Source organism: Salmo salar, chromosome 01 (assembly GCF_965601325.2).
Source record: "Salmo salar chromosome 01, fSalSal1, whole genome shotgun sequence".
In the NCBI taxonomy this organism is placed as follows: Eukaryota; Metazoa; Chordata; class Actinopteri; order Salmoniformes; family Salmonidae; genus Salmo; species Salmo salar.
The window spans coordinates 75,219,962-75,796,677 of NC_138291.1; the positions used below are offsets into that span (position 1 = coordinate 75,219,962).

Here is a 576,716-nt window from a genome sequence, read left to right on the forward strand (position 1 = left end):
AGACTTGGGTCTAATAATACGTTGATATACTTAATATGCTGTGCTTTGTTTGGTTTGCCCGGTACAATGGAACCAATGTAATGGTCCCAAAAGTGCAAATCAAGCGCACCTCAATAGATTGACTCTGGTCTGATATGTATTTGCTATAGCTCTGGACTGAGGACTCAACTACAGTGAGATAAGCCTTGTATTCCTCTGTGTGATAGCAGAAATGAATTCAGATATACTGTACCAATGTGGTCACCAATGTACCTAAAGAGAACTCACTCCACTTTTGAGGATGTTGAAGGACATCGTATAGCCAAACCCCTGAAGTGGATACTATTTTTATTCCCATAGTGGGGCAAGAAAATATTGTGCAACAATGTTTACTATGCATCAAATGTAGTTTATTTTTTATTCTTAAAACAAACATTTGAATGTTTAAGGGAACATACTGTATCTTGTTAATGGCAGATTTTCCACATCAATTGACATGTAGTGACAATCAAATGTAAGATATGGGCATTACAATGCAAAACTGCTGTTTTTAAACCATGCATTTGATTAGACATATTTCTTTGATACTCGAATATTCACCTGTTAACCTGTACTGCTTTTTGTACTTTCCTTCAAGAACTTTAAAATGAAGAAAGAAATTCATTATTTTTGTAATTAAATATCCACATGAAGTACTTTGTTAATGGATCAAATATTTGTCTCTGTAATATTTCAGTGGCACCACATTAAGTCATAATTGTGACTAGGAAGGAAGAGACCGATTTGTGTTTAATTTTAATAAATACAGATTTTCATTTGTGCAATCATTTTCAATAGTCATCTCCATAATCCAACGGGCTACAAGCAAATCCACAGGGTACATTAAATTATATAGTAAATGGCATTAGCTTCTTAACGCCATCTACACTGTGTTGTTAAAAATTACGATGTATAGTATATACAAGTATGAACTATATATATATATATATATATAAAACAAATTATTGGTTTAGATGTCTATAACAGAAGGCCTTGAGTTGGTTCTTCAAAATATTTATCAAAACATAATAGGGAAAAGGAAGAAGCTCTATTTTAGCAGCTTTAGCAGTATACAGTGCATTCATAAATGATGCATACCCCTTGACTTGTTCCACATTTTGTTGTGTTACAGCCTGAATTCAAAATTGATGAAATAAAAACATTTTCTCGTCCATCTACACACAGTAAACCATAATGAAAGGGAAAACATTTATTGAAAATTAAATACAGAAATCTAGTGTTCACACACCTGAGGCAATACATGTTAGAATCACCTTTGGCAGCTGTGAGTCTTTCTGGGTAAGTCTCTAAAGAACTTTGCACACCTTTGATTGTACAATATTTGCCCATTAATCTTTTTCAAATTCGTCAAGCTCAGTCAAATTGTTTGTTGATCATTGCTAGACAACCATTTCCACGTCTTGCCATAGATTTTCAAACAGATTTAAGTCAAAATTGTAAACTTGGCCACTCGAACTAACTGACTTTTTGGCTAGAAACTCCAGTGTAGATTTGGCCTTCTGTTTTAGGTTATTGTCCTTATGAACGGTGAATTCACCTCCCAGTGGCTGATGGAAAGCAGACTGAATTAGGTTATCCTCTAGAATTTTGCCTGTGCTTAACTCAATTCCATTTCTTTTTTATCCTAAAAAAACTCCTGTCCTCAACAATTACCAGCATACCTATAACATGATGCAGCCACCACTATGCTTGAAAATGTGGAGAGTGGTACTCAGTAATGTGCTGTATTGGATTTGCCCCAAACATAAGACTTTGTATTCAGGACAAAAAGTTAATTGCTTTGCCACATTTTTTAAAGTATAACTTTAGTGCCTTGTTGCAGACAGCCATTAAACTCTGTAACTGTTTTAAAGTCACCATTGGCTTCATGGTGAAATCCCTGAGCAGTTTCCTTCCTCTCCGGCAACTGAGTTAGGAAGGTCACCTCTATCTTTGTAGTGACTGGGTGTATTGATACACCATCCAAAGTGTAATTAATAACCTCACCATCCTCTACGGGATATTCAATGTCTGCTATGTTATTTCTACCCATCTACCAATAGGTGCCCTTGCGATGTATTGGAAAACATCCCTGGTTTTTGTGGTTGAATCTGTGTTTGAAGGGACCTTACAGATAATTTTATGTGTGGGGTACAGAGATGAGGAAATCATTAAAAATCATGTTAGACACTATTACGTGACTTGTTAAGCACCTTTTTACACCTGACCTTATTTAGGCTTGCCATAACAAAAGGGATGAATACTTATTGACTCAAGACATTTCAGCTTTTCATTTGTAATTAATGTAAACATTTTGAAAAACATAATTCCACATAATAATTATGGGGTATTGCATGTAGGCCAGTGACAAAAATATATATATTTAACACATTTTAAATTCAGGCTGTAACACAACAAAATGTGGAAAAGTCAAGGGGTGTTAATACTTTCTGAAGGCACTGCACCATTCAAAAATACATTTAATCTCTCGTTTTCAAAAAACCATGACACCGTCTAGTTCTGCCAGCCTTGAAGTGTTTTTGTATTTAAACCAGCCATCACCTTGTCCGTTTGTTTCACAGTTCTATAGGAAGTTAAGACTGTCCACAGGAGTGTGCAGAGAGAGAGGGGTCCCCCCCCCCCCGACAGGCCATATCTGTCTGCAACCCACCATATGGATCTAAGGCAGTTTCTCTCAAATTGCTGCTCCAATTTTTGTGTGGGCTTGAATAGGGCGTTGTATATTGATTTCTTCTCATTCGATTCAAGTACCAAATAATCTGAGGGGAAAAAATAAGTATGGAGCAATTAATAAAATGGATCTCCAACAGCAAAACCTTTGAGATCGAGGTTTAAATCAGAGTACACAGGCAGCAATTCATGCAAGCACACATCAAATAGGATAACGATTAATCATGGGCATCGATAATGGAAAATCTATATCAGTAAAAAATATATACATTGGTTTAATACAATACATTGCAACTGTAAAAGTTCACTTTTCGTTTCACTTCCACAGCTATGTGAAGTCTAGGCAACTGGTTGCCCATTGGGCCAGGTGTGAATGTTCTGGGAGCCTAACTTAATCAACCAGTTTGAATGCAATGGGAAGCCCATCCACTGTCAATGATAACCCATCAGCAGGCAATTAAGTATGCTATATTCAGAGCATGTGAGAACATCTGCGAGAAGGTTTTGTGCATGCAGGAACAGTCATGTATGCTTTTTTTTTTTACATAATAGCTTAGGTTAATAGAAAGGATAAACCAATATCAAGATTTGCCTTGCTCATATCGATATCAAACCGATATCAAACAATATCGAAGTCAAAACGGTATCAATTGATATTGATATCATATCGAATTTACCATTCTGTTTGTTTGTGGGTTCTTATCCATGTAGCATGATCTGAATCTCAGACAGTCGTGAGCAGCTAGGCGTGCCCATCCGCTGAGCCCTTTGGTACAAGTCAGAGTCTCCGAAATAACGAGCACGGTACAGCAAGCCTTCCTCTGGAAGACAAAAACACACACAAATGTATCTAAGATATTGAAAAATATAATTACGCAAATGATCAAAAATAGCTAACTTCAGCATAACTTCACTGCATTGGCCTGGTTAGTAGTTGCTGGAATGCAGGAGAGAGCAATGTGAGAGGAAAATAGCCAAGCCAGTACTGTAAAGTACGATATGGCAGGATACTGTGAAAAGGGTACCAACTTTGCATGTGTTGTGTTAACATTGGACTGTGACTTACTCTGTTGCTTCTCCTTCCAGCAGTTGTTCCTGAGGTTGGAGATGTAGTCTTCCTCCACGCTCCTCTCCACATTCCTTAGGTCTTTTCCAGAGTACTCCTTGGTGAAGCTAGCTCCTACGTAGTAAGACACCTTCAGGGTCTGTGTCTGCCTCCGGTTGATGTGGCCCGCACCTCTGCAGCGCAGCACAGGAAGTGACAAAAGAGGATGTGAGAGTGTGACAAACAGGGTGGTTCAACTTCCTAAGTGACATCATGTCATAAAGAATTACCGGTCCAAGAAAAAAAGGGTAAATTAAGTCATACAATCAAAATCTTGGCACACAGGTCCATTACGAGCACAAGAAAGGCTAAACATGTATAATTTAATGTTGTAATAACTGATACTCTCAGATGTAATATATTATATGTGATAAAGTGATAACCAAAAATGCTTTAGAGGTTGTTCATCAATATTATTTTTTACACTGACTCAACTAAAGCCTTTCAAATTTCCTTGTGACAAAACTAACGTTTAATCTATTCTGAAGCTGTGACTCCAAGCTGAAAATGCTGGGTCACGATCCACCACGTCTGTCAAACACTGCTATCATAACTAAGTAGCAGAGCTGTATAGAAGTTTGTATAACTATTTTATAAGTGAGTAGTAGAAGTGTTAGTGTGTAAAGGAGGACACTGAGACTCACGAGCGGTGGCTAAGGCTGTAGGGGGGAGGGGTCACCATCATCTGGCTGAGGGCGGAGACGAAGATTAGGATGAGGATGGGCATCAGCTGGACAAACAGGGCAAAACCTCCCTATAGGGGAACAGAGAAAGAAAGAGATACAGAGAGAGAAAGAGAGTGAGATAAGAGTCAACCCTGCTCAAGCACTCCCTGTGTGAATTCCAAACTGACTCCTAGCCCCTACTCCTTCTTTTAGGTGCTTATGCAGACCTGAAAGGATTGGCAAAACCTCAACCTGCCTGACTGGAACTATAACAATTGCTTTCAAATATACATGAAGTCTCTAGGGATAGAGGTCGATTTAGTATTCAGCACATACAGTACCAGTCAAAAGTTTGGACATACCTACTCATTCAATGTTTTTTCTTTATTTTTACGATTTTCTACATTGTAGAATAATAGTGAAGACATCAAAACTATCAAATAACACATATGGAATCATGTAGTAACCAAAAGAAGTGTTAAACAAATCAAAATATATTTTAGATACTTCAAAGTAGCCACCCGTTGCACTTTTGGCATTTTCTCAACCAGCTTCTTGCGGAATGCTTTTCCAACAGTCTTTATGGAGTTCCCACATATGCTGAGCACTTGTTGGCTGCTTTTCCTTCACTCTGCGGTCCAACTCATCCCAAACCATCTCAATTGGGTTGAGGTCGGGTGATTCCATTTGGAATTCAGCACACACGTCACAGAATAAGCTAGATAACTAAACACTGTATAAGTTTGACTATTGTCATGGTCAGCACCCTTCATTCTGTCATGAAGTGAGGATGTAAGAAATGTGTTCATTGATCAACAAAAAGGAGTCTACAGATTTCTCTTACATCCCGCTGTTCTCTCCTCTCTGGTCCTGCTCTATGCTGATGGCCAAACTGCATTCCGCCGTTTCTGTAAACATGTACATTACCTGGAAGAGAGCAGAACATACAGTATAAAACAACAATTAGCATCCAAACATCCAGGCCAGCAGAACATCATTTAGACCACATTTTTGTCCACAACCAAGATTGTGTTCTTTAGGGCATGCAACCGATTATGTTTCAAAACATTTTGCCACAGAAAACAAAAATGTGCTTTTCTTATTGGGGAAATCCAGGAAGTCCCTCCCTGTTTCAGTCCATTTTCTTTCGTTTGGTGCCTAATTAATAATACGACTCACGTGATGGGAAACCTCCTCCAAAGAACATGTTGAAGAGGTCCTCAGGCGAGATGTCGGCTTCGAAGTCATGGCGTTGGTGCCTGTGCTGTTGTCTCGTAGGGTGAGCTCTCTCCTCACCATACTGGTCATACTGGCTCCGCTTCTCTGTGTTACTGAGTACAGCGTATGCATTGCCAATGGCTGGGGAACAACAACAAAAAACACAACAACCATTGTTCCAAGATGGCGTAGAAGTCAGACGTCTGTTTTGTCTTGTCCCGTCCCGTGTATATATCGTTTTCTTCGTATATATTTTGTATACATTTTTAATCTCAATCTCTCAATAACCCAATTTCCATCTACGGACTGAAAATACTCTCCTGCAACCCGCCTCTCCCAATGTGGTACGGATCTGCTATTTTTTATACTTTAGAACCAGAACCCCCATCAGAGCTAGCCAGCTAACTAGCTACTAGTTAGTTAGCCACTGATAGCGGTCATCACCCTTAACTCGGACATCAGCCAGCCTTAGACGGTCAATCCCTGCCAGTCCGCACAGCGCGATATCAACCCAGAGCATATCGGACTGCTTTTTCTCTACCACATCTCCAGATTTCTACCGCAAGCTCTGAACCTTTACACCGGATCATCGCAGCTAGCTAGCAGCTATCCGAGTGGCTATAAATCCATCAGCCAATTCCTGGGCTACAATACCTCTTTTGCCAATTGGCCTGGACCCTTTACTGCCGACGCGGAGCCCCGCCAATCCATCACGACTGGTCTGCCGACGTAACCGTCCAAGGGGGTTTCAACAGGCTCTTCCGTTGCGACGTCCCATCTGCTAGCTGTCTGAATCACCGTGTCTCCAGCTCGCCTAGCTACTCACTGGACCCTATGATCAGTCGGCTACACATGCCTCTCCCTAATGTCAATATGCCTTTTCGATTGCTGTTTTGGTTAGTGATTGTGTTATTTCACTGTAGAGGCTCCAGCCCTGCACAATATGCCTTAGCTAGCCCTTTTGTTCCACCCCCCACACATGCGGTGACCTCCCTTGGCTTAAATGGTGCCTCTAGAGACAAAACCTCTCTCATCGTCACTCAATGCCTAGGTTTACCTCCACTGTACTCACATCCTACCATACCCTTGTCTGTACATTATGCCTTGAATCTATTCTTCCGCGCCCAGAAATCTGCTCCTTTTATTCTCTGTTCCAAACGCCCTAGACGACCAGTTCTTATAGCCTTTAGCCGTACCCTTATCCTACTCCTCCTCTGTTCCTCTGGTGATGTAGAGGTTAACCCTGGCCCTGCAGCCCCCAGCATCACTCCCATTCCCCAGGCGCTCTCATTTGTTGACTTCTGTAACTGTAAAAGCCTTGGTTTCATGCATGTTAACATTAGAAGCCTCCTCCCTAAGTTTGTTTAATTCACTGCTTTAGCACACTGCGCCAACCCAGATGTCCTAGCCGTGTCTGAATCCTGGTTTAGGAAGGCCACCAAAAATCCAGAAATTTTCATTCCCAGCTATAACATTTTCCGACAAGACAGAACTGCCAAAGGGGGCGGAGTTGCAATCTACTGCAGAGATAGCCTGCAGAGTTCTGTCATACTATCCAGGTCTGTGCCCAAACAATTCGAGCTTCTACTTTTAAAAATTCACCGTTCCAGAAACAAGTCTCTCACTGTTGCCGCTTGTTATAGACCACCTTCAGCCCCCAGCTGTGCCCTGGACACCATATGAGAATTGATCGACCCCCATCTATCTTCAGAGTTCGTACTGTTAGGTGACCTAAACTGTGACATGCTTAACACCCCGGATGTCCTACAATCTAAGCTAGATGCCCTCAATCTCACACAAATTATCAAGGAACCTACCAGGTACAACCCTAAATCCGTAACCATGGGCACCCTCTTAAGACATCATCCTGATCAACTTGCCCTCTAAATACACCTCTGCTGTCTTCAACCAGGATCTCAGCGATCACTGCCTCATTGCTTGCATGTGTAATTGGTCTGCGGTTAAACAACCACCCCTCATCACTGTCAAACGCTCCCTAAAACACTTCAGCAAGCAGACCTTTCTAATCGACCTGGCCCGGGTATCCTGGAAGGATATTGACCTCATCCCGTCAGTAGAGGATGCTTGGTTGCTCTTCAAAAGTGCTTTCCTCACCATCTTAAATAAGCATGCCCCATTCAAAAAATGTAGAACTAAGAACAGATATAGCCCTTGGTTCACCCCAGACTTGACTGCCATTGACCAGCACAAAAACATCCTGTGGCGTTCTGCATTAGCATCGAATAGCCCCCGCAATATGCAACTTTTCAGGGAAGTCGGGAACCAATATACTCAGTCAGTTAGGAAAGCTAAGGCTAGCTTTTCCCAACAGAAATGTGCTTCCTGTAGCACTAATTCCAAAAGGTTTTGGGACACTGTAAAATCTATGGAGAATAAGAGTACCTCCTCCCAGCTGCCCACTGCACTGAGGATATGAGGACAGGAAACTATGTCACCACGATAAATCTACGATAATCGATCATTTCAATAAGCATTCTTCTACGGCTGGCCATGCTTTCCACCTGGCTACCCCTACCAACATCTCAGCACCCCCTGCAACAACTTGCTCAAGCCCCCCCCCACACTTCTCCTTCACCCAAATCCAGACAGCTGATGTTCTGAAAGAGCGGCAAAAGCTGGATTCCTACAGATCAGCTGGGCTAGACAATCTGGACCCTCTCTTTCTAAAATTATCCACCAAAATTGTTGCAACCCCTATTACTAGCCTGTTCAACCTCTCTTTCGTATCGTCTGAGATCCCCAAAGATTGGAAAACTGCTGCGGTCATCCCCCTCTTCAAAGCGGGAGACACTCTAGACCCAAACTGTTACAGACCTATATCCATCCTGCCCTGCCTTTCTAAAATCTTCGAAAGCCAAGTTAACAAACAGATCACCGACCACTTTGAATCCCACCGTGCCTTCTCCACTATGCAATCTGATTTCTGAGCTGGTCATGGGTGCACCTCAGTCACACAAGGTCCTAAACGATATCATAACCGTCATCAATAAAAGACAGTACTGTGCAGCTGTCTTCATCGACCTGGCCAAGGCTTTCGACTCTGTCAATCACCGCATTCTTATCGGCAGACTCAATAGCCTTGGCTTCTCAAATGACTGCCTCGCCTGGTTCACCAACTACTTCACAGATAGAGTTCAGTGTGTCAAATCGGAGGGCCTGTTGTCCGGACCTCTGGCAGTCTCTATGGGGGTGCCACAGGGTTCAATTCTCAGGCCGACTCTCTTCTCTGTATACATCAATGATGTTGCTCTTGCTGCTGGTGATTCTCTGATCCACCTCTACGCAGACGACACCATTCTGTATACATCTGGCCCTTCTTTGGACACTGTGCTAACAAACCTCCAAACGAGCTTCAACGCCATACAACACTCCATCTGTGGCCTCCAACTGCTTATAAATGCTGGTAAAACTAAGTGCATGCTCTTCAACCGATTGCTGCCTGCACCCTCCCGCCCGACTAGCATCACTACTCTGGATGGTTCTGACCTAGAATATGTGGACAACTACAAATACCTAGGTGTCTGGTTAGACTGTAAACTCTCCTTCCAGACTCAAATTAAGCATCTCCAATCCAAAATTAAATCTAGAATTGGCTTCCTATTTCGCAACAAAGCCTCCTTCACTCATGCTGCCAAACATATCCTCGTAAAACTGACTATCCTACCGATCCTTGACTTCGGCAATGTCATTTTTCAAAATAGCCTCCAACACTCTACTCAGCAAACTGGATGTAGTCTATCACAGTGCCATCCGTTTTGTCACAAAAGCACCATATACTACCCACCACTGCGACCTGTATGCTCTCGTTAGCTGGCCCCCACTACATATTCGTCGCCAAACCCACTGGCTCCAGGTCATCTATAAGTCTTTGCTAGGTAAAGCCCCGCCTTATCTCAGCTCACTGGTCACCATAGCAACACCCACCCGTAGCACACGCTCCAGCAGGTATATTTCACTGGCCTCTATGGCCTATTTATTGCCTTACATCCCTACTCTTCTACATTTGCACACACTGTGCATAGATTTTTCGATTGTGTTATTGACTGTACGTTTGTTTTTGTGTAACTCTGTGTTGTTGTTTTTGTCACACTGCTTTGCTTTATCTTGGCCAGGTCGCAGTTATAAATGAGAACTTGTTCTCAACTGGCCTACCTGGTTAAATAAAGGTGAGAAAAAAAGGGGAAAAAAGTCAGTTAAGTTTTTAAATATACTTTGCCATGATGGTATACTTCAGATATGACATTGTGTACTTATTAGCAAGCAGTCTAATTTTGACTGCCAGAACAGAGGTTACCTTTAAATGCCTCTGTGGCTCCTGGAGCATGGTTTTTATCGGGGTGGAATTTCAGGGCCAGTTTCCTGTAGGACTTCTTCAGGTCCTCCTCCCCGGCATCCTTTTCAACTCCCAGAATCTCATAGTAGTCTTTACAACTCTTTATTCTACACACATGGCATAAGAGAAGCAAAGAGAAAGTAAACAAGACAGTGAAGCAAACCAATTAGTCGAGCAATGAGCAAGAAAACAAACAATGAACCATGTAGCACAATCTCAGGTTGTCTGAATCATTCTAAAGTATGCCCGTTAAAACATAATTTAGACAGAGGTTATAATTGTCAAAGTATACAAAGTAGATGTTCCCCTTAAACACAGATCTAGGATAATTGAATCAACCCCAATCCTGATTCCAAACCTTCACCATTAGCGAGGATAAACAAATACCAAATCCTGGACCAGCGGTTAGGGGGAACTCCTTCTGGCTCTGTTAAAAGTAATAACTACACACAGACATACTTTTTAACAGCATCCAGCTGATCTGATGTGTATGGTTTGGCTGAGTCTGTGGCTTCATCACCATGGCTACGTTGTTTCACTCCAGAACCATCCCCATTCATAGGCCTCTCTTCTTCATCCGGTGGTTTCCTATTCTGTTCGATGGACTCTAGTAAACCTGGGTGGATAGGAATAGGTTTACGGGACAGCTGCAGATGATAAGTGATAATGTTGGCATGTCACTGCAGCCATATAACTTACACTTCTCTCCCCATAACTAAGGCAAATGTAAGACGTACAGTACAGTAAGGCCTACATTTGATCTACAACACTATTTTGTAACTATGTAACGTTACAGCAATGTTGGTGGTGCCACCTGTGTCAGCAAATCACAAGCAAGAAAGTTAGGGAAGTAGTTACTAGCTAGCCTGGCCATTCATGTACTGTAATGCAAGCGCCTTAGGTGGGCTGGGTAGGGGTTTCTCGAGAGCTAACGGGGTCGGTAGCTAACGTTAGCAGGCTTGTTGTTAGCTTGCTTGCTATGTAATATTAGCTATCTCAGATGTTTATCATTAACATGAGAAATCACTCAACATGCCATAACAAAGATTAGTTGTTGATAACAAAATGAACTACAAGTACCACCACTCCAAAAACTGAGGTCGATGTCATGCTAGCTAAAAGTTAGCAGATTTGGTTTTGAGTGTACTTTGGCCCACCACTAACTGACAGGAAATACTGCACGCATAAAAATAGATAATCAACGTACTTTTTGCCTGATCGGTTGGAAACAAACGCTGTGCCTTTTCTAGAAACCTCTTAGCTTTGTCTGGTTGGTTATTACTGAGCGCACTTATAGAAATCTTTATACACCGTTCAGCTTCGTCCTTGTTTGATTCCATCGCGACAGCGGAACTAGTCTGTTTACTCGCCCGCTGGGCGCCCTATGATGGCGTCACCAGGAAGGTTAAAAAAAGTTGGAACTTAAATAATACGTCATTGAATTTCAATCTCCGTGCACATGTGTACATTCAGGGTCAGTGAGTAATTTATTTTAGTTGGCTTCAAATTGCGAATTGTGATAATTGCGATATACCCATTCTTTATGTGTTTGGTGGTCTAAGATATTTGTCAAATTGTAAATACAGAAATACATGTACTGTAACATAAGTGGCTAAACAACAAAAAAAGAAATGCTAGCTTCATTCAAGCTAACTGATCAACGGAGGCGTCCAAGGATCAATAATCCTAACGTATGTACAACAGCCATTAAAACGTGTTTGTTCCTGTGTATAGTTTAATCATATAGTCCCCCATTTGCCATGCTTTTAATACTAGCAGGTTTAAGGCCAGCATTACTAAAACATAAGCTAGTAAATGTTCTGGTGGAGGCATGTCTATGCTCAGGAGCCAAGGATGATGATGCCACCTCCGACCCAGGGAAACCACAAAAACTATCAAAGAAGAAATGGAGAATGAAGTTCAGGAACAAGCCTGCATCAAATGAACACCTGCCCTGGGAGGAGAGACTGGCCGACTCTGTCACTCCTCTGTGGCGGCTGAGTTACTACGATCAACTCCAGCTGAAACAGAAGCACCAGGAGAGGATCCTACTACAGCTCTCAGATCAGCTCTTATGTGGAGAGTCGACCCAACATAAGGCCTTGACACAATGTCCTTCTCCACCCAGGAGTACCAAACTCAGCTTCCCTCTGCTGCCTATCTTACCGTCACCTGTCAGGGACGGCTACCGCAACAAGTCTACCTTCTCGGTCAACCGTGGCGTGGATGGCAACCCTAAGACGGTGGGGTTCTACGTGGGAACGGGAAAGGCGGGAAACATTGTGTGTGTGAACGGGGACCACCTCCTCAACATGCCTGAGAGACATAAGCTGGTGGCCAGGTGCTACCAGGACTTCCTCCGCCTTTCAGCCCTGGAGCCCTGTCTGCTGTTCCATGACGGAGGCCACTGGAGGGAGGTAGGATAGTTTCTAAACCCAGTTCAGAGGGCCCACCAGTCATTTCATATATTTGATGTATACTAACACCATCACAACTGATTCAAATCAAATTAATAGCGGTGGCATTCCTGCTTGATCAGATCTCACAACACTTGTATAGGTGTTTAACATATCAGCTAACCACATCATGTGATATAGCAAGCAATCTGATGCCCGACTGTGCAGTCGATGAAGTGGCAAACAACCATTGGTTGATGCAATGCAACGGCCGTTTTTGAGAGCATCAAAACCGTGATGTATCTTAGGTAAATTAACTGACTTGACTGATCTACAAATAATAAGGGTGCTCATAATGTGACTTTTGGACCTGAATGCCAAAACATTCAAGAGATAAAGATGCTCAAAGTTGACCTATTTTGCATACCCACCATACCATGAGACATCCATGTCTTCATCACTGGAAAATGTAAACGGTTGAGATTGATATATTTTAAAACCTTACAAACAGGGTTGTCAACTATTTGATCATTTCTTGATCATTTTTAGATACATATAAATTGTCTTTAAAAAATAATAATATTTACCTTAAACTTCAATGATCTAAATAAGTGGAAATTCAGATTTTTTTCATATTGACATATTTCGTAGCTTAGACCCTAGTTTAGATCATCTGAGGTTTTTGAGTTGTGCCCGCCATCAGTTTAGACATAACATGTTCTTGAATACAGGGTGGGTGTCATGTATTCACTTGTAGCCTACTTCTCAGCTGAGATGCCTGTGAGAAGGACGCAATCACGTGACGGGCATTGGCTAATGAGATATCTGAGATAGCCATGTGAGTGAGAGGTGCTTCGGAGCACGGCAGCCGGGAGAAGGGAATTATAATTATTATATTCAGCCCAAGGGCACAACGGCCACAAAAGGCATTGATTTTTTTAGGGGGCATTACGGCCACACAAAGGGGATCCCGCCGGGAAATTCGAGGCCTGGTGAGAATATTATCAAGTGCTTGTGAATGAGAGACGAGTGAAGTGTGTGAAGGATATTTTCTCCATAAATTGTGACTGACTGACTCATCTACAAATAATAACTAGTCGTTTATTTATGATGCAAGGTGATTCGTAGATCAGTCAGAACAGAAGTCACCTGCAATGTCGAACAAGCCCATTGGTACAGGTGTTTCAGCTGTGCTTGTGTTGGAATACTTCAAATATATAGAACTGCTGGTGGGCCCAGAGGACTAGGATTTTTTTTATTTTACCTTTATTTAACTAGGCAAGTCAGTTAAGAACAAATTCTTATTTTCAATGACGGCCTAGGAACCGAGGGTGACCGATTTTAAGATTTTTCAACGCCGATACTGATATCGATTTATTGGAGGACCAAAAAAAGCCAATACTGATTAATCGGCCGATTTTTATTTTTATTTTTTATATATATTTGTAATAATGACAATTATAACAATACTGAATTAACACTTATTTTAACTTAATATAATACATCAATAAATCAAATTAGTCTCAAATAAATAATGAAACATGTTCCATTTGGTTTAAATAATGCAAAAACACAGTGTTGGAGAAGAAAGTAAAAGTGCAATATGTGCCATGTAAAAAAGCTAACATTTAAGTTCCTTGCTCAGAACATATGAAAGCTGGTGGTTCCTTTTAACATGAGTCTTCAATATTCCCAGGTAAGAAGTTTTAGGTTGTAGTTATTATAGGAATTATAGGACTATTTCTCTCTATACCATTTGTATTTCATATACCTTTGACTATTGGATGTTCTTATAGGCACTATAGTATTGCCAGTGTAACAGTATAGCTTCCGTCCCTCTCCTCGCCCCTACCTGGGCTCGAACCAGGGACACATTGACAACAGCCACCCTCGAAACATCATTGCCCATCGCTCCACAAAAGCCGCGGCCCTTGCACAGCAAGGGGAACAACTACTTCAAGGTCTCAGAGCGAGTGACGTCACCGATTGAAACGCTATTAGTGCGCACCCCGCTAACTAGCTAGCCATTTCACATCGGTTACACCAGCCTAGTCTCGGGATTTGATAGGCTTGAAGTCTTAAACAGCTCAATGCTTGAAGCACAGCGAAGAGCTGCTGGCAAATGCACGAAAGTGCTGTTTGAATGAATGCTTACGAGCCTGCTGCTGCCTACCACCGCTCAGTCAGACTGCTCTATCAAATCATAGACTTAATTATAACATAATAACACACAGAAATACGAGCCTTAGGTCGTTAATATAGTCAAATCCGGAAACTATAATTTCGAAAACAAAACGTTTATTCTTTCAGTGAAATACGGAACCGTTCCATATTTTATCTAACAGGTGGCATTCCTAAGTCTAAATATTGCTGTTACATTGCACAACCTTCAATGTTATGTCATAATTATTTACAATTCTGGCAAATTAATTACGGTCTTTGTTAGGAAGAAATGGTCTTCACACAGTTCGCAACGAGCCAGGCGGCCCAAACTGCTGCATATACCCTGACTCTGCTTGCACGGAACGCAAGAGAAGTGACACAATTTCCCTAGTTAAAAGAAATTCATGTTAGCAGGCAATATTAACTAAATATGCAGGTTTAAAAAATATATACTTGTGTATTGATTTTAAAGAAAGGCATTGATGTTTATGGTTAGGTACATTGGTGCAACGACAGTGCTTTCTTCGCGAATGCACTTTTTAAATCATCATCCGTTTGGGGAAGTAGGCTGTGATTCGATGATAAATTAACAGGCACCGCATCGATTATATGCAACGCAGGACAAGCTAGATAAACTAGTAATATCATCAACCATGTGTAGTTAACTAGTGATTATGTTAAGATTGAACGTTTTTTATAAGAAGTTTAATGCTAGCTAGCAACTTACCTTGGCTTCTTGCTGCACTCGCGTAACAGGTAGTCAGCGCGCCACGCAGTCTCCTCGTGGAGTGCAATGTAATCGGCCACAATCGGTGTCCAAAAATGCCAGTTACCGATTGTTATGAAAACTTGAAATCGGCCCAAATTAATCGGCCATTCCGATTAATCGTCGACCTCTACTAGGAACAGTGGGTTATCTGCCTTGTTCAAGGGCAGAACGACAGATTTTTACCTTGTCAGCTCGGGGATTCGATCTTACAACCTTTCAGTTACTAGTCCAACGCTCTAACCACTAGGCTACCTGCTGCCCCAAAGAAAAAGGCTGGGAAAGGATAGGCCGAAACGTTATTGTTGCGGGAGGGGGGTAAATTGTCTTGGACACAGTACTGCTGTATTCACATGAACCCTATAATTTATTACACACTCACAGGTGACAGTGAGGACCAACGCAGCAGGCAACACCATGGCCATCGTCTACTTCCACCCACAGAGGCTCATCCCAGAGGAGATAGAGGTCCATAAGTCCTCCCTGGTGGAGTACTTCACCCAGGGGCCTGGTGCCATCTGCCAACTAGACTCCCTGTACTTCCAGGAGAGCTCCATGACCCGTTGCAGCCACGAGGAATCCCCCTACCAGCTGCTGCATGGCCAGCCACACATACACGAGGAGGTGAATACAATACAATGCAATACAATACAATATCACTGCAGTCTGTACTCCTCTGTAAATTGGCAGTCAATGGTACTGATATTATAATTTTTCACGCTTCATGTCCAAATCATCTATAAGTAACTTAATAGAGCTACACAATCAATTTTCATACTTTAGCATGATTTGAACATGAAGTGCAAAAAAATCTAAAATCAATACCATTTTACTTCCATTTGATTGGAATTTAGCATTTGGAAACAGTGGCCAGGTAAATAAAACCAAAGCATGGGATTGCTGTCATCATACCTTGTCCATAGACTGCTTTTAGCAGGGGTCCTCAACTACTATTTGAGAAGGTCCAGTGACACAAACTTCTAGGGTGGTAAAGGTCCGGGTGGATATCGTCCTTTATCGGCGCTGTGGTACAGTGTAGGAACAAACTTAGTTGTCTACGACTTAGGAAACATGTTGTTATATAAAATGTACATTAAATACATTACATGAGACTAAGAATATTAATTAATTACATTCTTTCAAATGTAAACGTGCAACATTGCATCAACATTGCTGAAGAACAAAAGTGGTTGCATAATTATCTGTGCAAAAAGTGCACTGTGAACCATTGTACATGGGCCTTGAATATTATTTTATTTTTTAAAATAAAATAAAGTGCATGTTTTCTGGAGATCAAAGGAGAGTTGAACAAAAATAGTAATCTGAATGCACAGAACGTCACTCAGGGCCTTGCCCTGCTTTAATGAGAGAGATGACACTTTCGGTCTCCTGCCAATGCTTTGAACTTTGACACAAACGGTATGCGAGCAACTCTGAGACACTGGTACAGGTGTTCATTGGTGAGCCTGGTGCGGTATTTGTTTTGAATAAAGTTAATTGTGGGGAAGGCTGATTCACAGCTGTGTGTGGAGCCAAACATGGTCAGTATGTACAGTACATTCTGAAAGTATTCAGACCCCTTGACTTTTCTCACATTTTGTTATGTTATAGCCTTATTCTAACATTTATACAATCGTTTTCCCCCCTCAATCTACACACAATACCCCATAATGACAAAGCACAAACAGTTTTGAATTTTTTGCACATTTATAAATAATAAAAAACTTAAATAACTTAAATATTACATTTATATAAGTATTCAGGCCCTTTGCTATGAGACTCAAAATTGAGCTTGGTTACATCCTGTTTCCATTGATCATCCCTGATGTTTCTACAACTTGATTGGAGTCCACCTGTCAGAGCAAACACCAAGCCATGAGGTCAAAGGAATTGTCTATAGAGCTCCGAGATAGGATTGTGTCAGCACAGATCTGGGGAAGGGTACCAAAACATTTCTGCAGCATTGAAAGTCATCAAGAACACGGTGGCCTCCATCATTCTTAAATGGAAAAAGTTTGGAACCACCAAGACTTCCTGGCCCCCCCAGCCAAACTGAGCAATCAGGGTAGAAGGGCCTTGGTCAGGGAGGTGACCAAGAACCCGATGATCACTCTGACAGAGCTCCAGAGTTCCTCTGTGGAGATGGGAGAACCTTCCAGAAGGACAGCCATCTCTGCAGCACTCCACCAATCAGGCCTGTCGTGTCTTTGGCTATGCTGGATTAAGTGATATGACATGCTATTCTATAAAATCATTTCTCTGTAATTCATATTACCTGATTAAGCTAATCAGGTGAATGTAATTAACTAGATAGTCGGGGCACCACGAAATAATGTTTATAGAGCTGTTATCTTCCGAATAAACTCTTAAAGACCTGATAATCTTTTACATCAGTAGCAGTCAATATTTAATCGTCACCTTATGTAGTCTCATCTGAAAGTTGTAAATTCTTGGTTATCTTCACAAACCCTGGCTAACAAGTTGAATCAGCAATACAAAATTTGGTTTAATTATTTATTTACTAAATACCTAAATAATCACACAGAATTACATCTACACAGAATGGATCATACATTGATTACAAATTATGTCATAAAGGAAAACGTCCCTAGCGGACGGAACAGATATGACAGCTGGTTACACAAAGAAAGGGGGTTGAGTTTGAGTGAAAGAGCAGGAAGACTGAGGAGCAAAACGGTTTTGTGTGTCTCTATCGGGCCGTAGGCAGCTATGCTATCGTAAATACAGTATCTTATGCATTCTAAATTACCGCCCATTTGAAAAAGGAAAATGCAATAAATATTTACTCTGAGCTGTGCTTCGGTAGATTGGTCGTAGATAGTAGGTCGGGTTGCCCAGCACGGATCTCTTGTCCTTTGAAGAATGTCTCTGGTGGTAAACTGGATACTTGTTAGTACCGTCGTCGTGTGGTAGAACAGATACTCTGTCCGTCCTCTCCTAGTCCACGTCTACAGTTTCTGCGCTAACGCAACGGCTAGGAGGTATCACTTCTTTAGTGAATAAGAGTTCAAAGTTCATACCAAGTTGCCATGCTATATGCTCATGCTATATTCTGGTTGGTATAGTCGAAATTCATCCTTCCGGCGTGTAGGTCGTCACATTCACATTGAAATTCGATGCTAATTTCGTTAGGTTCTTGCTGAGGTTGGCTTAGTTCTGTAGGTGGTCTTTGTCCTTTCAACGTGGGGACCTCAAGTCCACACGTCCTTGGAACCGGAAGTTACGTTTTCGTCAACGGGTTTATATAGTGGTGAAAGAAGGGCGTGTTTCATAGTTTACAACCCATGTCTGTTCACTTGGGCGGGGCCTCTGAGTGAGCAGAGTGGTGTTCTTCTGACAAACCGTTCTCTCATTAAGAAGCTAAAAATTACATTTCATCTTTTCACAAATAGTTTCATATTTAAACATTTAAATTGCACAACAATTCCATGTGAATCTGATAAACTGTATCTTGGAAAATCTACACATTCTAGTTATGTCGTCCTATCATCAGTAATCATGTCTCAGACGCCAACTGAACTGACATCATATTCATTAAGTCCCAACGCATATTTTAACTGGTTGGATTACCGAAATAAGGTTCTGTTTCCCATCTTTTGATGTCATCAGACTCTTCATGTTAACTGGATTTTCAATAGTCACATCGGTAGAGTAGAGAGAGGAAAAAGGGGAAAGGTATTTATGGGGGTCATAAACCTCAGGCCAACGTCATGACAGGCCTTTATGGTAGAGTGGCCAGATGGAAGACACTCCTCAGTAAAAGGCACATAACAGCCTGCTTGGAGTTTGCCAAAAGGCACCTAAAGGATTCTCAGACCATGAGAAACAAGATTCTCTGGTCTGATAAAACCAAGATTGAACTCTTTGGCCTGAATGCCAAGCGTCACGTCTGGAGGAAACCTGGCATCATCCCTACGGTGAAGCATGGTGGTGGCAGCATCATGCTGTGGGGATGTTTTTCAGCGGCAGGGACTGGGAGACTAGTCAGGATTGACGGAAAGATAAACAGAGCAAAGTACAGAGAGATACTTGATGAAAACCTGCTCTAGAGTGCTCAGGACCTCAGACTGGGGTGACTTTCACCTTCCAACAGGACAACGACCCTAAGCACACAGCCAAGACAACGCAGGAGTGGCTTCGGGACAAGTCTCTGAATGTTCTTGAGTGGCCCAGTCAGAGCCCGGACATGAACCCGATCAAACATCTCTGGAGAGACCTGAAAATAGCTGTGAAGCAACACTCCCCATCCAACCTGACAGAGGTTGAGAGGATCTGCAGAGAAGAATGGGAGAAACTACCCAAATACAGGTGTGCCAAGCTTGTGGTGTCATACCCAAGAAGACTCAAAGCTGTAATCGCTGCCAAAGTTTACTGAGTAAAGGGTCTGAATACTTATGTGAATGTGATATCAGTTCTTTTATTTATATATTTGCCAGAAGGTCAAACTGTTTTTGCTTCATCATTATGGGCTATTGTGTGTAGATTGAGGGATTTTTAAATCCATTTTAGAAAAAGGCTGTAAAATAACAAAGTGGAAAAAGTCAAGGGGTCTGAATACTTTCCGAATGCACTGTACGTATTAAACTACACAGTAAAAAATGCAAGACCAACATTGTATTAACATGTAGCTGCTTTTTATGTATATTTTTTATTATATATTTTATTTAATTTTTTTGGGGGGTAGATCAGATTTAATATTGCAGATAGATTGTAGCTATCATCAATGTAATTGTCTGCATCACTTCCAAATCCCCCATATATCTTTTTGCAAATATACACTACCAGTGAAAAGTTTGGACACCTACTCATTCAAGGGTTTTTATTTATTTTCATTATTTTCTACATTGTAGAGTAATAGTGAAGACATCAACACTATGAAATAACACATATAGAATCATGTAGTAACCAAAAAAGTGTTAAACAAATCAAAATATGTTATATTTGAGATTCTTCAAATAGCCACCCTTTGCCTTGATGACAGCTTTGCACTCTCTTGGCATTCTCTCAACAAGCTTCATGAGGTAGTCACCTGGAATGCATTTCAATTAACAGGTGTGCCTTGTTTAAAGTTAATTTGTGGAATTTCTTTCCTTAATGCATTTGAGCCAATCAGTTGTGTTGTGACAAGGTTGGGGTGGTATACAGAAGATAGTTTTGGTAAAAGACCAAGTCCATATTATGGCAAGAACAGTTCATATAAGCAAAGAGAAACGACAGTCCATCATTACTTTAAGACATGAAGGTCAGTCAATGCTGAAAATTTCAAAAATGTTGAAAGTTTCTTGAAGTGCAGTCGCAAAAACCATCAAGCGCTATGATGAAACTGGCTCTTATGAGGACCGGCACAGGAAAGGAGGACCCAGAGTTACCTCTGCTGCAGATTATAAATTAGAGTTACCAACCTAAGAAATTGTAGCCCAAATAAATGCTTCAGAGTTCAAGTAACAGACACATCTCAACATCAACTGTTCAGAGGCCTTCATTGCCAAATTGCCGCAAAGAATTATGGGTTCATTAATGAATACTGAAATCGGACTTTCTTGTTAAGTGTCCGATAATCTACCATTTACATAGGAGTGGTTAAAACATGCTAATAATGGTCGTCTGAGTACCGTAATTTCCGGACTATAAGCCTCTACTTTTTTTCCCACGCTTTGAACCTCGCGGCTTAAACAATGACGCGGCTAATATATGGATTTTTCCCGCTTTCAAAAAAACACATTCTGTGACGTGCTCAGTTTTTTGGCGGCATGAAGCTTTCATTAGACCAATGAAATTGCCGAACGGGTTAAGGTCAAACAACTTTTTTGTTTACTGTTTAGATTAAATCGAGCGCGCTCAAACTTCCCATCATTCTGATTACGGTAGTCATTTTGTCACCCTCGTCATGGCAAAGACACGGAGAAATGCATATGATGCAGCTTTCAAGTTGAAGGCGATTGATCTGGCTGTTGGAAAAGGAAATGGAGCTGCTGCACGGGAGCTTGGTCTGGAGCAATGACTTTCTTGGTAGGCTACTGTTTACTGCTAATTTTAAATTTTTTGTTACAAGCCGTGTTTCGTTAAAGCCTATTTATTTTTGTTACAAGCCGTGTTTCGTTAAAGCCTATTTATTTTTGTTACAAGCCGTGTTTCGTTAAAGCCTGTGTAAAGTTCATTTGTTTCAATGTACCGGTAGGCACCTGCGGCTTATAGACATGTGCGGCTTATTTATGTTCAAAATAATACTTTTTTTTTAATTCAGTGGGTGCGGCTTATATTCAGGTGCGCTCAAAAGTCCGGAAATTACGGTATATCAAAACAAGTTTGGTATACCTCAACTGGTATGCCATCCAGCCCTGGAGTTTTCCCAGATTTAAAGGCTTTAGTTGCATCAAGAAGTTCCTCCTCCTATAATTTCACCTTCACATGAGTCTTTCTGTACAGATGTTAATTTTACATAATTTATAGAATAAAATCCATACGATTATCTTCGGTTAGAGGAGATGGAGGAGACTGAAACAAATCATATGTTTAATATGGACGCTTGACCTAAATTGCTTTTGTTTTAGTACTGAATTGCATGGCCCCTAAAGGCACATTTCAAAGTGTCCCATACAATAAGGGGATCTGCTGTACCTATTTTATGTCGGTAAAATTCAGTTCAAATCAAATGTTATTTTAGTTATACGTTTTAGTTCCAATATATCCATGACATTTGTGATTTCCTTAAGTGCATGAGGGTTTGTAGTGTGATTTCCGTTACGGTCTACTGAGGTATTTAAAACAGTATTATAATCTCCCACCATAATAATAGTGTATTTTATTGGTTGTAGGGTTGATGATTTAATACATATATTTTCAAAGAAACCTGGCTCATCATTATTTGGTCCGTAAAGGTTAATGAGCCCTATCTGTTTATATTCCAATAACATATTTAAAATCATCCATCTACCTTGTGGATCTGTTTGGACAATTTTGCACATTCGGATCAAAGTTACTGTTAACTAAAATCACCCCTTTTGAGTTTTTTTGCCCAAGGGAGAAGTATATTTCACCCCCCAGTCCTTTTTCCACACAACTTCATCTAAAATTGTTGAATGAGTTTCCTGTAAACAATAGATATTATGTTATTTTTAAGCCAAATCAAATTTTATTGGTCACATACACATGGTTAGCAGATGTTAATGCAAGTGTAGTGAAATGATTGTGCTTCTAGTTCCGACCGTGCAGTAATATCTAACAAGTAATCTAACAATTTCACAACTACCTTATACAACTACCTTGTAAAGGAATGATTAAGAAGAGTATGTACATATAAATATATGGATGAGCGATGGCCGTGCAGCATAGGCAAGATGCAGTAGATGGTATAGAGTACAGTATATACATATGAGATGAGTCATATAGGATATGTAAACATTATATAAAGTGGCATTGTTTAAAGTGACTAGTGATACATTTATTACATCCAATTTTTAATTATTAAAGTGGCTTGAGATTTGAGTCAGTATGTTGGCAGCAGCCACTCAATGTTAGTGATGGCTGTTCAACAGTCTAATGGCTTTGAGATAGAAGCTGTTTTTCAGTCTCTCGGTCCCCGCTTTGATGCACCTGTACTGACCTCGCCTTCTGGATGATAGCGGGGTGAATAGGCAGTGGCTCGGGTGGTTGTTGTCCTTGATGATCTTTTTGGCCTTCCTGTGACATCGGGTAGTGTAGGTGTCCTGGAGGGAAGGTAGTTTGCCCCTGGTGATGCGTTGCAGACCTCACAACCCGCCTTATGGTTGTGGGCGGAGCAGTTGCTGTACCAGGCGGTGATACAGCCTGACAGGATGGTCTCAATTTGTGCATCTGTAAAAGTTTAAGTGTTTTCAGTGACAAGACAAATTTCTTCAGCCTCCTGAGGTTGAAGAGGCGCTGTTGTGCCTTCTTCACCACGCTGTCTGTGTGGGTGGACCATTTCAATTTGTCCGTGATGTGTACGCCAAGGAAATTAAAACTTTCCACCTTCTCCACTACTGTCCCGTCGATGTGGATAGGGGGCTGCTCCCTCTGCTGTTTCCTGAAGTCCACGATCATCTCCTTTGTTTTGTTGACGTTGAGTGTGAGGTTATTTTCACCACACTCCGAGAGACCTCACCTCCTCCCTGTAGGCTGTCTCGTCGTTGTTGGTAATCAAGCCTACCACTGTAGTGTCGTCTGCAAACTTGATGATTGAGTTGGAGGCGTGCATGGCCACGCAGTCATGGGTGAACAGGGAGTACAGGAGAGGGCTGAGAACACACCCTTGTGGGGCCCCAAGGTTGATTATCAGCAGGGTGGAGATGTTTCCTACCCTCACCACCTGGGGGCGGCCCGTCAAAGTCCAGGACCCAATTGCACAGGGCGGGGTCGAGACCCAGGGCCTCCAGCTTAATGATGAGTTTGGAGGGTACTATGGTGTTAAATGCTGAGCTGTAATCGATGAACAGCATTCTTACATAGGTATTCCTCTTGTCCAGATGGGTTAGGGCAGTGTGATTGTGTCGTCTGTGGACCTATTGTGGCGGTAAGCAAATTGGAGTGGGTCTAGGGTGTCAGGTAGAGTGGAGGTGATATGATCCTTGACTAGTCTTTCAAAGCACTTCATGATGACGGAAGTGAGTGCTACAGGGCGATAGTCGTTTAGCTCAGTTACCTTAGCTTTCTTGGGAACAGGAACAATGGTGGCCCTCTTGAAGCATGTGGGGACAGCAGACTGGGATAGGGATTGATTGAATATGTCCGTAAACACACCAGCCAGCTGGTCTGCGCATGCTCTGAGGACGCAGCTAGGGATGCAGTCTGGGCTGTGTTTTACTCACGTTGGCTGCGGTGAAGGAGAGCCTGCAGGTTTTGATAGCGGGCCGTGTCAGTGGTACTGTATTGTCCTCAAAGAGATCAAAGAAGTTGTTTAGTTTGTCTGGGAGCAAGACGTTGGTGTCCGCGATGGGGCTGGTTTTCTTTTTGTAATCCGTGATTGAGTGTAGACCCTGCCACATACGTCTCGTGTCTGAGCCGTTTAATTGCGGCTCTACTTTGTCTCTATACTGATGCTTAGCTTGTTTGATTGCCTTGCGGAGGGAATAGCTACACTGTTTGTATTCGGTCATGTTTTCGATCGCCTTGCCATGATTAAAAGCAGTGGTTCACGCTTTCAGTTTTAATAGTCACCGTGGGTACAACATCACCGATGCACTTGCTAATAAACTCGCTCACCGAATCAGCGTATACGTCAATGTTGTTTTCTGAGGCTATCCGGAACATATCACAGTCCACATGATCGAAGCAATCTTGAAGCGTGGAATCCAATTGGTCGGACCAGCGTTGAAGGTAAATATTGTTTGTCTTTTCTTATTATCTGTTAACCCATTACAATTATAACTGGCTATACTTATTTCACCAATTACCCTAATGAGATACAAGTTTCAAATGTATCATTTATGTTTGTAAATGTACCATTAAAAAGTACCATAGTGCTTTTTAACTACATGGTGATAGAGTTTAGCAGTGTAGGTTATTGTGGAAGGACAGTGAAATTTCTAAATCTATTTTGCTTAAAGGTCATTACTATAAATGAGATGTATTAGGGATGTTAACCGTTAATTGGTTTGCCGCCGGAAATACATTTGACTGGTCATGCTTATCGGTCTGTAGGGTAATTTGCATAATTGTGTGGAATTAAATTAAAGTGTATTTTCTTTAGTTGTCATGCATATTATTTATCAAACGTGCACAGCATACAGAGCCTAGTTTGAGGAGTAGAATAGCCTACCACCTGTCAGACAGCGCGAGTAGCAGCTCCTCAAAAAGTCTGTAGGCTACTGGAGTGAAACCTGCTTTTGTAAGCCCAGTCATTGCACAACAAATAACAATTCTAAATGCAATCGCGTGTTAGCTTTGGTGGCCTGGATTAAAAGGGGCTATTTTTATTTATCAATCTCAACTCGTAATTAAAACACGCCTCCCATTCGCCATTCAGGTGTATAGGCTATAGCCTGCCTACCGTTGACTTATCAGCGTTTCACCCACCACTTTGCAATGAGCTTGAGTCAGTATAATTGTTTGAAACCCGAACGTTTTACTTTCCTTTAAATGATGATGGCATGTTTAACCTTGCTTCAAAGTAGCCTTGCGAAAATACAACTGTAGAAACGTGGAGGTAATTACACCACATTACCAAAAGTATGTGGACACCTGCTCGTCAAACATCTCATTCCAAAATCATGGGCATTAATATGGAGTTGGTCTCGCCTTTGCTGCCATAACTCTTCTGGGAAGGCTTTCTACTAGATGTTGGAACATTGCTGCGGGGACTTGCTTCCATTCAGCCACTAGTATTAGTGAGGTCGGGCACTGATGTTGGGTGATTAGGCTCGAAGTCAGTATTCCAATTCATTCCAAAGATGTTTGATGGGGTTGAGATCAGGGCTCTGTGCAGGCCAGTCAAGTTCTTCACACCGATCTCGATAAACCATTTCTGTATGGACCTCGCTTTGTGCGCGGGGGCATTGTCATGCTGAAACAGGAAAGGGCCTTCCCCAAACTGTTGCCACAAATTTGGAAGCACAGAATCGTCTAGAATGTCATTTTGTATGCTGTAGAGTTAAGATTTCCCTTCACGGGAACTAAGGGGCCTAGCCCGAGCCATGAAAAATAGCCCCAGACTATTATTCCTCCTCCACCAAACTTTACAGTTGGCACTATGCATTGGGGAAGGTAGAGTTCTCTTGGCATCCTCCAAACCTAGAGTCGTCCGTCGGACTGCCAGATGGTGAAGCGTGATTCATCACTCCAGAGAGCGTGTTTCCACTGCTCCCGAGTCCAATGGTGGTGAGCTTTACACCACTCCAGCTGACTTTTGACGTTGCACATGATGATCTTAGGCTTGTGTGCTGCTGCCCGGCCATGGAAACCTATTTCATGAAGCTCCTGACGAACAGTTCTTGTGCTAATTTTGCTTCCAGCAGCAGTTTGGAACTTGATAGTCTGTCCTCGGTTGCAACACTCACTATCTTTACGTGCTTCAGCACTCAGCGGTCCAGTTCTGTGAGCTTGTGTGGCCTACCAGTTCGTAGCTGAGCTGTTGTTGCTCCTAGACATTTCCACTTCACAGTAACATCACTTACAGTTGACCGGGGCAACTCTAGCAAGGCAGAAATTTGACGAACTGACTTGTTGGAAAGGTGACATCATATAACGCTGCCACTTTGAAGGCCATTCTACTGCCGTGTTTTGTCTATGGAGATTGCATGGCTGTGTGCTAGATTTTATACACCTGTCAGCAACAGGTGTGGCTGAAATGGCCAAATCAAATCAACTAACTTGAAGGGGTGTCCACATAATTGTGTATATATTGTGTATATATAGTGTATTTTATAAAGACTTCCTCATGCCATTACCCAGAATTTCTCTCCTGTTCTATATGTTTTCATATCAACCAAAGGCACAATCCTAGTAATATTAGAACCTTAAAGGGTTCTTCGGCTGTCCCCATAGGAAAACTGTTTGAAGAAACCTTTTGGGTCCAGGTAGAACCCATTTGGTTTCCATGTAGAACCCTTTCTCCAGAGGGTTCTACATGGAACCCAAAAGGGTTCTACCTGGAACCAAAAAGGGTTCTTATATGGGGATAGCTGGAGAACCCTTTTGGAACCCTTTTTTCTAAGTGTAGTTGTTGCTATTACACTGAACAAAAATATGAACACAACATGCAAAAATGTCAAATATTTTACCGAGTTACAGTTCATATAAGGATATCAGTCAATTGAAATAATTTCATTAGGACCTAATTTATGGATTTCACATGACCGGGAATAAAGATATGCATCTGTTGGTCACCGATACCTTAAAAAAATGTAGGGACGTGGATCAGAAAACCGGTCAGTATCTGGTGTGACCGCCATTTGCCTCATGCAGCGCTACACATCTCCTTTGCATAGAGTTGTTGATTATGTCCTGTGGAATGTTGTCCCACTCCTCTTCAATGGCTGTGTGAATTTGCTGGATAGAACTGGAACACGCTGTCGTATACGTCGATCCAAAGCATCTCAACCATGTTCAATGGGTGACATGTCTGGTGAGTATGCAGGCCATGGAAGAACTGGGACATTTTCAGCTTCCAGGAATTGTATACAGATTGTTGCGACATGGGGCCATGCTTCATCATGCTGAAACATGAGGTGATGGCGGCAGATGAATGGCATGAGAATGGTCCTCAGGATCTCGTCACGGTGTCTCTGTGCATTAAAATTGCCATCAATGAAATACAATTGTGTTCGTTGTCCGTAGCGTATGCCTGCCCATACCATAACCGCACCACCACCATGGGGCACTCTGTTCACAACGTTGACATCAGAAAACCTCTCGCCCACACAACACCATACACACTGTCTGCCATCTGGCCGGTATAGTTCGAAGGTGAACATTTGCCAACCGAAGTCGGTAGCGACGCCAAACAGCAGTCAGGTCAAGATCCTGGTGAGGACGACGAGCACGCAAATGAGCTTCCCTGAGACGGTTTCTGACAGTTTGTGGAGAAATTATTTGGTTGTGCAAACCCACAATTTCATCAGCTGTTTGGGTGGCTGGTCTCAGACAATCCCGCAGGTGAAGAAGCTGGATGTGGAGGTCCTGGGCTGGCGTGGTTACACGTAGTCTGCGGCTGTGAGGCCGGTTGGACATACTGCCAAATTCTCTAGAAAGACGTTGGAGTCGATTTACGGTAGAGAAATGAACATTCAGCTCTGGTGGACATTCCTGCAGTCAGCATGCCAATTGCATACCTTTCTGGGTTATTTCATTTCAGCTCATGAAACATGGGGACAAACTTTTTATGTTGCATTTATATTTTTGTTCAGTATAGATTCATCCTCTTTCTAAGTTGCTAAGTGAGATTTTAATCTCTGTCACAACTGATCACATTTGGTTAAGAATGGTGTTTTCTGCTTATTTGCATTTTGGCAAATGTTTGAAAATGTTTTGTTAGCTGCTCATTACAGGAGTAGCATGTTCAATAATAGGCTACAGCCTTATGAACTGTAAGACGATAGGCTTGCTATTGTTGCATGTTTCCATTTAGCTCTTAATGAAAAATATCCGGCCTTGTATGCATGCATAGTATCAGAGAGGATGAGGCAAAACGAGAGGTTTCACTCTTGCCAAAATATGTACAAAATAAGCCCAATACGTTTCTATGGGCTTATTTTGGGCCTAAGCTTGTCACCTGCCTTCCTGCCTTGGGACGACTCCCATTGTTAGGGCGGAAACATAAGCATCTCGTCATTATATACAGATCTCTGATAGTATTTTCTGTTGGTCACTTCATTTTATTGTTTGCAAAAAATGTTAGTTTGTTGACCGGTAATTGAGGATCAATAAGTCGGCAGCAAAATTGACCGAAATTTGCATCCCTAAGATGTATTTATCATGCACTTATATCATCCACAGGTTTTGGGGTTCAAGTTCCGCATCTCGGCAGATGCCTTCTTCCAGGTGAACCAAGGGGCAGCGGATTTGCTGTACCGCACAGTGAGAGAGATGGGCCTCCCGAATGGAGCTCGAGAGGGAGGAGGAGGGGGCACACTCTTGGATGTGTGCTGTGGAACGGGGGCCATTGGTATCACCATGTCCCCCAGAGCGGACCGGGTCATCGGGATAGAACTCATCCAGCAGGCCGTAGAAGACGCCAGGCACAACGCAGCCCTCAACCAGATCCAGAATTGTGAGTTCCTCCCTGGGAAAGCCGAGGTAGTCCTTCCTGGGCTCATGGGGGTTCTGGGCTCCACCACCGACTCTGGAGGCCCCCTCACGGCTGTGGTGAACCCAGCCCGCGCTGGCCTCCATTATCGTGTGATCAGAGCTCTAAGGAATCACTCATCCATCCGCAGGCTGCTCTATATCTCCTGCAAACCCGAAGGAGAGGCCATGAGGAACTTCAGGGAGCTGTGTTGCAGTCCCGACCCACATAGGAAGCTGACAGGCGAGGCTTTCAGGCCGACTGTGGCTGTGCCTGTGGATATGTTCCCTCACACACCACACTGCGAACTGCTGCTGGTCTTTGAAAGATAGTCAATTACTATCACTACAACTTCCATATCAAGTTTTTCTAATTCTTACACATAGTGAATGGTGTCCTCTGGATTGTGTGATGACTACAGAGATAAAACAGTCAAATCAGTGGAAAGTCAATTCCAAAATCCTCTCAAAAAGGAAAGTGATTATTACATGTATTTTTTTTAAATGCTGAGAGCTTTTAAATGTCATGTAGAATGTTGATTGAAAGTTGTATGTTATTCAGAGACAGATACAGGTCTGTAAGTCTAATGAGGGGGTTGTGTCCCTATATCCTGCAGCAGCAGTGAAGCAAAACATTTCCTGCCTTATGTGAATGGATCAAAAGTAGGAAATGAGTGGAGAGCAGTGGAAGTGTGTTTGGGGTTGCTTGCTCACAAAATGCAAGAATAGATTCTACACTATCTTCCTGTATTCTGTGTTTGAATGAGGCATATGCACATGCTGTATTTCCTCTGTTACTTCATGTTACATGCCTGAACTGAGTAGGCATAAAGTCTATATATCTACACTAGGTGGTGCAATGGAGTCCAATGGTCCAACTATTAACTTATACTGTGTAACCTTCAGTTATGGTACACATCTTCCATTATTGCTGACATACAAGACAGAAGGTACCCATACACTTGATCAACTAGGGTGGAATCTACAGTATTTGATCAGTTCTCCTTTCTAAAAACCCATAGTTAACATATAACAAACTTAGAACAAAATACATTATGGACGTATTTGACAAGTTTGGGGTCAATGCAGGAAGTAAGCAATTTTCAGTCCTGCTTTAAACCAAATACAACTCACAAAGTTTAGCATACATAAAGGCTTCATAAGCACTACATAAATGCTTCACAAATCATTTAAGTGTATCGCATATTCTATCAATGGTGTATAAACAGTGCGTTATGTCACATTTCCCGATTCACTCTACAGTGGGAATGACAATGTCACCTTTTATATACCATTTATGACATATGCATATAGATATGACCAAGGTGGATGTCCAAGGTGGAATTTAAAAAATCACATGTATTTAAGATGCTTTAAAAGTTGCATATACAAGCACAACTTTACAAATTGGTTTGAAGTACTAAAAGGACAAAACAAGACACTTGAGGCAAGAAGCATTTCAATATAGCCTTTTCTCATTTTTTATGACTTACAATCAGCACTGTCCAGGACATAGCTTAGATGAAAAGGCCTACAAAAATGCTGGCCTCATTAGATTTATTTTCAAAGGCACAAGTAGGTATGTCAGACTTCAAATAAGTCGGAGCACTAGCAAAACTGGGAAGAAGTGGAATAATAGAAGAAGTATGGAGAACAACAATACTGTTCTTGCTGACAGAAGCACACTAATCACCCTATATTTAGCCCATTGTGAGGAATGATAATTGTTCCACTGACAAGCTATTGTGAAAGAACAAATACGTTTTTCCAACAAACAAAAAAATGGTTGCTCTAGTACATTTTTGTGGTTTAGAAGCAAATTTCCTACAATTCTACGCAGGCTTTTGTAACATGACTCATGGCATATTTTGGGTAGGCTATTTCATGATAATAATATTGTAATTAACATGAACCATCAAGTATATTAGTTAAACACATTCTTCAGAAAGAGATTCGCTCAATAGATGCTGACAGTGTCATACATTAGATTAATTCCCAAGAAAAGTTTATTTTTGCTTTGCTTTTAAGTCCTCGAACCAAATATATCTCCATATGCATCAGAATCACTCCTTTCTCATGAAAGTTGCTGCTTGTTTATAGCCTAAAGCATTACAGAGTTAAGCAATGTTTTTATAATGCTTATAAAAGGGATATCTTTTTCCCCCTTCAAAATCTTAAGCTTAAAAGGTATGCTTTTTGCCATTTTCATTAATTATGGGTATGGCATACCCCCATATACCCCCTCAATTTGAGCCCTGGTTGAAGGTACTGGTTCACTGTACTTCACAGCCACTGGAGTTCTCTGACTTATTGCACCTAATGTGCAAATAATGTTTCAAATACGGAGTAGGAGAAACCGCCTGTTTGAGCTAGAGAGGTTACGTTGTTCATGTGTCGTAATGTGTTGCAACAAGTGCTCCTTGGCATGCCTGACAACAGCGTGTGTTTTTTTTCTCCCCAGAAGTGGTCAGAGGGATGATGTCATGCCAGACCTAGACCACCAGAGCTGATGACCAGTAGGGCTAATCACAGACTGGCCCCTAAGCCAGGAGATAAGTAGCCTGGTCCCAGATCTGTTTGTGCTGTCTTGTGACAGTGACCATAGGAGTTGGCAAAACAGCATATGAGTTGGCAAGACAGCACAAACTGATCTGGGACCAGGCTAGTAGAACAGTGACAGGTTGACGAGACAGATGACCACATTGTCAAACGTAGTTGAGAAAGAGATAAATGGATTCCAGAGGGTCAAGATGAGCATGCATGTATTGTTTATCTTTATGGCGTAGGTGCCAGTCACTTATATGGCTTGTATTACAAGGGGAGTTACCAGGTTGTTTGCTCATCTAAATTTGCATTGAACTTTAATCAGATTTCAGAATGATAACATTTCTAGAATGTTCTCTGATATATTGATTAGTCAACATCACATCAGGGCTGTAATCATAAAGGGTCTTAGGGTAGGAGTGCTGATCTAGGATCAGTTGAGCCTTTTAGGTTATAATGAATGGACTGGGGGACCTGGGGCTGTATCAAGTGTCTGAGTAAGAGCGCTGATCTAGGATCAGGTCCCCCCCTTGTGGTCTGATTGTGTTCCGATCTGGCTGACAACTTCAGGTGGACAGTGCCAGGTTGGCAATCAGGCTACCGAAAGAGCATACAGTGGGCGACGTCAGCACCCCTCCTACAAGTCTCCAGAAAATGTGTGTTTTGGGACCGAGAGGCACTTTTTCATTACAACGTTGGAGGAAATATGTTCCTAGCATGTGAGGAATGTGTTTGCTCGCCTCATACAGTAGTTAGCTACTGCCATCAGTTGTTGTGTTTGTATCATATTTGACCTATTCCACCGTTTGTATAATGCATACTGGCATTTGAATACAGTGCGGGAATAGGGAATCCGGACACACTGTGGACACGGTAGACACATTTAAATGTAGGTGTATGTAGATGCATGACGGGTTTGGAACTCCATGATCAGAAATCTATCATCAGAATACTAAAGTTGTATGAACTGTCAAGTCTTGACATGGCCTTAGATGTTCCATATGGCCCCAAATCCTAGATTAGCAATCTTACTGACATGCAGTGTTCAGAGGACAATTATGAGCCGCTGTTTGATAGCGTGCTTTCCACAGTGCAGGCACACCTATACCTGTTAACCTTCCAAGGATCCAGTGTTTGAGCAAGTGAACATGGTTAAAAACCAACCAGACAATGTCAGGTTAAATTCCAACCAATTGTGTAAATTATATGTATGATGGGTGTGCTGTGTTTATCCTACTTGTTCAATACAGAGAGTTTGTTATCCAACCATATACTGTACTTTATAGGATATTCAAGTCTTTCTTGAAGACCTTATTCTGACAGTCCAAACTGACCAGTCAAAAGGTAAGTTTACTCTATGAAATTAGAGAATGCATGTTTCTTTCTACCTACAAAGAGTTGTGACCTGTAAGATTGTTTGGCTCATGGCAGTTTTGAAGACTTGTTCCAACAGGTAAAATATGGGGCATGATTATAATTGTGTTTTTGATCGTTCCAAGGATCAAGTTTTGGCAAGTTGAAAATATTAGGTTAAAGTTCAAACAGCAGGGAAACTTAATGTATGACGGTTGTGCTCTGTAATACAGAACCATGTACTTTGTAATTACTAAAGTACTTTTCAGCAGCGATATGAGATTTGCATCTGCAGTGTATCTGCACCAATGAAACTGTATACGGTTGACTCATGCCATGAGACAACCAAAACGCGGGCTGCGGTAGCCTCGTAATTAGAGACGGGGGTCGGTAACTTCAGGGTTGCCCGTTTCAATCCTGGAGCTGACTGGGGGGAAATCTCCAAAGAATGAGACGGCATCCGGAGGGTTACGAACTTCAACATCCCACATGCTACTTACCGCCGTTGTGCGTTAGAGCAAGGCACTTTACCCCTAATTTCTCCAGCAGCCCTTAATTATGCTGCTCCCGTTTGTGTTATGTGTCAGATTGGGTACTGTGACCGCAAAACATACATTATGTCCATGTAAATGGACCAATAAAGGAAATATTCTAGTATTGCATTGCAGGGGCAGTTAAAGGCTTGTCATGTTCCAACAGGTAGCCTAAATATGGTGTATTTGTTCCTTCCAAGGATCCAGTTTTGGCATATGAAAATACTAGGTCAAAGTTCAACCAGGCAGGAAACTCCATGTACGACAATTCTGCTCTACTTGTGCAATATGGAAAATATATTTGATGCTTCCATATACTTTATTTTTGTACTTTTAAAGCAATTAAATAAGATCTGTATTTGTAGTGCAGTGCAGTCTAAACTATATAAGGTTGGTTGACTCATTGCAGTATTGAGGTCATGTTTTAACAGGTAGAATATGGTGTTATTATGGTGTGTTTGCTTGATCCTGAACACCTGTTGAAATATAAGTAATTTCATTCATAATTACTCTATTATATAAACATGAGTCTAGGCTACAGGATGAGCAATATTGTTATAGAACATATTCTATTGATCCAAGTGATTTCATGATAGTTCAAATATTTTATTTGTTTAATATGTATGAGATTATATTCACAGTTATTATAATCATGTTTCAAGCAGATTTAGGATCAGGTCACCCCATGTCCATGTAATCTTATTCATTGTGATGTAAAATAAAAACGGATCCTAAACCAGCACTTGTACTCTAAGACTTTTCATACCTACAGCCCCTGATCCTAGATTAGCAATCCTACTCAGAAACTCCTAATGAATACAGGTCCTGACATGTGCGGTGTTCAGAGGACAAATATGGGCCACTCTTTGATGATAACATGTGCCTTCCACCTTGAAGCTTTCTATGCTAAAAGGTGTACACCTACGCCTGTTAACCTTCCAAGGATCCAGTGTTTAGTCAAGTGAACATGGTTAAAAACCAACCAGAAAATATCCAGTTAAAATCTAACCAAGAGTGTAAATTCCATGTGCAGTTGAAGTCAGAAGTTTACATACACTGAGGTTGGAGTCATTAAAACTCGTTTTTCAACCACACCACACATTTCTTGTTAACAAACTATAGTTTTAGCAAGTCGGTTAGAACATCTACTTTGTGCATGACAGTAGTAATTTTGCCAACAATTGTTTACAGACAGATTATTTCACTTATAATTCACTGTATCACAATTCCAGTGGGTCAGAAATGTACATGCACTAAGTTGACTGTGCCTTTAAACAGCTTGGAAAATTCCAGAAAATGATGTCATGGCTTTAGAAGCTTCTGATAGGCTAATTTGGAATAATTTGAGTCAATTGGAGGTGTACCTGTGGATGTATTTCAAGGCCTACCTTCAAACTCAGTGCCTCTTTGCTTGACATCATGGGAAAATCAAAAGAAATCAGCTAAGACCTCAGAAAAAATTGTAGACCTCCACAAGTCTGGTTCATCCTTGGGAGCAATTTCCAAACGCCTGAAGGTACCACGTTCATCTGTACAAACAATAGTGCGCAAGTATAAACACCATGGGACCACGCAGCCGTCATACCGCTCAGGAAAGAGACGCGTTCTGTCTCCTAGAGATGAATGTACTTTGGTGCGAAAAGTGCAAATCAATCCCAGAACAAAAGCAAAGGACCTTGTGAAGATGCTGGAGGAAACAGGTACAAAAGTATCTATATCCACAGTAAAACGAGTCCTATATCGACATAACCTGAAAGGCCACTCGGCAAGATAGAAGCCACTGCTCCAAAACCGCCATAAAAAAGCCAGACTACGGTTTGCAACTGCACATGGGGACAAAGATCATACTTTTTGGAGAAATGTCCTCTGGTCTGATGAAACAAAAATATAACTATTTGGCTATAATGACCATCGTTATGTTTGGAGGAAAATGGGGGACGCTTGCAAGCCGAAGAACACTATCCCAACCGTGAAGTACGGGGGTGGCAGCATCATATTGTGGGGGTGCTTTGCTGCAGAAGGGTCTGGTGCACTTCGCAAAATAGATGGCATCATGAGGCAGGAAAATTATGTGGATATATTGAAGCAACATCTCAAGACATCAGTCAGGAAATTAAATATTGGTCGCAATGGGTCTTCCAAATGGACAATGACCCCAAGCATACTTCCAAAGTTGTGGCAAAATGGCTTAAGGACAACAAAGTCAAGATATTGGAGGGGCCATCACAAAGCCCTGACCTCAATCCTATAGAAAATTTGTTGGCAGAACTGAAAAAGCATGTGCGAGCAAGGAGGCCTACAAACCTGACTCAGTTACACCAGGTCTGTCAGGAGGAATGGGCCAAAATTCAGCCAACTTATAGTGGGACGCTTGTGGAAGGCTACCTGAAACGTTTGACCCAAGTTTTTAACAATTTAAAGGCAACGCTACCAAATACTAATTGAGTGTATGTACCCACTGGAAATGTGATAAAATAAATAAAAGCTGAAATAAATAATTCTCTCTACTATTACTCTGCCATTTCACATTCTTATAATAAAGTGGTGATCCTAACTAACCTAAAACAGGGAGTTTTTACTAGGATTAAATGTCAGGAATTGTGAAAAACTGAGTTTAAATGTATTTGGCTAAGGTGTATGTAAACTTCCGACTTCAACTGTATAAAGGGTGTGCTGTGTTTATCCTACTTGTTCAATACAGAAAGAGTTTATTATCCATCAATTTACTGTACTTTGGTATTTGGTATTTTATTTGGATCCCCATTAGCTGTTGCAAAAGCAGCAGCTACTCTTCCTGGGTTTCACACAAAACATGACATAATACAGAACATTAATAGACAAGAACAAAAGGCACATATCAATACATACACACAAACTATCTAGGTCAAATACGGGAGAGGCGTTGTGCCGTGAGGTGTTGCTTTAACTGTTTTTTGAAACCAGGTTTGCTGTTTATTTCAGCAATATGAGATGGAACGGAGTTCCATGCAATAATGGCTCTGTATAATTGTTTGTTCTGGATTTGGGGACTGTGAAAAGACGCCTGGTGGCATGTCTGGTGGGGTAAGTACGTGCATCAGAGCTGTGTGTAAGTTGACTATGCAAACAATTTGCGATTTTCAACACATGAATGTTTCTTATAAAAAGAAGAAGTGATGCAGTCAGTCTCTCCTCAACTCTTAGCCAAGAGAGACTGGAATGCATAGTATTTATATTAGTCCTCTGATTACAATGAAGAGCAAGACGTGCCGCTCTGTTCTGGGCAAAATGCATCTTAACTAGGTCTTTCCTTGCAGCACTCGGCCACATGACGACAATAATCAAGATAAGGCAAAACTAGAGCCTGCAGAACATGCTTTTTGGAGTGTGCTGTCAAAAAAGCAGAACATCTCTTTATTACGGCCAGACCTCTCTCTGTCTTTACAACCATTGAATCTACAGTGGCAAGAAAAAGTATGTGAACCATTTGGAATTACCTAAATTTCTGCATACATTGGTCATCAAATTTTATCTGATCTTCATCTAAGTCACAACAATAGACAAACATAGTGTGCTTAAACTAATAACACACAAATTATTGTATTTTTCTTGTCTATATTGAATACATCATTTACATTTTCACAGCGTAGGTTGGAAAAAGTATGTGAACCCCTAGGCTAATGACTTCTCCAGAAGCTAATTGGAGTCAGGAGTCAGCTAACCTGGAGTCAAATCAATGAGACAAGATTAGAGATGTTGGTTAGAGCTGCCTTGCCCTATAAAAAACACTCACAAAATTTGAGTTTGCTATTCATAAGAAGCGTTGCCTGATGTGAACCACGCCTCGAACAAAAGAGATCTCAGAACACCTAAGATTAAGAATTTTTGACTTGCATAAAGCTGGAAAGGGTTACAAAAGTATCTCTAAAAGCCTTGATGTTCATCAGTCCACGGTAAGACAAATTGTATTTAAATGGAGAACGTTCAGCACTGTTGCTACTCTCCCTAGGAGTGGCTGTCATGCAAAGATGACTGCAAGAGCACAGCACAGAATGCTCAATGAGGTTCAGAAGAATCCTAGCGTGTCAGCTAAGGACTTACATAAATCTCTGGAACATGCTCACATCTCTGTTGACGAGTCTACGATAGGTAAAACACTAAACAAGAATGGTGTTCATGGGAGGACACCACGGAAGAAGCTACTGCTGTCCAAAAAAAACATTGCTGCATGTCTGAAGTTTGCAAAGTGCACCTGGATATTCCACATCGCTACTGACAAAATATTCTGTGGACAGATGAAACTATAGTTGAGTTGTTTGGAGGGAACACACAACACTATGTGTGGAGAAAAACAGGAACAGCACACCATCAAAACATCACCCCAAATGTAAACTATGGTGGAGGGAGCATCATGGTTTGGGGCTGCTTTGCTGCCTCAGGGCCTGGACAGCTTGCTATCATTGATGGAAAAATGAATTCCCAAGTTTATCAAGATAGCCTAACATTCTCCTGCTAAATATCTGTTCGCCAATTGAAGCTCAATAGAAGTTGGGTGACGCAACAGGACAACGACCCAAAACACAGAAGTAAATCAACAGAATCGCTTCAACAGAAGAAAATACGCCTTCTGGAGTGGCCCAGTTCACACCAGACATCCCAAGAATATTGCTAAACTGAAACAGTTTTATAAAGAGGAACGGTCCAAAATTCTTCCTGACCATTGTGCAGGTCTGATCCGCAACTACAGAAAACGTTTGAGGTTATTGCTGCCAAAGGAGGGTCAACCAGTTATTAAATCCAAGGGTTCACATACTTTTCCCACCCTGCACTGTCAATGTTTACACGGTATGTTCAATACAGACATGAAAACATATAATTGTTTGTGTTATTAGTTTAAGCAGACTGTTTGTCTATTGTGACCTAGATGAAGATCAGTTCGATTTTAATGACCAATTTATGCAGAAATCCAGGTATTTCCAGAGTTCACATACTTTTTCTTGCCACTATATATGTTTTCACCATAAAAGTTTACAATCTAAGGTAACGCCAAGTAATTTAGTTGTTCAACAGCCACATCATTCATTACCAAATTCAGCTGAGGTCTAGAGCTTAGGCTAGGGAATGATTTGTACCAAATACAATGCTCTTAGTTTTAGAGATGTTCAGGACCAGTTTATTACTGGCCACCCATTCCAAAACAGACTGCAACTCTTTGTTAAGGGTTTCAGAAACTTCATTAGCTGTGGTTGCTGATGCGTATATGGTTGACTCATCAGCATACATGGACACATGCTTTGTTTAATACCAGTGGCAGGTCATTGGTGATAATAGAAAGACTTGAATATCCTATAAAGTTATATTGAAGGCCTTATTTTGACAGTCCAAACTGACCAGTCAAAAGGTATGTTTACTTTATGAAATTAGAGAATGCATGTTTCTTTCTACCTACAAAGAGTTGTGACCTGTAAGATTGTTTGGCTCATGGCAGTTTTGAAGACTTGTTCCAACAGGTATAATATGGGGCATGATTATAATTGTGTGTTTAGAATTGTGTGTTTGATCCTTCCAAGGATACATTTTTGGCAAGTTGAAAATATTAGGTTAATGTTCAACCAGCAGGGGAAATCAATTTATGACGGTTGTGCTCTGTGTAATACTTTTTATTAAGGTACTTTTCAGCAGTGATATGAAAATTGTATCTGCACCAATGAAACTGTATAAGGTTGGTTGACTCATGCCATGAGACAACCAACCTGGTGGGCGGCGGTAACTTCACTGTTGCCGGTTTCAATCCCCATGCTGACTGGGAGGAAATCTCCAGGGAATGAGACGGCAGCCGTTGGGTTACCAACTTCAATATTCCATATGCTACTTACCGCCGTTGTGCCTTAGAGCAAGGCACTTTACACCTAATTGCTCCAGCAGCACTTAATTATGGTGCTCCCGTGTGTGTTATGTGTCAGGTTGGGTACTGTAACAGCAACAACAACAAAAAATTATCATTTTACAAATGTGATTTACAGGAGCAATTAGGGCTCAATGGCACATAGACAGATGTTTCACCTATTTGGTTCGGGGATTCGATCCAGTGTCAATTGTTCTTATATGTATGAGATTATATTCATAGTTATTATACTTGTATTTATATAATCATTATTCTCAGTGTTGTGGAGTAGTGAACTACATTTAGTTCAACTAGTCATTTAATTGCATTTTGCAGTAGCTTGGTTGTAGTTCAACTAAATTCAAATCATAGTGTTTTCAATAGTTACAGTGCCTTCAGAAAGTTTTCACACTCAACTCCTTTGGTAAGCCTGAATACGTTCAGGAGTAGAAATTTGCTTAACAAGTCACATAATAAGTTGCATGGATTCACTCTGTGAAATATTAGTGTTTAACATTATTTTTTAATGACTACCTCATCTCTGAACCCCACATATCTGTAAGGTCCCTCAGTCAAACAGTGAACTTCAAACACAGATTTAATCACAAAGACCAGGGAGGTTTTCCAATGCCTTGCAAAGAAGGGCACCTATTGGAAGATGGAAAAAAAGCATGGTGAAGATTGAGCATGGTGAAGTTATTAATTACCCTTTGGATGGTGGGGTACCACCAGGTGTCCTTCCTAACTCAGTTGCCGGAGAGGAAGGAAACCACTCAGGGATAAAAAACAGTTACAGAGTTTAATGGCTGTGATAGGAGAACAGGATGGATCAACAACATTGTAGTTATTCCACAATACTAACCTAATTGACAGAGTGAAAAGAAGGAAGCCTGTACAGAATAAAACAATTCCAAAATATGCATCCTGTTTGCAACAAGGCAGTAAAGTAAAACTGAAACAATTTTCTGTCCCGAATACAACTTTTTGTCCTGAATACAAAGTGTTCTGTTTGGGGCATATCCAATACAACACATTACTGGGTATCACTCCATATTTTAAAGCATAGTGGTGGCTGCATCATGTTATCAGTATGGTTGTAATCGTGAAGGACTGGAGAGTTTTTATAGGATACAAAATGAACGGAATGGAGCTAAGTACAGGTAAACTCCTAGAGGAAAACCTGGTTCAGTCTGCTTTCCACCAGACACTGGGAGATAAATTCACCTTTCAGCAGGAGTGGCCGAATAACAGTTTTGACTTAAATCTACTTGAAAATCTATGGCAAGACTTGCAAATGGTTATCTAGGAATGATCAACAACCAATTCGTTTTTTCAGCTGATCTTAAGGTTTTTTTGTACGTAATGTTTCCACAATCATTTCCTATGACCGAAAAGAGCTTCTGGACATCAGAACAGCGATCACTAACCTCAATTTGGATGAAGAGTTCTACTTCAATTAGTCGGCGGCACAAGACAAAGGCCCTAATCCCCGAGACTCGAAAAAGGAAGAGATGGCGTAAGAGAGGCTGACGTGCAGGCATACTGATGAAACTATGTCGGCGAGTAAACAAACCGCCTCTACCCTCTGTTCTATTGGCGAACATACAATCACTGGAAAACAAACTGGATGAGCTCCGTCAAGACTATCCTATGAACGGGACCTGAAGAACTGTAATATCCTATGTTTCTCTGAGTCATGGCTGAACAAGGACATGGATAATACAGATCTAGCTGTTTTTTCTATGCATCTGCAGAATTGAAAGGCAGCCTCGGGTAAACTCAAGGGGGAGATGTGTGTCTCTTTGTTAACAACAGCTGGTGTGCAATATATAATATTAAGAAAGTCTCAAGGTTCTGATCGCCTGAATTCGAATACCTCATGATAAGCTGTAGATCAGGGGTATTCAACTCTTACAACCTACGAGGGCCGGAGCCTGCTGGTTTTCTGTTCTACCAGTTAATTAACCATTTGGTATCCCAGGTCTAAATCAGTCCCTGAGTAGAGGGGAACAATGAAAGAATGCAGGGGTGCGTGCTTAGTCCCCTTCTGTGCTCCATGTTCACCCACGACTGCTTGACCGCTCCAACACCATCATTAAGTTTATAGACAACACGACAGTGCTCTAGGTCTGATCACCGACGATGATGAGGCAGCCTATAGGGAGGAAGTCAGAGAACTGGCAGTGTGATACCAGGACAACAACCTCCAAGACAAAGGAGCTGATTGTGGACTACAGGAAACGGAAGGACGAGCTCTCCCCCATTCAACAGGGCTGTAGTGGAGCAGGTCGAGAGCTTCAAGTTCCTCGGTGTTCACATCACTAAAGATCTATCATGGTCCACAAACACCAATACAGTCGTGAAGAGGGCACGACTCAAAAAGTTATAGAGCTAACCATTGAGAGCATATTGACTGGCTGCATCACTGCTTGGTATGGCAACTGCTTGGCATTTGACCACAAGGTGCTACAGATAGTAGTGCGTACGGCCCAGTGCATCACTGAGGCTGAGCTCCCTGCCATCCAGGACCTCTATACCAGGCGGTGTCAGAGGAAGGCCCTAAAATTGGTCAAATACTCCAGCCACCCAAGTCATAGACTGTTCTCTCTCCGCACGGAAAGCAGTACCGGAGCAAGTTTAATAATGAACATTTGGAATATGTATATGAGATTATATTAATAGTTATTATATTTATATCATAGCCTATTACTTGCTGCAATATTATATTAGTAGGCCTAGCCTATACTCATATGTCCAAGTGATGTGTTGGAAGCGAACAGGATAAATCATAATGTTGGATTGTATCAGTCAACTCCCATCACCCCACATCCTCTCCATGAGCAACAGAATGCAATGTCCCTTATTGTAATGAGTATGACCCAATTATGGGCCTAAAGGTTACTGCTGGTCACTGACTCTGGAAAGATGACTACGCCTATTAAACAGCAGCTATCCAACCATGTTGACACAAGTTGCGTAATTTTATACATAAGGAGTGTGAAATAAAGGGTGACTGTAAAATTATTTATTTTTTTGACTTTTTCTGGATGACTTTCAGCATTTCAGTCAGGGGTTGTAAAACGTTAAACATCAGATAATCAGGCAACCAATGAAACTGTCAGGGTAGAGGTGGCGTCAAATGCTCCTCGACCAATTGGAGTCTTTAAAACGACGTCTGAACAAGAAACTCAGCAGCAGGCTTCGCTAGGTAAGCGGAATCCTCATCACGAGTAGAGCTGCACAACGTTCGCCGGAAGAAGCTATCTCAGCGTTGTGCGCATTTTGATACATTGTAACGATTCTCTTCATTCTACGTGGTAAATTATGTATTCGATGCCAGTTGATAGCAAATTGTGTGCATCTTTGATAGTAGCCTATGTTATCCTAGCATTGCACCAGGAAATCGAGCACGCACTTTAACTTAATGTTAAAGTTGCTCGATTCCTTGGTGGGGTGAACGAGGATGTCCGTGTTTGTCATTTTAATTGAATAGCTATTTGTCCTCTTTCTAGCACAGATCTCATCTCAACACGGCGTATTAACTACAGACTCCCACAGCAGAAATGACAGAGACGAGAAACCCCAACCAGCAACAAAACAGAGACGCTGTGGTGGCAGAAACGTCTACGAGAGATGATGTTTTTGATGATAGTTATAAAGCAAAAGAGGGCCCTAAACCGCGGATGAGACTGGTGTGGAGAAACGTCATATTAATGGTTTTATTACATGCTGGAGCGCTTTACGGACTGATGCTTGTGCCCTCCACCTCGGCCTTAACTCTGGCTTGGAGTAAGTATCCCCATTTACTTAATGTGCTATTTTATTTGCCTTTTATTTTTGCCTTTTATCGGGGTTTTACGCCATTGTTAAAGTTGTTTGACTACGCAGCATAGTTTATCCGGTCGACATTAGAAAACAGAATGTGATGCGCTTGGTGGCGTTACACCGACATGTTGCTTGTCCTCTGAGAATAGTGTTGAATGTTGGTAAATCTATTTTGAGGAACACTCACTTAATATTTTTTCCATGGAAATAATAAACACATTGATACTATAGGACCTATGAGTTCTCTCGTCATATGTAGCCTAACAGTTAACACCAGGGTTCCACAACCTTGGTCCTGCTCCCCCCAGGTGCACGTTTTGGTTTTTGCCCCAACTCAACGCAGCTGATTCAAATAATCAAAGCTTGATGACGAGTTGGGTATTTGAATCAGCTGCGTAGTACTAGGGCAAAAACCAAAACGTGCACGGGGGGGCAGGACCAAATTTGGGAAACCTGAGCTACACCATTATCACCTGATCATCACACCATGCATGCACCTATCAACTGAAGCGCTCATAGGCAGGCTACTGTGGTGCAGCGAGAGAACTTGACGTTTTGGAATGAGTGGCCTGAGGTAGCCCAAAGGCCGGAAGATGGCGATATTGGGTCGTTTTGGTCTTACCGTCCAAGCGCATTGTATGCAGCTGGCAACAAAAGTGTGCAACTGCCTCCCACAATTCGGGGTGTTCCTGTATGTCGGCTTTCCTGCATCTGTTGAATGGTAAAATGAGACTCAATATCACCATCTGCTGCCCTTTGGGCTAGACTTGAGGTAACTTCGTTCACAATGTTTCTTAAGCAGAAAAGAGCTACACCAATCTGTTTGCTTGTTTAGACCTAGACAATATGTGCAGGTTTTTTGTGGAAGAATAGCAGGAATAGGTATTTGGACAGATGAAGCATGACTTGGATTATACCGAAGGACCCCAAACTTTGTTTCCCCTGTTGCATATCTCCCTGTCTGTGTGTGCAGTGCTGAACTGCATATTATTCCACTGGGTGAGACAAAGAACAATTGCCGTTCCAATAGACATTCCATTGTGAGAGGCTGCATGGCACCAAAACAGAATATCTTTGCTGCCTGGGCTGTTCGGAGGCCCAGAATTCTCACATCCTAAGCAGCCTTGTCTGGCTGCACATAGAAACACATTCAGTAATTTTACAACAACAACTCTGAGAGTAGTAGCCATGCATACCTACTCCCACTGCCAGCTCCCAACAGAAATAACTCATGGCAGGGATGGGATATGATGTCCCCTGTATCTACTGGGAGTCAAATCTGTGCTTGACATGATTCTGTGCACATGTGAGTGTGTGCCAAACATGGGTGTCTGTTTATCTCTTTCTCGTCCCATCTCTCTTGCTCTCCCTCCCGTAGCTGTTGTGTGCTTCTTGCTCAGTGCCCTGGGTATAACTGCGGGGGCCCACCGCCTCTGGAGTCACAAGTCCTACAAGGCCTCCACCCCTCTGCGAGTCTTCCTGGCCCTTGCCAACTCCATGGCCTTCCAGGTAAACAAACAAAGTCTCTGAATTGAATAATCTTTATTGACCTCGAGAGAGGAAATTGTATTTGTAACCAGCATAGGATACATACCGTGGGTATCACCGTGCATTTGGAAAGTATTCAGATCCCTTGACTTTCTCCATTTTGTTACAGCCTTATTCAAAAAATATATTAATTTCTAACTACACACAACCCATAATGACAAAGCAAAAACAGATTTAGACATTTTTGCAAATGTATTAAAAACATAAATATTTTCATAAGTATTCAGACCCTTTACTCAGTACTTAAAGTACCTTTTGGCAGTGACTAAAGCCTCCAGTCTTCTTGGGTATGACACTACAAGCTTGGCACACCTGTATTTGGGGAGCTTCTCCATTCTTCTCTGCAGATTTTGTCAGGTTGGATGTTGATGTCTTAAGATGGTCAATGGAAACAGGATACACCTGAACTCAATTTTGAGTCTCATAGCAAAGTGTTTGTCTAATTATGTAAATAAGGTTTTTGTTCTTTTATAAATTTGCCAACAATTCTAAACCTGTTTTCGCTTTGTCATTATGGGGTATTGTGTGTAGATTGACGGGGGGAATGTAATTAAGCCATTTTAAAATGAGGCTGCAATGTAACAAGGGGGAAAAAGTAAAGGCGTCTGAATACATTCCAAATGCACTGTATCAAGCATCTGAGTAAGAATGCCAATCTAGGATCAGGTTCTCCCTGTCCATGTAGACTCATTTTATTGTGCTCTAAAAGGCAAAACTGATCCTAAATCAGCACGTCTACTCTGAAACACTTAATACATACGGCCCCAGATTCCCTCACCATGGGTCTCGTGTACTACTGTATAGAGTACTATAGAGCTGGGACAATAAACCGATTTGTCACCAACCATACCGCTCACTTATCGCAGGCATTTTTCTGTTACCACTAATTACGGTACATCACCTATACTAGAGAAATGTGAAGTTTTGAAATTAAGTTTGCTAATATGGGTGATGGGACAATTCATGGCTACAACCATCAAAGTAGTGTGTGTATAAAAATTTATCTTTCTCTCCCCATTTCACCCAGCTGTACGACTGTACATGCTGCTGTTATTAGTGTTGGATAAAGTGCCTCCTAAACAGCCACATAATTTCTATTGTTTCCTCCAGAATGACATTTACGAGTGGGCGAGGGACCACCGGGTTCACCACAAGTACTCCGAGACGGACGCGGACCCCCACAATGCACTGCGGGGCTTCTTCTTCGCTCACATTGGCTGGCTGCTCGTCCGCAAGCACCCTGACGTGATCGAGAAGGGCATGAAGCTGGAGCTGACGGACCTGAAGGCAGATAAAGTCGTCATGTTCCAGAGAAAGTAAGAAGAGAAGGGTCTCTGCCCTGTCTAGTCCTTCATATCTGATGTCTTCTATATGCCATTTTAGCAGACGCTTTTATCGAAAGTGGCTTATAGAGCGTGTATAAATTTCTGGATGTGTGGCCCCAGCGTAAACCGAAACCATGATCTTGGTGTCGCAAGACCCGTGCTCTACCAATTGAGCCACACAATACTATATCTGTTGGTATATGGTAAAGAGTTTCTTACCTACATACAGTAGCAGTCATTAGTGGGGTGACTTATCTTTCCTTTCCTGGTAGTATTTTTAAAGGTTGGCCCTGGCAGTGCCCTCACTCTGAATCATGCGGTATTGTACAGGTAACTGCCAAAATAAAGGAAACGCCAACATGAAGTGTCTTAACAGGGCGTTGGGCCACCACGAGGTGCCAGCACCGTTCCAATGCGCCTTGGCATAGATTCTACAGGTGTCTGGAATTTTATTGGAGGGATGCAACAATTTGTTTTCCACAAAAAATTCCGTAATTTCTTGTGGTGGATAATGCTGTCTCAGGCACCATTCCAGAATCTCCCATAAGTATTCAATTGGGTTGATCTGGTGACTGTCACACACACACCCACCCTTAAAACCCCCTATGCTCTTTGAGACCCCTCTTTCAAAGTCACTGAGATCTTTTCTAGCCATGGTAGCCAAAATAATGGGCAACTGGGCATTTTTATACATTACCCTGAATCAATAAAAAAAGTCTCATGCGCTGAATACAACGGGTGTCGACTTTACCGTGAAGTGCTTGCTTACGAGCCTGTCCCAAAGAAGGCAGCGTAAAAAGATTGTAAAACGAGGAATAAAATGCTCAAGAATGGCGCTATATACAGGTCATGCCAGATCAACGTGCAGCGGTAGGAGGTAGCTATGTACGTAAAGGCAGGGTAAGTGACTAGGCATCAGGTTTAATGAGTAAAAATAAAGAACAGAGTAGCAGCAGTATACGTGTGAATGTATGTGTCTATACACCCAGTGGACGGTGTTAGGCACACCCATCTAGTACTGGGTTGGACCCCCCTGCCTCCAGAACAGCCTGAATTCCTCGGGGCATGGATTCTACAATGTGTGATGTTAAAAAGTTGCTCAATTGGTATCAAGGGACCCTACGTGTGCCAGGAAAACATTCCCCACACCACCACTAGCCTGTACCGCTGACCGCAGGCAAGATGGAGCCATGGACTCATGCTGCTTACACCAAATCCTGACTCTGCTATCCCCATGACAGACTGAAGGCCTGGCATAGGTCACTCGTTTAGCCCATTATAACATTAAATTGAACAGTAACTGGATACCTGTCTGCCTGCTTTATATAGCAAGCCACGGCCACGTGACTCACTGTCTGAAGGAGCGAACCATTTTCGTGAATGGGGTGGTGTTCCAAATCAACTGGCCACTGAGTCATAATATTTTCTTGTGTGGATAGTCCATGCAAGATGGGGTCAATGCAAATAGAAATGATGTGTCATTGTGTTTTGCGTTTCACCTCTGCCACCGGACAAAGCATCAGTTATGCCACCGGACAAACCATCAGTTATGCCACTGGATAAAAGACAGCACCATCTTAGCTGCCTATTTGCATTCTGGAGAAGTTGCACAAACCTCCATTGGCAGTAGCATGCACAGAATGTGCCACAAAGGGGCCATTTTAATTCATTGTACACTTGAAAGAGCTCTGTATAAAATCCAATCCACCATATAAACCAACGGTTATATAACTAATGGCACATCACGTTTTGGACTGCATGTGGCTGCTGATCAGATAACATTGAGTTTTGCATTTCCTCTCTACCATCAGCTATGCCACTGGACATAAGTATTTGATCTTATCACTGCAATAATCAAGCAACCAAATCCGGTGTGTTCCACATCATTGTACGCATGTTCCACGAGACCAGCACAAGTGACTTGACAATATTGAGATTTCATTTGAATTGATTTTCTATGCATGACGATCTAAAATAAACCAAACTCTGAGTGCTCCACACATGTATAGAACAAGGCCCGCACACTGTTAACTCCCAATTCACCGCTTTATTGACAACGTTTCTGTCCGAAACGGATCTTCGTCAGGTCAGACACACTGAGTGTTCACATCCCAAAATATCCCCATTTCACCTCACATGACCGTTGTGGACGACACATGGTGGGTGCAGAAAACATTTGCATATCACTAATAATGAAATAACAATGATGGGTACATGTAATGGTTCCAGAACATAATATATATTTACAAAATGACCAAGTGGGTAACCTGGAAGGCAAGACAAAGTAAAGTAACATTCAGGTAAGAAATGGTTTGATATCAAACTCTTGAGACATCAAATCCAAAACAATTCTCTTCTCAATAATAGATTATCAGTATCCCCGCTCCTCCTAGGAGTCTTAACATGTTCGATGCCATTGTATCTCAGAGCTAATGTTGTGACAAGCATCCATGAAATGCGCAGCCACAGGGTTTCTCTGGTTAAGGGTCCTGATATTACTCCTGTGTTCTGCTATCCTTGTTTTCAGAGCTCGTCTTGTTTTTCCTACATAACATATACCTGATCAAATGTATTTGTGGTCTATCACATTTTGTTTGAAGTTACACTGGGTGCATCCGCCACATCTATAGTTAGCGTCTGGCACGTTGTCCAGAAAGGTACTGCGTGGCACTGGTGGAAGATCAGACCTCACCAACATTTGACTGATGTTGGGGGTGCGTCTGAAGACTACCCGCGGGGTTCTTTAAATGTCTTTTCCAGTTGTGGATCAGTGCTCAAGATGTACCAGTTTTTTTTTTAAATTATTTAAAAATGTTTTTGAATGGTGTGGTCGAAATGTTTACCAAGTGGGGGGTACTGAAGGAAGCGTTGGTCAGGAGGGCGGGGAGGTTTGGGCGTGAGGCTGTCATCGTGGGTCATGATTTTTTTTTGTTTTATAACATTCCCTTGCGTCATGCAGCCATTCCTCTGGGTAACCCCGCTGTCTGAAATGCTTATCCAGATGGTCGGTTTGTTTGACAGTCACTAGTGTGCTCTCCATGTTTGAGTTTTTCTGGGTCAGTTGTTGCTGCGTGCAGTTGTAATCGCACTGCTTGTATCTTCTCACGTATTCCACCCAGTTGCTCAGCTATTTCCTGGATAATAAGAGCCATAAGATCAAATGAGCATTTGTTTGTAATTTTGGCACCACTGGTCACAGAAATTCTCAGTCTCTGCTGATTGTGGGTGCCTTCTGGATTCTAAGGCCTTGTGGGATCAATTTCTTACGCAAATAGTCGCTCAAAGGGACAGCGTGGAGATGCATGCGTCTCTCTGTCATAGGCGTTTCACTCTCGTAGTGATTCCGTTGTTTCAACGTGATTGTCAAACAGTCTTGTCATAATACAGGCATAGTCTTCAGTTCTGAATTCAAATGTGTTATGGAGGTTAACATCCTCTTCAATTGGATTTGCCATCTCAGGTCGACACCCAAATGGCGGTGCGTAATGGAGTCTTTGCAGATTGGAGTGCCGCATGAAAAGGAAGTACCGTCTATAGAAAAGTTTGGTCATACGCACATCCTTAAACAGGTGCTGGGCTAATAAAGAATACTAGTATAGAACAAGAAGGCCCGCACACCGTTAACACTCCCAATTCACTGTTTTATTGACAACGTTTCCATCCGAAACAGATCTTTGTCAGGTCAAACACTGAGTTCACATCCCAAAAAATCCACATTTCACCTCATGCATGCTCCACACATGTATCATTTTGAAAAAAGCATCTAATCAACAATGGCATTTTTATTAATTCTTCCAATTATTGACTTTTTCACAACTGCCAGCAGTTTGGCGCCAAAGCATTTACAACATAGACATAGTAAAATAAATCGGAGGGTGGCAGGTTTGAATCCCTGAGCTGAGAAGGTGAATAATCTGTGTGCCCTTCAGCAAGGCACTTAACCCCAATTGCTCCAGGGTTGCTGTTGGTAATGGCACACCCTGTCGTTTTGTAATTTACATAAATTCACTGAAAGCCCACACTATCACACTGTTATATTAACAGTATTGCACTTTTCATGTAGCTTACTTTTAGCCAGCTAATAGCCTTACCAATCCAGCAGCATTATGGACTAAATGTTAAAATCCGGTTGCTTCAGGATTATTTTGCTGTGACAATACTAGATCAAATTTAAGATTGGGCCCTACCCACACAAATTCAGTGACTGGCTGGCCATTTTATCAGCAGGCAGTGGGTACTTGTGGATATAGTCCCAAACTAGTAGCACCACAGAACTGGGTCATTTAACATTTTGGTGGAAGACTAAATCAACTGAATAGAATTCTTCAAAACATGTACTTTTTTTGGTACTGAACTAGGTGTGACCTTCCACGGTTTAGTAACTCTGTTTATGAATCTAGGTGCTTGGGGTGGTGTTCACTTCCCCAGCTTTAGAAACTTAATTTTCATTTAGATTCATCATAACAGAATGCTTCCAGTTCTACTTACAAACTCTTGAGTAACACAGCTACTTATGTTTGACGCATATAAATTCCAGTACTAATCTCACCCACCCACCCCAAAAATGAATGGTGGAGCTCTATAGATTTTCTTTGTTTGACACACACCAAACCAATGTTTCCTCATCTCTTCCCTCTCCGTCCCCTCTAGGTACTACAAGCTCTCTGTGGTTCTGCTGTGTTTCCTGGTGCCCATGTGGGTGCCCTGGTACCTGTGGGGTGAGTCTCTGTGGGTGGGCTACTTCATCCCAGTCCTCATGCGGTACACCCTGGTGCTGAATGCTACCTGGCTGGTCAACTCTGCAGCTCACATGTGGGGCAACCGACCCTACGACCATCACATCAACCCCAGTGAGAACCGTTTCGTGGCCTTCAGTGCCATCGGTAAGGATCTGACTTTTTAAAAATATATTTAAGGTTGGGGCCTGTGTGAGGGATTTGTCTGGAGCACTACTATTGGCCAGAGCCTCACTCTCTATAGGAATAGGCTGTTAGCCATTTTGGACAAAGCCAATATGCCATTTCGTGTCCAACCACCACCACACTTGTACTGTAGTCTTCCCAAAGCAGCTGATGCAGCCTGGCATGGTGTAGTGAGGCGGAACTCGCTAATCCAGTGGCCTGTGTTTATTTTGTGCAGGAGATCCTGCTGTTTGTGTGAAATCAGAGCTTCGGTCCGACTGATTGCCTGTTCTATTATAAACTCATCTGAATAGCTGCCTGTAGGTCAGCTGTGAAAATCATGTTTTAGTTTAATCGCTTAAAACGAGTGGAACTTGTAATTTTTACATTTTAGTCATTTAGCAGACTCTTATCCAGAGTGACTTACTCCCAAAGTGAGTGCATACAGTTGTGCTTCTTTCATCCTTTTTTTTTTTTTTTTTTTTTTTAAACATGGAGCGATGTTATTGTCTCAGCCTACAGTGTGTGTATCTCGCAACATGTAAAGTGATGGTTTCATGAGTTGAGAGAAAAGATCCCAGAAATTTGATGCGCAGCAAGTTTCTCTCAATTTTGTGCACAAATTAGTTTACACCCCTTTTAATCCATCCACCTGACAGGTGTGGCATGTCAAGAAGCTGATTAAACAGCATGGTCATTACACCGGTGCACCTAGTGCTGGGGACAATAAAAGGCCACTCAAAAATGTGAAGTTTTGTCACACAACCTGTCAAGTTGTCTAGGGCATGCAATAGGCATTCTGACTGCAGGAAGGTCCACCAGAGCTTTTGCCAGAGAATTATTTATTTTCTCTACCATAAGCCGCCTCCAACATTTTAGAGAACTTGGCATTCTGTCCAACTGGCCTCACAACTGCAGACCACCTGTATGGTGTCATGTAGGTGAGCAATTTGCTGATGGCAACGTTGTGAATAGAGTGCCCCATGGTGGGGGTATGGGCAGGCATAAGCTACGGACAACTAACACAATTGTATTTTATTGATGGCAATTTGAATCCAGGGATACCATGATGAGATCCCGAGGCCCAATTTATAATTACAAAAAACAACAATTTAAGTTCTGTGACCAACAGTTGCCTATCTATATTCCCAGTCGTATGTAATCCATAGATTAGGGCGTAATGATTTTTCAATTGACTGATTTCCTTATGAACTAACTCAATAACAAATCTTTGAAATGGTTGCGTTTGAACAAAAATATACAATCTATAAACTAATATGGCTCAGGGACTTGCAACACTTGACTTAGGGCTGCTGTAGTTTGTGCAGGTATTTTAGTACTCTGGTTCAAGTTGGAGACCGTAATTAACTTCGTAGAATCATGTATTTGAATGCTAGACTGGAACAAAATGTTGCACACAGCAGCCCTCCAGGACTCAAGTTAGCCATCCATATTGTAGCACTTTTCAAACTCAGTGCTTTAGTTTACATATCATTGACTATGGTGATCAGATTATGTTTTGAATCCTATTTTTAAAACAAAAAAGTAACTTGGATAGATGCACATCTATAGTATTACCAGGTGCATGGAGTAAAGGGCATTCCAGCTCTTTTTCTCTCTCAATCTGACTTTGCTGTGCCCACGTCACCTGTGAATGGCTATTTGTCTGGTTTTAACCTGACTTTCCTGTCCCCTTGTATCCTTCTTGCCAGGCGAGGGCTTCCACAACTACCACCACACCTTCCCCTTTGACTACGCCACCAGTGAGTTCGGCATTAAGATGAACATCACCACTGCCTTCATAGACCTCATGTGCTTTCTGGGCCTGGCCAAGGACTGCAAGAGGGTGTCCCGCGACCTCGTCTCGGCCCGCGCCCAGCGAACAGGTGACGGCAGCCACAAGACTGGCTGAATGTTGTCTCAAACCGTTACGGACTTGATGCGACCGATGCCAGATACGATAAAACAGGCTAAACCAATGAAAGAAAGAATGTAGCTGTAGTAAATTGCAGTATTGATGATCGGAGTTAGTAGTGCTGCAGTTAGTAGTGATCAAACCATGGTCCATTGATGTCTGCTTCTGTATTATGAGTTAAAAACCTATACTTGAGTTCCTCAGACTAATATTGGCTTTAAAATCGGTCCTAGACCTTTCAGTAAAGTTTTTTTTATTATTTTGTTTTTAAATGAATGATGCGTGAGGTGACTAAGAAAAGTGATCTAATGGCCTGGCTAAGCGAGGTATGTTAGCGCAGAGATTTAAGAGTCTAAGTCACTATTGGTGGAAAAAACCTGAAGTGTGTATGGCGGAGATGGACGCTGTAATGCGTGACACTATTACACCAACCAAACTACCTGCCTGTGCTATCTGCACCAACAATGAAGATGGTATAACATTAACCTCTAATTTATTCATGAGCTATTAATTAACCATCTGTGGCACTTTTGAAATTGTGAAAAGAAAAAAAAGTTTGAGGTTTCTTCACATTTTAGGCTAAGTAGGTGAAATTTTGTTTTGATAAAGTGTCGATTTCAATTCGGGCTGAATGATCCTGACATATGGATGCAAATATTTCTATCAGTCACGCTTTGTTGACATTCATTCCCTAAGCATGGAGTAGTTGAAATTCTTTAAAATCCTGGGGGAAGTCCACCTTTTGTCAAAAGTTTACATTTACGTTTAAGATTAAATTTAAGTTTTATATTTAACATTATTTGCTTTTATTAAGCCACCCTACTTCAGTCTTATTTTACTATAAGCTGCTGTGTTGAAACAGCCCTACTTACTTCTACATCAACGTACTGTTGAGCTGTCATTATATACCAGACCATATTCCATATAGGCTGGTGTAGAAGTGCAGTTATGCGGCAGTGTTACATATTATTGCACCAGTTGTCTCCTCCTGTCCAAGTTGCTCTTCACAGGAGATTATTTCCTCTTGTAGAAGAGGATGAAGGAAGGTATCAGATCTCAAATTGCACATATATTCCCTGTATAGTGCAATACTTTTGACCAGGGCACATTGTGGGCTCTGGTCAAAGGTAGCGCACTGTATATGGAATCGGGTGCCATTTGGGACATAAGGTCTCTTCATTTGTGTATAACACGATTTATACCTCTGGATATTTTGTGGGGGCGACGGTGCCTGTGACTACAGTCGGATGGTCGGACAGAAGCCTGGTTGGGTTTTTTCCATCCTGCTTCAGACACTTCTGCACTGAAACGTAGTTAAAACGCAAACTCTGATCAGTCTTTATTAAACAAAATAATACTTGTTTATTTATTTTTTACTCTTACTGCAGCTGAAGTTAAAGAGTAAGGGACTTCTGTCTCCCTCCTCCAATAGGACAAGGTGAAAGAGGCTTTGAGAGCATTTGCATACGTGTCGTCTCTCGGTATCTTCAATTAAATTTAGTCGACTCTCGCCCAAGATGCCTTATGGAAGTAATGTTACTTTGCACCCTTTGTAGACGTGGACATGTCTAGAAAAAGATGGATGTGACGGGGGAGGGAAAGAACAAGCCAGGGGTTTAGTTAATTTGGTTGTACATCAATTGTAAGTTAACACTAGGCGTGAGGGTGGGGGGGAAACTATAGGAATTCTACTGAGTACTGAGGGAAAAAAATACATTTTGAATATTTGCTTTGGAGCTGTGGTTGAGTTATTTAAAGACTGTCTTAATATCTATATAGGAGAGAGCTGAAAGCACTCCTTTAACTCGAAAGTAAAAGGAAAGACCATGTGCTTGGGATATTCTGTGAAGCATCAGATTCTGAGGGATTAAGAATATATTTTTGCATAATAGTTAAACAAATGTGGTGTTTGGCTCTGAAGAAACAAGATTCCAGATTAGTTATTAACTCATGAAATTGTAATATTTGTCACACTTTGGTCTACCTTTCTCAGTGCAATTATTTTGTGCAGTGTTAACTTCTTGAAGTCTGAATGCCTTAAAAAAAAAACTGCAGCATTTTTTTTCTAAGAATGTTCTACCCACTATGTACCGTAAATAAACCACATTTTCTACATGTTGAAAGTATGTTCTGTTTGTTGTCATTCTGTAATATTTCCGTTCCTAATTGAATAAAAGACAAGTCATTGTCTTACCATTTACTCGTCCTTTCACTTTTGCATCAGTCTACAATTTTCTGCAAAGTGACAGGGGTGTATTCATTAGTGCACACCATAGAAAAATGTTTTGCAACAACTAAAACAAGTTTCCTTTTCTTATTTGGACAAGTTCAGGTTCGTTCCTCCGTTTGGTTCTAAGTGAATACACCCCCGGTGATGATATTGAGGTGGTCAGCTGTGTATGCAGCATTTATTCTCACCATTGCCTAAAATGTTTTGATGTTAAATGCTTTGCAGCTATCATAGAAAGCCATTCTCTGACAGGCCTTGTCCCCAGGCTATTTTCTGGCCTATGCTCACAACCTCACTTCCCGTACTGCTTACTGAATCATCATATGGGGGTTGTCATGGTATTTTAGAAGTTAAACTTTACACTCAAATCCAACACCAAGTAGAATAAAACGTCCTAACACTTCAACAGCTCTTTTGAATGTGGCATTTACTGATTTGCATTGCATGTTCATAACCTGAACACAACATGAGGGTTGCATCTGAAAGAAACGGTTCAGTGCATTTAGACGGCGTCTATGCGGACACAATGTGTACAGGTTGGCCTTACGTGTTTTTTTTTTTTTTGTGTTTTTTTTACCCAGAACTTGACCTTATTGTTTGCTGACAGTCATGCCATCACTTCCAAGTGCCAAACTCTAAGTTTTTGTTGGTCCCCAAGGCTCCTTGGACTGTTCAGGTTATAACTGATTATCTCTGTCGCCCCACCCCCCCCACTCTCATACACACCCTCTGCCACTCTCACTCACATTCCATCTATCACTCTCACCCACTTTCTCTCCACCTTCCCCCTCTCTCTGGACATAGTGTGCTTGCTGCCTACTTCTTTACATTCCTCTAGTTCCTCAGCCATCTTATCAGTTCAATCTTGTGCTGGTCATGCACAACAGGTTCTCCTATCGCGCACACAATCAGACCATGTGAGATTGCTATGCGTGTTCTCTCTCCGACCAACACTGAATAGCAGCAACAAGACACTGCTTTACTGTTTTCTCTGGTCATCTTCAGTGTGCCAGGGTCTTGGTCTATGGTTTTGGTCTTGAGCCTTTGCTTTACGGGTTCATTTAAGTGCATTGCCTGATCGCGAGTTGAATGAAACGATCTGATAGACAGCTAAAATACCGGTTTCAGTCAACATCTCTTCGAAAGCTAGCGCATATGCACCACCTACTGGGGGATGTTTCAAGCCAAGAATAACCACCACTGAAAATGACCCCTCTTCACTCCAATGAAATATAAACAGACTAATTAATTCTTATGCTGTACCAATATTTTAGCCTGGGTAGTGGTCTGTTTAGCTAACATACCTCTCCTACTCTGTGTCAATGCAAAACAATTTACAAGTACAGAATATTTTTTGGCTAATCCCAAATGGCCAGTTTGTGCCTAGACAGTGAAGACTTAGTTTATGCAAACAGTGTCAGTTGCAACAGGTTGACTAGTCTGGACCTGGGTTCAAATAGTATAAGCAATCTTTCAAATACTTTGATGGTTTGCTTTAGCCTGCCTAGAGTGTCAGGTAGGTGGGGTTTGTACTTTTGAGAATTTCCTATTGGTTTTATTGCAACAGGCAAGCTCAATGAAGTACAGAACGTTTTTGAAATAATTTAAATAGTGCTTGAAGCCAGGTCTGTCTCCACTACAGCACCTCTGTCTGTGGGAGCTGGCCAGCTGCTCTGCTGTCAGGCTCAGCCCAGCTCCCAGTGACATCACCCCTCTCTCTATTGGCTGCCTGGTGTCAGACCATCCACTCCACTACTCTGTATGTAAGGCTTTTGTGGTCATCAGGCTGACAGTTTTAGCCCTGCACTGTCAAACTCTAATCTGCTTTGCTGGACACTAGACCTAGGCTGCAATATTAGTCTAGGAAATAGGCTAGGCTAACTTTTGTATTTTTTATGTATTTGTTTCTTAACAGGGTATCTTGCCTACTGCTGGACAGTAGGCAAAATCAGCCATTTTTTAACTTAAGATTTTCTTGCCAGCTGTTAGCTTTAAAATTGTATTATGAATGAATATATATAATTTTGTCGTACAAGTGTCTCAAGTGTAGGCTATAGAAATAGATTATTATGATTGGACTGCATACTGAGGGTATTTGCAGGATCATTCGATGTAGTCCATGGGCCAGTGGAAAAATGTTTCCACTTTAGCGTAGCAAACTTTTGATGGTATTACATTGTTCCCCACAAGCCCCTGATCAAATTGATCTATGATACCCTTTATGAAAATCAAAATAAAACTGTTGTACATTTACATAAGTATTCAGACCCTTTACTCAGTACTTTGTTGAAGCACCTTTGGCAGGGATTACAGCCTCAAGTCTTCTTGATTTTGACCCCAGTCATAGACTGTTCTCTCTACTACCGCGTGGCAAGCGGTAAGTCTAGGACAAAAAGGCTTCTCAACAGTTTTTACCCCCAAGCCATAAGACTTCTGAACAGGTAATCATTGTGTGACCCCCCCCCCCCCCCCAACCCCTCTTACGCTGCTGCTACTCTCTGTTTATCATGTACATACTACCTCAATCAGCCTGACTAACCGGTACCTGTATATAGCCTCGCTACTGTTATTTTTCCACTGTCTTTTTACTGTTGTTTTTATTTCTTTAATTACCTATTGTTCACCTAATACCTTTTTAAAAAAAAAAATATATAAAAAAAAAAAAAAAAATTATAATGACATTGTACTGTTGGTTAGAGCCTGTAAGTAAGCATTTCACTGTAAGGTGAAATACCTGTTGTATTTAGCGCACGTGACAAATAAACGTAGATTTTATTTGACGCTACAAGCTTGGCAAACCTGTATTTGGAGTTTTTCCCCATTCTCAGCAGATCCTGTCAAGCTCTGTCAGGTTGGATTGGGAGTGTTGCTGCACAGCTATTTCAAATCCAAGTTTGTCACGTGCGCCGAATACAATAGGTGTAGACCTTACAGTGAATGCTTACTTAACAGGTCCTAACCAACAGCGCAATTTTTAAGTAAATATAGGTATTGGTGAACAATAGATAAATAAAAAAACAACAGTAAAAAGACAGTGAAAAATAACAGTAGCAAGGCTATATACAGGCACTGCTTAGTCGGGCTAATTGAGGTAGTATGTATATATGGTTAAAGTGACTATGCATATACTATAAACAGAGAGTAGCAGTAGCGTAAAACGGGTTGGCGGTTGGTGGGTGGCGGGACACAATGCAGATAGCCCGGGTAGCCAATGTGTGGGGAAACCGGTTAGTCTGGCTAAATGAGGTAGTATGTACATGTAGGTATGGTTAAAGTGACAATGCATATATGATAAACAGAGAGTAGCAGTAGTGTAAGAAGAGGGGTTGGGGGGGATGACACACAATGCAAATAGTCTGGGTGGCCATTTGATTACCTGTTCAAGAGTCTTATGTCTAAGGGGTAAAAGCTGTTGAAAAGCCTTTTGGTCCTAGACTTGGCGCTCCTGTACCGCTTGCCATGCGGTAGTAGAGAGAACAGTCTATGGCTGGGATCTTTGACAATTTTTAGGGCCTTCCTCTGACACCGCCTGGTGTAGAGGTCCTGGATGGCAGGCAGCTTAGCCTCAGTGATGTACTGGGCCGTACGCACTATCCTCTATAGTGCCTAGCAGTCGGAGGCCGAGCAGTTGCTGTACCCGGCAGTGATGCAACCAGTCAGGATGCTCTCGATGTTGCAGCTGTAGAACCTTTTGAGGATCTCAGGACCCATGCCAAATCTTTTTAGTTTCCTGAGGGGGAATAGGCTTTGTCATGCCCTCTTCACGTCTGTCTTGGTGTGTTTGGACCATGTTAGTTTGTTGGTGATGTGGACACCAAGGAACTTGAAGCTCTCCACCTGCTCCACTACAGCCCTGTCGGAGAATAGGGGCGTGCTCAGTCCTCCTTTTCCTGCAGTCCACAATCATCTCCTTAGTCTTGGTTACGTTGAGGGATAGGTTGTTATTCTGGCACCACCCGGCCCGGTCTCTGACCTCCTACCTATAGGCTGTCTCATCGTTGTCGGTGATCAGGCCTACCACTTGTGTTGTCTGCAAACTTAATGATGGTGTTGGAGTCGTGCCTGGCTGTGCAGTCGTGGGTGAACAGGGAGTACAGGAGGGGACTGAGCATGCACCCCTGAGGGGCTCCAGTGTTCAGGATCAGTGTGGCTGATGTGTTGCTACCTACTCTCACCACCTGGGGATGGCCCGACAGGAAGTCCAGGATCCAGTTGCAGAGGGAGGTGTTTAGTCCCAGGATCCTTAGCTTAGTGATGAGGTTTGAGGGTACTATGGTGTTGAACGCTGAGCTGTAATCAATGAATAGCATTCTCCCGTAGGTGTTCCTTTTGTCCAGGTGGGAAAGGGCAGTGTGGAGTGCAATAGAGATTGCATCATCTGTGGATCTGTTTGGGCGGTATGCAAATTGAGTGGGTCTAGGGTTTCTGGGATAATGGTGTTGTGAGCCATTACCAGCCTTTCAAAGCACTTCATGGCTATGGACGTGAGTGCTACGGGTCTGTAGTCATTTAGGCTGGTTTCCTTAGTGTTCTTGGGCACAGGGACTATGGTGGTCTGCTTGAAACATGTTGGTATTACAGACTCAATCAGGGACATGTTGAAAATGTCAGTGAAGACACCTGACAGTTGGTCAGCACATGCCCGGAGCACACATCCTGGTAATCCGTCTGGCCCCGCGGCCTTGTGAATGTTGACCTGTTTGAAGGTCTTGCTCACGTCGGCTATGGAGCACGTGATCACACAGTCGTCCGGAACAGCTGATGCTCTCATGCATGCCTCAGTGTTGCTTGCCTCGAAGCGAGCATAGAAGTGATTTAGCTTGTCTGGTAGGCTCGTGTCACAGGGCAGCTCGCGGCTGTGCTTCCCTTTGTAGTCTGTAATAGTTTGCAAGCCCTGCCACATAGGACGAGCGCCGGAGCCGGTGTAGTACGATTAAATCTTAGCCCTGTATTGGCGCTTTGCTTGTTTGATGGTTTGTTGGAGGGCATAGCAGGATTTCTTATAAGCTTTCGGGTTAGAGTCCCGCACCTTGAAAGCGGCACGTCTGCCCTTTAGCTCAGTGCGAATGTTGCCTGTAATCCATGGCTTCTGGTTTGGGTATGTACGTACAGTCACTGTGGGGATGACGTCCTCGATGCACTTATTGATTAAGCCAGTGACTGATGTGGTGTCCTCCTCAGTGCAATCGGAAGAATCCCGGAACATGTTCTAGTCTGTGATAGCAAAACAGTCCTGTAGGTTAGCATCTGCTTCATCTGACCACTTTTTTTTATAGACCGAGTCACTGGTGCTTCCTGCTTTAATTTTTGCTTGTAAGCAGGAATCAGGAGGATAGTGGTCATAATTGTGGTCAGATTTACCAAATGGAGGATGAGGGAGAGCTTTGTACACGTCTCTGTGTGTGGAATACAGGTGATCTAGAATTTTTTTTTCTCCCTCTGGTTGCACATTTAACATGTTGATAGAGATTAGGTAAAACTGATTTAGTTTTCCCTACATTAAAGTCTCCGGCCACTATGAGCGCCGACTCTGGGTGAGCGGGTTCCTGTTTGCTCTTTTCCTTATACAGCTGACTGAGTGTGGTCTTAGTGCCAGCATCTGTCTTTGGTGGAAAATACACAGCCACGAAAAGTATAGATCAAAACTCTCTTGGCAAATAGTGTGGTCTACAGTTTATCATAAGATACTCTTCTTCAGGCGAGCAAAATCTAGAGACTTCCTTAGATTTCGTGCACCAGCTGTTGTTTACAAATATGCACAGAGTGCCCCCCGTCTTCCCAGAGTGTGCTGTTCTATCTAGCCGGTGCAGCGTATATCCTGCTAGCTGAATATCCTTGTCATCATTCAGCCACGATTCTGTGAAACATAAGATGTTACAGTTTTTGATGTCCCATTGGTAGGATATTCATGATCGTACCTCGTCTAATTTATTGTCCAATGATTGTACGTTGGCGAGTAATATTGACGGTAACAGCAGCTTTCCCACTCGCCTTCTGCAGATCCTTCGAGGCACCCCGCTCTGTGTCCTCTGTACCTGCATCTCTTTCGCTTGCCAATAATGGGGATGTTGGCCTTGTCGAGTGTTAGCATTACATCCTGTGCATCCTGCTTGTTGAAGAAAAAATGTTAATCTAATCCAAGGTGAGTGATCGCTGTCCTGATATCTAGAAGCTCTTTTTTGCCGTAAGATATGGTGGCAGAAACATTATGTACAAAATAAGTTATAAATAACGCAAAAAAAATACACATAATAGCACAATTGGTTAGGCACCCGTAAAACTGGTGCCATTTCTTCAGGCGCCATTTTTTTCGGGTCTCTCCAGAGATGTTAGATTGGGTTCAAGTCCGGGCTCTGGCTGGGCTTCTCAAAGACATTCAGAGACTTGTCCCGAAGCCACTCCTGCATTGTCTTGGCTTTGTGCTTAGGTTCGTTGTCCTGTTGGAAGATTAACCTTCGCCCCAGTCTGAGGTCCTGAGCACTCTGGAGTGGGTTTTCATCAAGGTTCTCTCTTTGCTTTGCTCTGTTCATCTTTCCCTCAATCCTGACTAGTCTCCCAGTCCCTGCCGCTGAAAAACATCCCCACAGCATGATACTGCCACCACCATGCTTCACCGTAGGGATGGTGCCAGGTTTCCACCAGATGTGACGCTTGGAATTCAGGCCAAATAATTCAGTCTTGTTTAGGTGGCTTTTGGGAAACTCCAAGCGGGCTGTCATGTGCCTTTTACTGAGGAGAGCCTTCGGTCTGGCCACTCTACCATAAAGGCCTGATTGGTAGAGTGCTGCAGAGAGGGTTGTCCTTCTGGAAAGTTCTCACATCTCCACAGAGGAACTCTGGAGCTCTGTCAGAGTGAACATTGGGTTCTTGGTCACCTCCCTGACCAAGAACCAGATTGATATGAGGATGACATTTTTTTAATCCAGTTTAGAATAAGGCTGTAACGTAACAAAATGTGGAAAAAGTCAAGAGGTCTTAATACTTTCCGAATGCACTGTTTGTCCATATCAGTACATTTGTAACAGCCTAACCATTACAAAATGTATATTTGATCAAATAAGCCTCATGTAGCAAATTAGCAATTACATTTTTTGTTGACCAAATTTGACAGTCATTGACCTCCATACAAAAATAAGACTTAATGGTCTTATTGTCGTGGACAGATTTTGGGTGGAGTAAAGCCACACTTTGCCTCTTCCTTTCTGGGTTAAATCAGCAATAGCTGGGCGTCATTGTTTGGACTTTTCCTAGCTTTATATGAAGTTTTGTGCTCTCATTACGAAGGCATTTTGCAAAAATGGGTTACCTGTACTTCTTTGCTTGACGTAATACATTCCTATGGGATTTCATAGGGTGCAATATACAATGTTTCACATCACATTTCTTGATGTTAACACAATTTATAGAATCATATTGCATATCATTTTAATTAATAGACATCAGTGAATGCTTCTACAACATTTTCTGTTTTAATGTAATATTTGAAACGACTACAAAACTCAGTAATTCTGACAGCTTTTTTTTTATACCACTATTCTGGTAATATTAAGCTAAATACATATAATTCACATACTGTACTTGGGCAATCATTTTGGGTTGTCCTAATTGTAACACATTTTAATCCATTATTGGTCTTATTACACCAATTATTTATTCAGTTATGCCCATGCAAAATCAATGCAGTTCCTCCCTGTTGAAGTGAATAGTGGTCATTTTGAAAAAAGGCTGCTGGGAGTTGTACTGATTATAGACAAAATTGATGATGACTCTATATAGCAAAAACAAATGTCTCCAATGGGTCTCCTTGTTCTGTGTGAAATTTGGTTTAGTCATCGTACCATGTGATATCAGAGCACATCCCAATACTGTCCATTCTGGCTCGATATACCGCAAAATGCATACATGTATGACCTTATTTGACCCCCCAAGATGGGCCCATAGAGATATAACAATTCCAGTTGCTTCATACTTCAATACAGTGGGTATCAGAAGTATTCACATTCTATTGTGTTAAAGTGGGCCTTTTGTCAATGATCTACACAAAATTCTCTAATGTCAAAATCCAAACATTTCTTAAGTTATGTAAAATGTTTAGATAAGTATTCACCCCGAGTCAATCGATGTTAAAAAAACAGCAAATGGCAGAAATTAAGGCTGAGTCTTATTAGGTAAGTCTAAGAGCTTTGCACACTTGGATTGTGCAATATTTTCCCATTTTTCTTTTCAAAATGATTAAAGAGCTGTCAAGTTGTTGATGGTCATGGTTACACAGCAATTTAAGTCTTGCAATAGATTTAAGCATATTTATTAAGTCAAACTGTAACTTGGCCACTCAGGAACATTTACTGACTTCTTGGTAAGTGCCTTCAGTGTAGAATGTGTCCTTGTGTTGTAGGTTATTGTCCTGCTGAAAGGTGAATTTGTCTCCCAGTGTCTGTTGGAAAGCAGACCTGAAGCAGGTTTTCCTCTAGGATTAACTCCATTCCATTTCTTTTTATCCTGAAAAACTCCCCAGTCTTTACAATGTGTCAAGCATACCCATACCATGATGCAGCCTCCACCTTGCTTGAAAATACTCAGTGATGTGAATTTGCATTTATATTTTTATTCTGTATATTTGAATTATTTTCAGTCATTGTGAAGTAACTATACTAAACAAAAATAAACGCAACATGTAAAGTCTTGGTCCCATAAGCGCCAATATTTCCATACACACCTTATTTCTCTCATTCTGTGCACATACACTACTGGTCAAAAGTTCTCAAACACCTACTCATTTAAGGGTTTTTATTTTTTACATTGTAGAATAGTGAAGACATCAAAACTATGAAATAATACATGGAATCACAGTGACCAAAAAAAAGTTAAACAAATCTAAATATTTTATATTTGAGATTCTTCAAATAGCCACCCTTTGTCTTGATGACAGCTTTGCACACTGTCTGTAGAGCTCAGACAGGATTGTGTCAAGGCACAGATCTGGGGAAGGGTACCAAAACATTTCTGCAGTATTGAAGGTCCCCAAGAACAGTGGCCTCCATAATTCTTAAAATGGAAGAAGTTTGGAACCACCAAGACTCTTCCAAGAGCTGGCTGCCCAGCCAAACTGAGCAATCAGGGGAGAAGGGCCTTGGTCAGAGCTGACCAAGAACCCAATTGTACATCTGACAGAGAGCCAGAGTTCCTGTGGAGATGCGAGTACCTTCCAGAAGACAACCATCTCTGCAGCACTCTACCAATCAGGCCTTTATGGTAGAGTGGCCAGACTGAAGGCACTCCTCAGTAAAAGGCACATGACAGCCCACTTGGTGTTTGCCAAAAGCCACCTAAACAAGACTGAACTATTTGGCCTGAATGCCAAGCGGTACATCTGGAGGAAACCTGGCACTATCCCTACGGTGAAGCATGGTGGTGGCAACATGCTTTGGGGATGTTTTTCAGCAACAGGGACTGGGAGACTAGTCAGGATCGAGGGAAAGATGAATATAGCAAAGTAACAGGACAATGACCCTAAGCACAGCCAAGACCACGAGGGACCAGCACAAAAAAAAGTTATGAAATGTATGCATTCACTACTGTAAGTCGCTCTGGATAAGAGCGTCTGCAAAATTACTAAAATGTAAATGTAACACAGGAGTGGCTTCGGGACAAGTCTCTGAATGTCCTTGAGTGGCCCCGCCAGAGCATCTCTGGAGAGACCTGAAAATAGCTGTGCAGCAATGCTCCCCATCCAACCTGACAGAGCTTGAGAGGATCTGCAGAGAATAATGGGAGAAACTCCCCAAATACAGGTGTGCCAAGCTTGTAGTGACTTAACCAAGAGGACTGTAATCGCTGCCAAAGGGGCTTCAAAAAGTACTGAGTAAAGGGTCTGAATACTTATGCAAATGTGATATTTCCATTTGAATTTTTTTATACATTTGCAAAAATGTTAACCTGTTTGATTCATCATTATGGGTTATTGTGTGTAAATTGATGAGGGAAAAAACTATGGAATCGATTTTAGAATAAGGCTGTAATGAATCCATTTTAGAATAAGGCTGTAACCCAGTTGTCGGATCCTCACGTCCTTGTCAATTTACATTCTCCGATTTTCTAAATCGAACTTAATCTGTCTCCATCTTTTTAATCCATTTCTAAACGGGCCAGCCTCACCTTTAGCCTAGCGGTCCCGTCTGAACGACCCGAAGCAGAAGATAAAGGGTCAAATCGGGGCAATGTAAAGGGGGTACGAGCAACCACTTCCTCCGCCCTGTCCTCCGACTTGGCATCGGAAGTTATATCTCCTCTCCTGAAGCCTCCCTCTTGTCATCTTTCAACGAGAGAATTCGTTCTCTCACTAAACCCTCCCTGACTAGCACCAAAAGCTCAGCCTTTAGGGCTTTCTCAGGGATGAAGAGTCCATAATGGTCAGTTATAGCGAAAAGGTCTTTCCGCAACCCCACCAAACGATCAACAGAGGGCGCTTCAATAAACTTGGAGATGGCTGAGGCAGCCATTTTGTACAGTGCAGCCTACTGAACACACAAACTTAACAAGTCATCCTCACAACCTACCATCACACCTCAATCACTAACCACAGAGAGCTCAGAACATGGCCTCCTATGGGGACACACATACCTTAGAAGCAGCGGCTACAAAGTATTTAGCAAAAACCAACACAGGACATACTAATCATCTCCTGCTGAGAAACAACCAACATATGATAAAACCTTCAGCTCTCTCTTACAAAGGAACACTGGCTTTTATAGCTGGAGAAGGAGTCTGTAATGCGATACAGCTGTATCCTGACGAGGGGGCGGGGTCAGCTGCAATTAGCAATGGGGCCGACCAATCAGCTGCTTGGGGGAATTTCAGGAAGCCATCCTGAAACACACATACAAACAAACCACAACACAGAAACTGGGGAACGTAACAGGAGGACAGAAGATGGCTATCAGGCTGTTAAATAGCCATTACTAGCCGGCCTCCACCCAGTACCCTGCCCTGAACTTAGTCACTGTCACTAGCCGGCTACCAACCGGTTACTCAACCCTGCCGCCCTATGTACATAGACATGGAATCACTGGTAACTTTAATCATGTTTACATACTGTTTTACTAATTTCATATGTATATACTGTATTCTAGTCAATGCCACACCGACATTACTCATCCTAATATTTATATATTTCTTAATTCCAGTCTTTTACTTTGAGAATTGTGTATATTGTTATGAATTGTTAGATAGTGCTGCACTGTTAGAGCTAAGAACACAAGCATTTAGTTAGATACTACTGCACTGTTGGAGCTAGGAACACAAGCATTTAGTTAGATACTACTGCACTGTTGGAGCTAGGAACACAAGCATTTAGTTAGATACTACTGTTGGAGCTAGGAACACAAGCATTTAGTTAGATACTACTGCACAGTTGGAGCTAGGAACACAAGCATTTAGTTAGATATTACTGCACTGTTGGAGCTAGGAACACAAGCATTTAGTTAGATACTACTGCACTGTTGGAGCTAGGAACACAAGCATTTAGTTAGATACTACTGCACTGTTGGAGCTAGGAACACAAGCATTTAGTTAGATACTACTGCACTGTTGGAGCTAGGAACACAAGCATTTAGTTAGATACTACTGCACTGTTGGAGCTAGGAACACAAGCATTTAGTTAGATACTGCTGCACTGTTGGAGCTAGGAACACAAGCATTTAGTTAGATACTACTGCACTGTTGGAGCTAGGAACACAAGCATTTAGTTAGATACTACTGCACTGTTGGAGCTAGGAACACAAGCATTTAGTTAGATACTACTGCACTGTTGGAGCTAGGAACACAAGCATTTAGTTAGATACTACTGCACTGTTGGAGCTAGGAACACAAGCATTTAGTTAGATACTACTGCACTGTTGGAGCTAGGAACACAAGCATTTAGTTAGATACTACTGCACTGTTGGAGCTAGGAACACAAGCATTTAGTTAGATACTACTGCACTGTTGGAGCTAGGAACACACGCATTTAGTTAGATACTACTGCACTGTTGGAGCTAGGAACACAAGCATTTAGTTAGATACTACTGCACTGTTGGAGCTAGGAACACAAGCATTTAGTTAGATACTGCTGCACTGTTGGAGCTAGGAACACAAGCATTTAGTTAGATACTACTGCACTGTTGGAGCTAGGAACACAAGCATTTAGTTAGATACTACTGCACTGTTGGAGCTAGGAACACAAGAATTTAGTTAGATACTACTGCACTGTTGGAGCTAGGAACACAAGCATTTAGTTAGATACTACTGCACTGTTGGAGCTAGGAACACAAGCATTTCACTGCAGCCAACAATAATATCTGTTAAATATGCGTATATGACCAATAACATTTGATTTGATTTGAAGGGGTAGTCATTCAAAATCATGTCAATCCCTATTATTTCACACAGAGTGAATCCATGTTCCTTATTATGTGATTTGTTAAGACACATTTTACTCCTGAACTAATGTAGGCATGCCTAAACAAAGGGGGTGAACACTTTTGCAATGACTTTATTTGAGTTATTTGATTTGTATTCATTTTTAAACATTTGTAGAATGTTATTTTCACTTTGACATTATGGAGTATTTTGTGTAGATCAATGACAAAAAGAAACCACTATTAAATATATTTCAATCCCACTTTGTAAAGAAAAACATTTTGAAAAAATCCAAGGGTGTGAATACTTATGATACACACTGTATTTATTTAACCTTTATTTAACTAGGCGAGTCAGTTAAGAACAAATTCTTATTTACAATGACGGCCTACCCCGGCCAAACCCTAACCTGGATTAAGCTGGGCCAATTGTGCGCCGCCCTACTGTATGGGACTCCCAATCACGGCCGGTTGTGATACAGCCTGGAATCGAATCAGAATCTGTAGTGACGCCTCTAGCACTGAGATGCCGTGCCTTAGACTGCTGCGCCACTCGAGAGTCCGAATGTATGTGTTGTATTATGAAGTTAATAACATATCAAATTGCCTTAGTTTGAGAAGATTGTCCCCTGATAATACAAAATTACATTTTCATACCCTTAATCCTGTTGGCATAGGAGTCATAACATGCAGTGATACCCACGAATCGGAGGTTGCTAAATGTGGGTATCATACCATAATATAACCCACAGACATGCATTGACCTATAATGAAAATCCTAATTAGACTTTGCCACCCAAAGTGGACAAATATGTGAAATATGGCCTGCTGGCCCATGGACTCATTCATGTCTGGTGTGTTGGACTGCTCATTTTGTATTTTTTTTTATTTCACCTTTATTTAACCAGGTAGGCTAGTTGAGAACAAGTTCTCATTTACAACTGCGACCTGGTCAAGATAAAGCATAGCAGTTAGACACATACAACACAGAGTTACACGTGAAATGAACAAAAACATAGTCAATAATACAGTAGGAAAAAAAGAAAACTAAAAGTCTATATACAGTGAGTGCAATTTAGGTCAAATAAGGGAATTAAGGCAATAAATAGGCCATGGTGGCAAAGTAATACAGTATGGCAATTAGACACTGGAATGGTAGATGTGCAAAAGATGAAAGTGCAAGTAGAGATACTGGGGTGCAAAAGAAGCAGAATAAATAAATACAGTATGGGGATGAGGTAGATAAATGGGCTGTATACAGATGGGCTCATCACACATTGGAAAGCAATTGGGGTGTGATATGAGGTCATAGTCACAATGAAATCAACTGCTTTAGAGTTTGTTTTAAATCTTATATGCTACATGACCGTGAAATACTGCATTCAAATAGAATAGGCATCATACATTTAATCATTTCACATAATGCTTATTTTCTGAAATAAAATTAGGGTACCTTACTTTAGATTGTAACATTATCACATCTCAAGATGTTCCGTTTGATGCGTGGGTCTGGCTCATGGACTAGGCTTACATAGGCCACACACAGATAATCAGTCAGCAAAATGACGTTCAACTGAAAAGGCACTTGCTCAACTATTTGAAGACGGCCCAGGCGCTTGTAGCTGCACCGCCTGTATAGGCCTAAAACAATCGTGCATTTTATGTTTTAAGTGTTGGCCAATAGACTAGTCCTATAGGCTTACATTTAAATATAACTTTTTTGATTTGATTTAAATAATAGAAAATAAATACATTAAAAATAAATAAATAAACTCAAATAGCCTGTAGTAATCATAACCAAAGCCTATGAAACAATTAAATGATTATGATGGCCTATACGAATAAATTACTCAACTGAACAGAAAAATATATATCCGCATATAGGCCTAAATTTAGTAAAATATGCCTACCTAAATAAATCCGAAATTTGATATTTTTGTTGATTGATCAGTGAACCCGCTTAAAAACTTAATCCAAAAACATCCCACGAATGAACTTTTCCAAATCACTTTCCCCTAATCCTAATTTGCATATAAGAAAATGCGCGGACGTCAAAGGAGCAGGGATCTGTATGGTTTTAAAGGGTCAGACGAGGGGTTAGTTGGTGACAATAACCCCACATGAGAAGTTAGATAGCGACCGTCTGGATTAGTGATGCAAATGACAATTTTATCAATGGCTAGAGTCCTTAATCTTTGGATCCTCTCACCTTTTTTATTTTCTGGTATCTCAAAATGTAATCGCATTCAATGGAAAAGCGCTTGGTTTTGTTAGGTAAAACGTGTATCCGATTCTCACAAGCTAGAGCAGCACTTCGGTGAAATGTTAACTTGAAATTGGCATGAAGTTTTCACGTCATATTAGGCCTATATATTACAACAGTAGACGATTCAATGACATTTTCAAAGGCCTGAATTAAGTTACCGATTAATTCGCTGACTTCAGTAGGCTACAATGCAACTGTTGGCATTCTTATGTAGGGCTAATGTCATCAATAATGCACAACGGCTTTAATTTGCAACTTCATTCTGCAAACGTTTAGGCTACATGATGAGAGTGCAGTTACTAGATTTTGCTCTAAACCTATTCTTATCTGTTGATCAATGCATCAAAGGTTTCAAAAATCTAAATGTATTAACATGTCTTTACACTACCTTAATATTTCTTGAAATTCTATAAATGTTCACTGGGCAAAAAAATATATAAAAAAATAAACAATTGCGTTTTAGGTAAGCTATAGTCATTCATGCACATAAATTCAAACTTTTACCTCGATTTGTATTAGTCAAATTAATGGCATCTTTTCAAAAACTCATTTTCGAATAAAATGTCTTCATTGTTAAAGGGATGTTTTTTAACAGGCCTAACCACTCCCAAAACAATCAACGTTAATACTTTCGATACCTAATTAATATGGATCTTATAGAGATGGAAATGTTAGTGAATTTGTTGTTTGGAAATGTGTTAGTAAATTGATTAGGTTAGCCTATTCGTATATTGAGCAGTGTTTAGCCTATCTGATGTTGTTTTGAAACAATTTTCCTCACTCGTAGGTCTATTTTTAATACTGTTCTCTCTTGTAAATTTAGTTTAGGTTAAGCCATTTAAAATTCGTTGTAGTAGGTTAATATTTTCTTTTAAATCAGAAGTTGGAAATTATCTTTGGGGAAACTGTGAGCATCTGGAAAATGTCAAATGATATACATACTTAAACACTGATTTTCAAACATTTGGATGTTAATTAGTCATAGCCTATGCGTCTTTTTAGAGGGACGAACGTTGATTAAATCGGACGTGGTATTTGTAAAACCAGGCTAACTTCCTAAAACACACCTCTCAAGAAATCCCACAGTATCCAAATAACATCTCGTGTTTGTTCTAAGAAGATAATACCAGTAGTGTTAGCCTATCAGTTACCGGCCGCTGTATCAAACTCTTTCAAGATGGTGAGTAAATTAACTTTTCAGGGTGCAAACTCCACCAGATGAGTCGATTTCAGCCGGTTTAATATTAATTCACTTGATCCTGAATCGTTCAGAAGGCCGCGGGCATGGAGAGAGAGTTCGGGCTGACTCTTCCCTGGTTGCTATTTGTCTGCGCGAGGCCCAGGGTGCCCTTTTGATCATTTCAATCTCTCCTCGGTGCGCTCCTTCTGATTGGTCGAGGGAGTAAGACGGGGAAAATCTTTAATTAAGTAGATAATCTCTTGTTGGGATGAGAGTGGGTCCATTTCAGAGCCCCCCTCTAGTGAGTCCCACATGAGTATCTTAGCATATACAGCCAGTGTGGATTGGGGTTGTGTATGTATGTAGGGTAGTAGCTCTCACTATATCATCTATCCTTATTTAGAGAGCTGCTGAATGTGCATGCCATCCCTCTATCCTCTCTCATCTCTTCTGTCAGGATGTTCATGCATTTGGAGGTCTGTTACTATATCTTCATTTTGATGACTCACATGACAAGGTCCTGCTTCAGCTGGTGAGTTTCAACTATTTTGGACTCTTTGTTATTGCCTCATCCATCCAAAGCAATGGATGTCATAGGAAGGTTGTTAATTAAGTATTGTACATAGGCTTATTGGAATAGAGAAATAATTCAATGATTTTGATGGTGAAAGCTTTTTCTATTTACTAATCAAATAAAAAAGTTAGTTTAAGTTTTTTACCTTTGAAAATGTTTTACCAATTAGGCTTTTTGATTTTCCTTTATGAGAATGTACGGATGGAAAAGTATTAAATCATGATAATTCAATATTCTCCTGTAATTCTTGTAATATTTATTACTCATTAATCTACTTTCATCTCAGTCTATTTTACTGAGGATTTTTTTTTTTTAGGTCTTTTGGATATAACCTACCCAGAAATGTCACTTTAGCACCATGGTTATTGACCAGCAGGCCAGGGTTTAACTCATTTGGGAGACAAGGATTTAGAGGAATGATATGGTTTAGAACCATTTTATTATATGTCTTAGTACTGCGTTATTTAAGATAGATAATGATGCTTTAGCACCATATTATTAAATGCTATTAAAGATACCTAATGAGAGATGTTAAGTGAGGGAGCTGTGGAATTCCTGCCCTTGCTGAAGGACACTTAATTCCCAGAGTTAATAAGCTGTCTCCTCTTCCAGGTCAGTGAATAATTTCCTGATGACTGGACCTAAGGTAAGCCAACATTCTTTTGATCTTCTGCCCAGATCCCCTTTTCCCTTCCCTCCTTCCCTCCCTAAAAAGAGAGCAAAAACCACCCTGTGAGGATCTCTTACAAAACCTCACTCCGAAGACATTATTGCGTTATGTTACTCTCTTTCTCCCTCTCTGTTTCTATCTATAGACAGCATCTCATTTTCTCCACAATGAGAGTTTATGGTTCATATACATATGCATTTTCATCATTTATTTGTTGTAAGAACAGCAAGAGTATAACTTAGCAGTGTTATGCTGGCCTTTTGGGTTCACTCCATATTTGTATCTAATGCACTTGACCCTACTGAGACTAAGAAGCTTTGAATGTCCATGGGTTGAGATAGTAGAGGTGGAGAGTTATTGGGTTCAGTGTGTATAGAGGCAGTGGCAGGATAGGACCTGGAAAGGGTTTTGGTCAATTGAATTTCTTTTTCAGTCAATTTAGGAAGTTAACTGAAATTCCAATTCCAATTTTACCCATGAGAGGCAACGGAGGCAGTAGAGGCACAAGAGGTCCCAGGATTGAGTGTGTATCGCACAGGAGACTGTTGGTGAAGGGATGAGAGCTCATAATAATGTCTGGAATGGAGTGACTGGAATGGTATACCGTTCCATTCATTTTCTTCCAGCCATTACTATAAGCCCTCCTCCCCAATTAAGGTGCCACCAGCCACCTGTGGTATAGAGACAATGGAGGCAGTAGAGGTCCCTCGGTTGATTGAGCTAGACTAGAGGCAGGAAAGGCAGTAGAGATCTCTCTGTGTTGAGTGGGAATAAACTAGAGGCAGTAGAGGCAGGAAAGGCAGTGCTGGCATGTGCTGTGCTGTGGTGGGTGGTCATCATTATCCCACCAGACCTCAGTGAGAAGCAGAGAGGTGGTGGCTCAGTCTCTCAACAGGCCACTTGAGACATATCATTCACACAGTCTCAACAAGGACCAGAGAGCTGGGCGAACAAGCCAAGTGGACATGGTGAACATGTAAAGAATAGGGCTTGGGATTCTTAACTCACTCAGGGGTTGTGAATCATGTTCAAAAAGTTGAATTAATATTGTATTAAGACTTTTTTGGTCCATTTCTGTTGCTAACCGAAGCTAATGTTTATTAGTATTGTTACAACAAAAACTCAGATAATACACTAGGAATTTTGGGGTTATAGAACTAAATGTCTCTAGAATTTGTTGCTTTTCATGATTGAACCTATTCAGTTTTTAGTATATTGTACCATCACATATGCCATGATGATATACTCCTCTGTGTTCCTCCAGGCTTACCTGATTTACTCCAGCAGCGTAGCGGCCGGGGCGCAGAGCGGCATCGAGGAGTGCAAGTACCAGTTTGCCTGGGACCGATGGAACTGCCCTGAGAGAGCCCTGCAGCTGTCCACACACAGAAGCCTCCGCAGCGGTAAGAGCCAATGATCCAGGCTCCATTGGAATTCTGACTTCCACTTTGGAATTTCGATTAGAAATGCTGCCCAAATGACTCCCTCTTTTTCTGCCTAAATGACACTATTCTCCATATAGTGCACTATTGTTGACCAGACCAAATCTAGGGCACTATATGGTCAAAAGTAGTGCACTATATGCTGACTAGGGAATAATTTGATTTGCCCTTTATTAACAGACCAGCTTTAAGTCACAGATAGGCCCATCCAGATCAAGGAGGAAGGACTCTTTCTAGAAAGTGAGATGGCGTTTGTTTGTTTGTTTAGTCAGGAGATTCATCTGTCAAAAGGATCGTTACAGCAACCCCACGGCCGCTACGGTTCCCTCACCCAATACAACAGCAACCCCACGGTCACACTGGCCAAAACAAACACTACTAATCCAATTCACAACATCCTACTGAGCCTCCCATCGACGGGACCCTGCTCAGGGGCCTTGTGAAAACATGGCACCCCAATGGCAATTAGAGGCAATGTGTTAATTACCAGGAGAGATAGGAGATAAAGGATACTGTGGAGTGAGAGGCGTTGAAATAGAAGCCCCACTCTAAAGATAAGGGTTAGGGTCACAGGCTAGAGGAGAGGAATGACCTATTCAGAGGAAGGCATTCCTGAGTACAGAAGGCATTCCTGAGTACAGAAGGCAATCCTGAGTGCATTTTAAAATGTCTCTCTCACCCAAAGCAAACAGAGCGACAGCGATTGTCCTTGACATCAGTTCAGTAATCATTGCTACTATAATATAATAATATATCATCTGCTTTTTCCACAGCGAACAGGGAGACAGCGTTTGTCCATGCCATCAGTTCAGCAGGAGTCATGTACACTCTGACGAGGAACTGCAGTCTGGGGGACTTTGACAACTGTGGCTGTGATGACACCAGGAATGGACAGCGGGGTAAGAGAAGATAAATAAAATCCACGCACAGATCATTGCAAGACATGCATAGATGAAACAGCTGATGTACATACTGTGTTGTAGTTATGTGATGGGATTCAGTTGTAGGCAAAACAACATTTAAATTGTTTTTTCAAGTACTTTGGAAATAATTCCCTTCCACGTATTTCCGTCACAAATGGTGAGCCACCCTCTCGTACAGACAAACTCCTGCTTGTGTCCCCAGTGGGTAGGAGGGTGGGGGGATGGCTGCTGCAGTGACCTGATGGTTGTGGTTGTGTCCCCAGGGGGAACAGGCTGGCAGTGGGGGGGCTGCAGTGACAACGTGGGGTTCGGTGAGGCCATCTCCAAGCAGTTTGTTGACGCGCTGGAGACGGGCCAGGACGCACGGGCCGCCATGAACCTCCACAACAACGAGGCTGGACGCAAGGTACAGTATTTACTTTACTTTGTACTTTTACTCTTACCATTATTCACTATATTCTCTATGTTCCCTGACCTAGACACATACAGTAAGGCATCCATAAAAACAGTACCCATACGTCCCCTAAAACATCTGTGAGTAAGGACACACAAGGAAATACTGTACTCCTCAGCTTTCCAGATTGATAGTTGCTGTGTGGCGACCATTCAGGTGCAAATCGGCAGGCGAGTGCTAGGCAACACATTGGTGCTGCAAGGGGTGAGCTATCCCTCGGCACCATACAGAACTTTGATGATATAGTGAAATATTATCATAATTCCAGATAGATATAGAGCTTGGCTTTCAGGGTGTTCTGAACTCCAGATCATGTTGAGATTAAATCAGTGAGATTGCCATAGGGGGAGCTCTTGTAGTTCAAGCTGGAGGGCCAGATGGCCTGTCTGATATTTGCGTTTCCCACTCGGCCCCCCAACCGACCGACTGCTCAATGTAAAGTACCTTTTGAATAATTTTTTTATTTCTCAACCTGCCCAGTGAGAATTACAGCTTACAGCAAGCGTACCACCCAAGCGTCCCCTTTCACGTCCCCATAAGTGAGGTGCCACTCGTCCTCCAATAACCACAGTGTGTTCGCTGTACCAGAAGGGCCTATTTACCAGTTACTGAATGTCCTTTATTATGACAAGACTTGAGTTGCAAGATCTCAGGATCACTGGTGCTACTTCTTAATTAGAGTATCCCATGGTTCCACACACTGCAGACGGGGGCCAGTATTATGCCTGCCTGCTCTCTTTAAATACGTTTTTAGTTTCATTCTTGCAATAAGCATCCAACATTTATTCTGTTGGTCTTTGTGTGGCCCCTGAGGAGTCCATAGTCAGGGATGAAGGACCACAGGCGAGAGAATGGAGTGGTCTTTGTTTACCCCGCCTAGGAGCCCTCCTGTTGGGCCCTCGCTGCCCCTCCGAACCCCATGGCACCTGGAGCATCATTGTAACAAAAAAAATACCAGAGAAAAAAAGAAAAACTCACCCCTTCTTCATTTTGACACTCAATAGACTCCCCATAGGCTCTTCATTGGTTCTTCTCATGGCAGAAAACATGTTGACAATGGCCTTGCTAAATAAATACTCCTCTCACTCCAGGTGGGACACAGTCAGTGTCTCGATGTGAAACTTTGATTTGGCCCTCACCTCGCGAGAAAGCTCTTCCCCTCCCCGTAAAGAAACGTTCCTTTTGAACCGACATCTGTTAACATATGTGTCGGGGTGAAGTCAGGAAATATTGAGGGGGATCACAAAAGCTGACAAAAACTTGAGCATGAACCTTGAACCTATCCTTTCTCCCCTCAGTGAATTCATCCTCTTTTTGTCAAGTGGGAAGGCTTGAGCGTACAATGGGTTCATTTGACAACACATCAATCAAGAGCCAATGGTCTTCACATTACACAACTGATTCTTTGAAACAAAACCATGCTCAGCCACACACGCATACAAAACTGATTTCCTGAGACCAAATCAATGAACTTCTCATCTGCATGTTGTTGCTTTAAAGCGCAACTGAAGGCAATAAACAACTTCTCTGATAGAAAACGATATTAGTCAGAAGCAAAGTTTTGTAAATGAGTTCGTCATGACTCACTTGAGGGTTGGGCTTTCATTTCACAATGCTTACTTTCCCACTAACAAGGGATACGCAGCTGCAGTGATTGCACTCTATCCAATCCTACCGCAGAACACAGATACAGTGAGACAGACATGTTCACATAAGACAACAGGTTGCACATTTTTTTTACTTGAGAAATACTGCACCAAATACCTTAGCTAGATGTAAAATTGTGCAAGTTATCTTAGATTCATTCGGACTATTTTGAGAAAGTAATACTGACTTTGTTCCTATGGCGTCTCATGGGCAACAAAACATCAGTAACTGGCACATAGAACCACACCCCCAAGACTGAAATGTTGTTTCTTACAGTGATGAGCAACATAAAACATGCTGAATCAGTGTGTTCAGTTGTGCTTTAAAAATAAGTCTCTTTAATGATTTATTTTTCTATACTCCTGTTTCAGCTGGTATTTGCCTAGTGCTTACATTTATTGTATTTAACCTTTATTTAACTAGGCAAGTCAGTTAAAAACAAATTATATATAATAATGATATGGCAACAATAGGTTATTTCTGGAGTTTACAGAGTATTTAGTTTATGTAATGTTCAGGTTATTATAATTACCATTTTCCAGGTGAATCAGACTGTAGAATCAAGCTTAACCAAAGTCTCCTCTCCTCTCCTCTCCTCTCCTCTCCTCTCCTCTCCTCTCCTCTCCTCTCCTCTCCTCTCCTCTCCTCTCCCTCCCAGGCGGTGAAAGGAACCATGCAGAAGACATGTAAGTGCCATGGTGTCTCCGGGTCCTGCACCACACAGACCTGCTGGTTACAACTACCAGAGTTCCGGGAGGTGGGAAACTACTTGAAGGACAAGTACCACCGAGCCCTGAAGGTATATATTCTTTATTGTTTATATTAAACAATATTGTTTATAGGCACTTTAAAGGCACTTCACATAAAGTTCATTCATTTATTAATTCAAGGTGGACCTGCTCCGGGGGGCCGGGAACAGTGCAGCCAGTCGAGGGGCCATCGCAGAGACTTTCAGCTCCTTCTCTCGTAAAGAACTGGTCCACCTAGAGGACTCCCCAGATTACTGCTTGGAGAACCGTACTCTGGGTCTGCCTGGCACGGAGGGCAGAGAATGCCTGAAGAAGGGCAAGAACCTAAACAAGTGGGAGAAGCGGAGCTGCAAGAGGCTGTGTGGGGAGTGCGGTTTAGCCGTGGAGGAGAGGAAGGCGGAGTTGGTGTCGAGTTGCAATTGTAAGTTCCACTGGTGCTGTGCGGTGAAGTGTGAGCAGTGCCGTAAGACGGTGACCAAGTACTTCTGTGTGAAGAAGGGGGGGCAGAGGGGGAAGAACGAGAGTGCTGGGAGCCGTAAGAAGAACCTGAGGCTCAGGAAGAAGCACTGAGCTGCATCCATCTTCCTCACCATCATCATCACTGCCATACGTCTTGTCTTCTCACAAGCTGATTTTCACAGACCCTCTCAAACGATTTTACAACAAGCTTTCTGCTTGTATTCAAAAGACTTAATTGGAAAATAATTTATTGAATAAGTCAAGTATTGTTGTTATCCCAATCAAATGTTTAATAGTGGGGTAGAAAATGTGTGTAAAAAAAAAAAACATGTTGATAAAACTACATGATAGAGAAAAAATAGAGGGAAACTATTAGTTGTGTAGAACTGATGGTATAAATGGTATACATATATTTAAAAGTATTTTTAAAACTTTTTTTCCGCAATTATATATATTATTATAAGTCATTGGGCATTTAAAGCATGTTACATACATGTTACGTACTCAATAATCTCCTTCATACCTGATATCTTGAACAACTCTTCCTTAACGGTCCGTCCACAGCATACCTCAACATCTTATTTATTGTCATAAGTACCACCAATGAGCTACGCCATTTCCCATTGGTCAGTTTATCAAACATTCCTTCCTGTCATGATGACCAAGCTCTGTGACAGTGCCTGAGATCAAAGCATCCCAGTAGTTTGTTCAAGCATGTATCACAACAGATATTCAGATTATAGGTTTGAAAAACAAGAAGAGACTTCGGGGTGCATTCCTCTCGTCCAATCCCTTGCCCTGCCCTCCCCAGCCCAGCCTTACCTTGAGGATGTATTTAATTGTAAATAAAATGAAGCACTTTGTTCGGTATATTGTTTATTTATTGCACAGTTTTTTTCCTTAGTTTTTGATTTATTCATAGTTGCTTTCATGGCTGTTATTATTTTCTATAAAATGTTTGTAATTAAAGAAGTATAATCTACAACTCCTCTATTATATGAATTTATTGAGCATGCCAACCACCCGTTTCACATTTCACATCCATTCATTTCAGAAGTGTTGAATTCATTTCAGAAGTGTTAAAATGGAATGCATGATTCTTTCCTATATTCCCGCTGTGTGACATATAAAACACCAATGTGCAGCAGCGGTACAACACAACCTGAGGCTCTTTTTATTGTTCACTTGGGGATCCGATAACCCTCGGGCCAAAGTAACAACAAGAGAAAACTTTTCATTATACTCTTCCTTCCTTCACGCCTTTCGCCTTGACAAATACCTCCCCTTTCTTTCTGCCCCTCGTCCGTCTAATCCTCTAAGAGCCTCTCCTAACGCCCTGGAACTCAGAACTTTCTTTACAGTTTAATACTAGTTTAATTAACTTTGTCCAGACAGAGTGCATGGTGGGGGGGAAACACGAAGAAGCAAAACAAGTCGCCCTTAAAAATCTTTAAAAATCAACCACCCCGCCTCTAATTTTGTATGCTAATCTCCTTTTTCACACTGCCCCTCCTTAGGAGTGAGTGGTGAGTTGGGACAAAAACTGTTGGGAAAACTTGGTGGTGTTGCCTTCCTTCGCTGGGGGCTCGCCAGTGGCTTCCTGCTGGCTGTTTCATTCCTGGGCCCCCTCGGCCTCCTCGGCTCACCTATTTGGATCCTTTCTCTCCTCTAGGGCCTTCCTTTGCTCGATTTAACAATGAGCGTCGAGCTAATCAGCCCTCTCGGAAATGCGCCACTGCCGAGCTGCTTAATCCCCTCTCCTCCTCCACCGACTCAATGGACCTCCGCCTTCAAAAGGGCTTTGGGAAAAGGCTTTGCACAGATTCACACTGTTCCCTCAATACAAGTTAGTTCAAGTATTGTGCCCACAACAAGTGGGTATGATAAACAAATGCTTGCCAGGGTGGATACCCACCCACCACCCCACCTGTGGTAGACTAAAGAGGGTGCCAGGGCCGGGGGCAGACAGTAGCGCATGGCAGGCAGACCCAGGGGCCTCCAGGGGCCCGACGGGGCCCTCCAGATGAGATGAGACCTGAAAGAGGAGATTAAAAGCCCTTATTGAGAGTAGAGGCAGTTCATTTCTGTACCCTCGTCTTTCTAGCCAATAAAGTGTCAAGGAAACACATTGTTGACATCTTATTTATGAAATAATGATCAGAAACTCAGCCTGTTGGCTGGATCAAACTAGGGGGTGACATGCTCAGCAGAGCAACTCTCTAATCTCTAAGGCATATAACGAGAATGTTTGTGCAAGTCTCCCATCAAATCAAATTGTATTTGTCACATACACATATTTAGCAGATGTTGTTGCGAGTGTAGAGAAATGCGTGTCCATTGACATCAATACATGATTTAAGGGAATGGCTCAGTTACACTCGCTGATCTGAAGTTAAGATTTGGCCCTCAGAGTCACCATCATTTTCATGGAGGTACAGTACAAGGTCTGAATTGTGTTCATTAGGGCACTCAGTGGAAAATGTTGTAAATGGGTTGTGTTGTTAGGGTATGCAGCGGACAATGTTTTCAAACATTTTGCAACCGAAAATGAAAATGATCCTTTCTTATTGGAAAAAAACAGGTAGTCCCTCTTTGTTTCAGTCTGCTTTCTTCCGTTTGGTGCTGACACAGCACACTGCCTGTAGAAGTGGAACTGTGGGAGGAATGAAAACCCCACACAGCAGCCGACCCAACCAAACACGTTTAGCAGTTTAACACCCCAACTGTCAGGTACACCTGTGACACCATCTACACAACATGTGTCAAACTCATTCCATTGAGGACTGAGTGTCTGCCGGTTTTCACTCCTCCCTTGTGCTTGATTGATCAATTAAGGTCACTGATTAGTTAGGAACTCCCCTCATGTGGTTGTCGAAGTCTTAATTGGACACAAGTAAATAAAAAACAGCAGACACTCGGCCCTCCATGGAATGAGTTTGACACCACTGTTCTACACCGTTCAGTCAGAAGCGATTACGCTCGGGAGGAAGAGATGAAAGAGGAGTGATTTAAAACAGTGGACTAATCCTGTTCTTCAAACAGGCTTGATCTGTTCAAAGATAATTCCATGCTTAATAAATCTGAACCTGGGGAGCCTTTAGTTTAGATCCTCTTGGTCTTCAGGTTCACACACACACACACACACACACACACACACATGCACACACACACACACGCACGCGCACACACACACACGCACAATACGCACGCTCACACGCAAGCACACACACAGACACACATGCACACACGCGCACACACACACACACGCACACGCACAGACACAATACGCACGCTCACACGCAAGCACACACACATGCACACATGCACACACGTACGTAGGCGCACACACACATGACTCTGGTGTACTTCTGGACTAGGACCACCTCAGAGACGTAAAGCCTACAGCTGTAAAGTAGCACTGCACTGGCTGACCCTCTCAACCTTGCCTCACGCTGTACCTAATCATGTGCAGTGTTAGAACATGAGTCTGCTTCTGTGGATGTCTATGGAAGAAATACTGTTCATACTGTATTACAGTTTTTAACAATCACTTTGGCACTAATTTCAGAACCTTGTGGTAATTTTTCAAAACTCTAGACACAAAACTCAAAACGGTCATCACTTGTAACAAAGGCTGTCCAATGTTCAAAACATTGAATTGTGCATTCATATCTTTAAAGAAACCTTGCACTTGCAGAATCATTGGTTCAAAGAACTAATTTATCATGAAATACCATAGGAACATTCATTTAGATCACCCACGCACAAGATACCGATAGTTTCACTGTGTAGTTGTTTGTACAATCATTAAATATTGTAGTACAAAATATGTGGTAAATGTTTCATTATGCTACTACACATAAATACGTCACTGTAAAAGGACTAGTTGAGAGAATACTACAGACACAGTGGAATAATTGAACAAAATATGAAATGTATTGATGAAATACAATAAAATCACAATATAGGTTTCTTTGAATCAAAGCAAAAATAATTAGTTACAAAAAAGAAAAAAAGAGTTAAAGGTGAACTGCAGTGTTCCTCACCTGGCTTACTGTTAAAATTAAAGCAAAAGATTGATTACTGTACTTCTACTGTACTTCCATCAACCCTGTCTTGTGGATTTGGCCACAGGTTCTCATCCACATCACAATTGATGTTTTAATTAGCCAAACATCTTGGGAAGAATCTTCGGGCATGGCGAATCCAGGCCTGACACTGGTCTGCCGTGATGTCATTGCATGCATCATCTATGGCCTGGAGAAGGGTGGCTTGTTCGTGAGGCCGCCTATCATATACCTTCCACCTCCATTTGGAGAAAAATGCCTCAATCGGGTTAAGGAAAGGAGAGTATGGGGGTAAGTACAGGGTGGTAAATTGTGGATGGGCCTGAAACCATGCTTGCACCATTTGAGCATGGTGGAACCTGACATTATCCCACACAATGACATAGGTCATGCCATCAACTCCACAGACCTGATTTAGCTCAAGGAAGGTTACATTCGAACAGCGGTTCAAGTGGCTGCCTGCAACTCAATATATAGAGTATAGAGAGTAGAGAGCTTTAGATGTTGTTCGACCAAACATTACAATGGGCAAGATGCGTAATCTAAGCAACTTTGACCGTGGTATGATTGTTGATGCCACACATGGTGATTCCAGCATCTCAGAAACAGCTGCCTCCTGGGATTATTCCTCACTACAGTCTCTAGAGTTTACAGAGAATGGTGCGATAAACAAAACACATTCAGTGTGCGGCAGTTCTGTGGGCAAAACACCTTGTTAATGAGAGAGGTTAGAGGAGAATGTCCAGACTCATTCAAGCTAACAGAAAGGCCACAAATGCTCAAATAACAGCTGTTTAAAACAGTGGTGTGCAGAAGGGCATTTCTTAACGTACAACACCAGGAATAATTCAGGCTGTTGTGGAGGCAAAAGGGGGTCCTACCCAGTACTAGATATGTGTACCTAATAAAGTGTACAGTAATGTCAAATCTGAAAACATGGTCTGGAAAAGTGGTACATGGGACCATAGAAACAGTGTCTGATAAAGAATGATGATGAAATATTACATCCATAGATAATGTAGTCCAACTGGTTCATGTTCCACGGTAAATGGTGTCAATGGATCTCGTTATCCTGAAACTTTCATGATCTAAACATGGAATATTGTTTGTCAGTTTCCATAAAACTATGCATTAAGAGTAATGCAACAGTTACTTATCATTTTGATCAGTTGTATCAGTTGATAGTTAGATCATTGTAATGAAATGAATAGACAGTCATCTCAGATGTAATGTGTGAATTGCATTTTGAAATGGTAATACTTTGATGTTAAGTTGTGTCATTTTGAACAGGTGATTTTAGTTCAATGAACAAATGATCTTAGCTTTATGTGTATTGTATCCAAGTAATTGGAAAAAGTGTTAGAGTTTGGCAAAATTTGCATTTTGATCATTGGTTGTGAGTTTTGTGTCTAGAGTTTTGAAAAATGAGTGCCAATTAGTGCCAAAGTGATTGTAAAAAACTGTAAGAAATGAAGGAACTTCACGTGAAGCAATACATTATACATAAAAATGCTCAGGGAAACATTCTATTGTGTGGTGTAACTTAAGTTGGGATATCATACGGCCATGGTTGACTCTCTCACACACAGCTGTGTCTTATTATACTTGTGAGGACTTTTTGGGGACCAACAATTGATTCCCATCCAAAACCCTATTTTCCCTAACCCTTCTGGTACTCACAAGTATAGTACAACATGTACACACACACACACACACACACACACACACACACACACACACACACACACACACACACACACACACACACACACACACACACACACACACACACACACACACACACACACACACACACACACACACACCAACATCTATGTTTCAAATGCAGAATGCAGTGTGAAACATGGTTCACACACACAACAGATCTCCCACTGGAAAGTGACGCGACCTCTAACCTTGGGGCCTGAACTTCCGTCTCCTCTCTGTCCAATGCTTCGAGGGTCAGGGTGGGGGGGCTGGTCCTGCCAGGTCCAGTTTGCTCTGGGGTATGAGTCCGAGGTGGCGGAGAGGTAGAGGTGACACTGCCAAGGAAGAGGGAGCGATTAAAGATCCACTCTCTCTCTGCCCGGAGGGTCAATCTATTCTGTAGTTCTGGTGTCACTGGAAGCAGAGGGACAGATAGAGAACAGAGACAGAGATGTCATGGGATCAGCAAACTGTCTTCCATGATGGTTTCAAATATTCCATGACAATAGCATTTTAATTGGGATTCATTCTAAAATGTATCTGTCTTGGAACTTTTGCTGGAAATCTGATTCCAACGTAACAGCAAACATTCGACAGTTTTGTTTAGTCAAACTATACCTAAAAAGATGAGTTAACAATCATTCAGTTTTACACTCAACGTTCCTTTAACATTGATCTGTAATCTCTTACGGCCGTTGTATCAGTCTCAATCGGACGAAGAATAACACACAGATAACAGGACAAGAATGACTCTAATTCACTCAAGTGATGATACAAGCATGGAAAATAGGAAAATTACATTTAATGCCTCCTGGAATCCCTAACTAATAGGATTGTAGGCTTAGTGGAGCTGGACACACAACACCTAGAGGGGCCAGGGTCACTATGGATGTGTGTGAGAGAGAGAGAGCAAAGACAAACAGAGGAGAAGAGGCCAGGAGACAAGAGAGAGACCATCGAGGGATCCCATGAGAACAATGGTTTAATAACTATTATTGCTGCTACATTTTTCAGTTTCTGTTCTACTATTGTTGAGTTGAATATACAGTAAATTAGCCTTGTAATAAACAGTATTGAAATAAAAGCGATCTCGTAATACATATAGTGCTCACCCCCCCACACCCCACACACACAGTAATGTTGCTGCTCCAGAGTGCATATCTATTCTAAATCAACTGATTTGCCCATCAGTTATCTACTGTCTGTCCGGCCGGGGAGTAGAGCGGAGCAGAATGCTGTGGGGTATCAGCAGGATAGAGATGTGAGCCCCTGTCTCAACACAGCAGGGATGCCAGTCAATCCATTTACTGTGGAGATCTGTGGGGAGAATAGGAAGAGAATATGCATCAGAGGGATCAGCTTAGCTCCCTGCTCGGAGCAGGAAACACTGAGCATGGGAACACACCAGGAGGCCGTCATCAGTCCCGGGGCTTGAATGATGCTGATAGACGGACAATGAAGGAGAAGGAAAAGGAGAGGGGAGGAGAGGAGAGGAGAGGAGAGAAAATGAGAGGAGAGGAGAAGAGAGGAGAGGGGATTATATAACCGAAAGTTTTACAGTATAAATGTTATAAATGTTATTTATGGCAAAATAATTATTAAACTCCCCAATCCCTAACTATAACAGAGTGGGCCTTTAAAGTGGTTGGTACAAACGGTACAGAAACTGGCCAAAGTCACAGAGTAAAGAAACATAGCCTTGATCAGCTGGTCAGAATACTGCACAAAGTCAATGGTGTTCAAAATAAGCACAATGCCATCTTCAAAGTGTGAGTTTACCAAGGGGTCAATGAAGTAAGGGGGTACTGTAACCAATGTTGAAATATTGACAGAGCATTTCTAAAGTATGTGTCTACCTCTTTTGCCTAACACACACATGCTGGTGCGCATGTGCACGCACACATGCACAGACAGATGAACACCGACACACACACATACACGCAGAGACGACACACAGACACACAGGTTTGGGTACTAACATATTACATGTAACAAGGATTACGTAATAAAATTACAAAAATGAAGTAGGCCTAACTGTAATCAAACAAGATTACTATTGAAAAATGTGTAATCAGATTAAAGTTACATTCAACATCTGATTACATATTGGATTACTCTTATATCAAGATGTGTGCTACAAGTGTTTGCCTTCAACACACAAAAATAGCATATTTTTTTAACATAGTTGATCTGTCCAACCTTGCACACACACATACACAGAGAGATGGGCATGGATACATAATTGATCTTATTTCTACATAATTTCATGGGTGTCTCTCATTTCAAGATTTCAAGCGAATGTAATTCACAATTTGTTGTATCCACTGTGACTGTCTGTCAGAAACCTGAGAAATATATATTTTTTCTGTGAATGGCCCTAGCCCTCCGAACCAACAGGTCCCAGACGTGCTCAATGGGATTGAGATCCGGGCTCTTCGCTGGCCATGGCAGAACACTGACATTCTTGTCTTGCAGGAAATCACGCACAGAATGAGCAGTATGGCTGGTGGCATTGTCATGCTGGAGGGTCATGTCAGGATGAGCCTGCAGGAAGGGTACCACATGAAGGAGGAGGATGTCTTCCCTGTAATGCACAGCGTTGAGATTGCCTGCAATCACAACAAACTCAGTTCGATGATGCTGTGACACACCGCCCCAGACCATGACGGACCCTCCACCTCCAAATCGATCTCGCTCCAGAGTACAGGCGTCGGTGTAACGCTCATTCCTTCGACGATAAATGCGAAACCGACCATCACCCCTGGTGAGAGAAAACCACGACTTGTCAGTGAAGAGCACTTTTTGCCAGTCCTGTCTGGTCCAGCGGGTTTGTGCCCATAGGCAACGTTGTTGCCGGTGATGTCTGGTGAGGACCTGCCTTACAACAGGCCTACAAGCCCTCAGTACAGCCTCTCTCAGCCTATTTACGGACAGTATGAGCACTGATGGAGGGATTGTGCGTTCCTGGTGTAACTCGGGCAGTTGTTGTTGCCATCCTGTACCTGTCCTGCAGGTGTGATGTTCGGATATAACGATCCTGTGCAGGTGTTGTTACATGTGGTCTGCCACTGCGAGGACGATCAGCTGTACGTCCTGTCTCCCTGTAGCGCTGTCTTAGGCGTCTCACAGTATGGACATTGCAATTTATTGCCAAACTGCCACATCTGCCGTCCTCATGCCTCCTTGCAGCATGCCTAAGGCACGTTCACCCAGATTAGCAGGGACCCTGGGCATCTTTCTTTTGGTGTTTTTCAGAGTCAGTACAAAGGCCTCTTTAGTGTCCTAAATTTTCATAACTGTGACCTTAATTGCCTACCGTCTGTAAGCTGTTAGTGTCTTAACGACCGTTTCACAGGTGCATGTTCATTAATTGTTTATGGTTCATTGAACAAGCATGAGAAACAGTGTTTAAACCCTTTACAATGAAGATCTGTGAAGTTATTTGGATTTTTACGAATTATCTTTGAAAGACAGGGTCCTGAAAAAGGGACGTTACTTTTTTGCTGAGTTTAGTACTCTGACGCCATCTGATGGATGTGTGCAAAGTTGCTCAATAGCAGTTCGTCATTTAGTACGCTAGATGTCGCGGTCCTCACATTCCAGGTACTACACTTAGCTTTGTATTTCCCGTTGGGTTTTATGCAGCAACACTAGCTGGATCCTATCGACATTAAGACTTCCGGTTTTGGGATTTTGCCTTCAAAATAAAAGTCCCTGTTAACCACTGTATTTATACGAAATCCAATCTTTTTTGCATCTTTGCATAGTGCATAATGCATAAAATTATGTAAAACCAAAAATATGTATAACTACATGGGGGAAAAAATCTAAACTAAAGAGAATCACTACTTTACATAAGATACATAACATTATAAGGTTGAGCACATTGATAAATGTTTGGAGCTTAAGTAGATAAATGTCAAGATCATAATAATAGCCTACTGGTAAAAGATATTCAGATGTTATGTTTAAGTAAAGTCTTACTGTATTTTTGTTGTATTGCAAAGAATTGCACGTTACAGGAAAAACTATTGACTGTGGGTCCATTAAACCAGGATCCAGTCTACTCATTAGAGTCCCTAAAATATGAATAAGAGGAGTTTAAAAGCTAGGTCATAGGAAGTGTTGCTGGACTTTTACTGTGGTCAAACAGTTTAAAGTGGGGTGCCTGGACTAGAGGTTGACCGATTATGATTTTTTTTCAACGCCGATACCGATTATTGGAGGGCCAAAACCCCGCTGCCGATTAATCGGCCGATTTTTTTGCCTGTATTTATTTATTTGTAATAATGACAATTACAACAATACTGAATGAACACTTATTTTAACTTAATATAATACATCAATAAAATCAATTTAGCCTCAAATAAATAATGAAACATGTTCAATTTGGTTTAAATAATGCAAAACAAAGTGTTGGAGAAGAAAGTAAAAGTGCAATATGTGCCATGTAAGAAAGCTAACGTTTAAGTACCAAAAAAAATACAAAAAAAATACAAAAAATACAATAAAAAATAAAACAATGCATGAAATGAAATGTATGCACTGGATAAGAGCGTCTGCTAAATGACTAAAATGTAAATGTAAGTTCCTTGTAACAGTATAGCTTCCGTCCCTCTCCTCGCCCCTACCTGGGCTCGAACCAGGAACACATCAACAACAGCCACCCTCGAAGCAGCGTTACCCATGCAGAGCAGGGGGAACAACTACTCCAAGTCTCAGAGCGAGTGACGTTTGAAACGCTATTAGCGGGTGGGTATAATTTGTGGAACGTTCCAACAGGAATCTGTTCCAAAAAACCTAAAGTAAAAGGTTGCCAACCAACAACGCATACAAAGTAGCAACGCATACAAACCAAGCTAACTAGCTGCCGAATAGGCATCAACTCACCACGTAGCTTATTCTTAATGTTTGTCTATAGGCAACCAGAGTGAGAACAGACATTTTTCGGAATAAACGTGATGAGTGAAAAACGCAATGAAATAGACCACTCCCTACCCGGTATCTTATTCTGCCGCTATACAACTTTGTATGCGTTGTTTTTTGGCAACCTTGTTATTTACGAAGTTTTTGGAATAGATTCTTGTTGGAACGTTCCACAAATTATACCCACCCGGGTTGAAGTCATAAACAGCGCAATGCTTGAAGCACAGCGAAGGGCTGCTGGCAAAACGCACGACAGTGCTGTTTGAATGAATGCTTACGAGCCTGCTGCTGCCAACCACCGCTCAGTCAGACTGCTCTGTCAAATCATAGACTTAATTATAATATAATAAACACACAGAAATACGAGCCTTAGGTCATTAATATGGTTGAATCCGGAAACTATTATCTCGAAAACAAACGTTTTTTCTTTCAGTGAAATACGGAACCGTTCCGTATTTTATCAAACGGGTGGCATCCCCAAGTCTAAATATTGCTGTTACATTGCACAACCTTCAATGTTATGTCATAATTACGTAGAATTCTGGCAAATTATTTTGCAACGAGCCAGGCGGCCCAAACTGTTGCATATACCCTGACTCTGCGTGCAATGAACGCTAGAGATGTGACACAATTTCATGTTAGCAGGCAATATTAACTAAATATGCAGGTTTAAAAATATATACTTGTGTATTGATTTTAAAGAAAGGCATTGATGTTTATGGTTAGGTACATTGGTGCAACGACAGTGCTTTTTTCGCAAATGCGCTTGTTAAATCAACACCCGTTTGTCGAAGTAGGCTGTGATTCAGTGAGAAATTAACAGGCACCGCATCGATTATATGCAACGCAGGACACGTTAGATAAACTAGTAATATCATCAACCATGTGTAGTTAAGTAGTGATTATGTTAAGATTGATAGTTTTTTATAAGATAAGTTTAATGCTAGCTAGCAACTTACCTTGGCTTCTTGCTGCCCTCGCGTAACAGGTAGTCAGCCTGCCATGCAGGCTCCTCGTGGAGTGCAATGTAAAGCAGGTGGTTAGAGAGTTGGACTAGTAACCGAAGGTTGCAAAATCCCCCCTGAACAAGGCAGTTAACCCCCGTTCCTAGGCCGTCATTGAAAATAAGAATGTGTTGTTAATCTGACTTGCCTAGTTAAATAAAGTTGTAAAAAGTATTCAAAATAAAAATAAATCTGCAAATCGGTGGCCAAAAATACAGATTACCGATTGTTATGAAAACTTGAAATCGGCCCTAATTAATCGGCCATTCCGATTAATCGGTCGACCTCTAGCCTGGACACTCCATGGTATATAAATAGCACTGTAAAGGAAAAACCAGGGTTCAGTCTGCTCACTTGAGTCCTTAGAATACAAAACCAGTGAGTTTGAACAAAAAGCTAAGTCATAGGAAGCTTTATGCTGACATTTGAACAATGAGACACATATCAGCGCCGTGGACAGCTACACTTTTAGAATGTTATGTTGTCACTGTCAGCCTATCTCCAAATATGTGGCAAATATATGGCCCAAAAGCATATTCATGTGATTTCATAGTTTTGTCATTTTAAGACCACAAACGGGTAAAGAGAAAACCTTTCTACCTGTCTCAAATAAACTGGGGTGGAAAATACTCAGCTGGTGTTCTACTAACCCCAATATGTTCTGTTTTTTCAGGATTCTACTAGCCCCAATATGTTTTGTTTTTCAGGGTTCTACTAACCCCAATATGTTAGGTTTTTCAGGGTTCTACAAGCCCCAATAGGTTTCATTTTTTAGGGTTCTACTAACCCCAATATGTTATGTTTTTCAGGGTTCTACTAACCTCAATATGTTATGTTTTTCAGGGTTCTACAAGCGCCAATATGTTTCGTTTTTCAGGGTTCTACTAACCCCAATATGTTATGTTTTTCAGGGTTCTACTAACCTCAATATGTTACGTTTTTCAGGGTTCTACTAACCCCAATATGTCACGTTTTTCAGGGTTCTACTAACCCCAATATGTTACGTTTTTCAGGGTTCTACTAACCCCAATATGTCACGTTTTTCAGGGTTCTACTAACCCCAATATGTTACGTTTTTCAGGGGGGCTGTGTCAAACAGCCTCCTGGTTATTACTCTGTCTTTCTTGTAATGCCCACATTTAATTCTGCATGTTATATTAATTCCAATAAATTAATTGGCTGTTTTTGTGTGGAATATCAGTTGAAGAAGCAAATCAAGTTAACACTTTTTTTGTTGTTGCTTACCGTAGTGTGAAATAAAACTCCATTTCATACACTCTTGCTAATGGAGGTGCCAAATACCAATAAGGGGGTTACCTAGGCAGTTGTACAACTGAATGCATCTTCCACATTTAAAACCTCTCTTGGGTAGGTGGGACGTGACCGTTCCACCTGCGGGACACACTATTCAACAGCCAGTGAAATAGCAGGGCGCCAAATTCAAACGACAAAAATCTTATAATTCAAATTTCTCAAACATACAACTATTATATCCCATTTTAAAGATAAGATTCTCATTAATCCAACCACATTGTCCGATTTCAAAAAGGCTTTACGGCGAAAGCATAGCATTAGATTATGTTAGCACATCACCTTGACAAGAAAAACCACACAGCCATTTTCCAAGCAAGGAGAGGCATCACAAAAAACAGAAATACAGCTAAAATTAATCACTAACCTTTGATGATCTTCATCAGATGGCACTCATAGGACTTCATGTTACACAATACATGTATGTTTTGCTCGATAAAGTTCATATTTATATCCAAAAACCCCATTTTACATTGACGCGTGATGTTCAGAAAATGTATTGCCTCCAAAATTTCCGGTGAATAAGCACATCAATTTACAAAAATACTCATCATAAACGTTGATAAACTTTACAACAGTTATTGAAAGAATTATAGATACACTTCTCCTTAATGCAACCGCTGTGTCAGATTTCAAAATAGCTTTATGGCGAAAGCACATTTTTCAAAATTCTGAGTACAGAGCTTAGCCATCAAAGCAAGCTATACAGTTACCCGCCAAGTTCTGGAGTCCAAAAAAGTCAGAAATAGTATTATAAATCTTCACTTACCTTTGCTGATCTTCGTCGGAATGCACTCCCAGGACTCCCACTTCCACAAGAAATGTTCGTTTTGTTCGATAAACTCCATATTTATGTCCAAATACCTCCGTTTTGTTCGCGCGTTCAGTCGAGTTATCCAAATGCGCCATGCTCGCGCATTTTGTTGAGACGAAAAGTCCAAAAGTTATACTACAAAAGTCCAAAAAGTTATACTATGTCAAACGATGTATAGCATCAATCTTTAGGATGTTTTTATCATACATCTTTGATAATATTCCAACCGGACAAATCCTTTGTCTTCAGAAAGGAAAATGAAATCACCTCCCGCCGACGGCCAAGTGCATGACTGATCTAATGGCACTCAGCCAGACACCTGGTTGAGATGACTGTCATTCCCTTCCAGGTCACAGTAGAAGCCTGTAACAAGGTTCTAAAGACTGTTGACATCTAGTGGAAGCCTTAGGAACTGCAAAATGACCCCTAAGTCACTGTAGTTTGAATAGGGAATCAATTAAAAAAACTACAAGCCTCAGATTTTCAACTTCCTGGTTGGATTTTTCTCAGGGTATTGCCTGCCATATGAGTTCTGTTATACTCACAGACATCATTCAAACAGTTTTTGAAACTTCAGAGTGTTTTCTATCCAAATCTACAAATAATATGCATATCCTACCTTCTGAGTCTGAGTAGCAGGCAGTTTAATTTGGGCACGCCTTTCATCCGGACGTCAAAATACTGCCCCCTACCCTAGAGAAGTTAACCCAACCCCTCTAAATCAGTGATGTGCAGGGGGCTGCCTGAAATAACATCCATGTCATCAGCACCTGGGGAACAGTGGGTTAACTGCCTTACTCAGGGGTAGAACAACATATTCTTACCTTGTCAGCTGGGGGAGCCAAGAGTTCGTATAAGGAACTGTCAGTGGTGCAGCTCAATCAAATCTCAGACACCAAAGATATTGGGAATGAATACTACCACTGAGACAGAACATTGTGGTAGAGGTTTATCAGATGAGGAAATTGTAAGCTCTATGACAACTGACTCAGATGAGCACATGTAACTGGAGAGGTTGATGTCAAAATAAGCAAGGAAATGGGTTTTGTCAGATGAGGCATATTTTGGAGGGTTCAGGCATACCACTCCAAATAATGGTGTGTTTACATTGGCTCGTGATTAATGGGAGAGGGTCCATTCTGAGAGAAGTGGTAGGCATTTCAATAAGTTCTCATGGGTAGGCCTATTTGCAGGAAAGATGAACGAGTCCAATCCTTACTGTGTAGTACATTTTCAAAATCATAAGGATACAAAAAAAAACATATATTAAAATAAGTGGATACTTGGCCATTGTTCATGTGAGATGACAGGAACGAACTACAAAAATCTCTGAAACTGGAAACACATCTCCCTCACTAGCTTTAAGCACCAGCTGTCACGCCCTGACCTGAGAGAGCCTTTTCTATGTCTCTATTTAGGTTGGTCAGGGTGTGATTTGGGTGGGCATTCTATGTCCTTTTTTCTATGCTTTGTATTTCTTTGTTTTGGCCTGGTATGGCTCTCAATCAGGGACAGCTGTACATCGTTGTCGCTGATTGGGAGTCATACTTAGGCAGCCTGTTTTCCTTTGGGGTTGGTGGGTAGTTAATTTCTGTTTAGTGTTTTGCACCTGACAGAACTGTTTGGCTGTCGGTTCTTGTTTTTTGTTTAAAGTGGTCTATCTTTAATAAATTCATGATGAGCACTAACCACGTTGCGCCTTGGTCTACTCTCTTCAATGACGGCCGTTACACCAGCTGTCAGAGCAGCTCACAGATCACTGCACCTGTACATAGCCCATCTATAATTTAGCCTAAACAACTACCTCTTCCCCTACTGTATTTCTTTATTTATTTATTTTGCTCCTTTGCACCCCATTATTTCTATTTCTACCTTGCACTTTCTTCCACTACAAATCTACCATTCCAGTGTTTTACTTGCTATATTGTATTTACTTTGTCACCATGGCCTTTTTTGCCTTTACCTCCCTTATCTCATCTCAATTGCTCACATTGTATATAGACTCATTTTTCTACTATATTATTGACTGTATGTTTGTTTTACTCCATGTATAACTCCGTGTTGTTGTACATGTCGAACTGCTTTGCTTTATCTTGGCCAGGTCGCAATTGTAAATGAGAACTTGTTCTCAACTTGCCTACCTGGTTAAATAAAGGTGAAAAAGATAAAATTAGTTATTGTTCTGGACACTACAAATGCACTAGATTTCCAGGTCTCATATATCATACATTCAGATGAAGATGGTATAAAGGCCATTTTGAGCTCAGAGGAAGCAACTTGCATTGTCATAACATAATACTAGTGTGTGTGTGGTCCAAGTCCAATGTAGCTCAGTTGGTAGAGCATGGCACTTGCAACGCCAGGGTCCTGGGTTTGATTCCCATGGGGGACCAGTACAAATCCTTTTTTGACCACATAGGGCTAATAAAATACGTCAAATTGTAGGCTAACCGAGTCTCTCTCTCTCTCTCTCTCTCTCTCTCTCTCTGAGGTGACTTAAAAAAGAGTAAAGTTAAGGCCTCAACATCTTGCTGAATTTATCTGAACTAACATCTATCTGAATTTCTGTTGATGTCCATTTTGAAAGTGCTGACCGAGTAGGCCTACCTCATCACAACACGTTTGCTTGCACTTGCTTATACTTAGAGCTAAGTGTTAATGATATAAGAATAAACATTATGAATTTACTGAACATCAACGTAATGATGTTTGTGAATGGTTCAAAACTCAAAACTAATTTTGCAGTTTGTTATTATTGAAGGAGAATGCGGTTCTTATCAACTTTTCACAAATCCACAAGGAGTCAGTAGTAACCACATTTGTTTAAGCTAGTCATCAATATCAGCTGTGGTTTTTAAAAAGGCAGTAAATGAGGACATAATGAACTGTTTCGCTGATAGACAAGGCTCCACTGATAGCCAGGTGTAGCGATGGTAAGGATTCACTCCATGGTGCTGAAAGGATAGCTCTGCTGTTGGGACAGTTTTATGTAGGCCCTATTAGTCACTGTTATAGTGCAATCAATGTATTGTTTAGTATTGTGTTGTGGTATGCATCAAAACAATTTGGTGGGGGGTCTGCCCCACCATGATTTACATGCTAATTACGTGGGGGACTTTTATTTTTAAATTTGTGAAATTCCGTGAACCGGAAGTACTTTTTTAGTGTTGCTGACGATACTTGTAGACTCGGCGTTTCTTGCATCAGAAACGAAACAGACTATTTTTGCATGGTAATGTTGTGAGCAAACAGGTAGTATACTGCATAGTTCTCGTATATCGAGTTAAGAGAACATATTTTGATAGTGGGCGAGGGGCAATCTTGGGTTCGGTGCACAGGCATGGCAACAGTCGAGAATGATCCGACGGCGAGCGAAGGCGGTGCCGCAGCATTCTCGGTGGTCCACAGTCCTATCTGGAGCGAATATCAACTTCGAAAGTATCCTTTCCAGACCAGACCGATACCCAGACTCTCTCACACGGATCCTAGAGCGGAGATGCTCATAAACAACGAGGTAAAGTGACAAGTCATGACAATTCATATGCACTGTCAGTTTCCTGTTCGAGTCTGACAGCTAACTCGAACTGGAACCTAAGTTAGTGTTCACCGAGACAAAACGGTTAGCTAGTCAATACCTCCAACTTGTATCCTGTATGTTGTGGTAAGGTACCCAAATGACCTCCCAACTGAATCAGCTGGGCAAGCTAGCCCAACTAATTAACGTTAACTAGCTAAGCATATTTTAGCGATCCTCGCCAAATGAGGCATGTTACAATTCTCTATTATGGGTTATTGGCGCAGGGTGTCAGCCTTTCACACTGGAGACCTGAGTTTGCTTCCCACGCCCTCCGTTAGCTACACTGGTGTCCGAAGTGGGATGGTACCGTGAGGCCATCGGAATGCATGGGTGGACGTGTGAAGGGGCTTAAAAGAAAGTCGAAGCATGGAAAAGTTCCTTACCGTTTGGAGGGGCAGTGTAGCCAGCCTCACTATATGATCCACGTTACAATTCCACCAAGTTGGTTAATCCTATTGGCGCTATACCTTTCACGCAGGAGACCCGGGTTTGCTTCCAGATCCCTCCGTTTGCTACAATATGTTGACAGTCGCAGCACTTTTTTTCTTCTCTATTAACCCAGGTTTGTCCTGCATGGATTAAATACCATGCAAGAGAGACCCCACCTGGTCTGGGTAATAGTGGACAAGTCCAGTGTTTTTCAAACTTGGCCCTGGGGTCCTACACAGAATGTGCAGTTCCTGTACCGATTTATTAACAGGGCTTGATGATCAGTTGATTAGGTGAAACGTGTTTTTGATGCTGGACTGGAACACAAGCTTGGCTTTAGGCTACACCCTGTGGGTCCCCAGAACCAAGACCAGAGAACACTGGACTTTACATGGAAGTCTGCATAGCAATGACACTCTGAAGTGCAGATAATCAGTTTGACCTACCATAGCCTAGTTTATTTTCATAGGTAGCATATGAAGCAGACTTTTTCTCCTGTCCTTTACAGTTTTTCAACCAGGTAATCTGGACTATGACCTGTTCAATAATAAAACAGATCATACCTCCACCTGAATGCATCTCACCAAAAGTCAGTCTGCATTTCCTAGAGCTGATATGTCGTGGGTTCCCATGAAATTATATTGGCTAGTTGATTTATAATGTGGCCTACATTACAGAGAGATGCAACAGTTATTTTTCAATTAAAATGTATGCCAAACAAAAACAATTTACACTGAAAATGTTACAAAAACTCATTTACTGGACGAACTGTGCAGACGCAAAGTTTGAGTAACAGAATTTCGGTAAAATCTCCCTCAGGTAAATATCTGCTCCAAATTAAGATTCAAAGATGTTTGCAGAAAGAATGGGGGGTCAGCTATGTTTTGACACCTTGAGTTTGAAAAAATGTATTTTGGTCATTGAACTACAGTAAGTGAAGTGGATTTGCTCCCGTTAACAGCATTTCATCATGGGTCCCTGATCTGTACTACACAGAAATGCATCATTCTGGATATGAATCAGGGTAATGCATAATTATGGATATGAATCAGGGTTTCCGTTATGAAAATGTGGCGCCGGGCAATGTGATCGGTAAGATTTTAATTGACCGGCCATTTGAGAAATTTACCGGACGCACATGCATTGGGTGCATAACCAATTAGGGCGTCTACCCACGGTGATCAGAATGACAGAAATCACATTTAGATTATGGTAATGCGTCTTAACAGAACATGCAACTCATGTAATGAAGCAGCCAATAAAACATAATTTTCAAACATTTGTCAAAATGCAATTACAGCACACCTGATGGCAGTTCCATATGTGACAGAGATGAACATTTCTGTTTGAAACTTAGAAAGAGGGGGAATCTAAAGATGCAACAACTGGATCGGTTGCTAATATGACTAGGATTGTTCCCATGGCTTCTGCACAACAAAATAAAGTTTATATAGAATCCAAAAGAACAGGAGAGAAATGGCATATTATATAATTACTCCTGTCTATACAGAAGTAATTAAATCATTCAAAATACTTTGCCAAAAATCATCACAGCTACAGAGGATTTGAGAATAATTAGCTTGTTATTTTTTGTTGTTGCTATGGATTGTTTAAAATCGCAAGCTTGTAGACCTATGCCAATTTGGGAAGCATGCAATTTGCGCAGCGCGCATTGCAATTGGCCTAGCTGGATATTGAGCTGTCAGAGAAAAGCATCTAAAATATGTGTGAAGTGTCTTGAGTATAATTTTAAAATGTTGAGACAAGAAGAGTAGTGTGTGGCGACGGTATAGGCAAGTCTCTCTCCAGAATGGCTCAGCTGTCTTCCGCCAAATCTTGCACATTCATTGTTTCATTTTCATTACATTAAACAGTTCCTCTGGCTGCCACTAGTCTTGATCAACTACAAATGTCCCTTGTTTCATCAACATTTTTGAAGTCATTCCATCAAAATGATTTTGAGGTTAAGTTTATACATTTTTTGGTAATTTAGAAAAAATTGTAGATACAATCCAATGAAGTTAGATCCATATTTATTTATTTTTTGATATACATTTAGGGAAGGCTTAAGATAAATCATCCACTTGTTTAGATGTAAATTTAAAAAAAATGTTTTGTTAAATAAATACAAATATTTAAACAGGTAGGCCAGTTGATAACAAGTTCTCATTTACAACTGTGAACTGGCCAAGATAAAGCAAAGCAGTGCGACACAAACAACACAGTTACACATGGGATAAACAAACGTACAGTCAATAATACAATAGAAAAATCTATATACAGTGTGTGCAAATGTAGTAAGATTAGGGAGGTAAGGCAATAAATAGGCCATAGTGGCAAAATAATTACAATTTAGCATTAATACTGGAGTGATAGATGTGCAGAAGATGAATGTGCAAGTAGAGATACTGGGGTGCAAATGAGCAAAAAAAATAATAATATGGGGATGAGGTAGTTGGGTGGGCTATTTACAGATGGGCTGTGTACAGGTGCAATGATCGGTAAGCTGCTCTGACAGCTGATGCTTAATGTTAGTGAGGGAGATATAAGACTCCAGTTTCAGTGATTTAATTTTTTTTTTTTAAAGAATTGCAATTCGTTCCAGTCATTGGCAGCAGAGAACTGGAAGGAAAGGTGGCCAAAGCAGGAGTTGGCTTTGGGGATGACCAGTGCAATATACCTGCTGGAGCGCGTGCTACGTGTGGGTGCTGCTATGGTGACCAGTGAGCTGAGATAATGCAGGGCTTTACCTAGCAAAGCCTTATAGATGACCTGGAGCCAGTGGGTTTGGCGATGAATATGAAGCGAGGGCCAGTCAACGAGAGCATACAGGTCGCAGTGGTGGGTAGTATATGGGGCTTTGGTGACAAAACGGAAATCACTGTGACAGACTACATCCAATTTGCTGAGGGGTAGGTGTCCAGATTTTGCAGCTCTTTCAGAACATCAGCTATCTGGATTTGGGTGAAGGAGAAATGGGGGAGGCTTGGGCCAGTTGCTGTGGGGGGTGCAGCGCTGTTGACCAGGGTAGGGGTAGCCAGGTGGAAAGCATGGCCAGTCGTAGAAAAATTCTTATTGAAATTCTTGATTATCGTAGATTTATCAGTGGTGACAGTGTTTCCTAGCCTCAGTGCAATGGGCAGCCGGGAGGAGGTGCTCTTATTCTCCATGGACTTTACAGTGTCCCAGAACGTTTTTGGAGTTTGTGCTACAGGATGCAAATTTATGTTAGGAAAGCAAAGGCTAGCTTTTTCAAACTGCCCGTGTATATTGTTTCCTAACTTCCCTGAAAAGTTGCATATCGCGGGGGCTATTCGATGCTAATGCAGTACGCCACAGGATGTTTTTGTGCTGGTCAAGGGCAGTCAAGTCTGGAGTGAACCAAGGGCTATATCTGTTCTTAGTTCTACATTTTTTGAATGGGGCATGATCATTTAATATTTAACATTTTAGTCATTTAGCAGACGCTCTTATCCAGAGCGACTTACAGTAGTGAATGCACACATTTCATTAAAAAAAATTCCGTACTGGTCCCCCGTGGGAATATGGTGAGGACAACACTTTTAAAGAATAACCGTGCATCCTCTACTGATGGAATGAGGTCAGTATCCTTCCAGGATACCCGGGCCAGGTCTATTAGAAAGGCCTGCTCACTGAAGTGTTTTAGGGAGCGTTTGACAGTCGTCGTTTGACGCGGACCCATTAGACGCAGGCAATGAGGCAGTGATCACTGAGATCCTGGTTGAAGACAGCAGAGGTGTATTTAGAGGGCAGGTTGGTCAGGATGATATCTGTGAGGGTGCCGTGTTTACGGATTTAGGGTTGTACCTGGTAGGTTCCTTGATAATTTGTGTGAGATTGATGACATCTAGCTTAGATTGTAGAATGGCATGGGTGTTAAGCATATCCCAGTTTAGGTCACCTAACAGTACAAACTTTGAAGATAAATGGGGGGCAATTAATTCACATATGGTGTCCAGGGCACAGCTGGGGGCTGAGGGGGGTCTATAACAAGCAGCAACAGTGAGACTTATTTCTGGAAAGGTGGATTTTTAAAAGTAGAAGCTCGAACTGTTTGGGCACAGACCTGGATAGCCTGCTGAGTTCTGTCATGCTATCTCTGCAGTTGATTGCAACTCCACCCCCTTTGGCAGTTCTATCTTGGCCGGAAAATGTTGTAGTTGGGGATGGAAATTTCAGAATTTTTGGTGGCCTTCCTAAGTCAGGATTCAGACACGGCTAGGACATCCGGGTTGGCGGAGTGTGCTAAAGCAGTGAATAAAACAATCTTAGGGAGCAGGCTTCTGATAACATTAGAGGTCGACCGATTATGATTTTTTAACGGCGATACCGATTATTGGAGGACCAAAAAAAGCTGATACCGATTAATCGGACAATTTTTTTTTACATTTTTTTATACACTGCTCAAAAAAATAAAGGAAACACTTAAACAACACATCCTAGATCTGAATGAAAGAAATAATCTTATTAAATACTTTTTTCTTTACATAGTTGAATGTGCTGACAACAAAATCACACAAAAATAATCAATGGAAATCCAATTTATCAACCCATGGAGGTCTGGATTTGGAGTCACACTCAAAATTAAAGTGGAAAACCACACTACAGGCTGATCCAACTTTGATGTAATGTCCTTAAAACAAGTCAAAATGAGGCTCAGTAGTGTGTGTGGCCTCCACGTGCCTGTATGACCTCCCTACAACGCCTGGGCATGCTCCTGATGAGGTGGCGGATGGTCTCCTGAGGGATCTCCTCCCAGACCTGGACTAAAGCATCTGCCAACTCCTGGACAGTCTGTGGTGCAACGTGGCGTTGGTGGATGGAGAGAGACATGATGTCCCAGATGTGCTCAATTGGATTCAGGTCTGGGGAACGGGCGGGCCAGTCCATAGCATCAATGCCTTCCTCTTGCAGGAACTGCTGACACACTCCAGCCACATGAGGTCTAGCATTGTCTTGCATTAGGAGGAATCCAGGGCCAACCGCACCAGCATATGGTCTCACAAGGGGTCTGAGGATCTCATCTCGGTACCTAATGGCAGTCAGGCTACTTCTGGCGAGCACATGGAGGGCTGTGCGGCCCCCCAAAGAAATGCCACCCCACACCATGACTGACCCACCACCAAACCGGTCATGCTGGAGGATGTTGCAGGCAGCAGAACGTTCTCCACTGCGTCTCCAGACTCTGTCACGTCTGTCACATGTGCTCAGTGTGAACCTGCTTTCATCTTTGAAGAGCACAGTGCGCCAGTGGTGAATTTGCCAATCTTGGTGTTCTCTGGCAAATGCCAAACGTCCTGCACGGTGTTGGTCTGTAAGCACAACCCCCACCTGTGGACGTCGGGCCCTCATACCACCCTTATGGAGTCTGTTTCTGACCGTTTGAGCAGACACATGCAAATTTGTGGCCTGCTGGAGGTCATTTTGCAGGGCTCTGGCAGTGCTCCTCCTTGCACAAAGGTGGAGGTAGCGGTCCTACTGCTGGGTTGTTGCCCTCCTACGGCCTCCTCCATGTCTCCTGATGTACTGGCCTGTCTCCTGGTAGCGCCTCCATGCTCTGGACACTACGCTGACAGACACAGCAAACCTTCTTGCCACAGCTCGCATTGATGTGCCATCCTGGATGAGCTGCACTACCTGAGCCACTTGTGTGGGTTGTAGACTCCGTCTCATGCTACCACTAGAGTGAAAGCACCGCCAGCATTCAAAAGTGACCAAAACATCAGCCAGGAAGCATAGGAACTGAGAAGTGGTCTGTGGTCTCCACCTGCAGAACCACTCCTTTATTGGGGGTGTCTTGCTTATTGCCTATAATTTCCACCTGTTGTCTATTCCATTTGCACAACAGCATGTGAAATTTATTGTCAATCAGTGTTGCTTCCTAAGTGGACAGTTTGATTTCACAGAAGTGTGATTGACTTGGAGTTACATTGTGTTGTTTAAGTGTTCCCTTTATTTTTTTGAGCAGTATATATTTGTAATAATGACTATTACAACAATACTGAACACTTATTTTAAGTTATTATAATACATAAATAAAATCTATTTAGTCTCAAATAAATAATGAAACATGTTCAATTTGGTTTAAATAATGCAAAAACAAAGTGTTGGAGAAGAAAGTAAAAGTGCAAAATGTGCCATGTAAAAAAAGCTAATGTTTAAGTTCCTTGCTCAGAACATGAGAAGATATGAAAGCTGGTGGTTTGTTTTAACATAAATCTTCAATATTCCCAGTTAAGAAGTTTTAGGTTGTAGTTATAATAGGACTATTTCTCTCTACACGATTTGTATTTCATATACCTTTGACTATTGGATGTTCTTATAGGCACTTTAGTATTGCCAGTGTAACAGTATAGCTTCCGTCCCTCTCCTTGCCCCTACCTGCGCTCGAACCAGGAACACATCGACAACAGCCACCCTCGAAGCATCTTTACCCATCGCTCCACAAAAGGCTTGTAGAGCAAGGGGAACAACTACTTCAAGGTCTCAGAGCGAGTTACGTCACTGATTGAAATGCTATTAGCGCGCACCCGCTAACTAGCTAGCCATTTCACATCAGTTACACCAGCCTAATCTCGGGAGTTGATAGGCTTGAAGTCATAAATGGCTCAATGCTTGAAGCACAGGGAAGAGCTGCTGGCAAACGCACAAAAGTGCTGTTTGAATGAATGCTTACGAACCTGCTGCTGCCTACCACCGCTCAGTCAGACTGCTATATCAAATCATAGACTTAATTATAACATAATAACGCACAGAAATACGAGCCTTATGTCATTAATATGGTCAAATCCGGAAACTATAATTTCGAAAACAAATCGTTTATTCTTTCAGTGAAATACGGAACCATTCTGTATTTTATCTAACGGGTGGCATCCATAAGTCTAAATATTCCTGTTACATTGCACAACCTTCAATGTTATGTCATAATTACGTTAAATTCTGGCAAATTAGTTCGCAACGAGCCAGGCTGCCCAAGCTGTTGCATATACCCTGACTCTGCGTGCAATGAACGCAAGAGAAGTGACACAATTTCCCTAGTTAATATTGCCTGCTAACCTGGATTTCTTTTAACTAAATATTCAGGTTTAAAAAAATATACTTCTGTGTATTGATTTTAAGAAAGGCATTGATGTTTATGGTTAGGTACATTCGTGCAACGATTGTGCTTTTTTCGCAAATGCGCTTTTGTTAAGTCATCCCCCGTTTGGTGAAGTTGGTCTTCACACAGTTCGCAACGAGCCAGGCAGCCCAAACTGCTGCATATAGCCTGACTCTGTTGCACAGAACGCAAGAGAAGTGACACATTTTCCCTAGTTAAAAGAAATGCATGTTAGCAGGCAATATTAACTAAATATGCAGGTTTAAAAATATATACTTGTGTGTTGATGTTTATTGTTATGTACACATTGGTGCAACGACAGTGCTTTTTTTCGCGAATGCGCTTGTTAAATAACCGTTTGGCGAAGGAGGCTATGACTCAATGATAAATTAACAGGCACCGCATCGATTATATGCAACGCAGGACAAGCTAGATAAACTAGTAATATCATCAACCATGTGTAGTTAACTAGTGATTAAGTTAAGATTGATAGTTTTTTTTATAAGATACGTTTAATTCTAGCTAGCACCTTACCTTGGCTCCTTGCTGCACTCGCATAATAGGTAGTCAGCCTGCCACGCAGTCTCCTCGGAGTGCAATGTAATCGGCCATGATCGGTGCCCAAAAATGCCGATTACCGATTATGAAAACTTGAAATCGGCCCAAATTAATCAGCCATTCCGATTAATCGGTCGCCCTCTAGTCTGTGCGCTGTGTAGTACCTTCCACGAGAAGTTTTGCTCTACAAAAACGCACATAAGCATTCTACTGTACTGAACTATACTCAAGTTATTTTTTACTGTAAACTACTGTGCTTTGCTGTGCTATACTGTGCTTTCCAAACAGCATCTATGTTTCACTGTACTGTACTATAATCTCCTTTCTTTACTGAAATGTACTGTACTGATTGATCTATACTCCTTTCTTTACTATACTGAACTATACTCTACCTTTCTTTACCGTAATGTACTGTACTGATCTATACTCTACCTTTCTTTACTGCACTGTAATATACTGTACTGAACTGTACTCTACTTTTACTGTGCTGAACTATACTCTACTTTTCTTTGCTGTACTCTACTGTAAGGTACTGTCCAAACTTGTGAAACATAGATCTCTATGATTGGTTCAGATTTGGTTACTTACAGACCAACTAAATAAGTGTTGATATTAGTTGACAGGGGTATTTAACATTGTGTTTTGATGTATTTCTGATACCTTTTTCTGGGGAATGTGTTCATTTTTTTCAACTTTTTTTTTGTTATCCAGATACAAACTTATACGAACAACAACGTACAAATGCACACAAACCACGACCACATCTCATCTGCCCAGACCCGCATGCTCTCACCCCCATCCCAAGTGCCTGCATTATTGTTTGCCACTTAAACAAATTGGTACAATTAAGGCTTTCTCGGTAGCCCATACTATTTCAATATTTAAATAATCAATTATTCCATTTTTCTATTGTGTTAATGATGGGGGATTGATTTGATTTCCAAGTTTTTAGTATGTTTTTTCAAGATGAGTGAGAAGAGAATCATCCAGCCCATTGGGTATCTCACTACACCCCCATATGCCATGTGTTGAAATATGCAGACAGACGGATTAAAAGTACGTTCACGTTGTAATATTTCTTACAGCCAACTTTCTAGCTCCGCACACAACTTCCGGACTTCATAACATTCCCAGAAAGCATGGATTATTGAGTCATTATTAGTTTTATACTTAAGACATGACTCTGGCGTTGTGCTGTAGAATTTGTTAAATTTCTCTTGTATAATACATTCTATACATTAGTTTGTACTGGATGAAGCATACATTTTTATTAACTAATTTATTTATGCTCCAACTGCTAGATGTTTTGTAAACCACCTTTTCTAAGATCTCTTTTTTGCTTTGATTTCTTTTGACAAGAAATCAAAGCCTTTGCTTGTTCCTAATTTGCAGGATGGAAAATGGTTAAAAAATGTAGACTCTTGGTTTTCATTTGTCACCCAACTTGATATGCTGCTATGACCATCAAATGTTGATGATCATGGGTCCTTTTTCATGGAAATGACCCCCTGTAATAACACTGGAATGCTTGTGCCACTATAGTAAATCATTATAGCAGACATCTTGACTATTACTTTGTAACTGTTCACAACAGTGGACTGTGGTGAACATCAGTTATGTCCCATATGCAGGGCTTGGTGCACAACACTATTGTGCATGGGACATCTAGGCCTAACTGTGTTGTGTACTGTGAGATTCATCTGCAAAGTAACGTTGTCTGCATGCAAATCACTGTCTTATTCCTTGGTCTTTATTCAGCTATTTTTATTAGAATCATGCTGACATGAGCAGTGTGAGGCCAGTTGCCTCTGTGATCCAAATATAGCTTTTTGAGAGGAAAGTGGGAAAGTACGAAAAGGATGGTGGTCCCACTTATGACCTGTGGTGAACTCAGATGACGGAGGAGGAGGGATTGAGTCTTGACCAGAAACGGAGCAATGATGGCTAGGAGGTGAATGACTTGTCGGGTCTGATAGCTTGTAAAGCACAATGTCCAAACTTCAAACGCCATGATGTCATGTCACAACAATATTGGAAAAGGCAACTGTTTTCGTCAGCTGTATGATTCAGATTTGGGCTATTGTGTCATGGCACAAATCTGGGGAAGGGTACCAAAAAAAGTCTTCAGCATTGAAGGTCCCCAAGAACACAGTGGCCTCCATCATTCTTAAATGGACGAAGTTTGGAACCACCAAGACTCTTCATAGAGCTGGCCCAACTGAGCAATCGGGGAGAAGGGCCTTGGTCAGGGAGGTGACCAAGAACCCGATGGTCATTCTGACAGAGCTCCAGATTTCCTCTGTGGAGATGGGAGAACCTTCCAGAAGGACAACCATCTCTATAGCACTCCACCAATCAGACCTTTATGGTAGAGTGGCCAGACGGAAGCCACTCCTCAGTAAAAGGCACATGACCGCCTGCTTGGAGTTTGGCAAAAGGCACCTAAAGGACTCTGACCATGAGAAACAAGATTATCTGGTCTGATTAAAGCAACGTTATGTGGGAGGGACTGGGAGACTAGTCAGGATTGAGGCAAGGATGAATGGAGCAAAGTACAGAGAGATCCTTGATGAAAACCTGCTCAGGACCTCAGACTGGGGCGAAGGTTCACCTTCCAACAGGACAACGACCCTAAGCACACAGCCAAGACAACGCAGGAGTGGCTTTGAGACAAGTCTCTGAATGTCTTTGAGTGGCCCAGCCAGAGCCCGGACTTAAACCCGATTGAACATCTCTGGAGACACCTGAAAATAGCTGTGCAGCGATGCTCCCCATCCATCCTGACAGAGTTTGAGAGGATCTGCAGAGAAGAATGGAAGAAACTCCCCAAATACAGGTGTGCCAAGCTTGTAGCGTCATATCCAAGAAGACTTGAGCCTGTAATCGCTGCCAAAGGTGCTTCAACAAAGTACTGAGTAAAGGGTCTGAATACTTACATAAATGTCATATTTCAGTTTTTTTTTATTTATACATTTGAAAAAAAAAATAACCTGTTTTTGCTTTAGCATTATGGGGTATTATATGTAGATTAAAAATAAATTTAAAAAATGCTGAAACTTAACAGAATTTGTAAAAAGTCAAGGTCTGAATACTTTTCAAATGCACTGTAGGTCTATTAGTAATACATGTATGTGTTCGCAAATTATGCAAAAAAGGTTTAATACATTTTATTGAATTAAATACAATTTTTGCTTGCTTCAGTCCTATATTATAAGTAATGGGTAGATCAGAGTACATGCAGTCTTTGCGTGTATGTTGTTTTTGTTAATGTGATAGCTTAATTCCATCCATTTCTGTTATTCTAATTTTATCTAACATGTCCTACTTTTTTGTTTCCAGGAACCATTGGTTTTAACAGACACCAATCTAGTGTATCCAGCTCTGAAGTGGGACATCCCGTACCTGCAGGAGAACATTGGGAGCGGGGACTTCTCTGTGTACATCGCGGAAAACCACAAATTCCTCTACTATGACGAGAAGAAAATGGCCAACTTTGAGAATTTTTCACCCAAGTCTCGACGGATAGACATGAAATTCTCTGATTTTGTGGAAAAAATGGAGAAAACGCAGAAAGAGGGAGGAGACGAGAGGTAATGTTTTTGTCTAAATAGGTAGGTATATGTCCTGCTGCATTTGAGCTAGGTCCTTAGGGACAGTTGATTAGAAAGATTCTACATTTTCTCAATGCTGAATAAAAAAATTATTAAACGCTATCCAGTCTAGGTGTTTACATTGCTGGTGTGCTGGCAAGTGCTCAGCAGTGGAAAGTAAAGTGTGAATCCAGTGAAATCTAATGCAGGAACTGAAACGGATAGCTGTGGAAAATGACTTAGGCATTTTACGTCGTCACCTTGGGAACACTTTGTACCACTCTCACCTGACTGAGTTACTTGGCCTGGGACACACGCACTCACTCATCACTTACTGCACTGAGCACCTCCCTTAGAACTAATGATTGCTGCTTGTGTCCACGTTCTGTAGATTTATTCAGTCAAATTAAGTTTGCTGTCACATTTAAGTTTGTACTGTTGTGGTGGGTTTTGTGCAAAGATTCCTTGCAACATTTGTTGCATGGCAATACTGTTTTTTGATTCTGATTTAAATCATTCTTTGTGGTTTTGAAAGGAATGCTTTCTCCTGAGCTGAGAGAAAGGTTTATATTGGCAAAACAAGCTTTCATTTCCTCATGCATGTAATCTTCATGAGTACACTTGACTCCTGATGCAAACTCCTGTGGAAGTGCTTTTCAGTTCAACTGTCCCTATTCAATTACATTCCTCTTAATTTCTCTGGATATCGGTGTGTTTACAGCAGCACAAATATTTAAATGTTTTAAATTAAGGCATATTTTTTGGGGGCAACAATTTTCCATCCTTAACTTAGGAATAAGCAAAAGCTTTGATTTCTGGTCCAACAGATGGAAAAGGGGTCTTAGAAAACATCTACAAGAAAGTCTTAAATGTATTAGAAATACAAAAAACACAATATTGTTGAAGTTGAGACACTTGCCTACTAATATAAACTTCTATATTTAATTTTGCAAAAAATGATTTGCCTTGTGTAAGTTAAGGGCTAGGCGTCCCGCCAGCGGGAAACCTGCCGACAATTTCTGGTGAAATTGGAGGGTGCGCAATTCAAATAAATAATCATAAATATTATGGATATTAAACATTTAGGTACATACAAGTGTCTTATATCGGTTAAAAGCTTAAAGTCTTGTTCATCTAACTGCATTGTCCGATTTACAATAGGCTTTACAGCGAAAGCATGCCATGTGATTGTTTGAGGACGGAGCTCCACATCAAAATCATTTTCAACCAGCACAGGCTTCATAAAATCACAAATAGCGATTTAAATACTCACTTACTTTTTGAAAATCTTCCTCTGATTTGCAATCCAAAGGGTCCCAGCTACAACATGCATGGTCGTTTTGTTAGGTAAAATCCTTCTTTATATCCCAAAAACTCAGTTTAGCCATCGATTTTGAGTAATCCACTTGTTCAACCTGCAGAAAAAGGAATCCAAAAAGCTACCGCTAAACTTTAAAACAAGTCAAAATATGTGTCAATTTAATCCTCAGGTACCCTAAAATGTAATTAAACTATAATATTTCATACGGAAAGAAGTATGTTCAATAAAAAAGAAAAATTTGCAGGTGCGCCTCCTCTTCGTTTCCAATTCTTGACTCCCAGTACTAAAACTAAAAATTCTTCCTCGTTTGGGAAGAAACAAACAAGAAACCTTGGAATAGACTGTTGACATCTAGTGGAAGCCATAGGAATTGCAATCTGGGAGATGGATTTGGATATTACCTTGTATGTTCCATTGGAATAGCATGGGCTTTCAAAAAAAAAATTCTGGTTGGTTTTTCTTTGGATTGTCCCCAACCATATCAATTGTTATAGTCTCAGACATTATTTTAACATTTCTACAAACTTTGAAGTGTTTTCTATCCAATGGTACCAATTATATGCATATCCTGGCTTCTGGGCCTGAGTGACAGGCAGTTTACTTTGGGCACGTCAGTCAGACAGGAAGTGGAGAAAAATAGACCCTAGCCTGAAGTTTTAATCAAAAAAAATATTGCCTAGTGTCTAGTCATTCTCTTACAAAAACCCACGTCTTTAAGATAGTTTCAAATTTCTCTCCCTCATGAGGGAGGATAAAAAAAAAAGTTCACAGAAGTAACAAGTAAAGGTCGACCTACCTATTAGTTGGTGTTTTTTAAATTTTTTATAAATAACAATTTTGTTTATGATTTATTAAGTGATTAAAACGTGTCATTCTGTTACAAAATCCGGTAACAGAATGACCGGAAAATCTGTAAATAAATGATTGCAATAGAATTGGCTAAAATGGGAAATGACAGTCACAAACCACGTTGGGCCACCTGCTGCTGTCCTCCCTTCCACTGACATGCTGTTACAGTGCCTTCAGAAAGCATTCACACCCCTTGACTTTGTCAAAAAAAATTGTTACAGACTGAATTTAAAATGGGTTCAATCAATATTTTGTCACTAGCCCATAATGTCAAAGTGGAATTATGTTTTTAAACATTTATTTTTACTAATTAATTAAATGAAAAGCGTGTATGTCTTGAGTATTCAACTCCTTTTTGTTATGGCAAGCCTAAATAAATTGAGGAATTAACATTTGCTTAAAAAGTCGCATAATAAGTTGCATGGACTTTGTGCGCAATAATAGTGTTTAACATGATTTTTGAATGACTACCTCATCTCTGTAACCCACACATACAGATAATTGTAAGGTCCCTCTGTCGAGCAGTGAATTTCAAACCCAGATTCAATCACAAAGACCAGGGAGGTTTTCCAATGCCTCGCGAAAAAGGGAATCTATTGGTAGCTGGTTAAATGAAAACAAAAAAAACATTGAATATCCCTTTGAGCATGGTGAAGTTATTAATTCTTCTAGACTTTTCCTAGAAGTCTAAAACTTTTATGGAGAAATGGGCTAGGGACAAAAATGTTGTAACAACCTTGATAAAATAATTTTATGGCAGTCTTATGCTTTTAAAGACAATTATCAGGAAATCGCTCTATGTATTGTGATAAGTGACATTTACAGTACCATTAAACTCAACACAACACAACCCAATACAATTACAAAACTCTTTGGGACCTTTACCATTAAAGGCTATTAGAGACCATAACATTTAAACCATTAGAACTGCTGTAGCATAATGGTTTGCTTGTTCACCAGGAATGGTCTAACAGTAACTAATCCAGACATTTTCTGAAGGGAATAAACCACACACAAAGGGTCTGTTTCCTGGACACAGATTAAGTTTAAAAGAAGGACAAACTGATTTGCTTTCATGGAGGACTGGCTTGAGTTGTTAGGATGACCACAATTTATTTATCATGACTCAAATCTATTGGTTTTCTACCCAAAGATGCAAAGGAAAGGTTGTGATCTAGGCCTATTTAATAAACACAAGACCAGAAAAATGGATGAAAGTGTGGCGGTATAGCAGAAACGGCGCCATCTAGTAGGGATTGAATTAGCTTTCAGAAATCTGCATTTACAAAACGCAGACCATTAAAAATAATAATAATAGCATTTTAAACCATTTCACCTAAGTTTTATATTGAAAGTCAAGTGTTTTCTTTGCTTCAGTAGAGATGAGGGGCGTGCAACTATAGTTTTTCTTCACACACAATTCATTAGTGCAACACATTTGGCAGACATGTTTTTCATCAGATGTTAGCAGACAGAAGTGCAATGCTATTTGGCTAGCAGCCACACAAGTAAATTAGCTTACAATGAAAAAGCAAGGTATTTTTTGCAAAAACGATGCATGGCCATCATATTTATCATAGAAAGAATGTAGCCAGCTACATTTCCTAATGTTTTGTTTGAAGTTAATCTTGCATTTTAACTTTCAACTGGAGAAAAACTACACCGGAAAAATACTGGAGGAAAGTAGCCTATACATTAGTCAGTGCGCTGTCTGGTGGTGAGCCAATGAAGAGAGCAAATATATTTCATCCGAGTGCAACTGAAGCACAAAATTACACAAAATTACCTAATTTAATGCAAACCCTGACTGAAGCCAGGCAGAAATGACCATAAATAGCATTTTAGATCTGCAAGATATATTTTCGTTTTTCTTTCCTTTGTGTGAAAAACAGAATCCTGCGTTAACATGACCTCTGTCTAGTGGTCAAAACCTGGTACTTTCACACTACGTTATGGTAAATAATGCAAGCAACTAATTTCTCTGAACAGGAGAAGAAAAAAAATATCACCAGAGTCACAGGGAATACGTTACATAGTATAGAGAAGCAATACCCCAAGCCACATCTTCATACTACTTGTCAAACATAGATAACTAATAGTGTATTCTGGTGGGATTGTTATGGGGGGGCTCTGTGGGTGGCTTTTGAATTTGTTTGGGGATTCCTCATGTCTTTTAATATTAATAAGCTTTAATATTGCAGATTGTGGCTTCCATCAATGTAATTGTCTGCATCACTTCCAATCTCCCATATTTTTTTTCTGTGAAAAAGTATTTGCCCCCTTCCTGATTTCTTATTTTTTTGCACATTTGTCACACTTAAATGTTTTCAGATCATCAAACACATTTGAATATTACACAAAGATAACCCAAGTAAACACAAAATGCAGTTTAAGTGATCATTGTATTTATTAAGGGAAAAAAGCTATCCAAACCTTCATGGCCCTATGTGCCAAAGTAATTGCCCCCCTTGTTAAATCATGAATTTACTGTGGTTAATCACATTTTTTGGAAAGCTAAGTTCAATTTCACTAGCCACACCCAGGCCTGATTACTGCCAGACCTGATGAATCAAGAAATCACTTAAATAGAACCTGTCTGACAAAGTGAAGTAGGCCAAAAGATCTCAAAAAGCAAGACTTCATGCCCTGATCCAAAGAAATTCAGGAACAGATGAGAAACAAAGTAATTGACATCTATCAGTCTGGAAAGGGTCACAAAGCCATTTCTAAAGCTTTGGGACTCCAGCGAACCATGGTGAGAGCCATTATCCACAAATGGAGAAAATTTGGAACAGTGGTGAACTTTCCCAGGAGTGGCCGGCCTACCAAAATTACCCCAAGAGTGCAGCGACGACTCATCCAAGAGGTCACAAAAGAACCCACAACAACATCTAAAGAACTGCAGGACACACTTGCTGCAGTTAAGGTCAGTGTTCTTGACTCAACCATAAGAAAGAGACTGGGCAAAAATGGCATCCATGGCAGAGTTCCAAGGCGAAAACCACTGCTGACCAAAAATAACATAAAGGCTTGTCTCACTTTTGGCAAAAAACATCTTGATGATCCCCAAGACTTTTGGGAAAATATTCTGTGGACTGACGAGACAAAAGTTGAACTTTTTGGAAGGTGTGCGTCCCGTTACATCTGGCGTAAAAGTAACACAGCATTTCAGAAAAAGAACATCATACCAACAGTCAAATGTGGTAGTGTGATGGTCTGGGGTTGCTTTGCTGCTTCAGGACCTGGACGACTTGCTGTGATTGATGGAACCATGAATTCTGCTCTCTACCAAAAAATCCTGAAGGAGAATGTCCGGCCATCAGTTCGTGACCTCAAGCTGAAGCGCACTTGGGTTCTGCAGCAGGACAATGATCCAAAATACACCAGCAAGTCCATCTCTGAATGGCTTAAAAAAATAATAATTAAGGTTTTGGAGTGGCCTAGTCAAAGTCCAGACTTGAATCTGATTGATATGCTGTGGCGTGACCTTAAAACGTTGGTTCATGCGTGATAACCCTCCAATGTGGCTGAATTAAAACTATTCAGCAAAGAAGAGTGGGCCAAAATTCCTCCACAGCGATGTGAAAGACTCATTGCCAGTTATCGCAAACCCTTGATTGCAGTTGTTGCTGCTGAGGGTGGCACAACCAGTTATTAGGTTTAGAGGGCAATTACATGTAGGTTCAGATAGCTTTTTTCCCTTAATAAAAAAAAAAAAAGATCACTTAATCCAAGTAAACACAATGCAGTTATCTTTGTGTAATATAAAAAATTGTTTGATCTGAAACATTTAAGTGTGACGTGCAAAAAAAAAAAAAGAAATCAGGAAGGGGGAAAATACTTTTTCACAGCACTGTGTATGTATGTATGTGTGTGTGTGTGTGTGTGTGTGTGTGTGTGTATATATACACTGCTCAAAAAAATAAAGGGAACACTTAAACAACACAATGTAACTCCAAGTCAATCACACTTCTGTGAAATCAAACTGTCCACTTAGGAAGCAACACTGATTGACAATAAATTTCACATGCTGTTGTGCAAATGGAATAGACAACAGGTGGAAATTTTAGGCATTTAGCAAGACACCCCCAATAAAGGAGTGGTTCTGCAGGTGGTGACCACAGACCACTTCTCAGTTCCTATGCTTCCTGGCTGATGTTTTGGTCACTCTTGAATGCTGGCGGTGCTTTCACTCTAGTGGTAGCATGAGACGGAGTCTGCAACCCACACAAGTGGCTCAGGTAGTGCAGCTCATCCAGGATGGCACATCAATGCGAGGTGTGGCAAGAAGGTTTGCTGTGTCTGTCAGCGTAGTGTCCAGAGCATGGAGACGCCGTGGAGAACGTTCTGCTGCCTGCAACATCCTCCAGCATGACCGGTTTGGCGGTGGGTCAGTCATGGTGTGGGGTGGCATTTCTTTGGGGGGCCGCACAGCCTTCCATGTGCTCGCCAGAGGTAGCCTGACTGCCATTAGGTACCGAGATGACATCCTCAGACCCCTTGTGAGACCATATGCTGTTGCGGTTGGCCCTGGGTTCCTCCTAATGCAAGACAATGCTAGACCTCATGTGGCTGGAGTGTGTCAGCAGTTCCTGCAAGAGGAAGGCATTGATGCTATGGACTGGCCTTCCCGTTCCCCAGACCTGAATCCAATTGAGCACATCTGGGACATCATGTCTCGCTCCATCCACCAATGCCACGTTGCACCACAGACTATATAGGAGTTGGCGGATGCTTTAGTCCAGGTCTGGGAGGAGATCCCTCAGGAGACCATCTGCCACCTCATCAGGAGCATGCCCAGGCGTTGTAGGGAGGTCATACAGGCACGTGGAGGCCACACACACTACTGAGCCTCATTTTGACTTGACTTGTTTTAAGGACATTACATCAAAGTTGGATCAGCCTGTAGTGTGATTTTTCCACTTTAATTTTGAGTGTGACTCCAAATCCAGACCTCCATGGGATGATAAATTGGATTTCCATTGAGTGTGATTGTTGTCAGCACATTCAACTATGGAAAGAAAAAAGTATTTCATTCATTCAGATCTAGGATGTGTTATTTTAGTGTTCCCTTTATTTTTTTGAGCAGTGTACATTTGTAGAATCCGGAGTCGTTTTGCGTATCAGTTCATAAACCATGTGTCATGGAATCGGTACGTTAAAAATCTTTTCCCAACTATTTTTGCAATCTATATGGCACAGCTGTCCATTTTTTGGTCCTTAAATGAAACTGGTATACTTTTTTTTATTTATCACAATTTTCTTTAACCAATTATGGTCTTTAATGCAGGGCCGACAGACAAGTTCCTTTTTCAACCTTCCACTTTCCTCTTCCATTTTTGCGGTAATGCTGCAATTAGTTGGTTGTAATTTTGGGTAGAACAGACATTTCCATATGTTTTTGTTAGCTGCATGTGTGACAACTCCACCAGTCATATTTATGATATAATTTACAAAGATTATACCTTTTTTTTAAATGTATTTTTTTTATCAATTAGTATATTTGAGTTTAACCACCATAGTTGTTGTATTATTTGTTCTGTCTTTTCTGGTGGATTAAATTGAAATTGCAACCAACTTTCTATGGCTTGTTTTAAAAATAGCGATATTTGGGAGATTTCCTTTTCAAATAACTGAAAAGTGTGAGGTTGTAATCTGAATAAAGGCCATTCTCGAACATGGGGTGAGACCTGCTTACTAATTTGCTAGAGAACCAGTTCGGATTTAAGTATAACTTTTGTATGACTGAAGCCTTTAGTGAGAGGTCTAATGCTTTAATATTGAATAATTTCTGCCCTCTGAATTCATATTCATTATATAAATAGGCCTGTTTTGTCTGGCTTGCCGTTCCAAATAAATATAATATTTTTTTCTCATATAATTTAAACTGTTCGCTAGGTGTAGGCAAGACCATAAGTAAATAGGTAAACTGGGATATGACTAAAGAGTTAATCAGGGTAATTTTTCCACAAATAGATAAGATCTTGCTACCATGGAAAGGTAAATACTTATCTAGTTTTGCTAACTTTCTATAAAAATGTATTGTAGTGAGATCATTTATTTATTTTGAGGATATGTATACCCAGTATATCCACATCACTGTCAGACCATTTTATTGGTAAACTACACTGCAATGTAAAAGTTGTATTTTTTTTGTGATCCAATATGTAATCTAGTACATTTTATCATAATTTGGTTGTAATCCAGAGAGGTTAGAAAAATTATCTAGATCCTCAGAGGCTGTGGAGGGATCCAAGTTGTTGATTTTAAAAGAAAACATGAATCATCAGCGTACAATGACACTGTTGTTTTTAAACTATGGATTTCTAATCCCGTGATATTATTGTTGGATCTGATTTTATTAGCTAATATTTTGATGGCCATAATAAATTGATATGCCCATAGTGGACAACCTTGTTTTAACGCTCTTGACACTTTTTAAAACTTTCTAAGAAGAAGCCATTATTTACTATTTTACACCTAGGGTTACTATACATGATTTTAACCCATTTTTATAAGAGATTCTCCAAAATTGAAATGTTCCAGGCATTTATATATAAACTCCAGTTGTACTTTATCAAACGCCTTTTCAAAGTCAGCTATGAATAGCTGACAATGGTGTTCTATTGTTTCCAGTACTTATATTATCTCCTATGTATCGTCCATGTAAAAAACCTGTCTGATTTATAATAAATAACGTCTGACAATACCATTTTAATTCTATGCGCTATACATTTTGCTAGAATTTTTTGCATCACAACACTGAAGTGTAAGGGGCCTCCTCATGTCTTACTCATTGGTAGGAAGAAGTTTGGTCCAAATCAAGCGATTTAGTGCTTTTGAAGGTTGGTTCAACGATAAATAAATTGGTTTCGATAATTATTTTAGACATTAAATGCGCTGTGGGTTGAATGCTGTAACAACACAGAATAAAGCAATTAAAAGTCCCATGATGGTAGTGACTGCCTATTACTGCTTATCACTTATTAACCATCATTTAGTAACATTACTTTACTTTCATAAAATATTTCAGTTGTGTATATTACATTTGTTTTGCACAGTTTGGGCTTGATCTGATTTTATCTCTAGATAAACTGCCCCTCGAGCTCACAGAAAAAAAACTGAACGAAATGTAATTCAAATAATTGAACTGACGTTGGTCAATTAGTTGCATGAAGGACAGTCTTATCCTATCTTTGTGTATCTATCCACACTCTGCTCCAAAACTAGCTCCAGGGGCACTGTACTGCAGCTCTCTCAGTGGCTGTGCTCTTTCGAAAATATGTGCAAAGCAGAAGATCCATTTCTGTCTCCGCAGATGGGCTTATTCTATTTTATTCTACTCATCCTCCCAGGGTGTATCTGCAGCAGACCCTGAACGACACCGTGGGCAGGAAGATCGTAGTGGACTTCTTGGGTTTCAACTGGAACTGGATCAACAAGCAGCAGAGCAAAAGGAACTGGGGCCAGCTCACCTCCAACCTGCTCCTCATAGGCATGGAGGGTAAGGAAGGGACGCAGGTTGACGTTTATTGGGATAAATCTTAAACTAAAATGACCATTATCATCTTCATTTAAGGTTAGGGTTGGGTATAAGGTTAGCATTGTGGTTCGGGTTATGTTTCAAATCCGATTTTATAACTTTTTGGCTGTGCCAGCTAGTGACCACCCTGTAGAGCTGCCTCCAGTACATGAGTCATCCCACTAAATGCCAACCTGTGGAGGGGACTGAGGAAGTGCTTCTAGGATAAGGGGCTATTAGAGACCCTGGCTAGCTGCGTCCTATAGATACAGGGGATAGCTGGATCACCAAGCAGCAGAGCAAGAAGAACTGGGGCCACCTCACCTCCAGCCTGCTGCTCATAGGCGTGGAGGGTAAGAGCCCTATAGCAGAGACCTATAGCAGAGACCTAACGGGCATACAGGCATTGCGGGTATGGACCTGTGCGTATAGAGGGTGAGGGAATGGAGGGTAAGGAAGGGACTCTGGGGCTTCGAGGCATGGGCACGATGACTAGCGGGTGATTTCCCTAGTCATGTCAGACAAGGAAATTATATACATAATATCTACCATGTGGGTGCCACATATTGCTGATGGAAAGGGTGAACTACTGTCTCAATATACAGTAAAAGGCCTTGTGGAAATGTCGTGATGAAAGAAATCCACTCACCGTAAATCAGCTGAAATTAGTTTAAGAGTATTGCACTTGCATAGACGGACAGATAATCTTGTGATCTGCTCAATGTTTGCAGGCAATGTAACGCCAGCCCATTACGACGAGCAGCAGAACTTCTTTGCACAAATCAAAGGTTACAAAAGGTGTATCCTCTTCCCTCCGGACCAGTTTGAGTGTCTCTACCCCTTCCCTGTTCACCACCCCTGTGACAGACAGAGCCAGGTAACCCCTACTTTTTGATAAAATGTATTTGACAATTTAAAAACATAATCAACCGCATGTGGACACAATGCATAAAAAAAATGATTGAGGATAATACAAAGTTGAACTTATTTCCATTGTAGTCCCAATTGAAACCGGTAAGCAGGTTTGTGGAATATGCCACACACAACACCGTGTTTTATTTGATATGCATGGAGTTTCTGTTTCTCAACTGTTTCTGTTTTGTTTTTAATTAATCCAACTAACAGCAATTTTGCTTTTGCCATTTTTAGGTTGACTTTGAGAACCCTGACTATGAGAGGTTTCCCAACTTCAAGAATGTAGTGGGCTATGAGACTGTGGTGGGCCCCGGAGATGTTCTTTACATCCCCATGTACTGGTAAGAGCTGTTTAATAACCACCTAGGGTCGATGTCCACGCCCCCCACAGAAATCAAATGGCATAATAAAAAAATCCACATCAAAATCCGTCTAAGCTAGAGATGGGTTGCGTCTCAATCTACCACATCTGCCAATGTCGGCCTTCCATATCTGCAGTGGAAGGTGGCCGAGCTACAGCAGTGTTTGTCAGACCAGGAGACATCCCGAAAATCTGTCTAATCACGAAAACGTCAATAGCGTCCCAGCGGTTTGGCCTAAAAAAGAATATTATGGAAAGGTGAGACTCTCACGAACACTTCTGTTTGTAGTGTCCTAACAGTTTGGGGTACACACGAATGTGACCCCTCTATGGACATCCACAAGCCTCACAAAACTCGTCTGTAGGTAGCCCAGTACCAGTTAAAAAAATGAATGGAAGTATACACGGAGTGTACAAAACATTAAGGACACCTGCTCTTTCCAATACATAGACTGACCAGGTGAATCCAGGTGAAAGCTATGATCCGTTATAAATGTCACTTGTTAAATCCACTTCAATCAATGTAGATGAAGGGGAGGAGACAGGTTAAAGAAGGATGTTCAAGCCTTGGGACAATTGAGACATGGATTGTGTATGAGTGACATTCAGAGGGTGAAGGGGCAAGACAAAAGATGTAAGTGCCTTTGAACTGGGTATGGAAGTAGGTGCCAGGTGCACCAGTTTGTGTCACGAACTGCAGTGCTGCCGGATTTTTCATTCTCAACAGTTTGGCGTGTGTATAAAGAATGGTCCACCACCCACAGGACATCCATCCAACTTGACTGTACTGTGGGATGCATTGGAGTCAACATGGGCCAGCATCCCTGTGGAACGCTTTCGACACCTTGTAGAGTCCATGCCTGACCGAATTGAAGCTATTCTGAGTGCAAAAGGGGCGGTAGCAACTCAATATTAGCCTGTTGGGGGTAGGGGGCAGTATTGACACGGCCGGATAAAAAAACGTACCCGATTTAATCTGGTTACTACTCCTGCCCAGTAACTAGAATATGCATATAATTATTGGCTTTGGATAGAAAACACCCTAAAGTTTCTAAAACTGTTTGAATGGTGTCTGTGAGTATAACAGAACTCATATGGCAGGCAAAAACCTGAGAAGATTCCTTACAGGAAGTGCCCTCTCTGACAAGATCTTGTTCTTCTTGTCTCTGTTTATTGAAGACTGAGGATCTTTGCTGTAACGTGACACTTCCTACGGCTCCCATAGGCTCTCAGAGCCCGGGAAAAAGCTGAATGATATCGAGGCAGCCCCAGGCTGAAACACATTTGCGCGTTTGGCAAGTGGCCGATCAGAGGACAATGGACTTAGGCGCGTGCACGAGTCGACCCCATGCTTTATTTTCTTTCGTCTTTTTACCTAAACGCAGATTCCCGGTCGGAATATTATCACTTTTTTACGAGAAAAATGGCATAAAAATTGATTTTAAACAGCGGTTGACATGCTTCGAAGTACGGTAATGGAATATTTAGAATTGTTTTGTCACGAAATGCGTCGTGCTCGTCACCCTTCTTTACCCTTTCGGATAGTGTCTTGAACGCACAAACAAAACGCTGCTGTTTGGATATAACTATGGATTATTTTGGACCAAACCAACATTTGTTATTGAAGTATAAGTCCTGGGAGTGCATTCTGACGAAGAACAGCAAAGGTAATAACATTTTTCTTATAGTAAATCTGACTTTGGTGAGTGCTAAACTTGCTGGGTGTCTAAATAGCCCGGCATCACAGGGCTAGCTATCTACTTAGTATATTGCAAAATGTGCTTTCACCGAAAAGCTATTTTAAAATCGGACATATCGAGTGCATAGAGGAGTTCTGTATCTATAATTCTTAAAATAATTGTTATGCTTTTTGTGAACGTTTATCGTGAGTAATTTAGTAAATTTTTAGTAAATTCACCAGAAGTTTGCGGCGGGTATGCTAGTTCTGAACTTCACATGCTAATGTAAAAAGCTGGTTTTTGATATAAATATGAACTTGATTGAACAAAACATGCATGTATTGTATAACATAATGTCCTAGGTGTGTCATCTGATGAAGATCATCAAAGGTTAGTGCTGCATTTAGCTGTCTTCTGGGTTTTTGTGACATTATATGCTAGCTTGAAAAATGGGTGTCTGATTATTTCTGGCTGGGTACTCTGCTGACATTAATCTAATGTTTTGCTTTCGTTGTAAAGCCTTTTTTGAAATCGGACAGTGTGGTTAGATTAACGAGAGTCTTGTCTTTAAAATGGTGTAAAATAGTCATATGTTTGAGAAATTGAAGTAATAGCATTTCTAAGGTATTTGAATAACGCGCCACAGGATTCCACTGGCTGTTACGTAGGTGGGACGATTTCGTCCCGCCGACCCTAGAGAGGTTAGGAATGTGTCCTTAATGTTTTCTACACTCAGTGTATATGGAGGTAGTTTTAGAGCCCCAAAAATGTTAGATATGGGGGATAATAGCTGCACAGCTATTTTCAGGTCTCTCCAGAGATGTTCAAGTCCAGGCTCTGGCTGGGCCACTCAAGCACATTGAGAAACTTGTCCCGAAGCCACTTCTGCATTGTCTTGGCTGTGTGCTTTGGGTCGTTGTACTGTTGGAAGGTGAGCATTCTGGAGCAGGTTTTTATCAAGGATCTCTCTGTACTTTGCTCTGTTCGTCTTTCCTTCGCCCTGACTAGTCTCCCAGTCCCTGCCGCTAAAAAAACATCCCCACAGCATGCTGCCACCACCATGCTTCACCGTAGATTTGGTGCCCGGTTTCTTCCAGACGTGACGCTTGGCATTCAGGCCAAAGAGTTCAATCTTGGTTTCATCAGACCAGAGAATCTTGTTTCTCAAGGTCTGAAAGTCCTTCAGATGCCTTTTGGCATACTCCAAGCGGGCTGTCATGTGCCTTTTACTGAGGAGTGGATCCATCTGGCCACTTTACTATAAAGGCCTGATTGGTAGAGTGCTGCAGAGGTGGTCGTCCTTCTGGAAGGTTCTCCCATCTCCACAGAGGAACTCCGGAGCTTTGTCAGATTGATCAGTTTAACCGGTTGGCCATCTCTAGGAAGAGTCTCGGTGACTCCAAACTTCTTCCATTTAAGAATGGAGGCCACTGTCAGGGATGCAAACTAGTCACCTTTCTGCGAAATTCGCCGTTTTGTGTCCAAGATAGGTGACTTATGTGATTTGTGTAGATCCGATGATTAAAGTTTTGGAGGGATGGGGCTTTGGATCAGACCACTGGCTGTAAGTGAACGAGTGATGCGCGTTTGGAGCAATACTGGCTGTATCCAAGGCTCAGCCAATCGTTCACATAACAACAGAATGCAGTACGTGACTGAAGAGAGAAGAGACAACCAATTTGCTAGTTACAACATCAGCACATGCTCTGGAAAGACAGCGGAGAGTAGAAAGGCAGTTTGCCATTTACAGCAGCGCGACCCTGAACGATAATGAAGAGGTAGGTGAGAAGCCTGACCATGGAGACGGGTGAAAAGGTGATGAAGCGTACTTCATGAGCTGTAACTGAAAAACAACTGGCATTTGGAAAGTTTGAGGTGAGGGAGAAAGTGTGGTGGAACAAGTATTGTTAGCATTGTTAAGTAACGTTATCTTGCTAGCTGGATCGAATTCTCCGTTAGCTAGCCTTAATTTAACTGATCAAATAATTGAGTTTATGGTGTGAAAATTAGCTGGCTAATAAAGTCAGACAGCTAACTTTTTAGCTAGTTAACGTTACAACATCAGATGAGCTAACATTTGTAACCTAACCAATTCACTATGGTAATAACTGGTATAACGTTACGACTCCATGCCATTCCTCAAGTTATAGTGCGTTAGTTGCTTACTGGACGCTGGCAGTCTGTGAAATGTTGACTAGTTAACTAGCTACTATCTGTGAACTAATGTTTTCCATCTACAATATGTGGTTAACAACAACTCAGTTACACATGGGATAAACAAACGTACAGCCAATAACACAATAGAAAAATCTATGTACAGTGTGTGCAAATGTAGAATATTAGGGAGGTAAGGCAAAACTAGGCCATAGAGGCGAAATAATTACAATTTAGCATTAACACTGGAGTGATAGATGTGCAAATGATGATGTGCAAGTAGAGATACTGGGGTGCAAAAAGATAAATAACAATATGGGGATGAGGTAGTTGGGTGTGCTATTTACAGATTGGCTGTGTACAGGTACAGTGATCGGTATGCTGCTCTGACAGCTGATGCTTAAAGTTAGTTAGGGAGATATAAGACTCCAGCATCAGTGATTTTTTTTTTTGCAATTCGTTCCACACATTGGCAGCAGAGAACTGGAAGGAAGGCGGCCAAAGGAAGTGTTGGCTTTGGGGATGACCAGTGAAATATACCTGCTGGAGTGTGCTATAGATGACCTGGAGCCAGTGGGTTAGGCGGCGACTATGTAGCGAGGGCCAGCCAACGAGAGCATACAGGTTGCAGTGGTGGGTAGTATATGGGGCTTTGGTGACAAAACGGATGGCACTGTGATAGACTATATCCAGTTTGCTGAGTAGAGTGTTGGAGGCTATTTTGTAAATGACATCGCCGAAGTCAAGTATCGGTAGGATAGTCAGTTTTACGAGGGCATGTTTGGCAGCATGAGTGAAGGAGGCTTTGTTGCGAAGTAGGAAGCCGATTCTAGATTTAATTTTGGATTGGAGATGCTTAATGTGAGTCTGGAAGGAGAGTTTACAGTCTAACCAGACACCTAGGTATTTGTAGTTGTCCACATATTCTAGGTCAGAACCGTCCAGAGTAGTGATGCCAGTCAGGCGGGTGCGGGCAGCGATTGGTTGAAGAGCATGCATTTAGTTTTACTAGCATTTAAAAGCAGTTGGTGGCCACGGAAGGATTGTTGTATGACATTGAAGCTCGTTTGGAGGTTTGTTAACACATTGTCCAAAGAAGGGCCAGATGTATACAGAATGGTGTCGTCTGCGTAGAGGTGGATCAGAGAATCACCAGCAGCAAGAGCGAAATCATTGACATATACAGAGAAAAGAGTCGGCCCGAGAATTGACCCCTGTGCCACCCCCATAGACTGCCAGAGGTCCGGACAACAGGCCTTCCGATTTGACACACTGAACTCTATCTGAGAAGTAGTTGGTGAACCAGGCGAGGCAGTCATTTGTGAAAACAAGGCTATTGAGTCTGCCGATAAGAATGCTGTGATTGACAGAGTCGAAAGCCTTGGCCAGGTCGATGAAGACGGCTGCACAGTACTGTCTTTTATCGCTGGCGGTTATGATATCGTTTAGGACCTTGTATGGCTGAGGTGTACCCATGACCAGCTTGGAAACCAGATTGCATAGTGAAGGCACGGTGGGATTCAAAATGGTCGGTGATCTGTTCTGATATTGCTTTTGTTGTGTTGAACTTGACAGTACCACATCTGAATAAGTGGGGGATTATTTAATTTTTTACTTGGTGAATGTTATTTTTGCACACATGGAGCCTTGTGCACTTGATCAATGTATACTATTGTGGCCACTATAATAGAGCAAAAATATGTTTGTTTCATTCTATTTCTACTTTAAGATGTTTTTTCCCCAAGTGAAATATTTAGATGTGTGTGGTCACAAGCATTCTATTATAAAGGCTGTCATGGCTAACTGCAATATTAGTGTATTGTTTTTTTTTTCAAGACTTGAGTGTCATTTGCAGTAAAGTCTAGGTAAGTAATAACATCGGATTGCTTTCCTTGTATTTTTTTGTGGTGAGTTAAGTTCACATTAACTACTTCATTTTACACACACAGACTGAGCATGTAGATCATATTCTTTGTTGTTTAATTAGTTAAAACCTGCCTTTCCCCCTAGCAGGGATTTTTTTATTGTTTCTGTTCGGTGTCACCTTTTTGGGCCCTCACCAGTTTGCATCCCTGCACTGTGTTCTTGAGGACCTTCAATGCTGCAGAAATGTTTTGGTACCCTTCCCCATATCTGTTCCTCTACACAATCCTGTTTTGGAGTTCTACAGACATTTCCTTTGACCTCATGGCTTGGTTTTTGCTCTGACATGCACTGTCAACTTTGGGACCTTATATAGACAGGTGTGTACCTTTTTCCAAATCATGTCCAATCAATTGAATTTACCACAGGTGGACTCCAATCAGGTTGTAGAAACATTTTTAGGATCAGTGCAAACAAGATGCACCTGAGCTCAATTTTGAGTCTCATAGCAAAGGGTCTGAATACCTATGTAAATAAGGTATTTGTAATTTTTTTTATACATTTGCAAAAAATGTCTAAAAAAAACAATTTTCTCTGTCATTATGGGGTATTGTGTGTAGACTGATCAGGATTGTTTTTGTTGTTGTCCATTTTAGAATAAGGATGTAACGTAACAATGTGGAAAAGGGGAAGGGGTCTGAATACTTTCCAAATGCATTGTAGGACAGACACTTTAAATCAAACTGTCTTTTAATGTATTTTTTGACTGTTTTTCCATGAATTAATCTGTTATTCAATGTGTTTCTATGGGCTAGTTCTATGGGCTAGTAGCAGTATGGCCAAATTCAATGTTTCATCAAATCATTTTTCAATATTTATTTTTAACACCTAAAGGGGTACTACAATTCCAAATCAATTTGCTAAATGATCTTTGGTATGACCATCTTAAAACAATTATTTATGTTAGCTTAGCAGAACCCCCCCCCCCATATCACAATGTGAGGGTATGTACAGTGTATCTGTAACTAAGCCCTGTATTTGTAAGAGTTGTTATGTAGTGTGTCTGAGGCTGTTTTCTCACTAAGGATGCTGTTGTTGAAATACCAACACTGTGGCATTGTGGAACCTGACTTGATAGTTTGACCTGTTGGTGACATTGTAAATGATTTGCTAATCCTGCTCTGTTTTCTTTTCACGGCTAACTCAGGTGGCACCACATTGAGTCCCTGCTGAGTGGTGGCGTGACCATCACTGTCAACTTCTGGTACAAGGTACAGTACATGACCAAAAGTATGTGTACACCTCCTCGTTGAACATCTCATTCCAAAATCAAAGTTGATCTCCCCTTTTGCTGCTATAACAGCCTCCACTCTTCTGGGAAGGCATTCCACTAGATGTTGGAACATTGCTGTGGGGACTTGCTTCCATTCAGCCACAAGAGCATTAGTGAGGTCGGGCACTGAATTTGGGCGATTAGGTCTGGCTCGCAGTCGTCGTTCCAATTCATCCCAAAGGTGTTCGATGGGGTTGAGGACAGTTCTCTATACAGGCCAGTCAAGTTCTTCCGCACTAGTCTCAACAAACCATTTCTGTATGGACCTCGCTTTGTGCATGGGGGCATTATCATGCTGAAACAGAAAAGGATCTTCCCCAAACTGTTGCCCCAAAGTTGGAAGCGTAGAATCGTCTAGAATGTCATTGTATGCTGTAGCGTTAATATTTCCCTTCACTGGGCCTAAGGGGCCTAGGCCGAACCATGAAAAACAGCACCAGACCATTATTCCTCCTCCACCAAACTTTACAGTTGGCACTATGCATTGGGGCAGGTAGCGTTCTCCTGGCGTCCACAAAAACCCAGATTTGTCTCTCAGACTGCCAGATGGTGAAGCGTAATTCATCACTCCAGTTCTTGTGCTGATGTTACATCCAGAGGCCGTTTGGAACTCGGTAGTGAGTGTTGCAACCGAGGACAGACAATTTTTATGCGCTACGTGCCTCAGCACTTGGCGGTCCCATTCTGTGAGCTTGTGTAGCCTATCACGTTTCCACTTCACAATAACAGCACTTCCAGTTGACCGGGGAAGCTCTAGCAGCACAGAAATTTGACGAACTGACTTGTTGGAAAGGTGGCATCCTATGACGGTGCCACGTTGAAAGTCACTGAGCTCTTCAGTAAAGCCATTCTACTGCCAATGTTTGTCTATGGAGATTGCATGGCGGTGTGCTCGATTTTATACACATGACAGCAGCGGGTGTGGCTGTCCACGTACTTTTGTATATATTGTGTATGAACTCACTGAAATATGTCACCATGTCTCATATCACCGACAGTATCACCTTTATTACATTCATGTCAACAAATGTTGTGGCACCCCGAAGGAGGCAGCATTACAGTCAAAATATTGGTAGAATTAATCATTTTCCATTGAGGGATATATTTTGTCACTCAGCAGGATGCACTGTCTTCACTAGTCATGTTAAATCAACTTGGATCACCTCTATACGTCCTTACTCATAGAAATAGAATTTGAGCTCATGTTCTGTCCTTACTATATGATCTGTCTTTCCCCCAGGGTGCGCCAACGCCCAAGAGGATAGAAAACCCATTGAGGGCCCATCAGAAGGTGGCGATCATGAGAAACATAGAGAAGATGCTGGGGGAGGCACTGGGAGACCCACACGAGGTACTGGAACTGGACAGACGTGTGGAATATTATGATAGTATTTATGGGAGATCTAGCCTGGTATCTGTATGTGCTGCTGAAGCCAACATCTGACTGTTGTTGTTATATCTGGCATGACAGCCATAGTTGGGTAAACCTAAGAACAAACATATCTGGACCAGGCTACCGAAGATCCCATCGACCCAATGATTTCAGAACTAGAACATGACTACATCAGAGTCATTCTGAGTCACACCATTTCTAGAACATCAAATGAGATTTCACAGCTCTGAGCTACCAAGGTTCTCACTGCTTCCAGAACTAGAACATGACATCAAATGAATGACATTCCATCTGGCTGCTCTGTATTTAGTTGGTCCTGTAGGAATAGTGCAGAAGGAGGACCGGGGGGGGGTGTACGGTACAGAGTGAATGGGGGGGGGGGGATGTGGTACGGTACAGAGTGAATGGAGGAGGGGGGGGGGGGGTGTGGTACAGTACAGAGTGAATGGGGGGAGGGGTGCAGTACGAAGAGGACAGGACACACAATGAAACAATGCTATAGCTACAGTATACAGTATCTTACCTAATAGTAGGCCCTTATGTTTCCAACAACTGACTTTTTTTAATGCAAATGTTTTAATTTATGTGTTTTCTGTACTGTAGGTTGGTCCTTTACTGAATATGATGATCCAGGGCCGATATGACCAGGGATTCAGCTAGAGGTACTGCCGCAGAACTGTTGCCAAACTGCTGCTTGTGTGTGCGTTCAGTACACACACCTGATTTGTGTGTATGTAGGCGAGCTTGTGTGTACGTATACGTGTGTGCGCATTCGGACTGTTAAGCTAGCAGTGCACGGCAACACTGAGTCACCTTGAGAGGCGTGGCTTTCTGCTCTGCTTTGATTGACTGGGAACCATAGTCATCGCAACTTCCGCCACCAGTGGGAAGACAATAGTGGACGGACAGACTAGCCATGGACACCCACATGCAGTATGCTGTCAGTGATACTCAGTTGATGAACTGTGTAAACTACATAATGTAGAGTTGTGGTATTTGTGTGTGAGCTGTGTAGGTATCAAAGAATAACCCCCAAATACCCTCAAGGTGGAAGTTGCCCCTAATTAATCGCTGATGCAGGGTAAGATAATAGACATTTTATCATCGCACCCAATAGGATTGGGGTTGGGATAATTTGATCCTAGATCAATAGTTAATAGGGCAATAGATCAATAATCAGATAGTTGGAGGCAATTTCTACCTTGAGCACTTGAACCACTAAAGGGTGTGTAACCAACCAGAAACTCCCATCCTCTATTCAACCCCACCCCCTGTCATTACAGTTTGTAACCATAGCTACACAACTGTAGCTTGATTTATTAAATACGAATAGCTCCCCTCCGATATAACATACACTCACCGGACAGTTTATTAGGCACAATCTGAATTCTGGGCATTCTACAAGGTGTCGGAAACGTTCCACTGGGATGTTGGTCCCTGCTGACGCAATGGCATCACATAGTTGCTGTAGATTGGACGACGGTACATTGATGCTGTGAAACAGCAGCCCGTTCCATCTCATCCCATAGATGCTCTATAAGAGTTGAGGTCTGTGCAGGTACCTCAAATAAACTGAACTCATTGTCATGTTCCAGGTGATGTTTTTCCACTCCTCAACTGTCCAGTGTTGGTTATCATGTGTCCGCTGGAGCCGCTTCTTCTTGTTTTTAGCTGATAGGAGTGGAACCTGGTCTGGTTGTCTGCTGCAATAGCCTATCCGTGACAAGGATCGAGTTGTGCGTTCCAAGATGCACTGCACCATTATTTGTCTGTCTGTGGCCCGCCTGTTAGCTTGCACGAATCTTGCCATTTCCTTCGACCTCTCAACGAGCTGTTTTCACTCACAGGACTGCTGCTGACTGGATGTTTTTTTGTTTGTTGCACCATTCTTGGTCAATTCTAGACACTGTTGTATGTGAAAAGCCCAGGAGGGCGGCCTTTCTGAGATGCTGAAACCGGCGCGCCTGGCACCAACAATCATGCCATGCTGAAAGTCACTGAGGTCACTTGTTTTGCCCATTCTAACATTCAATCAAACAGTAACTGAATACCTCGATGTCTGCCTGCTTTATAAAGCAAGCCATGGCCACGTGACTCACTGTCTGTAGGAGCGATCCATATTTGTGAACGGGGTGGTGTACCTAATAAACTGTCCGGTGAGTGTATCAACTGAATACATTTCTAGTACCTAAAGTAGGCCTATTTATTTTGTGACAAACTTCTAAATTAATTTGCTGCACGTTCACCCTGAAAGGGATGAGTCATATTTTGGTTATTCTGTTGATTTAATTGTTGACTGTTAGTCAGTAAGCTGACTTGTTTCTGTATGGTATTATAGTTTTTGGGAGCGATCAGCAAAAAACAAGTTATACTGTGTTTTATAAACACTGAAAGAGCTCTTGATTGTGTGATTGCCTGTACTTGATTTATTTAATTTAAATGATTGATGAACATTTCTATGTTATAAGTGTGTGTTGTATGATGGTTTGTGTACGTTTAGGCATAACTGATTTTCTGTTGGTGTGTTTTGAAATGTTTGTTACAATACATGGTACATTTTAAGTCAAGATTGAGGATGGGCTAAAGTATTTTAACTTACCGTAATTTCCGGACTATTAAGCGCACCTGAATATAAACCGCACCCACTGAATTTAAAAATATATATTATTTTGAACATAAATAAGCTGCACATGTCTATAAGCCACAGGTGCCTACCGGTATATTGAAACAAATGAACTTTACACAGGCTTTAACGAAACACGGCTTGTAATAAAAAATTAGCAGTAAGCTTTAGTTGTCTTTTTGCACTGAGTCAATTCCTCACACTGCTGTTTCCAGCGTCTTATCATCGACTCATTAAGACCAAGCTCCCGTGCAGCAGCTCCATTTCCTTTTCCAACAGCCAGATCAATCGCCTTCAACTTGAATGCTGCATCATATGCATTTCTCCGTGTCTTTGCCATGATGAGGGTGACAAAATGACTACCGTAATCAGAATGATGAAGTTTGAGAGCGCTCGATTTAATCTAAACCGTAAACAAAAAAGTTGTTTGACCTTAACCTGTTCGGCAATTTCATTGGTCTAATGAAAGCTTCATGCCGCCAAAAAACTGAGCACGTCACAGAATGTGTTTTTTTTAATTTTTTTTTATTTGAAAGCGGGAAAAATCCATATATTAGCCGTGTCATTGTTTAAGCCGTGAGGTTCAAAGCCTGGGAAAAAAGTTGCGGCTTATAGTCCGGAATTTACGGTATTCAATTGCAATTGCAAAGTAAAATAAGAATGTAACAAGTGTGTGTGCATGCAACTGCACTCAGTGTGTGTCAGAGTTGAATGATGGTTGTTATTGTGCCATTGTCAAGTGTTTCCAGTGAACACTTCAACAGGTGCAGTTTAGAGCACAGGACTGATTTTTAAAACACATATTGGTGTTATCCCAAATCGTACTCTTTCCCCTGTGGGCCCTGGTCAAAAGAGGTGTACTTTAAAGGGAATAGTGTGCCATTTGGGACTTAGTCCTAGTGCTGTGTGCCAAACCAGGTGTGTCCTTCAGGGTTGGGGCTGTTTTCATTTCAATTCAGGACGTTAACAATTCTAATTAAAATTTTCCTCAATGATTTTCTATGAGGAAAATTTAGAGTTGGAATTTGAATTTTAGTTTGCTTCCTTCAAATTGACCCAACCCTGGTGTCATAGAACCGTTAAGGTGGTTTCAAGTTAATGGGAGTAAATAAGTAAATTACAAGTAAACGATGTTCAAAAAGCTGTATGTGTGGGTAGGGCTTTGGCAGTCATGACATTTTTTTCAGCTGGTTATTGTCATGCAAAAGAATGTTAATTAACATTAACACTTTTAGCATCTCCGGGCCTCCATGCATACAAGCCGTTGATGCGCGCCTTTGGAACATCTACATGAAAAAAATTATAATGAATCAATTTAATATACACCATCACAATAAAGCCATTGTTTATTTTAGTCAGTTCTAAAGAAATGTATTTCCGAAGAACAGAATATGAGTTGGCCTACAGTATGTTATCTGGAAATGCTCCATGCCATAGGCTTGTTCATTTAGCTGAAAAGATATGCTTATAAGTGCCGTGCCATTATTTTATATAATTTTATAGTAAGAAGAATATAATTGATCTTAGCTGAATACAATAGAAAGGATATTTTTCCCATTCCGGAGCGAGTGCACATATGAAGTGGCTATGTTTAGTGTAAAAGTGATCATTTGAAACTTGTGCTATATGCTAGATTTAGAGTTATTTGCCAACTTTAGTTGTGAATGATGCAAACCGTATGAATTAAAACATATATGGCCTGCGTGATGCGACTATAGGCTATTGATGATTTGAGAGTCGCAAAAAAAGGTTTGCACGCTGTTCCTTGCCTCAGGCTGCACAGCTGTTCTTTCATCAAGTGATCATATTTTCACCCATCAGACTATTCTCAGTTTAATCTTTACTAATATGTAAAATGAGTTTAGATTTAGAATGGCCCATTGTCACATGGGCAGGGGGAAAAAGACACCATCTGTATGCAGTGGTGGTTCTAGACCATTTCAACTGGAAGGGGGACAAGCTGGGGCCAGTTGTACTGTTAGAGGGGCCAGTTACATTAGACGTTATTGTTGTCATATCGTTTTCTTCACTGTATTGCAGGCATTAGCAGGCAAAAGACCATGTTCATAATCATCATCGTTGCCACTGTCTAATAACGGATGTAAAAAAAGAACGATAGCAAAAATTTGTTATGTAAAAATTATTTCATACTCCACATTTAGGGGGGCCACAAGGGGGTCCAAAATTGTCACAGGGGCACTGCCCCCCCCCCCCCCCCCCCACAGAACCGCTAGTGTCTGTATGCACTCGAATAGCGAATGGAGGCCGGGCGCGTTCTCGCCGGTCTGTTTTTCAATGATGCCTGGTATTCTACTTCGGTTTTATAGCAGAGCTTCGCTTAATATGAGCCGCTCCATGCATCAACCACAGTTTGTATTCCACCCAAACTCTGATTGCCATGGGCTCGCCAACCCAGTTCCTACAGCTACCCAGTGCTTAATTTGGGGAACTGAATGTAATCTGTTCGTTAACATCAATGGTAACATGTTTTCGCAACGAAACATATTTAACTAAACTGTTGACAGCCCCTCTGCACGCTCTAGAAATGAATAAAGGAGAGGGTTGAGGAGATAGAAAGGTATGGGGGTGAGATATTCTGTATAGGTAATGTGCCACACAATGAATTATGAAAACATATGTTAGGGGAGAGCGAGGTATGTTGTCACACTTTTCACGCGGTCTAACATTTACTGGGCACAATACATCACAATGGTATAAATGTCATAGCAAATGAAAGAAGGACGTCTTGGGCAAATATTTTGCATTCATAACATCTTCATATATTATTTCATTCAGTACGACGTTGTAGACCGTTAAATAGAGAGTTGTCACATTGGATTATGAACAAATAAGAACAACTAATAAATTGTGAAAAAATTATTTTAATTCAAAACCAAATTCAACTTAATTAAAAAACTCAAAATAAAAACAATCATGCCTAGAGAATCTGGCAAATCATGCCTTTCAATCAAAACAATAATGCTGTCAGAGCACACATTAAGTGGCAAGACCACTTCACTTTGAACTTTGAAATCGAACTTTGAAATCGAACGTTCTCTGGCGTGCACAGAAATGTCCCTTTTTCAGGACCCTGTCTTTGAAAGATAATTCGTAAAAATCCAAATAACTTCACAGATCTTTATTGTAAAGGGTTTAAACACTGTTTCCCATGCTTGTTCAATGATCCATAAACAATTAATGAACATGCACCTGTGGAACCGGTCGTTAAGACACTAACAGCTTACAGACGGTAGGCAATTAAGGTCACTAAAGAGGCCTTTCTACTGACTGAAAAACACCAAAAGAAAGATGCCCAGGGTCCCTGCTCATCTGCGTGAACGTGCCTTAGGCATGCTGTAAGGAGGCATGAGGACTGCAGATGTGGCCAGGGCAATAAATTGCAATGTCCGTACTGTGAGACGCCTAAGACAGCGCTGCAAGGAGACAGGACGGATAGCTGATCGTCCTCGCAGTGGCAGACCACGTGTAACAACACCTGCACAGAATCGGTACATCCGAACATCACACCTGCGGGACAGGTACAGGATGGCAACAACAAATGCCCGCGTTACACCAGGAACGCCCAATCCCTCCATAAGTGCTCAGACTGTCCACAATAGGCTGACAGAGGCCGGACTGAGGGCTTATAGACCTGTTGTAAGGCAGGTCACCAGCAACAACGTCGCCTATGGGCACAAACCCACCGTCGCTGGACCAGACAGGACTGGCAAAAAGTGCTCTTCATTGACGAGTTGTGGTTTTCTCTCAGCAGGGGTGATGGTCGGATTTGCGTTTATCGTAGAAGGAATAAGCGTTACACAGAGGCCTGTACTCTGGAGCGGGATCTAGGTGGAGGGTCACAGCATCATCGGACTGTGGTTGCAATGACAACAAGCTATCTCAACGCTGTGCGTTACAGGGAAGACATCCTCCTCCCTCATGTGATACCCTTCCTGCAGGCTCATCCTGACATGATCCTCCAGCATGACAATGCCACCAGCCATACTGCTCGTTCTGTGCGTGATTTCCTGCAAGACAGGAATGTCAGTGTTCTGCCATGGCCAGCGAAGAGCCCGGATCTCAATCCCATTGAGCACGTCTGGGACCTGTTGGATCGGAGAGTGAGGGCTTGGGCCATTCCCCCACAGAAATGTCTGGGAACTTGCAGGTGCCTTTTTGGAAGAGTGGGTTAACATCTCACAGCAAGAACTGGCAAATCTGGTGCAGTCCATGAGGAGGAGATGCACTGCAGTACTTAATGCAGCTGGTGGCCACACCAGATACTGACTGTTACTTTTGATTTTGACCCCCCCTTCCCTGTAGCTCAGTTGGTAGAGCATGGTGTTTACAACACCAGGGTTGTGGGTTCGATTCCCACGGGGGGCCAGCACAGAAAAAAAAATGTATGCATTCACTACTGTAAGTCGCTCTGGATAAGAGCGTCTGCTAAATGACTAAAATGTAAAATGTAAAAAATGTTCAGGGACACATTATTCCATTTCTGTTAGTCACATGTCTGTGGAACTTGTTCAGTTTATGTCTCAGTTGTTGAATCTTGTTATGTTCATACAAATAGTTACACATGTTAAGTTTGCTGAAAATAAACGCAGTTGACAGTGAGAGGACATTTCTTTTTTTGCTGCGTTTAGATCCACGGTAATTGTTGGAATGGAATGAAATTCTGCAGATAACTTGCTTAAATGTTTAAAGTCTTAGCAAAACAGACTTGGTGTTTAAACACACTAATGCACAGTTTTGTAATAGCCTACATCCGTGTCTGACTAATCAGACTCATCTTCAGAAACACAGTTCTGGCACACATACATTGCCTGGCCTGAAGTGCAAGCATCATGGGCCCATTTGTTGCATCTCACACACTTCGCCCAAGTCTCCTTTGGAAGGCTGTTTGAAAATGGCTCCACACAGACGAGGCAGAAGCACTCATCTGATGATGACTCTTCTACGATATTTCTTTTTTTAGCTGCCTTGTTCTTTGCAGATCCAGATTTTGAACTGGGCAGGTCTGTGTCTGAGCTCGTGCTAGGCTGGAATGGTGCTGGGGCCTGGCAGGTTGGTGCTGGGGCCTGGCAGGGCTGGAATAGTGCTGGAGCCTGACAGGTTGGTGCTGGGGCCTGGCAGGGCTGTAATGTTGCTGGGGCCTGGCAGGGTTGGTGCTGGGGCCTGGTAGGGCTGTAATGTTGATGGGGCCTGGCAGGGTTGGTGCTGGGGCCTGGCAGGGTTGGTGCTGGGGCCTGGTAGGGTTGGGTTCTGAATGGGGTGATCTGTAACGTAGGATGCCGCAAACTCGTTCTCCAGAAATACATCCCTGTTGTAAGGTTGCACCCCAGCCAGCCTGAATGTTCAAGGGGGTTGCAACCAGAGGATAGACGATTGTAACAATCCCAGGAATGTCATAAATTGACGTTGCCTTCCCAGGATTGTTCCTCATCCAGGCATCACACGTGGTGTTGATGTGCCTCTTTAGTTGCCTGTAGATAGATCTGTCTAAGGGTTGAAGCCGATGAGAGCAATGGGGTGGGAATGACAGCATATTTATGCCATTTTCTTTGGCATAATTGAGTCCATCAATGGACAGATGAGACTCCTGGTTGTCCAAAAGGAGTAAACAGGGCTTTTCCTTTGAGCACTTCGTATGCTCGACGAAATGTTTCAGGAAGTCAACGAAGTGCACATCTTTCATCCACCCAGAGGGATTTGCCCCTCCTTTGCTGCCAGGTGGCCCGTTTAGTTGACACAGGGAATATAAAATATGTAGGTATACTTTTCCCTGTGGCTGAGACAGCACAGGCCAGTGTGACAAGGGTTCCCCTTTCAGCGGAGGTCAGTGACCCTACTTGTTTGAATCCACGTCTGCCCACCACTTTGTCACGTTTATGTACAGTGGTCACCCCAGTTTCATCGACATTCCATATGTCTCTTGGTCCAAATTGTTATTTCTGTAGCACTTCTGCTACATTGTCTCAGAAAGCATTAACATTTTCTCTGTTGAAGCTACTTGCCCTGGCAAGGCTAGTTACCTCTGGCTTTCTTAGCGACAGCGTTGGGTGCCGCTTTAAGAAGGCTGTAAACCACTCCGAGCTGGCTTTTTTCTTTTCTGCCCACATTGGCGCGAACTTCAGCTGGTGTGCCACAGCAAACAGGTAGGCAAGTCTTCTGACCTCACTTGGCGACAGACCAAAATAAATGTCAGCTGACCTAGTACTATACTGAACAAGCTGCAGCTCCAAATCAGGTGAAAAAACCTGCCGTGGCTTTGTATATGCCACTGTTGTTGGCATGGCTGTCTGACTGACTTTCAACTTCTTCTCCGGTAAACTTTTACAATACCGAGTCAGAATACGGTAATTTATGGCAAAATCCTTCGCTGTAATCCTGATTGATTTGTTCTGTAACTTCACCTGCCTCACTGCCTTTAACATTATGCCAGGTGGTGTGCTGCCATTCTGTCTTTCTTTTATAATTTCTAACCTTCCTTCCTTCCTTCAAAAACACATTTCCTCATTGCAATTACATATTCAGTACAGGCTTATCACGCCCACCTTCCCATCTACTATCCTTGTTGCCACAATGCAATTCATAACACTGCTTCATACAGTGTCATAAATTTAGAGTTGTGTGTGTGTGTGGATATACTGTCTCATACAGTAGGCATGTAGTGTGTCAGTAGACACACACACGCCAGAGCCTGTCTTGTGTAGTCCAGGGATATGTCTGCTGCTCTATAATAATCAATTTGCAGTAACATTTAAGACTTATCAGAGCTGATTACACAATATGAATGTTTTTTGAGCATGTTCTCTGTGTTTATGTATACTGGGGCAAGTTGTCACATGTGAAGACTTTCCTTAAGGTCATTGAGACAACTTGCCCCAAACTGACATGTGTGCTAATGTTGCTAAATCTCAAGTTTAGCTCAACATAGGACTGCAGCTATAGTATCAAAAGACACGTTATTGTCTCCTCTACTCAGTGCAAAATTATAATTTTGAACATTCATACCTAAAAGTTTTATTGCATAAAATGTAAAGTGCCAATTTTTAAGGGGAAAAATAAGGAACTTATCCCCTCAGATTAGTGACCTTGACCACATGTGAACAGGAAGTTGACCATAGAACATGTAGTCAAACAAAGTAGCTATTTGAGATAGCGCCTCTAGTGTTGGCGGTATGAACAGTTTGACAACTTACCCATGTGACAACTTTCCTCGCTCTCCCCTACTAAGCTAATCAGAATCAAATACAAATTCACTATAATTGTAGGTTACCAGGAAGCTGCCCAGCACAATCAATGAACCAACAGCATCGCCTAGGGCTATACGTTCTCTCCCAGACTCGTGGATAGACATTTTGGAGTGTAGCTTTCAACTTGCTGTTGAACTTCTTTCTTCAAATTGATCGAGTACAGTGAGGTGAGTTTTAAAAGCATGACACTGTTTTGATGATGTGTTTGATGTGATTTTTCATTTGCATTGATATCAGAGTGGTTAGAAGGACAATAGAGCCCTGAGTACCAGGCTGTTAGGACCTGATGGTAGTTAGTGAGTTGGGTACTACCAAAGCATGTCCAGAGTGCATAATAGGAGAATACCGTTACTCAATGGTCATGTGGAATTTTACTGCGGTCTTGACTGCTGGTGTGGCGTTAATACGTCACTGCAACAGCCCTATAGTATGGAGGCCCTTCTGTGATTGGTAATGTGGTGATTTTAAACTGCATCATATTAGTTAATTAACAGTAATTTACTAATAGTCTGGTTAAACCAGACTGACCATGGCTGTGCTCAACGGTGAACACAGCATTCACTAGGCTAATGTACTAATGCTGCGTGTTAAAATCCTACATCTTCAGTGACTGACTACAAGTGTTCTAGGGGTGTTCTAGCCATGTGTATTGTTATCTCCCCAACAGGCCGTATTGTACTCCTCTGGCAATCTAAAAACAAATATGGAATGTGCCAAGCGGAATGTTCATGTCTTGTTGTTTATATTTAGGCTAATATTCTAAGAGTGTGTAGCAAGGGAATTTGTGCTTGATTGTTTATAGTATCAATGTTGTTCATGAACAAGACAAGTTCAATGAAATGGTCTGTTAAGTAATTTTACAGTTAAGTCCCAGAGGTTAAATTGCCCTCACTGTGTCTTTGTTTCTCCTACCTGTACTTTGTGTGCCTAGCTCTGTTATGGCATGGCTCAAGAAACTGCAAGAACAATGGATATCTTTTTTTTTTTCTGTGTCTTTTCTAAAAACAGTTTCAAAAACCGAAATGTTGTTTTCTTGTATGATTTGAGTGTCTGCTGTATTGTGCACTGATTTCTAAATGACTGGAGTTCTATTGTTGTGCAAGTAGCTTTGAAATAAAATGTTCAACTTTATTGATCAAGCCCTTGTATCAGTCATCACAGCGATTTGGTGTCAAATTCAAGTCTGTCATTGCAGAGATTCATTCTGAGGAAATGGACCAAAGGATACAGCTAAAGCATTGGGAAAATGTTATATAGTAATACAATACAAATATCACAGTATTTTAAACCAACAGTAATGTAAAGTAGTGAAAGGATGAACAAAACCCATAGGCTTTAATGTATAAATTAGGTTTGAGGGATGACCGGTGAAATCGGCTCTGTCTGATGATTGATTCTTCAACCATTTCAAACTTGACAGGTTGATTGTTTCTGTATCCATAGGAAAGCACAATATCACCATCTGCTGGTCTGTATCTGTCCTACAGTCGGTGTGTTTGTCTCTTATGTCCGACTGGATTCAAACCTGGGTCTTTGCGTGCCAGAAGATTGTGTTAGGCGTTTAGTTTGGGGAACTAATGCAAGTCTTCAATAAATTCACATTCTGATAATATGCCATTTCCAGCTCCAGGTAGATTAAGATAAGGTTTATTGGATTGTGGACTGCCCCGATTGACAAAAGATACCCAGGAGTTGCACGGCTCCAATTCCACATCTGCCCTGTCATGCCAGCTTAGAAATTGTATTACACTGCCTGAAGGGAGATAAAGACACAGATTACAAGCATACAGTACATGTACAAATACTCTCCATTCAAAAATAGAGATTATAAGGGATTATATTTCACTGAGTTCTCAGATGCAAAATTGAATGTTTCCATCCCCCAAATATCTAACAATAGCGAGGTAACTATAAGTAAGGCTTAATGGAGGTAGGCTTGGATTTGCTTGTCCAGAAATTACAGAGAGGGTTAGACATGGAGATCCTATAATTCACCATGAATCAAAGCAGGATCTCTATGATGCTAGAGTTCTCATAATACCTTGTGTGTAGTAGAACAGGTGTAGAGGAGAACCACTAACGTCACTCTCTGGTCTCACTCAGATGAAGACAGCACGCTGCCCTCTCATCCTTGCTGTGCACCACCTCAGAGCAGGCATGAGCCCCGATCCATACGGCCCGGCTCCGGCCTGTCAGTCGTTTCAACTCGCTCGCCAACGATATTCCTTTTCGCCGATCCTCGCGAACTGGTCTGACACAGTCTTCACGCTGAGCTGTCTGAGGTTATTAAAATTATGACTAGTTACTCCGGAGAAATAATCCCAGTATCGGTCATTACGAAATAGTGGGATTTGTTAGATTGAGACATTTGCAAACTGTTCTTTTGGTTGGACTGGTTTTGCCATCCTAAACATATTTACAGTTACTGACAAAGGAAAAACACATGGCCCATGCAGGAAATCTAAAACATTTTGCAATCTACAACAACTGAAGCATCACACATACACACACAATCACTTATATCCTTACCTCCTTTCCCTGAGCCTGCTCCCGGAGTCTGAGAATGAATTTCCCCTGACCCCTCCACCTCCCCTGGGCCTGGAATACACACTCCTGGTCCAGGAGGGTCCTCTGGGTGGGTTTGGCAGGGAGCCTGCGACCCAGGGGCTCCTTGACCACCTCCTCTATCAGAATGTAGTCGTTGGCGTTGCCCGCAGACAGCAGGACGCTGGACTGTGTGGCTTTGCTCAGTGTCTGCGAGTGAAATGGAGATCAGGTAAAGGCATGATCTATCATTTCAACATCCTGCAACTCTGTTAAGCTAAGGGATGTAGTTATGGAAAGGTAACCACACCCAAATTCATAGACTGATGCAAGTACTGACAGTCTATTTGATTCTCTAATCACACAGAACATCTTAAACATTAAGAGTGTGCCTGACTCTCATATACCTGTTGGATGAGGTCATTGGCTGTGATGTGTCGGGGAGCTCTGAGGGTCATCTGTGATTGGTCAGGAGACACTCCATGTACTTCCACCAGGAAGGAATCATCCTCCAGTCCACAGCTTACCTCCATCTCTATATCTGTCTTCCCTTCATTCACAGGCTGAAACAAAGGTGAATAGTAAACTTATGGTTAAAGGTAGTGTTTTTTTTATAGACCTCAATAATAGTATAATTAATAATGACAAAGAATGGCATAACTGGTGAATTCCACACAGACATCGAAAGGAACAGGGTCAGCTGCAGTTCAGCAGCCCCAGAGCAGTTTTGCGGGTTGAACAGGTTGAGTAGAGAAAATACCAAAATTATTAGAATTCCAGACTCTGAGGCAACAAAATGGGAAAACTGTGCAATGACTTTCTTACCTACTGAAAGTCATACATGGGGCGGCAGCGTAGCCTAGTGGTTAGAGCGTTGGACTAGTAACCGAAAGGTTGCAAGATTGAATCCCCGAGCTGACGAGGTACAAAATCTGTCGTTCTGCCCCTGAACAAGGCAGTTAACCCACTGTTCCTAGGCCGTCATTGAAAATAAGAATTTGTTCTTAACTGACTTGCCTAGTTAAATAAAGGTAAAATAAAATATATTTGATCATAAGAGAACGGAACAGTGATTTTGAGTAGGTTGGAATGCACCCAGACCTTTTCTCTCGTTTTGAGGCACACTCTGCCCAGGTAGCCTTCATCAGGGTTCCAGCTCTGAATGACCCTGAGTATCTCCTCCTCAGGCCTGATGGGCCTCTGCAGGAGAGGCTTTCGAGCCTCTCCCCTCTCACCCCTACTCTCCCCCCTCTCCCGGGGGAATGCCACCCTCTCTTCCATCAGGAAGCAAGAAGAGAGGGAGAAGCGAGTGGAGGAGGAGAGGGATGGATGGATCTAGGTGGGAGAGAGATGAAGCATTATATTGTTTCAGTCACTTTGCTGAAATGAATCTCAAAGATCCAGATCATCTTTACCTCGCCCCCCTCAAAAATACATTCCCATAAGAGTTTCAGATACAATGGAGTTGCCCAAATGTGTAGAATGTGGAGGTACAGCAGGTACAGTATATGGTGAAGTGAGAAGATGCAATGCTCACTCACATTGTGTAGGAGCTGTCTGGCAGTGGTCCTCTCACTCACACCCACCACTATGAAAGGCTCAGGCCCAGGGACTCCATGTACGGTGACCTTGTACTGCACAGAAGCCCTTCGCTCCTCTGTACTGAAAAGCTGGGACACACACACACACAGCATGAGTTTAGGGGTAATGCAGGGCCGAATCAAAATCCTGCAGACTGACCGAGTTGCTGTCCAGGACATTAGTAGGAAAGAATCTGCACTACACATTCACTCACTAGACACAGTCCCTACACACTTCACTCAATATTACTGTACACTACACACTATACACTCACCCGTGATGCAGGCTGTGAACCTGCTGCTCCACTGTCTTCAGTTCTATGGCTGTAGATGAACAGACTAGAGACTGGCAGGGCCTCGTTGTGCTGATTCCTCAGCTGCACATGTCTGTATCCTGCCACACACACACGTTTTGGAAATAATTGCCACTGTTAGTATTGGGAATATAATGCTCTCATTTGACAGCATTGTAGCTTTTTCTCCCTTCAAGTTTTCTTACCCTGCTCTCTCTTTTAAAACAAACTTTATATGGGCATAGCATTTCTACAGTTCTGTGTGAATTCAATTAGCTAATCACATTTTAAAAGTTTTATTTTCTTTTTTTCTGTAAAGTATAGGAATTATTTCAACACAGACCGTTTGATTGGATAGCGGGAAAAATATTTAGAGAATCCGTTAGCTGAGCCAAAGCTGCCAAGCATAGGCTTGATGTGACAGAGAGACTTCATGTCTGGTCTCAGAGTAATGTGGGAACCAATGGGACAGGACTGGAGTACCAAATGTTCCTGAATGGAAAAGCACAACAGTCTCCAAATGCGTTTTGTGCATCCCTCAAAAACGAATGAAACAAGCCGATGATTTACAATTAAATGTTTATTTACAAAAAGCCTGGTTTAACAAAAAAGTAATGCATCGAAAATAGTCAATAACAAAAAAGAAGGGCCTGCATTAAAAACACAATTAGACGAAGGGGCAAGAACATTTAGGCCACAATTTGGTAATGAGTAGTAGTCCCAAGGAGTCGCAAGGTGTCAATGAAGTTCCAGATCGTGGGTTGTCTGGTCTTCTCAAAAAAGAACCCAAGTGACCGATACCAGGCCTTCACTACGCTGTTGGTCTTCCAGATGTCTTGTAGGACAACATCGTGGTAGTTACACATTTCTAGAATAAAAATATATCAACTTGTTAGACATTTTATTATTTGTCCCATTGTCATCAATGCTATGGCCTAATAATTAATAACACAACAAATATCTTCTTGGCCTAATATACCTAGGCTACTGTTTGTAACGTCATACCCGTGTTATATTCCGGGGCTTTCTCTCCAGTGCCAATCCACGTCTTCTCAAAGTTCTCCAGAAAGGTGGACAGCTCCGGACCCAGTTTCCTTCAGCTCCTTGAAACACTTCACCACGTCAGCCGGCAGAACAAATGCGAGTGTGTAGAACATCTTGATGTGGTGGGTCGCTGGCTCTTCAGCACTTGGAACGCACAAGTATTTGTTGCAACAACAAGTTTGCTAAAAAATATAAATATAATATTAGATGGCATGTTCAATTCAAGGTGTTTTGCCCTATTTTGTAATAGGACACTTTATTAGACTAAAGCAATCATTTAAATTTAGTCCTAGTTTTATTTCATGTGTAGGCCTATGGCAGCACAAATCTGAATATAGACCTACAACAATAATAAAACACATTTAAACAGGCCTACAATATAATATAAAAAAACATTTATAATTAGGCTATATAAATTGTTGGTACATACCTCAGACTTATCCGTCATAACAATATAGGCTGCTGCATAAACCACTGACTCCATCATGCAGGTGGGGTGCATCCTTTCTGTGCATCCTTTGAATGGTGTGTACCTCCTGGCACAAAGATGGGATCTTCTTGAATGATCCATCTGCAAACAAATGCTTGCATGCCCGACCGAATTCTAAGTTGGGTTTGTTGTGAAGATAAGAAATCTGTCCTGGTCCACTGTCGTGCTGGAAGAAATGGTGTTCATGGCCTTGTTCACGCGTGGTGCTATGATAGATCTCAGGTAGGATTGACCAGGTTGGAGAGGGTTGCAGGTAGGTCGGAATCGGAGAGGGTTGCCGGTTCAGACGGCGTCGGGTCTCCCCCATCAGTGACTCCCGCCTCAAGGATGACAGGGTCGGGAAGAGTTCTAGGTTCAGCCACGTCTTTACCTGCTGCCATGCCATGGCTCTCAGGGATGGTTTCAGCCAGTACCGGCGGCGCCTGCTTCTTCTTTTGCCGGTGATTCTGTAGGTCTACACACTTTTTTACGTTGTGTACAGGGTTGTTTCTGACAGTCTCGGACAACTGATGACTCCAAAACGCTTTCCTCGGTCTCCAGATTCCTCTTCTTCAGATTATTCAACTCCCATTTACTGTCATGTTCCACACCTGTTGACCTGTCACCATTCTATCCGGGTCGTAGTTGGATATATTGGTCCCCCAGTCAGTGAAGACCATGGGACCTCGGAACTTGTGAGAATTATTTGATGCACATGCAGTATGAATTGTTTTTTGTAGGCTTTTGTTCCATTTTGTAGATGTAGGCATCATGTTCGATCCTGCTTCCCGGTATTGAGAGGGTCACTGCTTCAAGTGAATTGAAATTGAAAGCTCTACTTGTTTTGGGTGCCGGTACGGATGGATAGCTCAGAGTCTGCTCTTTTTCTATCGATTGGTTGAATGACAGTTGAGTAGTAGTAGTAGTAGCTTGGAAGGATAGCTGTTGAGGAAAGGAGTGGCCTATTTGTACAAAAAAAATATAACGTTTATATATATATTTTTTTTTACCAACTAGGTTATTTGCAAGTCTATTGTTGGACTATCAAGGTCCCTCCAAAACGATGTGTTAATAGCTCTGACAGTTCTTGCAGTTTCTGTGTCCTTGCACAAACAAAAAGGATAATTTCAAACAGAATAGTTTGTGCATGAATTAGGCTTATTATAGCAGCATATAGGCCGACATTTGCATTCAACAGTAAGGCCATAAGCCTAAAGTTTGGAATGTCTGGAGTTTTAATCATGACTGCATTTTTCTACGCTAATTTGGTAATTAGTCTTTTTTTCATCTGAAAGGACTGTAGCTGTACCAGGCTTGGGTCTTCTAGTCTTTTAATAAAAAACACAATCTTTGTGTGTGTGCCTGTGCTTAAAATGAGGTTAGTCCATGGAAGATAAGTCAGAGATAAAATTCTGTAGCATGTGTGTGTCTCTGTGTGTGTTTTTTCAGTGTCTGTGTGTGTGCCTACTGTACCTGTCCTGAGTGCTCTGAGTGGTATGATCCTATGAGCCGTGGTCTGGGAGCTGTTATGTTCCACCACAGTAAACCGTAGGAAGGCCAGGTCAGCCATGAGTATGGGGAAGTGGAAGCTCTGGTTCCATATGGGGTTCAGGGGGTTACGGTGGATGGGTTTGGTGCGGAAGTGGCACCCGTCTGCCTGCATGCCCATGATGTCTACCTCGATGTAGGGATTGCCTGCTGTGGTCCCTGGGCATACATTCTGACCAGAGATGATCTGGAAGGAATGGAAAGAGAGAGAGAGAAGGAGGGAGGGAGAGAGAGAGAAGGAGGGAGGGAGAGAGAGAGAAGGAGGGAGGGAGAGAGAGAGAAGGAGGGAGGGAGGGAGAGAGAGAGAAGGAGGGAGGGAGAGAGAGAAGGAGGGAGGGTGAGAGAGAGAAGGAGGGAGGGCGAGAGAGAGAAGGAGGGAGGGCGAGAGGAGAGAGAGAGAAGGAGGGAGGGAGAGAGGAGAGAGAGAGGAGGGAGGGCGAGAGGAGAGAGAGAGAAGGAGGGAGGGCGAGAGGCGAGAGAGAGATGGAGACCGAGAGAAAGACGTCAATAAAAAAACGTTGCATTAGATTAACTGAACAAAAAAGGAAACCAGTTGACACTGCTGCTTTTGTGGATCACTAGCTACTTGTTGTATACTACTGTTATCATGTGATTGTACACTGAGTGGACAAAATATTATGAACACCTGCTCTTTCCATGACATGGACCAGGTGAAAGCTATGATCCCTTATTGAAGTCACCTGTTAAATGCATTTCATTCAGTGTAGATGAAGGGGTGGCGATAGGTTAAAGAAGGATTTTTAAGCCTTGAGACAATTGAGACATGGATTGTGTATGTGTATGTGCCATTAAGAGCGTGAATGGGCAAAACAAAAGATTGATGTGCTTTAGAACGGCTTATGGTAGTAGATGCCAGACGCAGCGGTTTGAGTGTGTCAAGAACTGCAAAGCTGCTGGGTTTTTCACACTCAACAGTTTCCCATGTGTATCAAGAATGGTCCACCACCCAAAGGACATCCAGCCAACTTGACACAACTGTGGGAAGCACTGGAGTCAACGTGGGCCAGCATTCCTGTGAAAAGTTTTCGACACCTTGTAGAGTCCATGCCCCGAAAAATTGTGGCGGTTTTGACGGCAAAAGGGCTTGCAACTTAATATTAGGAAGGTGTTCCTCAGTATATGTACAGTGCATTCAGAAAGTATTCAGACCCCTTGACTTTTTCCACATTTTGTTGCATTACAGCCTTCTTCTAAAATGTATTAAATCGTATTTTTCCCCCTCTTCAATCTACACACAATAACCCATAACGACTAAGGAATAACTGAAATATCACATTTACATAAGTATTCAGACCCTTTACTCAGTACTTTGTTGAAGCACCTTTTACAGCCTCGAGTCTTCTTGGGTATGACACTACAAGCTTGGCACACCTGTATTTGGGGAGTTTCTCCCATTCTTCTCTGCAGATCCTCTCAAGCTCTGTCAGGTTGGATGGGGAGTGTTGCTGCACAGCTATTTTCAGGTTTCAAGTCCGGGCTCTGTCTGGGCAACTCAAGGATATTCAGAGACGTGTCCCGAAGCCACTCCTGCGTTGTGTTGGCTGTGTGCTTAGGGTCGTTGTCCTGTTGGAAGGTGAACCTTCACCCCAGTCTGAGGCCCTGAATGCTCTGGAGTAGGTTTTCATCAAGGATCTCTCTGTACTTTTCTCTGTTCATCTTTCCCTCGATCCTGACTAGTCTCCCAGTCCCTGCTGCTGAAAAACATCCCCACAGCCTGATGCTGCCACCACCATGCTTCACCGTAGGGATGGTGCCAGGTTTCCTCCAGACGTGACGCTTGGAATTCAGGCCAAAGAGTTCAATCTTGGTTTCATCAGACCAGAGAATCTTGTTTCTCATGGTCTGAGAGTCTTAAGGTGCCTTTTGGCAAACTCCAAGTTGTCATGTGCCTTTTACTGAGGAGTGGCTTCCATCTGGCCACTCTACCTTAAAGGCCTGATTGGTGGAGTGCTGCAGAGATGGTTGTCCTTCTGGATGGTTCTCCCATCTCCACAGAGGAACTCTGGAGCTCTGTCAGAGTGACCATCAGGTTCTTGGTGTCACGTCCTGACCATGGTAAGCTGTTATTTTCAATGGTAGAGTAGGTCAGGGCGTGACAGGGGGGTTTATTCTATGTGTTCTATTTCTATGTTCTTAGGTTCTAGTTTTTGTATTTCTATGTTGGTTTGTTTGGGATGATCTCCAATTAGAGGCAGCTGGTACTCGTTGTCTCTAATTGGAGATCATACTTAAGTATGGGTTTTTCTTCCTGGGTTTTGTGGGTGATTATTTTTGAGTAGTGTTTGTTTCTCCTCTGCGTCACGGTTTGTTGTTTTGTCTATTCAGTTATTTGATGTATTGCATAGTTCACAGAGTAAATCAAATGTGGAACTACACACACGCTGCACCTTGGTCCTCTCCTTTTGACATCCGTGACACTTGGTCACCTCCCTGACCAAGGCTCTTCTCCCCCGATTGCTCAGTTTGGCCGGGCAGCCAGCTCTAGGAATAGTTTTAGTGCTTCCAAACTTCTTCCATTTAAGAATGATGGAGGCCACTGTCTTCTTGGGAACCTTCAATGCTGCAGAAATGTTTTTGTACCCTTCCCCAGATCTGTGTCTCGACACAATCCTGTCTCGGAGCTTTACGGACAATTCCTTTGACCTCATGGCTTGGTTTTTGCTCTGACAAGCATTGTCAACTGTGGACCTTATATAGACAGGTGTATGCCTTTCCAAATCATGTCCAATCAATTGAATTTGACACAGGTGGACTCCAATCAAGTTGTAAAAACATCTCAAGGATGATCAATGGAAACAGGATGCACCTGAGCTCAATTTCAAGTCTCATAGCAAAGGGTCTGAATACTTATGTAAATAAGGAATTTCTGTTTTTTATTTTTAATACATTTGCAAAAATGTCTAAAAACCTGTTTTCGCTTTTTCATTATGGGGTATTGTGTGTAGATTGATAAGAGGGGGAAAAAACAATTCAGTCAATTTTAGAATAAGGCTGTAACGTAAACAAAATGTGGAAAAAGTCAAGGGGTCTGAACACTTTCTGAATGCACTTTATACATCCAACTATTACTGCTATTTACTCACAGTGAGAGAGAACAAGGCGGGGCTCATTCCCTCTGGGTCTCTATCCAGGGGGCAGAAGTTTCTGTAGAGTGGGCAGCTGGCGTCCCACAGGACCGGGGGCTTCAGTACGTACCCACAACCCCCGTTAGGCTCAAACATGGCCGCGTTCAGCTGCAGGGGCAGGTCTGTCAGAGAAGGAGAGAGAGAGAGAGAGAGAGAGAGAGAGAGAGAGAAATATGGTCACTTTCAGAAAGACTCAAAAAGAGGTTTGTGCTCCAACAACTAGAATTTCAGACAGCCAATGCCATTTTCAAGAAGGATGTTGTCGACTTGTGCTCCATTCAATTGACTTCCCTGATTCAACTTCTGAAATAATGAATTTGCCAAACCCCTTGTCCCTTTGTACTTTCAACTGAATGCAGACAGCGCCAACTCATTCTGCCAGTAGGTCTAACATGGTTTGCTTGAATGAAGCTAGCCAAATGAATTTCCCACTTTAGGCATAATAAAGCAAACATGACTTAGTTGACGACTCCTAGCGTCTAGCTCACCATCGGTCTGGTAGTTGAGAGCGACCAGCTGTATTCCATGCAGCCAGAAGAATAGGGGACTGGGGTTGGTGGAGTCGATACGTGTGGCTGCTGGGTAGGTCCGCAGGAGCTGGGCGCTGGTGTGTTGGATCAGCTTCCGGGAGTAGCGGCGACACAGGCGCTTGGCAGCGTTCTCATTGACTGAGGAGACGTGATAGCATTTTGGGGTGCGGATGAGGGAGCTGAGGGAGGCATTACAGGTGTACGGAGGGGAGGTGGGTGATTCTTCCCAGTTGGGGCGGGGGCCCTCTGATGCTGCTCCTTCAGATTTAGGGGAAAGGGTTATGAGAGATGTGTGTTAGAGGTATGTGTTTGTGTGTGTGTGAGACACACTGACCGCAAAGGGTTTAACTTTCAAGTATATCCAAAAGATGTCTAGTCTGTCTAGGAAGTAGTAGCAGACCCTTAGAATTGAGTTAGAACTCTGTGAGTATTGGGTCCATCTGGGTCACAGATAGATAGTCACAGGGCAGAGAAGAGTAGCCTACCTCGCCCTGGGGTGCGCATCACTGTCGATGGGTCCCCTGGAAAACCTTTCCCTGGGGGATTCCCAAAGATGGACCTCCTGCCCTTTCCTCTAGAAGAAATAACTTCTTTTCTCTCTTTTCTCTCCCTGGGAGTCTCAGATGGAGTAGGAGTGGATAGACCTGGGACACACACACAGAAGTCATCCAAATGTGAAAATAGTGAATACCTTTGCAAAGGGGTCTCACAAGTGAGACAAATGCTTCAGAGATATTATATAGGCCTATACCTACAATTATATCAAAAGACTGGAAACAAACCTATTTACAAAGAATTGTATAGTTTGTTTACAGAAGAGGATGTAATGTAAGGAAGTACCTGGGAATTTGACAGCTTGACAGTAGATCACCAGATCTGAGAGCTCCTGGGCTATCTGACGTCCTTCCTTCTTGCTTCGAGGCAGCTTGAATTCTTCCTCCAACTCCTTGCCAAATACCTGTGCGTATGTGTGTGTGTGTGTATAAAAATACAAAAGAGACAGAACTATTGCAGACAAATACCAATAATATACATCCATGTCAAATATGTATTTTTAATGTTTAACCCCATGTCTCATGCTGTGATTAATCAAACATTAAGGTACAAACTGGTTAATTAGCTTTTTTGTCTCTGTATTTACTGGATCCAACCAAATGTGACGAATGGAGATGGAGGACAAACTCACCTTTCCTTTGTTGTGAGTAGCACCCTCACATTTCTTCATCTTCTTGGGGACTTCGTCACTGTGTTCAGTCTGTAACTTCTCCCCTGATGAAGACTTTCCCTCCGGTCTATCCTCCAAGATATTATCTGTATCAGTGTAGACATTCCCAGCCAAATACATTATTATTGCAGTCTAAACAAAAACACGCACTCATTCAGTATAATCTAATTTGATGTTTTCGGTGACAAAGAACTATGTAACATTCAAACATTTGGCCAAAAACTATTGGCTTTCAAGCCATCTCTTGTCTTTGACCCAGTTGGTAATCAGATTGACTGTCAGTGGATAGTCATTCAGTAGATAAGAATCTTTTGAATATCGCAACCCCCTTGTGCAACGGACACAGTCACAGCCAGTGGACTAGAGCACTGCACAAATCTATTCAACAACAGGACAACAAGCATGCGGTGGGTTTAGCTAATCTTAAGTGATTAATTTGATTACTTATATTACCTTCTGGGACATAAGAAGCAGGAGATAAAGTGGGGACGTCAGCTGCAGAGGAAGAGTGAGTAGGGGGTCACAGGATGAGTAGAAGAATTGGGATAATTAAAAGTATGCTGTCTGAGGGTATTATGAGGGTGTTACGACCCAAATGGCTTGACTATAAACTGGCAGACACTGGGATGCTATTGATGGTGTGATCATACCATCAGATAGTGATTCGTACTCATAGTCGTATTCATCCTCATACTCTTCTTCCTCTTCTTCCTCATTGTTGATGGTTGGGAAGGGAGGAGGCATCACACTACTGGCCTGAGCATGCATCTGTGCCAACTGGTGAGCCTGTATCAGGAAGAGTTATTTAGGACAATCTTAGTTCATTCTAATTACGTATCAGTGTACCATCATTTTAGGTACATACAGTCCAGCACATGATATAAAGGACTGGATCAGTAACTGTTAAGACAACTTTTGTTTAGTGTGTTCATTATCAGTGGCCTTGCTTTCTGTTTGAGGATGTCCACCGGCGTCTGGTGAGCTTTCAGCTTCTTGTTCTTGAGGAGGATTTTCCCCCTCAGTTGCCATGGTGATGGCAACAGCGGGTCGTCCGAGAAATCACTCCCAAACAGGAACTTTGTCACCAGCTTATCCCCAAACACAGTCTGTTGAAGGACAAAACACAAACACACCATCAGAGTTCTAATCTGTTTTTCTAAGGGAGACGGATTATGATTGACTTATTAAAGGCAATGTATATGTTCCGGTTCACTAACTCTATACCTAACCTAAACTCTTACCCTAACCCCACCCCCACCCCCTCTAACCATAACCCCACCCCCTCTAACCCTAACCCCACCCCCTCTAACCATAACCCCACCCCATCTAACCCTAACCCCACCCCCTCTTAACATAACCCCACCCCCTCTAACCATAACCCCACCCCCTCTAACCATAACCCCACCCCCTCTAACCATAACCCCACCCCCTCTAACCCCACCCCCTCTAACCCTAACCCCACCCCCTCTAACCCTAACCCCATCCCCTCTAACCCCACCCCCTCTAACCTAACCCCACCCCCTCTAACCATAACCCCACCCCCTCTAACCCTAACCCCACCCCCTCTAACCCCACCCCCTCTAACCCTAACCCCACCCCCTCTAACCCTAACCCCACCCCCTCTAACCCTAACCCCATCCCCTCTAACCCCACCCCCTCTAACCCCACCCCCTCTAACCATAACCCCACCCCCTCTAACCCTAACCCCACCCCCTCTAACCCTAACCCCACCCCCTCTTACCCTAACCCCACATTTTGTTGTTGATCTGCCACCTGAATATCCACTTTCTTGAGTAAAACACCAACAAGCTTGAGTTCCCATTTAACATCTCAACATTTCAACAATGAACTGGACAGGATAGTAAGTAGGCCTACTCACCTTGAAGATGTTGGCCATCTTTCGTTGCTGCGGCAGGGAGCAGTGATTCTCTATGGACAGCATCACAGGCAGGTCAGAGGTCACGAAGGCTGATCGGTTCACTGCTTCCACCACATCCTGCAGGAATGGGAGGAGGAACTGGATTACATGTGCGGCAGGTAGCCTAGCGGTTAGAGAGGCGAGCCAACAACTGGTGGGTTGCCAGTCTGAATCCCGGTTTGACAGGAAAAATCTGGCGGGAAGTGAGCTGGCAACCCGAAATGTTGCTGCTATCAAATCCTAGATGCTGTTGTGCCCTTGAGCAAGGCACTTAACCCCCCCACAACAACAGCCTCCCGGGTGCCCAGTGTGGCACCCTGCACCTCTCCAAAACTGGTCTATGTATGTGTGTGTCTTTCGGAGGGGTTGGGTTATAAGCGAAAGTCAAATTTCGGTTGGACCTTGTGTGCAATTGACCAATAAAGTGATCTTATCTTTTTTTAGTTCAACTCAGCTCAAACCTGCTCAAACCAACTCAACTCTGTTTAATTCAACCCAACTGAATTCAACCCAGATCAACTCAACTTACCCAACCCAATTCAACTCAGCTCAATTCAACTCAACACACCTTGAAGGGTATGCGGGTAGTGAGGGTGTGTCCATGATAGATGATTGGCATGCCATCGTCTCCATCCCAACAGTCCAGTTCAACACTCCTGCATCCCTGCAGGAGCACCTGAGACAACAAGAAACCAAACAAACAATAATGTAGCGACCTTAGCACCACACCTGGAGACCTCTATGGCTTGGATCAAGAAGGTATGGATCTCTTGATGTAATTGGATTAGACGCAAGGACTCAGGTTCAAGCCCTGATAGGGCTTCCCTCCAAATCTGCTACAGGAAAGGCTTTTCACTGACAGTTTATTAGCACAACAGCTGTATTGCTGTAAACTCAATCGGTTTGAGTAAATAACATTACATGGAGTATTATCCCCATCATGGTAATACCGAGTGTTCTGATTCTCACCTGGCTGTACAGCTCCACAGATGACTCTCCCTTGAGTTGGTGGGCAGTCAGGTAGGTGTTGTGTGATGTAGCGATGTAGTAGTAAGACAGAGGGTACTGGAGCTCTAACACATTCAGCTGAGACTCCTCCAGTTTGGAAGCAGAGTTGTCCTTGTCCATCAGATACCTTATAGCAGGGGAAAGCAAAGTTTATTTCTGAATTGTGGTTCTTTTTGGCTCAGTTTGTAAGAGCATGGTGCTAGTAATGTCAGGGTCATGGGTTCAATTCCCGCAGGGATCACAAACGTACACTAAAAATACTGACCGTGCAAATCCCTCAAAGGACATCCAACCAATCTGACGCAAACTGGCAGACGGTTCAAATTTCTGAAATACACAACACATGTCTCTTACACTAATTCAGTGGAAGATTGTCTGACAAAAGACAAAGTAGAAAGTATACACACACACACACACACACACACCCATGCACAGACACCGACAATGACACACACACACACACACACACACACACACACACACACCTGGATGATTCTTAGGACTTCATCATGCGAGTGGTTCTCTCCCTGACAGTTGACCAGGAAGTCATTGAGGTGCATGATGGTCATGCCCAGAGCTCCCAGCGAGACACTCTCCACGCCAGTACTGTTGGTCACGATGCTGGCTGCAGCTATGGCGTCTGAAATATGCTTCTGATTGTCTGACATGTGTCGCTTGATCCGGATGGAAAGGCCAAGATCCAGGCTGTTACGTGTCAGAAGGTCTAGTATGGGGGAAAATTCAAATAAATATTTATAGACTTGACTTCAAAGCAAATATGAGTAGCTGAGTATATGTTAGGGCACTTAAGAGCTTTTCACACTGCACATTTTCTGAGCTTCCTGTGAGTTTCTAGTTTGAAGACTTATTTCTAGCCTGCTGTTATTTCTAGCCCGATTCCAGATCTGTTGTTGCTTTTCTCACCAACGCCAGTGGTCCGTAGCAAGCCAAGCATTACTATACAACACATACAGATCTGGGACCAGGCTACATTACTCCTATAGAATCTAAATGGAATTGACGCCAACTGGGCAGGTAACTCACCCAGGTCTGGCTGCAGTTCTGTGACTGTGTCGTCGATGCTGAGGTGAGTGTAGAGAGGAGCAGGCTCAGAGGCAGACTGACCACAGGGCACAGCATGGGCATCAAACACATCTTTCAGGTCCTTACGACTCCGGATACTACACACCAATATGGGAACAAAATATGTAGGCCCCAATTCACTCAATTGTAGGTCATGCTAGTGAGCAAATCAAACACACTACTGAAAGCCCTATCTGGAAAGCCACAGTCTGCCATTGATTAAATACTGGCTATATTTTACACTGGCAAGTACACTGGGAAAATCATAAGGAATGTACCTTTTATCAACAGTTAATTTATTACACAATTTACAGCATAGATCGATACATGTTGAGTTAGAGCAGATTACCTGAAGGACTTAAAGAGCTCAATAAACTCAGTAAAGCTCATGGTGCCATCTGATACCATGAGGTTCTGGAAGCTCTTTGATTGGCTCTTACCCCGGCTAGGTAGTGTCTGATTAGACCTATTACTGAACCGAGAAGCCAATAAAAATACACATTAAAAGAGATGTTATGTGTACCGAATTCCAGCACAAACATCATCTCACACACAAATGACTGAAACATTAAGCATATACACACTCACACACTTAAGCAATAAGGCATGAGGGGGTGTGATATATGGCCAATATATCACGCCTAAGGGCTGTTCTTTTCCACGGCGCAACGTGGAGTGCCTGGATACAGCCCTTAGCCGTGGTATATTGGCCATATACCACAAACCCCAGAGGTGCCTTATTGCTATTATAAACTGGTTACAAACATAATTAGAGCAGTAAAAATAAATGCTTTGTCATACCCGTGGTATATACCACGGCTGTCAGCCAATCAGCATTCAGGGCTCGAACCACCCAGTTTATAATGAAGAATATACCCCACTTTGTAGCATATTACCCCGGTTGAGCCTTCTGATTGGAGGCTGAGGATGAGGAGGAGATGGAGGAGGAAGATGTGCTAATGACCATGGATCTACTGCTGGAGGGGGAGAGAGGCCCTGGAAAACCATAGGAGCTGTTGTCATCTTGGTCCTGGTCTTGGTCTTGGTCCATGTTGTCTGTTGGGTCCGGTGCACTCCGCACTAAGATATCCCAACCACTCTTCACCTTATGTGACACCATCTCATCATCTGTGGCATCCCCACTGTCCCCCTATCACCACACGCACAAACACATACACACACAAACAATTTAGTTATTTTATTGAAACTGACTCAACATGCTCTTCCAACCCAGCACCAGGAATTTGTGCAGGAGTTCTCTAATCTCTACGGAAAATATGTTTTCTCACCCTAGTCACAGCCTTCTTTTTCTTTTTATTAGAGCTACCAGTCTTCTGATTGGAGGTCACAGTGAGATGGCTGCTCTTCTGAGATCCAAACTTCTCCATGCTACCAGCACCCACACTCCATCTCCTGCCTCCAAACAGCTCGATGGCCTGGGCTAGTGTCGGACCCTCGTACCTGCCATCCTCCTAGAAGACAGAGGAACACTGTTGAAGTGCCCGAGTCCAGGACTCACTCGTGTCACGATTTTCATGACTGGTGACACCATTAGTGTCACCTGTAGTGACTCTGACTCAGACTGGAACACTATGGAATTGGGACTTAACTCTGACCTGAGGTTTAGTAACTTGACTCCATCACTACATCACAGTCCCTCACCTGATAGAGGTTGATGTACTTCCTACGGAGCCACTGCAGCCTTTGATCAGGGAACCTCCTCATCCTCCTGTGAGCAGCTAACAGGGCCTGCAGCCCAGAATACACCATCCTAGCTGTGTTTCTGGGGGCCACAAAGTGTAATAACCTGTTGTCTGTTGTATGGAGCCCATAGAGCAGAGTCACCCCACACTCCTCCAGGCTCAACCCACATGAGAGCTTGTTCTGCAGGCATACCGCCTGAATGTCAGCCCCTGGATGGCCCATGAAGACAGCTTTAGCCACGGAGAGATCCAGGAATCCATCCGCCAGGCCTTTCAGTATGGACTGCCCGCAGTACTGAGGCCTGCAGTGGGGGAGGGTCTGACCACCAGCCCCTGACCCGGTGGGGCTCCGAAGCTTGGATGAGTCAGGGACAGGGCTAGAACCAGGGAGGCCCCCACCACCACTATGGAGCTTGGCCCAGGTGAGGACACAATTGTCAGGTTGGAGTCTGAGCAGGCAGTGGGCGGTGAGGTGGGAGTCCTGATCGTAATGGATCACAGTAGCACCCTGCTGGAGGAAGTGCTGCACGTGGGGGTGGAGGGTAAGGATGTACCAGGGGATGAGCTCCGTACCATGGGCAAAGGCCTTCTGAGTCCTCTCACCACTACCCTGGAGGTCTGGGTCTTTGCCCTGTGATAGGTCAGATGGGTCACCCGCAGAGTCGGAGAGATCGCCCACGGTGAACCTGACCAATTGCGGAGAAGATGGTTTTCAGGAGAGGAAAATGACCCCCAAAAACATTCAAATTAATGCAGATTATATACAATTAGACACCAACACAAATATTTCTAAAGAAGCAAAATGCAAAACAAATGATAATGCATTGACAATTATATTTAACACAATTAAATATTGAAATGAGGAGCCAACTTCACCTAGCTTGTATCAGATAGCAGATTAACATATCGTATGGGGTTGTGGTACCAGTGTTTCCAAATTTTATTGACACTCTCTAGCACAATCACAGCCAAAATCCAGCACAATCCACTAAAAAGTTAGGTGCTTCCATTGTGAACGCTTACTGGTTGCGGTAGCCGTCAATGAAGGAGTTTTTACGTGAACCAGGGATGCTCCCATCACCAGCCCCTCCGGACTCCTCCCCATCCTCAGACTCCATACTGCGGTTGCAGCTACGGATGGTCTGTAGGATGTTATTGACGGTTCCTTCCTTCTCTGGTTGGTTGAGCCCATCTGGCCCCGCCCGTTGCAGGAAGTTGTCCTGTCCGTTGTAGTCAGAGAGAAACTATGGAAAGAAGACATGGTGGTGTTTAAGATGGGAACAGTTACTAAAGTATATTCATGATGAGTCGGGTTGTGTGGAGATTCACTTTTGGCCTAAAGGGATGGACTTTGATAAGAAAAAGGTCTAATGCACTTGATACTTGGATAGAACTCACTAAGGACTTAATTGGTCCACACACACGCAAACAGTTGTGAAGAAGGCATGACAGCGCCTCTTCCCCTCAGGAGGTTGAAAAGATTTGGCATGGGCCCTCAAATGCTCAAAAAGTTCTACAGCTGCACCATCGAGAGTATCTTGACTGGCTGCATCACTGCTTGGTATGGAAACTGCACAGCCCTTGATTACATGGTGCTACAGCGAGTGGTGTGGACAGCCCAGTACATCTCTGGGGCCCAGCTCCCTGGACCTCTATATCAGACGGTTTGAAAGGAAATTGTTAAAGACTCCAGCCACCAAAGCCATAGACCGTTCTCTCTGCTTCTGCACGGCAAGCGGTACCGGAGCAACAAGTCTGACATCAACTGTCTCCTGAACAGCTTCTATTCCCAAGCCATAACACTGCTAAATAGCTAACAAAATGGCTACACAGACTAGCTGCATTGAGCCTTCCATTTTGTTTTTATTTTCCCACTGACTATGCACACTCGCACACTCACTCTATCCACCCTCTACACACTCACTCACACATACACATACTGACACTCCAACACACATACACCACACACACACATTTCATTTGCTCACACACACATGACAAGCACACACGTTCATACTGACTCCACAGACAAGCGCACACACTCACATACAACCATCACACACTCACATACAACCATCACACACTCACATACAACCATCACACACTCACATACAACCATCACACACTCACATGCAACCATCACACACTCACATACAACCATCACACACTCACATACAACCATCACACACGCTGCTGCTACTCTGTTTATAATATATCGTGATGCCTAGTCACCTTAGCGCTACACATATCTACCCTATACCACTCCAGTATCCCTGCACATTGTAAATATGGTATTGGGACTGAGCCTATATATAGCTTCTTACTTTCTCATGCTCTTCTTATTTCTATTTCTTGTGTTTCTGTTCTATTTTACTTTTTTTGATAGAACGAAAAATATTGATTACTGCATTGTTGGGGAAGAGTTTGCAAGAAAGGCATTTCACTATACTTGGGCATGTGACAATACAATTTGAAACGTTAAACTTGTTATTTAAATGTCTTGTAAGGAATATCACAGAAGGAAGTATGGGAAACAACAGGTGGAAACAGGTGCAGTGATGTCAATGCTCTAACTTGATCCTAGATATGTTTTTACTGTCTTGACAACTCCTATGGCCATTGTCACACCCCCCAAACAGATCTGAGACCAGGCAAAACATGTATCATTCCTCACCTCCACAGAGTCCTGTGAGCTGAGGCGTGGTCTGAGGCTGATCAGGCTAGCTGCTCCATCCAGGGCCTCCCCTAGCTCTCTCAGAAAGACCCCACAGAAGGGCACTACCCTGCAGCCCGGGATGTGGAGGGCACGCGAAACCACCTTCCTGTACTCTGCAGACGTCTCGTGGTGCGCCATGGCATCCTTCAGGGCACGCATGGTCTCGATGTTTGACTGATCCATGAACTGCCACATCTTAAGCACCTTGCGAGACCTGAAGGGTAGGATGGGGAGATGCTGAGTGTGAATAGAGAGATGCTGAGTGTTCCCTTGAATAATTGGTTCTATCCTTGTTTCTACCTGAGTCCAGCCAGGAACTCCATGACGGTGTTATAGTTTCCCATGTTCCAACAGCACCTGGCCACATGGACCAGACATGAGAACACCTCTCTCTTCTCCTCCATAGAACCGGCTGTCATAATCATCCACGTCACCCAGGAGCTCACCTGGAAAATACAGTAACTGTAAGTGTAACAAACTGGGTGCGAATCCTGGGTTACCTTTGTGTAACAGGACTGCGTTAGCCTATTGAGCTAAAGCCAAGGCATTAGCTCTGGAAGCCAACACAAGTCTTCAGGGGCCTCATTTAAAACCGTTGCATAAATTTCACACTCAAGTCTGTGCACATACTATACATACAGTTGAAGTGGGAAGTTTACATACACTTAGATTGGAGTCATTAAAACTTGTTTTTCAACCACTCCACAAATGTCTTCTTAACAAACTATAGTTTTGGCAAGTCGGTCAGGACATCTACTTTGTGTATGACACAAGTAATTTTTCCAACAATTGTTTACAGACAGATTATTTCACTTATAATTCACTGTATCACAATTCCAGTGGGTCAGAAGTTTACATACATTAAATTGACTGTGCCTTAAAACAGCTTGGAAAATTCCAGAAAATGATGTCATGGCTTTAGAAGCTTCTGATAGGCTAATTGACATAATTTGAGTCAATTGGAGGTGTACCTGTGGATATATTTCAAGGCCTACCTTCAAACTCAGTGCCTCTTTGCTTGACATCATGGGAAAATCAAAAGAAATCAGCCAAGACCTAAGAAAAAAATTGTAGACCTCCACAAGTCTGGTTCATCCTTGGGAGCAATTTCCAAATGCCTGAAGGTACCATGTTCAACTGTACAAACAATAGTATGCAAGTATAAACACCATGGGACCATGCAACCGTCATACCGCTCAGGAAGGAGACGCGTTCTGTCTACTAGAGATGAACGTACTTTGGTGCGAAAAGTGCAAATCAATCCCAGAACAACAGCAAAGGACCTTGTGGAGATGCTGGAGGAAACGGGTACAAAAGTATCTATATCCACAGTAAAGCGAGTCCTATATCGACATAACCTGAAAGGCCGCTCAGCAAGGAAGAAGCCACTGCTCCAAAACCATCATAAAAAGCCAGACTACGGTTTGCAACTGCACATGGGGACAAAGATCATACTTTTTGGAGAAATGTCCTCAGGTCTGATGGAACAAAAATAGAACTGTTTGGCCATAATGATCATTGTTATGTTTGGAGGAAAAAGGGGGAAGCTTGCAAGCTGAAGAACACCATCCCAACCGTGAAGCACGGGGGTGGCAGCATCATGTTGTGGGGGTGCTTTGCTGCAGGAGGGACTGGTGCATTTCACAAAATAGATGACATCATGAGGGAGGAAAATTATGTGGATGTATTGAAGCAACATCTCAAGACATCAGTCAGGAAGTTACAGCTTGGTCGCAAATGGGTCTTCCAAATGGACAATGACCCCAAGCATACTTCCAAAGTTGTGGCAAAATGGCTTAAGGACAACAAAGTCAAGGTATTGGAGTGGCCATCACAAAGCCCTGACCTCAATCCAATAGAAAATGTGTGGGCAGAACTGAAAAAGCATATGTGAGCAAGGAGGCCTACAAACCTGACTCAGTTACACCAGCTCTGTCAGGAGGAATGGGCCAAAATTCACCCAACTTATTGTGGGAAGCTTGTGGAAGGCTACCTGAAACGTTTGACCCAAGTTAAACAATTTAAAGGCAATGCTACCAAATACCAATTGAGTGTATGTAAACTTCCGACCCACTGGGAATGTGATGAAAGAAATAAAAGCTGAAATTAATCATTGTCTCTACTATTATTCTGACATGTCCCATTCTTAAAATAAGGTGGTGATCCTAACTGACCTAAAACAGGGAATTTTTACCAGGATTAAATGTCAGGAATTGTGAAAAACTGAGTTTAAACGTATTTGGCTAAGGTGTATGTAAACTTCTGACTTCAACTGTACATAAGCCTACTTCAATGTAAAATATCAGCTACTAATTTCAACTGTATACCGGTATTATAAACAGCACTGCCTATGATATTGCAAAACTTGAAATACATATAGACTATCTATTTACTAGGCTATTAGGTCCAAGTAGTGTCGATCATTGTCACGGATGGGCTATTGCACCAGATGACAACACCAGGTTCCACTACTATCAGCTAAAACCAGAAGAAGTGGCTCCAGTGGGCACGCGATCACCAACACTGGCCAATTAAGGAGTGGGAAAACATTGCCTGGTCCGACAAATCCCGGTTCCTGTTGAGTCATGCTGATGGCAGAGTCAGGATTTGACATAAGCAGCATGAGTACATGGACCCATCCTGCCTGCTGTAAACGGTACAGGCTGGTAGTGATGTACCGCCGTCCAATATGCAGAAACTGCGTGATACCATTGCGTCAGCATGGACCAACATCCCTGTGGAATATTTCCGACTTGTGGAATCCATGCCCTGAAGAATTCAGGCTGTTCCGGAGGCAAAGCGCTGTCCGACCCGGTACTAGATGGGTGTACCTACTGGCCGGTGAGTGTGTTCTGCAATGATTATGAAAATAAAATAAGTAGGAAAAGATTCTTATGTCTAATTATAAGTTTTATTTTATACCCCTTCTTTCTCCCCAAATTTAATTTTGTCTCATCGCTGCAACTCCCCAACGGGCTCGGGAGTCATGTCATGCATCCCCCGAAGCACGACCCGCCAAACCACGCTTCTTAACACTCGCCCGCTTAACCCAGAAGCCAGCTGCACCAATGTGTTGGAGGAAATACCATTCAACTGAAATCCGAGGTCAGCCTGCAGGCACCCGGCCCACCACAAGGAGTTGCTAGAGCACGATGAGCCAAGTAAAGCCCCCCCCGGCCAAACCCTCCCCTAACCTGGACAACACTGGGCCAAGTGCCTTAAACCACTGCCCCCTAATTATAAGATTTCTATGTCTAATTATTTTAGATTCTAAAAATAAAACAGATTTTCGCTCTTCTCAATAATGGTTGCATTGTTAATATGTTTTCCTGTTTTTAGTTTTTTATGAATAAGCTTTTCATCCTATTCTCCATTTCCACAAATATTACTTACCAGCTTGCAATACAATATTTCAACATCTAACAGATGTGAGCACATCTGTATGCATGGTCTAAAGTTTGCGAGGAGGTGAGCACATTCTCACTTCAAGTTAAATTTGTACAAATGCCCACTTTTGCGTGAAAACTTGCTCATGCACATTTTAGGGGACATTTTGTACGTGTGCACGGTTTATAAATGAGGCTCCTGGTCTCAGGCACAGTTACTCTGGAGGTGGTCCAACGATGCCCCATGCTGAGACACATAGCAGGTTAGTTCCTAGCTAGCACATTTGGTTCCTTTGAAGTTGTGGGAACGTACGTTTTTGGTTTCCCATTGGTTCTGGGAATGAAGCTATAAGTTTCCTGACCTGTAAAATGTAGCCATTTTTTTTTTACATTCTTAAAATGGAAGTAAAAATGTAGTTTGTTCTGGGAACGTCAGTGTTTAAGGTGAAGGGAGGTTCTGAGAACATTTTACTATGGTTCCCTGAAATTCTTCCTGGGAGGTTTTATTAATATTCTGAGAACGGTTTATGATTTTTTTTTTTTAACATGTTCTGCTATATATTACACTGCTAGCTTAGGTTAATGATTTTGAACTCCAAGCACAGATATTTTTTTTTAACGTTTTATTTAACCTTTATTTAACTAGGCAAGTCAGTTAATAACAAATTATTGTTTACAATGATGGCCTACCAAAAGGCAAAAGGCCTCCTGCGGGGACGGGGGCTGGGATTAAAAATAAAATAAATAAAATAAAAATATAGGACAAAGCACACATCACGACAAGAGAGACAACACAGCATTACATAAAGAGAGACCTAAGACGATAACATAGCATGGCAGCAACACATGACAACATGGTAGGAACACAACATGGCAACATTATTGGGCACAGACAACAGCACAAAGGGCAAGAAAGTAGAGACAACAATACATCACACACAATAATACATCATGACACATGGATATTAATTTGCTTAGGCCAACAAACCTGAACACACTTAGCAAGATAGAGGATAGAGAGAGTGTATATGGTGAGAACGGAATGTATATGTTTGTAAATAATATTCTTAGAAAGTTCTTTGAACATTTATTGTGTTTTTTATTGAATTTATTGAATAAGTTGTCCTCGATAGGCCTGAGCTCTAACGCCTGTGTCACGGATCCCTCTGGAACTTTCATTGTGCACACCTGGCCCATATTCCCACTGATTGTATTTGTATATATGTGCCCTTTGTTCACCATGGTGCTGTCGATTATTGTTACAATGTCCGTTGGTGCGTGTGAGTACTTGTGCTGTGTGTTTTGGGCTTTCTTGCCCTTGTGGATTGTGCAGATGATTACGGGTCTCGTCCCGTGTGTTAAACATTGTGCGCGTGTGTTATTTATTCGAGGTACTCCTCGATCTTTTGTTTGGGTTACAACCCTGTGTTTTGTTACGTGTTTGTTTAGTCTTCGTCCCCGTGCTTTTACATGGCACGCCGTAATTTGGGTGAAATAAAAAAAACTATTACACATTCCTGTGCCTGTCTCCTGATTCTTCATACCAACGTGACAGCCTGTTCATGGTTTCACGATTATCTTAGTGACAGAACTCAGGCCATCGTGATTGATAGGGTTACGTCTGAATTTCTTGAATTACCACAGGGGTCATACCACATCGGTCAATTTTGGGACCTGTTCTCTTCACTACTTATATAAAATCCAATGGTCAATCTGTAAAAAAGTAAACTCCATCTATTTACGGATTATATTATTATGTATGTTATTGCCCCGACTGTTGATCTGGCAGTGTCAAAACTACAGTCAGATTTTATAGCTATGCAGAAATCCCTTGATAATTAAAAACTTGTGCTTAATTCAGGCAAAACTAAATACATGTAATGTTTACACTCTCGTAACAATGTTTCAGATGAACTACAAGTTCACTCATTAGATGGTTCTCCAATCAAACATGTTCCTGCATATAAATACTTAGGCATTTGGATTGATATGGATTTGACGTTTAAAAACATATAAATGAGCTGGTTAAGAAGCTTAGGTTTAAAGTTGGCTTTTTCTACAGAAACAGATCATGCCTTTCTCTAAGCAGTGGGAAGCAGATTATTCAGTCAACCTTTTTATCTGTTCTTGATTATAGTTATATCATTTATCAATGTGGCGCTGCTACTACTCTTAAACCTTTGTATGTAATCTACCATAATGCCCTTGGTTTTGTTACAGATGACAGTTTTGATACTCATCACTGCATCCTGTATCAGAAGGTCGGCTGGACTTCGCTAAAGACCATAGACTTCTACATTACTCGCTTTTTTTGCCCTTCTTCATAAACTTCCGTGTTATCTAACTTTGCTGATGGAGTATAGACACCTGAGTTGCCTAACCCATTCACAGGATTGGTTAACTCTTGAGGTTCCTACAGTAGGGTCTCCAGCGAGCTAGGTAAATATGCTTTAAGTTTTAATGCACCGTGTTGCTGAGTTATGTCTCTCTCACCTCATTGAATCTTGTGACCAGGTCCTCTACAGCATTGTGGGGCCGTCTGCAGCCAGCCATAAGATGGGGTTGTACAGGTTGGTGTGCCTGCCCCTGGGGCTGTGGCTGATCAGGGCCCCCCAGGTCGAGGGTGAGGAAACAGAGGTAGTCCAGGGGTAAGATCCGGCTGTATAGATGCAACTCCTGCTCCATGAGGACGTAGGCCATCTCCTCCGGGAAACTGACCAGGGGACAGAGGTCAGACAGCTCCTTGTTGACCTCCGTCAGCGGAGCTGCCGGCACCACACTGGACCCCGCCATGGGGGAGTGCAGCTGGCGCTCTGAGGGGGAGGGAGGAAATAGGAAATAGGGAGGGAGAAGGGTGAAGGAGGAAGGAGGAGGGAGGGGAGGGTGAGTCAAGAGGGAGTTAAGACAGGAGGAACATACTGTAGATTGTTTCTGAATTCCAATGTGTCCCCTAGCCCCTACTCATAGACACTTCCTGTAGAACTGAATGGATCAGATAAGTGTAAGCAAAATGGCTAAAGCTCTATCCTACTCTCTGATAAGTCAGGTAGTATTTTATCCACATTTGATTAATATACATGTCATTTAATTTATTATGTAAGCTGACTTGATTCAATGCTTTATCAACTTGAATTTCATAAGATTCATATTGGTTATGGGACCTTTCAGGACAGCCCAGCCCAATGGACTTGTGGTGATACAGGGAGGAGAGTCGTTGTCTCCCCTGTTGCCGATGGACAGAACCACTTCCAGGAGGGTCCCTGAAATGTAGGCAGAAACGTCAGTCCTCTGTAGGGTTGCTCGGTAGCTACACGCCCCTCCCCCTCCTGGCCATGGCAATGTGGCCCTCCTATGACACAGATCCCTCCTCTCGGCAGACGTCAGCAGCTTCCTGGAAGAAAGGAGTAGCTCTCCGGATATGGCCACCCTTACTTCAGCACTCAGAGCATGGCATGCCTGGGAAGACAGAGGAAGATAGTCGTGTTCAGCAAGGCAAAACGTTTTGCTACTGAAAACAATTATCTTTGTTGTCATTGGACAAGTTCAGATAGTAGTCCCTAAATGTTAAAAACTTTTCTCCCTACTGAACACAACCCAGGCATGTCAACACCTAATTACACCCATAAAAGACATGCAGTAGCCTTTCTCATAAAATGTGCTATTATAACACTGTGTGTGTGCGCCAATTCCCCCTCAGGAGACTGAAAAAATGTGGAATGGGTCCTCAGATCCTCAAAACGTTCTACAGCTGCACCATCGAGAGCATCCTGACTGGCTGCATCATCACCTGGTATGGCAACTGCTCAGCATCCGACCCCAAGGCGCTACAGAGGGTAGTGCGTACGGCCCAGTTCATCACTGGGGCCAAACTTCCTGCCATCCTGGACCTCTATACCAGGCGGTGTCAGATGAAGGCCCTAAAAATGGTCAAAGTCGCCAGCCACCCTAGTCATAGAATGTTCTCTCTGCGACTGCACTGCAAGCGATACCTGAGTGCCAAATCTAGGTCCAAAAGGCTACTTAACAGCTTCTAACCCCAAACCACAAAACTGCTGAACAGTTAATAAAATGGCTACCCGGACTATTTTAGTCGTTTAGCACATGGTTTTCCAAACTTTTTAACTCAGGCCCACCTTTCCAGAATTCGTGAACATCCCAAATACATTCCAGGGTTGAGTAAATTGACTTTTTTTACTCTGCTGCTACTTGCTGTTTATTATCTATGCATAGTCACCCCTACCAACATATACATATTAAATTATTTGTACTCCATTTTAGCCTGACAAAAATCTATATGAAGTGTCTGTCTGCTTCTGAAATGCAACTTGGCAGTTAGTCTAATATCAATACACTGTTGTTTGTCTAATGCATTTGTTTGAGCATTAAAATAGTGTGAAAATGAGGGTTGTGATATTAACAACGATTCTCAGTCAACAAAGTAGTCCCATTATGAGGAAGAGGTTCTTCTGTTGCTAGGTGACACATCTAAAGACAGTGCACCAAAAGCCCCATAACAATTGTGTCACAAACACCTTTAAACCCCCACCCCCCTCTCTGGACCTACAGTACTAAGCTCTTTAGCTACATGGGAAAACCTGATGGATGTGAACCAACCTAATCAAGCAACAGGAATTTTGGTCAGACCACATGGAGAGACAGTAGTAGAAATGTATTGCTTTCGTTTCTGATCTGTGTATCTGACATGTAAGTATTTCAATTCTCACATTGTAGCATTGTTGCATGTTAGCTGTAGGCAGATGGTGGAAATAGTACCCAATTGTCATACTTCAGTAAAAGTAAAGATACCTTAATAGAAAATGACTCAAGTATACGTGAATACTATTTTAGTAATAGTCTAAAATTCATTAAAAAAAAAAATATGCTTAAGTATCAAAAGTAAAAGTATAAATAATTTCAAATTTCTTACATTAAGCATCGTTACATTAAACCAACCAGACGGCACAATTTTTATATTTATTTACGGATAGCTAGGGGCACACTCCAACACTCAGACATAATTTACTAAAGAAGCATTTGTATTTAGTGAGTCTGCCAGAGGCAATAGGGATGACCAGGGATGTTCTCTTGATAAATGTTCGAATTGGACCATTTTCCAGTCCTGCTAAGCATTCAAAATGTAACAAGTACTTTTGGGTGTCAGGGAAAATTTATGGAGTAAAAAGTACATTATTTCTTTAGGAATGTAGTGAAGAAAACGTTGTCAAAAATGTAAATAGTAAAGTAAAGTACAGATTAAGTAGTACTTTAAAGTATTTTTACTTAAGTACTTTACACCACTGGCTGTAGGTAAACCCTCTGATCCTGTAAAAATAATACATAAAGTAAAAAATGAAGTAAGCTTTATGAGACATCTTTTTGAGTGCGGACCCACACCTTTTTGCTTATCTAAACCCTCTGAACCCGGGGAGATGGTTGTTAGCCAGTATGTGGAAAGATGAGATTGAAGGTCAGGAGCAGCACCCTTGGAGGGTGCCCACCACCATAGCCCCTCCCCAACTGTGTATTTTACCCAGTGTTGGGAGAGAGAGAGGAGACAGGAAGTAACCCCCTACCACCACCATCACCACCCCTCCTGAGGACCTCTAGCCCCAAACCTCCACCAACCCTCCGTAGGACTCAGGACATCCAGCCCACACCCCACCACCACCCCTCTCCTGTCCCCTTTGGTTGTTAGTCAGTATGGGGAGAGAGGAGAGAGAGAAGTCAGGGAAGCGGATCCAGCTGGCAGAGCCTAACAGACATTGTGCTTTAGCTAAACCAAATATTTACTCCCTGGAGTCGAATATTCAGAAATTATATTCACATCATCCTCACAGCACTTTATCCTCCTTCGGTTCCTTTAAAGGGTATGGAACTCATAGTCATAAATTATGTTATTCTCTCCAACACATGAATGAACGCACTAATAAACAGACGCATGCATGCACCAGACACACACACACGCGCACACACACACACACACACACACACACACACACACACACACACACACACACACACACACACACACACACACACACACACACACACACACACACACACACACACACACACACACACACACACACACACACACACACACACACACACACACACACACACGTTCATTCTTATAGAATGTCTTCCATACTTCTATATCTATGTGCAGATATCATACACAACAGGTTGTCTTCTTGCTTAGAGACATAAAAGCCTTGAGACATGGCTACGTAACCCGACGGTTGCCCCAATCATATTGTATGATGACAGTGTTTCCCCTAGGATTTCTTTCAGCAGTGGTGACAAGGGTGGGGTGCATTGCTACTAGCATTAGCGCAATGACATGCTAGCTCCTCCAATAGACGTCCAGTCTTTGAGCAAACGACTATTCATTTAAAAGCGCGTATCGACAGCAATATACACTGCTCAAAAAAATAAAGGGAACACTTAAACAACACAATGTAACTCCAAGTCAATCACACCTCTGTGCAATCAAACTGTCCACTTAGGAAGCAACACTGATTGACAATAAATTTCACATGCTGTTGTGCAAATGGAATAGACAACAGGTGGAAATCATAGGCAATAAGCAAGACACCCCCAATAAAGGAGTGTTTCTGCAGGTGGAGACCACAGACCACTTCTCAGTTCCTATGCTTCCTGGCTGATGTTTTGGTCACTTTTGAATGCTGGCGGTGCTTTCACTCTAGTGGTAGCATGAGACGGAGTCTACAACCCACACAAGTGACTCAGGTAGTGCAGCTCATCCAGGATGGCACATCAATGCGAGCTGTGGCAAGAAGGTTTGCTGTGTCTGTCAGCATAGTGTCCAGAGCATGGAGGCGCTACCAGGAGACAGGCCAGTACATCAGGAGACGTGGAGGAGGCCGTAGGAGGGCAACAACCCAGCAGCAGGACCGCTACCTCCGCATTTCTGCAAGGAGGAGCAGGCGGAGCACTGCCAGAGCCCTGCAAAATGACCTCCAGCAGGCCACAAATGTGCATGTGTCTGCTCAAACGGTCAGAAACAGACTCCATGAGGGTGGTATGAGGGCCTGACGTCCACAGGTGGGGGTTGTGCTTACAGCCCACCACCGTGCAGGACATTTGGCATTTGCCAGAGAACACCAAGATTGGCAAATTCGAGAGCGCTGTGCTCTTCACAGATAAAAGCAGGTTCACACTGAGCACATGTGACAGACGTGACAGAGTCTGGAGACGCAGTGGAGAACGTTCTGCTGCCTGCAACATCCTCCAGCACGACCGGTTTGGCGGTGGGTCAGTCATGGTGTGGGGTGGCATTTCTTTGGGGGGCCGCACAGCCCTCCATGTGCTTGCCAGAGGTAGCCTGACTGCCATTAGGTACCGAGATGAGGTCCTCAGACCCCTTGTGAGACCATATGCTGGTGCGGTTGGCCCTGGGTTCCTCCTAATGCAAGACAATGCTAGACCTCATGTGGCTGGAGTGTGTTTCGGCAGTTCCTGCAAGAGGAAGGCATTGATGCTATGGACTGGCCCGCCTGTTCTGGCGGATGCTTTAGTCCAGGTCTAGGAGGAGATCCCTCAGGAGACCATCCGCCACCTCATCAGGAGCATGCCCAGGCGTTGTAGGGAGGTCATACAGGCACGTGGAGGCCACACACACTACTGCGCCTCATTTTGACTTGTTTTAAGGACATTACATCAAAGTTGGATCAGCCTGTAGTGTGGTTTTCCACTTTAATTTTGAGTGTGACTCCAAATCCAGACCTCCATGGGTTGATAAATTGGATTTCCATTGATTCTTTTTGTGTGATTTTGTTGTCAGCACATTCAACTATGTAAAGAAAAAAGTATTTAATAAGATTATTTCTTTCATTCAGATCTAGAAATTGTTGTTTAAGTGTTCCCTTTATTTTTTTGAGCAGTGTATATATTTTTTTAAATTACATGATATTTTTTGCAGCGGTGGCAACAATTTAGCAGCAGTCTACCTTTTACAAAGTTAGCATATATTTGCTAGCCTCGTCCCAGACTCCCAGTTGTGTCTGTGCTGTCTTGCCAATGACCAATGACCATAGGAGTTGGCAAGACAGCACAAACAGATCTGAGACCATGCTGTGCATCATTTAGTTTAGCATACCGAATGTATCATCTGAATGCTCAAGTGACTTACTCTTTCCTCCAGCACTCTCTATGGCATGCATCTCAGGTCTGGAGAGCGTCAGGACTGACTAAATATTTTGTTTTCCAGGACGTGTACGTCCCCTTGCCCGGACTGGCCCGGACTGGCCTCCATCCTTATCAAGGATCAATCAGCCATGTTTAGACAGTCTGATACCTGCACAGCTCCACAGGCTCCACGGCCACATGCTTTATCAAACTCTGGGTCATGTTCATTAGGCACCAAACGTAAGAAAACGGACTTAAACAGGGAGGGACTATACCTGAGGGGTATACTACAAAGTGGGATCAATAACTTAGCCAACACATTTGCATAAATATTCTGAAATAACCATTCTTTTTTTTTTAAAGATAAGCTTGAAATGGCCATGGTCTAATAGACTCGACAACCAAAAACACATATCTAAGTTTAGCTTTGAACCAGAAAATCAATTGTTATTTCTGGTTGTTTATCAGCTCCCTGGATTTGTCTAATAAGAACAGCTTATTTTTGTTTTCCGTAAGACATTTTTTTCCGAAAAACATTTTGCCATAATGAATATGACCCAGCATGAGCTGGGCTGGACCAGAGGCCTCCACAGACATTGGGAGAATGGCCGTCAATGGACCTCATTTGTCAAATGGTTGTATGGTCAAATCTCGTCATTCTCACTCAAAGCTCAGGATTTTGGTCGATTTCAACATGATCATAGGGTGCATCACAGTTGTCTATAGTGGTGTCCTCTCCTCATCCACTCTCCCTTCATTATGTACTGATCACGAGGAAGGTGAGAGCTGTCTGTTAGAAGAAGCCTTAGTATTTGCATATACCAGTCCATTTCTTTCATATCAGAGCAGGTGAAGAAAGCCTTGGTTATTGAGATGCACAGTGTTGTTATATTTGGTTTTGTCAATTTTGTAAAGTTTCAATATTTAAAAGAAGAAAGTGAGTTGTAGTCCTACTTTCCATTCAGCTTGTTGCTAGTACTTGTACAATGATTTGTAGGTCTAAACCAATAACATTCTCTCTCAAATAGTAATAACTGTTTATTACCATCGGTCTTTAAACTACTGATAAACTCTTTACAACCCCTTTACAAATGTTACATTAATGTTAAGTGTTAGTCAAATACCGTTCATATATTAAAAGTTAAACTCATGTAGTCAGTTTATACATTTCTGTCTGTTTAAATTAAACAGAACACATGCTGTATGTTTAGTCTAGAGGGATGAGAGAGAACACCCTACTACATTTGACAAATGCTTCATGGAGACCACCATCATCCCAGTCCCCAAGAAAGACAAGGTGACATGCCCAAATGACAATCGCCCCGTCGCACTCACCCCGGTCATAATGAAGTGCTTCAAGATGCGGGTCATGGCCCACATCAAGGCCAGCATGCCAGGCACACTGGACCCAATCAAATTTGCCTACCACTCCATGGATGATGCCATTTCCTTCATTATTCACACAGCCTTAATGCACCTGGACAAGAGGAACATCTATGTGAGAATGCTGTTCATTGACTACAGTTAAGCATTCAACACTATTGTTCCCTCCAAGCTCGACAACAAGTTCAGAGCCCTGGGTCTGGACACCACCCTCTGCAACTGGATCCTGTACTTCCTGACAGGCAGACCACAGGCTGTCAGGACTAGCAACAACACCTCCTCCACAATGACTCTTAACACAGAGGGCCCCCAGGGGTGTCCCTTTGCTAAGTGGCTTTGCATGACACTAACTCCATCATCAAGTTTGCTGACGACACCACGGTTGTAGGCCTGATAAGAAAACAATGCCAAGTCAACCTATAGGGAGGAGGTATGTGAACTGGCATTGTGGTGCCAGGACAACAACCCCTCCCTTAACATCAGCAAAACAAAGGAGTTGATTGTTGACTTGAGGAAGCAGCAGGGAACATGCCCTGATCCACGTCAATGGGACTGCAGTAGAGAGAGCAGTTTTAAGTTCCTTAGCGTTCACATCACCCAGGACTTGATTTGGACCAACAACACCACCACCACTCTTATCAACAGGGCACAACAGCATCTTTACTTCCAGCTGAAGAATTACTGCATGCCACCCTGGATCCTCTCCGAATACTACCGCTCCACCATCGAGAGCATCCTGACCGTAACCGCAAGGCCCTTCAGCGGGTGCCCCCACCCATCCAGGACATTTACTCAAAACGGTGCCTGAAGAAGGCCTGCAGCATCCTCAAGGACACCACACACCCCAGCCATGAGCTGTTCAAAGACTCCAGCCACCCTAGTCATAGACTGTTCTCTCTGCTACCACATTGCAAACGGTACCGGCTTCTACCCCCAAGCCATAAGACTCCCGAATACCTAATCAAATGGCTACCCAGACTATTTGCAATCCTCCCCCCCTCTTCTTCTCTTTTACACCGCTGCTACTCTCTGTTGTTATCACTTTAATAACTCTACCTACATGTACATATTACCTCAACCAACCGGTGCCCCCGGACATTGACTCTGTATTAGTCACATACCTGTTGTATTCGGCGCATGTGATTTTGATTTGATTCACTACCTTGCCATTGGGCAGACGGTATCAGAACATTAGGTCTGATACCAACAGGCTCAGAGAATGTTTCTATCTACAAGCCATCAGACTGCTGAACACTTGAACTGGACTGACCACCTGCTCTGACTCTCTGCACCTCAGCACACATGCACTCACTCACTCACGCACACACCCACACAGATCTATATTCATCAACACACTCATCCCCCCCCCCCCCCCCCACACACACACACACACACACACACACACCTTCCCCAAAACACATGTAAATATTTGACTATAAATTGTGCCTTCCTGTATTATACTGATGCTAAAATGTTTATTTTATTCTATTGAGCCATTAACTTTATGTTCGTAATCTTATCTTTTATTATTCCTTATTGTTGTTGCATTGTCCAGAAGGAACCTGCAAGTGAGCATTTCGTTGGACAGTGTATACCATGTGTATCCTGTACATACAACTAATACAACTTGAAACTTCAGCCATCCATAGAGCCTTCAATAGACTATAATACTGCAGCTCTTGTCACAAGGATGCATGTAGTGTATGTTTTCTATTGAAACCCTGTGAAATGACAGTTGAGAAGAACATGTATGGAACCCTTGCAGCGCTGTCATGAGCAACTGTCATAAGCAACACTATGCCTATGTCTGGTAGGGTTTTACAAAACAGTTGATCAGTATCAAGGTTCTCGGATTACGTTCCAGTCGTCTGAAGACCGACAAATTGGACCCACATTTACCATCAGAAAGACAATCATACTCTAATTCGAGCGATCCCCACTGATATGAATAGCAAAGATTATAGTATGCATGGTTTGGTAGAAATGTTAGTCAAGTACTAGTGCTTTCTTTGAATTAACCATTTGAAAGAAAGAGAAAATATATTCTGACTTACATTAGAAGATCATGCCTAATGTGATACAGCCTCCAAAATTGGTGAAAGTCAGTAAATCCACAATAGTCGTGTCATGTCTGTATGTTCCAGTTTGTAGTGGAAGAGAGGAGGGAGATATGTTTGAGACAGAAGAGAGAGAGCATGTCTGAAACCTGAGAGAGAGAGGGAGAGGGAGAGGGAGAGAGAGAGAGAGAGAGAGAGAGAGAGAGAGAGAGAGAGAGAGAGAGAGAGAGAGAGAGAGAGAGAGAGAGAGAGAGAGAGAGAGAGAGAGAGAGAGAGAGAGAGAGAGAGTGTGCGTGTGTGTGTTTTGGGACAGCTCCCCTTATATGGTTAGGGAGACTGGGCATTAGTAAGAGGTATTAGGAAAATAACATTACCTTTATATATAAAACACACATCACCGTCTCTCATCTCCTACTGTAAACCTCTACAGTGACTACATAGCCAGTATTAGCCACTGTGATGTAATTCACCAATGACTCTACTGTGGGTTCATTCAATAGCTCTCTCTCTCTCTCTCTCTCTCTCTCTCTCATAATGGCAAAATGGTAAGCGTTGCAGATAGATATGAAATATGAAGCATAGACTTATTACAGTTCTCAGTTCTGCATTAAAAACAGTCAGGTCTTTTCAAAACAATGTTTCTTTTTCTTGCAATGATTTGGTGTCAGAACTCCCTGATGACAGGAGTTGATACAAGATGCCTTGGGCTTCAACTAAAATATACAGGGAGAAAATTATCACAGCTCATCAGATCTGGGAAGAAAATAGTTGTCTTTTTTTGTTTATTTGAAAATGCTAACTTTTCAATACTCAAGGTAGTCAAATATAGTTTATATAGAGTTTCAACTAAAAGGCAACTATTTTCTTTGATATTCCAATAAAGGTCTCAGAAAATGTTGAATACCTCTCAGAAAACCGAATAATATTTGAAGGTATTTGAATATATGCAGGTTGTTTGAAAACAAAAACAAAAATGTATTTGATAGCTGACAAATATTTGATGAAGAACCAAAAACTACAACACTTAGTTTGATTAGTTTAAATATATGATCATAAGCACATGGTTTGGAGGGCTCTTAGATATTAATCTTAATATAGCCTATTTTCTAGAATGAAATACATAAGGGATGGAATCCCCTCAACATTATAGTAGACCACTTCTGTAGCATCAAAATTACTAACAAATATATTTTCACAATGAGTAAGACATAAGGTAATACAGTAACACTAAACATCAAGTTTTTATACATGTGTATGTAGTAATTTTGTAATTATTACAATAGCAGCATTGTTGTTACATAGGACTTTGGAAATTGCTTTATAATTGCATAAATAATGAAATTATTACATAAGTGGAATAAAGCACAGTCACTTCCTCTTGTGTACAGTAGTTACAAAACCTCTCAGCTCATTTTTATGCAATAAAATGCAATTACCAAAGTATTATGTAACAACATGCTAATAAAATGTTGCTCCAAAAGTAATTACAGCTTTATTACACAGGCACAAGAACAGTTTAATGTTAAGTGATATTGAGAATGCTAACAGTAACAACATGTCCCCTCCCACATTTTGAAATTACATTTTTGTCCCCCCCCAGTTTTATCAGTGGAATGTGATACACAACGAGGCAACTGTGTGCAGTAGGACCATGCGGACACCTCCGAGAAGTCGGGTAGACTGGTTGGAATGTTTATCCTACAGGATTAAATATATATATATATATATATATATATATACTGCTCAGAAAAATAAAGGGAGCACTAAAATAACACATCCTAGATCTGAATGAAAGAAATAATCTTATGAAATACTTTTTTCTTTACATAGTTGAATGTGCTGACAACAAAATCACACAAAAAGAATCAATGGAAATCCAATTTATCAACCCATGGAGGTCTGGATTTGGAGTCACACTCAAAATTAAAGTGGAAAACCACACTACAGGCTGATCCAACTTTGATGTAATGTCCTTAAAACAAGTCAAAATGAGGCGCAGTAGTGTGTGTGGCCTCCACGTGCCTGTATGACCTCCCTACAACGCCTGGGCATGCTCCTGATGAGGTGGCGGATGGTCTCCTGAGGGATCTCCTCCCAGACCTGGACTAAAGCATCCGCCAACTCCTGGACAGTCTGTGGTGCAACGTGGCGTTGGTGGATGGAGCGAGACATGATGTCCCAGATGTGCTCAATTGGATTCAGGTCTGGGGAACGGGCGGGCCAGTCCATAGCATCAATGCCTTCCTCTTGCAGGAACTGCTGACACACTCCAGCCACATGAGGTCTAGCATTGTCTTGCATTAGGAGGAACCCAGGGCCAACCGCACCAGCATATGGTCTCACAAGGGGTCTGAGGATCTTATCTCGGTACCTAATGGCAGTCAGGCTACCTCTGGCGAGCACATGGAGGGCTGTGCGGCCCCCCAAAGAAATGCCACCCCACACCATGACTGACCCACCGCCAAACCGGTCATGCTGGAGGATGTTGCAGGCAGCAGAACGTTCTCCACGGCGTCTCCAGACTGTCACATGTGCTCAGTGTGAATCTGCTTTCATCTGTGAAGGGCACAGGGCGCCAGTGGCGAATTTGCCAATCTTGGTGTTCTCTGGCAAATGCCAAACGTCCTGCACGGTGTTGGGCTGTAAGCACAACCCCCACCTGTGGACGTCGGGCCCTCATACCACCCTCATGGAGTCTGTTTCTGACCGTTTGAGCAGACACATGCACATTTGTGGCCTGCTGGAGGTCATTTTGCAGGGCCCTGGCAGTGCTCCTCCTGCTCCTCCTTGCACAAAGGTGGAGGTAGCGGTCCTGCTGCTGGGTTGTTGCCCTCCTACGGCCTCCTCCACGTCTCCTGATGTACTGGCCTGTCTCCTGGTAGCGCCTCCATGCTCTGGACACTACGCTGACAGACACAGCAAACCTTCTTGCCACAGCTCGCATTGATGTGCCATCCTGGATGAGCTGCACTACCTGAGCCACTTGTGTGGGTTGTAGACTCCGTCTCATGCTACCACTAGAGTGAAAGCACCGCCAGCATTCAAAAGTGACCAAAACATCAGCCAGGAAGCATAGGAACTGAGAAGTGGTCTGTGGTCACCACCTGCAGAACCACTCCTTTATTGGGGGTGTCTTGCTAATTGCCTATAATTTCCACCTGTTGTCTATTCCATTTGCACAACAGCATGTGAAATATATTGTCAATCAGTGTTGCTTCCTAAGTGTACAGTTTGATTGCACAGAAGTGTGATTGACTTGGAGTTACATTGTGTTGTTTAAGTGTTCCCTTTATTTTTTTGAGCAGTATATATATATATACTGCTCAAAAAAATTAAGGGAACACTATAGTTATCCCAGGTCTGCACTCATAGACATATGCCTACATCTTTCATATCATATTGAAAATACATTTGATCCCAATGTAAATACATTTGATCCCAATGTATTTCAGAACCAAGACAGAAATGTTTTTTGCCACACAGCCATCCTACGAAAGGCTGCAGTTTGGGTGATGGGTGAAAATCTCTTTACTATATAAACAAAGCCATATTTTAACGCATTGGTCGGCAGTGAGTGCACTCAAGACACACACAGGACATGCACACATGCACACACAGTTACCAATCACAATTGTCTATTCAATTGCCTAGCTGTTATTTTCAATGGCAATGTTTTCTTTCACAGAATTTCCCCTAAAAATTCTCTGAATTGTCCTTAACCCTGACCCACAGTTAAAAGTTGTATGTAACAAGTGTTGTGTATTCTATGAGTTCAGCCAACCCTAAAATGACCTATTTTAACCTTGATCACCTGATTACTGACACAGATTCTTGCATTATTTTGTACAGAAACGACTTAACCAGGATCATGAAGTCTTATTTTCTGCTGAGACCATGGTGGTTCAGTACAAATCAGTAGAGGCTGGTGGGAGGAGCTTTAGGAAGGCAGGGTCATTGTAATGGATGGAATGGAATGAATGGAACCGTACCAAACACATCAAACATATGGAAACCACACGCTTGACTCCGTTCCATTCATTCCATTCCAGCCATTATAATGAGCCTGTCCTCCTATAGCTCCCCCCACCAGCCTCCTCTGGTACAAATACCTCTTGTACAACAAGAGTTGGAGTTAATTCAATTTCCATGGCTGCCAGTTAAATCAAAATTCAAAAGGCACTCACACATCTGAGCTATCTTTGTTGCAGGTTCATGGTAACAATTGAATAAGAAGAAACCAGTTAAATCAGCCATATCATTTATTTTCAAAGAAGTGCAATTCATTTACTGGAATTAGATTAAAATGTTATGGCCCAAATTCAACTAATAAAGTATTGAAGTTGAATCAGGAGTGTTATTGCTTTGACTGGAGCAAACAGCAGTGTTTTCCAGATTGGACACTTCTCTGTTCCAAGGATTCAAGTGAGCAGTGCCAATATGTAGTTTACCACTAGGTGGCAGTCTAATCCACTGTATTGTTACCGGCAGGGTAGAGTCTATTGCCACTGCAGAATTGGTACTGAATGAGGTCTGCAGTTAGTTTCTATCCCAGATTGACACTTTAAAGCACCATAATCACTCTGAGTTTATGCCACTCGCCCCCTCTTTATGAATGTACTCATAAACTATTTATTGTGTGGGACCACTGAACACACATCCTGTTTTATTAACTTTACATACACACAAAATGATTGAGGGTAAAAACAAAATATAGCCCGAAGGCTTATTTCCATTATGGTAAAATATATTTATTCTAAGTCAACACAAACATCACCATCACCGGTTGTCTCTAATCATCCTAATCTCAGAGGTTGTTCTTTCCATACAGGCTAGGAATATTTTGACCTGCTCTGGGTCTATTCGCCAAACCATTAACAAATTATGGACCAATAAGTAGGCTAAGTATGTAAGTTATTCCTTTCATTTCCCCTGAAGCTTGTTGTTTTTGACTCGGCAACACCTTAAAAACAAACTCTGGAGTGTGTGTGCTTTGTTTTCCACTGACTGTATTTGTTTCTCATGGTTGAGACTGTAACCATCTGCCAAGTGATTGTGATGTAATGGTGTAGCCTAACTTTTCCATTGGGTGTGTACCCACTGGAGCAGAGAAGCAATCCCAGACCCTCTTTCTACATCTCAAATGGCACCCTATTCCCTATATAGTGCACTACCTTTGACCATAAGGCTTTGTTGAAAAGTAGTGCACTTTATGGAATAAGGTGCTATTTGAGACGCACCTTCTATAATACAGGCCTCTAGTGTTCTACTTAACTTTTAACCACCCCTCCCCTCTGCTCTCCTACCCGGCTACTCCAACCCCCATTTCCCCTGCAGCTCCGTGAGTTTTGTCTCACACTGCACTGTGTGTAGTAACTATTACATACTGCAGCAGGGGATTTCACACACATTTTTCCTTTTTGTGCCCCGCCGGTGTGTGTGTGTGTGTGTGTGTGTGTGTGTGTGTGTGTGTGTGTGTGTGTGTGTGTGTGTGTGTGTGTGTGTGTGTGTGTGTGTGTGTGTGTGTGTGTGTGTGTGTGTGTGTGTGTGTGTGTGTGTGTGTGTGTGTGTGTGTGTGTGTGTGTGTGAGTGAGTGAGTCCAGTGCAGTCTAGGGCTTTTCCAAAGTAGATTTTAAACTAAAAGTGACACAGTTTTGCTCAATGGAACCACGAAAGCTAACTGTGTGTATGTTCTTACCTCAAAAAACATGTCAACTTTTTTTCCAAGGTGAGGTTTACATGCTTGCAGATGTAGACTCTGAGAGGTTGAACTGTGTCCACTGTATCCACTCAAGCGACTGTATTCACTAGGCCCAGAGAAACGGTCCCTTCTGCAGACAGCGTCCCACGCCTCCTCACTGATCCTCCACGAGGGTAATGTCCTGATGATTGCCCTAGTCCCTGTACACACAGACTTCTTCACCCTCTGGTTATCCCTCAAGAACCTACGGACCAGGACCGTCGAACGCTCCCTCTTATTATACACAAAGCTATCCTCAGTCTCGCAGTCAAATCCTAACCCATTGTCTGAGGTCATCTTCAAAGCTGTGGGGCTTTTGGAAGGGCTGGTGGGAAGGAGTGCCAGTGTAGAGCACCTTTGCATTTTGGCTTTGCCCCCTGGGCTGATGTGCCCATCTCTGAGTCCGTGGGCACAGCTGGTGTCAGCGACTGTTGATGATGTCATCTCCTCTACGAGACAGAAGGCGAAGCTGCCCGTAGTGACTCTTATGGGGGAAGATGGGACTGAGGATACTGAGCCTGACACTTTGCCCCCTACAGCCTCCTTGCCTCTATCATCTAATGAGGTACCAGAGTAGAGCAAGCCCTGAAAGCAGTTCTTGCCCCCACCTGGTAGTGTCCTTGCATTACACAGAGGAGACAACTGCTGCGACTCTAACTCCTTGACACTCCTACGTACATCTGTACCATGATGTACTACAGTACCCACAATGCTCTGTGTAACATATCCTGTTTTATCCACTGTGTACGTCTGAGGTGAGATCCCTGCTCTCTGGACTGGAGTGTTACTGTCAGAGTCATTGCAGGCGTCTGAGATCGGTTTACTTTGGCTGCAGCACAGTACACAAGGCCCAAGGCCCTTCCTGCGGCTTACGCCACAGCAGCAGCCTGAAGGTTTACTGGCAGGCCGCACAGTCACACACACTCTTTGCTTCGATCCAGCATCCAGAGACTCCACTGAACGGCAGCCATTGCTGGAGTGTTTATCCGGTTGGAATGGCGCTGGCGGTGCATCTGTGTCATCAGAGTGTAGTTGAACTTTAACTCTCCGCTGGGTTTCATGTGGGCTCCTGGGCCTCACAATCCCATGATCTATCTTTTCGGCACGCGTCTCTGTCCCGTCTGTGTTGCTGGTAGAGAATTCCTCCAACATAATGCCGGCCTGCCTGCCTTTCTGTGTCTTCCTCCTTGTTGGTATTCAGAGACGTCAGAGCGAGAGGTGGGTGCAGGTGGAGTCCACAACAGCTGTGAACACCAGGAGAGTCAACGCTGCATGTTGTCCGGGAGATGCGTCCCTCTGTGCACACTCAGAAATGGACTTTGCTGCCGTGCCGACCAGGATGACACATCCCTCGTCAATCTGCAGGGGACAGCAGGAGAACCCAAGTTAGCTGAAAAATAGAACACACAAAAACTGTTTTGTGCTGAAGACTATCCCAAGCCAACAAATTAGATTGTGTCCTAATGATATCTATTGAACTCGGAATACAAACAAAATCACAACAAGATCATTATTATTAGCTGTAGTGAGAGGGTTGAAGTTGCAGTGCCAAGTTGTCACCGGATACTGGACAATGCACCATAACCTGTGAAAGGGAAGTGACTATGATGTGATGATTAAAGGCAGATGAACCATACAATCAGTCTTCCCCTCACTTTCCCTGCCTATGGCCAAACACTTTCCCTGCTTATGGCCAAACACTTTCCCTGCTTATGGCCAAACAATGTAAGAAAACATTAAGACCGGATTATGTGGTAACTGTAATAGAGCTCTGTGCAGTGACCTACATGCATTAAAGCTCCTAAAGTGGTGAATGAAAAATAGTTAAGAAAGTATTGTACCCCATTCTCTTCTGCTACAGTATAACAATGTAAAACCCTGCATTATCAAGGGTCTACTCGCCGACATATCACATGAAAACCTTATTAGAATAATCGAAAGTCAAACGACTGAAACTTCTCAACCTTTTCAGCCTGTGATCTTGTTGAAAGGTTAGGTTTTCCTTACCTTTGTGTGAAAGGTTGGTGTTTCTCTCTCCAGATTCATTTCCAGCAGACCAGATGTGTCCCTGTTCCCTCTCTATCCACAGTAGGCTATAAGAAAAGAGGGGGATTGGGAGGAGAGGAAAAGAGTGATCAGGGGAGAGGGAGAGGGAGAGAGGAAAAGAGAGGGATCTGGGAAGAGGGGAAAAGGGGGGAGCCACAGAAACAGGGATCTCACCGGGAAGGGCTCCCTTTACAGAACTTGGCAGGACAACAAGCTGAAGCTTTTTTCAGTTTTTCCCCTTTTTTTACTCACAGCTCACTGGATTATTTTGCAATCACACTGGACAGAACCTAATGCTAATACCTTCACAGCTTTTAAAGTGGCAGTCGCTTAAATAGCCTTGCTTTTTTACGGCCATTTATTCAATCAGAAATGTGTACCATCACCCTCACGTCAATATGAGTTTACAATCAATCATATGAGTTGCCCATTCAGAAATGAAACAAATAGATGTTTCAAGTTTTAATGTCACGTGCACAAGTACAGTGAAATGCCTGTCTTGCTAGAGCCAAACCCAACAATGCAGTAATCAATAAAGCATTACACAGTAGAACAAAAACAAAATAAATAAATAAGAAGAACACGAGAAAGTAAGTAAGCTATATATAGGGTCAGTTCCATATTTACAATGTGCAGGGATACTGGAGTGATAGAGGTAGATTTGTATAGGGGTAAGGTGACTAGGCATCAGAATATATGATACACAGAGTAGCAGCAGAGTAAATTATGATTGTGTGTGTGTGTGTGTGTGTGTGTGTGTGTGTGTGTGTGTGTGTGTGTGTGTGTGTGTGTGTGTGTGTGTGTGTGTGTGTGTGTGTGTGTGTGTGTGTGTGTGTGTGTGTGTGTGTATTTATTAGTCACTATTAATGTGTGTGCATGTTATGTGTGTGTTGGAGTGTTCTTATCTGCTTATGCATTCTCATTTCAACACCAAATCCACCACTGGTGTGTATGGCCAAAGAGCTCTATTTTCATGTCATCCAACAAATGTAAGTGCCTGGAGTTTGCTAAACGGCATTCGAACTTGGATTAGAACTGGTGCTTTGGTCAGATGACATGAAAATAGAGCTCTTTGGCCATGCACACCAGTGGTGGGTTTGGTGTTGAAATGAGAGTGCATGAGCAGAAAAGAACCCCATAACTACTGTAAAATATGGTGATGAATCTTTGATGTTATGGCGCTATTTTGATTCCATTGGTCCTGGAGCCCTTGTCAAGATCAACGGCATCATGAACTTTACCCAGTGCCATGATATTTTAGTCAAAAACTTGGTTGCTTCTGTCAGGAAGCTAAAACTTGGCCGCAAATAGAACTTTAGCACACATCAAAATCCACAAAGAATGGTTCATTGCCACAAGATCAACATTTTGCAATGGCCATATCAGTCTCCGGACTTAAAACCCATTGAAAACCTCTGGTTTGAATTGAAGAGGACAGTCCATAAGCGCACATGAAGGATATCAAGGATCTGGAAGAATTCTGTAAGGAGGAATGGTCTAATATCCCTCTCAATGTGTTCTCCAACTCAAATCTCTTTCTCTGAGCAAAGTTATTAGTATAAAAGAAATATAACCTCCCAGTTTTTTGGCCTACAATATAGCTCAGTATTTTTATGATTTATTTTAAACTGTCATTTTTGCCCATAATTTCAGACCCCACTGTAGTTATTACATATCTGGCGTAAAAACTGCAGCAGATTTTAAAACCCATTAAATAAAAGTACCTAAACTTTGTATACAAAAGTATACACCCCTTCAAATTAGTGGATTATGCTATTTCAGCCACACCCATAGCAGACAGGTGTATAAAATTGAGCACATAAACATGCAATCTCCATAGACAAACATTGTCAATAGAATGGCCTTACTGAAGTGCTCAGTGACTTTCAATGTGCCACCATCATAGGATGCCACCATTCCAACGAGTCAGTTCGTGAGATTTCTGCCCTGCTAGAGCTGCCCTGGTCAACAGTGCTGTTATTGTGAAGTGGAAACGTCTAGAATCAACAACGGCTCAGCCACGAAGTGGTAGGCCACACAAGCTCGCTGAAGCGTGTAGAGCGTAAAAATTGTCTGTCCTCGGTTGCAACACTCACTACTGAGTTCCAAACTGCCTCTGGAAGCAACGTCAGCACACAAACTGTTCATCGGGAGCTTCATTAAATGGGTTTCCATTACCGAGCAGCCGCACACAAGCCTAATATCGCCATACATAATGCCAAGCGTCAGCTTGCCGCCATTGGACTCTAGAACCATGGAAACGCGTTCTCTGAAGTGATGAATCACACTTCCTCATCTGGCAGTCCGACGGATGAATCTGGGTTTGGCGGATGCCAGGTGAATGCTACCTGCCCCAATGCACAGTACCAACTGTAAAGTTTGGTGGAGGAGGAATAATGGTCTGGGGCTGTTTTTCATGGTTCGGGCATGGCCCCTTAGTTCCAGTGAAGGGCAATCTTAACTCTACAGCATACAATGACATTCTAGATGATTCTGTGCTTCAGACTTTCCTGTTTCAGCATGACAATGCACAAAGCGAGGTCCATACAGAAATGGTTTGTTGAAATCGGTGTGGAAGAACTTGACTAGCCTGCACAGAGACATGACCTCAACCCCAGCAAACACCATTGGGATGAATTGGAACACAGACTGCGAGCCAGGCCTAATCACTCAACATCAGTGCCCGGCCTCACTAATGCTCTTGTGGCTGAATGGAAGCAAGTCCCCGCAACAATGTTACAACATCTAGTGGAAAGCCTTCCCAGAAGAGTGGAGCAGCAAAGGGGGGACCAACTCCATGGTAATGCTCATGATGTTGGAATGAGATGTTCGATGAGTAGGTGTCCACATACTTTTGGTCATGTAATGTATTTCATTTTGAAGCACATTACTTATCTCTGTATGAAATTCATTGGTATAAATGTCTTAACTTATCAAACCAAAAAAAGCATGAAACCAGAGAAGTCTGAAACCTTTTCCGTCACTTTGATGAAACAACTGGATTATTGTTTTCTTGCAGCAAACTCTGTGTAATGGCATCTCCAGCTGAGATAGAATAGTCATTACATGTCAAATGGTTGATTCCTCTTGCTTACTGTAGAATTCGGAGAAGAAGGAAATGTCTTGATGTTCTATGGACCTTCAGTTATCCGATTGAGAATTATTAGTTGCAGGCAGGGAGAGGCCGCGAGGAGGCAGCAGTTGCTCCGCGTCACACGTTTCGGGGCTCAGCCTGCATCGTGCTTTGCTCCCCGCTCAAATGAATGATCAGTGTAGAGGTGGATACGTGTAGAGGTGAATGAGAAAGAATATTCCTGGTGTTTTTGACGCCCGCCATTTGGTGAGATGCAGACTGGTGAAAATGGTGAGACTGAGGATACCCTGTTTGTCTTGTTGAGCTTTGATATGGAGTTTCTACCTGATAAGGTCATGCTAGGGTACAGTCTATTATCTATTTGGTGAGGGTGTTTGTTCTGAAACCGCTACAGTGCTTTAGGTGCCAAGGATTCGGACATGTGGCAGCAGTATTTAGAAGGGAGATCCCACGATGTGGAAAGTGTGCATGAGGGCCTAATCAGAGGGAGTGTGAAGTTTGGTTTGAGAAAGCACTGTGTGTAAACTGTGGGGGCACCCATGCAGCTGGGTATCTGAAGTGTCCTGTACGAGAGAGACAAGTTGTGATTGCCAGAGGTCGAGTAGGGAAGATTTCATATGCTGAGGCAGTAAGGAGAGTAGAGGATAGCCCAAGGGTGAGGGATTTGACTGGGAGCCCCCCAGTGAGTAGGCCCAAAGAGAGAGATCCAGAGAGGGTGAGTTTTAGTAGTATATAGGTGCAGGGTTGGTATATAGGTGCAGGGTTAGATGATTGTGTAATAAACATTTGACACCTTCCCCCTTTTTTGTGACCAAAATGTGCAATCCGCACTCTGACCGGCGAAAGGCAGCAATATGCAACACAGCGTCTAGTATGCCATAAATTCACACGAAGAAGAAGCAGAAGAAGAAGAAGCAGAAGAAAAAGGAAATAAATGTCTTAATGGGTACAGGGCGAGGGATCCTGAGAGCATCCCTGTGAGGAGGACAAGACCAATACAGAGTGATAGAAATAACATGTGCTTCAGTAAGGTTGGTTTCTTAGCGTTCATATCCATGGTTATCAACTGTACTGCAGAAATGGAACGTGTCACAGAAAATAGAGGTTGTGGTGGCAGCTGCAGAGAAGTACTTGGGTGTACGAGATTTTACTACAGAAGAGTTACGAGGTGTGTTGAACAACAGTGTCCCATCCTCCAAGGATGTCTGCCTGGTGTAGGATCAGAAAAGGCCAAGTAGCGGAATAGTGTATGTAGGGTTAGTTGGTAGGGCAATTTTCTTGCCTTTTCCCCGTTGTTATCCCTTCCCTTTTTGTGTCACAAAGTGTAATTTATTCACAGTCCAGAATGGTAGGTGGAAACCAGGTAAGGCTGCTGAGGGGAGGACAGTTCATAATAATGTCTGGAACGGAGCGAATGGAATGGCATCAAACACATGGAACCATGTGTTTGATGTATTTGATACCATTCCACCGATTCCGCTCCAGCCATTACCCCGAACCTGTCCTCCACAATTAAGGTGCCACCAACCTCCTGCGGTTGAATCACAGGGCTGGATAAAAGAAATAGCTAAATGAATATGGAGGCCGTTCTACATCCTGAGGGGTTCGTGCTGATTGTACGGATATTGTGACAGCCGGTTAAATGGGGTCCCTTGAGAAGACAAGAACAAGATGTATGTCAGGAGAAGTGCAGTATTATCATAAGGAGATGTATACTTGGAATACGGAGTAGGAATGGAGGGAAAAGAGAGGCAGAGGAGGTCTAAGAGAGAGAGGGAGGAAGAGGGTGAGATTGAGATGGTTTGTTAAAGAAGAATGGTAGAAAGTGTAAGCAGAGTGAGCTGAGGACAGGAGGAGAAATGGAAGTGAATGAGGGCTTAGTGTCGGAGGTGGTAGGTGTGGTGAAGTTCTCGGAGCCCGAGGCTTGCACCGAGGGTCAGGATAAAGATGAGTCTTTGACAGTAGGAGTAAAGTATTTGGAAGAAGTGGACCCTTGCCTTTTGGCTGATCCATTTGTGGTTTCAGGGTGGGTGAAAACAGAGTTGGGTGCTGTGGAATCGGTGTGGATAAGCAGAAGTGGTCTTGTGATAATTGTTTGTGTTTCTGCTGGTCAGAGGGAGCAGGCGCTCCGCGTTAAACGAATGGGGGCAAGAGATGTGAATTGTTTGCTCTCAAGAAAAGGGTGCCATTGAAAGGAGTGATTACTGGGGTAGCGGTAAATGTGAAAGTTGACCAACTGAAGGGAAGATTCCTGGTGTTTGTGATGCTCGTTGTTTGGTGCGACGCAGACAGGGTCAAGATTTTGTGCCGAATACATTACGTTGTTACAGGTGTCAAGCTTCTGGGCATGTGGCAGCAGTGTGTAGGAGGGAGGTTCCTAGGTGTGAGAAGTGTGCAGAAGGGCATGAGACAAAGGAATGTGTAGTATTGGGAAAGTAGTGATATTTGTTAATTGTAGGGGTACCCATGTGGCTGGAAATCAGAAATGTCCAGTGTGAGAGAGGCAGATTGAGGTTTCCAGGGTTAGAGTAGTGAAGAAGTTGTCATATGCTGAGTCAATGAAGAAAGTAGAGGAAGATGGGTCAAGGGGAGGGATCCTGAGAGGAGTGGTGTGAGTAGTAGATTTGTACCAATACAGAGGGATAGGCCAACAAGTGATATACAGTACCAGTCAAAAGTTTGGACACACCTACTCATTCAAGGGCTTTTCTTTATTTTTACTATTTTCTACATTATAGAATAATATCATCAAAACTATGACATAACATGTATGGAATCATGTTGTAACCAAAAAAGTGTTAAACAAATCAAAATATATTTTACATTTTAAATTTTTCAAAGTAGCGACCCTTTGCCTTGATGACAGCTTTACATACTCTTGGCATTCTCTCAACCAGCTTCACCTGGAATGCTTTTCAACAGTCTTGAAGGAGTTCACACAGTCTCCTCTGAACAGTTGATGTTGAGATGTGTCTGTTATTTGAACTCTGTGAAGCATTTATTTGGGCTGCAATTTCTGAGGCTGGTAACTAATGAACTTATCCTCTGCAGCAAAGGTACCTCTGGGTCTTCCTTTCCTATGGCGGTCCTCATGAGAGCCAGTTTCATCATAGTGCTTGATAGTTTTTGCGACTGCACTTGAAGAAACTTTGAAAGTTCTTGAACTGTTCCGTATTGACTGACGTTCATGTCTTAAAGTAATGATGGACTGTCATTTCTCTTTGCTCATTTGAGCTGTTCTTGCCATAATATGGACTTTGTCTTTTACCAAATAGGGCTATCTTCCGTATACCACCCCTAACTTGTCACAACACAACTGATTGTCTCAAAAGCATTAAGAAGGAAATTCCACAAATTAACTTTTAACAAGGCACACCTATTAACTGAAATGCATTCCAGGTGACAACCTCATGAATCTGCTGGTCATCTATGAACGTTTGAACATCTTGAAGAAAAATCTGGCCTTAAATGGCCATGCACTCTTATAATCTCCACCCAGCACAGCCAGAAGAGGACTGGCCACCCCTCAGAGCCTGGTTCCTCTCTAGGTTTCTTTCTAGGTTCCTGCCTTTCTAGGGAGTTTTTCCTAGCCACCATGCTTCTACATCTGCATTGCTTCCTGTTTGGGGTTTTAGGCTAGGTTTCTGTATTGCACTTTGTGACATTTGCTGATGTAAAAAGAGCTTTATAAATACATTTCATTGATTGATTGATTGGTTGAGAGAATACCAAGAGTGTGCAAAATTGTCATCAAGGCAACGGGTGGCTACTTTTAAGAATCTCAAATATAAAATATATTTGTTTAACACTTTTTTGGTTACTACATGATTCCAAATGTTTTATTTCATAGTTTTGATGTCTTCACTACTATTCCACAATGTAGAAAATAGTAAACATTAAGAAAGCCCCTTGAATGAGTAGGTGTGTCCAAACTTTTGCCTGGTACTGTATGTTTCAGTAAGATTGGATTTTTTGCATTTATAGCAATGGTTATCAACTGTACTGCAGGGATGGATCGTAAATCGCAGAAAATTGAGGTTGTGGTGGCAGCTGCAGAGAGGTATTTGGGTGTGAGAGACTTGACGTCAGAATAGTTACAGGGTGTGTTAAGTGGTGGTGTCCCATCCTTTCAGGCTGTTGCCCTGAAGTAGGACTAAATAGATTGAAATAGAGGAGTTGTGATTTTATCATTTTTTTATAATTTTTTTTAAATGTATTATTATAATTTTTTTGAATTGTATAATTATTTATTTATTTTATTTAGTGAGACGCTCTGGATAAGAGCGTCTGCTAAATGACTTAAATGTAAATGTAAATGTAGTTTAAATGGTAGGGTATTTTTAATTTTTTTCAAGTAACGTATAATGGAGTTATACTTCAGTCTAGTAGGTGGCGGTAATGCAACATTTATTGGATGCCAACCACCGTTAAACATCATCAAGGAAGAAGATAGAACCCGTGACCGGCCTCACACTCCAGTACTCTAGGTGGCGGTGTACGCTCCTTTCAGTTGTGTGCGATCCGCCGATACAAATTTAAAGAAGAAGAAGATGTCTTTGCGACTCACATGCAAGAATTAGCTAGGTACAAGAAAATAACATCAATAAAGCTGGATTTGGACAACAAGTTATCTCGTAACTGACAGGTAATCCAAATGAGATGGAGCGAGGACCAATTTTCCAGTCAATTCATGCATAACGCGTTTGTAACGTTAGCTAGCTACCAAATAGCTAGTAGTATATACTACAGCAGTAGCTACTACTACTAGCTACTTCTCCAAAGAGTTAAACTATGTGCTAGTAGCAGTGGCTCTGGCTAGTACTAACATGTATCCACCATGCCCACTTTGATAAACATAGGTAGTTAACGTTACATACGTTTGTAGTTTTAATGATTTAATAGGCCTACATTATTGGTGTTGCTCATGTTATATTCCCGCCCTGATGACTTGGATTAGTCTGAAAATGGAATAGACAATATGTCCATGAAATGTGGTGTTTTCCAGAATTTTCGTTCATACTCCTTTTGAGGGACAACTTCTGTGCATGATCCTCTAACGTTAGATGAAATGTCTTTTGACATTTTGTTTGACATTTTGTATTTTTATTAGTTATATACCTAGCTAGCTATATTCCATGGTCTTTGAATGCCATGAATATACCCATATCTCTCAATAATAATGTTATTACATAAAAAATGTTTCATTACATAAAAAAATATATATATATATATATATATATATATATATATATATATATATATATATATATATATATATACCTCCAGCAGGGATTTTAGTTTAATGCAATGATGAAATGACCTCCATTGTTATGTTTTACCACTAACACCAAAGATTGTCTATTATATTGACAATGGAATTGGCAGAAGATACATGACGTTAAGCATGTTTATGCTGAGCTGCACTAGGGTCACGCGAGATATGGGTCGGAAATTGTACCTCAATGCAGGGATGAGATATGCCACTCGAACTACTCCAAATTGTACCAAATTGTACCTTTATCCACTTCATTGAGACAATTGACGTAGCACATTAGCAACTACATTGTTTTGTTGACCAAATTTGACACTCATTATCCTCCAAACAAAAATTCTTCACTTCGTGGGCTTATTTTTTATGGACAGATTTTTTGGGGGGCAGTAAAACCTCTTGCTTTGCCTCTTCCTCTCTGATAACACCAATGTTCCTCTCCTGTTCGATGGAGCCAATACCCTAACGGTTTTTCTTTCTGTCATGTTGAAACCTATAAATCCAGGACTTGCTGAGAAGGAGCCACATCCTTCACCATGTTCCTCACCGTGGCCCTGCTGAGGAAAGGCATCTCTGGCAAGCAGTGGATCGGGAAGTACCGCAGGCCGCGTGCCATCACCTGGCAGATGAAACGCAACATGCTGGTGCACCTGGAGCGCGAGGCGGAGAACGAGTACTGGATCTCCCGACCGTACATGACCACAGAGCAGGAGAGAGGACACGCCGCTGAGCGCCGAGCACAGAACTGGCTCACAATTAAGGAGACCAAGTTTCAAAAGTTTCCAGAACATAAGTATGTTGCAGATCATCTAAGTCACCTCAACACGACCAGGACATGGTCAAGTTAATGAGGAGGGAGTATTGACTTTGTGTGGGGCGATGGAGAGGGGGCATGCATGTTGACTGCCATTTGACTCCTGTGTGTCTTAATGTATGTAATGTATATGAACTATGGAGTGTTGGTAATTATATCTTTATAAAGCAAGCTCATATTTGAAAACAACCAGTGATTTGCTTTATAATACATGTCAAACGGTATTGTGCATACATTAGTGAGTTTCATAGACTCTAACCCCTCTGGGACCCCCAGATGTAGGCCCGGACCTCTGCCTCTCAAACACATGTCCGCCCTCCTGAAGCGTCTCATTGCCGAGTTGTCCCACCGCAAAGCTATACCGTATATCACCGGCAGATGGCGCTAGAAGTTTGAATGAGTATCCATCAGTTTTGGGGTACCACCAGTCAGGCGCGCTCTAGCAAGCGCAGAGGAGAGTTCCCCAGATGCGAGTCGCGACGAGCTGTAAGCGCTTCATTCGACTTCGCACACACTTGCTCATCGGGTTGCGCAGCCATCGACTGCGAGAAGTCTTTGTAGCAGCTAGACGATCCCTTTACCTAAATCTCACTTTCTCAGTACAGATAAAGGGGACCATGAAGACAGCCATCTGGAGTTATCGTTTTGCGGATAGTACCAGCCCCACCGATCGCTCCCACACACGGACGACTGAATGACGAGCGAGGATGGCCGGAGGAAGGAGAGGACTTGTAGCCCCTCAAAACACTTTTTTAGAAAATATTGTCAGACGATCTAACGGTAAGGATCTTGCTCACATGAGATGCGCTATGCCTATGATAATTCACTTGAAGATTGAGTAGCCCACCAAAAAAAAAATATGTTAGGGTGTTAAATAATCGATGAAGCCTACCCTTTGGCATGTTAAAACGCATAATGGCGAGGGTCGAGAAACTGGGAGATCTTTCTCCATTAACATCGTCTTGACTTCAGAATATTCATAAAGCAGAATAAAACAATTTCCATCTCCTTCGAATCATTTGTTGCCTATTTTCAAACGTCAATGTTTAGTAAAGTTTGTATGGTATTCTGAACTTATTAATTGAACGACATGGATGGGTTACCACTAGGCTATTTGTCTGGCACATCTCTCTTGTTTACAGTCAGGCTTGGGCACATCCCATTCACAGAAAGACGCATCCTATTTTATCGCATGTGCACATGGAATCAGCAGTGGCACACAATTTGGGAAATTATGCAGTTTAAAAATAGCCTCGGCTGTTTCTCGCTAGTCGCCCCATAATGAAGTAAAGCTAAAATACCTCGAATACATTTTATTTCATATACTTCATAAATTAGAATAATGGATTACTACATTGCACTTTAAAGTTGTTTGGCCTGTCGGTTCATTGTGATTTTGCAAAGTTACACAAAACTACTTTTAGTTAAAAAGCTCAAAGAACGTGTGTAAGGCAATATGTCCAGGTGAAATGTTGGTTGTGAAATAGTATTAAAAAATCACTAAAATAAAACATAACAGTTTGTATGAAATACGTTTGTCATTGTCACTTTTAACATTTTTTCTTTTTAACTTTTCAGTATGGACATTATCACATAGACAGACAGGTATAAACAACCCATGTTTTGGAGTGCTGCTCATGTTTTTTCCCCTAATCTCACTCTCTATTAACTTTTTGTACTATGTTTGTTGTTCTGTACCAATTGCTGTTAATTTACAAAGTAAATTAATTCAAGTCTATGACATAAGTCTAAAATCCTGGCCTGGGGGTAGATGCCTATAACCCCCCCCCCCCCACCTGTTCTCTTTTCATTTAAAATCATTAACTTCTATTAATTTGGGTTGACAGACACTACCCAGCTAACGTTTAGGAAAATGTTCTGTGTTAGCTGGGTAGTAACTGTTTGTTACTGGTAATTCAATTCCTAGGACACTTGTTCTTCGTTGGGGAATAGACGAATGATGCTTAGCTACCCATCAGTAATGGCATCCTACTGTTGTTTTGAAAACCATTGTAAAATAACAAATGTTGGCATGGAACGTTCTACTTCATAGTACTGTGTTTGTGTCAGTAATGTTACTGGTTGTCTTCATTTAGCTTGGTGAATGTAGTTTGGTAGGATAGTGTGTGTAGTTAGTATTTCTTATTGTTGGGTAGCACATGTAGTTTGTGTTTTGTTCCCATTCCATGTTGATGACGAGTGACATTTTCACACCACAGATGGAACATACTTTATTATTTAGTATGCTACTGCTAATGCCAGGTTGACTTTATGTACTGGCAGATTCAATCATGCTTTTCTTCTGACAACAATGTGATCAACATATTGTGTGTGCAAAAGTGGGGGCTGGAACCAACCACTAGTGGGAGGAACCAATTTATAAAAAATAAATTAAATCTATATTCTGTGTGTGAGAGAGACAGTCAGTCCCCTAATGTCATAGCCAACAGGCCAGAAGCCTCCAGAGAGTTAGAGACGAGGAAACAGAATTGAAGCATGTAGCATGTCTTTTAAATATTTTATGGTATGAAATATTTATGTCAGTGTAACTCTTGAGGCTCCACATAAACAGCTACAATATTCTTCTCCTATTCCCACTTTCCCTGGATTCTAAGTGTGTGTGTGTCTGTGTGTGTGTCTGTGTGAGAGATAGTGTGTGTGTGTGTTACTTCAGAGGATTGGAGTGAAGCTAAGAGTGCAGTGGTGTGAATGTGTAGCTTGGACTTTGATGTTTTTCTTTCTTTGTGTGCTGAAGTCAGCAATAGGTTAAATCAGGATTTTGTCCCTAAGATTTGGGAGTTTTCTATAATCCTTTGTCATAAATATCCTTGGAATTTCCACTGTATCTTCTCTTCCATAAACAATTGTTGGAACACTGCAATTAAACCACATGTCTGTGGAGTGTAGCCATTTCATTTAAGTTGACTCATTATTTATTTAATACAGTCTATGATTGAACCTATAGGTTCTTTCCTCGCTCCGTAGCCGCCTGACTTCTATGTCAATCATTTGTGAACGGATCAAAAACCAATTTGATCCTCATCACATTGAGTCATGTATTGTTGTATTTTGACAGAGCTTGCTTTTCCTCCCTTCCCAAAAGCAATAATTCATACAAATGTGATATAATACATGTGCTATGTAGCTGCATAGAAACACTATCGTCAGCATAGCAGCGCGCTGTAGTAAGCTTCAGTGAGTCTGTGGCTGGGACAGACAGATGTTTCTATGCCGTTCTGTATACGAACTAATAGCTGTAGTCCTATATCTGAAGGGGTATTACATTACATAAGGGAAAGAAACAACAATCAATTATATTTTATAATCAGCTGGTAGTATTTGTCAACCTTTAATGTCTACGTTTAGGTTCTTACAGAGGGTTAAAGGAATGTTCGCTGTGAGAAATCATCAATTGTAGATGTATACCAGGAACACGTGAAGTGAGATTTTGACAGTGCTAAAAATGATATCACTTTAAATACTCAGCATGATAGTTATCTATTTAAAACCAAATCAACACTGTTTGATTTAAACCCTGCGTGGATTATCTCTACTTTCTCATAGGTACAATGAGTGGTTTTGAAATAAATGCTATTGTCCCCAGTGTTGGGAGTGACACATCTCTTTTAACACAAGCTTCACATTTTGGTGCTGTCAAAATAAAGCCAGAGGTGTCATGCAATGCTTACGTAGGCATTATGTCCAGCTTACGTAGGCATTATGACTTATGTATACCCCTTCAAGCCTAACTGACACTAACCCTCCCCACATGCAGTGCTTACTTACTCAGCATTAATGGTAAGGATGGTCTGAGACTGAGTACAGTACCCATATGTGAAGGATTATTCTGCTGCTCTGTTTTCACACTGTACTGCAGTGGCTTCCATCGTGCGATATGACTGTGCTGTCGCCTGTCGATGTCGACCCTGGGTTGGTGTCAACACCATTTCACTTCAGTTTTTTTATTTAATTCATGTATTTGGTTTTCTTTCCAAATTGTTTATTTAAATTTTAATTCAGTTCCTTATCATGACGGTACTGAAATGCAATTTATCCCAATCCTGCTCCACTGTTCTCCCTACCCCGCGTAATGTGTTGTAGATAACTGTGACCAATCACCAACGAGTGAGCCTTACCTCCTTCTCTGTTCCCCATCATCTTTGACAGATACCAATTTTGTCCTTGGGAATGCTCAGATCGTGGACTGGCCCATCGTCTACAGCAACGATGGCTTCTGCAAGCTGTCGGGGTACCACAGGGCGGAAGTCATGCAGAAGAGCAGCACATGCAGGTACAGTACACTGCCTTCCATCTCTTTTTATTGAACAGCAACAATGAACACTGAGGTGTTATTGTGGTTCTTGGTCGTCTTCTTCAGCTCATTTTACTCCATAGTTCCTATTAACATACTTATTTCAGATACTGTAGATGAAAAGAAAAATGGAGGAAAACAAAAGAATCACCTTTCCCTGCCAACCAAAGGCCATACTTTACAGCTAATCCCACTGTGTTTATCCCAGCCAGCAAACAAGAAGAAATAAACCCCTAGTATCAAACAGACTGAAACCACTCTTCAGACTCTCCAAAAGTCACTTTGTTCAATGTTGGCGAGCTCTGCGTGCTCAGCTGGATTAGTTGTTGTCGTGTGAAAGATTCTGGGTGTTTTCGAGCTCTTTTTACACATTTGATCATCGCTGGGAGGTAGTTATTGTTTTCCTTTCCACATTTAAGGTACCATGCTCCCTTCTTTAAGTTCAAACTAAAGTTCTGAGAACATTAAGCACATCTTACATACAAAAACAACTGATAACTTGCCACCAATACCCTTTTCACACTATTGACCCAAGCCGGACCAAACCAAGGTGTACTGGGCTGGCCTAGTTACAGAGTTTGTAAGTAGTTGCTGGAACTGCATTGGAAAGGACAACGCAAAAATAAATCATCTGAGTCAGCACAGTGTGGTCTGGGTCGGCCCTATAGTGTGAATCAGACACAACAATTCTGGAACCTTACGGTAACCACTTTTTGTTTACTGTCTGGCTATTCCAGCTGGGAACCTCAGTCTGAAGCTAAATCTGTCCATGCTGGCGCGTGATGTGTCGACATGTTCCTGTCAGAATGAAGCCAACAGTCTTAAGGAGATGTCGCATCCTAGCAGCTATTGTCCAATAAGAAACGCTTTTGTTCATTTTCTGTTGCATAAACGTTATGCTACTGTGTGCCCTAATGAAGACAACCCAGTCTGCAGGCGCATGGTGTGTCGAGATATGTTCCTGTCAGGAGTGATGTCAGATGAAGCCAATGGTCTTTGGGAGCCGGTGCGCCTTGATCCTTGCCGAGCAGGCCCCAAAATGCAGTCTCATTAGAATTACCCTGTGGTTCAAAGCTAACAACTCCACAGAGCTATTTTTGAAATGTCTGCAATGGCTGCAATCAGTGGTGTGAGACCAGAGTGTGTTAAACCAGAGGGTGTGTGTGTGCTACGTGCTTACTGTATCTTGAAGATGGATATTTTGACTATCAGATAATTAAAATGGATCTTTGTGCAAACAAAATCAAATCAAATTGTATTTGTCACATTCGCTGAATACAACACGTGTAGACATTTACATTTACATTTAAGTCATTTAGCAGACACTCTTATCCAGAGCGACTTACAAAATGGTGCATTCACCTTATGATATCCAGTGGAACAACCACTTTACAATAGTGCATCTAAATCTTTTAAGGGGGTTAGAAGGATTACTTTATCCTATCCTAGGTATTCCTTAAAGAGGTGGGGTTTCAGGTGTCTCCGGAAGGTGGTGATTGACTCCGCTGTCCTGGCGTCGTGAGGGAGCTTGTTCCACCATTGGGGTGCCAGAGCAGCGAACAGTTTTGACTGGGCTGAGCGGGAACTGTGCTTCCTCAGAGGTAGGGGGGCCAGCAGGCCAGTGGTGGATGAACGCAGTGCCCTTGTTTGGGTGTAGGGCCTGATCAGAGCCTGAAGGTATGGAGGTGCCGTTTCCTTCACAGCTCCGTAGGCAATCACCATGGTCTTGTAGCGGATGCGAGCTTCAACTGGAAGCCAGTGGAGAGAGCGGAGGAGCGGGGTGACGTGAGAGAACTTGGGAAGGTTGAACACCAGACGGGCTGCGGCGTTCTGGATGAGTTGTAGGGGTTTAATGGCACAGGCAGGGAGCCCAGCCAACAGCGAGTTGCAGTAATCCAGACGGGAGATGACAAGTGCCTGGATTAGGACCTGCGCCGCTTCCTGTGTGAGGCAGGGTCGTACTCTGCGAATGTTGTAGAGCATGAACCTACAGGATCGGGTCACCGCCTTGATGTTAGTGGAGAACGACAGGGTGTTGTCCAGGATCACGCCAAGGTTCTTAGCACTCTGGGAGGAGGACACAAGGGAGTTGTCAACCGTGATGGCGAGATCATGGAACGGGCAGTCCTTCCCCGGGAGGAAGAGCAGCTCCGTCTTGCCGAGGTTCAGCTTGAGCTGGTGATCCGTCATCCACACTGATATGTCTGACAGACATGCAGAGATGCGATTCGCCGCCTTGTTATCAGAAGGGGGAAAGGAGAAGATTAATTGTGTGTCGTCTGCATAGCAATGATAGGAGAGACCATGTGAGGATATGACAGAGCCAAGTGACTTGGTGTATAGCGAGAATAGGAGAGGGCCTAGAACAGAGCCCTGGGGGACACCAGTGGTGAGAGCGCATGGTGCGGAGACAGATTCTCGCCACGCCACCTGGTAGGAGCGACCTGTCAGGTAGGACGCAATCCAAGCGTGGGCCGCGCCGGAGATGCCCAACTCGGAGAGGGTGGAGAGGAGGATCTGATAGACCTTACCATGAAATGCTTACTAACAAGCCCTTAACCAACAATGCAGTTTTAAGAAAAATATTTACTAAATAAAATAAAATAAAAAATAAAAGAGCAACAATAAAAGAACAATAACGAGGTTATATACAGGAGGTACCGGTACCGAGTCAGTGTGTACAGGTTAGTCAAGTTAAATAAAGGTTAAATAAAATAAAAACAGGTTACTCAAGGTAATTGAGGTGATATGTACATGTATGTATGTGTAAAATGACTATACATAGACAATAAACAGTGAGTAGCAGCAGCGTAAATGGCTTGGGGATAGAAGCTGTTAAGAAGCCTTTTGGACCTAGACTTGGCGCTCCGGTACCGCTTGCCGTGCGGTAGCAGAGAGAACAGTCTATGACTAGGGTGGCTGGAGTCTTTGGCAATTTTTAGGGCTTTCCTCTGACACCGCCTGGTATAGAGTTCATTGATGGCATAAAGCTTGGCCCTACTGATGAACTGGGCCGTACACTCCTGAGGGGGAATAGGCGTTGTCGTGGCCTCTTCACGACTGTCTTGGTGTGTTTGGACCATGATAGTTTGTTGGTGATGTGGACAACAAGGAAATTGAAGCTCTCAACCTGCTCCTCTACAGACCTGTCGGGGGGGTGTGCTCGGCCCTCCTTTTCCTGTAGTCCACGATCATCTCCTTTGTCTTGATCACATTGAAGGAGAGGTTGTTATCCTGGCACCACACTGTCAGGTCTCTGACCTCCTCCCTATAGGCTGTCTCATCGTTGTCGGTGATCAGGCCGACCACAGTTGTGTCGTCTGCAAACTTAATGATGGTGTTGGAGTCAAGCTTGGCCACACAGTCGTGGGTGAACAGGGAGTACAGGAGGAGACTAAGCACTCACCCCTGAGGGGCCCCTGTGTTGAGGATCATCGTGGCAGATGTGTTGTTGCCTACCCTTTCCACCTGGGGGCGGCCCGTCAGGAAGTCCAGGATCCAGTTGCAGAGGGAGTTGTTTAGTTCCAGGGTCCTTAGCTTAGTGATGAGCTTTGAGGGCACTATGGTGTTGAATGTTGAGCTGTAGTCAATGACCAGCATTCTCACATAGGTGTTCCTTTTGTCCAGGTGGGAAATTGCAGTGTTGAGTGCAATAGAGAGTGTGTCATCTGTGGATCTGTTAGAGCAGTATGCAAATTGGAGTGGGTCTAGGGTTTCTGGAATGATGTTGTTGATGTGAGCCATGACCAGCCTTCCAAAGCACTTCATGGCTACAGATGTGAGTGCTACGGGTCAGTAGTCATTTAGGTAGGTTACCTTGGTGTTCTTGGGCACAGGGACTATGGTAGTCTGCTTGAAACATGTACAGTACCAGTCAAAAGTTTGGACACACCTACTCATTCCAGGGTTTTTCTTTATTTGTACTATTTTCTACATTGTAGAATAATAGTGAAGACGTCAACACTATGAAGTATACACACTCTTGGCATTCTCTCAACCAGCTTCATGAGGTAGTCACCTGGAATGCATTTCAATTAACAGGTGTACTTTGTTAAAAGTTAATTTGTGCAATTTCTTTCCTTCTTAATGCATTTGAAGCAATCCGTTGTGTTGTGACAAGGTAAGGGTGGTATACAGAAGATAGCCCTATATGGTAAAATACCAAGTCCATATTATGGCAAGAACAGCTCAAATAAGCAAAGAGAAACGACAGTCCATCATTACTTTAAGATATTTATTATTTATTTATTTATTTATTTTTATTTCACCTTTATTTAACCAGGTAGGCAAGTTGAGAACAAGTTCTCATTTACAATTGCGACCTGGCCAAGATAAAGCAAGCTTTTTGACACATACAGCAACACAGAGTTACACATGGAGTAAAACAAACATACAGTCAATAATATAGTAGAAAAATAAGTCTATATACAAAGCGAGCAAATGAGGTGAGATAAGGGAGGTAAAGGCAAAAAAGGCCATGGTGGCGAAGTAAATACAATATAGCAAGTAAAACACTGGAATGGTAGATTTGCAGTGGAAGAAAGTGCAAAGTAGAAATAGAAATAATGGGGTGCAAAGGAGCAAAATAAATAAATAAATACAGTAGGGGAAGAGGTAGTTGTTTAGACTAAATTATAGATGGGCTATGTACAGGTGCAGTGATCTGTGAGCTGCTCTGACAGCTGGGGCTTAAAGCTAGTGAGGGAGATAAGTGTTTCCAGTTTTAGAGATTTTTGTAGTTCGTTCCAGTCATTGGCAACAGAGAACTGGAAGGAGAGGCGGCCGAAGGAGGAATTGGCTTTGGGGGTGACCAGAGAGATATACCTGCTGGAGCGCGTGCTACAGGTGGGTGCTGCTATGGTGACCAGCGAGCTGAGATAAGGGGGAACTTTACCTAGCAGGGTCTTGTAGATGACCTGGACGGATGGCACTGTGATAGACTGCATCCAATTTATTGAGTAGGGTATTGGAGGCTATTTTGTAAATGACATCGCCGAAGTCGAGGATCGGTAGGATGGTCAGTTTTACGAGGGTATGTTTGGCAGCATGAGTGAAAGATGCTTTGTTGCGAAATAGGAAGCCAATTCTAGATTTAACTTTGGATTGGAGATGTTTGATGTGAGTCTGGAAGGAGAGTTTACAGTCTAACCAGACCCCAAGGTATTTGTAGTTGTCCACATATTCTAAGTCAGAACCATCCAGAGTAGTGATGCTGGACGGGCGGGCAGGTGCAGGCAGCGATCGGTTGAAGAGCATGCATTTGGTTTTACTTGTATTTAAGAGCAGTTGGAGGCCACGGAAGGATAGTTGTATGGCATTGAAGCTCGTCTGGAGGGTAGTTAACACAGTGTCCAAAGAAGGGCCAGAAGTATACAGAATGGTGTCGTCTGCGTCGAGGTGGATCAGAGACTCACCAGCAGCAAGAGCGACATCATTGATGTATACAGAGAAAAGAGTCGGCCCAAGAATTTAACCCTGTGGCACCCCCATAGAGACTGCCAGAGGCCCGGACCACAGGCCCTCCGATTTGACACACTGAACTCTATCAGAGAAGTAGTTGGTGAACCAGGCAAGGCAATCATTTGAGAAATCAAGGCTGTTTAGTCTGCCGATGAGGATGTGGTGATTGACAGAGTCGAAAGCCTTGGCCAGGTCAATGAATACGGCTGCACAGTATTGTTTCTTATCGATGGCGGTTAAGATATCATTTAGGACCTTGAGCGTGGCTGAGGTGCACCCATGACCAGCTCTGAAACCAGATTGCATAGCGGAGAAGGTGCGGTGGGATTCAAAATGGTCGGTAATCTGTTTGTTGACTTGGCTTTCGAAGACTTTAGAGAGGCAGGGTAGGATAGATATAGGTCTGTAGCAGTTTGGGTCAAGAGTGTCCCCCCCTTTGAAGAGGGGGATGACCGCAGCTGCTTTCCAATCTTTGGGAATCTCAGACGACACGAAAGAGAGGTTGAACAGACTAGTAATAGGGGTTGCAACAATTTCGGCAGATAATTTTAGAAAGAAAGGGTCCAGATTGTCTAGCCCGGCTGATTTGTAGGGGTCCAGATTTTGCAGTTCTTTCAGAACATCAGCTGACTGGATTTGGGAGAAGGAGAAATGTGGAAGGCTTGGGTGAGTTGCTGTGGGGGGTGCAGTGCTGTTGACCGGGGTAGGGGTAGCCAGGTGGAAAGCATGGCCAGCCGTAGAAAAATGCTTATTGAAATTCTAAATTATAGTGGAATTAGGATGTTTTTGTGTTCGTTAAGGGCAGTCAGGTCTGGAGAGAACCAAGGTTCCTAGTTCTAAATTTCTTGAATGGGGCATGCTTATTTAAGATGGTGAGGAAGGCATTTAAAAAAAATAACCAGGCATCCTCTACTGAAGGGATGAGGTCAATATCCTTCCAGGATACCCGGGCCAGGTCGATTAGAAAGGCCTGCTCGCTGAAGTGTTTCAGGGAGCGTTTGACAGTGATGAGGGGAGGTCGTTTGACCGCTGACCCATTACGGATGCAGGCAATGAGGCAGTGATCGCTGAGATCTTGGTTGAAAACAGCAGAGGTGTATTTAGAGGGCAAGTTGGTTAGGATGATATCTATGAGTGTGCCCGTGTTTACGGTTTTGGGGTGGTACCTGGTAGGTTCATTGATAATTTGTGTGAGATTGAGGGCATCAAGCTTAGATTGTAGGATGGCTGGGGTGTTAAGCATGTCCCAGTTTAGGTCACCTAGCAGCACGAGCTCTGAAGATAGATGGGGGGCAATCAGGTCACATATGGTGTCCAGAGCACAGCTAGGGGCAGAGGGTGGTCTATAGCAGGCGGCAATGGTGAGAGACTTGTTTTTAGAGAGGGGGATTTTTAAAAGAAGTTCAAATTGTTTGGGTACAGACCTGGATAGTAGGACAGAACTCTGCAGGCTATCTCTGCAGTAGATTGCAACACCGCCCCCTTTGGCCGTTCTATCTTGTCTGAAAATGTTGTAGTTAGGGATGGAGATTTCAGAATTTTTAGTGGTCTTCCTAACCCAGGATTCAGACACGGCTAGGACATCCGGGTTGGCAGAGTGTGCTAAAGCAGTGAATAAAACAAACTTAGGGAGGAGGCTTCTAATGTTAACATGCATGAAACCAAGGCTATTACGGTTACGGAAGTCATCAAAAGAGAGCGCCTGGGGAATAGGAGTGGAGCTAGGCACTGCAGGGCCTGGATTCACCTCTACATATGAATGTCAGTCAATCTGGAAAATTTCAAGAACTTTGAAAGTTTCTTCAAGTGCAGTCGCAAAAACCATCAAGCGCTATGATGAAACTGGCTCTCATGAGGACCGCCACAGGAAAGGAAGACCCAGAGTTACCTCTGTTGCAGAGGATACGTTCATTAGAGATAACTGCACCTCAGATTACAGCCCAAATAAATGTTTCACAGAGTTCAAGTAATGGACACATGTCAACATCAACTGTTCAGAGGAGACTGCGTGAATCAGGTCTTCATTGCTGCAAGAAACCACTACTAAAGGACACCAATAAGGAGAAGAGACTTGCTTGGGCCAAGAAACACGAGCAATGAACATTAGACCGGTGGAAATCTGTCCTTTGGTCTGATGAGTCCAAATTTGAGATTTTTGGTTCCAGCCGCCGTGTCTTTGTGAGACGCAGAGTAGGTGAACGGATGATCTCCACATGTGTGGTTCCCACCGTGAAGCATGGAGGAGGACATGTGATGGTGTGGGGGTGCTTTGCTGGTGACAATGTCTGTGATTTATTTCGAATTCAGGGCACACTTAACCAGCATGGCTACCACAGCATTCTGCAGCGATACGCCATCCCATCTGGTTTGCGTTTAGTGAGACTATCATTTGTTTTTCAACAGGACAGTGACCCATAACACACCTCCAGGCTGTGTAAGGGCTATTTGACCAAGGAGAGTGATGTAGTGCTGCATCAGATGACCTGGCCTCCACAGTCACCCGACCTCAACCCAATTGAGATGGTTTGGGATGAGTTGGACCACAGAGTGAAGGAAAAGCAGCCAACAAGTGCTCAGCATATGTGGGAACTCCTTCAAGACTGTTGGGAAAGCATTCCTCATGAAGCTGGTTGAGAGAATTCCATGAGTGTGCAAAGTTGTCATCAAAGGAAGGAGTGGCTACTTTGAAGAATCTAAAATATTTTTTAATTTGATTAACACTTTTTTGGTTACTACATGATTACCTATGTGTGATTTCATAGTTTTGATATCTTCACTATTATTCTACAAAATAGTAAAAATAAATAAAAACCCTTGAATGAGTAGGTGTATCCAAACTTTTGACTGGTACTGTAAGTGAAACAGATAAAGATTGCGCAAACAATGCAGTAATCTGAAATCATAAAAAACATTGATAAACACTTCACACACACACTGCTGTCCTCAATAAGGCATTTCAAGAGACTAATTTTACTTCGTTGCAGCACTCTAACATGTCTACGCTCTTGTTTTTGAGTGCTTCTGGGTGACATTAAAAATGAATACTGTTGTTTTCCATTTGTGTTTCTAGCTTCATGTACGGGGAGCTCACAGACAAGGATACTAGCGAGAAAGTACGGCTAACGTTTGAAAACTACGAGATGAACTCATTTGAAATACTAATGTATAAAAAAAACAGTAAGTACCAAGTTAACATAAAAAACAGCCTTTTGTCACGCTAATGTATTCTGCCATTTTTTATGAATATGTACAATGCTGTTCCATCGCCAATTGGAACAGTACTAACCCTGTAGATCATGGGCCGTAGCCATAAAGCGTCTCATAGTAGGAGTGCTGATCTAGGATCAGTGTTGCCTTATAGGTCATAATGAATCAGTGGAGACCTGATCCTAGTTTAGCACTCCTACTCTGACATGCTTAATGAATACGGGCCCAGTCATAACTCCCCGTCCAGCCAGCAGGGAACTGGGTCTTTGAGTCCAGTTTTAACCATGTGCTTTTTTAATAAATACGTTTCTGTTGACGGCTGTATTCCCCATTTGACCGTTTGTATCAAAGACTATTATAGATAAAGCTATAATAATGTGTGTTCTCTCATCTCAGGAACGCCGGTATGGTTCTTTGTCAAGATAGCCCCTATACGAAACGAACAGGAAAAAGTGGTGCTGTTTCTGTGCACCTTCAGTGACATCACAGCCTTTAAACAACCAATAGAAGATGAAACTTCAAAAGGTGAGTGACAGAGTTTGTAAGTGGCAACAAAGGATGTGGTCACATTTACTTGGATAGTCCCCTACAGATGAGACGATGTGCAAGTCCTAACTACTTTGTACAATAAAGTATTATAATAACGTGATGTATTTAGTCTAAAGCCCTCATCAGGGTGCTGCTTTTAATCTAAACATGTCATTATTAATAATAACACTCTGGTTAGTTAATATGTTCAATCTTGGTCTTCCTTTAGTACATCCGTATCCGTACATTATTTTCACACAGACTACCAATCCCAAAACCCTTTTTTTGCCTCGCGCTCTCAGGTTGGGGGAAGTTTGCCCGGCTAACTCGTGCTCTGACCAGCAGTAGAGGGGTGTTACAGCAGCTACAGCCTACTGTACACAAGGGAGAGAACGTTCACAAGCACTCACGCCTAGCTGAGGTACGCTAATATTTATGTCTATTGTACCTATTTATAACTACACTGATAAAGCTAGGGTGTGTGTGTGTGTGTGTGTGTGTGTGTGTGTGTGTGTGACACCATTGTCATTCCATTTGGTTATGGTGGAGGCATGTGCCCCAGTGCTGTGAATCTATTTGTCTCTGTCCTTATTTGTGATTATAGAGATGCACGAAATGATAACACACACACACCCATGTACAAACACACAGATGCACACACACACCATATATGGATGTAGCAATATCTAAGCAACCTTTAAGATACTGTGTGCCTTGCATCTTCGCTCATCTCAATATCTGCAGTGCTGCTGGTGGCAATGTCATTTCACTGTGTGTACCTTTCAGTGAACTGTAACCTCTTGGTTTACCCCAAACCCTTCTTTGATTTTATTCCATCAAACTCATCAAAGATATACAATCTGCAGGTCCTCCAGCTGGGCTCAGACATCCTCCCCCAGTACAAGCAGGAGACGCCCAAGACGCCGCCCCACATCATCCTCCACTACTGCGCCTTCAAGACCACCTGGGACTGGGTCATCCTCATCCTCACCTTCTACACGGCCATTATGGTTCCTTACAACGTCTCCTTCAAGGTCTGAACCATATAATGACATATACTTTATCCCTGACCAAGATGGCTGCCATTATCAGCAAATTCTGTCTAGAGCTATGCAGGTGTGTGACATTAATCACTCTATTTTGTATTATATATCTCGGTCCCACTTTAAACAAAGTACAACTTGTAAAGGCTTTATTTAGCATACATAAATTATTCATAGTCACTACGTAAAGGCTTCACAAATCATCTATAAGCATATGTCATGACTCTATAAATGGTGTATAAACATACAAAGTGTGTTATGTCACATTTGATTATTCACCCTTCAGTGGGAATGGTTATGTCACCCTTTTATACACAGTTTTTCAAGTATGACATACTCTTATAGATGATTTGTGAAGCATTTATGTAGTGATTATGAAGGTTTTATGTATTCTTTATAAAGCCTTTATAAGTTGTACTTTGTTTAAAGTAGGACCTATATCTCTATGGTCTAACAAAGATTCTCTAATCAACTATAATAAAGATCCTCTCCTGTCCTCAAGGATGCATAAAAAATAAATGTACGCTAATAATCTTGGGGAGGTAATATAGATTCTCTACTCTAAAGCAAATTGCCAATCGGGAATATCACAGATTCTCTACTATACTGCGCTACAAAGATTCTCTCCTCTACTATAACACAGATCCTCTACTATACTGCTCTACAAAGATTCTCTCCTCTACTATAACACAGATGCTCTACTATACTGCTCTACAAAGATTCTCTCCTCTACTATAACACAGATGCTTTGCTATACTGCTCTACTAAGATTCTCTCCTTTTCTATAACACAGATTCTCTCCTCTACTATAACAAAGATTCTCTACTCTACCTCTGTACTATCAGACCAAGCAGAACAACGTGACGTGGCTGGTGGTGGACAGCATCGTAGACGTAATCTTTCTGGTGGACATCGTGCTCAACTTCCACACTACCTTTGTGGGCCCGGCTGGAGAGGTCATCTCTGACCCCAAGCTCATCAGGATGAACTACCTGAAGACCTGGTTCGTCATCGACCTGCTCTCCTGCCTGCCTTACGACGTCATCAACGCCTTCGAGAATGTGGACGAGGTCAGTACTGTGTGTGTGTGTGTGTGTGTGTGTGTGTGTGTGTGTGTGTGTGTGTGTGTGTGTGTGTGTGTGTGTGTGTGTGTGTGTGTGTGTGTGTGTGTGTGTGTGTGTGTGTGTGTGTGCGTGTGTGTGGTGGGTGTTCTTCATCAACCTGCTCTCCTGCCTGGCCTATGACCTCGTTAGCGCCTTTGAGAATGTGGACGAAGTCAATCGGGTCTGACAATATATTGGTAATTTAGCTTTTACAGCTTTAATAGTTGAGTTAGAGTTTTTGATATGTAGAAATTTGCAACTTAAAGCTGAATTGCAGTACGGTCTCGGGTTCTGTGTAGAATTTCTCCTGTTCCGGAGGATGCTTGAACAGCGACACATACTAAACATTCAGTGTGACCCCAGTGGGGATCTAACCCACAACCCTGGTGTTGCCACTACCAGCCCATTGATCTAACCCACAACCCTGGTGTTACCACTACCAGCCCATTGATCTAACCCACAACCCTGGTGTTACCACTACCAGCTCATTGATCTAACCCACAACCCTGGTGTTACCACTACCAGCCCATTGATCTAACCCACAACCCTGGTGTTGCCACTACCAGCCCATTGATCTAACCCACAACCCTGGTGTTGCCACTACCAGCCCATTGATCTAACCCACAACCCTGGTGTTGCCACTACCAGCCCCATGATCTAACCCACAACCCTGGTGTTACCACTACCAGCCCATTGATCTAACCCACAACCCTGGTGTTGCCACTACCAGCCCCATGATCTAACCCACAACCCTGGTGTTGCCACTACCAGTCCCATGTTCTACATTAGTAGTCTCTAGATGTCTAAACCCAGTGAGCTATATTGATTCGCTGCCATTGAGCTTTTCCTTTTCTGTCTGACTTTATAATTTATGTTTGGCTAATGACAGCAGCTAATGTCCTTACCCGCCCTTCTGAAACACCCAACACAGCCTTTTCTCAGTCTCTCCCACAGAACCAATGAGCCCAGCCTGTTATATTAGCTTATATTACTGGACGTCAGGCTGTGTGTGTGTGTCTATAGACGAGTTCAGCCTGTTAACCAGCGTATGTTACTGGACGTCAGGCTCCATTTGAAGGGTCACAAACCTGGCAGCGTTCATCTGTCTTATGGCAGCCGTATAGAGTTATTATGGTGGTCGTTGGTTTTGATTTGTGATTCCGTCTTCAGTGTGCGTGTGTGTGAGTGACTTTGTTTTCAGTGTGTGTGTGTGTGTGTGTGTGTGTGTGTGTGTGTGTGTGTGTGTGTGTGTGTGTGTGTGTGTGTGGCTGTGTTTTCACACAGTACTAAAGGCCTCTCTGGGTTTTGCGGTTCTCTGAGTGCCTCTTCTCCACATTTACGACCAGAAGCTGCTCACCAAGAGATAGTAAGGGAATTCAAGGAAAAGGAAGATTCTCTTTGAACGGAAAGAAAATATTCTCCAAAGAGCAGCATATTTGTGCCGTCCCTCCTACCTTCCACACACATTCATTAAATGATGGAATTAAACCCGTTTATCCATGAGTGTTAAAGCGTTGAGGCTCAGGCACACATTAATGTATGACTCAGACTGCTGCAGCAATAGGAAATATAGAATTGCTGTCATTTTCACTATGTGAAGTGCCTTACAAAGGGGTCAGTCTCCTTACCAGAGAATTCAGTAGTGTGTCAGTAGTCACACAACCCCATGGTGATGAGGTGTAAATACACTACATTATCAAAAGTATGTGGACACCTGCTTGTCGAACATCTCATTCCAAAATCATATGCATTATTATGGATTTGGTCCCCCTTTTTGCTCGATTTTATACACCTGTCAGCAACGGCTGTGGCTGAAGAGCCGAATCCACTCATTTGAAGGGGTGTCCACATACTTTTGTATATACTGTATAGTGTAGATTTGGAAAGACTTGTTTCAGATCTGGAAGTCTCAGGTAAACATGTCTCAGAGATAAACAGAGTTGGGTTCCATTTCAATTCAGTCAATTCATGAAGTAAAATTAAATTGCTTTATAATGAGGAAAATGGGAATTGGACTTTAATTTTTTATATGAATTGAAGTAGAATTGATACCAACCGTGTAGATACATACTTGAAGATATATTTTAAGTCCCAGAGTGTATTGGGTGTGAGTTCCAGATATTTATGAGTTCATAGTCTCATACAGCCAGAACTAAAGCCTTGCATAATTATGTCAGATGCTCGATTCATTTCTGGGGGGAGACGTGTTAGAAAAGATACTAGAACGAGAAGCGAAAGCAGGGAAGTAACAAAATTCCTCATTAGTCGTCATATCCCACACAGTCTGTTGACAGACGCTACGATACCAGTTAATGTTACATGCATCTGTCCACGAGAGATTCATGACCTGCTGCTGTTGTGTTGAGGTTTGACCTGGCTGCCCGCAGACGTTAACTTTCTATAGCTTTCTATGCCATCTCTTCACAATGTCTCTGTCTGTGGCCTTTGAAGAAAGTCTTGGATTTGAGTTTCCCGACTTCCTGTTGAATGTGTTTTGACCTGGCTGCCTGCAGAGAGAGGCTTTCACACAGCTCTCTCTGGGTGCTCAAGTGTGGTGTGGGTAACCTCACTGTCTTTCGCCCAGCGCGCTCTATCTCTGTCGGTCTGTCACTCTCTTCTCGTCTCTTAGTGAGCTGGCTGACTTTCATTTTTCTTTTCAATGGAAGTGTTAGAGAACAGCGGGGTAATTAGTCCCATTTCCCCCACCAGAACCTCCAGTGCTACCTTGTGAAGAAGTTCTCATTAAATGGATCTGGGAGAAAATAATCCAGACTGATTCACATTTCACTAGTGGAGTGAAACAGAGCTTAATTCAGTCTGGATTTTCAGGCTAGGAGTCTGCAGTCCAATGCTAATCCACTGGAAGAGTCGGTCACTGCTTCTAATGCTTTCATGTGTTTTACATGTGAAGGCTACCCCTAGCAGTCAGTACAGCATATGGTTTGGAGACTGACGTCTCACTGATGTGCAGTGAAATGGATTGCTCGTTTCCTAACGGGCAAGGTGAAAGCAGGAGACTAAACAAAGCAATACATTTTCTTTCTCTTTCCTCCTGTTTCTATCGTTTTTCTCTCTTCTAAAATTAGCTTTTTGACATCTGCTGTAATTTTGTATCAGGGGATATGGGATTTCTTCTGTCATGATGTAAATGAGCTCTCTGGTGGAGGGGATAGAGGCTAGCCTTGCATCTGCCGCAATAGAACTAGAATTAACGTAGCCTTCGAAGTGTAGCTGTAGTGTTAGCAGTGCAGCTAGCCAGGCGTGCAGCTACAGTACTGGATTAAATGAGCTTCAGTGTAGTGGTTAGCATTAGCAGTACAGCTGTACAGGTGTGCAGGTATCGGACTGGATTAAATGAGATATTAGCATAACACAGCTAGGCAGGCATTACAAGACTGGCTCAATGAGCTCTGTGTAGACATTAGCCAGTGAAGCCATAAGCATTAGACAGGAAGAAGATGTATGGCCATTGGCTAACTAATGTGTGATTGTCTGTTTGGCTATGCAGATGAAAATGTACATAGGCCTACACATAAACAAATACTACATCTCGGATATGTGTGTGTTGTCTAATCTTACGTAGTTGGACAAATATTGGTCAAATGGAGCTCCCACCGAACAGGAAGCTGCACCCTCACCCCTAGGTAATTTAAGATGCTATAGATCGCTCTATAATCAATACACTCCATTTACCTTTCCCCAAATCAAGCCAAATAGGCACCTCGGAAGTTTCTCACAGAGAATCAATCAATCCCACAGACAATTATGGTTGAAACAGTGCCATTTCTCTCTAATGCCATGTCTCTCTAATGCCATGTCTCTCTAATGAGTCACTGAGTCCAAGGTGCTAAAGGAGCTCCTTAAACTTGACCCCCAAAAAACATCTGGGTCAGATAGTTTAGACCCTTTCTTCTTTAACTTCTCTGGGAAATGTGGGACGCTAGCGTCCCACCTTGACCACAGCCAGTGAAATTGCAGGGCACCAAATTCAAAACAACAGAAATCTCATAATTAAAATTCCTCAAACATACAAGTATTATACACCATTTTAAAGATAAACTTCTTGTTAATCCAGCCACAGTGTCTGATTTCCAAAAGGCTTTATGGCGAAAGCATACCATACGATTATGTTAGGTCAGCGCCTAGTCACAAAAAAACATACAGCCATTTTCCAGCCAAAGAGAGGAGTCACAAAAAGCAGAAATAGAGATAAAATGAATAACTAACCTTTGATGATCTTCATCAGATGGCACTCATAGGACTTCATGTTACACAACACATGTATGTTTTGTTCGATAAAGTTCATATTTATATCCAAAAATCTCAGTTTACATTGGCGCATTATGTTCAGTAATGTTTTGCCTACAAAACATCTGGTGATTTTGCAGAGAGCCACATCAATTTACAGAAATACTCATCATAAACTTTGATGTAAGATACAAGTGTTATGCATAGGATTATAGATAAACTTATCCTTAATGCAACCGCTGTGTCAGATTTCAAAAAAGCTTTACGGTGAAAGCACACCGTGCGATAATCTCAGTACAGCGCTCAGCCACCAAAACAAGCCATACAGATACCCGCCATGTTGTGGAGTCAACAAAAGTCAGAAATAGTGTTATAAATATTCACTTACCTTTGATGATCTTCATCGGAATTCACTCCCAGGAATCCCAGTTCCACAATAAATGTTAGTTTTGTTCGATAAAGTTCATCTTTATGTCCAAATACCTCCTTTTTGTTCGCACATTTAGTCCAGTAATCGAAATGCACAAAGCGCGCTCACAAAGTCCAGACGAAAAGTCAAAAAAGTTCCATTATAGTTCATAGAAACATGTCAAACAATGTATATAATCAATCTTTAGGATGTTTTTATCATAAATCTTCAATAATATTCCAACCAGACAATTCCTTTGTCATTAGAAAGGAAAGGGAACGGAGCTCATGCTCACGGCCGCATGCGATCAACAACTCAAGGCTTTCAACCAGACCCCTGGTTCAAACAGCTCTTATTCGCTCCCCTTTCACAGTAGAAGCCTGAAACAACGTTCTAAAGACAGTTGACATCTAGTGGAAGCCTTAGGAAGTGCAATCTGACCCCATTTACACTGATAGGAAATCACTTGAAAAACTACAAACCTCAGATTTCCCACTTCCTGGTTGGATTTTTCTCAGGTTTTGCCTGCCATATGAGTTCTGTTATACTCACAGACATTATTTTAACAGTTTTGGAAACTTTAGAGTGTTTTCTATCCAAATCTACTAATGCATATTCTAGCTTCTGGGCCTGAGTAGCAGGCAGTTTACTCTGGGAACCTTATTCATCCAAGCTACTCAATACTGCCCCCCGTTCCCAAAGAAGTTAATGTTGCTGCCCCTATAATCGCCAAGCCCATCTCTGACCTTTTTAACCTGTCTCTCCTCTCTGGGGAGGGTCCCATTGCTTGGAAGGGACCCACGGTTAGTCCTTTATTTAAAGGGGAGCATTTAGCTGATCCTAAATGTTATAGGACTATTTCTATTTTGCCCTGTTTAACAAAAGTGTTGGAAAAACTTGTCCAATAATCAACTGACTGGCTTTCTTGATGTCTATAGTATTCTCTCTGGTATGCAATCTGGTTTCTGCTCAGGTTATGGATATGTCACTGCAACCTTAAAGGTTCTCAATGATATCACCATTGCCCTTGATTCTAAGCAATGTTGTGCTGCTATTTTTATTGACTTGGCCAAAGCTTTTGCTACAGTAGACCACTCCATTCTTGTGGGCCGGCTAAGGAGTATTGGTGTCTCTGAGGGGTCTTTGGCCTGGTTTGCTAACTACCTCTCTCAAAGAGTGCAGTGTATAAGTCAGAACATCCGCTGTCTCAGCCACTGCCCGTCACCAAGGGAGTACCCCAAGGCTCGATCCTAGGCCCCACGCTCTTCTCAATTTACATCAACAACATAGCTCAGGCAGTATGAAGCTCTCTTATCCATTTATATGCAGATGATACAGTCTTATACTCAACTGGCCCCTCCCCGGATTTTGTGTTAAACGCTCTACAACAAAGCTTTCTTAGTGTCCAACAAGCTTTCTCTGCCCTTAATCTTGTTCCGAATACCTCCAAAACAAAGGTCATGTGGTTTGGTAAGAAGAATGCCCCTCTCCCCACAGGTGTGACTACTACCTCTGAGGGTTTAGAGCTTGAGGTAGTCACCTGATACAAGTACTTGGGAGTATGGCTAGACGGTACACTGTCCTTCTCTCAGCACATATCAAAGCTGCAGGCTAAAGTTAAATCTAGACTTGTTTTCCTCTATCGTTATCACTCCTCTTTCACCCCAGCTGACAAACTAACCCTGATTCAGTTGACCATCCTACACATGCTAGATTATGGAGATTGGCAGGTAAGGGTGCTCTCGAGCACCTAGATGTTCTTTACCGTTCGGCCATTAGATTTGCACCAATGCTCTTTATAAAACACATCACTGCACTCTTCTGTAAACTGGTCATCTCTGTATACACGTCGCATGACCCACTGGTTGTTGTTTATTTATAAAACCCTCTTAGGCCTCACTCCCTCCTATCTGAGATGTAAACTGCAGCCCTCATCCTCCACATACAACACTGTTCTGCCAGTCACATTCTGTTAAAGGTCCCCAAAGCACACACATCCCTGGGTCGCTCGTCTTTTCAGTTCGCTGCAGCTCGAGACAGGAACGAGCTGCAACAAACACTCAAACTGGACAGTTTTATCTCAATCTCTTCATTCGAAGACTCAATCTTGGACACTCTTACTGATAGTTGTGGCTGCTTTGTGTGATGTATTGTTGTCTCTACCTTCTTGCCCTTTGTGCTGTTGTTTGTGCCCAACAATGTTTGTACCCTGTTTTGTGCTGCTACCATGTTGTGCTGCTGCCATGTTGTGTTGCTACCATGTTGTTTTTGTCATGTTGTGTTGCTACCATGCTGTGTTGTCATGTGCTGCTGCCATGCTATGTTGTCTTAGGTATCTCTTTAAGTAGTGTTTTGTTGTCTCTCTTGTCGTGATGTGTGTTTTGTCCTATATTTTTATTTAATTTATTTGTATTTTTAATCCCAGCCCCCGTCCCTGCGGGAGGTCTTTTGGCTTTTGGTAGGCCGTCATTGTAAAGAAGAATTTGGTCTTAACTGACTTGCCTAGTTAAATAAAGGTTAAATAAAAAAATAAAATAATGGATAGTCGAATAAAAGACATGCGCTGGCACACACACAGAGAAAATTATTTTATGTAGAGGTGCTGACTAACGGCGAATAAACTATAAGCTATTAAAATAGAGTCGCACACTCTATATATAAACTCCCCGTAATTTATTGGGTAAATTACCTCTTTTTTTATGTAGCTTATCTCTAATGGATAGTAACATCGAATGAAACACATCAGACTTTGAAATTGATTAAATATTCTTATTCTGAGACGCTTAGTGAATACGGCCCTAACGGATTTGGATATGTGAAAGCACGGGTTGTAATAGAGGGTAAAGGCACTTAAATGCTATTTAAGCACCATTTTATTTGGTGAATTATAACGTTTAGTGCATCTCTGGGTCACTGTACCATGGAGGGGTCAAGGGTCATTAAACGGATTGAGATGGATAACGTTACAATTCTAGTCCTATAGATTACTCAGGTCACCTTCATTATTAGCATGCACTGCACAATGTGCACACCCTTCACACACACGTGCATGCACATGAACACTATAGGCCCTATAGGGCTAGAGCTTGTTGCTGCTGTTAGCTGTCATTTAGGCAAACCAAACTGGAGAGTTTAGTGTCCTGATGTGTCGCTCAAACGCATCCATTTAGTGAGTTGTTAGTTGATGAAGGCCGTGGCTGTGTCAGTGGTGTAAAGTGCTGCAGTGGTACTTAACAAGCTGATCCTAAGAAAGCTGTGAGTGGCACCAAGTCTGTTGTATCTGCAGGTACAGCACTTTGTCAGCCTCTAGTCTTTCAGCTTCTCAGCGCTTGGTTAATGCTGACAGCTGACAGACACCAGGACATTTTCTGTTAGCCTGACTAGGTTCTGTCCAGCCAGCTGCTATGGACAGTGAAAACAACATTTTCGTTTCTGTATGACTGGGAATTCATGTCATTTATTTGAAATTGATCATCAAGCCATGTTTGTACTTTTGGTTGTACATTTGCTTATGAACGATTTGTGAAGAATCTGTATAGGCTTGGTAAAGGATTTGTGAAGCATCTGTATAGGCTTGATAAAATATATGTGAAGTTTTCATTAAGCCATACGAGTTATTATAACATTATAAAGTACTCTGCATTATACCGGCAGGCAATAAGTATAGTGTTACTAAGTTATGTTTCCTCTGAAGTGGGGACAGCTACTTGTAGTTATCCTGATATGCATTCAGTAAGGTAAATAGTAGCAGAAGTTAGCTAACACATTTCCTTTGTTTTGTGTTAGCCGTGAACATTTGCTAACGCTAGCTAACAGTCTGAGGTAGTGTGCGACGAATGGAAATGTCTGTTTCAGGTCTAAACTGTCAGTACAAATATTCAAGTGGCCATGTAGGCTTTTTCTACATGTAGTAGGAATAGCAAAGGTTTTTTCAGTTTATAGCTAAAACGCCACAGTAATAATTACAAAAAGGAGGTACGTATTTGCCGCTTCACTGTAACATTTTGGAATGTTCATTCAAATCTTTCAACTGAAATTGTTACTAAGCAACATGTTTGCCGCAAACAATGGTCTAACTGATACACTGATCCAGTGTGGCCCACATGTACTGAATCTGCAACGCTCTGAACATTCCACCATGCTTAATAAACCCCAGTAGTCATTCAAAAAAGTCTGTGAGGAGATTTGGTTTGGTGTCTTTTAACTGTTGTCTTTTTTTTCCCATCACATTATCCTTTTCACATGAATATGATTTACCTATTAATTTGCATGAATGTTTGAAGTCATCATGGTTTTATCTTCTTATATGTCTACTTTTCTTCTGCTTGATCATGCTCACGTCTTTCTTTATTTTCTTCCTCATCCCCCTGTTTTGTTCTGTTTGCATGGTCCCTCCCCCTCCTCTGCCTGTGTTTATTTGTGGAACGTGAAGAACTGGAACCGTCGAGCTGTCACTCAAGTAGGCCTTTCGTTATAAAACCCACTTTGATTGAGTTGGTTTGGGTCAAAATATGATTATAATGATATGATAAAACATTATTTACACATTTGCAATTGATAGTCTACAGTATGTGCTGTATCATCCAGGATAAGTTCAAACTTACACACACACACACACACACACACACACACACGCTCCACTCAAATTGATTTGCATACATTTACATAAACAATATGGTCTTTCATATAAATACATGTTGTGTGATGTATCACCCTGTTTTTGCAAATGCAGGTTTTTTTCTGTACTCTGTTCATGATTCAGATAGAAATCACAGATGGTGAGTTGAATGGAATACATGTTGATTTCTGTCACATCTCTAACGTGTTACATCATATTTTCTTGTGTTGAGTATATGACTCCAAATGAAGTTTTTCTTTCCTTCAAATTTACCCCTGAAACTTGGCAATGGTGTTTTGATTGAATTAATGAATAAAGACCTTAGCTAGTTGTCTTACAGTAAATTAATGCTACAAGTTCAGTGTTATATCGACTGGGTGCAAGTCTATGGCTTGTATCACAGCTGCTTGAGTACACCCTCATTTTATAGTCATAACATCCTATCAATATTATTAACGTCTAGGAAAGACTTCTTGATGCCAGCACACACATTCAATATCCAAGGACTCCCTGGGAAACAGGGACAAATGTTAGAGTGGACTATCCTGTTTAAAAGAATAGTACATGCATACCGACACATACATTTTGTCAACATGCTGAGGTATATTGTTTCAGTCTCACGAGAATGCAGTTCTATGTTTGTTCATACTTTGAGTAATGGCTCTTAAGCTACAGGTCCACCCTTCAGTTTCCATAGAACGTAAACATTGTCAACCTCTCTCTCTCTCTCTCTCTCTCTCTCTCTCAGGGGATCAGCAGTCTGTTCAGTTCTCTAAAGGTTGTCCGGTTGCTGCGCTTGGGCAGAGTAGCCCGTAAACTGGACCACTACATTGAGTATGGAGCCGCCGTCCTCGTCCTGTTGGTGTGTGTCTTCGGCCTGGCTGCCCACTGGTTGGCCTGCATCTGGTACTGTTCTGTTAAGACTGATTTACTGTATATTAAAGGCAGACTCAGTGAAATGACGTTGACACGAGCAGCACCGCAGCTATTGCGATAGCACAGCTCTCACACAGTCACACAAAGTATCTGCGCATGTGCAGGGGTTTACCTCACGCTGCTACAACGTGGTAGGTACGGGACCAAAATAGCAGAGAAGTTTAGCCTTGTGCTTCAACACTCTTAGTTGTTGCGGAAATTGACTAACTATGCTGTTAACTTTATGCATCTTCGTCATATCGCTGAATCTACCTTTAATGTGTTATGACAGTACTTCCCAACTCTCTTATCCGGGAACTGGCACACCTGATTTAACTAGTCAAGAGCTTGACGATTAGACAACAAAGATGTTAACCGTCTGCTGGTCCCCGAGGAGAGAGTTGGCAAAACCTGTTATAGGAGTTAATAATGTGATATGAAGTCATTATGTTGGTAACATGCAAATAAACTGTTATCCTATTATTAATATGTTATCACAGTGGCCAAAACAATCTGGCTACTGTATTTGTTAATTGCATATTCCTTCAGTGTTTCTCAATCCGTTCCTCTCTGATCCCCAACTGTGGCATGCTTTTTTTCTACTACACCTGATTTAATTCATCAACAAGATTAGTTGTGGATTAGTTTACAACTTGCTAGTGGTGGATTACAACAAAAATGCTAAGTGAAATGACTGGGGAGTTACTGAGTAACGGATTGAGAAACACTGCCTTTAAAAACGGTCATGCTCTGTAGTGCTGACAGTGTCATGAAGGAGAAGTATGTTTCTGTTTCTCACCCGCATTGTCATTCATTGTTTTGTAACTTTTGTCTTACTCCCTTAAGCAAAGTCAACAAACCTCTAACCTGTGTTGTAGAGGCAACCCTAACGCTGTACTTTCCCTTACCCCTAAACCTAAACCTGAACATGAACTCTTTCTCATCTCAACCTAACAGGTACAGCACCTACCTGGTTTTGGTTCTTGTCGAACTGGGCTTTAACAATAAAGGATGCAATTTTGTAGCAGACCTCCATTTTCCTACCAAGTGTTGCTGAATATCTTTTAATCTTGACTAACTATAACAGGTACAGCATCGGTGACTATGAGGTGATAGACGAGGAGACGGGCATCCTGCGGACAGACAGCTGGCTGTACATGCTGGGGGAGACAGTGGGCTCGCCATACCGCTTCAACGCCAGCGGCACAGGGAAGTGGGAGGGCGGCCCCAACAAAGACTCGGTCTACATCACATCTCTATACTTCACCATGACCTCTCTGACCAGTATAGGGTTCGGAAACATTGCCCCCACCACCGACGGAGAGAAGATCTTCGCTGTCGCCATGATGATGATTGGATGTAAGTATATGGGACTCCATGTTTTTCTGTCATGATCTAAGGTGGTGTTTCCCAATCCTCTCCTGGAGTACCCCCAGCCAGTCCACATTTGATGCATTCCAGAACTAGCACAGTTGATCTAGGTAATGAGGGGTTTGATGATTAGGTGTGAAACAGCTGTGCTAGTTCTGGAATACAGTGAACTGCATTGTTGGTTAAGGGCTTGTAAATAAGCATTTCACGGTAAGGTTGTATTCCTGTTGTATTCAGCGCATGTGACAAATAAAATGTTATTTGATAAAATATGTGGACTGGCTGTGGGTACTCGAGGAGGGGTTTAGGAAACACTGATTTAAGTGCCCTCTGTGGCCTTATTGGCATTTTCCCCATGGGGTAGCATTATGAATTAATTAATTAATTAGCCCCTCTCATGTCTCATGATGGAATGTTGTTGTTAGAATTGAATTCATTGGTTATAGATAAGTGAAACACTGGAGTAGCGCTGCTTTGGTAATATGAATTGATTAGACCATCCCATCAGCTCATAGCCCCTTAAACTGTCTGCATCGATGACCCTGCACTCTATCCAGACAGGAAACAGGGAGCACATCAAACCCTCTATCGTCTTCAAAACCATGCTCTAACAATTTCACGTCATTATATTTGCATCACAAAGGCATGAGCATTTGAAGAGTTTCATTCCAAAGTGCTATATATCCATTTTCAGACATTTTGGTAAATTTTTATATATTTTTTTTATAACTTTTGAAAGAGATGGGTGTGTTTTTTCCCATCTAATCATGGCATGAGCTTCTTGAACGATATACATGTATTTGTTTGAAATCTATCACTTGATGGTTTCATTTCAGAGAGAAAAATAATCATGTTTTGTTGCAAAACGCTATGTATCCGCCTCACTCTCAGAGAATGAAGTTGTACTATAGGTTTTACACAGCAAAATGTTACATAACTACATTTTTAATAAAGAACTGTACAAATGATACATTTGTGACATCAATATTTAAAAATCATTTTTTTAAAGAATCAATACAGTAATATGAAATCTGTATGTAAAATATTTGCATTTGAAATTTTTGTCATTTAACAGATGATCTTATCTAGAGTGACTTACAGTTAGTTCATTCATCTTCAGATAGCTAGGTGAGAAAACAACATATCACATTCAAATATACAGGATAAGAACATTCCATTCCAGCTAAACAATGGATATAGCGTTTTGCAACGAAACCCATTTTAATACACAAAAATCTAAAATCTATGAATAAAAAAATCTGAGAATAGCAATATTTTTCCACAAACATGAAGGTACCCATTCCCCAATCATTTTGGATGAAAAAACACAAATGTGAAAAATTGATGGATATAGTGTTTTGGAACGAAACTCTTCAATTTGTATAGAGCAAGTAATGTGTCTGCCACTCATGAGCTGTTTGAAAGGTTAATTCAGGGTTGATGAGATTCAAGTTGTCTTTCATCTGTCTCATCCTTACTGTATCTCTCAATCTCTTCTACAAAATGGCTGTTGTTACAATAACTCACATAATCATGAATATCATGTCTGTCAAAGTGGTTATGGCAAAATGTAGGGAATGATCGTACCTCATCCATCCTTTTGTATTCCATCCATCCATTTAATTTCATCCATCCTATTCAAGTAAAGTTACATCTAAAGACAGCCAGAGACACACGCAGACAGAAGCATGCAATATAGAGCAGACACGTTATTTTTTACCATAAGGCTCATTGGCTCTCAGTTGTGGTAGTAGCAGTGGGGGAGTAGCAGCAGCAGGAGAAAATGGGGCAATATACTAGGCAGTCAGTGGTGGTTGGTGCCTTTCAAGATTAGGGAGGGCAAATGTTTTTTATGAGCATGGCCTTATTTCTATTACAGCATATTGGATGACTGTCATTCATATTCCATTCACCCAGCTCAAACTAACATCGATAGGTGTAGTCTACTACATGATACTCAAATTTGCCCTATACCCATCATGAGGTTGCCACAACCTAGCCTAGGAATTAAAGTTTATAATGTACACTACCATTAAAAGTTTGGGGTCACTTAGAAATATCCTTGTTTTTGAGAGAAAAGCACATTTTTTTGTCCATTAAAATAACATAAAATTGAACAGAACTACAGTGTAGACATTGTTAATGTTGTAAATGACTATTGTAGCTGGAAACGGCTGATTTTTTTAAATGGAATATCTACATTGGCGTACAGAGGCCCATTATCAGCAACCATCACTCCTGTGTTCCAATGGCACGTTGTGTTGGCTAATCCAAGTTTATCATTTTAAAAGGCTAATTGATCATTAGAAAATTATTTTGCAATTATGTTAGCACAACTGAAAACTTGTGCTGATTATAGAAGCAATAAAACTGGCCTTCTTTAAACTAGTTGAGTATCTGGAGCATCAGCACGTGTGGGTTCGATTATAGGCTCAAAATGTCCAGAAACAAAGACCTTTCTTCTGAAACTCGTCAGTCTATTCTTGTTCTGAGAAATGAAGGCTCTTCCATGCGAGAAATTGCCAAGAAATAGTACCCACAAATAGTACACCTCTAATTACCAGCACACACAGTTCATTTTCATAGCAGCCACAAACAGCATCATCACTTTGTTCGTTGTATAAATTTCCTTCACTCTATGCGCTCTCCTCCTCTCACCATTTCCCTTCACTTGTGGACTTCAGTGCACAACACAACAGCTGTCTGTGTCCAGGCACAAAAACCTCTCTAAGCCAAACCTTCATATCATAACCATTAACCCCTACACAGCCTACATCATTGTCACCATATTAAAGTTATAGTCAACAAACTAGAACTAACGCGTTAGTAACCCACAATCAAATCCATGTGTACAATCACACAGTACAGTGTACAGCAAGCAGTTTAGCAGTTACACCGGTGGCAATAAATTAATAAAGCCAAAAGCTTGACTTGGAAGAGTTACAGTGTTAGATAGCCTTAGCCAGATAGCTAACATAAATAGCATTCCTCTCTGTTTGAGCCTCCTAGGTTTTGTAATGAAGTCAATGTACCTAGAGGAGGATGGAAAATAGCTGTCCTCTGGCTACACCATGGTGCTACCCTAGAGGGTGCTGTTGAGGCTACTGTAGACCTTAATTGAAAAACGGTGTTTTAATCAGTTATTTGGTGACATATTTAGTATAGTTTTATCTAAAAAGGATAACTTACAAAAAAAGATATATATATATATATATATATATATATATATATATATATATATATATATATATATATATATATATATATATATATATATTAATGAAATTCACTGAGTAGGATGTTCCTCTTCTGATAATATCCACTATATGCATTGCAGGATCAATTGAACCGAGCACTCCCTTACAATCACTCACTGTCTCAGCTGGTCAGACCATATAACCTACGTAGTGCACTACTTTTGACCAGAGCCCTATGGAACGTTGTCAAAAGTAGTGCACTACATAGGGAACAGGGTGCCATTTGGGATGTGGATCCTGTTTCACTCACTACTTTACAACACCTACAGAACAGCGGGTTCAGATGCACTTGCTGCACCTCCTGCATCCGTTTCCAGTGAGAGGTACAACGGTTGTAGACATGAAATGATTGATACACACTCCAAGATTTAGGGTTGTGTATTGCAGGGGTACTCCGATACTATTTAGAATGGCAGCTCACACAAATTTCCTAGGTGGCAAAGGTCCGGATGAATATTATAATTTATTTGCGTAATAACAAATCTCTACCTCGGAACCCATGTGACTTCAAACTGTTCACACCCCTCTTGTTGCCAGAGAGATAAAAAAAATAAAGCTTTTTTTAAAGCTAATTTCTTGCAATTCTACTCATTTTGCCATGGGAAGGAGAGAAAATGTTGCAGTTTTAAAACATATTTCCTGCAATTCTACACATTTTGCCATGTCTTATGTGTGTTGATATGATACCAGGAGTCGAGGCCCCTGGGCATGCAATCTGACCATGATAACTACAAGATTTACACAAATAGAATTCTATTCTATAGGTTTTGATCAGAATCGAAAGAAGCTGAGAAAAGTAACACAAGATACAAGTGGAATGACTACTGTATGATTCCATCCAGTTTAAACCGTGACTGACTATTCCATTATTCTCACAATTCTATTTTTACCATCTGCGGTGGATTGGTGTTGGCAGCAGCCGAAGATCAGATCAGTGACAAGAGGATTATACAGCTGTCTTGTCACCATGGCAACAGTTGGCCTGGGACCTTTTTGGGTTTGTGACAACTGTCTGTAAACTGTCTTCAAAGGAAGACAGCTGTTGGTGGATTCCATTTAAATCACTCTCACCGATAGAGCTGTGGTGCTACACCAAGATCTGATGGGTAGGTGGAGAGATTCGGGTGAAAGAGGGATATGCGGTACTAACATATATACTGAGTATACCAAATACTAGATACCCCCACCCCCCCTTAACCGGTCTTGTCACCTTCATCTACACTGATTGAAGTGGATTTAACAAGTGACATAAATAAGGGCTCATAGCTTTCACCTGGATTCACCTGGTCAGTCTATGTCATGGAAAGAGCACGTGTTCATAATGTTTTGTGTTTTGTGCGCTCAGTGTATACTGTACCTCAGAATATTAGGACTATAGGATGCCTAGGAAAAGGATGTTTGGTAACTCTTTACTCTAGGTGTCCTGTCTTTGTTATGTGTTATGTAGCTGTTATAAAGGCTTTATAAATGCATTCATAAGGACACCTACAGTAAAGTGTTACCGGATGTTTAATGCATAGTACGGGTACAGTATATTCTGTAGGCTATATTTAATGTTTACCGTATACTGTATGTTAATTTTTTGTGGCTGGTTGCAGTTTCTGAGTATGAACATTTGCATAATTGTCACATCATATGAAATATTGATTTGCTGATGCATACATATCCCCAGAGGGACAATGACATAGCTGTTGACGAGCCAGCAGCATTGCATTGACAACATACACACACTTATCCAGCAGTACTAATTCGTTTCTCACTGCCTTTGATCCCATGCCATACATGCTCAAGGTGTTACCTTCCATCAGTCCAAGCTCCAGTTGTTACCTTTTAATATAGTCCAAGCTCCAGTTGTTACCGTTTAATATAGTCCAAGCTCCAGTTGTTACCTTTTAATATAGTCCAAGCTCCAGTTGTTACCTTTTAATATAGTCCAAGCTCCAGTTGTTACCTTTAATATAGTCCTAGCTCCAGGTGTTACCTTTAATATAGTCCAAGCTCCAGGTGTTACCTTTAATATAGTCCAAGCTCCAGGTGTTACCTTTAATATAGTCCAAGCTCCAGGTGTTACCTTTAATATAGTCCAAGCTCCAGGTGTTACCTTTTAATATAGTCCAAGCTCCAGGTGTTACCTTTAATATAGTCCAAGCTCCAGGTGTTACCTTTAATATAGTCCAAGTTCCAGGTGTTACCTTTAATATAGTCCAAGCTCCAGGTGTTACCTTTAATATAGTCCAAGCTCCAGGTGTTACCTTTAATATAGTCCAAGCTCCAGGTGTTACCTTTGATATAGTCCAAGCTCCAGGTGTTACCTTTAATATAGTCCAAGCTCCAGTTGTTACCTTTTAATATAGTCCAAGCTCCAGGTGTTACCTTTAATATAGTCCAAGCTCCAGGTGTTACCTTTAATATAGGCCAAGCTCCAGTTGTTACCTTTTAATATAGTCCAAGCTCCAGGTGTTACCTTTAATATAGTCCAAGCTCCAGGTGTTACCTTTAATATAGCCCAAGCTCCAGTTGTTACCTTTAATATAGCCCAAGCTCCAGGTGTTACCTTTAATATAGCCCAAGCTCCAGTTGTTACCTTTAATATAGTCCAAGCTCCAGGTGTTACCTTTAATATAGTCCAAGGTCCAGGTGTTACCTTTAATATAGCCCAAGCTCCAGTTGTTACCTTTTAATATAGTCCAAGCTCCAGGTGTTACCTTTAATATAGTCCAAGCTCCAGGTGTTACCTTCAATCAGTCCAAGCTCCAGGTGTTACCTTTAATATAGTCCAAGCTCCAGGTGTTACCTTTAATATAGTCCAAGCTCCAGGTGTTACCTTTAATATAGTCCAAGCTCCAGGTGTTACCTTTAATATAGTCCAAGCTCCAGGTGTTACCTTTAATATAGTCCAAGCTCCAGGTGTTTCCTTTAATATAGTCCAAGCTCCAGGTGTTACCTTTAATATAGTCCAAGCTCCAGGTGTTACCTTTAATATAGTCCAAGCTCCAGGTGTTACATTTAATATAGTCCAAGCTCCAGGTGTTACCTTTAATATAGTCCAAGCTCCAGGTGTTACCTTTAATATAGTCCAAGCTCCAGGTGTTACCTTTAATATAGTCCAAGCTCCAGGTGTTACCTTTAATATAGTCCAAGCTCCAGGTGTTACCTTCAATCAGTCCAAGCTCCAGGTGTTACCTTTAATATAGGCCAAGCTCCAGGTGTTACCTTTCATCCAGGCCAAGCTCCAGGTGTTACCTTCCATCCAGGCCAAGCTCCAGGTGTTACCTTCCATCCAGGCCAAGCTCCAGGTGTTACCTTCCATCCAGTCCAAGCACCCCTAGTAACATGGCTTACTCTGCATTTACGTTTTTCATTTAGCAGACAATTATCCAGAGCAACTTATGCAGGCTTTATGATTATGAAACTAAATGTGGATATTGACTGGATATTATAGAGTCTAACCCAGTGGGTAGAGTCTAAAACTGGTTGCAGTTACAGTATATCAGGCTAATGTCTTTGGTCAGGTTGTGTATTGAGAGGGATTTTGATATTGTAATTGTTAGGATAGAGAGCTCTAGTCTACAGTAGAGAGGATATATAGAAAGCTCTAGTCTACAGTAGAGAGGATAGAGAGAGCTCTAGTCTACAGTAGAGAGGATAGAGAGAGCTCTAGTCTACAGTAGAGAGGATATATAGAGAGCTCTAGTCTACAGTAGAGAGGATAGAGAGAGCTCTAGTCTACAGTAGAGAGGATATATAGAGAGCTCTAGTCTACAGTAGAGAGGATAGAGAGAGCTCTAGTCTACAGTAGAGAGGATATATAGAGAGCTCTAGTCTACAGTAGAGAGGATAGAGAGAGAGCTCTAGTCTACAGTAGAGAGGATATATAGAGAGCTCTAGTCTACAGTAGAGAGGATAGAGAGCTCTAGTCTACAGTAGAGAGGATATATAGAGAGCTCTAGTCTACAGTAAAGAGGATAGAGAGAGCTCTAGTCTACAGTAGAGAGGATAGAGAGAGCTCTAGTCTACAGTAGAGAGGATAGAGAGAGCTCTAGTCTACAGTAGAGAGGATAGAGAGAGCTCTAGTCTACAGTAGAGAGGATAGAGAGAGCTCTAGTCTACAGTAGAGAGGATAGAGAGAGCTCTAGTCTACAGTAGAGAGGATAGAGAGAGCTCTAGTCTACAGTAGAGAGGATAGAGAGAGCTTTAGTCTACAGTAGAGAGGATAGAGAGAGCTCTAGTCTACAGTAGAGAGGATAGAGAGAGAGCTCTAGTCTACAGTAGAGAGGATAGAGAGAGAGCTCTAGTCTACAGTAGAGAGGATAGAGAGAGAGCTCTAGTCTACAGTAGAGAGGATAGAGAGAGCTCTAGTCTACAGTAGAGAGGATAGAGAGAGCTCTAGTCTACAGTAGAGAGGATAGAGAGAGAGCTCTAGTCTACAGTAGAGAGGATAGAGAGAGCTCTAGTCTACAGTAGAGAGGACAGAGAGAGAGCTCTAGTCTACAGTAGAGAGGATAGAGAGAGAGCTCTAGTCTACAGTAGAGAGGATAGAGAGAGCTCTAGTCTACAGTAGAGAGGATAGAGAGAGCTCTAGTCTACAGTAGAGAGGATATATAGAGAGCTCTAGTCTACAGTAGAGAGGATAGAGAGAGCTCTAGTCTACAGTAGAGAGGATATATAGAGAGCTCTAGTCTACAGTAGAGAGGATAGAGAGAGCTCTAGTCTACAGTAGAGAGGAGTACTGGAGTCAGATGGACTTTGTAGTATCTGATCTTCATCTTCAAACGCAGCAGTGACAACGTGATGATATAATATTCTGTCACATATGCGCATTGTAGACAGCACACAGCATGCAGGAAAAATGTAACCTTTATTTATGCAGAGAAGTCCCATTCAGCCCTGCTTCAAATCTGCTGTCAGAATTACTCTTTTGTAGCAAACGGAAAGAGAGAAAGGATTTTGCAGGTTGCTGTAGGGCTCTTTCGATAAGAACAGCTCCAAACTTAGTTTTGTATGACAATAAGGGATATCGCACCAATGTGAGACAATTTTGTATTTTCATAATGAATGGTAGGGACACCATTTTACAATAACAGTTTTGTTTTGGAAAGCTACAAAAAATGAAGTGTGAGTGTTAGTTCACGAAGGAAGGGGGTGGAGGGGATTATTTCAAGTACTCTTTGAAGCGGTAGGGTTTCAGATGTTTTGGGAAGATGGGCAGGGGCTCTGCTCTCCTAGCTTCTGGGGGAAGCTGGCTCCACCATTGGGGTGCCAGGGCAGAGAATAACTTGGACTGGGATGAGCGGGAGCTGCCTTCCCGTAGGGTGAGAGGGCCAAGAGACCAGAAGTGGCAGAACGGAGTGTTAGGGTTGGAATGTAGGGTTTGAGCCTGAGATGCCCAGCCCTGAGAGGGTGAAGGTGGATCTGATGGTTCACGGTGTCGAAGCCAGCAGATAGATCTAGGAGGATGAGAACAGAGGATAGAGATTTAGCGGCTTAGACTAACAGTGAAATGCTTGTTTACAGCTTTTCCCAACAATGCAGAGAGAAAAATAGTAGGAATAAATCTACAATGAGTAACTATAACCTGGCTATATACATGGGGTACCAGTACCGTGTCAATGTGCAGGGTTATGAGGTAATTGAGGTAGATAAAATGCATTCGTAAAGTATTCTGACCCCTTCACTTTTTCCACATTTTGTTACATCACAGCCTTATTCTAAACTGTATTAAATAGTTTTTTTTCTTCATCAATCTACACACAATACCCCAAAATGACAAAGCAAATGTATTAAAAATAAAAAACAGAAAAATTACATTTACATAAGTAATCAGACCCTTTACTCAGAGCTTTGTTGAAGCACCTTTGGCAGCTATTACAGACTCGGCTCTTCTTGGGTATGACGATACAAGCTTGGCACACCTGTATTTGCGGAGTTTCTCCCATTCTCTGCAGATCCTCTCAAGCTCTGTCAGGTTGGATGGGGAGCGTTGCTTCACAGCTATGTTCAGGTCTCTCCAGAGATGTTCGATCAGGTTCAAGTCCGGGCTCTGGCTGGGCTACTCCAGGACATTCAGAGACTTGTCCTGATGCCACTCCTGCTTGGCTGTGTGTTTAGGGTTGTTGTCCTGTTGGAAGGTGAACCTCCCCCCCAGTCTTGCTTCCTCAGCACTGTGGAGCAGGTTTTCATCAAAGATCTCTCTTTACTTTGCTCCGTTCACCTTTCCATCGATCCTGACTAGTCTCCCAGTCCCTGCAGCTGAAAACTATCCCCACAGCTTGATGCTGCCACCACCATGCTTCACCGTAGGGATGGTGCCAGGTTTCCTACAGACATGATGCTTGGCATTCAGGTCGAAGAGTTCGATCTTGGTTTCATCAGACCAGAGTATCTTGTTTCTCATGGTCTGAGAGTCCTTTAGGTGTCTTTTAGCAAAAAAAGGGAATTATGTTTTGTATGGCCCCAAAAAGCACATCTATCTTGTTCCGTGTGCATAATGGGCACTGTGTTTCATGAGTCATGGCTGGAAGGCTGTGCTTTAGCGGAGACCTGTATTCATGTAGAATCTCTGATTCCAGAAATGTGATTGGAAACCTATACTTCAAGGTTTCTCAAACTTCGGTCCTTAGATTGGCGCTAGTACCTCATAGTTAGCTGATTTAGTTTAAAAGTAAAAGCTCCTCAAAGAAGGTACTTGGCTGTTCCTGGTACACAAAAGGTTAAAAAAATTCAAGCTTGACCTACTGAGTAGTTTATCTAAGTAATGACCTAAAGGCTTATCACGCAACATAGACAATGTGTGTGATGCTGATGGACAGGCACTGTCAGAAGAGCTCTGTGTCTCTGTCACCTCCTCTTCAGCCCGGTTTCCTCTAAACACGCACACGCAAGCACACACAACCAGAGAGGCTGTCTTTTTTGCTTTCTGTGGCACATACACACTTCCTCACACACTGCTTGTTTGTCACTTTGGTTCTTGAATCTTCTTTTCTATGTTTGTCCTCAAAGATTAAGGATACATCTTTCTGAACCTTAGTGGATATTTGACGCATTCTTATTGTTATATTACAAATAGGAGCAGCTTTTACCGATCAACAAGCTTTGATGACTTGACTTACTGTATGTATTTCAAGTACTGACACATTTCAACACATTGATGTTGTAATAGTGGATCAATTCCTGAAGTCTCCCGTCTGTTAACTTGTGTTCCTAAATGCATATTATCCTTCTCTGCGAAACTAACTTTCTCGGATTCTTCCATAGCCGCGTGAAGTAGTTTTTTTCGCCATTGCGATATATCCGCTAATACAGGACTATTAAAGGCCCAGTGCTGACCTAGTTAAATAAAATAACATAACAAAAGGCTCAGTGCACTACTTTTTCAATTATTTTAAAATTAAATTTTTCAGGGGCCGCTGCAGCACCCTCACCACCTCTACTTCCCGTGGTTATGGACTCTTCTCTAAATGTTCTAAACATCCGCCCCCTTGTCTTTCCTTCTCTTCTCTTTTCTTTCTTTTCCCAGCCCTGCTTTACGCCACCATCTTCGGTAACGTCACCACCATCTTCCAGCAGATGTACGCCAACACCAACCGCTACCACGAGATGCTGAACAGCGTCCGTGACTTCCTCAAACTCTACCAGGTGCCCAAGGGGCTGAGCGAGAGGGTCATGGATTACATCGCCTCCACCTGGTCCATGTCCCGGGGCATAGATACTGAAAAGGTATCTCAAACTGTAAGCCAGACATTCATTACCTTGACATTCATTACCCCCCCCCCTGTGTTGGTTTGTTTGTTTGTTTTTCCTGCATGGTAGCTTCCTCAGCAAGCTGGCCCATTTGTGTTGTGGTGGTGCTCGTGTCTCTGTGTTTTGTGGTGCTGGACCAGTCCACTTGGGGTGGGATGTGGGGTAGGGGAGGGTGTTGAGTTAATGGATAATGCTCTGTAGCACTGCTATATTAACAGATTATCATATATTTACATCATTTAGCAGACACTCTTATCCAGAGTCATGACAGCTGGTGTTAGTTTAGGACAACTGACTTTATCCTGTTTGCTAATCAGACAAACGTTGTCTGATTACCAAACTGCTTCAGCTAAGTAATGTTGTAATATGAGATAATCAGATTAGTTAATTTGATGTGACATGGTTTGAAACCAATTTTAAGCATAGCATATAGAAAAACCAGTGAAGAAATTAAATGTAAGAAATGTGTCCAATAAGTAAAACATCTTGTAAATACTGTACAGCAGTTTGTCTTTTGGGGCTGCCTCAACACTGATAGCTGGGGTAAGTAGGTGTAGTTCAGTACTGATTTTGGCCCATTCCAATGCTGTATGCGTGTCAGCAGAAAGCAACACTATGCAAGTTTCCAGGCACATTTCTCTCACAGCGCAGAGAGAATGGATGAGGGAAGGAGGGTAAAATCCTTTAAGGATTCTCTGCTATCGCAGACTGACTCACCTTCGCCTCTCAGGAGTGTAACTGTGGCTGCTATAACGACAAGAGCATCCCAGCCAGGCCTGTAGAGGGAGGCTGGTTTGATCGGCAGCTTTGGGGGATTCTTTGTATGATCTGCTCTCACATACTCAACTAACTGTAACCAATACCACTAACCTTAAGACACCATTGTGGTTGCGCTATACTCTTATACTTCCTGGTTTTTAAAACAGAAAAATCTGATTTACAGAACAGGATTATAACATTGATTTACTGTTGTATTTTCTATGCTCTCTAAGTGCTCCTCTAACTTGTTCTTTTACCCAATGAGCACCATAACTGGATGATGATGATCATATTATTATAAATAACAGCCTGTTTTTGGTTGGTTGCCATGATGCGACACCCTTTAGAATATTTCAAGATAAAGATGGAAGGGAAAGTCACAAGAGAGAAGAGGATTTTAAAGTAATGTATCAACATGCTATCATGGCTGCCAGTCAGAAATTTCTGGTTCACCAAAGGCAATGAGTGTGGAAGGTGGCACAATTTGGTTATTTAACTCAACCCTCTCGCTCTCTCCCGCTCTCTTTCCCTCTCTCCTTCTCCTCTCCCCCTCCCAGGTATTGCAGATATGTCCTAAGGACATGAGGGCAGATATCTGCGTCCACCTGAACAGGAAAGTCTTCAAAGAACACCCTGCATTCAGGTTGGCCAGTGACGGGTGCCTGCGTGCCCTGGCCATGGAGTTCCAGACTATCCACTGTGCCCCTGGTGACCTCATCTACCATGCCGGAGAGAGCGTGGACAGCCTCTGTTTCGTGGTGTCAGGATCCCTGGAGGTCATCCAAGATGACGAGGTGGTGGCCATCTTAGGTGAGTACTTGTTCATTGTAAAGTATGATGAAGTAGGCTTACATGGTAGCCATTTTGGGTGAGTTGGCTGTCCATTGCACAGTATGAGGTGGTGGCCATTTTGGGCGAGTTGCTGTTGAGCCGGTGCACATTGGTACCGTGGTGGTCATTTTTGCTTGGATTTCTCTAGTTGGCTTTAGCTCAGGACAGGACTGCTCGCTATTAAAATTAGATTTTTTTGGAGGGGATAACTAGCTTGCAAATCTTTTGACAAGTGGATGGAAACCGCTACTCAAATTGCAATGGGAAAAAGCGATATATTGAGCAGAAATAGCCTCAATATTAGATCTGAGAGACTCATCAGTGCCTCCATTGACACCAGCACTTCCATCTCAAAGCAAACAGGTCTATGTAGATTAGAAAATTGCTAACTTGGCGATAATAATACGCTGGAGGTACCTACCAAAATGCTTGTTTTTGACATTACCGTAACGTTGCTTTGAGGCAAGTGGAAAATGGAGCCCCAGGACTTTTCTCATCAGAGATAAGGTCTTGACGGGAGGTCACTATGGGACAGAGACTAGGGATTCCTCTGAGAATATCATCAGTGTGTACATATCTACCTCAATTACCTCGTACCCCTGCACATCAACACGGTACTGGTACCCCGTGTATATAGCCAGGTTATAGTTACTCATTGTAGATTTATTCCTTGTGTTATTATATTTCTATTATTTATATTTTTTCCCTATCTGCATTGTTGGGAAGGGCCTGTAAGTAAACATTTCACTGTTAGTCTACACCTGTTGTTTATGAAGCATGTGACAAATAACATGTTATTTTATTTCACCCCAACAACAGTCCCTGTTGAGACATTAACAAGGTGTTAATGTGGGATTGGAGGGTGAAGGCTACACAGCTAAATGTTGAGTGTCTGTAGATCACGCCTTGTTATACAGTATGTCTGAGTAATGCATTCTTTGTCCTTTCTCGCATCCTGGTTTTGGTTGGCCTCAACGGTGTGTGTGTGTATATGCAGACTGTTGTATGTATCCAACCCTGTTTACATGGCCCTGAAATATCAGAAATTCGTTATTGCTACATAGACAAACATTGACGGTGCTGGGCAAATAGCAAACATTGCCGTGAAAATATACAAACAACATAATTTGAAAAACTGAACAGTAAAAATGCAACACATCAAAACATCAATACACACAAGATGGATGTTCCTCCCTGGGCCTGCTGGGTAACATACAGTGAGGGGAAAAAAGTATTTGATCCCCTGCTGATTTTTTACGTTTGCCCACCGACAAAGAAATGATCAGTCTATCATTTTAATGGTAGGTTTATTTGAACAGTGAGAGACAGAATAACAACAAAAAAATCCAGAAAAACGCATGTCAAAAATGTTATAAAATGATTTGCATTTTAATGAGGGAAATAAGTATTTGACCCCCCCTCAATCAGAAAGATTTCTGGCTCCCAGGTGTCTTTTATACAGGTAACGAGCTGAGATTAGGAGCACACTCTTAAAGGGAGTGCTCCTAATCTCAGTTTGTTACCTGTATAAAAGACACCTGTCCACAGAAGCAATCAATCAATCAGATTCCAAACTCTCCACCATGGCCAAGACCAAAGAGCTCTCCAAGGATGTCAGGGACAAGATTGTAGACCTACACAAGGCTGGAATGGGCTACAAGACCATCACCAAGCAGCTTGGTGAGAAGGTGACAACAGTTGGTGCGATTATTCGCAAATGGAAGAAACACAAAAGAACTGTCAATCTCCCTCGGCCTGGGGCTCCATGCAAGATCTCACCTCGTGGAGTTGCAATGATCATGAGAACGGTGAGGAATCAGCCCAGAACTACACGGGAGGATCTTGTCAATGATCTCAAGGCAGCTGGGACCATAGTCACGAAGAAAACAATTGGTAACACACTACGCCGTGAAGGACTGAAATCCTGCAGCGCCCACAAGGTCCCCCTGCTCAAGAAAGCACATATACATGCCCGTCTGAAGTTTGCCAATGAACATCTGAATGATTCAGAGGACAACTAGGTGAAAGTGTTGTGGTCAGATGAGACCAAAATGGAGCTCTTTGGCATCAACTCAACTCGCCGTGTTTGGAGGAGGAGGAATGCTGCCTATGACCCCAAGAACACCATCCCCACCGTCAAACATGGAGGTGGAAACATTATGCTTTGGGGGTGGTTTTCTGCTAAGGGGACAGGACAACTTCACCGCATGAAAGGGACGATGGACGGGGCCATGTACCGTCAAATCTTGGGTGAGAACCTCCTCCCCTCAGCCAGGGCATTGAAAATGGTTCGTGGATGGGTATTCCAGCATGACAATGACCCAAAACACACAGCCAAGGCAACAAAGGAGTGGCTCAAGAAGAAGCACATTAAGGTCCTGGAGTGGCCTAGCCAGTCTCCAGACCTTAATCCCATAGAAAATCTGTGGAGGGAGCTGAAGGTTTGAGTTGCCAAACGTCAGCCTCGAAACCTTAATGACTTGGAGAAGATCTGCAAAGAGGAGTGGGACAAAATCCCTCCTGAGATGTGTGCAAACCTGGTGGCCAACTACAAGAAACGTCTGACCTCTGATTGCCAACAAGGGTTTTGTCACCAAATACTAAGTCATGTTTTGTAGAGGGGTCAAATACTTATTTCCCTCATTAAAATGCAAATCATTTTATAAATTTTTTTACATGTGTTTTTCTGGATTTCTTTGTTATTATTCTGTCTCTCACTGTTCAAATAAACCTGCCATTAAAATTATAAGACTGATCATTTCTTTGTCAGTGGGCAAATGTACAAAATCAGCTGGGGATCAAATACTTTTTTCCCCTCACTGTAGCTGTGGTTGTTTTCTCTCAGTTGTTGACCTGTAATTGGTGGGTTGGCTCGTTGGGAGGATTGATATCATGTTATGTTGTTATACTTGTCCTGGCTAGTTCATGGCAATGGAACCCTGGGTGATGAACTAGCTACCGCTGTCAATCACTTTCTCACTAATCTAATGGTAGCTGCTATAGCCTACAGTATCACTGCTGCACCAGCACCGTGATCGTTCTTCTTTCTCTCTTGGTTTTTCACGAACTGCAGGACATGAAAGCGTTTGTTTAAGAGTTTCCAAGATTTAACCAAATCTGAAGAACAGCATTCTAACTGTAGCTGTCTTGCTGTGCCTTTTTTTCCTCTCTGTCACTGCCTTGGTTTCTTTCAGGCTGTAAGACATGAAAGCCTTGTTTTTTTGATCAATCCAATCTGATTATGCTGACAAACTCATCAAAACTATCCGTTGTATCACAACCGATGTGTCAAACGTGTTTTACAATTTGAGTGTAAATTAGGCCATTGTTTAGTTGATTTACATAGTTAGGAGTGACTACCACCGACCCAGAAACTACCACTATAAGTAAGTGTGTAAATAGCCTTGAGTTGTGTTAGCTGGAAGGGCTCATAGGAGCTGGAGCCTATCTTCTGTTTCTGTAGTTTGAGGCAGCTTGATGTACAAGTACACCCCCTGGACAGGATACAAGTCTATCCCAGGGCTTTACCCCCAATCTATCTCCTTAAACTGAGTGCCAAGCAGTGATGCATTGGGTCCCATTTTTATAGTCTTTGGTATGACTCGGATGAGGATCAAACTCCCAACCTTCTAATCTCGGGGAATGAAGACGGGCCCACACCCACCCACTTACGCGCTGTAATTCAATGTTGGCTGTGTATTTGATGGGTGTTGGCAGCTTTTCAACAACGTACCGTAATGCTGAGGCACATGTCAGTTTCAATTAGGAAGAGACTGATATAAACCGCTCGCTTTTCTGGATGTAAACACAGTGTGTGTGTGTGAGCATGCGTCTGGGTGTGCATGCCTGCATGTGTGTGTGTGTGCTGGTGTTAGATGAAAGGTAGGCTCAGCTAAATTACTTTGCCACGAGCAGCACCGCAGATGAGCGAGATGCACGACTTTGCTCTCACACAGACACCACAGTCTCTGCGCATGTGCACGGGTTTGCTTTACGCTGTAAGTGCATGGTAGGTACGGGACCAAAACAGCTGAGAAGTTTAGCCTCGCACTTCAACGCTCTTAGTTGTTGTGGAAATTAACCCACTATGCTGTTTACTTTGTGCACCTACGTTAAATTGCTGAGCTTACCATCTAAAGGAGTAGATAAACTGAAATATAGCAGGTTGGTATTCTGTGTTAAGCTGTGTTGTTCTGTTATGTTGTGCTGTACTATACTGTGTTGCACTATACTGTGCTGTTCTATACTGTGCTGTACTGTTCTATTCTATACTGTGCTGTGCTGTTCTATTCTATTCTATACTGTGCTGTACTGTTCTATGCTGTGCTGTACTGTGTTATGTTGTTTTGTTCTGTGCTACATTCTTACTTTGTGCTGTGATGAGTGCTAGTCAGAGCTTCTCTGGGGAGAGGTGTAGGTAGAATAGGAAATTATCCTGACTTTGATGTTTCTCCAGCAAGCTACAAATAACTCCCTCACCGTAGATCCTCAGCCTATGCCATTAGGATTTGTTTTTCCTTGAGCTAAATTCGGTGTCTTTCTACGAAAGTAAATTCAATTCTTTGGGATTTCTTTCCAGTATGGTGATTAGCAAAGTGACTGATGGGAGTGATTTCCTGTTTATGATGTTTAATGTTTGGATTCCTTTTTTTATTTGATTGGTAGATTCAAATAAAGTATTTAAAATGTATGTGTTTGTGTGTGGGGGTTGGTTCTTCTATCCTTGTGCAAACCTAAAATCCCACAAAGTCTGCACAAGAATAGTAAAACGAACATTCTTCCTCGTGGGGACATTTCCCACGTCCCAATGAGGACAAAGGCTATTTTAAGCTTAGGGGTTAGGTTTAGGGTTACAATTAGGGTAAGGGGTTAGTGGTTTGGGTTAAGGTTAGGTTTTGGGTTCGGAGTTAGGGTTAACACTAACCCTATTTTCCCTAACCCTAAAATTAAATTCTGAATGGAAATTAATTGTATTGTCCCCATGAGGATAAAAGAACAAAACGTGTGTGCGTGCCAGACCTGGGTTCAAATACAAGTGTATTTGTTATTTAAATATTTTTTCTTTGTATTTGAGGCTTTTCAAATACACAGCCCAAAACACGTACTTTTATTTGAGTATTTAAATGGTTATTTGTAAAACCCAAATAGTCAACCAAATTGTGGGTTAAATTCATGGGAGTGTATTTGAGTCAATGTATTTAAGTACTTTCCGAGTGCATTTCAAAATACATTCCAATATTCAACTACTAGTTTTTTTTCCAAATAAAGGTTATCTGAATACTTCTTTTAAAATGTATTGTTCTGGTGTTTGTGTGTGCACATGCATTTGTAAATGAATGCATGTCTTGTGCAATTGCATGAGTTCTAAGTAGGAATAAAACATTAGGTAATATAAAAGGTTATCTTATCTTTTGCAGTCACCGCGACAAACATTGTCCCATTCACTCTCAATCATTCAACAAAGATATGAAAGTTAATATTATACAGTTGACGTCGGAAGTTTACATGCAGTGTTTCTCAGTTTTTCACAATTCCTGACATTTAATCCTAGTAAAAGTTCCCTGTCGTACGTCAACTAAGTTCACCACTTTATTTTAAGAATGTGAAATGTCAGAAAAATAGTAGAGAGAATTATTCATTTCAGCTTTTATTTCTTTCATCACATTCCCAGTGGGTCAGAAGTTTACATACACTCAATTAGTATTTGGTAGCATTGCCTTTAAATTGTTTAACTTGGGTTAAACGTTTCAGGTAGCCTTCCACAAGCTTCCCACAGTAAGTTGGCTGAATTTTGGCCCATTCCTTCTGACAGAGCTGGTGTAACTGAGTCAGGTTTGTAGGCCTCCTTGCTCACACACACTTTTTCAGTTCTGCCCACAAATATTCTATGGGATTGAGGTCAGGGCTTTGTGATGGCCTCTCCAATACCTTGACTTTGTTGTCCTTAAGCCATTTTGCCACAACTTTGGAAGTATGCTTGGGGTCATTGTCCACTTGGAAGACCCATTTGTGACCAAGCTGTAACTTCCTGACTGATGTCTTGAGATGTTGCTTCAATATATCCACATCATTTTCCTTCCATACGATGCCATCTATTTTGTGAAGTGCACCAGTCCCTCCTGCAGCAAAGCACCCCCACAACATGATGCTGCCACCCCCGTGCTTCACGTTTGGGATGATGTTCGTTGGCTTGCAAGCCTCTCCCTTTTTCCTCCAAACATAATGATGGTCATTATGGCCAAACAGTTCTATTTTTGTTTCATCAGACCTGAGGACATTTCTCCAAAAAGTATGATCTTTGTCCCCATGTGCAGTTGCAAACCATAGTCTGTTTTTTTTATGGCGGTTTTGGAGCAGTGTCTTCTTCCTTGCTAAGCGGCCTTTCAGGTTATGTCGATATAGGACTCGTTTTACTGTGGATATAGATACTTTTGTACCCGTTTCCTCCAGCATCTTCACAAGGTTCCTTTGCTGTTGTTCTGGGATTGATTTGCACTTTTCGCACCAAAGTATGTTCATCTCTAGGAGACAGAACGCGTCTCCTTTCGGTATGACTACGGTATGGCTGCGTGGTCCCATGGTGTTTATACTTGCGTACTATTGTTTGTACAGATGAATGTGGTACCTTCAGGTCTCAATTTTTTTTTCTGAGGTCTTGGCTGATTTCTTTTGATTTTCCCATGATGTCAAGCAAACAGGCACTGAGTTTGAAGGTAGGCCTTGAAATACATCCACAGGTACACCTCCAATTGACTCAAATTATGTCAATTAGCCTATCAGAAGCTTCTAAAGCCATGACATAATTTTGGGGAATTTTCCAAGCTGTTTAAAGGCCCAGTCAACTTAGTGTATGTAAACTTCTGACCCACTGGAATTGTGATACAGTGAGTTATAAGTGAAATAATCTGTCTGTAAACAATTGTTGGAAAAATTACTTGTTATGCACAAACCGACTTGCCAAAACTATAGTTTGTTAACAAGAAATTTGTGGAGTGGTTGAAAAACAAGTTTTAATGACTCCAACCTAAGTTTATGTAAACTTCCGACTTCAACTGTAGTTAATTTAAAATGGTCAGTACTTGGACAGCTTTACATTTAGGTATTGTGTCGTGAATGTCTGCGCTTTTTTTATATGCTCATCCATTTAAGTTCAATTTCATAGAATCACAAATAGGATCCTCTCAGAAACCAGACGCAGTGATCAGAACAAATGTACATAGTGTCTCTGTCAGTGGCGATTGATGCCATTTAAGAGGGAGGACAAAAAAATATATACGCACTAAAGTGTTGGTTCCATGTTTCATGAGCTGAAATAAAAGATCCCAGAAATGTTCCATACTCACAAAAAACTATCAACTTTTGTGCACAAATTTTTTTACATCCCTGTTCGTGAGCATTTCTCCTTTGCCAAGATAATCCATCCACCTTACAGGTATGGCATATCAAGAAGCTGATTAAACAGCATGATCATTACACAGGTGCACCTTGTCCTGGGGACAATAAAAAGCCCCTCTAAAATGTGCAGTTTTTTCACACAACACAATGCCACAGCTGTAGCTTATGCTTTCAGTACTAGATTCATTCTTTGATCCTTTGATTGGGTGGACATGTCAGTTCATGCTGCAAAAGCTCTGGGAGGATGTCATCTGGAAGTTGTCATAATTACTGTGTAAGTCTATGGAAGGGGGTGAGAACCATGCGCCTCCTAGGTTTTGTGTTGAAGTCAATGTACCCAGAGTAGGATGGAAACTAGCTGTTCTCCGGCTACACCATGTAGATCATTGCAAAACAGTGTGTTTTAATCAATTATTTGGTGACATGAACATATTTTGTATAGTTTCCTCCTCCGAGGAGCCTCCACTGGTCTGGTTATGGTTTGTCATTGTTAATTCACTCTCATCAACAAGTTTTGGGTTTTGGCCAGGAAGGTTATTGGGTTCAAACAGGCTTTTGTTGGTGTGATTGACAGGTCTGAACCAGGGTTTCCTGCGTGCCATGTGACTTTGTTTTTCTGCTGACTCAAAGTCTAGGCATTAGCTAAGGGCGCAAACATCAAATCAAATGTATTTATATAGCCCTTCTTACATCAGCTGATATCTCAAAGTGCTGTACAGAAACCCAGCCTAAAACCCCAAACAGCAAGCAATGCAGGTGTAGAAGAAGCACGGTGGCTAGGAAAAACTCCCAAACGCAAGTCTTCACATCTCAGGCAAAGTCACACTGGGATAAACTAATCATTGTTAGGTTTCCATTATAAAGAGTCCATCTTAGCTGCTTTTCTCTCTCTGGAGGTAAAAAATATTTCTGAAATATTTAAAATAATAATTCAGAAGTAAATCTCAGATGGAAAATCTCTTAGATCTAAGAAGTAATATCTTAAATCGGTGCTCTCTCTCTCTTTGCAGGTAAGGGGGACGTGTTTGGGGATGTGTTCTGGAAGGAGGTGACCCTGACCCAGGCTTGTGCCAACGTGCGTGCCCTGACCTACTGTGATCTCCATGTCATCAAACGGGACGCCCTGCAGAAGGTTCTGGAGTTCTACACGGCCTTCTCTAACCACTTTTCACGGAACCTGCTGCTCACTTACAACCTGCGGAAGAGGGTCAGTGTAATCTTTGAGCACCCACTTTTCTTTTAGCCTCGTAGAACCAGCCTGATATTTATTTTCACCAGTCTGTTTCGTCTAAGTGATAAGGCTGGTTCACAAGACCACCCTTCTTCCTCCCTACCGATCAAACTCTTTCTTTTCTCATTTCTGTTCTTGCCCTTTTATCTTCCTTGTCTCCTCTGCTTATCTTTCATGTATAAATCTTTCTCTTACCCTCTTATCCCTTTTTTCTGTTCTCCCTTCTCATCTTCCGCCCAGAGCATCTTTGATCAGGATTTAAATCAGATCAGTGGTAACCCGCTGTGTTACCATCATTGGTGTTACTACTTCTTCTGGTGGCACAATGTCAAAATGGTAAAAATAATTTTAAATCATTAAATTGCCATATTGGTTGATTTAGAATGCAATGACGTACATGAATACATTGAAATAAAAAATATATTTGAGAAAAGTTTGTTTTTTCCAAAATGCCACCACAATTCAAAAATGACCCAGCTGCAACCAAACATGTAACATGTTTAATTTAATCAAGGACAAGTTTGTAAGCTACAGTCACAATGCAAACACGTAATACTGAAATGCATGCGGGTGTTGTACATATAATGTATAATATATACAGTATAATGTACTGAAATAACAGGATAAGGGATTTTTTTTTTTTTTTTTTTACAAAGGCAGGGAGCAAGTCAATGTAGACATACCCATAGGAAAGGCTGTACAGACTATCAAGTATTAATAACAATAGTTATGATCAATTTAAGCAATAAAACAGGGTAGGCCACGTGTTATGACATTTTTATCATTGCTGTGACGTGGTCATAGCCATGAGGTGAAGTAACGATGTGTGCTGAGAGTCGGGAAGCAAGTTCAGGGAGTGAGTGTTTTAATAAATAAATGAAACATAATACAAAAACACTCACTCCCTGAACTTGCTTCCCGACTCTCAACGTACATCGTTACAGAATGACACCTCACCAAAGGGAAGCATCAGGGAGTGTTTTTTTGTTGTTTTTGTTTTGGAGGCGATGTCGGGTCCGGGTGTCAGAATCGGAGCTACCTGGGAGACCTTAGCCGGTTCGATGGGTTCCCCTGCCTCAGCTGGCTCGACGGGCTCCCATGCCTCAGCGGGCTCGACGGGCTCCCATGCCTCAGCGGGCTCGACGGGCTCCCATGCCTCAGCGGGCTCGACGGGCTCCCATGCCTCAGCGGGCTCGACGGGCTCCCATGCCTCAGCGGGCTCGACGGGCTCCCATGCCTCATCGGGCTCGACGGGCTCCCATGCCTCAGCGGGCTCGACGGGCTCCCATGCCGCAGCGGGCTCGACGGGCTCCCATGCGTCAGTGGGCTCGACGGGCTCCCATGCCTCAGCTGGGTGAACGGGTTCCCGTGCCTCAACCGAGGCAACCGGGGAGGTCTCAGCCGGGTCATCAGGCTCTCACGCCTCAGCCGGTTCATCAGGTTTCTGAGCCTCAGCGGAGGCGACCGGTCCGCTCCTGATCCCATGGATCGTCCCTGTGGTTGGTGTCCTGCGGCTGGAGCCGAACGCGCCAGGGAGGGGGTACTGTCACGTATGCTCTCTCTCCGGTGCTCTAGGTCGTCATGCTCCTGCGCCTCAGCCGGATTGACCAGTCCGCTCCTGATCCCCAGGATGGTCATCTTGGTTGGCGTCCTGCGGCTGGAGCCGAACGCGCCAGGGAGGGGGTACTGTCACGTATGCTTTCTCTCTGGCGCTATAGGTCGTCATGCTCCCATGCCTCAGCTGGATCGACAGGTTCCCGCGCCTTAGCAGAGGTGTCCGCTCCTGATCCCCGGGATCGTCATTTTGTTTGGCGTCCTGCGGCTGTAGCCGCGCGTCGGGGAAGGAGTACTGTTATGTGTGCTCCCTCTCCGGCCTCTAGGTCACCAGGCTGCTCGTTATGGCGCACACCTGTCACCATTGGTACGTGCACCAGCGCATTATGACACCCACCTGGACTCCATCACCTCCTTGAGATATATATATATATAATATATATATCACTCCCTTTGGTTCCTTCCCCAGGCGTCATTGTTTTTGTTTCAGTTTCCTGTCTGTGCGTTGTTCGTGTTTCTTGTTTTGTTCATTTGTTTATTAAATTATTCACTCCCTGAACTTACTTCCCGACTCCCAGCGCACACGTTACAGGCGCAGACCACCACAGGCATAATAAAAATGTCATAACACATGGACTTGAGTGTATTATTGCTTTTATACAACTGGTTACCAGCATTAAAAATCACGATTCTTTCCCAAACCATACATTTTTCAATAAAATGTGATGCTACATTCAGTAAGACTGGTTGTCAAGTGCAATTTTAGGTGTTCTTTGGTTGTTAGTTCTATTCGTATTGACTGTCATGTAAAGCAAAACTACCCAAGCGCTGGTTGATAGTTCCAGAACTTTGCAGTTTTCTATGGCAAAAATGGTTGCTATGGAGGCTCTTCCCCCCCCCCCCCCGTTAGCGAACCAACTACACAGCTAACACTTCCGAGGAAAGCTGGTAAGTCAGCAAACTAGCTGCATTTCATTTGACCTGTTTTTCTATTGACATTTTTGTAAATATCAATAAACATTATGCTGATTCATGATTTCAACTGGCTGAGAAAAGCTGTGTGTCTCGCCCCGACTTCCGACACGTTCATTACTATGGGACACATGGAGATTGAATTTCAATATTGCAAATGTCGGAGAAAATGTCTAGATGCTTTTTACAGAATGGCTTGGCAGTGGATCTGTAAAAGTAGTATTAGTAGTGCGACGCGGTCTAAGGCACTGCGTCTCAGTGCTAGAGGCGTCACTACAGGCCCTGGTTCGATTCCAGGCTGTATCACAACCGGCCTTGATTGGGAGTCCCGTAGGGCGGCGCACAATTGGCCTAGCGCCGTTCGGGCTGGGGTAGGCCGTCATTGTAAATGAGATTTGTTCTTAACTGACTTGCCTAGTTAAATAAAGGTCAAATTAATATATTTAAAAAGAAAACTTGATGTAAACAATTGCACTTTTATGAATGTACTGGCCATGTGTATGTTGTCTAGTATATCATGGACAGGATAGGCTCTAACAATGGGAATTCCAAACCATTGTATAAATAGCGTTTTTTTCCCCCTCTTCTCCCATATGTTCGAAACACATTACATTGTGTGCCATCTACTACCACACCACATCAGTTGGGTCAACAACACATACACTACCGGTCAAAAGATTTAGAACACCTACTCAGTCAGGGGTTTTTCTTTATTTGTAATGATTTCTACATTGTAGAATAATAGTAAATACATCAAAACTATGAAATAAAACATGGAATCATGTAGTAATCAAAATATTTTATATTTGAGATTCTTCAAATAGCCACCCTTTGCCTTGATGACAGCTTTGCACACTCGTGGCATTCTCTCACCCAGCTTCACCTGGAATGCTTTCTCAACATTCCTGAATGAGTTTCCACATATGCTGAGCACTTGTTGGCTACTTTTCCTTCACTCTGCGGTCCGACTCATCCCAAACCATCTCAATTTGGTTGAGGTTGGGGGATTGTGGAGGCCAGGTCATCTGATGCAGTACTCCATCCCTCTCCTTCTTGGTAAAATAGCCCTTGCACAGCCTGGAGGTGTGTTGGGTCATTGTTCTGTTGAAAAACAAATGATAGTCCCAGTAAGCCCAAACCAGATGGGATGCGTATCGCAGCAGAATGCTGTGGTAGCCATGCTGGTTAAGTGTGCCTTGAATTCTAAATAATTGACAAGACAGTGTCACCAGCAAAGCACCCCCACACCATAACACCTCCTCCATGCTTTATGGTGGGAAATACACATGCGGAGATCATCCGTTCACCCACACCGCGTCTCACAAAGACACAGTTGTTGGAACCAAAAAGCTCCAATTTTGTGTTAATGCCAGTGTAGTGAAGTGCTTTTGGTTCGGACAGTGCAGTAATATCTAACAAGTAATCTAACAGTTCCCCAACAACTACCTAATACACACACACACATCTAAAAGGGGTGAATGAGAATATGTACATATAAATATATGGATGAGCGATGGCCGAGCGGCATAGGCAAGGTGCAGTAGATGGTATAAAATGCAGTATATACATATGATATGAGTAATGTAAGATATGTAAACATTATTAAAAAGTGGCATTATTTAAAGTGACTAGTGATCCATTTGTTAAAGTGGCCAGTGATTGGGTCTCCATGTAGGCAGCAGCCTCTCTGAGTCAGTGATTGCTGTTTAGCAGTCTGATGGCCTTGACATAGAAGCTGTTCTTCAGTCTCTGTACTGGCTCGCCTTCTGGATGGTAGCGGTGTGAACAGGTAGTGGCTCGGGTGGTTGTTGTCTTTGAACTTTTTTGCCTTCATGTGACATCGGGTGCTATAGGTGTCTTGGAGGGAAGGTAGTTTACCCCCGGTGATGTGTTGTGCAGACCGCACTACCCTCTGGAGTGCCTTGTGGTTGTGGGCGAAGCAGTTGCCGTACCAGGCTCTGATACAGCCCGACAGGATGCTCTCGATTGTGGATCTGTAAAAGTTCAGCCTCCTGAGGTTGAAGAGGCGCTGTTGTGCCGCCTTCGCCACACTGTCTGTGTGGGTGGACCATTTCAGTTTGTCGTTGATGTGTACGCCGAGGAACTTTCCACTTTCTCCACTACTGTCCCTTCGGTGTGGATAGGGGGGTGCTTCCTGAAGTCCACGACCATCTCCTTTGTTTTGTTGACGTTGAGTGAGAGGTTGTTTTCCTGGCACCACACTCCGAGAGCCCTCACCTCTTCCCTGTAGGCTGTCTCGTCGTTGTTGGTAATCAAGCCCACTACTGTTGTGTCGTCTGCAAACTTGATGATGGAGTTGGAGGCGTGTATGGCAACGCAGTCATGGGTGAACAGGGAGTACAGGAGGGGGCTGAGCACGCACCCTTGTGGTGCCCCAGTGTTGAGGGTCAGCGAGGTGGAGATGTTCCTTCCTACCTTCACCACCTGGGGGCTGCCCGTCAAAGTCCAGGACCCAATTGCACAGGACGGGGTTGAGGCCCCAGGGCCTCCAGCTTGATGATGAGCTTGGAGGGTACTATGGTGTTGAATGCTGAGCTGTAGTCAATGAACAGCATTCTTACATAGGTATTCCTCTTGCCCAGATGGGATAGGGCAGTGTGGAGTGTGATGGTGATTGTATCGTCTGTGGACCTGTTAGGACGGTATGCAAACTGAAGTGGGTCTAGGGTGGCCGGTAAGGTGGAGGTGATATGATGCTTGAATAGTCTCTCAAAGTACTTCATGATGACAGAAGTGAGTGCTACGGGGCTGTAGTCATTTAGTTCAGTTATCTTTTCCTTCTTGGGTACAGGAACAATGGTGGCCATCTTGAAGCATGTGGGGACAGCAGACTGGGATAGGGAGTGATTGAATATGTCCGTAAACACACCAGCCAGCTGGTCTGTGCATGTTGAGGGGGGGGGGGGGGGTGGTATGTTCCGTTCAGCCTCAGAGAATAACATCATAGCGCTTGATGGTTTTTGCGACTGCAAAGGTCTTGAAATGTTCCATATTGACTTACCTTCATGTCTTAACCTGTTGAGGACAGACGTTCCGCTAGCGGAACCCCTAGCTAACAGCCAATGGCATCGCACGGCGCGAAATACAAAACCAACTAAAATACCACAATTCAATTTTCTCAAAACAATCAACTATTTTACACCATTTTAAAGATAAGACTCTCGTTAATCTAACCACATTGTCCGATTTCAAAAAGGCTTTACAGCGAAAGCTAAACATTAGATTATGTTAGGAGAGTACATAGACACAAATAATCACACAGCCATTTTCCAAGCAAGCATATATGTCACATAAACCCAAACCACAGCTAAATGCAGCACTAACCTTTGATGATCTTCATCAGATGACACTCCTAGGACATTATGTTATACAATACATGCATGTTTTGTTCAATCAAGTTCATATTTATATCAAAAAACTGCTTTTTACATTAGTATGTGATGTTCAGAACTAGCATACCCACCGAAAACTTCCGGTGAATTTACTAAATTACTCATGATAAACGTTGACAAAATGCATTACAATTATTTTAAGAATTATAGATACAGAACTCCTTTATGCAATCGCTATGTCCGATTTTAAAATAGCTTTTCGGCGAAAGCACATTTTGCAATATTCTGAGTACATAGCTCGGCCATCACGGCTAGCTATTTTGACATCCGCCAACTTCGGGGTCACCTCAACTCAGAATTACTATTAGAAAGATTGGATTACCTTTGCTGTTCTTCATCAGAATGCACTCCCAGGACTTCTACTTCAACAACAAATGTTGTTTTGGTTACAAATAATCCATAGTTATATCCAAATACCTCCATTTTGTTTGTGCGTTCAGGTCACTATCCGAAGGGTAACGCGCATTTCGTGACAAAAAAATTCAAAATATTCCATTACTGTACTTAGAAGCATGTCATACGCTGTTTAAAATCAATTTTTATGCTATTTTTCTCGTAAAATAGCGATAATATTCCAACCAGGCAACGTTGTATTCATCTCCAGTCTCACTGTCCCCAGGCTGACCACTTACAAACTCTGCTCCTATACTTTGCCCAGAGACCGCAGACACCCCATTCCACTTTCTGGCAGCTTTAGAGAGCCAATGGAAGCCTTAGAAAGTGTCACGTTATAGCACAGATGCTGTAATTTTTGATAGAGATGTGACAGAAGGACAACAAATTGTCAGACAGGGCACTTCCTGCATGGAATCTTCTCAGGTTTTGGCCTGCCGTATCAGTTCTGTTATACTCAGACACCATTCAAACAGTTTTAGAAACTTTAGCGTGTTTTCTATCCAAATCTACTAATTATATGCATATTCTAGTTTCTGGGCAGGAGTAGTAACCAGATTAAATCGGGTACGTTTTTTTATCCGGCCGTGAAAATACTGCCCCCCCTTGGTTTAAATAATGCAAAAACAAAGTGTTGGAGAAGAAAGTAAAAGTGCAATATGTGCCATGTAAAAAAGCTAACGTTTAAGTTCCTTTCTCAGAACATGAGAACATATGAAAGCTGGTGGTTCCTTTTAACATGAGTCTTCAATATTCCCAGGTAAGAAGTTTTAGGTTGTAGTTATTATAGGACTATTTCTCTCTACACGATTTGTATTTCATATACCTTTGACTATTGGATGTTCTTATAGGCACTTTAGTATTGCCAGTGTAACAGTATAGCTTCCGTCCCTCTCCTCGCTCCTACCTGGGCTCGAAGCAGGAACACATCGACAACAGCCACCCTCGAAGCAGCGTTACCCACGTAGAGCAAGGGGGAAAACTACTCCCAAGTCTCAGAGCGAGTGACGTTTGAAACGCTATTAGCGCGCACCCGGCTAACTAGCTAGCCATTTCACATTGGTTACACCAGCCTAATCTTGGGAGTTGACAGGCTTGAAGTCATAAACAGCCGAATGCATTGCGAAGGACTGCTGGCAAAACGCACGAAAGTGCTGTTTGAATGAATGCTTACGGGCCTGCTGCTGCCTACCATCGCTCAGTCAGACTGCTCTATCAAATCATAGACTTAATTATAACATAACACACAGAAATACGAGCCTTTGGTCATTAATATGGTCGAATCCGGAAACTATCATCTCGAAAACAAAACATTTTCCTGTCAGTGAAATAAGGAACCGTTCTGTATTTTATCTAACCGGTGGCATCCCTAAGTCTAAATATTCCTGTTACATTGCACAACCTTCAATGTTATGTCATAATTACGTAAAATTCTGCCAAATTAGTTCACAACGAGCCAGGCGGCCCCCAAACTGTTGCATATACCCTGACTCTGCGTGCAATTTGTAAGTCGCTCTGGATAAGAGCGTCTGCTAAATGACTTAAATGTAAATGCAAAATGACACAATTTCACCTGGTTAATATTGCCTGCTAACCTGGATTTCTTTTAGCTAAATATTCAGGTTTAAAAATATATACTTCTGTGTATTGATTTTAAGAAAGGCATTGATGTTTATGGTTAGGTACAGTCGTGCAACGATTGTGCTTTTTTCGCAAATGCGCTTTTGTTAAATCATCCCCCGTTTGGCGAAGTCGGCTGTCGTTGTTAGGAAGAAATAGTCTTCACAGTTCGCAATGAGCCAGGCGGCCCAAACTGCTGCATATACCCTGACTCTGTTTGCAAGAGAAGTGACACATTTTCCCTAGTTAAAAGAAATTCATGTTAGCAGGCAATATTAACTAAATATGCAGGTTTAAAAATACATACTTGTGTATTGATTTTAAGAAAGGCATTGACAGGCTAAGCAGGACAGGCTAGATAAACTAGTAATATCATCAACCATGTGTAGTTAACTAGTGATTATGATTGATTGAACTGTTTTTTATAAAATAAGTTTAATACTAGCTAGCAACTTACCTTGGCTTCTTACTGCATTCGTGTAACAGGCAGGCTCCTCGTGGAGTGCAATGTAAAGCAGGTGGTTAGAGCGTTGGACTAGTTAACCGTAAGGTTGCAAGATTGAATCCCCGAGCTGACAAGGTAAAAATCTGTCGTTCTGCCCCTGAACAAGGCAGTTAACCCACCGTTCCTAGGCCGACACTGAAAATAAGAATGTGTTCTTAACTGACTTGCCTAGTTAAATAAAGGTCTAAAAAAAATAATTATATATAAAAAAATAAAAAATAATGGCAATCGCCGTCCAAAAATACCGATTTGCGATTTATGAAAACTTGAAATCCGCCCTAATTAATCGGCCATTCCGATTAATCGGTCGACCTCTAGCAAGAACAGCTCAAATAAGCAAAGTGAAATAACAGTCCATCATTATTTTAAGACATGAAGGTCAGTTAATGCAGAACATTTCAAGAAATGTCAAAGTTTCTTCAAGTGCAGCTGCAAAAACCATCAAGCGCTATGATGAAACTGGCTCTCATGAGGAGCACCACAGGAAAGGAAGACCCAGAGTTACTTCTGCTGCAGAGGATAAGTTCATTAGAGTTACCAGCCTCAGAAATTGCAGCCCAAATAAATGCTTCACAGAGTTCAAGTAACAGACATCTCAACATCAACTGTTCAGAGGAGACTGTGTGAATCAGGTCTTCATGGTCGAATTGCTGCAAAGAAACCACCACAAAAGGATACCAATAATAAGAAGAGACTTGCTTGGGCCAAGAAACACGAGCAATGGACATTAGACCGGTGGAAATCTGTCCTTTGGTCTGATGAGTCCAAATTTGAGATTTTTGGTTCCAACCACCGTGTCTTTGTGAGCATGGAGGAGGAGGGGTGATTTTGTGGGGGTGCTTTGCTGGTGACACTGTCGGTGACTTATTTAGAATTCAATGCAAACTTAACCAGCATGGCTACCACAGCATTCTGCAGCGATACGCCATCCCATCTGGTTGGCGCTTAGTGGGACTATCATTTGTTTTTCAACAGGACAATGACCCAACACACCTCCGGCTATTTAAGGGCTATTTTACCAAGAAGGAGAGTGATGGTGTGCTGCATCAGATGACTTGGCCTCCACAATCACCTGACCTCAACCCAATTGAGATGGTTTGGGATGAGTTGGACCGCAGAGTGAAGGAAAAGCAGCCAACAAGTGCTCAGTATTTGTGGGAACTGTTGGAAAAGCATTCCAGGTGAAGCTGGTTGAGTTAATGCCAATTTTGTGCAAAGCAAAGGGTGGCTACTTTGAATAATCTAAAATGTATTTGTTTAACACTTTTTGGTTATTAAATGTTTCCATATGTGTTATTTAATAGTTTTGATGTCTTCACTATTATTCTACAATGTAGAAAATAGTAAAAATAAAAACCCTTGAATGAGTAGGTTTGTCCAAACTTTTGACTGGTACTATATACATTTACAAAAGAATATATGGGGGATTGGAAATGATGCAAACAATTACATTGATGGAAGCTACAATCTATCTGCAATATTAAAGCTGAACTACATGTGCCAAGTTTACGCAATAGTAGACTTCTGGTCTCCAGAAGTATAGTTAAACACACACACACACACACACACACACACACACACACACACACACACACACACACACACACACACACACACACACACACACACACACACACACACACACACACACACACACACACACACAATAGTAGACTTCTGGTCTCCAGAAGTATAGTTAAACATGTCCACACACACACAATAGTAAAATAACAACGTTTTGAACAATTGGGGACATTTTGTTAGTCCCCACAAGGTCAAATGCTATCTCTAGGGGGTTTATGGTTAAGGTTTGAATTAGTGTTAAGTTTAGGGGCTAGGGTTAGTTTTTGGGTTAAGGTTAGGTTTTTGGGTTAGGATTAGGTTTAGGGGTTAGAGAAAAAAGGATTTTGAATGGGACTGAACTGTGTCCCCACAAGCTTAGTTATAGAAGACTGTGTGTGTGTGGGCTTATAACTCCTATCCTGACAGCTAAACTGCATGCAGATTTGGCATTTCAATATATTGTTATCCGGTATAGTAGACTTTTGGGAATGTATGTGATCTGCAAATACTTCAAAACAAAGCAGTAAACTGGATGATTTAAGAGGAGGAAATTTGCATCAGTAGGCTTAGTCTGATGTTTTTGGAAATGTATTGAAATGTGGACCATTAAGGTAGCTAGCTTTAGTTTGGTTCCCTGGTGGTGCTCTTTGCTGCTATACACACACAACTCAACAGTCTTGCTATAAATTCAAAAGCCAGTGTGTAGCCACTACAGAAAATGGATAGCATAGCCTATAAATTAGTCAGATCAAAAGCATTTAAAAAAAGGAAAAGAATAAAGTATTTAAAGATAGTCATTTGTAAATGTAATGATTTGAGTGCAGACAGACATTTAGTAGATCAGTTGTCTCCAAAGAAGTAAAACAATTGTTTTGTTCTCTCTCTATGGTTGTCTTTATTTCAATATATGAATACTATTATTCTGGGGGCTGAAGCTCAATGTTGAATTAAAATCTCCCTATTACTTTAATTGTTTTATTTAACCAGGTAAGACCCATTTGAGGTTAAAAACCTATTTTGCCAGGGTGACCTGGCAAGAAGGCAAAACAGGGAAATAGCAAGGTGTACAAAAAAAAAAAAAAGGCACACACACACAAGACAGTGTCACAAGTTACAGATACATTTGAAGATTAAAAACAACTGCAGCTATCAAAAACAGTGTTGTCGATCAGTCTTAAAAACAGGCAAGGACACTAACTCTCCTAACTGTAATATCTTTTGAGCTTGATCCAGGATGAAGGGGCATTATGGGAGAAAGATTGTTTCCCCATCTCAGTTCTAGTTTTAGGAATGGACAAGGAGAGCAGAGACTGTGAACGAAGATTATGTTGACTGATCTGGTCAGTAAAGAACAGAGTTACCCTATCAATGTTTATACACAAAAGTTTACCAGTGCACTAGCCTCCTGGTGTAGACTGCGGTCCATTGCCCCATGGCATACAAATCACAGTGATGGGTTCGTGATCTAGCATTTGTGATAAATCTTAAAGCACCGTGATACTGTGTCCAGAGTTTAAATTACTTGCTGAGGTCTGCATATAGACAATATTACCATAATCCAGCACCGATAAAATAAGTGCCTTGAACAAGATCCTTTCTGACTGACATTGAAAAGCAAGATTTATTATCATATCTAAGACAGTATGACACCAATTGCAAATCAACTTGGAAGTACACAGCACACTCCCCGCCTCTCATCATGAGCCGCCCGGCCATTACCGAGAACCAAAAACCAGGTTTTTAACATGGTCGTTAGCAATTTAGTTTTCAGAGTATTTTCTGCGCCGACCTAGCTGAAATTCTAGATGTTTCGGAGGACGCATGTCTCGACCTTTGCTTCTCCCGAGCCCGTTGGGGAGTTGCAGCGATGAGACAAGATCGTAAGTAGCAATTAGATGTCACGAAACTGGGGAGAAAAATGGGTTAAAATTCACATGTAAAAAAAGTGACCATTGAACTTAACAATTTTAGGATTGACAGTTTTTATGAAATGTATAATTTATAGCTCTCCTGTGCTCTTTTCTATCCATTAAGAACCTATGATGTGCTACCTTTTTGGAGCATTTCGGACAATGCTTACATCTTTTCAGCCGAATCTCAGAGTTCTAAAACTGGACCAAAGTACTTGGGTTGCGCAGCAACAGCGCTAGTAGCTAGCTAACATGGCTAACAGCGCTAGTAGCTAGGTTTTTCACATGGCTGAAATCATCTAAACGGTTGGCCTTGACACTTGTGTGTAATCAGAGCACAAACAAATAAGCGCAAATAAGATAGCGAAAATCCTTGGCTGCTATATTGCCAGTTAGTTAGCCAACTAACATTCGCCAGTAACGCTAGCTAGTTAGCTACAAGCCAACAAGGCTGTAACATTAGCTTTATGGACAGATCGTGCACCAGTACAGCACACTGTTGACAATATATCCCATATTCTTCCTCAAAGCACAGCTGGCTAGCTAGCTAAGTAAAGTTCATAGTCAACACCAAAGTTTGGGAAACTTCCACACTGCTAATGTATAATACATGCAATGGGCATTGCTCAACTTTAGCTAATGTTAATTCATACATTAATCAGTCATGCTTGCTTGGCAAGGTAGCAAGCTAACGTTACAGCCCTTACCTTATGCATTGATTCAGTAGGTTCCCCCTGTCAATGCGATTTTCTTCTTGTCATTTTAATCCACATTTCTACTGACTGATTAACACAGTGTGAAGTTACTTTTCAATGTAAACCCGAAAACCTGAAGTCGCCATCCAAGTAAAATGTAGCCGTGGGATGCGGGTGCACCCAGGTTAAATAACACTAACATTACTTGCTTGCGTGACCTTTGCACAATCAAAAGACAATGCCATGCTTGCTAACTTGGTTAGCTATGATATATATATATATTTTTTACTCAGCAATAGAAATAAACGTTCAATCAGTACTGAGTGAATGAACAACAAAAACATAGTGCAACAAAAACTTCCTGTCATCACCAGACTGTCCATTTAAATAGTCTCGAGATATGCGTACATGACAGGGTTCGTAGCGTAACGGTTAATGTAACTGATCATTTTGTTTTATGTATAGTTTTGAGTCCCCCCCTCCCCTCCCAATCGTGACATACACACTGGCATGCTCACGCAGGCATGGTGTGTGCTTATTTTCAATTATTTGGTGGCTCTTGAAAGAGCGTCGTTGAGTGGCAATAAGGAGTGTGGTGTGTGTACTACTGCATGCTTCTTGCTACTATGGAGGAGAGAACAGTGGAGACTGGAGAGACCAAATCTCAATGAATACGTTGTTGCCCACATCCGCCAGATGTACCCAACCCCTACGCTACATCCCAGGGACACACTGCTTAAAGGCAGGGTGGCGGATTGTGTTCCCTGAAATGTATACACAAGCTGATTGACGGAGCTCCGGGCCCCCTCTATGCACGTGTTTATCTTCTGGTCCCACTGGAACATCCAGCTCCTCCGCTGCGCGATATCAGAGAAGACCACTGTTGTCCCAGGAAACATTTGGATGACCACCTCTAAATCCTCGCATCTGACGCACCAGTGCCGTCCCCTTGGCGTATCCCAAGTTGTATTCACCGAGGTGGATGACTAGGATGTCAGGGGGAGAAGTAGCACAGGCCCTCTGCTGGTTTAAAACTCCGAGCCACCAAATGTGACCGACAGTAATGTATGTAAATAGTTAATGGGTAGGCTACATGTTGATTATTTGTGTATTTTCCAGGAGGTTGCTCAATTGTCTTGTTAAAAGAGATCAGGGAAATGTGTTCTAGTTTACTCCATATTGGCTTAAATAGGTTTCTGGATGTTCACTTCCCTGTGGAAAATCAGCTGATGATATAAAGAAAATACTAATAACTATATTATTTCTGTTGCCATTTGTCATTATTGAGTAGTTTTACTTTATTTGTATTGCTGTGTTAGGCTGTATTAAAGTTGGCACAGTTGGTGTAATTGGTGAGTCAAAAACCCTATTGCAGCTGAAATAGACATTATTTAACATTAATCTTTAAGCAAAAGGGAAGCCATTTATATCAGGGAATAATCAAAAACCATAGAAAATAAAAACAAAAAACTACATTTTATGTGAGATATAGGCATTGGTCTGAAGCCAGAAAGAAAGGAAATTTACAGGAGCAGCACCACTACCTACTCCACCCATGCTCTAGCAAGGTTTTCCAGCACACAGCTTTGACCTACTAAAGTAGCTATGTTGGTTTATTGTACTTAAAATGTGTAGGCAGGTTGCTTAGGATTCAAACCTTCTCAAACAGCCTAATTCATACTCTTCAGAGGGATAATGGACTTTAGAGTGTCCTGCTATTAAAATAATGTATATACAGTGCGTTCAGAAAGTATTCAGACCCCTTCCCTTTTTCCACATTTTGTTTGCCGTTAGACTTATTCTAAAATTTATTAAATTACTTTTTTCCTCACAAAGCGAAAACCGTTTTTTAGAAATTTTTGCAAATTTATTACAAATAAAAAAACACACCTTATTTACATAAGTATACAGATCCTTTGCTATGAGACTCGAAATTGAGCTCAGGTGCATCCTGTTTCCATTGATCATCCTTGAGATGTTTCTACAACTTGATTGGATTCCACCTGTGGTAAATTAAATTGATTGGACATGATTTGGAAAGGCACACACCTGTCTATATAAGCTACCACAGTTGACTGTGCATGTCAGAGCAAAAACCAAGCCATGAGGTTGAAGGAATTGTCCGTAGACCTCTGAGAAAGGATTGTGTCGAGGCATAGATCTTGGAAAGGGTACCAAAAAAATTCTGCAGCATTGAAGGTCCCCAAGAACACAGTGGCCTCCATCATTCTTAAATTGAAGAAGTTTAGAAGAACCAAGACTCTTCCTAGAGCTGGCCACCCGGCCAAACTGAGCATTCGGGGTAGAAGGGCCTTGGTCAGGGAGGTGACCAAGAACCCAATGGTCACTCTGACAGAGCTCCAGAGTTCCTCTGTGGAGAACCTTCCAGAAGGACAACCATCTCTGCAGCACAACACCAATCAGGCCTCTATGGTAGAGTGGCCAGATGGAAGCCACAGCCCGCTTGGAGTTTGCCAAAAGGCACCTAAAGGACTCAGACCATGAGATTCTCTGGTCTGATGAAACCAAGATTTAACTCTTTGGCCTGAATGCCAAGTGTCACGTCTGGAGGAAACCAGTCACCATCCCTACGGTGAAGCATTGTGGTGGCAGCATCATGCTGTGGGGATGTTTTTTAGCAGCAGGGACTGGGAGACTAATCAGGATAGAGGCAAAGATGAACGGAGCAAAGTACAGAGAGATCCTTGATGAAAACCTGCCCCAGGGAGAGACTACCCAAATACAGGTGTGCAAAGCTTGTAGTCTTACCCAAGAAGACACAAGGCTGTAATCACTGCCAAAGGTGCTTCAACAAAGTACTGTGTATTTCAAACACAGATTTAATCACGAAGACCAGCGAGGTTTTCCAATGCCTCGCAAAGAAGGGCACCTATTGGTAGATGGGTTTTAAATAAATAAAAGCATACATTGAACAGCCCTTTGAGCATGGTAAAGTTCTTATTTCAATATCAATACACCCAGTCACTACAAAGATAGTCACCCTTCCTAACTCACTTGCTAGCCCTTACACAGCCTGGAGGTGTGTTTTTGGTCATTGTCCTGTTGAAAAACAAATGATAGTCCCACTAAGCCCACTTTAGTAGTAGTTTCTTTGCAGCAATTCGACCATGAAGGCCTGATTCACGCAGTCTCCTCTGAACAGTTGATGTTGAGATGCGTCTGTTACCTGAACTCTGTGAAGCATTTATTTGGGCTGCAATTTCTGAGGCTGGTAAATCTGATGAACTTATCCTCTGCAGCAGAGGTAACTCTGTGTCTTCCTTTCCTGTGGCGGTCCTCATGAGACCCAGTTTCATCATTGTGCTTGATGGGTTTTGCTACTGCGCTTGAAGAAACTTTAAAAGTTCTTAATGTTTCGCATTGACTGACCTTCATGTCTTTAAGTAATGGACTGTTGTTTGTCTTTGCTTATTTGAGCTGTTCATCCCATAATATGGACTTAGCCCTATTTGGTAAAAGACCATCTTCTGTATACCACCCCTACCTTGTCACAACACAACTGATTGGCTCAAACGCATTAAGAAGGAAAGACATTCCACAAATTAACAAGGCACACCTGTTAATTGAAATGCAGTCCAGGTGACTACCTCATGAAGCTGGTTGAGAGAATGCCAAGAGTGTGCAAATCTGTCATCAATGCAAAGGGTGGCTACTTTTTTGATTACTACATGATTCCATATGTGTTATTTCATAGTTTTGATGTCTTCACTAATAGAACAGGAGAGGGGAAAAGGGGAAAACTGTATTAGTTGCTGTAGATGGGAGAGAAGGGGAATGATTTGACTTGAGAGAAGATGTTGAGTCAGAGTTGTAGTGAAAGTCTCCCTCTCCCCGCAGCAGTGTGTTTAATGGCTGGTCACTGGGCAGATTTATAGACCTTAAATAAACTGGGGATTTATTAAGATAGACCTCCTCCCTCCCAACAACATCAATCTCGACTAGGAGCTAGGCCTGTACAGACGTATCAGAAACATGTCTCTTTCTACCAGACCATTTTCTGTCCATGGGCGTGGCACGGACAGATAAGCATTGACAGAATGATGCATGCTGAGTAATGTGAGGTAGAGAGGATATCACGCCTACATTTAATATACTCTCACCAGCTAGTTAATTAGGTACACCCATCTACTATAATACCGTGTCGGACCCCTCTTTGATTCCAGAACAGTCTGCATTCTTCGGGGCGTGGATTCTACAAGTCAGAAACATTCCACTGGGATGTTGGTCCATGCTGACGCAATGGCACCACCATCCAGCCTGTACCGTTGACACCAGGTAGGATGGGTCCAAGGACTCATGCTGCTTACGCCATATCGTGACTCTGCCATCGGCATGACACAACAGGAACTCCTCAATTGTCCAGTGTTGGTGATCGTGTGCCCACTGGAGACACTTCTTCTTAGCTGGTAGGAGTGGAACCCGGTGTGGTTGTCTGCTGCGATAAGTTGTGCGTTCCGAGATGCCGTTCTGTACACCACTGTTGTACTGCACCGTTATTTACATTTTAGTCATTTAGCAGACGCTCTTATTCAGAGCTACTTACAGTAGTGAGAGCATACATTTCCATACTGGACCCCTTGGGAATCGAACCCACAACCCTGGCATTGCAAGTGCCATGCACTACCAACTGAGCCACACGGGACTGTCTGTTTGTGGCCTGCCTGTTAGCTTGCACAATTCTTGTCATTCTCTTTCGACCTCTCTCATCAACGAGTTGTTTTCATCCACAGGACTGCCGCTGATTGGATGTTTTTTGTTTGTCGCTCCATTCTGGGGAAACCCTAGACACTGTCGTGCGTGAAAAGCTCAGGAGGGTGGCCGTTTCTATAATACTGGATCTGGCGTGTCTGGCACCGACGATCATGCCACGCTCCAAGTTAGGTCACTTGTTCTGCCCATTCTAACGTTCAACCAAACAGTAACTGGATGCCTTTCTGCCTGCTTTATATAGCAAGCCATGGTCATGTGACTCACTGTCTGAAGGAGCAATCCATTTTCGTCAACTGGGTGATGTACATAATAAACTGTCCGGTATAATAATACACTAATAATATAGTAGTATGTATATCCATGGGATATCACTTTAATAAAGTAGAATTTCTGACTTTTTTAGAGTACGAAAAAGTTATATCTTAGATTGCTCCACTAGAATTTGGCAAGGATCAGCAAAGGAATAATGTTTTTCCAGGGCTGTGCAATCTAATGGAAAGACCAATACCATTGAAAGTGTCACGAAAAGAGCCGTGTTGAATAGACCAAACTGCAGCGGGAATATGGATACTCATATTTTAATTTTTAAAAAAGGAGTAAAGCATCCATTGGGGAGAAAAAAACAATACACACGACAGGAACAGGCATACAAAAACGCAGTGCAAGAACAATCCCCCCCAAATGACAAACACACCCTAATATATGGGACTCTCAATCAAAGGCAAATAGACCACACCTGCCTTCAATTGAGAGTCCCCACCCTAATTAACTAAACATAGAACCAGACTACCTAGACTAAACATAGAATACATGAATCTCAAACAGTGCCCAAAAAACCCTGGAATACTTAAATCAAATGCCCTTACTACAAAAACACCACCCGAACCACATAAACCAAATACCCTCTGCCACGTCCTGACCAAACTACAATGACAATTAACCCTTATACTGGCCAGGACGTGACAGAAAGACTATAGTTGTGACAATTATAATTCCATGAGCCACACCAGTGTTTCTTATGCAACCCAGGTTTGTGGGCCGACCATGAAATCCAAGAAGGGTGATTCATTTCAATTAAAGTGGATGATGATGAATCATCTGTCATTATGTTATGTAACAGTGCATCCACAGTGTTTATGGATGTGTGTGTGACCTGTATGAGCGATGATGTTGATGAGCATATATTGCATGCTCAGAGTTGTCCTCTAGCATAAGGATATTCATCACCAGCCTGTTGTGTGTTCTTTACTGGAGAGACAACCACCAGCAGCATCCAACTCCTCATAGAGATGTATCTTATTATGATTCATAACTGTTGTTATAAGTCCAAATTAATTGGAAGACGGTAACTTCCGATATGCACACACATTTCAGTGGGTTTTTTTATTTAGATTTTTTACAATGTATCAGGACATTATCTCTGTGATCATTACAACCTGGCCACGAACTGAAATGCCATCACCAGAGCTGATGTGATTCCTTACTCTACATGTCAGAGAGCCATGTTTGTTGTGTGTAGCATATTTTTATCTGAACGTTCCAAAATGTTGTGTCCTGCTGAACGCGCCTCAGCTTTGCCTGCTGGGTGGGGTCTGATAAAATCAGTGTGCGAAACAAGAACATGCATAATAGGATAACATTGACCCCCATTATATATTCAGTTGAAATCACTTAAATGTCAGACTTTTAGACTTCTATTTATAATGATAAAGATAATGTTATTGATGAATTCCAAATCGCAGATCGGAAGGCTTTTAGGCTGACAAATAAAACACACTTTAACAATCAGAGAGAGAATCTTTTGCGTTTTACATAATATTACAAAGTACATTACAGTTAGTTCCGTGAGAGGATTTTGCATTTCCACATATTATAATTTAAGAGAGGGTTTTTGCTCAGAGATCAATAATACATGTTTTTTATAGTGCTTTTATCAGACCCAAAGTGACAAGCAAGAATGCATTTAAAGGAGAGAAAATAGAAATCTTTCTGGGATTCAGGAACTTGGAATATAAATATTATTTGATGCTTTTGATTAAGAATCAAAGTCCCTTAATGGGACGAAATCCTTACTGCACATTTCAAATGTTTCTCCTCCAACACTAGAGATGAGAAACACAATATCTATATAGAAAGAGATATGCTAGGCTGTCACGTAGAGTAGGCCAGAAGGCTCAACTGGAAAACCTAACCTCTATCAAAATAAAAAGATGGCGGAGCCGAAAAAGTTATTCTGTGCAAGGGTGTTTATTTACGTAGTGATTCCAGAACAAAAACAACAGTACTGCCATCAAACATATACCTTATGGGACAGCTAAAAACAATGCTGCCCCATCCACAGCTCAATCCAAAATGCCTCTCCATGAACTGAAAGAGAGGCTCCTTTTGTAGGGGTAGCCCCTCCCCTCAGAACAATTAACACTAATTAATTAAGCAATTACCTATTCAAACCTACATTTTCAAATTTAACTAAACATACTAAAGTATATACATTGCAACACGTTTTTTATGAAACAATATAACATTTACAAAATTACATCATTACTGACAGTGTCTTTCAATATGCCCATTTACATTAATTAGCCATTCGGGACAGGCACTACAAAGTCAACCCAATTCCCTTAGCTCGCGTCCTTATCCAGCATACCCGTAAACTACAGAGATGGAGAGAGGAACAGAACAAACAAACAACGCGCTCATCCATAACATCTAAGTATAATAAATATTGCTTATATTAAATATGAACACTTGTCTGTTTATTTCTTTATACCATAACTGGTTACTGACGTAAGTGTGAAATGTATGTACTAAGATAGAGAAGTTAACTTGTCTGTCGACCCACATTGTTAACTTATCTGATAATGGAGCAGGGAGGAGTGATGAATGTTTGCGTGCGTTAAAGTACCAAATTCTGCCCGCGGCGGACTTCTACATCACATAGGCCTTATATTTTTCATTTAGGTTTGCTCATGCCTGAGTGAGTAGAAGATTTGTTTGTTTCAAGAACCACTCAGTCATCCTGACCTGGTAAAACAATTCAACTAAGATGGAAATTCAAATAATAGAAATCTATGATTTCTCAATGACATTCAAGTTGGCCAAGGAACAGGAAAGCAATAATGTTTTGCACAAAAAAAAGACAACATTCTGAGAAATGTATTAAATTCTAGAGAGCTGGGAAGGAGCTGCAGGAGGTAAACAACCAGGCTGGCAGAATGAGGAGATATGAGTTTAATAAGACAAATCCAGTGTGTGTGCTTGTGTGTGCATGTGAGGCTGTGGAGGAGAGCATCAATAAAGCTTCAATGCAAGAAGCAATTACAATCAGCAGCAGTGTTTGGGTAAAAGCGAACCGAAGCAAAATGCCCAATTCTGAGGAGACCGAGGAGGATGACAATTTGTGACCATCAATCTTGGTCCACCGTCACAGTTATAGGGAAAATGAATGAACCGAAGTAATGAAAATTACATCCTTCCACAATTAGGTTGGTGGATAAAATTTATGGTTGCAATATTGTCACCTAGCTATCTTCCCCAGGGGAAAAACTGGTTGCTATTATGCCATTGCAACCCGATTTCAACCTATAAATGGGTTGCCATGATATACAACCAGATTTAAACTAATTCTGGTAACTGGTTGTAATGATGTCATTTCAAATGAAAAAGAAAGTCTCACACTCATCTCTCCTTGTTGTGGATGTCATTCAACAAGCTTTGCCCGCTGGGTTCCTTCTTTTATTTAACCCTAGTTTGGACTTCTGCTCTTGTGAATGGCAGATCTCTGTTCAGCTCTGCCTTGGGGGAAATCAAAGGACCACATTTTAAATTACATAGACAACATGTCAGTTTAAAGACAGCTTTATGACGAAGGGTTGGTGTGGAATGTCACAGCAGCAGAGTAGCTTAACCAGTAGGGAAGAGTATTAACTTCTGTGTGAGTGGATACATGAGCAATATCAGGCCTGTGATTGCATCCCAAATGGCACACTATTCCCTATATAGTGCACTGCATTTGACCAGGACCCACAGATCTATAGAGTATATGGTGCCATTTGGGACACGACCTGTGTAAGATACAGAGGACATTTGAGAGGATCAGTTTGAGGAAGGTGTGGCGCAGAATCACTAATCTTGATCATATAATGAGTAGTTGTTTGTGATGCAACATGATTTGTAGATCAGTAAATCTGCACAGTCTAACTGCAGGGTAGTCGATTGCAAAGACTCACACACTCTGCCACTGCCTTCTCTTGCCCTTGCCTGTACATCTTCAGGCCAGGATGACCCGACTCATGCTAATGCTAGTGCTTATCCCATGCTGGTCCAGGCAGGAACACTCAACATCTTCACTCTCGCCTCAGCGTCTTTGAACCCGGGCTTGGAGCACTAGCATATGCAGCGGGTAGGGTTTTTAGCGAGAGGAGTGGGCATTCAGATCTCAGGGTGGATGGTATTCGGGATATACAGTATGAGGGGTAGGGGGTGTTAGATTGAGTTGAGAGGGGCTTAGTGGTTTATTCTGTGTGTGTGTGTGTGCGTGCGCACGCGCTCCCACAGAGCTTCAGATGGTGTTTGTCAGGCAGTGATATATGGGCAGTGGGCGTGCTGGGTGGGAGGTGGTTGATAGGTACTGTGGTCTGGGTAGGGGGTGGTGGGTGGTAGAGGGGTATTGTGGTGTTTCACCCTGCTCTCTCTATACTGCTGTCAGCATGAATGAGAGAGAGCCAAAGGCCATGCTAGACAACAAAGCCACACAAACTGTACACAGGCAGAGAGAGAGAGAGAGAGAGAGAGTCCACTCCCAATGGCTCTGTTAGGCCAAATGAGGGAGGAGAGAGAAAGGAACTCCATTGTTGGGATCAAGCTCAGCTATCACACTGACGTTGTCATACAAAATACTCTATGTCTCATTTGGTTTTAGTCCAACAGATTGATATGGTGTAAGTTAAACCTCCCAGCGAATGCAGTCCTCATTTGTATCTCCCGTTGCTTTGTAACAGCATTCAGGGCAAAGACATGGAGACATTACTAGTGTCACACATCAAAGCATATAATATGGCTAATGAGCCTCTGAAGACATCATGAATACTCGACAGCATCAAACTACTCTGTGGTATGTTATGTATGAGTGGACCCATCTGTGGATGGCAAGTTTTAGAAGATGGAATACACTGTTGTCATTGCCATGGATACAAGGAAGTCGTGTGTCGTCCATGCCCATTAATCTATCAAAGAGAATCAAAATTATACTGCTTGATTTGCCTTTAGGGTTCTTCTACACATTCGAATGAGTTGGGTTTGGGTGCAGTATTACTAGTGTGGCTGCATTTTATATTATGATATACATAAACTGTACTTAAATGACCATGGCAGTTGTTTTGTCTAAGTTTTTCAGAGATCACTGAGCACACTGGATTTGGTCGGTGTTAGCTTGAGTGACTTATGAGGCAGGAGAAGGCTTTGTTAGCATAGCGTTCCCATGAGAAAGTAAGGCTTGAGCCAGAGGCGAGTTATGAACTTTCAGACAGCGTCATAGGAGTTCCTTCTTAGCCTGGCATATACTGACTGAGCAAGCATCTGTTCAAAAACACACAAGCACACACACTAACACAAACAGACCCCCTCTCTCAAACACCCACACACGCAAGCACACAGACACTTCTGCTGCTATGGTTTTAGCACACCCTCACTTGCAGACCTGGTTCTGACAACCTCTGGGAATATAGCAGGAGGTGATGTGTGTGTGTTACTCTGTCTGTGTACAGTGCAAGCTAAAGATAAAAGTGCAACACTAACTCCTTAATACCTCAGGCCACAATGTTTCATTGTCCACAACACTGTTGTCCTGACTCTTCTGCACACAGCAAGGCATGTCTTGACTTTTCTGTACACAGCCTTGCACCGGTTCCTCCCTTGAGGTGATATGAAATAATAAAGCAAACCAACAAAGCAGAAAGCAACAACAAAGAGTTAGATGCAATATGTTTTCTTGCATACTGTACGTCCAGTGTTGTTGTCTATATTTGTATCTAATTAATAAATCAGGTCGTGAGTGTGTGCGTGTGTGTGTGTGTGTGTGTGTGTGTGTGTGTGTGTGTGTGTGTGTGTGTGTGTGTGTGTGTGTGTGTGTGTGTGTGTGTGTGTGTGTAAATGTACTTCTTTGAGTAAGAACGAGGCCTGGGCAATACTTTCCATGTATCTTGCTCAACGTTTAAGGACTTCGGGGCCCAGCGGGGCATCAGCTAGCAGGGTCAATTAGAGCTGCCAAAGCATGGTACACGCTGAGGCAGGTCGTGTTGATGGGAGTCAGACTGGGATATGTACAGGTCGCAGTTGCCAGGGCAAGCTTCGCTAGGCTTGTGCTGCTTTCGCTCTCCCTTGGTCGGTACACTTGATGACATCGTTTTGACCGGATGGATGAAAGTGGATGGAATTACCGGGGGGAAGGCTAGCTAGCTAGCTACTCCATGCACTGCTAACTTGAAGGAGTAGTCAGGCGAGACACATGGCAATGATAGCTGGTAGCCAGGTATGCAGAAACAGAAAGCTTTATTTACCAGGGGACTGGGAAATAAAGGCAGTCTCTATTTTCAGGATAGTGAAAGTAGTGCAAACAGGGATGCTAGCTAATTAGCTGGCTATCACCACCTGAGTGACGATAACTAGCTAGCCAAGTGCTTGTTAATACCAAGTGCTGACTCGTGTGTAAACAAAGCAACTCGAGGTGAAAAGCACTGCTAGGTGTATCTTTTACATGGGAATGTAAAGGATGATGCTTCAATGGTGGGGTAACAGACTTGAAGAAACAGCACGAGTTTGCCAAGCAAACCAAATGGGGCTTAGCTCAGAGGTTGCTCGCGAAAAACCATGTGTGCCACTGATAAACAACTAGCTAAGATACTCAACCGTTCAGCTAGTTGACTTTAAATGGTAGGGACCGACGGAGAGGTAGTGACTACGATTAGAATTAGCTAAAACTAGTGGTAACCTGCTCTTAGCTTGATGCTAAAGCAGTGGAGCTAGCAAGCCAACAGCACTAAGTGCGTGCAGGGTACGCTACAGGTACTGTAGCTAGCTGATGACAAACAGGGTTGCTAACTGAGGTAACTTCACTCTGTAAAATAAAGCCAAAGTTAGCAGAATTAGGAGAAATACAGGTGTGCCAAACTTGTAGCGGTCTTACCCAAGAAGACTCAAGGCTGTAATCGCTGCCAAAGGTGCTTCAACAAGGTACTGAGTAAAGGGTCTGAATAATTAAGTAAATATGATTATTTTATTTAAAAAAAAAAAATTTACCCCCTTTTTCGTGGTATCCAATTGGTAGTTACAGTCTTGTCTCATCTCTACAACTCCCATACGGACTCGAGAGAGGCGAAGGTCGAGAGCCGCGCGTCCTCCGAAACACAACCCAGCCAAGCCGCACTGCTTCTTGACACAATGCCCACTTAAACCAGAGGCCAGCCGCAACGTGTCGGAGGAAACACAGTAGACCTGGCGACCGTGTCAGGGTGCACTGCACCCGGCCCGCCATAGGAATCGTTAGTGCGCAATGGGACAAGGACATCCCTGCCGGCCAAACCCTCCCCTAACCCAGACAATTGTGCGCTGCCCCATGGGTCTCCCGGCTGCGACAGAGTCTGGACTTGAACCCAGAATATCTAGTGGCACAGCTAGCACTGCGATTTTGTTTTTTTAATAAATTGTTTTTATTTAACTAGGCAAGTCAGTTAAAAACAAATTCTTATTTACAATGATGGGGAACAGTGGGTTAACTGCCTTGTTCAGGGGCAGATTTTTACCTTGTCAGCTCGGGGATTCGATCCAGAAACCTTTCGGTGGCCCAACGCTCTAACCACTAGGCTACCTGCCGCCCCAAAGCAATGCAGTGCCTTAGACCACTCTGCCACTCGGGAGGCGTAAATGTGATATTTCATAAATGTTATTACTTTTTAAAAAATGTCTAAAGACCTGTTTTTGCTTTGTCATTATGGGGTATTGTGTGTAGATTGATGAGAAAATATTTTATCAATTTTAAACTAAGGCTGTAACAAAATGTGGAAAAAGTCAAGGGGTCTGAATACTTTCCCGAATATACTGTATATGCCATTTCATCTCTCTCTCCTTCCCTCGTTCACACACACACACACACACACACACACACACACACACACAAAACAATCAGCCTGCTCCCTCTTCACTCCATCCATAGTTTCCCTAATACAAAGCTATGTGTACTCTTACTCTTCTCAGGCACAGTTATAACCCTCATACTTGATACTCAATCTGAGCCAAGCGTGCCGTGCAGCTGGGCAGGGTATGACAGGGGTCAGAACATTAATAGAATATCGGTCAGGGTGACTAGGATTTGAAGTGGTGGGAGGACAATTTGTCTGCGTCCCATATGTGATCATATTTCCTATTTAGTGCACTATTTTGGAACATGGCCCATAGGACTCTGGTCAAAACTAGTGCACTATGTAGGGAATGGGGTGCTAAATGGGACTTAGCTTACATCACCAGTAATGTGACTACTATGTCATGAAGATTTGGTTGAATTATCCTATCTGTAAATACACCAGTGATCTTGATGAAACAGTTCCTCATCTCTCAAGAGACTATGTCACACCTCGGAAACAAATTCAATTAAGCCTTTACTGTGGTAATCTTATGCCGCTTGAAATGTGTCGTGCAATCATGGTTTAAATCAGTGGTGTGATACCGACCTGCGAGGGGGGTCCAATCCGGCCTGCGAATGGCTTGAGTAAAACATTATTTGTATTTATTTATGGGGGAGCTTTCTTGACTGTGTCCAGCTTGTTAATAATCACTGAAATGAAAACTAGACAGTCAAGGAGCATAGAACATTCCAGAAACAATTATTTGCTAATTTTGAGGGTGAGGAAATATAAGACATTTTCAGTGCTGCTCTCCGGACTTAGAGTGAAGACCGAATGCGGCTCCCAGGGAAAAATGTGTTTGATACCCCTGGTTTAAATAACACAATCTGTGGGACAACATTTTCTTTGTGAGGTACTCTATCAACATAAATACACCTAAATATTTCTCTCTCATCAAAATGTCACCCAGAATAAGCTAAAATGTCTGCTTTGTGTTTTGGTTAATGGTCTACTAAAGAATGAATGAGTTTCAGTAGAGAAAAATTCACTGGCGCTAGAAACGAGAGAAGCCATTTATATTTCATGATTTCCTTTGAGGGACTCAGCAAAAGGCATTATTTGCTGTGTTTTCTGTAAAATGGGTTTAAATTAGTGATGAGGGGGGTGTGCAGCACTGTACCTCCACTTTCATGCCTTAAGCGCCATTGCTGTATGCTTACCTACTTTAGGTACTTACCTGCGTGATAGTCGTACCTGTCAGAGAGGCTCATCGAACAAAGCTGAATTTGGTGCAGAACGTAGTTCACTATACACACATTTACATGGTTTTTCACTTACCTAGACAGACTGTTTTAAAGTGCATATTCAGGTTATTTGGTTCATTTCAGCAACCTCTGGTTAGGTTAGACGACCCAGCCAACTCACAGCATAGGCTACATAACACAGGATTGAGTTCATGGTATCAGAGTTCTGTCCTCAGGCAAGTTATCGTAGAGTACGTGCAAACAAAAACAAGTTTAATTTAACTAATCAAGAGTCTTGTCTCTCTACAGATTGTGTTCAGAAAAATCAGCGATGTGAAACGGGAGGAAGAGGAGCGCCTGAGACGAAAGAATGAAGCACCCCTCAATCTCCCGCCGGACCACCCCGTGCGTCGGCTCTTCCAGCGGTTCCGTCAGCAGAAGGAGGCCCGTATACATCAGGAGCGGGCCAACCCATCCGATGACATGGAGAGAGGTCAAACCGTGAATGTCGAGCCCACTCCCATCCATGAAATCATCGCCACCACCAGCATTGTCACTGTTACCGAAAGCCCAGCCACACCCATTTTGGCCTCCACAATCTCCAGCCCGTCAGACAAAGCCAAGCTCCAGGCCCCGTCTCTCCGAGTGTTCGAGCCGGCCAAGGTCAAAGGCTGGGGACGCTTCAAGGACTCCATGACCAAGGAGTCCAACTGGAACAAGGTATGAAACCTAAAATATTTAGGCCAGGATTCACAGTTTGTCGAGAACGTGCCTCGGTTGAATCCAGCCATCTTCATTAATACATTCTGTTCTTAATTTCCAAGGTGTCCAAAGCAGAGTCCATGGAGACGCTACCTGAGCGGACTAAGGCAGGGGCAGCCCACGAGTCCCAGACCTCGCTGAAGAAAACCGACTCGTGGGACAGCGGCATCACCAAGAGCGATCTGCGTCTAGACAACGTGGGGGACAGCTCCCGCACCACAGGCACCACGCCACAGGACCGCAGCCCTGTTGCACCCCCTGAAGTGGCCAAGCAGCACGCATTCTACCCCATCCCAGAGCAGACTCTCCAGGCTTCTGTTCTAGAGCTCAAGCTGGAGCTCAAAGAGGACTTGAAGGCCTTAAACACCCGTATGGCTGGCCTGGAGGCCCAGCTAGCAGAGGCTCTGAAGCTCCTCAAGGTCCAAAGGAGAGCTCCCAGCTCCCCGAAGCCTCTTTTTGAGATCTCTAGACCCACCACACCAGACTCGGACAAGGAGGACATATTTTCGTAGAAGCAAAAAGGGACTGACGTTGAGCGTGTGAAGACAGGCAACAGATTCAGAAAATCTTTATTGTCCCAATGCTGGGCAATTTGGTCACAGGGCCACAGATTCTGGGAGTTGTTGGTGTATCTCAGCTGAGGCCATTTATTGGCCCTCACCTTGCCAATGCCTGTGAAAGCAGCAGATGATGGAGCTACGATGCTGTTAATTTAAAGAGGATCTGGTGGTTTTACCCGTGGGCTATGGAACCTTGGAGTTGAACCCGTCGGTCATTTTGGAGAATCTGGGGTGTGAGCAGTGAAAGGGGTCTAGGTGCACTGAAGTGACCTTTAGACCACCATGGGTTTGGCTACCCTCTCTGTGACCCACAGACACAGGTTCACAGCTGTACTCTTGTGTTCTCCTGGTCTGCATATTTAAGTTGCTACTTTTTTCCACCAGTCCATGGAGTTCAAGAGCAGAGCAGCAACGAATTCATTAATATTCACCGTCATTATCCTTGTAGATCTCCAATGGGACCACTATCTTTAGTGGTTCTCAGAGTAAGGTATCTATAAGGGGTGAATCCATCTTTTGCTTTTCCACTATCTTTGAACCACCAGTGCACAATGCATTCTGTATGCATTCACAATGTCATTCTATCACCGTGTAATACTTTACAAGACTTTATGTATACCTTGGTGTTGCCTTTATAAATACAAAAAGGCTATAGGAGCATTCAGCACAGGTGATACTGTATATTGAGCTTTGCACTTGCTATAAGCATTCAATATAGATCTTGCTCCTGACAATGCATTACACACAGATGGTTCACAGAACATATTACAGTAGGTTGTTTTTACTACTGTACTCTGTCATCATTGGATCACCTTGTAGCCATCTTCTTTAAGCCAGACGGAGGCTGTGTTGACCAATCAGAGCTCAGGACCATTAGGTTTCAACCAATCAATCTTTTGGTCTGTGTGCAGAGAACCCTGACTGGCCAATCAAAGACCAGCATGGTCTTTTGAAAGAACTCCGACCCCCTTTTAGACTGACTGACCATCACCGTATGTCTTATCAGATCGAACAGAGAACTGCTATCTATAGCCAAGAAACCAACAAACAACCACCTTTGTTGACTGGTTCGTCTTTATTCTTGGCCGATGGTTACAGTGCTGGGAATTACTCTTAAGGAACTGCGTCAGTTGCACTAACAACGCTCCATCATGGCGACATGTTGTGTTGTTTGCATGTGGAGGTTGTATTATTTAACTGATTCTTAGTTTATGTTTGTCAAACGTGGCTCTCTGACACTGTACATGTGAAACGAATAGAAAAAGTATTTCAACATTTACTGTGTAACTGGGTCTTCCAAAAAAATACTTTTTCAAGACACTTCACTGCAAAGTATGACTTGCGTTGATCGACATACATTACTGTTTGGCATTGCAGTTTTCCGTAGGCTAGCCTACTGAATGCTCATGCTTGGAACTCCATTACTGAATATCAAAGGCAAACAGAACTTTGAGGCCTAGTAATCGATGTACATTTTTTAAATCCAATTTATATCCAGGACATGTAGATCTCCTTCTGTCCGGAACTTTCATTAATTGGAACCTAGCTGTGCCAAAGTTCTCTCATCTTCAGTGATGTGGGCACTGTCAATGGGTTTCATTCATTTGAGACCTAAGCCTAATCACACCCTAGCAGTATCATGTTAATATTTGAAAATATTATGATCTTAATGTTAACTGCTGCCAAAGTTCCTCCCATCACTATATGGGACCAACTGGCGTTTGGTTTGCCACAAGACAGTGTTAGCCTGAGCATAAGCCTAGGCATTAGTTCGGTAAGCCAACGCGAGTCTTCAGGTCTCAGGCAAGGTTACTCATCCCGTGAGTGGGGTTTACTAAACCAGCTTCATTACATATACATGTAGTTCATTATTAGTCAGGTGAGGTCTCCACTAATGGTTGTGTTTTCATTGGGCTACATAACAGCTGAAATGTGCTACATAGCCCGCAAATGGCTAGAAACAGACAGCTGCAACACCGCACTCCATTAAGTTTTCACTTTCAATTCATGCAATTTATTAGTGACAAATTGTCTTAATAAAGTATGTAGAGTTGAAGTCGGAAGTTTACATACACTTAGGTTGGAGTCATTAAAACTCGTTTTTCAACCATTCCACAAATTTCTTGTTAACAAATTATAGTTTTGGCAAGTCGGTTAGGACATCTATTTTGTGCATGGCACAAGTAATTTTCCCAACAATTGTTTACAGACAGATTAATTCACTGTATCACAATTCCAGTGGGTCAGAAGTTTACATACACTAAGTTGACTGTGCCTTTAAACAGCTTGGAAAATTCCAGAAAATGATGTTATGGCTTTGGAAGCTTCTTATAGGCTAATTGACATCATTTGAGTTAATTGGAGGTGTACCTCCAATTGACTGGATGTATTTCATGGCCTACCTTCAAACTCAGCGCCTCTTTGCTTGACATCATGGGAAAATCAAAAGAAATTAGCCAAGACCTCAGAAAAAAAATTGTAGACATCCACAAGTCTGGTTCATCCTTGGGAGCAATTTCCAAATGCCTGAAGGTACCACGTTCATCTGTACAAACAATAGTACGCAAGTATAAACACCATGGGACCACGCAGCCGTCATACCGCTCAGGAAGGAGACACATTCTGTCTCCTAGAGATGAACGTACTTTGGTGTGAAAAGTGCAAATCAATCCCAGAACAATAGCAAAGGACCTTGTGAAGATTCTGGAGGAAACAGGTACAAAAGTATCTATATCCACAGTGAAACGAGTCCTATATCGACATAACCTGAAAGGCCGCTCAGCAAGGAAGAAGCCACTGCTCCAAAACCGCCTTAAAAGCCTGACTATGGTTTGCAACTGCACATGGGGACAAAGATGTCCTCTGGTCTGATGAAACAAAAATAGAACTGTTTGACCATAATGATAATATGTTTGGAGGAAAAAGGGGGAGGCTTGCAAGCTGAGGAACACTACACCATCCCAACCGTGAAGCACGGGGGTGGCAGCATCATGTTGTGGGGGTGCTTTGCTGCAAGAGGGACTGGTGCACTTCACAAAATAGATGGCATCATGAGGAAGGAAAATGATGTGGATATATTGAAGCAACATCTCAAGACATCAGTCAGGAAGTTAAAACTTGGTCACAAATGGGTCTTCCAAATGGACAATGACCCCAAGCATACTTCCAAAGTTGTGGCAAAATGGCTTAAGGACAACAAAGTCAAGGTATTGGAGTGGCCATCACAAAGCCCTGACCTCAATCCTATAGAAAATGTGTGGGCAGAACTGAAAGAAATGTGTGTGAGCAAGGAGGCCTACAAACCTGACTCAGTTACATCAGCTCTGTCAGGAGGAATGGGCCAAAATTCACCCAACTTATTGTGGGAAGCTTGTGGAAGGCTGCCCGAAATGTTTGACCCTATTTAAACAATTTAAAGGCAATGCTACCAAATACTAATTGAGTGTATGTAAACTTCTGACCCACTGGGAATGTGATGAAAGAAATAAAAGCTGAAATAAATAAAAAATTCTGCTATTATTCTGACATTTCACATTTTTGAAATAAAGTGGTGATCCTAACTGACCTAAGACAGGGAATTTGTACTAGGATTAAATGTCAGGAATTGTGAAAAACGGAGTTAAGGTGTATGTAAACTTCCGACTTCAACTGTATTTTACAAAATAAGAGGGCAAAAACAAAACAGGTCTCTCTCTGTAGTAACAATGCATTAACTAAATCAAACCCATATTGTGATCGTGTTACATTAGGCTATTAGCCTGTTACCTTATTTCGCCTTAAATTATTTCAAATACAGTGGCAAGAAAAATAGTGTGAACCCTTTGAAATTACCTGAATTTCTGCATACATTTGACGTAAAGTTTGATCTGATGTTGATCTAATTCACAACAATGGACAAACAGTGTGCTTAAACTAATAACACACAAATGATTGTATTTTTCTTGTCTATATTGAATACATCATTCATAGTGTAGGTTGGAAAAAGTATGTGAACCCCTAGGCTAATGACTTCTCCAAAAGCTAATTGGAGGCAGGAGTCATCTAACCTGGAGTCTAATCAATGAGACGAGATTGGATATGTTGGTTAGAGATGCCCTGCCCTATAAAAAACAGTTTGCTATTCACAAGAAGCCTTTCCTGATGTGAATCATGCCTCGAACAAAAGAGATCTCAGAAGACCTAAGATTAAGATTTGGGTTACAAAAGTATTTCTTAAAGTCTTGATGTTGATCAGTCTACAGTAAGACAAATTGTCTATAAATGGAGAAAGTTCAGCACTGTTGCTACTCTCCCTAAGAGTGGCCGTCCTGCAAAGATAACCTCATTGAGCATTCTGCGCTGTGCTCTTGCAGTTAAGAATCCTAGAGTGTCAGCTAAAGACTTACAGAAATCTCTGTAACATGCTAACATCTCTGTTGACGAGTCTATGATATGTGAAACACTAAACAAGAATGGTGTTCATTGGAGGACATCACCGGAGAATCCATTGCTGTCCAAAAAAAACATTGCTACACGTCTGAAGTTCGCAAAAGAGCACCTGTATGTTCTGTGGATAGATGAAACAACTAAAGTTGAGTTGTTTGGAAGGAACACGCAACACTATGTGTGGAGAAAAAAAGGCACAGAACACAAACATCAAAACCTCATCCCAGCTGTAAAGTATGGTGAAAGGGGCATCATGGTTTGGGACTGCTTTACTGCCCCAGGGCCTGGACAGCTTGCCATCAGACAGAAAAATGAATTCCCAAGTTTATCAAGACATTTTGCACGAGAATGTAAGGCTATCTGTCTGCCAATTGAAGCTCAACAGAAGTTGGGTGATGCAACAGGACAACGACCAAAAACACAGAAGTAAATCAACAACAGAATGGCTTCAACAGAAGAAAATACTCCTTCTGGAGTGGCCCAGTCAGAGTCCTGACATCAACCCGATTGAGATGCTGTGGCATGACCTCAAGAGTGCGGTTCACACCAGACATCACAAGAATATTACTTAACTGAAACAGTTTTGCAAAGACAATGATCCAAAATTCCTCCTGACTGTTGTGAAGGTCTGATCTACAACTACAGAAAACATTTGGTTGAGTTTATTGCTGCCAAAGGAGGGTCAACCAGTTATTAAATCCAAGGGTTCACATACTTTTTCCACCCTGCACTGTCAATGTTTACACGGTGTATTTCAATAAAGACATGAAAACATATAATTGTTTGTGTGTTATTAGGTTAGTAGACTGTGTTTGTCTATTGTTGTGACTTAGATGAAGATCTGATAAAATGTTATGACCAATTAATGCAGAAGTCCAGGCAATTCCAAAGGGTTCACATACCTTTTCTTGTCACTGTATATATTTTGAACAAAACCATTACGATAACAGTATACAATGTTTACAGAACCTGGGTTTTAGAAAATGTGCATCGCTAGGTGTTTATATTTATATTTTATCTTTGAACTTTCTTCAAACTACAAATCTACCATTCCAGTGTTTTTCTTGCTATACTTTATTTACTTTGCCACCATGGCATTTTTTTTGCCTTTACCTCCCTTATCTCACATCATTTGCTCACATTGTATATAGTCTTATTTTTTTTAATTTTTTTAATTTTTTGTTTATTTTTTTACTGCATCTTTGATTGTATGTTGTTTTACTCCATGTGTAACTCTGTGTTTTTGTATGTTGTCGAACTGCTTTGCTTTATCTTGGCCAGGTCGCAATTGTAAATGAGAACTTGTTCTCAACTTGCCTACCTGGTTAAATAAAGGTGAAATAAAATAAATAAATAAATATATAGAGATTAAAGGGGCACGAATGGGTTTTCTTTCACTTACGAGTGAATAAGTCTCGTACAGTGTTTTTATTTTGGACTGTCCTGTACTCCACTAAGAGCTTGCTTACATAACTAGCGTTCTGAGATCAGCTCCTGTACGCAAGCAGCAGCTCTTCATGTTAGTTCTTTCAAAAGTCCTGATTTTTATCATTTGTCCATGCTGGAATCTTATGGAAACTACGACTTATGAATGTTACCATATTTATCTTTTGACCGTACACAACATGGAATGTGGAGGGTCTTCACTTAGACAATAGTATAATTGCGATCCTGGACAGATATTATTTGTAGTTAACAGAAACACTTTACGTAAAGCCAACATGTCAAGTGCTTTGTGACTTGTTTTATAAGCTATTTTATGCATGTATATTAAGCATTTTTGGGGAAAATAGCAGTTATGCATTTAGGATAATTATGAGGTAAGACATAAGGGGATCGTTCATAAGCTTATTGCAAGTATTATATTACATTATAACAATATCATGCATTATACGTGTTGGAGTTAAATGAATCATCCACTCAACAACTCTTTTGGTATTTCCAATGTTGATACAGTCCCAAAATGGGTTTACATGTCATCAGTCAACATAAGATCAGTTAAGTTAAGATTGGACTTTCAAGAAGCAAAGTGTAACTTGCCACATCATCATCACTTGCCACATAATCATGAGTCTGTATCAAGTGGACTAATGAAAAAACTAAAGATTTGGAGTGGATTATTCCTTTAAGTTAAGTGTTACCCTGTAACCAGGGGTGTGAAACTCATTCCATGAAGGGCCTAGTGTCTGCACGTTTTTGTTTTTTCCTTTCAATTAAGACCTAGAAAACCAGGTGAGCGGACACTGCCCTCTGTGGAATGAGTTTGACACGTGCTGTAAACAATACAGTTATGATTGTTTACTGCTGGCCCAAATGACCCCTACTAATGTAAATGTGTTACTATTATCAAGCAAGTTGGAAAGAAATGCACACACACTTTACTTAAGCCTAGACTAAATCCGTATTGTGGAAGATCCGTGCTATAGCGTGATTAAAATTTAAAGGCAATGTTCCCATGTTCGTGGAGACTGCTTTCACAGTAGACGCTGCATATGTTGGCTCAATCGGAAATTCTTTCAATTTCAATTGCGCTATAACACATATCTTCCACAATAAGGGTTGAATCCAGCCCTTAAACATACTTTGATTTAACATACTTAAGAATGAAGTTAAGTATGCACTACATTACTCACCAATGAAATTAGGTGATTGCACGTGTTGCCGTCATTGGTAAACAATAATTGTGTATTGCCGTTGATGTGTTAACAGAATGTACGCGTTCAGGTCTCCATGATATGGAGAAGTCAACAGCTTGTTTATTATTTTAACACGTATAGCTTCACATGCAGTATAGTATAATAATGTTTAAGGGGCCAGTGCCTGAGTAAGGGGATGTTGTGTTATTATTGAGAAGAATGACACTGTACTCTATGCACTGCAATGCTCAAATGTTTCAAAATATTATAGCATGATTTTGTTAATTGATACTCTCCCAAAATGGGTAACAACAATGATGTCATTTGGTTGGTGCATATTGTTAATGTACATTTATTCTTCATGATGTTTACCTAAAATCACATGCTTATTCAAATGTACATGCATTTACCACACTTTTATGGAAACTTGATGTACATCCTTGTGCCAGCTGCATTGATGCATGTGTACAATATTTGATACATTTGAGGGTAAAAATTTATTTATTCTTGGCTTAGTTCATCTGTTTTTTTCTCTTTTGGAAAATAATTGGTGGAACATGTACCATGGCATTAATGGATAACCCTCTGTGTTGGTCTTTCTTGTGGTGATATCACAGAGGAGAAGTTTCGTTTAGAACAATTGAGAGCCCTGATGAATAGCATCACAATTCGAGACCGAGTCATCTGGGGCTCTATCTTGATTGCACACAACAACAACAAAAAATCACTTTATCTACACTGATTGGAAAAGACTTGAAAGATGAAAATAATATGGCGGAAGCTCTTAACGTGGTCAGTTCTTTCAGATCAGTGCGATAAAGGAGAGGCCGGACATTTTAGACAATTGAGAAAGATCCTACCAGCTATTCAGCTAGTCCTCGAGTGCATCCCAAATGGCACTCTATTCCCTATAGGTCACCTGGTCAACATTAGTACACTATATAGGGAATAGGGTGCCATTTGGGATGAAACCTTTCCATGCATGAGCCTGGTCAGTAAAACCTAATCATGTACCAACACCTTGTTTTTAAAGTCCTAGGCCCAGACTCCCAGCCACACACACCCAAGTCCCATAATGCACCAAAAAAACCTTAAGCTGATTGATTCTCTGTTGCATAGCCGCAAAAAGTAATTCACCCCCTGAAAAAAAAATTGAACTCGCACAAAAGTAGTGCACTGGGCCTTCACTAGTCCTGTATTAGCAGACCGAAATAGCTGTCTGTAGCGCAGACAAAACTAAATGTTCAGCACCCCCACCCCATTCATCTTCCCGCGGCTATGCTCTGTTGATTTCTTTAAAACATGAGCATGATTACTTCAGACATGTTTAAACAACGTGAAACTATTTTTGTGGTCAGTTCAGGGGAGCTGCCTAGTACCACTGTGTATGTACATACTACTTTAATGTCATGTGAAGAGAGAGAGAGACTATTGGTTACACTTGAAGGGTACATGCATAAGGACTTGTTGACAGTTGACAAGCATTTAGTAAAGGTACTGCTTATGAATGCAGTATATGGGTAATGAAGTACTTATGTAATTACCCTTCAAGTAAAGTGTTACTAAAAGATCAACCATTAATATAAATATATAATGAGGACAGTAATGTGATTTATGCACATGTCACGATATTCATATGATACTGTAAATGTAATTGCAAGCACAAATGAGAGTATTTGTAAAATACTATTTATAATAAATATTTTATACATAGCCGTCGGCTGTTTGGTTTAGAAGTTTTTTTTGTTAATTTCGTTTAAATGAGACCATGGTCATTTCAAACACAATTGTGTTGTTGAAGAAATAACTTTATTCGATGGGGAAAAAATGTAAGTAGACAAAGTTCCATGTCAATAGGTGAAGCCACCATTATAACAATGATAAGATACAGGACAGTCTCCTATCATCATCAACAGTAGAAGAACAAACCCTTGCACATGCATCATCTCACACTTATAGTACAGTGATAGCAGAGGAGGCTGGTGGGAGGAGCTATAGAGGACAGGCTCATTGTAATGGCCAGAATGGATTAATGGAACGGAGTTAAACATGTGGTTTACATGTTTGATACCGTTCCATTTATTCCATTCCAGCCAATCATGTTAGGTAAGACACAGACAAGCTAGATAACACCTGCATAGCCTGGCTGCCTCCTGAAGGAGCAGCATATTTACTGAACGCTAGAGCGCCTGATTAAAAACGTCACATTAACATCCAATTAACACCACACCGGGCCCTCATTCCTGACAGAGATGGAGAGAGAAAGATATCCACATAGAGAGACTCAGTCGGACACAGAGAGAAAGAGAAACAAAGTGAAAGAGAAAAAAAGGGAGTGAGGGATCCAGTGACAGAGGAACAGACAATGGCCCATGTAGAACCAAGGTCAGTCACTGCCAACCTAAAGATTAGGGCCGGCTCACTGGGTGACGAACTGCCTCTATACAAGCACATTATTAGTAAGAACAGCCTACATGACTAACACTAACATGGGGCACCCTTTGAAGCAACCTTTACGTGTGATGAAATTATTGCTATACTTGTAATCCGTCACAAAGAGTTGTGTGGCGGGTTTCTTATCATAAACTGTTTAAGATTTAACGCTGCAGATCGTATTCTCTTCTTGACTGGATTATTGGATTCTCGGGATGTCATAAGACCCATTTAAGCTTGTGTCTCAAATAGATCCCTATATAGTGCACTACATTTGACCTGAGTCCTATTGCCCCTGGTCAAAAGTAGTGCACTAGCTAGGGAATAGGATGCCATCTTTGGATGTGACCTAAAACCCTTTCAGAGTAGTGATAGGCTAGTCTAATTAGCAGGGTTTTCTCCCCCGACCCTACATGTTAGTTAAACTGACACAGATCTGCTGATCCCTTTAGTGCTATGAGACAGATACAGGATTAGCGCAGTCAAAGGAATATACTGAGGTGCTTTCAGCCATTCCATTCCAGGAGATGTATAATGCTGATTTTGGGGTTAAACAGATCCAAAACATCCAAGGTTGGATACTGCAAGCCTCACTGTCTGGTTATCAACAAATTACCACTGAACAGCATCCATTGGTTTTTCATATATGTGTTTTACTCTATGCACCCAAATATTAAGCAGCAGTTCTCATAGGTACAGGTAGTTTGACGGACAGGTTTCTTATACTGTAGTCACTTTCTTATAATCACATACGTACATGGGTCCAGTGTCTTCCTCAGCAGGTCTCATTGGTAGTCCCCACTGTGGGTGGGTAGTAAAGGACAGGTTTGCTCTCCCCACATAGCAGAGTGCACTGTGGGGTGGTTACAGTGGGTTTTTCTCCCCACATGGCAGAGTCCACTTACATTTAAGTCATTTAGCAGAGGCTCTTATCCAGAGCGACTTACAGGGTCAATTTGGGTTTAAGTGCCTTACTCAAGGGCACAGAGATTTGTCACCTAGTCAGCTCAGGATTCGAACCTGCAACATTTTGGTTACTGGCCTAACGCTCTTAAACACTAGGCTACCTGAGTCCACTGTGGGGTGGTTTAAGGTGGGTTGTTCTCCCCACATAGCAGAGTCAGCACTGTGTGTTGGTGCATTAGGGTGAGTTCTGCCTCCCTTCCAACAGTCTCTGTGTGGTTGGTGATTTAGGGTGGGTTGTGTTCCCACTCCAGTCCGATCTGGGCAAAGCAATAGAGGAAGGCTAACATGGGTGGAGCCACTGTACACCAACCTGGAGAGAGACAGAGAGAGACACCCTTAGAGGCCAGCAACACATACACATTCACTTGTTTACAGTAAACCCATAATTTCACAGTGAATACACTACCGTTCAAAAGTCTGGGGTCACTTAGAAATGTCCTTGTTTTTGAAAGAAAAGCTATTTTTTTGTACATAAAAAAAACATGAAATTGATCAGAAATGCAGTGTAGACATTGTTAATGTTGTAAATGATGGGATTGAGATACGGACTCTTCGCTGGCCATGGCAGAACACTGACATTCATGTCTTGCAGGAAATCAGCAATACTGCTCGTTCTGTGCGTGGTGGCATTCTCATGCTGGAGGGTCATGTCAGGATGAGCCTGCAGGAAGGGTACCACATGAGGGAGGAGGATGTCTTCCCTGTAATGACAACAGGCTCAGTCCGATGATACTGTGACATACCGTCCCAGACCATGATGGACCCTCCACCTCGATCCCGCTCCAGAGTACAGGCTCATTCCTTCGACGATAAACGCGAATCCGACAAAACCGTGACTCATCAGTGAAGAGCACTTTTTGCCAGTCCTGTCTGGTTCAGCGACGGTGGGTTTGTGCCCATAGGCGACGTTATTGCCGGTGATGTCTGGTGAGGTGATGTCTGGTGAGGATCTGCCTTACAACAGGCCTACAAGCCCTCAATCCAGCCTCACTCAGCCTATTGCGGACAGTCTGAGCACTGATGTAGGGATTGTGCGTTCCTGGTGTAACTTGGGCAGTTGTTGTTGCCATCCTGTACCTGTCCCGCAGGTGTGATGTTCGGATGTACCAATCCTGTGCAGTTGTTGTTACATGTTGTCTGCCACTGCGAGGATGGTCAGCTGCCCGTCCTGTCTCTCTGTAGCACTGTCTTAGGCGTCTCACAGTACGGACATTGCAATTTATTGCCCTCGCCACATCTGCAGTCCTCATGCCTCCTTGCAGCACGCCTAAGGCACGTTCACACAGATGAGCAGGGACCCTGGGCATCTTTCTCTTGGTGTTCTTCAGAGTCAGTAGAAAGGCCTCTTTAGTGTCCTCGGTTTTCATAACTGTGACCTTAATTGCCTACCGTCTGTAAGCTGTTAGTGTCTTAACGACCGTTCCACAGGTGCATGTTCATTAATTGTTTTGTGGATCATTGAACAAGCATGGGAAACAGTGTTTAAACCCTTTACAATGAAGATCTGTGAAGTTATTTGGATTTTTACGAATTATCTTTGAAAGACAGGGTCCTGAAAAAGGGACGTTTAGCCCTTACACAGCCTGGAGGTGTGTCGGGTCATTGTCCTGTTGAAAATCAAAATAATAGTTCCACTAAGCACAAACTGGATGGTGTATCGCTGCAGAATGCTGTGGTAGCTATGCTGGTTAAGTGTGCCTTGAATTCTAAATAAATCACAGACAGTGTCACCAGCAAAGAACCCCCACACCACCTCCTCCATGCTTCACAGTGGGAACCACACATGCAGAGATCATCCGTTCACCTACTCTGCGTCTCACAAAGACACAGTGGTTGGAACCAAACATCTCAAATTTGGACTCATCAGACCAAAGGACAGATTTCCACCGGTCTAATGTCCATTGCTCGTGTTTCTTGGCCCAAGCAAGTCTCTTTTTCTTATTGGTGTCCTTTAGTAGTTGTTCTTTGCAGAAATTCAACCATGAAGGCCTGATTCACGCAGTCTCCTCCGAACAGTTGATGTTGAGATGTGTCTGTTCCTTGAACTTTGAGCATTTATTTGGGCTGCAGTTAACTCTAATTAACTTATCCTCTGCAGCAGAGGTAACTCTGGGTCTTCCTTTGATGTGGCGGTCCTCATGAGAGCCAGTTTCATCATAACGCTTGATGGTTTTTGCAACTGCACTTGAAGAAACTTTCAAAGTTCTTGACATTTTCCGAATTGACTGACCTTCACGTCTTAAAGTAATGATAGGCTGTCATTTGTCTTTGGTTATTTGAGCTGTTCTTGCCATAATACGGACTTGGTCTTTTACCAAGTCTTCTCTATATCTTCTCTATATCACCCCTACCTTGTCACAACACAACTGATTGGCTCAAACACATTAAGGAAAGAAATTCCACAAGGCACATCTGTTAATTGAAATGCATTCCAGGTGACTACCTCATGAAGCTGGTTGAGAGAATGCCAAAAGTGTAGAAGAATATTTTGAAGATAAATACACAATGCAGAGGATGAGAGGATGAGAGATCTAAAAATGAAGTAGTTGGGTCTCAGTTCAACAGCTGTTTAGAATCTGTGGAATGTCAGTCCTGAACTCAAAGCGACATTTTCATTGGCCTGTACATTGCGTCTGGAGCAGGATACTGTGTTCTTTGGCCATTGGCCCAGTTGTACTGCAAGCATTTCTGATTGGTCAACCCCAGGCTAGGGTGGGGGGTTATACGTGGCATCCTGTTTCTTTGTTCTGTGGAGAAAAGCTGAGGACAAGGGAGACTGAACATCTACCTCCCAGCATAACATCTATGATTTGTCCTTCTCAAATAAATCAATTTTTCTCCCCCTGATTTGCTTTGGGGTTTGTGTTATTGAAGAATAACATCAACTGATAACAAGTGTGCAAAGTTGCCATCAGGGCAAAGGGTGGCTACTTTGAAAAATCTAAATTTGAAGAATATAAATATAAAATATATTTTGATTTGTTTAACACTTTTTTGCTTACTGCATGATTCCATATGAGTTATTTCATAGTTTGTCTTCACTATTATTGCACAATGTAAAAAAAGAAAGAAAGAAAGAAAGAAAACCCCCGGAATGAGTAGGTGTGTCCAAACTTTTGACTGGAACTGTTTGCCATCTTTTGGAAGAAAAACTATTGAACTCATATTGTAATTAATTATAGGTCATATTTCATAGAAATCTGGAAACACTTTAAACAGGACCTAGAGTCAAGGTTGTGTTCAGTCTGCATAAACGGAGGTTGTTTTGAAAAAGTCTTAGTCTGTTCACCTCAGTTTCACCCAGTTCTGAATACAGATGCCCAAAATGTCTGTCCTTGCTCACAGACACCTCCTTCCACTCTCCACCTCCTTCTCTGGCTTATCTCCAGCCTCTCACCTTGCTGCTCCAGCCCATACGTCCCCTCTACTCCTCCTCTTCCTTTCCCTCCCCCAGACCTGGCTTGTCTCCAGCCTCTCACCTTGGTGCTCCGGCCCAAACCTGCGCCCATACCGCTGCAACACAGTGTAAGACACAGTGTAGCTCCCTTGATTCTCTCTGTCCTGATCAGACTCTCATTATCATCTCATCTCTAAGACAGACCAGCCAGCCACAATGGGAGCTACACTGTCTTAGCCAGAAGAGATTCAGCAGAGGTGAGAGAGATAGAAAGTGAGAGGTAGAGAGACAAAAAGAGAGAGCGAATACAGAATGTCAGCTTTTATTGTAGGGTATTTTCATTCATATCTGTTTTATGTATCTAGTGCCCCCATTCAGTTACTATTGGGCAAAACATAACCCAAAACACACCCAAAACAAATTGCAAATGCATTTAAGGTGTTTGTAGTCACAAGCTTGATGTGGTCACTGTGTGCAAGGAATATAGGACCAGAAATACAAAACTTTTGACTACTTTAATACCATATTAGTGTGGGGGGGTACACCCTGTCACGTTTGAAAACTGCTCCCCTTACAGACAAGACTGAATCTGATACATGTACCTTCCCTAGAGAGTTCAGACCTTTACACCTTGTCTAAATGTAGCATGTACAGTTGAAGTTGGAAGTTTACATACACCTTAGCCAAATACATTTAAACTCAGTTCACAATTCCTGACACTTAATCCTAGTAAAAATTCCCTGTCTTAGGTCAGTTAGGATCACCACTTTATTTTAAGAATGCGAAATGTCAGAATAATGGTAGAGATAATTATTTTTCAGCTTTTGTTTCTTTCATCACATTCCCAGTGGGTCAGAAGTTTACATACACACAATTAGTATTTGGCAGTATTTTTGGACGTCACACCCTTAAAAAATGTATTGAAAAAAGTATATATATATATATATATATATATATATATATATATATATATATATATATATAAATAATATCACCTGACATGTCTGTGTCCAATGAAATGAGGGGCTAAAGTGGGTGTAGCCTTTTGTCTTGGGGTGGAGCAGTCCTTTCAGGAAGCAAAGTCGCATTGGGGACAGTACCACCAATTGGTGAGATAAAATCACTTTAACATGTTTAAATTGAAATAACTTTATATAAAAAAATATATGCATGTTCATGAGTATGTAAAGAACTAATGTTTGATTGTTTAAAGACTCATTTTGTTTTTATTTATATACTAAAACTGTGTTTTTTGGTCAGTTGCCCCAGGGCAACATTGTGCAGTTAGACCACTTTTGTTCGGGCAATATCATGCTAAACTGTGGAGATGTGCATTATGACCATAGTCAATGTTTTTACTTTACTATCTACTGATACTTACCGGAAATGGACACAAGAACATTTTAAGGGCGGAAGGAAAATTAGCACGCAGTTAGGGTCATTCCCTCTGACAGTGAGCTTGAGGAGAGTGACAATGACAGTGAGCTTGAAGAGAGTCAGGAAGAGTGGATCACCGAATCAGGTTTGAGAGACATTTATGATGTCAGGAGTCATTTAGGGGTCAGTCAGCAAAGTAACGTGTGTGTGTGGTGTTTGTGCATGTTTGTTTGCATGCGTGTCAGTGGATGAAGAAGGGTATATGACACATTCAAATGTGTGCTACCTGCTTTCTTTTTTAAAGAAGAATGCCTGTCTGTTGACAATGAGACTGAGGATGAAGATGATGCAGAGGTTGATATTCCACGCCTACCCCGATGGAGCACACCCCACAATGCTTACCCAGAATGCCGGGCCTGCTTTCAAGATCTGATGATATCATGTCCCCCCTCCAGTACTTCAAGCAGGTTCACCGAAGACATTCTGGAAGTTATTGTAGGGCTGTCAAATCTATACAATGTAATGCAAACAAGCCCCTTAACCTTGGCAACAGATTACCAGGCGTCAACTTGATGTGCGATGCTGAGCTGAAGACCGCAGGACTTGGATCTTTTGAACAGAAGATGGCCATGGTTGGAGAAACCACCTTGCACGTTGTGAATTTGTACGATAACTTCTCAGTGACCCTTCTGAGTGATTACACTGGAGCCCACCCAGTCATCGAGGTTGACAGGTGGGATCGCAAGCAAAAGATGATCACCAAAGTATACAACAAGAATATGGGTGGGGTGGGTCTGCTTGACTCACTGATTGCACTGTACCGGAACAAAATCAGATCAAAGAAGTGGTACCCCCGGCTGGTGTTCCGCTTCCTGGATATGATAATCTTGACCACCTGGCTGCTCTACCGAAGAGATAGTGAAGGCACTGGCATGAGAAAGAAGGAACAAATTAAGCTGTATATCTTCAAGTCATACATCGCTGAAGGCCTATGCAAAAATGGAAAGGGTCTGGAGCGCAAGAAAGGTCGTCCCAGTTCCACAATTGCTGGTGAGTATGAGGAGAAGAGGAGAAAAGGACCCCTGCTCCAATTCCAGTCCTGATGTGCGCCTGGATGCCACAGCCCACTGGATGATTATGGCTGAAAAGAAGGGGAGATGCAAGGTACCAGGGTGCAAAGGTACATCAAAAGCCAAGTGCCAGAAATGTGATGTCCACCCGTTTCACATCCACCAGCAACTGCTTTCTGAGGTTCCACACAGAATAGGAAATCAGAGTGTGCTTTGTAAAAAAGAGAAACACTGATTCAAACAATAACCCACACAAACACACATTCAGACACACTGAAACACACACATACTCGCACATATACCTGCACACACAGGCTAACCCCTCTACACACACTCTCTTACACACCGAGCAAGGCAACCCTTGTTCGGATTTCGCCCTAACCCAACTGGACAAGAGGAATACCTATGTAAGAATGCTGTTCATCGACTACAGCTCAGCATTTGACACCATAGTACCATCCAAACTCGTCATTAAGCTCGAGACCCTGGGTCTCGACCCAGCCCTGTGCAACTGGGTCCTGGACTTCCAGATGGGCTGCCCCCAGGTGGTGAGGGTAGGAAACAAGATCTCCACCCCGCTGATCCTCAACACTGGGGCCCCACAAGGGTGCGTTCTCAGCCCTCTCCTGTACTCTCTGTTCACCCACGCCTCCAACTCAATCATCAAGTTTGCAGACGACACTACAGTGGTAGGCTTGATTACCAACAACGATGAGACGGCCTACAGGGAGGAGGTGAGGGCCCTCGGAGTGTGGTGTCAGGAAAATAACATCACACTCGATGTCAGCAAAACAAAGGAGATGATCGCGGACTTCAGGAAACAGCAGAGGGAGCAGCCCCCTATCCACATCAACGGGACAGTAGTGGAGAAGGTGGAAAGTTTTAAGTTCCTCGGCGTACACATAACGGACAAACTGAAATGGTCCAGCTACACAGACAGTGTGGTGAAGAAGGCGCAGCAGCGCCTCGTCAACCTCAGGAGGCTGAAGAAATTCGGCTTGTCACCAAAAACACACAAACTTTTACAGATGCACAATCGAGAGCATCCTGTCGGGCTGTATCACCGCCTGGTACAGCAACTGCTCCGCCCACAACCGTAAGGCTCTCCAGAGGGAGCCGTAAGGCTCTCCGTAAGGCTCTCCAGAGGGTAGTGAGGTCTGCACAACGCATCACCGGGGGCAAACTACCTTCACTCCAGGACACCTACACCACCCGATGTCACAGGAAGGCCAAAAAGATCATCAAGGACAACATCACCCGAGCCACTGCCTGTTCACCCCGCTATCATCCAGAAGGCGAGGTCAGTAAAGGTGCATCAAAGCTGGGACCGAGAGACTGAAAAACAGCTTCCATCTCAAGCCCATCAGACTGTTAAACAGCCATCACTAACATTGAGTGGCTGCTGCCAACATACTGACTCAAATCTCTAGCCACTTTAATAATTACAAATTGGATGTAATAAATGTATCACTAGTCACTTTATATAATGTTTACATACCCTACATTACTCATCTCATATGTTTATACAGTACTCTATACCATCTACTGCATCTTGCCTATGCCGTTCGGCCATCGCTCATCCATATATTTTTATGTACATATTCTTATTCGTTCCTTTACATTTGTGTGTATAAGGTAGTTGTTGTGAAATTGTTAGATTACTTGTTAGATATTACTGCATGGTCGGAACTAGAAGCACAAGCATTTCGCTACACTCGCATTAACATCTGCTAATCATGTGTATGTGACCAATAACATTTGATTTGACCCAGACAGTCATTTGGATGTTGGTTTATATGAAATGTGAGAAACATTTATACATGAGGTGTTAGTTGTAATTAGCAGTAGTTTGTTTATTTGATTGTTTGATGTTTTGACTTTAACGCTTATAATTGTTATTGGTTGGAACTATTTGTGTTTGATCTTTGACTAAATAAAACATTTAGTAATGCATATATTGCTTGTTTTCCTTATTCCACTTATCATATGTACTATAGAAAACCTTGGCGTTTCAGTACCCTCGTAGCACAACCAAATTCACATTTTATGATAAACTCAGCAAAAAAAGAAATGTCCCTTTTTCAGGACCCTGTCTTTCAAAGATAATTCATAAAAATCCAAATAACTTCACAGATCTTCATTGTAAAGGGTTTAAACACTGTTTCCCATGCTTGTGCAATGATCCATAAACAATTAATGAACATGCACTTATGGAACGGTCGTTAAGACACTAACAGCTTACAGACGGTAGGCAATTAAGGTCACAGTTATGAAAACTTAGGACACTAAAGAGGCCTTTGTACCGACTCTGAAAAACACCAAAAGAAAGATGCCCAGGGTCCCTGCTCATCTGCGTGAACATGCCTTAGGCATGCTGCAAGGAGGCATGAGGACTGAAGATGTGGACAGGGCAATAAATTGCAATGTCTGTACTGTGAGACGCCTAAGACATAGCTACAGGGAGACAGGACGGACAGCTGATCGTCCTCACAGTGGCAGACCATGAGTAACAACACCTGCACACGATCGGTACATCTGAACATCACACCTGCGGGACAGGTACAGGATGGCAACGATAACTGCCCGAGTTACACCAGGAACGCACAATCCCTCCATCAGTGCTCAGACTGTCCGCAATAGGCTGAGAGAGGCTGGACTGAGGGCTTGTAGGCCTGTTGTAAGGCAGATCCTCACCAGACATCACCGGCAACAACGTCGCCTATGCGCTCAAACCCACTGTCGCTGGACCAGACAGGTCTGGCAAAAAGTGCTCTTCACTGACGAGTCGTGGTTTTGTCTCACCAGGGGTGATGGTTGGATTCACGTTTATCGTCGAAGGAATGAGCGTTACACCGAGGCCTATACTCTGGAGCGGGATCGATTTGGAGGTGGAGGGTCCGTCATGGTCTGGGGCGGTGTGTCACAGCATCATCGGACTGAGCTTGTTGTCATTGCAGGCAATCTCAACACTGTGCATTACAGGGAAGACATCCTCCTCCCTCATGTGGTACCCTTCCTGCAGGCTCATCCTGACATGACCCTCCAGCATGACAATGCCACCAGCCATACTGCTCGTTCTCAGTGTTATTTCCTGCAAGACGGGAATGTCAGGTTTCTGCCATGGCCAGCAAAGAGCCCGGATCTCAATCCCATTGAACACGTCTTGGGACCTGTTGGATCGGAGGGTGAGGGCTAGGGCCATTCCCCCCAGAAATTTCTGGGAACTTGCAGGTGCCTTGGTGGAAGAGTGGGGTAACATCTCACAGCAAGAACTGGCAAATCTGGTGCAGTCCATGAGGAGGAGATACACTGCAGTACTTAATGCAGCTGGTGGCCACACCAGATACTGACCCCCCCTTTCTTCAGGGACACATTATTCAATTTCTGTTAGTCATGTCTGGAATTTGTTCAGTTTATGTCTCAGTTGTTGAATCTGGTTATGTTCATACAAATATTGACATGTTAAGTTTCCTGAAAATAAACGCAGTTGACAGTGAGAGGACGTTTCTTTTTTTGCTGAGTTTAGTATCAGGGACCCCCAAGCTCCCAAAAAATGAAATATCCACCCCCCCCACCCCCCCAAATAAAAATTCATGCCATAGAGGATTAAGGAAATTGCTTGGCACATAAGGCAGACAGTCCAGGAAAGGCATTCACCCGCCAATACAAGACACTGTCATGCTAGTTTCTTTCTCTCTTCCAAATCGAGAACAGCCCTAACAATGCAGCAGAGCACAGAGGGATCAAACTATGTTCAGGAGCCGCGGTTTTAGTTTCACTTCTTAAAGAGAGAGAGAAATAAAGCAGCCCATAGGGATGAGTGCTGTGCTCTGTGAATGCGTGTTAGTGAAGCAGCTTACTCAAGCCAGCCAAAATGAGGCCATTCCGTTCAGGTAGAAAACTCACATGCTTATTTAGTATACCAGGAACATCATTTTCCAGGAAAGGCCATGTAGATCTGAGAGGATTAGATAGGTGGAAGAAATATAGTATGATGACGCAGACAATATAGGATTTCCACTAAGTCAGAAGCCAAGATAAAGCCATTACCATTTTGTTTAGATATATATACACACACTCCTAGGTGTTGAGCTAGGGGAGTTGATTTGAAATTCAGAAGGCATGTACTGTAGGTGAGGGTGAAAGTTGCTCCAAGATCTAAGCTCTCCTCCATGTCGGTCTTTGGAGAGGGAGAAAACTACTTGACAAAGAAATTATTGAGGACAGACACTCAATCTAAATTGGAACCTTCAGTGCAAAATGTGTGTTATTTTATCTAATGAGGTAAGAGGATAAAGTTTTTTTGTTTGCTCTCAGAGTCAGGGGGAGGTTAGACTTTAATTAAAAAGATAGTAGCTGGAATCTCAAATTGAGACTGCTGATATGATGGATTTAAAAAATAAATAACATCTAGAATTTAAGGTGTAAATTGGTTTTAGCGGCCTTTCACACCTTTTCTCTCTTGTCCAAGTGCACTACATGATAAAATCCGGTGTATAGAAAAAAAAAACTGTGACAAATGTGTTATAGCCTATATCCGTTGTTCAAACGGACTGTGTATGTGGCTATTCATCTTCCTGAAAAAAAATGTAATCAAATTTTATTGGTCACATACACATATTTAGCAGATGTTATTGCGGGTGTAGTGAAATGCTTGTGTTCCTAGCTCCAACAGCACAGTAGTATCTAACAATTCACAACACACAAATCTAAAAGTAAAAGAATGGAATTAGGAAGTACAGCTGAAGTCGGAAGTTCACATACACTTAGGTTGGAGTCATTAAAAATAGTTTTTCAACCACTCCACAAATTTCTTGTTAACAAACTATAGTTTTGGCAAGTCGGTTAGGACATCTACTTTGTGCATGACACAAGTAATTTTTATAACAATTGTTTACAGACAGATTATTTCACTTATAATTCACTGTATCACAATTCCAGTGGGTCAGAGGTTTACATACACTAAGTTGACTGTGCCTTTAAACAGCTTGGAAAATTCCAGAAAATGATGTCATGGCTTTAGAAGCTTCTGATAGGCTAATTGACATAATTTGAGTAAATTGGAGGAGTACCTGTGGATGTATTTCAAGGTCTACCTTCAAACTCAGTGCCTCTTTGCTTGACATCATGGGAAAATCAAAAGAAATCAGCCAAGACCTCAGAAAAAAAATTGTAGACCTCCACAAGTCTGGTTCATCCTTGGGAGCAATGTCCAAATGCCTGAAGGTACCACGTTCATCTGTACAAACAAAAGTACGCAAGAATAAACACCATGGGACCACGCAGCCATCATAACGCTCAAGAAGGAGACGTGTTCTGTCTCCTAGAGATGAACGTACTCTGATTTGAAAAGTGCAAATCAATCCCAGAACAGCAGCAAAGGACCTTGTGAAGATGCTGGAGGAAACAGGTACAAACGTATCTATATCCACATGAGTCCTATATCGACACAACCTGAAAGGCCGCTCAGCAAGGAAGAAGCCACTGCTCCAAAACCGCCATAAAAAAGCCAGACTACGGTTTGCAACTGCAAAGTACAAAGATCGTACTTTTTGGAAAAATGTCCTCATCTGATAAAACAAAAATAGAACTGTTTGGCCATAATGACCATGGTTATGTTTGGAGGAAAAAGGGGGAGGCTTGCAAGCCGAAGAACACCATCCCAACCGTGAAGCACGGGGGTGGCAGCATCATGTTGTGGGGGTGCTTTGCTGCAGGAGGGACTGGTGCACTTCACAAAATAGATGGCATCATAAGGAAAGACAATTACGTGGATATATTGACGCAACATCTCAAGACATCAGTCAGGAAGTTAAAGCTTGGTCGCAAATGGGTCTTCCAAGCGGACAATGACCCCAAGCATACTTCCAAAGCTGTGGCAAAATGGCTTAAGGACAACAAAGTCAAGGTATTAGAGTGGCCATGACAAAGCCTTGACCTCAATCCTATAGAAAATTTGTGGGCAGAACTGAAAAAGCGTGTGCAAGCAAGGAAGCCTACAAACCTGACTCAGTTACACCAGCTCTGTCAGGAGGAATGGGCCAAAATTCACCCATCTTATTGTGGGAAGGTTGTGGATGGCTGCCCGAAACATTTGACCTAAGTTAAAAAATGTAAAGGCAATGCTACCAAATACTAATTGAGTGTATGTAAACTTCTGACCCACTGGGAATGTGATGAAAGAAATAAAAGCTGAAAGAAATAATTGTCTCTACTATTATTCTGACATTTCACATTCTTACAATAAAGTGGTGATCCTAACTGACCTAAGACAGGGAATTTTTACTAGGATTAAATGTCAGGAATTGTGAAACACTGAGTTTAAATGTATTTGGCTAAGATGTATGTAAACATCTGACTTCAACTGTATATAAATATTAGGATGGGCAATGTCAGAGTGACTTTCGAATAGAAAACAATATATACATATGAGATGAGTAAAACAGTATGTTAACATTATTAAAGTGACCAGCGATTCCATGTCTATGTATATATGGCGGCAACCTCTAAAGTGCAGGGTTGAGTAGCTGGGTGGTGGCCGGCTAGTGATGGCTATTTAACAGTTTGATGGCCTTGAGAAAGAAGCTGTTTTTCAGTCTCTCGGTCCCAGTTTTAATGCACTGGTACTGACCTCGCCTTCTGGATGGTAGCGGGGTGAACAGGCCGTGGCTCGGGTGGTTGATGTCCTTGATTATCTTCTTGGCATTCCTGTGACATAGGATGCTGTAGGTGTCATGGAGGGTAGGCAGTGTGCACCCGGTGATGCGTTGGGCAGACCGTACCACCCTCTGGAGAGCCGTGTAGGTTGCGGGCGGTGCAGTTGCTATACCAGGCAGTGATACAGCCCAACAGGATGCTCTCAATTGTGCAACTAATGGTTTCTGAGGGCCAAATTTCTTCAGCCTCCTGAGGTTGAAGAGGCGCTATTGCGCCTTCTTCACCACATTGTCTGTGTGGGTGGACCAATTCAGATTGTCAATGTGTACACCGAGGAACTTGCTTTCCACCTTCTCCACTGCGGTCCCGCCAATGTGGATAGGGGGCGTGCTCCCTCTGCTGTTTCCTGAAGTCCACGATCAGCTCCTTTGTTTTGTTGACGTTGAGGGAGAGGTTATTTTCCTGGCACCACTCCGCGAGGGCTCTCACCTCCTCCCTCTAGGCTGTCTCGTTATTGTTGGTAATCAGGCCTACTACTGTTGTGTTGTCTGCAAAGTTGATGATTGAATTGGATGCGTGCGTGGCCACGCAGTCATGGGTGAACAGGGAGTACACGGGAGGGGGCTGTGCATGCACCCTTGTGGGGCTCCTGTGTTGAGGATCAGCGAAGTGGAGGTGTTGTTTCCTACCTTCACCAGCTGGGGTCGGCCCTTCAGGAAGTCCAGGACCCAGTTGCACAGGGCGAGGTGCAGACCCAGGGCCCCGAACTTAATGAGCTTGGAGGGTACTATGACAATATGCTGCCATATCATAGCGAGAGTCTCTGAAAAAGGAGCTAGCCAACATTTGCAATGATAATCAGAAAAAAATTGCCTTTTTGACCGCCTGTTTAGGTCTTGCTTGTGTTTGATATGCTTGTACGAACATGTCTTTTGTGTGGGCTACAACATGAAAAAAATATAATAAATTGCACTCAAATTTTAACATGTCGATCATATCTTTAGCAGCTACGTAAAAAAAAAGTCAGGTTCCAGAGAATCTGAAATCGCAGCCACTCCGTTCAAGAAAATGCAACACACTTGTACAGATAAAATCAGGGCTATATACTAACCAAGACACGACAGGACGGTGTAAACACACTTCTATAGAGCAAATGGTCCTGACAGCACTAAATATCAGGAATGACTGGACATTCTTACTCAGCCTCACCACTGCTTTTAACAGCAGGCTGGGAAACTGTTTAGATCTTTGCTTTAATAAGCGTTTGTGGTGGGGAGAGTTCTACTAAGCTAAAATATGGAATTGCTGTAATATGTTTAAAAAAATGATGGAGCCCTGTAGGTATTTTATAAAATACTGAATTTGGCCTTTACAACTATAGCCCATAGAAACGTATTGAATAACATTCATAAATGCAAAACAGAAAGTAAAAAAAAGATATAAAAAAAGAATAATGTTTTTGCCCTACATCTAGGAGAACTAAGAAAGCTCTGGAAATATATATATATTTTTTAACACATATTTAACCCCTTTTTTGTTGGCGCAAAACTACATTAATACTTCCATTCCTTTTTCAAACCAGTAACCGAGTTACCTTCAGACGAGTCCTGTGACTTGTGTGAGAGAACACCATCGTGTTTGTGAGAGTTTCCCTTTTCCACAGTGAGGTCATATTAGTTTGTAGCCCAAACGGTTCGGACGATACAGACAGCGCTGGCACATCAGCGTTACAGACTTCAGACGAGTCCCATGAGGCTTGTGGGGAATGAGAGCAAAACGGTCTCATCTTTCCATATTAGTTAGTAAACCAAACCGTTCGGATGTTACAGGCGTTTTCGTGAGAAGACTGATTTTCAGGAAGGGGAACATAGGCGGATGCGGTGCAAAAAAAACATCTCTAGCTTGAACTGACGGATTTTGATGGGAATTCTTTTGTTATGTTCATTAGATTGACGCATGGTTGTATCAATAGACTCTTAATGGTTAAAGTCTGGCAGAAGAAGTTCATGCACTCAAGAATGTCCACATTTGGTTTCCGCAGAGGCGAGACGAAGGACGAAGAGAGACGAGGAGTAATACAGAAAGATACCTTTTACTCTCTTCATCATAGAAATGAAGAGAAGGAGGGAAAACAGATTTCAAAAGAGAGGGTTAGACAGAGAAAAGAGAGAGGGATGTGTGGTGTGTGTCTTAATTTCAGTTCATTACATCATGTGAACAGACATAAGCCTTAGCACTGAGAGGGGGCTCACCTCCCCTGCAGTGCCCCTGAGGGTGCCACGGGTGTCTTGCTGTGATACTGTAATTCCAGCCCACTGCCAGCCAAAGGGTCATGGAGAAGATTAGAATGGGATTAAGACCAAGGACAGACCCAGGATTAACATAAGAATGTAAGGCCAATTTTGAGAAGAGACACGCCTCTATGTTACATTACACATCAGGTCGTATCCAAACCTATGGGGTTATCTTTGTAAACAAAAATCTAGATAATGTAGACAGTTTAAGAGTCCTTGGATGTCGTTTGTACCTATGATCGCAGTACAGCCGTGCTAAAACCACAATCAATCGTGCCCCCTTGTGATTTATTGCTTTAATATTTGCATCAATGCAGGAGCAATCCAAATACATGTACACTACCGTTCAAAAGTTTGGGGTCAAAGAGGAGTGGGAGGCCCCGGTACACAACTGAGCAAGACGACAAGTACATTAGTGTGTCTAGTTTGAGAAACAGACGCCTCACAAGTCCTCAACTGGCAGCTTCATTAAATAGTACCCACAAAACACCAGTCTCAACATCAACAGTGAAGAGGCGACTACAGGAAGCTATATCCGTAAACACGACGGTAGCAAGTTTTTGCCAAAGGCTACGTGAGGTAACCCATTCTTCCGGTTAGACGGCACCAGAGCAGTGTTCAATATCATTATGGCACGTAAAAAGCTTCCAAACCTTTTTCTACAAATAACAAAAATAACATTTCTCATTGGTCAAGTCCAGGTAGTTCCTGCTCTGTTTCATAAAACTTTCTTCAGTTTAGTGTCTAACGAACATGACCCAGAGTGGAGTGTTTGGGTTTGTGATTAGACTAAAAATGGCAGTTTGATTACTGTTATTAAGGATTCAATCAGAAACCTGTAATTAGCCAAAATGGCTGCCTTTGTGTGCTGATTAGCACCATAGAGGTCTGTAATAAGTACAAACGGGGAGAAAAGGCCACTCTGGTGTTCTGTCCCAAATGGCACCATATTCCCTACATAGTGCCTATAGGTTCTGGTCAAAAGTAGTGCACTATGTAGGGAATAGAGTGCAATTTGTGATGCACAAAATGGGCAATGTCATTAAGGTATATTATTCTAGGGATTTCCGCAATGCAGCTTTCGACTGCAATACAATTATTTAGTAGGTAGAGAATGAAGAGGTGTGGCTTGTGGAGTCGTGAGTCATTTACAGCCCAAATCAAATCAAAGTTAATTTGTCGTGTGCACAGGATACAACAGTTGTAAACAGCGAATGCTTACTTACAAGCTCTTCCTCAACAATGCAGTGTTCAATATCAAATGTAAGAAAATAGAAAAAAACTGAATATGATCTTAAGAGCATGGAATCAGTACTAGGTCAGATATATTGTACCCACTTCAGCACAATTCAATTTAAGCGTGTTCACAGAGCAAAAGGAGGATTATCAAATCAATGTTGTAGCTGCCGCTGACCCGCGAAATATGGAATAATCGGTAACACTATTTGGATAGTTTATAGAGCTTCTACAGATGGACTATCTACAGACTAACTGCATGTCCGTTGATTTTCAACAAGAAAGTGGCTGTATTCTACAAGATATACAGTAAGTGTACAAAATATGCTCTTTCCATGATAGACTGACCAGGTGAATCCAGGGGAAATCTATGACCGCTTATTGATGTCACTTGATAAATCCACTTCAATCAGTGTAGATGAAGGGAAGTAGACAGGTTAAATAAGCATTTTTAAGCCTTGAGACATGGATTGTGTATGTGTGCCATTCAGAGGGTGAATGGGCAAGACAAAAGATTTAAGTGCCTTTGAACGTGGTATGGTAGTAGGTGCCAGGCGCACCGGTTTGAGTGTGTCAAGAAGTGCAACGCTTTTGAGTTTCACGCTCAACAGTTTCCTGTGTGTTTAAAGAATGGTCCATCACCCAAAGGACATCCAGCCAACGGCAGGCCAGTGGTCGAAAACGGGTCAATGATAAGAGGACAAAGGAGGCTGAAAAATTGTGCAGAGCAACAGACGGGCTACACGGACAGTCCAGTACAACATTGGTGCCCAAAAACCCATAAAGGAATGCACAACTCATCATACCTTGACACGAATGGGGTATGGCAGCCGACGACCTTACAGAGTTCCACTTCTTTCAGAAAAAAAACAAGAAACTCCGGTTGCTGTGGGCTAAGGAACAAAAACACTGGACACTGGAGAAACATTGCCTAGTCTGATGAATCCCGGTTCCTGCCATTTCTTGCTGATGGGAGGACTAGGGTATGGAGAAAACCACTAGTGCATGCAGCCATCATGCTACGTGTCAACATTGCAGGCTGGTGGTGGTATGATGGTGTGGGGTGTGTTTTCATGGCACACATTGGGTCCCTTGATAAAAGTGGAGAAAGGTTTGAATGTCACAGGATATCTGAACATCATTGCCAATCAGTTGCATCCCTTCAAGGCAGCAGTGTATCCATCTGTGAATGGATTTTTGCCACAAGGCTAGCAATGTCCAGGAATGATTCCACGAACATGACAGTGAATTCAGCTTACTGCAGGGGCCTGCCCAGTCAACAGATCTCAATCCAATTGAGCATCTGTGGGATGAGATGGAATGAGCTATTTGGAGTAGAGATCTACTACCAGCCAACTTAACACAACTGTGAGAAGCATTGGAGTCAACATGGGCCAGCATCCCTGTGGAACGCTTTCAACACCTTTAGAGTCCATGCACCAATGAATTGAGGCTGTTCTGAGGGCAAAAGAGGGTGCATCTCAATATTAGGAAGGTGTAGCTAATGTTTTGTACATTCTGTATATTCGTAGAAACAGGTCTGCAACTTTTTATTTTAAGCCTCTCGCGAACCCAATTTTGGTGCTCACCCATGACTTAAGAATTGCTGCCTCAGACTAATGCATCATCAGCACTTTGGTACAACACTGGTATTAAGAAGAAGCACCCTTTCCCCTAGCACTGACTCTAAATTAAACATTTTCATTGGTAGCACTGGTGCTCCCAACTAGAGAGCTGCATTCCCGCGGGCATGCCGTAGGATCTGCGGGCCCCGACAGAGAGCATTGCAGCGCGGTCTGCATTTTTCATGCTACGGGTAGGAGCGGGCATGCGGTAAGAAAGACAATTTTGCAATGAAAATATTACTTGATCCCCGCAGATTATTTAGAATGGTAGTCTTTCTATTTTAAATGTGTTATCAATTGTATTAAAAGCACCCCTGTTGCACTATTCACAAACTCTCATAGGATCATTCTGCTTTAAGTTCAGCAGCCTACCTCTCCTCTTGGATGTGCGAGATCAAATGTGCCTATGCGTGGTCTCAATGAAATACCCTGTTAGCTATACACTGTATACATTGGCAGAGAAGCACGGAGCAATAGTCTTTCTATGGAAATTAACTTCCTAAATATGATGGACCCTAAACTATAGCCTAACAGTAACTGGAAATAAATATTGATAACACATTTATTTTTCTGCCTGCAAATTGTCCAGCTTCTATCAAAGTTATGCAAGATTATTTAGAAATGATTGTCTTCCTGTTTTGTAAGCTATTGCTTATCAATGGTATTAAAAGCACCTCTGTCGCAATATCCACAAACTCTAATAGCCTAATTCTTACTGATTTTCATTGTTTTGTAATGTGGGTAGGTTACTTAGTATTACAGTAATACGTGTGTGTGGAGTGTAAGTCTCCCTTCTCCAGTTGCACTGGCAGTAACCTATTGCCATATGCCATATAATGTTCTGCCACACGGCTGGTGGTCCCCATGCAGCAGAAGGGGGATGGGAAGTGTGTGTGTGGGAGGGGGGGGTTCTTAATATAATGCCACACTCCAACCCTAATGAGGTCAGGATGACTGTGGGTAGGACTGATAGCTCTGCATGTCTCTGTGATGTCTCCCATCTCTCACACACATGCATCTGTGTTGATGACACTCCTTTGAGTCTTCATATCAGACATAATGATAGGTAAGTAAGGCGGGCTACAGTACAATCCAATTTCATAGAAACCATCAGGTCTTTATCCTCCTCAACTATAATGGTTTTGACCCTGAAACACTGAGGAGATATCGCCATCAATGCGTTTAGCTTTAACCAGGCTAGAGAGGATGGATGGATGGATGGATGAACATCAGTAGGAGGACATCACCCTATGATGATATCACATAACCATCACCATCAAAGCAGAAGATAACTTAACAGCATTATACTGTATCACCATCAGCAAATACCACCATGGGTACTGAATGATGTGATAGTATTACAGTAATCACATCACCCATACAGTATATCACATCACCATCCATACTGTAAGTACAGCCAGGGGGACTTGATGACATACAGCTCCATCAGTATCTGTAACTAAAACTAATTAGGCAATAAGATATTTCACAAAACGAGGATTGTAGTACAGTAAAGACAAGCTAAGTATGTCCCAAATGGCACCTTATTGCATACATAGTGCACTATGCCATGGTCAAAAGTAGTACACTATAGAGATTAAGGTGCAATTTGGGACGCACTCTGAAAAATACATTAATTTGAGATGGGAATCTGTGTGAAGTGTAGCCTCTGAATAAGCTGTACTATACGACACATCACGTCGTGTGCCGTATGTTCACTGTGGACTTAATTATTAAACAGCACAATGATATCTGGGCGTTTATATAAATCTGGAACCGTAGTGAAATGGAGTGAGTGAAGAGAAAGAGGAAAGGGAAAGATGGAAATAGAGAAAGAAAGATTGAGATAGAGAGGTAAGGGAGAGAGAGGAGAGAAAGAGGAGAGAGAGAGAGAAAAGGAGTGCAAGGGTGGGTTGAAAAGGGGATTGTTCTATCTCTTCATCACTACCAGACACTGATTGTTTAAGAACAAATTCTTATTTACAATGACGGCCTACCCAGGCCAAACCCTCACCCAGACGACGCTGGACCAATTGTGCGCCGCCCTATGGGACTACCAATCACGGCCGGTTGTGACACAGCCTGGAATCGAACCAGGGTCTGTATTGATGCCTCTAGCACTGAGATGCAGTTCCTTAGACCGCTGTGCCACTCGGGAGCCCATAAATGTATGAAAGCCCCAGTTATTATTATTTTGTATTATTCAGGGACAGACCAACATTATTCATGAAAATAGTGAACAGTAAAGGGACTAGTATTGAGCCTTGAGGGACTCTTTTAGTTATGTTAAGAAAATTAGACTGAACTCCATCAGCAGATATACATTGACTTCTGTCGTGCAGGTCATTTTTTAACCAGCCGCACACCACTTGGGCAAGACAAATTTCGGGTGGCCTGCGTAGCAGCAGTGCATGATAAACTGTATCGAATGCTTTCGACAGATACATTTTAAAAAGGGCAGAGCAGTGCTGTTTCCGGTCTAGTTAACTATGTAATTTATGACTAGAGAAGCAGGGGAGATGGCGCGGTGTCCTGGTCTAAAGCCTGACTGGTGAGCATTCAGAATACATTTTCCATCTAAAAAGGAGAATTTACCAATAAGTTCCAATAAGTTCCGCTTCCGGAGTGTCATTAAAACTAAGTAAGCCTAAATGGTAAAGGTCACATAAGAACCCTTGCTCATTGAACTGTTTAAAGTTTCTCTCAGTAATCAGGCGTGGTTTAGGCAACTTTGTGTTTCTGACACAGACAATAGGACAGTGATAACTGACGTCCATAGCAAAGACACCACTAGTTGAGTATTTATGAGGGTTATTTGTAAGTATGAGATCAATCAGAGTTGATTTAGCAGGACTCTTTACATTCAAACGAGTGGGCTCTGAAATCAGTTGGACTAAGTTCAGATCAATACATACTGATTTTAAGACAATCAGCCGAGAGAGTAAGCCAATCAAGATTCAGATACCCAATATCGTTTATTTAGAGGCTATGAATGGGGCTAGTAGATCAGAGACCTTGTAGTGGCGATTTCCAATAAAAAGACACTGTCACAGGAGAGACAAGTAAAAATAACTCTTGACAGACAACATATACAGAACTCATAAACAGGCCAAAATGGCTCTTACAGACAGGATTGATTGCGCACGCTGTGAGGGAGGGAGGATGATAGATCCCTGCAACATACACTACAGTGCATTTTGGAAAGTATTCAGACCCCTTGACATTTTCCACATTTTGTTAGGTTACAGCCTTATTCTAAAATTGATTAAATAAATAATTTGCCTCATCAATCTGCACACAATACCCCCTAATGACAAAAAAACAGAAATACGTTATTTACATAAGTATTGCGATGAGACTCGAAATTGAGCTCAGGTGCATCCTGTTACCATTGATCATCCTTGAGATGTTTCAACAACGTGATTGGAGTCCAACTGTGGTAAATTCATTTGATTGGACATTTGAAAAGGCACAACTGTCTCCATAAGGTCCCACAGTTGACAGTGCACGTCAGAGCAAAAACCAAGCCATAAGGTTGAAGGAATTGTCCGTAGACCTCCGAGACAGGATTGTGTCGAAGCACAGATATGGGGAAGGGTACCAAAACATTTCTGCAGCATTGAAGGTCCCCAAGAACACAGTGGCCTCCATCATTCTTAAATGGAAGAAGTTTGGAACCACCAAGAGTTCCTAGAGCTGGCTGCCCGGCCAAACTGAGCAATCGGGGGAGAAGGGCCTTGGTCAGGGAGGTGACCAAGAACCCGATGATCACTCTAACAGAGCTTCAGAGTTCCTCTGTGGAGATGGGAGAACCTTCCAGAAGGAAAACAATCTCTGCAGCACTCCACCAATCAGACCTTTATGGTAGAGTGGCCAGACGGAAGCCACTCCTCAGTAAAAGGCACATGACAGCCCGCTTGGAGTTAACCTGTTGGGGCTAGGGGGCAGTATTTGCACGGCCGGATAAAAAAACGTACCCGATTTAAACTGGTTACTACTCTCCAGAAACGAGAATATGCATATTAGTAGATTTGGATAGAAAACACTAAAGTTTCTAAAACTGATTGAATGGTGTCTGTGAGTATAACAGAACTCATATGGCAGGCCAAAACCTGAGAAGATTCCATACAGGAAGTACCCTGTCTGACAATTTGTTCTCCTTCTGCGGCATCTCTATCGAATATACAGCATCTCTGCTGTAACGTGACATTTTCTAAGGCTTCCATTGGCTCTCAGAAGGCGCCAGAAAGTGGAATGACGTCTCTCCAGTCTCTGGGCGAAAAACAGCAGGAGATTTTGTGAGTGGTCAGGCTGAGAACAGTTTTTCTTTCTCTCTTTGAATGAATACAACGTCGCCCGGTTGGAATATTATCGCTATTTTACGAGAAAAATTGCATAATAATCGATTTAAAACAGCGTTTGACATGCTTCTAAGTACGGTAATGGAATATTTTGAATTTCTTTTGTCACGAAATGCGCTCGCGCGTCACCCTTCGGATACTGACCTGAACGCACAAACAACACGGAGCTATTTGGATATAACTATGGATTATTTCGAACCAAAACAACATTTGTTGTTGAAGTAGAAGTCCTGGGAGTGCATTCTGACGAAGAACAGCAAAGGTAATCCAATTTTCTTATAGTAAATCTGAGTTTGGTGAGGGCCAAACTTGGTGGGTGTCAAATTAGCTAGCCGTGATGGCCGGGCTATCTACTCAGAATATTGCAAAATGTGCTTTCGCCGAAAAGCTATTTTAAAATCTGACACAGCGATTGCATAAAGGAGTTCTGTATCTATAATTCTTAAAATAATTTATGTATTTTGTGAACGTTAATCGTGAGTAATTAAGTAAATTGTATGCTAGTTCTGAACATCACATGCTAATGTAAAAAGCTGTTTTTTTTTATATAAATATGAACTTGATTGAACAAAACATTGAGCTCCTCTCAATTTTGAAACAAATTGATATTTATCTTAACCTCTCACAACCTATAACTTCAAACATTGTCTGGCAATATGACAAAGGGAAAAGGCACCAAAAAAGGGGCACTAAACAAGATAATTTGAATGAGGTAGACAACGAACCAATTTCAACATCGCCGACCCACGAGGAGTTAGCTGAAGATGCTAGCTCCCAAGAGTTCCCCACAGAACCTACTCAAAGTGACCTTCTGGCTGCTATAAACTCACTAAGCGAGAATGTGGACACAAGGTTGGCTGATATCTCAAAGAGTATTTGGACTTTGACTGAAACTGTGAAGGCAACTAAGGGCTAGGTGCATGAGGTTGAGCAGACGAAAGTCGATCACGAGGCCAGGCTACAGGACATAGAGAAACAGTGCACAACGTTCAAAAATGACAACAAAACCCTGATCACAATAATTGAATAACATAGATTCCTAAATTTATTTTACGGCGCGAGCAGTGTAGTCAGGGTATTAGACGCATACTTGTTGAAAGATGAGACTTTTTGTCAGTATTTGAAGGAGCAGGTTGCCTTTTTCCTCATAGCTAACGACACCGGGGATGTTTACAACTCCACCCTTTGGGAATCTCTAAAGGCTGTGACTAGAGGTTACATTATTTCTTATACATCAGAGGAAGAAACGCGCCAACACTAGGCTGAGAGAAATTGAAAGAGTTAGGGGAACAGGAGAGCGTTTTTAGAATGAATTCCTCGAATGCAGTCCTTGAGAAGATCAATGTTGAATTATGAATACAATACCATCCTTTCGAAACGGATCGGCTCTTTACTTGCTAGAATGCAACAAAGTTATTTTGAACTGGGTGACAAACCACAAATTATTAGCAAGACAGCTAAGGCATGTACAGGCATCTAGAGCTATTCCCCAAATAAAAGACAAGAAGGGTAAAATAGTAACAGATCAGCAGGATATTAATAAATGCTTTGCGCAGTTTTACTCAGAGCTATATCAATCAAAATGCGATGCTACTGATCCACAAACTATGGAACACTTTCTCACAATGTTTCCTTTTTTTCCCAAACGGCAAGGCCCCTGGGCCCGATGGATATGTAATAGAATTCTAAGTACTGCGCCAGTCAAGCTCCACTTATGTTGCGAATGTTTAAACATTCCAAAGAAAATGCCGAACTCCCGCAAACATTGTATGAGGCTACAATACCACTGATCTTGAAAAAAGATAGAGTTTCCATGGAGATGCTGTCTTATCGCCCCGTGTCGTTACTCCCCATAGAAAATAAGGTGTTGACAAAGATATTGGCAAACCGATAAAAAAAAATATATTTCTGACATCATGCACCCTGACCAGACAGGTTTTATCCCGAGCTGACATATATACTACAATTAGAGACGCCTTTTCAACGTAATGTATCATGATCATAAAGTTGAGGAGGTGGTAATTGCTCTTGAAGGCATTTGGCATTTGATCAGATTGAGTGGAAGTATAATGATATCGGTTCTGGACCACAATGTGGTTAGATTAACGAGAAGTTTATCTTTAAAATGGTGTAAAATAGTTGATTGTTTGAGAAAATGAAATTATGAGATTTTTGCTGTTTTGTATTTCGCGCCCTGATATTTCACTGGCTGTTGATAGTGTGTACCGCGGGTGGGACGCTAGTGTCCCAAGTAGCCCATAGAAGTTAAGAAACTGGATTCAATAGTAATTCCATTTTTATGGGATAGATAAAAAGGCAGCCAGAATTTCAAAGAAGCATTTATGCAAGTACAAGATAAAGGAGGGCTTTGGCCTTCCTCACCTTAAACTGTATTATTGGGCTGCTAATCTGAACATTGTGTCTTTCTGGAGGGAAAGTTTACCTGGGATGCGACATATGCCTTCATGACTTTTGATTGAGCAGGCCTCTTGTCAACGTTCCTCACTCCCTGCACTTATTAATAGTCCAGCATATGTGAAAAAAGCCACTTATGACTCTAATCCAGTCATTTGTCATACTCTTAGGATCTGGAAACAGATTAGGTATTTTCTTAACATACCCACTTTATACATTGACTGGCCGATTTGCCTGAATCATGCTTTCCACCCTGCATTGGATGATATGGTGTTTTCACAGTGGAGGGAGAAGGGGCTCACAACAATTGATAACTTATACATTGATGGTCAGTTAGCTTCATTTCAACAATTACAGGGTAAGTTTAACATGTCAACAAAACATTTTTTCAGATACATCCGAATCAGGAATTTCTTTAGGACACATATCCCACAGTATGGCATTAAGACAAATAATCCTACATTAGACAGCCTGATCCTTGTCAAACCCCATTCAAAAGGGTCGGTCTCTAGACTGTATGATGTGCTACAGGCCCACATAGAGGTATCCACAGACACTATTAAAAGAGCTTGGGAACAAGAACTTGGTTCAGAAATCTCAGATGAGGACTGGGTAGAAGCTCTCAGGAATATAAACCACAGTTCAGTGAATGCCAGACACAACCTTGTTCAGTTTAAGGTGATACACAGGTTACATTACTCAAAAGTAAAACTGCATAAAATATTCCCGGACACCTCACCACTGTGTGAGAGGTGCAAGCAGGATGAGGGGACGTTGACCCACTTATTTATGTCCTAAGTTACATGCTTACTGGGCTCTCATTTTTGATTACTTATCTAAGGCCTTCGATAGAGTTCTAGCCCCAGACCCATTGATCGCTCTGTTTGGTACAGTTGATGGGAATAACCAGGAAGGGAAGGCTGTCTCTCTTTGTACTCTATTAGCCAAAAGGCTCATCTTGCAATTTTGGAAATTGGAGACCGTACCTACCTTTGAAATGTGGTTACGGGATGTAATACATATGGAAAAGATTCGATACAATACCTCCAATAAAAGTCCAATGTTTTACAAAATATTGCAGCCGATACTGGATAAATGGTCTAGTCCTGCTTCATAACTGGGTTGAAGATCTGCTGCTACTCTGTGCTGTACTCCACTCAATATTTCTTTTTGGCTTAACTACACTGCTTGTAATAACTATATGCGGTCTTATACATGTACCACCTAATAGGATTTTGTTTTATTTTGTGTATGTGTGAGTTAAGTTTTGTTTTGTCCTCTAAATTGTCCATCCCCTTCAACAGTACAATGAATGTCAATGTTTGTATCGCTGTCTTTTTTTATTTATTTTTTATTGGAACATAATAAACATATTTAGAAGAAGAAAAAAAAGATAGGACAGGATAAACCTAGTAATAAAGGGAATTAACTGAAGGGCTTGGGCTATCAGAGAGTCACTGGCAGGAGGGAAGCACAGGAGAGCTGAGAAAGGTCCACTCATGCATTGTGACGAATGATTACACTTCATCTGTCCAACAAGGCTCTTTGGAACTGAACTCGACGTGATAGAAACGAATAATGAGCGCAAGGATGTGAGACAGTTTAACGTTATGACCTTTACACCCCCCCCCCCCATTAATGCATGGCCCTTGTGTGAAGAGTTAAAAACTAATTCTCACTTGTTTCACATATACAGTAATTGCCATAGGATGGTGTTACTGAAGCAGAGAGAGAGAGAGAGCGTGCGAGAGCGAGACAAAAAGGTAAAAGAGAGAAATCTAGATTGAAAAGGACTGAGTGAAAGAGAAAGCAACAGGTGGATCAAGAGAGGGAGGTGGAGGGAAGAACCAGAGTCTTGCTTTAGGCATTAATTAATTGAGCAGAAGAAAGTGCCCCAGGGAGATTGGAAAGGGACAGGAGCTGGCAGTGCAACAGATGTCTTCCGGGGAAGACATACCAGAAAGTAGTTTAGGGAGGACTGCAGTAAAAGTACAAAAAAGGTACAGAAAGCTGTTTGGACCAAAAAATATTGTTGGAGGAAGGGTCCGTTTGAGAAATGACACCTGAATAGTTGTGTGAAGGAACAGGGTTCTGGAAAGTGTAGTTTAGACAATGTGAATGGAAAGAGGACAAAGGTATGTGTACTTTGTGTTAGAATGTTCAGAGCACCATAGTACCATTACCTCACTGACACAATGAAGTCAGTTCAGAGTTTATTTAAAGTGCATTTAGGGCTTACACACTTTACAAGATAAAAAAAAAGAGGAACAAAATAATGAATGGGACAATCACTTCTTACATATATAGAGGTGTGATCACACCTATGATAATGGCTCTTATGATACTGTATCTAAGCCCCCTACCGCACCCAGTAATCACATCCACTAGAAATAGATAGGTTCATACTGAGACCAGGGCCCATATCCACAAAGCATCTTAGAGTAGGAGTGTTGATCTAGGATCAGTTTCGCCTTTTATGTCATAATGAATAAGATTATATGGACAGGTTGGGATCTGATCCAGCACTCCTACTCTGAGATGACTCTGACTCTGTCCTAAATGACAGCTTATTCCCTTTATAGTGCACTACTTTTGACCTGGGCCTATAGAATGGTTCCTTTGCTCTGCCGGTGAGAGACAATGTTATTGTCTGCATGGTATAATTACCTGCTTGTGATGCACTTTGTGACACAGGAAGAGTGGAAGAGGGAGAGTGAGGGGAGGTAGGGATGCAGGTAGAGTCCTAGGGAAGGGGCTACTGCTGGAGAATAGGGTAAACTCTAATATCATGATGTGGCAAGATCAGACCCACACTACAAGGTTAGAGCCATGCATTTATGATAGTCATTGGAATACAAACTCCAAAAAGAGGGGTGTGTGAAGGGGAGAGCGCAACTTTTCCGTTGAACACTACTGGGCTATCATCTCCATGTCAGCAGCTGGGCTACACTCTTTGAGAAAGGGTCGAGTTACGGTGAGAATACGCTTGACTCCCAAGCAATTCTACCACCTCAGTTGGCAGAGAATGGATGTTATGGATGTTGTGGAAGCTTGGATTGGAAAATGAAGAACATCTGGGAATATGGAGCTTCTGCCAGAAGTGAATTGGTGGTGTGTGTAGGTGTCGGGTGTGTGTTTGCGTGCTTCTGTTCGTATCTGTGTCTGTGTGTGGTGGTAGGCCAGACCAACTGTCTCAAGTCCATCTCAACAAGTGGAAGCAGTGGAAGCAGCAGCAGGGTGGGCAACTGTCCTGCAGTACTGTATGTTGCTGCCAGACCAATTGCGTGTCCCAAATTACACCCTATTTCCTATATAGTGCACTACTTATGACCAGAGCTCTATGGACCCTGGTCAAAAGTTGTGCACTATATAGGAAATAGGGTGTAATTTGGGCCACAAACCAGAGGTGGTGGTGGTAAGACAGACCATCTGGTTAGAGAACTATGTATGCTGCAGTGTTTCCAAAGGATTATTCTCTAGGTGGAGCACAAAGCAACATCCAGGTCAATAGTAACCAACAGAAGCCAAACTATTTTAGGCAGGAGGGAACACAGCTACATGGCTCCGTGTGTTGTGTGTGTGAACGCATCTAATCGTCATTAGTTTTCATGCTTCGTTAAGGGACTGTGACATCACATTTTTGGGGAACACATTCAACACAACCTTGTCTGATCTAAAACCCTTATCTTTACATGTAATACTATAAACAAATAAGAACAGTGAGGAATTTTGACATCTTTGTCTTCACTGATTTGTAGGGACTGAATCAGCCAATCTACTGGGAACTCGAAAGAAAGCCAGTGGTCAATCCAGAGTACGACAGAATGTCAGGGAAGAGGGGGATATTCTTGGGTTGATATAGTAGATAACTCACCTTGTATAAAGACCCTCTTCCACATGATCCTGCCGACATGGTTTCCCCCAAGGAAGATGAGGTTGGACAGAATGAGCATGGCTGTGGAGAAGGCTGAGATGAGAGCCAAACATCGCCTCCTCATGGCTGGGGAGATACAGCGCTCCTAGAGATGGGAGGAGCAATGCAGTCACTATCATAACAGTTACAGTAGCACACAGAGGAAAGAGCAACATAAGTTACAGTGACATACAGAGGGAGGGGCAACATAAACACAGTGGAGAAGGCCTCCGGGGAGAGACAGCGCTCCTAGAGCGGGAGGAGCAACATGCTGTCACTACAAGGTAAGTGACAACTGGACAATTTTCCTTCACGTTTAAACAACTATTTTCCTTATCGGTTTTCCGTTTACACGATAAGAACGTACATGTAGAATTCCAAGTGAATTCACAATGCAGATGGTCTACATCACACTTTGCTCTTTTCACGAGAGTGGCGCGTGTAACTTGTTGTTTTCATCCAATTAGAAGTCATCAAACCGTCACTAGGCAAGTTAATAGGAGATATAGCATCTAGACTAATCAATGGAAGATGGAATTAAAATGACTAAAAGTTCAAATGAGAAGGACAGGCTACAACACCAATAGCCAACAGGTAGGCTGATCGGAGTTGTTGTTAACTAGCTTCTCTTGGTTTGATGCAGTCAAGACCAAGACAGGTACTATGTAATCAGATGAGATGATAAATAACTAGCAATAAGTTAGAAACCAAGTCGACTCGTTCTGGTAGGCTCTCTCCCTCCTCCCTGCTTCCCTCGTCACTCAGACGCACACTGCATGGTCCCTTTCTCACTCTGAGTTGCTGCGCATTACAGCTCCAGTTAATAAACTCGTTTTTTCCCCTCCTACTAACGTTAAAGCATTGTTGCGTTAAGTACTTGCAATTTTTCCCCTTTATGATGATGATTGGGAGCTGTTAGTAGTAGTTTGTGATAACAACATTGTGTTTTTTTACGATCCCAATTCACACCCCTAGTCACTACCATACCAGTTACAGAGGGAGGAGCAACAAGATGTCACTACCATACCAGTTACAGAGGAAGCAACAACCTGCTATCATATCTGAACTAGAGTTTTCAATTAAAAAGCATTAGGTCCTTCTGTACGAGCCTAAAAATAAAGTCTCATTCACACATGCTGAGAAAGGGAACGGAAATGTTTACGGTTCATGACACATTTTTCAGTACTACTGTAGCTATCTGAGATGATTTCCTTCATTTCTGGTGACAGAAGTGAGGGAGCTAAACAAATAGCTGTTTGGGGAGAGAAATAGGAACAGGGCGGAGAGGAGGGAGGTGGGGCAGTGGAAGAGGGAGAATAGGAGACTTGGGGAAATCAGCAGAAGCATCCTATCACTGTCATAAAGCACACAGTCAGGCAGACACACATTCTGTTGGTTTCAATTGACCTGGATGTGGCTTTGCGCTCCACCTAGAAGAGACTAATCTAGCGGAAACACTGCAGCATACTGCAGGAGACACACACACAGGCAGCCTGGTCAGATGAGTGGGCTGGGAGGCTCGAGGGCAGGAGTAGAGGGGTGTAGACTGAAACTACATCTCTCAGTGGAGAATGACAATCATGTGGAATGTGTGCAGTGAGAATTGTAATAGAAAGATATGGGCGTTGGACCCCGTTTCCCTCCTTCAGGGAACAGTAGTTATAGTCATAACATTATGTTCCCTTTCAGTCAGTCAACTTTGGTGCATCATACTATGGGGAAATATAGTCATGCCCCAAGCCGACACCAACGGATACTAAAAGAAAACGGCCCATGGCAGACCACCCAGACCTGACCCTGCCAGATGCAGAAGTCTGGGTATTATGTACACAGTGTGCTGCCTGGAGACTTTCCAATGTCCCAGCAGTAAACACACTGTGGGCTACACTGGGAGCAGTGACATCCAAGCAATAAAACCTTCTAAACCATGTGTGCTTCCCGAGTGGGGCAGCGGTCTAAGGCACTACATCACAGTGCTAGCTGCGTCACTACAGATCCTGGTTTGATCCCAGGTTGTGTCGCAGCCGGCCACGACCGGGAGATCCATGAGGCGGGGCACAATTGGCCCAGTGTTGTCCGGGTTAGGTGAGGGTTTGGCCAGTTGTCCTTGTCCCATTGCGCTCTAGTGACTCCTGTGGCGGGCCGGGCGCAGTGCACGCTGACATGGTCGCCAGGCGTACGGTGTTTCCTCCAACATATTGGTGTGGTTGGCTTCTGGGTTAAGCAAGCATTGTGTCAAGAAGCAGTGCGGCTAAGCGGGGTCGTGTTTCGGAGGACACACAGCTTTCGACCTTTGCCTCTCCCGAGTCCATATCCCATATGGAAAAGCGGTGAGCTGGAGAAAGACAGCTCATTTCAGAGTTCATATGAACCACAGAGACTGTGTGTTGGATAATAGCATGGTCATGTCCAACCCTGCTTGACTCCGCTACCAACCACCACATTATAACCATGGAATGCATGGTTCCAGAGGGGCATTAAACATGGACAAGATTCCAACACATTGCACTTCCGCGAGACTGTATAGCCTGCATGAAGCCCAGCCCCCTTATGGGCACAGAAGGCTCCACCAATGGCTGACATAGTACCCCATTTTCCGTAACAAAACGCAGGGGCACCGTCGTCACAGCAATGTTTTTGTGGAGTTGGGCAGCTGCTCAGGGGAGGAGCACACAATCCTCACCCTCTCTATTCCCTCCAACTCCAGGAATTGAAGAGAGGCAAGCAGGGCCTAACCAAGGCAGACAAGCAGTGGGGGGATACCTCTCTCAGAGTAGTCTACCGTAACCGTTGACAGAGCACAACACAGGAACTGAGGGACATTAGACCAGACCAACGACCTAAACCATCTCCTTGTCCCGCAACACACTCAGACGAGGTACTGGCACCCGGGAGAGGAAGTCACTATCGGAAACACCAAGCCCCCTAAAGAACAGTGCCAGTCGTCCCCTAGTCTCCCAAACTAAACAGATTTGAGAGAGCAGCCTGAACACGCACTGAGCAGAGACATACAAGACATCCAACGTGAGTATCTTTTAATTCATTGGGGAATGGTTGCAAACCCAAACCTGGCTTATTAGCTTTCATTGTTTCGGTCACGTTAGTCATTTTACCTATTGCTATAGGCAGGCCAAGCAATTTGAAGAATAACTAATTTTTTGTGATTAGGAGACTTATAACAACCACACAAACTTCAGCCCACAACGTCCAGGGGGTGGGCATGCTCTACCACTAAGGGACAGTTTATGTAGCGCAACGTAAGACAGTCTTGTGTTCCAATTGTTTGTTTTAGTAGCGTGAATAGTTTTGGTTCACACAGGGGTGAAGGGAATAATTTAACGAATGAATCCGAGCCTCACCCCTATCACCTGTGTAAGGCAGGGCTTCCAGAGAGGTGTGGATTTCATTGGCTTTGTCAGGCGTGATTGTAGATCCTTCAACTGAAGTCGCTAGAGTGCGACTCCCCCATAGTATGTTGTACTGAAGTTGACTGACTGAAAGAGAACCGATAAGTGGTTGCCATATGTAAGAGTGTCAATTTGTTAATAAGTGAACAGAGGAGTTTGTTCCTCTCCTAAATTGCCTTCTCCAGTGTAGGATGCTCAGATGTATCCTACCATAGAAGAGTTTTGAAATCCACCACACCCCCTTTGAAAGAGCCGTTTGGGATGATAAAAGCTACTTATCCTTTTATCTATAAATTGTCTAGCAAAACTAGCCAATTTCTTTTTACCACTTTACACATGTATTTCGGGATTCAAACTCTGTAAACCTCATTTGCCTGAGGACATGCTAGAGGAGTCTCATTTCATACAAGCGTATTTGTTTCCACGTTTTCTCTCATCGATTACCTTGAACCTTTTTCAAAAGAGGATACGAGGATTCAAGATTCTCCCAGAGCGAAAGTAAAAGAGAGAGAGAGGCAGAGATGGAGCAAAAGAAAGAAGGGAGAGGGTCCAGGCTTCAGCTTCCCTGCCCTTCCAGTGTGATGGAGAGTCAGCCAACAGACCCAGGCTCCACTAAGCACTTTGTGTGTGTGTGTGTGTGTGTGTGTGGGTTGAGCTGATAAGTCCTCCCACATCGTTTTTATGGCTTTGCTGTAAATCAGTCAATTTAGAGCAGTGCGTTTAAACATACTGTATACAGACAGACACCAACACAAACAGACACCAACACACACACACAGACACTATCAACCCTACCCACATGGAAAGACCAGATGCATTTCAAAAGAGCCTTTGAAGAACAGTTAGTAATTCACAAATAAACTGTTGGGACTGTTCTACAGACACGAGTTAAGGCAATGTCCAGCAAATCAATTCGGTTCAGTTCCATTTTCGCACACGTTTGCAAAACCTGTGACATTCATTCAATCAATCATGTGTTCTCACAAACAATAGAAGGGTAGATGAGGGCTAAGGTGAGTAAAGACTTCAGTGACTTACAATAGATGGATAGACGAGGGGAGAAGAGATGAGGATCGTCACTCCATTCTCCACCAGCACCCCGACCCAGTTCACCAGAGCCCAGTACTGTAGGTAGTCATGTCCTCCATGCCAGAAACACACAAAGCCAAATGCCAGAGCCGTGGACAGCATCTTCCACAGCAGCCCGTGGTGAGAGCCTCCTAATGGGATGTAAATGTACCTGGGACAGGGAGGGCGACAAAGTCAGCAACCACGGGTAGCATGGACTTCAGAAAGACATTATACACAAACCACATGGCTACCAGGTAACAGAGTATGTGAGTGCAGTTGAGCAGGTTGGAAAGCCCGCTCATTGCTCATAGAGCTCCAGTGCTCCACATCCTTTCCAACCGCTCCGCTAAAAACTGCTACTCACTCAAAAAATAAATACCGCTGCAAATTTACATTTACGTAATTTAGCAGATGCTCTTATCCAGAGCGATTTACAAATTGGTGCATTCACCTTAAGATACCCAGTGGAACAACCACTTTACAACAGTACATCTATATCTTTTTTTGGGGGGGGGGTGCCAGAGCAGCGAACAGTTTTGACTGGGCTGAGCAGGAACTGTGCTTCCGCAGAGGTAGGGGGGCCAGCAGGCCAGAGGTGGATGAACGCAGTGCCCTTGTTTGGGTGCTCGCTCCATTCATTAAAATCAATTTAACCAACACCCATCTACCCTGAACAAAAGTACACAACATGTAAAGTGTTGGTCCCAATAAAATCTAAGAAATGTTCCAATCGCACAAAAAGCTTTTCTTTAAAATGTGTTTACATCCCTGTTAATGAGCATTTCTCCTTTTTCAAGATAATCCATTCACCTGCCAGGTGTGGCATATCAAGAAGCTAATTAAACAGCATGATCATTACACAGGTGCACCTTGTACTGGGGACCATAAAAGGCCTTTCGAAAATGTGCAGCTTCGTCACTCAACGCCACAGATGTCTCAAGTTGAGGGAGCGTGCAATTGGCATGCAGACTGCAGGAATGTCCACCAGAGCTGTTGCCAGATAATTGAATGTTAATTTCTCAAAGAGAAATTTGGCAGGACGTTCAACTGGCCTCACAACCGCAGTCCATGTGTATGGCGTTGTGTGGGCGAGCGGTTTGCTGATGTCAAAGTTGTGAACTGAGTTCCCCATGGTGGCGGTGGGGTTATGGTATGGGCAGGCATAAACTACGGACAACAACCACAATTGCATTTTATCAATGGCAATTTGAATGCACAGAAATACATACTGTGACGAGATCCTGAGGCCCATTGTGAGGACAATTTCTTTTAAGGTATCTGACCATCAGATACCATCCCAGTCATGTGAAATCCATAGATTAGGGCCTAATTTATTTCAATTTACTAAAATCTTTGACATTGTTTCATGTTGCGTTTATATACTGCTCAAAAAAATAAAGGGAACACTTAAACAACACATCCTAGATCTGAATGAAAGAAAGAATCTTATTAAATACTTTTTTCTTTACATAGTTGAATGTGCCGACAACAAAATCACATAAAAATAATCAATGGAAATCCAATTTATCAACCCATGGAGGTCTGGATTTGGAGTCACACTCAAAATTAAAGTGGAAAACCACACTACAGGCTGATCCAACTTTGATGTAATGTCCTTAAAACAAGTCAAAATGATGCTCAGTAGTGTGTGTGGCCTCCACGTGCCTGTATGACCTCCCTACAACGCCTGGGCATGCTCCTGATGAGGTGGAGGATGGTCTCCTGAGGGATCTCCTCCCAGACCTGGACTAAAGCATCCGCCAACTCCTGGACAGTCTGTGGTGCAACGTGGCGTTGGTGGATGGAGCGAGACATGATGTCCCAGATGTGCTCAATTGGATTCAGGTCTGGGGAACGGGTGGGCCAGTCCATAGCATCAATGCCTTCCTCTTGCAGGAACTGCTGACACACTCCAGCCACATGAGGTCTAGCATTGTCTTGCATTAGGAGGAACCCAGGGCCAACCGCACCAGCATATGGTCTCACAAGGGGTCTGAGGATCTCATCTCAGTACCTAATGGCAGTCAGGCTACCTCTGGCGAGCACATGGAGGGCTGTGTGGCCCCCCAAAGAAATGCCACCCCACACCATGACTGACCCACCACCAAACCGGTCATGCTGGAGGATGTTGCAGGCAGCAGAACGTTCTCCACTGCGTCTCCAGACTCTGTCACGTCTGTCACGTGCTCAGTGTGAACCTGCTTTCATCTGTGAAGAGCACAGGGCGCCAGTGGCGAATTTGCCAGTCTTGGTGTTCCCTGGCAAATGCCAAACGTCCTGCACGGTGTTGGGCTGTAAGCACAACCCCCACCTATGGACGTCGGGCCCTCATACCACCCTCATGGAGTCTGTTTCTGACCGTTTGAGCAGACACATGCACATTTGTGGCCTGCTGGAAGTCATTTTGCAGGGCTCTGGCAGTGCTTCTCCTGCTCCTCCTTGCACAAAGGCGGAGGTAGCGGTCCTGCTGCTGGGTTGTTGCCCTCCTACAGCCTCCTCCACGTCTCCTGATGTACTGGCCTGTCTCCTGGTAGCGCCTCCATGCTCTGGACACTACGCTGACAGACACAGCAAACCTTCTTGCCACAGCTCGCATTGATGTGCCATCCTGGATGAGCTGCACTACCTGAGCCACTTGTGTGGGTTGTAGACTCCGTCTCATGCTACCACTAGAGTGAAAGCACCGCCAGCATTCAAAAGTGACCAAAACATCAGCCAGGAAGCATAGGAACTGAGAAGTGGTCTGTGGTCCCCACCTGCAGAACCACTCCTTTATTGGGGGTGTCTTGCTAATTGCCTATAATTTCCACCTGTTGTCTATTCTATTTGCACAACAGCATGTTAAATTTATTGTCAATCAGTGTTGCTTCCTAAGTGGACAGTTTGATTTCACAGAAGTGTGATTGACTTGGAGTTACATTGTGTTGTTTAAGTGTTCCCTTTATTTTTTTGAGCAGTGTATATTTTTTCAGTATATTTTTGTTACCTCCTGGACCTACCATTTGGTTTTGAAGTATTGCAACCAAACCATAAGATTTGCATGAAAATGATTTTAATAAACAGAAAAAGGTGACTGTAAGAAGCGCTCATCATTTCAAATAGGCTACATGTCATATTAAACAGCATATAAACACTCTAAATAGGTCAGGAGCCAGACAGGTAGCCAAGAAGGAACACAAATGAATTATTTAGACTATATTATTTAAATTACAGAGGCAAGAAAGAGTACAGTTGAAGTCGGAAGTTTACCAACACTTAGGTTGGAGTCATTAAAACTTGTTTTTCAACCACTCTACAAATTTGTTGTTAACAAACTATAGTTTTGGCAAGTCGGTTAGGACATCTACTTTGTGCATGACAGGTAATTTTGCCAACAATTGTTTACAGACAGATTATTTCACTCATAATTCACTGCATCATAATTCCAGTGGGTCAGAAGTTTACATACACGTTGACTGTGCCTTTAAACAGCTTTGAAAATTCCAGAAAATGATGTCATGTATTTAGAAGCTTCTGATAGGCTAATTGACATAGACAATTTGTGGGTAGAACTGAAAAAGCGTGTGCGAGCAAGGAGGCCTACAAACCTGACTCAGTTACACCAGCACTGTCAGGAGGAATGGGCCAAAATTCACCCAACTTATTGTGGGAAGCTTGTGAAAGGCTACCCGAAACGTTTGACCCAGGTTAAACAATTTATAGGCAATGCTACCAAATATTTATTGAGTGTATGTAAACTTCTGACCCACTGAGAATGTGATGAAAGAAATAAAATCTGAAATAAATCATTCTCTACTATTATTCTGACATTTCACATTCTTAAAATAAAGTGGTGATCGTAACTGACCTAAGACAGGGAATTTTTACTAGGATTTAATGTCAAGGATTGTGAAAAACTGAGTTTAAATGTATTTGGCTAAGGTGTATGTAAACTTCCGACTTCAACAGTATGTGAACCCTTTGGAAATACCTGGATTTCTGCTAAATTTGATCTGATCATCTAGGTCACAACAATAGACAAACACAGTCTGCTTAAACTAATAACACACAAACAATTACACGTTTTCATGTCTTTATTGAACACACCATGTAAACATTCACAGTGCAGGGTGGGAAAAGTATGTGAACCCTTGGATTTAATAACTGGTTGACCCTCCTTTGGCAGCAATAACCTCAACCAAATGTTTTCTGTAGTTGCGAATCAGACCTGCACAACAGTCAGGAGGAATTTTGGACCATTCCTCTTTACAAAACTGTTTCAGTTCAGCAATATTCTTGGGATGTCTGGTGTGAACTGCTCTCGAGGTCATGCCACAGCATCTCAATCGGGTTGAGGTCAGGACACTGACTGGGCCACTCCAGAAGGCGCATTTTCTTTTGTTGAAGCCATTCCGTTGATTTACTTCTGTGATTTTGGTCGTTGTCCTGTTGCATCACCCAACTTCTGTTGAGCTTCAATTGGCGGACAGATAGCCTAACACTCTCCTGCAAAATGTCTTGATAAACTTGGGAATTCATTTTTCCGTCGATGATAGCAAGCTGTCCAGATCCTGAGGCAGCAAAGCAGCCCCAAACAACGATGCTCCCTCCATCATACTTTCCTGTTGGGATGAGGTTTTGATGTTGGTGTGCTGTGCCTTTTTTTTTTATCTCCATACATAATGTTGTGTGTTCCTTCCAAACAACTCAACTCACTTTTGCAAACTTCAGACGTGCAGCAAGGTTTTTTTTTGGACAGCAGTGGCTTCTTCTGTGGTGTCCTCCCATGAACACCATTCTTGTTTAGTGTTTTACGTATCGTAGACTCGTCAACAGAGATGTGAGCATGTTCCAGAGATTTCTGTAAGTCTTTAGCTGACACTCTAGGATTCTTCAGGCTCTGATCAGGCCCTACACCCAAACAAGGGCACTCCGTTCATCCACCTCTGGCCTGCTCGCCTCCCTACCTCTGAGGAAGCACAGTTCCCGCTCAGCCCAGTCAAAACTGTTCGCTGCTCTGGCACCCCAATGGTGGAACAAGCTCCCTCACGACGCCAGGACAGCGGAGTCAATCACCACCTTCCGGAGACACCTGAAACCCCACCTCTTCAAGGAATACCTGGGATAGGATAAAGTAATCCTTCTAACCCCCCCTTAAAAGATTTAGATGCACTATTGTAAAGTGGTTGTTCCACTGGATATTATAGGTGAATGCACCAATTTGTAAGTCGCTCTGGATAAGAGCGTCTGCTAAATGACTAAAATGTAAAAAATGTAAAAATGTTCTTAACCTCATTGAGCATTCTGCTCTGTACTCTTGCAGTCTTCTTTGAAGGACAGCCACTCCTAGGGAGAGTAGCAACAGTGCTGAACTTTCTCCATTTATAGACAATTTGTCTTATCGTGGACTGATGAACATCAAGGCTTTTAGAGATACTTTCGTAATCCTTTCCAGCTTTATGCAAGTCAACAATTCTTAATCTTAGGTCCTCTGAGATCTCTTTTGTTTGAGGCATGGTTCACATCAGGCAATGCTTCTCATGAATAGCAAACTCAAATTTTGTGAGTGTTTTTTATAGGGCAACGCAGCTCTAATCAACACCTCCAATCTCATCTCATTGATTGGACTCCAAGTCATTAGCCTACGGGTTCACATACTTTTCACAGCCTACACTGTGAATGTTTAAATTATGTATTCAATATAGACAACAAAATAACAATAATTGGTGTTTTATTAGTTTAAGCATATTTGTCTAATGTTGTGACTTAGATGAAGATCAGATCAAATTTGATGACCAATTTATGTAGAAATCCAGGTAATTCCAAAGGGTTCACATACTTTTTCTTGCCACTGTATGTCAAGGCTATAGCCTCCAAATCAAATACATTGTGACGCATTTGCGAGTGCGACACACTAAGCTGGCAGGGACATCAAGCGCTCAGCAGTTAAACAACATTTCGTTGAATTAAATAATTAGTCAAAAAATTGCACATAGGCTGTGACTTACTAAGAATTCATTACAAATTTAAAAAAAAACCGCCTTATTACGCTCCATCTACATTTTTTGAAACACGAGTTTGGCCAGAGTCTATGGCTGGAGAGCAGGCCAGCTGCGGAGAATACCCTCTCAGAGCTTGCAGAGGCACTGGGGATGCTAAACACCCTTCGGGCTGGGCAAGGATGCGTAGTTGTTTTTTATTTTCTGTCGGAAGGCCTAAAGGATTTTGGGTAAAATAACCTAATCAAAACGGAAAGCTCCTTGAAAGAGGTTATATGCCAGGCCTATCGGGCCAAAATCAATGATAGTATGATATCGTATAGATGAACAAAACTTTTAAGATATCTGATTTTTAGTTTATAAATACTTTGCTACAATGACAGACTTAGCTAGCTACCCACCTTGTTTGTTTCTTTTAGCATGTGGACATACTAAGTAACGTTACACCATCATGCTTTCGGGATACCTGTCTTTTCAGATTCCACAATGATTCTTTAGTTGTGGACACGACATCTTGCTCTTGGTCCTACTCATCTTTGTAAGTCACCTTGATTTTTCACCTGTGTTTTATCAGTTTCTGTATGAAAATATTTAGGGAACTTCATGACAGTAGCTAAAGCAAGTGGCTATAGCAGCACACAAGTAGACTACAAATGCATGCTGGGTCGGGCATGCCCTGAGCTCGTGAAGTGAGCGCTACTGGAATGCTAAAATTGGAGCGGGTGAGAAGGCCAAAGCTCCAGCCTTTGGGAAACTCACTCAAGTCAAATTGGGCACGCTCCACTCCTTGCTTCGCTCCAGCTCTGCTCACATACTCTGCCGGGTAATAAAATCTAAAAAAGTTATTTGCGGTTATTGGGCAGGAAAAAAATAAACACAAAAACATGTGGTTGTTTCGTGGTTCCTAATGATGGACTAGATTTAGGGCCACATATCTGGACATCTAATTTCAAATAGTACAGTACATTGAAATCTGCCATTTCAATGTAAATGCAACATCCACACAAGGGACAACGCCAACATACAATCTACACTCATCAGCCAAACAGTAAGAACATCTTGTGCATAACGAGATCAGGGATGCAGAGACAATTACACTATGATGAATGTGTTTCATAAAAACAATGCCCTACCTCTTTGCCTGCAGAGAGACACCCACTATAATGAATGCTAAACCTCTAAATTGGGAAGGAGGGATTTGTCAGATGTTCTACGGCTATACACAGTCTCTGGGGTACGACGATGGGTAACCGACTGGTTGTGTAAGTATGACGAGTGGTAACACAGAGCAGAGATTCTTGTTCTCCCACACAAATTCCTCTGTTTTTCTACGTATGTATTTCATTGCCAGTCTGAACCGGACTAGCGGAGCTTGACATGCAGCATGGTTCTATTTCTTCTTTGTAGAAACAGTACTAGGTAGCCTTCATGAAAAAGTAATTATTGGAAATTCAAGGCCACACAACAGAGACAGGATAACAAGATTCGCAGGTGTTTGAATCAAACAATAGAACAGGCGGGTGCCTGGATTGGCAAAAATGTAACAGCATTTTCTTTGTATGTGTTTGTTTTGCAATCTTGCTGATGCAGACCTAACCATAGGGTGAGGGATGCAGACCTAACCATAGGGTGAGGGATGCAGACCTAACCATAGGGTGAGGGATGCAGACCTAACCATAGGGTGAGGGATGCAGACCTAACCATAGGGTGAGGGAAACAGACGTAAAGCTACCGAGAGCCTCTTAAAGAAAGAAAGAAAAATAGGGAAAGAGAGCGAAAGAGGTTGAGAAAACGGTTTGAGATTAGAATAGCATAACAAAATCTAGCCTATAAGCATAGAAACATATCACCAACGCAGACTAGCGAGTGTGCTTTTCTTTTCTCAAGCATGTGTGGGGGTGGATTTGTCATCTCTGTGTCCCTTAAACAATTAAAATGACTGTGTTTGGGAGGCTGCCTGTTGTCATCCGCTCTGCTCCTGCGGCGTCTCACTAATCCCTAAGGGAGACAGCGGTCGACCAGGCACCAAATCTTACAACACGCCATCCTATCGTGAACACAGATTATACCATAGCTTTCACACATACACTCAATGTAACACAGCAACACCTGAAGGCACCCAATCTGCCAACCCAGCCCTAAGAAAGATTAGACCTCCCACTTTCAGACAGACACTCACTGTATTGTTAGATCTATACTCTCTGTCATAATCATCCTGTTTGTTCATTGTGCCCCAGACACATTGTTTGCTATTGTTGCTATGCATATTGTTATGGAATAGTTTGGTAGTTGAGTTCTTAAGAGCACAATTAGACACTACACTATCACTTCCAAAACTCCAGCCCCAGGTGGCAGCAGCAACCGGATCAGGTGCTGTGCTCTGCCAGGAAGTCTTGTTAAGTGTTGATTGTGCACAGTGGTGGGCAATTAGAGTAACAGCAGGTGATGGCAGCATGAGAACTTCTAGGCCAGACAGGCCTGCCCACGTTTCTTGGATTATGTGTGTTTGGGATGCAAGCCCTTTTTGTACATGTTATTATTCTTGGTCACCATCAGCTTGAACAACAGTAATTCGCTTGTGCTCGTCAACCAATGGGGTCAAGACAGAGCTAGTTCTGGACCCAAAGTGTATTGTTGCGTACATAGTTTAGCAGATGTTATAGAGGGTGCAGCGAAATGCTTGCTACTAGCTCCAAACAACGCAGTAAAATGTCAAACCTATAGACAAATAACCAAAAATGAACACATTATTTTAAAAACCCAAATAATCTAATTAACAACCCAAATAGCACTGTAACAGTAATCCAAATACAATCTATATGCATCTATACCAGATAAACTTAGACAAGGAATACTAAGAATGATATGTACAGCAGTAGATGCACTACATGACCAAAAGTATGTGGACACTTGCTCATCGAACAGCTCATTCCAAAATCATGGGCATTAATATGGAGTTGGTCCCCTCTTTGCTGTTATAACAGCCTCCACTCTTCTGGGAAGGCTTTCCACTAGATGTTGTAACATTGCTGCAGAGACTTACTTCCATTCAGCAACAAGAGCATTAGTGAAGTCAGGCACTGATGTTGGGCGATTAGGCCTGGCTCGCAGTCGGTGTTCCAATTCATCCCAAAGGTGTTCAATGGAGTTGAGATAAGGGCTCTATGCAGGCCAGTCAAGTTCTTCCACACAGATCGACAAATAATTTGTGTATGGACCTCCCTTTGTGCATGGGGTATTGTCATGCTGAAAAAGGAAAGGGCCTTTCCCAAACTATTGCCACAAAGTTTGAAGCACAGAATCGTCTAGAATGTCATTGTATGCTGTAGCATTAAGATTTCCCTTCACTGGAACTAAGGGGCCTAGACCGAACATTCAGTCAGGTAGCGTTCTCCTGGCATCTGCCAAAATCAGATTTGTCTGTCGGACTGCCAGATGGTGAAGCGTGATTCATCACTCCACAAAACGTGTTTCCAATCCCCCAAAGTCCAATGGCGGCGAGCTTTACACCACTCCAGCCGACGCTTGGCATTGTTCATGGTGAGCTTAGGCTTGTGTGCGGCTGCTCGGCCATGGAAACCCATTTCATAAATCCCGATGAACAGTTATTGTGCTGATGTTGCGTCCAGAGGCAGTTTGGAACCGAGAACAGACAATTTTTACGCGCTTCAGTACTTGGCGGTCCCATTCTGTGAGCTTAATTGTCCTATCAGCAGTTGTCACTCCTACACATTTCCACAATAACAGCACTTACAGTTGACCAGGGAAGGTTTAGCAGGGCAAGGTGGCATCCTATGGAAAGGTGGCATCCTATGACGGTGCCACGTTGAAAGTCACTGAGCTCTTCAGTAAGGCCATTCTACTGCCAATGTTTTCTATGGAGATTGCATGGCTGTGTGCTCAATTGTATACACCTGTCAGCAACTGGTGTGGCTGAAATAGCCGAATCCACAAATTTGAAGGGCTATCCACATACTTTTTTTATATATAGTGTATACATTGCATTCAGAAAGTATTCCGCCCCCTTGACTTAATTTAATTGACTTAAAACAATTTTAGGATAAGGCTGTAACATAACAAAATGTATAAAAAGTTAAGGGAGCTGAATACTTCCTAAGTGCACTGTATACACTATATATACAAAAGTATGTGGACAGCCCTGCTAAATACACAAAAGCAGTAATAAACAGATAGGGGGAAAAACGCTGAATGTAGTAACCCCTTCAGTAACGTATTGCCCCTTCATCTTAACGTTAAACGTAAATTGAAATGTCACATCTCTAGACACATCCCTGGTTAAGGAGACTGGTTCCTACAAGGTCCTATGGGCCCTGGTCAAGAGTAGTGCACTAAATAGGGAATAGGATGCCATTTGGTACGCAACCAGTGTGAATAATGACCACTATTTCAGATGGGGAGAGATTTGTCCTGTTATTATTACTAGAGCTCTGTATGGTCTGTGTATGTGTCCCCTGGGGCCCTCGCTAGTATCTCCCCGTGCTGCTGCTTAGACCTGGGTTAAAATAAACAATTTCAAATGCTTTTGCTGAGCTTGACTAAGCTTATCCGTTGCAATGGAATCAACAGCAAAGTCTCAAGTGGAAAGCCTTGCCTGTCTGGCACTCCAGGCAATCTAGGTCATTTTGAAATGATTTCAAATAGTATTTGAACTCAGGTCCGCTACTATCTCACTGTGCTGCTATATCAGAAAGTTAGCTAGCATCCTGCAGCTTAACTGACAGCCTGCTGGGGTGTGTGTGTGTGTGTGTGTGTGTGTGTGTGTGTGTGTGTGTGTGTGTGTGTGTGTGTGTGTGTGTGTGTGTGTGTGTGTGTGTGTGTGTGCGCGCTGGAGAGCTGCAGTGGAAACATCTGCATCTGAATGATGAGCCTGCATTTTGGGAGCCTTCCTTCAATACAAACGGCAGCGTTTTCCTTTGAAATGCACCGCAAAAAATACATCACAAAAAGAGAGTACATTTACCTGACTAGCTTTGTCACCAAGGTTAACATGTTCCCGAAATGTGTAATAAAACTTAATCAATCACCTTTAATAGAGCAATGAGATCTATAAAGGGTACTGTCCCTTCCTTTTATTTAGTCTTGTTTAACAGCTGTGCACTGGTTTAAACACCCCATCACTTGTTCTAAGCTTTTACATGCTTTCCAAGATCCCTCAGGTGGGCTGAGGCTATTTGCATGGCGACAACGTTAAAAGCTACCGTCTGTGATTGGTACATACAATTTTGGTCTTTAAAATGTATGATATCCAGTATACCCACTGATAATCGAATCCCAGATTGTAGCATTAAGAGAGCTGATGAAGCCTTATAGTGGTGTATGAGTGGAGACGATGGCGACAATGCAACAGGCAGCCTACGTGGGAGAGAAGACAGCCATTTGAATGCCTTAAGAGAGCTGAGGAACAGGACCTTTAACACATGCAGGGATGCTACAGACAATTAAAGCGGATTTAAAACTGCATTAGAACTACTTCAGCACCACTTTGGCGAGCTGGGGACGTGGGCATTGTGCATATAATTTGGTGTTGACAACGGTGAGCCGAGCATCACAATCAGAAAACATTTCATCAGAAGAAACCTTTAAGAGTGCTTTAAAAAAGGTGGGGAATATAAAGGAAGAGGGAAACCGCTACAGATGGACATTGTATCAGTGTTCAGAGCTGGAGGGTACCTAACTTCCATTCTAAAATGGATATGGATAATAATGATGGTCATGGATAACTTTTATATAGTGTTATTACAAGTGTTCAAAGCATTTTACCTATACAGTTTAAGTCGGAAGTTTACATACACTTAGGTTGGAGTCATTAAAACTAGTTTTTCAACCACTCCACAAATTTCTTGTTAACAAACTATAGTTTTGGCAAGTCGGTTAGGACATCTTCTTTGTGCGTCACACAAGTACTTTTTCCAACAATTGTTTACAGACAAATTATTTAATTTAAAATTAATTGTATCACAATTCTAGTGGGTCAGAAGTTTACATACACGAAGTTGACTGTGCCTTTAAACAGCTTGTAAAATTCCAGAAAATGATGCCATGGCTCAAGGAAGAAGCCACTGCTCCAAAACCGCCATAAAAAAGCCAGACTATGGTTTGTAACTGCACATGGGGACAAAGATCGTACTTTTTGGAGAAATGTCCTCTGGTCTGATGAAACAAAAACCGTTTGGCCATAATGACCATCGTTATGTTTGGAGGAAAAAGGGGGAGGGTTGCAAGCTGAAGAACACCATCACCAACCGTGAAGCACGGGGGTGGAAGCATCATGCTGTGGGGGTGCTTCGCTGCAGGAGGGACTGGTGCACTTCACAAAATAGATGGCATCGTGAGGGAGGACTATTGTGTGGATATATTGAAGCAACATCTCAAGACATCAGTCAGGAAGTTAAAGCTTGGTCGCAAATGGGTCTTCCAAATGGACAATGACCCCAAGCATACTTCCAAAGTTGTGGCAAAATGGCTTAAGGACATCAAAGTCAAGGTATTGGAGTGGCCATCACAAAGCCCTGACCTCAATCCTATAGAACATTTGTAGGCAGAACTGAAAAAGCATGTGCGAGGAAGCAGGCCTACAAACATGACTCAGTTACACCAGCTCTGTCAGGAGGAATGGGCCAAAATTCACCCAACTTATTGTGGGAAGCTTGTGGAAGGCTACCCGAAACGTTTGACCCAAGTTAAGCAATTTAAAGGCAATGCTACCAATTACTAATTGAGTGTATGTAAACTTCTGACCCACTGGGAATGTGATGAAAGAAATAAAAGCTGAAATAAATCTCTACTATTATTCTGACATTTCACATTCTTAAAATAAAGTGGTGATCCTAACTGACCTAAAATAGGGACTTTTTACTAGGATTAAATGTCAGGAATTGTGAAAAACGGAGTGTATGTAAGGTGTATGTAAACTTCCAACTTTAGGAATTATACGTTGAACAAAAATATAAACATGAAACAATTTCAAAAATGTTACAAGTTCATATAAGGAAATCAGTCAATTGAAATAAATTCATTAGGCCCTAATCTAGGGATTTTACATGACTGGGAATAGAGATATGCATCTGTTCGTCACAGATTTAAAAAAACAATTAGGGGCGTAGATCAGAAAACCAGTCAGTATCTGGTGTGACCACCATTTGTCTCATGCAGCACGACACATCTCCTTCGCATAGAGTTGATCAGGCTGTTGATTGTGGCCTGTGGAATGTTGTTCTACTCTTCAATGGTTGTGCGTAGTTTCTGGATATTGGCGAGAACTGGAACACGCTGCTGTACATGTCAATCCAGAGAATTCCAAAAATGAGTTTGCAGGCCGTGGAAAAACTGGTACATTTTCAGCTTCCAGGAATTATGTACAGATCCTTGCGACATGGTGCTGTGCATTATCATACTGAAACATGATGTATTGCATGACAATGGGCCTCAGGATCTCATCACGGTATCTCTGTGCATTCAAATTGAAATAGATAAAATGCAATTGTTTGTTGTCCGTAGTTTATGCTTGCCCATACGATAACCCCACCACCACCACGGGGCACTCTGTTTACAACGTTGACATCAGCAAACCGCTCGTCCACACAACACCATGCCATACACGCTTTCTGCCATCTGCCCGGTTGAGTTGAAACCGGGATACATCCGTTAAGATCACACTTCTCCAGCGTGTCGGTTACAACGCCGAACTGCAGTCAGGTCAAGACCCAGGTGAGGAAGACGAGCACGCAGATGAGCTTGCCTTAGACGGTTTCTGACAATTTGTGCAGAAATTCTTTGGTTGGTAAACCCAGTTTCATCAGCTGTCCAGGTGGCTGGTCTCAGACAATCCCGCAGGTGAATAAGCCCGATGTGGAGGTCCAAGGCTGGCATGGTAAGACGTCGTCTGCGGTTGTGAGGCCAGTTGGACATACTGCCAAATTCTCTAAAACGACGTTTGAGGCGGCTTATGGTAGAGAAATTAACATTCAATTCTCTGTCAACAGCTCTAGTGGACATTCCTGCAGTCAGCATGCCAATTGCACGCTCCCTCAAAACTTGAGACATATGTGGCATTGTGTTTTAGAGTGGCCTTTTATTGTCCCCAGCACAAGGTGCACCTGCGTAATGATCATGCTGTTTAATCAGCTTCTTGATATACCACACCTGTCAGGATGGATGGATTATCTTGGTAAAGGAGAAACGATCACTAACAGGGATGTAAACAAATTTGTGCACAAAATCAGAGAAATAAGCTTTTTCTGTGAATTAAACATTTCTGGGATCATTTATTTCAGCTCATGAAACATTGGACCAACACTTTACATGTTGCATTTATATTTTTGTTCAGTATATAATTCAAAGCATTGTATGTAATGGCAGAGACCATGACTGCATTCTTAGAGCACAATAATGCTTTATCTCTAGTCACTGGTTTTGATTGAATTGGGCAGGAAAACACAGAACAGGTCTATTCCTGCAGAAAAAAATAAATTTTCAATCGAGACCTCCGATTGAAAATATATAGGTTAGTCCAGGACTAGCCTTCATCTTGGTCCAGGAACCTGGCCCTTCAAGTTCAGGTTGATGGATCTCTTCACTGGGGACATTATGGCAGGTGACGGACCTGATAATGATGGTGTGGTAACCCAAGGTGAAGAACCTTTTTCCAAATGCAATCACCAAATCCGAGCATGGAGCCCAAACTAACACATTCAGAGCTTATTGTCCATCATTAAAAACACAGAAAAACTAAAAGTAGAAATTAACACAGATTCATTATGCATGTGTTTTATATGCGCATATTCAAAGAGATGAGCATTTTTCGAACAAAGCAAAAAATACAAAAAAATATGCCACACAAGTGGTTCACCTGTGATGGCAATACACAGCGTAATAATGAATACATGCAAATACAGCAGTGGATCAAACATCTTTTGTTTGCTGGAGATCCACATTGGCACAAGCCTATGTAGGTAGTAATGACGTGTGTTTTTGTACAGGGAATTTTACTGAGCTCTTGAATATTCAACAATGAATGTGCTCACAGGAGTACAAACAGCGCTTCCCAGATGTACACGGACACATATTTAATAGAGGAACTCAAAGACCATATTTCTATGATGCTTTCGTTGTGTGTGGGGGGGGGGGGGGGGGGGGAATCTTCCTACTGATTCAGCACAATGATTGTGAAAATGAATCTCATGTAAGTAAGGTATGTGTTTGAATCTTTTCGAACCAAGCTGAGCACCCACAAACTGCAGTTTAAAGTAACAAAATAAAAGAATTGTACAGTATCTGAGGTAGTTAATTAAAAATATATATATGCCTCCAAGGTACACTTTGTTAACTTCACTTGGTTATGTACCGCTTCCTCTCTGAACATTAGGGACAAGTAGGAAAGGACAATCCACAAAGACAAAAACCGCCAACATTGTTTTTGAACAGAGATACTAATTGAACACAGGTTGGTTATTATTGTTTTACAGGTTCTACCCTGAGCCCCGCAGTCGCTGTTCACACATACAATGCAAACACAATATTTTACAATACTTTGTTTTGCCCAACAGCGCCACCATGCGGCCAAACTGAACCATACTCTACAGGTTAGCTACACTCATCCCGAGCAAGTGTGACAACCATAATCACTCAGTCAAACAGATCAAAAGATAGTAGGATCATGTGCCCGGTATAGCGCCACCACATGGTTGATCAGAATGTGCTTGCATATGTTGTCTTGACAACGTTTGGAACATGTGTATTACGTTTTGTTACAATACAAATATCTGTGTGTGATTTATGTGTGTTTATGTGCCAGACCACGCCCAAGTGAATGTTTATTGGTTAGTAGCAGCCATGTTATTTGAGATGCTAGCCTAGAAAATATTGTGTTGAGAGACCTTGATCTATAGATGCTATCTATATACACTGCTCAAAAAAATAAAGGGAACACTTAAACAACACAATGTAACGCCAAGTCAATCACACTTCTGTGAAATCAAACTGTCCACTTAGGAAGCAACACTGATTGACAATAAATTTCACATGCTGTTGTGCAAATGGAATAGACAACAGGTGGAAATTATAGGCAATTAGCAAGACACCCCCAATAAAGGAGTGGTTCTGCAGGTGGGGACCACAGACCACTTCTCAGTTCCTATGCTTCCTGGCTGATGTTTTGGTCACTTTTGAATGCTGGCGGTGCTTTCACTCTAGTGGAAGCATGAGACGGAGTCTACAACCCACACAAGTGGCTCAGGTAGTGCAGCTCATCCAGGATGGCACATCAATGCGAGCTGTGGCAAGAAGGTTTGCTGTGCCTGTCAGCGTAGTGTCCAGAGCATGGAGGCGCTACCAGGAGACAGGCCAGTACATCAGGAGACGTGGAGGAGGCCATAGGAGGGCAACAACCCAGCAGCAGGACCGCTACCTCCGCCTTTGTGCAAGGAGGAGCAGGAGGAGCACTGCCAGAGCCCTGCAAAATGACCTCCAGCAGGCCACAAATGGGCATGTGTCTGCTCAAACGGTCAGAAACAGACTCCATGAGGGTGGTATGAGGGCCCGACGTCCACAGGTGGGGGTTGTGCTTACAGCCCAACACCGTGCAGGACGTTTGGCATTTGCCAGAGAACACCAAGATTGGCAAATTCGCCACTGGCGCCCTGTGCCCTTCACAGATGAAAGCAGGTTCACACTGAGCACATGTGACAGACGTGACAGAGTCTGGAGACGCCGTGGAGAACGTTCTGCTGCCTGCAACATCCTCCAGCATGACCGGTTTGGCGGTGGGTCAGTCATGGTATGGGGTGGCATTTCTTTGGGGGGCCGCACAGCCCTCCATGTGCTCGCCAGAGGTAGCCTGACTGCCATTAGGTACCGAGATGAGATCCTCAGACCCCTTGTGAGACCATATGCTGGTGTGGTTGGCCCTGGGTTCCTCATAATGCAAGACAATGCTAGACCTCATGTGGCTGGAGTGTGTCAGCAGTTCCTGCAAGAGGAAGGCATTGATGCTATGGACTGGCCCGCCCGTTCCCCAGACCTGAAGCCAATTGAGCACATCTGGGACATCATGTCTCGCTCCATCCACCAACGCCACGTTGCACCACAGACTGTCCAGGAGTTGGCAGATGCTTTAGTCCAGGTCTGGGAGGAGATCCCTCAGGAGACCATCCGCCACCTCATCAGGAGCATGCCCGGGCGTTGTAGGGAGGTCATACAGGCACGTGGAGGCCACACACACTACTGAGCCTCATTTTGACTTGTTTTAAGGACATTACATCAAAGTTGGATCAGCCTGTAGTGTGGTTTTCCACTTTAATTTTGAGTGTGACTCCAAATCTAGACTGCCATGGGTTGATAAAATGGATTTCCATTGATTATTTTTGTGTGATTTTGTTGTCAGCACATTCAATTATGTAAAGAAAAAAGTATTTAATAAGATTATTTCATTCATTCAGATCTAGGATGTGTTATTTTAGTGTTATTTTAGGGCCTATGTATCGAATTCCATGACGGTCAAACAGGGTGAACGGTGTGACCTTTCAAAGACTGCACTTTCAATTGCTTGTTATAGTGCTACCATCTGGCCAATTAGCATGGCATTGCATGAGAGGGTGTAGCCCATGGGCCTTTACCATCATGCCAAGTTGCACCCTCCTAGGCCTTATGGGAATTTTCATTTTTCACCACATCCACGGAGAACCGAAATAATTAAGGCCAACAAATACAATAGGGTTTCACCCAGTTTCGCTGCTTGAACCCCTAATAAATTTAAAAGGCTTGAAGGAAATACACTTTCATTTCATACCACAGTTTTTCAAATTCACTTTCCCACCTATGTTAATTTGAAACATACTGATGTTGCAGGAAGGCATCAAAACCATATATTCCAATTGTGTTGCATTTTTCCAATCCTGTGGTAACAAATTTCTACACATACAGTTGAAGTCGGAAGTTTACATACACCTTAGCCAAATACATTTAAACTCCGTTTTTCACAATTCCTGACATTTAATCCTAGTAAAAATTTCCTGGCTCAGGTCAGTTAGGATCACCACTTTATTTTAAGAATGTGAAATGTCCGAATATTGGTTGAGAGAATGATTCATTTCAGCTTTTATTTATTTCATCACATTCCCAGTGAGTCAGAAGTTTACATACACTCAATTAGTATTTGGTAGCATTGCCTTTAAATTGCTTAACTTGGGTCAAACGTTTCGGGTAGCCTTCCACAATAAGTTGGGTGAATTTTGGCCCATTCCTCCTGACAGAGCTTGTGTAACTGAGTCAGGTTTGTACGCACACACTTTTTCAGTTCTGCCCACACATTTTGCCACAACTTTGGAAGTATGCTTGGGATCATTGTCCATTTGGAAGACCCATTTGCGACCAAGCTTTAACTTCCTGACTGATGTCTTGAGATGTTGCTTCAATATATCAACAAAATTGTCCTTCCTCATGATGCCATCTATTTTGTGAAGTGCACCAGTCCCTCCTGCAGTAAAGCACCCCCACAACATGATGCTGCCACCTCCGTGCTTCACGGTTGGGATGGTGTTCTTCGGCTTGCAAGCGTCCCCCTTTTTCCACAACACATAAACATAGCAAACATAACGATGGTCATTATGGCTAAACAGTTCTATTTTTGTTCCACCAGAGGACATTTCTCCAAAAAGTATGATCTTTGTCCCCATGTGCAGTTGCAAACCGTAGTCTGGCGTTTCTATGGCGGTTTTGGAGCAGTGGCTTCTTCCATGCTGAGCGGCCTTTCAGGTTATGTCGATATAGGACTCATTTACTGTGGATATAGATACTTTTGTACCTGCTTCCTCCAGCATCTTCACAAGGTCCTTTGCTGTTGTTCTGGGATTGACTTGCACTTTTCACACCAAAGTACAAAGAATGCGTCTGTTTCTTAGTGAGTTATAAGTGAAATAATCTGTTTGTAAACAATTGTTGGAAAAATTACTTGTGTCATGAACAAAGTAGATGTCCTAACCGACTTGCCAAAACTATAGTTTGTTAACAAGAAATTTGTGGAGCGGTTGAAAAACGTCTACGCAATTGTCAATCCTTTGGTATAGCATTTCTAACACAATTGCTCTTAATTTGTCTATATAGGTTTTTCCTATTTAAAATTATCATACACATTTTTAGGAAATGTTGAAAATGAGTCTCACCTGATTAGCCAGTGATACAGCCCGACGTCAAAGTGTCTGGAAAACAAGATATATTCACATTAAGGAGGGTGGTGAATTCTTTGATATACACATTTTACCAATTTGGTTACCATGTCTGTCAGTTTATTGAAATGAAAGTACACAACTACCAATGAAATAAAACATCTGTTTTATTATTACTTTTAACTGTTTCTCGTGATCTGTCATCCCGTCTCCACAGTCCTACATGTTTCTGTTTCAACAGGTGCACAGTGAGAGAAGAGAAAAGAAAGTTGGGATCATGGCAGTATTTTGCCCCAGCATTTCATATTTCTGTAGATTTAGTCCAAAGCCAAAATTTCAAGAACAATATGAAAGGAGGATTTCTTGGTGTTTAATATGATTTCTCTCCTTTTTTATCTGCTGAAAATGAAAATAGGGACGAATGAAGGCTCAACTTTCCATATTATTTGGTTTTTCACGTTACACTGAGTATACAAAACATTAAGAACACCTGCTCTTTCCATGACAGACTGGCCAGGTGAATCCAGGTGAAAGCTATGATCCCTTATTGATGTCACTTGTTAAATCAACTTCAAATCAGTTTAGATGAAGGGGAGGAGACAGGTTAAAGAAGGATTTTTAAGTCTTGATTCATGGATTGTGTATGTGTGCCTAGGACCGTACCTGTCATGAAATTTTGTCAGCCCGTTATTGTCATGCAAAAGACTGCCGGTCTCACGGTAATTGATCATTAACTAACATAAACATGTTTAGCATCTCCAGGCCTCCACACATACAAGCCTCTGATGCTCACCTTTGGAACAACTACATAAAAAAAAGTATAATAAATAATTTAATATACACCATCACAATAAATCCATTATTTATTTTAGTCAGGTCTAAAGAAGTATTATGATATGAATTAAATGTATTTCAGAGGAACAAAATATGAGTTGGCCTAATGTAGGCCTATGCTATCTGGCTATGCTGTGTGCCATAGGTTGTAGGCTTGTTCTTGCTTCTGAGTCCCGTGTCATTTTATTTTATATGATTTTATAGCAAGAAGAAAATAACTGAACTTGGCTGAATAAAATAGAAAGGATAATTTTTCCATTATGGAGCGAACGTGCATATGAAGTGGCAGGTTGAGCTTAAAAGTGATCATTTGAAACAGGTGCAATATGCTAGATTTAGAGTTATTTAGCAACTTTAGTTGTGAATGATACAAACCTTAGTATGTCTTACAAATCAAAATATATATGGCTGCATGATGTGACTATAGGCTATGGATGATTTGAGAAAGTACCAGAAAAAGCTTGTGCTCTGTTCCTTGCCTCAGGCTGCACAGCTGTTCTCGAATCAAGAGATCATATTTTCACCCATCAGACTATTCTCAATTTAATATTGTCTTCACTAATATGTAACATTTGTTTCAATTTAGACTGGCCCATTATCAAATATGCAGGAACGGTGAAAAAAGACGTAATCTTTATGCACTCGAATAGTGAATGGAGGCTGCGTGATTTCCCGCCGATCAGTTTTGAAGGCTAATTCAAACATCTCAGTTGATGAGACAGGTCCTACAGGCCTTAGTTTTGTCGCACCTAGACTACTGCTCAGCGGTGTGGTCATGTGCAGCAAAGAATTACATGGGTAAATTGCAGTTGGTCCAGAACAAAGCAGCTCATATTGCACTTAGATGTACACAGAAGAAAAGTGTCAGTAAAATGCATGTCAGTCTCTCTTGGCTCAAAGTTGAGGAGAGATCGACTGCATCACTATTGGTCTTTCTGCGTGGTATTGACGTGTTGAAGGTACCGAACTGTCTGTTCAAGCAGTTGACAAACAGTTCAGACACACAACACATGCAACCAGAGGTCTCTTCACAGTCCCCAGGTCCAGAACAGAGGCTGGGAAAGGCACAGTATTAAATAGAGCCACGACTACATGGAACTCTGCCATCCCAGGTAACTCAAGCTAGCGATAGACAGTTAAAAAAACAGATAAAAGAACACTGCACAAAGGGGACTGTGAAGAGACGCAGCCATTTTATATACTGTATCTTGTATTGTAATTTGCACTGTACTAAGTATTAGACCTAGATAGTATATATATGTACTGATATGTAGGCTGTGACATTTAAAATGTATTCCAGTCCTTGACTAATGTTCTGTACTATGTATTAGACCTAGATAGTGTGCATGTACTGATATGTAGGCTGTGTGTGACGTTTTAAATGTATTCCAGTCCTTGACTAATAATGGTCTGTACTATGTATTATGTCATGTTACATGTGGACCCAAGGAAAAGTAGCTGCTGCTTTTGAAGCAGTGAATGGGGATTCTAATAACTACCAAATACTGTTTTGATGATAAGTGCTTGATGTGATTTTCAATTTCATTTGCATTGATGTCAAAGTGGTTAGAGGGACAATAGAGTCCTGAGTACCAGACCATTAGGACCGGATGTTCAGATGGAGAGGGTACAACTCAATAGGATTGTATCTAGTGTCAGTCTGACACATATCAAACATTCATAGATATGTGAGGCGTGCTTGACTCGTGACTCACACTGGCCCAGCCCAGTCACAAGCACACTCACACGCACACAGTTGGAGCCAGTTGAAAGTGAATCCAGTAGTCTGTTTGATGTTAGTGTGACTGACCCGAGGCCCTCTAGATAATCCTTGCCTCTCGGTTACGGACTCAATATTACTACTGTTATCTCACAGTGAACAACCAATAGCAGTCTTCTGGTCCCACTGGCATAAAAACTATTTTATGTCATTAAACAGGCACTCTTTAAAGCCCACTTTAAACGAATTCTCACACTTTATTTGGATAGTCCAGATTTGTAGATGCTATACAGATAGTCATACTATCAACAAACTGTCTGTTAATAAGCAAATGCTTGCTAAGGTTAAGGTTAGATTTACAGTCGTGGCCAAAAGTTTTGAGAATGACACAAATATAAATTTTCACAAAGTTTGCTGCTTCAGTGTCTTTAGATATTTTTGTCAGATGTCACTATGGAATACTGAAGTATAATTACAAGCATTTCATCCACTATGGAACACTGAAGTATAATTACAAGCATTTCATAAGTGTCAAAGGCTTTTATTGACAATTACAGGAAGTTGATGCAAAGAGTCAATATTTGCGGTGTTGACCCTTCTTTTTCAAGACCTCTGCAATCCGCCCTGTCAATTAACTTCTGGGCCACATTCTGACTGATGGCAGCCCATTCTTGCATAATCAATGCTTGGAGTTTGTCAGAATTTGTGGGTTTTTGTTTGTCCACCCGCCTCTTGAGGATTGACCACAAGTTCTCAATGGGATTAAGGTCTGGGGAGTTTCCTGGCCATGGACCCAAAATATCGGTGTTTTGTTCCCCAAGCCACTTAGTTATCACTTTTACCTTATGGCAAGGTGCTCCATCATGCTGGAAAAGGCATTGTTCGTCACCAAACTGTTCCTGGATGGTTGGGAGAAGTTGCTCTCGGAGGATGTGTTGGTACCATTCTTTATTCATGGCTGTGTTCTTACGCAAAATTGTGAGTGAGCCCACTACCAGAAGCAACCCCACACATGAATGGTCTCAGGATGCTTTACTGTTGGCATGACACAGGACTGATGGTAGCGCTCACCTTGTCTTCTCCGGAGCTTTTCCGGATGCTCCAAACAATTGGAAAGGGGATTCATCAGAGAAAATGACTTTACCCCAGTCCTCAGCAGTCCAGTCCCTGTACCTTCTGCAGAATATCAGTCTGTTTCTGATGTTTTTCCTGGAGAGAAGTGGCTTCTTTGCTGCCCTTCTTGACACCAGGCCATCCTCCAAAAGTCTTCGCCTCACTGTGCGTGCAGATGAACTCACACCTGCCTGCTGCCATTCCTGAGCAAGCTCTGTGCTGGTGGTGCCCCGATCCCGCAGCTGAATCAACTTTTGGAGACGGTCCTGGCGCTTGCTGGACTTTCTTGGGCGGCCTGAAGCCTTCTTCCCAACAATTGAACCGCTCTCCTTGAAGTTCTTGATGATCCAATAAATGGTTGATTTAGGTGCAATCTTACTGGCAGCAATATCCTTGCCTGTGAAGCACTTTTTGTGCAAAGCAATGATGACGGCACGTGTTTCCTTGCAGTTAACCATGATTGACAGAGGAAGAACAATGATTCCAAGCACCACCCTCCTTTTGAAGCTTCCAGTCTGTTATTCAAACTCAATCAGCATGACAGAGTGATCTACAGCCTTGTCCTCGTCAACACTCACACCTGTGTTAACGAGAATCACTGACATGATGTCAGCTGGTCCTTTTGTGGCAGGGCTGAAATGCAGTGGAAATGTTTTTTGGGGATTCAGTTCATTTGCATGGCAAAGGGGGACTTTGCAATTAATTGCAATTCATCTGGTCACTCATCATAACATTCTGGAGTATCTGCAAATTGCCATTATACAAACTGAGGCAGCAGACTTTGTGAAAATTTATATTTGTGTCATTCTCAAAACTTTTGTCCATAACTGTAGAGTAAGGGTTAGTAGATGGACTATGAGTAACATTTCAACTATAGTCTGAAGAGCATCTACAAATGGACTATCCAAATAGTATTACCAAACAAACAACTTAAGGCCATTTATAACCCTTAATAGCCTTCATAAAGCCTTTATATGGTCTATATCTATGTATTTTTAAGCCTTGAGACAATTGAGACATGGATTGTGTGTGTGTCAATTTGTGTCTTTGAACGGGGTATGGTAGTAGGTGCGAGGTGCACAGGTTTGAGTGTGTCAAGAACTCCAATGCTCAATTGTTTCCCGTGGGTAACAACAATGGTCCACCACCCAAAGGACATCCAGCCAACTTGACACAACTGTTTTTTTGTTTTTTTAACCTTTATTTAGCTATGCAAGTCAGTTAAGAACAAATTCTTATTTTCAACACACTATGCCGTGAAGGACTGAAATCCTGCAGCGCCCGCAAGGTCCCCCTGCTCAAGAAAGCACATATACATGCCCGTCTGAAGTTTGCCAATTAACATCTGAATGATTCAGAGGACAACTGGGTGAAAGTGTTGTGGTCAGATGAGACCAAAATGGAGCTCTTTGGCATCAACTCAACTCGCCGTGTTTGGAGGAGGAGGAATGCTGCCTATGACCCCACGAACACCATCCCCACCGTCAAACATGGAGGTGGAAACATTATGCTTTGGGGGTGTTTTTCTGCTAAGGGGACAGGACAACTTCACCGCATCAAAGGGACGATCGACAGGGCCATGTACCGTCAAATCTTGGGTGAGAACCTCCTTCCCTCAGCCAGGGGATTGAAAATGGGTCGTGGATGGGTATTCCAGTATGACAATGATCCAAAACACACGGCCAAGGCAACAAAGGAGTGGCTCAAGAAGAAGCACATTAAGGTCTTGGAGTGGCCTAGCCAGTCTCCAGACCTTAATCCCATAGAAAATCTGTGGAGGGAGCTGAAGGGTCGAGTTGCCATACGTCAGCCTCGAAACCTTAATGACTTGGAGAAGATCTGCAAAGAGGAGTGGGACAAAATCCCTCCTGAGATGTGTGCAAACCTGGTGGCCAACTACAAGAAACATCTGACCTCTGATTGCCACCAAGGGTTTTGCCACCAAGTACTAAGTCATGTTTTGCAGAGGGGTCAAATACTTATTTCCCTCATTAAAATGCAAATCATTTTATAACATTTTTGACATTTGTTTTTCAGGATTTTTTTCTCACTGTTCAAATAAACCTACCATTAAAATTATAGACTGATCATTTCTTTGTCAGTGGGCAAACGTACAAAATCAGCAGGGGATCAAATACTTTTTTTGCTCACTGTAGGAAGGTGTTCCTAATGTTTTGTACACTTTGTGTGTAGAGTACACACACACACCCTTACTCACACACACACCATTGCATTGAGTTTTCAAATCAATCGAGCCACAGCTGGCTCCACAGATTTGGCCTTTACAGTAGCCTACAATCAACATAACCCCAACGCAAAAGATAGACAGACCCAAGTCTATCAGTATACGAGTCTGTCTCTGTCTTTCACCTTAAAGTCTTCATTAAACATCTGACAAAAGGGCTCACTTGGACCAATCTGACCCTAATGAACATTAAACATACAGTATTCCCAGATCTCAGACTGTGGCTTTAATTGATGTGAGAAGCTCCGTCTCTGTAAAATCACTACCCGACAACACAGTAACCCACTTAACCTAGTTGCTGAGGAGGAGTTCTTCTTAATTTCTTTCGTTGTTTTATTGCTAGTTGGATGCTGAATGTATTGGATTCTTCTTTTAGAAACCATAATGGCTGCATAGAGCGCAGGCTGGACTGGTGGCAGTCATTAAACTATGTTTGTCTCCGTGGGGTGATCAGAGGCTTTCAGAACAGGGCAGATGGCAACAATTAACTTAGGAAAACAAAGTGGAAAACATAATTATACTTAAAAAGAAGACTATATTTTAGTTTGACGTTTTATTTTTGAACTGCACATAGCCAATTTGATTACAGTTTCTGTATGGAATGTTTTGGAATATAGTTTTCCTTGTATCAGGGCTAGTTAAAATATACAGTATGTCACCATATGCCAATATATCACTATGTGGTTATTTAAGTGATAATGCACGAGAAGCGGTGTTTGGAGGATATATTGGCTAGGGCCAATATATCCTCCAATCCGGCTAAGAGGGCGTGATCACTTTTATACAATGGGTTACCAACACATTCAAATAATTATTGGCATATTTTCATAAATGTTATTTTGATTAATTTATTTCTATTTCATCCTTCCACAAGATATAGTCCTGACACAAATCTAGGGTTGCTACCCAAGCCGACTTGTCATTCTATCGGTTCGGTTCAGAGACGCAACCCAGTCGTTCTGTCTTTTTGTTATGCATCTATGGACGTGACCCAGTCATTCGTTCTAAATGTTCCATTGCTATACTGGCTGGCAACGTTCTTATCCCTTGCTTGCTAACTACGGCTAATTTACAAAAAGTGCAGCCGGAATAAAAGCAAAGTAGCTGCATCTGCATTTGTTTAAGCTGTTTTCTAGGGACATTTATTTTTATACATCAATATCAATGAGCTAACGAGGTGCGATTTTGCCTGGCATAGAAAATGTGCTCACTCGCCAGGACGACGCAGTTGTTCAGAGGAGCTAGCCAACAACACAGCTAACAACACAATAACTTCAAACTGAAGCTGGAAAGACTGCAAACTAGCTGCACTTCGTTTCGTTTTACCTTTTTTCAATTTACATTTCTTTGTATATATCCATAAAAATGATGCCAGCTGATTCATGACTTCGACTGGCTGAGAAACACTCCCGACACGTTACTATGGGACAGCTGGAGATCCAATTTGAATATTGAAACAATGTTGCAAATGTCGGAGAGACAGACAGCAAGGTTTATACAAATATCTGCTGTTGAAAGCTAAATGTTAGTCAAAAATAAATGTCTAAAGGCTTTTTATATTGGAGATCAAGTTTATAAATTGGTTGGCTGGGCTGATGAGACAGTGGATTGTGCAGTCAGATGGAACAGATTAAATGGGCATTTTAAGGTCATATATTTAGCCGGTGGTAACTTGTGGAATAGACACCGGCTGGAATGCGGTTTTAACCAATCAGCATTCAGGATTAGACCCACCCATTGTATAATGTGTTAATTATGCATTTACTACCTGACCTGTGCATTGTCTCGTCACACCAGAGTGGGTTTTATGACCAATTCTGTTCCGTTTGGAAAAGAACAATATAAGGTGCCAAAGAGAATGTAAAATGTGATATACAAATAAGCTTTTACCCAAATTAGACTATAGTGTGTTGAATAGTTTTTCCCCTGATTAGCCCAATCCCAAATCGACCCCTAGGCCATATGCACTTGTGGATATCTGAGAAGATTGGATAGGTGTAAGCAATATGGAGGAACTACCTAGCCTATCCATTACTATATTTGTTTTAGTTATACTTTCAGATATCAACGGGTGAGTAGGGAGTATAGAGCTAGGCGGGCGATTTAGGATTTGTCAAATTTTCAATCCCACTGTTGCTTGTAGCTTCACACCTTTTGTAATGTATAGAATATTACCCACCTCCCCATCCATCTCCATGGCCCTTGAAGTGGAGTGCTTCTGAATGTGTGCAATTGATGTATTATACAGAAGACTATCCTGCCAAGGAACGTAGCCACACACACCGAGCGAGAGAGACACTCATTACCTCCTCTCTTTAGCCCTCACAGGAGGGTGCTTCTGATCTGACTTTCCTCACAGCTAATACAGTGTACATTCCAGGGAATTTAGTTATCCTGCTGCCTCTCGTCTCTTACATCTGACTCTCCGACACTTACCAATCAGAGAGAAGCTAAGCAGCCTCCAGTCCCCTCACATCTCCCTTCCAGGTGTCTACCCTTAATGTAGGCTGCTGGAAGGAGCATGGACCATTAATTAGATTACAGTGGGCAGAGAGGGCACTGGGTGCAGTCTGGACCAGGTGGTGATTGGTCATGCGTCCCAATGGTACCATATTTCCTATATAAGGCCTATGTATCCTCGTCAAAAGTAGTGCACTACAGTATATAGGGAATATGGTGACATTTGGAACGCACACTTGGTGTGCCTCCAACCCTCTGTTCTGCCAACAATATATATGAACGTTCTCGTGGACACTTTGTCCTACTGGGCTTGGGTGGTTTCTAATAAAGGACTTATTTAGACATGGGACACCAGGTGAGTTTAACTACCAGGTAGAAACAAAAAACACAAGTGTTTCGGGCCTCCAGGTCTGGAATTGAACAGCCCTGCACTAAGGTGACTCGATGCCTTGTCTGGGATGAGACAATCACTGTCTGTGTCCCAGATGGACTACAGATTAAAATTAGCCATCCAGCTAAAACTGGTGCAATGGCATGCTTTTTTACTAATAGTGAAGACATCAAAACTATGAAATAACACATGGAATCATTTTTTTATTTAACCTTTATTTCACTAGACAAGTCAGTTAAGAACAAATTCTTATTTACAATGACAGCCTACCCCGGATGATGCTGGGCCGATTGTGCGGCGCCCTATGGGACTCTCAATCACGGCCGAATGTGATGCAGCCTTGATTCGAACCAATGACTGCAGTGACGCCTCTTGCACTGAGATGCAGTGCCTTAGACCGCTGTGCCACTCAAATATATTTTATATTTGAGATTCTTCAAAGTAGCCACCCTTTGCCTTCATGACAGCTTTGCACACTCTTGGCATTCTCTCAACCAGCTTCACCTGGAATGCTTATCCAACAGTCTTGAAGGAGTTCCCACATATGCTGAGCACTTGTTGGCTGCTTTTCCTTCACTCTGCAGTCCAACTCATCCCAAACCATCTCAATTGCGTTGAGCTCAGGTAATTGTGGAGGCCAGGTCATCTGATGCAGCACTCCATCACTCTCATCCTTGGTCAAATAGCCCTTACACAGCCTGGAGGTGTGTTGTGTCATTGTCCTGTTGAAAAACAAATAAGCCCAGACCAGATGGGATGGCGTATCGCTGCAGAATGTTGTGGTTTCCACGCTAGTTAAGGGTGCATTGAATTCAAAATAAATCACAGAATGAGTCACCAGATAAGCAACCCCATACCAGCTCTTCCATGCTTCACGGTGGGAACCACACATGCCGAGATCATCCGTTCACCTACTCTACGTCTCACAAAGACATGGCAGTTGGAACCAAATATTTCAAATTTGGACTCTAAAAAGGACAGACTTCCACCAGTCTAATGTGCATTGCTTGTGTTCTTGGCCCAAGTAAGTCTCTTCTCATTATTGTTGTCCTTTAGTAGTGGTTTCTGTGCAGGAATTCGACCATGAAGGCCTGAGTCACGCAGTCTCCTCTGAACAGTTGATGTTGAGATGTCTGTTACTTGAACTCTGAAGCATTTAATTTGGGCTGCAATTTCTGAGGCTGGTAACTCTAATGAACTTCTCCTCTGCAGCAGAGGTAACTCTGGGTCTTCCTTTCCTGTGGCGGTCCTCATGAGAGCCAGTTTCATCATAGCGCTTGATGTTTTTTGCAACTGCACTTGAAATGACTTTCAAAGTTCTTGAAACGTTCCAGATTGACTGACCTTCATTTCTTAAAGTAATGATGGACTGTCGTTTCTCTTTGCTTATTTGAGCTGTTTTTGCCATAATATGGACATAGGGCTATCTTCTGTATTCCAACCCTACCTTGTCACAACAACTGATTTGCTCAAATGCATTAAGGAAAGAAAATCCACAAATTAACTTTTAACAAAGCACACCTGTTAATTGAAATGCATGAAGCTGGTTGAGAGAATGTCAAGAGTGTGCAAACCTGTCATTAAGGCTACTTTGAAGAATCTCATAAAATATTTGTTTAACAGTTTTTTGGTTACTACATGATTCCATATGTGTTATTGTCTTCAGTATTATTTTACAATGTAGAAAATAGTAAAAAGAAAGAAAAACCCTGGAATGAGTAGGTGTGTCCAAAGAGGTGAGTGCGTGTGTGTTTGTTCTCTCTCCATGTGCCCTCTGCTGTCAATTTCTCTATGTCTTGTCTGTTGCGCTCTCAGGTACTTTTTCCTTACTGTCTCCTTTGTCTATCTTCTTCTGTTATGGCCTGTTCTGTTTTCATGGTGTCTCTCTCCATCATATCCTATTCTTCTGTTGCCGTCTATGTGCCTTGTCTGGTGTCTCTACCCATCATCTACTCCCCTTTAGCTGTCTCTGTGTCTTGTCTGGTGTGTCTCTTCAGTTTTTCCAAATCAGTCAAGGGGATACTGGGGTAGATTAACTTGTTTGTTTTGGGCCTGTGTCTGGGTCACCTAAATCATCATCTTCCCTACCAGCTGCCCCTGGCTGCTGCTGTTCTAAGTGCTCCACTGGCCTGCTGTTCTCATCTGTCCTTCTCAGCTCATCTGAAAGGTACCAAGGCAGAGGAGTGACATGTAATTAGTTAGTTTTAAAGGGCAACTGCACTTCCTGATTTGGCGTTGTTTTAGATTTGGTTAATTAAGAAATGCTAGTGGTCATGACTGAATTCAAATGTGAGTTGGTTTTCGAGGTGTGGTTTGATGTGGGTGTCTCGTGTGTGTTCGCATGTGGGTGAGTTAGACAAATTATTTAGCTTCAGCCGGCAGATGTGCGACCCGACTTTGGATAGCCTATTTCTGGGGCTAGTTAGGGACTGACACCTTTCAACATTTGTATATGAATTTCTACAATTAATAGTTGGTTTGAGGTTTTGAAATCATTTAAATTTGGAGCTATTGAAATGAACATATTGTCCCATGTACATTGAGTAATTTACCGATGGTCCTTAACTAGCCCCATAAGGATATCCAAAGTCAACCCAAATTTACCACAGGCATTACGACCGGGTCACATGCAGCTGCACTACGAATTAATGATTACTCGTGTGCTGCCAGCTGTGGGTAGGATTGAAACAAACCCAACCTTCATTTACACTCACATTAAGCATCTCCAATCCAAAATTAAATCTAGAATCGGCTTCCTATATTGCAACAAAGCATCCTTCATTCATGCTGCCAAACATACCCTCGTAAAACTGACCACCCTACCGATCCTCGACTTCGGTGATGTCATCTATAAAATAGCCTCCAACACTCTACTCAACAAACTGGATGCAGTCTATCACAGTGCCATCTGTTTTGTCACCAAAGCCCCATACACTACCCACCATTGCGACCTGTACGCTCTCGTTGGTTGGCCCTCGCTTCATACTCGTTGCCAAACCCACTGGCTACAGGTTATCTACAAGTCTCTGCTAGGTAATGCCCCGCCTTATCTCAGCTCACTGGTCACCATAGCAGCACCCACTTGTAGCATGCGCTCCAGCAGGTATATCTCACTGGTCACCCCCAAAGCCAATTCCTCCTTTGGTCATCTTTCCTTCCAGTTCTCTGCTGCCAATGACTGGAACGAACTGCAAAAATCTCTGAAGTTGGAGACTCATATCTCCCTCGCTAGCTTTAAGCACCAGCTGACAGAGCAGCTCACAGTCACTGCACCTGTACATAGCCCATCTGTAAACAGCCCATCTATCTACCTACCTCATCTCCATACTGTATTTATTTATCTTGCTCCTTTGCACCCCAGTATCTCTACTTGCACATTCATCTTCTGCACATCTACCATTCCAGTGTTTAATTGCTATATTGTAACTACTTCGCCACCATGGCCTATTTATTGCCTTAACTTACCTCATTTGCACTCACTGTATATAGACTTTTTGTTTTCTTTTGTTCTACTGTATTATTGACTGTATGTTTTGTTTATTCCATGTGTAACTCTGTGTTGTTGTATGTATCGAATTACTATGCTTTATCTTGGCCAGGTCGCAGTTGTAAATGAGAACTTGTTCTCAACTAGCCTACCTGGTTAAATAAAGGTGAAATATATATATATATTTTTTAAACATTATGATGCAGTCACGAACAACAAGTCTCACAAAACTTTTGGATGAGAGTGACTTTGTGACCAAAATTATTCTATTTACACTTTGTAGTATATTATGACAGAATAAATGTTTCGGACTCATATCAACGCCACATAGGCTGTTTCTAAATGAGAAGTTGTTTTTTTAGGGGCAGTTGCGCTTTAAAGGTACTGTATACTGACACGAGCAGGGCAACTCAACTGTAAAGAAAAATTCAAGTGACTGCATAAGAGCGCAACATGAGAGATAAGAAGCTACATAGCCTCTAGGGTTTATGAATATAAAGAGACAAGCAAAAAATACCTGTACAATGGAATACGTTATTAGACCTCTACAATTAATTTCATTAGTTCTACCAGCTAATGTGAGCGTTGTACATTACATAACATTTGAGGACACATAACTTAAGACCCTATGTATTTTCAATGTTTTGTCGAGCTACAAATCTAAAAACAAAGCTGGCCATCTTTTCCCCTTTCGTTCAAGTTTGTTTGTCATTAGTGCTGAGCGATTAACCAAAATGTTGGTTATTTTTCCATTTTTAAACAACTAATTGACCGACATGGTTGAATTATTTGAATTCCATTTTGTTAGTTTTTTTTCCTGTGAGCTCAATGTGCACAATCAAAGTTTCTCTATAGATAAATCCGATCCAGCCTGAACTGTACGATGTAGTTTCAACATGCCAATCTTCTACGAAGTTCAGCTAAGACTTGGTAATTAACTACAATGACCATAATCCCAATGTGCATCTACTTGCCCAGTCGGTTTCTTTTACGCTTGCTACAGAAGAGAAGAATGATGAATCATGATGTGACAGAGAGCAGATGTTGCTTCGTGAGGTAGAGTATCTCTCTACCTGAAAATACATCTCTCAGCACTGTCATTTACACGATATACATGGAGTACACATTGCAATGAGATACTTACTTTCAGGTTAACCTCTCGACAATTTTACAATAAAAAAAAGTAAGTAGCTAAGTGAAAAAGAGTAATAAAAATAAAAGCTCAATGAAATAATTTCACCAATTTAATAATGGGCAGTTTTTTACAAATAGTTACATAGCCTATATGGAAATAACAGACATGAGCCAAGCATGTTTACTAGTAGAATGGAATAGGTTATAAGACCTCTCTGATTCATTTAGTCAGTTCTACCACCTCAACATTGCTAATTTTAAAACAGGGTTAAATATATTGAGTGTAGAAAACATTAAGAACATCTGTGGGGGAGGGGTCACGTGATGTGAGCGGTCCACTGCGTTGTGAAATCTTGACCAGCAGGCACTGTGTCACTCCAGGCGCTTCTTGCAGTGCCTGCTACTGCTTAGCACATTATATTGTATTGTTTATCTTTGTCATAAAAATGTGTCAGTAAAACAAAAATATACTGCATAGCGCAAGTGATGTGTGGTTATGGAAACTCACATAGGTGCTGGATCAAGCCCAGGCCAAATTACGCCACTGGCGTGTGCAAGCAAGTGTGTGTGTGTGTGTGTGTGTGTGTGTGTGTGTGTGTGTGTGTGTGTGTACGAGCACAACAAAGGTAAGAGTCAGCACAACCGGTCTTCAGTGTCAGTGAATTAATAGGCAATCAGGGGACTGGCATACTGTAGGGAGGCTGCATTGCTCTCTCTCTCTCATCAAATCCCCATCATTACCTCCATCTGTTTAGCAAACAGAAAGAGAGGCTTGCCAGATAAACCTGTCCAAGGTAATTCATGGCTCAGATTCAGCAGCTTGCTCAACTAAATGCAGACATATTAGACAAATCATTCACTTAAGTTAACACCACACTTGGTGCCTGTGGCAGACAGCAGAGTATCTTGGAGCCTGGTCAGCTATTACACATTGGAACGTGCACAAGCATGCATGCACATGCACCGACTCTAGTATCCTATGACATTTCGAAAATCCCTTCTGACTCAAATATTCCCTTTCTATTTCAGGAGACCGGGGCTCAGTAGTGAACAGTTGGATAGATGTTGTTGGGATGGGAGTCCGTGCCAAGACTGGGGGCAGGACAGCGTCAGTGTCAACACCAGCAGCCAAAACCATGTTAGACACCACAGAACCCGAGCCGAGCCACCGGCCAAATCTTACATTTCCTGTAGCCATCAGTGTCCTTTAAGGGCTAATTTTTCACAGAGGAGCATCGCAACTCCCTCCCTCCTCTCCCCCAGCCCCTCATCTTCACCCACTATCCCCTCCTTAAGGGTCTACTATACGTGCATTTAATTTGCCGGTGTTTACCTGAAGTGGAAGTGCCAATAAATCTGTCAGTTCTGAATCAGAAAAACACACGGCAGGATCTGAGGAGGGGCAAGAATAAAGTAAATCAAACTTCCATTAGGACTTGAGGACTGTAACACCATATAACAGGGTCTGGTAGCTGTGAGGCACCAGACTCGGACAGAGGCTCGCCACTCCATGATGCCAACCCTTCATTAGCATGGATGGAGCGGGAGATGAGGGACAAGGTGCTCATGATGCCCATAAAGCCACGCTGCCCAGCAGGAGTTGGGACGGTTTGTGTCCTTATTAATACTGGTGGAGGTAGTTCTCCCACTGAGGCAGGCCAGGCATCTCTAGAGCTGAGTCAGTTCATCATCTCGCCATAGTATAGTTCCTTATCCGGCTTGCAGGACCATGGAAATAGCGCCACCAATTAGTGTTGGTCTCCGAAAGAGGTGCCGGTTAAATATAGGTACAAACGTCCCTGCGCCTCAATTAGAAGGCGTGGTAATGACCAGTAGACGACAGATGTACAGAACACACTTTATTGCGCACACACACCAACATAGCAAGAACGGACTAGTAGAAGTGGTTTCTGTAATGGAACGAAAGGGTAATGTATTTAATAAAATGTTATTGGTCACATACACATGGATAGCAGATGTTATTGCGAGTGTAGCGAAATGATTGTGCTTCTAGTTCGGACAGTGCAACAATATCTAACAAGTAATATCTAACAATTCCACAACAAATACATAATACACACAAATGTAAGTAAAGGAATGGAATAAGAATATATAAATATATGGATGAGCAATGTCAGAGCGGCATAGACTAAGATGCAATAGTATAGAATACACTATATACACATATGAGAAGAGTAACGCAAGATATGTAAATATTATTAAAAAGTGGCATTATTATAGTGGCTAGTGTTCCATTTATTAAAGTGGCCAATGATTTCAAGTCTGTATGTAGGCAGCAGCCTCTCTATGCTAGTGATGGCTGTATAACCTCCCTGGGCAAGGTGGGACGTTTGCTTCCCATCTAGTCAACAGCCAGTGGAATCGTGTGGTGTGAAATACAAATACCTCATAAATGCTATAACTTCAATTTCTCAAACATATGACTATTTTACACCATTTTAAAGACAAGACTCTCGTTAATCTAACCACACTGTCCGATTTCAAAAAGGCGAAAGCAAAACATTAGATTATGTCAGGAGAGTACCCTGCCAAAAATAATCACACAGCCATTTTCAAAGCATGCATATGTCACAAAAACCAAAACCACAGCTAAATGCAGCACTAACCTTTGATGATCTTCATCAGATGACACTCCTAGGACATTATGTTATACAATACATGCATGTTTTGTTCAATCAAGTTCATATTTATATAAAAAAAACAGCTTTTTACATTAGCATGTGATGTTCAGAACTAGCATACAATTTACTTAATTACTCACGATTAACGTTCACAAAATACATAAATTATTTTAAGAATTATAGATACAGAACTCCTTTATGCAATCGCTGTGTCAGATTTTAAAAAAGCTTTTCGTCGAAAGCACATTTTGCAATATTCTGAGTAGATAGCCCGGCCATCACAGCTAGCTAATTTGACACCCACCAAGTTTGGCCCTCACCAAACTCAGATTTACTATTAGAAAAATTGGATTACCTTTGCTGTTCTTCGTCAGAATGCACTCCCAGGACTTCTACCACAAATGTTGTTTTGGTTCGAAATAATCCATAGTTATATTGAAATAGCTCCATTTTGTTCGTGCGTTGAGGTCAGTATCCGAAGCATGACGCGCAGGCGCATTTCGTGACAAAAAAATTCTAAATATTCCATTACCGTACTTCGAAGCATGTCAAACGCTGTTTAACCTGTTGGGGCTAGGGGGCAGTATTTTCACGGCTGGATAAAAAACATACCCGATTTAATCTGGTTACTAATCCTACCCAGTAACTAGAATATGTATATACTTATTATATATGGATAGAAAACACCCTAAAGTTTCTAAAACTGTTTGAATGGTGTCTGTGAGTATAACAGAACTCAAATGGCAGGTCAAAACCTGAGAGATTCCTTTACAGGAAGTGGCCTGTCTGACCATTTCTGGAACTTCTTTGCCATCTCTATCTTTTACAAAGGATCTCTGCTCTAACGTGACACTTCCTACGTCGTCCATAGGCTCTCAGAGCCCGGGAAAAAACAGAATGTCGTCATTCCAGCCCCAGGCTGAAACACATTATCGCCTTTCTCAAGTGGCCAATCAAGGGACTGTGGGCTTAGGCGCGTGACCTGGCCGCCCCCGTCTTTGTGATTTTTTCCTCTGTTTGCCGAAAAGGAGATTCCCGGTCGGAATATTATCGCTTTTCTACGAGAAAAATGGCATAAAAATTGATTTTAAACAGCGGTTGACATGCCTCGAAGTACGGTAAAGGAATATTTAGAATTTTTTTGTCACGAAATGCGCCATGCGCGCGACCGTTATTTACCATTTCGGATAGTTTCTGGAACGCACGGACAAAACGACGCTATTCGAATATAACGATGGATTATTTGGGACCAAACCAACATTTGTTATTGAAGTAGAAGTCCTGGGAGTGCATTCTGACGAAGAACAGGAAAGGTAAGACCATTTTTTTATAGTAAATCTGATTATGGTGAATGCTAAACTTGCTGGGTGTCTAAATAGCTAGCCCTGTGATGCCGGGCTATGTACTTAGAATATTGCAAAATGTGCTTTCACCGAAAAGCTATTTTAAAATCGGACATATCGAGTGCATAGAGGAGTTCTGTATCTATAATTCTTAAAATAATTGTTATGCTTTTTGTGAACATTTATTGTGAGTAATTTAGTAAATTGTTAGCGAATTCCCCGGAAGTTTGCGGGGGGTATGCTAGTTCTGAACGTCACATGCTAATGTAAAAAGCTGTTTTTTGATATAAATATGAACTTGATTGAACAAAACATGCATGTATTGTATAACATAATGTCCTAGGGTTGTCATCTGATGAAGATCATCAAAGGTTAGTGCTGCATTTAGCTGTCTTCTGGGTTTTTGTGACATTATATGCTAGCTTGAAAAATGGGTGTCTGATAATTTCTGGCTGGGTAGTCTGCTGACATAATCTAATGTTTTGCTTTCGTTGTAAAGCCTTTTTGAAATCGGACAGTGTGGTTAGATTAACGAGAGTATTGTCTTTAAATAGCTGTAAAATAGTCATATGTTTGAGAAATTGAAGTAATAGCATTTCAAACGTTTTGAAAATCGCGCCACAGGATTCAACTGGCTGTTACGTAGGTGGGACGAATTCGTCCCACCTAGCCCAGAGAGGTTAAAATCAATTTTTATGCGATTTTTCTCATAAAATAGCGATAATATTCCAACCGGGCGACGTTGTATTCGTTCAATGAGAGAAAGAAAAAAATGGAGTCCTCTCGTGCACGCGGGCTCCAGTGTCAGTGTTCCCTGCCTGACCACTCACAAAAACTCCTGCCGTTTTTCGCCCAGAGACTGCAGAGCTCTCATTCCACTTTCTGGCGCCTTCTGAGAGCCAATGGAAGCCTTAGAAAATGTCACGTTACAGCAGAGATGCTGTATTTTTGATAGAGATGCCCCAGAAGGACAACAAATTGTCAGACAGGGCACTTCCTGCATGGAATCTTCTCAGGTTTTGGCCTGCCATATGAGTTCTGTTATACTCACAGACATTATTCAATCAGTTTTAGAAACTTTAGAGTGTTTTCTATCCAAATCTACTAATTATATGCATATTCTCGTTTCTGGGTAAGAGTAGTAACCAGTTTAAATCGGGTACGTTTTTTTATCCGGCCGTGAAAATACTGCCCCCTAGCCCCAACAGGTTTAACAGTCTGATGGCCTTGTGATAGAAGCTGTTTTTCAGTCTCTCGGTCCCAGCTTTAATGCACCTGTACTGACCTCGCCTCATGATGATAGCAGGGTGAACAGGAAGTGGCTCGGTTGGTTGATGTCCTTGATGATTTCTTTGGCCTTCCTGTGACATCGGGTTCTGTAGGTATCCTGGAGGGCAGGTAGTTTGCAACCCGGTGATGCGTTGTGCAGACCGCACCACCCTCTGGAGAGCCCTGCGGTTCTGGGGGTTGCAGTTGCCATACCAGGCAGTGATACAGCCCAACAGGATGCTATCAATTGTGCATGATTGTGAGGGTTTTAGGTGACAAGCCATATTTCTTCAGCCTCCTGAGGTTGAAGAGGTGCTGTTGCACATTCTTCACCACACCATCTGTGTGGGTGGACCATTTCAGTTTGTCAGTGATATGTGCGCCAAGGAATTGAAAACTTTCCACCTTCACTACTGCTGTCCCATGGATGTGAATAGGGGGGTGCTCCCTATGCTGTTTCCTGAAGTCCACGATCATCTCCTTTGTTTTGTTGACGTTGAGCGAGAGGTTGTTTTCCTGACACCACACTCCGAGAGCCCTCACCTCCTCCCTGTAGGCTGTCTCGTCGTTGTTGGTAATCAAGCCTACTACTGTTGTGTCGTCTGCAAACTTGATGATTGAGTTGGAGGCGTGCATGGCCACACAGTCGTGGGGGAACAGGGAGTACAGGAGGGGGCTGAGCACGCACCCTTGTGGGGCCCCGGTGTTGAGGATCAGCTTAGTGGAGATGTTGTTTCCTAACTTCACCACCTGGGGAAAGCCAGTCAGGAAGTCCAGGACCCAATTGCACGGGGCGGGGTTGAGACGTAGGGCCTCAAGCTTAATGATGAGCTTGGAAGGTACTATGCTGAGCTATAATCAATTAACAGCATTCTTACATAGGTATTCCTCATGTCCAGATGGGATAGGGCAGTGTGCAGGCGATTGCATCGTCTGTGGACCTATTGGAGCAGTAAGCAAATTGAAGTGGGTCTAGGGTGACAGGTAAGGTGGAGGTGATATGATTCTTGACTAGTTTCTCAAAGCACTTCATGATGACAGAAGTGAGTGCTATGGGGCGACTGTCATTTAGTTCAGTTGCCTTTGCATTCTTGGGTACAGGAACAATGGTGGCCATCGTGAAGCATTTGGAGACAGCAGACTTGGATAGGGAGAGATTGAATATGTCTGTAAACACACCAGCCAGCTGGTCTGAGCATGCTCTGAGGACGCGGATTGGTCTGGACTGTGCTTTTCTACTTGTCCGGGCCCACCTGCCTATTGGACAGGCGCCCTCAGGAGATGCAGGTAGGCAGAGTCAAAGGTGGTGATGGGCAGTCAAGTGTCTGCTGGGGCTGGAGAGTTGTTAAGTTCGTGTCTATGCCCCAGGGTAAGAAAGAGGGTTTGAGAGGTGGTTTTCCACCGAGGGGTATTTGAATAAGTTGTAACCCAGCTGTCTTCTAAGGCTGGGAATTGCCAGGGACCTTATGATATAACATTATCACGACACTTAGGCGCGGATATGATATGTATTGCAATTTTCACGATTCTATATGTATTGTGATTCGATACTGTGATTTTATTGCGATTCAATGTTCCAAACATATTGCTCACCATATGTCTGCAAGAGAGCAATGAGAAAACGAGTTTTGATCAGGCATGGAAATAAAACTGCTTAAAATAAATTGGCTACCTATTTAAAAAGATGGAGAACAAGCTATGAAGGAAAAATGCTGGAGTTTTGGTGCAGGTACAGCCAACTAGTGCAAAAATAATATAGAGATTGTCAAACGATACAATATATCATCAGAAATAATATCCGGATACGTAACTATTGATTTTTCCCCCATCACTACTGTGTTCCATCGCTGTGAGGTGTATTGTAGTATGATATTAACACTGCTGCTTATAACAAAGTTGAAGGAAACACTTACTTTGTTTTATAACCTTGCTCTCAGATAAGAAAACTGTAATAAAGAAATGGACCTTGTAATCCAAAACACATTACATTAGAAACCCTAAGCATCATACAGTGAGAGTGATCTTGTTGCAGCGAGTTGATCAAATGTGAGGTCTTGGTGTGCCCTATATGTGTAGAGACAGTTTGTTCTTACCATGTGGCCTGGCCTGGAAAAAGTACAGAACCTAATGATGACATCACCAGTATTAGCTGTTGTAATACTACACATGCTTGGGGTTCACATGGTGCTTAGGGTAAGGTGATTTAGGTCCCAATCAACAGTCTTTTGAGTAACGACAAAACTGCTCATATACACTACCGGTCAAAAGCTTAAACACCTACTCATTTAATGTTTAAAAAAATATATATATATTTGTACTATTTTCTACATTGTAGAATAATAGTGAAGACATCAAAACTATGAAATAACACATATGGAATCATGTAGTAACCAAAAAAGTCTTAAACAAATAAAAATACATTTTATATTTGAGACTGTTCAAAATAGCCACCCTTTGCCTTGATGACAGCTTTGCAAACTCTCGGCATTCTCACAACCAGCTTCATAAGGTAGTCACCTGGAATGCATTGCAATTAACAGGTGTGCCTTGTTAAATGTTAATTTGTGGAATTTCTTTCCTTCTTAACGTGTTTGAGCCAATCATTTGTGTTGTGACAAGTTGGTGGGTGGGGTATAAAGAAGATAGCCCTATTTGGTAAAAGACCAAGTCCATATTATGGCATGAACAGCTAAAATAAGCAAAGAGAAACAACAGTCCATCATTACTTAAAGACATGAAGGTCAGTCAATACGGAACATTTCAAGAACTTTGAAAGTTTCTTCAAGTGCAGTCACAAAAACCATCAAACGATATGATGAAACTGGTTCTCATGAGGCCCGCCACAGGAATGGAAGACCCAGAGTTAGCTTTGCTGCAGAGGACGTTCATTAGAGTTACCAGCCTCAGAAATTGCAGACCAAATAAATCCTTCACAGAGTTAAAGTAATAGACATATCTCAACATCAACTGTTTAGAGGAGACGGTGTGAAATAAGGCCTTCGTGGTCGAATTGCTGCAAAGAAACCACTACTAAACGACACCAATAAGAAGAGACTTGCTTGGGCCAAGAAATACGAGCAATGGACATTAGACAGGTGGAAATGTGTCCTTTGGTCTGGAGTCCAAATTGGAGATTTTTTGGTTCCAACCGCCGTGCCTTTGTGAGACGTGGCGTGAGTGAACGGATGGCCACTCTACCACAAAGGCCTGATTGGTGGAGTGCTGCAGAGATGATTGTCCTTCCGGAAGGTTCTTCCATCTCCACAGAGACACACTGGAGCTCTCTGAGCGACCATCGTGTTCTTGGTCACCTCCCTGACCAAGGCCCTTTTCCCCAGATTGCTGTTTTGCGGGCCACCAGCTCTAGGAAGTCTTGGTGGTTCCAAACTTCTTCCATTTAAGAATGATGGACGCCACTGTGTTCTTGGGGACCTTCAATGCTGCAGAAAGTTTTTGGTACCCTTCCCCAAGTCCGGGGCGTCAGGTAGTCTAGTGGTTAGAGCGTTGGACTAGTAACCGAAAGGTTGCAAGATCGGATCCCCAAGCTGACAAGGTAAAAATCTGTCGTTCTGCCCCTGAACAAGGCAGTTAACCCACTATTCCTAGGCCATCATTGAAAATAAGAATTTGTTCTTAACTGACTTGCCTAGTTACATAAAGGTAAAATAAAATAAATACAAATAAATTCTGTGCCTTGACACAATTGTGTCTCGGAGCTTTAAGGACAATTCCTTCGACCTCATGGCGTGAGTTTTGCTATGACATGGACTATCAATGTGGGACCTTATATAGACAGGTGTGTGCCTTTCCAAATCATGTCCAATCAATAAAATGTACAACAGGCAGGCTCCAATCTAGTTGTAGAATCATCAAGGATGATCAAAGGAAACAGGATGCACCTGTGCCCAAGAAAGTGAAGGTAACCTGTGTAAATGACTACTGCCAGTAGCACTCACATCATTGGCCATGAAGTGCTTTGAAAGGCTGGTCATGGCTCACCAACATCACGGAAACCCTAGACCCACTCCAATTCACATACCGCCTAACAGATCCACAGATGACGCAATCGCACTCCACACTACCCTTTCCCACCCGGACAAAAGGAACACCAATGTGAGAATGCTGTTCATTGACTACAGCTCAGCGTTCAACACCATAGCGCCATAGCGCCCACAAAGCTCATCACTAAGCTCTAAACACCTCCCTCTGCAACTGGATCCTCGACTTCCTGACGGGCCGCGCGCAGGTGGTAAGGGTAGGCAACAACACGTCTGCCACGCTGATCCTCAACACTGGAGCCCCTCAGAGGTGAATGCTTAGTCCCCTCATGTACTCCCTGTTCACCCACGCTGATCCTCAACAAGGGGGCCCATCAGGGGTGCGTGCTTAATCCACTCTTGTACTCCCTGTTCATCCACAACTGCGTAGCCAAGCACGACCAATAAAATCATTAAGTTTGCTGATGACAACAGTGGTAGGCCTGATCACTGACTACGATGAGATAGCCTATAGGGAGGTCAGAGACTTCGCAGTGTGGTGCCGGGACAAAAACGATCCCTCAATGTGAGCAAGACAAAGGAGCTGAATGCAGACTATAGGAAAAAGAGGGCCAAACACTCCCCTATTCACATCGACGGGGCTGTACTGGAGCGGGTCGAGAACTTCAAGTTCCTTGGTGTCCACATCAACAAACAGTTATGGTCCAAACACACCAAGACAGTTGTGAAGAGGGCATGACAACACCTTTTCCCCCTCAGGAGACTCAAAAGATTTGACATGGGTCCTCAGATCCTCAAAAAGTTCTGCAGTTGCACCATCGAGAGCATCCTGACTGGTTGCATCACTGACTGGTATTGCAACTGCTCAGCATCCGACCGCAAGGTACTACAGAGGGTACTTTACTGGGGCCAAGCTTCCTGCCACCCAGGCCCTACAGTTGAAGTCGGAAGTTTACATACACCTTAACCAAATACATTTAAACTCAGTTTTTCACAATTCCTGACATTTAATCCTAGTAAAAATCCCTGTCTTAGGACAGTTAGGATCACCACTTTATTTTAAGAATGTGAAATGTCACAATAATAGTAGAGAGAATGATTTATTTCAGCTTTTATTTCTTTCATCACATTCCCAGTGGGTCAGAAGTTTACATACACTCAATTAGTATTTGGTAGCATTGCCTTCAAATTGTTTAACTTGGGACAAACATTTTGGGCAGCCCTCCACAAGCTTCCCTCAGTAAGTTGGGTGAATTTTGGCCCATTCCTCCTGACAGAGCTGGTGTAACTGAGTCAGGTTTGTAGGCCTCCTTGCTCGCACACGCTTTTTCAGTTCTGCCCACAAATTTTCTATAGGATTGAGGTCAGGGCTTTGTGATGGCCACTCCAATACCTTGACTTTGTTCTCCCTAAGCCATTTTGCCACAACTTTGGAAGTATGCTTGGGGTCATTGTCCATTTGGAAGACCCATTTGCGACCAAGCTTTAACTTCCTGACTGATGTCTTGAGATGTTGCTTCCTTGTATATAGTTATTTTGTGTTACTTTTTATTTTAGTAAATATTTTCTTAACTATTTCTTGAACTGTATTGTTGGTAAGGGCTTGTAAATAAGCATTTCACGTTAAGGTCTACACCCGTTGTATTCGGCGCATGTGACAAATTAAATTTTATTTGACTTTAACCTGAGGTCAATTTCGAGTGTTATAGCAAAGGCTCTGAATACTTATGCAAATAAGTTTTTATTTTTAATACATTTGCAAAACCTGTTTTCGGGCTTTGTCATTATGGGGTATTTTTACAGCTTTCTCACCTGAGACCAAGTTAATAAAAGAACAGAAGCATTTCCCCATTACTTCTCGAACAAGAACTCCCGCCAGTGTAAGAGATCACTGAATCTAAGAGAACACCCATGGTTTTGACATGAAAGCCAACATAAGACCTGCTACATGCTTCCCATTAAAGCCTTTTAGCGACAACCCAAGATCAGCCACTCAGCCTACACGGTCTTTGTCAGCCTAAAGTAAAAACAGGACATTAACCAGGCCATCATGACCCAGCCATCAAATATGGCATTTTTACACATTATTAAAGACTTATGTAATATGTCAAATGGCATTGATAAGCATTGTGTGTTCTATTCAGATGAAATTCCCAAGACTTTCAATTGGTTGACATACTTAGGCTACTCTGCCACCTGTAGTAAAGGTTTGGCACAGCACTTACATCAGCTTTGTAATCAAATGAGACGGATTGGCTTGTTTGATGCCTACAATGGATTTAGCAAGCCGTATCAAGCTTACCTGCTGATGCAGTAGAAACTGCATCTCAAAACACACACGCAGGCATGCGCACACAGACAGAGACACACAGACAGACCCTTAAAAACTGACAATCTTGCCTCGTTCTGTTGCAGGCCAAGATAAAAAGGCACTGGTTGTATACAAATGTAGGATCTTAATTTGATCACTTGGTTGCTGGAGAACTTTCTTGCAATGCAGGACATTTTAAACTTATAGTGTATTTGAGGTTTTAAAAGCCTTCTGAAGTTTGTAATTTCCACTGAAATTAAAAGTTATTTAAAAATCAACCCCTACAAAAATGTCCATTAATTATAAAATCAACAAAATAATTCACATTTCCTATTGCAGATTATTTTCCTGCTGTAGCAAACAGTCTCAAATGAAGATCCTACTACAGCCTCATCTCAAGAGCAGCAGTGATCTGACTTAAAATAGATTGTGTGCGACAGTGTGCCTGTGTGTGCCTGTGTGCCTGTGTGCCTGTGTGTGTGTGTGTGTGTGTGTGTGTGTGTGTGTGTGTGTGTGTGTGTGTGTGTGTGTGTGTGTGTGTTCCAGCCTCACCTCCACATTCCTGTGAAACTGTGCATAATGCTGACACAGCGTGGTAGCTTCGGGGGGGCCAGCCCATCCATTCCAGCTAGCAGAGACGGAACACCAAACAGAACCAGGTACTTCACATAGAAGAACTGGACTAATGCCAGGGCCAGCCCACCTGAGGGAGGTAAAGCAAGAGAGAGAAATGGGTAGGAGAGTGATGAAGCCTTAGCACAGCGTTTGCCAAACTCGGCCCTTGGGACCTCATGTTTTGTTTTTTGCCCTAATACTACACTGGTGATTTAAATGATCAAAGCTTGATGATTAGTTGATTATTTGAATCAGATGTGTAGTACTGGGGCAAAAAACAAAACGTACACCCCTTGGGGTCCCCAGGACCGAGTTTGGGAAACCCTGCTTTAGCACATACTGTATAGTGACAGCACTATGTACTTAGTATATACAGTACATAGAACAACTGGATTAATGCCAGGGCCAGCCTGCCTGAGGGAGGTAGAGACAGATATGTAGGTAAGGAGGGAGAGAGATGAAGCCTTGTTTATAGTATCTACTACCCCAAGGTGGTATTCTGACTACTTGCAATCTGCCTTTCCAATCGCCCACTCTGAATTGTGCACACGTCTTATTCTGCCTTTTTTCCTAGTCCACTGGAAGAAAGGTCATGTTTATATTCTACTGTGTAAAAACTGCAATGTAGGTTTGATTGAAATAAACCAAAATACACATTAACTGCCAGGATCAGCTTATATGACATATTGTACTGTACATTAAGTTAACACCTCAAGTATCATAAATCAAGTAAATCATGATGAATTGGTATTCAATAAGGGCAATATTTGAGAGTCAAATTTAAATGCAAGTCTCTTACTGACATCAATTAATGATTTATGCAAAAGTAATTTGTGCCCAGAATAAAAAAGAAATTCATCAATTGAAATACATTATCCTAAATAACATTTAGTTGAAATGGAATCAACCCAAACCCTGTGAAATATGACTATTGGAACGCAGCCAAAGAGATGTGGGTGGAATGTTACAGTACAGGTCTACATATTATGGCAAGATGAGTTACAGTTTCAGTACAGAGATCCTACAACTGATGATGGTGACGAGAAAGAGATCTGTGCATATTCATATTTCATAAGGCTGTCTATAAAGTTGGATGAATTGGTGCCTCTAGGGCAGTGGTTCACAAACTGCAATATATACAGTGCCTTAAAACTTCTTTGGGATAGGGGGCAGTATTTTCACGTCCGGATGAAAAGCATGCCCAAATTAAACTGCCTGTTTCTCAGGCCCAGAAGGTAGGATATTCATATAATTGGTAGATTTGGATGGAAAACACTCTGAAGTTTCTAAAACTGTTTGAATGGTGTCTATGAGTATAACAGAACTTATTTGGCAGGCAAAACCCCGAGGTCAAATCAACCAGGAAATGTGTTTTTTGAGGTCACACTCTTTTCAATGGGTTTTCTTTGGGAACCTAGATTTCTAAGGCAGTTGCTTGCAATTCATATCGCTTCCACTGGATGTCAACAGTCTTTAGAAATTGGTTGATGTTTTTCCTTTGTGTAATGAAGAAGTATGGCTGTTCAGAACGAGGCTCGAGGGAAGTGTTCTGTTTGATAGAGGCGCGTGACCAGAAGGCACGCTCCACATTGTTTTTTCCCGGTATTGAACGCTGTTTATCCCGTCTTAAATTTTAGCGATTATTTACATAAAAAAATACCTAAAGTTGTTTTAGGAAAGTTGTTTGAAATGTTTGGACAAAGATTACAGGTAACTTATGACATATTTTGTAGTCATGTGGCGTGAGTTGGAACCAGTGTTTTTCTGGATCAAACGCGCCAAATAAATGGACATTTTGGATATATAACGATGGAATTAATCGAACAAAAGGACCATTTGTGATGGTTATGGGACATATTGGAGTGCCAACAGAAGAAGATCTTCAAAGGTAAGGCATGCATTATATGTTATTTATGACTTTTGTGTTGTGCCTGTCGGGTTGAATTGTGATTGTCTGTATTTGTTTGATGGGGTGCTGTCCTCAGATAATTGCATGGTTTGCTTTTGCCGTAAAGCCTTATTGAAATCGGACACTGTGGTTGGATTAACAAGAAGTTTATCTTTAAAATGGTGTATAATACTTGTATGTTTGAGGAATTTTAATTATGAGATTTCTGTTGTTTGAGTTTGGCGCCCTGCAATTTCACTGGCTGTTGTCGAGGTGGGACGCTAGCGTCCCACATATCCCAGAGAAAGTAGTCACACCCCTTGTCTTTTTCCACATTTTGTTGTGTTACAAAGTGGGATTCAAATAGATTTGTCATTTTTTTGTCAACGATAAACAAAATACTCTGTCAAAGTGGAAGTAAAATTCTAACATTTGTAAAACATTAATGAACAATAAAACACTAATATATCTTGATTAGATCAGTATTCAACCCCCTGAGTAAATACATGCCAGAATCACTTTTGGCAGCGATTACAGCTGTGTCTTTCTGGGTAAGTCTCTAAGAGCTTTCCACACCTGGATTGTGCAACATTTGCCCATTATTCTTTTCAAAATTCTTCAAGCTCTGTATAATTGGTTGATCATCATTGCTAGACAACCATTTTCAGATCTTTCCATAGACTTTCTAGCAGATTTAAGTGAAAACAATAACTCAGCCACTCAGAAACATTCACGGTCTTCTTGGTAAGCTACTCCAATGTAGATTTGGCATAGTGTTTTAGGTTATTGTCCTGCTGAAAGGTGAATTTTATCTCCCAGTGCCTGAACCAAGCTTTCCTCTAGGATTTTGCATGTGCTTAGCTTCATTCAGTTTATTTTTTATCCTGAAAAACTCCCCAGTCCTTAACGAATACAAGCATACCCATAACATGATGCAGCCACAACTATGCATGAAATTATGGAGTGGTACTCAGTAATGCGTTGTATTGGATTTGCCCCAAACATAACACTTTGTATTCAGGACAAAAAGTTAATTGCTTGGACACTTTAGCTTCCTTCTTTTCTCTCTGTCATTTATGTTTGTATTGTGGAGTAACTACAATGTTTTCTCCTATCACAGCCATTACACAGTTTGTAGTGGCCTCATGGTGAAATCTCTGAGAGGTTTCCTTCTCTCCGGCAACTGACTTAGGAAGGACGCCTGTATTTATGTAGTGACTGTTTGAATTGATAAACCATCCAAAGTGTAATTAATAACTTCACCATCCTCAAAGGAATTTTCAACGTCTGCTTTTTTTACCCATCTATCAATAGCTACCTTTTTTTGTGAGGCATTGGAAAACCTCCCTGGTCTTTGTGGTTGAATCTGTGTTTGAAATTCACTGCTCGACTGATGGACCTTGAATGTGGTGTCATGACGTTGGCCTGTGGGTAAGGTTTATGACCCCCCCCCCCCATAAATACCTTTCTCCCTTCCCCTCTCTGAATCTACTGAAGGACTTGAATAGCCTGTGTTAAATATAGAGAGTCTGGGAACATCAAACAAATGGGGAAAGGTACCACATATTTTGTTAATAAAACCAGTTGGAAATATGCTTGATAACGTAATGAGTATGGATTTCATTTCAGTTGTCATCTGAGACATTATGATTGATGACAGGACGACATAAACTGTACCTGAGAAAGTATACGCCCTCTAGTTATCAGAGTCACATGGAATTGCTATGCAAATGTTTGATATTGAAAATGTTTGTTAGGAGATGAAATGTAATTTTAGCTTCCAAATGAGAGAATTGGGTTTTCATAAGGAAAGTGCCCTGCTCGATCAGTGGCCCAACCCTGTGAAGAGACAGGGGTTATAAACGATGAAACACCTCCCTCCCCTCTCCACTATATAAGCCTTTGACGAAAAGATAACCAGTAGTTCCAGTACGTAAGGTCTGCAGCCTCTACGTTAGAAGGACACACATGCCAAGGACAGAACTAAGCCAACCTCGGCGTGAGCTTTGGTGGCGAATGGTATGAACTTTGAGCTTATTCACTACAGAAGTGCTACTTCCTAGCCGTTGAGTTAGCAGCGGCCGCTGTTGACGTGGGCTAGGAAAGGACGGACGACGGATCCAGTCTAACAGACGGATGAAGATACCACCACGTATCCAATTTACCACCATTGACATTCTTTCACTACAGGAAGATCTGTTGGCCAACCTGGCCAGCATCTACGACCAATCTACCGAAGCGCAGCTCAGAGTAAATATTTATTGCATTTTCCTTTTCCAAATGGGCGGTAATTTAGAATGCATAAGATAATGTATTTACGATAGCATAGCTGCTGTTTCTTTGTTCCTAAATCTTCCCGCTCTTTCATTCAAGCCCAACCCCCTTTCCTTTGTGTAACCAGGTTCCGTCCACCGGGACGTTTTCTGTATGACATCATTGGTGTTCTGTGTATTTGTAATTCTGTGTGATTAGTTAGGTATTTAGTAAGCAAAAAAATAAATAAAAATAAAAATAAAATAAAAATTTAAAAATATTAAAATAAAATAAAATAAAAGGTAAATAAAAAAAAATAAAAAAAAATGTATGAAATTGTATGAAATGTATGCATTCACTACTGTAAGTCGCTCTGGATAAGAGCGTCTGCTAAATGACTAAAATGTAAAAAAAAAAATGTAAAAAATGTAGTAAATAAATAATTAAACCAATTTTGTATTGCTGATTCAACTTGTTAGCCAGGGTTCGTGAAGATAACCAAGAATTTACAACTTTCATTATGAGACTGAAAATAAGATAAGGGTTAATATTGACTGCTATCGATGTAAAATATTACTAAGTATTTTAAGAGTTTATTCGGAAGATAACGGCTTTATAAACGTTCTTCCGTGGTGCCCCGACTTTCTAGTTAATTACATTTACATGATTAGCTTAATCAGGTAATAATAATTACAGAGAAATCATTTTATAAGTTAGCATGTCATATCACTTAATCCGGCATAGCCAAAGACACGACAGTGGTGTGTCCAAACTTATGACTGGTACTGTATGTGAAAGAGAGGGTGTTTGGGTACTGTGTGATTCTTTAATCAGTTTGGCTCATTAGACAGGTCAGAGTTTGTTTGAAGTATGTGTGGGGTAGAGAGATCAGGTAGTCATTCAAAAATCATGTTCAACACTATTATTGCACACAGAGTGAATCCATGCAGCTTATTATGTGACTTGTATGCATGTGGAAAACATTTCATCACAGTTAAGACATTTCACTTGTTTAGTATAGTTTGTTTGTAACTCCACTCACTACTTGTAGCTGTATAGTATAGTTTGTTTGTGTTGTTGGCTAGCTTCATGTTCTGGTCGGTAGCTAGCTTACAATCACGTGGCTGCTAGCACCGTCATGAAAAGGGGCATGAGGGAATCCCTACAATTTTACATTTTTCTAAGTAGTGAGAATGCCCAGGAGCAGGCAATGTTAAAAAGTAATCTTTAGGAATATAATATATATTTTTTACAGGAAACTCATTCAACAATTGGGGGGGGGGGAATACTTCTCCCATTGGCAAAGAAACTCAAAAGGGGTGATATTAGTTAACAGTAACTTTGATCCGAATGTGCAAATTGTCCAAACAGATCCGCAAGGAAATGGGTGATTTTAAATATGTTATTGGACCATAAACAGATAGGGCTCATTAACCTTACGGACCAAATAATGATGATCCACGCTTCTTTGAAAGTATATATAATAAATGATCAACCCTACAACCAATAAAATACACTATTATTATGGTGGGAGATTATAATACTGTTTTAAATACCTCAGTATACCGTAAAGGAAATCACACTACAAACTATCACCATCATGCTGTTTAGGAAAATTGGAAGCCCCTTACACTTCAGTGTTGTGATGCAAAAATTAGATCAAAATATATAGCGCATAGAATGAAAAAAGGTATTGTTGGTCATTATTAATTATAAATCAGATAGGCTTTTTTTTTTACATGGACGATACATTGGAGATAATATAAGGCAAGAACTGAAAACAATAGAACACTATGAAAAATCTTGGAAACCAGGCCTGCTATTTATAGGTTACTTTGAAAAGGCTTTTGGTGAAGTATGACTGGAGTTCATATATAAATGCCAGGAAAATTTCAATTTAGGAGAATCTCTTATAAAAATGGGTTAAAATCATGTATAGTAATCCTAGGTGAAAAATGGCTACTTCTCAGAAAGTTTTAAGTCTGTCAAGAGAAGTAAAACAAGGTTGTCCACTATCGGCATATCTATTTAGTATGGCCATCGAAATGTTAGCTATTAAAATCAGATCCAACAATAATATAAAGGGATTAGAAATACAGGGCTTAAAAACAAAGGTGTCATTGTACGCTGATGATTCATGTTCTTTTAAATCCACAACTTGGATCCCTCCACAGCCTCAGAGGATCTATACTTTTCTAACCTCTCTGGATTACAACCAAATGATGATAAGTGATATTACATATTGGATCACAAAAAAATACAACTTTCTAATAATCAATTAGCCTTTTAAAATGATCAACTTGGATTAACTAACACAACATGCCATTGGAACACAGGAGTGATGGTTGCTGATAATGGGCCTCTGTACGCCTATGTAGATATTCCATTAAAAATCTGCCGTTTCCAGCTACAATAATCATTTACAACATTAACAAAGTCTACACTGTATTTCTGATCAATTTGATGTTATATTAATGGACAAAGAAATAAAACGAGGACATTTCTAAGTGACCCCAAACTTTTGAACGGTAGTGATATATATGGGGGATCGGAAGTGATGCAGACAATTATATTGATGGAAGATACAATCTAAGTGCAATATTAAAAAAATATATATAATAATAAAAAAGTCATCTTTAGCCATGTTGTACTTTTCTTACATTTTCTTAAGTTTGTAATTAACTAAAACAAGTGGACAAGAAAATTACATTTGATAAAGGTTAAGTCTTTACTGTGAGCCAATGGGATAGCCTAGGTAACCACAGGTTGTTTTCCCCACAGGCAGGCAGGGCAGCAACGTTTCATTTAATATCGACTGGGACGATAGGCCTACATAATTCATGAACAGTGGAGACATAATTTCCGTGTTATAGTGGATTGGCATTGGGGTTAACATGTCAGGAAAAATAACATTTTGCCCTATTTGAAACTTACAGTTTTGCTGACTGGTTCCATTGGTTATTTCAATTGAACATGGAGCATGTATAATTTATTTATATGGGACAGTATTTAGATTTGAGAACCACCTGTTAATTCAATTTCCAGCAAGTGTCCCATTCACATCAATAAACAATTTACAAGGAATTCCGCTCTTATCTCAACCCTAAATCTGCTTGAAAATGCCTGTCACAAAGGTTTTATAAATAATAAATAGCCTCACAATGAGAACATAAATTGCATACTTATAAACGCTTTGTAGCTTGAGACTTCCATGATTGAAACGAAAAATGGTCGCTCATGGGAGGGACAGGAGAAAGAACAGGGAAAATAGAGGAAGAGAATGAGCATTCACAAAAGAGAAAGGGAATGTAAAATATATAGTACCAATCAAAAGTTTGGACACCTACTTATTCCAGGGGTTTACTTTATTTTTAACTATTTTCTACATTGTAGAATAATAGTGACGATATCAAATAACTCATATGGAATCATGTAGTAACCAAAAAAGTCTTAAATCAAAAAATATTTTATATTTGAGATTCTTCAAAGTAGCCAACACTTGGCCGTGATGACAGCTTTGCACACTCCTGGTATTCTCTCAACCAGCTTCATGAGGTAGTCACCTGGAATGCATTTCAATTAACAGGTGTGCCTTGTTAAAAGTGAATTTGTGGAATTTCTTTCTTTCTTAATGCGTTTGAGTCAATCAGTTGTGTCGTGACAATGTAGGGGTGGTATATAGAAGATAACCCTATTTGGTAAAAGACCAAGACCGTATTATGGCAAAAACAGCTAAAATAAGCAAAGAAAAACAACAGTCCATCATTACTATAAGATATGAAGGTCAGTCAATCTGTAAAATGTCAAGAAGTTTGAAGTTTCTTCAAGTGCAGCCGCAAAAACCCATCAAGCGCTATGATGAAACTGGCTCTCATGAGGACCACCACAGCAAAGGAAGACCCAGAGTTACCTCTGCTGCAGATGATAAGTTCAATAGAGTTACCAGCCTCAGAACTTTAAGCCTAAATAAATTCTTCACAGAGTTCAAGTAACAGACATGTCAACATCAATAATAATGGCACCAAAGGAGATGGGCATTTTACGATCCCGTAACCTATTGTGCATGTTTCTTTTGCGTTATTTTGTACATAATGTTTCTGCCACCATGTCTTATGACCGAAAAGAGCTTCTTGACATCAGGGCAGCGATTACTCAACCCGTACTGGAGGAATTCTTCTTCTTCAACGAGTCGGACTGGAATGGCCGATTAATTAGGGCTGATTTCAAGTTTTCATAACAATTGGTAATCAGCATTTTTGGACGCCGATTACATTGCATTCCACGAGGAAACTGCGTGGCAGGCTGACCACCTGTTACGTGAGTGCAGCAAGGAGCCAAGGTAAGTTGCTATCTAGCATTAAACTTATCTTATAAAAAACAATCTTCACATAATCACTAGTTAACTACACATGGTTGTTGATATTACTAGATTAACTAGCTTGTCCTGCATTGCATATAATCAATGCGGTGCCTGTTAATTTATCATCGAATAACAGCCTACTTCGCCAAATGGGTAATGATTTAACAAAAGCACAATTGTTGCACAAATGTACCCAACCATAAACATCAATGCTTTTCTTAAAATCAATACACAGAAGTATATATTTTTAAACCTGCTTATTTAGTTAAAAGAAATTCATGTTTGCAGGCAATTTTAACTCGGGGAAATTGTGTCACTTCTCTTGCGTTCATTGCATGCAGAGTCAGGGTATATGCAACAGTTTGGGCCGCCTGGCTCATTGCGAACTAATTTGCCAGAATTTTACATAATTATGACTTAACATTGAAGGTTGTGCAATGTAACAATAGTATTTAGACTTAGGGTTGCCACCCGTTCGATAAAATACGCAACAATTCCGTATTTCACTGAAATAATAAACGTTTTGTTTTCGAAATGATAGTTTCCGGATTTGACCATATTAATGACCAAAGTCTCGTATTTCTGTGCTTATTATATTATAATTAAGTCTATGATTTGATATTTGATAGAGCAGTCTGACTGAGCAGTGGTAGGCAGCAGCAGGCTCGTAAGCATTCATTCAAACTTTACTGCGTTTGCCAGCAGCTCTTAGCAATGCTTGAGGCACAGCGCTGTTTATGACTTCAAGCCTATCAACTCCTGAGATTAGGCTGGCAATACTAAAGTGCCTATTAGAACATCCAATAGTCAAAGGTATATGAAATACAAATGGTATAGAGAGAAATAGTTGACGCATCATAATTCCTATAATAACTACAACCTAAAACTTCTTAACTGGGAATATTGAAGAACTGGGAATATTGAACCACCAGCTTTCATATGTTCTGAGCAAGGAACTTAAACATTAGCTTTTTTACATGGCACATATTGCACTTTTACTTTCTTCTCCAACACTTTGTTTTTGCATTATTTAAACCAAATTGAACATGTTTCATTATTTATTTCAGACTGAATAGATTTTATTTATGTATTATATTAAGTTAAAATAAAAGTGTTCATTCAGTATTGTTGTAATTGTCATTACACACACACACACACACACACATATAAAATCTGATTAATCGGTATCAGCTTTTTTTGGTCCTCCAATAATCAGTATCGGCACTGAAAAATCCTAATCGGTCGACCTCTATAATCTACCTTTACCATCGGTCCTAGTAGCCAACATACAATCAATCAATAATAAAACAGATGAACTACGAGCACATATATCCTACCAACGGGACATTAAAAACTAATATCTTATGTTTCACCCAGTCGTGGCTGAACGACGACATGATTAACGTACAGCTGGCTGATTTTAAGCTTTTTCGGCAGGATAGAACAGCGGCCTCTGGTAAGACAAGGGGCGGTGGCCTACGTATATTTGTAAACAACAGCTGGTGCATGAAATCTAAAGAAGTCTCGCGGTTTTGCTTGCCTGAGGTAGTATCTCATGATAAACTGTAGACCACACCATTTACCAAGACGGATCATATCTTTATTTTTCGTAGCTGTCTTATATACCACCGCAGACCGATGCTGGCACTAAGACCGCACTCAATGAGCTGTATATGGCCATAAGCAAACAGGAAAACGCTCATCCAGAGGCGGCGCTCCTAGTGGCCGGGGGACTTTAATGCAGGGAAACTTAAATCCGTTTGACCTAATTTCTACCAGCATGTTACATGTGCAACCAGAGGGGGGGAAAAAAACTCTAGACCACCTTTACTCCACACACAGAGATGCGTACAAAGCTCTCCCTCACCCTCCAATTGGCAAATCTGACCATAATTCTATCCTCCTGATTGCTGCTTACAAGCAAAAACTAAAGTAGGACACACCAGTGACTAGGTCAATAAGAAAGTGGTCAGATGAAGCAGATGCTAACCTACAGGACTGTTTTGTTAGCACAGACAGGAATATGTCCTGGGATTCTTCCAATGGCATTGAGGAGTACACCACATCAGTCACTGGCTTCATCAATAAGTGCATTGATGACGTTGTCCCCACAGCGACCATACGTACATACCCCAACCAGAAGCCATGGAATACAGGCAACATCCGCACTGAGCTAAAGGCTAGAGCTGCCGTTTTCAAGGAGCGGGACTTTAACCCGGAAGCTTATAAGAAATCCCGCTATGCCCTCCAATGAACCATCAAACAGGCAAAGCATCAATACAGGACTAAGACTGAATCGTACTACACTGGCTCCGGCGCTCGTCAGATGTGGCAGGGCTTGCAAACTATTAGACTACAAAAGGGAAGCACAGCCACGAGCTGCCCAGTGAAACGAACCTAACAGACAAGCTAAATTACTTCAATGCTCGCTTCGAGGCAAGTAACGCTGAAACATGCATGAGAGCACCAGCTGTTCCAAGACGACTGTGTGCTCACGCTCTCCATAGCTGATGTGAGTAAGACCTTTAAACAGGTCAACATTCACAAGGCCGCAGGACCAAGCGGATTACCAGGATGTGTACCCCGAGCACGCGCTGTGTCTTCACTGACATTTTTGACATGTCCCTGACTGAATCTGTAATACCAACATGTTGCAAGCAGACCACCATTGTCCCTGTGCCCAAGAACACTAAGGTAACCTGCCTAAATGACTACCGACCCGTAGCACTCACGTCTGTAGCCATGAAGTGCTTTGAAAGGCTGGTCATGGCTCACATCAACACCATTATCCCAGACACCCTAGACCCACCCCAACTTGCATACCGCCCAACAGATCCACAGATGATGCAATCTCTACTGCACTCAATTATCCGCTGCCATTGTTGCAACCCCTATTACAAGTCTAACCTCTCTTTCGTATTGTCTGAGATTACTAAAGATTGGAAAGGGGCCGCGGTCATCCCCCTCTTCAAAAGGGGAGACACTCTAGACCCAAACTGCTACAGACCTATATCCATCCTGCCCTGCCTTTCTAAAGTCTTCGAAAGCCAAGTGAACAAACAGATCACCGACCATTTTGAATCCCACCGTACCTTCTCCACTATGTAATCTGGTTTCCGAGCTGGTCACAGGTGCACCTCAGCCATGCTCAAGGTCTTCGACCTGGCCAAGGCTTTCAAATCTGGCAATCACCGTATTCTTATCGGCAGACTCAATAGCCTTGGTTTCTCTAATGACTGCCTCGCCTGGTTCACTAACTACTTCTCAGATAGAGTTCAGTGTGTCAAATCGGAGGGCCTGTTGTCTGGACCTCTGGCAGTCTATGGTGGTGCCACAGGGTTCAATTATTGGGCCGACTCTTTGCTCTGTATATATCAATGATGTCGCTCTTCCTGCGGGTGATTCTTTGATCCACCTCTACGCAGACGAAACCATTCTGTATACATCTGGCCCTTCTTTGGACACTGTTAACAAACCTCCAAACGAGATTCAACGCCATATAACACTCCTTCCGTGGCCTCCAACTGCTCTTAAATGCTAGTAAAACTAAATGCATGCTCTTCAACCGATCGCTGCCCGCATCCGCCCTCCCGACTAGCATCACTATTCTGGACAATTCTGACTTAGAATATGTGGACAACTATAAATACCTAGGTGTCTGTCTAGACTGTAAACTCTCCTTCCAGACTCATACTAAACATCTCCAATCCAAAATTAAATCTAGAATCGGCTTCCTATTTTGCAACAAAGCCTCCTTCACTCATGGTGCCAGACATACCCTCATAAAACTGACTATCCTACCGATCCTTGACTTCGGCGATGTCATTTACAAAATAGCCTCCAACACTCTACTCAGCAAATTGGATGCAGTCTATCACAGTGCCATCAGTTTTGTCACCAAAGCCCCATATACTACCCACCACTGCTACCTGTATGCTCTCGTTGGGTGGTCTTCGCTACATATTCGTCGCCAAACCCACTGGCTCCAGGTCATCTATAAGTCTTCGCTAGCTAAAGCTCCCCCTTATCTCAGCTCACTGGTCACCAAAGCTACACCCACCCGTAGCACACGCTCCAGCAGGTATATTTCACTGGTCATCCCCAAAGCCAACACCTCCTTTGGCCGCCTTTCCTTCCAGTTCTCTACTGCCTATGACTGGAACGAATTGCAAAAATCACTGAAGTTGGAGACTTATATGTCCCTCACTAACTTTAAGCGTCAGCTGTCAGAGCAGCTTACCGATCGCTGCAGCTGAACACAGCCCATCCAACCAACTACCTACCTCATCCCCATATTTGTTTTTGTTTTTCTGCACACCAGTATTTCTACTTGCACATCCTCATCTGCACATATTACTCCAGTGTAAATTGCTAAATTGTAATTACTTCCCCACTATTGGCCTATTTATTGCCTTACCTCCTTACTTCATTTGCACACACTGTAAACAGATTTTTCTATTGTGTTATTGACTGTACGTTTGTTTATCCCATGTGTAACTATGTTGTTTTTGTCACACTGCTTTGCTTTATCTTGACCTGGTCGCAGTTGTAAATGAGAATTTGTTCTCGACTGGCCTACCTGGTGAAATAAAGGTGAAATATATATATATTTTTAAAACACTGCCCTTTCCCACCTGGACAAAAGGAACACCTATGTGAGAATGCTATTCATTGACTACAGCTCAGCGTTCAACACCATAGTGCCCTCAAAGGTCATCACTAAGCTAAAGATGCTGGGACTAAACACCTCAGGTTGAGAACTTCACGTTCCTTGGTGTCCACATCACCAACAAACTATCATGGTCCAAACACACCAAGACAGTCGTGAAGACAGCACGAGAAAACCTATTCCCCCTCAGGAGACTTGAAAAGATTTGGCATGGGTCCTCAGATCCTCAAAAGGTTCTACGGCTGCACCATCGAGAGCATCCTGACTTGTTGCATCACTGCCTGGTATGGCAACTGCTCTGCCTCTGACCGCAAGATACTACAGAGGGTAGTGTGTACGGCCAAGTACATTACTGGGGCCAAGCTTCTTGCCACCCAGGACCTATATACTAGGCGGTGTCAGAGGAAGGCCCTAGTAATTGTCAGACTCCAGCCACCCTAGTCATAGACTGTTCTCTCTGCTACCGCACGGCAAGCGGTACCAAACGCCAAGTCGAGGTCCAAAAGGCTTCTTAACAACTTCTACCCCAAAGCCATGACTCCTGAACAGCTAATCCAAGGGCTACCTTAGTGTTTAATAGTTTACTAGCAGATGGACTGCATAGAGAGAAACCCTGAATCAAAACAATAAAACCCACAGCCTCTACCACTTGGTACTTGTGTATATTTGAGAGGACTGGATCCGTGTTCGTAATATGGTGGTAGCTCCATCTTGACGTCTGATGGGCCAGGTGGAGAATGGCTGCCATATTGCTTACTGCAGACAGCAGACAGGTTGGTTTGTCACCGAACAATTTCATTACCTCCATGATTAACAATTCAGAGAATTTAAAAGCATCTGTCAATTTGTGTCCTACTTCAGAACTAACTACTACTACACTTAGTAGCCTTCTCTCCAGTATGCTTTACTATAACTGTTGGGTAAAAGCAGGCTGTGCAGCCCAGGCAACCCTTGTTCCTCTCAATTTGTGTTCTACTTCATAACTACTACTACACTTAGCTTTCCATCTCAAAAACCATTAGGTTGACTGTGAACTTGTATTGGGTCGATTCCACACCAGCATGGCCAAAAATATTTTTGGCATCTCCAATTGTTCTGGTAATTCTCACGTAGAAACTTTATTGGGAGGAATGGATGTTCATCATGGTTTTTACATTAGTATCACAAACCATTTTTTTTTATTTTTATCATGATGAAAGTGGCCATTTAGGCCCTTTTTAGACCTATAAAATGCCTCCTATAAGACCTTATGATCCATGAACCGTACATGGTTTCAAAAGTACCCCTTTTGATTTAACTTATTTTTAGACATATTGTTTTGAATAATATACTCTTCAAACACATTCCATTTCGAGTGGGCTCTCTGCTACTGTTGAAGAAATGATCAATTGTATACATATAAATCACAATCACAGGCCACATTGCACATACAGCAAGATTTTCACTGTACCCTGCAATCATTGCTGCAACCCTGTACATGTGACGATTAAACAATCTGAATATTAAAAATCACCAGCAAAGGGAGTTCCTTTGAATCCATTTTGCAATTCCCCATGTTGGTGGGGCACATAAAATGTATCATAACTTTAAAGAGTAGCTGAAAGCCCCTGTGGAAATGTGATGTAGTGACACCTCTAGCAGTGCAATGCAGTGCCTTAGACCGCTGCACCACTCGGGAGGCCTAAAATATTATATTGATAGTTTTAATGTTCAATAAATGAATGTGTAAAATTGTATTTCAGAATGTAGTGATAGTCCTTTAGAGTACAGTATTTGGAGTACACTGACATGAAGGTGCTGTCTGTATCATGTACGGTTCACAAATCTTTGGTTCTTACAATGGGCATGTATAGGTCTAAAAAGGGCCTAAAATGGCAAATTTCATCATAAATGTATAATAATTGTGTTACAAATGTACTGTAAAAAGCATATGAAACACTCTTCCTCCCAAGTAAGTTTCTATGTGAGGATTGCCAGTAAAATCTGAGACACAAAAAATATTTTTGTGCTAAGCTGGCATGAAATCACCCAATTTCCCTACTGACAAAACAAAAAGGTTCAGTCATAACTTCACTGCTGTACTTTACAAGCTTGCTGTTACCTACAGAGTGTCGCTCTCTCTCAGGCAAAATGCTTACCGTGTGAAATACAGTGGTGGGTCCCAAAAGTTTTGCTTTCAGGCAACTGAACAGATGGCTTTATCATTGAACTCAAGTTTGAGGCGGTTTCCTTAGCTAAATAAAGAGTATAGCAGTTTTGAACTATACAAAAACAGACATGCATGTACATACTGCATGCATGCACGCATAAACACATGCAAGCACACACACAGAAACACTTACCCAAGGCCCAAGGTGGCAGGATCTCCAGATATGTTTCGTTGGCCTGTATAGTGTGCATGTACATCAGGTGTATCATGTACTCCGCTATAAGCCACCACACACAGATTCTGCCAGCGTTGGCCAGCAGCGAGAGGAACGTAATCCTAGCACCACGATCCTTCACATGTACCTGCATCTACAATAATCACACAAAGGTAATACTTTATTTTACAGCCCTATTACCAATAAGACAAGTATTTGGTGTGGTGGATAATACAGAAAAACATTACATTAAGGTACACTTAAGGGTTTATAAACTTAATCATTTATATATTTATTATATGACTTTGGGGTGCTTGTCAAATAGAATGGAACGTACAGTATGGAAGGTTTATTGAACAACCAGTACAGGTAGAGTGTTGTGGGGAGCTTTCATACAGGCCCCTCAGAGGAGGAAGGGGAGGACCATCCTACTCAGTGAGTAAAAATGCAATTAAAATAAAAACTAATATATTCATGTCACCAAATGCCTGATTAAAACCCCCTTTTTTCCAATAAAGATGTACAGTAGTCTCAACGGCACCCTCTGGGGTAGCATCATGGTTTAGCCAGAGGACAGACATTTCCCATCCTCCTCTGGCTACATGGACTTCAATACAAAACCTAGGAGGCTCGTGGCTCCACACCCCCTTCCAGGCGCATTGAATGTTTCCTCTCTAAGCCCTGTCAATTTTCTCTCATTACTGTATTTAGTCAATCACATATACAAACACAAACACATTATTACACATCAATGTGATTTTAATCCTTGCTTGGACAAACACATTCTTAGCTCTTTTGTCTAACTGTGTTATTGTTTTTCCATCTTCCCAGTCAAATCTTGTCCTGCTCAGTGGAAAAGTTGAGCTATTCAATACCATCCATCCATGATGAGCATGTCCTACACTGAAGCCTCTGAACACCACAACCTCTGTCCTGCTCTGAAGTCAAGCCTCTGAACATCTCAACTCATGCCCTCATTCAATCACTGCTGTGATCCCTTCCCAACACTTTGTAAGTAGCCTTCCCATTCCACATAATATTTTAAAATAAAATGTCTATGTTAAATGTTATAAGTTAAAATAATGTCGCTCACGATTTTTTAAACATGATTTGTTGTCTCCGTGCCTATACCATGTGTTTCCCATCCTCCTCAATATTTCAAGTCACCAGCCTCCACTGCTCCTCTGATGGTCTGTATGGAGATGGGACCGGTGAGGACATGATGATAAATAATGGAAGGGATTCTTTCCATACAAGCACTCCCCACATTTCCTAATAACTTTAGCCCAATTAGCTTCTCGTGTTTGTGGGCTTTACCTATTCAATATGACGTCTCTCTCAGACCTGGATTCAAATACCATTTGAAATCTTTCAAAACACTTTGTGTGGTTGCTTTAGCCTCCCTGATGGGCGGGGGTTCTCATTGTGTGCGACTATTCTATTGGTTGCATCGTGCCAGATAAACTCAATCAAGCCCTGATTGGCTATATGCAATTATTTAAAATTGTATTTGAACCCCGGTCTGATCTCTCTCCTCCCTATCGAACTAGCAGCATTTTTTTCCTTGCCATTCACCACCCACTACTTTCTCATCTCTAGCAGCATCACCTACTGCACAGTATTTGAGGGAATGGGTTTTTCCTGCAGTAGAAAAACAGAAAAGGAATGGAGGGCACTGTGATAGCCCAACAGGAGCTGCTCAGCTGTGCTTTGCAGACCTGGATTCAAATAGTATTTCAAATGCTTGCAAGTACTTTAGCTGTGCTTGATTGAGCTTGCCTGTTGAGATGGAACCAATAGAAAAGTCGCAAAAGTGCAAACCCCCTCCTACCTGCCCTCAGTAAACCTACAGCAACGGATCATTGCAGCACATTTTCCACCAGAGTTTCATTTAGCTCTTATAAAACTCGCTCAGTCAGAACCTAACCCCAAGGCGCTGAGAAATCCCTGAGCCTTCACACTCAGAGTCTAAAACTACACCAGAGAGAGAGGAATCACAGATAAATCTTGCAACACTGACTTGTCTTTTTCAATCTGTGATGAGAAATTGGAGAGTGATGTTTCATTTTGGGAAGCAAGAGTTTGGAACCAAGGGGATACCTCTTGATCTTGCTATGTTACTCATTTGCTCCCAGAAAAACTTTTGCATCAATTGCTCTCAAATGAAAATTGAATGTTCCCAGCGAGGACAATTGCTTGAAAATGTGCGCCTTTCATGTCAGATCAGTGGCCGATTCCTCCCTGGCAGCTGATTGACTGATATCTCACCTGTTGGAGGAAGTCCTTGAAGGTGAGGATGGGTCCGTTGAAGAACAAAGGATGGTAGAAGGAGTAAGCGGTCAGCCAGTAGACCTGCTGCTGCAGTCCTCCAGCCTCCAGGGGGCGCCAGCAGTGCTCCAGGCTGAAGCTGATGAAGCGCAGGCCACACACTGCCACACTGAAAAGTAAGAGGTAGTACTCCTCTTCTGTCTGGTACCAGCTTCTCTGTGGGTGAAGAACAACACGCCTGGTGAGGAGGCGGCGGCAGCCGAATACACCACACTGAAGAGTAAACGGTAGCATCCTGACTGGTTGCATCACTGCCTGGTATGGCAACTGCTCGGCCTCCGACCACAAGGCACTGCAGAGGGTAGTGCGAATGGCCAGTACATCACTGGGGCAAAGCTTCCTGCCATCCAGGACCTCTATACCAGGCGGTGTCAGAGGAAGGCCCTAAAAATTGTCAGACTCCAGCTACCCTAGTCATAGACTGTTTTCTCTGCCACCACACGGCACACGGTACCGGAGCGCCAAGTCTAGATCCAAGAGGCTTCTAAACACCTTCTACCCCCAAACCATAAGACTCCTGAACATCTAGTCAAATGGCTTCTCAGACTATTTACAGTGCCTCCACCCCCTCTTTACACTGCTACTCTCTGTTGTCATCTATGCAGACACTTAAATAACTCTACCTACATGTACATACTACCTCAAATAACCGGTGCCCCCGCACATTGACTCCGTTTCGGTACCCCCTGTATATAGTCTCGCTATTGTCATTTCACTCTTGCTCTTTAATTACTTGTATCTCTTATTCGTATCTGTATTTTTTGAAACTGCATTGTTGGTTAGGGGCTCGTAAGCATTTCACTGTAAGGTCTACACCTGTTGTTTTCGGTGCATGTGACTAATACAATTTGATTAGTACTCCTCTGCCTGGTGCCAGCTTCTCTGTGGAAGACAACATACCAGAAACCACAAAAATTGTCAAAAACAGAGTACCTTTTTGTTTCTATCTGAACTTGTTCAATAAGAAACACAAATGAACATGACCCAGGGCTGTGTTCAGCAGAGCACAACCTCGTAAACTGTTCAAATATTGTGTATGACTGACATGTAGAATAAGGAATCATGTCAACTCTATTCATGACATTCTATCTGCAATGTTCAGTGCCAAGAATGTTGCACCCTGCTGAATGTGACCCAAGTTTTCTAGTGCATTTTGCCTAAGCCTACGGTATGAGAGTTCACATGTTTTGATCAAGAGCGAGACATAGCAGTAGTTGTTCCTCTAGGAATCTGTGACAACACTCATTCTCATGGATTTGGTTGGTTTCCATTTGAAGAGGCAGAAACAACTCAAGTCTCATCACCCTTACTGTACTAACATCACTACCAGATCTGGTCCTTTGTGTGTGATGAAGGCAGGAGGCTAAATATATGTCTATTACAAAACAAAATGAATCAACAATGACAGTTAAATAATGAAACACATCATGCAATAAACCATGTGCAGGCTTCTTCTTTTATCTGCAGAGCAAAATATATAGCCATACAATGCCTTCAGAAGGTATCCACACCACTTGACTTACTCCACATTTTGTTGTGTTACAGCCTTAATTCAAAATTGATTCAATAGATTTTTCCTCACCCATAAACACACTATACCCCATAATGACAAAGGGAAATCATGTTTTTAGACAATTGAAAATGAAAAAGACAGAAATCTCTCATTAACATTAGTATTCACACCTGACTCAATACTTTGTAGAAGCACCTTCGGTGGCGATTAAAGCTTTGAGTCGTCTTGGGTATGTCTGTATCAGCTTTGCATATCTGGATTTGGGGATTCTTTTCACCATTCTTCCTTACAGATTTTCTCAAGCTCTGTTAAATTAGATGGAGAGCGGTAGTGAATCTTCAAGTCTTCCCACAGATTTTAAATGGGATTCAAGTCTGGGCCACTCAAGGACTTTCAAATTCTTGTTCTGAAGCCATTCCAGCGTTGCTTTGGCTGTATGCTTGGTGTTATTGTCCTGTTAGAATGTAAATCTTCGCCCCAGTCTAAAGTTGTTTGCACTCCAAAGCAGGTTCTAATCAAGGATTTGCCTGTATTTGGCTCCCCTCATTGTTCCCTCTATCCTTAGCAGTCTCCCAGTCCCTGCCGCTGAAAAACATCCCGATAGCATGCTGCTGCCACCACGCTTCATAGTATAGATGGTGTTAGACGGGTGATGAGCTGTGCCTGGTTTTTTCCAGACAGCACTTTGGAGCCAGACCAAAGAGTTCCATTTTTGTCTCATCAGACCACAGAATGGAAACTCTAGGGGTGCTGTCATTTGCCTTTTTCTTAGGAGTAGCTCCCGTCTGGCCATTCTCCCGTAAAGCCCAGATTGGTGAAGTGCTGTAGAGAGTTCTCCTTCTGGCAGGTTCTTCCATCTCAGCCAGGACACACTGTAGTTCTGCCAGAGTGGTCATTGGATTCTTGGTCACCTCCCTGACCAAGGTCCTTCATGCCCGGTTGCTCAGTTTGGTCGGACAGCCAGCTCTAGGCAGAGTCTGGGTAGTTGCAGGTTTTTCCATTTCCCAATGATGGAGATCCCCGTGTTCTTGGAAACTTTCAACACTCTAGAAATGGTTTTATACTCTTCCCCAGATACAGTATATGCCCCATCACAATTCTATCTTGGAGACCTATGGACAGTTCCTTGGACTTCATTGTGTAGTTTCTGCTCTAACATGCACTGTCAACTGTGGGACCTTATATAGACACATGTGTTTCTTTCCAAATTATCTCCAAACAATTGAATGAGCCACAGGTGGACTCCAATCAAGTTGTAGTGACATCTCAAGGACAATCAAAGGAAATTGGATGCACCTGAGCTCAATTTGGAGCGTTATAGCAAAGGGGCTTGAATACTTACATAAATTGATATCTGTATTTAATTTGGAATACATTTGCATACATTTCTAAAAACATGTTTTCACTGTAATTATGGGGTATTGTCTGTAGATGGGTGAATAAAAAAATACATTTAACACAACAAAATGTGAAATAAGTCAAGGGGTATGGATGATGATCATCAGGATATTAGAATTGCAGTAAGAGCCATTGTTGATATCTATTGCATATTAAGCTCATCATAAGGTAATTAAGGGGGCGGGAGAGTGATAGTGCAATCACTGTGTAACATGGTTAACTGCATAAGGAGAAAGGAGAGCAAGTTTCCTTCTCTCCATGTGAAGAAACGACAGATGAATCAACACATACTCTAAAGAAACAAAGAGAAAAAAATGTAACATAGTAATCATCTAATCGTCCACTGTATAATGATGTCTTTAAGGCCAGGCTGAAATAACCATTTTGCATCTACTTAGCAATTTTGAGATTTCTTGGTCCTTCAATGGGAGTACTTTCAAAAAGTAAACATAAAAATGTCAAAAATGTAATGTAAATGTATATTTTCTTAAGTTGATCAATTTACATTACATGAATTTTAACCACATTTAAAATGGACATACACTGAGTATACCAAACATCAGAAACACATGTCTGAGTTAGTCCAGGCCTGGCTGTCTTAACAAAATGAAACCAAAATATTTGGCTCACTTCATCCAGTGTGCAAATATGCAGTTCTTTGTATTTCATATGGATCCCCATTAGCTGAAAGCCGTAGCTACTCTTCCTGGGGTCCACACAGAACATGAAACATTACATAATAGAGAAGATTATTAGACAAGAACAGAACCACATACATATAAAAACAAACTATACAAAAAAATGGCACACAGCCTACATATCAATACATACACAAAATATATCTAGATCAAATAGGGGAGAGGCGTTGTGCCGTGAGGTCTTGCTTCATCTGTTTATGAAACCAGGTTTGCTGTTCCTTTGAGCAACATGAGATGGGAGTTCCATGCAATAATGACTCTATATAATACTGTACGCTCTCTTGAATTTGTTCTGGATTTGGGGACAATGAAAAGACCCCTGGTGGCATGTCTGGTGGGGTAAGTGTAAGTGTGTGTGTCAGAGCTGTGCATAAGTTGACTATGCAAACAATTTGGATTTTTCAACACACTGTTCCTTATAAACAGCAGAAGTGATGCAGTCAGTGTCTCAGAGACTGGAATGGAATAGTATTGTTATTAGCCCTCTGATTACAATTAAGAGTAAGACGTGCCGCTCTGTTCTGGGCCAGCTGCAGCTTAACTAGGTTTTCGTAGCAGCACTTGACCACATGGCTGGACAATAATCAAGATAAGCCAAAACTAGAGCCTGCAGGACTTGCTTTGTGGAGTGTGGTGTCAAAAAAGCTGAACATCTCTTTATTACAGACGGACCTCTCACCATCTTCACAGCCATTGAATATACGTTTTGACAATAACAGTTTACAATCTAAGGTAACACCAAGTCATTCAGTCCTCCTTGTTCAACAGCCACACCATTCATCACCAAATTCTGCTGAGGTCTACAGCTTAGTGAATGATATGTACCAAATACAGTGCTCTTAGTTTTAGAGATGTTCAGGACCAGTTTATTACTGACCACCCATTCAACAACTGACTGCAACTCCTTGTTAATGGTTTCAGTGACTTCATTAAATGTGATTGAATCCTCAGCATACATGGACACACAGGCTTTGTTTAATGCCAGTGGCATGTCATTGGTCAAAATAGAAAAAAAAGAGGGCCTAGAGAACTGCCCTGCGGTACACTACACCCTACATGTTTAACATTAGAGAAGCTTTCATTAAAGAAAACCCTCTGAGTTATATTAGATAGATACCACTGAATCCACAATATGGCAGAGGTTGAAAAGCCATAAAACATAAGTTCTCAAAAACAGGTTATGGTCAATAATAGCAAAGGCATTGAAATCTAACAGTACAGCTCCCACAATCTTCTAATTATAAATGTATTTCAACCAATCATCAGTTGTTTGTGTCAGTGCATGTTGAGTGCCCTTCTCTATAAGCATGCTGAACGTATGTTATGAATTTGTTTACAGAGAAGTAGCATTGTATTTGGTCAAACCATTTTTTCCAACAGTTTGCTAAGCGCTGGCAGCAAGCTGATAGGTCTGCTGTTAGAACCAGTAAAGGCCTCTTTACCACTTTGGTAGTGGAATGACTTTGGCTTTCCTCCAGGCCTGAGGGGACACCTTCCTCTAGACTCAGATTAAAGATTTGACAGAGCGAGTCAGCTACCATCATCAGTAGCCATCCATTTAAGTTGTCAATGCCAGGTTTATTATTGTTATCGATCATTAAATAGTAGCCGCAAAACACCAGTCTCAACGTCAACAGTGAAGAGGCGACTCCGGGATGCGTGCCTTCTAGGCAGAGCTCCTCTGTCCAGTGTGTGTTCTTTTGCCCATCTTACTCTTTTCTTTTTATTGACCAGTCTGAGATATGGCTTTTTCTTTGCAACTCTGCCTAGAAGGCCAGCATCCCGGGGTCGCCTCTTCTCTGTTGACGTTGAGACTGGTGTTTTGCGGGTAATTTCTCACATGGAATAGCCTTCATTTCTCAGAACAAGAATAGACTGACGAGTTTCAGAAGAAAGTCTTTGTTTCTGGCCATTTGTAACCTGTAATTGAACCCACAAATGCTGATGCTCCAGATACTCAACTAGTCTAAAGAAGGCCAGTTTTATTGCTTCTTTAAATCAGCACAACAGTTTTCAGCTGTGCTAACATAATTGCAAAAGGGTTTTCTAATGATTAGCCAGCCTTTTAAAATGATAAACTTGGATTAGCTAGCACAACGTGCCATTGGAACACAAGAGTGATGGTTGCTAATAATGGGCCTCTGTACACCTATGTAGATATTCAAAAAAAAAATGTAACTGCCGTTTCCAGCTACAATAGTCGTTTACAACATTAACAAATGTCTACACTGTATTTCTGATCAATTTGATGTTATTTTTTAAAAAATGGACAAAAAAAAAACATTTATTTTCTTTCAAAAACAAGGACATTTCTAAGTGACCCCAAACTTTTGAATGGTAGTGTGTGTATAGCAACACCTCCCCCATAAGCATTACCGTCTCTTCTATAGATGTTATATCTGTGCTTCTACATCAGCATTGAATGCTGTTTGGGGTTTACGGCTGGGTTTCTGTATAGCACTTTGTGACCTCTGCTGATGTTAAAAGGGCTTCATAAATACATGTAATTGATTATTGCTACTGCAGTATGAAAGGAATGATCTAAGTCTCAGAAAGGGCTAATATATTAATGTGATATGATGTTAGCAAGTTATTGATTACATGAACCTTATTTTGGATGCTACATATATTAATATGGCCTTTTTTCAGCCCTTTCCCGGGTAGCTTCTCAAAGATATACATAACATGGAAAAGAACAAACAAAGCAAGAGAAAGAAACCATACATTTAGCAGTACATTAATCAGTTGATGTGTGTGTGTGCGCTGCAGGGTTAAAGCTACAAACCCAAAGGCTTAGCTCTCTCATCCCTTCCAGGCACATATTTAACAAGATAACCTAATTCGCATATTTTATACAATTTTGAGAGCAAAAAATATATACAAAAAATTATATTGCGTCTACATTCAACTGGTAAAAGTTGATTGTGATATGATTAAGAGAAAAATTATGGTGTGGTGCCTGGTCTTACAGCATATACAGTACCAGTCAAAAGTTTGGACACACCTACACATTCACGGGTTTTTATTTATTTTTACTATTTAGTAGAATAATAGTGTAGACATCAAAACTGAAATAACACATGTAATCATGTAGTAACCAAAAAAAGTGTTAAATCAAAATATGGTAGATTCTTCAAAGTAGCCACCCTTTGCCTTGATGACAGCTTTGCACACTCTTGGCATTCCCTCAACCAGCTTCATGAGGAATGCTTTTCCAACAGTCTTGAAGGAGTTCCGACATATGCTGAGTACTTGTTGGCTGCTTTTCCAACTCATCCCAAACCATCTCAATTGGGTTGAGGTCAGGTGATTAGGCCAGGTCATCTGATGCAGCACTCCATCACTTTCCTTCTTGGTCAAATAGCCCTTACACAGCCTGGAGGTGTGTTTTTGGTCATAGTCCCACTAAGCGCAAACCAGATGGGATGGCGTATCGCTGCAGAATGCTGTGGTAGCCATGCTGGGTAAGTGTGCCTTGAATTCGAAGTAAATCACAGACAATGTCACCAGCAAAGCACCCCACACCTCCATGTTTCACAGTGGGAACCACACATGCAGAGATCATCCGTTCACCTACTTTGCGTACCAAAAATCTCAAATTTGGACTCATCAGACCAAAGGACAGATTTCCACCGGTCTAAATGTCCAATGCTTGTGTTTCTTGGCCCAAGCAAGTCTCTTCTTATTGGTGTCCTTTAGTAGTGGTTTCTTTGCAGCAACTCAACCATGAAGGATTGATTCACACAGTCTCCTCTGAAAAGTTGATGTTGAGATGTCTTAAAAAAATTTTTTTTAAATAAAGTCACCTTAATTTAACTAGGCAAGTCTGTTAAGAACAAGATCTTATTTACAATGACGGCCTACCCCGGCCAAACCCTAACGCGGACGACGCTGTGCGTCACCCTATGGGACTCCCAACCATGGCCAGTTGTGATACAGCCTGGAATCTAACCAGGGTCTGTAGTGAAGCCTCTAGCACTGAGATGCAGTGCCTTAGACCGCTGCGCCACTCGGGAGCTCAGCATTTATTTGGGCTGCAATCTGAGGCTGGTAACTAATGAACTTATCCCCCGCAGCAGAGGTAACTCTGGGTCTTCCTTTCCTGTGGCGGACCTCATGAGAGCCAGTTTCATCATAACACTTGATGTTTTTTGCAAGTGCACTTGAAGAAACGTTCAAAGTTCTTGATATTTTCCACATTGAGTGACGTTCATGTCTTAAAGTAATGAAGGACTCCATTTATTTTTGCTTATTTGTGCTGTTCTTGCCATAATATGGACTTGGTCTTTTACCAAATAGGGCCATCTTCTGTATACCACCCCTACCTTGTCACAGCACAACTGATTGGCTCAAATGCATTAAGGAGGAAATGCATTCCTGGGCCCAGATTCACAAAACACTTTGTATGCAAAAACTTAAGAAGCTTCTTAAAAATAAAAGTTCATAAGTGCAATTTCTCACTAATATCTTAAGATTTAATGATTTTATGAACTTCTCAAATTTCTTACTGATCTTCTTAAGATGTTCATTGCGAGGCAACCAATTTAGCTAGCTATCTAGCTAGCAATGGCATATTTCTTACTGAGATTAGGGTTCTAAAATATTTTCTTGGGTTTAAAATCATCAATACTAAACCTTTCAGATCAAGTTGAGTCAATTAAAAACATGGTCAATTGCTTTCTTGAGCTTTTTCTCTCACTGCCCTGAGTTTAAGACAAGGGTTTAGCCATCTTGGAATTAAGATCATTTCCAAACTTTATTTTCAAGAATCAAATTTCTTATTCAATTTTTGCTTAATGAGAAACGTAAAAAAATAGCACAAGAAATGTTCAAATAACCTTTGAGAAAAATAAACTTTGCTTAACTTTCTTCTTAAGTCTATAGTTAAGGGGAAAAAAATGGCAGTTACGAAGAAATTTCTTCTTAAGGTTCTGTGAATCCGGCCCCCAGGTGACTACCTCATGAAGCTGGTTGAGAGAATGCCAAGAGTGTGCAAAGCAGTCAAAGGCAAAAAATCTCAAATATATTTTCATTTGTTTAACACGTTTTTGGCTACTACATGATTCCATGTGTGTTATTTCATAGTTTTGATGTCTTCACTATTATTCTATAATGTAGAAAACAGTAAAATAAAGAAAAATCCTGGAATGAGTGTGTCCAAACTTTTTGCTGGTGCTGTAACAGCTAGGTTAAGGCCACAAAAGTTTCCCCCAAAAAATGCACAAAAACGGTCTGCTTTCAGCTGAACAATTGTACTAGACACAAGTTCATTTTGTGTTAAATCATGTCGACGCAACTTGAACAGTACAAGAGCACTACACAAACCACACCCATGCCTGACATTACTGAACTATTATTTTCCAAAGAGACTGGCAGACATTTAAGTACATCAATCTAGACAGATCCATCAGAGGTACTGCAGAGGCTTTAGATGTGGATCTCTGTCGTCACAGAGAGGAAGCGATTCTCCCTCAGTGTGAATTGTGAGTGGCAGGTCGACATGCAAGATGAGACAGCACAGTGGGTGAGAGAGCAGGGACCTTAAAGTCCTTCTACAACATGTATTTGTACCCTTAAGTGTGTGTACATTACTTTATTTATACGTGGTATATCGCTTTTCAACAGGAAAAGTTTAAACACACAAAAAAAAGAAGAAAGTTTTTAAATCAGTGGACAACTTCTTCGATGTTTAAACACACCAAATCACTGAGGTCATTTCAGCACTGGACACTGAGGAGGAGGATGAAAAGGAAGAGGTGGAGGAGACATAAGGAGCAGGAGGAGGATCACAACGGACAGAATTAACAACATCAGTCAGTCTGGACTGCCAATAGTCAGATAACAGACACAGTGAAAAAGTGCTGATACAGGCATCTACTCTGCTCTGGGCTCAGCTAATCGATAACACAGGCTGCGTCCCAAATGGCACCCCATTTCCAATATAGTACACTACTTTTAGGCAGTAGTGGGAAAAGTACTCAAATGTCAAACTCAGCATAAAAAGATAGTCCCCTTTTCAGGACCCGGTCTTTCAAAGATAATTGGATTTTTACAAATTAACTTCACAGATCTTCATTGTAAAGGGTTTAAACACTGTTTCCCATGCTTGTTCAATGAACCATAAACAATTAATGAACATGCACCTGTGGAACGGTCGTTAAGGCACTAACAGCTTACAGACGGTAGGCAATTAAGGTCACAGTTATGAAAACTTAGGACACTAATGAGGCCTTTGTACCGACTCTGAAAAACACCAAAAGAAAGATGCCCAGGGTCCCTGCTCATCTGCGTGAGCGTGCCTTAGGCATGCTGCAAAGAGGCATGAGGACTGCAGATGTAGCCTGGGCAATAAATTGCACTGTCCGTATTGTGAGACACCTAAGACAGCGCTACAGGGAGACAGGACGGACAGCTGATCGTCCTCACAGTGGCAGACCATGAGTAACAAAACCTGCACAGGATCGGTACATCTGAACATCACACCTGCGGTACAGGATGGCAACAAGGTACAGGATGGCAACAACAACTGCCCGACTGTCCGCAATAGGCTGAGAGAGGCTGGACTGAGGGCTTGTAGGCCTGTTGTAAGGCAGGTCCTCACCAGACATCACCGGCAACAACGTCGTCTATAGGCTCAAACCCACCGTCGCTGGACCAGACAGGACTGGCAAAAAGTGCTCTTCACTGACGACTTGCGGTTTTGTCTCACCAGAGGTGATGGTCGGATTTGCGTTTATTGTTGAAGGAATGAGCGTTACACCGAGGCCTATACTCTGGAGCGGGATCGATTTGGAGGTGGAGGGTCCGTCATGGTCTGGGGCGGTGTGTCACAGCATCATCGGACTGAGCTTGTTGTCATTGCAGGCAGTCTCAACACTGTGCGTTACAGGGAAGACATCCTCCTCCCTCATGTGGTACCCTTCCTGCAGGCTCATCCTGACATGACCCTCCAGCATGACAATGCCACCAGCCATACTGCTCGTTCTCAGCGTGATTTCCTGCAAGACAGGAATATCAGTGTTCTGCCATGGCCAGCGAAGAGCCCGGATCTCAATCCCATTGAGCACGTCTGGGACCTGTTGGATCGGAGGGAGAGGGCTAGGACCATTCCCCCAAGAAATGTCCGGGAACTTGCAGGTGCCTTGGTGGAAGAGTGGGGTAACATCTCACAGCAAGAACTGGCAAATCTGGTGCCGTCCATGAGGAGGAGATGCACTGCAGTACTTAATGCAGCTGGTGGCCACACCAGATACTGACTGTTCCTTTTGATTTTGAGCCCCCCCCCCCCCTTTGTTCAGGGACACACTATTCCATTTCTGTTAGTCACATGTCTGTGGAACTTGTTCAGTTTATGTCTCAGTTGTTGAATCTTATGTTTTAAGTTTGCTGAAAATAAACACAGTTGACAGTGAGAGGACATTTCTTTTTTTGCTGAGTTTACTTGAGTAAAAGTAAAGATACCTTAGTAGAAAATGACTCAAGTAAAAGTGAAAGTCACCAAGTACAATACTACTTGAGTAAAAGCCTCAAAGTATTTGGTTTTAAATATACTTACGTATCAAAAGTACAAGTATTAATCATTTAAAATTCCTTATATGCAAACAAGACGGCACAATTTATACTTTTTTTTTTTATTGGAGTGTGCCAGAGGCACACTCAGACATTCATTTACAAATGAAGCATTTGTGTTTCGGTAGTCCGCCAGATCAGAGATAGTAGGGATGACAAGGGATGTTCTCTTGATAAGTATGTGAATTGGACTATTTTCCTGTTAAAATGTACTCTTGGGTATCAGCGGAAATATATGGAGTAAAAAGTACATAATTTTCTTTAGGAATGTAGTGAAGTAAAATATAAACAGTTAAGAAAAGTACAGATACCCTAAAAAACTACCGAAGAAGTACTTTCAAGTATTTTTACACCACTGCTTTTAGGGGCCTGGTCAAAAGTACTGTAGGAAATAGGGTGCCATTTGGGACCCACATTCAGGCTACACAAAATAAGTGCCTTTAGCGTCCTTCTGATATTTCTTTGTAGAATTTGCACCCATACATACATGTGCGTAATATATATACACATACATGTGCGTAATATATATCACACACACACACACAGTTTAAGTCAGAAGTTTACACACACTTAGGTTGGAGTCATTAAAACTTGTTTTTCAACCACTCCACAAATTTCTTGTTAACAAATTATAGGTTTGGCGGTTAGAACATCTACTTTGTGCATGACAAGTAATTTTTCCAACAATTGATTAGAGACAGATTATTTCACTTATAATTCATTGTATCACAATTCCAGTGGGTCAAAAGTTTACATACAGGAAATTGACTGTGCCTTTAAACAGGTTAGAAAATTCCAGAAAATGATGTCATGGCTTTAGAAGCTTCTGATAGGCTAATTGACATAATTTGAGTCAATTGGAGGTGTACCTGTGGATGTATTTCAAGGCCTACCTTCAAACTCAGTGCCTCTTTGCTTGACATCATGGGAAAATAAATTGTTGACCTCCACAAGTCTGGTTCATCCTTGGGAGCAATTTCCAAACGCCTGAAGGTACCACGTTCATCTGTACAAACAATAGTACGCAAGTATAAACACCATGGGACCACGCAGCCTTCATACCGCTCAGGAAGGAGACACGTTCTGTCTCCTAGAGATGAACGTACTTTGGTGCGGAAAGTGCAAATCAATCCCAGAACTACAGCAAAGGACCTTCTGAAGATGCTGGAGGAAACAGGTACAAAAGTATCTATATCCACAGTAAAATGAGTCATATATCCACATAACCTGAAAGGCCGCTCAGCAAGGAAGAAGCCACTGCTCCAAAACAACTATAAAAAAAGCCAGACTACGGTTTGCAACTGCACATGGGGATAAAGATTGTACTTTTTGGAGAAATGTCCTCTGGTCTGATGAAACAAAAATAGAACTGTTTGGCCATAATGACCATCGTTATGTTTGGAGGAAAAAGGGGGAGGCTTGCAGGCCAAAGTACACCATTCCAACCGTGAAGCACGGTGGTGGCAGCATCATGTTGTGGAGGTGCTTTGCTGCAGGAGGGACTGGTGCACTTCAAAAAATAGATGTCATCATGAGGGAGGAAAATAATGTGGATATATTGAAGCAACATCTCAAGACATCAGTCAGGAAGTTAAAGCTTGGTCGCAAATGGGTCATCCAAATGGACAATAATCCCAAGCATACTTCCAAAGTTGTGGCAAAATGGCTTAAGGACAACGAAGTCAAGGTATTAGAGTGGCCATCACAAAGCCCTGACCTCAATCCAACAGATAATTTGTGGGCAGAACTGAAAAAGCGTGTGCGAGCATGGAGGCCTACAAACCTGACTCAGTTACACCAGCTCTGTCAGGAGGAATGGGCCAAAATTCACCCAAATTATTGTTGGAAGCTTGTGGAAAGCTACCCAAAACGTTTGACCCAAGTTCAACAATTTAAAAGGCAATGCTACCAAATATTAATTGAGTGTATGTAAACTTCTGACCCACGTGGAATGTGATGAAAAAAATAAAAGCTGAAATAAATCATTCTCTCTACAATTATTTTGACATTTCACATTCCTAAAATAAAGTGTTGATACTAACTGACTTAAGACAGGGGATTTTTACTAGGATTAAATGTCAGGAATTGTGAAAAACTGAGTTTAAATATATTTGGCTAAGGTGCATGTAAACTTCCGACTTCAACTGTGTATGTACACACACGCACATATATTCACTTGCCCCTCCCTGTTGCACACAAGCTTTCCATTCCCCCAGTAAAAAGGGGATTTATGTTTGATTTAAGATGAATTCGTCTTCCCCGTTATTTTATTTGGCACTTATAGTATTTTTTTTTTATTTAACATCTTGAGATGGGAAGATTTTTTGTATTTTTATTAAATTAAATCAAATTGTATTTGTCACATGCACCGAAAACAGCAGGTGTACCTTACCGTGAAATGCTTAGTTACAAGCCCTTAACTATTTCTTGAACTGCGTTGTTGGTTAAGAAAATATTTATTAAATAAACTACAGTGAAGAAATAAAATAACAATAACGAGGCTATATACAGGGGGTATCGGTACCGAGTCAATGTGCGGGGGTACAGGTTAGTCGAGGTAATTTGTACATGTAGGTAGGGGTAAAGTGACTATGCATCGATAATAAACAGCAAGTAGCAGCAGTGTGTCAATGTAAATAGTTAAGGTGAACATGTGCTCTTTATAGAACAATGTTAAAATTAGGTGAAATAAAAAAAAATCCACCAAGATACACTATTCAAAAGGCACTTAATTGGTGGAATGACCCAGTTTAATCATCCATGAAGAAATGCAGTCAGTCAGGTATCCAATAACAGGGGGCTGGGAGTGGTGTGAGGGGCTGGGCACCCCAATAACATAAAGCAATATTAAAATGTGCCAACCACACACAGCACAGACAACGACACTCTCACACACACACACAAATATGTCAAAGATATGGACATTTGGCACCTCAAAGAGTCAATATGTAATTTGAACATTATTCAACAAGATGACAAAGTATAGAAAGGCGTGACTCCCTACTTACAGATACCAACAAGGGAATGGGGACGGCAACAGGCTATGGTCAGACTGACACACCTGGTTAAAATAACTAGGCTTCTAAATGGTTTTAAAATTCTCTGTCCTGTGACAATAGACATTAAGTAATCTTGATGCCAGAGGGCCTGGATATTACTTTGGGGGCCTTTGTCTTCGTATCTGTAAAATCAAACTAGGGAACAACTGCTTCGGTCTGTGTGACTCTGCTGCAGTAGGGAGGTGTGTATCTCTTGCAGTGGGTGGATGAAAGAAAGAGAGAGCACGCAAGAGATTGAGTAAAAAGAGGTGCGACTCACCTGTATCTCCTGCAGTGGGGGGATGTGGAGGGTGGAAAGTAGCAGCAGGGCACAGCTCCAAGACAGGGCAGGGTTACACAGCTGGGCAACAGCCAATGACAGGCCCAGATGGCCAAGGACCACGCCCACTCCTTTAATCCCCACTGCACAGCAAGCCGCAAGGAGACCATAGGCCAACAGAGCTGTCACTCTGAACTGATGGGAAGTTGAAAAGCAAAAAAGCATCAAAGCTATAGTATTTTGGTACTAATTTGTCTGGAATCAAAATTGGGGTAAAAATGTTATGGTCCCACTTCAGCTGATGTTTTCCTTGTATATTATACCTTAGGAATGAAGAAGCTGGCAAGTCTGGAGACCACAGCATGGCCCAACAAAGTCCACAGCAAAGACTTTTTAGCCCAGTGACTCCAGAAACTCCACTCAAAGTCTGTAGGGTCCTGTCACAGACAACTAATTTTACCATGGGCCCAGTCTGAAAATGTCATGCCATATGACACACCCTAGGAATACATTCTAACAACAAAAAAAATGACAGGCCTCTGGATTTTTTTAAAGTAATAATTGACTCACTTCTGGAAGTCGTACAATGTTTGTAGACCCCAACAGCCATAAATTATACTCACCTTTTTATGCCCCCATATTAGAAAGCCTTTCTCCAGTTGGAACTGTCTCTCCAATCCTGCTTCATGCTCTAGGAAAAGAGAGCATATTTTAGTGACATCTTCTCACATTGTCTGTACAGTTTCAATCATTCAGTTTGTATTCCGGAGTTTTGCCAGGAGGCTTAAAGAACTCTACTATGAAGTATGACAAGCTCTGTGGGGAACTATGTTCGGTGTCCTATGGTTTTAATTTAAACATAACGCCGGGGCTACGTTTCCGAAGGTAAGCGCCCCGTTCCGCCCAACTGGAAGCCTCTTCCCCAGAGCAAAAACAAATCTCTGTCACGTTCTGCATATGTTAGTTTACCTCTACTATACGCACACATTTTTGTGGTCACACTCCCTTCACATTTCCTACTGTCAATCGTGACTGATAATTCTTCAAGTTTTACAGGTGAAACGTCAGAGTATGTGAATGCATTGTCAATTTTTAGCTAAACAGTAAGACGCTTCCAGAGAATTCGGAAACGCAGCCACTCCCTCAACCAGCATTTCTCAAGCTCGGTCCGGCAATCCCAAGAGGTGAACATTTGTGTTTTTGCCCTAGCACTACACAGCAGATTCAAATAATCAACTCATCATCAAGCTTTGATTATTTGAATCAGCTGTGTAGTGCTAGGGCAAAATCCAAAACGTGCACCTCTTGGAATACCCAGGATAGAGTTTGGGAACCTTTCAGATCTCTGAGAGGGAGTCCATGGTAAGAACGGAAAGGGAGTGAGTTGTAATCATCACAGATTTCCCTGACAGCTCACTTTTCTGCAAGGGGTATGAAACAGTGTCACAGTCCCACCTAGTGGCAAAATCTGCACATCACAGCCAAGGTCTCCACTTACAGTAAGTAGCCTAATACAAGGCCACAAAGGGTGGTAAGTCAGCTATCTTGCATACAGCAGACTTAGCAAATTCAGTGTGGAACATTTTTTAAACAATGACCCAATTGATAAGACCTTTTTATCTTAAGACAGGTACATTTACCTTTGGAGAATATGTGCAGTTGATAGAATGAGTAGAGATGGGAGCCAAAAGAGAGCACCCAGTAGGCACAGACCTCTGCTCTCGGCAACGCCGCAAGGGTTGAGCTCTGTTTGGCCATCAGTGCCAAGACTGGAGCAACCATGGGGAAGAGTGAGTGAGAGACATTAGATGTTTCAGCCACTTTATAGGTCACATTTCTCCCTCACTAACAACAAATAGAAGACCATTCTGATTCCATGAGAGCAACATTACATTCCCTACTTTTCTCTCCAGCATGTTAAACCTATAGGGTAGCCTATTTGTTATATTAATTTGATGCATACTTTTTACAGTCTCCTATGAGGAAAAAAACAAACAATGGTGTACGCTAATTATAGGACCGTAGGTTTCTGGTTATAAGGTAATATAGGCTATTTATAAGTACTTTATAGGTCAGTTGTATTTAGGCTGTCATAATTTTCAAAACAGGAGATATATATATATATATACACACTTGAAATTAGTAGACACCTAACAGATTGTGCCTTTAAATCTAGTCCTTAATTGAAACTAAGCTTGACACCGACTGTTTTGATTGAGCTATGGATGCAAAGACTAACTAATATCAAAATGTTTAACCAAATTTTGAGGCTATACAGTGTTTGCTTCCATTTACAAACATTGGGGTAGAGCAAGCTTATATTTGAGGTTCTGATGGCGTACAAGAGTTGAACTAAGCTCATGAGGCATAAATAAGTTATATTCTTCAAGAATCAATGGGTAGCCAAAAAATGGATGTAGCAACTAGGGATTCTAGCTTTAATAGTCTAACGAAACATCCACCTCGTTTTGTGCCAGAGGTGAGTGAGGGACCACGTTTATATTCGCTGCATACCACAATCGTCGTTGGAAACAATAGGCTAGTGTGTCAAAGACGAGAACCTACTAATGACTGTATTCCAGGAACAGGGTATAACGAGCCAACATCAGTGTTCGCGTGTGCAGTGCACGGCGATGTATTCGAAATGAACCGATTTCAGAACTTCCCACCGTTTTACACTGTTTACGCTGTAGCAATGCCTATATTAGCGAGCCCGACTAAGGCACAAATTAGGCTGATTACTGAGCATAATACTCACTCATTGGCTAAAACAGAGAGCAACAACCGTGTTACTCACATGCATTGTGAAACAAAGAAATGCCTCGGGCTATATCTTCCGCCTTGCCTGTAGACCGACAGTGAACATCGCTACCTTGGAATATTGTCGAACGCTCAGGATTCAGGAAATCTCCGCCCACATTTTCCTTTGTTACTGATTGGACATGATTGGATGAATTCAGTGCCAATCAAATAAAATGCTGACCCGTTTGACGTACTTTTCATATTTCTATATCGATATGCCTAAATATGTTTCATAAGAGAGGAAAGCCACAGTCTGTAAGAGAACTAGTAATGTCAACGAATAAACCTCAGGAGGCTGAAGAAATTCGGCTTGTCACCAAAAACACTCACAAACTTTTACAGATGCACAATCGAGAGCATCCTGTCGGGCTGTATCACCACCCGCCCTCAACCGTAAGGCTCTCCAGAGGGTAGTGAGGTCTGCACAACGCATCACCAGGGGCAAACTTACCTTCCCTCTAGGACAGCTACACCACCCGATGTACAGGAAGGCCAAAAAGATCATCAAGGACAACAACCACCCGAGCCACTGCCTGTTCACCCCGCTATCATCCAGAAGGCGAGGTCAGTACAGGTGCATCAAAGCTGGGACCGAGAGACTGAAAAACAGCTTCTATCTCAAGCCCATCAGACTGTTAAACAGCCATCACTAACATTGAGTGGCTGCTGCCAACATACTGACTTAAATCTCTAGCCACTTTAATAATAAAAAATTGGATGTTATAAATGTATCACTAGTCACTTTAAACAATGCCACTTTATATAATGTTTACATACCCTACACTACTCATCTCATATGTATATACTGTACTCCATACCATCTACTGCATCTTGCGTATGCCATTCGGCCATCGCTCATCCATATATTTGTATGTACATATTCTTATTCATTCAATTACACTTGTGTGTATTAGGTAGTTGTTGTGAAATTGTTTGATTACTTGTTAGATATTACTGCATGGTCGGAACTAGAAGCACAAGCATTTCGCTACACTCGCATTAACATCTGCTAACCATTTGTATGTGACAAATAAAATTTGATTTGATTTGATTTAAACGATCTACCCCATTAAATGCCATAGGCTCAGTGGTCTTCAACTTTTTCTTTCCCAGGCATGTCTAGATGGAATCCAGCTTTTGTTCAATTTATGTAAAATGTAGATTTGTATTATTATTTTTATTTTAGCTAACCCTAATTATTTTCCTAACTTTAACATAATTATAATAACCTGCCACGTTAATTATCCTAAACTGCTGCGTAAGTTATCCTAAACCTGCTACATATTGACATGTTTATTTATATATATATTTTTTTCTTGAATCCCAGCCCCCGTATTTTGCCTTTTGGTAGGCCGTCATTGTAAATAAGAATTTGTTCTTAACTGACTTGCCTAGTTAAATAAAGGTTAAATAAAACATTAATAAATAAAATACGAAAAGTCAATTCTGACAAAAGCTGGATCCCTTCTAGCCCTGACCCTTGCCCACCGACCCCATCAGGTTAACGATAATGTCAAGGAAAAGTAATCAACATTTTAAAATGAATGCATTTTGTAGATAGTTTTTTATTATTTTGACCTCCCCACATTATAATTGGAAGAGGAAGTGTAAACACTAACATAGCCTATTAGCTAGAAAGGTACTGCAACTCCAAACGCTGTTTAGCTGGTTAAACAAAGGTTAGCCATGAGTTACCAAGAAAGCTTACCAGCAGCCAGCGGCACTTGCCACAATGGTAGTTTATTCACGAATGACAGATTCTACAGTGAGTGTAATTGGCTCCAGTAAGTCTAATTTGCTTAATATTGAGAGTTGACAAAAAAGTTGACATCATTAGAAAGAAGGTATTCTATTATTTTTTTTTACTGTAGGTGTGTACGTGATTTTGTTGCTAGAGATATTCATATTATTATTTGTTTTAATATATAAAAATATATAAACTTTTTTTTTGCAGACCACTGCAGTACCTCCGACTTCTTCCAGTTGAATACCCCAGGTCTATATAATCATTAGGCTACCCTTATAAACATGATTTGATGCCAATCATTTCTTTACAAAGTATTCAATGATCTTATCAATTCTACACAGCCTGTGGGGTGTTGTGATAGCTTTGTCCACTGAGCGGGGATAGAGAGCCACATAAGAAGTAGGGAGTGTAGGTCTGCTTGGAGTAAAATTTCCATTACAGTAGTCTATCTTGAATTGTGTTCCTCTGTGAGAGATTATGCTGATAGGATGTCTTCTCTACTCTAGGCAAAGTGGATAGCAACATGTTTTGTCTCACCTGACACCTTTAGCTTATTCTTAGTTTCTGATTGTTGTTATAAAAAGGATATGACTTTACACGTTCCCTGGTGGAAACATGTTTCTCATGTAGGCCAAAATGCATTGTTTATGGACACAACCGGTCTGGGCCCTTTCCCAAAAGCATCTTAATCCGGACGATGAATTTAGCCTTAAGATGCTTTTGGGAAACCGGACCCTAGTGAGGGCTGCCTCAGGCCAAGGTTCAAGAGATAGTTCACCCAAATGACAAAATGACACATTGGTTTCTTTACCCTGTAAGCAGTCTGTGGACAAGGAATGAATGACAGCAATCCATGCTTTGGTTTAGTTTCCCCGGCACTGTTTCCACATGCTTAGGTTTTAGCATTTGTGGCACAAATCCCACTCAAGTTATGGGACGGATATTAGCATTTTCCGTGCATCATATCCAAATCATCTGAAAGTATCTACAATTGGTTGTGAAACTCAATTAAGTGACTTATAGGCTCCCGAGTGGCGCAGCGGTCTAAGGCACTGCATCTCAGTGCAAGAGGCGTCACTACAGCCCCTGGTTTGAATCCAGGTTGTATCACATCTGGCCGTGATTGGGAGTCCCATAGGGCGACTCACAATTGGCCCAGAGTCATCCAGGTTTGGCCTGGGCAGGACGTCATTGTAAATAATAATTTGTTCATAACTGACTTGCCTAGTTAAATAAAGGTTCAATAACAAAATAAAAATAGATGTTTGAACATGATGCGCTAATATTGATTCTGTGGAATGAATGGAATTTGAACCAGAAATGCTCAAATGTTTCCATCTGGTAATACTGCCAGGGAAACTAAACCAAGGCATGGATTGCTGTCATACATTGTCCGTAGACTGCTTACAAGGTAAGGAAACCAATGTTCCATTTTGTAATTTGGGTGAACAATCCCTTTCATATTGCAGGGTATCATAGCTTTCCTAAATAACGAGTGGGTGTGTTCAATGAGATGGCACGATAGGCTATAGCTTCCATTGCTCGGGGGTGAAGTTTCCCCTATGTACAGAACTTGGATCAGCTCCCCCCGCAATCTGAACCTTAACAATCATTTGGGAAAATTCAAAACCGACCCAAGATCAGCGTCTAGGAGCAACTTCACTCAACTCCATACTCCCATTCGGAGGCGGAGCGCTGACGTCACAGTTGAATGCGCGATCGGCACTGCATCGTTCTGTCAGCGCCGCAGATAGAATTTGAAGGCATTTGAAGTTAGGGTTGATCGTCAGCTGGACAAAGAATTGCTGAAGAATGACGTCGAGGTGCCCCAGATGCACAAATGATGTGTTTTTTGGTAAGGAATAATTTATACTTATAGCCCCCGCCAATGCCAAGGAATGTAAATATTGAAGATGATCAAAGAACTTGGATTGTTTATTTTGATTAATAATTATAATGATTTAGCATAGGCCTAACTAAAGGAACATTTACTGACACTGAAAATTAAAATGGTTATTGTAGTGACAATTGTGTGCAGATATAACATAAAATAATAAAATACAATACAATAGAATACAATATAATAATTAAAATATTAATTTGGTGGACGCTGAAAATTAAAATGGTTATTGTAGTGACAATTGTGTGCACATATGAATAGAACAGAAAATAATACAATACAATATAATACAATATAATAATAAAATAATAAGTTGGTGGATGCTTATATTTGCCCTATTTCACACATGTACACGTGTGTATTAATACGCATTTGTGAAATTGAAAAGTATTTATTGCATATCCCATCTCTCCCCGAGACGCCCCTCGGAGAGTGGGTTCAAGGCCAGGGTAGAATCCAAACTCTGTAAGTCTTGCAAATGCCTTTTTAAGAGGTGACCTGGGGAGTGATGGGGGACTGCCGTTGCATGAACGCCATGTTGTCCCTGCTGGTGACATCGTATTCGTTTAGCCTACTGACAAGGAGCTTTTCGTCCAGAACCGGGAAGTCTTTATTATCATTATAAGATAATTTATTAGAATTATGCTTAATGTTACCTTTTTAAATGCAGTCTATGGGTCTTTCAGCATCTTCGCTGCCGGGACTGTTTTCACATGGGAAAGATGAAGTTTGGTGAAAGTTGCATATACCTTCTTTCCCAGACGTCTCTGGAATGTTGGCTGATTATCCCTAAACATTTAACGAGGATGAATTAATACTTGACATGTTCATTTACTTTAACGTAGCATACGGGCAAGGTTACTTTGATTACATCTGTTAAACCACTTGTTGGAACTTGATAATTAGGAAGGAGGCTTCAGCTCTTGGTTGTTATCGCTCTTGTCTCTTCCAGACATTTGTTTGATGGCAAAATATAGAGAATATTGTAAGATAGGGTTTTGAACTTGAAGTCAAACTGAGCTGAAATGCACTTTTTACTATAGATTTATTGGCTGCCCTTATCCTGCAGTGTGGTGACCCATAATAGTCGAAATCTTCAATAACATTTCAGGGAGAGGGGAGAGTACAAAGTCTGTGTTGGTAGTAGCCTATCTTGTGAAACAGCATAGAGGAGATCCTCTGTATAATGACCCAAAAATGAGATATAATTACAGCTAACAGCAATAGACAAATCATTTGCAAACTATTTTTTTCAAGCATAAAACCTAGAAATGCTTTATGAGCTTAGTTCAGCTGTCCTACCCAAATAGTAAGGTATTCATAACCCAACTGATAACCCACATTCTAAGACTGTATTATGCCTACGCCATTGTTTATGTTTTGTTGTCATTTGAGTCTTTGTAAACAAACTCTCTCTCTCTGTCCTGCAGCTGAGAAGGTGAGCTCGCTGGGGAAAAACTGGCACCGGTTCTGCCTGAAATGCGAACGCTGTAACAAGACCCTGTCGGCTGGCAACCATGCTGAGGTAAAGGGAGGCCCTGTGGCCGTAATATCCTGTCTACAGAGAGAGAAAGAAGGAGGGAGAGAAAGATAATGAAAAAGAGAAAGAGTGAGGGAAGGAGTGTGCTATCTTACCCCAGAACAAAGGGAGGGAGAGAGACATCGAAGGGTTGTGCTATACTACCCAAGAGGATGGGAGTGAAAGGGAAGGGGTTGCATGGGGACAGAGGGAGTATGGCAGGCCACTGACCCCCATAAGGAGTAATATAATTTTGTAAAGAGAAAACAAATATATATATACTGTATAAAGTAATATATACACCCAATAAAAATATAAACACAACATGTAAAATGTTGGTCCCATATTTCATGACCTGAAATCAAAGTCCCCAGAAATTTTCCATATGCACAAAAAATTATTTATCTCAAATTTTTGCACAACTTTTGAATTGGTCATTTTGTGCACAAACTTCTGAATGGTACTCTATTTTTTTATTTTATTTATCAGGGGCTGCTGCAGCACCCTCAGCACCCCTACTTCCTGTGGCTATGTCTGCAAGATGGGGGTGCAGTCATATATACAAGCCCAAGATTCTGAACTTGAACGATTCAGCTCATAGAGCTAGAAAATTCCCTAAATCTTCCGAGCTATTTGAGCATAAACTGTATCACAACTACAGATGTAGGATCTTAATTTGATCACCCTGTTGCAGGAGAACTTTCGTGCAATGCAGAAAATGTAAAACTTGTAGTGTGTTTGAGGTTTTAACAGGCTTCTGGGGTGTGTAATTTCCCCTTAGAAATTTCAGACATGATTTTACCTTATGAAAAATGTATCAACCCCTACAAAAATGTTCATGAATTATAATCCACATAATAATTCACATTTCCTGTTGCTGCAAGATTCTTTTCCTGCTGTAGTCAAAATGGCTCAAATTAAGATCCTACATAAGGGGTGTTGTAAGTTAAGTGAGTTGCACTACTGGGTCATTGTTTATAGACCCATGTACTGTATCAACTCAAAATGAAATTGCTGTAGTGCTACTGCACTAGAAGCCAGATCACTAGTGCTATAGCAGTGGCTGTGAAATTCAGTGGCCCAGAAATTCCAATCATCTCAAGAATGAAACTGTTGAGCAGCTATGTCTTTGTGGGTCCCTTTGATTATAGCTGGTCCGTGAACCAAATCGTGGCTTTACAATAACCTGACACTCATCCTTTGTTCACTCCAACCCCTCACCAGGCATCGTGACCCTTATCCTTCCACTGTGGCTATGTCCCGAATGGCACACTATTCACTATATAGGGCACTACAAAAAAATAAGTGCACTATATAGGGAATAGGGTGACATTTGGAACGCAATGTCAATGTCATTTCACCTTTCATTGTCCTGCTCAGAAGACTTAGGGAGTTTTCAAGCTCCCTGAGCTGAATCGTTCAAGTTCAGAATCTAGGGCTTGTATATCTGACTGCACACTCATCTCGCAGACATTGCCGTGGGAGAAGGGATGCTAAGGGTGCTGCAGCGCCCCCTTATAAATTGAAAAAATATACAGTACTGTTCAAAAGTTTGGGGTCACTTAGAAATGTCCTTGTTTTTGAAAAAAAAAGCCAATTTTCTGTCCATTAAAATAATATCAAAATGATCAGAAATACAGTGTAGACATTGTTAATGTTGTAAATGACTATTGTAGCTGGAAACGGCTGATTTTTAATGGAATATCTACATAGGTGTGCAGATTCCCATTATCAGCAACCATCACTCCTGTGTTCCAATGGCACGTTGTGTTAGCTAATCCAAGTTTATCATTTTAAAAGGCTGATTGATCATTAGAAAACCCTTTTTCAATTATGTTAGCACAGCTGAAAACTGTTGTTCTAATTGAAGAAGCAATAAAACTGGCCTTATTTAGACTAGTTGAGTATCTGGAGCATCAACATTTGTGGGTTCAATTACAGGCTCAAAATGGCCTAGAAACAAAGCACTTTCTTCTGAAACTCGTCAGTCTATTGTTGTTCTGAGAAATGAAGGCTATTCCATGCAAGAAATTGCCAAGAAACTGAAGATCTCGTGCAACGCTGTGTACTACTCCCTTCACAGAACAGCGCAAACTGTCCCTAACCAGAATAGAAGGAGGAGTGGGAGGCCCCGGTGCACAACTGAGCAACTTCATTAAATAGTACTGGGTATGTCAGTCTAACCCAGGGGAGTCTAGCCAGCCAAGCAATGGAATGGAATGTTAGCTCAGGGGACATCACAAATTCAAGTGAATGTTTAATGAAACTCGGTCAGGAGGATTTGGGTCTCGTTTCACAAGGGTGTTTCTTCCTCAAGGCAAAGATGACACTGATGATGATGGATGGAAATAACAAAGGGTTGGGGAATGCAAGTATTAAGACGTCACTAAGGGTCAGGGCCAGCGTTCATAAAGCGTCTAAGCAATGCTGATCTAGGATCAGGTTCCCCCTGTCCATGTAATCTTTATTCATTATGATCTAAAAGGCTAAACTGATCCTACATCAGCACTCCTAATATGAGACTCTTTGTGAATATGGGCCCAGATGTTCGAAACGTAAAGGAATTCCATCGGTACATAGAAAGTGTAGGGTTATGTTCTTGCTATTATAGTATTATCAGCATAATCCTCTTGTATGATCCCCAGGACCCCACATTTCTGCCTAGTCATGCACAGTATATCCTGTAAATCAAAGAAAGCAGGCATACAGTCATACTAACAGCACTTGTTAAAGGATGTCTCATCCACACAGTCAAAATAATAAAAAGCAAATCCCAGAAATTATCACGTTTCAGGTAAGAGCCAGATGCAGACAATGTCGAAGTAACAACAGTTTATTAATCGAACAGGGGCAGGCAAAAGATGGGTCAAGGGCACGCAGAGGTCAGTAATCCAGATAGGTGGGGCAAAGGTACAGGATGGCAGGCAGACTCAGGGTCAGGGTCAGGGCAGGCAGAATGGTCAACACCAGGGAAACTAGGAAACCGGAACAATCGAGAGTCAGGAGCAGACCTACCTGGGTGCATACCTGGTTAACCGGGGTGTCGGCGTTGGAAATCCACGATGAGGCATGGGTCCAGGATGTCCCTGGCAGGGACCCAGCACTGGAAACAGGAGACAAAGGGCTGTGAGACATGGGTTTAACTCTGGACACATGAAAGGTAGGATATATACGAAGGGTACGGGGCAACAGAAGACGAACAGCAGAGGGGCTAATGATTTTGGAGATGGGGAAACGGGCCGATAAACCGGGGGGAAAGTTTGCGGGATTCCACCCGGAGGGACAGATCCCGGGTGGACAGCCATACCTTCTGCCCGAGATGATACCGGGGAGCCGGGGTCCGGTGGCGATCCGCTTGTCGTTGATACCTGGAGATGGTCTTGAGGGCCGACTGGGCTCTCCTCCAGGTACGACGACAGCGGCAAACAAACATCTGGGCAGAAGGTATGCCGACCTCTTCTTCCTGCTCAAGGAAGAGCGGGGGCTGATACCCCAGGGAACACTCAAAAGGTGATAGGCCCGTGGCAGAGCAGGGAAGGGTGTTGCGGGTGTATTTGACCCACACAATCTGCTGGTTCCAGGTGGTGGGGTTGGCGTGCTGCTCCATGAGAGGGGCCGTCTATTTGGCAGAGGGTTATTTGTGGAGAGGAATGAAGTGGGCGGCTTTGGAAAACCAATCCACCACAGTCAGGATGGCGGTGTTGCCATCAGATGGGGGAAGACCCGTGACAAAGTCCAGGGAGATGTGAGACAAGGGAGGGTGAGGGACAGGCAGAGGTTGGAGACCAGTCAGAGCTTGTCGAGGAGTCTTGTTTTGTGCACAAACCGTGCAAGCAGCAACAAATGCGGAGACGTCAGGGACCATGGTAGGCCACCAAACACGTTGTCGCACAAAACCCAGGGTCCGATGGGGGCCCCGGTGGCAGGCAAGTCTGGAGGAGTGGGCCCACTCCAGGACCGCGGAGCGGACCGCATCAGGCACAAACATCCGGTTATCTGGACCCCCCACCCCCCAGGGTTCGGCTGGGAATGCTGAGCCTCCCGGACCTGCTTCCCTATACCCCAGCTGAGTGCCATCGCCAGGCACGAGGTGGGACGGATGGTCTCGGGCTCCAGGGTAATAGCCGTGGGGCTATAGCGGCAAGACAGTGCATCTGGCTTGACATTCTTGGATCCCGGCCGGTATGAGAGGGAGAAGTTGAACAGTGTGAACAGCAGGGTCCATCTAGCTCGCCTGGAGTTGAGGCGCTTGGCGGTGTGGTGATACTCCAGGTTTTTGTGGTTGGTCTATACAATGAGCGGATGTTCCGCCCCCTCTAGCCAGTGACTCCATTCCTCCAACGCCATCTTCACCGCGAGAAGCTCCCAATTCCCCACATCATAGTTTTTCTCCATGGCATTGAGGCGGTGGGAGAAGAAGGCACAGGGATGTAGCTTTAGATCCAGGTCAGAACACTGGAACAGAACCACCCCCACTCCTACATCAGAAACATCGGCCTCCACCACAAACTGACGGGAAGAGTCAGGATGAACCAAGATGGGAGCAGTGGGGAAGCGGTGTTTGAGGTCCCAGAACGCCTGGTCAGCAGCAGGGGACCACATGAATGGAACCTTGGGAGAGGTGAGTACTGACAGTGGGGAAGCTAGGGTGCTGTTACCCCGGATAAAGCGGTGATAAAAGTTGGAGAACCCCAGGAAATGTTGCAGCTGCACCCTGGACGTAGGCTGGGGCCAATCCACCACCGCTCTCACCTTCCCGGGATCCATCCGGACACTCCCAGCAGAGATGATGTACCCCAGAAAGGGGATGGTGGAGCGATGGAACTCGCACTTCTCTGCCTTTACAAACAGCTGATTCTCCAGGAGGCATTGAAGAACCTGTCGGATGTGGAGTACATGCTCTTGGGGAGAGCGGGAGAAGACGAGGATGTCATCAATATAGACAAAGATGAGCCGGTTCAACATGTAGAGAAGCACATAATTTACCAGAGTATGGAACACAGCAGGGGCGTTGGTAAGGCCAAATGGCATGACCAAATACTCGTAGTGGCCGCTGGATGTGTTGAAGGCGATCTTCCACTCATCCCCCCTCCCGTATCCGCACCAGGTGGTAGGCGTTCCGTAGGTCCAGCTTGGAAAACACGGTGGCCCCCTGAAGGCTCTAAGACAGAGATGATGAGTGGTAGCGGGTAGCGGGTCTTCACCCTTATGTCATTGAGTCCCTGGTAGTCGATGCACGGGCGCAGGGTCTTGTCCTTCTTCTCCACAAAGTCGAACCCTGCGCCAGCTGGAAAGGAAGAAGGACGGATAAATCCAGCAGCTAGGGAGTCCCCAATGTAGGTCTCCATAGCCTTGGTCTCCGGTCCCAACAGCGAGTGCAGTCATCCCCGGGGCAGAGTGGTGCTAGGGAGAAGGTCAATCCCACAGTCATATGGTCGGTGCGGCGGAAGTGAAGTGGCCCGGGCCTTGTTGAACACCTCCCAAAGGTCCTGGTACTCCGCAGGAATGGCGGAGAGGTCCGGGGTAACTTCCGATCCCCCAGGAAGACGTCCCGGGGCAGGTTGCGCTGACTTCAGGCAATGGGCGTGGCAGAACGGGCTCCAGCCCATGATGGCACCAGTAGACCAGTTAATGAGAGGATTATGACGCTGGAGCCAGGAGAATCCCAATACCACGGGAATCTGAGGAGACTTAATGAGCAGAAATTGAATAGTCTCGCTGTGGTTCCCTGACACCTGTACGTTGATGGGAGTGGTATTGTGTGTGACCCGGCCTATAGAGTGCCCGTCCAGCGCTCTAACGTCAATGGGAATGGAGAGGGGCTGAGTGAGGATATCCAGCTCGGAAGCCAGGGTAGCGTCCAAAAAAACTCTCATCGGCCCCAGAGTCAATGAGGACCCGGAGAGATTTCGACTTGTTTCCCCACAGCAGAATGGCATGAAATGGAGTGCAAGTAAGGGAAGCAGAAAAGCCCACCAGCGTACTCGCTCCTACCGGTGAGCCTGGTCTTTTAGCGGACAAGAGGACACAAAATGACCACGAGTCCCGCAATACGGGCAACTCTTTGTGTTGAGCCTGTATAGCCATTCCGCTGGAGACAACCCAGCTCTGCCTATTTGCATAGGCTCGGGAAACGATAACTCCGCCATCTTCGGTGACTCTCGGGGAACATCGGGGAGCCTCGGGTTCTCTCGGCAACGGTGCCGTCGGGGACTTCCGGGATGCCTCAGAGGCGAGGTGGAATCCTTGGGAAGGGCGAACAAAATCGAATCTCCTCTCCCTCCGTCGTTCCCGTAGTCGCCCATCGATCCTGATGGTCAAGGCGATGAGAGAATCGAGATCTATCTGTAATTCCCAGGCTGCAAGCTCATCCTTGACCTCCTCCGAGACTCCGTGTAGGCACATGTCAAACAGCGCTTCCTGGTTCCAGGCACTCAGCTGCCAACGTGCGGAAATCCACCGCATAGTCTGCCACACTGCGGAAGTCCTGCCGAAGCTGGAGTAGCTTCCAGGCAGCCTCTCTCCCGGAGAATGGGGCGTCAAACATCGTCTTTACTTCTCCCACGAACTCACCCAGACTGACGCATATGGCCGGCTATTGCTCCCATACAGCTGTACCCCAGGCGATCTCTCTCCCGGACATCAGCGTGATTAGGTACCCTATTGTAGAGCAGTCCGAGGGGAAGGAGGAGGGCTGAAGCTCGAAGATGAGGGCACACTGAGCTAGAAACGTCCGAGAGGTGCCCGGCTCTCCATTAATGTGTTTCGGGGGAGGCTCACGCGAAGGCGGAGTGACCGGTGAGGCGGCGCTGCTAACAGCTGAGTTACTGAGGTGCTGTGAGGTTACCATCGTGGTAGGCTGCCTCTCAGCCAACCCATGGAATTGCTCCAGCAAGATGTCCAACACCTGGTCATGGAGTTAGGCCAAGGTGTGAACCCCCTCCATAAGGCCACGAAGCAATTCCTCGTGCCTACCAATGGTGGCTCTTTGGGAGGAGAGGGCGTTGCGCAGCTGGTCTGAGTCTGCTGGGTCAGTCATGGCCAGTTCGTACTATCTTGTTTCAGGTAAGACCCAGATGCAGACAACATCGAAGTAACAACAGTTTATTAATCGCACAGGGGCAGGCAAAAGACGGATCAAGGGCAGGCAGGGGGCAGTAATCCAGATACATGGGGCTAAGGTACAGGACGGCAGGCAGGCTAAGGGTCATGTCATGCAGAGGTCAGTAATCCAGAAAGGTGGGGCAAAGGTACAGGACGGCAGGCAGGCTCAGGGTCAGGGCAGGCAGAATGGTCAACACCGGGGAAACTAGGAAACAGGAACAATCGAGAGACAGGAGCAGAGGGGAAAACGCTGGTAGGCTTGACGAAACAAAACGAACTGGGAACAAACAAACAAAGAACACAGGTATAAATACACAGGGGATAATGGGGAAGATGGGCAACACCTGTGGGGGGTGGAGACAATCACAAAGTCAGGTGAAACAGATCAGGGTGTGACAGAAGTAGAATTGTCTAGGAGCAACAATGGCGGATATTAGAGTTGGAAAAGAAGCTAAAAATTAAGGTAGCACAGGTTGGCCTGGACAATGAAGACTCAACTTGTTGCATGGATCCTCCAGTGAGGGTTTGTTGTACTAAAACTAGTAAAATACATTATATAAAACAATCAATCAACAATGGATGTAAACTAGGCAGTGTCGAGCCAATGGGGGACCACAAATACCCACTGGCAAAGGGGTTTAAGTCCCGACTCGGCCACTGTCTGTGGCTGTCAAAAAATCTGTAAGAAATACAGAAGGGGATCGGCGCTATTCTAGCCAGTGTCTGGAAATACTTTATAACACAATCCAAACGTGAGGTCTAAATTATATTTTTCACTTATCACAGACTCCTGATAACTTAGTTTGATAGAATTATAGTTATAGGCCCCATAGTCAGGCCAGGTATGGTTGGTCACATGACTAGTCTTTACAAATCTCACAGGGTAGATAAATGTCAAAGGGCTATCATTGTTTTGGATGCCTGTTTGATAACCTAACCTGGGGGTAAGTCATTGTCCTGGCCCAAACACTGGAGTCTTTGAGTTGAGTGATACTAGGGCTACTGAGGCTAATTATTCAGGTCATCTCAGACCAGTAGGAGACAAAGTCCAGCGTTGTTTCAGTGTTGTTAGTTTGGAGTTGATTCAGTTGATTCAGTGGGCTAGGGAACAAACACAGTCTGTCTTTCTCAGAAACAGGCCGTTGTTTGAAACATTGTCCTGTTTTTTCATCTAAAAAAGATGGGTTCACAAGCCATGGCTGTATTCTCTAGAGTCTAGTAGTCTAACCCTCCGTGCTGTCTTTAACTTTTCATCTGAAGATAAAGATGACTAGTTGATTTTATGGTTTACTTGTGTATGGAAGGGTTTACATGCTTGACTTTTGAGAGGTAGTTGTTCTTACACAGGTTTGAATGGAGACACAGAGGACTTATCCTTCTTTATGAAATACACAATCCAACAGTATACATGGACTAATGGACAAACATTGCTAGTTCACTTTCACAAGCCCATATACAGTCCATCCACTTCTTTATCTTTGAAATGCTGTGGCATGAGAGAACGAATAGGCTTCTGTTATTTCTGGACAGGAGTGTTTTTGACAGGCTGTCAGGTGAAGGACTGACCTCCCTTTCTCTCTCTCTCTGTGTGTGTGTGGCCTTATACACGGCAGTGACTTATCTTCATTGTTCAGAACATTTTCTAAAACCTTTTAATGGTGAAGTCTCTCTCTCTCAATACTTTTTCATCAGGGAGGGACAGAGGGGGGAGAATGGCATCTGCATTCCTGAAAGGGTATCACACCTCAGGGAACTCTCAATAATTCTGTCTGTTGGGATCATTGAAATTACAGACATGCCAAAAGACATGGGTACCTGATCTAGGCATCTTCCACAAAAGACAGTAGCCCTTTCCTGCAGTAAAATGACCAAGTGGCCTCATGGGTGGAATGTTAAAACATAAATTAATACAAATTATTTTTTAAAAGCTGCCGAAAATCTGGTGTTTCTATGTCAAACAATTTAGTTATTTCAGTCTTCTGTGATGTAATATTGGGATGCAAACTCAAAATAGAATACATGTGAACTCTATATCTGACATGGTACAGGTGTCTTGTTTTTTAAGCCCATAACGTGTGTGAGGTGTATACTTTTGTTTCAAAGTAGATTTTTTTTAAACTACCAAGAAACACTCTGCGTGACCCTGATTTAGCCCACTGCAGTATCAGGTTAAATTACATTTACATGAGGTTAAGTAGACAATAAATGCATACGCGGCTGGTGGCATCCTTAACTGGGAAGAACGGCTCATAGTAATGGCTGAAACGGTGTTAATGGAATGGTATCAAACACAGTTTCCAAGTGCTTGATACTATTTCTTTCACTCGATTCCAGCCATTATTATGAGCCATCCTCCCCTCACCAGCCTCCTGTGGTTAAATGACAAGATTTATAATGACCTTGTCAGAAAGGCATGTCCTTAGTTCCTGGATTGTAGCCTAGAATGCCAGCCCATAGCTGATGCAATGTTTCCTTTGCATTTAACGCCAACTCATTCATCACACTGATTAACGGCTGCTCCATGATTTCATGACATCACGCCCACACCCTCAGTGACAACGTGACAATGAACAGGCAAAGTTTGACACTACACCAGATTGTCAGGTCTGTAACGGATGCTTGTGATAGGGGCTGCGTCCCAAATAGCCCCTGATTCCCAACACAGTGCACTACTTAAGAAGTGCACTACATAGGTAGTAGGGTGCCATTTGGGACAGACTTTACTGTCCAGAAAAAACATGAGCTCAGATTTGCTGGACTAGCTGAGTCACAGGCTGTCGTAGAGATTATGTCCCTGACCTCAGTGTCCATATATAGGCTCAAAGGTCTGAAATAGGTATGAAGGCAGTGATGATTGAACTTTAAAGTTAACAGTGTGTAAATGCGATGCATGCAGTGAGTCACCATCAAAATCCTGAAAGTGTGTATTTTGGAATTACGCTGTTTTGGCAAAATATATATATTTTTTGGCTTTCTAAATGCCACCCTACAGATGTGAGGATGATAGGGTAAAATGTGAGGTTCAAAACTTTCACAAGTCACTCAAATAGTTCTGCCGCATGTCTTGTTCATTTCAATGCAATTGACCCGCAAACAGTTGCACTGTAAATGCCAAGTATGTGTCTATACTGTAATAGCACTGTTTCTGATCAAAAGTTGTACTTTTTTTTTTGCTGTGAAGAACTTTGGTCCCAAGTAGTATTTTATAAGAGTGACTTAAGTGTTTTTGGAGAATCTTCTTCGGAGCTTAGGTTTGTCCTACATTGTTGTTCTTGTAGTGTGAATGAGGAGGGCAGTTTGTAGAGGTATAAAATACTCTTGTATTTGAGGAAACACAGAACATTCCTGTGTGGTCAGAGTGAGCTTTGTGCAACAGAGTGTGCGTGTGTGCATTCATTAATTTAGGAACCGGTTGAGCTGTGTCCCACACACAATAACCCAGTGTTGGTCCGAAAAGAGGTGTGTCACACATATGTTGCATGTCTCTAAAGATGAGTCCTAAAAGGCACCCTATTCACTACATAGTGCACTACTTTTGACCAGAGCCCTATGGGCCTGGCCCTTGGGATGCAGCCCAACTCTCTAAGGTTGGTTACAAATGCAGCCATTTAGAATGAAGAGCTTTAAGAGCCTGCTGAGGTCACAGCATCCTAAATCTCTTCTATCCTCCTCTCAGACGGGTGTTCGTTTTCTAAATATTGTTTTATTCCCAGTTCATGCACTGGAATGTGAAGGAGCTAGCTAGAGCATATGGAAGCAGTTTGCTAAAAATAAAGTCTGAATTGGGGAGATGTTTGACAGGAATTTGGGTCGAAAGGATCTCTCTGCTCTCTCTGTCTGTTCTGCTCAGTCCATTTTAAGACTGACAGATACAGCTCCTCCATAATTAACTTGAAGCGGTCAGGAGGAGAAGGCATTCATTTAAATTTGAAAGATAATGGCTGCTTCCCAAATGGCACCCTGTTTCCTATATGGGTGATTCTACAGAAGTGGTGCAAATTGCAGTCCCAAAAAAACAATTATAAAGTTTTTACATAAGCCTTAAGCAACGGAAGGGTAGTAACAGGATTATTATTAAGGGAGCTTAAGATAGCATATTATCCTGATTAAAAAACAAATACCATCCTTGGCTCTCGCAAACGTGCACGCGCACACTCACACACACAGACGTGAACACACAGACGCACACACACACAAACACACACACTGAGAATACAAAATATTAAGAACTCTTTCCATGACATACAGTGAATTCAGACCCTTTGACTTTGTCCACATTTTGTTAATTTACAGCCATATTCTAATATTGATTAAATTGTTTATTTTCCTCATCAATCTACACAGAATAACCCATAATGACAAAGGTAAAACTGATTTTTTTAAATGTTTGTAAATGTATTAAAAATACAAATCTGAAATATGACATTTACACAGTCTGAGGTCCTGAGCCCTCTGGAGCAGGTTTTCATCAAGGATCTCTCTGTACTTTGCTCCGTTCATCTTTCCCTCGATCCTGACTAGTCTCCCAGTCCATGCAGCTGAAAACTATCACTACAGCATGATGCTGCCTCCACCATGTTTCACCGTAGGGATGGTGCCAAGTTTCCTCCAGAAGTCACGCTTGCCATTCAGGCCAAAGAGTTCGATTTTGATTTCATCAGACCAGAGAATCTTGTTTTTCACGGTCTGAGAGTCCTTTAGGTGCCTTTTGGCAAACTCCAAGCAGGCTGTCATGTGCCTTTTACTGAGGAGAGGCTACTGTTGTCACGTCCTGGCCAGTATATAAGGTTAATTGTTTTTGTAGTTTGGTCAGGACGTGGCAGGGGGTATTTGTTTTATGTGGTTCGGGGTGGTGTGTTTGTGTAAAGGGTGTTTGATTTAGTATTTTCGGGTTTTGGTTTATGTCTAGGTAGTTCTATGTGGAGTCTAGTGAGTGTATGTCTATGTTTGGTTAATTGGGGTTGGGACTCTCAGTTGAAGGCAGGTGTTGTCTATCTGCCTTTGATTGAGAGTCCCATATATTAGGGTGTGTTTGTGTGTGTGATTTTTGGGTGATTGTTCTGTGTTTCGCCTTGTGCCTTACCAGACTGTTTTTGTTGATCGTTCGTGTTTTGTTATTTTGTACGTTCATTTTGAAGATAATTAAAAATCAAGATGAGCATTCACGTACCTGCTGCGTTTTGGTCCTCATTCACCGACGACAACCGTGACAGAATCACCCACCACTCAAGGACCAAGCAGCAGAAGAAGGAGCAGAGGGAATTCGAGTTGGACTGGCGGGAGAAATGGACCTGGGAGGAAGTTCTGGACGGGGCCGGACCTTGGCACCAGGCTGGGGATTATCGACGCCCGCAGTGGGAAATTGAGGCAGCCAAGGCAGAGAGGCGGTGGTACGAGGCCAAGTACGCGCTGAAGGAGAAGCACGAGAGGCACCCCCAAGAATTTTTTTGGGGGGGGCACACGGGTAGTTTGGCTAGGCGTAAGAAGAGCCGGAAGCCAGCTACCCGTGGTTATATGGAGGAGCGTATGGGGTGGAGAGCGCTATGTTTCGCTGAGGAGCGCACTATCTCACCCATACGCACGCACAGTCCGGTGCGCGTTATTCCAGCCCCTCGCAGGTGCCGTGCTAGAGCGGGCATCCAGCCTGGTAGGAGGATGCCTGCGCAGCGCATCTGGTCGCCGGTACGCCTCCGAGGACCAGGCTACCCAACTCCCGCTCTACGCACGGCTACCATCAGGCCCCTGCACAGCCCAGTCTGCCCTGTACCGGCACCCCGCTCGTACAGGGCTACTAGTTCCATCCCAGCCAAGACGGGTTGTGCAGGAGGTAAGATCGAGACTGACTGTGCGCCTCCATAGCCCTGGGTTTCCAGCTCCTGTCTCTCGTGCGGACCCGGAAGTGCGTCAACCCAGTCCGACTCGTCCTGTTCCCGCTCCCCGCACTAGCCTGGAGGTGCGTGTACATAATCTGGTAAGCCCAGTACCAGCACCACGCACCAGGCTACAAGTGCGTCAACCCAGCCTCGCCAGTCAACAGTCATCATCAGAGCTGCCCGCCAGTCAACAGTCATCATCAGAGCTGCCCGCCAGTCAACAGTCATCATCAGAGCTGCCCGCCAGTCAACAGTCATCGTCAGAGCTGCCCGCCAGTCAACAGTCATCATCAGAGCTGCCCGCCAGTCAACAGTCATCGTCAGAGCTGCCCGCCAGTCAACAGTCATCGTCAGAGCTGCCCGCCAGTCAACAGTCATCGTCAGAGCTGCCCGCCAGTCAACAGTCATCGTCAGAGCTGCCCGCCAGTCAACAGTCATCGTCAAGCTGCCCGCCAGTCAACAGTCATCAGAGCTGCCCGCCAGTCAACAGTCGTCAGAGCTGCCCGCCAGTCAACAGTCGCCAGAGAGGTCAGACTGCGCTGAACTGCCGGAGTGGCCAGACTGCGCTGAACTGCCGGAGTGGCCAGACTGCGCTGAACTGCCGGAGTGGCCAGACTGCGCTGAACTGCCGGAGTGGCCAGACTGCGCTGAACTGCCGGAGTGGCCAGACTGCGCTGAACTGCCGGAGTGGCCAGACTGCCCTGAACTGCCGGAGTGGCCAGACTGCCCTGAACTGCCGGAGTGGCCAGACTGCCCTGAACTGCCGGAGTGGCCAGACTGCCCTGAACTGCCGGAGTGGCCAGACTGCCCTGAACTGCCGGAGTGGCCCGAGTGGCCAGACTGCCCAGACTGTCCCGAATTGCCAGACTGCCCAGACTGTCCCGAATTGCCAGACTGCCAGACTGTCCCGAATTGCCAGACTGCCCAGACTGTCCCGAATTGCCAGACTGCCCCGACTGCCCCCCGGCGATGCCAGACTGGCCCGACTGCCCCTCGGCGATGCCAGAGTGGCCCGACAGCCTGGAACGGCCGGAACCAGAGCCACCTCCAGAAATAGGTGGGTTGGGGAGGGGGGGTGTAGCACAGTGCCGTCATTGACGGCAGCCACCCTCCCTTCCCTCCCTTTAGAAAAGGGGACTTTTTGTTGGTGTTGCTTGGGGTTATTTTTTGTTAAGGTGCTTCTGGGGTAGCACCTTTAAGGGGGGGGGGGTACTGTCACGTCCTGGCCAGTATATAAGGTTAATTGTTTTTGTAGTTTGGTCAGGGCGTGGCAGGGGGTATTTGTTTTATGTGGTTCGGGGTGGTGTGTTTGTGTAAAGGGTGTTTGATTTAGTATTTTCGGGTTTTGGTTTATGTCTAGGTAGTTCTATGTGGAGTCTAGTGAGTGTATGTCTATGTTTGGTTAATTGGGGTTGGGACTCTCAGTTGAAGGCAGGTGTTGTCTATCTGCCTTTGATTGAGAGTCCCATATATTAGGGTGTGTTTGTGTGTGTGATTTGTGGGTGATTATTCTGTGTATAGCCTTGTGCCTTACCAGACTGTTTATTTGTCGAGTGTTCGTTTTTTCGTTATTTGGTATGTTCATTTTTGAGAGTAATTAAAAATCAAGATGAGCATTCACGTACCTGCTGCGTTTTGGTCCTCATTCACCGACAACAACCGTGACAACTGTCTGGCCACTCTACCATAAAGGCCTGATTGGTGGAGTGCCTCAGAGACGGTTGTCCTTCTGGATGGTTCTCCCATCTCCACAGAGAAACTCTGGAGCTCTGTCAGAGTGACCATTGGGTTCTTGGTCACCTCCCTGACCAAGGCCCTTCTCCCCCGATTGCTCAGTTTGGCTGGGCAGCCAGCTCTAAGAAGAGTGTTGGTGGTTCCAAATTTCTTCCATTTAAGAATGATGGAGGTCATTGTGTTCTTGGAGAACTTCAATGCTGCAGAAATGTTTTGTTACCCTTCCCCAGATATGTGCCTCGACACAATCCTGTCTCTGAGCTTTACGGACAATTCCTTCAACATCATGGCTTGGTTTTTGCTTTGACATGCGCTGTCAACTGTGGGACAAAGCATGTCCAATCAATTGAATGTACCACAGGTGGACTCCAATCAAGTTGTAGAAACATCTCAAGGAAGATCAATGGAAACAGGATGCACCTGGGTTTAATTTTGAGCCTCATAGTAAAAGGTCTGAATAGTTATTTACATATATTTTTTTTATACATTATGCATTTATACATACAGAAAATGCGGAAAAATAATTGCATTCGTTTTAGAATAAAGCTGTAACGTAACAAAATGTGGAAAAAGGAAGGGGTCTGAATACTTTCCGAATGCACTGTAGACTGATCAGGTGAATCCAGGGAAAGCTATGATCCCTTATTGATGTCACTTGTTACATCCACTTCAATCAGTGTAGGTGAAGGGGAGGAGACGGGTTAAATAATGATTTTTAATCCATGAGACATGGATTGTGTATGTGTGCCATTTAGAGGGTAAATGGGCAAGACAAAGTGCCTTTGAATGGGGTATGGTAGTACAGTAGGTGCCAGGTGCACCGTTTTTTGTCAAGAACGGCAACACTGCTGGGTTTTTCATGCTCAAAAGTTTCCCTTGTGTATCAAGAACGGTCTACCACCCAAAGGACATCCAGCCAACTGTGGGAAGCATTGAAGTCAACATAGGCCAGCATCTTTGTGGAACGCTTTCGACACCTTGTAGAGTCCATGTCCTGACGAATTGAGTCTGTTCTGAGGGCAAAAGGGGTTGCAACTCAATATTAGGAAGGTGTTCCTAATATTTTGTACACTCAGTGTATGTCTAGTTACTATGTTAAACCACTTTTGTAGAATGACCCTATGGGCACTGGTCAAAAGTAGTGCACTATAAAATGAGTATGGTGCCATTTGTGATGAAGCCAGTGACCAGTCAGCAGTCACACTCCTGAAATATAACCTCTGTCTGATTGGTTTAAACCCTAATGCTTTATACTGACACTGACTGACTGTAATGTTCCATTTCAGTGAATTGTGAAATGTTTCAGTAGTTTCAGTTTCAGTAAACAGTTTATTTCAGTAATAAGTAGAACTGTTTCAGTAAATAGTTATAACTGAAGTTGCACTAAACCTGCAGATTGTTTGGAGGGGACTTCCTGTGTTTTTAGTTTTTCTTAATTACCAATATTCAGCTATTTATTATGATAATAGATTATTTGTTAATATTAGACATTGTCTGTCTTCCAGCATGATGGGTTGCCCTACTGTCACAAACCGTGCTACGGAACTCTGTTCGGACCCAAAGGTAAGAGGTTACTGTTAAAAAAGCATAATCGCAGGTGTGTGGAAGAATGGCTATAGCTTGAATTCAGTAAGGCATTTATCCAATAATAGGATAGGATAAACTTAATTGGCTTTTTTTCACTTACGAAAAATGTATCAACCCATACGAAAATGCATTAATTATAATCCACCTAATATATAATTCAAATTTCCTGTTGCTGCAGAATTATTATCCTGCTGTAGCATACTTGTTCAAATTTTGATCCTACATCACTGTGCCATTACCATATATGTTAATTTATTTACTTATTTTTAACTGTTAGTTTGTTTTGCCAAAATCTTATTTGTTGTGTCAGGTTAAGGTTTATTTTATTTTCAAATTTCAGCACTCACACATGCACACAAACACACACACACACACAACACATTCAGTAGCACAAATGTACTAATTTCCTCACTCACACAAACAGCCATAAAAGTACTTGATTGATTAATAAAACAATGTTAAAAACATTATAACATTTCATCACCCCTATACTATACCGGATGCTATACGGTCATACAAGGCATTTCCTTTCCCATGAATCAAAGTGCAAGACGTCCTCAGTGTGCTGTGTGGGGACCAGATGGATATTAATATATCTATAATGACCTCCTGCCCTGGTGTTATACCGCCTGGCCAGTGGGGCCTCATTTCTTAAAGTTGCTTCAATTGAAAAGTTTGAAAGTTGTATAAAAAGTAGGCCTCGTTTCAAAGTTGCTTAAATCTGTGACAACATTTCGAAGCACACCAAAATCCAATGATTTGTGTGTGCCATTAAAAAACTGGATTCAGAATTTTGGTGTTCACGTCACATAGGCTTACACACTTAGCAATTATGGATTTTGAGTATTCACTAGTTTCACCTGGAAGAAATACATACACATTTGGGTTTGTGAGTGCATGAATGAACTCTGATATAATCTGAGGTGCTTCCCTTTTAAAAGTGAAAACAATTCTAAAAAAAGGGGATTTTATAAACTCATCATAACATTTTTGTCTGACTAAGCGGGGGTGCATTCAGACATTTGGGTATTATTCTGGGTAATTATGACATGCTCTGTATCCCAAATGGCACCCTATTCCTTATATAGTGCACAACTTTTGCCCAAAGCCCTATGGGTCCTTTCACTACTAAGACTTTAATTGGATTATTACCCAATGTGATGCTTTAATCGTTCTCAGGATGACTGGAATGGTGGTTTAGTAGTGTATGAACCCAGGGACAGATTTAATAACTGGAGGAAAGATAGATGTAGTCGCTAGTGAAAGTCTACACACCCTTTGCACAGTCTTCACATTTTACTGCCTTAAAATTAAATCGAAAAAAATATTTAATTTGATTTTGTTCCTACCAATCTACACAACCTACTTCACATTGTCAAAGTGAAAGAAAAATTCTAGAACATTTTCCTAATAAAAATAAATGAACATGTCTTCATTAGGTATGCTTTCACACCCAAGTTAGTATTCAATGGAAGCACCTTTGGCAGCAATTAGAGCTGTGAATATTTTTAAATAAGATTCTAGGGGAAATTTATGTTCATTGTTTTTGTCAAAATTGCTCGAGCTCAGTCAATTTGTTGGGAATCATTCATTAATGGACAGCAATATTCAAAGAAGGAAGCCCGTGTTAAAAAAAGTATCTGCAAATCATCAATTATTTTTGCAATAAGCCTGTTAAGTAATACTGCAAGACAACACAGCAAATAAATACACTTTTTGGCCTAAATAAAAAATTACAAGTTTGGATCAAATCCAACACAACACAGGAGCAACACTGTATTTTCAAGTATTGTGATGGCAGGATCATTTTATGGGTGTGCTTGTCACCAGTATGGACTCGGGAGTTTGTCAAGATAAAAATAAACATGAAAGAAGCAAAGCCCAGGTAAAAAGTTAGAGGAAAACCCACCTCAGTCTTCTGAAAACCTAACCCCTAACCCTTTCCAGAAGGACAATTACACAAATGTTAATGCCAAAGACACACCAGAATGGTTTTTAAGAGATGTTGCGTGTTCCTGAGTTGTCCAGTCTCAGTCCTGAATTAAATGTGTTTGAATATTGCTGTCCATCAATGATTCCCAACCAAATGTACAGAGCTTGAGCAATTTTGACAAAAACAATAGATATACAGTGTATGTTGCCCTAACCTAATTTGGTAGAAAGTTATTTTAAATTATTCACAGCTGTAATGGCTGCCAAAGCTGCTTCCACCAAGTATTTACTCTGGGGTGTGAAGATATATGTAATCAACACATCTGCGTTTAAAAAAAATAAAACTTTAATAATGGGGAGTAGGTTGTGTAAATCGATAGGAAAAATATCAAATTGAATCGCTTTTCAGAATTTTTTTTTAAGGCGGTAAAATGTATAGACTGTGCAAAGGGTGTGTAGACTTTCACTAGGCACTGTATCTGCAAACTGTTGAAAGTTCCCGCAGTTTATTGAGCATAATGTTTCAAACCAAAGGTCTAAGTCACTTTCGAAAAACTGACAAGAATTATCACCTTATATTATTATGCCTGCTTATCACATGATTGTTGTGGGGGTGCCACAAAACATGGATGGGAAATATAGGCGGCAACATCTAATTTCCTAGATGGCACCTGGGTTCTATCAGTTTTGGGCCAATACATAGGTGAGGGTCATTAGACTGGGGAAGCTAAACGTAAAGTAATGACGGTTACACATCTGACAAACTTCAGCTCATATCTATGAAAATTATTTTGACTATCTTTATAGATTATCTATAAAGAATGAGATGACCCTCTAATCATGTGCATTTCAGATGAGTTGACCCAGTACATACATACAGAAACAAGGAATTTGTCTGGAATGTGTGTGTCTCTGGTGGTTTGGGTAGGATGTGGGTGGGGTTTGATTCTGGTTGTTTGGATAAAGGAACCTCAAACCCAACTGAAAAACAGCAGGCATTTCCCCTTGGCTTCTCCCTCCTCTGCAATTCTGCCTATCGTCTAACGTGGGAGTTATGCAGTAGGACCTCTACTGGGGCTTAAAGCATTTCCTTTTTTAATATAACACACTGACAACCAAATTTCGGTACAGCAGAAGAGTAACCAATGGTTCCATGGCACTAGTTGTAAGACACTGGTACTTTGGCTAAGTTCAAACTCTAGCGCCTCATAATACCACATAATACTATGGCTGCCTAATAACCTCTCCTCCAGGTGTGAACATCGGAGGGGCAGGCTCCTACATCTACGACACTCCTCAACCCGCCTTTGACAGCCCCTCAGAAGGATCTCCTACCACACCATGGACCACCGTGCAGGTCACCCGGAACCAACCTAAAGGTAAGGGACGGTAGCCTGATCCCAGATCTGTTTGCACTGTTTTGCTATCTCCTATGGTCATTGTCACGCCAAACAATACCATAGGAAGACCGCACAAACAGATCTGGGGCCAGGCTACAGCGAAAGGGGTAGTAATAGTATTATTAAGGGAGTTTAGAGTTAACACATTGTCATGACGAAAAACAAAATCCCTCCTTAGCAGACGGGCACAGAGTCAGGACAGGCAAGGGTCAAAACCAGGAGGGCGAGAAAAAGAGCGACTGGGGAAAAGCAGGAGCTGAGACAAAACGCTGGTTGACTTGACAAACAAGATGAACTGGCAACAGACAAACAGAGAACACAGGCATAAATACACTGGGGATAATGGGGAAGATGAGCGACACCTGGAGTGGGGTGGAGACAATCACAAGGACACGTGAAACAGATCAGGGCGTGACAGAAGTGGAATTGTCTAGGAGCGACAATGGCTCAGCTGCGAAGTGGTAGGCCACACAAGCTCACAGAACAGGACTGCCGAGTGCTGAAGCATAGCAAGCAACACTCACTACTGAGTTCCAAACTACCTCTGGAAGCAATGTCAGCACAAGATCTGTTCGTCGGGACCTTCATGAAATGGGTTTCCATGGCCGATCAGCCGCAGACAAGCCTAAGATCACCATGCACAATGCCAAGCATCGGCTGGAGTGGTGTAAAGCCTGCCTCCATTGGACTCTGGAGCAGTTGAAACGCGTTCTCTGGAGTGATGAATCACACTTCACCACCTGGTAGTCCGAACGCTACCTGCCACAATGTGTAGTGCCAACTGTAAAGTTTGATGGAGGAGGAATAATGGTCTGGGGCTGTTTTTCATGGTTCGGGCTAGGCCCCTTAGTTCCAGTGAAGAGAAAACTTAACGCTACAGCATACAATGACATTCTAGACGATTCTGTGCTTCCAACTTTGTGGCAACAGTTTGGGAAAGCCCTTTCCTGTTTCAGCATGAAAATGCCCCAGTGTACAAAGCGAGGTCCATTCACAAATGGTTTGTCGAGATCGGTGTGGAAGAACTTGACTGGCCTGCACAGAGCCCTGAGCTCAACCTCATTGAACACCTTTGGGATGAATTGAAACGCCGACTGCGAGCCAGGCCTTATCGCTCAAAATCAGTGCCCCGGCCTCACTAATGCTTTTGCGGCTGAATGGAAGCAAGTCCCCGCAGCAATGTTCCAACATCTAGTGAAACCCTTACCATAAGAGTGGAGGCTATTATAGCAGCAAAGGGGGACCAACTCCATATTAATGCTCATAATTTTGGAATGAGATGTTTGACGAGCAGTTGACCACATACTTTGGCTATGTAGTGTATAGACACATACACACACAGGAACGAGTCCTTTTCATCAGGGCTGCTCAGATTAACTAACCTTACCAAGTGTTCCAAGTATGACCTTTAAGGGTTAAATATAGCAACATAAAGGGGTAGAGAGAGGGTTACACAGACACACACACACACTTGTAATGATCCTATCTCTGTTCATCACTGGGGAGGAATGAGGAATTTGACAAGGGACTTAGTGTTCTATCTAACATCGACACATTACTTTGAGTTATATAAAAGGCTGACATGTATCTGATCTTTTAAGATACATATAACCCCCTAAAACATGACCAACGATGAACTTTAAAGTAATTTGCAGTACAACATTCACTGAGTGTACAAAACATGCTCTTTCCATAACATAGACTGACCAGGTGAATCCAGATGAAAGCTATGATTCCTTATTGATACCACTTCAATCAGTGTCGATGAAAGCAAGGAGACAGGTTAAAGAAGGATTTTTAAGCCTTGAGACAATTGAGACATGGATTGTGTATGTGTGCCATTCAGAGGGTAAATGGGCAAGACAAAAGATTTAAGTGCCTTTGAACAGGGTATGGTAGTAGGTGCCAGGGGCACAGCTTTGAGTGTGTCTAGAACTGCAACGCTGCTGGGTTTTTCACGCTCAACAGTTTCCCATGTGTATCAAGAATGATCCACAACACAAAGGACATCCAGCCAACTTGACACAACTGTGAGAAGCATTGGAGTCAACATGGGCCAGTATCCCTGTAGAATGCTTTTGACACCTTGTAGAGTCCATGCCCTGACGAATTGAGCCTGTTCTGAGGGCAAATGGGGGTGCAACTCAATATTAAGAAGTTGTTCCTAATGTTTGTATACTCAGTGTATGTCTAACTTTGACTATGGGCTCTATTTTAACCAACCTAATGCAATGGTAAATCTAAGCGCAGGTGGTAGTGCTATAGGTTCACATGTGTGTGTCAGAAATATTTTAGCTAATTTCACTGTCACAATTATTGGTGTACTTGCTGGCGTTGCCACGAAAGAGCTGGGTTTTGATGAATAAACAAGTTATGGGTGAGTCGAGGCTTGGCCCATCACTGGCTAATCAGAAAGTACTCCATGGCGAAATATGTGGTTGCTTCAAGCTGTGTATTTACAGTCTTTTATGTATTTCCTTGGAATCAACTCCAAATCCAATGTTAGTCTGTCATTTAAGAGATAATGCCCGAGAAGCCGGTGTTTGGAGGATATATTGGCACGGGTGTTTTTAGGCCCAAAATGAAGTTACCAAAATATTCAAATAATCTTTGACATATTTTCATTAAAAATTGTATTTTAATTAATTTATTCATACTATTTCATCCTTCCACAAGATGTAGTCTTGACACAAATCTAGGGTTGCTACCCAAGCCAGCTAGTCGTTTGTTCTATCGGTTCGGTTGCTAGAGACGCGACCCAGTCGTTCAGTCTTTTTGTTCTGTATTTGTAGTTCGTTCTAAATGTTCCATTGCCGTACTGGCTGGCAATGTTCTTATCCCTTGCTTGCTAGCTAGCCAACTACGGCTAACTTACTGTCATGTCAAAAAGTACAGCCAGAATAACAGAAAAGTAGCCGCATTTGCATTTGTTTAAGCTGTTTTCTAGAGACATTTATTTGGATACATCCATAACAATGAGCTAATGAGGCGCGATTTCACCTTGTATAGAGAATGTGCTCACTCGTCAGGACACTGTTGTTCAGAGGAGCTAGCCAACAACATAGCTAACACAACCACTTCAAACTGAAGCTGGAAAGACTGCAAACTAGCTGCACTTCATTTCATTGTACCTTTTTTCAATTTACATTTCTTTGTATATATCCATAAAAAGGATGCCAGCTGATTTTTGATTTCGACTGGCTGAGATACACTGCCTACCTGTCTGTCTCCTCCCAACACGTTCATTACTATGGGACAGCTGGAGATCTAATTTCAATATTGAAACAATGTTGCACATTTTGGAGAGACAGACAGCAAGGTTTATACAAATCTCTGCTGTTGAAAATGAAATGTTCGTCTAAAAGAAATGTGAGATAATGTCTAAATGCTTTTTATAGTGCCGATCAAGTTTATAAATTGCTTGGCTGGGCTGACAGTGGTTTGACAGTCAGATGGAACAGAGTAAATAGGTATTTTAAGGTGGTAACTTGTGGAATAGACACCTGCAGGAATGCGGTTTTAACCAATCAGCATTCGGGATTAGACCCACCCGTTGTATAAAGTTTGTTAAGTGGCTTACAGAAATGAAATAACAAAATGTAGGCCTATCTTTGCTAAATATGTTAACATGAACCCATTTCCAGTCCACATTGTTCTAAGTAATTGCATGGCTTCAATAGCATTCACACTGATATATGGGCGAGGCATACTGTAAATTGCATTATGGCTGAGTATGGACATGCCAAACATTGTCAATAAGCAAGATTAAATTCATTATTGATCAAGCCTAAAAAGAGAACGGATAATTGCAATCAAATTTGAAACAAAATATCAACTTGTTTTAAATAGGCTATGTCACACTTACAGGCCGCATAATGCTTCCGCATAAAAGTTCCAAATACATTTTTAAAAGTAGCTACATTTGTTGCTAGGTGCTGTTTGAAAAAGAAGTTGCCAGGGTAGTCTGAAAAGTTGCTAAATCTAGCAACAAAATTGCTAAATCGGCATCACTGCCGTATTCACCGAGGTTCTCATCTCTGGTTTCATGATGGGCATGACCATGCAGCCTACATCATGGAGGAGGGTAGTTTATGCTTGGTTTTTTATCAAATAAAACGAAATGGGCAAGAAATTAGTTTTTTATGTTTCTAAATAGATAGTATACTGGCACCAAAAGCACATTACGCTACTCTTGTTCCATGCACATATGAGCAGTGTGTGTCACAGCTGGATAGGCTGCGTTTCCGCTGTTAAAATTCAAGCCATTACCAACTGCGTTACCTCTAAAACCAGATTTTGGTTGGTCTTAAATATCCCTATCAGCGCTGCCTGAAATTAGCACTTTGGATCAAATTTTTAAGGACATGCCTAAAATACCCCCGCCCATCTGAGCGCAAGAAGCTGATATAAAACAGGTAAATTACCGAACCTGGCTTTAGCGCTAGAAAATGCTACTGCGCCAGTTTTTACTTGACAAAATTGCTAAACGAACGTGCGTTTGACACTAGCGCCGCCTTAAACCAGCCAAAAATAGAGCCCTACGTCTTTAAACAACTATCTCTGATTACAAGATTCAAGATTGACCCATGTTAGAACTTTCAACAGATGTTTTTAACAAACCACTTGTTGGGTTAAACATTTCCTTTAGAGATTAAAAGGATTTTGAAGGAATGGGTGGGGTAGTTGCTGATCGCTCGATGTTACATTTATAATGATTTATAATCTGTTGAATTTAGCTTTTTGCAAAACGTTCTAAACCCAAACTTTCTGTTATGTATCATGTCACTGTTTAATCTGAAAACGAAGTTTATGTGTTTGGTTAACCTGAATAGATAAATTGTATATTTTGAATAATTATGTCAAGTAGGAGTTTCAATTTATTTTATCAGCTGGACTTGGTCACTGGTATGTTGAGTTTGTGTCTTTTGCACTGGTTTGTCCTTATGTTTGCTGTCTGGTAATTTGCAGAAAATGAAATATGTGAGTTTATGTAGGATTAATTTATGAGTTTAATTGAGGCTGACTTAATTGTTTCTGTCGGGTGAATAACCTCTAGCTATTGTTGTTTCGCCAGTACCTCCCCCTCAGACCAGGATGTTTGCTGGAGAGACCTCACTCTGTCCTGGCTGTGAAAAAGTAGTCTATTTTGGTAAGTTTTGGTCAGACTGTTCATGATTGATTTATGATATAAACATTGATCACCCAAATATGCGTTATGTGCTTTCTTATATTTATTTTTCTATGTTGTACTGATAGTTCAAGTGGTCACTTAGCGGACTCTTATATTTTCAAAGTGAAGTACAGTGAGTGCATACATTTTTGGTATGTGATCACTGTGGGAATTGAACCCAAGACCTCAGTGTGGCAATCACCACGTTTTTATCAACTGATCCATATAGTACCTTGTGCACTTTTTATGAATTATCCTGACATGCCAGTTGATTGAGGTTATCATAGTGAAGTGTTTGTCTGTCTCTGCAGCAGAGAAGGTGATGTCCCTGGGTAGGAACTGGCACCGACCCTGCCTGCGCTGTGAGAGGTGTAAGAAGACACTGACCTCTGGTGGACATGCTGAGGTATTACATCCACATTATTACTGTCTACTACAGTTACTGATGACCCGAAGCGAGGGCTGCTTTTAAGATCAACATCAGTGTTTCTGTGTCGAAATTCACAAGTAAGGTTGATTTGATTGATTTTATTATTAAAGTGTCTTGCATTTTCAGGATGCCTAGCCCACATGGACTTATAAGACAATCTGAAGATGCATTGATGTTGGTCAATTAAATCATACATAGAAGTGATTTAGCTCGTCTGGTAGGCTTGTGTCACTGGGCAGCTCACGGCTGTGCTTCCCTTTGTAGTCTGTAATAGTTTGCAAGCCCTGCCACATAAGATGAGCATCGGAGCCAGTGTACAGTAGTATGATTCAATCTTAGCCCTGTATTGACGCTTTGCCTGTTTGATGGTTCGTCACAGGGCATAGCAAGATTTCTTGTAAGCTTCCGGGTTAGAGTCCCACACCTTGAAAGTGGCAGCTCTACCCTTTAGCTCAGTGCGAATGTTGCTTGTAATCATGGCTTCTGGTTGGGGTATGTACGTTACAGTCACTGTGGGGACGACGTCCTCGATGTACTTATTCATAAAGCCAGTGACTGATGTGCTGTACTCCTCAATGCCATTGGAAGAATCCCGGAACATATTCCAGTCTGTGATAGCAAAACAGTCCTGTAGTTTAGCATCTGCTTCATCTGACCACTTTTTTAAAGACCGAGTCACTGGTGCTTCCTGCTTTAATTTGAGCTTTTAAGCAGGAATCAGGAGGAAAGAGTTGTGGTCGGATTTACCAAATGGAGGACGAGGGAGAGCTTTGTACGCGTCTCTGTGTGTGGAGTACAGGTGATCTGTAATTTTTTTCCTTCTGGTTGCACATTTAACATGTTGATAGAAATTTGGTTGAACTGATTTAAGTTTCCCTGCATTAACGTCTCCGGCCACTAGGAGCACCGCCTCTGGGTGAGTGGTTTCCTGTTCGCTTATTTCCTTATACAGCTGACTGAGTGCGGTCTTAGTGCCAGCATCTGTCTGTGGTGGTAAATAAACAGCCACGAAAAGTATAGCTGAAAACTCTCTAGGCAAGTAGTGTGGCCTGCAATTTATCACAATATACTCTTCTTCAGGTGAGCAAAATCTAGAGACTTCCTTAAATTTCGTGCACCAGCTGTTGTTTACAAATATGCACAGACCCCCCTCATCTTACCGGAGTGTGCTGTTCTATCCTGCCGGTGCAGCGTGTATCCCGCTAGATGAATATCCATGTCGTCATTCAGCCACGATTCCGTGAAACATAAGATGTTACAGTTTTTGATGTCCCGTTGGTAGGATATTCGTGATCGTACCTCGTCTAATTTATTGTCCAATGATTACACATTTTGTCTAATTCGAGGTGAGTGATCGCTGTCCTGATATCCAGAAGCACTTTTTTTGCCGTAAGATACCGTTGCAGAAACATTATGTACAAAATAAGTTAATTGTATACATTTTTTTTAAAATTGTTTCCCTTTTTACAGCATGAAGGGATACCTTATTGCCACGTCCCTTGCTACGGCATCCTGTATGGACCAAAAGGAGTGAACATCGGCAAGGTGGGCTGTTACATCTATCAGAAGGAAGACATGGAGCAAACTGAAATACCCAGCCAGTCCTAACTACACACTAAAAGTGAGATGAATGGGGTTTCTGTTTGATTAGGGTAATTTCAGTGACTGATTTGAGTGACTGAAATTACTGAATTGAGTGACTGAAGTGATTCACTGACTGAATTGACAGGAATTGCAATGGAACCGACCACACGCTTGCTGATAAACATGAGGTATTTTTGTGTGTATTTTTACATATTGTTTGTATAACGTAATAATGTTTCACAATATTTAAATCACTTTTGCAACCTGCTAAGCACACAGATTTATAAAATATGTATTTAACAACAGGTTCATATCTAATATTAAAGATTGATTGCATACATTTGCCGATGGTTATGGTGAGGAAGAATGCATAAAGAGTTATGATACATTATCAAAGATAATATTTTGTTCCTCATTCATATGAAACAGAAAGGAGTCTTTACTAAATAAGAGAATGCAGTATTGCAATTGGGTGTACAATTAGAATTTGTATAGGAGGAATAAAATGAATTATGCATCTCTTGTGTCTTGTTTTATTAAATCAGTGCTAGGTTTGAATGTTGTTTTTGATGTGGAACAAACACACAATACAATGAGGTTACTTGAAAAGGTGTTTGAAAAAACTGTTGTTGGTGCACATTTGGGCATATAAAAATTTTTATATACAGAAGGAATATCTTAGTATCAATTTCCCCCCTCATCGTTGGCCTTTGATTTTAGAGGGATTTCTGTTGTTTCCACAACTTGGGATCCAGCCAAACTTTTCCTAGAATTGTACATAAAAAGAATAAACACATAGTCATTGATAAAACACTATGATATTCATAATCATCGATAACCATATTTGCAAAGAATTTACAGATTGTACACTGGCAAAATGCTTGCTTGAGAAATTGTGGTTTGCTAGGTTTAGGCTAGCATTTTAGAATTGTAGAAACGAGGCAATGGCGGAGCGATTTCGGCATATTTAGCCTTTAATAGATGCATTGTGATCTGTCTAGTGCGCTGCTCTTTAACGCACCTTGGATTGAATCCCAACCTAAGTGTTTATATCACAGAGGCTATATCATACCCTGTCTGCCCGTCCTCAATGTCCTGAATGGTCTCTGGTAGACAGCGGTCACGTGTCTCAGGCAGCATCCTGGCCATCAGGCTAGCCAGCAGGGCTATGGAGCAGAGGAGGACCTGCGGAAGGTCCCTCCACACCTCGTCAAGCAGCAGGATGAGAGGGGCCAGAGACACTCCCAGGCGACCCATGGACGAGTTGTAGCCCATGCCGTTCTGCCTGAGAGACAGAGAGAGAAATATACAGAACACACATTTTGACCTGTCTTTAGCTACACTTTAAATCGGAGACACAGGTGTGATTTACCTGACCACAGTAGGGAACAGCTCAGAACTGTATAACACGACAGTTGTGAAGGATGCTGCTGAGCAACCCTTCCCCAGCACCGCCACCACCGTCCTTAAAACGGACATGTCTGAAGTGGAGGAGAGGAACAACATGACCTTTCCTTTAAGTCAAAGTTTCCCACCATATTTAAATATTTAGGATGAGTTCATAAATAACTGAAAAAGACTGGAACACACCCCAGCAGAACCCGATGATAACTTGTGTAGAGTTGTGATAACTCCTTTAGAGATGTGATAACTCGTGTAGAGATGTGATACTGCCCGGGTCTGTTCTAACCCAGCTCTAACACACCTGATTCATCTAAGCATGGTCTTCAATTTAGAAAACTATAGTTGAATCAGGTAGTATGTTAGTGCTGCACTAGAGGAAGGGCAGTATTGACAGCTTCAATACATTATAAGATGTCTCCTGGACTTGAATTGCCCGCCTCCCTGATCCCCCACAAAAAAAGCACTCACCTCTGGGTAGGAAAATATTAACAGCGAGACAGATTCCAGCTCCTAGCAGAGATCCTACTTCTGTGTTTCTCCTGCCCACCTTATCCAGAAGGTAGTACACTGATAGTTTGGCTGGGAGCTCTATGGCACCATATACAAACTGGGTAAGATATATGTTGAGCCCAAATCCAGTGATGTTGAAGCTAATACCATAATATGTTGAAGCCACACCATACCTTTGGGATGAGAAATCAGGTTGCCATTGTTGGTGTTGTTAAACAGTGTAGAGCTATGCAATGTGTTTTGACACAGTTTGAGGTGAGCTAAAAGTCAAATTTAAAGTTGAATTTACATTTCAGGATATTCTCTTATGTGGATATTAGATCAAAACAGTCTTACCCAACTTGATACAATCAGTACATTCCTACATTATTGTGTGTAGCCAGACATGATGAACATGCGTTTACTAAAGCAACTTGTATCAGATATCATGAGACCGGGGATAGTCACCATACTATGCCTGTGAGTAGAGCCAGTCTCCTCATCTTTGGGGTCCTGACCAAGTCCAGGTAGGAGTAGGTTCTGTCTTTTCTCTCTGTCACAATGATACTGGACAGAGTCTGGTGACGAGAAGAACAGAGGCGGATCAGTTGCTTAATCCTAAATCAACCCCTAGACTTTATCTCCTCGACGCTCCTGTAGATATGAAAATATTGGATATACACTGCTCAAAAAAATAAAGGGAACACTAAAATAACACATCCTAGATCTGAATGAATGAAATAATCTTATTAAATACTTTTTACTTTACATAGTTGAATGTGCTGACAACAAAATCACACAAAAATAATCAATGGAAATCCAATTTATCAACCCATGGAGGTCTGGATTTGGAGTCACACTCAAAATTAAAGTGGAAAACCACACTACAGGCTGATCCAACTTTGATGTAATGTCCTTAAAACAAGTGAAAATTAGGCTCAGTAGTGTGTGTGGCCTCCACGTGCCTGTATGACCTCCCTACAACGCCTGGGCATGCTCCTGATGAGGTGGCGGATGGTCTCCTGAGGGATCTCCTCCCAGACCTGGACTAAAGCAGCCGCCAACTCCTGGACATTCTGTGGTGCAACGTGGCGTTGGTGGATGGAGCGAGACATGATGTCCCAGATGTGCTCAATTGGATTCAGGTTTGGGGAACGGGCGGGCCAGTCCATAGCATCAATGCCTTCCTCTTGCAGGAACTGCTGACACACTCCAGCCACATGAGGTCTAGCATTGTCTTGCATTAGGAGGAACCCAGGGCCAACCGCACCAGCATATGGTCTCACAAGGGGTCTGAGGATCTCATCTCGGTACCTAATGGCAGTCAGGCTACCTCTGGCGAGCACATGGAGGGCTGTGCGTCCCCCCCAAAGAAATGCCACCCCACACCATGACTGACCCACCGCCAAACCGGTCATGCTGGAGGATGTTGCAGGCAGCAGAACGTTCTCCACGGCGTCTCCAGACTCTGTCACATCTGTCACATGTGCTCAGTGGGAACCTGCTTTCATCTGTGAAGAGCACAGGGCGCCAGTGGCGAATTTGCCAATCTTGGTGTTCTCTGGCAAATGCCAAACGTCCTGCACGGTGTTGGGCTGTAGGCACAACCCCACCTGTGGACGTCGGGCCCTCATACCACCGTCATGGAGTCTGTTTCTGACCGTTTGAGCAGACACATGCACATTTGTGGCCTGCTGGAGGTCATTTTGCAGGGCTCTGGCAGTGCTCCTCCTGCTCCTCCTTGCACAAAGGCGGAGGTAGCGGTCCTGCTGCTGGGTTGTTGCCCTCCTACGGCCTCCTCCACGTCTCCTGATGTACTGGCCTGTCTCCTGGTAGCGCCTCCATGCTCTGGACACTATGCTGACAGACACAGCAAACCTTCTTGCCACAGCTCACATTGATGTGCCATCCTGGATGAGCTGCACTACCTGAGCCACTTGTGTGGGTTGTAGACTCCGTCTCATGCTACCACTAGAGTGAAAGCACCGCCAGCATTCAAAAGTGACCAAAACATCAGCCATGAAGCATAGGAACTGAGAAGTGGTCTGTGGTCACTACCTGCAGAATCACTCCTTTATTGGGGTGTCTTGCTAATTGCCTATAATTTCCACCTGTTGTCTATTCCATTTGCACAACAGCATGTGAAATGTATTGTCAATCAGTGTTGCTTCCTAAGTGGACAGTTTGATTTCACAGAAGTGTGATTGACTTGGAGTTACATTGTGTTGTATAAGTGTTCCCTTAATTTTTTTGAGCAGTGTATATATAAGCAATATGGAAAAAATCCCACCCAGACTTTAAGAGGGAGAGTAAACAGGTCCTAGATCTATTTGTGCTGTCTTGCCAACTCTGACCATAGGAGTTAGCAAGACAGTCCCTGTGCACAAGAAGGCCAAAGTAACCTGTCTAAATAACTATCACTCCATAGCACTCACATCTGTAGCCATGAAATGCTTTGAAAGGAAGGTTATGGCTCACATCAACACCATCATCCCAGACATCCTAGACCCACTCCAATTCGCATAACGCCCAAACAGATCCACATATGACACAATCTCTATTGCGCTCCAAACTGCCCTTTCCCACCTGGACAAAAGGAACACCTACGTTAGAATTCTGTTCATTGACTACAGCTCAGCGTTCAACACCATAGTGCCCTCCAAGCTCATCACTAAGCCAAGGACCCTGGGACTAAACACCTCCCTCTGCAACTGGATCCTCGACTTCCTGACGGGCTGTCCCCTGGTGGTGAGGGTAGGCAACAACACATCCGCCACGCTGACCCTCAACACAGGGCCCACTGACACTCTTGCACTGGCTCTATGCACAATTACTGGAATCTACCCACTCATACTACACTGACACTCCAACGCACACATATACACACACACACTACATACGCTCACACACACACAAAACACATAAACACATCCATGTTGACTCCACACACACATACACTTTCACACTCTTTTATACTCTTCACATGCTGCTGCTACTCTGTTTATTATCTATCCTGATTGCCCCACCTACATCTGATTATCTGATCCTGATTACCCCACCTACATGTAAATGTTACCTCAATTACCTCAACTACCTCGTACCCCAAGCACATTGACTCGGTATCCTTGTATATACTGCAGCCTTGTTATTGTTTAATTGTGTTACTATTTTGTGTTACTATTTCCTTTTTATTTGTTAATTTCCGTTAAGTAAGCATTTCACTGTATAATCTACACCTGGTGTACTCAGCGCATGTGGCAAATACAATTTGATTCGATTTGTGCACAAACAGATCTGGAACCAGGCTAGAAGGAAGAGTGAAGGAATTTAAATAACCATATTGCTTAAACTTATCCTATCCTGGCAATTGCTTACCTCTGGTGTAATTTTGGATGCAAACTCCTGCTTCTGGTTCATCTGGGCACATTGTTGCAAATAAAAGTTTGCTTTCTCAAACTTCCCATTGGCTATGAGCCACCTGGCTGACTCAGGAATCCACCTATTGGAGGAGGTAAAGATGTTATTCACAATAACACAGCAACTGTTAACTGTCCATTCATTTGTTCGTTAGTCCCTCCCTCCCTCCCTCCCTCCCTCTGACCTCCCTCTGACCTCCATGTGAGTATGGCCAGGGCGAGAGGTGAGGTGACCACTATGGTCAGCTGTCTCCAGTCTTTCACACAATAGGCAATGGCTGGAATCATGGAGTTACCAAACGTCCAGGACAGGCTGTCAATCACTCCCACTAATTTTCTGTGCTCAATGTCCACCCACTCAACGCCTGAGGACAACACAACGCAACACCAGATGAGTCAAGGATAGTTTCTGGGACAGCATGTGGGTTGTCTGTATTCATCTAGTGGTGGGTGGGCTTTGTGTGTGTGTGTGTGTGTGTGTGTGTGTGTGTGTGTGTGTGTGTGTGTGTGTGTGTGTGTGTGTGTGTGTGTGTGTGTGTGTGTGTGTGTGTGTGTGTGTGTGTGTGTGTGTGTATAATCACTGAGTACTGATGAGACGATGACAATGCCAGTGATGCCGAACCCAGTGAAGAACCTGAGCACAGCAAACATGATGAAGGAGGTGGAGAAAGCACTGGCAATACCAAACAGCATGCCAGAGATATAGGACACCAGGAGCATGGTCTTCCTACCAAACCTAGAGAAAAAAGACAACATGTGAAGATAAAGTGAACAGAAAAATATCTAATTACATTAAGTAGCTTTCTCCGAGCTAGAATGGCCCATAGGACAGGGGCCTATTTCCTGTCTCTGTAGTGTGAGGCAACTCCCCTCTTTCAATTAGAAATATAATAAGATAAGCTTATGTAAAGAGAATACAAATACAAATGTCCCCTTAATTTGATCGATTTAAAAATATTAAAGACCAAATGTAGCTGTTTTTATATCAATGTCAAATTGTCAGTCTCTCTTGGATCAAAGTAGAGGAAAGATAAATGTTAATGTGAGAAATATTCATGTGTTGAAAAAGCTCTGACAGACAAACTTACCCCACCAGACATGCCACCAAATCCAGAATGAATTCAAGGAACTCCCTTCCATCTCAAATTACACAAGTAAACAGCAAAATGTCCTTTAATAAATAAATAAAAAGCTCACAGCACAATGCCTCTGCCCTTTTTTTCTTTTTTTAGGGGGTAGATCAGCTTTAATATTGCAGATAGATTGTAGCTTCCCTCAATGTAATTGTGTACATCATTTCCAATCCCCCTATCTTACCTAAATAACTCATAGGCATATGTGTACTGATGTATGTATGCGTGTAACTGCTAGATGTTACTGAATGTAAATGTTCTATATGAAAATGAAAATGTAATATATGAATGTATTAGGATATAGGCATAGAGTAATGGGTCTCTGTTTCTCTCAGTGCTGTGTTAGTAGGACCTTTCTAGGTTCTATTGTTATTATTTTAAATGTGTGTAGTTCAGTCCTTGAGCTGTTCCTGTCTATTGATGTTCTGTAATATGTCATGTTTTATGTTTCGTGTGGACCCCAGGAAGAGTAGCTGCTGGTTCAGCAATCGCTAATGGGGACATAGCCGAGAGAAGATGTTTGCGGGTGGGGGTGCTGCAATTCTTTTTGCATACGGCTGTATCGGTCTGATAATACAGGAGTAGTAAACGCCCAATACAATACTTTTGCGAGAGAAAAAAATGTCATGTCTCCCGAGCTGCAGAGTGCTAAATGCGGAAGACACATTTCAGTTGAAGGCATTCAGTTGTATAACTGACTAGGTATCCCTCTTTCCCTTTCCTATATCAGTCCACTAATACCGGAAAGGCCGGCCCGCAGCCGTCTGGCAGATTGAAGAGGGCGGCATTTTCTGAGCTAAACTGACCAAGACACACCTCCAACAACAAATTAAACCTCACATAATTCTGCCCAAAAACAATGACAATTTCTCTCAACAGTGGCATATGGACTTTTTAGATGAGCGCTGATGCCTGTAATAAGTAGTGCCCACTTTGTCAATGGCAGGGATGCAAAATATTTTGCTTGTCCATTCCCAGTGTGCCTCTCCAGGGTGCTGTTGGAGAGACGCGTCGCTGCCACGCTCCACCAACATTCCGTCAAAATAATCTAACATAAATCATGTAGCAGATATAGTATATGTTAGAAAGAGTATGTGGCTTTTTCTGTAGCTTACAGGCTGGAGATAAAATGTATAAGTAATGGGACAGACACTTTTTACGTCATGCAGGTTTCTCTGATCAAATAGCCTAAACTAAATGGCGCCTAATCATATAAAGCAATGTGCTGACATGTTAACAAACCACATATACTAAAAACAGGAGAGGCCAAAGTAAAACGGACAATATGGAATGGATAATCAGGCTACTCAAAACTGCTGTCCAGAGGTTTCACCCCTTGGGCTAAATTGTCATGATCATTGGTTTCAAGTTTGTATCCAAAGCGAAAAATAAAATACTTATGCATTTCCCGCTGTGTAAACACATTGCAAATAGGCTCAGGATAACTCCTGATAAAGTTGGGTAGCTTAAACAGCCAAATTGATTAGTGTGGTGGAAATGTAATATTGATTAGTTACAGGAATCAGGACTAATAAAGCCAATGGAAAAGCTTGTTTTAGAAACAGTGGGACTAAGACATGGATGAGCATTCATAAAATTACATTGCAGGCAGACACTGTAGGATACACCCCAGTAAGCACAGACCGATGTCTTTTGGAAGTCTTTTTTTTGGTCCTGTCTGGACCAGCAATCTTTTTTTTGGTGCAGTCTAGACCGGTCTTGATTTCCACGCCCACAGACGTTGGTTTTTGGTCCAGTCTAGACCAGCCTTGATTTTGCTCAACGATATGTTTGGTTCGGATTTGGTGTGGTCACAACCGGCCTTGAATTCTGGAAAATACATATTGTCTTTTCACCTTTCATTCAGAACCTAAATCGAACCTAACTTCAACGTCTGGAAAATACGGATTTTAGACAACTTTTCAACATAATTTTGCTTACTCTGAGTATTATAGTTTTGCATTGGGCAATACAGTATTTTGGTCTCACCTAGGGTGACAGAATTGCGAGGACCAGCCCTGAATACAGGCGTAGTAAAGGCCCAGTGCACTACTTTTGTAAAAAAAAAGTTTCCTGCAGCTGAAGACGGACGAGTTGTAAAAGCCAAGTAATTTTTTTTACAAATAATAAATAAATATTCCCATTTTCAGGGGGTGCTGCAGCACCCTCAGAACTCCTACCTCCAATGGCTATGAATGGGGATCCTAATAAAATATTAAATACTAATACAATTATGTACCATATAACAGTTTTCTATTAAAGTAAAAAATATATAAAAAATAATGCTTTTTAGAAGAATAATTCTTTCTCAAGCAATAATTTTGAGGGGAAAACTTTTATAGGTTTGGAATTGTCTTTGTTATTGGTAAATTAACACATTTTCCACCTGGTGTTGTCACAAGGCAAGCCACAACTCCACCCATGCAAAACCTGCTGATTAGAAGGTCCTGTGTATATTGTATTTTCAACCACTACACTATATATAAAAAAGTATGTGGACACCCCTTCAAATTACTAGATTCGGCTATTTCAGCCACACCCATTGCTGACAGGTGTATAAAATCAAGCACGCAGCCATGCTGTCGCCGTAGACAAACATTGGCAGTAGAATGGCCTTACTGAAGAGCTCAATGACTTTCATCGTGGCACCATCATAGGATGACACCTTTCCAAATCATTCGTCAAATTTCTGCCTGCTATAGCTGCCCTGTTTAACTGTCTAGGAGCACGAGCGGCTCAGCCACGAAGTGGTAGGCTACACAAGGTCACAGAACAGGACCACCGAGTGCTGAAGTGCAAAAATAGTCTGTCCTCAGTTGCAACAATCACTACCGAGTTCCAAATTGCCTCTGGAAGCAACGTCAGAACAAGAACTGTTCATCGAGAGCTTCATGAAATGGATTTCCATGGCCGAGCAGCCTCACACAAATCTAAGATCACCATGTGCAATGCAAAGCGTTGGTCGGAGTGGTGTAAAGCTCGCCACCATTGGACTCTGGAGCAGTGGAAACGTGTTCTCTGGAGTGATGAATCACGCTTCACCATCTGGCAGTCCGATGGACGAATCTGGGTTTGGCGGATGCCAGGAGAACGCTACCTGCCCCAATGCATAGTGCCAACTGTAAAGTTTGGTGGAGGAGGAATAATGGTCTGGGGCTGTTTTTCATGATTCGGGCTAGGCCCCTTAGTTCCAGTGAAGGGAAATCTTAACGTTACAGCATGCAATGACATTCTAGACGATTCTGTGCTTCCAACTTTGTGGTAACAGTTTGGGGAAGGGCCTTTTCTGTTTCAGCATGACAATGACCCCGTGCACAAAACTAGGTCCATACAGAAATGGTTTGCCGAGACCGGTGTTGAAGAACTTGACTGGCCTGGACAAAGTCCTGAGCTCAACCCCATTGAACAGCTTTGGGATGAATTGAAACGCTGATTGCGAGCCAGGCCTAATCACCCAAAATCAGCGCCCGACCTCACTAATGCTCTTGTGGCTGAAAGGAAGCAAGTCCCAGCAGCAATGTTCTGTGGAAAGGAAAGGCTTGTCAGTGGAAAGGCTTGTCAGAAGAGTGGAGGCTGTTATAGCAGCTAAGAGTGGACCAACTCTATATTAATGCCCATGATTTTGGAATACAATGTTAGACGAGCAGGTGTCCAAATACTTTTGGTCATGTAGTATATCAGGAAAAAACACAAATACCTATTTTTTTACACTTTTACAGTGTTAGTTTAATCAGCTGTACAAAATTATACAAAGAACAGGAAAAACTCATTTTGACTGCACTGGGCCTTTAACAACTTAACAACTTTTTTGTTTCCATTCAGAGACAGTCTACTTCATGGTTTTAGGTCATCTTGGAAATCCAGAACTAAAATTTAAAGTAATTGCATCAGATGCTCGATTAAGATCTGGGGAAAGACGTTAGAAAATATACTAGAAGTTGTTGCGATATTAGTCGTTGGATCCACACATTCTGTTGACAGACACTACCATGCCAGTTATGTTACGTACGTCTGTACACAAGAGATTCGTTTTAAGGTGACTCTAAAATCCACTGTCTGTGAATTAATAAATGATTGTTAACTTACCTGTCACTCAAACTACCATAGGTCATTGCTCCGAACATCACTCCCATGAAGAAGATGGTGGCTGTCGCCTTATTTTGCCCTTTCTGGTCACACACCAAGTCCCACTGATGTAAGAGGTAGAAATAAGAATAAACAGACAACTCATTCAAGGTACCGTATAAATGAGAACAGCCTCTCTACTTCCCTTTTGTGAAAGAATTTAATTGAGTAGCTAGCACTGCAACATTATTCAAGGATGCATTCAATGAGATTTGTACTTACAAATAATACTTAATTTCTATGCAACCATGTGTAGTGGTCGAAAAATGACATTCAATGAGTACAACATGGCCTTTCATTCAATGAGACATTCATTGACTACATCATAACCTTTCGACTTGTATAGTCTAGTGACAAAAAGACAGAAACGCTTACCTCTGTAGCCAGAGTGGATTTGAAGGTGCTGTTGTCATATACCCATCCATTCTGACAGGGGACTGTAGCTAGGTCACTGTCATTGGAGTTGGACAGGAGGTGGAACTGGGGTTCTGGGAACATCTTGCAGGAGCTTGGAGTCCCATCTTCCTGTACTGGAATACTGACAGTCAGTCTCTGCTCCTGGGTCAGATTCCCAAAGACACCCTCATCATCCAGAGCGCTGAGGTCACAGCGGTGAGAGGGCATGGCCGCTATAAAGTTACCCAGCATAAAGTGACAAGGCAGGGTGAATCGAGCAATGAAGCTGATAATAATGATCATAATCTGGAACCGTCCAAATCCATTGATATCCGAGAGTAGGTGTTCAAACTTCATCTTCCACTTGGCCCAGACAGACTTCTTCTAATAATGAAAGCACAGCAATCACACCCATTCACATTCGTACTTTGGATCCAAGAAAAGATATCATAATCTTTTACCAAGTCTAAAGGTTGTCTGTCTGTTGGTCCAACTGTCTCATTGTTAGTTAAATCTTGCGAAATAGATAAATCTTTTACTGTGCAAAAATGAAATAAACCACTTCTGCTTGTTAAAGAATGCCTTCATACACATTAATAGGTGATGCATTGACAGCAAGTAGTTGCTTGAGCAACTAAAGAATATTTCACCATTTCAAAGTTTCAGGAATTCAATAATATGTGAACAGTTCAAAAAGAGAATGGAACATGATGTCTGTGCTCTTCAAACTCCATTGCTCATTGTCAAGCCAAACATACCATGTCAATGAGTGACAAGTACTTGACAGCATGATGGCACCAACAGACTGGGACTCAGTCTTGTTCCCACGCGTTTGTAGAAAAATGGGAAATGAGACAAAGACTAGATATGCTGAAACACGTCACCATTTTTTAAATATTTTGTTCTATTGAATGTGCCACCACAATAAAGGTATTTAACTGCATGGAAATAAAAACAATACACAGTCGGAATTATCCAAAATACAAGTTACAACTCGTGATGGGAGTTTAAGGAACCCAGTTCTAACCCAGTTCTAACCCAGTTAGGATAACTCAGTACAGGAAACGTGTGTGTAGAACACAGGTGTATTGCCAAGCCACATAGTAAGACACACAAACACCAGTATTTATGAAGAACAAAACAGTAGATTCAATAATGACCATGTAAGAAAAATGGGCTACAATTCATCTTACAATTATCTTTCACCAATTAATAAACAGGTAAGTAATGGTCCATCCATCCATTTTGGTCCATCCATTATATTTCTTCTAGGTAGATATTCTGCTCTGTCCATCTATCATGCACTTGCTTGAAAACTGCTGTCTCTCTGAGTGACATGGATTCACATATAACTACATATCTAATCCTTTCATATTCTAATAGGATCTCTGCGTGGATTCATGTAACCTCAACTGTTCCATTTTCATTCCTGTTTTCATCAGCTTGCTTCAGTGGATTGCCACTCTCTCCATCCAGTTCCGCTCTGCAAAGCATGAAAGGTGCAATTAGATGTTACATGGCCATTCGTCCAATTCTGAATACTGATTAAATAATGGGTAACCTTTGCTTAAAGCATATACGTATAATGCGGTATGACTTGTTATGAGCCTTTGTAAAGAATCGGTTTAAGACTTGGCATATGCATAATGCATTATAACTTGTTATAAGAATGTATGAGCCTTTATAAAAATTCAGTTTATGCATTGGCATGGGTATAATTAAGCAAAAATGTTCGAGGGGTGTTGTATATTGGCCAGTAACACCATGGCAAAGGGCTGTTCTTATGCACAACGCGAAGTGGAGTGCCTGGATACAGCCCTTAGTCGTGGTATATTGGCCATATACCACAAACCCCCGAGGTGCCTTATTGCTATTATAAACTGGTTACCAACATAAATAGAACAGTAAACAAGTATTTCTGTGTCATACCCGTGGTATGTTGTCTGATATACACATAGCTGAAATGCTGTTTCAGCCAATCAGCATCCAGGACTCAAACTAACTGGTTTATAGTATGCAATAAGGCCCCACGGCGGTGTGCTATATTGCCAATATACCATGGCTAAAGGGCTGTTCTTATGCACGACGCAACGCAAAGTGCCTGGATACAGCCCTTAACCGTGGTATATTGGCCATATACCACAAACCCCCAAGGTGCCTTATTTCTATTATAAACTGGTTACCAACGTAATTAGAGCAGTAAAAATACATTTTTGTTATACCTGTGGTAGGTCTGATATACCACGGCTTTTCAGCCAATCAGCATTCAGGGCTCGAACACCCAGTTTATAATGCTTTATAACTTGTTATAAGCATGTGTGAGCCTTTATAAGGAATTGGTTAAAGCATTGGCATAGGTATAATGTTTACAACTTGTTATAAGCACGTATGAGCCTTTATCATTTCTTATAATCAGGCCCATGGCAAGTCTTACAATGCATTATATTACTGCATTATTTTTGTAAACTGTATTTGTTTCCCCTTTTCTTCACAAGCACTTGATTGTATCTTATAAGGCACTAAATGGTGTCTGAAACTGAAATTAAATAAATAATCAATCCATCATATACAGTACCTAGATGCTTTAGATACAGTGTTACCAAATACAATTCCTGCTCTACCTTGGTCTGTCTATGTCCTCGATGAACTCTGGCAGGCGAACATTGAGTGTTTCTGGGAGGAGCAAAGCCACTAGTCCGGTACCAACAGCCACCAAGGCATATATCACAGCAGGGAGGAGCTCCCACACATCGTCCAATAGGGCGATGAGGGGAGCGATGGACACGCCTAGCCGACCCACAAACGAGGAGTAGCCAACGCCGTTCTGCCTGAGGGACCAAGCAAAAAAGTAATTTAGAGTGCAAAAGAGGACAGATCTGTGCAAAAAATTATGACAATCTGGCAGTATAATTAAATTGGAAACTTCACTTCAACAATGTGTGTTATAAGGAGGCAACAACATTACAGAACGTTTAGATATCATTTTTTGTGTAGAACAGAGTTGAGTAGGAGTCGTGTTTGCTCTATTTGTTACATTTCTATCTGTAACATTGTGAAAAACATTTCACCTCACTGAATACACACCAAGACTACAGGTGATTACATTAAGTGAACACTATGTGACATAGTAGTTTATTGGTCACTCACCGAACTACTGTTGGGTAGAGCTCAGTGGTATAAAGGAACATTATTGTGAAGGATGCTTCGGACAGGCCTTTCCCAAAAAGACCCACGATGGTACGAAACACCCACAAACCTAAGTGAAAATATGAAACCATGGATGACTGAATCTAAGGCTAACAACTGAAAAATACCTCCCAGGGCTCAAAATGCAAGTGCACAAAGAAAACAAACTGCGTCAATGGCCTACGTTCTACAAGCAACTCAAAGGTAAGTAAGTAGGTAAGTAAGTAAAACGTAAGTAATGTAAAAACCTATTATTTGCTAACAGTATCTTTCAGGAACCAACAAATACCTTGAGGAACAAATATGTTGATGAAGACACAGGCTCCAGTCAAAAGCAGTGTCCCAACCTGTCCAGGTTTTCGGCCAAACTTGTTCAAGAAATAATAGACCATAATCTTTCCAGGCAACTCGATGGCAGCGTATATGAACTGTGTGAAGTAGACATTCATGCCAAACCCAGTGATGTTCAAACTGATGCCGTAATATGTAAACGCAACTCCATACCTACAGGTCGAAGAAAATAAGGAACTTAAGATCAAAACTACTTCTAAAGGTTATACATGTAACATTTACACCTGCAACTAGAGCCAAATCAGTGGCGGCTGCTGATAGGAGAACGGCTCATAACAATGGCCTATGGTATCAAACACCTTGAACCCATTTGTTTGATGTATTTGATACCATTCCACCAATTCCGCTCCAGTCATTACCACGAGCCCGTTCACCCCAATTAAGGTGCCACCAACCTCCTGTGGATGGCCCAATGGATGGCCAAATGGATTATGATAAGATAAGAAGCAGTACTAAGCCATTTTAGGCGTTTCTATGCAGTGTCCTTTAAGAATCTTGAAGAAATGGAAATGATGGCTAAAATAGTACATGTTGCTCCTTTAAATTTGATTGCCAGACAAGTTGGAGAGAAAACATTAAAGGGAAACTCTACTCAAAAAAAATAAAAAATCATTATTCCACTGTTGATACAGTCCCAAAATGTTTTGTATGTCAGCAGTCAAGTTTTCAAGATATTGGACTTTCAAGAAGCAAAGTGTCACTGGCCACATTACCGTGATGATGTGTTTTGCATGTGGCCAATGATGTGGACTATATCAACGTGGACTAATGAAAAAAATACAAAAATATTGTTTTTAAGTGGAGTTTCCCTTTTAAGGGCATTTAAGATGAATTATATGGCATCAGACCTTGATAAGATCCAAAAGTGTTTTCCCCTACTTACCATAGTATTCCTGTGCAAATGGCAAGTTTCCTTATATTTGGAGTTCTCACAAGGTCCACAAAACCGTACTTCCTGTCCTCATCTTTAACTCTTACTGCATTCGTAAGGGTCTATGGGCAACCAAAAAAGGCATGCTTTTATGCTAACCTTTTTGTTCAACAACGCATTTCTAGGTTTATCTTATTTGCTTACCTAGATGGCTCAGAATAGTTTTTCACCTGCGGCTATTAGTCATTAGTTTCACCATTGTCATGAAGCCACGCATGCTAAAATGAGCAGCATTTTTCTGAGTATGGTGTCGATATTTGGACAGCCTCAGTCTCAGCAGGACTTGAGATTGAAAGAAGCCCTGTTGAGACTAAGACTATCCTAACATGATACCACATATGTGAGCATTAAATGTACCTGTGGTGTGATCTCAGCCATACAGTTGGATCTGTTGTTCATCTTGGCACATTTCTCCAGGTAGAAATGTGCTTTTTCTTTTTCTCCATTCGCTAAGAGCCACCTAGCAGACTCTGGAAGCCACCTGCAATGGCACAGATCCCTGTTGACACCAGGCAAGGCCACCAGATGGTCTCTAATAATAATGTTATGTTGTTAGAAACCTTTCCTTTTAGTAGATATGTATACCCTTATTTTCCCAGGAGAGGGAATTTGTATTGTACAAATAGTAAGGTCTGACTTCACCAGTACATCCACAAAGATTTAAACAAGTTTTACCTGTACATGTTTTACCACCGGACAAGTTTTAACATTGAACTCATCAAACCAAGTATAACACATAACATCAATGTAAAATGGGTTGCGTACCACCAGGTAATGACAGCCAAGACAAGAGGCAAGGTAACTGCTATGGTCAGCCACCTCCAGTCGTTCACAAAGTATGCAATGCTAGATAGCAGCATGTTTCCACCTGTCCAATCCAGGCTTACTATCACTCCAGCAAATGTCCTATATTGAATGTCAAACCATTCCACACCTGTAGAAATGTCCAAGAAAGAGAGTTTGGAATGAATTATATTTGAATGTTAAAGTAAATACCGATTTTTATGCTAACACTGACATCTAATGTAAAGCAACTGATGTTGATACCAAGCAACCATTTTTTAGCATTTACTTTCAGATTTGTCTCTACATAATTTGCAGAGTGCCTCTACAGTCAAAGTTCATGTTGAACAAGCTGAATATTCCTAGAAGCTACAGCAGGAACAGAAAATATCATTCAGTCATGCAATATATCACTAAATCAATCATCAACCTTTTAATATAAATAATTAATGAAATCCCAGTGTATTTAATTTAACCCAAAATTTAACCAAGATCAATTCCCTTGAGGTCTAAAACCTCTTATAGAAGGAGACTATAATAACATTATACATTTGACCAGACACTCTTGTCAAGATAAATTTACAGGAGCTATTAGGATTAAGTGCCTTGCTCAAGGGCACATTGACAGATTTTTCACTTAGTTGGCTCTGGGATTTTAACCAGTGACCTTTCAGTTACTGGCACAACACTTTTAATTGCTAGGCTACCTGTATAACACTTTAATATGTATAACACAATACAATACAAAGCGCAATCAGGGACTAACTCACTGAGTACAATGGAGATTATGCTTATTCCAGATAGTGTCACTCCGGTGAAAAATCTCATGATACAAAACATGACATAGGAGGTGGAGAAGGCACTGGTAAAAGCAAACACCATAGTTGACAGGTAAGCCACCATCAGCATTGCCCTCCGCCCGAATCTGTTCAGAGAAAAATAAAACATTATAAAGGCAAATTATCAGTATATCATAATGTAAAGTGTTGCCATATTTCTATACACAATGTAGCTAAGTGAAAAACAACAACATGGTATTAAACACTAGACACTATCAGAGCATTTCATTTCTGTAAAGGATTCAATTGAACACCAAAGTCTGGGCCTAAAATAGTTTATAAGAGGTCATACAAGAAGTTTTGTAATGATTCCTATGTTGTATGATATAAAGAAGATTTGTTGGTCTATGGTGTGTAATGAGGAATCAGACACTGCACTTGACATATTTATGAAATTTCTTATTCCAGTTACTAATAAGCATGCCTTGTTTAATTTTTTTTACTGTGAAAACAGTTAATTCCCTGTGGATTGATGAGGAATCGAAAAATTGTATGGTTGAGAGGGATGAGGCAAAAGGAATGGCAAGTAAGTCAGGCTGCACAACCGATTGGAAAACGTACTGCAAATTGAGAAATCATATGACGAAACTGAATAAAAAGAAGAAGAAACTATAGTATGAAACAAAGATGTAGAGCTTTGGAGCACCTTAATTGTCATTTTGGGCAAAAAGGCAAACTCAGCTCCATCATTCCTGATGGCACCCTGTGTAGGGTGCCGTCTTTCGGATGGGACGTTAAACGGGTGTCCTGACTCTCTGAGGTCATTAAAGATCCCATTGCACTTATCGTAAGAGTAGGGGTGTTAACCCCGGTGTCCTGGCTAAATTCCCAATTTGGCCCTCATACCATCATGGCCACCTAATCATCCCCAGCTTACAATTGGCTCATCCATCCCCCTCCTCTCCCCTGAAACTATTCCCCGGGTCGTTGCTGTAAATGAGAATGTGTTCTCAGTCAACTTACCTGGTAAAATAACGGTAAAATAAAAAATAAAATAAATAAATAAAGAAAAATTCATTGAATTAGATGGCTCATTCATCACAAAACCCACAGATTTTGCCACGTCCTTTAATAATTTTTCATTGGCAAGATTAGAAAACTTCAGCATGACGTGCCAGCAACAAACACTGACACTACAAATACAAGTATAACTGACCAAATTATGAAAGACAAGCATTCAATTCTGTAAAGTGAGTGTAGAAAAGGTGAAACAATTATTGTTGTCTATCAAAAATGACAAGCCACCGGGGTCTGACAACTCGGATGGAAAATTACTGAGGATAATAGCGAAAGATATTGCCTCTCCTATTTGTCAGAGGGCTCCCGAGTGGCGCAGCAGTATAAGGCACTGCATCTCAGTGCTAGAGGCGTCACTACAGACCCTGGTTTGATTCCAGGCTGTATCACAACCGGCTGTGATTGGGAGTCCCATAGGGCGGCACGCAATTGGCCCAGCGTCGTCCGGGTTAGGGTTTGGCTGGGGTAGGCAGTCATTGTAAATAAGACTTTGTTCTTAACTGACTTGTCTGGTTAAAAAATACAGTTGAAGTCGGAAGTTTACAGACACCTTAGCCAAATACATTTAAACCTAAGTGTATGTAAACTTCCGACTTCAACTGTATAGTTTACATACACTTAGGTTGGAGTCATTAAAACTCATTTTTCAACCACTCCACAAATTTCTTGTTAACAAACTATAGTTTTGACAAGTCGGTTAGGACATCTCCAATTGTTTGCAGGCAGATTTTTTCACTTATTATTCGCTGTATCACAATTCCAGTCGGTCAGAAGTTCAGCTCTGTCAGGAGGAATGGGCCAAAATTCACCCAACTTATTGTGGGAAGCTTGTGGAAGGCTACAGAAACGTTTGACCCAAGTTAAGCAATTTAAAGGCAATGCTACCAAATACTAATTGAGTGTATGTAAACTTCTGACCCACTGGGAATGTGATTAAATAAATAAAACCTGAAATAAATCATTCTCTCTACTATTATTCTGACATTTCACATTCTTAAAATGAAGTGGCGATTCTAACTGACCTAAGACAGGGAATTTTTACTAGGATTACATTTCAGGAATTGTGAAAAACTGAGTTTAAATGTATTTGGCTAAGATATATGTAAACTTCCGACTTTAACTATATATCTTCAATCTAAGCCGACTAGAAAGTGTGTTCTCTCAGGCCTGAAGGGAAGCAAAAGTAATACCACTACCCAAGAATAGTGGCTCAAATAGCTAACCAATCAGCCTGTTACCAACCCTTAGTAAACATTTGGAAGAAATTGTGTTTGACCAGATACAATGCTATTTTACTGTAAATAAATTGACAACAGACTTTCAGCACGCTTACAAGGAAGGACATTCAACAAGCACGGCACTTACACAAATAATTGGCTGAGAGATATTGCTGTTTTGTTAGACTTCAGTGCAGCTTTAACATTACCAATCATAGTCTGCTGCTGGGAAAATGTATGTGTTATGACTTTACACCATCTGCTATATTGTTGATAAAGAGTTACCTGTCTAACAGAAAACAGAGGGTGATCTTTAATGGAAGCATCTCCAACATAATCCAGCTAGAATCAGGAATTCCCCAGGGCAGCTGTCTAGGAACCTTACTTTTTTCAATCTTTACTGATGACATGCCTTGAGGCCTTGAGTAAAGCCAGTGTGTCTATGTATACGGATGACTCAACACTATACATGTCAGCTGCGACAGCGAGTGAAATCACTGCAACACTTAACAAAGAGCTGTAGTTAATTTCAGAAAGGTAGCAAAATAAGTTAGTCCTAAATATAAAAAACTAAAAACATTGTATTTGGGACAAATCATTCACTAAACCCTAAACCTCAACTACATCATGTTATAAATTATGTGGAAATTGAGCAAGATGAGGTGACTAAAATGCTTGGAGTAACCCTGGATTGTAAACTGTCATGGTCAAAACATGTTGATACAATAGTAGCTAAGATGGGGAGAAGTCTGTCCATAATGAAGAGCTGCTCTGCCTTTTTGCAACACTATCAACAAGGCAAGTCCTACAGGCTCTAGTTGTGTCGCACCTGGACTACTGTTCAGTAGTGTGGTCAGGTGCCACAAATAGGGACCTCTGAAAAGTACAATTGGCTCAGAACAGGGCAGCACGGCTGGCCCTTAAAATGTACACGGAGAGCTAACATTAATAATATGCATGTAAATCTCTCATGGCTCAAAGTGGAAGAGCGATTGACTTCATCGTAACTTGTTTTTGTAAGAAGTGTTGACATGCTGAATGCACCGAGGTCTCTGTTTAAAATACTAGCACACAGCTCGGACACCCATGCATACCCCACAAGACGTGCCACCAAAGATCTCTTCACAATCCCAAAGTCAAGAACAGACTATTGGAGGCGCACAGTACTACATAGAGCCATGGCTATATGGAACTCTATTCCACATCATGTAACTAATGCAAGCAGTAGAATCAGATTAAACAAATTATAAAAATACACCTTATGGAACAGCGAGGACTGGAGAGACACACACAGGCACAGACACACATACACATGATAAGACATGCACACTAAACACATGTACACATGGATTTTGTATTGTAGATATGTGATAGTAGAGTAGTGGTCTGAGGGAACACACTTAATGTCTTGTGAAAAGTGTTATGAAATGTAATGTCATGTAATATTTGAAATTGTATACAACTGCCTTAATGCTGCTGGACCCCTGATTATTTTAAGGTTTATAGGCTTAAAGTAAGGATTAGGGTTAGTGTTAGTGGATAGTTGGTTAAAATGGTGTTGAGAGTTAATTGAACATTGAACATCTGGGTTGCACAAGATGGCGACCGGCAAGTTTGGCATGGTGGCAGCACTTTTACTTTATGTGTTTGTTTTAAATGTTACTGGAAATAATTGCATCTGCTATTTAGATGAAAGAATAGTAAATTCTCAGCAACTTCTCAGTCATGCAAACACATTTGATGGCATTCAGCACTTCGGATTTGGAAGAAATGTTATATACCAAACTTTCATAGCACCTTGGCACAAACCAAAACGATCATCAAAATCCAGTCTGAAATCGCTAATTAATGGTGGAGATCTTATAATAACTCTATGCCTTTTCTTATCGGGTGATATCCATCAATGCCCTGGACTTTACTTTATCACAAATCCCATCAAACGGCCTATGCACCCATGCTCCTCTTGCGAACGGTGGATAAAGAGTAACAGCAAAGCTTTGGTATGTTTGGAATGCGCGCAGTGGATTCATCTAAAATGCAGCGATTCTAGCTTTGGACACGGGGTCAATGAATCTTACCGTTGCTGTCGGTGTGCTGTACCCGCGGGGTGTGTGAGCATTGAAGGTGGAGTGGGACCAGAGGACTTACTGAGATTGGAGAGTGCACCGGAGGGGGGGGGGGGGGGTCCACAGCGGAGCGGAGGCAACCAGAGGCGAGTGACGGGGGACACGGTGGTGAGGACGATGGACTGGCACCTGGGGAGGGGTGCTCCATGGCGAAAGAGAGGCCACCGGAGGCAGTGCAGTGGGAAGATGGCAGCTCAGTGGGAGGCGAGTTACAAGTGGATCGGGAATTCAATGAGGCCTTTGGGAAGAAGGGCTTACATTTTGTGCACTTAAATGTCCGAAGCCTACTACCGAAGATCGATGAGATACGCCTGTAGGTTTGCAAATCAGAGGTGGGTGTTTTATGTTTTACTGAGACATGGTTGGATTCATCTGTTTGTGACTCAGAAATTGAGATAGGTAATTACTCTGTTGTCAGGAAGGATCGGAATCGGAACGGTGGGGGAATATGTGCGTTTGTAAGATCTGACATTGCTTTTAACGTCAGATCGGATTTAAACGCTGATCTGGAGATTGTCATTTTGTTAGGGGATTTCAATACTGATGTCTGCAAAAAGAATAGCCCAACCCACAATGTATTTATGCACTTTTGTAGATCACTTGCTCTGGCCCAAATGATAAAGGATCCCACCAGGATATGTGAAACAGTGCAAAGTACAATTGACTTAATATTGGTGTGTCACGGCTGTCAAAAGGAGCAGACCAAAGTGCAGCGCGGTTGTAGTTCCACATTTTATTAAATCCGTGAAACTTTGCAATACATAAATAACTGAATTGACAAAGCAACAAACCGTGACGCAGGGAGAAACAAACACTACTCAAAATATAATAACCCACAAAACCCAGAAAGAAAAACCTACTTAAATATGATCTCCAATTAGGGACAATGAGGACCAGCTGCCTCCAATTTGAGATCAACCCAAAAAACAACAACATAGAAATCAAAAACTAGAACTTAAACATAGAAATACAAAACATAGAAAAACACAAAATACCCCCTGTCACACCCTGACCTACTCTACCATAGAAAATAACCTCTTACTATGGTCAGGATGTGACATGGTGTCTGATAAATCTAAAATATCGCAGAGTGGCGTAATAGTCTATGGAATCAGTGATCATTTTATTACATTTTGCACAAGGAGGATTTTTAAAGATATATTTGTGTCACAAAACTATTAGAATCAGAGGACTCAAAAAATACTGTGTAGAAAAGCTTAGGGAGGAAGTGGGTAAAATTGACTGGTCACCTGTGCTAGATAGTGTAGGGGTAGACAGTGCCTGGGAAGCCTTTAAATGTAGATTCCTTGATGTGATGAATGTGATGGCTCCCATTAGACGGGTCAGCGTAAAGCAGAGATCTAGCCCTTGGTTTAATCATGAGATTCTAGAATCTATACTAGCAAGGAATAAGGCCATTAAGAAATTTAAGAACTCTCAAGAGCAGCATGATTTTGTCCTATATAAACATCACAGAAATGAAGCACAGAACAGGATGGATGAAGCTAAGAGGGGTTACTTTGCTGAGAAAATAATTGAAAACAAAAATGACCCTAAAAAGCTTTGGAAATCATTTAAGGAACTAGGCTGTAGTAGTACTACCAAAAACAACCTAAACAGTATTGGACTGAACATCAGGGGGGAGATGGTATATGAAAAAGCAGAGGTTGCCAATAAATTCAACTCTTTTTTTACTTCTGTTGCCAGCAAGCTGGTTAGCAAGCTGCCCACCAGTTCTGGTTTGTATGGAAGCAACCAAGTCAAGAAGTATTATGTAGAGTTAGGGGTTCAGCCAAACTCTTTTTCTTTTGCAATGGTAGCAACAGCCAAAATAGTCAGTATGCTGGCAGAGCTTAAATGCTCCAAAGCCACAGGCCTGGATAATATTCCTGCAAGGTTTCTAATAGATTCTGCTGAGCAAATTAGCCCTTGTATTATGCATATTGTTAATCTCTCTCTTGAACAAGGTACCTTTCCCAGGGACATGAAACAAGCTAAAGTTATACCTCTGTATAAGAAGGGGATAAAGTCTGACCCTGGGAATTATAGGCCTGTATCTATCCTCTGTGTAACATCAAAGATCCTGGAGAGAATTGTACATGAGCAAATGTATGAATATGTTAACAAACAGGGTCTAATGTATGATTTTCAGTCGGGTTTTAGAAAAACATACTCCACTGATTCATGTCTACTTTACTTCATTGACTTCATCAGGAAAGAGATTGATAAGGGAAATCTGTGTGGAATGGTACTGCTTGACCTACAGAAGGCCTTTGATACAGTTAACCACTGTCTCCTAATCTCTAAACCGGAGGCACTGGGGTTAAGCAGTATCCCTCTAGGCTGGGTAGAGTCCTATTTATCAGGAAGTAGTAGAGTAGTAAGTAGAGGTTAATGGTTCACTGTCTCAGGCAAAACCAATGAGTTTTGGCGTTCCGCAGGGGAGCGTGCTTGGGCCTCTGCTGTTTTTATTGTATATTAATGATATGAAAGATGCTTGTTCTTGCCGTCTTTTTCTTTATGCGGATGACTCTACACTTCTGGTGTCTCACAAAAGTAAAACTATGTTAGAGAGCATACTTTGCACAGAGCTTACTAACATTAGCAAATGTCTTGGAGATAATAAGCTATCTCTGCACTTAGGGAAAACTGAAGCAATTATTTTTGGATCCAGACCTAAATTGTGTAGGTCGTCTGAAATCAGAGTGGAGTTAGGGAGTGAGGTGCTGACTACTAAAACCTCTGTTAGCTACTTGGGATGTATCCTTGATGGAAGCTTGGGAGGTGTGAGCATGGCCAATAAGGTGCTAGGGAAGGTTAATGCCAGGACTAAGTTTTTTGCTAGAAAGTCCAAGCTGCTTGATAAGGACTCGATGAAAGTGCTAGCTACTGCCCTCATTCAATGCCATTTTGACTATGCTAGTACTTCCTGGTTTGGGGGCTTATCTAAACTTATAAAGGGGAAGCTCCAGATAGCCCAGAATAAGTTGATCAGGGTAGTATTGAAGGTGAGTCCACGTACTCACATAGGTGGGAGCTGCTTTCAGGAATTAAACTGGCTGCCTGTTGAGGCTAGGGTGTCCCAGATTAGACTAGGTTTGGTTTACAGGAGTATTTATGGTCCTGCGCCCAGATATCTAAGTGATTACTTTCCTCGTGTTAGGGATGCACACAATAACAGCACCAGATCAGGTGTTGCTGATGTGTGCTTATACAGGTTCAGGAGTAATGCTGGGAAAGGTACTTTCTTGCATACTGGAGCCTCAGAATGGAATGAGTTGCCTCTGCCTATACAAACAACATCCTCTCTGGACAGCTTTAAAAATAAAGTAAAATTATGTTTGATGTCCTCTGTGCCCATATGAATAACCCCTATGATGTAACTGGAATGATGAGATAGAAGTTCTTCTTTTATGTTTTTGTTTTATTATTTCACTGCCATACTGTGTTCGATCTTGTCTAGCCATCTTGCCTCAAGAGAACCACAATGGAAATAAGTCCCAGACTTTATTGTGTGTTATCCTCCATGATTTTATTCATGTGTATGTATGGCTTTTAAGTTTTATGTGTGCTTGTTTTTTAAAATGGTCGAATTAATAAACTAAATTAAACTAAACTACAAACCAAACATCGATTTTGGATTTTCCAAATAAAGTGTTACCGATTTATCACTTCAGCACATCTAATGCGAAAGTTTATGGTACTTTCCTAAAAAAAAACTTTAGAATAACATCCCATTTATTGGGACCAAGCTTTCGCTTTATCAGCTGGTACTGTGTCTCTGCTTAGGATAATGAATGGTTAACATAATGCTGGTAAGTATGTCCTTATCCTTCTTTCTGACTTTTATATAACACACAGAATGAATTACCAACTGTAAGAAGAGCAGAGGACTAGAGAATTGGGATCATTAATAAATACAAATACAAATGGTTTTAACTATGCAGCTATTTTCCAGCCACAGGAAGGGACATTTTTTCATGTATTATCAGTAGAATGATGTGTTTGTATTTGTATTTATTATGGATCCCCATTAGCTGCTGCCAAGTCCCCTACTGTACTACCGTATATCTACAACACAAAATCCATGTGTACGTGTGGGTATAGTGCATATGTTATCGTGTGTTTGTATGCTTCAAGGTTATTATAGTTTTGTGATTTAATATTTCCGTTTACATTTTAGTAATTTAGCAGATGCTCTTATCCAGAGCGACTTACAGTAGTGAATGCATACATTTTCATTTATGTGTTGTAGGCCTATAGTTTGTTTTCTTTGGCAAGTCACTTCTTGCCACTGGGGGGCAGTAATACATAAGGTGAGGGGCCAGGACCATAGACTTGGATAGACATAACATATCTGTATCTGTGTCATGATTGAGTCTGTGAGACCATGGGCAGCGCCATTGAGGCCATCTCTATCTTGAAATATTCCATTTTCTTCTTCAGAAGTAAAATTCATTGGCTGATTATTTCTGATGATCCGGCTGTCACGACTCCAACCGGGTCATCAGGTCATGCCAACCGGATCATCAGGAGAGATCAGCCAATAAAGTTGGAAGTCCCACCCAGTTGACTAAATCAAAATGGCAAAAGTCCTCAATGGCGCTGCCCATGCTAATACAGGCTTTTGGCTACTAGAACAGTGATTCCCAAACTTTTTCACTTAGGCCCCCCTTCCAGCATTGGGGAACATCCCGCGCCCACCCTGTGCGCGTGAGCACGCCATGTTCATTTCTATGGGCACAAGCACTGTTCGTGACACAAACTGTTCACTCCCCTCTTGTTGGCAGAGACAACATTTGTACAGGTTTAAAGCTGCAATTCTACACTTTATCATGGGGTGCAGTTAAAATGTAGCAGTTTTAAAGCATTTTTTATACATTTTGCCCTGTCTAATGTGCATTCATGTCATATTTGAGTGACTTAAACATTACTACAAAATCTATGGGATAAAAACCACTGCACTAGAGGACTCCAGGACATAGGTTTGGTAAGGTAAGGTTTAAATTATAAATCAATCTGAATGTGACTTGGATTGAAAGGATAAGCGCCTAGACTGGTGCAAGAAATAAGGTGGAAGTAAACTTTCTTGCCCATGTTTACACCAATCCAGTGCTTTTTTAATGTTTACACCAATCCAAATCTTTTTTAACTTTAGTAGTAGACGTGAGGAGAATCAAGTACCTTTACCTATATCTGTCAGATAGAGGAAGGAAAAAACAACTAATGAATGAAGACATGGCACATTTGACATGTTATTCTTTATGTAATATTAAACATGTGTTTATGTAATATTAAACATGAAGCACTGAGGTCGACATGCTTGCTGGACTCATCGTGCTGGCATCTTCCTGCGGACCTGCTGCTCCACAGCTGTACTCTCTGATTTGATGGAGGATAAAAGACTCTGCTTCCCTCATCAGTGTCTCTGTCTCTGTTGAGCATAGTGCCACAGACACACTTGGGCCCATCATACAAGCTGCTGCAGAGGTTGGCTCGAAGTGCCAGAGGATTCAGTATACATGCGAAGCGCTCACGCAATGACTTCAGGAGGACCTGTGCCAACTGTTTTGAAACCGTAGTTGACTGCAAGTATGCCTCAAGGTTAAGAAAACACTGCACTGGCTGTCAGTATGGAGTTGGTTAATGTGGATTGAGAACGGCTCAAGCAACTTCACAAGCTGCTCTAGCTTGGCCCAGTCACTGGTCAGCAAGTTGGTCGGTGTGGATTGTGAACGGCTCCAGCAACCTCACAAGATGTTCTAGCTTGCCCCAGTCATGCTCCGTGCACGCCATCGGATTTCTTCCCTGTTAGCTATTGATAGCTAGTACAAGCTAGGTCTATTTGAAATGTCAGCATTTGATTTTTGCTCAAAGTTTAGAAGAAAAAACTTAAACTTAACATCACTTATGATGGTTTTTATTTTATTTTAGTTATTTTCTGCATCATAGATAATAGTTTCCGTATAGTTTAGTTTTTCAAATGTTTTTTCGTTTGACATTTTTTTTCAGTTTACTAAATTGTTTTTCCAATTTTAGTTTTTATTTATTTTCAGCTTTCGTTTACTATAATAACCTTGGTGTGTATACGCAAGTTTGTGTGAAGTAGTAAGGGTTCTTTCTGTATAATGCATACATACCTGTCACTGAGGAAACCGAATAAAGGAGCCCCACACATTACTCCAATGAAGAAAATGGTGGCTGTCGCTTTGTTCATCCCTTTTCTATCGCATACAAGGTCCCACTTAAAAGAGATCATAACAATAACCCTGGTGTCATGAGTACAACAGAACAGTTACAAAGTGATCAACATGTTCAATGCTTTCCATCTAGAAAGCAAAATAGCTGGAAAAGGAAGAGACTTACCTCTGTAGCCAGAGTGGATTTGAAGGTGCTGTTGTCATATACCCATCCATTCTGACAGGGGACTGTAGCTAGGTCACTGTCATTGGAGTTGGACAGGAGGTGGAACTGGGGTTCTGGGAACATCTTGCAGGAGCTTGGAGTCCCATCTTCCTGTACTGGAATACTGACAGTCAGTCTCTGCTCCTGGGTCAGATTCCCAAAGACACCCTCATCATCCAGAGCGCTGAGGTCACAGCGGTGAGAGGGCACAGCAGCTATGAAGTTATTCAGTAAGAAGTGACATGGCAGGGTCATGCGAGAGAGGCTCTGAATCAGGACGATCATTACTTGGAATTTACCAAATCCATTGATTTCTGAGAGGACATTGTCAAATTTCATTTTGAAAAGCACTTTGGAGTCGCCAGAACTCATCTCAATAAAGTAGCAGCAACCACCTCTAATGCTGTCTGCAGAGACAATCCTCTAGTCCTCTGCTCTTCTTACAGTTGGTAATTCATTCTGTGTGTTATATAAAAGTTGGAAAGTAGGATAAGGACATATTTACCAGAATTGTGTTAACCATTCATTATCCTAAGCAGAGATACAGTACCAGCTGATAAAGCGAAAGCTTGGTCCCAATAAATGGGATGTTATTCCAAATTTTCTTTTTAGGAAAGTACCATAAACTTTCGCATTAGATGTGCTGAAGTGATAAATCGGTAACACTTTATTTGGAAAATCCACTAACACGAACCCTAACCCTTACTTTAAGCCCATAAACCTGTATCCACAAAGCATCTCAGAAAAGGTCCTATATCCTGTTAAAACCTGTTTTAAGACATTGTCTGGACAAAGTCTGAGCCAAGAGTAAATCAACTGATAAAAATGTATCTCAGCTGGCAATAAAGACAGTTTGAGGTACTGCAAAGGAAAGATAGTGATGACGCTCGTTAACATTATTGCAAATAATGGGCATAACCAATCGAAATGAAATGTTGCAATGGTAAAACATTTGATACCATTTTCGCCTGACACGATCACTTGATCGCTTCCTGTTTCAGCAATGTCATACTGAAACAGGAAAGGGCCTTCCCCAAACTGTTGCCACAAAGTTGGAAGCAAAGAATCGTGTAGAATGTCAATGTCATTGAGTCCAATAGCATTAAGATTTCCCTTCACTGGAACTAAGGGGCCTAGCCCGAACCATGAAAAACAGCCCCAGACCATTATTCCTCCTCCACCAAACTTTACAGTTGCCACTATGCATTGGGGCAGGTAGCGTTCTCCTGGCATCTGCCAAACCCAGATTCGTCCATCGGACTGCCAGATGCTGAAGCGTGATTCATCACTCCAGAGAACGTTTCCACTGCTCCAGAGTCCAATGGCGGCAAGCTTTACACCACTCCAGCCGACGCTTGGCATTGCACATGGTGATCTTAGGTTTGTGCGCGGCCACTCGGCTATGGAAACCCCTTACATGAAACTCCCGACGAACAGATCTTGTTCTGACGTTGCATGAGAGTGCCTTGATTACTTCTGGAAGTTCTTTTTAGACAAAGGCTTTTTAGGCATTGTTCATTGTCCAGCATCAACTTCTATTTTTTCTATAATAAGAGCACATTTTATTAAATAATATATGATGGATTAATAGCCGAAATAGCTAAAAGAAAACAAAAAAATCCATACACTGCTGTGCTCCCAAAGAGCTTGTCTTATGTTTAAGATAATGTTGCAGATAATGCAGTAAATTTAATTCCCATTTATGGTGAAACTCCTCTCAATCATCAGTAGCATATAGGCCTTCCCTCACACTCCTTTTTATGACGTCACTGGGAATAAACTGCATCTACAGGTGTAGGAGTTTAATTTGACCACCCTGTTGCAAGAGAACTTTCCTGCAATGCAGGAAATTTTAAACATGTCGTGTATTTGAGGTTTAAAAAGTCTTCTGAAGTTTGTAATTTACACTTTGACATTTTCCTGCTGTAGCGAAAAATACTCAAAATGTCGGCTTACTCTATTTCCCCTTATTGGCAATTATATTAATTAATAATTCTATATTAATTATTCTGGAGGGGCATAAAATCTGTAGAGAAAAAAACTGGAGGATCTAAGTATTGGACAGAAAGACAAGAGTAATCATTAGTCTATTTTACAGTACCTCTGTTGTTTTAATGTAGAAGACTGACCATTTCAAGTTAAAGTGGAATGGATGGATCAACGAATGATAATCTTAATCTTTCTTTAATGAATGAAATAACAAATCTGTGTAGGTCTATTAGAGATGGTACATAAACCAAACAGGAATTCAGAAAGACAGTTTAGAAGCTGTCACACCACCTAATTTGATAGATAGGACCTTTATTGGAATCTAGGTTTCTCTGGAGACATAATAACAGGTACTCCATACCACCAAAGGGTGGAGGGGGACCTGTATCAGTGATTTTGACCAGATAGACAGATCTTCTGCAGAGAAATAGCTTCCAATGACTGCATACAAAACCAAAATTACTGTATTTTTTGCATGTAAAAATCTGCCAATTGTATAAATAATTGATAGAACTGCAATACAGATATGCTCTGAATCTTCACCGAGTGCTGTATTGGTGTGTATTCTCCAAAAATGTGTTATTCTAGAGTGAATAAAAAAAGTGTTTACATACTAATAACACTGATGCTTACACCATGCTGCCAGTCATAAGAAGTGTATGGAAACAAACCTAGCCTCCTGTATATAGCTAGCTATATGGTGGTATTCAAGCTGAGGTTAATCAATAAATCAAATCAAATCAAATGTTATTTGTCACATGCACCGAATACAACAGGTGTAGACCTTACAGTGAAATGCTTACTTACAAACCTTTAATCAACAATGCAGTTTATAAAAAATGAATAAAAAGTGTGTTAAGAAAGTATTTACTAAAATAAACTGAAGTAAAGAAAATGTTAATTAAGGAGCAACAATAAAATAACAGTAGCAAGGCTATATACAGGGGGTACCAGTACAGAGTCAATGTGCAGGGGCACCGGTTAGTCGAGGTAATTGAGGTAATATGTAAATGTAGGTAGAGGTAAAGTGACTATGCATGGATAGTAAACAGAGAATAGCAGCAGCGTACAAAATCTAGCAGCTAGCCTCTGTAGCTAGCTAACAAATCAAATCAAACACCAGTCAGCTGGAAGCTAGCTAGCTAACGAACAGGCAAATAAAAGAAGCTAGACAATAAACATGCTTTAGTTTTGATTAGCCAGGTAGCTAGACCAAGCTACGATAAGAAAAGGTAGCCAGATTTCAGACAGGATTTCTGAGAACTAAGAACAACCAAGACCACAACACAAACCATAGCTGAGAAAACAAATTGCTTTGTTAAGAAACAGTTAGCTAGTTATGAACCGCATATATGTCACGTCCTGACCAGTAAAAGGGGTTATTTGTTATTATAGTTTGGTCAGGGCGTGGCAGGGGGTGTTTGTTTTGTGTGTTTGGGGTTTTGATGTATGTTCTATATTTTATATTTCTATGTTCCCTATCTATGTCTTGTATTTCTTTGTTTTGGCCTGGTATGGCTCTCAATCAGGGACAGCTGTACATCGTTGTCACTGATTGGGAGCCATACTTAGGTAGCCCTTTTTCCACCTGTCTTTTGTGGGAAGGTGATTTTGCATTGCTGTGTGTTAGCCTGCAAAACTGTCTAGCTGTCGTTCGTTTTCTTGTTTTTGTGTAAGTGTTCAATAAAAGTAAAAAATGAGCACTCAACCCGCTGCGCCTTGGTCCATTCACTACGACGGTCATTACAATATAGTTATAGTCAATGGTTTAACCCCCAACGCATTTGTTTAAGCAAGTCAGCCATATCAGCTATGTTTTTTTAAAGGCAGTAAATGAGGCTGAATGAACTGTTTCACTGCCAGACAAGGCTCCGCTGATAGCCAGGTGTAGCAGTGGTAAGATGTGCATTTAATGTATTGTTTAGTGTTATGCTGTGTAGTGGCTTTGCTGGCGTGTAGTGGCTTTGCTGGCATGCATCCCATTTTAATTTTTTGCCCCACCAGGATTTACATACTAAAATCGCCACTGCCTCTGCATAGGGGACCTTATGGACAGCCTGGATTCATGCTAATTCAACCTCCTTCACCCTTACAGTGCATTCTTGGAACATGGTTCCCACCACAATTGCAGCACCGTTTATCCACCACCGGTGGCACCTTAGTTGGTGAGAACAGGCTCGTGGTAATGACGGGAGCGAAGTAGGTGGATGTATTTGATACTATTCCACCTATTCCGCTCCAGATGCCATTCCAAGCAGCATCCTGTGGTATCCACTGACTCTTCCACAACATACTTATTCCGTATGCACACACTTACCACGTGGCCAAACCTTTTACATTTAAGACACTGCAACAGCCTGTTCACATAAGCTCTCACCGCGTATCTAATATAGGGGTCAATTAGGACGAAAGTAAAATGTTAGTTTTTTCCCCCTTTTTTTAAATATATTTTTTATTTAAACTTTATTTAACAAGGCAAGTCAGTTAAGAACAATGACGGCCTAGCAAAAGGCGCAAGGCCTCTTGCGGAGACAGGGGCTGGGATTAAACATAAAAAATTAAATATAAATATCGGACAAAACACACATCACGACAAGAGAGACAACACAACACTACATAAAGAGAGACCCCAGCTAGCAATGAGGAATCGGCCCAGAAGCGGCCTTCTTCCGGGAGGCTGGAACTTATTGAATCGGCCCGGAAACGGGTGTCAGACTCGGCCCGGAATCAAAATGAATGACTGCCCAGAATTGGCCCAAGTATATCGGGCCGTTTCCGTCTACCGAAATTTAGCCTACTTTGCCGGCATCTTACCAGAATCTCCCCAGAAGCGACCCGATGCAAATTTAAATAAATGTATACAAAATTACCCGATTTAGTCATTTTTAATATGACTATAATACATTTTATGCATACAAATTCTACCCATCCACAAAAAGCAGTTTGTGTCAGAGGACACACCATACACCTGGTGACCTGGTAAGCGTGCACGCGTCTAGCCCACCACAGGAGTCATTACAACACGATAGAACAAGGACATCCCGGCTGGCCAAACCCTCCCTTAACTTGGGCATTGCCTCATGGGTCTCCCAGTTGCAGCCGACACGGGTCTCGAACCAGTATCTGTGGAAATGCAGTTTGCACTGTGATGCAGTGTCATAGACCACTGCGCCACTCAGGAGGTTCCAGCCACAAAGTTTTTCATGCTTATCAATTGCCTTGTACAAAGTATGAAAATATTAAAGTACTACACAGGACTCTTAAAGAATGTCATTTCAATGTTAGTTGTATTTTTTGATCACAGAAACAATGAGGAAAATATGGATAAAATAAATAATGTTGTTAATTATATAAAGCAGCCTGTGTAATTATCTGCCAGAGAGTAGACCCAATCGACCCAAGCCCAAAGTAATACATTTGGGCCAGATAACTCACACCGGAATTGGCCCATGCCCCAAGTGATACATTTGGGCCAGATAACTCACACCGGAATTGGCCCGAGCCCCAAGTGATACATTTGGGCCAGATAACTAACATTGGAATTGGCCCGAGCTCAATCCCCGCATCCAAGCCATAAGTAATACTGCCGAAGGCGGCCCAGACTCAGGCCACATAATGTTGGCCGAGTGTGACTCTCAGCCGAGTGCCCCGATTCTCAGCCGGAATCGGCCCAGATCCACTGCGCTAGACAACAACATAGCAAGGCAGCAACACATGACAACACAGCACGGTAGCAACACAATATAACAACAACATGGTAGTATAACAGTATAGCTTCTGTCCCTCCCCTCACCTGGGCTTGAACCAGGGACCCTCTGCACACATCAACAACTGACACCCACGAAGCATCGTTACCCATCACGCCACAAAAGCCGGGGCCCTTGACGAGCAAGGGGAACAACTACTTCACGGTCTCAGAGCGAGTGACGTCACCGATTGAAACACTATTAGCGCGCACCACCGCTAACTAGCTAGCAATTTCACATCGGTTACATTAGCAACACAACATGGGAGCAGCACAACATGGTAGCAGCACAAAACATGGTACAAACATTATTGGGCACAGACAACAGTACAAAGGGCAAGAAGGTATGCGAAGCAGTCACAACTGTCAGTGAGTGTCCATGATTGAGTCTTTGAGTGTCCATGATTGAGTCTTTGAATTAAGAGATAAAACAGTCCAGTTTGAGTGTTTTTGCAGCTTGTTCCAGTCGCTAGCTGCAGCGAACTGAAAAGATGAGCAACCCAGGGATGTGTGTGCTTTAGGAACCTTTAACAGAATGTGACTGGCAGAATGGGTGTTGTATGTGGAGGATGAGGGCCGCAGTAGTGAAACTGAATGCATCTTCAGCATTTAACCCAACCTCTGAATCAGAGAGGTGCAGGGGGCTGCCATAATTGACATCCACATCACCTGAGGAACAGTGGGTTAACTGCCTTGCTCAGAACAACAATTGACTTTGGCATTTTTCAAGGTTGAGCATAAGAAGGGAAGAAGACCATGTGGAGAAGTGCAGCTATAGTGAGGGGCAACTTATCGGTTTGGTCAGGGCCAGAATCAGGGATAAAGTTTATCCTGTGTCGGTAATGACCCTATGTACTAAAGCTCTCTTCCTTTGGAAATCAAGTAGATTCTCAGGAGTCATATTCCTAATCCTACGCAACACTCTGTAAACCCTGTTTCTTTCTTGAATACCCACAGTGCACTCTTCAGTCCACCAAGAAACCACACCTTCCTTTTCTCACCCACTTCACTCACTGGCACATATAAATTCACAGCACTAAAAATCAGAGGTCACAGAGGCTTATAGGGTTGCCATCTGTCCCATATTAGCCGGGATGTCCCTTATATTGGGCTAAATTGACCTCCCTTCTCCCGTATATTCATCCAATCACAGTATAACGTAAACGCGCCAATTCCTGCAAAGTAATTTCTGCTGTTGTTTGATCGGTTTGACATATCAAGGAAATATGGATAAACCTGCAAAAAAGAAAAGACTGTGCAGCTACAACAAACAATGGGAAGCAAAAAAGACGTGTGTTAAGGCTGTCAGTGGTGACTCGACGAAAGCTTTCTGTACTTTATGCCGGAGGGGAGAATAACCTAACTCAGCATGAATCCACAGAAATGCACAAGAAGGCCACGCTAGCTAAAGGTGCTAGCAATATCGGTGTGTTCTACAACAGCACCGACTGTCTTGTTAAGCTCAACTGTGCTTTGTTTCATGACTCAAATGTTGTGAAGAAGATGCACTTGGGAAGAACGAAAGCTGAGATGATTACAATGAATGTTTTAGGACCAAAGACTGTGCAGGATATTTTGGATGATCTGTCCCCGACCGAAGGTGAGACAGTGTATTTCTCAATTGCCAGTGATGCCTCAAACAAGGGAAATAGATAAATGTTTCCAGTGTGCGTGAGATATTTCTCTGTGTCTGATGGAGTGCAGTGCAAGTTACTTGACTTTTATGAAGACAGTGATGAAACTGCAAATGGCATACATCAAGCTCTGATGAACTGTCTGGAAAAGCATGAACTGGATATTAGACACATCACAGCCTATGCAGCAGATAATGCCAATGTCAACTTTGGAAAACACCACTCCGTTTACCAGTTGTTGAACAGTGCCAACAATCGCATTCTGAAAGCTAATTGCCTGCAAGCACGCCTGCGATCAGCTCTCAGCGGATATTGAGACAATTGTTTTAAAGATCCACAGCCACTTCTCAGTATCTGCTTCCCGAAGAGAGGAACTGTGTGCATTTTTGCCTTTGTTGACATTGATTGGTGTAAAATTCTGCAACATGTTTGCACATGGTGGCTCTCTCTTCATCCAGCTGTCGATCGTCTCCTGCCAAGCTGGGCCAGCTCTTACTTCATACTTCAGATCCCTTGGGGAGACCTGTGCTGTGGCACTGAAGAGTATTTTGTGAGCATGAAGAAAAAACGGAAGCTGCTGAGATTTATCTGTGCTTTTTCTACAACGTGGTGTGTGTTTTTGACAAACTTGTAAAAAAGCTGGAGGAAACAACGCTCTGCATCACAGATGTTTACGAGGAAGTCCAAAAGTTCAAAATGAAGATGCTTCAGTGGAAACAGGACAGCTTTTTTGGATACCAGACCAAGCAGCTGATGGACAAACAATTGCCAGCACAAAGGTCCAAGCAGCAACAGGACTTTGTGAAGTTCTATGACACTGTCATTACATACATTGACAAGTGGTTTGATTTCTCACCAGAAAATGTAATGATGAAACTGAAAGCAATCGGTCTCTATGAGGAGCTCTCCTTCACTGACCTGGAGCAGGTGGTGGTTGCCCTCAAACTGACAGAGACAGTCAGTATGGACCAACTCTATAAAGAGTTTGGGCTAGCCGGGAGGAAATACAGAAAGCCAGACAGGATACCACAAAATCCACCAGTGAGAAGTGGGTGGCAGTTTTCCAAAACCTAGGGAAAGCCAACTTGATCAACATGTTCAGGATTGTCTCATTTGTCCTCAGTGTGCCAGGCTCAAATGCCTTCGTAGAGAGGATTTTCTCTCTGCTGACCATTAAATGGCCAGACTCAAGAAACAGATGCAGCACAGAGCTGATCATTAATGAACTTCAAATATCTGTGAACTGTGACTTGTCATGTAAGGACTTCTCTCTGGCTATGCAAAAGGACAAAGGACAGCTTGAATCTGTCAAGAGCAGCAAAAAAATATGCCCCTCTTTTCCTCTTTTGCATTTGAAAAGTGTATATATTTTTTGCTGTAAAGGTTCAAATTGTGATTTATTTGATAATTTATTTTGAGGTTTATTCACATAAGATTACATAATTATACAGTTTTATTAAAGCTATAGACTAAATGGAATATAAAAATGTTTTGCCTTTCCAATTGAATAAGAATATGAATATACACTGTATATTCATTCACACAACACCATACCCACACCGCCGTGGCACCGTGCACTGGCACGCCACCTTTGTCCCTTATTTGGTAGTGAGAAAGTTGCCAACCCTACAGAGGCAGCACATACATCAATCGTTCTCTCTAAAGACAACTCTCCAACAGACTTGAATCAATGATCACCAAACTTTTCCCAGTCTGCTTCATAAAAGCACCATCTTCAGAATGGTACTCCATCTGGAATAGTAACATCAAAGTTTGTTACATTCCCCAGTTTCTGTGTTTTGGGTTTGTTTGTGTATATGTACAGTGAGGGAAAAAAGTATTTGATCCCCTGCTGATTTTGTACGTTTGCCCACTGACAAAGAAATGATCAGTCTATAATTTTAATGGTAGGTTTATTTGAACAGTGAGAGACAGAATAACAACAAAAAAATCCAGAAAAACACATGTCAAAAATGTTATAAATTGATTTGCATTTTAATGAGGGAAATAAGTCAGCGCGCCAGATGGCGTTAAGGTTAGGTAAGTAGTGGGTAGGTAAGTAAGGTAGGAGAGGGGACTCTTTAACCTTTACTTTCTTTGCCAGCCCATTTTCCCCACATTACCGTGTTACGGAAATAAATTCCCAGTAAACGATAATATTCTCTGCCTCTGTCATCCTTACCCGCACCTACAATCACATACCTCTTTCACTCCACGGGGAGTTGAGTGTAGCAGGGTGTTGCGTTCCCTCCAAGAGGCGTGCGTAACCAAGTTCATGGTACACGAAATCAGGAAATGGTCCCTTCCAACAGTAGAATCAGTCATTACATTGCGTTCACACATAAATGCAATAGAGTTGGAAGCCAGTCTGTGGTCCAGGCAGCATGTAACCCCTCTAACAACATCAGCTATTGTACCACATCCATCGTTAAAACATACTAATGCTCTTGTTTCCATCATGTCTTCCACAATAGTACCATTAGTATCTGTATGTGTGCTTCCCCATAAACTACTATGTGCGTTAAATTCACTGCTCCATTTCTCTCTAGAGCCCAATTTTGCCACTTCGGTCTTGATCCTTCCATTTCCTAAACCCATTGTTCCCTATCCTCCCACTTCTCTCGACACACCCATTATAGAAGAGTCACTCAAGCGATGCTACCATAGAACAATGAGAGATATTTCACCGGATGCATAAATGTGAAGCATCCTCTTGGTGTGTCCACTCACTACCAAATATGGTAGAGAGAGGAAGCCGACTGGGGGAGAAGATGGAACAAGATGGAATTTGTCTGACATTCTGCAAATGTTCTCATCGATGAAACATTTGGTTTCAGTACAGTTTTCTCTTCCCAAAACTAGAATATGTTAATAACAGAGTGGACTACGTTTTGTAGACTTTACCCTTTCCAAAAGTTTTTAAAATGTCGCATTGTTTAGGAGTGCAAAGGTGAATTTTAGTAATTGCACACACGCACTTCAGAGTAGGCGTCCCCTAACGGAAATATGCAGATGACCCTAGAACGCACCAATAGGATCTCGCTAGCTCGTGCTTGGCTCTGCCCACCTCCTTGCTTGTTCTGCCCACTATGATTCATTTGTTTCTAGTGGAAACGACAGGCTTTGGTCTATCTTGGTTGAGTTGTAAAAGATATTTGATGCTACTGTACCGACAACAATTTAAATGTTTTATTGCAGAAACCAGTATACATTTATTTTATTTAACATTTATTTAACTAGGCAAGTCAGTTATTTATTATTTACAATGACAGCCTACCAAAAGGCAAAAGGCCTCCTGCGGGGACGGGGGCTGGGATTAAAAATATAGGACAAAACATACACCACGACAAGAGAGACACCAAAACACTACATAAAGAGAAACCTAAGGTAACAACATAGCATGGCAGCAACACATGACAACACAGCATAGTAGCAACACCACATGACAAAGTACATACAATAAGTATACAAACTGATAATGATAACATATGCTAGGGGAACCAAACAAATGACAGATTATACAAAGACCTTAAAAGATACACACATATTGATTGTTTTAACAGCTTTCTTCTTGGAAGAATGTAGATTGGTCTTAATGTACTGCTCAACTCCTTATAGAAAACATGGAAGAGTGTTTTTTTTATTAGTGCATTTACATTTATGAATATGACATTTTGCTATGAGCACAATTAGATTTTAAGAGGTAAAATTGTTTTTGTTTGTCCTTATTATAGTTAAGGAAACCAAGCAGCACATTCTCCCATAATAAACAAAAGTCATGAAGAATATTAACAATTATAAAATTATAAATATCTTGCCATAATTTATTTACATGTATACAATACCAAAATAAATGCTAAACTGTTTCTGGATGCTCAACACAAAAAGTACAGTTAATGTTAATGTTAAGTTTCTTCACGTAATGACTCGCAGAGTAATACTTATGGATAATTCTGAAAGAGACCTTTTTGATTTTGTTAATAAGCAGGTATTTGTGTGGTAATAGCCAAACCTTTTTCCAACAGATATTATTGACAAATGTATTCCAGTAAATTGTGACATAAGAAAATTATACAATATCCCTTTGAAATAAAGCATGTATAGATCTGTTGTTCTTGTAGGGGGTGCGTACTGGTGGCAGAGAAGTCAGACGCAGGAGAGCAAAAACTGCGTTTCCAACGGCGCAGTTTAATAATAAAAACCACCGGAAAACAGAACAATCAATGAATGGGTACAAACCCGATGCACACCAGACATCACGTGCACAAGCACTTACAATAAACAATACCGGACAAGGACATGGGAGGAACAGAGGGTTAAATACACAAAATGTAATTGATGGAATTGAAACCAGGTGTGTGGGAAGACAAGACAAAACAAATGGAAAATGAAAGGTGGATCGGCGATGGCTAGAAGACCGGTGACGTCGACCGCCGAACGTCGCCTGAACAAAGAGAGGGACCGACTGACAGTACCCTCCGTGACAGTACCCCCCCTTGACGCGCGGCTCCAGCAGCGCGTCGACACTGGCCTTGGGGACGAACCGGAGGGCGAGGCGCAGGGCGATCCGGATGAAGACGGTGGAACTCCTGCAACATTAAAGGGTCCAACACATCCTCGACCGGAACCCAGCACCTTTCCTCCGGACCGTACCCCTCCCACTCCACGAGATACTGAAGGCCCCTCGCCCAACGCCTCGAATCCAGTATGGGGCGAACGGAGTACGCCGGGGCCCCCTCGATGGCCAGAGGGGGAGGAGGAACCTCCCGCACCTCAGACTCCTGGAGCGGGCCAGCCATCACCGGCCTGAGGAGAGACACATGGAACGAGGGGTTAATATGGTAATCAGGGGGAAGCTGTAACCTATAACAAACCTCGTTCACTCTCCTCAGGACTTTACATTTTCGGGTCGAGAGCCAGACCCGGTCCCCCGGAGCGAACACCGGGGCCTCACTGCGGTGGCGGTCTGCATTTTCCTTTTGGCGCAGCACGGCCCGCTGAAGGTGAACACGGACAGCTTCCCATGTCTCCTCCACGCGCCTGAACCAGTCGTCCACCGCAGGAGCCTCAGTCTGACTCTGATGCCAAGGTGCCAGAACCGGCTGGTACCCCATGTACGCACTGGAAGGGAGAGAGCTTAGAGGAGGAGTGGCGAAGCGAGTTCTGTGCCATCTCGGCCCAGGGCATGAACGCTGCCCACTCCCCCAGCCGGTCCTGGCAATAGGACCGCAGAAACCTGTCCACATCCTGGTTTACTCTCTCCACCTGCCCATTACTCTCGGGGTGAAACCCTGAAGTAAGGCTGATCGAGAGCCCCAGACATTCCATGAACGCCTTCCAGACTCTAGACGTGAATTGGGGACCTCAATCAGACACTATATCCTCAGGCAACCTGTAGTGCCGGAAGACGTGCGTAAACAAGGCCTCCGCAGTCTGTAGGGTCGTAGGGAGACCGGGCAGAGGGAGGAGATGACAGGACTTCGAGAACTGATCCACAACGACCAGGATCGCGGTGTTACCCTGTGAGGGGGGAGATTGGTTAGAAAATCCACCAACAGGTGCGACCAAGGCCGTTGTGGAACGGGTAAGGGGTGTAGATTCCCTCTGGGCAGGTGCCTAGGAGCCTTACACTGGGCGCACACCGAGCAGGAGGAAACATAAACCCTCACGTCCTTAGCCAAGGTAGGCCACCAGTACCTTCCGTTCAAACAGCGCACTGTCCGACCGATCCCAGGATGACCAGAGGAGGGTAACGTGTGGGCCCAATAGCTCAACCGGTCACGAACAGCAGATGGGACGTACAGACGCCCAGCGGGACACTGGATGGGAATGGGCTCTGCACGTAACGCCTGCTCAATGTCCGCGTCCAGCTCCCACACTACAAGGCGCCACCAGGCAGGAGGCGGGGAGTATGGGAGTGGGATCCATGGGCCGCTCCTCTGTGTCATACAGCCGGGACAGTGCATCTGCCTTCACATTCTGGGAGCCTGGTCTGTAGGAAAGGGTAAACACAAAACGGGTGAAAAACACGGCCCACCTTGCCTAGCGAGGGTTCAATCTCCTCGCTGCCCGGATGTACTCCAGATTGCGGTGGTCAGTCCAGATGAGGAAAGGGTGTTTAGCACAGCTCCTATGTCAGCCTCGGACATGTCCACCTCAACTATGAACGCCAAAGAGGCATCTGGATGGGCCAGCACGGGAGCCGAGGTAAACAGAGCCCCCAGGTGACCAAAAGCCCTGTCCGCTTCAGCCGACCACTGCAAACGCACCGGGCCCCCCTTCAGCAGTGAGGTAATGGGAGCCGCTACCTGACCAAAACTCCAGATAAACCTCCAGTAGTAGTTGGCAAACCCTAAGAACCGCTGCACCTCCTTTACCGTGGTGGGAGTTGACCAATTACGCACGGCTGAAATGCGGTCACTCTCCATCTCCACCCCTGAGGTGGAAATGCGGTACCATAGGAAGGAGACGGACTGCTGGAAGAACAGGCACTTCTCAGCCTTGACGTACAGGTCATGCCCCAACAGGCGACCAAGCACCCTGCGCACCAGGGACACATGCTCGACGCGTGTAGCGGAGTATATCAGAATGTCATCAATATACACCACTACACCCTGGCCGTGCAGGTCCCTGAAAGTCTCGTCTACAAAGGCCTGGAAGACTGATGGCGCATTCATCAACCCGTACAGCTTGATGAGGTACTCATAGTGCCCTTGATGAGGTACTCATAGAAACTCGATGAGGCGGGTGAAGTGGATGACCGAATGTACCCCTGGTGCAGGGATTCGGAGACACATGTTTCCATAGCCTCCGTCTCCACCTGTGAGAGGGGATACACGTGACTCCTGGGAAGTGCAGCATCTACCAGGAGATTTATTGTGCAATCGCCCCGTTGATGGGGTGGTAATTGAGTCGCCTTCTTTTTGGAGAAGGCGAGAGCCAAATCGGCATACTCAGGGGGAATGCGCACGGTGGAGACATGGTCTGGACTCTCCACCGTAGTAGCACCAACGGAAACTCCTAAACACCTCTCCGAGCACTCTCGCGACCACCCTGTGAGAGCCCTCTGTGGCCAAGAAACGGTGGGGTCATGACACACTAATCAGGGTAGGCCTAGCACCACGGGAAACGCAGCAGAGTCAATCAGGAAGAGACTAATTCTCTCCTTGTGACCCCCCTGCGTCACCATGCCCAGAGGAGCGGTGACCTCCCTGATCAACCCTGACCCTAATGGTTGATTATCTAAGGTGTGAACGGGGAAAGGCACAGCCACGGGAACAATGGGGATCCCTAAACTATGGGCGAACGATCTATCTATAAAATTCCCAGCTGCGCCTGAATCGACGAGTGCCTTATGCTGGGAATGCGGGGAAAACTCAGAAAAAGTGACATACACAAACATATGTGCGACAGAGGGCTCTGGGTGAGAATGGTGCCAGCTCACCTGGGGTGACGCCAGAGCGCACTGCCTGCTGCCTCAATGCCCAGAGGAACCAACCCGGCACCGACCGGCAGTGTGACCTCTGCGGCCACAGATGGTGCACGAGCTGGAACCCCCTCCGGTCTCCCTGCGCACCACCCCTCCCAGCTCCATGGGTATTGGAGAGGGGGTGCAGGGGGATGGAACCAACAGACCCCAATCTGAACGTCCGCGGGCAGCCAGCAGGTTATCCAGCCGGATGGACAGGTCCACCAGCTGGTCGAACGTGAGGGTGGTGTCTCTACAGGCCAACTCCCGACGGACATCCTCGCGCAGACTGCTGCAATAATGGTCAATCAGGGCCCTGTCGTTCCATCCCGCACCGGCAGCCAGGGTTCAAAACTTCAGGGCGCTCCTCGTCCCCTGCCTCAGATGGAATAGGCGTTCACCTGCCACTCTACCCTCGGGCGGGTGGTCGAAGACTTTCCGGAAGCGGCGGGTGAACTCCTCAAACTGGTCCAACACCGCATCTCCCTCTCTCCACACGGCGTTGGCCCACTCCAGGGCTTTCCCGGTGAGGCACGAGACGAGGCCAGACACCCTCTCACGGCCCGAAGGAGCCGGGTGGACGGTTGCCAGGTATAAGTCCAGCTGCAAGAGGAACCCCTGGCAGTTCGCAGCCGTCCCATTGTATTCCTGGGGAAGGGAGAGACGAATCCCACTGGGACCAGGAGAAGGAGGGGTGCGTAGTGGAGACCCCGGGTGTGCTGGTGGAGGCGCTGGGAGAATTCCCTGTCTCTCCCAGCGGTCCATTGTCTGGACAACACGGTCCATGGCGGTGCCAAGATGGTGGAGCATTGCTGCGTGCTCCCGGACGCGCTCCTCCACCCCTATACCCGGGGTACCTGCTCCTGCTGACTCCATTAGTTTGGTCCGGTATTCTGTAAGGGGTGCGTACTGGCGGCAGAGAAGTCAGACACAGGAGAGCAAAAACTGTTTCCAAAGGCGCAGTTTAATAATAAAAACCACCAGAAAACAGAACAATCAATGAATGGGTACAAAACCCGATGCACACCAGACATCACGTGCACAAGCACTTTACAATAAACAATACTGGACAAGGACATGGGGGGAACAGAGGGTTAAATACACAACATGTAATTGATGGAATTGAAACCAGGTGTGTGGGAAGACAAGACAAAACAAATGGAAAATGAAAGGTGGATCGGCGATGGCTAGAAGACCGGTGACGTCAACCGCCGAACGTCGCCCGAACAAGGAGAGGGACCGACTTCGGAGGAAGTCGTGACAGTTCTGAGGGAGCAAGGAGAAACACATTTCTCCTATTGGAGAGTCAACTGGATTAAGCAAGGGTAGCTCAAGAAGGTGTCTGTTTACACCTCTAAACAACATGAGAGTTCCAGATGGAATAAGCTATGTAAGCAGGGTAGGGAGAAACAAAGAGGCTTTTAGAGAGTGAAGAAATATGATAACTATGTATGGGTGTAGTGGGAAAATACTGCCTGCCTAAGCAGGGAGTAGCCTATGATAAGAACTTGTGTGTGTGTGTGTGTGTGTGTGTGTGTGTGTGTGTGTGTGTGTGTGTGTGTGTGTGTGTGTGTGTGTGTGTGTGTGTGTGTATATAAAAAAAGACTGGCTCTACACTAGGGGGGCAGAGCGCTCTCTGAATAAAGAACTGATCATTTGTATTCTGGGACTCTGTCTGTTTCTTAAAACTTAGAGCCTTACAACCTCTAGGATACAGATGGAGTTATAAAATAGTTCAGTTAGAACACTGAGATAGAAATTATCTTCAACTTGTTTATGAAAAGCAGATAATTTATGTTATCAATGTAATAATTACAAAGTAACATAAAATTGAAGCCACCAAAACCGGAGAAGATATAATGGGGATGAAATTCCAAATTGAAGTTGGATTCTTTAAGAAATGTTTGGCCCAATTTACCTTTAAAGTATTTTTCAAAACAGAAAAATCTAAAAAATTGAAACCACCATATTCATATGTGATCATAATGACAGAATTCCGAATTTAACGTGTACGATTTTTCCAGATAAAAAGCATCTGGTCAAGCGCTTTACCTATTTTGTTGTCAAGATGTAGGGACTGGACTACGTACGTAAATCTGGAGATACCTTTTGTTCTAGAAAACAATACTCAACCTTTCAAGGATAAATCCCTCTGCAACCAATGGTTCAACTACTTTTTGTTTTTTTCAATAATATGTATGCAATTTAATGAGCATCTTTCCTGTTGATCGTTAGATATGGTAATCTCAAGGTATGTTACTTTCCTTGACTGGAATATTGCAGAAAGAGGGTATCACACAGTCTTTTACAGCAAACAATTCACACTTAAGGTTTAGGCAAAGACCAGATGCTTTGGAAAAAATATTTACCACATCGACTGCTTTAGGAATCTGGTCAGCATCTTTCAAAAAGAGGGTGGTGTCATCTGCAAGATGATTTATGATAATATCTGTCAGCAATAGAGATCCCTTGTACAGTTGAAGTCGGAAGTTTACATACACCTTAGCCAAATACATTTAAACTCAGTTTTTCACAATTCCTGACATTTAATCCTAGTAAAAATTCCCTTTCTTAGGTCAGTTAGGATCACCACTTTATTTTAAGAATGTGACATGTCAGAATAATAGTAGAGAATGATTTATTTCAGCTTTTATTTATATTATCACAGTCCCAGTGGGTCAGAAGTTTACGTACACTCATTTAGTATTTGGTAGCATTGCCTTTAAATTGTTTAACTTGGGTCAAACATGTCGGGTAGCCTTCCACAAGCTTCCCACAATAAGTTAGGTGAATTTTGGCACATTCCTCCTGACAGAGCTGGAGTAAATGAGTCAGGTTTGTTGGCCTCCTTGCTGGCACACGCTTTTTCAGTTCTGCCCACAAATTTTCTATAGTGATGGCCACTCCAATACCTTGACTTTGTTGTCCTTAAGCCATTTTAACACAATTTTGGAAGTATGCTTGGGGTCATTGTCCATTTGGAAGACCCATTTGTGACTAAGCTGTAACTTCCTGACTGATGTCTTGAGATGTTGCTTCAATATATCCACATAATATTCCTGCCTCATGATGCCATCTATTTTGTGAAGTGCACCAGTCCCTCCTGCAGCAAAGCACCCCCACAACATGATGCTGCTACCCCCCGTGCTTCACGGTTGGGATGGTGTTCTTCGGCTTGCAAGCATCCCCTTTTTTCCTCCAAACATAACGATGGTCTATGGCCAAACAGTTCTATTTTTGTTTCATCAGACCAGAGGATATTTCTCCAAAAAGTACGATCTTTGTCCCCATGTGCAGTTGCAAACCATAGTCTGGCTTTTTTATGGCGGGTTTGGAGCAGTGGCTTCTTCCTTGCTGAGCGGCCTTTCAGGTTATGTCGATATAGGACTCGTTTTACTGTGGATATAGATACTTTTGTACCTGTTTCCTCCAGCATCTTCACAAGTTCCTTTGCTGTTGTTCTAGGATTGATTTGCACTTTTCGCACCAAAGTACATTCATCTCTAGGAGACAGAACGTGTCTCCTTCCTGAGCGGTATGATGGCTGCGTGATCCCATGGTGTTTATACTTGCGTACTATTGTTTGTACAGATGAACGTGGTGCCTTCAGGCATTCGGAAATTGCTCCCAAGGATGAACCAGACTTGAGGAGGTCTACAAGTTTTTTGGATTTTCCCGTGATGTCAAGCAAAGAGGTACTGAGTTTGAAGGTAGTCCTTGAAATACATCCACAGGTGCACCTCCAATTGACTCAGATTGTCATTTAGCCTATCAGAAGCTTCATGACATAATTTTCTGGAATTTTCCAAGCTGTTTAAAGGCACAGTCAATTTAGTGTATGTAAACTTCTGACCCACTGGAATTGTGATACAGTGAATTATAAGTGAACTTATCTGTCTGTAAACAATTGTTGTGTCATGCACAAAGTAGATGTCCTAACCGACTTGCAAAAACTATTGTTTGTTAACAAGAAATTTGTAGAGTGGTAGAAAAATGAGTTTTAATGACTCCAACATAAGTGTATGTAAACCTCCGACTTCAACTGTATATCGTTGGATATAATACAACTTGTAAAAAGTTGGGTTGCAAGCAGGAAGAGATAAGGCAAAATTGGCAACCATGCATAAGAAATAGAAACTCATGTTCCACTGTATCGAAGACTTTATACAAGTCTTAGAAGACAATAATAATAGATTCGAAGATTAGATCAGAATAGTCAATAATGTCTAACACCAGTCAGATATGTACGGACGACTCCCTCGGTGCCTTTCTCATCCTAGTGATCGTACTCCACATGACCCATGACCTACTCCACAGGATCAAATATAGTTGTCAATGAGAAGTTACACCCGGAAATTGATGAATCTATAATAAAGAAAATGTAAGTTACAACTAAAAATAAGCATTTTACCTTTGTTAATTTTCTAATTATTTTGTAATGAATCTGCAAGTATGTTTAGACAGGCGCACATGTGACAAGGAGGGGTCCTTCGCTTCGGATGTAGATGTTTGATATGCTGTGGACGTCATTCCTTACAGTCTCCTTCAATTCGTCCTCCACTAGTCCAACCGGTGAAGTCTACAGCGGCGCCATAAACATCTGAATAAAGTCACTTTAGTTGACCTCTAGTCCCATATTTTACCGGTAAGTGAAGCAACTAAACTGGATTTTACTGTAGATGAACCAGTCAAACTATATATTTGTCGCAGTTTATGACCACGCTTGCCCGAGTACTGCCTGACACGCAATCGCTAAATGTTTCTAGTTAGCCGGTTAGCATAAGCTAGCTATTGAGTTATGCTACAAGTATTGTAGCGGACAACTCATGTCCAGTGCACATGTGTGTGAAATTAAGACCACAAATTCAACTGGGTTACTTTGTTACTTGGAGCAGCTAACTGTGAGTTAGTTAACTTCAATGTTGTAACGCTAGCTAGCCAACTTAATCTGCTAACTATACTGCTAAATTAGCTGTAGCTAGTTAGCTTCCTTGGCATGCAATGCATGCCTGGCAATGCGGATGTCCAGCAGGTTACATAGCTAGTTGTGCATGGCGGACTATTTTTAAGCTGTTGAAACAACTTAAACATTTATGTACAGAAAATGCACAAGGAATATGTACATTGTTTTATTGTCCAGCATAAAGAAAATATCTCAGAACTTTGTTGACACGCGCTTCTACGCCAGCTAGCTCGCCACAGCAACAGTAGATAGCAATAGGATAGGTTGAATATATCAATGGCTTCCCTCAGTTAACCTTGCCCACCTTTGCTCAGTATGACGTTTGTCATTACAGTTGCCATAATTGGCATACCAGTATCTTTCCATATCATTAGCTTGCTAGCTAGCCAGCCACCTTAGCTAACGTTAGATACAGAACTGAAACTTGAAAGTACAGCCTCTCACTATCTGCTAACCTTAGCTGGCTAACTAGCTACCAGTCAGTCTAGCATCTGCTGAATGGCATATGTCGTACAGAATTGCTTTATTTAAGCATAAATTGTAGAGGTTTTATGGTTGTCACTTCTGAAAAGTGTGTACTGACAGGTAAATATCTGACACTGTTAGTGTGGAACACCTGCCGTTCCTGAACCATATTGTAACAGTGTGTGGTGGCCATGGACAATGTCAACTTGTCATCCAAACGGATGTACTCAGCTGTTATGACAACCACAGGATGTCAAAAATAGATTCACTACACAAACACCCCCGTTCTTACAGTATACCGTATGCTATACCCTCACTCAAAGATGAGGCCTCATATGAACTAGAAATGACTGCGTGGTCTTGTAATGGAAAGACCCACCTACCACGGTCTGTCCTAGAGACTGTTCTAGGAGATTAGTAATGGAGTCTCTGAATTGCACCATACCCAGTTATTGATTGATTAATGGGACAGACTGGGTAGGAGACAGTACTTGGCTGGAGAGTGGAGCCCTTCCCAGACCCACCCCTACTAGAATTGTTTTATTTTCCTCCACCCGGCCTTGACTGAGTGAGTCATGGAGTTGTGGCCTAGCGTCATTTTAATAAGTTGGCTATACAGATGCAGACACAGGCCACTTATCATACCCACTCATGCTCTGGGCTGATAGAGCTGGCTGTTATACAGACAGGCAACCACGCCCTTCAGTTGGGGGAAAATAGACATTATCCCAAAGGATGACTAGCTGTTTTGGATGAGTAGCTATGTTTATAGACTCAAAAGAAACATTGTTTTCTGAAGTAGGCACCCTTGCACAGGCATTTTGTAAACTAAAATATACTCTGACTGTGTAATATATTCTTCCTGCTGCAGGTGTAATGGCAGTGCCTCCATCATATGGTGACCTTGGCAAATCTGCCAAGGATATCTTCAACAAAGGCTATGGTACTGTACCTTTTACTCTGGAACAAATAGGCTATACTGGTCATTGATTTGGTTGTAATGAACACCTTGTGTAAGAACAAGATTAGCCAATAGGGTGGCTTTGTTTGAGGCATGCTAAACCAATGGGAAGGATGGGCAGGTGCTCCTTCTATATGTAAGCAGTTGACCCTTTTTTGTGTCCAAGGAAAATATTTTGTATATTAAAAGAATATGCTAAAATCTTCTTACAGCACATTTCTACATGTTCTCCCCTATTTGGCACCGGATCAATTATCACACGGCATGATATGTTTACAGTTTTGGCATATCAAAGGGTGAAAATGTCATATGGTGTAACTGTCCAAGGATGAATTTGAACAACGAAAGGGTTGTGAAATAGGTTTTAATTCATAAGACTTTGCTTTTTCCCTAAAGGGTTTGGCCTGGTGAAGCTTGATGTGAAGACCAAGTCTGACAGCGGAGTGGTAAGTTTACTTATTTTCTTTCTAATCATTTGTGTACTTTGAAAATTAATTGTGTCTACCAAATGTAAAAGTTTAGACATGTTTATGATTGCAGTAATTGTGTAATAGAAGGTAATTTGAATTTACAACCCTGGGAGCTTGACAGCAGTATAGGTCAATACACTCCTTGATGATAAGAACCCAGGAGCTTTCAGATAATTGTACAAGTTTTTGTTCATATCCTGATTAAAATCTTTTTACAAATGTTATACAGGAGTTCAAAACGGCTGGCTCCTCAAACACGGACACCAGCAAGGTGGCAGGTAGCCTTGAAACCAAATACAAGAGGTCAGAGTATGGCCTGACCTTCACAGAGAAGTGGAACACTGACAACACCCTGGGAACAGAGATCACCGTCGAAGACCAGGTTCGGATTCAACAAAACATTTTTTTTGGAACACAATCGGTTAGATTTTGTTGTGTAAGGTTGTCTATGGAGCGTCATGATAGCCTTGACACACAATAAAAGGTGATTCAAACAAATAATTAATATCCAGTATGTATTGATCAAATTAACTGCAGGTAGGTCAACCTCGTGCTGCCAGTCTTTTTCCAACTTTCTGTTCTTGTTCCTTCTAGATTGCCAAGGGTCTGAAGCTGACATTCGACACAACCTTCTCACCAAACACTGGGTATGATTAGTAATGTACAATTTCAATGCAGAGGACTAGTTCTAGTACTTATAGGATCTATGGGTGCTGATGATATGAACATGTAGCTAGTCCAGAAGAGTCAGTCCAGCACGTAGTGTCCTTACATGAAGGTAACATGATCTGGGGTGCGCAGTCCTCAGAGGCTCGTGGGGGGATCTGAGGTGACGGGTCAGTCAAATAAACTTTAGCCTGAAATGGCACTCATCTGTGTAGTATTATTTTAATCACATCCAAGCCATGGATTGTGTTACTGTTTTTGTGCTTGTATTTGAATGGAGTTGTTTATTCTCCTAGCAGGTCCTCCAGACTGTGACCATTAAGTCACATTTAGCAATCCTTTGACTTTGCTATCCAACTTGCATGTTTTATTGGTCGCATCAATGCGCGCTGCCATCTCTCAGGCCATTGTACTAAACTAGATTTTTTTTTTTTTGTGCCTCTGAAACCATGATTTGGTCCAACTTTAGCCTGAAGTGCCCATTAATATCCTTATTCCTCCATGAGTCACTGCATGTCCACTGAGCTCCGGGGGACGAGTTTCCCCTAGGTACAGATCTAAGATCCGCTTCCTTTATCCTAACCTTAACCATTAGTACAGACAATGCAAAACTGATTCAAGATCAGCGTCTGGGGGCAACTTCAACCCACAGAAGGCTACAGTTTCTCAGCTAGCTTCATGCTGGCAAGGCTATTAGTTTAGAACTGGGCTTGGTGTCATGTAACATTAGCACAAGAGGCTCATAAAGTCTGGTTTGTTGTGGTGTGTGTTGGTGCACCTACTGTAAGCCTTGTTGGCTGGTGTAATGATCCAGAAAGACGTGGCTCAGGATTGTTATTGCTTGTGGACTATTGATTATGAACATAAGTGTGTGGGTGAATTACTACTGGAGTGATGTTTTTCATCTCTTGGTTTGTCCCAATTGCATTCATATTCTGTTACGGTTGCTACATTTCCCTGAGACTGGCTATATTAAGCCTGAGCTGTTTAGCTGTTCATTCAAAATGTTATGGTTCAGACTGTAGGCTATGGCTAACCAAAACTGTTTTCCTTTCCAACAACAGCAAGAAGAGCGGCAAAGTCAAGACCGCCTACAAGCGCGAGTTTGTCAATCTGGGCTGTGATGTCGACTTTGACTTTGCTGGCCCCACTATCCACGGGGCGGCTGTCGTGGGTTACGAGGGCTGGCTTGCTGGCTACCAGATGACTTTTGACACGGCCAAGTCTAAGATGACCCAGAACAACTTCGCTGTGGGATACAAGACCGGGGACTTCCAGCTGCACACCAACGTGTAATTGAGGGCATACATGAGTTTATTATGCCTTTCTATTTAGAATGTTATGAATTTCCAGTGTTCTGCTGTGTACATACATTACCAATTACATTCAAAGTCAATACATTGTATATTAAATTGTCAACAAAAAAAAATGCTGACATGGGTGAATGGACATAGCTGTAGGCAATATGGTGATGGTTCAACTTGGAAATGATAATCATTGAATATCCAACAATTGAACCAAAGCCCCTATACAGGGGCTCAAAATGTCAGGCCCAACAAACTGCATATGAGGGTAGAGGAAAGGGCTTTATTTCAAACTGGTCTACAGAGAAATACCCTCATCACTCATCTCCCTGGTTATTGTTTCTGTGAATACTGCGCAGTTCTCTCCCTAATCTTCTCCCCTTTCTTGTGTTACAGTAATGACGGTGCACAGTTTGGCGGCTCCATCTACCAGAAGGTGAGCCCCGTGCTGGAGACAGCGGTCAACCTTGCCTGGACTGCTGGCAGCAACAGCACAAACTTTGGCATCGCAGCCAAATACCAGCTGGACAAGAGCGCCTCCATCAGTGTAAGTACCGAGCACGAGTTACTCTTTGTGTCAGTTTCACAGACACATGTAGCCTAGTCCAGGACTGAAAAGCATCGTCAATGGAGATTATCCATCAAATTTTTGTTGTTGCTTAATCTGTGTCTGAGAAACAACCCTTTTTGTTTTTTTAGACTGCCTCCTATATATCCTAAGAACACATGCAAGAAACACCTTCTACATTGTCTGGTTCTGAAATATCAGAGTTGCTAAGTACATTTCTGACTCTGCAATCGTTATCTGCCTTTGGATTTTAAGTTAATCAATTCATTCGGTCTTTTCAGGCTAAAGTGAACAACAACAGCCTTGTCGGTGTTGGCTATACCCAGACACTGAGACCAGGTAAGACCTCTCGTTTTAAGGATAATTATAATACTTATCTTATTGGTGTTTCTAAAGGTTATTTTATCGGCTGTCACTAGAATAAAGTTCACAGCACAGGTTGTTCCTTTAGTTGTGATGTTAGGACTTTAACCCCCTAAAGTTGATGTCTGCGCCCTGCGGAAATCTAAGTGCATAATAAAATAAAAAGTCCCCATCAAAATCCATCTGTTTAAACTAGAGATTTTTTTTGTTACATATTATATTCTTATTTACAATAAAAGTGACTCCAAAGTGAGACACTACATTATTTACTATTCATTTATATTGGGCACAAACTGTGTATTGGGGTAATATTTGATATGTGCATAATATTATATATTCCTCATGTGACCCATGGTAAGACTGCAATTAGCTTATTTACATTTTTATCTGACTACAAGATGATTTAGCAATATGCAAGAGACTACAGTTGAGTTACAGCAATCAAATGTCTAAGAATGGAATTCTAAATACAGGTGTCTTTAATTACTTTTATTTGATTTCAATCATTTTACAAAGGCAGAAACTTCAGTTACAAAGCATTATTCTAAGCATGATCAGAGAGGGAGTGTGACAAAGAAACAATAGCTTGTGCCATGGCCCATAGCTCATGGGAGAGTGTATATCTCACCAGTGTAGGTCAGGAACAAAAAAGAGAAGGCACAATGAATCCAATACCTTTAAATAACTTCTGAGTTGTTGACCAATAGCATTACTGTAAGGTTAAACTCCAATCAGACCTGTAAAGACAACCTCCGCTATCCAGAAATGTGACGAGGGGTTTGGCAAGATATCAGAATGCTGAATTCCTGAGGAGACCTCAATAATATGCAAGAGGGTTTATTAAGTCACTTCGGGGATGGGTCACCCTGCAAATGCATCCAAGTTTGGAGTGTCATAAGCTTTGTCATTGCGTGCTAGGAATATGGGTCCAAATACTAAACTTATGAATAAATTGAATATACTATGCAAATTTCTCCAAATACTTATGACTACTTTAAATGGGGGGGGGGGGGGACTAGATACATAAAGTGCTTTAATTTCTAACCGGTAAAACATATGTAATAAAAAGTGACATTCTGTACTGTCACCTCACATAAAACATTTGATTTCAAGTCCCAAATGTTGGCGTATAGAGCCAAATTAAAAGTTTTAGCTTCGCTGTTCAAGTACATGCATAGGGATAGCACTTAAGTATTAATTAAAAGTGGTCCTCTTGTGTGTTAAACCATTCTTCTCTGTAGCTCACTGCTTTTATAAGCTGAGGGCTAACCCACACTTCATAAGACACTACACGACCAAAAGTATGTGGACACTCATCAAACATCTCATTCCAAAATCATGGGCATTAATATGGAGTTGATTTCCCCCCCCCCCCCCCTTTGCTGCGATAACAGCCTCCACTCTTCTGGGAAGGCTTTCCACTAGATGTTGGAACATTGCTCTGGGGACTTGCTTCCATTCAGCATTAGTTAGGTCAGGCACTGATCTTAGGCCTGACCTTGCAGTCGGCGTTCCAATTCATCCCAAAGGTGTTTGCTGGGGTTGAGGTCAGGGCTCTGTGCAGGCCAGTCAAGTTCTTCCACACCGATCTCAACAAACCATTTCTGTATGGACCTCGCTTTGTGCACGGGGGCATTGTCATGCTGAAACCGGAAAGGGCCTTCCCCAAATTGTTGCTACAAAGTTGGAAGCACAGAATTGTCTAGAATGCCATTGTATAGTGTAGCATCAAGATCTCCCTTCACTGGAACTAAGGGCCCTAGCACAAACCATGAAAAACAGCCCCAGACCATTAATCCTCCAAACTTTACAGTTTGCTCTATGCATTGTGGCAGGTAGCGTTCTTCTGGCATCCGCGAAACCCAGATTCATCCGTCGGACTGCCAGATGGTGAAGCGTGATTCATCACTCCAGAGAACGTGTTTCCACTGCTCCAGAGTCCAATGGTGCTGAGCTTTACACCACCTCAGCCGACGATTGCCATTGCGCATGGTGATCTTAGGCTTGTGTGCGACTGCTCGGCCATGGAAATACATTTCATGAAGTTCCCGACAAACAGTTCTTGTGACGATAATGCTTCCAAAGGCAGTTTGGAACTCTGTAGGGAGTGTTCTGACTGACGATTTGTACGCACTTCAGCACTCGGCTGCCCTGTTCTGAGCTTCTGTGTCCTACCACTTCGGCTAAGCCGTTGTTTCTAGACGTTTCGACTTCACAATAACAGCACTTGCAGTTGACTGGGGCGGCTCGAGCAGGGCAATCATTTGACGAACTGACTTGTTGGAAAGGGGGTTTCCTATGATGGTGCCACGTTGAAAGTCACAGGTCTTCAGTAAGGTCATTCTACTGCCAATGTTTGTCTATGGAGATCGCATGGGTGTGCTCAATTTGTATACACTTGTCAGCAATGGGTGTAGCTGAAATACAGTGATGGGAATAAAGTATTTGATCCCCTGCTTATTTTGTACGTTTGCCCACTGACAAAGAAATGATCAGTCTATAATTTTAATGGTAGGTTTATTTGAACAGTGAGAGACAGAATAACAACAAAAAAATCCAGAAAAATGCATGTCAAAAATGTTATAAATTCATTTGCATTTTAATGAGGGAAATTAGTATTGACCCCCTCTCAAAGATTCTGGCTCCCAGGTGTCTTTTATACAGGTAACGAGCTGAGATTAGGAGCACTCCCTTTAAGAGTGTGCTCCTAATCTCAGTTTGTTACCTGTATAAAAGACACCTGTCCACAGAAGCAATCAATCAATCAGATTCCAAACTCTCCACCATGGCCAAGACCAAAGAGCTCTCCAAGGATGTCAGGGACAAGATTGTAGACCTACACAAGGCTGGAATGGGCTACAAGACCATCACCAAGCAGCTTGGTGAGAAGGTGACAACAGTTGGTGCGATTATTCGCAAATGGAAGAAACACAAAAGAACTGTCAATCTCCCTCGGCCTGGGGCTCCATGCAAGATCTCACCTGTGGAGTTGCAATGATCATGAGAACGGTGAGGAATCAGCCCAGAACTACACGGGAGGATCTTGTCAATGATCTCAAGGCAGCTGGGACCATAGTCACCAAGAAAACAATTGGTAACACACTACGCCGTGAAGGACTGAAATCCTGCAGCGCCTGCAAGGTCCCCCTGCTCAAGAAAGAAAATGTACATTCCCGTCTGAAGTTTGCCAATGAACATCTGAACGATTCAGAGGACAACTGGGTGAAAGTGTTGTGGTCAGATGAGACCAAAATGGAGCTCTTTGGCATCAACTCAACTCGCCTTGTTTGGAGGAGGAATGCTGCCTATGACCCCCAAGAACACCATCCCCACCGTCAAACATGAAGGTGGAAACATTATGCTTTGGGGGTGGTTTTCTGCTAAGGGGACAGGACAACTTCACCGCATCAAAGGGATGATGAACGGGGCCATGTACCGTCAAATCTTGGGGGAGAACTTCCTTCCCTCAGCCAGGGCACTAAAAATGGGTCGTGGGTGGGTATTTCAGCATGACAATGACCCAAAACATACGGACAAGGCAGCAAAGGAGTGGCTCAAGAAGAAGCACATTAAGGTCCTGGAGTGGCCTAGCCAGTCTCCAGACCTTAATCCCATAGAAAATCTGTGGAGGGAGCTGAAGGTTTGAGTTGCCAAACATCAGCCTCGAAACCTTAACTTGGAGAAGATCCCTCCTGAGATGTGTGCAAACCTGGTGGCCAACGACAAGAAACATCTGACCTCTGATTGCCAACAAGGGTTTTGCCACCAAGTACTAAGTCATGTTTTGCAGCGGGGTCAAATACTTATTTCCCTCATTAAAATGCAAATCAATTTATAACATTTTTGACGTGTTTTTCTGGAATATTTTGTTATTCGGTCTCTCACTCTTCAAATAAACCTACCATTTTAAAATTATAGACTGATCATTTCTTTTTCAGTGGGCGAATGTACAAAATCAGCAGGGGATCAAATACTTTTTCCCCTCACTGTAGCCAAATCTGTGATTTTTGAAGGGGTGTTCACATGCATACACAAAGAAAAGTATCTGCTTCTCTTCCTCAACCTAAGCGCTTAATGACTCTCATACAGTACTGTCTCTGCAATATAAATTCATTGGATAATGCTGTACATTATATGGGGGGGAGGGAAGTAGGAATGTTTCTATAAGTGCATGTATACACTGTACTGCACAAATTGATTTTAAAGATGTTAATATTTTACTGGGGACTCGCACATGGTGAGATAATCCACAAATGAGCTACCGGCACCAGTCATTTTCAATGAAAGGAGTGACAGTCGGCCAATAGAGGGAGAGAGAGCTAGCGACCAGATATTCCCAGCGACTGCCATCATGCATGCTGTTTTAAAGGGGAGATTCCAACGACTTGATCGCAGATTATCTCAGCGAGTGAGTCCCTAGTAATGCGACATCCTATTCACTTGCTATCAATGTGTCTCAGAGTATTGTTATAGATACACTCATGCAGTGCTACAGAAGGCTTCAATAGAAGTTTGTCAGACTTGTTTCTCTCTCATTTTAAAAATAGGAAATCATGTGTGCTCTATAGGAGATTTATATCTGCAATGTTGACACCAGGGATGAAATGTAAGGATTTTCAGTAGTTCTGCACATCTGTCTGAAAGTACTACCCTCTGGCTTGCTTAAAACCTCTCTGGGACGCTAGCGTCCCACCCGCGGTACACACTATCAACAGCCAGAGAAATAGCAGGGCGGCAAATTCAAAACAACAATCTCATAATTCAAATTTCTCAAACATACAAGTATTATACACCATTTTTTTAAAGATAAGATTCTCCTTAATCCAACCAGTGTCTGATTTCAAAAAGGCTTTACGGCGAAAGCATAACATTAGATTATGTTAGGAGAGCGCCTAAACAAGAAAAACCACACAGCCATTTTCCAAGCAAGGAGAGGCGTCACAAAAACCAGAAATGCAGCTAAAATGAATCATTAACCTTTGATCTTCATCAGATGACACTCCCAGGACTCAATGTTATACAATACATGTATGTTTTGCTTGATAAAGTTCATATTTATATCCATAAACCCCATTTTACATTGGCGCGTGTTCAGAAAATGTATTCCCTCCAACTTCCAGTGACTGAGCACATCATTTACAAAAATACTCATCATAAACGTTGATCAAATGTACAAGTTATTGAAAGAATTATAGATACAGCGGTTGCATTAAGGAGAAGTGTGTCAGATTTTAAAATAGCTTTATGGCGAAAGCACATTTCTCAATAGTCTGAGTACAGAGCTCAGCCATCAAAGCAAGCAATACAGTTACCCGCCAAGTTCTGGAGTCAACTAAACTCAGAATTAGTATTGTAAATCTTCACTTACCTTTGCTGATCTTTGTCGGAATGCACTCCCAGGACTCCCACTTCCACAAGAAATGTTCGTCTTGTTCGATAAACTCCATATTTATGTCCAAATACCTCCTTTTTGTTCGCGTTCAGATCACTAATCTAAAGGCATAACGCAAGAGCGCAAAACCAGAGACGAAAAGTCAAATAGTTCCATTACCACTCGTAGAAACATGTCAAACGATGTTTACAATCAATCCTTAGGGTCTTTTTAACATAAATCTTCGATAATATTCCAACCGGTCAAAAGCGTATTCATTACAGAGGAAAAAGGAAGGGCGCACTTGCGTGCCTGCGCAGTAAACAACTCGTTGGTCCCAGGCTTGAGTCGGTTCCTATTCTCTGTCCAGCAACAGTAGAAGCATAAAACAAGGTTCTAAAGACTGTTGACATCTAGTGGAAGCCTTAGGAAGTGCAAAATGACCCCACAGACACTGTAGTTTGAATAGGGATTAGATAGAAAAACTACAAGTCACTTCCGGGTTGGATTTTTTTTCTCAGGTTTTTGCCTGCCATATGAGTTCTGTTATACACAGACATCATTCAAACAGTTTTAGAAACTTCAGTGTTTTCTATCCAAATCTACTAATAATATGCATATCCTACCTTCTGGGCCCGAGTAGCAGGCAGATTAATTTGGGCATGTTATTCATCTGAATTTCTGAATACTGCCCCCTGTCACCAAGAAGTTAATTTCCATCCCTAGTTGACACCTATTTTCTTCACTGTCATCCTGAATGTGACCCTGACCACCTCTCTCCTGTTGCAGGTGTGAAACTCACCCTCTCTGCCCTGGTAGATGGTAAGGGCATCAACACTGGAGGCCACAAGCTGGGCCTGGGGTTGGAACTGGAGGCCTAAACTCTCCTTGCGGTGAAGGAAACGAGAGGATATCAGCAGTATCTGCCCTTAAAATGCATTTCCAACTCAAACCAGCAAGGGGGTATATCATGAATGGAAGGGATTTGTTCAGAGGTTACAACGAGAAAAAAAACTACCCCGTCATTCTTTGTTGTAAATGTTTTCTTTGCAGGTTCCATCGAAGACACTTTCATTGGGGCAATAATGTATACACCATCTCATTGCCTCTATCCAACACTGCCATGAAAATGAAATACACTATATTGTTCTCCTCCCATCTGGCCAGTTGGTCACCTGTGGCTTCTATGTACATCTCTGAAGTGTTTTTATTTGGTGAGACATCAGATTGGTTAAACACAGCGGTTGGGTTTGGTCATACCTTCCTGATTTGACCATTTCTAACCAATCATCTAATATTGTCTGAACACATCTCATTTGTAACTGCGTTATTCACTGCACTAGGCTCCCCTACTATTTAAATATCATCATACGCCTTTTTGTTTTTCGTTCCACGCACATGAGGACGGGGTTAAAGCTGTGTTGTACTGTTATGATCTGTCAGTCAGCCATCAGGATTTGAGATGTTATATCAACACTACATGATGAAGCCCTCGCTTAAACTGAGCAGATTTTGGGTGGCTTGAAACAGATTCTATGTTGGGGTTAAACCTTTAATTCTTGGCTGACCGGGCAGGCTTTCTTTTGTTTTCTACTTTGCTGCAGAAGACTATGGGAGGGTTTAATAAGGTTCACAGTAAAGCCGAATTGCCTGGATACTGTCCGGCTTTGGTGTGTGTGTGTGTGGTGTACACTAAGTCAAGTTCAGTGTGAATGCTATCCCAGTAGCTTCTTCTGGTCACTTGGCTGACTGAGAACGAGATCACCGGAAACCTGGAAGGTGTTACGTGTATGTTTAACTTTTCAATAAAGTCTTTGAACTCCAGAAACCAACTCCTGGCTTTTTTTGAGAGCTGAACTTCTCTGGCCTTGGGAGGTCTTGCATATACACCGAGTATACCAAACATTAGGAACACCTTCCTAATATTGAGTGGCACCCCCTTTTGCCCTCAGAACAGCCTGTATTCGTTGAGGCATGGACTTGACAAGGTGTCAAAGGCTTCCACAGGGAAGCTGGCCCAAGGTGACTCCCACAGTTGTGTCAAGTTGGCTGGATGTCCTTTGGGTGGTTGTCCATTCTTGATACTCATGGGACACTGATAAGCTTGAAATACCCAGCAGCGTTGCAGTTCTTGGCACTTAAATCTTGTCTTGCCCATTCACCCTCTGAATGGCACACCATTTCTCAAGGGTTAAAAATCCTTTAACCTGGCTCCTCCCCTTCACCTGCACTGATTTGAAGTGGATTTAACAAGTGACATCAACGGATCATAGCTTTCACCTGGTAAGTCTGTCATGGAAAGATCGGGTGTCCATAATGTTTTGTGCTCTGTATATTTCATATGTATAAATGCCATCAACCAACGATTGCTTGCCTCGTCATTGACTGCAGTCTGGTATGTTAAACCACTATCAAGGCGTGCAAATATAAACGTAACAATTTCAAAGATGTTCGTGACTTATAGGAAATGTCAATTGAAATGGGGCCTTAATCTATGGATTTCACATGACTAGGAATACAGATATGCATCTGTTGGCCACATTGGTCAGAAATGCAGTATCTGGTGTGAACACCATTTGCCTCATGCAGCACAACACATCTTCACAGAGTTGATCAGGCTGTTGATTGTGGCCTTGGGAATGTTGTCCCACTCTTCCATGGTTGTGCGAAGTTTCTGGATATTGGCGGGAACTAGAACACACTGTCGATCCAGAGAGTCCCAAACATGCTCAAAGGGTGACATGTCTGAGTGTGCAGGCCACGGAAGAACTGGGACATATTTTGCCATGCACGCTGTCTGCCATCTGCCTGTACAGTTGAAACCAGGATTCATCCTTGAAGAGCACACTTCTCCAGCGTGCCAGTGGCCATCGAAGGTGAGCATTTACCCGCTGAAGTCGGTTACGACGCTGAACTGTAGTCAAGACCCTGGTGAGGACGATGAGCATGCAGATGAGCTTCCCTGAGACGGTTTCTGACTCTTCGGTTGTGCAAAACCACAGTTTCATCAGTTGTCTGGGTGGCTGGTCTCAGACAATCCCGCAGGTGAAGAAGCTGGATGTGGAGCCCCTGGGCTGGCGTGGTCATACGTGGTCTGCCGTTGTGTATGGATTTTCTTGGCAAAGTAGAAATGCTCCCTAACAGGTATGTAAACAAATGTATGCACAACATTTGAGAGAAATAAGCATTTTGTGCTTATGTAAAATGTATGGGATATTTTATTTCAGCTCATGAAAACTTTACATGTTGCATTTATTTTTGTTCAGTATAGTTGGCCTGGAAGCTGGCCTATAGACTACCTCACATGGGTAAAAGATTGTGAGGGTCAGGGAACAAGGTCAGTTCAACAATGTGTGTCAGCAGCACGCTTTCAAAGCTGATGAATTGAGGGTCATTTTATCCAGATACTTTGGTCTATATAAAGACCTGACTATAAGGCACATTTATGAGCAACTGGGTGACCCTAAAGTACCTCTGTTTCATCATGGGGACACTGATGTAAAGACAAAAGCCATTTTTTTACTCTTAAGTTGACTGGTATGTGGTGCATCTTATCAGGTGGAATACAGCACAGCAAGTTAGAATAGCTGGAAACAGAATTGCTCTTCCAATAGCATTTATTTCTTGGCTCGTTCAGGCATTATCAAATCACATTATCAACCATGAACATTATCATCCCAATTCACATTAATCATCACTTGGGCAGAAGAAAATAGGTACAGCAAACTACAGCTTTTGATTTGTTACATTCCATATTACAGTACATCTCTCGCAGGAGCTCATTAATGGTCTCATAATTGACAGTTATGAATTGTGATACTGTACATATTAAGCGTCAGTTAATCTTTCAAGGTGGAGCAGATCTCCTATTGCTTTGAAGGCTTGCACTAATCATGCAGGTTTACAGAAAACCTCTACTGACCTCTAAATCTGGTCATTCTAAAAAGAGGTTAAGTCCCAGGTTTTAGGTTTAGCTTGCTTTTCTGCAATTGGGTGAGCAGCTTGCCCTGTTGATGTCTTCGCAGTTTTGTCATCTTTGCTCTCTTCATCACCTCCTGTAAAGCCTGTCTCGTCTATTTTAGATTGTGCCCCTTCTGTTGTTTTCCCGTCAACAGTTTTCTCTTTCAAACCCACGGCTGATACATCCTGTTCTTTCACTGGCGATGTCTTTGTAATAGATATCTCCACATGTTCAGGTTTTTCCTCAGACGCCTTAGTCTTCACGTTCTCTGTCTTTAGGGTTTCATCGTTGGGATCCGTAACCTCAGGCTCTTTAGCCGTACTTTCCTCTGGTTTCGCCTGAGTTGTGCTGCTCTCTGGCGCCTCTCTGTGTGAGTCCTTGCTCTTTGCAACGGCAGGCACCTGTTTCTCTGGTGGTGTGGCAGTCTCAGCTTTGTCACCACCGTTGATCGTTTCACTCTCTGTAGGGGTGGTCGTTGATTCTGGGGTAATGATTAAGTTAGATATAGGGGATATTTCATCTTTAGGGGTGATCTCGGTAGGTTTGATGGTTGGGGCTGGTTTTGATGTTTCTTCTTTAGGGGTGACGGTTGGGGCTGGTTTAGGGGATATTTCATATTTTGGGGTGATGGTTGATTCTGGTTTAGGGGAGGTCTCCTCTTTAGTGGTGATGTTTGAGGCTGGTTTTGGGGGAGTTCCTTCTTTAGGGGTGACTGCTGGTTCAGATTTTGGTGAAGTTTCTTCTTTAGGGGTGATGTTTGGGGTTGGTTTTGGGGAAGTTTCTTCTTTAGGGGTGATGTTTGGGGTTGGTTTTGGGGAAGTTTCTTCTTTAGGGGTGACTTCTGGTTTTGGGGAAGTTTCTTCTTTAGGGGTGACTTCTGGTTTTGGGGAAGTTTCTTCTTTAGGGGTGACTGCTGGTTCTGGTTTTTGGGAAGTTTTTTCTATAGGGGTGATGTTTGAGGCTGGTTTTGGGGAAGTTTCTTCTTTAGGTGTCATTTCTGGTTTTGGTGAAGTTTCTTCTTTAGGGGTGACTGCTGGTTCTGGTTTAGGGGATGGTTCTTCTTTAGGGGTGACTGCTGGTTCTGGTTTAGGGGATGGTTCTTCTTTAGGGGTGACTGCTGGTTCTGGTTTAGGGGATTGTTCTTCTTTAGGGGTGACTGCTGGTTCTGGTTTAGGGGATGGTTCTTCTTTAGGGGTGACTGCTGGTTCTGGTTTAGGGGATGGTTCTTCTTTAGGGGTGACTGCTGGTTCTGGTTTAGGGGATTGTTCTTCTTTAGGGGTGACTGCTGGTTCTGGTTTAGGGGATGGTTCTTCTTTAGGGGTGACTGCTGGTTCTGGTTTAGGGGATTGTTCTTCTTTAGGGGTGACTGCTGGTTCTGGTTTAGGGGATGGTTCTTCTTTAGGGGTGACTGTTGGTTCTGGTGTAGGGGATTGTTCTTCTTTAGGGGTGACTGCTGGTTCTGGTTTAGGGGATTGTTCTTCTTTAGGGGTGACTGCTGGTTCTGGTTTAGGGGATGGTTCTTCTTTAGGGGTGACTGCTGGTTCTGGTTTAGGGGATTGTTCTTCTTTAGGGGTGACTGCTGGTTCTGGTTTAGGGGATGGTTCTTCTTTAGGGGTGACTGCTGGTTCTGGTTTAGGGGATGGTTCTTCTTTAGGGGTGACTGTTGGTTCTGGTTTAGGGGATGGTTCTTCTTTAGGGGTGACTGCTGGTTCTGGTTTAGGGGATGGTTCTTCTTTAGGGGTGACTGCTGGTTCTGGTGTAGGGGATTGTTCTTCTTTAGGGGTGACTGCTGGTTCTGGTTTAGGGGATGGTTCTTCTTTAGGGGTGACTGCTGGTTCTGGTTTAGGGGATGGTTCTTCTTTAGGGGTGACTGCTGGTTCTGGTTTAGGGGATTGTTCTTCTTTAGGGGTGACTGCTGGTTCTGGTTTAGGGGATTGTTCTTCTTTAGGGGTGACTGCTGGTTCTGGTTTAGGGGATTGTTCTTCTTTAGGGGTGACTGCTGGTTCTGGTTTAGGGGATGGTTCTTCTTTAGGGGTGACTGCTGGTTCTGGTTTAGGGGATGGTTCTTCTTTAGGGGTGACTGCTGGTTCTGGTTTAGGGGATGGTTCTTCTTTAGGGGTAATTGTTGGGTCTGATTGTAATGTTTCTTCTTTAGGGGTGAATGTGGGGTCTGGTTTAGGTGATGTCTCGTCCTTGGGGGTGACCATTGGGTCCATTTTTGGGGATGTTTCTTCTTTGGGGGTGACGGTTGGCTCTGGTTGTGGGGTTGTTTCCTCTTTAGGGGAGATAGTTGTGTCTAGTTTAGAGGATGTATCAGATTCTTTCACTTTTTCCTCAGCTGTTGAGATATCGTTTGTGAAATTTTCACTGCCATTAGATTCATTCTGCTCAACAGTTTTTACATTATCATCCTTGCTGCTCATTTTTGGCTCTGTCAGACCAACCTCTTTTTCAGGGGTCTTTGGCACAGGCTCTTCCTCACACTCAGTTGTTGTGCTGGGAAGTCCAGCTGAAATCTTACCTCCTACCGTTTTGTCATCCTGTGTAGTTTTTACACCAGAATCATCTGGTGACGTCACCTGTCCCCACGTCTCCTTGGTGGAGCTGTTTTTCAGCTCAGCAGTGATATCAGGGGATTTCATGTCCTTCTCTGTGGGCTCAGGGAGATCCTCTTGTGTTGTCACAGCACTCTCTGCCTCTTGAAGTTGGTCTGATTCTCTGTGCGCCTTCTGATCAGGCTTCTTCTCCAGTGCTAGGGCGCTCTGCTCTTTCAGATCTACCTCTTTTTTCTCTTTTGATGGGCTTTCTTTTTTGCTTTCCTCTGACACCTTTTTGGGCTCTTTGGAGATGTCCTCTGTGGGGACCTGTGGTTCACCCTTTATTGAACTTTCTGTTTGAATATCCTCTGACTTTGACGTTTTGGGTTCTATGGAGATGTCACCCTTCATGGGAACCTCTGGCAGGGACTTGTCATGTTTTGTGGTGTTATCTTTTTCTAATGGCTCCCCCGCATCTTTTATCTCACCGTCTATCTCCTCTGTTGTGTCCAGTTTTTCCTTCTCTTCCTCACTGGTGGCCTTAGCTGATTTGACTTCACTTTGTGTATTGTCACCTGTGTCAATGTCCTTCTCTCCTTTGTCATCTCCTTCCTCTCCATTTTCTCCCTTGCTAGGGCTAACTCCATCTCCATTTACCTCGACCTCTGCTGATGTTTCTATCTGCTGGCCCTTAGACTCTTCCTCCTGTTCCCCCTCTTCCTCTGGGGCATCCACTTTAAGATCCACTTTACCTACATCTTGCTCTTTTTCCTCATCCTCCTCTTCCTTACCCCTCCTCTCAGCTTTGTCACTCTCCTCTCCCTCCTTCTCTCCCTCTCCTGTCTCCTCAGAGCCTGTCTCCTCAAACTCTGACTCCACCTCTCTGGTGGTCTCAGTGATGATCTCCTCTACAAACTTGTACTGGGGCTCAGACCTGCGTGTGGGCCCTCCCTGCCGGGCCAGGGAAGACAGGGTATAGACAGGGGACTGGCGGTAGATGTAGGGCATGGAGATGTGGGTGTCAGAGATGGTGGAAAGATGGAACTCTTCACCCTCCAGGAGTTTCCTATAGGGAGACAGAGACTTATTAGGCGTGATTAACATCATGACAATAATATGATATGTCCCAATTTGTGTAGATGTGTCTCAATATCCATATTATGACTAAAGTGTCATTGTGATATGAGCCATGGTCTGTTCATTTGATGTGTTAAATATGAACTCAAACTACCTCTATTTCTATAAAATGTCTACTGTTTCTTTTTTTCTTTTTTATCCATTATTAACTGTGTCTGTAGTGGTCCCTCACTAACACTATGACAGATTTGCACATTTTCAAATGTGTTAGTGCTGGGGTAGAATAAAATGTGCACCCCTGGTTATCCCCAGAAATAGATCCAGGAACACACTATAATTCCGGGAGTGGTGCAGTGGTCTAAGGCACTGCATCTCAGTGCTAAAGGCATCACTACAGACCCTGGTTTGATTCCAGGCTGTTTCACAAACAGCCATGATTGAGAGTCCCATAGGGCGGCGCACAATTTGCCCAGCATCGTCCAGGTTAGGGTTTGGCAGGGGTAGGCCGTCATTGTAAATAAGAATTTGTTCTTAACTGATTTGCCTAATTAAATAAAGGTTAAATAAAAAATAACATATATGGTATTTTCCTTTGTCAAGGATATTGTATGGCTAGACTTTGATATTCAAAATGACCAAAACAAGCTCCACACAAGTTTCCTTATCTTGTGAGAGAGACAGAGTTTATGTCTCTTACCTGTAAGAGAGAATCTCCACATCCAAAGCCATTTTGACATTCAGCAGGTCCTGGTACTCTCTCAGGTGGCCAGACATGTCTAGTTTAGCATCAGTCAGCTCATTCTCCAGCTGCCTGACAGTGTCCTGGACAGAAAAGCACACAAATAGTCAATCATTTACATCAGCCACTTTGGTTGGGATGATGTCAGGGGTCATCATTCAAATGCATATGTTTATTTATAATTAATTATTAGCGGTACAAGATAAACCATAGCCTACCTGGTAATTAATCATTTCCGAATAGTGACGCTCCTCCAGCTCATGTAGTTGTTTTTCCAGGGCCTCTCTCTTTCCTTTCGCGCAGTCCAGTTCAATGTTCTTACCTTGGAAGCGCCTTCTGTTCTCCTGGATCTCCTGCTGTGTTGCCTTCAGCGCCTCTCTGTTGCTCTCTGCCGCTTTTGTCAACTTTGTGAACTGGACACGGAAGCCCTCCTCGGCCTCAAGGATGTCGGAGGCGGCGTGACCTTCCAACTGTGCACGGATGTCCCGGAGAGCCGCAGTGATATCGGGTTTTGCAAAGGCGTGCCCCTCGACCGTCACCTGAGACTCGTGGATCTGGGCCACCATCTCCAACACCTCGTCCTCATGGTTTTTCTTCAGGAAGTGAATCTCGTCCACCAGAGACTGCGCTTTCTTGTCCAGCTGAAGTTTTGCCAGATATGCGTCGTTGGCGTCCTTTTTCAGCACCAGGATGACTTTCTCTGCGTCCGAGCGTTCACGAGCCTCCCGGTCGTACTTGTCTCTCAAGGTGAGGAAGTCTTCCTCCAGGTTGCGATGTTCTATCACGATCTGACGCTTCTGAAGGGTGATGTCATGCACTAGTTTCCTCAGATCCATAAGCTCCGACTCGTGCTCCTGTGCCAGAGATGCGGGGGACTGTGCCTTCTGTTTGATACCCTCGATTTCCCTCTCCAGCAATTCATTTTGGTGCTCCAAATGACGCACCTTCTCGATGAACCCGGTGAAACGGCCGTTCAGCCCATGGAGTAGTTCTTTCTCATTCATTTTCGTCAACACCCCGGTAAACGTGTTTGATAAATCTAAAAAGATATCCGATGATCTCGGAACCGATCCGAATTCGCTCTTCGTCGTCGTCGCATATCCTCTGTTCATAAATGCGGTAGCCGACTCAAAGCCTATAACGGTCCTGGACGCCGAGGGGGATCCGGACAGTTTGTGTTGATAGCGGGAATATTCATCTTGAGCTCTCCTATGTGGAGAACCCGACCGAAACTCAGTTTGGTGGCTCATGTTGCCTCAGTTGTCTCAGCGGTGTTAGGAGCAGCGCTACTTAGCCTACCATCTTTTATACCACCTCTGTCCGCTCGCGCTGCAGAATGGAACTGTCCATAGTGCTGAAAATGTATTGAATCAGCTGTAGGCTTGACTGCCTGCCAATGCGCGCTTCCTCTCTCTCTATCGCGTTCTCTCTCTCTCTCTCATTGTTTTGTCGCAGACAGCAGTGACGTAGACCATAGGAGAGCATTTCCTTTAAAAACGTCTGTCTACAATGACACCTCAAAATCACAAGTTTAATACATTTTAAGTGTTCAGACGATTGTTTTATTCAAGGGGCTAAAGCTTTCCTTGTTTTGATGATTTTCTTAATATTATGGAAAGTGGTTGTACATTCTGGTTTGGCTGAATTTGCTTTGCTTGTAATATTACTGTATTGGCCTACAAGAGACAACTGTAATGCAAGAATCACCCTAGGCCTAGACATAACCACTCCCATTTCTCAGTCAAGCAGCACTTTTAACCTTGCACCTTTTTATAAATGTCTATATGAGGAAAAATGTACAAGTCTTGGCACAGACAGGCTGGCTGAATTGCCAGAAATCAGGCAAATGACTTGGATGTGTTCCAGTGATGCAGCCATCCTTCACACCTCACTACAAGCAATGTTTTACTTTATGTAGGTTGCCCCATAGAAATCTGTGATATATTTGAGTGAATAATATATGATATCAGATGAAGGATAACCTTTTACACTATTGATGAGATATGAAACCCTCATAGAGAGAGAGAATAGTAAATATGTGTTTACGGTCACTGGCTGCAATAAGAGAAACCAATGTATCAGCAAACATATTTTTTATTATGAAATAGTATAACTTTACAAAAATAAGCACTTAACTCCATGTCACTTCTCAGCTGTATGTTAGAATAGCATGCACAGTGATTCACTTATTTTAAACAATGTCATAGGCAAAATGTTTATATTTAATTCAATTTGAGGGGCAATGTAGTATTTTATTCGTCACCCCTAATTCCCTTCACCCCACCCGCTATACAAAAAGAAGTGTATGTAAAGTGCTTTTTAGACCAGGTGAATGTCAGTCAGTATATACACATGACAAGGACTGACCAGGTGAATCCAGGTGAAAGCTATGATCCCTTATTGATGTCACTTGTTAAATCCACTTCAATCAGTGTAGATGAAGGGGAGGAGACAGGTTAAAGTTGGATTTTTAAGCCTTGAGACAATTGAGACATGGATTGTGTATGTATGCCATTCAGAGGGTGTATGGGCAAGACAAAATATTGAATTGCCTTTGAACAGGGTATTGTAGTCGGTGCCAGGCACACCGGTTTGTGTCAAGAACTGCAACGCTGCTGGGTTTTTCCACGCTCAAGAGTTTCTCGTGTGAATCAAGAATGGTCCACCACCCAAAGGCATTGGAGTCAACATGGGACAGGATCGACACCTTGTAGAGTCCATGCCCCGCCGAATTGAGGTTGTTCTGAGGCCAAAAAGGGAGGGGGCAATTCAAAATTAGGAAGGTGTTCCTAATGTTTGGTGTACTCAGTGTATATTAAATACATTATCAACAAATTGCTATTATGAATGATCAAACATGTAAAGAGCTGTTGATGGTAAAGCCACAGTGGAAGGCTACTCATGATGAACTGGGCTATGGGTGGCCAGTGTCGACACCCCAGCGTCCTCCACATTAAAAACCCCTCTCTTGAATGAGTCAACAAACTCTCTGATATCATAGGGGTCATCTCCTCTCCTCTCCTTGTTAAACCTCAGCACTTTGAGCAGCCTTCTTCTACACTGACTCCATTCAGATGATATGTTATAGAGCCTCATGCCCTCCTTGTAGTGGTTGACAGCGGTTCTCTCAGAGCCCAGGTGGTAGAGCTGGACGTCACCATACATGCGGTGCCAGGCCTGGCGGTTGGAGGGCTTCAGATCTGACCGGGACCACAGCTCCTGGAACTTCTCCATGGCCTTACTGGTGTCCTTCAGCTCTGAGTACCTCACAGCCAGCTCCACCTGGGGGAGAGGAGGAGATTGTCTTGTTTACGTATTATTACCATAACTCAGTGATAAAGGATTTGAATATCACCTGGGTCAGTCGAGAGGAGAATGGATGTGGTAAATCAGTGATAATAGTGTATGCCCCCAACCGATTGTGTTTTTTTTGTTTGTTTATTTGCGTTGTTTGTAACGTATTTTTTAAAACTTATTTTGTACATAATGTTGCCGCTACCGTCTCTTATGACCAAAAATAACTTCTGGGCATCAGGACTGCGATTACTCACCACGGACTGGCAGAATCCTTTTTTTCCTTTGACGAGCCCGACGCGAACAATATACTGTTTTCTCGGGAACAGGCCCAGATCCCCTTGATTTGCGTGAAGAGGAGGCGGAGAAAAAGGGTCCGGAGGGCGGGCTGCCTTCTGAGAATTCGTAGGCGATCGAATAAACCCACACTTCCTTCCATTCTGCTAGCAAACGTGCAATCTTTGGACAATAAAATAGATGACCTACACAGAAGATTAAACTACTAACGGGACATTCAAAACTGTAATATCTTATGCTTCACGGAGTCGTGGCTTAACCTGTTAGGGCTAGGGGGCAGTATTTACACGGCCGGATAAAAAATGTACCCGATTTAATCTGGTTATTACTACTGCCCAGAAACTAGAATATGCATATAATTATTGGCTTTGGATAGAAAACACCCTAAAGTTTCTAAAACTGTTTGAATGGTGTCTGTGAGTATAACAGAACTCATATGGCAGGCAAAAACCTGGGAAGATTCTGTACAGGAAGTACCCTCTCTGACCATTCCTTGGGCTTCTTGGCTCTGTTTATTGAAAACTTAGGATCTTTGCTGTAACGTGACACTTCCTACGGCTCCCATAGGCTCTCAGAACCCGGGAAAAAGCTGAATGATGTAATTCCAGCCCCTGGCTGAAAAACATTAGCGCCTTTGGTAAGTGGTCTATCAGAGGACCATCAGACTGATGCGCGTGCACGGGGCGACACCATGTTTTTATTTTCTCTCTCTTTGTACTAAAACACGATTTCCCGGTCGGAATATTATCGCTTTTTTACGAGAAAAATGGCATAAAAATTTATTTTAAACAGCGGTTGACATGCTTCGAAGTACGGTAATGGAATAGTTAGAATTTTTTTGTCATGAAACGCGTCGGGCGCGTCACCCTTCTTTACCCTTTCGGATAGTGTCTTGAACGCACGAACAAAACGCCGCTATTTGGATATAACTATGGATTATTTTGAACCAAACCAACATTTGTTATTGAAGTAGAAGTCCTGGGAGTGCATTCTGACGAATAACAGCAAAGGTGATAACATTTTTCTTATAGTAAATCTGACTTTGGTGAGGGCTAAACTTGTTGGGTGTCTAAATAGCCCGGCATCACAGGGCTAGCTATCTACTTAGAATATTGCAAAATGTGCTTTCACCAAAAAGCTATTTTAAAATCGGACATAGCGAGTGCATAGAGGAGTTCTGTATCTATAATTCTTAAAATAATTGTTATGTTTTTTGTGAACGTTTATCGTGAGTAATTTAGTAAATTCACCGATAGTTTGCTAGTTCTGAACGTCACATGCTAATGTAAAAAGCTGGTTTTTGATATAAATATGAACTTGATTGAACAAAACATGCATGTATTGTATAACAATGTCCTAAGATTGTCATCTGATGATGATCATCAAAGGTTAGTGCTGCATTTAGCTGTGATTTGGGTTTATGTGACATTATATGCTAGCTTGAAAAATGGGTGTCTGATTATTTCTGGCTGGGTACCCTGCTGACATAATCTAATGTTTTGCTTTCGTTGTAAAGCCTTTTTGAAATCGGACAGTGTGGTTAGATTAACGAGAGTCTTGTCTTTAAAATGGTGTAAAATAGTCATATGTTTGAGAAATTGAAGTAATAGCATTTCTAAGGTATTTGAATAACGCGCCACGGGATTCCACTGGCTGTTACGTAGGTGGGACGAAATCGTCCCACTGGCCCTAGAGAAGTTAACGACGACACTATCAACGCACAGCTGGCTGGTTATACGCTGCACCGGCAGGATAGAACAGAAGTGTCTGGTAAGACAAGGGGCCGTGGACTATGTATTTTTGTAAATAACAGCTGGTGCACGATATCTAAGGAGGTCTCGAGCTATTGCTCGCCTGAGGTAGAGTGTCTCATGATAAGCTGTAGACCACACTATCTACCTAGAGAATTTATCTGTATTTTTTTTCGTAGCTGTTTATATACCACCACAGTCGGAGGCTGGCACTAAGACAGCATTGAATGAGCTGTATTCTGCCATAAGCAAACAAGAAAACGCTCACCCAGAGGCGGCGCTCCAAGTAGCCGGGGACTTTAATGCAGGGAAACTTAAATCCGTTTTACCAAATTTCTAGCAGCATGTTAAATGTGCAACCAGAGGGAAAACAATTCTGGACCACCTTTACTCCACACACAGAGATGCATACAAACCTCTCCCTCGCCCTCCATTTGGCAAATCTGACCATAATTCTATCCTCATGATTCCTGCTTAAATGGGGGGAAGCACAAGTGACTAGATCAATAAAAAAGTGGTCAGATGAAGCAGATGCTAAGCTACAGGACTGTTTTGCTAGCACAGACTGGAATATGTTCTGGGATTCCTCCGATGGCATTGAGGAGTATTCAGTCACTGGCTTCATCAATAAGTACCTCGATGACATTGTCCCCACAGTGACCGTATGTACACACCCCAACCAGAAGCCATGGATTACAGGCAACATCCGCACTGTGCTAAAGGCTAGAGCTGCCACTTTCAAGGAGCGGGACTCTAACCCGGAAGCTTATAAGAAATCCCGCTATGCCCTCAGATGAACCATCAAACAGGCAAAGCGTCAATACAGGACTAAGATCGAATTGTACTAGATCAGCTCTGACACTCGTCGGATGTGGCAGGGCTTGCAAACCATTACAGACTACAAAACGTAAGCACAGCCGAGAGCTGCCCAGTGACACATGACTACCAGATGAGCTAAACTACTTCTATGCTCACTTCGAGGCAAATAACACTGGAACACGCATGAGAGCACCAGCTGTTCTGGAAGACTGCGTGATCACGCTCGTTGCAGCTGATGTGAGTAAGACCTTTAAACAGGTCAACATTCGCAAGGCCGCGGGGCCAGACGGATTACCAGGACGTGTACTGCGAGCATGCGCTGACCAACTGGCAAGTGTCTACACTGACATTTTGAATCTCTCCCTGTCCGAGCCTGTAATACCAACATGTTTTAAGCAGACCACCACAGTGCCTGTGCCCAAGAACACTAGGGTAACCTGCCTAAATGACTACTGACCCGTAGCACTCATGTCTGTAGCCATGAAGTGCTTTGAATGGCTGGTCATGGCCCACATCAACACCATTATCTTAGAAACCCTAGACCCACTCCAATTTGCATACCGCCCCAACAGATCCACAGATGATGCCATCTCTATTGCACTCCACACTGCCCTTTCCCACCTGGACAAAAGGAACACTTATGTGAGAATGCTATTCATTGACTACAGCTCAGCGTTCAACACCATAGTGCCCTCAAAGCTCATCACTAAGCTAAGGACCCAGGGACTAAACACCTCCCTCTGTAACTGGATCCTGGACTTCCTGACGGGCCGCCCCAGATGTTAACACAGGGGACCCTAGGGGTGCGTGCTCAGTCTCCTCCTGTACTCCCTGTTTACTCATGACTGCACAACCAGGCATGACTCCAACACCATCATTAAGTTTGCCGATGACACAACAGTGGTAGGCCTGATCACCAACAACAACGAGACAGCCTATAGGGAGGAGGTCAGAGACCTGGCCGTGTGGTGCCAGGACAACAACCTCTCCCTCAACATGATCAAGACAAAGGAGATGATTGTGGACTACAGGAAAAAGATGACTGAGCATGCCCCCATTCTCATCGACAGGGATGCAGTGCAGCAGGTTGAGAGCTTCAAGTTCCTTGGTGTCCACATCACCAACAAACTATCATGGTCCAAACACACCAAGACAGTCATGAAGAGAGCATGACAAAACCTATTCCCCCTCAGGAGACTGAAAAGATTTGGCCTGGGTCCTCAGATCCTCAAAAGGTTTTACAGCTGCACCATTGAGAGCATCCTGACCGGTTGCATCACTGTCTGGTATGGCAACTGCTCGACCTCCGACTGCAAGGCACTATAGAGGGTAGTGCGTACGGCCCAGTACATCACTGGGTCCAAGCTTCCTGCCATCCAGGACCTCTATACCAGGCGGTGTCAGAGGAAGGCCCAAAAAATTGTCAAAGACTCCAGCCACCCTAGTCATAGACTGTTCTCTCTGCTACCGCGCGGCAAGCAATAACGGAGTGCAATGTCAAGGTCCGAGAGGCTTGTAAACAGCTTCTACCCCCAAGCAATAAGACTCCTGAACATCTAATCAAATGGCTATCCAGACTATTTGCATTGCCCGTACCCCCTTTCACACCGCTGCTACTCTCTGTTGTTATCATCTATGCATAGTCACTTTAATAACTCTACCTACATGTACACATTACCTCAAATAACCGATGTCTCCCCACATTGACTCTGTACCGGTACCCCCCTGTATATAGTCTCGCTATTGTTATTTTATTGCTGCTCTTTAATTACTTGTTACTTAATTTTTTTTAACTGCATTGTTGGTTAGGGGCTCGTGAGTAAGCATTTCACTGTAATACCTGTTGTATTCGGCGCATGTGACTAATACAATTTGATTTGATGTAGCTTCCTTGTCCTGCGTGTGTTTATCACTGTGTGTGTGCATGCATGTATCTCTAACCTGAGGGTAGATGTGTGTGGGGTTGAGGCGTGCCCCCTCCTCCAGATGGAACACACAGCGTTTGAGCAGTGTTTGGTCGTGGGGGTCTCCACTCTGCTTAGCCCTCCAGCGGTAGTTGTTGGCTATCTCGTGGTGCAGGCGGGAAGAGTTTGGCGCCCTCTGCAGCATCCTATGCAGCACTGCCAGGGCTTCATCATAACTCTGCTCCTTTTTCATGAACCTCCCCACCTCAAATCAAAGTTATTAGTCACATGCATTGAATGCAACAGGTGTAGACCTTAGAGTGAAATGCTTACTTACAAGCCCCTAACCAACAATGCAGTTTAAAAATATGAATAAGAATAAGAAATTAAAGGAACAAGTAATTAAAGAGCAGCAGTAAAATAACGATAGCGAGACTTTACAAAGGGCATACCGGTACAGAGTCAATGTGCGGGGGCACCGGTTAGTCGAGGTAATTGAGGTAATATGTACATGTAGGTAGTAATTAAAGTGACTATGCATAGATAATAACAGAGTAGCAGCGGCATAAAAGAAGGGGTGGGGGGGTGGGCAATACAAATAGTCTGGGTAGCCATTTGATTAGATGTTCAGGAGTCTTATGGCTTGGGGGTAGAAGCTGTTTAGAAGCCTCTTGGACCTAGACTTGGCGCTCCGATACCGCTTGCAGAGCGGTAGCAGAGAGAACAGTCTATGACTAGGGTGGCTGGAGTTTGACAATTCTTTGGGCCTTCCTCTGACACCGCCTGGTATAGAGGCCCTGGATGGCAGGAAGCTTGGTCCCAGTGATGTACTGGGCCGTACGCACTACCCTCTGTTATGCCTTGCGGTTGGAGGCCGAGCAGTTGCCATACCAAGCAGTGATGCCTGTTCATTCTGTTCATTCTAAATCCAAAATACCTATAGGTCCAACACATCACAGAATTATGTGACGTAATCTTAGAGCATTAGAATGCTTTTTAGCCTAAACATCTCTCCCCACCTGTAGTACCACACTGAGGTCGTAGGGTGCCAGACTCAAAGCCTTCCTCATGTAGCCCCAGGCCTCTGCGTTCCTCCGGTTCTTGTAGCACTTCAGGCCCAGGTAGACCCTGGTCATTGCGCTGTCTGGGTTGAGCTCCAGGACATAATTCAGCTGTTTAACAGCAAGGGAATCCTCATAGGAGAGCCTCTGGTCCTTCCTAGTCACCAGGCCCTCCTGGCGGAACAAAGAGAAGGCAAAACCCGAGTTCCACTCCTTATCATCAGGCTCCATCTGCAGAGCCTCTTGAAAGCACTCCTTGGCTCTAAGGAGAGGAGAAGGGAAGAAAAGAGACGAGAGGAGTGAGGGGAGAGAAGAGGGGAGGAGGGGAGGGTAGATGAGGAAAAAGGACTGAAAGGAGAGGTGTTATTGATTTCCAAAAGAGAAATCAGACTAAACAGTACATAAAGCCAACAGTCATCAGTCAGCCTTTTATTAAAATATACATGATAAATAATTAATCTAGATACCTTGTGTAGTGGTGCTTTGAGAACTTGAGGAGAGACCAGGCCTTCTCACTGTGGACCTCTCTGGGCACAAGCAGGACAGAGGTTGAGGCTGTGGTACTGGCCTGCAGTACAGAGGTGGATGCTGTGGCAGAGGCCTTGTGTAACTCCTCCAGCTTCTGAATATACCCGTCTGCTCTTATGTCATCTCCAATGTGATGGCAGACCCAGGCCAGGTTTCCATACGTCACTACACACAGCCTCTCGCCATGAGCATTTTCCCTCTCTGCCTTCTCTAAGCATTCCAGTGCTCTCTTATCTTCACCTTTCAGGTGTTTAATATAAGCCAGCAGGTTTAAACTGTGTCTTTTCAGATTGCCTTCAATGCCCTCCTGAACTACTTCCAGGGTTTCACGTAGTTTTATCTCCAGGAGGTTGAGGTCAGCCTGTTCCTTGTTTAGCTCCCAGGTGAAGTGACATTGCAGTTTCTTTAGGTTATTTTCAAGGGTGTTCTCACTGTCACTGAGAATGATGTTGAGAAAATTTAAACAGTAATTTAGCTGTTTTTATATCAATATCAAATCATTTATGGGTAACAATTAAGTACCTTACTGTAATAGATTTCCATTAACATGGACAACTAAAACATTTTTTTCAACAAAAAAAACATAATTCTCAAGTAATAATTTTGCTAGGGCACCAAATTTAGAGCATGGTGATGTAATGGAAAGCCGAAACTCCTGCCATTGCGAACCTTCTAATTAGAAGGTCCTGTATAGATTGTATTTTTCTATCAGCAACTATCAGGAAATAACACTGATCAAATGTTTTCACACTTTTACAGTTTTTGTTTCATCAGCTGTTGTACAATATGAAATAAAACACAAGAAAAAATACATTTTGACTGCACTGGGCCTTTAAAGTTCATAGCAAATTAATGTATTACACAATGAGAAGAAAGCATTTTCAATATAGCAAATTATTCATAAATGCCACTCAAAATTATTTCCTCAAGATGATAATGCACTAAAGAATGAAAAGATTGCTTACCTTGGTAAGGGTAATTTCATAACATATCATATCACATATCATATTCAAAAATACTAAAATGAAATTGTAACAAAAAAAGAATAACTTCAAACCCCCCATTGCTTACCTCATAATTCAAGTCAGGACTTGTTTTTTCAAATGCCAGCTGTCCCTGTTCAGATGAAGTGTGTTGACTGATAGTGATTGTCTTTTATTGCTCTCCGTTAAGTTTCAGTTTCTATTACAGGGATCACAGTAAAATGAAAGTTTATGGCAGCCAATGTTAACCACACCCATCTCTTGAAATAGAATCTACAATGCATTTGGAAAGTATTCAGACACCTTGGCTTTTTCCACATTTTGTTACCTTAGTCTTAATATAAAATTGATTAAATTGTTTTTTTATCTTTTCAATCTACACTCACTACCCTATAATGATAAGAAAAACAGGTTTTTAGAAATGTTAGCACATTTATGACGCTACTAGCTTGGCACACCTTTATGTGGGGAGTTTCTCCCATTCTTCTCTGCAGATCCTCTCAAGCTCTGTCAGTTTGGATGGGGAGCGTTGCTGCACAGCTATTTTCAGGTCTCTCCAAAGATGTTTGATCAGGTTCAAGTCTGGGGTCTGGCTGGGCCACTCAAGGACATTCAGAGATGTCTGTCACGAAGCCACTCCTTTATTGTCTTGACTGTGTTCTTAGGGTCATTGTCCTGTTGGAAAGTGAACTATCGCCCTAGTCTGAGGCCCAGAGCGCTCTAGAGCAGGTTTTAATCAAGGAGCTCTCTGTACTTTGCTCCATTTATCTTTGCCTCGATCCTGACTAGTCGCCCAGTCCCTACCACTGAAAAACATCCCCACAGCATGATGCTGCCACTACCATGCTTCACCGTAGGGATGGTGCCTGGTTTCCTCTAGACATGACGCTTGGCATTCAGGCCAAAGAGTTCAATCAGACCAGAGAATCTTGTTTCTCATGGTCTGTGAGTCTTTAGGTGCCTTTTGGCAAACTCCAAGTGGCCTTTTACTGAGGAGTGGCTTCCATCTGGCCACGCTACCATAAAGGCCTGATTGGTGGAGTGCTGCAGAGATGGTTGCCCTTCTGGAAGGTTCTCCCATCGCCACAGAGGAACTCTAGAACTCTGTCAGAGAGACCATCGGGTTCTTGGTCACCTCCCTGACCAAGGCCCTTCTCCCCTGATGGCTCAGTTTGGCTGGGCAACCAGCTCTAGGATGAGACATGGTGGTTCCAAACTTCTTCCATTTAAGAATGATGGAGGCCACTGCGTTCTTGGGGACCTTCAATGCTGAAGACATTTTTTGGTACCCTTCCCCAGATCTGTACCTTGACACAATCCTGTCTCTGCGCTCTATGGACAATTCCTTCAACCTCATAGCTTGGTTTTTGCTCTGATATACACTGTCAACAGTGGGACCTTATATAGACAGGTGTCTGCCTTTCCAAATCATGTCCAATCAATTGAATTTACCACAGGTGGACTCCAATCAAGTTGTAGAAACATCTCATGGATGATCAATGGAAACAGGATGCACCTGACCTCAATATTGTGTCTCATAGCAAAGGGTCTGAATACGTATGTAAATAAGGTATTTCTGTTTTTTTATTGTTAATACATTTGCAAATATTTCTAAAAAACTGTTTTTGCATTGTCAATATGGGGTATTGTATGTAGATTGCTGAGGATTTTTATTTTGTAACAGTATTTTTATTGAAATTTCACAATTAAGAGATACAAAGACAAAGCAAAAAAAACAGCAAACACGTATACATACATACATACATACATACATACATACATACATACATACATACATACATACATACATACATATATATATATATAGTTGAAGTCGGAAGTTTACATACACTTAGGTTGGAGTCATTAAAACTTGTTTTTCTGTATCACAATTCCAGTGGGTCAGAAGTATACATACACTAAGTGCCTTTAAACAGCTTGGAAAATTCCAGAAAATGATGTCATGGCTTTAGAAGCTTCTGATAGGCTAATTCGCATCATTTGAGTCAATTGGAGGTGTACCTGTGGATGTATTTCAAGGCCTACCTTCAAACTCAGTGCCTCTTTGCTTGACATCATGGGAAAATCAAAAGAAATCAGCCAAGACCTCAGACAAAAAATTGTTTGACCTCCACAAGTCTGGTTCATCCTTGGGACCAATTTCCAAACGCTTGAAGGTGCCACGTTCATCTGTACAAACAATATTACGCAAGTATAAACACCATGGGATCAGGCAGCCGTCATGCCGCTCAGGAAGGAGACGCGTTCTGTCTCCTAGAGATTAACGTACTTTGGTGCGAAAAGTGCGAATCAATCCCAGAACAACAGCAAAGGACCTTGTGAAGATGCTGGAGGAAACAGGCACAAAAGTATCTATATCCAGAGTAAAACAAGTCCTATATTGACATAACCTGAAAGGCCGCTCAGCAAGGAAGAAGCCACTGCTCCAAAACCGCCATTAAAAAAGCCAGACTACGGTTTGCAACTGCACATGGGGACAAAGATCGTACTTTTTGGAGAAATGTCCTTTGGTCTGATGAAACAAAAATAGAACTGTTTGGCCATAATGACCATCGTTATGTTTGGAGGAAAAAGGGGGAGGCTTGCAAGCCGAAGAACACCATCCCAACCGTGAAGCACAGGGGTGGCAGCATCATGTTGTGGGGGTGCTTTACTGCAGGAGGGACTGGTGCACTTCACAAAATAGATGGCATCATGAGGCAGGAAAATTACGTGGATATATTAAAGCAACATCTCAAGACATCAGTCAGGAAGTTACAGCTTGCTCGCAAATGGGTCTTCCAAATGGATAATGACCCCAAGCATACTTCCAAAGTGGTGGCAAAATGGCTTATGGACAACAAAGTCAAGGTATTGGAGTGGCCATCACAAAGCCCTGACCTCAATCCTATAGAAAATTTGTGGGCAGAACTGAAAAAGCATGTGCGAGCAAGGAGGCCTTCAAATCTGACTCAGTTACACCAGCTCTGTCAGCAGGAATGGGCCAAAATTCACCCAACTTATTGTGGGAAGCTTGTGGAAGGCTACCCAAAACGTTTGACCTAAGTTAAACAATTTAAAGGCAATGCTACCAAATTTTAATTGAGTGTATGTAAACTTCTGACCCACTGGGAATGTGATGAAATAAATAAAAGCTGAAATCAATCTCTCTCTCTACTATTATTCTATTATTTCACATTCTTAAAATAAAGTGGTGATCCTAACTGACTGAGTGACTGACTGGCTCACTCAGTCTGACTGGCTGAGTGGCTGAGTCACTGACTGGCTGAGTCACTGGCTTACTGGTGTTCTTCCATGCCGTCCATGGGAGGGGTGCTTCACTTGAGTGGGTTGAGTCACTGACGTGGTCTTCCTGTCTGGGTTGCCCCCCCCCCCTTGGGTTGTGCCGTGGCGGAGATCTTTGTGGGCTATACTCGGCCTTGTCTTAGGACGGTAAGTTGGTGGTTGGAGACATCCCTCTAGTGGTGTGGGGGCTGTGCTTTGGCAAAGTGGGTGGGGTTATATCCTGCCTGTTTGGCCCTGTCCGGTTGTATCATCGGATGGGGCCACAGTGTCTTCTGATCCCTCCTGTCTCAGCCTCCAGTATTTATGCTGCAGTAGTTTATGTGTCGGGGGGCTAGGGTCAGTCTGTTACATCTGGAGTATTTCTCTTGTCTTATCCGGTGTCGTGTGTGAATTTAAATATGCTCTCTCTAATTCTCTCTTTCTTTCTTTCTCTCGGAGGACCTGAGCCCTAGGACCATGCCTCAGGACTACCTGGCATGATGACTCCTTGCTGTTCCCAGTCCACCTGGCCATGCTGCTGCTCCAGTTTCAACTGTTCTGCCTGCGGCTATGGAACCCTGACCTGTTCACCGGACGTGCTTGTTGCACCCTCGACAACTACTATGATTATTATTATTTGACCATGCTGGTCATTTATGAACATTTTAACATCTTGACCATGTTCTGTTATAATATCCACCCAGCACAGCCAGAAGAGGACTGGCCACCCCTCATAGCCTGGTTCCTCTCTAGGTTTCTTCCTAGGTTTTTGGCCTTTTGGCAAAAACAATATCTAAATGTCCTCCCACATCTCTTCGTCAATAGTAACAGACAATTCTTTCTCCCACACTCGTTTCACCCTCTGAGTGTCAACAGTAGAAAAGAACCTCAAAGTATCATAAAACAAACAGACATTTCCTTTGCGAAAAAAAAACATTATTTCAATAACAGACACATCAGGGTTGCCAATCAAGGTGGTGCTCTTGAAAATATGTCTTACTTGTAAAAAGCGGAAAAGTCCTGCTTTGGGAGTCGATATTTCTTAACCATCTGCTCAAATGACAATACAATCTTATCAGCAAATAAATCACTTAGTCTGCCTATGCCCTTATTAAGCCAAAAGTTAAAGCCAGCATCCAGCAATCCTGGACCAAAATCTGGGCTGTTAAGAATTGGGGTAAGAGCAGAGGTTAGTTTGGACCTTCCCAAAAAAACATGCTTTGAGTGTGTTAAGCATAATGGGGTTATTGCAGTGATCCTTTACAGACTTGAAACTTCTGAAAAATAAAATATCCTGTAAAGGGTATTTTGAAAAATAAGTGTTAATGTCTAACCAAATAGAGTCATCATTTGTGATCCAGTCAGAAACATAACATAGGTGGGCACACCACTGATAAAGCCTAATATTGGACAAATCCAAGCCCCTCTAGAGCCTGGCAGCTGCAATACTGCCATCTTAAGTCTTGGCTTGCGTTTACTCCATATGAAAGAACTTAGCCAGCCATTTACATCTTTTATTACCATATTGGAGAGTAAGGTAATATAGGGAGCATCTAGGGAGAGCATCTAGGGAGCATCTAGGGAGCGTCTAGAGAGAGCACAAGACCATCCATAGCACTTCGCTGATAGGCTTGAATAACATTAAGAAGCCGCCTGATATTGTTAAATGACTTACGGCCCTTAATGAAGCCAGTTTGGTCTCCATTCACAATTAGTGGCAATAAGTCCTCTAATCGTGTGGCTAGAATTTTAGAAAGCAATTTTCTATCCACAGTTTCTATTACAGGGATAACAGTAAAATGAATGTTTATGGCAGCCAATGTTAACCACACCCATATCTCGGACAAGAAAATGCTCATCCAGATGCTCCTACTGGCCGGGGACTTTAATGCAGGGAAACTTAAATCAGTTTTACCTCATTTTTACCAGCATGTTGCATCCGAGGGAAAAAAAACACAGCCTTGGAAAAAAAGGGAAGCACAGCCTTGAGCTGCCCAGTGACACAAGCCTACCAGACAATGCTAAATGACTTCTATACGCGCTTCAAAGACAAGCAACACTGAAGCATGCATGATAACACCAGCTGTTCCGGACAACTATGCGATCACACTCTCCGAAGCCGATGTGAGTAAGACATTCACAAGGCAGTAGGGCCAGACGGATTACGAGGACGTATACTCAAAGCATGCGCTAACCAACTGGCAGGTGTCTTCACTGACATTTTTAACCTGTCACTGACCGAGTCTGTAATACCAACATGTTTCAAGCAGACCACCATAGTGCCTGTGCCCAAGAACACCAAGATAACGTGCCTAAATGACTACTGACCTGTAGCGTTCACATCTGTAGTCATGAAGTGCTTTGAAAGGCTGGTCATGGCTCACATCAACACCATTATTCCAGAAACACTAGACCCACTGCAATTTGCATACTTCCCCAACAGATCCACAGATGACGCAATCTCGATTGCACTCCACACTGCCCTTTCCCACCTGGACAAAAGGAACACCTATGTGAGAATGCTATTTATTGACTACAGCACACACTGTATACTGATTTTTCTATTGTGTTATTGACTGTACGTTTGTTTATCCCTTGTGTAACTCTGTGTTGTTGTTTTTGTCGCACTGCTTTGCTTTATCTTGGCCAGGTCGCAGTTGTAAATGAGAACTTGTTCTCAACTGGCCTACCTGGTTAACTAAAGGTTAAATAAATAAAATAAAAAACAGAGGGTACAGCCCAGTACATCACTGGGGCAAAGCTTTCTGCCATCTAGGACCTCTATACCAGGCGGTGTCAGAGGAAGGCACTAACAATTGCTAAAGACTCCAGCCACACTAGTCATAGACTGTTCTCTCTGCTACCATACGGCAAGCGGTACCGGAGTGCCAAGTCTAGGTCCAAAAGATTTCTTAACAGCTTCTACTCCCACTTCTGCACAGCTAACCAAATGGCTACCTGGACTACTTGCATTGACCCCCCCCCCCTTTCTACTCTGCTGCTACTCTCTGTTTATTATCTATGCAGTCACTTTACCTCTACCTACATGCACAAATTACCTCAATTACCTTGACTAACCTGTGCCCCCGCACATTGACTTTGTACCGGTACCCCCTGTATATAGCCTCCTTACTGTTATTTTATGGTTGCTCTTTAATAAAAAAAATCTATTTCCTTTTTTATTTTATTTTATTTATTTATTTATTGTTTACTTCAGTTTATTTAGTAAATACTTTCTTAACACTTATTTTTTCTTAACTGCATTGTTGGTTAAGGGCTTGTAAGTAAGCATTTCACTGTAAGGTCTACACCTGTTGTATTTGTCGCATGTGACAAATAACATTTAATTTGATTTGAAGTAGAATCTATGTAAAGAGGCTCACACATTGGATACACTGTATGTGTTGATGCAATTGATTAGTTTATTTGATGAGTTACTTTAATTGCTCAAACTATCATAGCATTTTACTTTACTTGTAAGGGCCGACGCCGGACAGGAGAAGCAGGTACGGGGAGTCAGACATTTATTCAGGAACAGACATAGAACAAGACAGGAACAGCGAAATCACACGGGTAACACGGACATATGACAAACAATGCAACAGCGGGGAACAGAGCTGGGGAACTGACAAATATAGGGGAGGTAATAAACAGGTGATTGAGTGAGTCCAGGTGAGTCCAATATTGCTGAAGCGCATGACGAGGGAAGGCAGGTGTGCATAAATGATGGTGGCAGGAGTGCGTAAGCCTGCATTACGGGAAGAGCGGGAGCAGGCGTGACATTACTTTTGGAAGTTCTAACTATAACATTAAAGAAGTACTAGAACACAGGGATTGATACAAGAACGCATAGGTTGGTGGATTAGAAATTCAAATCAAGTTGTTTTTAGACACATAAACACATACTTTTAAAATGTTTTAGTGATACAGACATCAAGACACTCACTACTTAGAAGCAATAGACCTATGTATGGAAAGACATTGAACATTATCAGAAATCATCACAACATGCTATACATTTAATCCATTTATGCAACTTCTTTAGGCAGCAATTCAGTGGAGAATCATATCTAATAAAATAATTGAACCTGAACCACATTAAATCTCAGGGGGTAGAGGGTACTGATTTAGCTCTTTCTCAGACTGAGGCTGACATGCTTTTGAATTTCAAGTAAAAAGTGAATCTTACACTCAAAAATGTACAGTAAGTTTTGAAAAATAACGTTTATTTATTCCAGCCCTTTCATGTTCAGGGCATCCCCAATAAATCACAGTGGGTTTGGAGTAAGCGTGAGTTAGCATAGGTTAGCATAAGTTACAATGAGCTAGCATGAGTCAGCATGGGTTTAGCATGAGTTAGCATGGGTTTAGCGTGAGTTAGAATGGGTTTAGCATGAGTTAGCATGGGGTTAGCATGAGTTAGCATGGGTTATCATAATGTTCAATGTCCTTTCTTGTATACAAATAAAAAATAAACATTTTAAAAGATGGTCCCCGAAAGAGATGGTCGCCTCACTTCGAGTCCTTAGGAAACTATGCAGTATTTAGTTTTTGTTAATATGTATTGCTTCTTACATTGTTACCCCAGGAAATCTTAAGTCTTATTACATACAGCCAGGAAGAACAATTGGATATAAGAGCGACGTCAACTTACCAACATTACGACCAGGAATACGATTTTCCCGAAGTGGATCCTCTGCTTGGACCACCACACAGGACACTGGATCTAATTCCAGTAGCCGACCCAAGACAACAGCGCCACAGAAGGGGCAGACGGAGCGGCCTCCTGGTCAGGCTCTGTAGACGTGCACATCGCCCACTGCTCCCTAGCATACTACTCGCCAATGTCCAGTCTCTTGATAACAAGGTAGACAAAATTTGAGAAAGGGTTGCCTTTCAGAAAGACATCAGAGTTTGTAACATTCTCTGTTTCACTGAAACATGGCTCTCTCGGGATATGTTGTCAGAATCGGTTCAGCCACCGGGCTTCTCCATGGGCTTCTCTTTATCTCTCTTCTCCGACAGAGATAAACACCTCTGGGAGGAAGAAGGGCGGGGGTGTATGCTTCTTGATTAACGACTCATGGTGTAATCATAATAACGTACAGGAACTCGAGTCCTTCTGCTCACCCGACCAAGAATTCCTCACACTCAAATGCCTGCCATATTACCTTCCAAGAGAATTCTCGTCAGCTATCGTCACAGCTGTGTACATTTCCCCTCAAGCAGACCCCAAGATGGCCCTAAAGGAACTTCACTGGACTCTATGTAAACTGGAAACCATATATCCTGAGGCTGCATTTATTGTAGCTGGGGATTTTAACAAAGCAACTTTGAGAACAAGGCTACCTAAATTCTATCAGCATATTGATTGCACTACGTGCGGGGGTTTTACACTAGACCACTACTACTCTAACTTCGGCAATGCATACAAAGCCCTCCCCCGCCCTCCCTTCGGCAAATCTGACCACGACACCATCTTGCTCCTACTGTCTTATAGGCAGAAACTCAAACCGAATGTAGCAGTGACTAGAACCATTCAACGCTGGTCTGACCAATCAGAATCCACGCTTCAAGATTGTTTTAATCATGCAGACTGGGATATGTTCCGGTCAGCCTCAGAAAATAACATCGACCTATACGCTGATGAGTGAATTGATAAGGAAGTGCATTGGAGATGTTGTACCTACTGTGACTATTAAAATCTACTCTAACCAGAAACCATGGATGGGTGGCGGCATTCGCGCAAAACTGAAAGCGTGAACCACATAAACAGTGTAATTATTCCCTCCGCAAGGCAATCAAACAAGCGAAATGCCAGTACAGGGACAAAGTGGAGTCGCAATTCAACAGCTCAGACACGAGACGTATGTGGCAGGGTCTACAGGAAATCACAGACTACAAAAAGAGAACCAGCCACGTCACGGACACCGACGTCACGCTTCCAGACAAACTAAACACCTTCTTTGCCCACTTTAAGGATAATACAGTGCCACTGTCACGGCCCGCTAACAGGGAACTGCGCCCCCCCCCCCCTCTACTTCTCTGGGGCCGACGTGAGTAAAACATTTAAACGTGTTAACCCTCGCAAGGCTGCTGGCCCAGACGGCATCCCTAGCCACGTCCACAGAACATGCGCAGACCAGCTGGCTGGTGTGTTTAAGGACATATTCAATCGCTCCCTATCCCAGTCTGCTGTCCCCACATGCTTCAGGATAACTACCATTGTTCCTGTACCCAAGAAGGCAAAGGTAACTGAACTAAATGACTACCGCCCTGTAGCACTCACTTCTGTCATCATGAAGTGCTTTGAGAGACTAGTCAAGGATGGTATCACCTCCACCTTACCAGCCACCCTAGACCCACTTCAGTTTGCATACCGCCCTAACAGGTCCACAGACGATGCAAACGCCATCACACTGCACACTGCCCTATTCCATCTGGACAAGAGGAATACCTATGTAAGAATGCGGCAGGTAGCCTAGTGGTTAGAGTGTTGGACTAGAAACCGAAAGATTGCAAGATCGAATCCCTGAGCTGACAAGGTAAAAATCTGTCGTTCTGCCCCTGAACAAGGCAGTTAACCCACTGTTCCTAGGCCGTCATTGAAAATAAGCATTTCTTCTTAACTGACCTGCCTAGTTAAATAAAGGTAAAAAAATATATTTAAAAAAATTAAATTAAATTGCTGTTCATTGACTACAGCTCAGCATTCAATACCATAGTACCCTCCAAGCTCATCATCAAGCTGGAGGCCCTGGGCCTCAACCCCGCTCTGTGCAATTGGGTCCTGAACTTTCTGACGGGCCGCCCCCAGGTGGTAATGGTAGGAAACAACATCTCCACCTCGCTGAATCTCAACACTGGGGCCCCACAAGTGTGCGTGCTCAGCCCCCTCCTGTACTACCTGTTCACCCATGACAGCATGGCCATGCACGCCTCCAACTCAATCATCAAGTTTGCAGACGACACAACAGTAGTGGGCTTGATTACCAACAATAACGAGTCAGCCTACAGGGAGGAGGTGAGGGCACTCGGAGTGTGGTGTCAGGAAAACAACCTCTCACTCAACGTCAACAAAACAAAGGAGATGATTGTGGACTTCAGGAAACAGCAGCGGGAGTACCCTCCTATCCACATTGAAGGGACAGCAGTGGAGAAAGTGGAAAGTATTAAGTTCCTCGGTGTACACATTAACGTCAAACTGAAATGGTCCACCCACACAGACAGTGTGGTGAAGAAAGCCCAACAGCGCATCTTCAACCTCAGGAGGCTGAAGAAATTTGGCTTGTCACATAAAACCCTGACTAACTTCTACAGATTCACAATCGAGAGCATCCTGTTGGGCTATATCACAGCCTGGTATGGCAACTGCACCGCCCTCAACCACAAGGCTCTCCAGAGGGTGGTGCGGTCTGCACAACGCATCACCAGGGGCAAACTACCTGCCCTCCATGACACCTATAGCACCCGATGTCACAGGAAGGCAAAAAATATCATCAAAGACAACAACCATCTGAGCCACTGCCTGTTCACACCGCTACCATCCAGAAGGCGAGGTCAGTACTAGTGCATCAAAGCTGGGACCGAGAGACTGATGAGTAGCTTGTATCTCAAGCCCATTAGACTGCTAAACAGCAATCACTGAGTCAGAGAGGCTGCTGCCTACATGGAGACCCAATCACTGGCCACTTTAACAAATGGATCACTAGTCACTTTATACAATGCCACTTTAATAATGTTTACATATCTTACATTACTCATATATGTATATACTGTATTTTATACCTTCTAGTTGCTCCTTGCCTATGCCCCTCGGCCATCGCTCATCCATATTTTTATATGTACATTTTCTCATTCACCCCTTTTAGATGTATTAAGTAGTTGTTGGGGAATTGTTAGATTACTTGTTAGATATTACTGCACTGTCAGAACCAGAAGCACAAGCATTTCGCTACACTCGCATTAACATCTGCTAACCATGTGTATGTGACCAATAAAATTTGATTTGATTTGATTTTGATTAGCGTTTGATGGCCAGGGTGAGTCCATCGCCCACTGTGAGCATGCTCAGATCGATCCCCTGGTCAGTGTGGAGTTTATTGTTGAGCTTGTCCACTGCCTGGGAGGTCAGGTCTCAGGAGCAGGGTCATCCACTTTACCACTCCACAGTGCCTGGGGGGAGGGAGGAGGTAGTCAGATAGACAGGTGAGAGGAGTAAGGTGGTTGGATAGACAGATAAGAGGAGTGAGGAGATCAGATAGACAGGTGAGAGAATGAGGTAGTCAGACAACTAGCTCTTACAGTCTCGCGTCAAAATGAGATGTTTATCCATGTTTCTCAAATGTCAAATTTCGAAGTTGTAGCAAACGTCACATTTCGAAGTGCTTAAGGTTTAGACATTAACTAAAAAAAAAGTAAGGTTACGGTTAAGTTTAGACATTAACTCTGAAATCTAAAGGTTGGGCATGAACTCCGAATGGTTAAGGTTTGGGATAGACTCAAAACTAAAATCTCAAAAACAACTTTATATCGCTGGATTCGAACTTGCAACCATAGGACCATTTCCAATGCATTGTCAATGGGGTATCTAAACCAACCCGGGTGTATGGCCGGTCTAGTCTGATTTCCCATAGGGAATACTGTAAACAGGAAGAGGTGCACACTGAGCTAGAAAGCTAAAGTTAGCTAGTGAGTCACAGAAATGTACATTCAGCCTGTTTATTATTTCAGTCCGACTGGACTTATTTTACTGAATCAGCATGGCTTAAAATAGTTCATTTCATTTTTGACCTCGACATTCTTGCTGGATAGATAATTTGAAAGCTAGGCCGTTATTGTAAATAAGAATTTGTTCTTTACTGACTTGCCTAGTTAAATAAAGGTAACATTTTTTATAATAAACAAATAATAATAATACAACATTTAAAAATAGTTAACATGCTACAGCTGCTAGCTAGCTAATGCTAACGATGCTCCCAAGAGTAGCGGACCGGTAAGGCAATTTTGCTTTCGAACTTTGTAATCATCTGTAAAGTTGTTTTTACATGCATCATACTAGCTAGCTAGACATTTTGTTTAAAACCCTGTTGATGTCGTTGGTTATTTCTTTCGAGCTAGCTAAGCTATCACTAGCTAGCTAGGTGGTTAATGTGGTGTAGGCTACAGTATTACTGAATGACAACATTATAGCCTTGTCACTAGTTAGTAGTTGGTTGATATGGGGTACAGTTGGCTACAGTACAACATTACTAAATGATAACAACGTAGCCTTGTCACTAGTTAGTAGTTGGTTGATGGGGTGGGGTACCGTAGGCTACAGTACAACAACAATAGCCTTCCTACTGTTCTGTTATTTGTTGTCTGGAAATTGTTAAATTAGCTAATATTATAGAGAGCTCACACATGCAGTTGTGGTGGTGTCACATTGTCTTTAGCCGTACCATAGCTGCTGCTATGGATATGCATTTTACTTGAGAGCTCTGCCCTCTTTGCCAAGTCTCCCTTGAAAAAAATGCAGTTATTTTCGACCTGGTAAAATAAGCAATAATGGTTGTGTGCACTCACTAGATATAATTGGTTGGTTCAGTGGCACATTTTCAAAATGAAAATATACTGCTCAAAAAAATAAAGGGAACACTTAAACAACACATCCTAGATCTGAATGAAAGAAATAATCTTATTAAATACTTTTTTCTTTACATAGTTGAATGTGCTGACAACAAAATCACACAAAAATAATCAATGGAAATCCAATTTATCAACCCATGGAGGTCTGGATTTGGAGTCACACTCAAAATTAAAGTGGAAAACCACACTACAGGCTGATCCAACTTTGATGTAATGTCCTTAAAACAAGTGAAAATTAGGCTCAGTAGTGTGTGTGGCCTCCACGTGCCTGTATGACCTCCCTACAACGCCTGGGCATGCTCCTGATGAGGTGGCGGATGGTCTCCTGAGGGATCTCCTCCCAGACCTGGACTAAAGCAGCCGCCAACTCCTGGACAGTCTGTGGTGCAACGTGGCGTTGGTGGATGGAGCGAGACATGATGTCCCAGATGTGCTCAATTGGATTCAGGTCTGGGGAACGGGCGGGCCAGTCCATAGCATCAATGCCTTCCTTTTGCAGGAACTGCTGACACACTCCAGCCACATGAGGTCTCGCATTGTCTTGCATTAGGAGGAACCCAGGGCCAACCGCACCAGCATATAGTCTCACAAGGGGTCTGAGGATCTCATCTCGGTACCTAATGGCAGTCAGGCTACCTCTGGTTAGCACATGGAGGGCTGTGCGGCCCTCCAAAGAAATGCCACCCCACACCATGACTGACCCACCGCCAAACCGGTCATGCTGGAGGATGTTGCAGGCAGCAGAATGTTCTCCACGCCGTCTCCAGACTCTGTCACGTCTGTCACGTGCTCAGTGGGAACCTGCTTTCATCTGTGAAGAGCACAGGGCGCCAGTGGCGAATTTGCCAATCTTGGTGTTCTCTGGCAAATGCCAAACGTCCTGCACGGTGTTGGGCTGTAAGCACAACCCCCACCTGTGGACGTCGGGCCCTCATACCACCCTCATGGAGTCTGTTTCTGACCGTTTGAGCAGACACATGCACATTTGTGGCCTGCTGGAGGTCATTTTGCAGGGCTCTGGCAGTGCTTCTCCTGCTCCTCCTTGCACAAAGGCGGAGGTAGCGGTCCTGCTGCTGGGTTGTTGCCCTCCTACGGCCTCCTCCACGTCTCCTGATGTATTGGCCTGTCTCCTGGTAGCGCCTCCATGCTCTGGACACTACGCTGACAGACACAGCAAACCTTCTTGCCACAGGTCGCATTGATGTGCCATCCTGGATGAGCTGCACTACCTGAGCCACTTGTGTGGGTTGTAGACTCCGTCTCATGCTACCACTAGAGTGAAAGCACCGCCAGCATTCAAAAGTGACCAAAACATCAGCCAGAAAGCATAGGAACTGAGAAGTGGTCTGTGGTCCCCACCTGCAGAACCACTCCTTTATTGGGGGTGTCTTGCTAATTGCCTATAATTTCCACCTGTTGTCTATTCCATTTGCAAAACAGCATGTGAAATGTATTGTCAATCAGTGTTGCTTCCTAAGTGGACAGTTTGATTTCACAGAAGTGTGATTGACTTAGAGTTACATTGTGTTGTTTGTGTTCCCTTTATTTTTTTGAGCAGTGTATATCATCAGCAATCCTCAATCAGATGCGATACACAACTAACCCAAATTGAATTTCATTCATCAATGTGGGTACTAATTATTGTTAATATTCCAATTATCTAGGCCCTCAATTCCCAAACCTGAAGCCCCATGTCCCTAGCAGGAAATACCAGGAAACAGTGTTAAGGTACAACTTTCTATTGAGGAAATGTAAGATAACTCAATGTCATGTTTAGAGTTACTGGCATATACAAGCAATCAATCAACTTTATTTTATAAAGCCCCTTTTACATCAGTAGTTGTCACAAAGTGGTTATACAGAGACCCAGCCTAAAACCCCAAAGAGCAAGCAATGCAGATGTAGAAGCACAGTGGCTAGGAAAAAACTCCCTAGAAAGGCAGAAATGTAGAGAGGAGCCAGGCTCCGAGGGGTGGCCAGTCTTCTTCTGGCTGTGCTGGTGGAGATTATAGAAGAGTCCAGCCATTTAGGCCAGATTGTTCTTCAAGACGCTTAAATGTTCGTAGATGACCAGCAGTGTCAAGTAATAATCACAGTGGTTATATATGGTGCAATAGTTCAGCACCTCAGGAGAGTAAATGCCAGTGGGCTCTTCATAGCTGAGCATTTAGAGGTTGAGACAGTAGGTCCGGTAGAGAGACCGGATCAAACAGCAAGTCTGGGACGAGGTAACACTTCCGGTGAGCCCTGAGCAGGTCAGGGTTCCATAGCCAAAGACAGAAACGGCAGACACTGGATCAGCAGCATCACCAGGTGGACTGGGGACAGGGACAGCCAGGAGTCATCAGGCCAGGTTGTCCTGAGGCATGGGCCTAGAGCTCAGGTCCTGTATCCTTTATTTAATTTAAGTGTAGACTAAGCTCTAGAGGTTTTGTAACTTCACATGATTTAGCCTACTTGTCAATCCAGATCTGAATAGTTGATATCCTTTTTACTGTACACTGTTGAAAGTATTTTTTTTTCAAAGCTAATCACTGAATGTCCTACTACAAGGATGTGGTCAGGTTGACACTTTTAAGTCACAATAACATAGAACACACACACACCACAGATTGTGAGGGGAAAATACAATGAGCAGTTGTGAAAATGAAGTCTGCTGTGTGGTTGCCTGATACACACACAAGCTTCATTTGTTGCATTGTATTTATTATGGATCCACATGAGCTGCTGCCTGGGGTCCAGCAAATTAAGGCAGTTATACAATTTTAAAAACATAATACATTCACAACAGATTTCACAACACATTAAGTGTGTGCCCTCAGGCCACTACTCTACTACCACATATCTACCACACAAAATCCATGTGTACGTGTGTGTGTGTATGTTATTGTGTGTGTGTATGCATCTGTCTGTGCCTGTGTTTGTGTCTCTTCACAGTCCCCACTGTTCCATAAGGTGTATTTTATCTGTTTTTTAAATCTAATTTGACTGCTTGCATGAGTTACTTGATGTGTAATAGAGTTCCATGTAGTCGTGGCTTTATGTAGTACTGTGCGCCTCCCATAGTCTGTACTGTTTAGGTTAGTGTGTAGTCAAGGCTTTGTCATTAAAATAATATTGTGCCTATCTTTCAGATCTGCCAACCAGGCTCGGTGGGTGACAACTAACCATGTTTCCACCAGGCTGTTCCAGGCCTGGAGTGACGCGCTGGAACTTCAAGAGGCTTGTAGACCTGAAGCAGTGTGATGTGGTCCAGGTAAATATCACACAAACGTATACACACTCACTCAATCACTCACTCTATTTTGTTGTGTAATTATTTTCACCAAAGAAAATAGTTTGTCTCTCTTTAACATCAGACACCCCTATTAGCTCAACCACAGCCCCCACAGCTGCAGTCATCTGCCCCTGCTACACCGGCCGCGACAGGTGATACAGGTAATTATCACCTACATGTAAACACGCATGCATACTCTCTCTCACTTGGGGCTCTATTCAATCACATCCGCTTTAGCCGACATCCGCATAGTGGTGTCTGAGGTGGAACTGTGTTAGGGCTGTCAAATCCGCAAGCGGCTCCTGGCATTATATCTAAAGCAGACATTGCCATTGGCTACACGGAGTCACATTAACTTCCCTGGGCTAGGTGGGACGCTTGCTTCCCACCCTAGTCAACAGCCAGTGGAATCAAATACAAATACCTAAAAAATGCTATAACTTCAATTTCTCAAACAAATGACTATTTTACACCATTTTAAAGACAAGACTCTCGTTAATCTAACCACATTGTCCGATTTCAAAAAGGCTTTACAGCGAAAGCAAAACATTAGATTATGTCAGGAGAGTACCCTGCCAAAAATAATCACACAGCCATTTTCAAAGCAAGCAATATGTCACAAAAACCAAAACCACAGCTAAATGCAGCACTAACCTTTGATGATCTTCATCAGATGACACTCCTAGGACATTATGTTATACAATACATGCATGTTTTGTTCAATCAAGTTCATATTTATATCAAAACCAGCTTTTTACATTAGCATGTGATGTTCAGAACTAGCATACCCACCGCAAACTTCCGGTGAATTTACTAAATTACTCATGATTAACGTTCACAAAATACATAACAATTATTAAAAAAATTATAGATACAGAACTCCTTTATGCAATCGCGGTGTCAGATTTTAAAATAGCTTTTCGGTGAAAGCACATTTTGCAATATTCTGAGTACATAGCCGGGCCATCACGGCTAGCTAATTTGACACCCACCAAGTTTGGCCCTCATCAAACTCAGATTTACTATAAGAAAAATTGGATTACCTTTGCTGTTCTTTGTCAGAATGCACTCCCAGGACTTCTACTTCAACAACAAATGTTGTTTTGGTTCCAAATAATCCATAGTTATATTCAAATACCGCCGTTTTGTTCGTGCGTTTAAGTCACTATCCGAAGGGTGACGCGCGAGCTCATTTCGTGACAAAAAAATTCAAAATATTCCATTACCGTACTTCGAAGCATGTCAAACGCTGTTTAAAATCAATTTTTATGCTATTTTTCTCGTAAAATAGCGATAATATTCCAACCGGGCGACGTTGTATTCATTCAAAGGCTGAAAAAAAAAAATTTTAATTCTCATGAACGTGCTTCTCAGTCTCACTGTTCCCAGGCTGACCACTCACAAACAGAGCTGCTGTACTTCGCCCAGAGACTGCAGACACCCCATTTCACTTTCTGGCGACTTCTGAGAGCCAATGGAAGCCTTAGAAAATGTCACGTTACAGCAGAGATGCTGTATTTTCGATAGAGATGCAACTGAAAGACAACAAATTGTCAGACAGGGCACTTCCTGTATGGAATCTTCTCAGGTTTTGGCCTGCCATGAGTTCTGTTATACTCACAGACACCATTCAAACAGTTTTAGAAACTTTTTAGAGTGTTTTCTATCCAAATCTACTAATTATATGCATATTCTCGTTTCTGGGCAAGAGTAGTAACCAGTTTAAATCGGGTACGTTTTTTATCCGGCCGTGCAAATACTGCCCCCTAGCCCCAACAGGTTAACAGAAATCTCATGGAGCCCTGTTTACAAGTTTGAACACTGGAATGTGAGGTGTAATCTACACCTTGATTAGGCTGATAGAAATCGTCATTATTTCATTTAATGATTTTGAATTTGAGCGTAATATTTTTCTATACACTTTGTGTAGTTTCGCGACAATGATCGAGAGCAGCTGCTTACCGATTTGACAGATCCAACGCAGTTTCACCTCAGACACCTCCAAAACATCAGCTATGCGGTGTCGGCTATTGCCGGTTAACACTTGATCTGATTGAATCTAGGCCTTACACTCATTCGTTCTGTTTAGTTGTATGATTGTCTTTTACATTTTATTTAACAGAGAATTTTTTTACCCCTTTTTCATCCCCATTTTGTGATATCCAATTGGTAGTTCCAGTCTAGTCCCATCGCTGCAACTCCCGTACGGACGGGAGAGCCATGCCTCCGCCGAAACACGACCCTGCCAAGCCGCACTGCTTCTTGACACACTACTCACTTAACCCGGAAGCCAGCCGCACCAATGTGTCGGAGGAAACACTGTACAACTGGCGACCGTGTCAACATGCATGCACCCGGCCCGTCACACAAGTGTCGCTAGAGCGCGATGGGACAAGGACATCCCAGCTGGCCAAACCCTCCCCTAACCCAGACGACGCTGGGCCAATTGTACGTCATCTCTGGTCTCCCAAATGTGACTGGCTGCAACACAGCCCGGGATCGAACCCGGATCTGTAGTGACGCCTCATGCACTACAGTGCCTTAGACCACTGTGCCACTCGGGAGGCCAGTTGTATGATTGTCAGTTAACAAAATTGTGCCTCTTTTTTAGATCTCCCACCCCCAGCAGTTCAGCTGCAGTCACAGTAGTCCTCTGCTGTGGTATTTCATTTACCGGCTGCACCAGAAACTTGAGGATTCCCAGATTGATACAGGTAATTAACATACACATACGCTCACTCACACCAACAGATGTTGTTGAACTGTATACTTACTGTCACTTACTCCACCACTGCCCGACAGCCTCAACCAGAACTCCACCACTGCCTGACAGCCTCAACCAGAACTCCACCACTGCCTGACAGCCTCAACCAGAACTCCACCACTGCCCGACAGCCTCAACCACTGCCCGACAGCCTCAACCAGAACTCCACCACTGCCCGACAGCCTCAACCAGAACTCCACCACTGCCCGACAGCCTCAACCAGAACTCCACCACTGCCCGACAGCCTCAACCAGAACTCAACCACTGCCTGACAGCCTCAACCAGAACTCCACCACTGCCCGACAGCCTCAACCAGAACTCCACCACTGCCCGATAGCCTCAACCAGAAGTGAATACACTGGGCCTATCAAGACTGACAAAGCAGAGATGGGTGGCTGACAAGGAAAAATAAAACAATATGCACACACATTCTCTCTCTCTGTCACACACACACACATTATCCCCAATGTAAATAAATTGTAATTACTTGTTTATTTTATGCATGCTCCATTTTATTTGAGGATTGTGCGAAGTTAAAGCAACCTTTTGATTCGTTGGATATTTCTCTGATTTAAAATGAATGACCAAAAGGAAGTCTTCAGACCTGCAACCCTCTGGGAGTGTGCAGGTTTTGACATCTGGAGCTGAAACAGGGCCCCATCAGCCCTCATATGTACAGGGTTCCCAGGAGTGTCAGGCAAATATGTATATTGTCCTGCAAAAGTATTTTTATGGTACCAAGGCCATTCCCTGGCTATCCATCCACATCGCTCAGGCCAAACTGACATTTGTTCTCCACAATGAATGTATGTAGCGATTCAAATTCAGGGTGAGTCATCAGGCAACCAAGGCCAAGGAATGGAGAGAGAGATGACCTGGAGGGAGTTCCAAACCTCAGCTTTTTACAAGCAAAAAAGCAGAGATGGGTGGCTAACAAGAAAAAAAATCAAACATACACACACACTCTTCCTCTCACACACATTAGTATGTAAATACATTGAAATTACTTGTTTATTTTAAATGTATGCTCCATTAAATTGTAGGATTGCCGACATTTAGGCCTACAGATTTATCCATTTCCCACAACGGACATGGGCAGTTGTGCTTACTCACAGTTGATGGTGGCTGACAAGGAAAAATTAAATACAACATGCACACAATATTGTATGTATGCTCCATTTCATATGTTTATAGGTTTTGGGGAAATTTTGTGTGCTTTAGCCTGAATTACAAAATATGAATCTCTCTCACAAGCCAGACGTGTATAGCGTAATGGAAATTTTGGTGACCTTATTTGACCTTTTCTGCAGCTTGAGACACTGGGGCACTACTTGTTGAGTAATTAAAACACTAAACAATCACAATACAGTAACTATTGGTCACTCTATTATGTATTCATTATAGAATTGTGTCAGTTATAAATTATAAACCTTTGAACTGCACTCTTCCTCCCCTCCCTCCGCATGTTTCAGCTCCAGATGACAAAACCTGCACACACTCGAGGCTTGCAGAGACGCGAGCAGATGCTAAACAGCGTCCGCCTGCTTCCCAACCGAAACAGAAGAATTTCGCATTTTATTTTCGGTTGTTCGGGCAAACCATTTTTTTTCTTGAGGCAGGCCGAAGTTCAGACCCCTTCGTCAGTGATTGGTCAGCAGTAGGGATTCTTCAGTAAAGTCTTTGTTGTCATTCAACGAGGGAGGACTCGTTTTCATGCACATTATTCCATTGAGAAATACTGCACCAAACATCTTAGGTGTAAAATTGCCCGACTAAGATCTCCTCGGCAAAGAACTTCAAAATGAATGACTGATTTCTTGAGTTGTCTTCGATTAATTCTGACTGTTTTGAGGAAGTGTGGCTACGGCATCTAAAAATTGACAAACTGTACGAAATGGACAAACTACTTTTTTTCAAATTTTCAAGCGAAGGTCTTTTAAGGGGGTATGCGTGCACACTCCTAGCCGACTTCAACTAGCCACCAGCCGAACTGAAGCATGCTGACGCCTTAAGTCACTGGATAAGAGCGTCTGCTAAATGACTAAAATGTAAAAAAATCAATAAAAAAAAAGAGGTTAATTGCTTCCAACAGTAGGCCTAAATAATAGTTTCATATATAATCCTTAGAGTCAGCATGCTTTAATTTAGCTTAATCTAAGATAACTCAAGAAATCTGTCATTCAATTTGACGTTTTTGCCGAGGAGATCTTTTTCACATATAACTAAGATTTTTGGTGCAGTATTTCTCAATGAAAAAATGTGTATGAAAACAAGTAATCTCTCGTTAAATGACAACAAAGACTTTACTGAAGAATCCCTCCTGTTGAACAATCACAGACGAAGGGGCGTAAACTTCGGCTTGCCTAAACAAAAATGTTTGTGTGCCCGAACAACTGGAAAAAAAGTCCAAAGCGAACAAAAACGTCACAAAATGTGGTCATAATACATTATATACAAAAGTTTGTGGACACCCCTTCAAATGACTGGATTTGGTTATTTCAGCCACACCGTTGCTGACAGGTGTATAAAATCAAGCACACAGCCATGCAATCTTCATAGACAAACATTGTCAGTAGAATGACCTTACTGACGAGCTCAGTGACTTTCAACGTGGCACCGTCATAGGATACCACCTTTCCAACAAATCAGTTTGTTAAAGTTCTGCCTTGCAGAACTGTAAGTGCTGTTATTGTGAAGTGGAAACGTCTAGGAGCAACAACAGCTCAGCGGCGAAGTGGTAGGCCACAACAGCTCACAGAATGGGACAGCCGAGTGCTGAAGCACGTAGTGTGTAAAAATTAACACTCACTATTGATTTCCAAACTGCCTCTGGAAGCAACATCAACAAGACAACTGTTCGTTGGGAGCTTCATGAAATGGGTTTTAATGGCCGAGCAGCCGCACACAAGCCTAAGATAACCATATGCAATGTGTATAGCTCACCACCATTGGACTCTGGAGCAGTGGAAACGCGTTCACTAGAGTGATGAATCACCATTGGATGAATCTGGGTTTGGCAGATGCCAGGAGAATGCAACCTGCCCGAATGCATAATGGCAACTGTAATGTTTGGTGGAGGAGGAATAATGGTTTGGGGCTGTTTTCTTAGTTCGGGCTAGGCCACTTAGTTCCAGTGAAGGGAAATCTTAACGCTACAGCATACTGTGGCATTCTAGACAATTCTGTGCTTCTAACTTTGTGGCAACAGTTTGGAGAAGGCCCTTTCCTGTTTCAGCATGGTTTGTCAAGATTGGTGTGGAAGAACTTGACTGGCCTGCACAGAGCCCTGACCTCAACCCCATCGAACACCTTTGGGATGAATTAAAACACTGACTGCAATAATTTAATAACCTAATGTCCAACGTTTCAACAGCTGTCTTCATCAGGGTATAATGACAAACACTGTGGGGTGACTAGTTTATATAGTGTCAAAGGACACACAGAGGTGTCTGTAATCATGGCCGGGTGTGGCCTGATATCATTGGTTAATTCTCAGATATAAAAATAACATACTAAAAACATGAATGGATAGCATCCGATCATAGATACAATTTGGCAACATAGGCCTACAAACATTTACACTGAATAGCAAAATCACAATCACAATAATGCACAAACTCTTCTGAATTGTTTCGGCTGGGAAGCATGCGGGCGCCTTTACTCCCATCCGCCATCCTCGTCAACAGCGCCCTAGCAAAATCGAAACCTACTTGAAGGAAACAGCGCTCACTGTTGCCCCTATTGACCAGTTTCCACGTCATCTTCCGACATCCTCAGACATGGATAGACGTCGATAGTGACTTGTATCACGGGTGACCTGGCTGAGTCAGATAGACAGGTCAAGGAAGGGTGATCGGGTAGACAGGTAGGAGAATGAGGTAGTCAGATACATTTGACATTTTAGTAATTTAGCAGACGCTCTTATCCAGAGCGACTTAGTGAGTGCATACATTTTGAGACTTTTTTCTGACAGGTACAGGTGAAGGAAGGGTGATCAGACAGACATGTAAGTGGAGTGAGGTGAAGGGGTGAGATAGGTGAGGAGGAAGGCTCAGACTGAGGACAAAGATGACACGGAGGTTGCCATCTTTTCTATGTAGGCCTATCTTTTCATGCAACTTTACATCACTTAGCTCACTAGATCAAATCGATTGCATGCTGGCATTATTCCAATCGTATTCGAAAACACATCTTTCTAGTAGGAATAAAGGTTTTGTCATTGTCTACTCACATTATCAATGGCAATGATGCCCCCTTGTCTCACAAGCTCAAGAGACTTCTTGTAAAAACTGTCGTAGTTCCGTTTATCCGCATTGCCGAACACCACGTCAGGTGCCAGCTATAAGCTCATCTTGGACAAAAAAAGATAATGTTGAAAAGGATTAACCCATTTCATAATGGAATTGTGTTTGGGTTCTTTAAAGTCACCTACCCAGTGTTTTTATACACGTTTGAAGATCGACATGAATTTTATCCTCGACTCCGGCCTAGAAAAGTGAGAGGATGACAAGGGTGGTTAGTTCCACGTCTTTCATTATTTAATTTTCTTTACTGTAAAGTCCATTGAGCAGTTTCAATGTGCTTCAAATAAAATGTTGATTTGGTTCGAGTTTAGATAGTTTGAAGCAGACAATACCAAGCATTTTTTGTCACAATGGTTGACCTGCGTTGTGTCCAGTAGCATTTCTACTGCTGGGGTTTGGAGGGGAGCATTAAGTTCATTGTGGAGAGAGGGATTCCCGGCTGCTTGGCTTTGCACCTTTGGTAGACACTTTCTCCTGAGCAGACGGCCTCACCACTCCACCCACAGCACTTTGTGAAGTCTGAATGACAGATGTTAGAAACAGCATATGCTGTATGGAAGCTTTTGGGGAGACAATCAATGTTTGTGAATTCCAATGGGTTGAATGGGTTGAGATGTTGTATTGGGGTTGAATACTGGACGAACAGATATAATTCCTGTCTAGAGGAATGATGGAGGAAGTGAACTAGCTGAATATCAATGTTGCAATGACTAGTGGAATGTTGATCTGACCTCTTTAAAGAAAGGTTTAGCAATCTTCACATATTTGTTGTCTATTTCACATGCTACCACATGACCACTCTCTGGTACTACCAACACAATGTTCAGGGTGTTGTACATCCCTGGACAGAGAAAAAACAATATATATATATAGTTGAAGTCGAAAGTTTACGTGCACTTAGGTTGGAGTCATTAAAACTCGTTTTTCAACCACTCCACAAATTTCTTGTTAACAAACTTTAGTTTTGGCAAGTCAGTTAGGACATATACTTTGTGCATGACACAAGTCATTTTTCCAACAATTGTTTACAGACAGATAAGTTCACTTATAATTCACTGTATCACAATTCCAGTGGGTCAGAAGTTTACATACACTAAGTTAACTGTGCCTTTAAACAGCTTGGAAAATTCCAGAAAATGATGTCATGGCTTTAGAAGCTTCTGATAGTGTAATTGACATAATTTGAGCCAATTGGAGGTGCACCTGTGGATGTATTTCAAGGCCTACCTTCAAACTCACTGCCTCTTTGCTTGACATCATGGGAAAATAAAAAATCAGCCAAGACCTCAGAATTTTTTGTTGTTGACCTCCACAAGTCTGGTTCATCCTTGGGAGCCATTTCCAAATGCCTGAAGGTACCACGTTCATCTGTACAAACAATAGTACGCAAGTATAAACACCATGGGATCACGCAGCCGTCATACCGCTCAGGAAGGAGACGCATTCTGTCTCTTGGAGATTAATGTACTTTGGTGCAAAAAGTGCAAATCAATCCCAGAACAACAGGAAAGGACCTTGTGACAATGCTTGAGGAAACAGGTATAAAAGTATCAATATCCACAGTGAAATTAGTTCTATATCGACATAACCTGGAAGGCCGCTCAGCAAGGAAGAAGCCACTGCTCCAAAACTGCCATAAAAAAAAAGCCAGAATACGGTTTGCAACTGCACATGGGGACAAAGATCATACTTTTTGGAGAAATGTCCTCTGGTCTGATGAAACTGTTAGGCCATAATGACCATCATTATGTTTGGAGGAAAAAGGGGGAGACTTGCAAGCCGAAGAACACCATCCCAACCGTGAAGCACGGGGGTGGCAGCATCATGTTGTGGGGGTGCTTTGCTGCAGGAGGGACTGGTGAACTTCACAAAATAGATGGCATCATGGGGCAGGAAAATTAGGTGGATATACTGAAGCAACATCTCAAGACATCAGTCAGGAAGTTAAAGCTTGGTCGCAAATGTGTCTTCCAAATGGACAATGACCCCAAGCATACTTCCAAAGTTGTGGCAAAATGGCTTAAGGACAACAAAGTCAAGGTATTGGAGTGGCCATCACAAAGTCCTGACCTCAATCCTATAGAAAATTTGTGGGCAGAACTGAAAAAGTTTGTGCGAGCAAGAAGGGCTACAAACCTGACTCAGCTACACCAGCTCTGTTAGGAGGAATGGGCCAAAATTCACCCAACTTGTTGTGGAAGGCTACCCTAAACATTTGACCCAAGTTAAACAATTTAAAGGCAACGCTACCAAATACTAATTGAGTGTATGTAAACTTCTGACCCACTGGGAATGTGATGAAAGAAATAAAAGCTGAAATAAATCATTCTCTCTACTATTTTTCTGACATTTCACATTCTTAAAATAAAGTGGTGATCCTAACTGACCTAAGACTGATCTGATCATGGACTTTTAAACCTAGCCCTCAGCTACTCTCAGCCCATTCCACCTAGCATGTATATCTGTCAACCACCCTCTTATGATTTCCATGTGCCGATAGTCACCACATTAACATTAGTCTATTCTCACAGCCTCTGAGTGCCTAGCAAGCGAGTCTACACTGATTATGAGGGGCATTTCACTCACAATTCCAAATTAGTGTTAAAACATTGAAAATATTGCCAGAAAGTAATGTGTCTTCCAAATATTATACTATAGTAATATTCAATGTTTTCAGGAACAAGCTTGTTTTATCATTACATACCAATTTCAATGGTTTTGCTGGTATTGATCAGTTTGGCCAGATTTGCCATCAGTTGTGCTTGTTCACTAGCAACCAGCATGATGCTCCATGGGTCCTCAAGGGTTTTCTGCAACATATAGGAAGGATATTGAAGTTATTTCACTGAGAAGATGTTTGACAAAATACCAAAAAGTAATTTTCTATGACATAATCTAACCAAACATTCATACCCCAGACTGCTGACCGCTGATTATTAGCTTCTCTGCAGTGATTGTATGGTACTATGCTGACCTCTAGTGGTTATAGTAGCCTATTGTTGGGTTTTATTTCACTTATTAGATGTGATGCATTACCATTTACAGTAGATGTAGGCCTAAGTATGAACGGACTGTAATGCACTAAGAGGTTTATATTGTATTAACATAGATTGAGCAACATATAATAGACATGACTAACTGGAGGGTTGCTGGCTAGTAGGAGTGTAGGCTGAGTAGACTCTTGACACACACACACACACACACACAATGCCTGGTTGTGGGGCCGCTCAAGGACAGGTGTACGGGAGGGGCTGGTAAAATGGAAGATGGCTGTAGCACAAAAGCAGAAACTGTCCTAACTGTAGCATAAAAACAGGCACTGTCCTTGGGTGTCTGACTCTCGGGTACACACATGAAGATAAGCTAGAAGACAACTATGCTTGGCAACAAAGATGCGTCTAGAGGCTGGGACCAGCCTGCACGCCAACGATAGGATGAGTAAGTTTAAACCACGCTCATCCTCCCTCTGACAGGCCAGCAGTGAGCGGGAACTATCTCTGTCAGAGTATTTAATGAAGAACTTATGATGTCATTTTCAGTTCTCTGTTTGCCCTGCGAGGTGTTACAGTGAACCCGTATATACGAAGATTGCATTTACCATTTATTCTGCTTGACTAATTCTATTAATAAACAGCTGAAAATATATTCAGTAGCCTAGTGTTACATTTTGTTCTGATACCAGAATTGAATTGATGCAGCCTTTACAATATGTAACTCTCATGATACTATAGTGAACCATCCCTGCTTTTGATCCCCACCATAAATAGCCTGGTTCTCCCCAGTCCAGTCTTACCAGTCTATCTTTAACCCAAGCTTAATGTCCACATCCCGGTTCAACCCTAACCCTCAACCACAACCCTAACCCTGGCTCTAACCCAGTCCAGTCTTACCAGTCTGAGTTTGGTCAGGACAGGATGTTCCCTCAGTTTGTTGTTCACCACATACCGCAGCACAGGGTTGTTCTTTCCTTGACTTACCTGGATGTGCAGACCTTATTCCTGTCCCAGACCAACAAAACAACCGTTACAACAACATTGTTTTTGCATTGTAACCCATCTAAAGGTAATTTTGATTGTCACCCCTAAAGTCATGTTTGGAACATTGTGTACAGTGAGTTCAGGATTTTGCAAGTTAACCTTTGTCTAAAATGCATTACTGTCAACATCAGGATAAGAAATCTGTGCTTAAGGATGTTAAAAAGCAGCTTGTGACTTTCTTGGACTGTAAGGAAAAAACAGAATAGTGTGGGCTTTACCAGTCAAAAACAGCTGATTTGCCAGCTCAGCCAATGAGACCTGCATGCACTAATATTTGAATTAGCTACCAACTCCGAGTTCCACATGGGGGCAGGCTGCCCGGCTGCACCTACCGCCAGGCAGACTTGTAAACCAAGTTGTGTGGAGGCTCTGCTTTGACATGCTTTCTTGTTGGCTAGCCAGCTAGCTTAGTTAGCTGTGATTGCTCGCATGCTTGCTAACTGCTTCTTAACAGCCAACTCTTACAAACCACAAAAATTGACTGGTGAGATAGTTTTTGTATAGGCTTTGTCCTTTTTGCTAACACCATCTATGGATTGCTTGGCTAGCTAGCTAGCTATCCACTAGGCACACACTGAATCAACGTTGTTTCAATGAAATTACGTTGAACCAACATGGAATAGACATTAAATGAATGTCTGTGCCCAGTGGATATGCTTGTGTGAAGTGTGCACTCCTGAGCCTTTCTCCCGAAGTCTCCTTCTCCCGACCGGAGAATAAAATAAAATAAAAATAACTGCTTGTCATTTGCATAATATGGTTTTAAGCAAATCCCAGAAGGGCCTGTCTCGCCCAACGAATGTGAGGTCACATCACAAGAAAATCACAAGCATTTTTTAAACAGTTTCTAAAACAAGTTTGAGATGGGTTTTACTGAGTGGTCTTATGAGTCAACAACATTATTTGGGTATGTTAATGTGAGCTTTTAAAATTTCAATTTTCATTGAACAGTTACATTAAAATATGATTCCAATATGACAAGCTATTCTACTAGCAACAGATTCAAATACTGTTGCATCTCATACGCACATTGCACATCTTAGATTATTTGTGACAGCTATAAAGCAGAACTTTACTGTACTTCTAAACAATCAATTATTATATCTGTTTGGTATGAACTACATCATTCTATAGCTAGATATTTACCTGTTAGTGCAAGAACAAGCCCAATGCAGAAATACAGTGCCTTCGGAAAGTATTCAGACCTCTTGACTTTTTCCACATTTTGGTAGGTTAGCCTTATTCTAAAATGTATTCAATATTTTTTCCCCCCTTATCAATTTACACACAATACCCCATAATGACAAAGAAAAAACAGGATTTTAGTTTGCTAATTTATTAAAATAAAAAATTGAAATATCACATTTATATAAGTTTTCAGACCCTTTACTCAGTACTTTGTTGAAGCACCTTTGGCAGCGATTACAGCCTTGAGTCTTCTTGGGTTTAACGCTACAAACTTGGCACACCTGCATATGGGGAGTTTCTCCCGTTCTTCTCTGCAGATCCTCTCAAGCTCTGTCTGGTTGGATGGGGAGCGTTGCTGCACAGCTATTTTCAGGTCTCTCTAGAGATGTACGATCGGGTTCAAGTCCGGCTGGGCCACTCAAGGACATTCAGAGACTTGTCCCGAAGCCACTCCTGCATTGTCTTGGCTGTGTGCTTAGGGTTGTTGTGACCTTCACCCCAGTCTGAGATCCTGAGCGCTATGGAGCAAGTTTTCATCAAGGATCTCTCTGTACTTTGCTCCGTTAAACTTTGCCTCGATCCTGACTAGTCTCCCAGTCTCTGCTGCTGAAAAACATCCCCACAGCATGATGCTGCCACTACCATGCTTCACCGTAGGGATGGTGCCAGGTTTCCTCCGGAAGTGACGCTTGGCATTCAGGCCAAAAAGTTCATTCTTGGTTTCATCAGACCGGAGAATTTTGTTTCTCATGGTCTGAGAGTCTTTTGGTGCCTTTTGGCAAACTATAAGCGGGCTGTCATGTGCCTTTTACTGAAGTGTGGCTTCCATCTGGCCGCTCTACCATAAAGGCCTGATTGATGGAGTGCTGCAGAGATGGTTGTCCTTCTGGAAGGTTCTCCCATCTCCACAGAGGAACTCTAGAGCTCTGTCAGAGTGACCATCAGGTTCTAGGTCACCTCCCTGACCAAGGTCCTTCTCCACCTGATTGCTCAGTTTGGCCGGGCGACCAGCTCTAGGAAGAGTCTTGCTGGTTCCAAACTTCTTCCAATTAAGAATGATGGAGGCCACTGTTCTTTAGGACCGTCAATGCTGCAGAATTGATTAGGTACCCTTCCCCAGATCTGTGCCTTGACACAATCCTGTCTCGGATCTCTACGGACAATTCCTTCGAGCTTCTGGCTTGGTTTTTCTCTGACATGCACTGTCAACTGTGGACCTTATATAGAAAGGTGTGTACCTTTCCAAATCATGTCCAATCAATTGAATTTACCGCAGGTGGACTCCAATCAAGTTGTAGAAACATCTCACGGATGATCAATGGAAACAGGATGCACCGGATTTCAATTGCGAGTCTCATAGCAAACGGTATGAATACTTATGTAAATAAGGTATTTCAGTTTTTCCTTTTTAATACATTTGCAAAAATTCCTAAAAACCTGTTTTCGCTTGTGTGTATATTGCTGAGGATTAAAAAAAAAATAATTTTGAATTAGGCTGTAACAAAATGTGGAAAAAGTCAAGGGGTCTGAATACTTTCCAAAGGCATTGTACATCTTGATATCTGGAGACCTTTTGGAAGTGTGTCTATTCAGCTGTATAGAGAGAACACCAAAGAGAGTGTATTGAGTGAATGTGGGTCTCTTATTTATACAAAGTGTATGGGAAAATTCACTGACCTCCTTGTGTGTTTGTTTGGAACTACCATTTTAGGGCGAGGGACAATATATCGGCCGCTCTGTATGTACATGTTTCACAAGAACACTTTCCTCACAATGGGTTTTCCAGACACCACCCCATGATGTAACAGAAGAGTTTTCAAGGTTTCATCCATAGGGAACCTCTGTTTGAAGCCCACTGTATACAGTACAGAGAGTGAAATAATAAAAAACAAATACTAAAAATAAATTGCCATTTGTTGCCCCCTAGTGGCATAACATTGGGGTTGAGTATGAGAAATACTGTTCAATCAAATTGATGTTAAAGTGTATGTTCAACGTAAGATAAAAGAATAGACCTTAGTTCAGCTGAATCTATACTACGCAACACATATTTTCTGTAGATGTCATTATGTGTTAGGAGAGATCTGCAGGCTTCAATCCCAAGTGAATAGGAAAGATTAGCACCATCAAATTACAGCTAATGTTACAGCGTACTGTACTTTGCATAATCTTTTGAAACAACTTGTTTTCTATTTAGCCGGTTAAGAGATCCCAGCCCAACAGAATTTTTGGTATTCAAGTCAGTCACACAGTTTGGCTGCTGCCTGTCCGTGTGTTTCCTTTAACTCGCTCACAACTAGGCCTGCTGCTGAAATTGTGTCATGAAGAAACAACACTAGTTTAACTTTTCATTTCAGCTTTTCATAGGTTTGTGATGGGGGAGAGAAACAGGCTTGTTTAAAACAGATTTTGGAGGATGTGAGTGGGAAGGGAGTTCTCTCCAAGGACAGCATGCTTCCTCTGTCAATTCCCTAATTAGGGATGCACGGATGCAAACAAAACCTCCTTGCCCACAAGTACACATCAATTAAATGAGCCATGACTTGAGCTGTCTTTGGGGGGGAAAAAACTTGCCCGAAATCTCTGAGTGGTGACGGGTAAAGGAAGGGAAAAGTAAGGGATGTCTTGGAGTGAGCTTGCAGCTCTGCTCAGCTCAGCTCATCTCAGGTCTTCCCAGTGAAAATTAGATGCTTTGTTGTTTCCCACATCCTCTCTCTGGTTCCCCCGCTGCTCCAGGCCTATGCTTATGTGACGCTAATTGTTCCTGCTACATGTGCCAAGTACCTACTGGTCCCTGGCACATTTTACAGACACAAGCGGGTCCCTCAGCTGCTCTTTGTGTCTGTTTAAGGAACGTGGAGATGTGTTGCCATCTGCAGTGGGCTTCCCCGCTCCTTGCTCCTCTTCCTCCTCACCAGTGATGTAGTGGTAAGAGTAAGGTGGGACTTGTTCAATTGTTTTAATATGAAACAAAATAATTCAGGAGGATCCTGTTTTCATGTCTTTTGAAGAAGGTAGTGAATACAGTGCAGGAAACATGTACATATGCATGAAGGCACAACGAGCAGTAGGAGGGTATAGGCCTAGTTTGTGGTAGGGTAGGCACAAACTCAATCCCAGAACTTTTGAGATTGATGTTCATGATTCCTTAAAGGCCCAGTGCAGTCAAAAACATGATTTTGCTGTGTTTTATATATATATTTCCACACTATGAGGTTAGAATAATACTGTGAAACTGTGAAAATTATGAGAATGCTCTTTTAGTGTGAGAGCTGTTTGAAAAGACCGCCTGAAATTTCAGCCTGTTTTGATGGGACAGAGTTTTATCCTGCCTGGTGACATTTTTGGTTTTCCCCTCCACTCAGACCACTCCAAGACAGTCCTATCCAAATTCTTGCTTGAGAAGTTGCTCTTTGCTAAGAAACTATTGTTGTTTATTTTTGACCATTTTGATAGGAAACAATCACAGTAAAATACTTAATTGTTACCGTGCTTAGGCTACCGTGCCAGGGGTATCCAACTCTTACCGAACGAGGTCTGGAGCCTGCTGGTTTTCTGTTCTACCTGATAATTCATTACACACACCTGGTGTCCCAGGTCTAAATCAGTCCCTGATTAGAGGGTAACAATTAAAACATGCAGTGGAAGTGGCTTTGAGGTCCAGAGTTGAGTTTGGATACACTATCAGCGTTATACTAATCCCAATGTAGGCCTATATGTCTCTTTATAGGAACTGTAGTGTAATACCAGCATTTCACCAGAAAGTGGCAATGCTGTCTAGCAAATCTGCAGTCCTAGCCCTGTCTAATAATGGGAAGAGGGCTGACTACAACTGCTGTTTTGCTTAATCAGGAAACTTGTCGTGTCTTATGGGCCTTGATGAATTTAGTGACATCACCAGTTCAAGTATTGACATGCTTGTAATGCCAGACTTGTATTATGGGATGCCTGTGATGTATTGCTTAGTTACCGAAGTAAGTTTAGCATTTAACAGACCAACATTCTCTTACCAGTCAGAAAGGTCTGCATGCATGAATGCTAAGTGATGTTAATCGTAGCAGAGCAGAACGTCAAGACAATTGACAGACATTTTCTTTCTGATGGGGGTTTCAATTGACATCTTTAGATTTGGCCTCCATTTGACAGCTGATGTCTCCTAACATGACAGGGTTGCTTCAAGATTCCTCTACAGTCTACACCAAACACTATAGAAGACAGGCTGGCTGACGTTGATTTGCTCCAACTAACTTGGTGACTGTGTCTGTGTTGGACCTGGGCTGAGGCCTGTGGTTGTTTGGAGCCCACAAAATTCAATTGGAGAGCAATAAGGGTACATAACGTGCACACCACAGGAGGTTGGTGGCACCTTAATTGGGAAGGACAGGCTCGTGGTAATGACTGGAGCGGAATCAGTGGAATGGTATCAAATACATCAAGGACATGGTTTCCAGGTGTTTGATGCCATTCCATTTGCTCCGTTCTGGCCATTATTATGAGCCATTCTCCCTTCAGCAGGCTCCTGTGCTGCACATACACACACAGACACACTCACAAAGGACCTCTGTTTTGCATCTAGGTCACTCCTCAAGAGTTAGCTGAATTTAGATTGAAATGTAATAAAATATCTTCAAAAACATTCATTTCCAATCATGGAAAATCTGGAAAATAGCTTGCTCTAGAAAAATAGTGTTGTGGGAAAATGTAGAGGGATTTACCAGTTCAATTTACAGCACTATCATCCCTCTTTTCTATCTCTAAACCCATTGGAACGTAGGGAATCTGCCACCGCATAAAACCAGGTTTGAGTGGCAGGTGGGGTTGTTTGACTTTTAAATCACTGAGGCATCTTTTCTATTACCTGGCATGTAAATAAATACCGATTTCAATTACCATGGAGTCACGCGACGAGGTGACAGTCCTCAGAAACATCAAACGGTGTGCTGGGGGGCACCGGAGGCCCTGTGAAACCTCAGGTATGAGCGAGAGGCGCTGAGGTGCTGACACCTTAAGCAAGGAACCGAGGAAGACAAAATGTCATTTCTTCAGAAACAATTAGCGGTTGAGTCTCTCGGATTTGAAGGCAGCAACTCTCGCGGCTGTCTATTCTAACCCCCTGGCTGACTGGCAGTGCCATCGGTGTGTGCGTACGTGATTGTGTGTGGTGTGGTGTGTGCCAGAGTCTGTCAGTCACACTTGGAGTTTCTACAAGGTAGAGATATATCTACTATTTCTGGAGATGCTGACAGTTGTCTGAATATTAGGTGACGCAGGAATATCTCATAATAATAACTATTGTTTTTTTTTTAGGGGAAAGGAACATATTCTCCTTCTGCCAGTTTGCAAGTCCGCAAATCTTTTGTGCGGCTTGTGATATGTCAATACTCATATTAGGAATATATAAAGTAACTCAAATTGCCCCTCCCATTGCCCCTCCCATCCTCTCCAGTCAGGCTCTTTCTCTCCCACATTAGAACTGCTAATGATAATGTTATAAATCAGATCAATTTGCCATGGCCATTGAACCCTCTTAATTGACTCGATTATAAGGTCTCTCAGAGAGATGGACCCTCTGGACTGACTGAAGGGATGGAGAGAGAGATGGAGGGGACAGAGACAGAGAGTGAGAAAGATGGAAAGAGTTTCTCCAGGCTACTCATCATGGAGGAAGAGGGACACGGGATATGATTATTAGGAGCCCTGAGTATGTGTGATAGGGGTGTGTCATGTGGGTGTGTGTGTGTGTGTGTGTTTGTGTATGCAATGTTTTCTATGTGTGCATGCAAATGTGTGTGACAGATGGACCTCAGAGTGGGTTGTAGAGGAGTGGAGATAGTGGGACATATAGGGTAGCTGGAGGGTGTGTGTGTGTATGCCTGCGTGTGTGTGTGTGTGTGCGTGCGTGCGTGTGTGTGTGGATATCAGAGTGTCCAGTGTAATAGAGCAAGACACACAGCACATCTGAAGTTAATCCAATCATGGTGCGACGCCACGGTTTCATCTGAACCAAGACACACAGCCGTAAGGTCAAGAGCAGCTCGTATTAGCACCATGATGTCAGGAACAAGTGGTGGAGATAATTGACTTTTAACATATTTTAAAAGGAGAGGGAAAGAGGAGAGAAAGGGATATAGAGGGAAGAGAGATAGTTAGAGAGAAAACAAGAAAGAGGGTGTGAGAAAGCGAAAGTAAGAAAAAAAGAGAGACAGAGAGGAGGCCCTAAGCGAGCCCAGCCAAGCAGATGTTGCTAGCCAGACCCTTTTGTTTCACACAGAGATCACTGTATTAACTCCTGGAAGAGGCCAATCGCTCTCAGGAGCAACGTGTGTCTGTATCCTTCCATTGTTTTGATCTCAGGCTGGGCTATGTTCAGTAAAGGAGGGAGTGGTGACATGATTTGTTTGCAGTTGATTCCTCCCAGCCAAGGGATGATGGAACTCAGAGAGAGAACACTGGTTGGATACCAAAGCAAAGTTTTGTACGATGTCAGAGCCGCTATACTTCCAGACAATAAATGTAAACTTTAGATTACAATTTTAAGTTTACATTTCTGCCTTAAATGTATTTTATTTTTTTAAATGCCTTGTAAGTGGAGGCAGGAGAGATGCCTTTGGACAGGCTGATCATCCCACTGTTGGAGAGCACAAAGGGTGTATAAGGTGCACACCACAGGAGGTTGGTGGCACCTTAATTGGGAAGGACGGGATTGTGGTAATGACCGGAGCGGAATCAGTGGATTGGTATCAAGTACATGAAACACATGATGAATGTTGGGAATATAGTAGACAAGGCAGTGGCTTTGGATGGACAGTTGGAAAGCGTGCTGGGGAGGGTTTGGCCCTCCTGTGGTGATGGGGGATGTTCTTCCTTGGTTACTACCGGCTCCTGTTGTTGATTTAATCTTGGTGGAAAAAATAAAAGATCGGTCAAAGGTCAGTGATAGGGAAACTGGTTGACAATTACATTTGTAGAAGCTTTTATGCATTTTTACCACTTTTCACAGATGGCTCCAAGGACCCAGATAGTGGTTGCACAGGAGCAGGTGTTTACATTCCTGAATTTGATGTGCAGATATGTAGAAGACTAACAGATTATCTGTCTCTATACTCTGTTGAAATGTTGGCAATAGTAGTTGCCGTCCAGTGGGTGGAGGATGTTCAACCTGTTAGAATTGTATTATGCTCAGATTCTCTGTCTGTATTGAGGAGTTTATCCTCTAGCAAATCTAATAGGAGTGATCTACTATTGGAAGCCTTAATGCTATTATGGAGAATCGAGATAGACTGGGTGTAGCAGTGAGATTCTGCTGGATCCCAGCCCTCTCGGGCGTGGAAGGGAATGAAATTGTAGACCAGATAGCCAAAAGGTCTTTAAAACAAGGTATAATTTGTATTCATGCTCCACTGGGTAGAGGTGAGGCCAAATGTAAGATCAGAGCCATTTTGATAGATGTGTGGCAGAAGAGATGGGACTCTGAGCCAAGGGCCGGCATTTATAGGCCCTCCAAAGAAAGGTCGGTGGACCAATATTCAAAGGTCAGATTAGGAAGGAAGAGGTGGTGTTTGCTCGGTTGAGCTTAGTACATTGTACATTGAACTCATCATTACATATGGTTGGCAAGCAGGTGAATCGTTTGTGTCTGGAGTGTATGGTCGATGAAACGGTGGAGCGTGTGTTGAGAGGGAAAGATTGAAGTGTAGGGTCATTGAGGTTGGACAGGGTTGGGGGGTGTTGGAAGGGATTTTGGGGGATGGGGAGGATCTTTTAGAAGTTAATAGGGCTCTTTTTTATTTTCTCTTTTTATTTTCTTAGTAGTAGAGAGTCAGGTAGGAGGATTTAGATATATGTTTTTACATATACTGAACAAAAATATAAACGCAACATGCAAAAATGTCAACAGTTTTACTGAGTTACAGTTCATATAAGGAAATCAGTCAATTGAAATGAATTCATTTGGCCTTAATGTATAGATTGCCACATGACTGGGCAGGGGCACAGCCATGTGTGGGCCTGCGAGGGCATAGGCCCACCCACTTCGTAGCCAGGTCCACCTACTGGGGAGCCAGGCCCAGCCAATCAGACTGAGTTTTCCAGCAAATAAAGGGCTTTATTACAGACATAAATACTCCTCAGTTTCATCAGCTGTCCAGGTGGCTGGTCTCAGACGATCCCACTGGTGAAGAAGCCGCATGTGGAGCTCCTGGGCTGGCGTGGTTACACGTGGTCTACGGTTGTGAGGCCGGTTAGACGTACTGGCAAATTCTCTAAAACGATGTTGGAAGTAGCTTATGGTAGAGAAATGAACATTCAGTTCTCTGGCAACAGCTATGATGAACATTCCTGCATTCAGCATGCCAGATGCACGCTCCCTCAAAACTTGAGACAGCTGTGACATTGTGTTGTGTGACAAAACTACACATTTTAGAGTGTCCTTTTATTGTCCCCAGCACAAGGTGCACCTGTGTAATAATCATGCTGTTTAATTAACTTCTTGAAATGCCACACCTGTCAGGTGGATGGATTCTCTTGGCAAAGGAGAAATTCTCACTAACAGGATGTAAACAAATTTGTGCATGGAACATTTCTTGGATCTTCTATTTCAGGTCATGAAGCATTTTTGTTCAGTGTGTGTATATATATGTATATGTATATATTAATATAGTGCATTCGGAAAGTATTCAGACCCCTTGTTTTTTTCCCCACATTTTGTTATATTACAGCTTTATTCTAAAATGGATTAAAAAAAACAATTCTCATCACACAATACCCCACAATGACAAAGCCAAAACAGGTTTATAATTTTTTGCAAATGTATTACAAATAAAAAACTGAAATACCTTATTTACATAAGTATTCAGACCCTTTGCTATGAGACTCGAAAATGAGCTCCTGTGTATCCTGTTTCCATTGATCATACTTGAGATGTTTCTACAACTTAATTGGCATCCACCTGTGGTAAATTCAATTGATTGGACTTGCTTTGGAAAGGCACAGACCTGTCTATATAAGCTCCCACTGTTGACAATGCATGTCAGAGCAAAAACCAAGCTATGCGGTCAAAGGAATTGTCCGTAGAGCTCAGAGACAGGATTGTGTCGAGGCACAGATCTGGGGAAGGGTACCAAAACATTTCTGCAGCATTGAAGGTCCCCAAGAACACAGTGGCCTCCATCATTCTTAAATGGAAGAAGTTTGGAACCACCATGTCTCATCCTAGAGCTGTCCACCCGGCCAAACTGAGCCATCAGGGGAGAAGGGCCTTGGTCAGGGAGGTGACCAAGAACCCGATGGTCACTGACAGAGCTCCAGAGTTCCTCTGTGGAGATGGGAGAACCATCCAGAAGGACAACCATCTCTGTAGCACTCCACCAATCAGGCCTTTATGGTAGCGTGGCCAGACGGAAGCCACTCCTCACTAAAAGGCACATGACAGCCCGCTTGGAGTTTGCAAAAAATCACCTAGAGGACTCTGACCATGAGAAACAAGATTCTCTAGTCTGATGAAACCAAGATTGAACTCTTGGGCCTGAATGCCAAGCGTCATGTCTGGAGGAAACCTGGCACCATCCCTACGGTGAAGCATGGTGGTGGCAGCATCATGCTGTGGGGATGTTTTTCAGCGGCAAGGTCTGAGAGACCAGTCAGGATAGAGGGAAAAATGAACGGAGCAAAGTACAGAGAGATCCTTGATGAAAACCTTCTCCAGAGTGCTCAGGACTTCAGACTGGGGGCGAAGGTTCACCTTCCAACAGGACAACAACCCTAAGCACACAGCAAAGACAATGCAGGAGTGGCTTCGGGACAAGTCTCTTAATGTCCTTGAGTAACCCAGCCAGAGCCCGGACTTGAACCCGATCGAACATTTCTGGAGAGAACTATAAACAGCTTGGCAGCGACGCTCCCCATCCAACCTGACAGAGCTTGAGAGGATCTGCAGAGAAGAATGGGAGAAACTCCCCAAATACAGGTGTGCCAAGCTTGTAATATCCTACCCAAGAATACTTGAGGCTGTAATCACTGCCAAAGGTGCTTCAACAAAGAACTAAGTCAAGTTTCTTAATACTTATCTCAATGGAATATTTCATTTTTTATTTTTTATAAATTAGCAAACATTTCTAAAATTCTGTTTTTGCTTTGTCATTATGGGGTATTGTGTGTAGATTTATGATTCAAAAAACGATTTAATACATTTTAGAATAAGGCTGTAACATAACAAAATGTGGAAAAAGTCAAGGGGCACACTGAGTGTACAAAACATTAGAAACATGACATAGACTGACCAGGTGAAGGCTTTGATCACTTATTGATGTCACCTGTTAAATCCACTTCAATTAGTGTAGATGAAGGGGAGGAGACAGGTTAAATAATGATTTTTAAGCCTTGAGACAATTGTGACATGGATTGTTTATGTCAGCCATTCAGAGGGAGAATGGGCAAGACAAAAGATTAAAGTGCCTTTGAACGGTGTATGGTAGCAGGTGCCAGGCGCACCAGTTTGAGTGTATCGAGAATTGCAACACTGCTGGGATTTTAATGCTTAACAGTTTCCCGTGTGTATCAATAATGGTCCACCACCCAAAGGGCATCCAGCCAATTTGTCACAACTGTGGGAAGTATTGGAGTCAACAAGAGCCAACGTCCCTGTGGAACGCTTTCGAGACCTTGTAGTCCAGGCCCCGACAAATTGAGGCTGTTCTGAGGCCAAAAGGGAGTGCAACTCAATATTAGGAAGATGTCCCTAATTATTTGTTATATTTAGTTGCACTCCCTGGATGTTCTTTGGGTGGTGGACAATTCTTGATACAAACGGGAAACGGTTGAGCATGAAAAACCCAACACATTCAAACCAGTGCACCTGGCACCTACTACCATACCCCGTTCAAAGGCACTTAAGTCTTCAGTTTCACCCATTCACCCTCTGAATGGCACACATACACAATCACAATTAAAATACTTAACCTGTCTTCTCCCCTTCACTTATACCCTATACCCTGTCATAACTCCTATCTGGCTTTTTAATTTGTTGTCATGCCAAACACAAACCGCAGAATTAGAATAATCATTCTATTTCTATGATTCTAACAGTTCACCCAAGTGTTTTTCATCTATATCGCAAATCAAATTCCAAATTGCAATCGGATTTCACGCCTCAAGATTGCTTCGATCACGTTGACTGGGATATGTTCCGGGTAGCCTCAGATAAAAACATTGATGTATATGCTGACTCAGTGAGTGAGTTTATAAGGAAGTGTATAGGAGATGTTGTACCCACTGTGACTATTAAAACCTTCCCTAACCAGAAACTGTGGATTGATGGCAACATTTGCGCTAAACTGAAAGCACGTACCCTCTCATTTAATCATGGCTAGGCAACTGGAAATATGGCTGAATACGAACAGTGTAGTTATTCCCTCCGCAAGGCAATCAAACAAGCTAAGCATCAGCATAGAGACAAAGTAGAGTCGCAATTCAACGGCTCAGACACGAGACGTATGTGGCAGGGTCTACAGTCAATCACTGATTACAAAAAGAAAACCAATCCCGTCGCGGACACCGACGTCTTGCTCCCAGACAAACTAAACAACTTCTTTGCTCGCTTTGAGGACAATACAGTGCTACCAACGCGGCCTGCTACCAAAGACTGCGGGCTCTCCTCCTCCGTGGCCGACGTGAGTAAAACGTGTTAACCCTCGCAAGGCTTCCGGCCTTGTTTACGGATGTATTCAATCAATCCCTATCCCAGTCTGCTGTCCTCACATGCTTCAAGATGGCCACCATTGTTCCTGTTCCCAAGAAAGCTAAGGTAACTGAACTAAATGACTATCGCCCCGTGGCATTCACTTCTGTCATCATGAAGTGCTTTGAGAGACAAGTCAAGGATCATATCACCTCCACCCTACCTGTCACCCTAGACCCACTTCAATTTGCTTACCGCCCAAATAGGTCCACAGACGATGCAATCGCCATCACACTGCACACTGCCCTATCCCATCTGGACAAGAGGGATACCTATGTAAGAATGCTGTTCATTGACTACAGCTCAGCATTAAATACCATAGTACCCTCCAAACTCATCATTAAGCTTGAGAGCCTGGGTCTTGACCCCGCCCTGTGCAACTGGGTCCTGGACTTCCTGACGATCCGCCCCTAGGTGGTGAAGGTAGGAAACAATATCTCCACTCCGCTGATCCTCAACACTGGGGCCTCACAAGGTTGCGTTCTCAGCCCCCTCCTGTACTCCCTGTTCACCCACGACTGTGTGGCCATGCACGTCTCCAACTAAATCATCAAGTTTGCAGACGACACAACAGTGGTAGTCTTGATTACCAACAACAACGAGACAGCCTACAGGGAGGAGGTGAGGGCACTCGCAGTGTGGTGTCAGGAAAACAACCTCTCACTCAACATCAACAAAACAAAGGAGATGATCGTGGACTTCAGGAAACAGCAAAGGGAGCACCCCCTATCCACATCTACGGGACAGCAGTGGAGAAGGTGTAAAGTTTTAAGTTCCTTGATGTACACCGACAAACTGAAATGGTCCACGCACACCGACAGTGTGGTGAAGAAGGTGCAACAGCTCCTCTTCAACCTCAGGCGGCTGAAAAATGTGGCTTGTCACCGAAAACCCTCACTAACTTTTACAGGTGCACAATTGAGAGCATCCTGTCAGGCTGTATCACCGCCTGGTACGGCAACTGCACTGCCCACAACAGCAAGGCTCTCCAAAGGGTGGTGCGGTCTGCACAACGCATCACCGGGGGCAAACTACCTGCCCTCCAGGACACCTACAACACCCGATGTCACAGGAAGGCAAAAAAGATCAAGAAGGACAATAACCACCCGAGCCACTGCCTGTTCACCCTGCTTCCATCCAGAAGGCGAGGTCAGTACAGGTGCATCAAAGCTTGGACAGAGATTGAAAAACAGCTTCTATCTCAAGGCCATCAGACTGTTAAACAGTCACCACTAACACAGAGAGGTGGCTGCCTACCTACAGACTTGATATATTTGGCCACTTTAATAAATAGAACATTACTCATGTTAATAATGCCACTTTTAGGATGTTTACATATCTCGCATTACTCATCTCACATGTATATCTCCCTCTCTGCGGATGACTTCGTCAACCATTTTGAAAAGAAGGTTGACGATATCCGATCCTCGTTTGCTAAGTCAAACGACACCGCTGGTCCTGCTCACACTGCCCTACCCTGTGCTTTGACCTCTTTCTCCCCTCTCTCTCCAGATGAAATCTCGCGTCTTGTGACGGCCGGCCGCCCAACAACCTGCCCACTTGACCCTATCCCCTCCTCTCTTCTCCAGACCATTTCCGGAGACCTTCTCCCCTTCCTCACCTCGCTCATCAACTCATCCTTGACCGCTGGCTACGTCCCTTCCGTCTTCAAGAGAGCGAGAGTTGCACCCCTTCTGAAAAAACCTACACTCGATCCCTCCGATGTCAACAACTACAGACCAGTATCCCTTCTTTCTTTTCTCTCCAAAACTCTTGAACGTGCCGTCCTTGGCCAGCTCTCCTGCTATCTCTCTCAGAATGACCTTCTTGATCCTAATCAGTCAGGTTTCAAGACTGGGCATTCAACTGAGACTGCTCTTCTCTGTGTCACGGAGGCTCTCCGCACTGCTAAAGCTAACTCTCTCTCCTCTGCTCTCATCCTTCTAGACCTATCTGCTGCCTTTGATACTGTGAACCATCAGATCCTCCTCTCCACCCTCTCAGAGTTGGGCATCTCCGGCGCGGCCCACGCTTGGATTGCGTCCTACCTGACAGGTCGCTCCTACCAGGTGGCGTGGCGAGAATCTGTCTCCGCACCATGCGCTCTCACCACTGGTGTCCCCCAGGGCTCTGTTCTAGGCCCTCTCCTATTCTCGCTATACACCAAGTCACTTGGCTCTGTCATATCCTCACATGCTCTCTCCTATCATTGCTATGCAGACGACACACAATTAATCTTCTCCTTTCCCCCTTCTGATAACCAGGCGGCGAATCGCATCTCTGCATGTCTGTCAGACATATCAGTGTGGATGACGGATCACCAGCTCAAGCTGAACCTCGGCAAGACGGAGCTGCTCTTCCTCCCGGGGAAGGACTGCCCCTTCCATGATCTCGCCATCACGGTTGACAACTCCCTTGTGTCCTCCTCCCAGAGTGCTAAGAACCTTGGCGTGATCCTGGACAACACCCTGTCGTTCTCCACTAACATCAAGGCGGTGACCCGATCCTGTAGGTTCATGCTCTACAACATTCGCAGAGTACGACCCTGCCTCACACAGGAAGCGGCGCAGGTCCTAATCCAGGCACTTGTCATCTCCCGTCTGGATTACTGCAACTCGCTGTTGGCTGGGCTCCCTGCCTGTGCCATTAAACCCCTACAACTCATCCAGAACGCCGCAGCCCGTCTGGTGTTCAACCTTCCCAAGTTCTCTCACGTCACCCCGCTCCTCCGCTCTCTCCACTGGCTTCCAGTTGAAGTTCGCATCCGCTACAAGACCATGGTGATTGCCTACGGAGCTGTGAAGGGAACGGCACCTCCATACCTTCAGGCTCTGATCAGGCCCTACACCCAAACAAGGGCACTGCGTTCATCCACCACTGGCCTGCTGGCCCCCCTACCTCTGAGGAAGCACAGTTCCCGCTCAGCCCAGTCAAAACTGTTCGCTGCTCTGGCACCCCAATGGTGGAACAAGCTCCCTCACGACGCCAGGACAGCGGAGTCAATCACCACCTTCCGGAGACACCTGAAACCCCACCTCTTTAAGGAATACCTAGGATAGGATAAAGTAATCCTTCTACCCCCCCCCCCCTTAAAAGATTTAGATGCACTATTGTAAAGTGGTTGTTCCACTGGATATCATAAGGTGAATGCACCATTTTGTAAGTCGCTCTGGATAAGAGCGTCTGCTAAATGACTTAAATTTAATGTAAATGTAATGTAATGTATATACTGTATCCTTCACCATCTATTCTTTACTATCTATTGCATCTTAGCCGCTCTGTCACTGCTCATCCATATATTTTATACTTATATATTCTTATCCCATTCCTTTACTAGATTGTGTGTATTATGTTTTGTTGTGAAATTGTTAGATATTACCTGTTAGATACTGCTGCACTGTCGGATCTAGAAGCATAAGCATTTTGCTACACTCGCAATAACATCTGCTAACCATGTGTATGTGACCAATACAATTTTATTTTAATATTTTGTTGAAATATTGCAATTAGACCTTTTTCCAATATCGTGCAGCCCTACTAACAACCTGGTAATTTTAACAGTATACTGTATGCAAACATTTGGTGGCAGAGAAAGAAAGGAAAAGGGATATCTTCTTCTGGAGATTTGCTTCAAAAGAAAGTAAGATTCATATAGGCCCAATGTAGGCTATAAAATGTATTTTTCTGGTGCTCCTACATTTTATGTGGTGCTCCTAACTTTAGAGCTCTGAGCCAAGGGATGACGACGGATCTGCTAATGATAACAATAATATTGTATAGCATATTAGATCTAGATGGGTGTGTTGTGCTTTAAATATTTTTATTTGAACTCTTCATTGTTTCAGGTGTTAGTTGATGTATTGCCATCATGCAAAAGTTGACCTAAATGATGAAATAATATTTAGCTAACATTGTACAGACGTCTGGGGGATGTCTATACCATGCTCTGTCCCCTGTGTGTCATGCAAACTGCACCGCTGTGTATTCTGCCGCAGCAACTAGGATAGAAACAAACCAGGTGAATCTAACTGTTCCTCTACAGGATGAACTATGTGCTACAGTATTATAACATTGTTGGAGGGGGGTGAAGGGTGGGGGGGGGGGGACGTGCGGCATTTTATATTGTTTATCTTACACTAAAACTAATAGGCCTCATATAATACTTGGAGATGCTGCCTACCAGAGCGGTGTGCTTTTCACAAAACATATCAAATAAAAATGTTGATGCTCACACAGGCGCTTAAGCTCCAGTGCTCCACACATGAGCGGATGTAACATTTTAAAGGACTATTTACTCTCTTCATTTCCTGGGTGTATCTGCGAGGCAGAGGGAGCGGAGCGGGCGGGAGGGGAGCGGCGGGGCTCTTTGTATGAGAACAGGGCTTGGGCTAATGTTCCATGAAGACCATAGTGAATTCATATTGATGGGAAAGCAGCCTCTGAGGCCAGGCGGCCATGACTTTTTCATAAGCCGCCAGGAACAAGAAGTCAGTCAGCTGACAGGTGTTAACGGCGCCATCACCGAACAGAACAGAGCCGTGGAGAAAAGATGGGACACGATGGAGAGAGAAAGAAGGAGAGCGAGAGCAAGTAGAAGAGAGAGAGAGAGATAGCAGAGGGAAGAAGAGAGAATAGAGAGAAAGAAATAGACAGGGAGAGAGAGAAAAAGAACCAGAGAAAGAGGTTTCTCTTTTCAAAACACTTTTCACAATCTGTTGTGCGCTACAGTGTGCGTTATAATGTGTGTGTTTGCTTACTGCACCCTGAATATAGCTGGAGAGGATTTCACGGCAGAGAGACTGTGCAAACACCAGAATGCATGTCAAATATGATGAGTCTTGATAGCTGTAAAACATATCCAAGGACTGCTCCTCACTTATTATCTGCAGCAACGAGAGCCCTGGAGCTACGTCTACTGCATCTTCCTCCCCTGCTTCTCTCCTCTCCGCTCTGCCTTCTCTGCTCACACGTCAGGGCCACAAGTCCCTCTCTGGAAAGCATTGATTATTTTGGCATGAGACAGGGAGGAGGCGAGGTGTGATTTCTTTTGTGTTGGCGCAGAAAAAATATCAGTAAAAATACATATTTTTTGCGAGTGGTGTGGTGTGCAGTCACAAGAAAAATAGGAGCACGTCAGGGAGAAATAAAGTTGATGGATTTGATGTTGGTGTGCGTGTGTGTGTGTGTGTGTGTGTGTGTGTGTGTGTGTGTGTGTGTGTGTGTGTGTATGCATGTGTGTGTGTATGCGTGTGTGTGTGTATCTGTGTGTGTGTGTGTGTGTGTGCGTGCCTGTGTGTGCACACGCATGTGTGTGTGTGTGTGTATGTATGAAAGTGTGAGTGTGTGTGTGTTAGTCACAGCTCTTCTCAGACAGCCTAGCTGCATTTCTGCCAACCTGAGGCCATGGCTGGGCTCCTCCAGTCAACTTTACTGCCTTCATCTGGGCTGACGAATGGCTGGCTGCCTTATCAGCACCTCTCCCTGCAGGCCCCGGGGGCTCCCAGGAGCACAACACTGCCCGCAGCTTCCAGAGCTCCTACACATACACAAGCTGGAGAGAGAGGGAGGGATGAGGGGAGGGAGGGAGGGATGAGGGGAGGGAGGGAGGGCGGTTGGAAGGTAGGGAAGGAGGGAGGGAGGGAGGGAGGGAGGGAGGGAGGGAGGGAGGGCGGTTGGAAGGTAGGGAAGGAGGGAGGGAGGGTGGGTGGTTGGATGGTAGGGAAGGAGGGAGGGAGGGCGGTTGGAAGGTAGGGAAGGAGGGTGGTTGGAAGGTAGGGAGGGAAGGAGGGTGGTTGGAAGGTAGGGAGGGAAGGAGGGTGGTTGGAAGGGAGGGAGGGAGGGAGGGAGGGAGGGAGGGAGGGAGGGGAGGGAGGGAGGGAGGGAGGGAGGGAGGGAGGGAGGGAGGGGAGGGAGGGAGGGAGGGGATACACTTAGAAAAAAAGGTTCCAAAAGGGTTCTTCGGCTGTCACCATAGGAGAAGCCTTTTTGGTTCCAGGTAGAACCCTTTTTGGTTCCAGGTAGAACTATTTTGGGTTCCATGTAGAACCCTCTGTGGAAAGGGTCCTACATGGAATACAAAAGGGTTCTACCTGGAACTAAAAAGGGTTCTTCAAAGGGTTCTCCTATGGGGACAGCCGAAGAACCCTTTTAGGTTCTTAATAGCACCTTTTTTCTAAGAGTGTAAAGGAGGAAAGGAAGGAGGGAGGGAGGGAGTGGGATATGAAGGTAGGGAAGGAGTAAGTGAAGGGAGTGAAGGAGAGGAGATGATTGAAGGAGGAAGAAGGACGTATGAAAGTAGGGAGAGGAAGAGTTATCAAGGTAAGAAAGGATCTAGGTATAAAGGTAGGTAAGAAAGGAGAGGTCAGAGTTATGAAGGGTGGGAATAAAGAAACGAGGAAGGAACAGTAGCCTGGGGAACAGATTGGAGCTAGCATAGGTACAGCATGGACCGCCAGGGCCGGGGGCCAATTCTCCACAAAGCTACCCAGCCACAGAGGCTCCTGTCTAGGGCATACACACACCAAGCCTAGCCCAGCACACATCCATCAGACAGATATTACAGTAATTCAGAGGTGATACATTAGACATGGTGCCGGGGGGACAGTGGGTGTTTGTGATGAATACCTCCCTCCATCGCTCCACCCGCTGACTTTGTCACAGCGGCCTCTCCTCCACATCAACATTCTACTACCGCTAACCATTTTCTGCTTATGCCATTATTTGAATTTATTCGAAGGTAATACAAGCTGTACATTATTCTTAATCACACTGCCCAAAGGATTGAGACGTATTTCTGCCAAATAGAGTGCTGCAAAGTTGCAACGCTCTTATGAAAGCAATACATTGCTGAGGCACTTAGGCGAGCCAAGGAGGAGAGATGGAGGTACTCTCGCAGTGCGTTTATAAGACCGTATTAGTTTCTTGGTGGTGCCTCAACGCGCCTAACGCCATCAGTTATGACAAAGACTATCTTATCTTACATAAATCCCACCTTAGGGTTATTATGAATCCCATTTATTTGCCCCAGTTATGGTTATTATATTGTTTTATGCTTTATATTCCGTGTTGAAATAGCGTCATTGATTTCACAGTGCATGTGTATCTTGTTCTTCTGAGAAAGATGGAAACTGTGTGTAGTGTCAGTTGTGCAGAGGTGAGGACGGAGTCAGGCGCAGGACACAGAACTGAGTAAAATAACGTACTTTACTCGGAAAAATAAACAGCCAATAAATCCACGCAGGGATAACAAACCCTAACACAAAAAAAGACTAACACAAAAACCAGGAAACAATCACGCACAAAACATAATGAGAACCAGAGGGTTAAATAGGGAAATAATAATAACGTAATGGGAACCAGGTGTGAACAATCAAGACATAACAAATGGAAAAAGAAACGTGGATCGGTGGCAGCTAGAAAGCCGGCGACGACGACCGCCGCCCGAACAAGGAGAGGCACCAACTTCGGCGGAAGTTGTGACACTGTGCATGGAGTTGTGTCAATAAACAGAAAACCACAGAGATCTTTCAGGTACATGTTGAATGTTTAATGTGTGATGAATTCAATAGTTTAGCAGGAGGTGCAAGGCCAAACACTGAGTGTTAACAGCAGTACTTATTGTCGAATACCCATCCAGCCCAGATAGAGAGAGAAAGAGAAACAGAGGGAATGTTGGCTATCAAATGGCTGAATACAGATCCCATATGGGAACCTGTGCTGTCTGCATTGTGTGTTAACCTGAAAGACAGGCTAGGGCAGAGGGAATGGAAAGAAATGATTTGGAACATCTCTCCTCTCCATGGCACAAAGGGGAAGAACAGAGCAATGATCTGGTCTTCTGGATAGAGTCAGAACATTTTGTGATAGATATCTTTTTTTTATTCTGTATTGCAGTTTTACAATATCTTTCATTAAAGATTCCAAACGCTACTCTTTCAGACTATGTGAGAGGAAACTATTACTGTTGATTACGTTTGAATAATAGCACTTAGGTTAATTAAATACTTTTACTGTTGTCTAAAAAATGTATTGTAAGAGTCTGCTTTGATGCTTGCTGAGGAGAGGCGTGTGTAGCATAGAGAGACTCGTCATTTAATGTCATTGATTTGCACTGCATTCATTCACTGCAGTTATTTCATCTCATCCAGTAATAAAAGACCAGAATTATCAGCAGTGTGCCCCGTTTCCAGTCAATCTACTGTACATGCACCGCAACACAACGCAGAACCGAAGCCAGAGCGCAGTAGCCAGCGCATTCACACATGGGCCCAGAGAGGCTACACTAACAATAAATGAAATTCCATTAATGAACATAGTACCTTAATTACTTGTGATTGTGTTAATCTGTCAGGGGAGAAATTGCATGTAGTTAAGTTGGATATACAGTACATAAAAGTAAAGTTATAAAAAAGCAATAGCGGTGTGTGGGTAAAATCACTGTGGAAGCCAGAAAAAAAGCCATATTACAACCTATGTGTTGTGATATTTGCGTTGTTTGCTTTATAATCTTTTAGTTCATATGCCTTGCGACCGTGATATATAGGCTTAAAGGCTGTGGCAGAATACATTCAACCACAAATCCGGAGAGCAACCTCTGTCCGGTGAAGTCCACAAAGCATATTGCATGTAGGGTAACAAACAGTTACATGACCTACAGCCTGGTCAAGCAAGTTAATGTTTGTCATTTTTGGAACACTAAACAACTACTGATTTAGAACCACAGAGAGATACCGCAAGTCGCAAAGAAAACAAGAGCTGCCTCCACTATTCCAGCACCATTTCAACTTCAACATTTCAACATCATCAAATCACCTAGTCTATTACAGTGACAACTAAAAGATACCAAAAAGGATTTAGTCCAATCCACCTAAGTTAAATAGGATGTGGCTGTCCATGGTTCTGATTTCTGTGTGTGCGTGTGTGTGTGTGTGTGTGTGTGAGTGTGTGTGTGTGTGTGCACGTTTGTGGAAGTAGAAAAACGTTGACTCACCCTACTTGTAGAGAAACGCCAATGCCATCCTCCTGTAACGATCGTCGTATATACTGGACCAAGGCGCAGCGGGTTGAGTGCTCATTTGAACTTTATTTGAACACATACGAAACAAAACAAGAAAACGTATGAACGAACAGTATTGCAGGCTAACACAGCAGTGCAACAACAACTTCCCACAAATAACATGACAAAAACACCCCTCTTAAATAAGACCTTCAATTAGAAGCAATGAAGAGCAGCTGCTTCCAATTGAAGGTCAACCCCATCAACTAAACATAGAAATAGAAAGACTAAACTAGAACATAGAAATATACGAACAGAACATTAACCAAAACCCCGGAACACTCTAAACAAACACCCCTCTACATAAACACATATCCCAACAAACCCCGAACCACATAAAACAAACACCCCCTGCCACGTCCTGACCAAACTACAATAACAAATAACCCCTTTACTGGTCAGAACGTGACAGTACCCCCCCAAAGGTGCAGACCCCGGATGCACCTCACACAAAAATTAAACACAAAAATAAACCCCCCAAACTAAAGGGAGGGAAGGGAGGGTGGCTACCGTCACCGACGGTTCCCGTGCTACACCCCCCCTCCCCAAACCTCCTACTGTGGAGGTGGCTCAGGCTCTGGTCTTAGTCCCCCACCTAACCTGTCCACCCCCGCTGAATACCTCAGGCTGAAGCGCGTCGCTGTAGACCTTGGGCAGAAGGGCGACTCTGGGAGCTCCGGACTGTAGGGGGCGACTCTGGGAGCTCCGGACTGTAGGGCGACTCTGGCTGCGCCGGTTCCGGACTGTAGGGCGACTCTGGCTGCGCCGGTTCCGGACTGTAGGCCGACTCTGGCTGCGCCGGTTCCGGACTGTAGGCCGACTCTGGCTGCGCCGGTTCCGGACTGTAGGCCGACTCTGGCTGCGCCGGTTCCGGACTGTAGGCCGACTCTGGCTGCGCCGGTTCCGGACTGTAGGCCGACTCACTCGGTTCCGGACTGTGGGCTATCTCTCTCTGTTCCGGACTGTGGGCCATCTCTCTCGGTTCCGGACTGTGGGCCATCTCTAGACGGGGCACTGTCGCCGGACACTCTGGACGGGGCACTGTTGCCAGAAGCTCTGGACGGGGCACTGTCGCCGGAAGCTCTGGACGGGGACTGCGCGCTGAAAGCCTGATGCGTGGGGCTGGTAGTGGAGGTACCAGACTGGAGACACGCACCCCAAGGCTAGTGCGAGGTGCAGGAACAGGACGAGTTGGACTGGGCTGACGCACTGGAAGCCTGGTGCATGGGGCTGGTAGTGGAGGTACCAGACTGTATACACGCACCCCAAGGCTAGTGTGAGGAGTAGGAACAGGACGAGTTGGACTGGGCTGACGAACTGGAGGCCTGGTGCGTGGGGCTGGTAGTGGAGGTACCAGACTGGAGACACGCACCCCAAGGCTAGTACGAGGAGCAGGAACAGGACGAGTAGGACTGGGCTGATGCACTGGAGGCCTGGTGCGTGGGGCTGGCTTTGGACACGCCAGACTGGAGACACGCACCTCAGGGCTAGTGCGAGGAGTGGGAACTGGATACACCGGGCCATGAGTAGGCACTGGAGGTCTGGAGCGTACCTCCTGCACAACCCGTCCTGGCTGGATGGTAATAGCAGCCCTGCACGAGCGGAGTGCTGGCACAGGGCGAACTGGGCTGTGCAGAGGCCTGATGGTTGCCGTGCGTAGAGCAGGCGTAGGGTAGCCTGGCCCTAGGAGGCGCACTGGTGGTCAGATGCGCTGCGCAGGCATCCTCCTTTCAGGCTGGATGCCCACTCTAGCACGGCACTTGCGAGGGGCTGGGATCGCTCGCACCGGACTGTGCGTGCGCATGGGCGAGATCGTGCACACTTCCGCATACTCCGGCGCTCTCCACTCCATACACTCCCCATAATAAGCACGGGGAGTTTGCTTAGGGCTCACCCTTGGCCCAGCCAAACTACCCGTGTGTCCCCCCCAAAACATTTCTTGGGGGTGCCTCTCATGCTTCCTTCGTTGGGCCCGCTCTTCGCTCCACTTTCGACGTTCCTCCCTCGCTGTCTCCACCTGTTTCCATGGCAGGGTCTTGTCCCCTGCCATTACCTCCTCCCATGTCCAAGATGTCCTCCACTCCCTTCTCTCCCTGGCCCAGGATCCTTGCTCCTCCTGGGCCCGCTGCTTGGTCCGTTGGTGGTGGGAAGTTCTGTAACGATCGCCGTATATACTGGACCAAGGCGCAGCGGGTTGAGTGCTCATTTGAACTTTATTTGAACACATACGAAACAAAACAAGAAAACGTATGAACGAACAGTATTGCAGGCTAACACAGCAGTGCAACAACAACTTCCCACAATACCATGACAAAAACACCCCTAAGACCTTCAATTAGAAGCAATGAAGAGCAGCTGCTTCCAATTGAAGGTCAACCCCATCAACTAAACATAGAAATAGAAAGACTAGACTAGAACATAGAAATATACGAACAGAACATTAACCAAAACCCCGGAACACTCTAAACAAACACCCCTCTACATAAACACATATCCCAACAAACCCCGAACCACATAAAACAAACACCCCCTGCCACGTCTTGACCAAACTACAATAACAAATAACCCCTTCACTGGTCAGAACGTGATACCTCCTCTCTTTCATGTTGACGAAACAATCTATCACTCTGTCATACAGTAAACGCTTTTATTTTTTGTTGTCCTAAGCTACCTGGCTAAAATTCTCACTCGCTAGCCTAACTTCCTTTCATGGGAAACATTAGCTAGTTAACATTAGCCTTCTACATCTAGCTATACTGAAAAAAGATATAAACACAACATGTAAAGTCCTGGTCACATGTTTCTTGACCTGAAATAAAAGATCCCCATTTTTTTTCTATAAGCACAAAAATCTTATTTCTCAAAAATTGTTTGCACAATTTGTTTACATCCCTGTTTTTGAGCATTTCTCCTTTTCCAATATTATCCATCCACCAGCTGTTGCTGAGAAGAGGTAAAATGGCCTCAAATTCTTACTAGATAACTTCTGCTTATTGATAGTTATTCAGTAATGAATAATTGTTTCTACATAACAACTTGGAAAATTCATCACACTATATCAGTATTTAGCAGTGACATACTAACTATTAACGGGTTATTACCATGTTCTTACCTGGCTGTTGCCGTTTCCCTGTTGTTTCCTGTTACTTTCCGGTCGTTACCCTGTTATATCAGTCATCCTGCCGAGTCATCCTGCTGATGACTAACCGAGAGCAGTGTGGTGTGGGAACTGGGAACCCATAATCCTGTTCTGGTCAGGATGAAAGGCAGACATAGAGTCAAATAGAATAAAATAAAGAGATATGCTGTCACTATGCATTATGTACAGAAGGCTACAGCCAATGTTAATGTTTGCAATAGTTGAAATGTATGTATCAAGGTAAAACATACTGTATTTGTTACAGGAGAGAATCATGCAATTATAAAAAAGAATAGGCTGAGTGCGATGGAATTGTTTAGAATGCACAGGGACCCAGATTTCAGACATGTCTGAATTGAGAGAATTTTTATTTTATTTTGCCAGGTGTTAATGCCGTTCTCTCTCCTCCTCTCCTTCCTTCCTGCCTGCCTGTCTGTCTGAGCTGTGTGCAGGTCTTTGCTTCCATACTGTGAGAAAGACAGGCCTGTGCCAAGATGATGGCATCAAAAAGACCAGACTGACAGCAGCTGTCTGACAGACGTCTCCTGCCTAAATACACTCCTGGTCCTCAGCAGCAGAGCTCTCTGTCTTTCTGTGTTTCTCTGTCTTTCTGTGTGTGTGTGTGTGTGTGTGTCTCTCTCTCTTTTTCCCTATCTGTCTCTTACTTTCACTCTCTCTCTCGACACCCCTTGTCTGTCTCTCTTCCCATTCTCTCACGCTTGATATCCATCTCGCTTTCTCTTTCTCTCTCTCCCTCGATCTTTCTTACTCTGTTCATTTGTCTCTATTTGTTTCTCCCCTCCTTCCTCTCTCTAACTCTTGTCAGGTGAAAGTGAGAAACTCAAGTATAAAAACAATGAATGTTTTAAACCAGCACCTGTCATTGTGAGGCATTGTTTTGGTCAGTTCACTGGGGAACATGGATCCTATGAGAATCTACTTATGCTAACTTAGAACTCTTTGTTTACATACATGTCCAAACCCTGACATTTCATCTAGTTACACATCGTCTGTGTTGCATGTTAATGAATTGTGGTATCTGAATATCTACAGCTTGATTATTCTCTCAGTGCTGTCCTGCTACATTATATGAAGACAGCTAGCCTAGTTAGCTGTGTTGGACAGGGCTTGTCCTCTCAATGTGAAACGGTGTCACTTAGATAGAGATACCAGACACAAACACAGAGGGAGATCTGGCGTGGGCACACACACACACAAACACACACACAAGCAAAAAAACACACAAACACAAACACATACACACACCTGCCTTGTGCTCTAGATTTCTCTATTTGTCACTGTGTTCCGTCAGCCTGTCTGTCTTCTGAGCAACATTTCCCACCTGAACTAACAATGTCAGATGGCACACTTAGATTATCAGTGTAAATATATTGAAAGAGAAGTTGAAAGAGAAGAGCTTTGTATGTCTCATCCGTCGGTCTAACCACACTTCTTTCAACGTATGGAACAAAAATATAAACACAACATGTGAAGTGAAATAAAAGATACCATAAAATGTCCACATGCACAAAAAAAATATTTTCGGAAATGTTGTTCACAAATTTGTTTTCATCCCTGTTAGTGAGCATTTCTCCTATGCCAAGATAATCCATCCACCTGACAAGTGTGGCATATCAAGAAGCTGATTAAACAGCATGATCATTACACAGGTGAACCTTGTGCTGGGGACAATAAAAGGCTACTCTAAGATGTGTAGTTTTGTCACACAACACAATGCCACAGATGTCTCAAGTTTTGAGGGAGCACGCAATTGGCATGCTTTCTGCAGGAATGTGCATCAGAGCTGTTGCCAGACAATTGAATGTTAATTTCTGTACCATAAGCCGCCTCCAACATCATTTCAGAGAACTTGGCAGTACGTCCAACCGACCTCACAACCGCAGACCACATGTAACCAAGCCAGCACCGGACTTCCACATCCGGCTTCTTCCCCTGCGGGCTCGTCTGAGACCAGCCACACGGACAGCCGATGAAACATTGGGTTTGCACAACTGAAGAATTGATGTCAGAAACCGTCTCAGGGAAGCTCAACTACCTGCTCGTCATCCTCACCAGGGTTTTGACCTGACTGCAGTTCAGCATCGTAACCGACTTCTGTGGACAAATGCTCACCTTCGATGACCACTGGCACGCTGGAGAAGTGTGCGCTTAATGGATAAATCCCTGTTTCATCTGTACTGGGCAGATAGCAGACTGTGTATATGGCGTCGTGTGGGTGAGCTGTTTGCTGATGTCAACGTTGTAAACAGAGTGATACCGTGACGAGATCCTGAGGCCCATTGTAGTGCCATTCATCCGCCACCATCACCTCATATTTCAGCATGATAATGCACAGCTCCATGTTGCAAGGATCTGTACACAATTACTGGAAGCTGAACATTTCCCAGTTCTTCCATGGTCTGCATACTCACCGGACATGTCACCCATTGAGCATGTTTGGGATGCTCTGGATCAACGTGTACGACAGCGTGTTCCAGTACCCGCCAATATCCAGCAACTTTGCAAAGCCAATGAAGAAGAGTGGGACGACAATAAACAGCCTGATCAACTCTATGGGTCGGAAGATGTGTCGCACCAGATACTGACTGGTTTTCTGATCCACGCCCTTACCTTTTTTCAAAGGTACCTATGACCAACAGATGCATATCTGTATACCCAGTCATGTGAAATCCATAGATTAGGGCCAAATGAATTTATTTCAATTGACTGATTTCCTTATATGAACTGTAACTCAGTAAAATCTTTGAAATTGTTGCATGTTGCATTTATGTTTTTGTTCAGTGTACATTCCCTCCTATAAGATAATCCTTCCCCTAGTACATCATTATAGTGATACTTTATATAAGTAATATGTTACTATGTGTGAAATATAACTAATATGACAAATATGTCAGCTTGGGTAACAAATAACAACAATTGCATTTTGAATAATGAGACCATGTTGGAACGGAAGCAGCTAAGACCTCTGATATACAGTACCTTCAATCTCTAACCAGGTGTCACCTAATGTGTCTTAATCTGTCTCCTGCCCTTTCAGGGCCCTGATTGCTTACTCAAATAACCCCATTTAGTCTCTACGTCTCTGCTTTAGCACTGAGCCCAGGCTGCACAGGACCATTAGGGTGTGTTGAAGAGAGAGGAGACACAAGGGACATATTAAGTTTCTACCTTAAACAAGCCCCAGCCCAGAACTCTTAATATAGATAATGAGGGAAGGCCAGGCTCCATGGATCCTCATAAGGCTGTAATTGTCACTTTTCCCAGAGAGAGAGAAGAGGGAAGAAGGAGAAAGAAAGAGAGAGGTGTGTGCGTGTGTGTGGTTTATTGATCTATCACTGTAGATTCTAGAGAAATGCATGCACACACATAGACACGCACACACATAGACACACACATAGACACGCACACACACATACCCATACACACACCAGCACACACACTTCTACCCTATGGGTTCAGGGGTTACACTCGATCATGGTGGAGTACTGTTCTAAATTCCCATCTAGAACAGGGAGTCCTATATTAAAACTCCCTCAGAGATGTCTGGCACAACACCCACAGACCGACCTCACATGTGCATGGACTGCTGTTTCAGCCTTAAACATGCATGTTTTGTCTTTGTTTAAAATGAGCTTTGTGAGGAAATGTGAGTGAGTTGTAACCACATTCAAATATCAGCAGTTTGTTTTGGTTACATTTGTGAATAGAAACACTACCGTACCACTTCATTTATATTAACATGCTGAGTATTTTCACACAGAGAGTGTGGACGCACACAATATTTGCTTTGTTATTGTGGACAAGTAGTGAAAGCTAATAGCTATGGTAAGCAGGTATGCTTCGTACAATATGTCCTGATATAGAAAATAAAGGCTCCCAGATGTGGCTTTGTGAAGACAGAATGATATCTCCATATCCGTGTTTATCTGGGGCCGGGTGTTTGATGTGTTTGGTTAAATTTTATGTATGTTTACCGACAACATAATGACCTCTTTTGGATGCGCAGCTGTTTGAAAAACAGTTTTTACGGCTCAGAAAGTCATTGCCAAAAAACATTTAGAGAGAAAAAAATTCTAAAGCTCCCTCGGCCTAATTTGTCAATTAAAAAAAAATCCTGATTACTTTTTATTTTATCGCCATTAGCAACTAGGGGCTCACAATCACTTTGTGTTAGGTCACTAACTCTTCCTCGCCATACACTATCCAGAATTACAACAAAAAAAGTATTCATTTAAATCACCATGATATGACTGGATTCTAGCCTCCTCCAATTTAGCTAATAAAGTGCACAGATGATTCATGGCAGACGTATCCATAATTCATAATTAAATTACTGCTTCATGGAGTGGAATGTATTAATTGTGAGGACACATGTGCTGCCGTTAATACTCTAATCTATCTCCAGCGTTGTTTTTGTCTATTTTTTTTTTATTGGAACATTGCTCACTGGGCTGTAGTCAGCTCAGCTGCTGTAGGGTCCAGTTACCAAGTTGTGGCTAACGCATTGTTACAACAAATTATCTGTACACACGGAGAGGGCAGACGCTAAGTGATGGTTACAATATGCATTTGCCTTTAAAACTTAAGGGGGAATTTAATTTATCGCAAGTGTCACAAGGACCTAGTCTAGTGAGTAATTATTTCAGAGTAGAAACATTAATGTATTCTAAGACTGCAGGGGGAGCTACCGGGCACAGACGTCCCTTCCTCTCTCTGTCTCTTTCTCTTCACTAATGGCCAGGGCTGAGCTAGGCTTAAGCCTCTTCATATGCTTGTGTTAACTGGAAGTAGCTTTGGGTGCTTCCGAAGCGTCAGATAAATGATTTGCAACCAGAGGGCAGTGGCTCAATAGCCCAAAAATAGTCCATCTTCCTTAATATCTAGGGCCCAGTTTTTTCTGGTCAGGTTATGTGGGATGAAGAACCTCCTGGTCCTACTAGCCTCCTCTCCGTCACAACTACTGTGTCTCTCAGCTATGTTAGGTGATACTGTATCAGTGAAGCGTTTTGTATACTGTGTAATGCAGTGGCCTAAAAGGAAAAGTAGCTTTAAAATGTATTGATACTGTGGCTCTCTGGAAAAAACAGGTATAAGTCAGTACAGGTTATGTGGAGTATGATCCATAGCCTGACTGTTCCGTATGGTGTGTGGCGGCAACCCTGGTTGAGAGACACGGCAGTAACCCACAGACGTCCTTAAGATGCTATTGTTTTCTGTTCTTCCTGTCCTGTCCACTCCAGAGCGCAGTCAGATTCTGGCCAGCATCCACACACTCTGGCCCAACAGCTGCTGGCCATAACTCATCAAACTAACGTTACAGGATACATACAGTGTTCTTTTGGTCTCAACATTGTTTATTCAGTCAACTGAGAACAACAAGAAGCCGTCTAGCTATGTTGTCACAAATCATTTTGTGGTATTGTGCAGTCACGAAAAACAAGAAGCATACTTTCTATGTTTTTTCCCTGAGTATCAACTACTGCAAAGTCCTCGTTCTAGTTTGTGACTTTGTGACTCGTGTCTGTGCCTAGTAATTTTACATCTTGACACACACAGTGTAGAGTCAAGCAGCTGTCATAAGCTGTTGATATTATTTCACAACATCTGTTGTGTAATTGTTATGACAGTGTTGTGTAGTCCTTATAAGCGAGGGTTGAACTTAAGTGTAAGTGATTATTCCCGGTCCTCACCCTGTCCGGGGCAGCAGGTAGCCTAGCAGTTAGAGCGGTGGGCCAATAACCAAAAGGTAGTTTGAATCCCTTGGTTGACTAGGTCAAAAAGCTGCCAATCTGCCCTTTAATAAGGCACTTAAGTCTCCAGGGTCGCCGTCACAAATGGCTGATCCCTGTGCATGACCCCACTCTCCGAGGGTGTCTCAGGGGGAGTGGGATATGCAAAAAAAACACATTTTCATCTCATACCACACTCTTGTACAGGTTACACACTTGTGTGAAACAGGACAAATATAAGCACCCCCTATTTGACCTTTTGTCCATGCAGCCACGAGTGTTCCCTGTGGACAAACACGCTCTTTTTAACCGGCCTAGATAATAACACTGCCTTTAGAATTCAAAATAAATCTCTCCCATTATCTATTGATTCAGCCTGGCCCTGCGTCTCTGTGACTTACGCCTCCTTCTAATAGCCAGGAACACTGTAGAACACTGTAGCCTTATCAACAGAAACAATAAGATGCTTGTCAGAGCATGGGCCAAAAATATGAGGAAACATTTTCCCTGTTCAGAAGAACTCATGACTCTGTCTGGGAGGGGGGGATTGGGGGGGGGGGGGGGGGGAATAGGGGGGAGAAGAGGACTCTGACTATGAAAGGGGGATAGGGGGAGAGGAGATTGTGAATGCTGAGGTAAATGTGATGGCCGCAAAGTAAAATTCAAAACTTTCACAAGAGGCCAGATTTTAGTGGGTGGGGGTGTGTGTGGCAACCCCCCCACAAAAAAAAAACAATAGAAGCCTGACTCCTGGACTATAAACCTGTCATAGAGATATGTCTCTGGTGATGACGACATCTCATTCTTTCTATCCCTCCTCTCTCTCTTTCTGTCTTTCGCTCTCTCTCTTTCTCTTGCTCTCTCGCGCTCTCTCTCCTTCTCTCTCACTCCCTCCTCCGTCTCTCTGTCTTTCTCTCTCCTTCTCCCTGTTTTTCTCTCTCCTTCTCCCTGTTTTTCTCTCTCTCCCCCTCCTCTCTCTCTTCCCCTCTCCCTGTTATCTTCTTCCTCCCTGGTATGTCTCTCTGCTCTTTAAGACAAAGGCTAATAAAGCTATAAATCGTGTGTCCTGTAGAAGGTATGGACATTCTGTCTCCTAGACGCTGTTAGAGCTGCCATAAAGCACCCTCAAAGTCATAGATAAAGATTTACAGTTCTTTAACTTCCTCCTCTTCCCCTAAATCACAGTGATATGAGAATTAAATGATGGGCTATAGGTTCTTTGTCCTTACTCTATTGATTTTTTTCGCCACTCCGAAGGATACAGAACATTATAATTATTGAGCCCTGCCTGTTTGATTAAGGTTTACTAGACAATGGGGAAGGCGCACCTCTCTTCGATTCCAACATGGTTAAAACAGAATGCACCCATTTTTCTATTTGCTAATGGGATCCAATTAGGCTCGGTTTACCTCGTTTGGCTGACACATGGTTTATCTGAGGCCTGTGTGCTATAAACAGCCTGTTTGTTTGGTGGTTGGTTGGTGACAAACCCCTCCAGAACACTTTTCTTTCTCTTCAGCACAAAGCTAAAACTCAAGTCCATAATTTTGCAATTTATTTTGGTGAGGAAGTTGTTGTTGTTTTACAGCTAGCTAAAGATTTGTGGGCTTCAAGATTGACAATAGGCACTAAACCTACCATAAATGTATCCAACATTAGCAGCCTGCAAGCTAAGCCAGTCACTTGAAACGATGCTGCTAACCAACCTATCTGCTTAGTGCTGCTCACACAATGTTGAATGCTTTAAAACAAAGCTAGCTAGCTAGCAGCCTACTGTAGTAGTGCTAATTCTAACATTATTATGAGTTTTCATGAGGCAGCTCTCCTGCCACGAGTCATTGAGTAGCCACCTCCCGAGTCAGCTGCTGTGCTCAGCTGACCTTACGATACACCTTTGTAATCACAGAGAAACATGATCAACGGACTGATTTCTGTCCCTCCTAATTGTGTCTACATTATCAGTGTAATTTAAACAGGCTAAGCAAGATTTTTGTGCCGGCAAAGCAAGGTAAAGCTAACGAGCTATGTCAGTGAACTAGCTAGCTAACGTTTACAACAGTAAGCTAAGTAGCTGACCAAGTTGAAGTCACTGCACTGGAGACCAATGTCCTTGTACATAATGTTTGCAGGAGATAGCCACCGCTTTGTTTTCTCACAATGGCAAACTATTAAATCACTGTCACAATGTTTTTAATAATTTAGCTAGTGATTCTGCCTATTTCATGGAGAGTCATTCAAGAGCGCAGTGGTATAAAAAATTAGGAACTATGTTTAAAAAGAAATTAATGGCGGATGCTCAATATTCAAATTGTAATAGAAGTTCCACATCCTACAAGACAGACTGGTTGAGGGACAAGTGTCACATAGGAGTGGCAGAGTCTGAATCTGACTAAAGACAATGAGTCTGTGTTAGTTAGAACGTTGCAGCCCGCCCACGGGGAAAACAACTTGTGGTTACTTAGGTTGCCATAATGGTTCACAGCAAAAACGTCACCTTTTTCAAAATACATTTTCTTGTTGTCTGCTTGTTTTAGTCGATTACAAAACTACATTTAAGAAAAGTATGTCTAAAGATTACTTCTCAACATTGCCTGCTACCGAGCATTCTTACTACTTAGAAAAACATAATATTGTAGGGATTCCCTCATGCCCCTTTTTGTGACAGTGCTAGCAGCCACGTGAGTAAGTGGTAGCTAGCTACCGACCCGGAACATTAAGCTAGCCAAGACCAACAACACAAACAAAAGGACCATACAGCTTCAAGTAGTGAGTGGAGTTACAAGCGGGCTATACCAGACTATAGGTCGGGATTTATATTGAACAACACAGCAGTTTTTTGTCATGTTTTATTGTTTCTGTATACCAATAAATCTACAATGAAGTTGGCGCTAATCCAGTGATTTATGTTAGCGTGAAAAGACATTGGGGGTCAATGGGACAGAATATTTGTTTTCCCCAATTTGTGGGCATGGTCGAGGGGAACTCCTTCCAATGACATCAATATCGACTCAGAGTATAGGGCCATACTAAACCATACTTTTCCAATTATGTTGTTGAATAGAAACAGTTAGAATGCCTAAGGGAAGGGAAGAATATACTGCCTGTGTTCCAGAAGGGGTTAAAATACTTTCTGTATGTGTGTGATCAAAACATTAGTAGTTTTGCTGGAGTGAATGTGTTTGTGTCTGTAGCATAGCTTTGTTTTCCCCAGGATGTTAACTGAAGCTAACAGCAGTAGCTACCGGGGACAATGCTCTTGTTCACTGGGACTGTGGAGCTGTCAGAGAGATGCCAGTCATCCTGCTGGGCTCACCAGGGAGACCTGGAGATCTCTCCATCTCCATGTACCTGTTAATTCATGTTTCTCCCACTTGACTGAGCACGGTTCACGCACGCACGTACGCACACGCACACACACACACACACACACACACACACACACACACACACACACACACACACACACACACCACACACACACACACACACACACACACACGCGTGCACACACAACACACACACACACACACACACACACACACACACACACACACACACACACACACACACACACACACACAAACACACAAACACACACACACACACAAACACACAACACACACACACACACACACACACACACACACACACACACACACACACACACCTGGGGCGCCACAGAGAGCCACAGCCCACTTACCACTGCCTGACAGTTGGCTTCTTAACAAAGACACAGGGAATATAATTAAATCATATTTACCTTTGATATCCAGCCAGCTATGTAATTAATTAATTCACTCAGGGTGTGCTGGAATTACACCACTCAGAGAGAGAGAGAGAATTGGAGATAGTAATAACTGAAGACAGAGAGATCTAATACTGGGCCAAACCCAACATTGTGCCCACCTTTCGTTCCCACGCTTCATAGCTTCAGAGGAAGGGAAGTAGAGAAGTCAAAATCGTTGTGCACACATACTGTACACTTGAAATAATGACCCTGGTCAAATGATACCATTCTGTACTGCCTCATCATGTGAAGTGCTCTAGGCCTGAAGTCTAATTCTTGAGGACTGGGCTTTCTTACACATCCCTCTAATTTGCTCTGACCTCTGCTGTGACTCTGATTGGGAGGTGAGGAAGAGGATAGCAGCTGACGTTGTCAACGACAAGCAGAGTAAGAAATAGCACACTCGTACACGGCACACACAGACACACACGCACAGGCACACACACATCGCATGAATCCATGCACGCACACGCTCACACAGACAGACACACACACACACGCACACACCTATTATGATTTCATGTAATCAAATCTTGTACGATTTTATTTTGTACAAAACTCTCACTAAAGTCAACTGTCACAAATAGTTTAGCAGAAAATATCGCAACCTCCCTAACAGCATGCCCAAGGCAACTACAGTGGCTAGAAAACATTATAGCACTACCTAAATGACTTTACTTCTGTAAATCTGTCTTTGTTAAATGATAAACCTGTCTTTTGTCTATAAGCACCCTAACGTATGCTCTAAGGCTGACAGAAGTTGTTAAAAAGAAAAGATAAACAAACACATTTAACTGTTATGTTCCTCCAAGAATGTCTCAATATATTTTATTTTAGTTTTGTTGAAATATTTTATTGGTATGTTTCTACCTCTGTGGCATTCTGTGTCTGGTACATTCTGTATGTTTCTACCTCTGTGGCATTCTGTGTCTGGTACATTCTGTATGTTTCTACCTCTGTGGCATTCTGTGTCTGGTACTTTCTGTATGTTTCTACCTCTGTGGCATTCTGTGTCTGGTACTTTCTGTATGTTTCTACCTCTGTGGCATTCTGTGTCTGGTACATTCTGTATGTTTCTACCTCTGTGGCATTCTGTGTCTGGTACATTCTGTATGTTTCTACCTCTGTGGCATTCTGTGTCTGGTACATTCTGTATGTTTCTACCTCTGTGGCATTCTGTGTCTGGTACTTTCTGTATGTTTCTACCTCTGTGGCATTCTGTGTCTGGTACTTTCTGTATGTTTCTACCTATGTGGCATTCTGTGTCTGGTACATTCTGTATGTTTCTACCTCTGTGGCATTCTGTGTCTGGTACATTCTGTATGTTTCTACCTCTGTGGCATTCTGTGTCTGGTACATTCTGTATGTTTCTAAAGAAGCGACGTTGTGTTACCAGGACCATCAAGTATCTAAATCGATGATCCTTCAGCAGCTATCTAATTCATCCTCCAGATTGCTTACCGCATTGCAGCCAGTCAAGGACCGACTCTCTGAGAGAGTGATGATTTATAATTGGGCTGCTGCATATGCATGTATCACCCCACACTCAAACCTGTGCTACTGTGCCTGAAACTATTACGTAATGTTCCGTTACGAGTCCCAAAAACCAAGCCATTCCCTATGTAGTGCAATATTTTTGACCAGGGCCAGGACTCTGGTCAAAAATAGTGCACTATATATGGAATAGGGTCCCATTTTGGTTGCATCCCTAGACTCTTACAGCTTTCCTGGCGGCTGACCCTATAGTATGTTCTAATCCAAGGCTTTTTATCATTATCTAACCACGAATACAGTTTTTAACCACTAACCCTAACCTTGACATTTACCCTATCCTTACCCCTTCACCAAGACCACCTGGCTCACATACCTGTTAATCAAATCTTTATAAGACTAGAGAGATTTATCTTAAGAGTAATTTTAGGAGGCATTGACTGATTGTGCTGGATAAGAGAAAAAAATACCTTTCATAGAACTGAGTGCCGGTCAATGAAAAGATCTTGTCTGTTCTCAGCTATAGGGACTTGGCTTTCGGTAAGCACAGTTATTTTGGGGTTCCATTTGATATGTTGCTGATTAGTTCCAACAAGGAAAATATATTTTCATCAGCTCATCAACGTGTTAAAAGATAGTCAAAGGTAAGTAGTGATAATGTTTTCTCTACAAACATCTGGTATTAAAACCAAATTGAATAACCAACCATATCACCAGACATACTACTGCCATTGATAGATTACACACATGTTCAGAGGTCATTACTCTAGCAGTGTCAATTACAGCAAACACTATAATTGGAGATTGGCTGGACTCAGACACACACATACACACACAGACACAAAGACACACACACACACACACACAGACACAAAGCACACACACACACACACACACACACACACACACACACACACACACACACACACACACACACACACACACACACACACACACACACACACACACACACACACACACACACACACACACACACACATACACACACACACACACAAACTATTATTGATATTGATTATTGTACTGCAACATTGAGGGAGCTAGCACATAAGCATTTCACTGCACCTTTTATACCTGTTATAAACTGTGTATGTGACGAATACAATTTGATTTGATTTGACACAAACACATACACATGCCCAAACGCACCAGACCAAGGGATAGTTAGTTACGGTTTGTTTGCTCACATACTGTGTGTCTTAGTGAGAGGAAAATGTCATCCCTTGTCAATGAGTTGTATCCATCAGCAGGGTTGGCGTACCCTGTGGCCATATTTTGGTCACATTATTTAGGTCCCCCTGAAATATAAAGAGCATTTACCCTGACCATATGCTGCCTTCATAATGGTTAGTGATATTTGTTTCAAACGCATCCAACAATTAACAAGGAGGTCTGGATTGGTTGGCCTTAACCCCAGGGTACTCTCTCTCTCTCACACTCCTCATATTCCAGTGGCAGTCAGTCAGTCCAATCCAGTGATTTATGTTAGCGTGAAAAGACTTGTGATGATGCCGAGGCGGCAGGCAGCAGGATGAGAGAGGCTGGGGGCCCCGGGCCATTCGGGGCCCTTGGTATTGAATGCTTCAGTTGCGTTTGCATGAAGTTCACGGCCCTCGCAGCCATGATAAATGTCAAGAGCAACAAACGTCCTGTAAATAAGACAGAGGGCTACCAAAGACATCACCATCACTCTCATATTGACTACCAGAACACAGCTCTATAATACCTCTCTTTCTATCCCGCTTTCTTGCTCTCTTTTTCCTTCCCTCTCTTTCTCTTTCTCTTTCTCATTCTCTTTCTCTTTCTCTCTCTCCTCTCCCTCTCTCTTTATCTCTCACTCTGACTTGCACTCTGTGGTGTGTGTGTGTGTGTGTGTGTGTGTGTGTGTGTGTGTGTGTGTGTGTGTGTGTGTGTGTGTGTGTGTGTGTGTGTGTGTGTGTGTGTGTGTGTGTGTGTGTGTGTGTGTGTGTGTGTGTGTGTGTGTGTATCCAGATGCCAACCTAATCCTCTCCAGGAAAAAGGAGCAAATCTCTTGGTTTCATAGACAGAGAAAAGCTAGTTACACACTCCCAACAGTTTTTTTTGTTGCTCTGTGGGTGTTTCATCAATACTCCACATGAATGAAGGAGAGAGTGTGAAGACGATTAATAGTTTGTGTGTGTTCTCCACTTCTCCCTTCTTAGAATGCTAACCCAGGGAATGTTCCCTTTCTGTCGGTAGAACATACTATGGGGAGTCAACCACCAATCATATTCACCTAAGGAAAACTGAAATCACACGCAACTGGGCAAATGGATGTCGAGCCCACCCTCGGAAGCACCTCCTTTAATACCGGGGCTTACATTAAATTCCTCAATTCTTCACTCTTCAGCTCGCCTGAAGGAAGAACGTGTCACGCAATTTACAAACTTTTCAAGCACACCAAGACTACTGGATTCGGCTCCGACTTAGATGTCTGTTAGTGGGGAGAGAGTACTCGTCCCCCTAGATGTTTTGGGTCATGGCATCGGTTTTTGTGTTTACTAAAAGCTAACTACTTTCAGTTGTGCTTGTGTAGCCAGTGCTTCCTTGCTTGGGTAGGATTTGTGTTGGCTAAAAACAGACTACTTTCTGCTCTGTTTGTGTAGCCAGTGCTTCCTTGCTTGGGTAGGATTTGTGTTTGCTAAAAACGGACTACTTTCTGCTCTGTTTGTGTAGCCAGTGCTTCCTTGCTTGGGTAGGATTTGTATTGGCTAAAAACGGACTACTTTCTGCTCTGTTTGTGTAGCCAGTGCTTCCTTGCTTGGGTAGGATTTGTGTTTGCTAAAAACGGACTACTTTCTGCTCTGTTTGTGTAGCCAGTGCTTCCTTGCTTGGGTAGGATTTGTATTGGCTAAAAACGGACTACTTTCTGCTCTGTTTGTGTAGCCAGTGCTTCCTTAATTGAGTAAGATGGACAGTGGTAAGAGTAAGTTCAAAAAGGCTAGAGGCCAAGCTTGAACATCCGATCGTGCCCTAGAGCATGTGGTTTCACAATGAAAATTGAAGATACTCATGAGTGATGTCCTGTTTGCCTGTGGTGGAAACACATTCAGAAGGCTTTGGCTCGGACCAGTTCGTGTGACCATTGTCTCCAGCTGGGTTCAACTTCTATTGGGTGTCGGGCTGACTTTGAGAGAAATATTGGGGCTACTGGCGAAGGGTCTTCCAGTGAAGCGACCTCGGGAATGGGGTTGTCTGAGGCCGAGAGAGAGCAGCAGCACTGGTCGGTGTTAATAGGGGTGTCATCCCAGCCGAGTGAGACTCATTACGGTTTCTCTGTCAGTGTTCAGAATCCGGAATCCGGGGATGATATACTATCCCTGGTTGGCTCTGGAGGGTTTTCAGAGTGTGAATCGGATGACATCGGTCCAGGGCCATCTAAAGCCCCGGCTTTGAATTCGGCGGGGTAGAGTGGACCATTGGTGGTTAATGCGCCTTTGATGGAGCTGTGTCACATGGTGGTAGAGAGCACCTGGGGATGGATTGGCCGTCTTCTCCTCCGCAGAGGAGTTCCTCCAGGTTTGGGGAAAGTATTCCCCTCCTGTCCTTGCAGCGGTGATGCGTCAGTTTCAGATCATCTCAACGAAATCCGTGCTATGGCTGATTTTGTGCTGCGTCTGTTCCGCTGTACTATCCTGGCTGTGGGGTAAAGTATGGGAGTGACGGTGGTGGCTCAGCGCCACCTCTGGGCTACGCTGTCACAGATTCCTGAGAGGGACAGGCAGATGTCTTTGGATGAGCCAGTTTCGCAAACAAGATTGTTTGGCTCGGCTATGGAGTCCTTACATGCCCGTTTCAAGGAGAAAAAAAACAGGAAGCAGCTTTACGGGTCCTTATCCCATGAAAAAATCGTTTGCGGGTGCGGGGGAAGAAGCAGACCTCGCGACCCTAGCTGGAGGCCAGGGGAGGGGTTGTGTTCTCGGGCCCTCCTCCCCAAGCATTTACTGTGGCAACAGTGCTCCCAAGTGGCTTGGTCAATGGGGGCAAGATACTGGTTGCCAAAGTCCCCGAACCCGGTGTGGGCCAGGTATCAGAACAGCGGTTCAGCGAAAGAACATTGTTTCTACCCAAGATTCCTCAATGTTCAGAGGTATTGAGAGTACGGTATCATCCAGGTGTGGGCATAATAAACACAGTTTCTTTCCCCACCTTCAGACACACGGTTGTCAAGAGTGATGGATATTGAAACAAGCATGACAGAAAAACCAAATTATCCCAGTCCTCAGGGTGGCGCTCCGCCCCTTCAGGAGATAATATATAGGAGACTGGCAGCGTGCTTCGTTCCAGTGGCGGGCATGGGCAGTTTCACCATGGGTGATGAGGACGTCGACTAGGGGTACGGTCTGCAGTTCGCTGTGCGTCCTCCTCCTTTTTGTGGCGTCATTACGTCAATGGTCCCCGACGTCCTAGCGCCTGTCTTGAGAGAGGATATTTCCTCTCTCCTTCAAAAGCAGGCTGTTTCGGGTGGTCCCCGTGTCAGAAGTGCATAGCTGTTGGTACTGCCTGTACTTCTTAGTTAATAAGAGCGATGGAACATTGCTCCCCATCCTGGACGTATTTTAAACAAGCACCTCAAGGTTTACAAGTTCAAAATGCTCACACTTCGCCGGCTATTGCAGTCGGTGCATCCCAGCGATTGGTTCACGTCCATAGATATGAAGGATGCATGTTTTCATGTGCCTATACATCCTCCCCACAGACATTTTGAGGGAATGGCCTACAAGTTTCTGGTCCTGCCTTTCGGGCTCTCCCCATCACTCTGCACCTTTTCTATGGTGGTGGAGGCAGCTTTGGCAGCAGTGCGGTGCCAGGGGATCAAAGTATTGGCCTATCTGGATGATAGACTGGTCATAGCGAAGTCGAGGGAACAGATGGAGCTCCACACTGTCACGCTGGTTTCCCATATTCAGCTTCTGGGGTTCATAGTGAATATGTTGACTCAAGCTTAGCACAATCAGTTTCTGGATCTGGTTCTGGACTCGGATCTGAATCATGCGTTTTTGTCCCAACAAAGGAGCACTCTGTCTGGAACGGTTTCAGCTGAGGCACTCTGTGCCTTTTTGCTTGTGCCTGCGGTTATTGGGTCTGATGGCCTTTATGATAGCTGTGGTGCTTCTGGGACTTCTGTTGATGCATCTGTTTCAGCGCTAGGTGATTGCTATGCGTCTGGAGGCATCTCGCCACTGCCATTGGTTGCTCAAGATATCCCTGTTGTGTCTAAGGGTGTTGATTCCTTGGAAGGACCTGTGATGGCTTTTGGAGGGGGTTTTCATGGGCCGGGTAGTGTCCCACAGGGTGATCACGACATACATAGGTCTGTCCTAAATCTGGCCCATTATCTGCTCATATGGAGCAGTGCGTATTTCCTGTTGCTCAAGCCAACGTATCTTCTCGGATCTCTCAACGTGGGTGTGGATCTACTTTGGAACTGATTCAGGCCATCGTGGAGAGGGTTCGTCAGGAGGGTCTGTGGTTGATGCTGGTGGCTCCCTGTTGGCCCAGACAACCCTGGTTCCTGGAAATCATCCGCCTGTTGGGCACACAGGAGAGTTTGGCAAATATGGGATCTATGGGTTTGGCCCCTGAAAGGTTGAATTTGAGGGCTAGGGGTTTACCCTCAAACATGATTACAACTATACAGTCGGCATGTGTGCCCTCTATGAGAGGGTTTTATACATATAAGTGGTGTGCGTTTGAGGGTTGGTGTCAGGTTAAAGGAGTTTCTCCTTTTCAGAGCTCTTTGGTGGACATTTTGATGTTCTTGCAAGAGGTTTTTGAGCAGGGCCTTTACTTTTTCCACATTGTAGGTTTATATGGCAGCCATCTCGACGTGTCATGTTATGATTGACAGCTCTACCCCAGGGTCTCATCCTCTGGTGGTGTGGTTCCTGAAATGTGTGCGTCAGCTCAGACCAGTGTCTAAGCCTATGGCACCGACCTGGGACCTGGTTTTGATCCTGAATACTCTGTGTGAGCCTCTGTTTGAACCATTGGAGTCTGTGGACCTGAAGGGCCTTTCCTACAAGACTGCCCTGCTGATGGTCTTGGTGTCGGCCAAGCACGTTTGGGATCGCCACGCTCTATCAGCACGCCCTTCCTGTTTGGAGTTTGCGCCAGGCGACTCAAAAGTGATGTTACGTCTTAATGCAGCTTTTGCTCCCAAGGTTATGCCTATGTCTTAAAGATCCCTGGCTTTCGAGCTGTTCCCTTTCTCACCTCCTCCGTTTGCTTGGATGAAAGTTCTCCCAGTGTGGCTCATAGCGTTCTTATGGCTGGGTCAGGGAGTGGGTGTTAGGCAGCGTGCATGTTACGCATTTATTCGGATTATCAGTGTGAATTAAAAGGGTTACCGCAATTTCCTGTGGATTTAAGCCTTGGGCTGCTGTGGCATCGTGTGAGTACACAGTTTCCAGGTCACTGCAGGTTTCCTGTGGGTTTGAGCCTCGGGTTTCAATATGCAGCGAGCATGTGTGCTTTACCAAGTCACAACAGGTGTTCTGTTGTTTTGGACGAGTGGTTCTTTGTATGGGTTCTGACATGTCAGGCTCTCAAGGTAAGTATTGTTCTTAGAACCGTGGGGTCAATGGACGGGCTACAGTGGCAGTGTATCAGTGCGCATAGCCAAGTTGCCATGGGCTTCTTAGTTTAGTACCCTCTGACCCGGCTTGGGGCGTGATTGTAAGGTATGTTCTCATAGTATGATATACCGAGTGACAGACTGAAAGGGAGCATGCATTTATGAATATAACTGCTGTTTCCCGAAGGAGGGAATTAAGTATAACATACAGTATTTTCAGTGGGTTTGGGCTCGCTGAAGAGCGGTAGTGAATTGAGAAAATTAATGCAAACCTCATTATAGCCCTGGAAGGTGGGCTTGGCATCCATTGGCCTGCTGGGCCTGATTTCAGTAGTTTGGAACTCTTTCTTAATGGTCTTGTAACTCATTTACTGCCTTAGGTACAGTACGGAACTCCATCGCACCAATACAGGCTGAAATTTCAGGCTGTCTTCTCAAGCAGTTCTTACACTAAAAGGGCATTATCATAATCTTGTGGAATTATAAAACATAGGAAAATCATGTTTTCGACTGCAGTGGCCCTTTAATGTTCCACTTGTTAATTCTATAATAATGGGAACTTTTTCCTATAATCCACAGGTTTAGGTTAGACCCAGTTGTCATGTCAACAACACAGCTGTCAGTGCTAACCCTAACCTTAACTACACTGCTAACCCTATGCCTAACCCTAACCTTAAATACTATTTTTTCATGAATCTTTATGATATAGACAATTTTGACTTTGTGGTTGTGGCAACCAATGAAAACCGTTGTGCTTGTTGTTCACAAGAGTATCTGCCCTCTCATTGGCTAGAATGGTCCCACCTGATCTTGCCTCCTCCGGACTGACTTCCATTTTTAAAGACATTTATTTTAATTGTTAGAGCGGCCACTAAAGTTTCTGGTCAATATAATGGATAATCTGTGGTGAAAGTTGTTTCATGTAACTCCAGCCTAACACAATTGATTCAACCAAGCATCTCGTCTTCAAGATAAGCCGAATCAAGTCTGTTAAAGCTGCAATATGTAACTTTTTGGGCGACCCGACTAAATTCATATAGAAATGTTATAGATCTGTAATTCTCATTTTAAGCAAGTCTAAAAAGCTGTTCTATGTGCATTATTTCTATGCTTCCCGATCTTAAGTTTCCATTTTTTTTGTACACCACCTTCAAACAGATGAAAATACAATATGTTTGGTTATGGAAAAGATATTTCACAGCGATTTAGATGGTACAATGATTCTCTACACTATACTTGCTTGTTTTGTCACATAAACTGAAATTAGGCAAACTATTAGGATTTTAGCAACTAGGAAATGGCGAGGGGATCTTTAATGTAGGGTTGGGAGGGACAAAAGCCTGCATACCCTATTGCACAACAGGAAATGTACTATTTTTTGTAAATTATGCCTTTTCTACTACAGTACATAAGCAGCACAAAAGCTGATGATAGCTATTAGGAATGTGATGTGATGAGAATACAAATACTATCAGTGTTATATCCTGTAGATGGAAGACAACACAGTGTGTGTGTCCCTGTTGGTATGGACAACACATACCTACTTTAGTCATGTGCTGCTCAATCCCTCTTACACAAGCCCTGCTTGCCTGGGGCCAAAATACACGTTGGGTTAGTCTTACTCACGCACGCACACACACACACACACAAACACACACACACGCACAGACACACACACACACATGCACACAAACATACACACACACACACGTACACATACCTGCACGCACGCACACACGCACGCACACATGCATGCACAAACACACACACACATGAAGTCAAACACATGCACGGGCACATACATGCACACACACACGCACGCACACAAAACCCACATACATGCACGTGCACAAACACACACACATATGAACTCAAACACACGCACGCACAGGCACGCACACACACACACACACACACACACAAACCCCAAAATCCCTCCATAAAGGAAATAAAATACCCAGATACCCAAGAAGATAGAGTCAGGTTGAGTTTTTCCTTATTTTATTGTGACTAGGAGCCTTTATCTAATTCTGAGAAGTCATCCTGGGATTCAACACTCACTTCAAAGTATCATTTGATTTGATCAACCCCCTCTCCTCCTTCTGGGGTTTCCCTTAATGGTTTTGAAAGAAGGAATAGGGCTGGAAAGAAACAGGCCTCACTGCTATCACAGTTATCTTGCTGCCTGGGGAAGTACAGTCCTCTCCTGTCCTGTCCTGTATATATCACCTTTTTTGGCTGGTGTCATCCTCCACTTGATAAACTGCATTTGCCGTCAACGCAGAGGAGGAGTTAGGTTAGGAGCCTGATATTATACTGAACAAAAATATAAACACAACTGCAACAATTTAAAAGATTTTACTGAGTTTTACAGTTCACGTAAGTAAATCAGAATTGAAATAAATTCATTAGGCCCTTATCTATGGATTTCACATGACTGGAAATACAGATATGCATCTGTTGGTCACAGATACCTTAAAAAGTAAGTTGGGGCATGGATCAGAAAACCAGTCAGTATCTGGTCTGACTGCCATTTGCCTCATGCAGTGCAACACATCTCTCATAGAGTTGATCAGGCTGTTGATTGTGGCCTGTGAAATGTTGGCCCACTAGCCAATGGCTGTGCAAAGATGCTGTATATTGGCAGGAACTGGAAAACACTGTCAAACACGTCGATCCAGAGCATTCCAAACATACTCAATGGGTGACATGTCTGGTGAGTATGCAGGCCATGGAAGAACTGGGACATTTTCAGCTTCCAGGAATTGTGTACAGATCCTTGCGACATGGGGCCATGCATTATCATACTGAAACATGAGGTAATGGCGGTTGATGAATGGTACAATAATGGACCTCAGGATTTTGTTTACATTGTATCACTGTGCATTCAAATTGCCATTGATAAAATGCAATTGTGTTCATTGTCGGTAGCTTATGCCTACCCATTCCATAGCCCCACCGCTACCATTGGCACTCTGTTCACAACATTAATATCAGCAAACTGCTCACCCACACGATGCCATACACGTGGTCTGCGCTTGTGAGGCCAGTTGGACGTACTGCCAAATTCTGAATAACAACATTGGAGGTGGCTTATGGTAGAGAAATTAACATAAAATTCTCTGGCAACAGCTCTGCTGGATATTTCTGCAGTCAGCATGCCAACTGCATGCTCCCTTAACTTGAGACATCTGTGGCATTGTGTTGTGTGATAAAACTGCACATTTTAGAGTGTCCTTTTATTGTCCCCAGCTCAAGGTGCACCTGTATAATGATCATGCTGTTTAATCAGCTTATTGATATGCCACACCTGTCAGGTGGGTGGATTTTCTTGCCAAAGCAAATTTGAGAGGTCTACCTAAATTTTTCCAGCATATTGATTGCGCTACGTGCATGCACAATTCCCTTGACCACTGATACTCTAAACTCTGCGATGCATACAAAGCCCTCACCCGCCCTCCCTTTGGAAAATCCGACCACGACGCCATCTTGCTCCTTCCTTCTTATGGGCAGAAACTCAAACAGGATGTACCAGCGACGAGAACCATTCAACGCTGGTCCGACCAATCGGAAGTCACGCTTCAAGATTGTTTTGATCACACGGACTAGAATATGTTCCAGTCATCCTCAGAGAACAACATCGACCTATAAGCTGACTCGGTGAGTGCGTTTATAAAGAAGTGCATTGGAGATGTTGTACCCACTGTGACTATTAAAACCTACCCTAACCAGAAACCGTGGATGGATGTCGCCATTCGCGCAAAACTGAAAGCGCGAACCATCGCATTTAACCATGGAAAGAGGTCTGGGAATATATCTGAATATAAACAGTGTAGCTATTCTCTCCCAAGGCAATCAAACAAGTGAAATGCCAGTACATGAACAAGGTGGAGTCGCAATTCAACAACTCAGACACAAGACGTATGTGGCAGGGTCTACAGGAAATCACAGACTACAAAAATAAATCTAGCCACGTCACGGACATCAACGTCACGCTTCCAGTCAAACTAAACACCTTCTTTGCCCACTTTAAGGATAATACAGTGCCACTGTCACGGCCCGCTAACAGGGAACTGCGCCCCCCCCTCTCCTTCTCTGGGGCCGACGTGAGTAAAACATTTAAACGTGTTAACCCTCGCAAGGCGGCTGGCCCAGACGGCATCGATAGCCGCGTCCTCAAAGTATGCGCAGACCAGCTGGCTGGTGTGTTTACGGACATATTCAATCTCTCCCTATCCAAGTCTGTTGTCCCCACATGCTTCAAGATGGCTACCATTGTTCCTGTACCGAAGAAGGCAAAGATAACTGAACTAAATGAGAATCGCCCCGTAGCACTCACTTCTGTCATCATGAAGTGCTTTGAGAGAATAATCAAGGATCATATCACCTCCACCTTACCGGTCACCCTAGACCCACTTCAGTTTGCATACCACCCCAACAGGTCCACAGACGATGCATTTGCCATCACACTGCACACTGCCCTATCCCAGCTGGACAAAAGGAATACCTATGTAAGAAAGCTGTTCATTGATTATAGCTCAGCATTCAACACCATAGTATACTCCAAGCTCATCATCAAGCTGGAGGCCCTGGGTCTCAACCCCGCTCTGTGCAATTGGATCCTGGACTTTCTGATGGGCCGCCCCCAGGTGGTGAAGGTAGGAAACAACAGCTCCACTCTGCTGACCCTCAACACTGGGGCCCCACAAGGGTGCATGCTCAGCCCCTTCCTGTACTCCCTGTTCACCCACGACTGCGTGGCCATGCACGTCTCCAACTCAATCATCAAGTTTGCAGACGACACAACTGTAGTGGGCTTGATTACCAACAACGACGAGATAGCCTACAGGGAGGAGGTGAGGGCACTCAGAGTGTGGTGTCAGGAAAACAACCTCTCACTCAACGTCAACAAAACAAAGGAGATGATCGTGGACTTCAGGGAACAGCAGAGGGAGCACCCCCTATCCACATCTACGGGACAGCAGTGGAGAAGGTGGAAAGTTTTAAGTTCCTCAGGATACACATTACAGACAAACTGAAATGGTCCACTCACACAGACAGTGTGGTGAAGAAGGCGCAACAGTGCCTCTTCAACCTCAGGAGGCTGAAGAAATTTGGCTTGTCACCCAAAGCCCTGACTAACTTCTACAGATTCACAATCGAGAGCATCCTGTCAGGCTATATCACAGCCTGGTACGGCAACTGCACCGCCCTCAACCGCAAGGCTCTCCAGAGGGTAGTGAGGTCTGCACAACATATCACCAGGGGCAAACTACCTGCCCTCCATGACACCTACAGCACCTGATGTCACAGGAAGGCCAAAAAGATCATCAAGGACATCAACCACCTAAGCCACTGCCTGTTCACACTGCTACCATCCAGAAGGCAAGGTCAGTACTGGTGCATCAAAGCTGGGACCAAGAGACTGAAAAACAGCTGCTACAGTATCTCAAGGACATCAGACTGCTAAACAGCAATCACTAACTCAGAGAGGCTGCTGCCTGCATTGAGACCCAATCACTGGCCACTTTAATAAATGGATTACTAGTCACTTTATACAACACACTCTAAATAATGCCACTTTAATAATGTTTACATATCTTACATTACTCATATCACATGTATATACTGTATTTTATTCTATTGGACCTTGCCTATGCCACTCGGCCATCGCTCATCCATATACTTACATGTACATATTCTCATTCACCTCTTTAGATTTGTGTATTAGGTAGTTGTTGGGGAATTTATAAATTACTTGTTAGATATTACTGCACTGTCGGAACTAGAAGCGCAAGCATTTCTCTACACTCGCATTAACATCTGCTAATCATGTGTATGTGACAAATACAGTTTGATTTGATTTGATGGAGAAATGCTCACTAACTAACAGAGAAGTAAACTAATTTGTGTACAACATTCGAGAGAAATAAGCTTTTTGTGCGTATGGAACTTTTCAGGGATATTTTATTTCAGCTCATGAAACATGGGACCAACACTTTACATGTTGCGTTTATATTTTTGTTAAGTGTAAAAATAACAAAACAAACTCTGAACGCCGCTGATAAATTCAGGTCACAACGGCCCAGAACATACCAAATAATTTGGATAATTCACAACAGCAGGAGTATGTCTAAACTCCTAGCTAGCCGGTATTCTCAGATGATTATAAACGTTGATGTAATGACAGTGTTCTGTGAATTTGACACTAGCCACGCAATCCAAGTATCTGAGCATCCGAGCAAGGAGACATGTACATCACTGTGACGTAAAACATGCGCCATGATGACAGTATGCAAACATTTGCCTCCATGCACTCAGTAGGATTATACGTCCGCGTAAATTATCGCTTCTCATAATTTTTTGACAGTCCGTTGTTTCACTCAACGATCCCCTTGTCTCGCAGACATCACTGGCACCACTCAGGGTAAGGCCCAGCCCAGAGTGTGCCCTGCTATATATTCTCTCTGCCTGGCTATGACCTTCAACTCTCCCTCTCTCTCTCTCTCTCTCTCTCTCTCTCTCTCTCTCTCTCTCTCTCTCTCTCTCTCTCCCTCTCCAACCCTCTCTCTCTTTCATTCACCCCTCTCTCTCTCTATCTTTCTCTTTCTCTCTCTCTCTTCTGCCCCCCCCTCTCTCCCCCCAACCCCCCTCCCCGTCTCAACCCCCTCCCTCTACTTCTCCAGACAGAGAGAGTGAGAGATATTTATTGTGCTCCGGCTGGAGGCTGATTAGAGCCCTGCTTGTAAAACGTATTTTTGCATGTACACCAGTGTTACTGGAGCACCTCCTGTCACACAGCACCCATATATCACTAACAGAGGGGAAAGGTGCAGACATGACTCTGCCTCCCAACTCACCCTGCATTGTTTCGTCCCCAAGGGCCTCCATTTTGGAGAGAGGCTCCCAAACATGCAACACCTGATAAACATATTTGGCTTTGTCAGTGTGATGTTTGATGTCAACCAGTCTTCTCTTTAACCGTCTCTCAAATAGTTAGATGGATGCCAAGTGCTTGCCATTGGAGGCCATGAAGATATGCTAGAGGTATGCCTACCTACAATAACCTCTCTGTATTCAACATGTCTGAAAATCATTCCCCCAGTTGTCCTCATGTAGCCTACCTGATCTATACAGGTTTATCTACAAACTAACTGTGTCAATCTTCCTACAACTTACGACCTCCAGGTTTTCCATGCAAAATGAGACCAAGACCCCTGTCTCTCTTACCCCCTCATCGCTTCCCCACTCATCTCCTACATCCTTACCTCTTAACCTAGGAGATAAGGGAGTAGTCCAAACTTCTCTCTCGCTCACTACCCCATTAACAAAGCCACCATAGCCATAGCTTCTCTCACTCTCGCTCTCTCTCTCGCTCTCTCTCTCTGTCTCCCACTCTGCTGTCTTTCCGTCTGGCTAAGCAACACAACAGCTCATCCAGCAGCCATTTCCTGGCCTGCTTCCAAGTCTCCTCCGCCTCCCTCCTCTAAACCTTGCAGGAAGTATCGGAGAGGTCTGCTACCTGTCACCTAACTTCCAGTGTGATTTGTGACGGAGCCGTCTGACCAGAACAATTGCATTAACAAGCCGCCTGATGGCCTTGGAGGTCAGGGAACCCGCTGATCCCATGTGATATCTTTATTAAATTACAATTATGAGACGACAAGTCCTCTCCTTGTTCCACCTCGCTTGCCGACGGACCGGAGGGACGGCATAGCGGCTTGGACACGTGCCGTTGTCGCATGAAGGCTGGGTGAGTCACGTCTCCGAAGCTGGCTGGCTGGTCTGTGTGAGTGCCTCCTCCTGCAGGACTCGCTCTCTCCTACAATACCATGTTCAAAAAGCTTCTTAGAGTAGGAGTGCTGATCTAGGATCAGGTCCCCTCTGTCCATATAATCTTATTCATTGTGATCTGAAAGGCGAAACTTCCTCAGGCAGAATTGATGAAGGAGATTGATGTAACGGCTAGGCTTGGTGTCACAACACCAATACTGCGGCCTGGGGAAACGCAAACCAGCAATCTGCCTGGGTGCATTACAGTTATTTATGAGCCACATGTAAATACGTAAATTGGGGCAGAACAGAAAATCAAGTCCTCTCCAGGGTGCCATGCAAGTCACGGCGGCTGGAACGTACTAACTCACTGATGCAGATAACAATAGCAGAGTGTGCATATTAGAATATGCTATAGGCTCTCTATTTCCTGGTACTTAGGCTGTGTGTGGGCTGGGGAAGTGACATATGCAGAGAGGCAGCGAGCGAGCTAGTGTGCCGTGAGGATCAATAAAATGCCACCAGGTTGGAGATTTACGAGGACACGCCATCGATCAATTTGGAGCTGACTGCTCAGAGTGCTCAGAAATGCCAATGGGTATTATAACTAAATCAGACATACAGCAGAATTACTGTACTGTACCAAAGACAAACCTGAGTGTTTAGGCTGGGAGAATAACTGGACAAGGTTTTCACATGCTGATGAGTGTAGACAGAGTTGGACTACGTGTCTACATGGCTGCCGATGGAGAAGTTATGGTCACTTTATGTGCCGGTAGGCACTTAGAGTTTTTGCTGTTACATGAAAAATGAGACACAGGAGTGATAAAATACATTATTATTAATATTTGTTAAATATAAGAGTAGTGGAAGGAAGACAGCAGACCTATGTGCCCCTGTAGTTAGTAGTGAACTGGAAGTTCAACTTTAACTGTGATACTGATGGCTGAGACAGAACGAGACAGAGAGAGAGAGAGAGAGAGAGAGAGAGAGATGACTTAGAAAAATAGACAGAGAGAGAGGGGAAATGGAAAGCAAGAAAGGGAGAAATATAGAAAGAGAGAGAGAGAGACTCTAGAGAGTTAGAAAGAGACCCTCCCCTGTACAGTACCTTCTCAGGGGGGATGGAGTAATTTAGTATATCTTTCTCCCTGCAGCCTATCACTCAGAAATAGCAGCTATTTCAGCTTGGTGCGGCTGATAATCATACATACAGTATTCTATGTGCCGGCTGCCCATAAATCTCTGTCCCGGTTTCATAGGGCCGTCATTCATCTATCACCCGGCAGAGAGCAGGATGGAACACCGCAGTCTGCTCCACAATATATCACATTAGTACCTGGGATGTTTACCAAGATAATGGGAGACATCAGCAGAGGGTGAAATATAGCACCGCTGCATTCCTCAAATTAAAACCACTCCCCATCCTCTGCCCTCCTTTCCTCCTCCTCCTCCTCCGGCCCCTCCCTCCATCATTTTTCTTCCC

General features: G+C 42.7%; 16 protein-coding genes, 1 non-coding gene and 1 pseudogene across 30 annotated transcripts; 10 read left to right on the top strand and 8 right to left on the bottom strand.

Annotated features, from left to right (window-relative positions):
- Positions 1 to 367: 367 nt before the first annotated feature.
- Positions 368 to 11,460, bottom strand: dnajb12a (DnaJ heat shock protein family (Hsp40) member B12a). Its single transcript, XM_014206435.3, has 9 exons — positions 11,259 to 11,460; positions 10,511 to 10,667; positions 10,013 to 10,158; positions 5,659 to 5,838; positions 5,324 to 5,406; positions 4,459 to 4,568; positions 3,776 to 3,948; positions 3,387 to 3,530; positions 368 to 2,798 (listed from the first exon to the last, which is right to left on the bottom strand). The coding sequence occupies exons 1-8, from the start codon at positions 11,389 to 11,391 to the stop codon at positions 3,409 to 3,411; spliced, it is 1,104 nt and encodes a 367-aa protein (XP_014061910.1). The 5' UTR covers positions 11,392 to 11,460; the 3' UTR covers positions 368 to 2,798; positions 3,387 to 3,408.
- A 29-nt stretch (positions 11,461 to 11,489) lies between these two features.
- On the top strand, positions 11,490 to 34,306 carry trmt2b (tRNA methyltransferase 2B). The gene is made up of 3 exons (XM_045722042.2): positions 11,490 to 12,468; positions 15,761 to 16,000; positions 28,847 to 34,306. Exons 1-3 carry the CDS (start codon positions 11,812 to 11,814, stop codon positions 29,465 to 29,467), a joined length of 1,518 nt encoding a protein of 505 aa, XP_045577998.2. The 5' UTR covers positions 11,490 to 11,811; the 3' UTR covers positions 29,468 to 34,306.
- Positions 34,307 to 42,455: 8,149 nt separating this feature from the next.
- Positions 42,456 to 55,067, top strand: LOC106608500 (acyl-CoA desaturase). Of its 6 annotated transcripts, none has more exons than XM_014206444.3 (6): positions 42,456 to 42,635; positions 42,940 to 43,216; positions 44,631 to 44,761; positions 45,911 to 46,116; positions 50,776 to 51,008; positions 52,739 to 55,067. In XM_014206444.3, exons 2-6 carry the CDS (start codon positions 42,991 to 42,993, stop codon positions 52,936 to 52,938), a joined length of 996 nt encoding a protein of 331 aa, XP_014061919.1. In that variant the 5' UTR covers positions 42,456 to 42,635; positions 42,940 to 42,990; the 3' UTR covers positions 52,939 to 55,067. The 6 variants fall into 6 exon arrangements, with proteins under 6 accessions (XP_014061919.1, XP_014061917.1, XP_014061916.1 ...); XM_014206442.3 differs by having other exon boundaries at positions 42,544 to 42,744; positions 42,945 to 43,216; XM_014206441.3 differs by having other exon boundaries at positions 42,584 to 42,744.
- A 16,247-nt stretch (positions 55,068 to 71,314) lies between these two features.
- On the top strand, positions 71,315 to 78,906 carry wnt8b (wingless-type MMTV integration site family, member 8b). Its single transcript, XM_014206458.3, has 7 exons — positions 71,315 to 71,544; positions 72,199 to 72,232; positions 73,521 to 73,659; positions 74,472 to 74,597; positions 74,885 to 75,027; positions 77,381 to 77,521; positions 77,613 to 78,906. The coding sequence occupies exons 1-7, from the start codon at positions 71,471 to 71,473 to the stop codon at positions 78,039 to 78,041; spliced, it is 1,086 nt and encodes a 361-aa protein (XP_014061933.1). The 5' UTR covers positions 71,315 to 71,470; the 3' UTR covers positions 78,042 to 78,906.
- Positions 78,907 to 94,932: 16,026 nt separating this feature from the next.
- Positions 94,933 to 137,439, top strand: LOC106608512 (hypoxia-inducible factor 1-alpha inhibitor). Of its 2 annotated transcripts, XM_045722093.2 has the most exons (9): positions 94,933 to 95,273; positions 106,783 to 107,033; positions 116,559 to 116,707; positions 117,457 to 117,602; positions 117,875 to 117,981; positions 124,905 to 124,968; positions 126,271 to 126,381; positions 127,027 to 127,085; positions 136,290 to 137,439. In XM_045722093.2, exons 1-8 carry the CDS (start codon positions 95,100 to 95,102, stop codon positions 127,081 to 127,083), a joined length of 1,059 nt encoding a protein of 352 aa, XP_045578049.1. In that variant the 5' UTR covers positions 94,933 to 95,099; the 3' UTR covers positions 127,084 to 127,085; positions 136,290 to 137,439. The 2 variants fall into 2 exon arrangements, with proteins under 2 accessions (XP_045578049.1, XP_014061934.2); XM_014206459.3 differs by having other exon boundaries at positions 127,027 to 137,439.
- On the top strand, positions 133,352 to 133,432 carry trnav-uac (transfer RNA valine (anticodon UAC)). The gene has a single exon. It is a non-coding gene; the product is annotated as a tRNA-Val (tRNA).
- LOC106608514 (1-phosphatidylinositol 4,5-bisphosphate phosphodiesterase epsilon-1) lies at positions 137,412 to 179,988 on the bottom strand. Of its 2 annotated transcripts, XM_014206466.3 has the most exons (33): positions 179,837 to 179,988; positions 177,788 to 179,219; positions 163,663 to 163,957; positions 162,995 to 163,314; positions 157,416 to 157,561; positions 157,074 to 157,329; positions 155,423 to 155,643; positions 154,359 to 155,085; positions 153,986 to 154,168; positions 153,593 to 153,846; positions 153,046 to 153,168; positions 152,658 to 152,794; positions 152,099 to 152,337; positions 151,879 to 151,940; positions 151,575 to 151,740; positions 151,174 to 151,281; positions 150,567 to 150,683; positions 149,635 to 149,793; positions 149,338 to 149,473; positions 149,141 to 149,182; positions 148,649 to 148,773; positions 148,303 to 148,420; positions 147,948 to 148,106; positions 147,421 to 147,720; positions 146,891 to 147,054; positions 143,712 to 143,973; positions 140,708 to 140,826; positions 140,394 to 140,522; positions 139,954 to 140,187; positions 139,260 to 139,415; positions 138,838 to 139,062; positions 138,350 to 138,585; positions 137,412 to 138,061 (listed from the first exon to the last, which is right to left on the bottom strand). In XM_014206466.3, exons 2-32 carry the CDS (start codon positions 178,979 to 178,981, stop codon positions 138,391 to 138,393), a joined length of 7,071 nt encoding a protein of 2,356 aa, XP_014061941.1. In that variant the 5' UTR covers positions 178,982 to 179,219; positions 179,837 to 179,988; the 3' UTR covers positions 137,412 to 138,061; positions 138,350 to 138,390. The 2 variants fall into 2 exon arrangements, with proteins under 2 accessions (XP_014061941.1, XP_082832751.1); XM_082976625.1 differs by lacking the exon at positions 149,141 to 149,182.
- An 8,786-nt stretch (positions 179,989 to 188,774) lies between these two features.
- LOC106608536 (large ribosomal subunit protein mL63) lies at positions 188,775 to 189,241 on the top strand. Its single transcript, XM_014206496.2, has one exon. It carries the CDS (start codon positions 188,775 to 188,777, stop codon positions 189,084 to 189,086), a length of 312 nt encoding a protein of 103 aa, XP_014061971.1. The 3' UTR covers positions 189,087 to 189,241.
- A 188-nt stretch (positions 189,242 to 189,429) lies between these two features.
- LOC106608528 (voltage-gated delayed rectifier potassium channel KCNH1) lies at positions 189,430 to 274,292 on the top strand. Its single transcript, XM_082976632.1, has 14 exons — positions 189,430 to 189,832; positions 193,220 to 193,343; positions 201,895 to 202,001; positions 202,428 to 202,556; positions 202,862 to 202,980; positions 203,426 to 203,593; positions 204,448 to 204,672; positions 214,729 to 214,886; positions 215,983 to 216,254; positions 227,040 to 227,251; positions 228,580 to 228,832; positions 237,259 to 237,455; positions 264,506 to 264,916; positions 265,021 to 274,292. The coding sequence occupies exons 1-14, from the start codon at positions 189,760 to 189,762 to the stop codon at positions 265,468 to 265,470; spliced, it is 2,898 nt and encodes a 965-aa protein (XP_082832758.1). The 5' UTR covers positions 189,430 to 189,759; the 3' UTR covers positions 265,471 to 274,292.
- A 74-nt stretch (positions 274,293 to 274,366) lies between these two features.
- hhat (hedgehog acyltransferase) lies at positions 274,367 to 388,782 on the bottom strand. The gene is made up of 12 exons (XM_045722118.2): positions 388,677 to 388,782; positions 387,520 to 387,648; positions 386,503 to 386,570; positions 386,203 to 386,316; positions 385,880 to 386,074; positions 371,324 to 371,539; positions 369,035 to 369,209; positions 353,460 to 353,610; positions 327,958 to 327,993; positions 308,769 to 308,970; positions 304,285 to 304,429; positions 274,367 to 276,288 (listed from the first exon to the last, which is right to left on the bottom strand). The coding sequence occupies exons 2-12, from the start codon at positions 387,635 to 387,637 to the stop codon at positions 276,203 to 276,205; spliced, it is 1,506 nt and encodes a 501-aa protein (XP_045578074.1). The 5' UTR covers positions 387,638 to 387,648; positions 388,677 to 388,782; the 3' UTR covers positions 274,367 to 276,202.
- Positions 388,783 to 392,172: 3,390 nt separating this feature from the next.
- Positions 392,173 to 421,180, top strand: LOC106608565 (cysteine-rich protein 3). Its single transcript, XM_014206549.3, has 7 exons — positions 392,173 to 392,283; positions 393,759 to 393,853; positions 410,064 to 410,121; positions 413,331 to 413,456; positions 418,552 to 418,626; positions 418,959 to 419,053; positions 420,548 to 421,180. Exons 1-7 carry the CDS (start codon positions 392,241 to 392,243, stop codon positions 420,683 to 420,685), a joined length of 630 nt encoding a protein of 209 aa, XP_014062024.2. The 5' UTR covers positions 392,173 to 392,240; the 3' UTR covers positions 420,686 to 421,180.
- Positions 421,168 to 432,083, bottom strand: LOC106608559 (solute carrier family 22 member 7). The gene is made up of 10 exons (XM_014206528.3): positions 431,604 to 432,083; positions 431,190 to 431,293; positions 426,552 to 426,706; positions 426,167 to 426,335; positions 425,930 to 426,053; positions 423,023 to 423,132; positions 422,534 to 422,748; positions 422,034 to 422,142; positions 421,734 to 421,946; positions 421,168 to 421,427 (listed from the first exon to the last, which is right to left on the bottom strand). Exons 1-10 carry the CDS (start codon positions 431,979 to 431,981, stop codon positions 421,346 to 421,348), a joined length of 1,659 nt encoding a protein of 552 aa, XP_014062003.1. The 5' UTR covers positions 431,982 to 432,083; the 3' UTR covers positions 421,168 to 421,345.
- Positions 432,084 to 432,492: 409 nt separating this feature from the next.
- On the bottom strand, positions 432,493 to 448,924 carry LOC106608550 (solute carrier family 22 member 7). Its single transcript, XM_014206518.3, has 10 exons — positions 448,441 to 448,924; positions 448,215 to 448,318; positions 437,646 to 437,800; positions 436,858 to 437,026; positions 436,450 to 436,573; positions 436,045 to 436,154; positions 435,100 to 435,314; positions 434,772 to 434,880; positions 434,246 to 434,452; positions 432,493 to 433,107 (listed from the first exon to the last, which is right to left on the bottom strand). Exons 1-10 carry the CDS (start codon positions 448,849 to 448,851, stop codon positions 433,023 to 433,025), a joined length of 1,689 nt encoding a protein of 562 aa, XP_014061993.2. The 5' UTR covers positions 448,852 to 448,924; the 3' UTR covers positions 432,493 to 433,022.
- An 18,874-nt stretch (positions 448,925 to 467,798) lies between these two features.
- Positions 467,799 to 480,274, top strand: vdac2 (voltage-dependent anion channel 2). The gene is made up of 9 exons (XM_014206563.3): positions 467,799 to 467,960; positions 469,615 to 469,686; positions 470,101 to 470,150; positions 470,404 to 470,556; positions 470,769 to 470,821; positions 471,905 to 472,132; positions 472,541 to 472,691; positions 472,994 to 473,051; positions 479,236 to 480,274. The coding sequence occupies exons 2-9, from the start codon at positions 469,620 to 469,622 to the stop codon at positions 479,325 to 479,327; spliced, it is 852 nt and encodes a 283-aa protein (XP_014062038.1). The 5' UTR covers positions 467,799 to 467,960; positions 469,615 to 469,619; the 3' UTR covers positions 479,328 to 480,274.
- A 2,111-nt stretch (positions 480,275 to 482,385) lies between these two features.
- On the bottom strand, positions 482,386 to 488,178 carry LOC106608577 (uncharacterized). The gene is made up of 3 exons (XM_014206577.3): positions 486,979 to 488,178; positions 486,719 to 486,843; positions 482,386 to 486,010 (listed from the first exon to the last, which is right to left on the bottom strand). The coding sequence occupies exons 1-3, from the start codon at positions 488,008 to 488,010 to the stop codon at positions 482,386 to 482,388; spliced, it is 4,782 nt and encodes a 1,593-aa protein (XP_014062052.2). The 5' UTR covers positions 488,011 to 488,178.
- A 658-nt stretch (positions 488,179 to 488,836) lies between these two features.
- ifit8 (interferon-induced protein with tetratricopeptide repeats 8) lies at positions 488,837 to 498,087 on the bottom strand. 2 transcript variants are annotated; one of them, XM_014206592.3, is made up of 6 exons: positions 497,856 to 498,087; positions 497,486 to 497,596; positions 496,354 to 496,851; positions 495,845 to 496,148; positions 494,863 to 495,090; positions 488,837 to 490,042 (listed from the first exon to the last, which is right to left on the bottom strand). In XM_014206592.3, the coding sequence occupies exons 2-6, from the start codon at positions 497,488 to 497,490 to the stop codon at positions 489,656 to 489,658; spliced, it is 1,422 nt and encodes a 473-aa protein (XP_014062067.1). In that variant the 5' UTR covers positions 497,491 to 497,596; positions 497,856 to 498,087; the 3' UTR covers positions 488,837 to 489,655. The 2 variants fall into 2 exon arrangements, with proteins under 2 accessions (XP_014062067.1, XP_045578126.1); XM_045722170.2 differs by lacking the exon at positions 494,863 to 495,090.
- Positions 498,088 to 508,705: 10,618 nt separating this feature from the next.
- LOC106605742 (catechol O-methyltransferase domain-containing protein 1-like) lies at positions 508,706 to 530,811 on the bottom strand (annotated as a pseudogene).
- On the top strand, positions 508,845 to 517,407 carry LOC145879851 (uncharacterized). 6 transcript variants are annotated; one of them, XM_082976682.1, is made up of 6 exons: positions 508,845 to 509,677; positions 511,977 to 512,665; positions 513,447 to 513,568; positions 513,685 to 513,750; positions 516,201 to 516,303; positions 516,392 to 517,407. In XM_082976682.1, exons 3-6 carry the CDS (start codon positions 513,482 to 513,484, stop codon positions 516,448 to 516,450), a joined length of 315 nt encoding a protein of 104 aa, XP_082832808.1. In that variant the 5' UTR covers positions 508,845 to 509,677; positions 511,977 to 512,665; positions 513,447 to 513,481; the 3' UTR covers positions 516,451 to 517,407. The 6 variants fall into 6 exon arrangements, 4 of the variants coding, with proteins under 4 accessions (XP_082832808.1, XP_082832805.1, XP_082832794.1 ...); XM_082976679.1 differs by having other exon boundaries at positions 508,847 to 509,677; positions 511,977 to 512,040; XR_014392685.1 differs by lacking the exon at positions 508,845 to 509,677 and having other exon boundaries at positions 511,406 to 512,665; positions 513,651 to 513,750.
- Positions 530,812 to 576,716: the final 45,905 nt, after the last annotated feature.

Coding starts and splice junctions, on each gene's coding strand:
- LOC106608512 (XM_014206459.3), top strand. CDS start 95,100: ATGGCAACAGTCGAGAATGATCCGACGGCGAGCGAAGGCGGTGCCGCA. Junction 116,708..117,456: donor GCTCCTCATAGGCATGGAGG/GTAAGGAAGGGA, acceptor CAATGTTTGCAG/GCAATGTAACGCCAGCCCAT. Junction 117,982..124,904: donor CTTTACATCCCCATGTACTG/GTAAGAGCTGTT, acceptor CGGCTAACTCAG/GTGGCACCACATTGAGTCCC.
- LOC106608514 (XM_014206466.3), bottom strand. CDS start 178,981: ATGTTGGAGGAATTCTCTACCAGCAACACAGACGGGACAGAGACGCGT. Junction 163,315..163,662: donor GGGCTGGGCTGTCCTGAAAG/GTCCCATAACCA, acceptor CCTCCCCCTCAG/AGCGCCAGCTGCACTCCCCC. Junction 153,847..153,985: donor AAAAGAAGGCTGTGACTAGG/GTGAGAAAACAT, acceptor GTGTGGTGATAG/GGGGACAGTGGGGATGCCAC.
- hhat (XM_045722118.2), bottom strand. CDS start 387,637: ATGGCCAAACAGAGCTCAACCCTTGCGGCGTTGCCGAGAGCAGAGGTC. Junction 327,994..353,459: donor AGTTTCACAGGAATGTGGAG/GTGAGGCTGGAA, acceptor CTTGTTTTCCAG/ACACTTTGACGTCGGGCTGT. Junction 276,289..304,284: donor GAAGAGGGTCTTTATACAAG/GTGAGTTATCTA, acceptor GTCTCTCTCCAG/GTTGGTGTACAGTGGCTCCA.
- wnt8b (XM_014206458.3), top strand. CDS start 71,471: ATGTTCATGCATTTGGAGGTCTGTTACTATATCTTCATTTTGATGACT. Junction 75,028..77,380: donor ACAACGAGGCTGGACGCAAG/GTACAGTATTTA, acceptor TCTCCCTCCCAG/GCGGTGAAAGGAACCATGCA. Junction 77,522..77,612: donor AGTACCACCGAGCCCTGAAG/GTATATATTCTT, acceptor TATTAATTCAAG/GTGGACCTGCTCCGGGGGGC.
- LOC145879851 (XM_082976682.1), top strand. CDS start 513,482: ATGTTTCCACCAGGCTGTTCCAGGCCTGGAGTGACGCGCTGGAACTTC. Junction 513,569..513,684: donor AGCAGTGTGATGTGGTCCAG/GTAAATATCACA, acceptor CACCCCTATTAG/CTCAACCACAGCCCCCACAG. Junction 513,751..516,200: donor GGCCGCGACAGGTGATACAG/GTAATTATCACC, acceptor CCTCTTTTTTAG/ATCTCCCACCCCCAGCAGTT.
- trmt2b (XM_045722042.2), top strand. CDS start 11,812: ATGCTTTTAATACTAGCAGGTTTAAGGCCAGCATTACTAAAACATAAG. Junction 12,469..15,760: donor ACGGAGGCCACTGGAGGGAG/GTAGGATAGTTT, acceptor ACACACTCACAG/GTGACAGTGAGGACCAACGC. Junction 16,001..28,846: donor AGCCACACATACACGAGGAG/GTGAATACAATA, acceptor TATCATCCACAG/GTTTTGGGGTTCAAGTTCCG.
- ifit8 (XM_014206592.3), bottom strand. Junction 496,149..496,353: donor TCAAAGCACCACTACACAAG/GTATCTAGATTA, acceptor TCCTCTCCTTAG/AGCCAAGGAGTGCTTTCAAG. Junction 490,043..494,862: donor CCACACACATCTACCCTCAG/GTTAGAGATACA, acceptor CCTCTCCCCCAG/GTGGAGCTGGCTGTGAGGTA.
- vdac2 (XM_014206563.3), top strand. CDS start 469,620: ATGGCAGTGCCTCCATCATATGGTGACCTTGGCAAATCTGCCAAGGAT. Junction 469,687..470,100: donor TATCTTCAACAAAGGCTATG/GTACTGTACCTT, acceptor TTTTCCCTAAAG/GGTTTGGCCTGGTGAAGCTT. Junction 472,692..472,993: donor ACAAGAGCGCCTCCATCAGT/GTAAGTACCGAG, acceptor CGGTCTTTTCAG/GCTAAAGTGAACAACAACAG.
- LOC106608536 (XM_014206496.2), top strand. CDS start 188,775: ATGTTCCTCACCGTGGCCCTGCTGAGGAAAGGCATCTCTGGCAAGCAG.
- LOC106608565 (XM_014206549.3), top strand. CDS start 392,241: ATGACGTCGAGGTGCCCCAGATGCACAAATGATGTGTTTTTTG. Junction 392,284..393,758: donor CACAAATGATGTGTTTTTTG/GTAAGGAATAAT, acceptor TCTGTCCTGCAG/CTGAGAAGGTGAGCTCGCTG. Junction 393,854..410,063: donor CGGCTGGCAACCATGCTGAG/GTAAAGGGAGGC, acceptor TCTGTCTTCCAG/CATGATGGGTTGCCCTACTG.
- LOC106608550 (XM_014206518.3), bottom strand. CDS start 448,851: ATGAGTTCTGGCGACTCCAAAGTGCTTTTCAAAATGAAATTTGACAAT. Junction 437,801..448,214: donor TTCGGTTTCCTCAGTGACAG/GTATGTATGCAT, acceptor TTCTCTGAACAG/ATTCGGGCGGAGGGCAATGC. Junction 434,453..434,771: donor CTCTACCCAACAGTAGTTCG/GTGAGTGACCAA, acceptor TTGGTCCCTCAG/GCAGAACGGCGTTGGCTACT.
- dnajb12a (XM_014206435.3), bottom strand. CDS start 11,391: ATGGAATCAAACAAGGACGAAGCTGAACGGTGTATAAAGATTTCTATA. Junction 10,159..10,510: donor CAGCTGGATGCTGTTAAAAA/GTATGTCTGTGT, acceptor CCATGTGTGTAG/AATAAAGAGTTGTAAAGACT. Junction 3,531..3,775: donor CTGGAAGGAGAAGCAACAGA/GTAAGTCACAGT, acceptor TTTGTCTTCCAG/AGGAAGGCTTGCTGTACCGT.
- LOC106608577 (XM_014206577.3), bottom strand. CDS start 488,010: ATGAGCCACCAAACTGAGTTTCGGTCGGGTTCTCCACATAGGAGAGCT. Junction 486,844..486,978: donor CGGAAATGATTAATTACCAG/GTAGGCTATGGT, acceptor TTTTCTGTCCAG/GACACTGTCAGGCAGCTGGA. Junction 486,011..486,718: donor GTGGAGATTCTCTCTTACAG/GTAAGAGACATA, acceptor GTCTCCCTATAG/GAAACTCCTGGAGGGTGAAG.
- LOC106608528 (XM_082976632.1), top strand. CDS start 189,760: ATGGCCGGAGGAAGGAGAGGACTTGTAGCCCCTCAAAACACTTTTTTA. Junction 202,981..203,425: donor AGCACTCACGCCTAGCTGAG/GTACGCTAATAT, acceptor TACAATCTGCAG/GTCCTCCAGCTGGGCTCAGA. Junction 228,833..237,258: donor CGAGGTGGTGGCCATCTTAG/GTGAGTACTTGT, acceptor CTCTCTTTGCAG/GTAAGGGGGACGTGTTTGGG.
- LOC106608559 (XM_014206528.3), bottom strand. CDS start 431,981: ATGAAGTTTGAACACCTACTCTCGGATATCAATGGATTTGGACGGTTC. Junction 431,294..431,603: donor AATCCACTCTGGCTACAGAG/GTAAGCGTTTCT, acceptor CTCTTACATCAG/TGGGACTTGGTGTGTGACCA. Junction 422,749..423,022: donor CTACTCACAGGCATAGTATG/GTGACTATCCCC, acceptor CTCATCCCAAAG/GTATGGTGTGGCTTCAACAT.
- LOC106608500 (XM_014206444.3), top strand. CDS start 42,991: ATGACAGAGACGAGAAACCCCAACCAGCAACAAAACAGAGACGCTGTG. Junction 44,762..45,910: donor CCAACTCCATGGCCTTCCAG/GTAAACAAACAA, acceptor TGTTTCCTCCAG/AATGACATTTACGAGTGGGC. Junction 46,117..50,775: donor GTCGTCATGTTCCAGAGAAA/GTAAGAAGAGAA, acceptor CGTCCCCTCTAG/GTACTACAAGCTCTCTGTGG.